This window comes from Marmota flaviventris, chromosome 16 (genome assembly GCF_047511675.1).
Source record: "Marmota flaviventris isolate mMarFla1 chromosome 16, mMarFla1.hap1, whole genome shotgun sequence".
NCBI classification, from domain to species: Eukaryota; Metazoa; Chordata; class Mammalia; order Rodentia; family Sciuridae; genus Marmota; species Marmota flaviventris.
This window is the reverse complement of record NC_092513.1, coordinates 6,170,025-6,746,740: the sequence shown is the minus strand read 5'-3', so window position 1 is coordinate 6,746,740 and position 576,716 is coordinate 6,170,025. Positions and strand designations below refer to the sequence as shown.

The window sequence follows — 576,716 nt, the reverse complement described above, 5'->3', positions numbered from 1 at the left end:
AGATAGTAGAGGATAGGAAAGGTAGCAGAATACAACAGTTACTAATAGGGCATTATGTAAAAATGTGGATGTGTAACCAATGTGATTCTGCAATCTGTATTTGGGGTAAAATTGGGAGTTCATAACCAACTTGAATCTAATGTATGAAATATGATATGTCAAGAGCTTTGTAATGTTTTGAACAACCAATAAAAAAAAAACAGTGATTGAATGAAAGCAGTTAGAAAATGGAGTCACAGAGTGGCAGGTGGAAGACAGAAGAGCATATCCTCCCCATGACACTTTCCCATGGGGAACATGTCCATCACCTGTACATCTGTACATCTATCACTTTCCAGAACATATGGCAGTCCTTGTTCCCACAAAACCAGGGTATTGTGACGGCCTTCCAAGAGAGAAAACAAAATGGAGGTCTTTTAAAACTCCATAGGAAGGTGGACTGAGAGTGCCGTGACCAGGCCCCAGGGCAGTTGTTATCCCTCCCATAGGGGCAAGGTGCCTTATGCCTAGCAGGGGACACACTAGCCCAGTTAAAATTATCGCCAGAGTTTTTTTTTTTTAAATGACCCCAAATCATAGTAGTCCACCTGAAAATCTAGTAGGAAACATATACTTAGAGAAATATAAAAGGGAGAGGAAGAAAGTATGTTGAAATATAAACAGAAGAAAATAAGGGTAGGAAAATACACAGCAAAACAAAACCTGGATATTAAAAAAAAAATGAGTAACTGTGGCCAAGAATTTTCTCTTCAGTCAAATAAAATAAATTTGAAAGTGAGAATGATAAGCAAAAAGTGTAAAATTCAAGGTTTTAGATATTCAGAGAAACCATTAAAATTAATGAAAATATTTTTCACCTCACTTAGCATTGTTTTTCTCCTTTTTCATAAAAACCTGACTTAATGTTTTCTTACTAAATATAACTATTTTACTGTCAAAGAAAACAGAACAAATGTGCTCTAGCTAAAATAAACAGAAAACAGGAAATAAGAGCCTTACATTTCACTGAAATTGCACTGTGCCAGATGGCTCATGTGTTAACAAGAATATTAAAATGATCCTCCCGGACTGATTGCCACCATCTCCACCAGACTCCTCGGGTGTGATGATTACTTGGAGAGCTTTAGGGACAATGTATGGTAAGAGTAAAAGTTGTGATCACAACATTAACATGTGTGGTATATATTATGTATCTGTTACGGTCCCATTCTAATGGAGCTATGCAATTTACAAAATGCTGTTCCCATTTATAAAGCCATCCTCCCCGCCATACACCCAGATGCAATGTGTTTGGATCAGCAAAATATCAGTATAAGGGCCCAAATTGCTTTATCCTGCAGGTGAGCTAGCTTAACACTTAGAAGCAGGTCTGGTCTTTCTCTCCTGCTCCTTTGCTACTAGTAGGGATCTTACTGTATGAAGTTGCTGAGTGAACCAGTTAATTTAAAATTATTCAATGGTTCTTTCCAAATGTGAGGAGTTCTATTGATTAATAAAAGAATTGGTAAAGGTTATCTGCTTTGTTTGAATGTGATTAAAACTCTAGAGTGCTAGAGAATCGGACAAAGTATGAACTGTGTGACATGCTACGGATATTAATGTTGGGATCAATAGTTAAGAAAGCACATTGGACTTAACTCAATTAGGTATGTTTTGCAGTCATCATGATTTTTCCCATAAAGTTAAAGCACCTTCTTATGCATCTGCAAGACCACTGCTACTCTGGGGAGAATGTTTTTCAAAATGTCACTAGTGTCGTAGACCTACTTTTAATGGTCTAAATGGGAAAGCAGGATAGAAATTGACATATTTATTCCCCAAGTACTTATTGCCTGACTAATAGTTTCTGCACTCATTGCTAGCTGCTGGAGAGAGAGAAATACAATGTGTTGTCCTCAAGGGCTCTGTGTGGATATGAAAGCCAAAACATTCTTTTTTTTTTTTTTTTCCTTTTCACTCCCTGAGCAGAGGAGTCCTTAAGTTGGGGAGCAGACACCTTCCAGAGAATACGAGTAAACCTTGCTTTCCACAGTGTTTACTGCCCAGATGAGAACCTAGAGAATCCCTCCCTAGGCTGAACTTCACTTGATGATAAGGCATCCAAAAGCACATTCTGGAATGTGGGAGCCTTAGTGTCACATCAGAATTGCTTCAATAATATAAAATTCTTTTTCTCTTTCAAAATATTTTCTGGAAAACACTGAAAACCCTAATCATTAATAGAATGAACTGAGTCCAATCGCTGAAGTCAGAGTGTAGGGTAAGTTGAGCTTCACTGGCTGTCTCCATCCTGCCGAAGGCATCACCAAGAGGTCAAGGATGGACATGTTAAAGTCAGATGTTATTGCATAGGTTTAAATTATTAATGGGACTTGACTATTTTTTAAAAATAATTTATAGAAGTACACACTAACGACAAGTGAACAAATCATATATTTTAGAAGATTTCCACTGCCAAACATAGCCAGGTGATCACAACATGGGGCAAATAAAGACAAACAGCATACCCTTATTGAAGAGCCCAATAAGTCCTCTCCCCATGAAGAAGCAATGGAATTGGACAAAATTGTAAAAACAATCGTTTAAAGACTCTGAAAACTGACCTAAGTGCATAGAACAGAGGGAATCATTGGCTTTTGACCAGATGTCCCCCACCACACAGCTCCCTCTGAGGTAGGAAGCCGGAAAAGCCAGGCAGGACTGAGAACCATGGACCCTCAGCCTTGGCTGCCCAGACCTCTAGCTCCAGGACACCTGCTTGCAACCTCCTGTCTTGTTTCTTGTGATCAGCCAACAGAGGGAAGCAGGCGGCCAGCCTCACCGTCCAGGTGCTTGTGAGCTCCACCCAGTACACGTGTGAAACAATTTCAGAATGTTCAACCCGTGCTTCAAGAGAGAGGCAATTACCACGGGCAGCATGTGGATATTTCTGCACGCTTCCTTACTGCGGCTCTTACAGTTGCCAGCCAAAATGCCCTCCCACTGTTACTCGATCCATCCCTTGCCCCGTTGACTTCTATCTTGGGATCCCATACAGTTAGGGTGGATTTTCAAGAATAATTTTCATATGGTAACATTTACTCTGTGCTACACAGCTCTGACGTAATGTGTCGTGTCCTGTGTCCACCCTACATCATCTCAGACTTTCCCATCACTCTAACAAACGCTTTCACTTCCTGTCAAGTGTCCACTCCCCACATTCCTGCCAGCCACCCATCTGGTTTCTGGCCCTTTAGTTTTGCCTTTTCCAAAACAACAGATGAGTGGATCATTCATTGGCTTATTTCCACTGTCAAAAAGACTATTTTTTCATATGTTGTTGTTATTTTAAATTTCACATGGAGGCGAGATCTGGTCCCTTTCCTTCATTCTGGGTGAAAGTTGTTGTTTCTCCTATACTGATATGGAGTTCATATTGAGTCTCTCTTTATCTCTGGCATAGTTACTGAATTTTGAAGTATTTGTCCAGATAGGCTTAACTCCAAGCTATGTAAGCATTCTAGATTCATATGTATGTAAATACATATATACATACACACACATATATATATATACATACATACACATATACATATATACATATATACATGCATATATACACATATACACACATATACATATATACATATATACACATATACATACACACATATACATATATACATATCTACACATATATACATATACACACATATACGTATATACACATACACATACATATACACATACATATACGTATATATACACATGTGTACACACGTATGCATGTGTACACACACATATACGTGTACATACACACCCACGCATGCATACGTGTGTACACGTATATATATACACACATATGCGCGCGTGCACGTATGCACATGTGTGTATGTATATATGCACGTGTACATGTATATGTACATGTATACGTACATACATATGTATGTACATATATACATGCACACACACGTGCATGTGTATATGTACACACATGCATGTATATATGTACACACATGTATATGTATGTGTGTATATATATTCAGTGCTGGGATCAAATTCAGTGTCTCATGCATGCTAGGCATGTGCTGTATACTCGCTGAGCTACTTCCTCAGCCTATGCTAGATTCTTGATTACATACAATGATACATTAAAGGTATTTGTGCCAGGCAGGGTGGTACATGCCTACAATCCCAGCTGCTCGGGAGGCTGAAGCCAAAAAATTGCAAAGTCTAGGCCAGTCTGGACAATATAGTGAGAGCCCTTGTCTGAAAATAAAATGAAAAGGGCTGGGAATGAGCTCAGTGGTGGAGAGCTGGCCAAGCATGTACCGCTTCCTGAGGTCAGTTCCCAGTACCATTTGTACCCTATTTCTCTGGATACACTTAAATTATTATTCACTCAATTTCCTTAATAAATAAAGGTGGATTCAAATTATCTTTTACATATTGGATGAATTATGATAGTTTGTGTTTATTCAGGAGTTGGTCTGTTTCATAATTCGTCAAATTTACCTGTGTGGAAATGTTTGCAGTAGCTTCTTACTATTGTCTTGATATTTGCAGTGATTGTAGGGATGTTTTTGTTTTTCTTTTTGTAATTTTGTATTTAATGTTATTTTAATTATGCATATTTATGGGGCACAACAACTTGAAACATGTACAAAATGAACAACATTTAAACCAGTTTAGTTAAAATTTCCATTCCTTAAATACAATTTTTAAAAATTTTTATCAATATGCAACAATTGCACATTTTATATGGGTTATTTCCGCCTTTCTTATTTTCAGATTTACAAGAGAGTCATTAATCTTTTCATAGAACCATCATTTGGTTTTATTGATTTTTTTCCTCTTTTTTATTTTCTCAATATTGTTGATATGTGCTACAATATATAATTTTCTTCATTCAATTTGCTTAAGGTGAAATTAATTGCTCTTCTGTAATATATAAGGTGAAAGTTTACATTCTTAATCTTCTTTTTTCCCTAATTATATTTACTTAGTGCTATAAATCTTCCTCTAATTACTGATTTAACTACACTCCATAAACTTGATTCATCATATTTTCATATTTACTTAATTAAAAATTTTTTTTGGTAATTTCTTTCAAGAATCCTTCTTTTATCAATGGACTAAAAGTACATTGTTTATCTAAAAGTACATTGTTTACTTCCTTAATAAAGATTTTCCATATATCTCCCTATTATTGATCTCTAGCTTAATTCAGATATGATCTAAGAATATAGTTGGTAGTTATTAAGGTTTAGAACTTTGTGTTATGGACCAGAAAATAATCAATCTGATTAAGGTCTTTGTTCTAGACTTCTTTTTTGCTTAGTTTTGAATTTTATATATTTTTTACATCCTTTTATTGGTACTTTCTAAATCTTTAAGTAATATGGATTTCTTGCCTATGATCTTGCTTTGTATAAAATATGATGAATTCTTTTAACTGAGTTTTTATAATGACTCATATTTAAGTAACTGTTGGTAAATCTGCCTTAAAATTGAAAATTATCCTAGATCTTCCTATTCTTTGCATCCTTTCCCTCTTTTTTGTAGTGTCTAAATTTAAGTGAAATTTTTAATAATTCTATTTACTTTATTAATTTATTATTTATAACTCTTTGGAAAAATTTTCAAATGATTATTTAAATGATTATAACATGGTATTCCAAATACATTTTTCGGTGAGTCCCTTTGTATAATTGTGCCTCACTTGTGATGACATGGCGCAGTGCTAGCTGTTTCCACTGTTCTGTTATTTCTATAATATAGTTCAGTTTTATGTGTTTGTAGTTTTTTATATGTTCAGTTTATGATGACTGGCGGTGTTTCCATGCCTGTATATTTTTGGATAACTGTCTTCCTATCCCCTTAGTTCTAAAGAATATTTGAGAAAATTAGTTAATTTTGTTTTTCCAGATATTTTTTTCTTGTGGAATAGAGGGACATGTTTGCAGTGCTCTATTATCTTAACACTGAAACTGGAAGTTAGACCTTGAACATCAGCTGTAAGCTGTTATCCTACTCTACACTTGTGTTTGATCACCACTGGTCCATGGGTCTCTCAGATCTTGGTGACTGTGATGAAGTTTGGACCATCTGCTCTTCCCTCCTGTTAGATATCCCATGTACCTTCTTATCATCTCACACATTTCATGCCAGTGGTCTTTCCAGAGCCTCAAGCTGAATATCCCTAGACTTGCTGTTTCCATCGCTCCATGTGTAATCCCTGATCAAGTATTCCGAACTAGTGACTATCTGCCTTCAAAACCCATGCCAGCATTTCCCCACTTGACTATAGTTAAAAATCCCCCATCCTCTCTTCTTAAAAATCCAAAGCACCTTTTTTCTCTAGAAAGATGAATCTTCTTATGCCACCTACCTAGATCTCTGAAGTTATCCAAATTTTGCTTTCCTTTCCCCCAAACAACCTACCACTATCCCTTCCTGAAATGAAAACTTCATTTAAAAAGTCCATAACTGACAGACAAAATTGTGCTACTCATTTCTTCCCAGGAATATATCACAAAGCTCCAGGGTGGAGGCCAGTGCTCCCCCGCCATCGTCAGAGCACCAGATCCGGCCCCTCCCACAGTGCTCCTGCAGTACTGTAAAAATATCTCTGTGTGAGCCGTTTTCCTGACAGTGATTTCCATTATGTTAAATAGTCTCTTATATCTGTCTTTTATTTCCAGAATTTGCGCAGATATTTTTCTTTCAACTTGAGACTGGAGTAAATAAAAATACTGTTGGTGGGAAAGTAAATTAGTATAGTCATCGTGGAAAACAGTATAGGAGTTCCTCAGAAGGTGAAGGATAGAACCACCATGTGATCCAGCAATCCCACTAGTGGGTATTCATCCAAAGGAAATGAAATCCCTCTGACAAAGACATCTGCACTCCCACGCTAATTGCATTGCTGTTTGCAATAGCCAAGAAATGAAAATACCCAAAGTATCCATTAGCTGTGGAAGGGATCTTTTAAAGTATTCATCACATATACCCAGTGAAATAATCTTCAGGCATAAAAAGTGAAATTCTGTCATCTGTGGCAACATGGATGGGTGTAGGTGTCATTATGTTAAGTGAAATAAGCCAAACAAATAGAAACAAGTATTTGGTGGACTTGCTCATATGTGGGATCTAAAAAAAAAATTGACCTCCTAGAAGTTAAGAGTGGAGTTGTGGTTGCCAGAGGCTAGGATGAGGGAAGGAGGGCGGGGGAAAGGCTGGTCTGTGGGGAAGGAGTTACACTTAGAAACAAGTTCTGGGGCGCTGTTGCTGGGCAGGGTGACTATAGATAGAAATAACATGAAGTGTGTTTCAAAAAGCTACGAGAAAGGCTTTGGGAAAGTATCATCATAAAGAAATAATAAATGTTTGAGATGATAGATATGTGTTTAATATGATTTAAACATACAGTGTACACATGCATCAAAACATAACCTGTTAGCCCATGGATTTGAGAAACTCTAAAAATAAATAACAATAATAAAGAGTTAGAGATGGCTGTAACTACTGAGTTCTGGCCATTTTTACATAAAATAGGAAGGGATTTCTTGCTGCAGTTCATGTTAGTGTGGTCACTGGATTTAATGATTCAGTTTGGGGCTTTTTTTATATTGAACTTTTTAAATGCTTGCATTTTCCAACATGGGGAGAATGTTACATCTGGGAAGAGAAAGTTAATTTTCTTGCTTCCACATCTCTGAAACGCAATGGGAGGCTGAAGCTCTTACTGAGACAAGTGAGTGTCAGAGCCCAGCTCCCGGCTGGCACAGCCTGACCTGCGAGTTGCTGCTGAGCTCTGCAGACTAATTATCCTGGACTGGGTGGTGGCTAGTGTGTCCTGACAGCGGTCTCCAGGGGACTGCGGGGTCAGGGTTGATGCATCCATGGATCCACAAGAGACGTTTTCCAGATTTTGAGGACAGACGAGCATCTATATTACTTACTCTTCAAAGATTTCACATTTCTTTAATTTCCCTCTAGCCTTATACATTTTCATTAAGGAAACTTAACTTATTTAGAATTGTATTTCAGCAATGATTTTGGATTATTAAGTAATTCCCTGACATGGCACGATGCTTTTCAAATTACGTCATTAAGTATCAATTTAAACAGTGGAGGAAGCATCCCAGTATCATCAGGTCCTGTGCAGGAAGCCTGCGCGGGAGCTGCTGTGTCAGTGTGCTTCTTTCCCCGACCTCTGTCCATCCCGGGCATGAACTGCCAATGCCCCAGTAAACGCATCCCACACAGACGTTGTTGTAGTCGATCTTTTTCACAGTGCCGACCTCTAAATGTAAGGAAATACGACAGTGCCACCTCTCCTCTGCATTGTTTGCCTCTTAATTAGAGTTCATAACTTGATCTAGGAAAAATATGAATCATTGCCATGTCTCTGCCATGGGTGCAGTTTGTGTGTGCATCAACAATGGATCATCAGTATCTGTCATGTGACTGGATGAACACAATAAAAAGACACGTTTAAAATTAACCTAGAAGATAATGCCAACGTCCTGTTTTAAAATCTCTGCTATGCATAGCAGTTCTCTGCAGTTTGGAGGAAAAATAATCAGCGTGCCTTAAGGGCTCATTTGTTCAATGATATTCTATCACCTGATATTTAAAGGAGAAAAGATATGGAACTCATTTCTGATTCAGGCAACTGAGTCACTATTTTAAAATTTCTGGTGCAGTTCATTTCATACCTGGACTGAGATCTTGTGATAGATTCGTTAGGTTCAAGGTTACCATGGCAACAAGTCATTATTTCCAAAAGTAATTTGACACATTTCAAGATTTTGGCCCTTCTGTATTCCTATATGGTGCTACAAAGAAAAAGTGTTAGTTAACTTTAGAAATACTTTTGCAGTAGCAGCAGCAAGGGAGAACTATAATATTTTGTTTCAAAGCTGCTAACCCTACAGGAAACTTAATTGAGATTTTTAGGAAAAGTAGTCTATTGGGGAATAAACCATGCTGACACCACATTTATTTTTTTAATCTTGCAAGTTTGTGGTAAGAATACACACATGATTAGTTGCATTTTTCAACTAAAATTAAAAGCAATAAAATATAAAGCATAACCTGTTTAATGCTTCATGTCTTATAGCTTATTTATATGACAAATCAGAGCACTGACTTTTTTCTCTGTGACATCTCAGTTTGGAGCTTTGCCTCTATTGTGCCATCTGATGAGCTGCCTTTTGCCCTAGAGACTTAAAAATAGGTAAATATCAGCAAAATATGTTATGACAGTTATTTTGGTGATTCATTGCTAAGTCTACCTGATAATTACATTTTAATTACCAAAGGTCCCAAGGGCATGCACCATTTCTAAAGCTTTAGGAAGTGAAGTTACTGGCTGAAGTAAAATCTGGTACCTAAAGAAAGTAGCACATGGATCCATTGTATGTTAGATCCTTTTTGTAGGATGTTAACTAAATTTTGTCCTCAACTCTGATTATGGGGCTGTCATTTCTATTGAATAAATCTATACATTTAGACTCAGTGAAGATGAATACATTCTTGGTACTTAATAAGTGGGAGGTAGGGAATTTTTAGGAAAGCTCTTTATGATTCAGATGGTTCTGTTCTTGCCATCATGGCATGGAGCATGTGTGTTCCCTCATTTATTCTGATTAAGTTGTCATCTCATACAGTTCTGTGCGTGGAACCTCAGGCAGATACACTTTGCTGATTAGAGAAGGAAACAGGGGCAGGTAAGGAAGAAATAGGGACAGTTCTGAGTTGGGAGCTGTCATGGGGACTGGTACTCATCCCCAGCCAGGAGTGATGGTTGGGTCCTTGAAAAACGGGCTTTGTGCAAGGACACGGGATGAGTGAAAAGGGAGCTCATTATTTCTGGACTCTTCTGGCATATTAAACATTTATCAGAAAGACGCACAACTTTTACATAGTATTATTTACATAGGTATGTATTACATTTGAAAAATATGCATGACCTAAATCCCTAAATCGATTTATGTTTTCAACAAAGGAATTATTATGGTTTTAATAATAGAAATCTAGTTATTTTCATGATGGATTATGTACTTCATGAGGTCAACATTAAGCCAGCATCCAATTTTGTTTTCTCACATGTCGGGCACATAACAAAGCTCGATGACTTGGTAAGTTAAATGAATTAGCAAATTTCTTTGGTACTTCTCTAGGTGATAAGGTATATAACAGTGGCAAAAGAAACATATTGTAATATTTCTACACACATCCCAAGTGAATTACTCAGTGGGGCTGTTCTCCCCACTGTATTAGGGAAGGGTCCTATTTATTCCTTGTGTTGTCAGAAGCCATCAAATGATTTATCACATGAAGATTCCAAGTAAATATTTTTCAGTTAATTCAAAAAGTCATTTATTTATATTTTTTATGTTAAAAGAGAAGCAAAATATTTTAAATATTGAAAACCCGTGACCATTCTATTCTATGATTTCTCTACTTAATTTGCCCAACAGGTATTTAATAGACTCAGAAGCAAAACAGAACAAAGCAACTTCAACAAAAGATTGACTACTTAATTTGGAAAATATACAAGTTCATATTTAGTTACGTATTGAAAATGTCCTTATCTGCTCTTACATAAGGGAATATACAAAGTATACAATTTGTTTCATAAAGTCAGAAAACAAAAAGTCATAGCAAGTTGCAATGGTCAATTTCACCTGTCAACTTGACTGGACTCAGGGATACCCAGATAGCTGGTGTTATGGTTTAGACATGGCATCCCCCCCACCCCAAGCTCTCTTTGTTAGTGTTGAAGATTTAGTCTGCCATGCAGCAATGTTCAGACGTGGAGATTCTGGAAAACGATTGGATCATGAGGATTCTGATCTCATTGGGAGCTAGATGGGCTACTGAGAGGTGGGAGAACCTTCAGGCTGTGGGGCATGGCTGGAGGAAGCAAGTTACCTGGGGTGTGCCGGAGGGATTTCTCTCTCCCTGCTTCCCTGCTGCCATGAGCTGAGCTCTCCTCCACCACGCCCTCCATCCATGCCCTTCATCATGATGTTCTGCCTCACCTCAGCCCAGAGCAATGACCTAGTCAGCCACGGACTAAAATAACTATAATGATAAGCCATAATAAATATTTCCTCCTTAAATTATTTTTCCTTTCGGGTATTTGTCATAGCAAGTAAAAGCTGACTAACACAGATGATAAGACATTATTTTGGGGTATGTCTGTGACGATAATTCTGGAGGAAATTGGCGTTTGAATCAGTGACTGAGTAAGATGATCCACCCCCATTCAATGTGGGCTGGCCCCACTCCACAGGCTGATGGAGCAAAGAGAGGGGAAAAAAGAGGCAGTGGAAGTGAATTATTCCTCCCCTTCTCCTCTTCTAGGGTTGGGGTGATGTTCTTCTGTTGCTCTTGGACATCAGAACTACAGGCTCTCAGGCCTTCAGAACTTCCACCAGCAGCCTCAGTTTCTCAGGCCTTTGACCTTGAGCTGAGATTCAAGCCAACTGCTTCTCTGGTTCTCAGGCCTTTGGGCTTGAAGTGAGCCACGCTGCCAGCCCTTTGGTCTTCCGTTTATAGGTCTTCCGTTTATAGGTGGCCTGTCGCGAGGCTCATCCATCTCCATAATGATGTGGAACAGTTTCTGTAATAGATCATCTCGCATCTCTCCTTCTCTCGCTCACTCTGCCTAGACCCTGTTGGTACTGTCACACGGGAGAATCTAATCAGTCCAACAGGTGATAGTCCCCCAATGAGTGCACAGGAGAGTTTTCTTCACTTGTCATACTCATTCAAATCTACAACATGCTCAAAACTAACTATTGATTGTGACTTTTCTTCATTTAAACTTCCTTCCTTCCTTCCTATTCCTTCCTTCCTTCCTATTCCTTCCTTCCTTCCTTTTTATCAGTTATCTGCCTATCATTTACCTATCCTCTATCTATCCATATAGAGGACACATAAACCTGATATGATAGTTTGTCTTTTCTAAATTGTGATAGTTGAAACACAGGTGATATATTTTAGAATTTTTTTTTCTTTTCCATTTTCTATATTACAAAAACATGTATATTCTCACTTTGCAGCATAAGTAGCAAAATGGCAATTTAATGAAAAGTAATCAAATTTATAACCTGTGGACATAAAATAAATGCACACAATCAACATCACAGTCATCAGCACTAGCTAGCTTTCTATTGTTAGTTAGGTTTCTTGATAGTTAATATCCACTCAGAACTACATGAACAGGTAGAAAAGATAGAAGGCATGATTGTGAAGACTAGAACATTAACATAAAAGAGTCCACAATGGCTTCTCATGAATAAACAGCTGCATTTAGTCATCCCTCTGCATAAAACTCAAACATACCTCCTGTATGCAGGTGCATGTTGACTTCCAAATATAGCTTCTTGGAAGAGAAAATAGTACAAACTTTCCTAGAACCTCATTGCTATCAGGATTTGGATAACTTTGTTGGTAATTTTGGATATAAATTATAATTTCCAAAAATTAATAGTTTTCTTATTCTTTTACAAGTCTAGAGTACTGAATGGAACATTTAGCTCCAGTATAATTTATAATTTTTGGAAAGTGCCTTACTATATTAAATATACTTCATTAAAATGATGCAGCTTTTTAAAAAGGCTGTGTTTTCCCATCTGTGGATGCTGGAAGCACTCCTTTGACTACTGAATAACAGATGCTATCTGCAATCTTAGTAGATAAAATCAACCCGTTATTACTGTAGCAGGGAAGACATCTCTGTCCAAGAGCTCCACAGTTATGATTACCCATATGCGAGACCAAATGAACAAATACTTTTGTGCCATAATCAATTTTCTATTAAGGTATCAACAGAATTTATTTTGAAACAATAAGCTTGCTATCCAGGAACTGTGCATGTGGGCAGAGGCTTTGCTCAGCTGAGTATTATGGAACTGAAGTTTGCATAAATGCCGTGCATGGATCGCAATGTTAAACAGCAATAAGCAATATTCCCACTGATGGACACATTGCTTCAAAAGGTATTTTACACTAGTTTTGCTTGATGAAAACTTTTTAAAGAGTTAAATAACAGTTTCCCAGGGTCTCTCAAAGAGACCAGTTATACATAATTTTAAAATTAATACTGACTCGGACACATCACCAGAAGCATCAGTCCTTCTACTGCGTGAACCCCTTCAGGTTGGAGAGCTGAATAGACTGTTTGCCCTTTGAGCAAGAGGACCCAGGAAGATGTGCCTCAAGGCCTGAGGCAGCCCTCTCCACATGATCATGCTCGTCACCCCTTTCTGCAGACACAGTACCACACACACCCGATGTGCAGGCCTGGTTCAGACACAGCCGACGCAGAGAAACACAGGGAGCAATTTGTCTTCTCCAGAGAAAAGTGCACACACTTGGTGAAAGGATCGAGCTGCCCAGTGAAACTGGCTTCACAACTGTGAGCAGGCTGGGCAGGGCAGCACTGAGCCGAGGTGGCAGGACTATGACCTCCAGGCAGGAAAAGAATCTTGCAATTCTAGAAGGCAGAAGAACAACCAAGTCTTCTTTTCTCCAAGTAGAAGATAATGTGATCAGATAATTATTGAGGTTTACTCTTCATTTAACAGTTATTATTGAAGATGAAATACTTGACAAATACATTCTGGGCAATGCATATTCAGGATTAAAGGTAGATGAAAACTGTTTCTTAATGAAGTTTCAATCCATTGGGAAGTGGTGGACAATAAATATAAGCTAGAAGACTGAGGAAATGAAGTTGTTATTGGAGTCCGTGGAGTCTGGATTTAAATTTTGATTCCATTTTTTTTTTTTACATCCTGAACAAAAGAGCTGAACTGCAAGCTTCCTACTGTCCATTTATAAATATAAAGATGTTATGGTCTCTGGTAAGATTCTTTATTGACTCTTCTCAATTAGTGTGGGTTTATGAGAAAGACACACAGGAATGAGAGACACAACACACAATGCCAACTTCAGAGATGGAACATCACTTTGGTCTAATTAACTCATTTTCTCCTCTACCCGGGCATGCGTTGACCCTCCGTTTTGGCAGCTGCAAACTGTTGATTTAAACAGTTCCAACTCCTCATTTCCAAGATTCTATGATAGACAATTAGAAGAGCAAAACATCTTCCTTCTAAGGATAAAGGACCTCTTGACATGGGTCTGGAGATGATTGAAAAAACCTATGTTACCCTGCACTAGGCCTCCTCTCTGCTTGCTTCTTGCTTCTTGTTTGGGGCCACTGGGGACAATGACAAGCCATGACTGACTTGGACTCGGCTCTTCTTCAGCATCTGCTCCCATGCCAGGAACAACCCACTGCAGGCTCCTGGCTACATGAGGACGACAGACCTTGTTTTGCTTTGTGCATTTAAAGTTAGGGTTTCTATCATTGTTTCTGGGCTCCTTAAGCTACCTGCCAACTCTGACACCCTGAGTTCTCTACTAAGATTAAGAAAGCCGTTTCTCAATCGTAAAGAGTGACAGGGAGGGAAAAGAATGGTCAAAACTTTTTGTGATATTTTTGTAGAATCATTTTGACACAGTTATCAGTTTTCAAAGAGTGAATAAGTTCCTTAAAGGTCATTCAGTGGGCTGCAAGTAACTAGGAAATGCAGTCATTTCTTTTGTTTGGTTGCCTGGCTCATTATTACTGAGGAAAAAAAATGGATAGCCTATGTGGAGGTATTGTCTGACTCAACCTCATAGTCGTCTAGTGAAACCTGGTGACCACAGGAGTGGGGTATGCTTGTGAACACATTTACTAAGGGGGCAGCGTTTGGGCCTGCTCTCCTTACAGGCGATCTGATGCTTCCCTTTCACACCATGATTTACTGCAAGATTTTCCTAACACAGTGGTTTACAGGTTGTATGAATTTGCTGATCTTTATCTCCAACATACTTCCTTTCTGAAATATTTCTGATATGTAATTTGTCATTCCTGTCCTTACCAGGTCATTTATCTACCACATAGGTTCAATTCTGGGCTTCAAAATGACATTTAAAAATATATAGACACATATATGCATATGTACATAAAAATTTTAATTAATGCTTTTAAGCAAATGATAGTGCAAATCTACAAAAATTCTAAATAAAAATGGCCAGACACTGACAGCTTGAGATCTAGCCAGGCTTAGCACCATTCTTGCTAATTGCTGCCATCGCAAATTAATGGAAGCCTTTTAAATCTCTTGACAGTGGTTATGCAACTTTCTACAGATAGAAAGAACTCTAGGCAAAACATAACAGATGCAATCATTAATATGCAGCTGCACAGGCTTCAAAGCTCTGAGTTTTGTATCTTTCCCTACCTCATTATATGTCCCATTGCCAAAATAGATAAATGAGTCTTCCATCTGAGAAACGGTGGAATAGTCCAGCTTGAATGGGTCTCATCCCTGTCTATTAAAACTTGAAGAGGTAAAAAGTAAACTGTGTTCTCTTGAAGAACATTCTTGTCTTCATAGAACATATGGTTCAATTATGACTATAAATTCTGGGACTAATTGTATTTTTAATTTTTTTTTGTACTGGGGAATGAACTCAGGGCACTCAACCACTGAACCAATCCTCAGCTCTATTTTATATTTTATTTAGAGACAGGGTCTCACTGAGTTTCTAAGCACCTCCCCATTGCTGAGGCTGGCTTTGAACTTTTGATCCTCCTGACTCAGCCTCCTGAGCCACTGAGATTACAGGTGAGCACCACCATGCCCATGCCTGGCCTATTTTTCATTTTTATTCTTGCACTGGCTAAAGGAGGACTTAAAATTCTCTGAGTTTATGTGGAAGAGTCTATCTGTGTATAGTTTCACTTACATCGTCAGTGTTTTCAGGAATATCATAAGCAAATTTACTTTAAACAACAACAAAAGGGCTGGGTGTTGCTCAGTGGAAGAGCATTTGCCTAGCATGTGTGAGGCACTGGGTTCAATTCTCAGCACCACATAAAATAAATAAAGGTCCGTCAACAACTAAAAATATTTAAAAAACAACAAAAATATTAATACAATAAAATTCTGTATGCAGCTTCTTTTTTAAGTAACTAGTTAAAACATGCATACGTGTGTATATACTTACACATGTCAGTATGTGCATGTGTACATGCCAGTACACATTTGTAGGCCCATATACATGAGTGCATGCGTGTACACATAATATATACACCCATGTATATGTAGATACAGATAGATACAAAATTATTAATAAAGGGAGCTAGGGCTGAGCTGACGAGTAATAGAGAATTGGCATTTTGACAATTAACTATCTGACAATTAAATGATTGACGTTCTCACAGGTGTAAACTGAGATGCTGGAATGTCTAGGTGGGACTTGCAGAAGAGTAGTCCTAGTCTGTTTCTATCGGTGGCAGGGAGTTTTCCAGACCAACTCGGCCACAGAGAACTACATAGAACAGCAAAGGCACTGGAAGACTGCCACGGCAGCCTCATGCTAGGGCATCTACGGTGCTGCAGAGAGGCTGGAGGAGCCCTTCCTGGCTTCCCTTCCTCCTCCCACACCCGCCTTCCATTTGTGGGGGGTTTCCTTCTTATTGCTCAGAAGCCCTGCTTCAGGTCAATACCAACACCACTCTAATTACTGAAATAGCTTCTCAGTTTATCCTTGCTCCTGACCTTGTCACCTGTGCTCCATTCCAAATCATCTTCAGCGTCATGCACACCTGGCGGGAACCTTGCAGATCCTCCTGCATCTCTCAGATGAATGCAGAAGCTCATCCTGCCCCATCTGGCTTAATGCCATCTCTTACTATGAAGCGGCCACATCTTCCTACTGTCCAAGCTTAGTGCTGGACTTCTCCTTCAGCTCTGCTGGCTTCCTTAGTCTTCACCATCTGTTTGATTTCCTCATAAGTCTTTCTAGACACCCTCCGCTTGGACACCAAGTCAGCCTGGTCCTCTTGCTGCAGGGCTCTCCCCGGTGGCCACGTAGCTCACTCACTCCCTCTCCCATCCACAGACTTTGTGGAGATGTTACTGTCAAGGAGATCTGGCCCCTGAGTCTCTCAACATTCTCAAAGCCCCTGTTTTGCTGTACTTTTAGGCTGAACATATCACTTCCAACTTCTCATCTGATATTCACCTGTATTATGCTTATTCTGTGTGTTTACATGAGGACAGGAAGCTATGTTTTGTTCACTCACATGTGCCACTCTTAGGAGAGCCAGGGTGAGCAGGATTGGTGAGGGGGCACCACATGTGAGTGACCCATCAAGGAAATGGTGACCACGAAGCCCACAGAAAAGACTAGGAGAAGACCTCAAAGGCACAGAGACAGCTGTGTAGGTCAGTTAAGTCCATAAATGTCTCAGTTTCAGATTATCAACAACGACAATGTTAATAAGAAATGTGCCAGGAGGGTTTGGGGAACTCAAGTTAAATGGTGAGCATTGGTAGGTGGTTTTTAAATTTTAATTTATGGGACATTGGAGCACCTTTAAGCACCAATAGAAAAGATAAGGAGAGAAAAAAGAGGGAGAAAGGAGGGAATAAAAAGTGAGAGGGAGAGGGAAAGCTCATGGATTGAAATAAAAGATGCGTTTCTGAGGTCCTTGTCAGGGAGACGGAGCACAGGGGCAAGCAGAGAAACAAACGCCTCTTTGCTCCTAGCTGGGAGGGAGCAGCACTGCCCAGGAGCAGGGGTGGAGGACCTGGAGGGAAGGTGCGTAAGATGGCTCCTGTTTTCTCCATACTGGGTGAAGCAAGTCAGGATTTTTAGTGTGAGCGGGAAGGGGCTGGACTAGAGGTTTGAGAAAGCAGTCAAAGTTTAAGTGGACACGAGGAGAAGGTAGTTACACTCCATGGAACATGTCTGCATATAGAGTCAGTGCCAGTTTTTGCACTAATTGTGCAGAGATGACAAGTAACTCCTGTGAGAACCTGATGTAGATCTTATTATTCCATTTCCACGTGCAACCTAGGACAAACACCTTACCCTCTGTCATTCCGTTAAGCAGTCTTGTAAGCATTTATGCTTGTCACATTTCAGGGTCCATATTCTTAAACTCTAAGCTAAGAGACTGTAATGGAATGGAAATAATTGGTGAAAATGAAAAGTCACAGGGTCTCTCTGAAGACATAGTCAAGACTCGAGTTTCTAAGTCTTGGTGTCCACATTCAGATAGGTCATGTGCTTTCATTTGACAGTGCTCCGGAGACTGGTGTGTACTTGGAGGCTGCTGCTTGCAATTGGTCTAGTGCTGCAATTTTGTACGTGTAGTCGGGATTGAATGAAAGGTAACAAGTGGGATAATATTTTAGTTTTGAGGAAGGTGTGCTTGGAGTAGTAAATAATGTACTCTAAATTATTTGAGGTACAAGAATTCAGGATACCCTTATGAGGAGAACAGGTGGGGAGGAATCAAAAAAAATATATAAGAGAAAGAAGTGGTAACTTACTTGGAATGAAAATTAGAAATTTGAATGCTGTAGTACATAGAAACTACAGTTTAATCACGGGTTGGTTGTGTTCTGGCAAAGTCTAGCATTCTCTGATAGGAGGCTTGATGCAGTTGAGGTATACATCAGTATGTTAGGTAGGTATTAAAATACTGAATTCTGGATAGAGGTCAGTCAGCATGTGACAGAGATAATGAATTATAGGCTAAAATTTAGAAAGACAGAAGGAAATCATTAGGATGTAGCCAATACATGTGGTTTCTAGTGATAAAGGATCTTCTTTTGTATAATCTTCAAAGTGTCAATGTTTTGTGTCAAGTAGGAACGTAGTGATTTGAAGTAGTATTTGGAAACAGAGGACCCTGATGTTACCTACCATGGACAGTGTGGTGGAGTGAGCCACCTTCACTAACTGGGAAAATGTTACGGCAGGTCCTCAGGAGAGCTCAGAATGTGGAGCCACCAGCCCGAGAGGGAGAAGGTAGAACTCTCCACCTCAGGCATCGGGAAATGAAGGTTGGCTTGGTCAGCAGCTCCAGAGCAGTTCATGGAGTAACCTGAGGGGGCCGGAGGAAACCTGCAACTTAGGGAGGAAGTGGGGATCAGTGCATTTGAGCAGATGGCAAAGCCCCAGAATCAGTTGTCCACAGAAGCTGGCCATGTATGAAAGCCTTATTGTGCTGGTCACTCTGGCACTGAGGGTCACTGCATCCGCAGATGTCCCCATGATGCATATCCCGGGTTTGGAACCTCTGCAGCTGGAGACTGAGCACAGAGTCCTTGTGTTGTGAAGTAACAGTGACACCTGTTTCCCTTCACTTATTTCCAGTGTGTGCCACTAGATTGAAATAGAATTGATGAATCTTTATGGCAACAAATAATAATATTTATGAATTTATGTCTCTAAGTCTCTATATGAGAGTATATGAAAAAGTAAAAAGCACATAAATATATAATACAGATATACACATGTATACATATGTATATAATTTTTAACCAGGCATGGTGGCACATGCCTACAATCCCAGAGAATTGAGATGCTAAGGCAAGAGGGTGGCAAGTTTGAAGCCAGCCTCAGCAACTTGGTGAGACCCTGTCTCAAGATAAAAAATATAAAAAGGGATGGGATGAAACTCGGTAGTACAGTGTCCCTAGGTTCAATACTTAGCACCACAAATAAATAAATAAAGTAAAAAATTTTTACATGAAAAAATGAATAAGTAAATCCATTCTTTGGTAAAGTGAGTTCTTTAGTAGAGCTATAAAATTGATTTCATTGTTCTAGTAGTTAAATCAAGAAGAAAAATAACTTGTATTATGTGTGTCTGACTGAAAAGCAGATGGTGAAATCATAGATTCCACCAATAAAACAAGACAGATGAGACAGCTACAGGACACAAGTGTCCTCAGACCAGCCCATTTGATGTGAACTCCCTTGAAATCATTCACATGGGTGCTTACACAATGGGTACTAGGTAATCCAAAGGAAAATATGTTTAGTTGTGGATTTTAGATGATTCAAAAACATTCTTCAAAGTCCTCTGTTTACACACACACACACACACACAGATTTGTTTGTGAATGTTCATTCAGATTTTCCTTAATGCTTAATTTTAAAAAGTGAGAAAACTTAGCTCCCAGAGGAGTGGTGCCATGAGTGCCATGAGTATGACGACCCCATAGGCAGCTTTCCGTAGCATCGACTATTTCAAGACTTTGGTGTCAATAGGTTTAAGCACAGATTGTAAGGACTTAAGTTTCATTGGCTAATGAGTTTCTGAAGAGCTTGCATCCAGTTGCTCATTGAAGAGAGGTTGGCACTTGTCACCCAGTTCATCACAAGTTATCTTTGTGGAATAACTTCTGGGAGAGACTATAATATGCAAAGGTAGCCGATTTTAATTTTTTCTTCGTTTGCCAGTTTATTTGGACCAAGTTGAACACTCTTTCTATAGTACATTTTAGAAAGTAAGTGGCCTGTTTAGTTAGGTGCTATGACCAAGGTAAGTTTCATAAAGCTTGGGCTCCATCCTTATTCTCCTACTCCTCCCACATATAGGATCCCAGAGAGCAGTACTTGCTAGAGAAGGCACTCGTGTCTCCTGCACATGGGTATGCTGTGGTGCAGTACCCACACTGTATCAGTACTCCAAGGGAAATGATGTTCCCAGACCACCTGAGCCTGCCCAAAGATCTGGGTCACTCTGAAGTCTAGAGTCACCATGTCTTTTTCTACAGAGCCATCCCTATAATACAATTGAATTTGTCAGTTGGTACAGTAAGAGATCAGCTACTGTAACTAATGACAGTTCTAGCAATATACTAAAAAACATTTATGAAACAGTTATAAAACTCATGAATTGCTTATTTCTGAAATTTTCCATGTAACATTTGGGAACTACATTTGACTGTGGGTAAATAAAACTAGAGAAAGGGCTGCAGCGCGCGCTGGGAAACGAGACAGCGGCGCAGGGATACAGCGCTGCAGTTTCTGCCAGCCGTGCAAGCGCCGTACTCAGTGCTGAATTCTGGGTTCGAGACGGGGGAAGGAAGTGGTCCATCTCGGTTCTCCACACTGGTCAGACCACAGAGGAGGCCAGCGGCCACCATATTGGAGAGCTGATGTCACCATCCCTGTTTTCGACTGACCGCAGCTCATTCAGCCATAGAACAGGTAATTTCAGGCTGCCATTTGCCTGCGGCTTGCAGACAGATTACTCAGGCTCAGTGCCTGAGTGCTTCTTGGAGCCTGCTCTTATCAGAGCATACACCGAGCATGGAGCGGCCGAGTTCCGGTTCCCAGAGCGGCCCTGGCCCAGGGCTAAGGAGCCCGCGGAAACTGCTTCTCAGTCCGGGTCCTGCTGAGGACCGGTCAGGAATCACCCATTGCTTTGGTTGCCCGGCAAAGGGAACGAAATGCTGCCATTCGCATAGGATACCAACATGGCAGAGATCTGATGTCATCAGAAAGCGGCGGAGGAGAGAACTTCATCAATACCAGTGGCGACAGAAACAGTTGGTCTCCTGGTAGGGAGGGTGAGGCACAGACACCCGAGTCTCTCTCGATTTGTCGTTGAGCCAGAGGGGAGGAGCCGGGCTGCCGCCCGCGCCTGGAGCAGGCCCAGCGGCTCACCGGCGTGGTGGTAGCGGGACCCCAATTGGAGAGGGGGCGGAGCAGAGCCGCCATCCGCGCCCGCAACGTGGGCAGACCTGTGACCCATGGTACACGGGCGTGGTAGGAGGGGCAGGGCAGAGCCGCCGCCCGTGCCTGCAAGGTAAGCAGACCTGCGACAGACTGGCGGGTCAGGCCCAGCGGCCTGCCAGCGTGGTACACACGTCACCCCAACTGGAGTAGGGGCAGAGCAGAGCCTTCGCCCGCGCCCGGATCAGGCCCTGCCGGTGTGGTGGTCACATGACCCCAATTGGAGTCGGGGCGGAGCGGAACCGCCACCCGTGCCTGCAGGGTGAGCAGACCTGCAACCAACCTGCAGATCAGGCCCACCAGTCTGCAGGCGTGGTAGGAGGGGCAGGGCAGAGCCGCCGCCCGCGCCTGCAAGGTAGGCAGACCTGCGACAGACCGGCGGATCAGGCCCAGGAGCCTGCCGGCGTGGTACACATGTCACCCCAATTGGAGTAGGGGCAGAGCAGAGTCGCTGCCTGTGCCAGGAACAAGCCCAGAGACCTGCCGGCGTGGTAGTCACGACACCCCAATTGGAGTAGGGGCAGAGCAGAGCCGCCGCCTGTGCCCGCAAGGTGGGCAGACCTGCGACCGACCAGCGGGACAGGCCCAGTGGCCTGCCGGTGCGACAGACACGTCACCCCATTTGGAGTAGGGGCACAGCAGAGCCGCCGCCCGTGCCCGCAAGGTAGGCAGACCTGCAACTGACCGGTGGAACAGACCCAGCGGCTGGCAGGGGTGGTAGGCACGTCACCCCAATTGGAGTAGGAACAGAACAGAGCCTTCGCCCACACCCGGAACAGGCTCAGCGGTCCGCGGGTGTGGTAGACAAGTCACACCAATTGGAGGGGGGGCAGGGCAGAGCCGCTGTCCGCGCCTGCAGGGTAGGCAGACCTGCAACCGACCGGCGGATCAGGCCCGGTGGCCTGCCGGCGTGGTACACTCGTCACCCCAATTGGAGTAGGGGCAGAACAGAGCCGCTGCCCACGCCCGGAACAGGCCCAGTGACCTGCCGGCGTGGTAGTCACAACACTCCAATTGGAGTAAGGAGAGAGCAGAGCCGCCGCCTGCGCATGTAAGGTAGGCAGACCGCCGCCCGACCCTGCAAGGGAGACTTTTCAACTATACAAGAGCAATATAAATATATAGGGGAAAAAAAAACATTTCAAAAACACAACAGTTTCACCAAGCAGAAAGAAACGCAAGGAGTATGAAAAGACAAGGAAAGAAAGGACCACAAGCAATGCAGGTCAACTCAACTTTAGAAGAGGTAACAGCTGCAGCAGATGGAATGTCAGATAAAGAATTCAGGATATACATGCTTCAGATGATCTGGAGTATCAAGGAAGACATTAGACAGCAAAATCAGACAATGAAAGATCACTTCCACAATGAATTACACAAACAAATCCAGGAAGCAAAGGATCAACTATACAGGGAGATAGAGGTTATAAAAAACAAACAAACAGAAATCCTAGAAATGCAGGAAGCAATAAACCAACTTAAAAACTCAATGGAGAATACTACGAGCAGAGTAGAACACTTAGAAGATAGAGCATCAGACAATGAAGACAAAGTATTTCAACTGGAAAAGAACATAGACAGCTCAGCAAGACTGTTAAGAAACCATGAGCAGAACATCCAAGAAATATGGGATAACATTAAGAGACCAAACTTAAGAGTCATTGGGATACAGGAAGGTACAGAACTCCAAACCAAAGGAATGAGCAATCTATTCAATGAAATAATACAAGAAAACTTCCCAGACTTGAAGAATGAGACAGAATTCCAAATCCTAGAAGCCCACAGGACGCCGAATGTGCAAAATCATAAGAGATCCACACCTAGACACATTATAATGAAGATGCCCAACATACAGAATAAGGAGAGAATTTTAAAAGCTACAAGAGAAAGGAAGCAGATTACATTTAGGGGTAAGCCAATCAGGATAACAGCTGATCTTTCAACACAGACTCTGAAAGCTAGAAGATCCTGGAATAACATATTTCAAACACTGAAAGAAAATGTGTTCCAACCAAGAATTATGTATCCAGTGAAATTAAGCTTCCGGATGGAAGATGAAATTAAAACCTTCCACGATAAACAAAAGTTTAAAGAATTTGCAGCTAGAAAACCATCTCTTCAAAACATCCTCGGCAAAACATTACAGGAAGAGGAAATGGAAAATAACAATGAAAACCAACAGTGGGAGGTAGGACAGTAAAGGGGGCGAAATAATCAAAGAGGAAAACAAACCATATTTATTAACATAAATAAACAAATATGGCTGGAAGAACAACCCATATCTCAATAATAACCCTAAATGTTAATGGCTTAAACTCACCAATTAAGAGACACAGGCTAGTAGAATGGATCACAAAACAAGACCCAACAATATGCTGCCTACAGGAGACGCATTTGATAGGAAAAGACATACATAGGCTGAAGGTGAAAGGTTGGGAAAAATCATATCACTCATATGGACTTCGGAAACAAGCAGGAGTGTCCATACTCATATCAAATAAAATAGATTTCAAGCCAAAGTTAATCAAAAGGGATAAAGAGGGACACTACATACTGCTTAAGGGAACCATACACCAACAAGACATAACAATCATAAATATATATGCCCCAAACAATGGTGCAGCTATGTTCATCAAACAAACTCTTCTCAAGTTCAAGAGTCTAATAGACCACCATACAATAATCATGGGAGACTTCAACAAACCTCTCTCGCCACTGGACAGATCTTCCAAACAAAAGTTGAATAAGGAAACTATAGAACTCAATAACACAATTAATAACCTAGACTTAATTGACATATATAGAATATACTACCAAACATCAAGCAGTTACACTTTTTTCTCAGCAGCACATGGATCCTTCTCAAAAATAGATCATATATTATGTCACAGGGCAACTCTTAGACAATATAAAGGAGTAGAGATAATACCATGCATCTTATCTGATCATAATGGAATGAAACTGAAAATCAACGATAAAAGAAGGAAGGAAAAAGCATACATCACTTGGAGAATGAACAATAGGTTACTGAATGATCAATGGGTTATAGAAGACATCAAGGAGGAAATTAAAAAATTCTTAGAGATAAATGAAAACACAGACACAACATATCGGAATCTATGGGACACATTGAAAGCAGTTCTAAGAGGAAAATTCATTGCTTGGAGTTCATTCCTTAAAAAAAGAAAAAACCAACAAATAAATGATCTCATACTTCATCTCAAAATCCTAGAAAAAGAAGAGCAAAACAACAGCAAAAGAAGTAGAAGGCAAGAAATAATTAAAATCAGAGCTGAAATTAATGAAATTGAAACAAAAGAAACAATTGAAAAAATTGACAAAACTAAAAGTTGGTTCTTTGAAAAAATAAACAAAATCGACAGACCCTTAGCCATGCTAGCGAAGAGAAGAAGAGAGAGAACTCAAATTACTAGCATACAGGATGAAAAAGGCAATATCACAACAGACACTTCAGAAATACAGAAGATAATCAAAAATTATTTTGAATCCTTATACTCCAATAAATTAGAAGATAGTGAAGGCATCGATAAATTTCTTAAGTCATATGATCTGCCCAGATTGAGTCAGGAGGATATAGACAACCTAAACAGACCAATATCAATTGAGGAAATAGAAGAAACCATCAAAAGACTACCAACTAAGAAAAGCCCAGGACCGGATGGGTATACAGCAGAGTTTTACAAAACCTTTAAAGAGGAATTAATACCAATACTTTTCAAGCTACTTCAGGAAATAGAAAAAGAGGGAGAACTTCCAAATCCATTCTACGAGGCCAACATCACCCTGATATCTAAACCAGACAAAGACACTTCAAAGAAAGAAAACTACAGACCAATATCTCTAATGAACCTAGATGCAAAAATCCTCAATAAAATTCTGGCAAATCGGATACAAAAACATATCAAAAAAATTGTGCACCATGATCAAGTAGGATTCATCCCTGGGATGCAAGGCTGGTTCAATATACGGAAATCAATAAATGTTATTCACCACATCAATAGACTTAAAAATAAGAACCATATGATCATCTCGATAGATGCGGAAAAAGCATTCGACAAAGTACAGCATCCCTTTATGTTCAAAACTCTAGAAAAACTAGGGATAATGGGAATATACCTCAATATTGTAAAAGCAATCTATGCTAAGCCTCAGGCTAGCATCATTCTGAATGGAGAAAAATTGAAGGCATTCCCTCTAAAATCTGGAACAAGACAGGGATGCCCTCTCTCACCACTTCTGTTCAACATAGTTCTCAAAACACTGGCCAGAGCAATTAGACGAAAGAAATTAAAGGCATAAAAATAGGGAAAGAAGAACTTAAATTATCACTATTTGCAGCTGATATGATTCTATATCTAGCAGACCCAAAAGGGTCTACAAAGAAACTATTAGAGCTAATAAATGAATTCAGCAAAGTGGCAGGATATAAAATCAACACGCATAAATCAAAGGCATTCCTATATATCAACGACAAATCCTCTGAAATGGAAATGAGGACAACCACTCCATTCACAATATCTTCAAAAAAAAAATAAAATACTTGGGAATCAATCTAACAAAAGAGGTGAAAGACTTATACAATGAAAACTACAGAACCCTAAAGAGAGAAATAGAAGAAGATCTTAGAAGATGGAAATATATACCCTGTTCATGGATAGGCAGAACTAACATCATCAAAATGGCGATATTACCAAAAGTTCTCTATAGTTTTAATGCAATGCCAATCAAAATCCCAACGGCATTTCTTGTAGAAATAGAGAAAGCAATCATGAAATTCATATGGAAAAATAAAAGACCCAGAATAGCAAAAACAATGCTAAGCAGGAAGTGTGAATCAGGCGGTATAGCGATACCAGACTTCAAACTATACTACAGAGCAATAGTAACAAAAACAGCATGGTACTGGTACCAAAACAGGTGGGTGGACCAATGGTACAGAATAGAGGACACAGAAACCAATCCACAAAACTACAACTATCTTATATTTGATAAAGGGGCTAAAAGCATGCAATGGAAGAAGGATAGCATCTTCAACAAATGGTGCTGGGAAAACTGGAAATCCATATGCAACAAAATGAAACTGAATCCCTTTCTCTCGCCATGCACAAAAGTTAATTCAAAATGGATCAAGGAGCTTGATATCAAATCAGAGACACGCCGTCTGATAGAAGAAAAAATTGGATACGATCTACATACTGTGGGGTCGGGCTCCAAATTCCTCAATAGGACACCCATAGCACAAAAGTTAATAACTAGAATCAACAAATGGGACTTACTCAAACTAAAAAGTTTTTTCTCAGCAAAAGAAACAATAAGAGAGGTAAATAGGGAGCCTAGACCCTGGGAACAAATCTTTACTCCTCACACTTCAGATAGAGCCCTAATATCCAGAGTATACAAAGAACTCAAAAAATTAGACAATAAGAAAACAAACAACCCAATCAACAAATGGGCCAAGGACCTGAACAGACACTTCTCAGAGGAGGACATACAGTCAATCAACAATTACATGAAAAAATGCTCACCATCTCTAGCTGTCAGAGAAATGCAAATCAAAACCACCCTAAGATACCATCTCACTCCAGTAAGATTGGCAGCCATTATGAAGTCAAACAACAACAAGTGGCGAGGATGTGGGGAAAAGGGTACACTTGTACATTGCTGGTGGGACTGCAAATTGGTGCAGCCAATTTGGAAAGCAGTATGGAGATTTCTTGGAAAGCTGGGAATGGAACCACCATTTGACCCAGCTATTTCCCTTCTCGGTCTATTCCCTAAAGACCTAAAAAGAGCATGCTACAGGGACACTGCTACATCGATGTTCATAGCAGCACAATTCACAATAGCAAGACTGTGGAACCAACCTAGATGCCCTTCAATAGACGAATGGATAAAAAAATGTGGCATTTATACACAATGGAGTATTACTCTGCATTAAAAAATGACAAAATCATAGAATTTGCAGGGAAATGGATGGCATTAGAGCAGATTATGCTAAGTGAAACTAGCTAATCCCTAAAAAACAAATGCCAAATGTCTTCTTTGATATAAGGAGAGTAACTAAGAACAGAGTAGGGACGAAGAGCAGGAGAAGAAGATTAACATTAAACAGGGATGAGAGGTGGGAGGGAAAGGGAGAGATAAAGGGAAATTGCATGGAAATGGAAGGAGACCCTCAGGGTTATACAAAAGTACATACAAGAGGAAGTGAGGGGAAAGGGAAAAATAATACAAGGGGGAGAAATGAATGACAGTAGAGGGGGTAGAGAGAGAAGAGGGGAGGGGAGGGGAGGGGAGGGGGGATAGTAGAGGATAGGAAAGGCAGCAGAATACAACAGACACTAGTATGGCAATATGTAAATCAATGGTTGTGTAACTGATGTAATTCTGCAATCTGTATATGGGGTAAAAATGGGAGTTCATAACCCACTTGAATCAAAGTGTGAAATATGATATATCAAGAAATTTGTAATGTTTTGAACAACCAACAATAAAAAATTAAAAAAAAAAGAAACTAGAGAAAGGGAAACCACAGATTGGGGACGGGGGGATAATGTGTGCACACGTGTGTGCACACACACACAATGGAATGCTAAAGACATGTAAATGAAGAAATTAGAGCTATAATGGTGGTTTTGGAGGGATTTCTGCTGTGTAGCAATAGTTGAGGGGAACAGGATTCACAACTGTGAACATACGTACATTTTCTTGTTCATAGAACGTGACAAAGTGTGAGCACCTGTGTGTGTATATATAAATGAATACACAAATTTAGGAGATGGAAAAAATTGTAGGTGATGCACACTGATTGTCATTAGTCACCTGCAGCATTAAAGTGTGCAATGGAGGGACAAGAAGAGAAAGGTACCAGGTGAATCAAACAACAACAAAAACAAAAGTAAAGCAGAGAAGAGAAGATCCACCATGTAAATAAGTCATGTTAAGAGATCTTCCTTCAGTCTCTTCCAAGCAGCCCACTTCCTGAATGTACTTACCGGCTGGGAAGTCCTCCCACCCCTCTTCTCTTTCCTGCTGGGTTTCTGTCCCTGATCCTTGCCCAGAAAATTGGACATAAACACATAGATGCATATTTGAGACTCATGGAGGAATGGATGGCTTTTCCAGAACAGTCTCTTGTCCATGGTCTTGTTTCTCCTTCCAGAGTCACAGCCCACAGCAGTTACTCCTGGCTTGCACAGCTCAGGGAGCCTTTTCTCAGGATGCCTCTATCTTTTACTAGGGAGGCTTTTAAATGGAATTGGAAGTAAAACCCTGCAACACGGTGGAATCCAAATGTTCCCTTTGCAGGTACTTGTTCTTTTAATAAGCATTTCATTGTCAGTGTTTTCAACTTCTGATATAAAATTACTGATAAAAATCTCATTGTTGTTTAGCAAGCATACCACATGACATTTTTATTAAAGAAACTCTAGTAGATCTAACATATTTACATGATGATTTGATTTTAATACAAAACAGGAAAAATTTTCCCAGAGATATAAAGGTGGATGTCAACTGGAACCTGAGTTTTTCCATCTGGTTAACTGGATCAATTGCAGTAACATGACTCAAATCCAAGAGTCTAATTCAGGTATAGTTCTACTACAGAAAGCTCATAAGGTACCATGCAAATGTTCAAGTGGCGCAGGATTCATCACTCTGTAAATTTATCACGTAACTGCCCATCCCACTCACAGTACATTTAACCCAGGAGCAGCACCCACACCAAACATACAGAGACAAAATATCAATGTGCTTATTTAGAATGTCTTCAAAATAGAGCTTTCAGGTTCATGTTTGTGCTAATCTTTTTCCTATCTCTGTACCCATGGGAAAAGCTACATTAAATTATTAATTTAATAAAAACAATTATGGAAGCATAGTTTTTCAAGTTTATTTATTGCATTTATCATAATGCATTTCTCAATTCACGATATCGAATAGGTGAGCATTTTTCTTTAGAATTCCACATTCAAGCATCAATATTTCCCATGAGGTGATAAAACTGCATTTGTGTACAAATTCCTTAGTGGTATTTTAAGTTTATTGCAACTCCAGTGAATTCAATGTTTAGTCACAAATTTGCAAGGGTATATTTTTCTGGGGACTTGGGTGGATGGATTAGAGGAATAGTCTGAACTCGGGTGAAGATTTCACTTTCCTAGGGAGAAATTATCAGTAAACAAGAAAACTTAGATGACAGCAACAAATGAAAAAAAACAATGGGATGGATGGAACCCAACTGGAGTAGAATCCTAACTTATAGTTGTTTGTAAGTGAAAATCTCCTAAGAAGGAGATACTAGAGCTGAGACCTTCATAAGGCAAGATCACGTCGAACTGAAGAAGTGATGACCCTAAGATCGTAACACAGCACAAAGCCTCTTATAGTGAGAAATCTCAGAACACAAGAGTGTAAGTACAATGGTGGCCAGGAAGTGGGAGAGGTGGGCTTGGCACAGATCATACGGGCATCTACAAGGTTTGCACTGTCTTCATGTAAAGTCTAAAGGCATCTAAAGGATCTAGGAGATGTGGGGCTTGGCCTGATTGTGGTAGTAAGACAGAACTCCTGGAAGGTGCTCTACATGTGTGTGAAAGGTGGAGTGGATGAATCAGGGCTCCCTTCTGCATCCCAGGGGCTTGCAGTAAGGTGGTGCTCACAGGTGCACCTTGGGAGACTGTGTGGTATTGTTTTTGGAGGTTGCATTTCAGACTGGGATGGGAAGTCTGTAGGGACAATCAGTACTGAGGAAGAGCATCACGGGTGACATTGTCATTTGCAGGTATGTGAATGTGCAGCAAATGTGTTTGACAATGAAATTTCCTTAGAGTATAGAAGAACCTGGAGGTGACATGAGAGATCTAATTGAGAAAGATAAACTGGGAGTTTTAGAACTCACCATATCAAAAATATATTCATGTTTGTTTGTGTTTTGGAGCACCAATGACAGCCTTCTTCATGTATAATAAAATAAAGTTTAAAAGAAGCAATGTGGATGCAGTTCAATAAAGCCATAAAAAAGCAATACTAGTGAAAAGTGAAATGCTTCACTAGAGGCCACAGAAGAGTTCTTGGCTAAACTACCAGACTAAAAGCTGCTTGCAGGTGCCCTAGGGCAATTCAGGAGATGAAACAAAACTTTTTGACTGAGAAAAAACTTTCTAAGAGAAGGGCTACAGGCTGAACACCCTGGTCAGAGCTTAAAGGTCACTTATTTGACATGTTCAGCAAATATTTATGGAGGTCAGGGAGACAGGAGCAGACAGCCCTTAGGCTCCAGCCGCAGGGCAGGGGCTTGTATGTTTTGCACCTGAGAGGAGAAGGGCAGGCTTGCATTGAAAATTCAGAGGGGCCTCTGCACAGCACATCTCCAGTAGATCCTCTCTCACCTCTCTTTCCATTCCTGCCTGCAGCCAGAATGCACTTGTTTATATATATAAATATAAACTGCAGATGCCAAAGTATATTCTCATATTGTGTGCATTTACTAATATGTAACAATTATGATCCCACCATTGTGTACAACTAGAAGGCACCTATAAAAATATGTGGAGAAAAATAACCTCTCACACCATGTTTAGAAAATAATTTTTGGTTGACTTGTACTGCATCATAAATCGGACTCCTTACATTGTGATTTGACAGCAATATAGCCTTACCTTTAGCATCAAGTACTAGATGATATTTTGTCTCTGATTTGTCCTGTGTCAGATCTTCAAATGCGAGCAGGTCTGTCTCTTACAGTGAAGGGACTATGCTGAGAGGCTTTGCCATGCTAGTCCCTTATTCATCCAGGATTATCCTGAAGCCTTTGAATATAACTCAGTTATGAGAACCACATCCCCATGTTCAATATGTGTCCGTTACATCCTTGCCACCTGCATCACATTGGGCAAAGTGACATGGATGAGATTTATGATAAGCTTATTGATTTATTGGAGTCAGATGGAAAAAAAAAAAGTGAGATATTGGTGGGTAAGTAGAGTCCTTTATGATGTAAATAAAGTGTGTGTGTAGATAAGGAATATACCATAGCCAGTAACTGAAGACAGAATGATTGCTAGCAGTTAAGTGGATTAAAGAGGGGAAAGCATGTTCTGCATATAAGAAAGGAAAAGACATTGAGGAATAAAAGAACATGAAACTCTCAGGCGATAAATAAACAAAATTCCTGAATTTTTAGACTAAGCATTATTGCATATCATTATCAAAGAGGACACATTGTTATTTTTTTCCTAATGCTTCAGAATATATTTATTCCTTCTTGATCAACACTCATTTACTTAATATTAAGCTTATTAAAAATTTAAAATTTTAGATTTACATATGGAAATGTGTATTTTGTGTTTTTAATACTTTATAAGGAGGAATACAACTAGAATAAAATTCTTACCATAGATGATAAAAATTGAAGACAAATAAAATGAATATATGATTGAATACATTAAAAGTGATAAGTCAGAAAAATCTTTACCAAACTTCAAATAAAATGAAATCAGTGATATATGTGATTATTTAAAATTGGGGCAAATACATATTAGGAGAAAATATGATGAAGAACTTGTGTAAATATGGAACAAGTGATTACTTTTGTTGAATTCTTATTCTTTGAGACCACCAAGAACATACCTGTAGTTGGTCGAGTTAAGTTTCTTCCATTTGGTAATGTGGGAGAATGCATGTCCTGGAGTTCATGGGTGTCTGCTGAGGGTGTGGCAAAGAACTGGGAGACTGAGCCTGGTTGTGTGACTCTGTGGCAGAGGTTAAGGACATTGGATGCTATCAGGAAGTAGGTTTACTCCCATGATTGTGAATCTTTACTCAATCTTATTGAGAGGGAAGAAAAGCTCACCATGAACAAAGAATGTTTGATAGATAAGCAGCACTCATATTAATCCAGGTATGGGTTACCATGGTGCTTTGTAAAGTGAGGATATTTTGCCTGAATTTAATGTGAAACATATAATATAGCATTTAAACAACACATCACTTGAATAGTACAATGATAAGTGAGTATATTAAAAGTTATATTATTTTAGCGGTTTCTCTACTAACAAGTGTTGAGAAGTTCTCAGATGCGAAACTTTCTTCTTCTCAGTCAGACTTTCCCCTCAGACTATGTGCCCTGCTTTGATTGTTCTTCCTTCCTGGGTCAAGGGAGCACCAGCTTCAGGTGCCTCCTCAATCCCAGCTGGAGCGTCTTTTCTAACCCTGCATCTGTCCACTTACTTTCACTTGGTGTCTCAGAAGACCCAGGGACTTCAGGTGGTGCCTACTACATTTCCTCTTGACCCCAGAGGAGGGTTCAAGCCTGAGCCTGATCCCCAAGGCAAGAGCCTCCTACCCCACCCAGCCACTTCTTGACCATCCCAGTTCCACATAGAGTTAGACCTAGGACATTAGCCCTAGTGCTCCATCTCCACATCTGGGGACCGAGACTGGAGTAAAGACAGGCAGAGTCTCCGGTGACCTGGGAGCATGAGGCTAAAACTGACTCTATTGCAATTGTCTTTGGAAATTACTTCTAAAAACGCAGCACCATCACTAATGCCTGATATCCCAGCCTTGGATTCTGTGGTGTTCTCAGCCCTCCAGATAATTGATGTATGTTGAATTACTGTGTGTTGAAGGAAAATTCTTAATATTCAATACTGGTCAAATGTCAAATGCCACACTAGCTAGATATCTATTTACTAAATGAGGTTAGAAAGGAAATGTCATTTACACAGTGAAATTAAATGGGTGCCATCTAAATAAACAGTGTCACATATTGTTATGATATTGAGTCCTGCAAAATATTTATCTTGCAGTTCACTATCAGCTACTAAAAGTTAATTATTTTACCTTAGAGTTTACACAATACAACTAATAATACATGAATTCCTCTAGTTGTTGGTAAAAATAACATCTGAATAATAATTGAGGTAATTTTACTTTCTAAGAAACTGCTGAATATTGCATGAAACATAATTGTGAATCTGGTAAGTACAATACTGTCTGGGTGAGTATATGTCTTATTTAGGTTTTTAATGATTAAAGAAATTAAAATGGAATGTTGTTTTACAAAACAGATCTTTAGAATAATGGTATGCAACAAATAATTTAATTATAAGATTTGATATAAAACATCACAACAAGGGTATTGAATGAAGGAGACTCCTGCTGTGTTGAATGTGGTAGGAAAATCTGCAGCTGTTACCATGGAGTAAGGAAAGTTAAAGTTGTCATGACCTCACTACTTTATGTCTTAATCTACCTAATGTTATAATACCTGGTACTTTCAGGAATCTAGAACAGAGCAATACCTATAACACAAGAAACACAGTATCTACCTTATTCCATTAGAATGGAAGCAAATATTGTTACTCTTTATGAAGAGGAACAGAAGTTTGGAGGTTCCTGCAATCTCTTCATTGTCTAAATGTATAATAATGTGTCCAGAGAATTTGGACATAGGGGCTGGGGCTATAGTTCAATGATAGAGCACATGCTTAACATGTGTGAGGTCCTGGACTTTATCCCCAGCACTCCCCCACAAAAAAATAATAATTTGGAGCTAAAGGAAGAATAAGCAGGTTCTCATTCTTGGATAGGTTAATTCAGCCTAAAGATAATCTTAGGACTGGAAGCAAAAGAAAAAAAAAATGGTTTCTTGCAGAGACAAATGAAGATAGCATCCTGACTGTGACGTTTCCATGACAATCTTAGTGAGTTTGGTCACTTGCGTCTGTGTCCACAGGATCACCCTTAAGCTTGGGTGGACTGACTGTCACACATTAGAGTCTACCAGGCAGACATGCAGCCTCTGGAGGTGACCACATGATGCTGTAGGTGCTGTGCCCCAGGTCAGAGCTCCAGACTCATGTGCCCTGCAGCCTGCTGACATGTTGGCCCTTCAGGACTCAGAAGTGGCAGGGACACCCTGAGCTCTGGTGGGTGAACGCCTCTTCTACTTTCTCGGAGCTGTTGCACCTACTCTTCCTCTATGTAAGGGAAGATGTGGAAAAGCTTGATGCAAGATGATTTGGTTCATGATTCTGGGAGTCCAAGGTAGAGAGGCCACATCTGTTGTTGGCCTTCTTGCTTGCAGTGTCCCCTCCCCATGTACATACTTATGTATATATGCAAAATTATGTCACGAGACATATTCATCTCCATACTTATTAGACATTAACAAATGACTCAGAGTGATTGCAGCAATCAATTCTTCCACTAATAGTGTTTGAATGTTCCTGTTTGTTTAGATCCTGTCATTACTAGCTGTAGTTGAATCTTTAAATATGAGCTCATCAACTAGTTGGAAATGGAATCTTGTTTAAAATTATTTTCTCTAATTATTAGTGAGGTAGAACACATTCATGTTACTAATGAGCATTAAGTTTTCCTCTTATAGAATGGACCATTTAAAAAAATTGTGCTGAGGTCTCTTATGGATTTGTAGGCAATAATAAAATATGTTCTGACTATGAATTCTTTGTCAGTTAAATGCTCTGTCTTCTTGCAGTCTAGGGCTCATCTTTTCTCTATGTTTATAGTCCTTTTTTTTGCTGCACAGAAGGGACATTTTTACAGTTTTCTTGTGCCTGCATTTTGCTAAAGAATTCCTTCCTACACTGATGATTCTTGAAAAGATTGAGCAGTTTCTTTCCCCATTATGGGCTGTGAATCACTGGAATTGCCGCTTCTCTATTCTGTGGCTGCTTTTCCTCTTCTAACCCGTCTCACCTCTAATTACACAGCAGTGGTCAATGTTCTATTCGTGGACGCTCCCGAGCATGCCATCTCTTCCCCACCCTTCATTGTCCCTGATTCTGCAGCCCATCTGCCCGGGGCCCTAACACAAACAGAACCCTCATTTTCCTGACTGCATTGTAGCTGCAAGCACATGTGGTAGCCAAGCAATCACACACTCTCAAGTGGACTTTGGTTCAGAAAAGGGTCCGGTGAGGAAACAGAATTTCCCTGATAGGCATGCATAAGCGGTGCAAGGAGGTGGTGGTCTCAAACCCACATCAGTGACAGCAGCAGCATGATGGGAGCAGCTGTGTCACTTGCTTTTGTGGACAGAGGTGGTAAACTCACGGTGGCGTCCAGGGCTCCATCTGAAACGGATTGTATAGTTGGGGAGGGGAGCTGAACCCTTCGCTGTAAGCCCCCGTCTGTCTCAAGAACCCATTAGTAGAGTTCTCTACTTGAACTAATGCAGATCCTGTTTGGCGTCACTGAGGACACAGACCAAGGCACGGCTCACTCCTGGGGCCTTCCATCTGCGTGGAGGTGTGCCTCCTAGACCCTGTCCTCTGAGACGGCTTGGCTTTTCCTGGCCTCTTGCTCTATCGTGTGTATTTGCCAACTTCTAATGAAAACGCTGTTAGAATATTTATTTGATTTTCATTGAACTAATGACATAAAGAGGGAAAAACTGATTTCTTGTTAACATCAAGTCTTCGCATCCAAGTAATTGATGAAACTTTCTAATTATTTAAGTTAATAGCTTTCAACAGTGTTTTATACCATCCTCCACATAGTTTTTTTGAGTGTTTTGCTGTTCATTTTATGTGATCCTTATTATATTAAGGATAGTCCAGTTATTTAAATTTTCTTCTTTTCTAAAACAATTTATTTTTTATCACAAATGCATATTCAGTTTTATTCCAAACATGCTAGATATCTATTGGCATTTTATAGGGACTTTCTTCTTTAATCTCTTGTTTTGGTGAATTATATGAATAGATTTTCTGTTATTAAATCAATATTTTCTTGGTAGCATGAGCCAAATTGAATTCACTATATATCATTTTCTAAAAATATTTTTTAATTGTAGGTAGACACAATACTTTTATTTATATATGGTGCTGAGGATAAAATCCAGTTCCCCAAATGTGCTAGGAGAGCACTCCACTGCTGAGCCACAACCCAGCCCTATAATATCATTCTTATGAATTGTTGCATTTAGCTGATTATTTCTTTAGAATTCTCCATATCCAAGTTAATCAGTGAGATTGGTCCCTGATTTATTTTTCACTACTAATGTCTTTTTTTCATTATAGAATTGGAATTTATTTGCTACATGTGAAAGTAGGAAAACTTTCTTTTATCTATTCCTTAGTAGAGCTTATGAAAGATTAATTTTATTCCTGCAAATAAATCTAGGTCTCTTTTTCTCTGTCCCTGTCTCCTTCTTTTTCCCTGTCTGTATTTTTTCAACCATTAATTCAATTGTTACTCATGTTATCTATTAATAATTGGGTACTTGCATATATGTAATACAATTTGGTTTACTATTCTGGGAAATTTCCCTGATTATTTAACATTTCAAAAACATATTTATAATATTTTCTGAATATTTTCATAACATCTGCTATATTTATCCTTCATGTTTCTTTATCTATCATCCCTTGGTGTCTCATTTAAAATTTGTATTTGTTACTTTATTCCAAATAACCAAAATAAACATTTTTATAATATTTTATCTTCTTTTGAAATTTCTGTTCACACTTGCCAAATTTTCCCCTCCATTTTTGCCTCTTAGTTTTCTTTCTCTGGCTTCTTATGTTGAATATTTAGTCATTATTTTCAGCATTTTCCCTAATAAATTCATAAGTAATTAATGCTCAAAGATTTCATAAATATCTCACTTTAACTACATTGTATGTGTTCATATTATTTTTTATGATTTTTTTAGTTCCAAATATTTCATGATTCCTTGAGATTTTCTTCCTTCATAGAAGATAGAATTGAATAGAACTTAAAATATGGGTTTGTGTCTGTAGCACCACGTGTTTGCCTGATATAAGCATATCTTTTGAAATTATATTGCTATTACTGATTGCTTAGTTCTGGTTCAGAATATAATTTATGGAGAGTCCAAATCACAAGAGTGTGGCTTAAGTTTTCTCAAAGGGACTTTTTCCTCTTGGCTGTGAGCTTGCCCCTCCCTCAGGAGCAGCAGGGCTGCTGTTTCTTATCCCCCGTCCTGGCCCTTTCCCTGAGAAAAGTCAAGCTTCTTGAAATCTTTCAGTGTTTGACAAATACATTCCAGGGAAAAGTCAACCAGAAACATCTGCTCACCCTTCATGGTTTCCTTTTCCCTAAGATCTCAGGTTGTCTGTCCCCTGGTCCCGTCTCCAGCCTTTGGTGGCTTTCTCCCTGAAGTATTTTGGGTTGTCTCCTAGAGAAAGGAAACTGCTAGATCTGCTCCAGCTTCCTGCAGGTCAGGGAGCGCATGTCTCCATTGCTTCAAGTGAAGCACACTTGCAGGAAGCTCTCCCTAGGGTCCTTTAGATTATCTTACGTAACCTTAAAATTAGTGTATATTCTCCATCATTCTCATGGGTAGAGGGCTCTATAAATACAAACTATATGACACATCTTTTTAGTGTATTTAGAAAGGTGAGATTGTGTCTTCCATAATTGAAGTGGTTTCTTTTTTGTTAGTTTCTTAATCATTCTTCAAGTTTTTCTTCATAATGTCTTATTCATTTATAATTGTCACAACGTCTTTGTGAGATTAAAAATAAAAGCACACTGCACAGTGACCCCTTATCTCTAAAAGGTTCCCCCCCCCCTTAAAGCCTATGTTATCTGATTTTGGTAAAGCTAAATAAGCTACTTTTTAGTAGAATGCTTTTTTCCATCCTTCTGCTGTCAGAGTGCCTTATGACTGACAGACATCCCTTGTTGACAGTGTGCAGTGGATTGTGCTGTTGTTGTCTTCCTTACCAGGGAGGTGACAGAGCGAGACTGAGAGGTGGGAGAGGGGCCCCATTCAGCCTGGTCAGCACCAGCTTTGTACAGAGGGGTCATTTAGGCTGCACTGATGTTCTAGGCAGAGGGGAGAGCCCAAGCCAAGGGCTGAGCACAGACATAGTTGGTGCCTTTTAGGAACTGAGCCCAGCTCTCTGTGGCCACAGACCTGGTTCTGGGACCACATCTGGGTGAACTTAGCCAAGTCCCTTCCCTTCTCAGCATCAGTTTGTTTTCGGTGGAATTGCAACACGAATGTCCACCTCACACTAATGGAAAACAGAGATTTAATGTGATCTCTATTAATATTAGTTTCTAGGTTTGATGATTAGGATGTGGTTCTGTAGGATGTCAGCATGGGAAGTCAGGTGAGGGATATGTAAGCACTCTTGGAACAGTCTTTGTAACTTTTTTGTAATCTAAGAAATAATCCAAGATTTAAAAGCTAGAAATTATAACAAATCTGTCCACATACAACTGCTCCAGAGCAAGGGCCGAGTGCCTGGTGCTTTAAAAACTTTGTTGTTTCTATTTTGCAAAGGAAATTTAAAGCTCAAAGTAGCTCTCAGTTTCTAATTGATTTTTATGAATGAGGATTGAATTATTGAGATTTTTCTCAAGAATACGAAGATAATAATATATGCTCTTAAAGTTACATCACAAGGTATGTGATGTCAACAGATGGATTATCAAGCATTGGTGAGTCAGCCTCGAGTTTCCAGAATAACTCGCAGTCCATCAGGGCATATGATTTCCTAATACAGTGGCAGATTTTGCTTGCTCATATTTTAAACAATATTTACATCAGTATTCAGGAGCATCCTGGTGGATAATTTCCTTGATGCAGTCATCCTGTGTACTATCCTAGTATTACTGTTGTACTTCATAAGAGAAATTAGGACGTATCCTATGCTTTTCAATGCAGGAATAATTTACAGAGTATTGAGCTATTTGGTCTTTGAAAGTTTACAATTCCCCTGTGAATTCAAATGAATAGGGTGATTTTGGTTCTTTAAGTAATCAATTTTATGTGTGAAATTGGATTTTTTTTCACATTTCAAACTGTGTTGATAATTTTTAGTCATGTTCCTTTAAGCTTTGTTTTGTAAGCTCATCTTAACCTGAGTTTATCTGAGAAGAGCCTTGGGCTACAACCCAAATGTACTTTTGCTTTGGCCTTGGCCATAAGCAGAAGTGTAATTGCCAGGTGGTTAATTGTAAGTGGTTTTGTACTGAGTTCATGTTCATTTTCCTTTGTTGGTTGTAACAGAACCCGTAGCTATTTTAAAAGTTGTGGTTTCTTTGTGAATTTTGGTTCCACCATCTTCCCTGGTGAAGACTCAAGCTCCCCGCTCTCATTCCGGTGGCCTTTAAACTCCAAAGTTTGCTGTCTGGCTACTGCTTCCTGGCGGCCCCGCCCACGGTGACAGTTGAGACTCATTACTGCTGTTTCATTTTCATCTTTGTTCTTCTTTTTTACCTTTGAGATTTTCAAGTGAGTAAAGCTTATTACACTTGGTCAATCTATTTTAGCATAGAAGGCTTTTTGAGAGGTTACCAGTTCTACCTTATTACTAGAAATGGAAGTCTCACTCTTTATTCCTAAAAAGGGAAAGTGCCTCTGTTTTCACCTTCAATACAAATTTTAGAAGGTTTCATAGTCTATATAGTCTTGCTTCTTTTCCATTATTCTAAAGCAGAACCAATGGTGACTACTGTTTTGTACAGTGTGTTTGTAGAACAGGAATACTTCAATATTGAGTGAATATATCATATTTAGAAAAATAATTTCTAATATGTAATGAACCTAAATGTACCCACATTTTAAAGATACATTTTCATGGTATTCATCTTTGGTACATTATTTGTTTGGTAGAATATTAAAATATTGATATATACTTTAATGTTTATATAAAAATTATAACATTAATTTTATGTAATTGAAAAATGGAAGGTGCTATTTATTGTAGGATGTCAGTTGATAAAGAGAATAAAAAGTAAATTATTACATAATAATATCATGACTGTTATTGATTTTTTTTTCAAGTAGACCAATATTTATCTAACATTTTATTGCCAAAACATAGAACATTTTTAGAATGTAAAACTTGTCCTAAGGAGCCTAGTATTCATTGATAACTGAAATCACAGCCAAATCTCTGGCCAAATGAGAATGTGCGAGTATTTTATGAAGATCTTTATGGAATTCTTGGGATAAAAGGAAGGTAGACAGAAAGACATTTGTACTGAGAAGATATTTTTTATGATTTATTTTTAAATGACTATTTGTTTACCTGTCCATTCTTGGCTGGTTATACTGGTGATTCTCCTGAAAGCAGAAGCAGACTTGACCCGACTTACCAGAAGGAATAAAATTAAATTAATGCATCATGTTGAATGTATGTTCTCTTTGTGAAGCTGTAGTAAGTCAGTTGGACTTTATCAGCAAATTTTTTCTTTTATATATTTGTCACTAATATTGCAGTGTTTTTCCAAAACATAGGTGGTAAATGGATACATAACAGTCTTTTGCCTATAAATTGTGTGTGGATGTAGTTTAGCTAGATATAAATGTATTGATTGACTAACAGAATGAAAATATGCATAGATAAGTTTTAGGGGGTGCCACAGACCCTTCCTGACTATTAGCTAAATAACACTATTTGGAATATGTCTAGAAAGATTAACTCAACAGCAAATATTAATCTGTTTAGCTTCGAATGACAGCCCAAATGCTCATTTTTAGTTTATTGGAGTATTCATTTTGGTTGATAAGCCTACTTAGATCCACTCAGTTGACTGTAACAGAAAAGCAATCTTCAAATACATCAAGCATGGTCTTTAAATATGATGAGATACAAAGAACTATAAATAGATTGGAAAGTAATATTAATGCTGAGCATAGCACTATGAATAAAAAATGTTAAGTGTCAGCTCAACCTTTACAAGTGCTTTGCTACAGTGCCTCTAATATATACCTATAATAATGATAATACTGCAGAATTTCCAATTAAATTATGTTGATTTTATTGGGAAATAAATTGATTCTGAATTCATTAATTTATAAACATTGAAATCTAATAAGAATGAGATCTCAACTAAATTGCACATCCAATAATAATAACTGATAGACATTTTGCATTTAAACAACTTAAGTGATGCTTTTTAAATGGTGAGAAAAGTAGACTCAGAGGAGCAATTACTTAGATACTAACCTTTTTTTTATAATAAAGTGGTATGAGAAAATAGGCAATAATTCAGTGTTCAAATGCATTTTAAAAGTTTAACTACAGTCACTTTTAAAATTTCAGCTATCCTGCAGCACAATATCACATTTTACACAGTTGCTAAAGATAAATGATTTTTCCTGATCAAATTATATGAGGATGAATAATTTTATACTATATAATTGGTGAGCTGCATAATTCAGTAAGTCCATTTGCTGTGGTTGACTTCTTTTCACAAGTAGAAGTTCTATAATGAGGAAGGCAGTTTGGTCAAAACAGCTGCCAAATAGCAATAGCATTAAAAAATTAATCAGGAAATTAATTAAACATTCTCTGGGCATAAAACATGTTACATGCAGGAAAATATAAGTAGTTTGACAATGTTTGTGATGTTTTCATTAAAGAATCATTAGAAATAATACCAATATAACTGAGCAGCTTTGCAATGAAAATATCTTATGGAAAGTACTCTCCTTATTTCCAGCAAGTAAAAGTTAAAGTTAAAAAATTAACCTATTAAGAATAGTTTATCCAAGCTAATTATTCTTTAGTTCTTCCTTTTTGCAAACATACTCCAATAAGGTTTTCCCAAAAGTATACCCAAGAAAATGACCTATCATAGGAACTATTTTATCAACTTGCAAAATTAATTATATGTACATATATATCACATTTATGCTCCTTAGATAATTACATACATTGGTTTATTCTTGAAAACTGTCCATATGTGTTGCATATTCATCTTCTTTTTTGAGTAAAATCTAGCTGGGGTGGTATCTTACATTTCACTCCTTAACTTTTAACGGATACTCCTTAGGCTGTCCCTGAAAGTTCAGGGATCTGCATGCTTTGTAAATATTTGTAAGCTATTATGTATTTTTTTCATAAATGTAACAAATCATAATTCTAAGTTTGAAGATAAAGGAGCAATGGCTATTTCTGTTTTATGGCTGAATATACTTTACTTTTTTTACTTTCGTTTTCTTTATCCAGTCCACTCCAAGGTAGGCATCTGCCAAAATCATAGCCCATGAAGATTACTGAAAATATTTTAAATCAAATTTACCTTTTTGGTAGATTAGAATATTATTCAACCCGTTTTCATCTTGCCTAGCCTTCGTGGGAAGGACAGTGTATTCTGCTCATCAGTGTTGGGTTTGACCATGAGACTTGCTCTGGCAGGGGAAATAGTGGACAAGACATAAGCAGAGGTTTGAAATGTACTTGATGCTGGACTGCTCTTTTGTGACTCTGCATGCAGGGAACAGAGATTCTCAAGATTCCTGGGCCCTAGAACAAGCAGAGAATCCCTGCCTGATTCAGACAGACACATTTCAAATCTGTCCCTAATTCCCTTTCATTCTCAGAGGTCATTTAGTCACCACACCAAGGAGTGGATTATAAACAATATGTCTGCTAGGTGGAAGAGAAGTCTGGGGTCCACTTAGGATTCTGTCCAACATAGAACTCTCTGGTCCCTGCATTTCGTATCCCTTCCCAAAGTAATATGCACCCCAAACGCTCTAACACCATCTCAAAACTTAGAATTTCATCATCTCAATCATGTCAATCCATTCAGGTGTGAATGCAACTCCTGGGTATGATGCACCTATAGACCTCTGAAACTAAGTAGAAAAATTGTCTATGTTCTGCACTCACAGGGTGCCATGGAGAGATAGGCATGGGCCCACAGATCTAGGGATTCATATTGGTGGAAACCACAGTGAAGAGTCCCTGGTCTATAACATTTGTAAATCCAGCACGTTCTGGATTTCGCTTGAACAAGGTTCAAGGCCTGGAAATAATCCCTGGTCCTGGCTCTGCCCTCTGCATTCTGGCTTCGCCCTCCAAGTCCTCCTCTTCCATCACAGACAGCAGTATTTGCAGCTGAGCAGGGTTGGCAGTCTGCTTCCCACCAGAGGAAAAGGAAAGACCAGTCTTCACAGTGGACACGTCGGTGTGAATGCCACTCAGGGGAGGAATTAGCAAATTCCAGCATCTCCTGTCTCCCCGATAGGCCCTCTCTACTCTGTCCCCTCTGAGTCACTCCCCCTTCAGTAAAGGCAGCCACTCTAGGCTTCTTAGCTCATCTCTACGGAGTCCCTGACTGAGGATGGCTCTACCACTTTTAATATAATAATGGAACAAAAGCTATACATATGTAGTGGGAACTGTGCTTAGAAATTCAAAGCCTGGTTTAAAATTCAATCTTTTCCCCCCATACACAGCGTAGGACACTCTGACAATGTTGGGCAGTGGCAGCAGCTGCCAATAAACCAGGTGACCAGCAGAGTGAACCACTGGTAACTCCACAGTGCACCCACTGTGTGCTGAGCTGTGGAATTTGATAATTTGGTGCACAAAATGCGTTATTTGACTTATAAAAAATTTTCAACTCCTGATGGGTTTGGAATATAACCCCATCATCAGCTTTAGGGGGACTCATATCTTGCCTGCCTTTAAACTTTTTATAAATACAATCATCCTACACTAAAATTTCCTTTTTGTTTGTCGTCTTTTGTTCAGTATTAAGTTTGAGGTTTATCCATGACTTTGCATAAATCTCTTTATAAATATAATGCTACAACCATGAAGTTCATATAAAAGATTAAGTTTTTATGTTATATGACGATATTAATGCTGGTAATATTTTTATACCAAGAGTAATTACAAACATCAGGGAGGCATAGGGAATTGTAAAGAATACCAAAACCCAAACAGGAAACATGTTTTACTTTTTTTTGACTCTGCAACTTCAGAGGTGCAATTATATTGTTGAGTCTCAGCTATTATTTTACATTGGCTTTTTTGTATCCTAATTCAGCTAGCAATATTAGATTAAGTCTAACAGCTCATTGAGCTATAAATATTTTATTATTCTTTATTCTCTGGTTCTAGGGACTTTAAACCTAAATTAATCTTGCTCAGTTTGCATTTTCATCGTTTATCATATATGACTTATAAATTAGCAAGCAAAAGGAAACTTAGAGGCCTACCTTAGGATGAATTATAATAAGTGGTTAAACCAAAGGTTTTTCAACAAACTTCAAAGGAAGGAACAGATATTCCAGTCAATGCCGAATCACCAATTATGAGCTCCACGAGGGGAGAGATGCTCTTGGCATATAAGCAGCTGGCTTTGTTTTGTCCTGGCTTTGCTTTGATCTTCCTGTCTTCTTTTCCTTCCTCACTGATGTTACTTTATCTTTATTCAGTAAGCATTTAGTGCTCACTTCCCAGATGTCAAGCCCACTACCAAGGGGCGAGGAAACTAATGAAACCAGACATCCAGGAGATCACAGGGCACGAAGGGGCAGGCAGAGAAACAAAGAATGAGCAGGCCAAGTGCAAGACTCGGAATTAATGATCCAGCTACGTTGACCTGGTGTTTAACCTGCTTAATTTTCAGGATCTTTAAAAAAAGGAAAACATTGAAATCTTTTGCTAAGAGAAGTTCAACACACTGAACTAGAGTACATCTACTATGTATTAGAGACCCTGTCCTAGACATTGCTGACACCCAGATTGCAATAGATGGTCATTTGTAAGCCAACATTCGCCCCCATTCTTACCTCTTCAGCTCCATCAAAGGGATTGAGTTTGTCTTCTCCACTGAAATTTAGCTTGGCCATGTGATTTCTTTTGTCCAGTGAAACGGGGCAGAAATGACATTACAGCTTTTCTATGGCTTCCGGCCATCTGTCTCTATTTCCACTCATGCCTTTGAAGCTTCTAACCTTTACCCTGAGGAACGGGTTCTCTGGGCAGCTATGGACCCTCCAGTGTGGGCCACAAAATATGATAGAGGGAGCAGAATGGTTCCCCTCCTGCAAGCCCACAGCCTGAAGAGAGACTCCCAGCCCAACTGCAGATGAGCAGGACACAGTCTGCGGAGATTTGGGGTTAATTTTTCATGGGGAAAAAAGTAACACAAAGATGGGCAAGTCCTCAAAGAGATAACAGACAATTTTCATACACTATGGAAAAGATTTTCTCTATGGTCAGAAGCTGTAACAGCTGACTACAAAGGTCTGAAAGTAGCCAGCACGGGGAGAAGAGCTGAACTATGCTGAGAAGGAACCGAAGACGGATTTCCAAAGAACATCCAGAATATGCAATGAAACGTGAAAAATAATTACTTGGGAGGGAATGTGTGATGGTTATGTGTGAACTTGATGGGGTTAAGGGATTCAGATAACTGGTAAATCATGATCTCTAGGTGTGTTTGTGAGTGTGTTTATGGAGAGTTTCATAACTGAGTCTCTACACTGATTGAAGAAGTCTGCCCTAATCAGTGGGACTGGACTTCTTCCCATCTATTGAGGGCCTCAGTAGAATAGAAAGGCAGTGGAAGGAGACATCTGCTGTCTCTTCTGGAGCTGGGGCTCCATCTCCTCCAGCTTTGGACATCAGAGCTCCACGTTCGAGACTTCGACTCAGACTGAATGACACCTCCTGTTCTCCTGTTCTTCAGCTTAAGGACAGTGGATTGTGTGTCTCCTAATCTCCAGAATCACAGGAGCCATTTCCCACAGTCTCCAGATAAATCTGCACACATCCTAGTGGTTCTCAGGGGAACCCTGATGGGAGCAAGAGGCAAGGACTAGCAAGAGAAAGGGCTGGGGAGAAGGGCCGTGCTTGAAGCACAGAAGGACCTTCTAGTACCCATCACCAACAGCCAGCAATTACTGAGCGTCGGCTGCTCCAACACATTCTTATCTTGGAGAGTTTAGTGAAAAGAGCATGCCCGTGTCACTGCACCCCTAATGGTGCCATTGGGGAGGTAGTTGCAGAAATCAGTAGCACCTCTAGGAAACTGACAGGAACCGAGTTTTAAGGAGTAGGGATCCCATTGCAGGAAGGATTACATGGGTCCTATGTAGAAGAATTAAAATGTGTTTTTAGAGAAGTGTTTTGGTATTTATTTCACTTTGATCAAACTGTGAATCCAGCCAAATAAAAGGTTTAGCTATACTGTTTGACTCCTTATTTCATTTATGTTGATTATATTTTAATCAAAATGAACACATAAAATTCTCTGAGTATAATCTAAGTCATAGAAATTTGAGATATGTGTGTAGGGGCAGTTTTCTGGGCAGAATTGTCCAAAGTTTTGTCAAATGAAATTTAAAAAAAATGCATCTCTTTTCCTGTTACTTTGGCTGCTATTTAGCCTCTTACCAGCCCTTATTCTGGATGTTGTGTGTGTGTGTGTGTGTGTGTATGTATGTATGTTTTTTTCAATAACAAAATACAATGTAGTTAATTTTAAAACACCATGTGATTGAAACCAGTATGCACCCTTCCTGATAAGCTAATCTACATAAATCACCATGCATTTAGACATTAAAACATTTAGTTGTTTTAGAAACGGGGCAGTGCCAATGAATAAAACATGCATAGGAGGAGACTTTCTTCAGCCATGACTTCATTATCTATTGTGAGCATGAATAAAATGAGAAACTCTCACTATATGGGCATAAGATCTTCTACCTACATACAAGGTGCTATATATTTTTAATTATTAGACTGCTGGAATGATACTACAGTTCTACACATTTAGGCATACACTGAGTTTGTCAGTGGTGGTAGTTGTAAATTAGCAAATAGAGGCCTGGTGGCCTTTCCCCTCTGTAGGAACATCCAAACCCCATCCTGAGGCTGTGGCTCAGTAAAACACAGGTGATTTCCCCCCCCCCCTCTCTCTCTCTCTCTCTCTCTCTCTCTCTCTGTCTCTCTCTGTGTGTGTGTGTGCATGTGCAGTTTGAAGAAACTTAATTTTAAATTAATTCTAAACTTACAGAAAAATTGCAAAAACAGTATTAAATGCCTTTGTATAGTCCCTCAGCTCATTGCCCCTGAAGTGATTATTTTATATAGTCTGTATACAACCACAAAAGAAAGACTGTAACATTGGTTCATTTCATTAACTAAATCGTAGACCTCATTCTGTTTCATCAATGTTGTCTTCCAGTGTTATTTTATGTGCAAGGTTCCATGCAAGATGCCATATTGCATATAACTGTAATTTTTCCTTAATCTTCTCCAGCCTGTGATTGGGGCTCAGTCTTCCCTTGTCTTTCGTGACCTTGACACTCTTGAAGATCAGTCATTTTGTAGGTTCTCCTTCAATTGAGATTTGCCCAGTGTCTTCTCATGAATGAAGTATTCTCTGCAAATTTGTCAATAAACTACTGAAACTAAGTTGTTTACTCGTGCATCAAATCAAGGAATTAATCATGTGCATGTGCCTTATTCATGGGGATTATTTAATTAGGTGGTGATTTACATGGAGGAGATACCAGGAGACCATAGACCTTGTTTCTCTGTACAGTCTCGCCCTCTAATTGGAGCATCTGCTGAACTCCTCTTCTGGAGCACTCCCTATCCTTGTGTTTGCCTGATGATGCTTCTTTATTTATTTTCTATTAATTTGAAACCACTGTGACATTGAGTTGTCTCTTCTGCCTTGTTTATTTATTTACTTATTCAATCAGAGATTTGTTTCTATCAGTATGATTGATCTCATTCCCTAAGTTAAGATCCAGTTGTATTTTGTTTGTCAAACTGCTCCATCACCACCAGCAACTCTCTTCAGTGTTCCTTTAATGAGCCCTATGCACCCTCAGTCCTGTCCTGTCTTTTGTGTGTGCTTTTCCTTGTTTTCTGACATGACTCAGTGATGTTCCAAGGTCTTGTGTCCCCTGCCCTGATCTGAGAATCGACCACTTTTCCCAGGAACTTTTAATTGTGAAGAGTATTTAGATAGAGCTAGAAAAATATGTATACTGACGTACACACTATATTTTTATCTATGTGTCTGCCTGGATATATTTAAAAACTAAGAGTCTGTATATAATTTCATGGAGACATGCATGTACATACATACATATGTGTGTGTATGTATATATTTATACATACACACACATACACAAACATATGCTTTTTATAATTATTTATATTCATTTGTTTTTCATTTGAATCAAGGTCATTTTCATTAAGCATTTTCTTGGAGGTGTTCTGTGACGTTATCTCCATCCTTTCCTGGTGTTGTTACTTATGTCTGAAATGAATTCCGTGTCTCCCCTCTGCCTACTGAGCATCACCCTTTCTCCAAGATTCAACCGCAGCATTTCATTCATGAAAATGTTTATTTCTAGACTGAATCCATTGCCCTTTCCTCCTGTTTCTCATGTGGTTTATTTTAATCACATTTTTACTGCACTAAATGCTACTTGTTTAAAAGATGGATTGAGTTTCCATTTAATTTACATGTTGTTGTTTGTGTGATATGTTTATGGCAGTACCTAGGACACTGCAGAGAATACCTGTTGTTTTATTCTGCTCAGCAGTCTTTCAGATGACAGGGTTGCTCTGTCCCCACTGCACACATTCTTCCTGGAGCTGGCAACTCACAGTCCTATAATCCACTATGCCCTCCATCTCACGTGCACAAACACCATTGGAAAATTGTTCTTCAACTTTTAGGCTAAGTGAATGGCTCAAGTAATAGGTGTCATTCAAATAGCTAATCAGAATTCTTCCATGGAATTGATATGAGGGCACTTGAGTGTAAGAGCCAAGCTTGTTTGTAGCTGTGAAAATGTATGGATGTAGTCACTACTGCTCTACCCTGCAGAGAGATGGGAAGAGGTAAACAAGAAAGTGCTGACTGTATGATTTGAATAATCATTGAAGACACAGTATCTCTGAACTTGTCAGACATGTAAGTCAGTAGATTTAAACCTTTTGCTTATGGTTATTTGAATTGGATATCTATTACTTAAAATATTGATATGGAAATTGGTACCAGAATATAGTGTATTGCAAGTGATAAGCAGGAAAATATTGACTTCCCTGAGGTAAGGTGGAGTTCCTTCATTCTCAGCAAGAATGCTGTCAATCCTTGTTAAGGGCAATAAAACAGAAGATTGAGCCATCCCCTGCTGTATTTTGGAATTCAGTTCATGAGAGGCCTGGAGGCAGTAGCTGTAACAGAGGTAGAAAAATAGCAAGATGTTGTAGTCTGTTTTTTCAGTCTTGAGTCATCCTTCCTATTACAGGGAAGCAAAACAACTTCAGTTTTTTGATTCCTTGAGGATCAACGTACTAATTCCAGAACGTACAGTTTTGTTTGGGGAGGATAAATATTCCTATGACCAGTAATCCATGAGTGCTAAGATTCGGAGGGTCATGCATCTTGTGAAATCCTAAGACCCATGTTAAGTTGTTCAGCACTAAAGCTAAATTTAGCAAATAAAAAGAAATGTAAAACAAAATATGGGTGATATTAAGAATCCCAAGGAATTAAGGGAGTACTACACCTCAGCCCTCTTCTGCACCCTTCCTATTCCATATCTACTATCTGAGGTGAGAATGCACATCCCCATTTCAAAGCATCATCCACAGAAATGAAGTCAAATCACAGGAAGTAGCTGAGCATCCCACACTTCCCCAGCATTACATGGCATTTGGAGAGGTGGTGGAGAGGCTCGAGCATTGAGGTTCAAGCTCGGAGCTCCACAACTGCTGCTGAGACAGGAATCTTAGTATGAGGAAGCCTAGCATGGAGCAAGCAAGCCTGGGCCAATGACCCAGCACACTCCTACTAGAAGCATCCCTGAGAAATGCTGTAGTGGAACATATAATTATATTTTTTTACATTTCTTTCTTTTTAAATTTTAACTTTTAAATCTGTTCCCCATTACTTTATATCTTTTGCAATTGTTCATTCAATTTCATGTCTCTTTCAATGTGGCTTTTTAAGAGCATAATATCTTCTATTCCAATATTCTATTTTTAAATACTCTCCACAATGTTATATTGATAAAATACAAGGAATATTTTATTTTTTTTTGTTCTAGTTAATTGTATATGCTATTAGTGAAGAATTCTGAAGACATTTATTTTTCTCCTAATATTCCCTTATATTTCCTCCTGAGAATTATTTGGAATTAACTTTCCTATGAGTAAGTGCTCTAAGTCCAACTTTGTGTTTTTCCACAGTTTCCATGATTATATAATTTTATAAAGTTTTATGTTTCATCTATCATCTATCTACTTTTAAAAACCATCCTACTGCAAGAAATATAGCAACTTAAATTATGGGCTTGATGTTTGTGTCTGTTCTCTACATTGTCATACTCAACAGTATAATTTGCTAGGAATAGATAGCATTTTCAGAGCTGAATAAGTCAAATAAATATATAACAGTCCCTTATTCCTATAATCACCATGAATAATGAAATGATTATCCAAGTGCATAATCAAGAATGGAACTTAATTTCCAAGCTTTTTTATTTCTTGAAGCTGTCCCACAAATCAATCTCTTCTAATAATCCAAAGTAATCCCCATGTCTCTGATCTCTGCATTTCTAAACATGGCATAACACAGAAAGAATTTGAGAAGTTGAAGGCACTAAATAGATACGATTGTTAGCATTAAATGCTAGGCTTTAAGGTCCATATCATACTTCAATAATTATGCCAAATAATATATTTGTATTTTCTCATGCTTCTGCTCTCATTGCATGAGGAATTTTCCCATAACTTTGTTCCAATATAACATCTAATTCTCCAAAGACATTATAATAAAGATCTAGACATTTTTACTGAGATTACTAAAAGTGAGTGAACACAATGTAACAGGAAATTCTGATCAGACTAGTACTGAAGTAGCTCTGATATGGAAGGTATAGGAATAATTTCATTCCAGTTTCTCTGTATGTGAGCTCCCAACTCTATCTTTGAGTATAAAGATTCAGACATATATATTGATAGAAATTTATATCTTAATAAAGTTAGTATGTATATAATTTCTAGTCAGTGTTTTATACTTGACACTTTGTTATACTCACTATCATCCAGCTATGGAAACTGGTATTTAAAAAAATATATTTTGGGGGGTACAAGTTTGAAACCCAAGGGTGCTTTATCACTGAGCCACATCCCTAGCCCTTTTTAAATATTTTATTTAGAGACAAAGTCTCTCTGAGTTGCTTAGGGCCTCACTAAGTTGCTGAGGCTGGATTTGAATTTATGACCCTTCTGCCTCAGCCTCCGAAGCCACTGGGATTACAGGCATGTGCCACCACCTCCAGGAGAAAATGGTATTTTAACAGCAAATATATATTGAAAATGTTCTTCCATATTCACAGTGCAAAAACTCAGAGGCAATGTTTAATGTACTTACTTTTTTGAAATTAGATAGCTAATAAGTACACCAGTGTACCATAGGATTCTTTCAAATGTCAATATCTACAGGTAAATATTCCTGTTTCGTGGTTTCCTTTTTCTTCCATCTCAGATAAAATTGAATTTATCAGGGTTTCTGTAATTTTGATAATTGTAAAGGTGATTTTGTAGAATTGTAAAAGATCATACTCACTAAAGAGATTCTGCTTTCAAAGATATTTAGGGAATCCCAAATTTCAAAAATTCATTAAAAAGAAGATATAAGATTCAGATTTACCTCTTTTATTTTAGTACAGAATCTTTCCTCATGGACTCTTTGAATAATTTGTTGAGGCCAGTGTATTATTGAGAGTTCTTTGGACAAACAGTACCCATAGGATGTATATAAATGTCCATGAGAAAATGTACTTCAGGGATTGGTTGATGGCATCAGGGGGCCAAGAAACCCCACTGATGTGGGTTCTGCAAGCTGCAGGACCAGGAAAACCAGTGCTATGACCCATTCCTAGTCCAAAGGCCCAGGAACTGGGGTAGCCAGTGTCAAGGCAAGGCAGACATCTGGGCTCCAGAAGAGAAAGAGTTTGCCCTTCTTTCTCTTTTTGTTCTAATCTAATCCTCAGAGCCTTGGAAGAAGTCGACCCACATGGGTGAGGGCAGACTTCTTTAGTCTGTCTATTAAATCAGATGCTAATCTCTTCCAGAAACATCCTTGAAAACAACCTAGGAATGTTTTCCCTGCTATCTGAACATCGCTTCATCAAGTTGAGACCAAAAAATCACCATTGTAAAATTCACCATTTTGTCTGAAAGAAAAAAAAACACTGCATTAGATGAATATTTGCATTTTAAAGATAATTATAGCTTATACTAAAATTATTGTTATATATAAGATTCAATTACTTTATACTTTTTAAATTAACCCTAAAATATAAACTAAATTATGTTCTAATCATCAGCAACCTGATAAGGCACCTCAAGGATTTAGGAAAGCAAGAACAAATGAAACACCAAATTAGTAGGAAAGAAATAATAAAAATCAGAACAGAAATAAATGAAATTGAAAGTTTAAAAAATTCAAAAATAACAAAGTAATTTCTTTTTTTAAAAAAGGGAAACAAAATTGACAAAACTTTAATTAGACTAATGGGGGCTGGGTGGGGGGAGACTCATATAAATAGAATTAGAGATTAGATGATAATGGCAGAAATCCAATGAACCTCAAGCATAAATAAATGTGTTCTAGGCAAAATAGAGAAGCACTGAGTTGTACTTAGTAGGCAGTTCCAAAGTATCTGCAATTCTTTCCTAGAGATTACCTTCTAGAAACACATTACTTTTTCATATGTATACTATTTATTTGCATGTTGAAAAGGTCTTCAAAATTATTTAGATCCATTAATCCTTGCTCAAAGAACTTGAAGGAAGAATGAATACTTTTTGACAGAGCACTTTGGCAAACCCTATTACACAGAGTAGATTTTGCTACATTTAAAAGGATGATATATTTTCATTAATAATATTTTTCCTAGATTAAGATAGCAATTCATTTTGCTGACAAGAATTTTAAAGTTAAAAAATGCCAGTATTTCACCATTAGACAAAAAAAAAGTTTGCTATTTCATTATAGGTTTTTGGCATGTTTATTTATTTATTTTTGTGGTTCTGGGGATTGAACTCAGGCCCTTATGCCTGCAAGGTAAGCACTCTACCAACTGAGCTATATCCCTAGCTCACAGTTTGTTCATTCACAGTAAAACTAAAAAAAAAAAAAAAATCTAATTTATTATTTTTCTTATTTAATTTCCTAATTTAAATATAGGATACCATTATCATGATTGTGAACACTCTTAATGCTATAATAAGTTGATTTTCATAATCAATGAACAATTATGGATATATCACATTTCATATTTGTTTTCAGCAGAATTGTTTTAAAAACTCTATTTTTTTCAATTAAAGTGTATGGCTATTTAATCCATATGAGTTTCCTAGGTTCTTACTGTAACAAAGTAACACAATTTGTGTGACTTAAGCAGCCAGAAGTTATTCTGTTAGGGCTCTTTAGGTGTGAATCCTGAAATCAGGTGTCGCCAGGGTGGCTATTTTTGAGGGATGGTGGCATAATCTGCCTCTCTCCCACCCGCTCCCAGCCCCTGATGGTTGGCAGTCTCAGGTGTCTCTTGGCTTGTGAAAGGATATCACTGACGGCTGCTTCATCCTCACTTAGAGTTCATCTCTGTGTCTTCTAGCGTGCCCCTAGTTTATAAGAACAGCAGTGACCCTGGGTCAGGGCTCACTCACATGCTCCATAGTCTTCTAAATACCATGAATACTGGGCCTGGGGCAGAGCTGCAGGGGTGTGGGCACTGCAACCCAGCAACAGCACCCGAGGGGGTGCCCAGCACATCCTCTGCTCACAGATGAACTTGGTCCTTCTGCGTCTACCCTTTCTTCTGTCTCTTCCTCCCACGCTTTGGTAGAATGTGGAGTCCATCTGTAAACAAGTGGCTTTCCCTGCAGACCCTGTGTCTTTTCTGGGCAGGGCTGCTGCTGCTCCCAAGCATGTCTACAGCCTGCCCCGCCTCAGCACTAGCCCTAAAGCCACAGTTTGCGGTTCTATTGGCATTTTTATCCCTTTCCACTTGCTGGCCCTTTTCAGTCCATTTCTTCCTTTTTGTTGCATTGAAATAACAAAGAGTCTAAGATTTCAGTACAATACTGTTATTTTGCTATGAAGTATCACACAATACTCGGAATCATGTCTTAGTATATTTTAATTAGGGAATAGGTGAAAGTTATAACATTCCAATTATTAATTAAGAATTTTGACATTAATAAATTCATTCATGCTTTTAGCATAAAGATGATAAACCCAATACATTGCTGTCTAACTTTATCATTTGTAGTGTAATATATATTGAAGTCAACGCATATCAATCCTACTAAGTCAGTCAGACCTGTGTTACACCCAGTCATCCTGTCTGAGACTATAAGTCAAGTTCATTGCATTGCTATTAAATAGTCCATTTGCTCTAAATCATCTGCAGAAAAATAGGTTTTAGGAAGGCATTGGAGGAAGAAAGATGTTTTATAGAAAATTAGAAAGGTCTTCTAAATACCAACAATACTGTATAAATGTAACTCGTCAATTTAGACCATTTTAGACAAGAATTTTAGAGTAAAATGTATCAAAATAATCTGCATCTAGGCAATTTTTTAAAACTTTAAAATCTGGACAATTTTATATAACTTTGGGAAAATTAAAATTTATAAAAACATAACCACAGACTAATTAAGCTATTTTATAGTTCTATTAAATAAGAAAAAGTTCCTCTCCCTTCTTGTCAGTTTTTTTCATATGAATAATGTTAATATATCACTGAAAATTCCAACTTCTATCTTTCAGATATGGGTATAAGAATTTTGAAAGTTCTCTTCTGGTGGAGAAGAGAAAGGAATTCAAACAGTAAACTTGGAGCCACCAGTGGCTATTTGACTTTCAACAAATAAATCTAGGTTACATTAACATACAAAAATTTACCGAGTCCTTGACATGCTACTAAGGGGATCAAGCAGGAGACAGAGCCATGAGACTATGGAAATCAGAAATAGAAAATTAAAGACATGGCCATTCAGTTGACAGTGAAACCTTGCTGTGCTGATGCTTCTATTGAATGATGAAGGACTGATAATTGTAGTGTCGACCCACTGATAGGACTCTGCAGGCTGAACCCCTGTTAAAACTGAGGGGTTTGCAGTTTCCATGACCTGCCCTTAGATATGGATGGTATGGATAGGGGCTGGGTAAAGGATGAATTTACTGTGAGTGGTATACACTTTGTCTCCCCTTCAAACACAGTGTACTCCCAACAAAACTGTGGCAACTTGGGTGGACTGTGTGATGACCAGAAAATGCCTCTGATCCTCAAACACAGCTGTTTTGTTCCAAGGAGCCCTTTAGCTTGGATGTTTCTTACAGCCCTCCTCTTTAGAGGGTACAACACCATAGAGGAAGTGATAACCAACTTGCTTTGTCAGCTGCCATATATAAACATAAATGACGGGCAAAATTCCTGAGCCATTATGAAAAATGGTGGAGAATCTATAGCAGAGGAACTACTACTGAGCAGACTCATTCAGGCAGTAGGTAAGAGATTTAAAAAATAATAGGTCTGCTACAAAAAAACATGGTAGCACAATATTGCAATACCATGACTCGGGCAACTGCTTTTTACAGGGTTTTGTTCATCCTTTCACGTTTATTCCAGCTTGGAAGAATGGAAATGCAATTATATTGAAGGAGGTTAAGGAAAGAAGGTATTGTGCAGGATGCGGAAGGTAGTGAGAATTTGAAAATCTAGAGCTTGATGAGATGACCGGCACAGGGGTAAGCTTAATGGGTTGTTGTTATAGTTTCAGTACAATGATACATCTGCATTAACAAAGCAAACTTGTCACTTGGGTGGCAATCTCATCATTAAAGCTAGAAGCAGATCAATTGATTTTTGTAGAAATACCTTGCAAAATGCAAATAAGCCCAACCTCCTTCAAATGGCCTAATTTGCTGAGATAGTCACTGAACTTCAGTGCAGATCATCAAATTTCATTGCATAAATTCCTGCCTATACTTTTACCTAAAATGCACAAATTATGGTAATGTATAGTATAAGGTGTTTTAAAGTATGCTAAATCTGTATTTAGCTAGTTAGTATTTCAAATGTAGATTTTCCCCAATATCAAGGAATTTACTTAAAAATAAATTCTAATTAACCCATGAATCATACTCAGCAATAGAATATCCATGTTAATTTTTACCTTATAACAACTACTCTAAATAATAGTTTAGAATAGAGACAAAATGCAGTTTTAATATACAAAGTGATTGTCATTACTATTAATTTCTTTTGCATTTAAAATGATAATATTTGTTTAACAAACGCTAACCTTTAGAATGCCTGTTGTTATTTTAAAAATACTCTAAAGATAACACAATCCTTTTCCTAATGCTGTGTACAAAAAGAAGGGAATAAAATCTAATTATTATAAAATCTTATTTTAATATGTCTGTATCATATTAAAGTAATAATGCATTTTAATTATTATTTTAATTACAGGAATCAATGCTGCTCTGCAAGGTTTATATAGTCAGGGTTTTCCCAGATATTAAGGAGAAAATGCACCCATTAATAATTATATTTACTTTTAATAGTTTGCCTTATGTAATACAATTATAAAGGTTTGTCAATGGTATGAACATTCAACAAACACAGATGAGAACTAGAGGATGTACTTATTCATTATTAAATATAATATTTACTGCTTTCTTCATTAAGAAAGACCTGCCATTAAATGATGGTTGAGAAATTAATCTAGTTCAACTCTAAAACAGCCATTGTTTAAGAGACTCCTACAGGTATTTCCCATAAAACTAGTAAACTTTTTGTTGCTTGATAGAAAGAGGTCATTGTCAGTATTGTTCTTTTTTCTAAAGAACATAAATGCAATGAATGAAAAGTACCAAGGTACAAATTGAGATGATGATGCCTGAGAGAGTCCTGAATTCATTCACTCTGTGCTGTGCATGTGTGTGTGGCTCTCTGTAAAAGTTCACTGACTCATACTTATGAATCTGGAAGGTTCTAATTTTGGGAGAGGAGTATTTTCTTGAACATAAAAATATATGTATGCATACATGCATATTTCCTTAAATTTGATAGATTTTTGTCAAATACATTCTAGATAAAGCAAAAAAAAAAATTTTCTCACTTAACATTCCTTGTTCAATCTGGGATGTTGGAACAGTTCTAGCTCCTTATATTTTCAAGTCCTTTCATTAGGTGTGTGTTTATCTCAGCGACCTTGTCCCCTCTGCTTGTTCTAAACTGAGTTGCTCTGAGACCTAGGGACCCTTTGTTGGAAAGCTTGAGGCCACATTTGGAGAAGAGAGCTGCATGAGGAGAGACTAAATTGGTTAAAATTCAGTCCTGTTCTGTCCCATGTTCACCTGAAAGGAGAACACAAACCTTACTATTTAAATTTGTTTTTTCCCAAAAAAGCTTTTATTTTAAAAGTAATGTTCTGCTTTTAATAGAAGTTTCTATAAACAAGTACAACAGTATTTTGCAGATCTTAGGTTAAGGACTGGATGGCACTGGGAGCAACCAGAGCAGCTTTCCAACCCTTCTGCAGTTGGAATCCTGCTCTAAGGTGCTGTGTGTCTCTGGATGCGGTTTGCAGAATTGTGTGCCAGGATCATTGGTAGGATTTAAAAAACCAAAGCAAGCATATTCCTTTCTACCTCAGTGTGAGCAGACTATGTGAAACGCAGTCATCAGTGGTCCAGGGTGGAGACCCCAGCACTTAGGCCCAGAGTCTGAAAGGCCATAATATTCCTTCTCAATGTACGACTCATGCTAGTCTCAGATTCTTTGGAAACTGTAGATTGAGAATATTAGCTTCTGAATAAGACAGCACACACCAATTTGAACTCTTTCGAATATCTGGACATTTCAAATAATCTGAACATTTTCAGATACTTCCAGTTCACTATTTATGACATATGTTGCTGTCTTCTATGTCGGTCCTGAACTTTTCCCTGCTGGAAATTAAAGAAGGGCAAGAAATGAGGAAGAGACAAAGCAGCCTTGCTTCTGCTGAAAGTCAAAACCATATGTTATTTATTTTAAGTAAATACTGAGGCATTTGACACTTATCCAAGTTCTCTCTTAAGTTATTTGCTACTCTCAAGGGAATGGATGGTCATATATAGTAACATGCAAGTTCAAATCAATCCAGGTTGGACATTTTTCTTCAACATCTATTCCTTAAACATTGAGAGCATAAAGAATATGGTGGAGAAAGTGGTCAAGAGGTAGGCACCTCTGCGAATAAACAACATTCAAAATATCAGCTTGATTAGTGATAGTTTTTGGAGACCTTGCCTTTGATGTGCACCACAAGAAGACAATTCACCAGTCAATGACATTGCTGAAACCTCTGTCTGCCCCTTAAGGAGCCAGGTCCCCTGCAAGCAGCTTGCTCCTATGAGAAAGCAAGAGGTAACTGAAGTGAGCATGCTCAGTTTCTGCATCAGGTCCATCACACTCATCAGCTGTGGAAGCCACTTGTGTATTCTGTGAAGAAGAGGCAGCCCAGAGAGAAGCTGGGGTGTTATGCTGGTAGACTCCTCCATGTGGAAGGAAACACCAGGGAAATATTCTCTGTAGTGGACAGTTTATAATATTGAATCAACAAAAAAATTAATGTGACTGCTGTTGTTCTCTCAAGAAATATCAATTTTATGATGAAACTCAAGTCTTATTTTCTTTTAGTCCATTTTGTGGGATCTTTCCCTTGGGAGGAATTTGTTCAACTAAAATTGCCATAACTTAGTTACATAATGGATTTCTTGTGTGCAGAATAATGAATGACATTTTTCAGTATAGTTCTATTTTAGAAACATGGAAACAAATGCCAATTTATTTGCTTTTGGGAAAAAAAGAGAAAGATTTATAAAGTAATCTATTTTTCTTATTGTTACCATTATTGTGGTGCTGGGTTTGAACCCAGAGTCTCGTGTATGCTCCACCACTGAGCTATGTCCACCCAGTCATTTGTTATGCTAGATGGAAATTTTATTTTCTTTAAATAATTTATCTGAAATGAATTATTTTAAGTAAAATGATATTATTTTTAGTCATACAATGTGTGTATTCTGGAAAATAAAATGACACTTTAAACTTCTAAAACAGCAAAAAAAAAAAAAACCTATTCTGGGATAACAGCTAACATTTGGCTCATATTTTCTTCAAAATCTGAGGAAAGGTCATATAACATTATCTTGTATGCTTTTATTTTAAGTTGATCATGAAAATTCATGATTATAGTAGTAAAAAGATGATGACACTGATCCAGCCTTTTCCATTTACCTGATGGAAGAATGTTGAAAATAGGTAACATTTAAAATTATGCAAAGTTTTACCAGATGCAAAACCCAAGGAAGTGTTCTTAGATCAGTGTTACATAATGCTGATAGGCTGTGTTTGAAATAAATTACAAGGCAGTAGTTATATTGTTACTGACTTAGTTCTTTGCTAAGTATGGAAGCAAATGTGTATTAGGATATACAGAAATTAAAAGGGTTTATCAGAGGGTAGACCTAAAGAAACTGATAGGCATGGGCCTGCGGGGCAGGTGCTCCTGGGCCTGCAAGTCGGTTGTTCTACACCTGACCACACCTGGCCCACCATAGAAGCTCATTTTCTAAAATGCTATTTCTGACTAAAATATTCATGTAGTTGGATATTTTTCCAAGTTAAAAATGCTTAGAAGCAATTTTATAAAATATACTGTATTTATGATTTTAAATAAGTGTAGTTAACATTTAATTATTTATGATTCTTCAAAATATTGACATGGTGGCTATTTCTATATGTATCCTTGAAACAGTTCATATATACAATTTTACCAGTGAAATATTTATATATAATATATGCAGCCCTATTATGCTAAGCCCACGATGATCTAAAACCATCTGCTATTAGTAGTGCCTTGATTACTGTTTTTAATCAAACATTCTCAACCAGTATCATCAGGAGACATAAACAAAAATATTAAATATAATATTGCAACTCTTTTCTTTATGGTGTGCATTAAAAACCAGTGAGACAGCAACTAATATAAAATAATTTGAAACATTTCTCTGAATTGTCCCAGAAATATCACAACACTCATTCTCATTGGTTTCTTCTTTAATTTGCACATAATTCATGCAGCCTACGTGGGGGTGGTGTGCAGGCCTCTTCTGCACGTCAGCCACTAATGACTGGTCCCAATCCTGCTTCCTTTTCTCCCTCCACCAGGCCGAGTGCTTACAGTGTGTTTCATCAGGCTGGAGCCTGGCATTTTACTGCCTCCGTGGCCATTTTTGAAAAGTGTAACTCCTCACATTTATTCTACTTCTTTTTTTTAAATAATTCAAGCAATATGGTTAGAAAGGTATGAAATATTTATGCAGAATATTAAATATTAATTCATATAAAGCAAAACCAACTTAACATTGCCTCTCTCCTCTCGCCCGGAATGTTGGTTTTCTTGGTGGAGTGCTCTTTAGTCTCTGTACCCTCTCCATTGGGCATGCCATCCACAACCATGAATCCAACCTCAGCCTCGTTAGCTCTTCGTCACAACTGTCCTGAGAACTTCAGAGCTACACTTAGTCTCCCAGCCGGGCCCCTCTGTTCTCACAGAGGCTTCACTCAGCACACCCTTGAGGCAAGGTCTCCATCTGCTTGAACTTGCACCTTCTATGTCCTTGGTGATAGGGTTGGGTTTCTCGTCTCCACACACCCCTTTGCAACTGCCTCGTTAGAGGTGAATACCCCTTTGCTGTCTACTAAGAGAGGACCCAGGGGCTGATGTGTAGTGCTCGGAGGACATGCCCGGAGCCTGTGCTTCTGTGGCAGTCATCAACAGGACCATCCAAGGGCAGCGACGGCGGCAGGACCAACAGCTTCATTCTTCCCATGTTCCCTAGGACTCATTCCCACCAGTGGCAGATCCACAAGAAGGAAAATGTCCCACAGATGTGTCGTCCCTTTGTACCTCCCCCTCCCAAGTAAGCAGTATCTTCTGATGATCTCAAAAGGAAATGTTTTTTAAAGGAAAATGGAGCTTCTTAAAAAATCCTCCACATTTTGTATAATTATCTTGTGTCCGGCCTTCTGATTTTCTGCCATCTAGTACTCTCTGGAGAGAGGGATTTTAATAAGCAACTTAGTTTCAATGAAAGCCCAAATCACTTAGAAAGCCTTTGTCACATGGAAGGAATAAAAAGGGACTAAGAAGAATCTACACCAGAAAGCTTAAAGTATTCCTTAAAAAAATGCTACCTTACCCGTTTGGTTTCTCCTGCCAATAAGAAGGGAGAGTGGTACCAGTCCTCCTGCCCTCTGAAGCTTGTGCCGTCTGTGAGAAGCAGTCTAGGATCATTACTGCTGAACATCCATAACTGCAGGCCCAGACAGCAGCCCTCAGAGCAGAGGGAAGAGGTCAGGATGACCTGGAGAGGCGGTGGTGTTCTCCTCAGGACTCTCAGGCAGCAGGACAGCCACTCAGGACAGACTCTAGCAATGTGAGTGCAGTGGGGGCTGGCTGCTCACCCCAAGGTGTCCTCAGTCTGGTCAAGACACCTAATAGTGGTCCCTGATAGGGACACCAGACACACTCTAGCACACACCCTGGTTCCGTTTAGGTTCCTGGTCCTTAGAATTCCAGGCTTCCAAAGCACAGAGCCAATGGATTTTGAGAAACCATGCATACCTCTGTGAGTCTGAGAAAGCTTCTCATAGTGGCTACTTAGAAGGCTGATTTCTTCTAACAAATAACCAGGTCTTACTCGAAGTTGAATTTTTATTAGGTAAAATTTGATTTTCCCCAAATCATACAGTTTGAGAGAACAAAAGGCATTTTGTCTTTGTATTTCAACCAGCAGATTTAAATTACCTTCCACTGAGTATCAAGATCGTCCCAGTCTTCTGTGGAGCAGTTTCAACTCCTGTGTGTTTCTCTCAGTGTTGATGCAGTTAGCTTTCTCTCCTGATCATACCTTGGACATTGGATGACAGGGACCATATCTCTCATGCAGGATTTTTTTTTTTTTTTTTAATTATGGGCCATTAGCCAAATAATTCAGAGAAATTGTGTACAGAGGGACATGGAAGTGGTAGAGAGTGACTTCCTATTCCCTGGTTGTGATCCATGCATCATCTCTTTCTGAAGAGGAGCAAGGTTCAACACTGGAACATGAAGGGTTGTAAAATCTAAGCGGATCAAACTCATTCATAGCTGGCATTGGTGAGCCAGTGACTTAGGGGTCTTTAGCAAGGCAGGCATCTCAGGCCCTGCAGGGATCAGTCCCACGGTGCAAGCTTGTTTTCATGCTGTTCCCTCCTCATGTGCTGTGACATTCCCTCCTGTGCTCTGTGCAGTGGAGGAGTGAACCCACAGGCCGGTCATCTCCTTTGAGCACCTCTCTTGCACAGGGCTCTGCCTGAAGCCTTCTAATAAGCACCCTGAGGACACAGAGCATCTCTCTAAAGCCCCACCCCCTCCACCACCCTTCCTTGAGAAAGTTCTATTGGATCTCCCCACAGGCCCTGTTTCCTCCTGTCATATGAGTTTTCGGTTGCCTGCCAAGTGACTTAAATGCGGAACTTTCACTCACTCGTGTCAGGTGTCCGGGTTATTGTCCTTAAGACTGGGAGCCCACGCCCCAGCTGCAGATTCAGATCACAAGCTTGCTTTTTGCACACTGTTTTCACTTGCACACATTTGTATTCTACCTGAAATCTTCTCTGGGATAGAAGAGATCAAAATAAATGAAAGCAGAAATTTTTCCCCAAAAGAAGCTTCATTATTTTTTCTGCCTTTGAATTAAACTAATTGTTTGACCAGTTCTGTGAATGATGAAAAGGGCTGATTCATTGTTCTCAAACCAAAGCCTAGTTAGTAAAAACTAAAGCATAATCAGTAGCACCAGCGCCCACGTTCAGAGCCCATCCGTTGATGTCATGAGTATTAATGTAATGATATCTCAGCTTGAATTTGAACTGTGGATACTGGTTCATTTATGAGCATGGAATGATTTCCACCTCACATCTCACATATGCCAATATAATTCCTGGCTTTAAATAACCCTAGGAGCTAAAATAATTTTGGAAATTTGGAGAGGTAGAGTTTCTAAGATCTGTTATTTTCTAATAAGTCATTTTATTTTGTCTCTAATCTGTCCTCTTAAAAAACTGCAAGATTTAATATCTTTATGGAAAAAGAGCCAATAAACAACAAAAATAAATTTATTTCTTCAGTAATTTTGGTAAAAATAAGTTGTTTCTTTTAAATCAGTTGCGTGCATTGATTATGAGAGATGAGAGCAAGACTACATTTTACTTTTAAAATTTTGTTGTCATTATTGTTGTTTGTTATAATCTGAAAGGTGGAAAAGAATTAGTTCTCTCAGAAGAGATTTCTTCTTCTATTCTTCATTCCCACACCTGACACAGGAGAGGAGACAGGGTTTGGAGGAGAGAACCAGCTTGGGTCTCTCTTACACGTCCGCCCCTCCATTCTTGGCAGAGGTTGTAATCCACACCCGCCTCCAGGTAACTAACCCCCAAAGAATGCATGCTCTGCCTGTGAAAACAGAAGGAAGAAATAACTCATTTGACTTCTTTTTTGTTTTAACTTATTTTGGGATTTTCCTACACCCTCCACATATGTGCATGATATATTTCATAGGGCATATGTAATTTACCAAGCTTTGTTATTACCATGAAACCAAATTATTACAGAAAAAGAAAGATTACTCCCATAAATACACTCATGCTAATCTTGTTTCAGACTAGCATTATAGGTACGGTCCCAGGTATAATGTGTGCTTGGTAGGTGCAAGGTAGGAAGAAAATTTGTCTCATACAAGAGAGATGGTTATACAGCCAAGGTTATTCAAGAAGCAGATTATAGAATTTTTCTGTTTTCTATTTTGGCTTGCTGTATTAATGATATAGTAGTAAATAGATAATACTCAGAGTAGTGTGAATAGCTGTGCATATATCAAATAAGAATGTGTTTAGTGACTAGAAATTTTATGTAATTGAATTTCTAAATGCAATAATTTGAAGTGCTGTGCAAATAGAGTTGAAAAGTACAGTGAAATAAGAAAGTAGAATGAAACAGACATTATTACTTTATGTATATATGTGACTATATGACCAATATGATTCTACAATATGTATACTCAGAAAAATGAGAAATTATATCCCATCTATATATGATATATAAAAGTATATAAGTGTGTTATACTATCATATATAACTAATTAAAACAAATAAAAATAAGAAAAGCACAGTGAGATTTAAGGAGAGATTGAGATGTAGTTCATATTTAGAAGTATCTCAACATTTCAAAGTTAGCTCTATAAGTTTTTTACTTGTTGATTATGTAGTGATTTGCATGTGTGAATGTACAGAATATTGTACTTTCCTGGAAATTGTACTTTCCTGTACTTTGCCTTTTATACTTTAAATTGCAATAATTATCGACCTATTTTTTTATCTATCGGATGTATCATCCATATACATACACAGTACAGCTGCTATTTAATAACATGCATTAATTATAATGATCTAAGAGTAATAAACTTCTACCAATTTAGAATACATGCACATGATTGAATATACAAAATGTGTGTGGAATTCTGCACATATGTTCTCTAGCTTTTTATAAAGCAGAACTTCAATTTAAACAGTCCCCATTACAATCTCATTACAATCTGATTGTCCCTCTGAAATTTCCTACTTTAACCAGTTGGGAATATTTTTAAGATAAAATATTCTACATATGTCAGGAAATGTATTCAATTTGCATTGTTTATTATATTCTCCTCCTTTGTTCTGAAGCCGATAGTTTGTACTCTAAGTACATTGTGTTTGTAGATGCTTGTAAGATTGTGCAACTTCTACAGTTTTTCTAGGAAAACAGATGACTATATCTTCAACATCAACTCATGTAGAGTTGGAAGCAAGTGGCACACTGACTCTTGGTTTTGAGATACATCTCTTTTAAATAAAAGAAATGGTGGGAAATACAGGAGACACTATACTATTTCTGAGACCAGGGAAACAGCTACTACCTACATATCCAAATACTTACTTAATTGTTTAAAATTGTATAATGAGATTTAAACTTGCCCATTATTTTAGAATAATCCTCAATAATGAGAGAGGATTTTATAGACCTTCATTCTAAAATTACCAACTGTGGATTTCAGACCAGAACCCTTTCCATTCCAATATTAGAAGATTTTTGTCTTGGCAAAAAAATGTATTTTTGTTGAAATGAATAAGTAGGCTAGATTATGTCCACAGTGGATGAGGTATAGACATAATGGGCCAAAACTTGGTCTTTGCTTTAAAAAGAAAAATGGAGAATTCATTGTGAAGGAGCCATTGCAATTTCAGATCAGAATCTCTGCTTCTCATTTGTTCCCTGAGAGCTGGGCCTGCATTGTTTGGTCTTGAAGAGACCCTGAGCTCATATCCTTCCTGTTGGCAGCCACAGCCCAGGAGCCATGCTTGAGGAAACCATGGCAACCACATCAAAGTGGACCACATTGGGCTGTGTGAGGGGCTTGTGCATGGAATCCAGGATGAACTGAAAGCTGTGAGTCCTTCCCTCCATTTCTGAGCCAAGTAGTTCCCTTGCCACTGATTTAGGGTGGACTTTGCACTCATACATAGCTGAGATCACATTTTTCACCATAATGGGACCTTATGATCAGAATTAATTTGACTTAGAAAGGTAAAATAATGCATTATTCCTCTATCTGTAGTGTTTGGCAGGGTAAAATAAATATCTGTTATAAATTCTGTTAGGATTTGCTCATATAAGTACTATCCTATGACATGTAGGATAAGCAGTCCATCACAGGCATTATTACGCAATTGTGGCCTCACCAGAAGTCAATGCAAAGTAGCAGCATTTGCCACCAATGTAGGGCCTGAAGTTGCTATGGGTGAGCCAGGCTGGCAGTCAGGATGTCTGAAGGGACTGGAAATATAAACTGGTATCTATAAGGATGAATTAAAACCCATCAGGACAATCTGGAACCTATCTTTGTTTCATGCCACCTTTAACTTAGCTAAAGTGGGCACCTGAAGAAGAACTGGCGGCCTTTTCCCACAGAGTTGGTCACAGCAGCTCAGGACTCATGGAATTCTAGAGGATGCTGTGGGGACTGGATAGCTGCAGGCCTGGGCGATAGAGACACTCAAACAGCCAAGGTGAGTCAGCACAAGGGTGCGGCTGACCCATGGCCCAGGTCTTCCATGGAATCTCGGTGCACAAAAATGATAGCTCCTTTGTCTCTGCCTTACAAATTGGGCACATATTTCTGTTACAGCTACCACAAACCGGAACTACTCTGGAGAGGAATACTGATAGGTGTATCTTCAGGTCTGTCAGATTGTCCAAGATAAAATCACCATTGTCTTACTTTATCAATTTTGCATCCTGCCCCTCTTTTACCCTTATTTAATTTCCAAATAAGCACCAAAGCAAAAATATAGCCTCTCCAGAGGTGATGAAACTATCCCCCGGACAACTGTAAAACATGCTCATCACATCCTGAAAGGGATTGATTGCTCCCTGTAATGTCTTGAAATCACATTCTGCCACTAGATCATGACATACCATCCACCTTTTGATCCATCCACCCTTTGATATTATGCATCTTAAATGCTGGTCTTAAACTTTAAATATTAACAGTTCGTTTAGGGTTTGAATGTAGCAAATTGGAGAGAGGAAAAAATGATTGGACAGTGTGTAACAGGTGGCTCAGCAGAATGGATCTGGGCTATCCCATGGCCCAGCCCTTCCTCATCACTGCCAGAAAGCAGTGTGCCTCATTACTCTGGTCCTCATTTCCATGCCTTGTTATGTATTCCTAGCTGGCATTCTCGGCTATCTTTTTCCACAGTTCATTCAATTTTCCTTTTACCTCAGAAAACATCTCAGTCTTTTGAGGTGGTTTGTTATGTGCAGCCACAGAAACCTCCATGGCTAAGGATCTGGATTCTCCCCTGTGCCTCTGTTGGGATGCTGTAATTTTCCATTGATTTTGTCACAGGACACGAGTGTGCTAAGAGTTGCTCAAGGAGATTTTCTCTCTCCTCACTGTGTAGCTGCGGCTGAATTTCCATTTGTGAGCCAGTGTCAGTAGTTTCAGTGATAGGGCCCTTTAGTGACTCGAGGATGCTTTCCTTCATCTGGTGACTTCCCAGCACAAGAAGTCCAGGTGGCAATCCCAACTTCCTGTATAAAAGAGCTCTTCCTCACTGGGTAACAAAGATGTCTTCACTAGTAGATCCCACGTAAAAACTTTCCTGGTACTGTCAGCATATCATAATGCAACTTAATAATGTTGTGTGCATGTGGGAGCATAACATGATGAAGCCGCTATTCTATATAATTATTACTCACCAATAAGAGAATTTTTAGAAACTACAAGCTAAAGTTTAAAATTTTTTGCCCTAGCCATGTGTAGGCAATAATAGAGAGAAGGACCACTCTTTATTTCTAACCCGATTCCTTGATCCATGGATCTTGGTCATGGAAGAAATGACATAATTCCTGTTGCATCAGAGTGTCTGCCCATCCCGGAGACTTTGTTCCAGGGTTGCCATGTGTTGCTGCCAGCTGGCATGCCAACAAGTCTTCAGAAGTCCATCCCAGTGATGTCCCTGTCAACTCTTTCTGGAGTAGGCCAGATGAAGTTCATGTGCCTGAGACCATTGTTTCTCTACATTTGCTGCAAAAGTAGTTTCTTGGTCAAAAGAAATACTGTGTGTAACACCCAGGTAGAAACATTCTGTATATTCCAGGATACTGGCTTTGGTGTGGACATAGCAGACAGGAGTAACACCCACACCCTTGAAAATGTTTTTATGCAAAGGTGAGAGCAAAGATCTGCTCCTTTTATGATAGAAACGGCCCAGTGTAATTTTTTCTTCCAGGAAAATTATGCCTTATCAGGGCTCAGTGTTGGTCTTTCATTGGCAAATTAGTCTGTCAACAATGGTTGGCACTAAGCAGCTGTGTGAAGAGAAGGCCATACTGCTGAGTTCACATCTTCTCTCACAGTGGTCACAGTTGTCACAAGGTTACTTTTATAATGGCATCATTAGGAAAGGATAGGAATGACTGTGAAACAAATAAGAAACTCTACTCTCAAGCTAATCCATCAACAGGTCCATTGGACTATTATGCTGCACCTTTGCTGAGATATCTTTTTGGTGAGTGTTTGTACAGGGCATAAAAACATTCATATTTCTCTTCAACTTGAGAGTTGTCTTCCATCCCTCTCCCATAGATTTTATTATCAACAGTCTTATTAACAGTGCCTCATCCACTCCCTTTCCATCCACTAACAAACGGTTAACCATTGCACCAAAGTCCAGGTAGATTGTCCCTCAGGCCAGGCCTTCCTGCAAGCAGAGTGAATGGCCAGGCCCTGCTCAAAACTGTGCTGATGGAAAGTGTTTCGCTCACCTTAGTGTTGTCTGGAGTGGGGCTGTGAGCTTCAACTTCACATTTCCTAGTATTGTCAGCATGTCACTCAGCATCTTCTGACACTCAGGCTTCATTTTTCCTCTTCTGTAAACTGTTCCTGTAGTCTTGGCTCACAGGCTATCACAGGCATGGAGGCCCGTGGGCATCTCAACCATTCACTACTGCAGTGTACTTTGGGACATGCTGGAGTTGGATGGAGCACATCATACTTCATTTGGATCAGGGTTCTGAGGTCCTTCTCTTATAGTAACCACCACAGCCAAGGAGTGGGTGATTTATATAGTGAGACAGAATGAGAGTCAGAGAAGCTGTGGCCTTAAATGCTGCACACACACAAGAGAGCTGTACGTGACTGTGATGCGAGCTGCCCCAGAGCCTGGCACTTCACCTGAGAAATCTGCTTTGCACGTTTCCTGTGTTGTAGTTTTGGCATATCACATGTAAGTTTCTCTTGCAATAGTTTCTTTCCAAATATTTTTCTCCCCATTTTTTCTATAAATCCAATTCCATTTCCCAAGAAGAGGCCAACATTATATGCACCATTTATTCCTGCTCCTATTCTCAGTTGTACTGATGGACTGCAGGCTCTAGCATTCTATGGGAAGTTATAACAGCTGAACACCATACAGTGTCTCCCAAAAGATCAAGGCCACTCTTCGTCTGGCTGACAGCGAAGGGGAAGGGTGAGACTTCCAGAAATAAAATCCCAAGTCTTGAATAGAATGAATTTCCCCAAAGCAGTAAACACTGTAGGACGGTTCAGCCATGCTGACTACCAAAATGGGTTAACTGGCCAAAGGGAGCTGAAGAATGTGAGCCCCCCTGTCAGATCACAGACCCTACTGTATCCATGGTGCTGGCACCTAGGTAAAAAAGAATTTGTAATAACCATCTGTCCTTTCTCAGGACAAAACCACAACTTTCTAGATTGTATGTGGTTAGCCACATCTGGAGATGAGTGCCAGCCAATGAATTGTGACAGAAAGTGACATGTATTACATTCAGATGAAGCAGCAAAGGTCCCCTCCAGTTCCCCTACCCACCTCACAGTGAAGGTGAAGCATCTGTTGTGGTAGAGAACACACAGGACCAACGCCACCCAAGTCCAGGAGCTGCCAAACCTCGGGGGGCCAGGGTGAGCAGAGAATATCCCTGAGAACTGAGGATTTGGTTATTTGTTACAGCTTTCTCTCCTAATCTGATTAAATACCTTAAAGCAGAAAAAAAGAAATTTTAAATTAAGTGATGTATAGAGGCTTGGTAGAGTGAGCACTGAAAAGTTACCCAGCTGTGCTGCTGTGGCCAACGATCCGCTTACCTTTGATGCGTTCGGTGCTCTCTCTGGGTGGAAGTGCCCAATTACAACATATATTGAAAATAGCATTATTTGCACAGTAAGTATTTATTTAGAATATGCTGGAAGATATTGTGGAATAGTGAATGTGAAGTGAAGATATTTAGACTTTACCAGTTGTATTGCTACATGTCAACTTACCTCTCGTACAGGTGGGCTTCTATTTGACACTTCTGTTCCTGGACATAGCTGAGCCTGCATTGCCCATCTGCTTCTCCAATCTTCAGCACACATGACTCTGATTTTCCTCTTTGGGATCTTAAATGGTGAATGCACCTGCTTCTAGCCTCAGGAATTTCTCCAGTACAAGAATGAACACTTAAACAATGAGGAATAACTTGAAGCTAGAGAATCACTAGAGCCTAGTACCCACATATACCATTTTCACTTTTGAAGAAAAACTTATGTTAACATATGCGGTTTACTAAGTATAAACCCCAAACCTTTCCCATATACTTTCATGCTAAGTTGTGCAGACTTGTTTTTGAAGACATACTTAATCTGAATTGTGAATTCTGAGTCAGAGTAAGGTGAAACAGCTGGCTCATAACATGTCTCACACCTCAAACCACTTTATATATTCAGAAATTATCTTCTTCACACATTTATCCTACCACATATGCAAATCCAGACAAATGCCCTTGCACGTGAAGGTGGCAGGCCAGTGTCATTGATATAATTGATATGAAATTTCTACTTTTCTTTGATGCACTGATGTGATTGTGATGGCTAGTACATGGTTCATAAAATGCTTGGTCATTTTGTGAATTTAAGATTCAGCAGTTAAGTAATTTCCCACTGATCATGGTGAGTCCAAAGGTGGTCAGTATCGTGCGTGTCCCTCTGCCTTTCTGCCCAGGCAGCACGGCCTACAGCTCTCTCCTCATGCTTTTCTCTAAATGGTCACTTTGTGGTATTCCAGCTCCAGGGTCTCAACTGTGTTCCAGGCACAAAGAGCAAACTTGTGGCCAGGGCAGCACACCCCCTGGTGGAGAGCTCTGCAGGAGGCCCACGCAGGCCTAGCTGTTGACATGGGATCACTTTCACATGGCTCCCCTAGCTGCACACAGTGACAAGGCCTGACCCTGCCCTCTCTGTTCTGCATATGCACATGTGTACGGGCTGTGTTACTTTACATTGTTTTCAGAGCACACTGACACCCTGAGTGTGGCCATCAATGGGCAGCCAGGTCTACAATACCCCCACGTTGTCAGTACTAGCTGTGCTCCAAGACAGCAGGGTGTGTGTCTGTCCCTGTGTCTCAAACACCTGGCAGAACACCTGGCTTATGGTAGGCAAGAGGAACTTACTTCTAAGAGAGGAAGAGTGAAGGACAAACGGGTTTCAGAATTGAGTGACATCAGCTTCTAACAAGGCCCACTCCCCTTTCCTCCACTCTTTCCCTGTTTCTTCCATAAAACCATTTTACACCCTGCAGCCCAACAATGGCTGGTAAGGCAGGTCTCTGCTTTCATGCAGGTGTGTGTGGGAGGAACCCACCAGAACCTGTTTAACATGCCAAAATGTGTGGATCTGGAGACGAGTGCTTCTGTATAACAATTTGAATTGACTCCCTGTCCTCCATTAGTGTGGAATGTTTTGATCACAAGAGGCATTGGATATAGTCCCCTACTAGAATAGTTAAACATCAACGTAGGAGATCACCTTAAGCTGGGTCAGGCTGCCTCAGACACAAGTTGACCATCCACACATTTTTAGTTCCGATTTGTTCTTCTGTGTTTTGTTTTAGTTTCTTTTTCTTTAGTTTTCTCTTTTATGTTAAAGACTAATACTAAATTATTGAAAGTTGTTTTAAAACTGTGTGACTGTTTTTGTTAAATTTTTATTTATTTTTAATGTCTCCTAATTAGTTATACATGACAGTAGAATGCATTTTGACCCATGGTACATAAATGGAGCACAACTTCTGATTCCTCTGGCTGTACATTATTACCCATTATTCTTGTAAGGTAGCCTAATTATTCAATCTAAAGTGTCCTGGTTGGTGAGGCACTGTGTGTTCACCCCAGTGTAGGAGGCTTTTCCACATTACAGAATCACCGATTGCAGACTCGCAAGGGTGATGCAGGTCTTCTGACTCTGGTTTGATGTTCCTCCCTCTGTAGCATCCTGACACTCTCGAGTGCCTCTTGAAAAGATTAGGCATGGGAACCACATTGGGAGTTTGTTTAGAATTTCAGTCTCTTGGGGAATCTAATTCAGTGTCTGACTGGGACCTGTGAAATCACATTTTCAGCAAGAATCCTGAGTAATTCTGGTGCAAGTGATACTGAGATCACAAACTAAAAACACTAAAATGAATGAAATGAGGCTTAAGTTTTATAGCTCCTGGAAGAACTCATGAAAATTCTTAACAAGTACAGACCTACAAAAAATTAGTACATGAAGCTGGAGACAAGTGTTTTCCTGATTAAAAACTCAGAAGCACCATGTTTAAATATGAATTATCCTGCTAATGCTCACTATGATAGTGCATATGCCTAATATGCTTCATTAAAACACACATTTTATAAACGCTATGCCACATGCATAGATAATTTATGTAATCTAATTGCACTGTAACTGGAGATTTCACTGCAGAATACCAGCTGTGGCTGCTGTCCAGGGAAAAGCTCCATGTTCCAAGTGCCCAACATTCGCTGCTTGATTTCATGTAGCATTTAATTGGTTGCTCAAAAATATACTGCAATGAACATTGCTCAGATTTTATATCTTTCCTTGAGTGACAATTTATCCTTACTTCTTTGATGCAGAAGGAAAAGTAGGAAAGAATGCCAAGAAATAGAGAAGTCTTGATTTATTTAAAGCTATAAAGATATGCTGCCCAGAATCATCCTAGTTTCTTTAAATATATATATAATATTTTCATTTTCAGACTAAACCTATGGGAGATATTATCTCCATTTCATAGAATAGAAACTTAAGACTCGGGAAGATAAAATAATAAATCCCAGTCTCTGTTGGAAACGAGAATCAGAAACCAAGCCTACGTAAGGCAAAATGTGATCCTCTCAGCACATCATGGTCTCTCTCTCTCTCTCACTAACCTATGTATCCATCCATCCATCCCTTGCCTGTTTTTTTTTATCTGTCTTTTGAATTCCTTGCTTTCCTTCTACTCTACCTGTTTAGCATCATTAGTTGAAAATAGGGTTTTTGTTTTGTTTTTTTGCAGATTTCCTGAAATTCTACTCCACTAAAAGTTCTAGTCTACAAAGAGTAATAGATTTTTAAAATGAGAATCTTACTTTGAAAAAAATTAAAATCCCTCCTATTATATAAGAGGAAGTTCAGACCCAGGGAAATTAAATAACTTCTTTACACTGGCATATTAAGTTATTGGCAGAGCTTAAATATAATTAGGTCTTTGACTCATACTGCATTTTCCCCCTGGAACTTCAGGTTAAAGACGACTAGTTAAATATTGAATGAGCTCAACTATGACACTTCTAGGTAACTACAACAAAGAAGAAAAATCAATTTGTAGAGTCAGTTTGTTTCACAAGTTATTAAGTAGAAAGGCTGATTTCACAAATCAAATGTAATTACAAATTCCAGAATTAATACCTCGACTTCTAAAGTTGATGCTGCTGTGTAGTGCGACTGTTGCACTTCTGAATAAAATCGGTCCCTGACATAAGATCTACCACCAGCAAGGTTTAAACACCATGATACCTTCATTAGGTTTAGGTGAATCCGCCCATTATTCTCAGAATTTATAAGAGCTGTAACAAGAGATTTGTCATTTCCATGATGTATCATAGGCCAGTCTTAAATTTTTCAAAATGACATTTGAAGAACCAAATGACATAGACGAGAAATAATATTACCGGGGCACTTAATAGTGTCCACGAACATGAGAGTTACTTTATATACGGTATTCATGTCAAATATTGCAACCCTTTTCTAATGAAATGGGTGTTTTAGTGATTATCAAAATATGTATTATTTTTTCAATATTAATGTCTTTAACCATTTTGGAACTAAGGTTAAAAAATTGTAAGTATCTTCCTTAAGACCACATAAAGATGACTATACCAACACATTGCCTGGATGACAAAGCATAATTCAAATTAGTGTGAATCACAATATAGTGGAATACAGTAAAAAGAGCTTGTCTTAGAAAAGTGCATTTAGTGGCTCAGGTTGCAGTTAATAATTGATCTAATTTCACAGTTTTTAAAATGTTCACATTAGCAATTTTAAAATGATGAATATGTGGTAGCTCCTCTCAGAAAAATACTTTTCCTCTTCTGTTAAATATTTAAATTTATTCAAAATTGTGATATTTACTAAATTCCTAAAATATTTTATATTATTTAGCAATATAATAAGTGCTTCAGAAACAATTATACTGGTCAGGGCTTTTATTTAAGAAGTCTAAAAAATCATTGCAATTTTTTTCTCTTTTGAAATGTTTCACAAAAGTGTTTTTATATTGCTATATTTTAAACACTATCATTAGTGAAATCACATCTCCTACAGGATTCCAAGACCACGTAGCTTCTGTGGTTTGAGTAAACAGAGTCCCCAAAGGTCCATGTTTTGAAAGTGGACTCTTGGGGGATGTGGAGCCTTTAGGAGGTGGGGCTGAGTGGGAGGTCCTTAGGCAGTAGGGAGTGTCACAAGGGGATCATACCCCTTGTTGCTTCTCCTTTGTTGTCTGGCCACAGGCCAGTGGTTTGCTTTTCCAGGTGCTTCCACTAATTGCTACCTGGCATCTTTACCAATAGCCTAATGGTAATGGACCCATGAGGATTATAATCTCTGAAACCATGAGTCCAAGTAAACCTCTTGTCTTTATAAGTTCATTATGTCAGGTATTTTCTTATACTGACAGAAAACCAACTAACACAGTTGCATTTAGATGAGGTCTGAAAACAGGTCATCTGGGTTCAGATTCCAACTCTGCCACTAACTATTTGTCACTAATTTCTGTGCCCTCAGTTTTGGGAGCTGAAAAAAGGAGGACAGAGAACCTACCATTGATGTTTGTTGGCATCAGATGAGTCTAAATCGTAAACTTCCCTTAATATATCACACAGGATTTTGCCTAGGAGATGTGTAAAAACCTTCTAAAAGAAGTGAAGGGATGTTTTCTGGAAGAAGCTATTTCATATCCATCATTTCAAAATTGTTCATATAACCATTTTAGTGACTCTGACAGTAGTTGAAGTCAATTATTAACTGTAGACATATTATTTGATTATTGTTAAATGGAAATTTATAATAAAAAATTTGAGGGGCTTTTTGCCATATGGGAGGGGAAAATTTGATTAGGTAAAGATAGTTTTAAAAAAAGAGTTGACCCCTTTCTTTCTGGTGGTAATATGTAATTTTTCCAAATTAGAACGAGTGTTTATCTCATTAGACAACCTCTTGCCAGACAAGCCACAGAGATGAAGAGGCAGAACTGAGGTGTGAGGGTAAGTGGCCTCTCCCCCTGGGAGCAAATGAGAAAACAGAGGGCAGCCAGCAGGGGCCCTGGAACCCCCCACCTCAGGATGCGCACCTCCCCACTCAGAAGGCAGGCCCAGACCTGAGCCTCCACCAGCAGCCAGACACCGTACTGCCACACGGGATCCTTCTGACTGTGGGAGTCAGAAATTTAATTCAGGAACAGAAATTTAATTTAACTTTATGAGAGAGAGATTCACACTTCTGCCTGAAACTCTCAGCAATTATGTGATAAATGTTTTATAAAGGCAGGATTGTAATTTATGACTTCAGTAAGTAGGAGTACAGTAGCCAAGCGTTGGATGCTTCTTTTTGCACTTGGCCCTCTCCTCACTCCTGGCTGGGAATGAGCTTGTTAGAGTCCCTCTGAGTGAGGTGAAGGACCCAGAGCCTGTGGCCACCCTTCCTCCTCTCCCTTTCCAGCTCCTCCCAGCTTAGCTCCACAGGCACTAGAGGTGGGGTGACGGCTGTCCTGTAGGTGACTTCAGATGCTGTGCCTTCATCTGTCACTGTGAAACCTAACAAGCCTAGTTCACGGACCAGGAATCCTGTCCTCACTTTTAGATGCCCTCACGTCGGTGTGGTTACTGACTCGGCATTTCAATTTGGGTATAAACTAGTGCCTAATTTTCTACTGATTAAAATGACTCAGTGGAGGTATTGCTGCCACGATGCGGTTTGGAATGGAACTTCCAAGCATCTTGGTTGTGTCTGGGCTGGTTTGTAACTTGTCTCACTGCAGTGGGGCTTCTGCTCTTCCCCCTGCCTTTCAGCCTGCTTGACCTCCACCGCACGCTCTGGCTCTGTCCACTCTTCCTGGGATGCTTTGGTAGCAAGAGTGGGAGACACTGTAAACCAATCCTCTGACTTACCTGATATAAAAACTTACTGTGCATCTCAATGTACTATTTGTCTTTTCTGTCTTTTGTTAATGTTATAGACAGATACTCTTTTTTCTCTTCCATGTTAGGACGATTCTTTTTTGCCCCACATATGGAATGTGTGGGACTTCTTCACACAGGCACGCAGCATACAACAGGATTTGGCCAATATCACTCCCCAGAACTTCCTACCTCCCCACCTCCCACTCCTTGGTCTGTCTTCTACAGACAGACCTTTGATTTTTAGTAGATCCACCCTTTGATTGCCCTTTGATTTTTAGTAGATTGACCCCCCACCTTTCTTTTCCCTTTCCTTTCTAACTTCCACAGGTGAGAGAAAGCATATGACCCGTGACCTTCTGAGTTTGACTTATTTTGTTTAATGGTCTCTAGTTCCATCCATTGTCCTTTAAGTGATATAAGTTCATTTTTCTTTATGGCTGAATAAAACTCCATTGTGTATGTATATCATATTTTCTTTATCTATTCATTTCTTGATGGACACCTAGGCTGGGTTCCATACTTTGGCTGTTAGGAATTGTGTTGCTATAAATGCAGGTTCGCATATATCACTGTAGTCAAATGACTTTAATTCTTCAGGATAAACACCAAGAAGTGATATAGCTGGGTCATATGGAGGTTTCATCCCTAGTATTTTGAGGAGCCTCCATATTGATTTCCATAGTGGTTGACTAATTTACAGTCCCACCCACAGTGTTCCTTTTTCTCGACATCCTCTCCAGAACTCATTGTTAGTTGGATTCTTGATGACTGCTATTCTGGTAGCTTTGATTTGCATTTCCCAATTGCTAATGATGTTAGCATGCTTTTTCATGTATTTCTTGGCCATTTGTATTTCTTCTTTTGAGACATATCAATCGCCTATTAAGTGGGTTATTTGATTATTTGGTGTTAACTTTTTTGAGCTCTTTATATATTCTAGATATTAATCCTCTGTCTGAAGAATAGATAGCAAATTTTTTTCCCATTGTGTAGGTTCTCTTTCTGCATTTCTGTTTCCTTTGCTGTGCAGAAACTTTTTAATTTGATGTCATCTCATTATTAAATCTTAGCATTATTTCTTGAGCTTTAGGGACGTATTGAGAAAGTCATTGTCTAAAAGCTGGAGAGTTGTCCCTCCATTTCCTTCCAGGAGTTGCATAGTTTCTGATTTAATTTCTAGGTCTTAGATCTATTTTGAGATGACTTTTTTCTTTTTTTTTTTTTTGTGCAGGGTGAGAGAAAAGAGTCTAATTTCATTCTTCTACATCTGGTAACCAGTTGTACCAGTGAAGCCAGAATTAGGCAGGCAGTCTGTATAGATAGGTAAACCGAGTCAGGTCAGATCAAGGAGGCCAATTTGACTGAGTCTGGGAAGGTGGAGACTGCCCCCTGAGAGACTGAAATGTTAATCCCTTCAGAGCCCATCCCCCACCCCATCAAGTACCACCCCTGCTCCAACCTGTTGCTAAGATAACCTGTCCCAGGAATTGTCCCTCCCTACAGGGAGCCACAAGGTTGTTAATTAACTTTGTCCTGCACTGCTCCATCCAACCCATTCCCCCTTCAGCCCACCTTTTGGCCATCCCAGCCAGCATTTCCTGAGCATAGTCACACGCCCAGGAAGGAGAGAGATAAGGGGAAGAGGGCAGGAGAACAAAGGAAGCCTAGGACATATAAAAAGGTAGAACACCCTCACTTCTGGGAACACCAGGGTACCAGCTATGTCCCCTTCTCCCTCCTGGGAGAAGTCTGTGTTTCCCCTTTTTAAAGAAACCCTGCTTTATATGCTTGCCTCTGTGTGTTTCTCTAAGGTTACACTCAACATCTGAGGGAGAACTCATCACAGATAACTGGCGGTATCACCAGCACCATTTGTCAAAAGGCTGTCTGTTCTCCAGTGTGTGACTTTGGCACCCTTGATGACTACAGGTTACTTTGTCTCTGTGTCTTTTGCATTGGTCTGCATGTCTGTTTTTATGCAGTGCCATGCAGTTTTTCTTACTATAGCTCTGGTATCATGATGCCTCTAGCCTTGATTCTTTGGCTTAGAGTTTCTTTGGGCATTGTGGGTCTTTCATTCTTCCAAAGGAACCTCAGCATGTTTTTTTCCTAGTTTTTTTTTTTTTTTTTTTTTTAGAATACCATTGGTATTTTGGCATGGATTGCAATGAATCTGTGTATTGCTTTTGGTAAAATGGCCATTTGACAATGTTGATTCTGCCTAGCCATGAACACAGGAGCTCTTTCCATCTTGTTTCTTCTGGAATTTCATTCTTTAGTCTTCTATAATTTTCGTTGCAGAAATCTTTCTCCTCCTTAGTTACATTTATTCTTAGATATTTTAATATTTTTGAGACTATTGTGAATGAGATTGTTTTCTTGATTTCTTTCTCAGCAAGTTCACTGATGACATCTAGAAAAGCTATTAATTTTTGTTGATTTTGTAAACTGCTACTCTGCCAAATTTGTTAGCTCTAGGAGTCTTTTGGTGGCATTTTCTGGATCTTCTAAATAGAGGATAATATCATCTGCAAACAGTGATACTTTGTCTTCTTCCTTTTCTATATTTATACATTCTTCTCCTAATTGCTCTGACTAGAATTTCTAGCACTGTAATAAATAGGGGAGGGCTGGGGATGTGGCTCAAGCGGTAGCATGCTCCCCTGGCAAGTGTGCGGCCCGGGTTCGATCCTCAGCACCACATACAAACAAAGATGTTGTGTCCGCCGAAAAACTAAAAATAAATATTAAAAAATTCATTCTCTCTCTCTCTCTCTCTCTTTAAAAAAATAAAAAATAAATAGGGGAGGTGAGAATGGATATCCTTGTTTTGTTAGGATACTTCTTCATCTTTTTCTACTTTCATTTTTTTAAAAATATAACAACAAAATGTATTACCATTCTTATTACATATATAGAGCACAATTTTTCATTTCTCTGGTTGTATACATAGTATATTTCAAAGAATTCACATCTTCATACATGTACTTTGGATAATAATGATCATCACATTCAACCATCATTAACTATCCCATGCCCCCTCCCTTATTTTCCCACCCCTCTGCCCTATCTAGGGTTCCTCTATTCCTCCCATGCTCCCCCTCCCTACTCTACTATGAGGATACTTCTTTAATAATACAGCACATATTTGTTAAGACCCTGCTACTCACAACACTGAGTTAGTGCTGGCCGGGATTGTAGGATCATGGGGTATCATAATCAACACAGGTTTCCATTTCTGCACCAAATGTCAATATCCACTCTAACTAATGTTTTCACATTGTTCATTGGTACTTAATCCAAACCAAACTCCAGGAAGCAACTACAACGGCTTTTTATGCGTGTGACATGTCTAACATGCCATCCTGGGTATGAAACCCACTCTGGGAAACAGAGGGGAGGCATGGGGAGGGAAGGGTCTCTCATGACACCATGAACCAAAACCCTCCTTCAACCAACTAAGTATGAATATTGAAGACAATAATTTCTAAAATTGTGAATATAATGATGATATGAGATAAATAAAATAGTTTTGAGGAGACTTTATTAAAATAATCATATTTGAAAACAAACATATTGGAATACTGATAAAAATCCCTATAGAAGAATGGGTTTGACTTAGATATTAAAATATTTTTAAAAGCTAAGATGGCTATGGTTCTTATGGCAGAGGCTGATGCTCTTATCAGAGAAGCGAGATATAGAGACAGACACAGAAGATATCAGAGAAGTTACCACAATTTGATTCAAAAAAGAAAACTTCTTAAGTAGGATTTCATTAAAACTTGAAATATCTGTTTTCCAACAGGTAGATACTGTAAGAGACTGTTGTGACAAGGAAAAGTCTAAGAATATATTTACTAATGGTATGCCCTATGAATGCCTTGTGCATTGAATACATAAAAATCTATAACTCAAAACAAGAACACAAAGGACTCAATGAACATCCAGGCACAAGGCTTGAATGTAGACTTCTACAGAGAAGGTGTGCAATCAGGCAAACAGCCTGCTCGGTATCATGAGCCACCAGGGAAATGCAGAGCGAAGCCCGACGAGATGCAGCCATACACCTATTAGGACAGCTGAGATTAAAGACATAATTGATAAGAGCAAGTATTGGTTAGGTTCTGGAGAAACTGGAGCTCCCCTGCCTAGTTGGTGGAAATGTGAAGTGTTAAAACCACCTTGGAGAGCAGTGGTGTAAGATATTAAGGGTATTAGTTTTATATGATCCAGATATTCCATTTCTATATGTTTGCCTAAGAGGAGTCTAAAGACATTTCTACAAGCACACAGATGCTTACATAGGCATGTATGGAATGTAAAAGAGGAAGAGATGACCGGATGTCTGTGGGTGGGTAAATTGACAGTACTCTGTGATAGCCACACAATGAATGCTCTTCAGCAATGAAGTGAAACAAACTGTTGACAAACACCATAGTACAGATGGATATAAAAATCACACTGAGTGAAACACAAAATTTCCTCCATTTTCACAAATTTAAAAAAATGCAAATGAGTCCATGGTGACAGGAAGCAAGTCAATGGCAGCCTAGGAATGTGTGTGGGGGGTGTGAGGGTGAGGTGGAGGGAATGCATGGAGTTCAGGAGAAAGCTGTGGGAGTCCTCAGTACCTTCATTACCTTGATGGAGGGTGCTGGTGAATTTATGTCTGTATGCACCTATCAAAACTCTCTTTAAACATCGCTTGATGCATGCTAATTGTACACTGGTAAAGCAGTGAACTCACTAGTACATAAATTTGAAATTTTCTTGTTTGTACTTCAACTTAAAAAAAAAGTCTGGACACATTATACCTCCAAAATAATACAGACATGTGCAGCAGGTTATTCTTAAGATATGAGTTTTGTATTTTATTGGAAAGCATGGATAAATGGTCATTTTCTGAATCAGTACTTAGGTACTAATATGGCCCTTTTTTCTTTTTATCATTTTTTTTTACATTTTAATGACATAATAATTCTAAATATTTATGAGCTGCAGTATAATATTTGAATTGGCATAGTTTCATCACCTCAAACATTTATCATTTTTTTGTGTGTGTTGGGAGTATTCAAATGTCTGTTACAAAGCTTAAAATATACAATTAATTGTTGTCAATTGTGGTTATACCACTGTTCTCTAAACGTTATGAGTTTTTCATCCTGATTACCCCTCTGTACCTTTACCATCATCTATCTGTAAAAATATGGAAAGTTGTGTGAATTTGCATATCATCCTTGCTAGGGGCCATGCTAATCTTCTCTGAATCATTTCAATTTTACTATGTGGGCTGACAAACGTAGTTGAGTATTCTTATACAAATAATTGTTCATATGCCTGACATCGTCACCCAAGGGGCAGATTTCTAGGTGGAATTCCTAGAAATTGTGTATACATACATATTTTACTAGCTTTCGAGAGAAGTTGCATCAATTTATTTTTTCATTACAAGTATATAAGACATACCTTAACTGTTTGCGTGTATGTGTGCATGCATGTTGAATTTATCATTATCAAAGCTATAAAACATGAGTGAAATAAGTCTCATGGGTCAATGTACTTGGCATTCCCTACTCATATTCATATTCAGTATGATTTAATAATACCTGGTGGTATGTACTTCATACTGCACAAGCGGTTTGGGTAAGCAACAGACAATCTAAACTCTGTGAATTTTATTTCTATCCTTGGTATTACTCTATTAGATTGAGTCCTATTGAAACTTTAAAAAGAATGAGCTTTCACTAAGGGACTTGACCATCAACATGGCCTTAATACTGCAAGCAAACATTGATTCTTGGGATTGCTTATTACTCCTACAGAGTGAATGTTGGAAAAAATAGGCCACAGAGTGACGCTAATGTGACAGTTAAACCAGACTCAATTCCCACTTTTTTCTGTTATGCCCTAGTTCTACTGCCTAGGACCAATAGAAAATATTAACTGTGCCCTCAGTTGCTTCAATTTCATCACTCATCTTGTTTCCTTAAAAGTTGACATTCATTCCTTTGCATCCTGACATATTTGTTCTTTATAATTTATGTTAATTTTTTCTGGTTTCACATCAAGATGCCTTATTTTCATGAACTTGAATCTTACTCCTCACTTATTCAAACACTAAAAGCAAGTTGTCATCCTAAAGAAATCATTTTGTGTTTTTCCTGAGTTATTTTTGTTTGCCTGTTGAAATTGATGCATCTTTTATTTTTCCAAGCTCCTGCTTTTAACATTGGCCCATTCCACTCAACTCTACCCCCTTCACTACCTCTGCGTTTTCACAGTATGAGATGCAGAAACATAAACACATGACAGATGCTGTAAATTTGCCTAATTTGATTTGAGGAAAGAAATTGGGTCATTTATCTTAGTGATTTCAAAGTATAGTTTCAGTTAATTTATTTTTTTTTTCTGTAAAGATTCAAACTTGAGAAAAGTCCTGACGACATAACTTTTTAAAACTTTGACTCTTCTGCTGCATGATCAAGGGCCTCACTGTGGTCAACGATGCTGTCCATATGATCAGTTTACATTTTTATTGATTACAAAGGCTTTGCGGTATCTCACAATCACAAGAAGTATTGACAATTAATTATAAGACCCGTTAGGTACACGGATATTTTTATGATATTGGCATTGTTGCAACATATTCCTAAAGAACTAATTGCTTAAAATCCCATAATATTTCAGGATTACTTATGTATTCATTTTTTCTTAGCCCAATATTTATTGACATGAGTGGGAGAATGGTCAGAGATATACCTTGAAACAAGTGTCTGAGTTGAAGTCTTCCAAAAGACCATCAGTACTAGGGCATATCTATTTGGAATCTATAAAGCCTGGCCTTCAGACATGCTTATGAACTCATAGATAGTAGTCAAGATCAGAAACATGGAGCATAAAACAATTAGAAAATATGGGTCTGAGTGTAACACCTCTGCCATCTGCACTCCCCGGTTGGATGCGGGTGAGCTCAGAAAGTTGGGATCCTTGGCAGAGGCTGCTTCTGGTGGGCAAGATACTTTGACAAGGGGAGCTCAGACCTGATGCTCCTGGCTGCAGGGAAAATGAGGGTCCCAGTTCTGAAGGGACATCTGCATAGTGTACTATAGTTGTCACACCAGAGTGGCCCCCTCTCCCCTTTGCTGACCTGGAATCTTAAGTCTGGGTCTTCATTGAACTTGTATTTTGTGCACTTAAAACATTCTGTTTCTTTCTTGAACAATCTTATGGCTAGTGGGAAATCTTTGTACCTTATAGATAACCTCCAATAGAATATCCTACAGACTCTGACGTGCATATGAACACGTGGGAAGAGAAAATCCAAGTCTGGTTTTGGAAAACAAAATCAAGAGGAATTAGCTGAGCAGCACAGCTATAAATATGTTATAATTGTTTTAATTTTAAGGAAAATTATGGGAAAACTAAAACAGAAGTTATTCAGAACATGAACTTCGTAAAATATGAGAAATATTTTGCTACAGAATATGATAACTTGGTAACTTCATACACAAAACTTTTATTTGCTCTTTGTATTTTACAGTAATATTTTAAAGTAAAATATTTGCATTCATTTTTAATTGTAACAAATTTATTAATATTGGCCCAGAATTTTAATAGTTTTCTTTAGTTTTTTTATATTTTTTAGACTTTCTCTTACATTATAAAAATATGGTTTGTAACATAATTTGTAATCTTAGTAAACAACATTGTGATTAAGTAATATGTAGTTATGTAATAAATCATAAACAGTTATTTTAACTTTAAATATAATTAGCTTTTTGAGCACATTAAACATATTATGCATATTTTATACCAAAATTCTTACCTTAAACTGAAGCATATAAAATGTGTATTATACTGCATATAACAAATTATATATATATGTTATATATATATATTATACATATCCATGCATGTATACATATGCACATATGTATTTTAATGTGTACATATATATTTTTAGATTTGTGTGTAAATATTACATCATCCTGATACTGATAACCAGTTTTATTTTCTATTCACATATACCTGAGGTTTTTTTTGGTGTGGGGGGATTGCCCATATAAGTGAGGTCATGTAATACTTTTCTTTGAGTGTCTGGATTATTTCACTTACCATCAACTGTCCTCCAAGTTCATACTTACTATGGCAAGTGGCAGGAGTTCCTCCTCTTAAAGGCTAAGTCACATTACATTACGATAAGGATACATGGTAGCAAGTACAGAGGATGAACCATTCAAAGTGTCTAATGCACAACAGGACTGGAGTGAATAATAAATAGTACACTACCATATTCAGGAGTTTTGCTAAACAAGAATATTATGACCTCTCTTGGCACAAGGAGGGAAATGGATAACACTGAGAGATGATGGACATGCTAATTTTTTTCACCATAGTAACCCTTTTACTAAATATATCTTTTAACATCATGTTGTACAACTTAAATATATGTGATAAAATTAATAGAAATGTAAAATCACCCCAAAGTATTTGCACATTCTAAATTTTTAAGAATAAATTGACTTTAAGCTAATGTTAGTGGTCCAATATTAAAATTTTATTTAGAGAAAATTTTGTCTATTTGTTCAGTAAAGCATAATGCTTGCTCCAGTAGAGGAGCAAGGGTCCTTCTAATAAAAGTGCCTTTGTTTCTTTGGGAAGCTGAAGCTGGGACAGAGTGAATCCTAACACTGTGACTTTTGGTGGAGACTTTGTCCACATGGTATCAGCCCAAACTTTGTAAGGGCTGGACACCCAGTTCAGCTCCATTGGTGGTTGACAATATCCACTTGACTCTGGGAAAAGCTGTGCAGCCTGAAGCTTTGGTGAACTTCCCGGTGGGTAATATTCCACATGTATGGCCTCACAGAATTCTAGGAGGAAAAAGCACAATCCACGTGACTCATTGGCAAAGCACAATTGGACACTCCTGTCTGGTGCCTCCTTGGCTCACCCTGTGGTCCTACTCCCTTGGTTGATTGTAATCTGTTGTCGGTTTTGGTTTTGTAAAACCAGTAACTGTGACTGTATTTTCTGAGTTTATTGAGGCTGGCCTTGGGGACTCAAATATGATGCTGGGGTCAAATGGAAGGGTAGGCTTGGGGTTTCCCAACGTTGCCATATGTAGCATCTGAAATACTTGTGAGACAACTACTAACTAATTAATATCTCAGAACCAACATAGGCAATTCAGACAGTTGAAAGCATGAAAATCTCACCTCTGGTATTGAACAAACTGGAATTTTATATTGGCATTAATTTTATCTAATAAATTGTGGAAAAGAACCAGTATTCTCTGAGCCTTTTCCATTTGATCATTCTCATTTGTCCAATAATTTCTGTATGTTTAGGTCCATTATATAAAGCTGCATAATTTTATAATAAAATTCATGAAAATTTAAATTCATAAACTTAGAGAGACTATTAAAAATAGGTTTATGAGTTTCTCACTCTTTGTTCCAACAAGAGATCTGGAAAGTAGCAAGCAAGGCAGGAACTAGGTTACATTTCTCAGCTGCTTTTGCTGTTCTTATTGGTTTGTTTGTTTTTTCATATGGTCTGTGTTTTGAGCAAAAAAAAAAAAAAATTGTAGTTTAATAATCTTTTAGATCATTTTTCAAATGTCAGCTGTTTATCTGAACTAGACATTCTTAAGGTAGACACGTTATGACAGAAAATAAAAATTTTATCAAGTCCTCACAATTTCCCTAGAGAAGGGAGAGAGTGGGAGAAGAAAACCAGAAAGTAACAGGAGAAGCAAGTGGGAGCTGGCTTCAGAAAAATATCAAATTATCATTGGTAAATGCAATTATCTTCCCTCTACAGGGATGGGAGGAAGATTAGAAAAGAACCCATTTTTGCAATCATGTACACACTCACACAAACACACTTGGACACACACAATGCACACAAGTGAGATTTATTGCAGTTGGTCAAAATAAGGTGACCTCACCTTTACGTAGTATTAGTTTTTAGATAGGAAAGAAAATATCCCCATGTGGACTTGTCCCTTCTGTGTCTCTGAACAAACAATTTTATTATGTCAAGAATTTTAAAGTGATCATTAGAATTTTAAGTTGTCCTTGGTGAGATGAATCTAGTATCCAATATGAGGTGTTAATACAAATAGAAGGAGTCAGAGGCCACTTGTCTCAATGGTGACAAATGAACAATGGAAGAGTTACCACAGCCCAATGCTCATCGCATAGGAAAAGCTCCTGTCCATGACAGTAACAAGGTGACAATAATATTGCAGTGCAGGCTACAGGAGTATGATCCTGATTCAGCCCATTCTGGAAGGAGCAGAGACAATAAAAACATTCACTCAGTCAAGCTGTAGCAACATGAGAACAGCTCAGGGGACTCCTGTGGGGACAGTGGCTTGCAGATCTTGCAGCATAGACTGTGGCAAAGATCAGTCACAGTTCCTCTTTGCTCTGAGAGCTGTTCATGAGACTCTTGGAAGATATGGGATGTGGATGGATTAGTCATGGTTTGAAATGCAGAGGTGGCAATATTTGAGGCATGTCTTAACAGCTCTTTCTGGTCAACTTACATGTGACAGAATTACCAGGATGCACAGTGAAGACTTTGCAAGGGTTGACAAGGGGTGTGTGTGTGTGTGTGTGTGTGTGTGAGAGAGAGAGAGAGAGAGAGAGAGAGAGAGAGAGAGAGAGAGAGAGAGATCAATCCATCTAAAAGCATCTTTCAAAGAAAAATATCCCAGTATGAGCTTTTGATTTTCCACTCTAAAAATATACTTCGGGTTTCTCCCCCTCAGGTAACAAGAATCCAGTGTTTCAGTAGCATGTGACAATAATGTAACATGATATTTTCCTGTTATCTGTCTTGCCTCTCAATTCCACACATGAGCAAATTTTATCAGCCCTACTTTAAAATGCATATGTAATCTGAACTGCCCAATATTCAGTATATTTGCTTCTACTTTCCCATCCAACTATTTCTTATTTGTACAATATCATGAGCTTCCAAACTAAATAGTATAAAAATCTAATTTCCATAGAGCATACAGAGGAGACTTGTTAAAATGTGAGTCATATTGGGTCATTTCTGTGTTCACAATCCTCTAGTGGTTTCCCAGCTCATGGGGAATTAACTCAAAATCTTTATTTTGCTTCTCAGATAATACATGATCAGCAGCTCCTGGTTACTTATCGAACTTCGCCCATCTTTAATTTACTGTTTGCTCCTATGATTCAGTACCTGGTTATTAGTTGAATAGCATAAATGTCCTTCTGCTCTGTGCTTGCTTTATTAATTGACAAATAGAAAATTCTTTAAACCTTATGGTTTAAATAGTATCTTCAGGCTCTTTAATATTCAAAGGCACTAATTAACATTAAATAAACTTACAGAATGTAGGTGTTATTAATCACCATTTCACAGAGGAAGAAACTGATGTTCACAGCGTTTCAGAGACATGCTCAGGACCAACCTTCCAATCCCTGGATATTCAGGATTCCATCATACCTAATCATTTTCTAAATCATATTTTGTGTATTAAGTCACAGTTACTGAAAGAAACTTAGAGCACTTTAAGGAAAGTGTATAATCACCTCAATATCTTGCTCAGTGTTCTGAGCACCTGTTTTATCAAATTTTTCTATGCAATGTCTTCATGAAGCTTCACTGAAACGAGAAAGTTATGTTTAATTATATATACATAATTATAGCATTAAGTTGTGGGTATGAATATTTTTACAATTTTCTACTTATATTCATTACCACTTGATGGATACATAGTTATTATACTATTTGAACTCAATTTCTACTCATACTCCTTGTGGAAATTGAACTTACCTTTTTTTAATGTTGGCATTTTTCCACCAAGAATATTCTTTAGTTTGCAGGATGGATACTGTACCTGTGGATAAGTAGAAATGTAGGCTCCCAGCCCAGTGTGGTGGAGCACTCCATTAATCCCAGAGACTGGAGGCTGAGGCAGGAGGGTCTTAAGTTTGAGGCCAGCCTCAGGAATTTGGTGAGACCCTGTCTCAAAATAAAAATTAAAAAGGCTGGGGATGGTGATGGGGATGTAGCTCAGAGGGAAAACACTCCTGGGTTCAATCCCCAGTACTGAAAAATAAATAAATAGATAAATAAAATAAATAAATAGAAACATACATCATGTAATATGCTCCTCCACCTGCCCCAGCTGACCCAAGGATGCTGATTCCTAAACAAAGCTCTTTCTGTTTGGAAAGACGGGCGCTCTGAGTAGTGCAAAGGGTTCCTGGGTGTTGAGAACCACAACCAAGTCAAGATGGTGCCTGGCATTTTGCCAGAAGGAGTGGTTGAGAAGTAATGCCAGTGAGCCATTAAGATGATGATAATTAAGTTAAGCTGTGTATAATTATTAAGATAATGACTGATTGCTGTAACTGGATGATGCTAAATTGAAACAAGCTGTGTATTCAGTTGTGTATATAAACCTCTGCTGTCCGGCAGTGGGGTGGCTCCTGCTACCTCGGGTGCCCGCTACTTTTGAGTTCTGGTGGAGTTCCTGTTGAGTTCCCATTGAGTTCTCAAGGAGTTTCTGTGGAGTTCGAGAGTGTTCCCATTGGGTTCGGGCAATAAAGTAGTTCCTGTTTGAACCTTCAAGAGGCTCCTGACCTCCCAGTTATTTTTGTACCCAGCCAGACTGCGGCACTTGGGCTTCTCTAAAGTCCCCAGCTTCTTTGCTCCTTTTTGGAGAAGGCACATCTTGCCGCAAGGTGTTGTGTGTCATACAGAAAAGAGGATGAACCAAAAATCTCAGGAGTAACAAGGCTGACTGGCTCCTGTGCTCATTCACTGGGCAGCTCCTCCGACACAGGGCTCCGCCCAGCTCCTTCAACAGGAGAGCAGGAGGGATGCCCCGTGGTTTGCAGAACCCACCAGTGCCATACGCCAACTCTCCACAACAGACTTCCCACCAGTAAACAATTGCACACTGATCGTGTGTGAACTTTATTTGAAAAAGAAGGGGCACATACTTAACAATCCATTATCCATCTACCCCCAGGGAAGGGTTTGTATTAAAACTTTGAATTTAGCAACATCCATAGAACTTTTCTATTTACATTGTTTTAAAAATAAGTGAAGATTTTACAAAATCACCCTTATTTCTACAAGTATGGTTAAAGGTTTTTCATAAAGCATTTTTTTTTAACAAGACATGCCTTTCTCTATGAAAATGCCTAATCTCATTTAACAAAGGAGCAAGCTTGCATTAGTATTTTCTAGTAGGCCATATCGTCTTATATGTCCTACTAGTGTTTGTGACAGTGACTTAGAACTCTAATACCTGGCCTGGGAGAAAAAAAAAAAATCACACTGATCAAGAGACCCTGAGCCAAGTCCCCATACATGGGAACTGTTGCTGTCAGGCAGCAGGTGCTGGCTGGGACGTGAGCTGGCCCGGAAATCCAATTAGAAAGGACAAATGAGGAGGAGAATGAATATTTTCTTCTCTGGGAAAGCTTCACCTACCAAGGGCTGACTGCTTTGGGTGGGTTCTTTTCACAGCTAAGGCACTGGAGAGCTGCCTATTTCTTCCTAAGTATTTTTGTTGATTTTGTGAAAAAGAAAGTTATCTCCAAATGTCCTCCCGTCTCTTGTCTTTCCTTCACTGTTTGGGCCTGTGATGTGCTTGTGATGTGTTTTCTTAAGGTTATACCTTTTAATGTCTGCGTACCTTCATAAATTATCTTTTCCATGTTTCATGCTTTCTATTTGGTCTTAGAAGCTGAACCTCGTTGGAGAAGTCCTACGCATGGCACATTAGTGCACAGTGGTCCTGAGGGTCCTCATTCTAAGATGTGCTTGTCTCCCTTTTACACAGTTATTTTCCCCTTGGAATGATTAAGTTTAGCTTGCTGCATTTCTTTTTATTTCCAAATTTCTATGATATTCTCAGTTTCATTTATCCAACTTGTAATTATTTATTTAGCAATCTCTTAATTTATTATGGCAATTATATTTTTAATACCCGAGAGCTCCTTGTCCCCGGCCTCCTGTCTCATGATGTATGTGTTCTTAAGTCCCTCTGAGTCACAAAAATGATATTCTGGTTCGTTTGGGGGATGTTAGAGAAATTCTTTCCCAGAAAGCACTAGTGCTTCTCTGAGTGTTTAACTTCCCTTTTTGGTGGGCTGGGAGTGGGGTTTCCTTTCATTTTATGGGCTCGGCACTAAGGCCTGCGGTTCTCTTTGGCCCACTCATAGTCAACCAGACCATAAAAAGCTGACCTGGTCAAGAGCTGGGTCAGCTGATTGGGCACAGACTTCTCAGGCTGAGGACTTGGAGAAATGTCTATGGAATGGGCTCATCCATGCAATTTTCATATCCCTCCATAGGTATTACTTCTTGAGAGAAGGATATTCCAGTTCTTGCCCCACGTGCTAGAAGCCCAGTGTGACAGGGAGACCTTTCTGTGACTCCTCTGGGACAGAGTTGCTCCACCTCTTTTTAACCAATTACCCCCCCCCCCCCCCCCAATTTGTTTTCCAGGTTCCAGACAGGTGTTAAACTGTCATGCAACCGGAAGATCTAGACCTTCTCTGTGTCATTATTAGACTGTGATAAACAGAGCTGGTAATTTCCTGTACTGACCAGGGCACCTTAAAGACAAGAGGAGACTCTGATGCAATCAGTCTGGCATCTTCAATTGGAAGTTTTATTTCATAAATATGTCATTTGAGGATGAATTAAATCTGTAGCTATTTAGTATGCTTAATGAGTCTAAGTATATGTAATTGACTTTATTATCCTGTGTTCAATTTTGCTTTTGAAAAGTAGTCCTCAAATTTGTCTAGAAGATGTAATGAACTTGATGGCTTTTGGTTTAATACTGAAGCAAATATTTCCAGAAATTTCTTGCTTAATAGACTTGAAGAGAAGTTTTAACTTCTCTATATGGAGAATTTCAACCCCACGCAATGTGAAGACTGATTGACTCTTGAAGCATCTCATGTTGAATGACATGAATGGACCTTGGCTGTAGTCAGAGGCCTGAGGCCTTGGGCTCAATCCCCAGCACCAACAAACAAGAACAACAAAAAAGGAAACAACACACAGAGATTTATTTCTTCTTTATATTTGTATACAAATTTTTACATCTATACATTTTGTGCATTCATACGTTTCCTTTTCATTTGTCAAAAATATGTTTGACTTTTAGGTAATAGTTAAAATTTGGGACATCGGTTACTCATTTGGTTAATTATATGAAGTCACTCTAAGAAGGGACCTTCTTAAGTCATCTTTATCAACACTGCTAGTGATGTAGTATTCCACAACCATTAGGTTTGTTTTAGCCTCCTAATAAAAATGTCTAGTGTGAAAGTATGAAACATTAAAAACCTTTAAGAGCAGTGTTTAAAGTCACATGCCTCTAATATTATGACTTAATATCATTTATTAAATAAAGAAACACGTGTGTGTGTATGTGTATACATATGTGTATATAAACTCATGGTGAAACTTTGGTGAATTCTGGAATCCATGTTTCCTGCAATAGCCACAATTTATAGGAAGAAGTTCCCTATGCTTAAAAGGGGTGGTATCTTTCTTCTGTATACCAAGCTTGTGTGTCACCCCATATGTGAAACATAGTTTTATTATTGTAGGTAATAATCACATTTATTTGTACCTGTATACTCTGCAACACTGATGTGGCTGGCACAAGGTCCAAGTCAATAAGAATATCTAGAATAAAATTAGATGGATTCAAGTTATGGCAGTGTCTGATGCCAAGATCCAAGTTTTCCATAGTGTGTGTATGTATATGTGTGTGTGTGTGTGTGTGTGTGTGTGTGTATATAAAATCTTTCTCTTTCTGTACCTTACATTTTCAAAACTGTTTCTTCTGTTTCCTCTTACAATTATTTTTTGTAGAACTTCCAAAATGTTATTTATTTTCCATGTAAGTTTTAATTTCTCAAATGATTTCTATCTGCCTCAACACACCAATGCCTCCAGTCATTTTAAATTCACATTAAGAGAAGGTGTGCTTCAGCAGATGAATGGATAAAGAAATCATGGCATATATATACAATGGAATATATCTCAGCCTTAAAGAAGAACAAAATGATGGCATTTGTTGGTAAATGAATGGAGTTGGGGAAGATGATGCTCAGGGAAATAAGGCAATCCCCCCAAAGCAAAGACTGAATGTTTTCTTTGATATACAGATGCTTACTCATAATAAGGGGGAGGTAGTGAAGAATAGACTTACTTTAAATTATATGAGGGGAGTGAAGGGAGGGGAGGGGATATAGGGTTAGAAACATTAGTAGAATCAATCAGACACTATTACTCTACGTACATATGTGACTACACAAGTGGTGTAATTCTACATCATGTACAACCTGAAGAATGAGAAATTATACTCCATTTAAGTGTGGTATGTCAAAGGGCATTCCTCTGTCATGTCTAACTAATTAGAACAAATAAAAAAGAGATGATATACTTCCTCATGACCTAGAAGATATATAGTTATATAAGATAAATATTTAAAAAGTCTTTGAGTAGAACACCCTTGGACTGAGAGTTCCTCTGACCTCCTTTGCCTTTCTTCATTAGAATTCTTTCAAGAGCAACACAGTCCTCTCCAAAACACTGGGTTTTTTTTACCAGATTTAACTGCTGTCAGGCATCAACACAAGCAAGTGCATTGATCAAACACAGCACAGAGGACCTCTCTGTTTCCCACAGTCTGAGGTGCAGCACGGTACCAGGGTTTTCAGACATGGCTGGGTTTTATTGTGAAGCTCTGTTGGGACCTGGCTAGCTGTTTAGGGTAAAATGTGATTTTTCCTCAGAAGTCTTGATTGATCCTTCTTTAACTCTTCAGCCTCAGTGTGTCACTAGTCATGTCATAATTATTTATCTATTTATTTGTCTTTCTCCCTAGATTCAGAGCTCACAGTGGGGAGGTCAGGGCGACAGAGCTGGAAATGCCTGATAGAGCACTGGGCAGTGATTCAGACCTTCCACCCTGTAGAGGCATGCAAACAAGTTATTTCTCTTTTATTTCCTTACGAGTCCCCTGCACAGAGAACGGAGTTCACCCACTTACCATTCCCTCTTCAAAGCTCAGGCACAGCATGGCTCCTGTACCCAGGTCACAGGGCTCAGCACCCCGAGGCCGGACCTTCTGGATCAATCCAGCCTCCTCAGCTACTCTGATACCTGGGCCGTGTCTTCACACCTGCCTTCTAAGGGCCCTAGAAGGTCTTCATGAGGTCATTCTCACAACAGGGCTTCAAGAAGCTATTCACAGAAACAAAATCCACCATGTTCATAGTCCTTTGCACATTCAAAGATGGGACATGACACCCCAGGGTAAAGAATTTGGGGGCCAATCTAGAATGTCACTACTCCAAGGTGGTTGGGATAATTTTAACCTAAATTTTTAAAAAGCGGGACATATACCAAAAGCAAATACAAATAGTTTTGTAAAATCTAAGAGTGAGAATTTCATCAAAATAATTGACCCAAACACTGAAGTATAATTTAAAAACTAAAAAAAATGTAGTAAAACCTAAAACATTGATCTCAATTTAACATGTAAAATATAAGTTAAAGAATAATGGAAATCAATGAATTTGTCTATCAACATATTGATCATTAGAGAGATAACTATCTTAGGTGGGTATACATTTTGATAATTTGTACCTTGGTAAATTGCTCATCTTCTTGTATTTCTCATGAAAATCTGTTCAACATGGCAGTGAGAGAAGTAGCAGCTACAGCACCTGGCTTCCAGAGTATTTGTATATTTAAGGAGGAAAATAATATGCTTCATTGTAAAATACAATGATTGTAAGGACGTTGGAATATATGTAATTTCACATTTGATTCTTTGATACACTTCAACATATTTCTTTTTAAAACAAACTATTTTTAGTTGGGATTTCTATCAGATATAAACTTAGAATTATTCGCTTACTTATTCATGTTTCTGAATTGTCATACTATTGACTGTCGTTCATGAATTAACACTGAGAAATTCTTTGGTGAATACCCAGACTATTTGATTTGAGAAGCAGCAAATGATCCTGTTTTTCAGACGTTTTTCTGATGCAACATGCATCAGAATACAGTGTGCACTACTTTGAAATAGCTCCTAAAGAGGGAGCTTTTGGAGTGTGCTGTGTGGAAAGGGCAGTGCACCTTGTCCTAGGTTAACCTCTCAAGCCTCCTGTGATCTAGAAATCCCACACAGAAACTCTGCCACTCATCCGCAACCGCGACAGTCCTGTGTTCCAAGGAATACTCAACACAGTCCGTGGAGGTGCCCCCAGGTGTCACTGGTTGACTGCAGGCATAGGACACCTGACCCCAAAACCACTAGCCATCTTGCCAAACGGTATTAGAAGTTTTGAAAAAAGTGCTGAAAGGTTTATGAAGAAAAAGAAGAGTGAGGTTCCACAGGTGGAAGCTTATTGAGGATAGTGGCACGAATCTGAAAGTCTAACTTTTGGGGGGGAGAAATTAGTCAACTTAAAATTTCGAAGACTCGCAAGCACTTCATCCGCTCACTGGTGGCAACATTCCTGTTGCCCAATAGTCATGCTGCTTTTCAGCTGGGCACGGCTCTCCTCACCGCGGCTCTGCTTGGCTTTTTCTTCTCACTATTGTGATCCACCTAACCTGCAGTTTTTGTGATGATTATTTTGCATAGCAGCAGATCAGATGGGTGAGAAAAAACAGACAAAAGTGCCGGAATGGTGAAAAGCGATTATTAGAGTGCACAACCCTTTGAGGAAAAATGGAAATATCCTACTTGGAGACAGCTATCATCATTTTTTTTTTCCAGCAATCAAATTTTAAGGGAAGGCAATAATTTAAGTAAATATAATTGAACTTTTATTTGTTTTGTGGGATTTTTTTGGTTGCTAAGTACAATAGCAACAATACCAACAAAAATGTGTATTTTTGTTTAATTTCTTCCACTTTCTAGTAAATCCATGAATCATAATGGAAAGTTAATGGGCTACAGAGCTGATTTTGGTACTAGACTTAAGGTTTTGGCTTTGGAAATATTAATCTCAATATTGCTATTATTTTCCTTGGGAAAGTAGAGATAAGTTAGGGTGACTGAATGAGATAATATCTATGGAATCATTGTCCTGTGCCTGACTTTTAGTAGGGATTCCGTGAATGATTATCATCCCTTAAATTGCTTTGCAGGTAATTTTATGGTGTCGTAGTTAGCATTTAACTAATTCAACCCTAGGGTCCCCTAGTTATTACACATTCTAAGCACACATTTTTATTCTCAATTTGCAGATGAGTTTGTGCAGGAGCTATATTCTTTTATATATTTTTATTAATAAACTTCTGGAAGATATTGATGACCGACCTTGCAAAGGTGTTAAAAGTACCTCTGGAAATGTCTAATTTATTCCTAAGGAGCGGTGCATTTGCTAAAAGAACCTGCTTGAACAAATGACTTCATTAAATCGCCAAGTGTTTCTAAAACGAATGATATTAAAGAGGCGATGCACAGGATATTAATTACAGCACTTCATTCCAGGCCACGAGAGGGAAAAATAAAATGGAACTGGATGTAGATAATGCTAAGCCTGTTTTAATGCATTACTTACTAGATATTGGAGAAAAATCTTAACTCATAAGAAATATCATCCTTCATGCTCATATGAAGACATGAGGCCATTGAAAAATATATACTTGCTTGTGACATTTTTGGGCAAGTGAAACTTGACCTCGAGACACAGCAATGAAGAAACCTAGCTTAAGAAGTCTACAGCTGGAGAAATAGCCTATTTTTTCTGCATTATTTATTGGAGCATTAGAGTTGTATATAATGATGGAATTTGTTGTTACATAGTCATGCATGCACACATTATAACAGCATAATTTGTGGCATTCTGTACGATGAAATCCAGATAAACACATAGGCATGCTTATATAGACAGTCAAGCCCAGTGTGTCATTGTTACATATTTTCAAATTCAAGTAATTTTTTTATTACCTTTAATTGTCAGAAACAGAAAATCTGGACTATAAATGCATTTGATTTTTTTCACACCATATATTTCTTTAAGAGCACAAACTAGATTTTCACAGAAGTTATGTTTCAGTTTTGTTATTTTTACCTTTTTTAATTTAACTTTTTACTTTGAGATAATTGCAGATTCACCCACAGTGGTAAGAAATAACACATAGAAATCCTGTATACCCTTGACCCATGTTTTCCCAATGGTGACATCTTAGAAAACTAGTGCAGGGTCAGAGCTAGGATCTTGACATTGATAATGTGGAGACACAGGACTCACAGTTGCTCTGTGATACCAAGCCCCTCCTGCTCCCCTTGTCCTGGCCAGACTCCCCACAGGCAGCCATGAAGCTCTTCTCTATTCTGTAATGTTGTCATCAAAAGAATATTTCAACAGAAATTTTTAGCGGGTGAACTTTGGGGTTGACTATTTCCATTACTAATGATGTGGAGATTCACGTGGACTTAGGGTGCTGTAGTCTTTAGTGCAGACTAGTATTCCAGGCCTAGGGCACACCAGGCTGTTTAACCATAGACACATGCTGCTTGTCGGACATGCAAGGATTTCATCCCTGAGAGCTTTCTGGGCTCTGCCTAGATGTGGGCTACTGTTTATGAATCTGCTATGAACAGTCATGGTGCAGGTCTCTTCCTTTCCTCTTTTTTCATTTATTATTATTATTTTATTTTTACAGTGTGATAATATGATACATTTATATAGCATGTAATGAACAAATCAGGGTAGTTAGCATTTCTATCTTCTTAAATACTTTTATTTATTAATGCATAGTAACTGCATATTCATGAGATACAAGGTGGTATTTCGGTACCAGTATGCAGGATGTACTGACCAAATCATGATAATTCATGTGTCCATCTCCTCATCATTGCTTTGTTTGGAATCTTCGAGCTCCTCACTTCCAGTTCTTCTTAAAATATATCTCAGGTTATGGTTGCCCATCTGTGGTATAGAACACTGAGCTTATTATGTCCGTACCTAATTTTGTTTTGGTACCCACTGTTCGAGACCCTTCTTTCCCACATATTTCCTGCCTTTAACAAGTGACTGAGGAAAATGGTTTTGTTGTTCACCAGCTCCTTGCGCCCAGCTCCAGACCTGGGACAGGGTCATCATGTCTGTGGAGTAAAATACTGAAGTAGTATATTGGTTTTTGTTGTGGACAATGTATGTTTAGAAGAGTTCATGCATTTCAGGATGACATATTTTAAACCATTATTGAAAGTCAGAGTATTTTTAAATGTGATATGATAAATGTTGGAATAACATATGGATGTAATTGAGATGATATGTGTGTAAATATCTGTATATTTCTGAAACATTTGTCCTCCTTTCCCATTCTTTCAAATCTCTACCCTAAAGTCAGTATTAAGTGCAAACATTAGAAGTGTCAGTGTTATGGTCATCACCATCATCATCACCAGCTTTGGGGGGAGGACAAAAGTTCTGTTCAGGTAGCGGGATTTTGGAATGTTGTAGACAAATGATAGAGACTGACATACATGGCTCAAAATGCCCTCCCCAACGAAGTCACTATTTAGTGGTATTTTAATTTACAATTCATTGTGTTACTTAAAATACCAAATAAGAAAAATGTAGAACAGGTCAATGTGCATTTCGTGTTTACCTTTACTAATTCGAATAAATACATTAGGTAAGCACAGGATGGTGTGAAGCCCAGGTCAAGAAAGATGTGAGTGTAAGAATTGGAATCTGAAGGCCCAGAGCCCCAGTAGGAATGCCTCTGGGCGATGCTTTCCTGACACATATCTTCTCAGGTGGAAATTTAGGTATCACCCAAGAATACACATTTTATTTACCACTGTATAGCATAAGGTTAGTTATTTGCAACATAAAATGCTCTCTTTGATGAGGTATTCAATAGATATTTTTAAAACATCACTTACGTATATGTGTGCATGTGTGTGCATCACATATGTGCATAAGTACGTGTGTGCATGGTATTTCACTCTCTAAAAGCAAATGTACTCTTTCTTTGTCAAATTTTGCCAGGCGCAGTGGCACACACCTGTAATCCCTGCAACTTGGGACTGAGGAAGGGGGGGACCTGAGTTCAATGCCAGCCTCAGCCGATTAGCAAGGCACTTAGCAACTAAGCCCAACTCTGTCTCTAAATAAAATATTAGAAAAAGGGCCAGGGAGGTGGCTCAGAGGTTAGCACCCCTGGGGTTAATCCTTGATACAAAAAAAAAAAAAATATCTGGAGTCTCTGGAAAGGCCGTTTTTTGTTTTATTTTGGCTTCCCTCCCTACATTCAAGAACTAGTAATGAAACAAGATTATATGGAAATACGCTTGTAATAAAATAGGTACTGATGAGGGTCTATATTGGACGTTATCTTAAATGGGAAACTCCACCTTTCTCATTGCCTATGACAGAGCTAGGCTGTCATCTAACTCACGTGGACTTGATTTGTGTGACTGGCAACCACAGCAGTACCTAACACTGGGGCAGCCACAGTGAATAAGGGTGGACCGTGTGCTGGAGACTTGGCACCACAGTAGATCTTAGGTATTCTCACCACAAAAATAATCAAACAAATAAAGAGAACCCAGCTAATTGTGATGATGGGTTAATTAGCTCAAATGTGGCAACCCTTTCAGTGTGTAGTGAAATCATTACCTCATGTGTGCACCTTCAGTAGATGACCTCTTGTCAGTCATATGTCAATAAAGGTACATAAAAATGAATGCTCACACTGGGCCTTCCCGAGCTGTTCTAATTAGGGCAGAAGCCCCAGTACATGTGGGGACCCGCCCTGGAGTTCCCTGAAGTAGGAAGTGAGGGGCATGAGAAGATGAGCTTCTTCAGCTTCCTGGGTCTTCAGTCAGGGTTCTTCAGAGACTTAAGAGTTTGCCTGAAGAAAGGCTGGGGTAGACGGACTCCACTGGTGGCTGGAGGGTTCAGGAGAGCTGAAGCAGGGCCAGTCTCTCTTTATCTGATAGTAATTTTCAAATCCTAATATGACACATATGTGTTGTTTTTTATTATGAAACCACTTCATCTTATAATAAAATATCATGCAATACATAAAAGCTAAAAATAAAAATGAAAGAAAATGGGTAATGAAGGGGTGGGTTGGGGGAGAAGGGAATGGGTACCGAAGGCCAGGAGGGTTGGGAGAGAAGGAAAATGTGAGGGCAGAAGGAAGAAAACAAGAGGAAGAGAGAAAGGGAGGGAGAGAGGCAGGTGGCATTTCATTCCCACAGCACGGGTGACTGTTCTCAGTTGTTCATTTGTTCCCACCCCGATTTACATTCCTTTGCAATACTGAGCCCTTCCCGACTGTTTCTGCTAATCTGAAGATTGCTGATTTTCAGCCTTTCCCCAGGTGTTTTCTGTTTGTAACTAGGACCTGTCTGGGTTAGAAAGATGGAGGTTTTTGGTGGAGGATGTGGAAGAAGAGGCTCAAGTGGAGGTGGGCAACCATGTCATGGGTGTTCCCGCACATCACTCTGACATGAAGGGACACAGAACCTAGTTACATGATGAGTGTGGGCCCTGGGCATCTGAGCCAGAAAAAAACAGGAGGAAAAGATATAATCCTGTGCCTGTGCATGGTCTTTTCTGCATTTTTTTAATTCTTCAGTTTCTTCAAGGTAAAACCAGGGTAAGCCATTCCCTGAAGACTCGCTGGGTAAATTCCGTGACAGCTGTCAGGGAGAAATGTCATTTTGAAAAATCTTGGAACTTCACTTGTGAGCATACTTTGTAATGATTCCAACTTGTACTTGGGGCTATAGAAATTTCAAGGTTTTAGCATAAATATCCAGCACTCATTTCCTCTTCCTTCAGCCGTCAGCTTCCACTCGTCACCCATCTTTAAGGGTTTACTAACCCAGATTTGTATAGTACTTAACTGATTTCAAGTCGACTTCAGAAATAAAATTTCATTTCATTTCAAACAACCCATCAGATGTCAAAATTAATATCCCAGTTTCAGAGACAAAGGAGCTGAAACTGAGGAGATTAAGTGCTCCTCCCTGGGTTACCTGGACAGCAGCAGGCAGAAATGAGGTTGCAATCAGCTTTTCTGACGCCTCCACTAGTGAAATGGGAGCTAGTTCTGCTTTGGTTTGCTTTTCCTTCTGTAAGATCTGCGTTCATAGGGGGCGTGCGTGCTCTGTCTAGCCTCTTCCCTCCCTGGCTGTGGGTGGACTGCATCTTCCTGGGTTTACCAGTCCTACCATAGTGGACTCTCTGTGCCGTAAGAGAGGAGAGGCTTTCTCTACCTTTTCTCTTTCCATACACAAGGTTCAACTTTTAAAGCAACTTAAGTTGGAAGATGAATGGTACCTGGTAACCAAGCACTGTGCAGTGTCCTTACCTGAAATCACTTCCAAGTGTCCTGAGCGATTTAGAAAGCCCATGCTCACTGGAATCAGCACCCATTTGATTAGGTATTCGCCTTTGGGGTCATGCACTCTTGCATTCATCTGCACATTTACTTACACAAATGGGTTTCTTGAGCTGCCACCCCTTGCTAAGTACAAAGCTCCATTTCCACCCTAGCTAATGCATGCTGCCCTGGCATCCTGGGTTTCACGATTAACCAGCAAAGGGCAAGAACTTTTTTCGAGGATAAAATTAAGACTGAAGAATGAAATGTTTAAAAACTCAAAGATAAGAAAAATACTCATTGTGTAACCCTTAACAAGATGTGGACTATGGGAAACTAAGCTTGCAAGGAATGGTGGAATTTATTCCAATTTGTAAGATGTTCCTGCATCATCCCTGTGGTCAGGGCTTTTAAGTGATGAATGAATCTGACTTTTATATGCCTGGATGGTTAGGCTGTTTTTGTTAAATGATTCATTAAACTCTGTAAATCCAGAAAGAGGAGCTGTTAGAGGAGGTGCAGGGTTTCACGAAGCTTGCTCGTTAGGCTCTTTCTTCACATAATGAGCAGAGTTTGAAACTTTTGACTGCACTGCCACCAGCAATCAAATACTTTCCTGAGATAAGCGTGGTGCAGCTTCCTATTTCCAGAACACATCGCTGTGGATGGAGAAAGCTGGCAGGGACCACATCAGCACGGGCTCCGTCATCTCAGATGAATATGCATTGACCAAAAAATATTGTTCCTCATCCTATTTTGGCAGTCTCACTGCTTTCTAAGACTCCTAGAGTTGTTTACAATTCATTCTGAAAAGTGAGTGTCAAAATCTTTAAAAATATGCATGTTTGAGATTATTAAAAAAAAAAAAAACCCTAAATGAAGAATGGTTTCTACTCAGGGAAGGAGGAAGTGCCTACAAACTGAGCATATGTGCCTGATGCGTTTCTGCTTCCCATTAATCCGCATCCCTGTGAATTATAGGACCGACTTGGCATAGAAGTTACATTTTGTAAATTTCATTTCTGTATCATCATTCAGCATACATTTACAAATACTAAGGGCAACATGCAACAACTAACGAGTCATGCGATTACAAAAGATAATTGGGCTCCACTGGCTCTTGGTAGGTTGGAATTTCATAATGTCTCTACCACTAATTTAATCTAAAATTCCAGTGATATTATGGAACAGTTATAAGTCTGAGTTTTCCTATTGACTGAACAGGCAAACTGACCACTAACATATTCTATATTTATTTCCATGGGTAATTTATTTGCTTTAATCAATGTATTATGATCTTTATGACATCTTCAGTAATATTGCTTACTCAAATATGTTGTTCATGTTTGTGACATTGGGCCCACACCACCTTTTAGAGATGCATATAATCTGTTACTATGGCCTGTTTAAAATGTTATAGAAAAAAACTTTTCTTACTTTGGGAGATTTTTTTGTTGTTGTTAGTTTCATGGTTAGAATCTCTACCTACATCTATTATGAGAATTTGAGCTTTATGTGTTAGCTCTTAGATATAACCCAAAGCATGTTTTCTCATGTAACCTTTTAATTTCTGTGATTTACCTTCTTAATTGAGATGTTCTGTACTGGTGCAGGAACTTGTGGCTAATGCTAGAAAACTTGATAATATTACCAACTTTTTCTCATATTTTAAATATTAACTTAACATTAATGCTGAACTCTCTAACTTTAGCTTCCCATTCATTTTAAAATATCTGAAGAACTAGCCAGATATGGTGGTGCACACCTGTAATCCCAGCAGCTCAGGAGGCTAAGCAAGGAGTATTGTGACTTCAAAGCCAGCCTCAGGAAAAGTGAGGCACTAAACAATTCAGTGAGACCCTGTCTATAAATAAAATAAAAAATAGGACTGGGGATGGGGCTCAGTGGTTGAGTGCCCCTGAGCTCAATCCCCGGTATCCCCACAAAAAGAAATATCTGAAGAACTAAAGATCAAAGTCCTTGTTAATTTTCAGAATATACTCCTATGTAAATAACTTAGTAGTATTTCTGATTTCTTCTATTTTGATAAATTTGGAGGTTTCCTCATTTGCTAAGTATTTTTTTATTGATCTCTATCTCTTTACTCCCCAACCCCAGCCTTTTCTATGGGGTTTATGTCTTACCTTAAGTGTTTGGGAAGAAGTTGGGGGACCTTCTCCATCTTCTTTACTAATGGTGAGGTGAAGATGTCATGTAGTCCTTGTCACCCCTAAGACTTTTTTCAATGCATGCTGACCCTATAGGATATTGTGTGATTGCTGACAGCAACCAGTCTGGAACATTAAAGAAAGTAATACAGATAGAGCAATACAGAGGCAGACACTCAGACTTCAAGATCCTTTTGAGAAATGATGAAGGAAGCTGCATCTTTCTAGTCTAGACTTTGGTTTGAACATCCTGAGTTGGTTAAGAAGTTGCATTTAGGGAGAGTCATGGAAGCTTTTTGATATATAAGGTACCTTTTACTACTTTCATATGAAAGGTTTGAGGAAAAAAGCCTCATCAGAATTAATGAACAATTCCTTTCACTTTCATGAACCTATTTAGTATCACATGACAAGTTACTCCCAGCCAAATAAAGCAATTTAGACATATATTTTCCATTCCTTTTGAAAAATCCTAACTTTTCATGATTGGAAAATATTCATCTCAAGCCAATTAAAATAGCTAAAGAAAAGAGCACAAAATTAGCTACCGCCTATTAGAAAAACACAATTGAAACCCACAATAGATATCAGTACACAACTATCAAAATTGACAAAATAAAAATAGTGAGAACATTCAATTCTGGAAAGGACAGGGAGAAACTGGATCATTCCTGCATTGCTAGTGGCAATTGAAAGGGTGCAGCTGCTTTGGAATAGTTAATAAGTTTCTTATGAAACTAAATGTACACTTATCATATGACCCAGCAATTACATTCGGGAAATTATTCTATGGACATGAAAATTTATATTCACACAAAAACCTATATACACATGTCTATGTGGCTTTATCATAATAACTGAAAACTGGATATAACCTAGATACCTTTCCTTAGAGAAGCGTTTTCACAAACTTAGTCTGGTACATTCAGACTATGGCCTGCTATCCAGCAACACAAAGGAGAGAACACTGATAATCCAACAATGTGGATGAATCTCCAGGGAATTATTCTTAATAATAATAATTTAAAAATCTCCAATGTATAAAACTCCATTTATGCAATGCAACATTTAAAAAATTATATTAGAGAATGGAAAATCTATTGGTAGTTGCTAAATATTAGGGGCAACTCTGAGGTCAATGTCAATGGGAGGGAGGTGGTGTGTGCCTAGAAAAGGAAAATGCCAGGGATTTTCGTGACGATGGAAACATGATGACTGCATTAATTGCAATATCTAATTTGTGAGATTGCATATAGTTTTATGAGATATTTCAATTGGGGGAACCTGGGGAAAGTATACATAGGGATCACTCTGTATTAGTTTTTACAAGTACATCTCAATCTACAAATAATTTTTATTAATTAACTTTAAAATATGTGATAAGTAGAACAAGAGAAGCCAGGAATATATTTCTGTGCAAAACACCCTAGTTTAAAAAATATTGTTGATAGATTAAACTTTCTACAAATACTATGGGTCAAACCTGTGTAAGTTGGACTAAACACATGTAAAGACTAATTCTGCTCTATTAATTCTCCTCCTTCCAACCACTCACCCTCCAAAACGGAGAGCAGTGATCTCATTTTTAACTATTTTGTCTGTAGAGTTGCATATGCACACTGGGCCACTGTTCCAATGGAGGCACCTGTCTTCTGAATCCTATCACACAACCTCGAATAACTACAAGACAGAGAGAATACTTATAGTTCTCCACTGGACACTGGGCATATTCTATAGGTCTCCTCAGCCCAGATGGTTTTAGTTCCCTAATTTTTGTACCTTCTTTGTGGTCATTTGCCCCTTCTGGTCTTAAAGGCTGTCTTCATCTTTGTTTCACAAGGGATAGTCCATTGGGGCAGCTCTGTCACCATGTTTAGCAATGGATAATTCTTGGAGTAGACTGAGCTCAGAGGGTTACTGACCATGCTGTAAACAAAGCTCACTTTGCAAAATTAATTTCTAGGGTTGAAAAAAAAAAAGAGTTTAAATCCTTCTGAAACTCTTTGATGTCTTTGTTCCTACAGTGAAACCAATGAATTCAACAAGTTTCTGGCTGTGATTTTATCCCTTAGCATTACTGGATATGCCATAGATGCTCGTTAAATATGTGGATTGAGGTTCATGAGTGTGTGTGTGTGTGTGTGTGTGTGTGTGTGTCTATGTGTGTATGAAGCATAATCTGTCATGTCTCTCTGCACAGTTATATTGTAACTCAATTTCTAAAACAATAGCTTTCCTGCTATGGGTCTTCTCAGGAAATTTGTATCCCATGAATTCCATCAGCATTCCCTTAGCTGCAGAGGAAATTATAGAGCCCATGTGTAATAAAACATTTCTATTCACTTGTATCTTATTCCTGACCAACTCTAATGCCAATTATTAATAAACCATATTTTGTGATTGAAACCATACATCTAGGTCACTAAAATCCACAATCGTTATCAAAATTTATTTACTAAACCAGAGTAATCATATACATTGTCAGAAGGTAATCCTGTCTACATTGTATTCCCTGTTTGCACCATAGATCTTTTATGATTTTATTCATATGCATGTATTATAGTCAATCTTCCTTTTCAAATCACTCTGAAAAGCATGTCTCTAATTTTCAAGGAAGGATGTGCTCACCAGCATTCTCTGTCATATATATTAACCATGTGACCATGTTCAGACGTTTTTCTTAGAGCCATCATAGGTATAAAGGTGGCCAGCACAACAATCTTTCCATAACATTCCAGACCCACCTGTCAAAAACAGGTACACATGCCTATGTACTTGAGCACATGCACAACACACCTCTAGCCTTCACACTTGACCCAGAGGAATGTGGCTTTGGGGAATTTTTATTCAAATGCTGTACAGCTGGGTGGGGGCTTCATAGAGATGAAAACTAATCACAACTCTGGTGCCATCACTCAGACCCTTATGCAGACAAACCCTTTTCTTTGCCGACTCTTCTATTTTCAGAAAATGAGCCTCCATAGACCTTTGTAAAGAATCTTCTTTGCTTGTCTTTCTAGGAAAGAAGGTTTTTTTAAATACCACCACCAGAGTATGTTCAAAACTTGTGTTAATTATCCCCTTCTGTTTGATAAACTTGTAACACCCTTTAGAATTAGCAGAGTAATGTGCTGTGTTAGGTAGAAATGACCAAACCAGGTTTCATTGTCCTCTGATTCTATGACAAGTATATTCTTTTAAAACTCTTTTGCCTCTTGTAGTTGAGTAGATTCAGATGTGGTGAATCTAATGATGAGAGGTGAGCTCAGCTCATACCCAGGTGGGCTTACTCTACACCTGGACTGAGATGATAGCAGTCTGACAGGTGATTGCATCATAGACATGATGCTTTTGCCATGAAGCCTGCTCCTTTACATTCCTCTTGATGAGTAGGAAGCATATTTTAAGTACCTTGGCTATCCACGTAACCATAAGCGATGCCGGCATTGAGTTCAGAAATCATTTGCTGAGGCTGCAGACTCCCGGGACTATATGCATCTTTCCCATAAACTTAGGATCTGAAAGTGGTTTTTTGGTCTGCTTCTCGGTACATACACTTGCCCTGATGGGGAAGTGAATTCGTCTGGATTATAAGTTTTGGTGAGCTAGTGCAAATTTTGCTAAAATGCAAAAATACATATTACTTTTCTTCAGGAACAGTAGAGCATGAATATTCAAGCATCACTGGTTTAGACCCAAAGAGAACAATCTAAGAATATTACTGATTTCTTCGAGTTGCTAGATTCTTGGGAACTAGAAGGAAATGTCATTAGCTTTGAGCACTTGTGTGGGGCCATGGCTAAGTCCAGTAGTTCAGTGGACATTGCATGTGAAACAGGCTTGTAGAAATGTTTCCATCTCTTACTAATAATGTGACATTAGAGGAACATACCTGATATTTTGAAATTGATGAGTGAAATTATGTGTGAAAAAGCCACACATTTTGTCTTGATGGCCATTAATGATCTCATTGATTTAAGGAGAAGACAAATCCACTTTAAACTTACTTACAATTAACTGAGAGTGATACTGGGTGAGGAAGAGGCTTGAGAAGATCTTAAGAATATTACATTTATATGATATTTTGAAATAATAAATACCACTAGGATAAAATGATTATTTCTAAAGGTGATTTTTCTGAAATAGAAAAATAATTTCTCATTTCTTTAGAGAAATGGGAATTCATTTTGATTGTCTGTATTATCATAGCTGAAAATATTGTTAAATCTTTGGGAATAGTCAACATTTTACAAACTTGAATGACATGGCCATTTGTACTCGTCATATGCCAGCATCTCCAGTGTTAGAGTTTGGGAAATCATATCTACATTTTACTTGATGTGCATAAAACTCAACCTGAAATGATCCTTGTAGTGTAGTTGACATTTTTCACCTTCTTTTGAACATATATGTTCTTCATTAACTTGCGGAAACTTGTTTTGCTTTGCCAATTACATAACAGAGCATTTCACATTTGACTTCTCATCTCTCCTCAATATCACTGGGGACGAAATTAATTATATTCTTTGTAAAAATTTGATATGTAATTGTTATAAGCAAAAAGTGTCATGATATACTTATGAGTACCTCATTGTCTGAGTCACTTAGAGGAATAGAAGGCATCAGAAGGAAAAGATCACCAGTCTGTGCAAGGTGCATAGTGGGGCCTCTCACCTGTATCGCGGTGAAAATAAGCATTTTTGCATCTTAAATGTTCTAGATGAATGAACAACATTTCTCAAATTCTGTTTTTGCTGTGTTGAATCTCATATTCAATGAGTTCTGACATAATAGATATATCCATTAATTAGAAAATTTCTCAAACACTGATATTTATCTGAAAAGTAGTTTTATGCCTGAAAGGGAAAAACAAAACAAAACAAAATAGTTTTAGTTGATACCTTGCAACAATAAATTTGATAGTTGAGAAAACATAGGAGGCCATTCAGAAGGGAAACTCCTTTTAACTCTGAGTCTGACAGGGAAGACTAGGCTGTCTGATTGGGCTGGCGGGAATTAGACATCTTACTGAGCTCTACTGCTAACTGCAAGTGTGCAAGAAGTCCCAGTCTCAAGCTCATAGAGGTCCAGACCCACCAACAGACCTCCCCAGTGCCTCCCCAGGCCTCCCCAGCTTGGAGCTTTGGCCTACATTTGACACATACGGGTTTTTAGGTCTGAAGTTACTCCACTCACTACCAATCACACTGTTTATAGTTACATTCTGGCTTGATATTTCTCATGGAGTTATTCCCCTTCAACCCACAGTTCCCAGTGTTTAAAATAATAATAGACTTACTAAAAGTTATGTTTTTCATCAGCAAAAGCCTGGGAATATATATAATACCTTCTACCATAACACAGAGTAGAAATACCAAGCCAGTCTAGGATATTCAAGGCCAGTGGCAACAGGATACTTTTTCAGATTGGATAATAGTGAAGAAACGTAGCGTTGTCTTATTTTAACAGTGTTCACAAGTTAGTGTTGACTCTAAGTATTTGATTGATGGAGAACTAATTTAGGGGCCTAATTTTTGAGTAAATTAAATATGAAGCAATACACAAGTCTATACTGTAAAAGGAGCATCTCTGATTCACATAACAGTGGTACATTCCTGCCTGACTTTTCCCAGGTATTGAGTTCCCAAGAAAATAATTTCTAAGACACCCCAGGATGATATTAATAAATGTAATTAACAAAATTAATCATGAGCTCCCTTGTTAGTGTGAGAATCCAGCAATCTTCTCCCTCTGTTACCAAGTTCCTGATTTTGTGTGGGTTTGACCCAGTTTACAATTGCTTAGACGGCGATTCATGCCACTTTCGCTTTCCCTTTGCCCCTCTAACTTTCATGATGCTCATGGAAACTCTCCTAGGGACTTCTCACTCATCCCCAGACCATCGTAGGAGGCATGGGCGGTCTCTGCAATCAACTGTCCTGCCTTGCTTACTCAGATACCTGAGGTGCAGCCACCCGTCAATCGTGAGGGGAAGAACACGTTTCCTATCACTTGCAGTCACATCCTTTTCCATCCTATTTTCCTGAAGTCCTTTCTTTTTGTCCACTGAGGTCTCATCCTGATTCCTTCCATCTAAGTTGAGCTTTCTTCCAGCATTCTATGGGGACATTTTCTATTTATCCTATCCCTAGCATTATTCCCTGGTGCATCTTCTTGGCTACATCATTAGATTTTCCTTCTCTGCTCTGAGGTGACAGGGGAAAGTGGCAACTTGGCATTAATAAGCATGCCCCATGTCTAGTGATAGCATCACGAGAGGATCCCTGGATGATACTGAAGTTGACAATGGCAAAGAGAAGGCTCTTTGCAACCTAGATGAAGATCTGTCTTTGAGGACTCCACATCACTCTCCCTGAGAATCAGTTATGGTAGTAGTTTATGTTTAGCACATATGTGTTCTCTGTGTATGTCCATTATGATTCAAGTAGCCATTTTTGCCAACTGTATACATTTCAATCAGAAATGCATCATCAGTAATTCTCCATCCTTTTAAAATCTTTGTAATGGACTGTGTAAGCAACCTTGTCACGTCCTGATAAAAGTAAGCCTATAACCGGATGGGCCCAGAAAGCAATTGCAGTAAAGTAGCCATCTGGCTTCTGCACCTGAAATTAAGTTGGCAGACTTTGGCACTGGTTTCTCTATTGCCACATAAAACTTTTTCATCAGGTCTCATTATCCTGCAGGAGATGACACCGATGACTTTTATTTTTTTTAAAGTCTCTATAAAATTGTGGATTTTGTAAAATCACTGATTCTTCTATGTCACTGCCCATTTCTTTCTCCATGTATCTTATTATTCTGATTCTACTTTAATTTTTTTATGTTCTACAGGCTTCTCTATTCATGGATCATTTTTAGATAGTTATGTTTTCAGTTGAAAATGCCTTTTCAAGTAGCCTGAGCCAGTATAGAATTTACTGCTACTGTACAGAGTAGCACAGGAGTGGCTGGACTTCACTGTGGTATTGAAATATGTCAGCAAGATCCAGTCTTGCCCTCTCCTATTCTCCACCATGTATAAGCTTCTTTTTCATAGAAAGTGCTAATGAGAAGCAGAGGCAGAACAAACCTGTGAGTTTCCAAATGCAAAACCAGTTGAAAATTCACTGATCTCTCTCTCTCTGAGAAGCCCTAGTGCTACATCTTTGGCAACATTGGCCTCTGATGGTTCAAATTCCTATCCAGAGCAGCTGAACAATGGGGAATCCATTAACTAGTGTAGATCAGTGTTTGGCAATGAGCATTTTGGGTAGGAAAATTCTTCATGGAGATATGTTTGGGCATTAGATGGAGTTCAATATCCCTTAATAGAGAGCAGCAAACACTCTCAGAAAGGAGAACTACTGGTTGAGACTAATAAGGGCCCATATCTGAAGAGGTGGACTCTATCTGACTTATGTCAGGGGACATCAGGCTCAGAGTGCAGGGGGATTTCTCATAGGGAATTTATGTTTACTATTTAACATGAAAATATGAACAGTGATTGCACTGAATGGATGTGCTTTAGGCTTTTCTGTTTTCTGTAACCTCTTCTTAGGGATTGTCATCCTTAAGATCGTAACACTCCATGGCAGTCTGACAGAGCAGCTAGGGTGTAGAACATGACCTCCTCTGGTACTTCAATCCCTGTGGGGACTAGCCCAAAGCTTACCATTTTTTCTTCCTCCTTACAAATTTGTTCTGCCATTTTATCTTCATTTCCCCAGGCTTTTCCATAGGTACAGCACACTGCGTACTCTGAACATCATTTAGACGCCAGGTCATGTTGCCCGTGTCTCCTCAATATAATTATAACCCATATTTTTGGCTTACTTATCTATTATTGTAATTCTTTGAGTAATAAAAGCATGGAAATGATTATTTTTAAAAAGATTTGTCTGAATTCTACTGGCATCTCCCTACTCATCCAGGATATAATTGACAAAATATTCTTTTGAGAATCAAATATAATTAATTCAATGCTTTGATTAATCCTCTTCAGTGAAGGGTTGACAAACTACAGACTGTGGATTAAATCTATCCCACTGTCTATTTTTTGTGAATAAAGTTTTGTTTGAACACAGATGCACACATTCATTTACACATTAACTATAACTTCTTTTATGGGTCCAGAGAAGAGTTGAATATGCATGTGCCTTTTACAGAGAAAGCATATTGACACTTGCCCTACAGAATAAAATCCCAGTTCATCAGCCTGCATATGAAATCCTCTAACATATTGCTTATTACTCTGTCCTCAGCCATACCTACATTGAAAGCTACCTTCCCCTGCTTTTCAATACCAGATGCTGTGAGTTTGCTGCATACAGCATGCTGGCCACAATTTCTTTATGTAGCCCTGCTGTCTCCTCCATTTGATCTGAAGCACATTTCCAATCAGATGCAACCATAATTGCATTTTATTTCTAAAAGTTCATTTCAGACAGAGCTTCTTTGAGGAAGTTTTCTGTGATCGCAGGCAGATAAAAGTAATAATTTCATTCCTGTTTCACTTCTTTACACTAAACTTTATTCTAATCTAAAAATTATAATTTATTAATCCATTTTTTCAAGATTCTGTAACACTTTTAGAACAGGACTATGCATTATTAATGTCATTATTCCAATCTGCCAAAGCATGCTCATTCACATTTTAGGGTCCCAATAAATATTTCGTGAATAAGTAACTACATCATTTTTAACTCCCAAACATCATCTTACTCAATGGTGGTTTTACATAACCTAATTTTGTTTGCATATAACTCATTATACACAGAATGTTCCCTTTGGAGTTCCTTATGGCATATGATATTAATAAAAATAAATGCAGTTATGCTATCCACATTAATTTCCACTTAATATGAAGACATGGGTTTGGTGGGAGGTGGGTAAGGTGTCATTGCTAATGCTGAGGAGTTGCTCTCCCTCATCCATTCCGCATTCCGCACCCATTCTCCTGGGAAGCTGATGCTATTTCAGATATGTTCAGTTTGAATGTAATTAGGATTCCTGCAGAAGTTTTCTCAGTAACACAAATTCCATGTATTGCACTTTAATAAAATAAGAGATAATTCTCGAGGTTTGTCACTATAATAGTGGCAATAACACCTGCAACCATAGTAAAATATTTTGAAGTACTATAATTTCTATGATTACTTAATTATGAACTGGCAATTCTACAGTCATCGAGTGACTCTTTTATAGCCCTTTCCTGTGACTCCCAGGCTTCTTATCACTCCCTCCAGAGATTCAGAAAGTGCCATTTACTTCACTGAGCCTTTTTTGACAAACTCAGGAATGGCTCTACAGCTTCACCTCTGCCACCCCGGTTACTTCACAGTCAACCTCATCATCCAGTACCTGGAACCTTGGGCGTGTGGGTAGTATTCTTGTGGGGATCAGACATTAGGGGGCCTGGTGTTTCTGCTGCACGTAGCTCAGTGTTACTCTTCCTCCTTCTGCTGCATTGACCCAGTTGGACAAATGGCCTCTGACTTCATTACTTTCTCAGGTATTTGGTTTGAAGACAAGAAGCTTGCCCTAACTCTCAGCTTGTTTAAAGGTAACCTGTTTAATTTTCATCATCCTTTGGGCAGGAGCACTCCTACTGCCAGCGTTTCTCCGGGGTACTGTCTCATATGTGCAGACACCTTTAGAACAGGCCCCGTAGCTTCTGAGCATCAACATTAAAACTTCTTAACACTATGACTTTCCTGCCTTTGGTCTTTCATTTTAAAAGTATTGCTGAAATCATTATTGTGCTTCCAAGGCCAGTTGACATAATGTCATATATAACTTAGGAGCATCCCCCTCTAATTCCACTGGTGTAGACTAATGCATTGCTAAAACTGAGTTTAAAACCTCTCAAACTAGATCACAGTATCTTCTGATCTAAACTCTTTTGGAGTGTCTCATAATACTTTTACAGGTAAGCTTGATATTTGTCAAAGAATGTATATGAAGACACTGAAAGGAAATGGAAGAAATTAAAAAGATGGGTAACATCCAGTTTTTATTCAGAAAATAAATTCATCTTAATGGAAAGATAATTAAGGAAATTATTACACATATTATAAAGTAATTATAATTGGGTGCTAAATAGGACTATATGTTAAATACATGATTTTATGCAATAATTTATCTCTCACTGGATTTGGAGAATATTTACCATAGCCACTTGTCTGTAAATATATTGTATGAGTATTAATAGAAAATCATGTTCTAAATATGTATTTTATAAGTAGTATATAAATATGAACATGGTATTAAAAATTTGTATTATCAGGACATTTGTATGATGGAGATGGACTAATTTAGTATGTTTTAAATGTGGAAAATGAATTTAGAGAAATAGAGTCACACTGAGAATATATAGTAATAGATGCTTTGGGTAGAAGGAGGATATATATATTTTTTTTATCTACAGTAAATTTTTATTGCATAGCAGCAAAGTAGGTCAGTAACTCCTTTAACTTTTCTGGCTTGTGAATTTAGCATGGAGTTTAGATAGTTGTATTATGAACATACTTCTTAGTTCCTAGAAAAAATTGTACTAAAAAAGTTCTGAGAAGAAAAATAAGCTAAGGGAATATTCAAACAAAAATTATCTCTCTTTTAATTCAAGAAACATTATGTATTTGTGTGTGTGTTAATTTAAAAATATTATACATATGTGTGTATGTGTTTTTAAAATAAGGCTGAATATTCTGCAGAACACTGAAACTGGGTGTCTTCTCTAACCAAGTGTGGGAAGTGTTCCTGCTTGTTGCTTTTCTAGCTTTCCCCAAGTGGCACAAATGAACTGTCATTCCTTCCAGGAACAGGACTGTGGCTGCTCTGAGGGGAGCCTGGGTGAGTGGGCATATTGCTATCTGGAAACCCACTACTGGCAAATCTGCTTGGAAGTGTGGTGCCTCCTCAAGTATTTGCAGGGGAGTGTCAAGCATTTCCCTCTGCAGCTGCTGATTCCCATCTCTGCTGTTTCCTCAGTTCCATGGAAAGCCAAAAATGAAGATAGGATCTCAATGAGGTGGTGGAAGGAGGTGGGGGTGGGTGGGTCAAGTGTGTTTTCTTTTTGCAGTGGGGACTCTGAACTCTACCACAGCCACCTCTGTCAGGCTTGACTCTTGGGGACTTTGTTCCTTCTAAGTGCCACTCTGAAATCTGAGCACATAGTTCTACCTGAGGAGCCAGTTCTATTCTTACACTACCTCTGCACTTACACTTCACTTTTCAAGTAAAGCAATGCTGCCTTCAGTTTAGTGCATACAGCTACTCATATTGAATCATAGTAACACACAAAAACCAGTTGGTCAAATCCTTCAAATAAGCAGACTTCCATTTTCTTTAAGCACTTTTTTAGGAAATAGATGTTTTCATTTGTATTAAAGTCTATAATTGTTTCAGATGTTGTGTGGAGGTTTATAGCCCTGAATAGCCACATAGTTTGGGTATGCAGTGTGATCCCTTAGGATGTCAGTTATGGCTATAAATTTTATCATTTTTGTATTTATAATTAACACTTTAGAATTGTACATATTTATGAGGTGCCACGTAGTGTCTCCCTGTGTCCACTGTGTAATCTTTAAATGAGGGTAAGCATAGCTCTCTGTCAAAATCCTTTCTTCTAGCTTTTTTTGAAATATACAGTAAATTATCATTCTCTATAACTACTTATATCTAGAAATACCTTTATTCTACATAGGTATCCACCATTCCTATAGATATCTTAGATTTTAAATATATCTTTTTATTTCTGCTGGGTTTGTGTGTGCTGAAAGACACCTTGATTTCTTCCATTGGCTGGGTCATCCCTATAGCCAGTGAAAGTGATCAACATTTTCATTGGTGGACATTGCTCACATAGATATTGAGGGAACAGTGCCTACTGAGCAGAACTTTTGTCTCAGTTCTTAGAGTGTTTTAAACAATCTCCTTATGGTCATCCTTCACTCATTGTCTGTAGAAATCTGGAAAGATTTACAATGTTGACGTAAGAATATTATTCTAAGAATGTGGCTACGACAAAGAGAGTGTGAGACCAAATCTTTTAAGGATGGAGTTAACATTACCCTCTCTTCAAACATTTCCACCACTAACAGTTTAGTGTCATCTTTAATTTTCAGTCTTTCCGCAAATTTACTAAGCATCCACCACGCATTAGACAGTGTCTAGATTAATGGTGAAAAGATGCAAACATTCCTTGCCTCTGGCAGAATGTGGAACTGAAACACTGAGAAAATGCTTGAAGATTGGAGGGAAAGTACAGTTTTCCTTATACTCATCACTCACATCCCCTAAACTTTCAAACTGCTGTGTCAAAATATAATAGTGCACATCTGACTAGGTAAAGAGCTGGTGTTATTAAAACAGGGACATGGAGGTACCTAATCACAACGAGGGAACACAGTATTATTTAGTGATAGGGGAAACTAGCAATGTAAAATTGAATAAACTTATTTCATTCAAATGCAACTTCAAAATTAAAAGCATAGTTTGGAAAATGATCTCAGTTATAAATACTTTTTAGAAATTTTCAACTACAAACTAGCAATTTGGTTTTAAAGCCTGTCTCACTCAACCTAAATAGGAAATATGAATAACCAAGCAAATTCAAATGAGCATTATTAAAGTCCAAAAATCTCTTTAATATAGTGAAGAAAATTAAGGGACACTTTAAGTAGTTGATGCTATTTGAAAAGAATCTGAGGATAAAAGTTCTTCTTCCACTTAGGTAATAATATGGATGCTAGGTAGGCAGTTTGATTCATATAATGACTAATAAGCATATTGCTTTACAAATACATATTTGTATATTTCTTGGAAGCTGAAGGAAGCAGCACTGTGAATATTGGTCCCTATTGGAATAAGCAGTTTCTATTCTGGATCTTTCATGAAATGGCTATCCTATGGAAAAATAAAAGCTTTGTGGGAATGATTTATCATGTAGAATACAAAGCATTAAAGTTGGAAAGAAAAACAGGGCAGCTAATTTAATTCTAATGTTTTTGCACATGTTGCTATGTAAATTACTTAATATCTTTGGATCCCAGAAGGCTAGAAGGCTGAAATACAGAACAGGATAAGAGAGTTTCAGGGGTGGTTTGAGCCACAGTTGGCTATCTATCTATATATAAATCAGAATAACCTCAATAAGAAGTCAGGAGTGAATCTAGGCATGTTGGCATGTGCCTGTAATTCCAGTGACTTGGGAGGCTGAGACAGGAAGATCTCAAGTTCAAAGACAGCCTCAGCAACTTGGCAAGGCCCTGTCTCAAAATAAAAAATAAAAAGGGCTGGGTATGTGGCTCAGTGTTTAAGTGTCCCTGGATTCAATTCCCAGTGGGGAGAAAAAAAAAAGTTTATGAAGTCAGAAGTAGAAGAGCAAAGAACTGACGAAAGAGGTGGATACAGGTCAGCGGTCTTTTAACAGAACTAAAGCAGACGTAAAAGATCAGGCCAAAAGTCAAACAAGGTAGGTGAGGATGGGGGAAGGAAACAAATGAGAAACTGGAGCAAGTGCAATGATTAATTGGATGGAACCAAATTCTTTACCTGTGATGACTGTATCTGGCATTATGATCCAAAAAATATCCATCACAGCTTCTATCAAAATAAATGTGTCCCTACAAATCATGAAACCTGAGACTTCATCATTTAACATTTCCTGTTGGGTTTCTGATACGTTTAGTCCTTCCAACGTCCCTTAATAAAATAGGAGCAGAAGTACTCCAGGGAGAGCAAGCTCCTGCTGGGAAGAGGTGCGGAAGCAGAAGGAAGCATCTGAGATTCACGAGGGATCAGAGAGTCACCGAGGATGGATTCCTCATCTGTGCTGCCTAGGGCAACATTTAGCACTCTGTGTCCTGTGCCCTTAATAGGAGCACCCCTCAGTGGCCTGGGTCTCCTTTCCAAGTTGCTGACCTTACCTGGGTTCTAGGACCCTTCACTTGACCTGCACTCTCCCCTTCCCAACATCTGGGTTCACATTTCCACTTTGTGAGTTCACTGAAAATCATCATCTTCTCACACAGCAGAAGAAGGAGAGTGCCCCAACCCTCCCAACTTCCTCTGGTTAGCCACTGCTGAGCTGCGAACAGGAGGGTCTGTCAATCCTGGTAACTAAAGTAACTAAAAGGCTAATATTCTACTGGTGAAGTGCTATATAAAACAATGCACTCTGATCATGGTGACGCCAATACAGAATATGTTATTTTCATTTTGCCACTTTTGTTGAACAGTTTTATCATTTCAGGGGAATAAAACGTCTGCCAATCAAAATGTAAGATAATTAATTGGCTATCCCTGGAATTTGTTCAAAGGCATATCCAGGTTTTGCAAGGCCTGAAGCTTATACAATCTGGGCAATAATCTTTTAAAATGCATATAACATTACTGAAACTAAATTAGGTACAAGTCCCTGGAAGGTGCCCATGCAATTGGAAGGGCCTGCAGCTTAATCTTCATTAGCTTCACAGTAAATCTGCCTCTGCACATAATATAATTGCTTCTCACTTATTAGCAAGCAAGGAGGGAATGGTATTATCAGAAACTGTCTGGTCCTGAAGCAGCAAGGAGAGTCTCATGTTGGCTGCTGCTCTGGGTTCTCTGATTACTTTCACAGACTCTGAGGCTGAGGACATGATCACTAAAATACCATCTAAAGAGCAGAAGAGGTCTAGGGAGCAACAAATTTGAACTCTTTACTGTTAAACTTGACACTCTACAGTCTCTGCATTGTAGGGTCTTTCAGTGTTAAAGGTTCACTTCTACTGGCATAAAGCATGGGCTAGATCTGCCTTCCTGCATTTCCAGATAGAATCCTTTTGTGTCGACCTGTGTTCTCATACTAACTATTTTAAACACATTTTATATGTTGCCACATAGTTTTTCCAACTATTAATTATTTAAGGATCTGTTATGGATTGAATTGTGTCTCCCCCAAATATGTTGAAGTCCTAATGACAAGAATCTCAGAATATGAACTTATTTTGAAATAGATTGCTGCAGATATGATTAGTTAAGATGAAGTCATACTTGACAATTGTGGGTGGGGTCCCTAATCCAAGATGATTGGCAGCCTCTTACGGAGAGGAGAAAGGTATAGAAACACAGAACACAAGGGGAAGCCTTCATCTGAGACCAGAAGTAGATACTGGTGCTGAGGCTGTGAGCCAGGGGACAGCAAGAATGGACACCAAGGGTGGCCAACACCCTTGCAGGATGTAGGAGGTTGAGGAGGAGAATGCTTTCCTTCAGATTTCAGAGGGAGCATGGCCTTGCCAGCTTATCTTTTGTTTTAATTCACTCAGATTGTAGTACTCTGTCAATGGAGAAAAAACTAATAAGACATGTAATTGCAGTCATGGGGCTAAGTGCTGGGCTTATAGGGAAGAATGAGATGATATACGCAATGCCCTTCCACAGGTGATCTCTTGAGGAATGCAGACTCTAAACGATATCCATATCTATCTAGGTAACAAGTGAAATACAAGTAGGAATCAGTTCTTAAGATATGAGTTTCTAATATATGTCTGTCTTTTTTTTTTTTTTTTGCGGTGCTAAGAATTGAACCCAGGGCCTTGAACATCCTAACATACTAGGCAAGTGCTCTGCCAACCGAGCTAGATCCCCAGGTGCCCAAGTTTCTCTCTAATATCTGAATACAATATCCAACATGCACATCTTACTCTGAGTATTACAGTTTTGTACATTCTAAACCCTTTTGTAAGCTCAATAGAACACTAAGAAAAGAAATAGCTGGACAGCAGAGCCATAGAGGAGAAATGGACAAGCCAGGTGTTCGTGGAGGCAGATGATGGCAGCCAGCCAGTACTCATTGAGAAAAAGAGAGGAAGGAAGGGAGAGAGGGAAGGAGGGAAAGAAGAAAGAAAAATAGAGGAAATCTGTTGGAAAGCTTAAGTGGCTCCTTTAAGGACAACTGTCTCATAACACCTTGTGTGGCGAGTGGGTGGAAAATCCTAGAACTGTACATAACACACCATAGGACTGTATGGCTAGAGCAAAAGAAGGGCATTTTGCATGGCAGGTGTAGAATGTTTGTTTAAGCAAACTGCCATAACTTTGGATTCTCTATTTGCATTTGAATTGTCTTACTCTCTTACTGCTGGATTTTAAGCAAGTTAGTACTGTGAACCTCAGTGCATTATCTTCCAAGCTGAGAAAAAGATGACTCTCTTTGTTTTACATAAACATATGCTTGTGTGTTGTAAATATCATATATATGTTGTATACCATACCTTGAGAGTTAAATATATACAGAATATTCATGTGTCCGTCAAGAGACCTGTAAGTCCTCACCATTTAATGTTATTGTGGGATTGTGACATGTGACATGAATGCTTTTTATAACAAATTGTTTCCTAATACTCTTTTCCATTTTTCCTCTTCATTAGAATTCCACAGTCTTAAAGAAATTATTCATGTAGATATATGTTCCCCACTTTATTTTATTATTTCTTTACTACTATACCCCCATGCCAAGAATGTTACCTGATTATCTTATGTTTTTGAGGGTGGAGAGGGAAGCAATATGTTTAATATTCACTTAAAAGTATTTGTGTGTCTACAGATATGTTAAGTAATATTGAAGAGTTTGCTTTTTACTTACAGATGCTTTATTTTCTTTAATGCCAAGGAAAGAGAGCAAAACAAATAGAAAAATGAAGCCCTTAGAAAGAGAGATGAGGCAGTAAACAGAAGAGAAGTTAAAGAGAATAACTACAATGTGTGAGAAAAAGAAAGAGACTGCATGTGTATTACAGGAACAGATGCTAAGAAAAAAATAGCAAGCACTGCAGTGATAATCATTGACATGAAAAGTGAAAAAACATTTTAAAAATTCCAAAAAATTGAACTACTGAATAACAATGTTGAAAATGTAGTTGGAATATTATAAATTGATAAGAAATAGTAAATCAAATTACTGAATCAGATGTAGAAGCACTATATTGAATTAATAGAAATTTCAGGAGGGTCATTTAAAGAGTTTCTGAAATGACAGGAAGAAAGGGAGGGAGTGAAGAAAGAGAAAGAGGGAAGAAAGGAAGGGAGGGAGGAAGGCCCAGAACTAATGATACATCCAGGCTAAGTGATGCTCTTGGAGTACCCAGCAAAATGAATTTCAAGGAACTTGACAACTATTCATCTTTTTGCTCAAGAAAAGTAGCACCCTATATATAAAAGTAGCACCCTATAAATAGCACCCTAATGAGATGTGATTCCTTAACGGGAAGTACTGAACAAAAAAGGGGATGGGTATTTTTTCATCCCTTCTTGTATTGGTGTCTTCTTTGATGGTTACTGTTGCTTTGCCATTGGGGTATAATAATTATAGAGAATAGTGATTCCTTTTAATGATGATACAGAATCAAGTCTGTTTTGTTGTTAAACCAATGGATCAACAGAGGTAGGACTTGCATACACCACAGGGGGACAGGGCATTCATCACGGAAGGATCACATACACATTAGCAGAATCCCTGCCTGTTATGCTCTTGTTTCATCCATATTAATTGGGTTTAATGACACTGAGATATGAGAAGAGAATGCAATTTTAAAGTCTTTAAATTACATAATTATGTACATTAGGTTTTGTTTGTTCACTTATCAGATAATTGGCAAAATAAAAATTCCAGACATCTGTCAATTTAAATTGCAAATATATTATAAGTAGAAATCAACATTTAAATTTTTCTATAGTCTAGATTTTATATTACTTATAGAAGATGCACATAAATATTATTAAGCCATTAAATATCATCTAATAATATCTATCAGAAGCTATTATAAATTCATTGAAACCAAAACTGAACATTGTAATAAAATAAATTATTAAGATAGCTATCTGGTAAAGTATTTTAAAACAAGAATGTGTTTAACTTGACCATGGGGATGCTAAACTATTTCTTTACCACTGGTGATGACTCAGACTTGATGTTCTATTTTTTTAATAAAAAAGACCAAAAATGAGAAGTTTTCCTTCTTGAACTTAACTACAGGAGTATGCGTTTTAAGGCAAGCAGTTTGATTCAGACTCTAAAATGGAGATATCGCTTAGGTATTTAATCAATAAATACTTTTCATTTTGAAAGATACAATGCTAATTTTAATGTACTGGTTTTCAGTTTAAACAAACTGTGGTGCTTAATTACAAACCTAGCACCATGTATACTTCACCTTATCTTCTTATTAGTTAGCCAATAAAATGACTCAATTTAAGAAGGGAACAGCAGGGTATAACTCAAGATTGATGTGACAATTAGCCAAATGCATACTTAAGTTAGGTAACTGTATTATTTAATTCACAATTCCGGGTATTGCCAAAAACAGATGGGTCCATTTGTTTGCCTCTGAGCTCATCAATGGAATTCTATTAAATTAAATGGCTTTGAAAAGGAGAATCTATAAAGTAACAGCAAATCTACTGGACACATAATGGAAGGAACTGTAGAAATAATGTTTATATAAGAGCTACTGTAAAATACTTCAATACAGAATCAATTTCATTGTAGAAAATAGTTCTGTTGGGATAACTGTGTTTTACTAAAGACTTAAACATTTATTAAACAAGTTCATTCCTTTTTCTCAAGCATCAAGTGATGTAGTTATTTATCATTAGTCCACTTTGTGAATCAATGAGGATAGTTACTTTAGAAGACTTTAGTAACCAGGTTAATGTGCTCGCACAGAGGATGCATGACTTAGCATTTCTTTCACACGTGCTTTCCACTTTGCCCTTCCTTCCAAGGTAAACCCCGATGGGACCACCTGGTCCTCTGGGGTGCAGTGCCTCACCACAGCTTTCTGTCTACCCTGATGAACACTGAGTTCTCAGAGTGTTTTTTCTAGTCACATTGGTGTAACAAATACTAGACTCAACTTGTTATATCAAACATTTATAAAAATTAAGAAATCATGTGAAATAATTTACAGTTTAAATATGAGACACCAGGTAGTGCTTGGCCAGGATCCCTGAGGAAAGAGAAAATGACCGAGGCTACTTCTGCAAGCACTCTGGATTTCCTCCGTGGACACGCCCTCTGGGTTTTGAATCTGAGAGCAGACTTTACACAATGGCAGTTAGTTTGCTGGGTGGAAATCTAAAGAGACATGAAGTTGTAGACCAGAGTTTTGGAAATGGGACAGCACATAGAAACATATCTTCAGAATATGAAATTTCAGAACTTGAAAGGTTCCAGCTGAGTTACAAGTAAAGACAACAACAGAAAGTCCATATACTGAACAATGAAAAATACACAAAAATTAAAATGTATTACAGTGCCTACATGCAAAGGCAGGAAAAAATTCCCACTTACAATAGCTTCTGAAAAATGAAACAGGAGGAATAAATTTAACCAAGTAGGTGAAAAATCCATCCACTGAAAACTATGAACATTGATGAGAGAAACTGAGGAGGTCACAAATAAACTGAAACTGAGGAGGTCACAAATAAACTGAAAAATATCCCACGTACATGGATTGGAAGAACTAATGTTGTTAAAATGTCTGTACCACCCAGGGCCATCTACAGATTCATGAAATCCCTATTAAATTGCCAATGGCATTCTTCATAGAAATAGGAAAGAAATTCATATGGAACCACAAAATATCTTAAAGATCCCAAGTAATTTTCAGCAAACAGAACAAATACACTGAAATACTATAGTAAAAATAGCATAAAAACAACACACTTACCAATGGATCATGACAGAGAGCTCAGTTATAAATTCCCATGTTTATAGTCAACTTATTTTCAAGAAAGTTGCCAAGAACATCCAATGAGAAGATGATAGTGTGTTCAATAAATTATGTCTGGAAACTGGATATCTTCATGCAGAAGAAGAAAGTTAAGTGCTTATCTCACATCCTATATAAAAATCAACTAAAAGTGGATAAAGGTGTTAAATTTAAGAGCTAAAACTGTGAAACTGCTAGAGCAAAACAGAGATATGCTTCATGATGTTGGAGATGACTTTTTGGATATGAATGGAAACCGCAGGCTACAAAGTAAAAGTGGACCAAGGGGATTACAACCCACTGAAAGGCTTCTGCAGGCCCAAGGGGCAGCCCACAGAAGCTGCAGAATGGGAGAAAATATCTGAAACCCTATGTTTGATAAGGAATTAACATACAGGATATACAAGGAATTCAAGGAATTAACATACAGGATATACAAGGAATACAAGGAACTCAAGAAGGTAACTGAATTTAAGAATGGGCAGATTACCTGAATAGACATTTGTCAAAAAAAAGACATAAAATGGTCATAGGTATGTGAAAAATATTCAACATCCCTAGTTATCACAGAAGTGCACATGAAAACCACAATTTAGAATGTCTATTGACGGAGACAGATGGAAACAGGTGCTGGTGAACACTGGAGAGCACCCTGTCGTTGGCGTGTGGGTGCGCACCACCATGATGAAAAGCACCAGGGTGTTTCCTAAAAGAGTTAGAAGTAGAATGGTTCTCAGCACTGGGGGTGAGTTCTGAGTGTGAGTTTCCATTTAAAATAAATTGAAAGATATTAAAATTCATAATTTAAAAGTCAACATTTAGAACTGAAGACCTTAAAATATAAATGAGAGTCTGAACACATTTTTACAAAGTCAAAAGAAGTGAGAAAGAGAACCAACTCTCTGTCAATAGAAGCAATTCTGAACATACAGCAGAAATACAGCAAAGGTGTTCTCTGTCTACAAGCTCAGGTCACGTGTGCAGGAAACTGACCTGTGTGTGGGTCACAGATATTTGGTTATCTACGTGTTTATTGTTTGCTTGTTATTTTTTTTGCTCATTTGTTTATTTTTATTCCCATAAGCGAGAAGATATGGGGTGAGACATGTTCCTGATGATAATGACTTAGGATGTTTTTAAATGATGATTTAAAAAAATGAATCTTCAGATGAAGAAGCATCATGACAATGTAGGCAGAACACTTTAAAAATCCTACCCGGAGAGACATAGTTAAATATATATATTCCAAAGTCAAAGAAAAGCAACAAAAAGAGCAAGAGAGAGGAAAATAAACTACTCACAAAAAAAAAAAAAAAAAAAAAAAAGATCAGAGGTGCCAGTGGTTTCTAATCAACAATAATGAAAATCATGAAATAATTAGATAATATTTCAAAGCATGTTCTTAAAATATAAAACTTGACCTAGGATTCTATAGGCAACAAAATTTTTTTTTAAGGTACAGTATTAAAAAAATCAACATTTTCAGCCAAGCATGTATTAGTTATGTCAGTTTTACATGATTTACATTGTCACTTAGACAAAATAAATAATTCCTCCCTCAAAACCCTCATATACTATAATTGTTATCTCAATTGTTATCAAAGAAAATCATAGGCTGCTCTCACAGTTTTGTTTAGAAAACTTCACATGAGCTTCTGGAAGTGTTTCTTCCAACAGTACCTTTTGCTTCTATCCTATTTGCATTTCTGTCAGTAGTACCAAGATGTAGAAGAAGCTCCCTTTATCCCCCACATTCCAACCAAAGCATATTTACCACCTGCTTCCTTGGGATAGTCCCCCAAACCTCAGCAAATAACACTGATTTAAAGTCTTATGGAAATACATACAGCTGCTCAGCCTGAAGGCCTAGAACCAAGCAGCATCTATGGATTGACTGGTAAGAGCCCCAGTTTTCCAGAGCAGAATGTCAAGGAAAGAAGCCAGGGTGCTCTGGAAACCATGCCCAAGCCTCCCCAACTTGAGGAACCTGCAGCCCATACCCACTGGACATGTAGTCAGTAGGCAATGTTCATTATGCACACAGTCGGCAAGAGCAGTGTATCAGGTACTGAGGACACAAACCTAAGACTCTGCTTCAACAGATGGGCAAGGACGAGGGAAGGTCTAAAAGCAACATTAAGAGCCTGAAAGTGGTAGGTTTTATCACCGTCCCCTGGAGACTTATGCCATCCTGTCTTAAGTTCTATCTGGTCAGAGTATGTTGGAAATTCAGGTGCTGAATCCATTGGCTCTCATCTTTGTATCACATCAGAGTTCAAATGTCCTCATATTTTGCATCCAACAGAAACAGCAAATTACAATCAATAGGCAGAGTAAAATAGCTGTCTGTAAAATGTCCCAGTCATGCAAATCATTTGGAAAGAGCAAACACACCCTATGTTTCCTAGCTTCTACCTCCGTGAAAGCACCTGTACCCATGAGTAACTCAGTAGTGGTTGGAAATATCTTACTATATTTCTAAGTCTCTGTAACTGGGAAGAAAGCTAATCAGTTACATTCAGAACACAACAATAAAGTCATAATTTGTCTGTCATTCATCGTGATGATTGGATTAGAAGTTTGGACTCAAGACAGAATGCTGTTTAATCCAATCTGGGAACAGTGCGACTCTGTTTTAAAAAAAAATCCCATTTAAAAATGTACCCATGGAAAATGCTTATGTGGGATTGTCCTTTTAGAGAAGCATGCATTTATACATGTATGTGTGTGTGCAAGTGTGTAGGTTTTGTACATCGAGTATAATCTCACAAACATTTTTTTAGTTCTTTTTTGTTTTAATACAGGATAAATTTAGTCAGATGTATATCTATTTTTAAATACATATTTTTTAGTTGTAGATGGACACAATGTATTTATTTATTTTTATGTGGTACTGAGGATCAAACCCAGTGCCTCACCTGTGCTAATTGAGCATGCTACCACTGAGCCACAGTAGTCCCCAGATTGTATTTCTTGAAGAAATGCAGCAGGAGCTAGACAACCAATTGTACTGGCACATGGTTTGGTGATGTGCAGAACACCTTGATAGGTCCAGGAAGTGGTTTGGCTCCCCTGACACCTTGCAAATGAACATTGCATCCAACAATGTGTTGCGTTTTGGTAATTCTAGTGTTCCTCCTAAAATCCTTAATTATTACATACAACAAACCTACAAAGTGGGAACACAAACATAGTCCCTAAACAAAAAGCACACATAAAATAAATCATTCCAGGTGTTAACAATATTTTTGTTTTGCTTACTTTTACACCTGTATTTATAATTTGGTGCTGTAATTTGAAATGCTTTCCCCTTCTTAAATTAGATTTAGCACATTTCATATGCATAAAATTGAGAAATAATTGTATTTCTATAATCATATCTGATTATTGCTAAAATGGTAGTTTTCTCATTTTTGTCAATCTGGGGGAGCAAGAGAGATGAATTTGATTTCACACACTTTCAGAAGTTCATGTTCATGATTGTTATGATCAGATTTATATTTCCTCTTAATTTCACTATATTTATCTGTCATTAACACTTACCATAGTAAATGCAAGTGTAGAATTTAAACTCCATTTTTTCCCCATTTGGTGTAAGTTATAAAATAGGTATGCCTTCAGATCTCAAATCACTGTCCCCTCTCTGCCTCAATTATACTTTTGTGGTTGGTACTATTTATATTCCCTCAAATTATGTCTTCCTTTGGGAAAACAAGTTATCAAGAAATTTCTCCTGTATTTTAAAAGTAGAAGGAAAAGGTACGCTCTAGAGTGGCTCATTAACTGCACTGTCATCATTAGTTGTACTTCATCTATGTCACAGGTGCGCACCCATCATGTTGACTGCAACATCCCGCTTTGATCAGGAAACAACATTAAGCCTACTTATCAAAATAGGGTTTTCACAGCCCTTCTTCCTCTGAGACGTGGAGCTCAAGGAAATTCCTCCTGGCAGCCTCGCATGTGGGTGAGGGATCAGCCATCAAGACTAGGTGACAAATTGATGGGCGAACATCAAGGCAGAGGAGAATGGCACTTGCTCTTTTAGGGCCACACAGACTCTTCTTTGCTAATATCAGACAAATTTAGTTGTGTCCAAAATCAGCAACTAGGATTTGTAGTAAAAAGCAGTTAGGAGAGAGATGGATACATAATGCGGCATATTTATGTGGCACCTTCAGGGTACTAAGGACCTGGCAGGTTTACCAGCACGGTCTCAGCCTGACACCGGCAAGGACAGGCGTCTACATGTCACACGCTTCACAAATTCGGGTCACGGAGGATGCAGCACTGAGCCGCAGTGAACCTTGTGGAATCTGCCTTGTAGCAAGTGATGTTCAGACCCACACCCTGTGCCATCGTGACACTAGCCTGCCAATCCTGGAATCTTGGGGGAATTTACAGGAAAAAAGAAAGAATATTCAAATATTCACTATCAGTTTAGTTTTGTTCAAGTTCACCAAACTCCTCTTACCAAAGAAGCACAAGAAGAAGAAAAAGTTCTTCATTTTATATAAGCTGACTTGCTTTTAAAACTAAACATTTATTTTCCTAATATATCATAAATGATATTCAAATTTCAGATAAACAACACTGAGCAATCTTATAGATTTCTGAAATAGTGTTTTCATTATGTGTTTAATTACTTTGATAATTTCATTTTATTAGTTTAATAATTTTCCTTGAATTAAAACAAAGAAAAAAAATAAAACACTTGGGTTTAGTTAGAATTTGAAACATGTTGAATGGGTAGCTAATTAAAGAAACAGTTTCACAAGAATAACAATGAAACCTCCCTTTTGGATATGGTTTGGGTGTGCTCCCAAGGGTTTGTGTGTTGAAAGTTAATCCTCATTGTGAGGTAGGTACTAAGATACTGGAAACTTTATTGACTGTCTTGTGGGCAGAGATTTGGATTCAAGCCATCAGAGTGTAGTTTCCCTGAATGAATCTTGGCAGCAGTATAAGGAAAGGAAGAGAGACCAGAGGACATACACACATGCATGCTCCCTGTCTCTTGCTGCGTGATACCCTATACTGTCTCAGAACTCTGCCAGCAAGACAACCATCACTAGTTTCCACCTCCCAACCTCAGACCTCCAGAATTATGAGGGAAAATAAACTTTATTTTCTTATAATTTTTCACAGCCTCTGGCATTTAATTATAGTAATGCAAAACAAACTGATGCAAAACCCTTATTCACCTACTAATTCTGTAGCTCATCTAAAAAAAAATCATGTATTAAATGATGATTGTGTGTGTGTGTGTATATATATATATATGAATGTAGGTTTTAATTGTACCAAACATGTAAATAAATATGAATTTCAAAATTTAGTTCAAATGTAAAATAGCATCTAACAACTTAATTTAGTCATTATAATTTCTGCCTTAAATTAGAAAAATCATTTAAACCAATTAATAAATATTTAAACTAATTAATATTTTAACCAATTAAATAGGTTAAAATAAAAGCTGACCTATTTCTAAACATACACACTTATTTTTCAGATAAGCTTACATAAAAACAAAGTAAGAACAATTTGTAATCTATCCACATAAAGATTAACAAGGCTGATTTACAACATATATTGATAGAGATAATGAAGTAGCTAGCTATGTACATTGGCTTCTATTTTTAACTAAAAATGTATCATGTTGTATATGCTATTAGTAACCAGGTATTTATTCTAATATTTTGAATATTTAATAGAACATTTGATAATTATACATTCTCCTAAATGTTTTATTCCTTAATATTAGCTGGATCAATGAGACACTTTGTTACAACTAATATTTTACAAATAGTAAAAATGTCAAAGGATACATTATATATATATATATATATATATATATATATATATATATATATATATATATATATACGCAAAGTAACAGATATCAGGTATCAGTTGACAAAACAGAACAAATAAGGTTTAAAATGTGCATTTTCATGCTCAGCACTCAGAGGCCTTCTAAATTCCAATTTTATCTGAAATATATAGGGGTTCCATGTTTGGGATTGGGGTCCCTGATGACTTCATGGCTGTGGCATGCTTGGTACCTGGGACAGTTTCTGTGCAAAGGCCTAGGATGCCCGGTTGCTATGGCAATGCCTTCCATGCTAGAGTCTTATCAGCTTCCACTTTAATCTTAGGCACATAACTCCTGGCAATAAAGGAACTTGCTTGCTTGAAAGCTACAATGTTTCACCAAGCTCCAGTGCTCCTAGATCTACCTGCCTAACAGTAACTTCAGACAGTGGACTTTCTTGAGAGCTGCACAAAGCTCCTGATGTTGCATATTGTAACTGTGAAATGAAACTGCAGAACAAGCAACCTTCCTGATACTCTAAACAATAGTGTGGTTATGGTACTAATGACCTAATGTAACCTATTGGTATAAATAAACGTAGCTGCTTGGACAAAGAGCCACTCTGCTACCTCCCCTGCCTCTGCACCTTGTCTCTGTCTCCTCTTTATTATTATTATTCCTTACAACTGGTGATCAACATTGGGGCACAAGAAGAGTTCTCTCCCCAAAAGGCCTCCCAGTCCACAGAGAGTTTGGAACAACAAAATCTGCCTTAATAGAGACCCTTCCGATATTGACATGTAATAGGAGAAGGGAGTAGCTTACTTATGCCTGGAACAGGCTTTTGATGCGTATCTCTTTCATTAGCTGGTACCAATCCCTAACTAGTAGGCTGTGGGTAATTCTCTATCACTGACGCTCAATGATGTCATCAGGCAGAGCTTTCTCTCCGACTTAGCAAGGCTGGACATACTGTAAATAATGTTGTTCTTGCTGCCCTGCTGACAGAGATAAGCTCTTGTTGTCCTTTTAATCCAGAAATTTAAAAGACTGAGAAAAAAACGGGTGAAACACTGCAGGATAAGCCACGAACTTCTATTCCTGTGCTTCAAACTTGGTTTCTTTGTAGAGATGCAATTGAAAAAACCTCTATTTACCAACCTGCCTGCTCTTCTCCTTCTGTGCCTGGCTATGTGGCCCTTTAAATCCCCCACCCACCCCCCTGCAGCAGCAGCACAGCCCTGGAACAACACTCTGCCAGGAGCTGTCCCCGAGCCTCCCACACATGTGACTCCTCTAATTCACTGCCATTGCCTCAGTGGCCAGATATGGCAGCTGTCCTACCCCCAGCTAGATCCCAGTTCACTGAGTGTTTGGGACAAGCTGTGGAGGAGGGGGACTCTCATGGCTTACCTGTCTGTCCCATTGAGATAAAGTCTGCCAACCAACCGAAATATGAACAGTTGCCTTTGCCACCTCCCCTGTCTCTACACCCTTCTCTGTCTCGTTATTGTTATCCCTTACAGATATGGAGCTCACTCCCAATGAGCACCACATACCAATGCAAAACTGACATGGTGAAGAAAGACTTTATACCAATTCATTTTTTTAAATTGGTATCATTATTGTTCTATTTAGAAAATCAGTGATTATCTCTGATTATTAGTTCAGTATTTATAAATCCTTTTCACCATTTGGAATTATATGTCATACCTGCGTTTTACTATGTTGCATGCCTTATTGACTATTTTCTCTAAATAGAGTCCTCATTTAGGGAAAATTAAAGATCCTTTTTGATGACCTTATTACAAAAATTCTAGAATTTATTACTAACAAATATTTCCACATATAAACAAGGGAAAGTTTAGAACTCAATGTTAGGCAAATTACTAGCATAATTTGAAAATATTAGTACTGGCTATGGATTTTCCAAAGCCAAAAAAGAACATGATTCCTGATAATGGCATTACTCTCCATGTGGGGCAAACAATCAATGAAGCACACCCACACCTACTTATATTTATGGAAAATGACAAACAGATAGCTTTTCTGATGAATGGAGTTAATACGGAGACAACTGACAAAGAGGTGACAGGCAGCATCAGACTTGAGCACATCAACTTAGAGTAAGATATAACTTTAAAATGCTGATTAGTTTAAAATGCAACCTCACCTCTGATGATAACAGGTGGCTAATACATAGGGAAGTGTTTATGAGCACTGGACAGGCAGGGTGGTTCCAGCCAGCATATAACTCACCTACAGTCTACAGAAGGCTTTAAGTCATGGCCATGCAAGGGAGGTCACCGACGATAGAAGCCTACACCATCTATGCTGAAATCCATGAGGGAGAGAAAAATATAAGATTTTTCAAAGAACCATCATGGAAAGATATACTAAAGCATGTGCTTCTAGAATACAGAGAATTGAAAACAAACAAGAGTAGACTGACAAAGGTTAAAATAGACTGGTAATTTAGCTACACTTACTAAAGGTAATAAACATTGCTTAATTTAAATAATAGATGATAAAAAACACAACATCTGAGAAATCATGACGAATAAGACAGGGTCATAGTCCAGTGGGTACTTAGAGTATTCTTAGGTATTTTTTCATTTGAGGAAAACAGAGAGAGATGAAAAACTTCAGACTTAGAAAAGCATTTTAACAGTTAAATAGGAAGAAAGAAGATTATAAAATTGGGCTTCCATGTATTTATTAATCTGTAAAAACATGTGAGTATACATGCACACCTATGAGGGAATTAATGAGTTCTTCCAATCTGGGTGGTGGGCACCTGTTTTCATTTAATCAATTTTTGTATTTTTTCTGTTAACTTAATAAAATGTTGTCAAACATTTTTAGAATAAAGAAAAGGAAGTATCAAAAATAGTGAAAATACATTGCCAGCGTTCTGTCTTTTATAGTACTTGTTTTTCCTTATTTCGGTTTGCATTGTTTTTCAAGAAAAGGTAATGCAGGGAATCATAACTCAAGAATGGGGAGCAGTGGAGTTAGGAGAGGTGGTGGATTTGCGTACCCGACAAGGTGGTCCTTAGCCACAACAGGAGGTTCCTTACCAAAGGGAGTATTCATAAGGCTATTGATGAAGGTTGGTAGCCACTTTTTCATTGCTGTTCAATGAATCCAAATTTCACTATTGGAAATAATAATCTATAGAGAGATTCCATGATAGAGACTTAAAAGTCATCTTCAAAGAATTAGTAACTGAGAAACCTATAATTAGACTAGATTTTAATTGAAATGTAACCTACATGCTAAAATGTAGTTTATTATTTTTATGTGTATTCATATTCATGCCTACCTGGCATTAGTTATTCATATTTTAACTGTCACAACCTCCTGTCCATAAAATTTTTAATAACTTTCTTATTTGCAGATTGCCAGAGAATAGGAGATCTATAAATGCAGAGTGTGGAAAGTATTAAAACCATATCAGGGAAATAAATGTGAAACCATAAGTATAATTATTTGACTTTATGTTTATGTGCTATTCTAAGTTTTCTGTATTATACTAAATATATATGTATATGTGAATATATTCAGTCATTTGAAAAGGTCATTTCTGAGTGGGTCATGGGCAGGTGCCTTCATTATTGCAAAACCTGTGGGTTTAGTCATCATTAAGGCAGCAGCTGCATTTGGGACATGATGGGCAGGACATGACAGCACTTGTTTTCCCGAATTCTTTGTCTCAGGAGAATGTTGTGAAAAGTGCATGGAATGAGTTTATATGCTGGTTGGAACCACGCTGCCTGTCCAGCGCTCATAAACACTTCCCAAAGTATTAGCCACCTGTTATCGTACAGAGGTGATATTGTATTTTAAAGTTATATCTTAACCTAAGTAGATGAGCTCATTGGCATTTTGGGGAAAAGCTCTACTCCTATCAGCTTTTTCATTTTATATTGATAATAATCACACAATTTATCAACACTGCAAAGTAAATTTTAAGGCAAAAGATAACAGTGCCTTTAAACTTATTCCTTTGATTTAGAAAGTGTGCCTCTGACCCTGCTGCAGATTTGGCTGAGGTACTGGAGAGTGTCAGCAAACACACCTACCCGTCCACAGAAGCCTTAAAGTCAGGCAGGTCCTCCATGTCTCTCCATGTTGCCCACGAGGGGCTGTGGTGACTCTGGAGCATGTTTACGTGCTGGGTAAAGCAGTTTAAAGGCCAGTACTGTTGGGTAGACTCTTTGTCTCTCTCCAGGATCTTGTTAAATGCCATCCAGATGATCACTGCTTTCTGGCCAGTCCCCCCTCACATGTGTTTATCAGAAAACACCTCCATCTAGGAAATCCAGGGTAAACTGAGATCAGGGCTCCTTTGGCCAGAAAAGAAAACTTGATCATTGTTTGGATTCAAACTCTAATAAGTTCTAATGCTTGTAGTAAGCACTAGACGGAATCAGTCAAGGACAAGTCCAGTGCTGGCTTCAGGCTCAGGAGCATCAGCTCTGCACCCTCGCCTTGCAGACCTGTGGAGGGCATTCAGCAAGGATGCTGAGGTTGGCTTCTTAGGAGGGCTGCACATTGGGTGCCTCTCAGTGCTGTCTTAGTGAGACAGCATAGGATTTCTCATGAAAATTCGCTGCCAGAGAAGCAGCTTTTAATTAAGAATATAAATAATGACATCCCCCAGGAGGCTGTGGAAATAATCTCCAGTGTCAGAATATTAATGTTTTACTGTTTGTTTCTCTCCCCAACTGCCCCTTACATCTTAATTCCTATGTTGTAAGCTAAACTAATGAAACTTTCCTTGCCTTCAAGATCTGATGTTCCAAATTAAACCAAATGTTCACTTCAAGAAATTTTCATGACCAGAGACTCCATATTAAAGCCTAGAGAACATTTTAGCTTCCCTACAAGGATGCCTAGTCTTAATCCATAATGGAAAGCACCCCTGCATTGTTCTCAGGACTGAGTCAGCAGGGCATCCTGGGAAGGGGCTTCAGATGCTGCTGCTGGTACGGATTCCCTGTGTCTGCACCCTGATGTAGAGGTACCCAAGAAGAGACGGCTGGGTGAGACCAGACTCCGAGCTTCAAGGACTATGGCTAGGGTTATGGATGATTGACAGGACCTCAAGCGAGGTAGGGGATACAGTTTTCCAGGGTCACCACAACAGAGCACCACAACCAGACAGCCTGAGCAACCCAGTTTCATCTTCTTGGAAATATAAGGCTGTAAGTCTGAGATCAAGCCATCAGCAGGGCTGGTTTCTTTTGGGGCCTCCCTCATTGGTTTGTACCAGACCATCTTCTTGGACTTCTCATGGTGTCCTTGCTGTGACTGTGTCCTAAGTTCCTACTCTTATAAGGGACACCAGTTATATTGAACATCCTTTAATTAACTTTCTCTCCAAATATAGTCATGCTCTGAGGTACTTGGGGATAAAGGTGTCAGAAGCTAAATTTTCTGGGGTCACAGCAGTATGATTAGTGAAATTTATTCTAGATTAGCTTTGTTGACCAGACCAGGTCTGGAAAGTTCTCTGAATCTCTTTTGTTACGTAACTATCCATCCTAGATGAGTTAAAAGGCAAACATCTTCTGCACTTTAAGGAGCAAGCTGCCATGTTGTGAATGGCGTGGGAAGGGGCCACATGCAGTGGGTGGCTGTGAGGAGGTGACTGTCCACACTAGCAGTCAGCAGGTGTCATGTGGCCTCGGGAGAGGAGTTCTGCCCACACCTAGTGCATTAGGAAGTGGACCTCGGGAAGAGCCTGCAGCCTGACCAACACACAGATGGCAGCCTGTGGACATCACCGGGCCACCTGCTGCTGTGCCAGGCTCCCACCTAAGTGTGAGGTGACAGATGTGTCTTGTTGGGAGCTGCTAAATTTTGTAGTAATCTGTCACACAGAAACAGGAAACTAACGTATTAAAAAAATGTAGAAACACAGAAGGTATCCCAGAGCTCAGAAAGTCCAAAGTGAGTGTGTTTTATTTGCTTTTGTAGGAGCCCCTTGTTGTTCTAGCCAGTAGTTATCAGAATTCAGAACATTGGTACATATTGAGTTACCAATTGAGGGTCTTTAGTGTGCCCCTTTTGTCGACATATTTTATCAATTTTGTGTTGATTTCATTATTTTCAAAGCATCCAACCTTGGTGAATTATAAAAGCAGACTCATTCTCCTATTTCCCCCCTCTCTGTCCTCCCCTTCTCCCCTCTCTGTCTCCGTTTCTTACACATGTACATACACATACATATACAAATGCACACATTACCTAGCCCCCAAGGTAGGTAAAACCTTATATGAAAGCAATAGAATGAAATGCTTATTCACACTAAAATACATAATGTCCTGAAAGCACTATTAAATGCTGATCTAGAGTTGGTGCCTAACTACCTCAATTAAAGGAGCAATCAAGCCATTAGTTGACTAGCACATTTCCAAAGTATTTTTCTTCTGTAAGATCACAGGACAAATAATAACTATTGATAAGAATAAATTTAAATGTAACAAATAACCAATGAATTAATTGATTAACACATTGCTAGTGCATGTGTTTATGAACCGAAGAAGTTCTGATATGTATTTTTTGCAAGTAAAATAACAACCTTATGAGTATATATTTGTAAATGCTTGTGTATGTGTGTGTGTTTCTGTATTATATACTATTATTTGTGCTTTGCTTTTTTTTTTTTTTCATTCACTTGAGTAGCATTTACTCAAGTAAATAAATTTTGGTTTATAAAAATGTAGGATGGTCTCCTAGTGGTCCTGTGTGAACTAGGAATGGCAGGCTGCCTGTCGGCTCTGAGCAAGGTGATGAAATGGGGTGATCCATCTGGAGAAGGTGCTCAGTTTCACAGCCTTGGAATCCATGATTTATGGCAGAGTGGTGACTGTGGGAGATGTTTTGTTTAAAATAGGATGAAGGGAGGCAAACCATCCCAACATTCCTGAAGCAAGCAAGCAACTGACATTGCCACAAAATATGAGTAGAAGAACATTTGTGAGGAAGGTGAGCCATGATATTGTGAAACAACAAAAATGGCTACAAACCAGGATTTTTAAATATGCAGAGTAGACTTTCCTAATCACAACACTTAGCTGTCCTGTTTTAACTTATATAGACACCAAATACATAGAATGTGTATAATCTCTATCACTTAGTAACACAATATCTTATGTCTGAAGCCACTCTTGAGGTATAAGGAAGATATATTTCATGAAAAATATACTTAAAATTCTGGACCAATAACATCCATTAAGAGTTGACAATTAGAATCTATATGCAAAAAGTCTCTACGTAATTTGTCATAAATATTTAAAAAATATTTTATATAATCAAAAGCCTATTCTCTACATGCAAAAAAGATTCTTTTTGAACAACTTAAAATTAATGAAACAATTGTAAAAACATTACATAGGTTTCCCATACTGTCATCTCCACCTTCTCTCTATATTATTTCCTTAACTATGGTGCACATACCCAAAGAAATTAATACTGGCACAACATTGTTAACTGAATCAGAGACTTTGTGTCCCACTAGGATATTTCACGAATGTTCGTCCAAACCAGGGTTGGCCACAAAAGTTTGAATTGTGCATCATGTCTTTTTAAAAGGTTCTCCTGTGCTTTGATTTCTTGGTCTTCAATTATGTTTTGTGATCTTTATACTTTTGAGGAATATTGATCTAGTATATTACAGAATGTCCTTCAACATGGATTTGTCTGATGATTTATTGTAGTTAACCTTGTGTTTTAAGTTTTGGGGGAAAATAATACAGGTATGAATGTTCTTCATGTAACATTCTCTCAGGAAATGCAAAATAAGTTTAACTGCTACCAGTGTGTTAATCATGATCACTGGTTGAGGTGATATCTGTTAGGTTCCTCCTCTGTAAAGTTATTACTTTTCCTTTCCCATAACTTATTTATTTAAGCAAAGGAAATTAAGAATTACCTTTGGAAAAGGTATGAATTGGGCCAGTAATTAGTATTTTTTGTAAGTGGTATAACTTCAGGGTATGTAGATTGGCTCATTTTCATTAAAATTTTACCTACTAATTTAAAGTTTTATCTACTAATCCATGGAAATTGCCTGCAGCAATTATTACTGCAATATTCTAATGATTATTTTCTATTTCTTTTATTCCTTTTTCATTTATTATTTAGAAATATACTGTAGGGAATCTTCACCTCTTTACCCATTTATTTATTAATGAGTTATTTATTTCAGTATTCAATATAGACTCATGGACATTTACTTTATTTTTAAAGTTATAAATCTGTTCTATCATTTTTTGTGTGTGTGTTACTTAATTTTTTTTTTCAAATTTAGTTACTGAGAATTCTTTTATTCTTACCCCTGGAAAGAAAGACTTCTTATTTTTTAAAAAAAATTATGATAGAAAATGAAGTTGATATAGGGGATGAAGTAGACCTGGAATCAATGGATACAATAAATGTGTTTATCTTTCTAATGCTAAATAATATTTGCACCACTTAAGTTATCACAAAGCTCCAAACTTGGGTGCTGATATTAAAATTTAACAGAAAAAAGTGTAATTTTGTTCAAGTGAAGCTTGATTTATTTTATAAAACAAAACAACAACAATGTACTCTTAGTTCATCTTAGTTATATTAATGAAGTGTCTCAGGGAAGAACAAAACATCTCTGCCAAAGAGAAAATCAGAGTCTCAACTTCTAAATTTCTGAAATAGCCATGGTGTTCCACACAGCCTAGCACTCATGATAATTGTGGCAATAATAATAAAAGAGTTATTAACTAAGGCAAAGGAGGAGAAACAGGTGTACTTGCTCAGCTGTCTACTGCAGGTTCCACAGACAGTACAATCAGTGAATTTCTTTTGTATTCATACAACGTGCCTACTTCAGAAAATATTCATTCTAGGTGATATATTTATTACTGATACTTTATCTAGCATTATTCAGTATTGAACTCTATAAACCTTGTGCTTAAAAAAGTCAAAATAGCTTTGTGGGTCAGTGATTCAATGCAGAATGTTTGACTCTTTTTAAAAACAAACAAAGAACCTCACAGGTGATTTTTTTCAGGTTGACATTCAGGTGATTGTGCAAGGTACCTGCCAGCCATTCAGACATTCAGAAGCTGTTTATCTTACCATATATTTTCTCATTCTTACAATTTTATAGCACATACCAGTCCTTAGTCTCTAACTTAGCCTTTAAAGTCTCACTTAGCACCAAAAATAAGGACTTATTACTTGGTTATAGTGTGTGTGTGTGTATACACATTATATATATATTGTTTATATATGTGATATATACACACATATATGTGTATATGTGTGTGTGTATGTATGTATGTATATATATATATATATATATATATATATATATATATATATATATATAATTGCTTCTCTCAATAAAGCAAGTTTAATGTTAATTTAAACTTGTCCAGTTAATAATTTAAAAGATTTGACCAATAGCATCCTTTAAGAGTTTACAAGTACAAACTATATGAAAAGGTACAGATTTTTTGATTTGAATAAATAAGGTTTCAGAAAAATAATCATACATTTTAAATCTAAAGAAAGGTAAAAGTAATTATATCAAGCTATAATTATAAAGGGCCTATCAGAATCCATGAGATCATTTGATGTGCTCAAGGACTCTTGAGCATATTTTGGGTAGTCTGTACTTTTGTTTTAGGACCAGTGTTTGTAACACTGAATTTTAGTTAAGGCACATGTGGTGCTTCAGCCACAAATTAGGAAAGGATCATGACAGATTATGTGGGAAAACAGGCAAGAATTCGTTTTTCTCTATTTTTTTCTAGAAATTTTTGTACAAATGTGATCTTGGTGACCATGAACAAGCCTGATATTAATTATCAGGCATAATACTGGAGGTATGAAAGGCATAAGCTGTTTTTTTTTTTTTTTTAATGTCCCCAGTACATTCTAAGTGTCTGATATAAAGTAACTGTGTGTTGGATAAGTAGATGGATAAATGAATGTTTGAAATAAAATGAATCATAAAGTAATGATTACTACATGAATCTTTAATAAATTTGGCTACTTTATTTTCACATGAAAATAAAATAATTCTTGAATTTTATGAATTACATGAATATCAGTCACAATATAAAGTACACTGAATTTTATTGTTGGAGGCATTTTATTGTATTAGACTTTCCACCAATACTCTTGAACTTTCTGGTAGTTTAAGTCCTTAATATTCATTCTTGGTCTGTTTGATGAGTTGGTACTCCCCTTAACACTTTTCGTTGAAAATGAGAACATTTTAAATAATTTAAAAAGATTTGAAAAGGAGTTAGCAGACCAACAAACTATCATTGAACTCTAGTCCTGTGCCTTCTTGGTTAGGTTGATGGGGGACACAGGACTGGAGAATTTGCAGTGAAAACTCGGGCCTGGGAGACTCACCTCTAGTCCCACAGTTTGTTGGCCAGAACTAAGGGTACCCACCTTGTCACCCAGGAAGAGCCTGTCACCCTTCTGTAGTTCAGAGAGGTTGAGATGCACTCACTGGAGGCTGGATACACAGTGAGACAAAATGATCAAGAGATGAGATTTTATCAAAAGATTCTTTGTGATAAATGCCTAACATTAATTAAAATACTTCAGAGAAACCAATTAGGATGGCCAGGCCAGATTTCCAAATTTTCTTCTGTCCTTTATGAAGGACAAAATGTTTCTTTTGTCATTGTGCCTTTATTGCTAAAAGTGAGCTCTTTTTGCATTGATTAGAAATGATCATCAAAGTTATGATTATGAAGAATTTTCAAATGTATTTGCAAATTCAGAACAATCAAACACATGTGATATTAAAAATAAATATTTGAAAAATAAATATATATTTGAAGAAAACCACATATTTTAGATGTTTACTTGGAGAAGCCTTCCACTCCTGATTGCAAAGAAACACTAGTAATAATCAGAAGGAGTCTTTCAAAGTGGGTATATCAGGAAGTAATATTATGAGCTGTAGATAAAGAGTCTCTTCAATATTGTACAAAAAAATTCACACCATAAGATAATAATCAATTTCAGAAAATTTTGTTCTTTTTTATTCTATTTGGCCTACAGGGCAATTTTAAGCTTTTTTTTTTCATGTTCACCAAAATATAATATTTATTTGCAACAAAATTATTTCATTTGAAGTGCATCATTTCCTGAGTTGTGATGTGTTCCCACACTGTGGCAATCACCTCAGTGACAATGTGGATTCCACCCATGAGCACTTTGTGTTTTCAATTCTAAGTTTAGTCCATGATCTAATTTGGATAAATACTTTCTCACAAATGTGCACTGCTGGTAGAGAATTTGTGGGGGAAAAAGTAGAGTGTATTAAACAAACAGAAACAAAACACAAATATTTTAAATGAATATGCAAAAATTAAAAGTTCCTTCTCAGGTGAGAATGTGTTTACATATAAGCCTATAAGCAAAAATAAAATAGCAAGCTCAGGCAGTTAAAAACCAGCTGTGCTAGTAAGTTCGAGCTAGTTTACGTTATGAGAAAAAAACAATTCCAAGATATCAGAAACATAAGATAATTTTTTAAATGCCTTCACACCCTGTATTTAATGTAGAGCCTCCTGCTGACTCTGATCATCCCTAATCCTGAGACACCTAAACTGGTGAATTCCCACTGTTTTACAGTGCTGTAATCTCAAAGGAGGGCACAAGGATTTGCTATCACAGGGGAAGAAAACAGGTGGGACAGAAGAACCCTGGTCTTAGATGCTCCCATCTGGAAGTGGTACCTGGCAGCTCCATCAAGTTTTATTAGTAGAGGCAAGTCATAGGACCACCATACCTTCAAAAGTACGAAACACACATTTCTAATGAGTAGCACAAAGGAAGGAGAACAAGGATGTTCTATGAGCAAGACTGCTTTCTAACACAGTGACCCCAATACGATGCTAAATATTTCATCTAGTGCAGCTCTTAGTGGATGCAAATAGTAGTGCAGAAATTCAAAACCATCATTTCCTTGCTTCCCATTAGATGGGACATCTACAAGAACACAGCAAGGTGTAAGTGGTTAATACAACACCAAAAGACTTCAAGTTCCTGATTCATAAAATCCAAGAAGGTTGAGATTATGTGTTTGGGAAGTATTTAATTGGTATCTAAGTAACTTATCAAAACCCTCAGGACATATGGTAGGATTTATAAATAAAGACATTTGCATTTGATTTTCTTGAAATATAAAATAAATGACAGTGTTTTAAATAATCTTGGAAACTTCTACTCTTGTTTAAATGCTGGAAGAATACACTATTTGGACAGAACAAGTAATGCATTTTGGGAAAAGGGTTTGTACATTTTTCTTTCTGGAAAAGTAGAGTAAAATGTTTTGTTTTGTTTTTCCTGTCTATTAAATAAGATATATTCTCCTCATAAGGAAAAAATATCCCTTAACAGATTCAATTTTATGAGATTTAAATAATTAATTCTAAGGAAATAGGTAAATTCTGTTCAAATTCCTTTTTCATAGCACAAATATAAAGCTCAAAGTACCTACATTATTTACATGAGATTAAATATTTCAAAATTCAGAAGCTATTTCTCCCAACAAATTCCCTGCATGTTTTGGTACTCCTTTCTCTTACCTTGTTATGTTGAGAAATTTTAATCTAGTCCCTGAAGGAAGGAAACACATTTTCAGAGTAAAATACCAATATAATTCATATTACTTGGCACTTTCAAGTTCTGGGACCAACTATATCCCGAGTCCCCTGTGATGCTGACGGCAGAGCCTTGCAGTTGCAGATGAATGAGTCACGTGTTTGGCAATCAAGGAACCTGCACATGGTGTAGTCGGTGTGCTGGGAGAAAGAGATAAACTAATACATGGTACCAATTTACTTTGATAAGCACTGAGTTATGCCGAAAGATAGTAGATCCCTATCTTTCACGGTTAACAAAAAAGAAATTAAATATGGATTAAAGATTTAAATATAAGATTTGAACCTATGAAACTACTAGGAGAAAACATATGGGAAACAGTTCAGGACATTGGAATGGTCAAGAATATTTTAGACAAGACCCCAAAGCACAGGAAACCAAAGGAAGGGGACAAAGCAATTTATAGCAATATAAAAAGATTCTGCACAGCAAAGAAATAATAACCCAATGAAGAGACAACTTGCAGGATGGAAAAATTTTTGCAATTTATACATCTGATAAGAGATTAATATCTAGAACACACAAAGAAGTCCAAAAACTCAATAGCCAGAAAAGCAAATTACCTTCTTTAAAAATGGGTAGTAGACCTCAATGGTTATTTCCCCTAAAAATATACAAGAGTGAGCAAGAAGTATAACAAAAAAAGCTCAGAGTCACTGATCCTCCGGCAATGCATGTTAGAGCAATAATGAAATATCACTTTGTTCTGGAAACAGTGGCTATTGACAAAAAGACAACAGACAGTACTGGTTTGGCTGTGGAGAAAGGGACATGGGCACGCTGTGGCTGGGCACGTCAGTGAGCATCGCTCTCTGGGAAACGGTGTGGAGAGGCCTAACCCGTTGAAAGTAGAAACTGGGTCAATGACAGTGCTCCAGAAGAATCCTACAAAACATAATTTGCTACTACTTTTAAGAAAGGTGCCTTCACTCCCTCTCAACCTTTCTGGCTTCTTGAAGGGATGCATAGTTTCCAGAGGAAGACTAAAGTAGTTTTGGGGATAACTGTGACGTGCCGGTTGAGACAGGGACTCAGGCCGTGAGACATCATATTGTATTGCCCTGAAGATAATCTGGAGCCAAAAGAACCGTTTCCCCTATCTGAATGTTTGAATAACTGGAGACACAGGTACCAGCCAACAACTTAATTATGGATTTTAAAAATTGGCATTAATCTTTTCCCTTTCCTGTATAGATTCTCTTCTAATGCCACAAGTCACAGAAAATTGCTCATTAAACTTCAAGCAATGCTATGTAGTGCGTGCTACCATTTATAGGCAATGCTCTCCAAAGTACAATTAGAGGGAGTATTATGACACAGAACAATGGAGACAATTATTTCTGAAGTTTATTAATGCTAATTAGCATATGGCATCTAAGACAGCTGCTGATACTTCATTGCTAAATACTGAGGGACTAATTAGTGCTCCATGTTAATTAGCTTCTTCTGCATGTGCATTGTCCTTAGATGCATATGCACTGTCACCATTGGGCTATTAAAAGCCTGGCCCTGCTCTCTGCAAGAACATGATGCGGCATTCAGGGGCTCCAGTAGTGCACACACTGTTCTCCAGCGCACAGCCCCTTAACTGATTCCACAGGAACTTCTATGATCCACTCCACTCAGGTGAACGGGTAAACTGTAAATGTCCACCTGCAAAAGAGATGACCACCATTTGGTCTAACCTACAGCTTTTCGGGTCTTCTCAGAGAGGAGTGACTTCAAATGCTAAAGAACACTGGTCTCAAGAATATTTTGCTTTTAATCTACTTAATACTCAAACTGATCTTGCTTTTGCCACTCAGTTTAGACTTTATCATTTACTTGGGATTAAAATTCATTCTTAAGTCAGATATATTCACTTTCCTAACAATTAATTCTTGGAATCTTTTGTTCTGTTTATTTTCTTCCTTAACCTGTAACAAATAATTTTTTTTTCCTTTAAAATCTAGAGAATTTACCCACAAAGTTCACTTTTGAAAGCCATCAAAATGAATCGGTGATGAGCAAAGAATGCTCAATGTCAGTCTTAATGACTTTTCAGGGACACTGTTCCCATGCCTTTTTGCTTGTTTGGGGTGAAGATGAACATGAGTGATTAGGTCATCCAATATTGTGACATTCGGCCAACTTGAACACACATGCACTTCTCGCAGGCCCAAATGTATGGCCATAGGACACATCATGGCTTCAAAGTCTAAAGACAGAAACTAGTTTTAGTTACACACAGAAATTAACTAATTTTTGATGTTGTATACATTCATTTTGAATAGTTAATAAGAATATTTACAGTTACCAATTGTGTTAATATGTTTGCCTTTTACTTTACATGTTTCAAATATTTTAGTGATTATATAATTGGAGTGAAAATATATGGTACATGCCATTAAAAATAAAGGAAATAAAGCTATCCACAGTGGAGATGTAGAATCACTTGCCAAAGTTACAAATTGCAATGTACTCAACATCTAATAGGCCAGGAAATATGAAAAAGAGGGATCAAAAGGACGAAAAATAACAAGCCAAAAATATGTGAAGTGTAAATCAAAATCTTACTTAAATGCTTTCCAAAGTTTACATCAATATTTTAGTCAGCTTTTTCGTTGGTGTGACTAAAGGATCGGACCAGCACAATTATAGAGGAGGAAGAGTTTATTTGAGGGTCAACAGTTTCAGAGGTCTTGGTCCATAGACAGCTGGCTCCATTACTCGGGGCCCAAGGTGAGGCAGAGCATCATGGTGGAGGAGTGAGGTGAAGGTAAGCAGCTCACATCATGCATGATCAGGAAGCAGAGAGAGGTCTCCACTCTCCAGATACAAGTATATACACCAAATCCACACCCTAATCCCCACCTCCTCCAGCCACTGTCACTTCAGTTACCACTCAGTTAATCCCTAACAGGGGATTAATTCACTGATTGGGTCAGGACTCTCGCAAACCAGTCATTTATCCTCTGAACCTTCTTGCACTGTGCTTTTGGGGTCACCTCCCATAATAATCAAGAAAATCTCATTTGATGGTACAGAGCAGGTGTTTCCTTGGAGAGTTTGACTCACTTTTTAGAAGAGTGGATGCCTTTTGATTTTTCATTAAACTATTTAGGTTTAGGAAACAGGATAATGCCCATGAAAAGTTGTCTTTTGTTCTCTTTCTCTGCTTCCTCTTCTTCATCACCATCTTCATACTGTCTGCATTCCTTCTCACAGGGCAAAGGAAGATGGCCAGCAAGCTAGATGTCAGGAGGTGAAAGGGAAGAAACAGATGACTTAGGAACTGCAGGGCTGTCCAGGAGTTATGGCTACTGAAACACCAAATGAGACATGGAAACAACTTAGTACCTTTTAATGGAATGGACACCAAACTTGACTCCTAGCCTGTTCATGGCTTTGGCCTTTAAAATCTCCAATTCCTGTATCTGTAAAATGAGGGGTTTTCTGCTCAAAGGAGAGGATTTAAGACCCTGCTCTCCATCGTACTTCAAAGGACTGTAGTTTCAAGGAGCTAAGTAGCTTTGGGGAGTTATGTACCAGCTCCCTGTCTCAGCTTTTCCATCTGTAAAATGTATTTTAATTTGTTTGTCTTTCTTGCATCAGGGACTCTAGGAAACCGCACTTGATACCTACAATAGCAAATACTTACTCATAATTCTGGTTAATACTTCCTTAACGAGGAGGCTCTTTTCTTTCTCCTTTGTCATTTTGGTAAATCAGTCACTTCAAAGATGAATTTTAGAAAGGGCACAACGTCCACAGGCTCATGTCTGAGTCTACAGCTGAGGCAGACTTGGGGCCCTTAGTCACATTAGTCTTTACCTTCTTACTGTGTATCATTTGTAATGGGGAAATAGCAAATGATAGTATATCATGCCTGTAGGAAACAATACTCTAGTTCCACTATAGTTCATAGTACACGTGAATAGTGGTAGGAAATAACTATACCTGGCCCCATGGGGTAAATTTCGTAGAAGAATTGGTACCCAAGTCCCTTGGCTTTAGAAAACATTCAATTTTTAGTTCTCTGTACCCTTGAGACATATATCATCTCTCAGCCTCTTGTTAATTACAAACCACAAAGGCCTTTCTGGAGCCTGGGGAAGCAGACCCCTGCAACCCTCTGGGATGTGGTGCTCTTGTCCCCTTCTCTGTGGGAAGGGAGGGGTAGAACTCTCCTGCTCCCACCACTGCCACGCCCTGGCTGGGCTGACCTCCACCCACCACCTCCACCCGCTGCCTGGACCCGCAGCCTCCACCTGCCAGTCTCTGCAGGGTCCTCACTGGCTCACCCCAGCGCTCACTGCTCCCCTGCCCTTTGTCTGGTGGAGCTGACTTTCTCTCCTCTGTTACAGTCACCTCCGTGGAAACCATCCTGGCCTGTTTAACACTGTCCAGGGCAGGTGAAACCTTGGCAGACTTCTAGGAACAACCTTGCAAGGCTAAGGAAGAGCACTATTAGAAACGTGTATTTTGTCTTTCAAAAATTTTCAAAGTATGTCAAAACACCACATATCTTTACATTTTTGAAAAATAAAAGTTGAAGAGAAAAGAGTGCTTGATGTTCCTGAGATAGTTAAACACCATCTGTCCTATTGTCCCAGGTGTGAAAGCTATAAAAACTTAAATATAGTAAATAATATATAATTTTATAACATATAACAGTTATATACCATAATTAAAATATAATTATAGTATAATAATAAATACAATGATATATGAATTTTAGATTATCGTTCCCAGCTGTACCTGTGTACCTGTGTATTTAAATAAATATTGAAATATTTGAAGGATTGAAATGTGAAAGTTAACCTGTCCATGTTTCCATAAGACCTTGCTCTCTCCAGTGACCAGGGTTCTGATAGTTCTAATAAATTATGCCTTTAAGAATGATTACAAATGTTCATCTAAAATTTTACTTTGTTTGGCTCACCTGCCTTTACCATGTTGAGGAAAAGCTACGTGCTTTATTTTTTTTTGTCTGATATTTCTTGCAACACATAGTCATATTCAGTTCAGTGGCTCCTCCCTAAAATCTGTTCTGACCCTTGTATGGAGTTATTGTCCTTCTGATGAGTCCCAAAGGTTACAGCAATTAAACCATAGAGTGCCTTCGCTAATAAAATTCAAAAGTTCTATTTTAATTGTTATATCTATCATAGATCTATAGCCCCATCAAGATGGTTCTCTTTTTGTCTTTCTACTGACCCCACTTTGACTACAGTTGCAGTGAGTTGAGAATCAGGCATAACTACAAAATTATCTAATTATTTTTTTCTACAAAAACATCTAAGTTAGCTAGGAAAAAATAAAGATGCTCACATATTTTTTTGAGAGAACAATTTGACCTTTGCCTGGATACAAGTAAACTTAGGATTTCTGTGAAGCAACCTGGCCAGGATTGGTGCCAATAAGAGCCACAGGACTAAGGGCCTGCAGGACATTAAGACATGTCCCTTAAGTAGAGGGAGTGACCTGCTCTTTTGAATGACCACAGTGGGCGTTGCTCTCCTTCACTCTATTACTACTTAGGCTTTTACTTTGTGTCTTTTCTCCACATAGAAATATATTTTTATGGCTGTATAGTAAGGGCAGATAAAATATTCTCATGAATTTGGAGAGGATGTCACTGATACATTGGTGAGGACTTCTCAGGCTGTTTAAATAACCGCCCAGGGGTGAGTGGTTTTATCTGGCACGGGCCATCACTGAGTGCTAATTCTCAACTAGCTCAGTTTTACAACCATTATACAATATTTAAGCATAGTCATTGTAACTGCGTAAGTAGACTCAGTTCTAGAAAAACTACAAATAAAACAAGAAGAGGCAAGAGAAGGTGGATACAAATAGATCTACTGACATATATATTTACCCAAGGTTATCTGACACTCATATTTTATAGTATTTCTACATGAAATAAATAATATTCCAAAATAATTCAACCTCAAAGTGAAATGATTCACTATCACTATATTTTTGAACTTTGAACATATTTTGCAGGATCAAAATGATTAACCTAGGTACAAAATTATGTTGATGATTTACATAACCTTTGGTGACTTTTGAAAAGATCCTTAATTATGAGAGCTTTTAATCACTATATTATAAGCAAAAGTAGCAAAGATTCCCTGCATGTCTCTATCAACATTTGTCCTTGGAGTCTGAATGTGTGAGACATGTGGTCTTCCCACTGTAAATATTTGTTGAATGCATGAATTAACCAAGTACTCAAGAGATTTTAATTATTATAATAAAAAGAATTGTTATTACTCAATATATGAATATATTCAAATACATATGTGTACATATCCTGATATACAATTTTGTATTCATGCATATATGACATAAATATAGGCATATGTAATATTAAATTTTATAATGTCATAGTTGAACTGGTTGTTAAATTAATTAAATGATAATTGTCATAAAGTATATTTTTCCATTCAGTGATATCTTAGAACTAGCCTAGCTCATAATAAAAAATATTTTGGAGTTCAAGTAATCCTGATGTATTATCTAGCTTTGTCATTTAAATAGTTTGTTGTTCAATATTAACCTCTACCATATTTTCTATTTTTCAAAAACTAAGAAATTTGCAGTTTTATTTAGTTTTAATAGATTTATTGTATTATGAAAGTAGGTATGTTAAATAATTGCCAGGATACAGTGACTCTTTCACACCTCTTATTGGTCATACCATTATTAATTTATTCTATGAGTAATATGAGTGCATAGGAAAGAAAGGACATTTAGAAGAGTAATAAGAGGGGTCATTTGGATATTTCAGATTCGCACATGATCATTATGGATAAGATTAAAGCAATTATTTTAATGATGTTATTATAAAAAAGAAAAACCACATAAGATGTGATAGAAATAACATACATCCTTACATGTATGATTAATATATGAAATTATTTTGAAGAATAGCTAAGGATATTTTATTCAATAAATTTAGAGTTACATTATAGAGAGTGAATAAGCAGACTATACATTTAAAATGTTAGAAAAGGAAAGGTTTTGAGCAATCATATTACATGGATGTATTTCTAATATTAATAATATTCTCTTGTATATTTTCATGAAGCTCTTAGTCTAGTGAACATCTCAGCCTCAGAATTCTTACTTCCTGGGCCTTGATTGAGCCTCTTCCTGCTTGAGCACCTTATTTTAATACACTTACATGTGCTGTACTTTGCTAAACTCAGCTGCCCTTCTATTTATCCATCATCCATCTTTCTATGTCTACATATCTATTTCTCTGTCATGTATATCTATCAGACTATTACCTTTCTCTCCTCTCTTTCCAGCACAATATATCTTAATTCACATCCTATTTGTACTTTATTTGAATCTGAGAAAGAAAAGATCCCATTTAAGCCTCCTGGGCAATTATCTGGAGACTAGAGAGTATGCAAATATTTCTTAACTGTTGTTCTCACAGTAGAATTTTATGGCTAGCTTTTAATTATTTAATTAATTTTCTCAGTGTGGACATCAGTTTTCAAATCAGCACACACTCATAAGAATATGCAAAAATGGGTCTTGTGGAAGTGGTACTTTAGATCCCCAGATTCCCACTTTAAAGTGGGTTTTAATAGCTTGTGGCACAGTCCAGATTTCCCTGAGTACTATTTGGAAATTGAGATGCAAGAAAAAGAAAACCCATTCAAGGCACCAGAGTTGAGTGACTAATAAAGAGTAGGGTGGTAAAACTCGGCAGAGAGGATGTCACTGGAGTTGGCTGATGACCTGTGGCTATTCAGATCCCCAGAGTGTTCACTATTGTTGAGCTTGGACCAAGAAGTCAGACTTAGGCAGAGGACCATTTTGAGGAAAAGAATAAATCTTGGTGTTCTCTAAAGATTGTATTAAATATATATTTAACAAATCAGCTCACACTATGTGCAAAATGAATGCTAAGTTATAGACCTGATCAGGAAAAGTAAAACAAGAAGCTTTTTGGTACAAGGTTTAAGATTTATATTCATGGTTCAGATGGATGTAGGAAATGAATTCTTAGGTAGGATACAGAATAATGCCACAATAGTAGACATGTGGCATTCTCTTATTAAGGTAAATTTTTATGAATTATAAGTCATTATTAATAGAATGTAAAGAAAACCACTAACTAGAAGACAGCTGCAATGTATTTCCTGAACTTGAATCTAGAACATGCAAATAATTCCTAAAAGCAAAAAGAAAGAGGTTGTGATCATTTGTACAAACACCATTTACCAAAAAATGATGTGTCCAAGCATTTAATGATGATGGAAACAGTTACTTCACATCCTTCACCATCAAGGATATGCAAACTAAAGCTACCTATTTGCTTACAGGACTCAGTAAATATTGTGAGCCTGGAGCCAGTGGACCTCTGACATGTCCTGAAGGGAATGCAGGTAAGTGTAGCCACTGCAGATGGCCCTGGGCAGTGTCTGTTTTCATTGATAATATGCAGACTCTACTCCTCAGCAATTTAACTTCCATATGTGTGCCCAGTGGAAAGGCCCACGGATCATCAGATTTCACTAGAATGTTTACTGCAGGATTCTTTGTGAGAGCACAACATTAAAAACCCTAAACATTAGCTATAGAAGGGATAAAGTCCTTCTAGAATTGTGCATTGGGTGCTGCCTGGCCAGGCAACAATGTGAATGGCTCTCACAATAAAGCACAGAGTGAAGGATGAAGGACAGTCCTTGTTCTTTAAGTCCAGTTCAATCAGGTTGAAACAGCAGACAGACCTCCTCTGTGGTGGTGGCAGTTCAGAGCGTGTGTCACCATTGTGCAGGAATGACTGGGGAGGATGGAAAGGGAAGCAGTGTGCTGACATTAGCCTGACCTTGTCCTGAGATCAAGGGCTCCTTGGGTACAAGATGTTCCTTCTGTGGCAACAGTTGAATCTACAAATTGCGATTTGTGCTCTGTCCTTTATATATGTAAATTCAAAATGAATGATGAGTGAAAATCACAAATAAAAATGTCAAATAAAAACAATAAGATGATGCTAGTGAGTAGACAGAAAACTGGACTTGAAGGTCACACACAGGTATTTTTCTGCTCTGGAATACGCCAGCTAGAGTTAAAGCCTAGATTAAGACAAGGCATCGTGGCATCACTAAACATTTGACGCAAAAATAATTAGGCTCTAGGATGCTGGGTTCTTGAGAAACACACAGCAGGGAAATAGGAGGTTTAGTTAGTATAGTCAAGTGATGGATAAAATTATGAACAGTTTTGAGAATGCATATGAAAAAAAATTCTCCCAGTTGCATTTCCTTTTGATGTACCATTAATTGACTGTTTCCTCCCCTCTGCATGTCACAGAGTACTCTTAAATTTCTTAACTGATCTGAAACACATGTACAGAGAGCTTAATTTACCTTTTATTAAAATCATTTTACAAGTAAATATTTATGTAATAAACTACACTGTTAGCACACTAAATCATGCCAAGTAAATATATGCTAAATAAAAAATTTGATAAAAATATGTGGTGATGTCTCAAATTAAAAATAATTATCATAGATGTAGCTTAAATGAATCGTGTAGACACATAGTGAGGTTTAAACTTGGGTGAGCAAATGCTACTTCATAATTCAGTAGCAATATATCTCAGCCATAAAGGAAAACACTTCACTTAATATAACTCTTTAAAATATTCCATATGATGGTGTATGTGTGCTTTTAAGAATAAAAATATAATTCAGTGAGGTCTTCAAAAGATGTGTTGAACATTGAGATTGTTCTAGAGAAAGCATTATAAATGATGCTCTGAAATACAAAGAGGCTCACAAGTCCTCTGCCCTCTCCTGACAATTCTTGATTCTGAGTTCTGCCAGAAAGATTGGGTTTCTTTCTCCATTAAACCCGTGAACCTACATCTGACACTTCTGGGGTCCCACAGCAGTATGGATTTCGTATCAGCAAAGTCACAAAGATATTCTCGTGGAATCAAGACAAAATGTTCTATCTTGTATGTGGGATGAATAATTTGCCCATTAACCTAGATTCTCATCCCACTTTATTCAGAATTACCTGATTATTCTTGTTTTGTGTTAGTATTCTTCCCCAGACTTTATAAAAGATCCTGATTAAAATAAAACATTAATCCTTTAAATCTACTAAGGTATGCATTTGTTTTAATTGCATGTTTATTAATGAATAATTTCCACACAGCACAGTCCACCCAGTTTTGTTCCTGGTTTATGTGTGCTGATACATGTAAACAGTGATGCCATCGCAGCCACAATCCAAACCATGTTGCCACCTCCGTCCTTCTGTGAGAGTCTTGCCCTGGCTCTGACCTCTTACTCCATGGACTACTGAGCAGTATTTCATTTTACAAACATATAATGCTTGTTCATTCACTAATTATTCATGTGCTATAGTTTTCAGCTTTAGGTTTTGATCAATAGTGTAATGTAAATATTCACGTAAGGTCTTGGTATTTTGTCTTAGAACACAAAAATTGTTTGATATACATTTTTTTCTTGAATCATGTAGCAGGCTTTTGATATAGTTTTATATTCAAATCCTATTACAGCATGAAAGTTGGGCATAGAAAGAAAACTTCTGACATTTATTTTCAACCCTAGAGATAATTTAACTGTTGAAGAAATGTCTGTATTTTATTTCTATATATGACAGGAACCAGACAATATGTTATTACTTTTGCTTTGACAATCAATTGTGTGTGTGTGTGTGTGTGTGTGTGTGTGAGTGATACCAAACAATGTCCTGATAACATTTAGAGGCATACGGCATAAAATGGCAATGTGTGTGGCACACATGTGTGTGCACATACACACACTTTCATGGACTAGGTATGGACCATAATTTTTTTTCTCGTTATTCTCCTGAATTTTATTCATGAAACAGTGTGCAAAGGAGGAGAAGGGGCTATTGTAAATATTCCTTACCTGAGGGAAAATCATCCTTCCTCCTTGGAAACATTAGCGCAATTGAGATGGTTCTGACTTGACTGCAGTCAACGCTAGTTTTAGTAGGTCTGATCAGGACTTTGTGGAGCTTAGGGCATGAGTGCCTGTGAAACCCCAGGGCTCACTCTGTGTTAGAGCCAGCTTATTAATCAGATTTCAGGGGATAGAGAACACACATTACTATAATTTATATAATATGTATTATTATATATTATATAATCAACAATTATGCATTATATATTTAATATAATTAATTATTATATATTATTTATATAATTATTTATATATGAAATAAATGTGTATATATATATACACACACACACACACACACTCTCTCTATATATGATGGGACTTATTATGGAGACCAAAACATCCCACAACATGCCTTCTGTCAGCTGAAGATCTGAGAAGGCCAGTGATGTAATTTAAAGTTCCCAGAACCAGGAGCTCTGATGTGAGAGGGAAAAGTTAGATGCCCCAGCACAGAGAGCTTCCTCTCAGAAGCAGAACCTTCTGTCCAGTGCCTTTTGCTCTATTCAGGACCTTGATGGATTGGATGATGCCCACTCTCAGGGGTGTGGGTGGCTTTTTGGTCTTCCTCACTCCGTTTGTTGATTTAAATGCTACTCTCTTTGGATAAGAGCATCACTGATACACCCAGGGGGCGAAAATGCGTTACCAGCTATCTGGGCTTCCCTTAGATCAGTCAAGGTGACACACAAAATTAACTGACACCTGCAACCCTCAGTCTTTGGAGTCAAGTAGCAGTTTCTGCTCTCCACCCTTCCCTGGTTCTGAAAAGTAGGAGATCCCTCTCTCTGCCTGTCCCTCTCCCAGTCTTGTGAGGCCTGGGCCTGACACACAGGAAATTTCCCTGGGCCTGAAACACAGGGGAAAGGGGTAACGCTTTGGAGCTTTGCACCCTTTGTTGAAGCCCCAAGGCAAAACCTGTGGATCTTGTAGACACAGCCTTTGATTGGACTCCTCAGGATTTGAATCTCTAAAGGTAAACTATACCTAGCCCGTCATTTATTAAAATGTAGCTAGCATGGGCTTACCCTGTCTTTTGAGGTTCCTCTTCCACTCCTATGATTTCAGCTTAAAAGGATGGGGTGAGGGGCTTTTCTCTCCTGGCAAAGAGTTGGCCCTTCCTGGGATTTACTCCATCATGCTTCCTTGTATCCTCAACTCTATGGTGTGCAGGAAAAAAGTGTGATTTTATAGCTTATCCATCTTTTCCCTGTTTAATGGTGACCACTTGTGATTCTGCCATCATAATTGAAAACAAAGGGTTACAATTTTTTCCTGAAATAAAAAATTTGAGAGATGTGGGGTTTAACAATATCTAGCAATTTTATACCATGTCCCACAATTTTAATTAAACACACAATGTGGGACTGTTTAGATGTTTCCCTTTTGTCTCTCTGTGATATTGAGCAACACGTATTTACTCTTATCTCACACAAGACTCAATCTCTTGTGATCCAGTCTGGATCACTATTTTTTTTCTATTTTTACACTATAGTTTATCACCTAGGCCTTCCAGAATATTCCTGAAATTATAAAATTGTGGCCTTTGTGATCTGGAGATTTCTAGTTAGCTGCAGGTATTAGCCAGAGTTCTATAAGTCTTCATTTGAAACTACAATGGTCAGTATTCTCTTCTTTTAAGTTCCCATTTATGTGCGCATGAACCACTATAGGCTAAAAAGATTTAAAAAAAAAAAGTGTGATCATTTAAATGATTCAAATTTAACCTGATCTTTAGTTGATACACTCACTGTTTTTCAATGAAGACCCAGCACACTGAAAACAATCAGACAGATTCTAGGTATTCTATGGCCTTAGAAGAGCTTTTCTTTTTCTGTTGTGTTTTTAAGAAACTCTCCACTAGAACACCTCTGACAGCTTATCTACTGATACATTTCCACATGACTGTTTAAAGAGTGGTTACTGCAATTAGTGTCATCTTGGTACAGTTTGCAATTTGTGGGTAAGTCTGTTTGCCTCACAGAATGTGGTAGTTTGGAGTGTTATCCAAACAAATGTCAACGCATTTATATTTTAAGGTTTTTTTTTTTTTTTTTTTGGTTGGCCTTTGGAAAAGCCAACTTATTCATATAATAACTTCTATTAATATGGAACTTTTCACAGTTGTCCTTTCATTATTTGACCTTGGTAATCTTAAGCATTATAAGTCCACTTCCATATCCTTATAAGTTAAAATTAACTGTGGACTATCTCAAATTTCAGCAGACAACTAAATATCTAGGAGCTAAATTCCAAAATACTTTCAATCAGGGGAATCCAAATGGAATGAGCTATTTTTGCCTACTCAAAACTCATCTCATGTTAGGTCTGCATGAACAAACTGTTTAAATACTTATAGGCAACAGTACTCAATGTTCATTTCTGTAACAATAACAACAATCTCAGTGATAGAGTAAAAACACGGCTTACTTACGTTTAAGTACTCACAGCCAATGTAGGGAGGGTATGAGTCCCTCCTCTAAGTAGTACCTCAGGGAAGAGGCTGCTTCCTCTCATGCACTTTTCAGTCAATATCGTCTGGAATAAAGAAAAACGGCCTTAAGTACTCTTGGCCCCCTGTGTAGAGGATAGCTGAAGTGCTGTCCCTCTTATTCTACTGAAGACATCTAGATGAGTTAGAAATTTAGAATAAAGAGAGAGATACTGAATCTTAAAGGAAGCTCCACAAGCCTTTGAGATGTAGAAAGCACAGATGCAAACCTTGGTCCATGCTCACGGCCCATGTCCTTGTAAAATGAGGGACATGCCCAAGTGCGTGGAAAACTGGCCTGACATTGTGCGGCTCCTCCCTGGCTCCGCCTCCACTCCAGCCCCTGGGACAGCCCTTCTATAACTATTGCACCCACAGGCCAAGGTGGTCTTCTCAAGCTTAAGATGGCCTGCATTCTCCCTTGAATTCTCCCTTCCTAAATAAACCTCTGCCTGTACCTTTGGCTGGTGCTCAAATTCTTCTTCATCACATGTGCCAAGAACTCTGCTGGCTGCTCTGAGTTGAGCTCTCCTCTCCTCTGGGAACTCCTTGGACACTACTCCAGAGACATCTCTTCCCCTGTGACATAGGTACTTAGTAATCCTACTTGCAAAGGGAGCTTGTGAACTGAAGAGGAGAACAGAGATGTTAAGGAGTTGTTATAATATCAGACACAGACAGGTGGCCAAGGCCAAAGTGGAGGCCAGGCATCCTAGACTGTGGGGACCATGGAGCGCCTCACCTTGCCCCTGCACAGAGGGAATGCACTCAAGGGCAGCTAGTGCATGGTAAACATGTTTAAGTGTGACTATGTGTTTATTTATTTACTTGCTTGCTTACTTATTTATTTACTTGTATTTATTGTGGTGCTGGGAATCAAATCCTGGGCTCCAGACATGCCAGGCCAACACTCCACCAGTGAGCTACACTTCCAACCACTTTTTAGAAAACATGCAGACTGGGAAATTCAATGCAAGATATGAAAAGTAGTTTCTAAGCTAAGCAAAACTACTAGACCATATAGATGAATTCACTATTTTAAAACTAGTTTATATGCTTTTCCAAAGATTTCACATGCATTTAAGCAGTGGTCATAGCACAGTCTTGTCAGATAACTCCATATGTTTATTCCTTTCATCATTATAATTCTTTAAAAAACTTGGCAAAAGGTTTACACAAGAAATCTTGTACCTACAATATAAAATAAAATCTCAATCTCACATATGTTGACTTTCAGCATACACTTGCATGATGGAGATCCATTGCCACGATTCATTCTGTTTTAAAATTACTGATGGATGAGCAAAAAGTCACACAGGGCTGTAAATAATTTCAAAATTGATGTGAACTTTAGTTTAAGTTGGATATTTTCCTGCATTCTAGAATACCAAACAGGGCACAATAGTATTTATTAAAATATTTTATTAACAATATAAATATGTGCAAATATTAGAAAAGGTGAGAAACAGAAAATCATCTTTATTTCCTTGATGTATCTAATATTGTCCATACATGTATTAAGAATATCGTGTTTATTGTTGTCAATATTCTTATTTGCTTTATAATTATATTAGAATTAAGTCAGTCACTATAATTGAAAGATGGAAAGCATCTCGTTTGTAGTTATTTTAGTTAGATAATAAAAATAGAAATAAAGAAAACCATTTTCCATGTCAGTTTATATTAGTAGAGATGTCATTGAGAGAGTTATATGATATTTCTCTTTTCTATTAGACATTCATCAGTGCCTGATTTCCCTAATTTATTATTGTGGGAGTATATTCTTTTGAATCAATGCATAGATACAAGATTTATAATAATAATTTGTAACAAAACATTATGTGATATAGTCCCTTTAGGAGGTAATAAAAAAATAAAAGAGGATTGCACTATGTAGGTATCCACTGTAACATAAAACGATAAATGCTGTAGAAAATGTTGAAATTTGTGAAAGTCAAAATACTTGTCAAAGTTAATTGAAGGCATCAGAAACACACGAAGCAAATAAAATCTGAAAGGAAGGCATAGGTCAATGGTGAGGAGGGTTTTGTGAGTTCTGGATAAAAGGAAAACTCTCTAGCAAAAGCATTTAATATTCAGTCAACAGCATTGAAACCCGCTTGGGACTGGATCAGGTCTGGAGCACTGTTGTAGGACAGGAGTGGTGGGTCGGTCTAGAGTGAAGTCGGGGAGGTCTGGAAATAAACCATTTTCTCGGATAGTCACTGAGTGCCCTGCATTCTGAGAGGCACGGGGCGGGGAGTGCAGCCATCTGACCACAGAGGCAAGTTTCCCGAGACTCCTGTGCTCAGGTGAACAGCTGGGAGAAGACAGACTGAAGGTCACTAAATAGGAGGTGAGAAGCTGTGGTGATAGCCACATGCTGGGAATGGGAACGAGGACTCCCGGAGGAGTGGTGGTGGAAGGTGGTCAGAGCCTGAACTGGTGAGTTCAAAGGCCTTGACGTGGCCGCAGGCCCAGCAGGTCAAGCTACCAGGAAACCCAGGCGGCTGAGGCAGAGGAGGAGGAGAGTCCAGGGGGCTCTGGGGGATGCTGGTGAGCAGCTCATGCTTTCCTCCACCTGCCACCGAAGAGGATTTTTTAAAGAACCCTGTGACCAACTTTACATTTTAAATCCTCTCTGGCTGCTGGGAGGGGAGCCAGGGAGTGCTCCATAGAAGGAGGGGGGCCACATAGGATGTGAAGAAAGTGAGCCACCTGAGAAAGGCCCACTGTGTGGGGATGGTGCTGAGCTGACCACGGAGGCAGAACCCGGGAGGAATCAGACATGGGTGTGACAGTCGCGGGGTTCTAAAGACCCTCCTCGGGATTCTCAGGGAAGCGCTCAGAAAACTGGAGTCACCTTGATTAAGTAGGAAACAAAAAACAAATAGAAAAGTAAACAACAACAAAAAAATAAGCAGAACAGATGGAGAACCATGTGGTCAAATTCAAATACCCATAAGATATCCAAAAGATGCCAGTGAAGAGAGAGTAAGTACAGAATGTGGAGTTCAGGTAGGTGAGCTCATGTGTGAGACAATCCAAGAAGGTTTAGAGGAGGAATGATTGGGTTATGAGAACCGTAAACCAGTCAGTGAATTAGTCCCCTGATGTGGATTAACGGGTTGGTAACTGTGGGCAGGTAGGGTGTGGCTGAAGGAGGTGGGTCACTGGGGGTGTGCCTTTGGAGCTTATACCTGATATCGGGTGAGTGGAGTCTCTCTCTGCTTCCTGATCACATGTGCTGAGTTGCTTTCCTCTCTCACAGGATTCTACCATGAGGTTCTGTCTCATATCAGGTCCTGAGGAATGGAGTTGGTCTTCTATGGACTGAACCTCTGAAGCTGTGAGACCCAAAATAAACTTTTCCTCCTCTTATTGGTCTTTTGGTCAGAACAGAAAAACAACAACAACAACAACAATAACAACAAAAACTGACTAAAGCAATTTGGAAGTATTTACCTTCTATAGGCTCAAGGTAATGGGTGAGCCCATCAAGGTGGTGAATTTATGAGAATAAAAAATGTACATGGACTGATTGGTTATCTAACTTTATATTCTGCAGAGATGGGGTAAGAATAGCAAAGGAAGATGAGAGAAAGAACAGAAATCACTAGAATTTGAGGATAAAATATGAGAAATGCATTATTAATCAGTTCAAATTCTGCTATAGATGGAAAGAAATGAGTTCTAGAATTGAGTACTATATTTAGCAATTTAGGTAACTGGTGACCTTAAGGAACCCAATTCCAATGGAACAATGAGGAAGAAACCTGGTAGAACTTGTATTGTATAAGATTTGGAGATTCTTTTGATGGTGAGATTCAACACACTAGTGGATAAAAGGCAGAAGCCTCCTTCATTACTCTAGTAGAGAGAAGCTTCCAGGCAGGGCCATGCAAGGGGCTGTACCCAGGGGCAAGAACAGCAAGTTGGGGCAGTGGCAGCAGTATGGCAGGAAGGCAGGGTGGGCTGGCGGGGGTGGGATGAAGTGTTATTTATGACCAGCAGGGTGGCATTAGCGAGGTTCCCAGAACCCCTGTGGATTGGCTACTCTGAGGAACTTCACTGTCCCTAGGTATCTGACACCTGATCCAGGGGTGACTTAGGTCTGATGCAGAATGGAGTTGGAAAGAGATCCCAGTAAAGATGTGGACGGGAGGAAGTGATCAGCCTTAGCCAGGGCCTCAACAATGGGTGAAGACACATTTGAAAAGAGGGTATCAGATGCAAAAAGAAGTAATTGTTGATCAAAGGGTTAAAGACACTTTCATCTTGAACTTGAATAATGACATAGGCAAAATGGATTTTGATACAAAAATTATATAGCATTATGTGTGTAATTTTTATATAATCATACGTTTTCATTTAGGTAAGAAGCTGTGCAGCAACTTATGATTTGGCAAGTTTTTCTCAAAATGCATTTTCCCCCTTTAAATGACATGGCACATTATGGGGAGTAGATTTAAATGCCATGTTGTCTCCCAAGGTTTCTGATTAAACACTGAAGTGTTCCAGCTATAAATTTAAATATCCTTTCAAAGACTATTTCTTTCCAAATTCTCACACATCAAATTTTGAAGCTGCAACTCAACATGAGGGATGACGCTTGGCATGTTTCAATGCCAATCAAATGCTATCAGCCACCATCATGAGTCACTTTTTGTGCTAAGTAAGTGTCAAAACTGACGTGTCTTTGGCTTATGTTGAAAGCTTCCTAACATATAATAGTTGTGAATTATAATATATCACAAATCATGCTTACAAGCTAAAACGTTCAAAGAGTATTTCCTTTCAAATACGGTGTCTAACAGGTGTTGTTCAAAGTGACACTTGAGTACCACTTTTCACGAGACTCCGTGGATTGTGGCATCTGGCAATATATTATTCTTAATTTCAATCTCCGTGGCATACTCGGAAAGTGCCTGATTGACTGGCTTTAGATGAACACGGCCCTTGTGTCAAAATAAAAGTTCAGGCTGTAGAAAATTACAGAATTATGAAGCTCTCTATACAAAACTCTGATCTGTCTGGTTTTTTGCAATGCAAATAAAGAAAGCAATTTTGGTGTAATTCATCAGTGTTTGAAATCCCCTAGCACACCAGGAAAAGTGTTCTTTAATTGACTGGTAAATCATTCTATGATCAGTTTAGCAAATTGTTTTTCTCTTCTTTTTCTGGGCTGACTCTGGGGAGCATGGGCTGTTTGGATGTTAACTGTTGTTTGTCTTCTTTGTAGCTGATCTGTAACCTGTGCATCAGGTAAACAAGTCCAGCAGGGAAAACAGTCAAAGTGCGGGAATTCGGATGCTGTCGGAATTAAACGTACGTAGCATCCCACCCAAGTATTATTGACTTTGAGGCTTCTTATTAGCAACTGAAAGTTTCAAAGTTAGTCAAAGCTTACTTCCCTCCAGAGAGAGTCTAAAACAGAATGTTTGCAAATAATGAGGCCAAGGTATACAGTCTTTCCTCAAAACCGACCCGAGGCTACACTATACCACAGAAAGAGTGAATCCAGTTAATTGGGTAAAATGTGAGTTACAGGGTACTGATAAAACAGATTTCAAAGAGCATATGTTTTAGGGTTTTCAAGATGGCAATGTGTCATTTGGAAGCTGTGACTACAGCTGATGTCATTCTCAAGATCTCAATCCAGGTATGGCGTGACGTTTACCTTCCACTCTCCTGCTTCCGTGTCCATCTCCTGTGTCCATGCTTCTAGCAATCATTCACCAAAGCTGTTCCTGAGGTGCCTTTCTAGAATAACTGCTTTCAGCCCATTACACGCTGGTTCTGCTCCTTGGGTCCTCCACTGCACGCAGCCTGTTTGAAGACTGTGGAAACTGCCAAGCCTTCCAGTCTCCAAGGATTTCCTCGTAGGGTTCAGTCTTTGGGGATTTCAGTTTGGGCACGAAAGCTCTCAACGTGTTTAAGGAAGCAACTTCCATTTGTCCTACCTGAGTGCAGTTCAGGTCGGTTTGTGTTACTCTTTTCTCTTTCCTCAGGTTCAGTCGTGTTACCGTGCACTTAGCCATTTCCATATCATTGAAAATTAATTTTTAAAGCAACATTTGATACACTAGTACTGTGATTTAGAAAGAGGAACCAGGTCCAGTTTACCTTATTGTGTGACAGTCCCAGTCCTCTGCGCACATGTAATCTGTGTTTGCAGTCACTCTCTTTCATTAATTTTATCCTCACCACTTGAAGAACTGCTCTGCTGTGAGAGCTATTGGTGTGAATGGAGAATTATAAAATTTTATTGTATTTTATTATTGCATTAACTTTCATGCCAATAAACATATTGAAAGGAAGCTCTCAGTGTTCAACATGTAACAAATTCCTGGCATAATGTTATTTGAAGCCTTCATTTAATGCATGACTAAACCTTGTTTCATAGACACAGTTGGTTTGAATGAGAACCAGCTCAGCTTTACTTATGATAACAAAAATTCTGTAATAAAAGGGAGATGTTCAATTTACTATTTGTACTCCTATCTGTCATTGAGGTGGAAATAATAGGTTCATGTACAAAAACAGAAGAGGAAAAAGCTCACAGGGCTGTAGAAATTTTAGTGACATTAAAATGTATACTATTTTGATATTTTCAATAGATCATGCTAAATTGTTTTTATTTATTTTTTTCTGCTTGACACAATTCACTAAAATGGGAGGGAGAGACTTCATGTGGTTCCCAGGCAGAACTTTATTATGCAATATTTTCAACTGCTCTGAGATAACTGATCTCAGATCACTTTGATGGCTGGTCTTCTGTGGTGGTAATGAATGCAGAGCAATCAATGATTCATGTCCTAGATTTGAAAATCTTTACATTTCATAGGATTTAAAATTGATAGAAGCATAGAGATTTAATCATGCTGAACTCAATAATACTAATGAAAAAAAGAAAGTTGAACTCAAAGTGATATAGCCAATGATTCTGCATTAAAGTTGACCAAATGAATATCCATTCGATTTTTATAAAATGTATTCTTGGTAACTCCTCGTTTCAATACTCCATTAGAAACCATGTATTATTTTTAATTTGGAAGCACATCAATTAAAGAAACACTGTGGTGCATTCTGGGAGGTAGTTATAACTCCGAGGACTGTCTTGTTTTAGCAGAGAGGGAAAGTGATTACACTCTATATTTCCTTGCTTTTCTCCTGTGTTAATTTGATCAGGCAATTTTCTGGAAGGTAGGATTTTTCCAAGAGATATGAGTAATAATCAAATGTCCCAGATTTTCACTTTCTGAGGAACACACATGATTTTCAAAATGACATCTTTATTCTTAGTGAGCAGTGTGGTACAATGTGCTTTACCCTTCTTCAGAATATAGAAATTTTGTAAAGAAACAAAATAGACATTCCAAAAATCTAACCTTGACTCGGAAGAGATCACAGGAGCACTTCAAAGAAAAAAGGATTCTTTGCATCCATGACTTTTTCAGTCTCTGTAAATACTTAGCTACTAATAAGTATGGATATTTAAGTGGACAAATAACATCCTTTCCCCTTTTCTTCCCATCTGAATTCTTAGCAATTGGTATAGTGATGAGTCAGATGAGAGTCAAACTTAAGACTTTAGCTCGGTTAAAGCTAACAGTGCAGGATGTGGCTTGAATTTGATGAGGTCACTCAGACATTCTGATAATTCTTCTCCTGAATTAAACTCATTCACCTAGTCACAGGACTGTGGCTGCAGGGAGTTGCCTGTCCCCCCAAGAGACAGCTGAAAGTCTTCATGGGCTGAGTTCATCTTGGCACCAGGAGTGTGGCTCATCCATATGGCTCTATTCATTCTCTACCCTCACCTACCAGAGAACTGACGGTCCCGCTGTAAGTGAGGGGCACTCCAAATGAGCAATGGAGTGGTAGAGGGTACTGCAATGGAATCCTCACTTAGCTTCTCCCCAAGGCACAAGGCAAGGGGTCAGAAGCCCTCCAGACAAGGCCTTCCTAGGCTCTCATCAGGAGCATGTTGCCATATTCCCTGGGACCAGCCAACTATTATCTCCTTCTCCCTGCTTCAAAGCCACCCTTCTAGCTGGCTTTGGGATCCAGATTTCTGCTTTGTCAGTTGAAGTAGGCTCTGTCCAGGGTTTGGCAGGGTGAGACTGTGGAAGGAAGAGGACAGGGAATTGCTTCTGGCCATTGTTTACTGCTGATTCTTCTCCCTGTAAGAATTACCAAGTGGTGCTTCTCCATGGCAGCAGCAGAGGTCCAGAGTAGAAGCACCTAAACCCATTGTGTGTTCTTTCCAACACTTGAGGAACTAACAAAGCTAGAGCCCCACATGATTGAACTCTGGCCTTTCCCCCTCAGGTCTGCGTCGCACACCTGTACTACCTGCTCCTTTTCAGATCCACCCACCTGGGCTGCACTGCACTCTTTGGAGGTCAGATAGTAGGTCCTCTGCTGCTGCCATATTCCCAGTCACAACATTTCTCCAGGAGTGACCGCTGATGTCCATCTTACTCTCATCGTGTTGCTTTATATTCTCTTTTCTCCTTTCCAATCGCCTAGTAGACAGCTCTCAATAGGCTAGCAATGACTCATGAAGTTAAATTTTCTCATTGAAGTGGAGTATTTAGTATCATTAGTGACAACTTCTTGGTTACTGTCTGTTACTTTTGCCTCATTGAAAATATTTTTGAACACTGAGGAGCACTATCATGACCTCACAGTTTTCTTTCCTCTTGGACTCATGTCCTGGGTGAGCATATTGAAAATTCTGGAGAACTTCCTTCTTACTTATTTATATTTTCATTTATATGAAACATCCAGAATGGCAGACATCTTCCAGGTTGGAAGAGCCTTGTGGAGAAGTTTTGAAATGCCTCAACCATTCTGTGAAACATACAGAATACTGCCCCACCTGAGGATTCATGGGAGCAGACACTGACTGTATGTAGTTCAGTGTGAGCCTTTGGTATCAATACCTGTACAGAGAAAGGGTAGGCAGTGGAAGAAGATGAGATGTGGTATGAATCCTATGATACCTTGGTCAACACATCATGAGCCTTAAAGATAAAATGGCCCATTAAAATTGCCCTAAAATGGGCCTCTGTTTGCTTCAGACATGGGATATTCTATGAGGGGTGTGGTCTTGTTCAGGTCCTGTCTTTGTGCTTCAGGCAATGCTGGAAGGGGCTGATAGCTGAAGGTAACTTTACCTCAATTGAAGGAAGGGTGAGTGGACCAGGAGGTAGAAGTACCCAGAGCAGGAAGTGGCACATGTGGAGCATAGTTCTGGGAGTTCACTCCCATGTGGCTTGAAGGTTAGTGTGGGTTGAAGAGGATGAGGTGGTGAATGCTCAGATACTAAATATGGTCACTGAATTAGGTGCAAATCCCTAAAACAGAGTGGGAGGAAGAGGAAGGGGGAGTTTGAAGGAGGCTGATCAGCATTTGGTTGTGGCTGTAAGGCAAGGGCAGGGAAATGGGAACCCAGGGTTGGTAGAGGGAATTGGGCATACCTTCAATCCATGCTGACCCTGGAAATGAAATTAGGGAGGGAGGGGATTGGGACCCTGAAATAAATCCCAGTGTAAATACATGTTAGATATTTGGATGTTGCAGTCTAGAAATCAAATACAATTTTATATACACCTGAGAGGTTCCACCATGTGGAGAAAGGTTGAAGCCATACAGAAACAAGAGCAGAAGAACACTCCAGCTGGGTTGCTGTGCGTCCCTCTTTACTCACTTGACGATGCTGTTGGGAAAACTATTTCATATTTTTCTCTAAAAACAAGCAATGTACTTACCATAATCATTTTATTTTCTTTTTTTGGGGACCGGTGGGAGGAGATGGGGGGCTAAAAACCCCGACATCTGGCGCCCAAACACAGACGCTGAACACAGACACGAAGAAAGTATGGGTGAGCCAAGCCAGGCCAGTACCAAGGTAAGGGTGTCCCTGGAAAGATGGGGCAATCTCACACTAAGCATGCTGAGGGGAGGAGGAGGGAGAAGTTTGCAAGAGGGAGCCAAGCCAGGAGCCAAGCCAGCCATCTCGAGGCCCGCCCTGTGCCCTGCTGGCTCCAGGACATCTATGTCCCCCTACCCGTCCCAATCTGCCCTCGGGCATTGAGCCACCTGGGACTGCACAGAACAGTCGGTGAGGAAGAGGGAGATTACAAAGCCTGTTTCTCTCCTGGCCCCTCACCTCCCGGAACACATGGTAGACAGCCAGGACGGGGAGTGGCCTCCGCCAAATTGTCACCCCTCCCCCCAGGGAAATTCTCCGCCATCTTGTACAATCCAGGAAAAGCCAAATTAGCCCTGGGCCAAAACCATCCTCCAGGGTCTAGCCCACCAACAGTGCACCACCCAAGTTCCAATCTGCCTTAGATGTGTGGAGATAACTTTAGCTAAATTTTAGCCTGATCTCCCTTTTTCTTTTCTCAAAACCCTGTCCTCATTGTGAAATTGGCATTGCTTGGCTTTGAGGACAGGAACTGAACTTTCAGTTACAAATTTTGACGCCCCCAGGAGCCCCCACTCCACTTTCTTGGGGAAACCTACTACTGAAAAGTTAAGAGATATGGAGCGTGCCTGGTGCCTGGGGTGGGAGCAAACCAGAGGAGCTAATCCTGTAAGTAAGAGGAGGGACTGAGGGACTCCCATCAGCTGCCGAAGCCCTGTTGCTTCAGGGAACTCGCTCCTTCCTTCCCTGCACTGTAAGGATTACTCCACCTCTGTCTAGCAGTAATGTGTTGATATTATAGATTGTTTCTTGGGAATGATCTTGGCTGAATGTGTGTCTAAAAGATGATGTTTTATTGTAACAATCTGGTATCTGAATGGGTTTTTGAAATTTTGCACAATCTTGCAGTTAAAAGTTGGGTTTAGGTAATTGTTTAGTTTATGATTTCAGATAATTCATGCCAGAGAACTTAAATACTTAGGATGGGAAACTAAAGAACTGTACTTCCAATTTGGCAGGCAACTCCCAATCATTCAGTTTTTCATCCATTTTTGAATTAGGTAGCCTGGGAAGATTTCACTAGGTGTACCAGTGCATTATTAATTTGGGCAAGGATAGTAATCTGTTCCCCTCAGTGGGTAGGATTTAGGAAAGGAAAGTATTGGATCGGGACTTTGGTCTGGCTTATTGAAATGACATTGAATAGCAACAGTCTTGGAAATGTTTAAAGCTTAATTTTGGATATAGATGGTAGTGTGTGGTTCTCTTTTGGAATTTTTCAGGTGATTTAATGTAACTTAATACTACTTTAGGAACTTCAGAACAAAGGAATGGCTTAATGATCCTTAAATCCTTAAAGGGATTTCTTCTGATGGTAGCTTTTATATTATCAAGTAAGATCCTATTTTCAGTTTTGTGTGAGCAAGTTTTTCTAGTGTAGGAACATTTTTTTCTTTGGCAAAACAAGATGTAAAGATATGAAATTTTGTGAATTGTATCTTAACCTTGTATCATAATTTTCAACATCCAAACCTGAGGATTATGAAGTAAGGTTAAAATGCCTTAGGCATGAGGCTTCTGCTCAGAATAGCAAGAATAGCAGTTTTCCCTGCTCCTTCCAGACCTCAGCCAGGACTTAAGTTGAAATGCAAATGGAAGAAACCTGCGAGCTCAGTAGGAGACTGATCTGAGGCTCAAGATAAAAAAGCCAGGGCTTAAGTTATCTTTTTACCTGTACTCAAACAAGACTAAACCAAAAAAAGTAAATTGTATGGTACTTTCTAATTACCGGCCAGTCATTTTTTCTAGGGCTCTTGCTTTTTCTTAGATTCTGTATATTTAGAGTTCATGATTTTGATCCTACTGACCTAGGTTATTGTTCTTCTGATCAGTTCTCTTTTTGATCAACTGTGGAGTTGTTAAACATTGCAATGGAGGTTTCACCTGTGAAAAGCTACAAGGCCTTTACTATTGTGTTATATGTGCACACTTGTGTTAAGTGTTATATGTCTGTATGTGCATATGCCATATGTCATTCACATGATATGAAGATTGGCAGATATATGAGGAGTGCTCATGAAAAATTAAAAAAAAAGAATGGAACCAAATATCTTTTATTCACGTGATTTAAATGGTTCAATTTAAATTGAGTTAACAGATGAAAATAAAGATGTAAAAAGAAGGTCTGTGCAAGTTTGTTTTTACAATCAGTCATATGTTAAAAGGACAAAGATTCCTTAAAACATCAGTTTACCCATAACATTGTGTTTTATTAAGTTCTGTTCCTTGTTTCTAGAGCCAGTAATCTTAAAGAAATTAAACAGCTGGTCAAACAAGAACTGTTATTTTAGAGAATTGAACTATGTTATTTCTTTAAAAGCTAAATTTGGTTAATATAAAAACATCAATATAATTGTGATGCTATTAATGTGTTCATATCTTCCAGGTATACAAGTGTGTAAGCTAGAAGCTTTAAAAGAGCATTATATCAATCTGGTGTTCTAAAGTTGTATGGTAATTTTAGGCATAAAAGAAAAACATATTGGAGATTTGTTTATATCATTTGATGTTCTATGGTTGGACCTGTTATCGGTGGGATGTGTAAAGTTTTGTGTTGCTTTTTGCACTGAGGTGTGATTCTTTGATTGTGAAAACGAAAAGACCAATCTGGATGCTTTGCCTGGTTGTGACCGCACTCCTCATCATCTCCCCCATGGCATTCATTGTGGCCACGGGGATGGGAACTGGACTTGCTGGCCTCAGTACACCATGTTGTCAGCACTACCTGCAATCTCAACTCGACGCCTTGGCTGCGGTAGTTCTCCAAACCTGCTTACCACCAGAGAAGGAGGGCTAGGTCTGTTCCTACAGGAGGAGTGCTGTTTCTACTGGGCTCCTCCAGTTTCTCAAGGATCCAGCCAGAGCTGTTCAACTGATGGTGGTCCAGCAGCAACAGCCGTCTTACAAGATACTGACTGTGAACCCTATGAGGTTGGCCATGGCCCCTACCGGGATGTGCAGTGTAAGCCGGGAGCAGAGCCATCTCCCTTCCTTGAGGCTTCCCATTGGGCCAAATCAGGCCCTGCAGATAGGATTGCCTGAAGAGCTAGAGTGGTAGTCAATGACGGGTAAGATGCCCAGAGGGGGACAACCTAAGACAGGCACACTCTCGAGTAAGGCAAACACCTGATAATAAAACGAAAAGGAGGAGATGTAGGGCATAACTTGCTGCCTGCTTCCCAGTCTTGGGGCTGCACCTGTGGCTGGGATGGCTCCTGGCGATCAGCCAGGAGGCGGTGCTGTGGGTGGTGACGGAAAAGGCGGACCACCTCCAGGATAGGTCCAGGACTCTTAGACCCTCGTGGACAGCTCGTGCCTTCCCTTATGGACTATGGGATGGCTGTACACGTGAATTCACTCCACCCCTCTGACCTTTATCCTGATTGGCTCCTGTGCAGTATATAAGCTGTGTGTACTTGTCTCCCTGGTGCGTCTGATTGTCCTTGGGTGAGGGAGGACTGGGTGTGGGCCACCAGTGGACCTTTACCTTTCTTGCCCTTTCCTGGTTGGGGCATGCTTTCCCCGCTTCTCCCGCCAGTCGGGAGGAGACGAGGGGCTACAAACCCGGCAGTGGGATGTGGTGAGATGAGGGTAGGCATGAGAGAAGAGCACAAACCAGACATTTATATTCTTGCTAAATTTATTTTCATTCAATTCAATTTGTCTATCCATTTTGTCAAAATATTTTTGAGCTTGAATTTTTGTCATCTAGAATTTTCACACTCTCCCCAGGCCTGTCATACCTAAGTTTGATGTGCCCATTATTCATTTCTCATCAAAATGTCTTATACAGAAAAGAAACGGATGTCAGAAAACTTCAGTTTTGACATTCATTTATTATTATTATTAATGATAAATGTTCAAATTGAAAATAATATTTGTTACTTACCAAACCACTTTCTTTCATCCAATACATACATGTGCAGAGAAAGGGTACAAATGACTTGTTGAGATGTAACTGCACACTATATTCCACACTCTCATCTGAGACTGATCTGGAGATGGGATGTGTTTTTTCTTGTGAAAATACACTGAATCCGATATAAGGGCATTACTGGAAGGCTCCCTGTCTATCTCTGCATTGTTCTAGAAAAGTCATGTACTCATTCATTATGAAAAATGTACTGAATCTACACACATGCACATATACAAATGCATACAAAATATGTTCTTATTGATAACAATTAAAAAATGGGGAAGAGTAAACAATTTGTAGAGCTGCAGTCATTATAATGCAAACAAAAAAAGACCAATTACAGTAAAAATCGAAAGTCAGAAAACTGTTTACATCTAGGAAGGAGAGAGGAAGAAAGGGATGTTATACCCTAGCATATTTCCTTTGTGATCATCAGTCAAACACTGTGGCTGCTGGTTTTCACATAGAAGCACACATAAATTCACAATGTGTAAAAATACCAAATTGTGAGTTTTAAGATTTATGCAAGTCTGTGGGGGAAACAAAATGATAAGTTGTAAAACTGATAGTTCAAATCATTAGTATATTTATTTAGAATTCATTTTTAAAAGTGTACATTTTTCCAATTATTATAATTTTAAAGGTGACTTTTTTATTCTATTTTAAAATACATATTTAGAATTCAGGGGAAATATATGTATATATATTATTCAGCTACATTTAAATATTCATAGGATATTTATTATATTTATATTTTACTTTACAAAGGGTGTATAAATCTCACTGTTTTTACTGTAAGAGTCTACATTGTTTTACCTAAAACTAATACTCTGTGGTAGAAATACAAATACTAATATCTTCTGGTAACAAATATAATGAATTATGATATGGCCCAATTTCCATGCAAGTAAAAATATAATACAAAGCATCCTAGTCTGAGTTCTAAGTTTAAAATATCTTCACATGTCTTGACATATCATCACTTAACATGCATTGATGTTGAGAATCGAGTATTAATAGGTAGACTAGATATGTTGGTAAGTTAGAAAAATTATAATATTCTTGTGATTTTTTTGGAAACTGCATCTTTTTTACTTTTTTTTTTCTTTTTATATAAGCATGATGGTAGAATGTATTTTGACACACTTTTCATGCATGGAGTGTAACTTCCCATTCTTGTGGTCATACACGATGTGGAGTTTCACTGCTGCATCCTTATCTCACTGATGCATTTGGGACCATAACTCCTACCTACAGAGCTGCTGTGAGTCATGAGCCTGGAGAACTGTCAAACTTTTCCCATCACACATACAAGGCTCTCCCTGAGAAGTGACTCCCAGAAATTGCACATGACTTTCACTCCTTCTTCTTTCAGGTTCCCCTTAATGCAACCTGAGAACAGCCATCCTGCACGATGCACAGCAGATACCCTCCCCTCCTCCGTCTCTTCTGTGTATTGTAAGCAGAACCTCAGCATCAGAATCCAGGTGGCATTTCTGTCCCACTGCGTGTCTCAACCTTCTACTTTCCAGTTGATTTGGAAAGTAAGAAAAGTATCCTTGTCTTGAAAAATAATTACAACTGTGAGCAGCCTTCAGGAGCATGGGCTTAAGCAAGGCCCTTGCCATTTACTTCGTGGGGTAACTCCTCTATGGAAGGGTAAGTGGAGAGATGGGATTAAAAGTGAGACCTATTCCTCAGTTCCGCTGACTCCTAACCCTGAACTCTTACACATAGTACATTTTCTAACTGCAAAATAAACACAACACAAAAAGCACACATCTGCAAAGATTTCCCTTACATTTCATTTTATTTTTTTGCTTTTTTTCAAATGCGCATTTATTAATTTGTTATAATTGGCATTTAGTAATTGTTCACCTTTATGGGGTATAATGTGATATTTTAGTATATGTATACATTTAGAAAGATTAAATTAAGTAACTAACATTTTCATCCCCTGAACTACTTATCAATTTTGAAGTAAGAATACTTGAAATCTAGTCTTTAAGTAATTTTGATATATATGATGTGTCATTATTACTAGATCCCCAGGCTGTGCAATAGATCACTAAAGCTCGTTTCTCCAGTCTAACTGAAACTTTGTTCTTTGACCAGTGACCTCCATTTCCTGTCCTCTCCCAGCCAGCCTGTGGCAACCACCCTTCCACTCTGCCTCCCTGAGTCTGTTCTGCTTTTTAGTTTAAAGGAGCACATGGCTTTCATGTATCTAAGTGATCAGGCAATACTTCTACTCTTTGACAATCACATTAATAAGGTGATTTTTAAATCTCCTTAGTATGGGAAAATGTGATATTACTCTTGATAGCCCCACCTCTATTTATACATTTAATATGACCAACTACTGAATTCAGCCAATGTTTTGTCAATAACAGCTGTAATTTAACTTTGGAAGGCAGAGGTCAGAAATTTCCTTAAGTAATCTTCTGTTAAGTGTTAGTTTGATGTGTATGATTTCTTCCATTGAATGAACTTGTTAAAGAATTCTAACACTTCCCTTTGTAACAAATTTTAAGTGAAAATGTCATGCTTTCTGGCTGTATGGTTTCAATATTTATGTATTGACTTGCCTCGTCTCACCACTGTACTGAAAAAGAAATACCCACAGAGAGACAGAGGCAGCGACAGAAACAAAGGGAGAGAAGAGAGGACACAGTGACTACTGTTAACACACAGTACTTGACAGGAAGTTCGCTGGACAGTGTTACCTTCAGCAGGACACAGAAGCTACGGTTACCAACCTTTGGCAAACCATTCAGTAAATGTCTAATTATGATATGACCTGTTTTTGTCTGTACACATATTACTCTACTCTTTGAATTTTTTTAATTACCTTATTTACAATATGTTCATGCAAATGATGCAATATTTTAAAATCATCTACCATATTCTCTGGGAGAACAATAGATGGATGGATAGATACATGGATAAATGCAAAGGTGATAGGTATAGATAAGATACAGATATGGAGAGATACATGGATAGACTTAATTAAATGATAGATATAAATATTGATACACACATAGATACATAGACATACTTAACAAATATGTGAATGATGACACCTTGCTTGTTATTAATAGATAGGGCCATAATATTCATGTCCTGCATACTGAATTTGCTTCCTGTTTGACTGACCACAGAAAATCAATAAACTATTCTGTGGGCATTATATGTATAGTAAAAGTCAAGTAATGTGGAAGACCAAGCCTGTGGGCTGTAACTCATCAAGAACAAGCATGACATGCATATTTTACAATATATGGAATCATCAGCCGTTCAGTCTCATAGAACAAGGATCAGGTGAAGCAACATTTCCTCCTGGCCGAGGCAGGGGCCTGTCTTGTTCTGTCACCACCCACTGCATTCTGGGCACTCCGTCATGGCCCTCCTCTGAGAACCTACCCAGTAATTGCAACACATTTAATCAAGTACTCAAAACGTGCTTTAACAGTTCTCAGTAGCTAAGAAGTCATGCCTCTGTTTACTGTGGGAAGAAACACATCAAAAGATCATTTATGGGGAATGTGGGCATGGCACTGTACTCAGAATTTTTATTGCATATATAAGTTGATACATCCACAGTCTTTCTAGTACACCTCTCCTTCCTCCTCGAAACACTTCCTGAACCTGGCTGTTGGCATACCCCATGCTTCTCATTTTCCTCCCTCATCCTTGGCCGTTCCCCACTGAGTTTCCCTCAGTGCACACCCTTCCCGTGTTGCAGTGTTGCTGCACTCCGTGGTCTCACCCATCTTGACCATCCGGGTGAAGTCATGCAGTCTAAAAGTTTCAAATTTCTACACCAAGCATCCAGAGTTTCCACCTTCAGCCTGCACCATCTGATGTAATTAGACTCATCTACCAGTTGAGTTGGCATTTCTTTTTAATTGTTATAATTAAGCACTTCATCTTCCTGAGACTCCAGAATCTGTGCTTTCCAGAACCTTTTCTAGTCCCTTAAGTGGTGCCTCATTCCTGTTTCTTAGCCCTAAACTAAGGATCATTCGTGTCTCATGTCTTCCTTAACATTTCCCCAGCCAGTTTGCTTAAAGAGGTGTCCACGACCGGCCAGTTGAACCTCACTCCTCAATGTCAGCTCTGAGCCAAGCAAGCATCATTTAAAGTCTGATTACTGTGTGGTCACACGCCTGGTCTTACAGTTTCTGCTTTTAACTTCTTTCATGTTCCCCACAGAAAAGCTCACGTGTTCTTTTTAAAACAGGAGTGATTCAGTGTTACGGGTCTCCTCCTGAAGTCTTCATGAATTTTCCACTTCTCTCAGAGTAAGTCAAGAATCTGTACCGTGTGGTACAACTTGGTGGCCGCTAGTCACATGTGACTCCTGAGTCCCTAAGATGCATCTAATCCAAACTGAAATGTTTAAAAACTTAGTAAAACGAGCAAAGAAGAAATTACAGTATTATTGATAACTTTGACACTATCTGCTAAAATTATTTTATTTTTGCTACCTTAAGCTCAGTGAAATATATTATTAAAACAACGTAAGGTGATCTTCTCTGCTTGTTAATGTAACCATTCGGCCCTGCTGGACTCAGCCCAGGTCTCCTGCATGTCTATCAGCTTTGCTGCCCTGCCCGTTGTTCCCCATGCTTATGCCCACCGCCTCCTGTCACCTGACGCTCTGACCACCCTGGCTTTGCTGCTGTCCAGTCCCTGCAGCCTGCTATTCACAGCCCTTGAACCCCCCTGGTCTAGCCTCTTCCTGTCCCAGAATTCACTTCCCTCCATGTGTTTATCATGAATCCTGCTCAGACCTTCAGATGTTTGTTCAAATATCACTCCTCAGGGAAGGCCTGCAAGGCCAGCTTATTTAAAACTGCAATCTCCATTATTAATAATGATTATTATATGAAAATAATTTACAGAGATGGTTCTTCTGCACTGATACGTAGAAAGAGAAGACTGAGAACGTGGACTCAAATTAAAAATAGCAGGCTTTCTCTCAGAAGAATGTCCTCATCTTAATTATTTAATATTAAGGATTTCTCCCTGAAAATTAATAATTATTAACAGGTATGTGCGTTTCTCAGTTTCAACACTAGAGCTATGTTAGCCTGGATGCTTCTGTGTTGGAGGCTCCTCTGCCCCTTGCAGAGGTACAGCAGTATCCCAGTCCTCCACCCTCCAGAACTGGCAGCACCCTCTACACACACACACACACACACACACACACACACACACACACCACATTTACATTTGAATGAGTTGAAGGTTACATGGCCCTTTGGCCTAAATACTTTAAGATAAAGATTCTAAGGAAAAAAACATTCTCCCACATAACAATGTGATGATCCAACTTGAATTCAGAACACTTAACAGCATCAAGGGTCCACTTTTAAATTTTACCCACTGTCCCCAGTTAATTTCTTTTTTTCCTGATGCAAGACCCAACAGGAATTATGCTTTCTTGTAATAATTCTTGAATCTCTTCATTTACAAAGTTCCTTCCTTCTGTTTCAGCATTGAATTTTAGTAGGCATACTAATAAGATAAATGGTTTCTAAAGATAACAAAATAATTATATGTGACAGGGATAGAAAATTCCTGGCGAGATGAAAATATTCTCAATATTCTGGAACTTTTGAATTCCAGTAGACCAAGAACAAACTGTGAGATTTTGATGCATTGCTTAAGGTGAAAAATTTACTTTAGTTTCACTTTTAATCATCAAAGATTATTTAAAATGAAGTTTTGTGATACTTTTAATGAAAAATATTAATCATTATAAAAGTAAATATATGGTTATTTACATATTAATTGATAAAAAGAAGATCCAAAATATATTTTTAAGCATAAAAATTAGGTTGCATTTAAAAAGTAATGCCCAACACTGTCTTATTTCATTCTCTGAGTTTCTATTTAGTATGTTTTGGGAACCATAGACATGTTTTATTTATTATGTTTTATAATAATAAACTAATTTCATGTAATATTGACTGCTAAAGATAAATATGAGATTAATGGTAGATGACCTCAAGGACGTTCAGTCTGGGAATCTAAAGCTTTATGAACTTAAAATGTAATTTTCCTTATACAATTTTAATCATTATAAAATATCATCTTTCTCATAGCTATTTTTGTTAGTATAGAAAGCAAGGTAACCCAATTAAATTCTTGAGATGTTTATGGCTAAAGCTAGTTCTTTAAAATAAATTAGAAAACTACAAAAGTCTATTTTTTAGAAATTTTTAATGAATACTAGGCATTAAGTGTTTCACATGCATATAAGCTGAATCAAGTTGCACATAACAGAAAAAATCCTGACCTGTAACATCTAAGAAATACCCCAGTTCTACTGGACAGATGCTGCTGTAGGGATTGCACAGTCATAATTTAGGATTGATTGTGATGAATCACCAACAGAATTTTGGCTTTTAGCCTTAAAGTTTTTTACCTTACTTTTTAAATGTGAAATGTATTCTTAGATTTCAGTGTACTCATCTTTACAAGCTATCATCGTTTGCCCAAATATTGCTTGGAAATTAACATCTTTTTAATGCATGACTTATACAGCATACACGAACAACGCATCATCAGAAACAGTGTCAAATGTTATTGCATAATTATATACTTTTGAGCATGGGCTCTAATGAGGTCAAAATGGAAACAAAGAAAACACAGTAAATGAGCACTTAGAGGCTCTTTATCTGTGCTTCAAATAAATCCTCTAAATATACTTTTGAAACAATGATCAGAAAACTATTGAGCATATTCCATGCTGAAAAAAATGAATTGAACTATTAGTATATTCTAATTTATGAAAAGAGAAGACTTCTAAAAATGATTTAAGAGAAAATTAATGAAGCAATATCCTTACAAATTCCCAATTTATAAGATGAAGAAGGAAACAGTTCTTTCAGACACTCCTCCCTATTGTTATTGAAATTATTTCATATAAAGTTGTTATTATTCTCATCAAGTTGATTTATTTGTATTTGCATAAGAGCAAATACAAAAGTCATTCTATAATGTAAGAAGTAGTGTAAGTAGAACAATAAGCCATTTTAAAAGACAAGTGTGATCACAAAACAACATGAACTTGGAAATTGTTAGAGCTTCTTCAACTTAAGCCCCATTAGGTTTCAGGAATAGTTCCTGAGTAGTCCCAAAAATTTGAAAAAAGGCAGTTCTTAACAGTAAGGATAGGATCACATATGTCTGATAACATGATATTCAGGGTGGAGATAGCATGAAAAGTAAATATTGCTTATATTTCTCATAATCTTCATATGCAGGTATGTGCTTCTTATGAAAATACCTTTATTTGTGGTGCAGGGGATCTAACCCAGTGCCTCACACATGCTAGGCAAGCGCTCTGCCACTGAGCCACAACCCTGTCCTAAACCTTATTCTTGTAAGATAAATGCACATATGTTGTAGAAAGTTGAATAATCGTGGTAGCAGTTTTAATGATGAACATAAAACTCATAATAGCTTAGCTATAATCAAAAAATTACTGTTGATTCCCCATTTTGGGGATAGCTTGTTTACATTGTGAACATATTTCATATTTCTATTCCTTGGACACATGGCCTATGAAGATCTGTGTAAAATTTATAGTATTTTCTATTTTATCTCCACTAAAATAAAAAAATTTCAAGTATAAAGATATACAACTTCCCTCTCAGTATATGTACACCTATATATCTTCATAGAGCAAAGGAAGTCACAGAAAACCTCTGGTAAAATTTAGGAAAAGAACTTGCTTTGTGTCAGATGGAAAAGATTTCATATCTGCAAGATTAAATTTGGCACCTTTGCAATAAAACAACTAGAAAAAAGCAACAGTTTTTTAAAAAGTGCAAAAAGATTTACCTGAGAGTATATGAATTACTATGCAGGTGCATGAAGAAAAATATATATTTCAGTTAAAAACTATTGAAATAGGAAAAATGGCCGTCTCAGATTAAAAATTAATAATAAAAACAGCATGTTAAAAAGCAGCTTATTGTAAAAAAAAATGACAGGTCATTTCTGAGTGTTGTTAATTAGATAATGGTGGTGAATATATTCATTCTTGTAATAGTGATAATAGTAAAAATTACATGGTGATAAAGAAGAAAGCATTGGAGAAGACAATATTCTTAGGATTAGATTATTGAAAAGTAGATCTAAACATTTTCACTTTATCCTGGTCACTAATTTTCATAATTTCTGGATCTGTGCAGGTGTTCAAATATACTGCTGATGCCACCTACAAGGAAATCTAAGATCACCAAGTTGTCACATTGCTATTGGCACCACTAAATAATTCAATACCAACATAACAAGGAACAATAATCTGTCCTATATTTCTGCATGATGATTCAGGGTGGTAATTCATCTTTAATAATCAACGTAAGTAACTTTATAGAATTTTTTAAAAAATGTATCTTCTACTTTTGCTTCATTTATGTCAGGAAAAAGAGAGAAAGAATGGGGTAGCTGGGGATTCAGGTAGAGGCTCAAGATTTATTAAGAGGTGAATGTTCTGTGTCATTCAGTTCCGGCAGACAGCCGAGGATTTGAGATGGAGAATTTGATGCCAATTTACTGTTATAGAAGCTGGAAGGTAAAAGAAAGTAGCTTAGACAGGAGATGACAGTATTCTTAGATGTCATCACAAGTATTTTTTCCTGTTTCCATGGTTTATTTTTATTTTAGTCTAGGTTTAAGTTTAGAGATGAGGAGGAAAAGGAAGTGACATCATAGCAAACTTTGTTACCCTGTCATTATAAAGGGACTTTCCAGAAAGCAAAGCAATTTTTTGAGGTAGTATTTAGAACTCTGAGAATGATTTGTCACTTCATCCCCCCCCCACCCCCTGCCGCTTCATGATGATTTTCATTTTCTAAGTAAGGGTCATTATCATATGTGTGTAGAGGCAGAGTTTGCAGGACGCATTTGGGAAAACGTGCCAATAAATATCCAAGAAGATATTCCAGTAAACCAACCGTAGTCATCACACCTTGACTCATGCAGTGGCTTAGTAACATTAATATGTACCATAGGATTTCATCAACATTTATTTCTTGTAGGAAGCCTGTATAGTTCTAGAGTGTAAGAAGAACATTTGGGATGAAAACACGTTATTCAAGATTTGAAGTTGAAACAAATTTTTTTAAATGTATGTTTTTTTCCCTCATGGGGTTTGACATTGTACTAGTTTGGTAAGGATGACACTGCCTTGCTTACATGACAGAAATTATTGTCTCACAGTTTTAGAGGCTGGAGGTATGAATGTTGCTCCTTCCGAGAGCTGTGAGGGCACATCTGCCCAGGTCCCTGCCCCAGCTCCTGGAGGCATATGGCCACAGCCTGAGTCTTGGGCTTCCTTCTCTCTGGTCAGTCACCCTGATCCCTGCCTCACATTCACAGGGTTTTCTCCTATGGGTGGGTCTGTGTGTCCCTATTTCCTTTTTTCCCGTAAGAGCTCAGTCATGCAGGAGTAAAGCCCTCCCTGATGACCCCGGCCTAGCTCCATCATGCGTATTCACAGATTAGGACTTCGCCATATCTGGGGAGACACAATTCAACTCATCCAGGTATTAAGGTACCAAAGGTTCTTACTCAGCCTTATTAACTCTCTAGACCCGCAGTTGTGCCTGTGCACTTTTAGGATTCCTCTCTGCCCTTTCCACTAAGTAATAAGTTCATTATAAAAATAAAATTAAAACAACAGTAGCCAAACCCCAAATAGGATAGCCATTTCTCTGGAGCAGAGGAGGAGGCATACCCATGAAACGGTGAGGGCAGAGACTGGGAACTGGCCCCCTTCATGGACAGCAGATGAATAACATAACTCTTGAGACAGGATTTAACATCAAAGCACACAGAGCTGAGGAAATGATGTTTCAGATGGTGAGGTTCATGATATTCCCTTACATACAACAAATTTAGTATAATAGCAGAGAGATTTAATTTTTTATGTTTAATTAACATCATAGATTACCTTTACTATGTTATATAAAATAATGAAATTACTTAGTAAATTAAATGTATATGATGCAAATTATATGATGAAGTCAGAAAGAGGCGATCCCATATGCATATTCTGCTATTTCAGAGTAAACTGAGATTAATAGTGGATAAAATGTTCTAAAATTAGTCAAATGCATGGTCACATATATAGAAAATACACTATGAATTACCAGTAAGAATTTATAAAAAGTCAGTCTGGGACTGTAAGCTCAGCAGTAGGGTGCTCATCTGGCACGTGTGAGGTACTGGGTTTGATCCTCAACACCACATAAAAATAAATAGATAATAAAAAAAGAATTCTTAAAAAGCTAAATTTAATATTTCACTGAAATAATTTATTCTCTTTTTCTCCATACATAGGAGCACATACATGCACACATATGTACAATCAGTTTTCATTCATAGTTGTTATATTGTATAAAGTCTGAAAATGAGATTCCCATAGCTGTCACTTTCTGTTGTGAGAGAGCTCCAAGGTCAGTCGAAGGTGATGCTATGGGCCTTCTCAGGTCTTTCCTGGACATTCACACAGCCCTCTGTGGGTGCATGGTGTCAGCTCCTAAGAATACTCCGCAGCTTCAAAGCCCAGAATGGATGTATCATTCTTCATATTTTCCTTTTAGGTACTTGTTTTTGGTCAGCTTTCTGCTTGCTTTCTTGTCTCTTAGGCTGCTAAAGAAATAACTGACCCACTGAGCATTCCAAAGCCTTATGGGTGTGCTATGCCGGGGCCTGGAAGTGAGAACGCAGGCTGGTAATATGGATGAAACCAGGGGCCATGCTGATGGAGGTGACATTAGAGATGAGAAAAGTGGAGACTCAGGCTGTATATTACAGAAGAAGTTGACTGGCCATGTGGGATGCAAGGTAGAATGGCATTAAGGAGAGAAAAGTCCTGAGTTTTTAATTCCACCTGGTGATGAGGATCCCCTTGCTGAATGGAGAAACAGTGTGAGTGGAAGAGATTTGGGAGAGAAATCAAGGGATTGGTGATTTTTTAAAATAGGAGATTATTAGAATAAGAAATATTATTATGTGTTCATAGTATTTACAACCTGAATGCCCTAAAGTCCGTGAAATGAAAAGTGGATATTTTTTCTTTGCCTAATGTGTATCCAAAGGCATCATTAGCAATGTCTAAATTTGTCAACACTTAATGGGAGAAAAGTTATTACTTCCTAAAAATAAAATAAACAAAGGTTACTATGTCTTTCTTTCTTTTTGGGGGGTGGGGGAGGGGGTATGCAGTCCTGGAAATTTAACCCCAGGTAGGTTGTAACTAGGCAATGCTTTGCTACTGAGGTATAACCCTAACCCCAGGGTGTTTTCCCAAGCATTTTATAGTTACTGGATTCAGATAAGTGAGAATTTGCACCAGTAGTGTCTAAAGTCCATGAAATGTTCTGAAACCTAATGCTGTATGTTTGTAGCTAGTACTATGTCCCCATTCTCAGCATACTGTTGAAAACTTAAACTAATTCCTAGCAATTTAAATTTCTCAATACTCTATCATATACAGTACATTCTTAAACTTCTCAGCTCTACCTTTTGTATTTCACTTGACCTAAATCTTACCTTGCAGTTGAACTGAAAATATAACTCCCTGCAACACACACCACACGCATACACACAAATAAACAAACTCTCCACTCAACTGCTTAACAGCAACGTCTTACCACCAACATTCTAGCTCTTTCCAGGTTGACAAAACCTGTTTCTTTTAAAAAATTTTGCCTTGTACATTTTCAGACAAACCCAGGAAAAAACACCCATTTCTTCCTTCTTGTTACAAGGTGGAGTTCACAGCTATTTGATGGCAGAGAACTTCAAACAATTGATTGTCAACTTCTCTTGTTTGTGAGATGCTGAATGCAGAAAATATGCCATTTTGCTATATATAGCAAATCAGCAAATAGCTGATTATTGATTTAAAAAGCACAACTTTTGTTAAATGAATACCTTGATCCTTCTGAGGGCTTAGAAAATTCAGTTAAAAGAGGATTAACTTTTAATAAATTTTACATGATAATTTAAATGTATATCCCAGGAATGAGAAAGAGAAATTATGTCACATTCTGGCCAAGAAATTTGAACTAAAAGAAAGCACGAATTTTAAAGAAGCTATGTATCCTGACTTATAATTATTTAGGCTAAATTTGCCTCATGTTTAAAAATATCTAGTTTTCTTGGAATATATACCTTATAATTATATCTTTTTTTTCTGAATCAAAGATTTTATATTGGATATGAAGATTCCAGCTCTCATTAGAACACCACCATTAGTAGTCAGACAAAGTCTAAATAATAAGTACTGGTAGCAGAAGCCTTGGCTGAAGGGCTGGTGTGCTCAAGTAGACACAGCCTGCTGGAATTGTGAGGTGTGTCAATGCAAGATATCAGATACATAACCTAACACTGTGATGACCAGAAATGAAGTCATGGAGAATATGTGCATATCTTCCTTCTCTACGATTATAAAGATTCAAAGAAAGAAAAGTTTTTCTTTTTTTACGTAAAACTTGTATATAATATGCACTTACTTAAAACCAGATATTTAGGATAATTGTGTCTGTTTATCAGATCTGTATCTCTAAATAAGATAAATAATTGATGCTATCACAAGTTCAAAATTTTTACCAAAGTACACTATGAACCACTTTTAAACTTGACTAGGGAAAAAAATGTTCTCTATTGTTCCAGAGTAGTATATTATTGATATGGAATTAAAAAATAACAGAGATAGAAGTTGGAAGAAACATGAGATTCATTATCAACTCCACTCCAACCCCAAACAGACAGAGACATATAAGTATTTTCTCCTTAATTTGTATAGTTTAACATGAGGGGAATCACATGTCTAAGCACAATTTGTCCTAATAATGTTGTACCATTTTTCAAGTATTGCATGAAGACAGAAGAGTTTCTGCCCATCCCATTCCAAACAAAGACTCCATATACAATCAGCAAATACTAACTGAAATGAGTCAAGAAATGTATAAATTAGTAAAACTTTAAAAAATGGGTGTTTTATATTTGAACCTGGGCAAATTATCCTAAAGTAACATTTGGTAGAATAAATACATAAGAATAGGTATTTAAAAACAGTTCTCCACTTATCACCATGATTCAACAATTTGAATTTGGAAATAATTTTATACTGTGTATTATTACTGGATCCTGGTATCCTTTAATAAATTAATTATTTTGAGGAGAAAAATATATGTATATTATTAAAATGTGCTTATTCTGTCTTTGTTTTTAACTGGCTTCATTAGAACTACACAATTTGGAGACTGTCAGTCTGGAACTTGTTTTCATTTACTAAGATTAAGTCCCATTCTTCTTCCTCCTCTGTCTCAGAATCATATTTTAATCTTCAAATGACCTTTTCTGAGAGGGTGTATGAGAGTTAAATATTCTGCGATCTTGGATATATTCTCCTGTTTCCATTAGATAAAGAGTTTTCAGTCTGTGATAATTGCTCTCATGACTTTGGCGATACATTATCAACATTTATAGCCTCTGAGCTACTGCTGATGTTTAAAACCAACATGAAAATTTTCCTTTATAGCTGTCCTATTTGCACATCCCCTAAGATGACATTTTCTTATTTCCTGATGTTCTGAAATTTTGCAAGGGTGTGTCTTGTTAAGACGTACTTTGTACCCAGTAGGACTGTGAATTCTGAGGATGCATGCTCTGTTTTAACTCTTGGATACCTGTCTGTTATTTCAGAGACTTTCCTTAACTCTATTAATCTTTTCAATTTCCTAGTGATGCTTATTAAACAAAGTATTAGACATCCTACAATGATCATCAGTGTATTATTTGTCCTTTCTCATAATATCCATCTCCTTGATTTTTCTCCCTGTTTCTGTGAGATTTTCTTTATCTTAATCTTCATATCTCCTTTTAATGTCTTGGTTAAGTTAAGCATATTATTAATTTCTAATAACTCTTTACTGGGTTCTCTTGAAAAGCATTGACCTTACTCAATTGTTCTCTGTTCTTTATGTCCCGTTCACCTCCTTGGTTAAATAATAGATTCATGAGTATAGGTAGTTGTCATCTCGTCCTTGTCTGATTGGCCATTTATTCTCCTTGAATGAGAAGGACTGAAAAAAAGGGAGACATGTGGACAGGGAGCCTTTAAGTAATGGTTGCAAAAGGTAGATTGCTGAAGGGTTCCTTGCAAAATCCTGCATTTAAATGTTCTAAAGGTTACTTCAAATCCATTCCTCCTTTGGTATCAACTGGAGCCTCAGCAAAACCTCGAAGGCAGAATGCCTTTCACTGCCAAGACAGCCTGTGTGCGATCAGTTGTGGTTCCTGTATCTGGCTTCTTACTCATTATTATGCTTAAATTCTTGATAAGGCTCTAACTCATCTGTGTTAGCTAGCTTTTTCTTGCTGTGACCAAAATACCCGACAAGAACAACTTAGAGGAATACAAGTTTATTTTGGCTCACAGTTTCACAGGTTCATTTTTTAGTCGACAGACTCCACATCCCTGTACTAGAGGCGAGTCATGGCAGAAGGGCATGGAGGAGGAAGCAGCTCAGATCAGGACAGACAGGGAGCAGAGAAGGCTCATATGCAAGGAGCCAGGGGTAATATAATCCAGAAGAGCCTGCCCCTATTGACCTACTTTATTTAGCCATAAGCTAGTTTCCTACAGTGACCACCCTGTAGTCAATTCAAATTATTAATCCTTCACATGAATTCACACACTGATTGTATCATAGCTCTTATGATCTAACCATTTTCTTTCTGAATACTCCTGCATTTTCTCACCATGAGCTTTTAGAGGACAACTCGCATCCAAACCATAACAAAATCAGAGACCATAAGGAATGCTATAGATACAGTGGTATATCATTGTGTTAAAATATCTGCACCACTAAATGGACACAATGGATTGATTTAAGGTGTGTGATTTGGATTCAGAGTTTATATAATTAGTGGAGTACCAAGCCTTTGGATCAGATTCAAATTCTATGCCCTTCTCTACAACAAACAAAATTAAAAATTCCTTCAGTTAAAGCAGAAAAACTAATGAGAAACATATTAATGGGCACATTTAGTATGCATCGACCACAGGCTAATTGAAGAATTAAATGTGAGGGAATGACTGTGACCTGTGAGAAACAGTAGCTCAGGAATCTGTTGATGGTCGATTTACAAGAGTTCAGCCTTAACTAGTTCATACTAAAATCAATGGTGGAAATCTTTTGCCTGGAAAACACACACACACACACACACACACACACACACACACACACAGGAACTGTAGATATAAAACAGCCCAAGGAGTACATACCAAAGACTTGAACAGCATCAAGATTCTATTTCTCTGTGCATCCTGCTTGTTCCCTCCTCCTGTGGACTTCTCTGTGGTCAGCAAGGAACATTTTCATAGACAGCATCCTGGCATATTAGCCACAAAAATTCCAAAGAGGGAGGAAAGGGACTTTTCTATTAGGGACCAATTTTCATATTGTGTGCAGGTCTCTGCCCTTTCTTGGGAAAGTTTCTCAGAGTCCAGTCAATCACTGCCCTGGGTGGAAGAACACATGTGAGCAGAGATGATTCACCAAACAAAACTACTGACCATATGAGCAGGGCTGGAATTTAAACCTAGATTTGTTTCTTGGGTGATAGTGTCTAACATAAAAATTACTATTCTGTGTATCATCATGGTGATGGGCTGAATGTTTGCCTCTCTCCCTATTATGATTTAGACATGAGCTGCCGTCTAAAAGCTCATGTGTGTGACAACATAAAACATTCAGAGGTGAATCGATCAGAATATGAGAGCTGTGACCTCAGTGCATTAACCCACTGATATGCATTAACTGGGAGGTTACTGTGGGCAGGTGAGGGGTCAGTTGGGTGTACCTTTGGGATTTATATTTTGTCCCTAGTGAGCAGAGCTCTCTTTCTGCTTCCTGGTTGCCATGTGCTGAACTGTTTCCGTCCACCATGCCCTTCTGCCCTGGTGCTCTGCCTCCATGGGGCCCAGAGCTATGGAGTTGGCCCACTGTGGATTGAACCTCTGAAACCATAGACTCTTCTCTCTGTAAGTTGTTGTTGTCAGATCTTTTGGTCACAGTGTTGAAAACCTGACTGAATTACTCCAAATTCATATTGAATCCCTAACATCCACTGAGGTGGTACTTGAAGATGGAGCTGTTGGGAGACAACTAGTTTACATGGGGTTAGGAGGGTTAGGCTCTAATCTTACAGGATTCATCCCCTGTTGAAAACATACACCAGTGAGCTTGCGCTCTTTCTCTTTCTGCCAAGACAGTACATTAGGTGACAGTGGCTATTTGCAAGCCTGGATTCTGATCTCAGACTTCTTGTCTCCATAACTGTAAGAAAACAAATTTCTGCTGCTTAAGTCACTCAGTCTATGGTATTTCGTTATGGCACCCACAGCAGACCAAAGTAGTCATGAAATGTTTAGAGTTAATGGGTTGTTTACTAAATACTTAAACAAAGTTTCCCATTTCAAAAATAGATTATTACATAAAGCAATTAAATATATTTTCCCAAAACATTGTAACAGTTATTTACAGAATAGAAAGTAGACATGTAGCCCTCTGATACATTTTCTATGTAATAATTCAGTAGAAATTATTTATGTTGAATAATTCTGTTCTTTCTAAAAACTGATAAATATCTCACCTATGTCAGGAACACTGCTAATAATGAAGATAACAGCTATTTATTTACTGAAAACTTGTACAAAACAATAATGCATTATTTATACAGATGACCTCATTTAACTCTCATAATAACCATTCTAGGCAAATACAACTGCTTTCTCAGAGGCTTTGAGAAAATACATGAGAGATATTTATAACATTAGTATTAAATAAAGGAGGCTTTGTTGTTAAAGATGATATATTGTTTGAGAAGAACGCCCATTCAAGAATCATTGAGTTTCATGACTATTATGTTTCATCTTTATTTTCCCAACCCCTTGATGTAGCCTGACCTGCAGCAGGTTGCTGGTAAGTTCTCATGAACAAGTCAGTGGAGTGGATGTGAATGTGATACCCAGGCAATGGCAGGACTTGTTTTTGGAAATATCATCTACTTTCTTTTAGGACACAATATATATAAGCAGACTCTCACGTCACCCCACTCACAAGTAGAAAGAAATGGAATCCTTCTTCCCTGTTCCTGTTGAAGCCAGCTGTACTGCAGAGGCTGCTTCCAAGTGCCAGAGCACATGGCCTTCCATTGAGCCTGACTTTTCTAGACCATCTGTATGTGAAGATGCTTGGGCTCAACTCCAACAGCTCTGTGAACTGGTGGCAGCTCACTCTACCTGTTCCACAGCCCATGGGAAGCAGAAGGTCAGATGAGTCCCCAGTGTTGCACGAGTGTGCAATAAAATGGTTCCACAACACTACACTCTTATAATAAAAGATGATGCTTTTATTTTGCTTTGATGTTTCAAATGATAAACATATACAACTTAAACTTTAGCATTTTGACTTATTTCAGTGGCTTCGTGTGTTTCTTGTACCACCATCATCCCCACAATTCATCCTCAGGAGTTTTGAATTCACAACCTGAAACTCTGTACCAATAAAATAATAACTCCTCATCCCCCTGAAAAGAAATGTGATGCATGAGTCCAGTAAAACTAAGGAAAATGAATTTATTCTGTAGTAAAGCAAATATCAATTCTCAACCTCAGCCCATTGTATATGCTATATGGAGAAACAACTGAAAATTAGTACTTTTCTTTTACACTATAGTTTGTTGATTAATTTTACTTTATTTTCATGTTTAAAGGTTTTAGTGATTATTTTATATGTTAGAGTTAATCTAAGCAAGTTTGTTACAAGTCAAGAGCAATTTTCAGGATGTATATGAAAAAAGGTTCTACTTTTATAAATAAGTATATTATAAACTCTTCCTGTTGTCTGAACATTTGTGTCTCCCAGAAGTTGTGCGTTGAAATATTAATACCAGAGATGACGACATTAAGAGTTGGGTCCTGGGAGGTGATTTGGCTGAGGGCAGCATGGAGCCCTTCTTAGAGCTGCCCAAGAGAGCTCACCTATCCTTTCACCACCACGTGATTTCTAGCCTCCAGAAGACTGAGAAGTAAATGTTGTTTATAAGTCACTCAATCTATGGCGTTTTGTTACAGTGCCGACTGAGATGCTAGCGAAGATTAAATTAAATAGGAAAATAATGGTGCATTTTTCACACATTGTGAAGAATACAATGATGTGAAAAAGTACTCTTTTCTATAGTGGGAATGGTAATAAAAGAGCTCAGTAAACTTGTGGAATCTTGATTCTAGTAGTTGAAAGTATTCACATTTCTACAAAAGAAGATCTGGAAGTAAATTGTTGGGCTTATTTTAATAAAATCACTTTAAAGCATTTGAAATAAAAACATTTATCTATTTTAATCGTATTTTCAAATTTCCTTATATCTGTTTAAATAAACAATCTTGTATATAAAAATGGGTCAGATAGGTCAGTCAGTAAATCAAAGAAATTCTATGAACAAACCTGGAAATACTCACTGTAGCAATAAGACACCTTTCAGCATGGATTTTGCAAGCACAGCTTCCCTAGATTCCAAGACCCTTTTTACTTAATGCTGAGCTCTGCTTTACTAAAAGCAAATAAGGAATAAATTAGTTTATTTTAATTTATGGAATGTCATTCATCACCTATTTGGGTAAACTTTTTTTTTTTTTTGTCTTGAATTCTGGAAAAGCACTTAGAGCCTCTATTTTTATTTTTTATGTTGCTTTACTTATTTTTTTCTCTTGTGTTCCCTATCAAGCTTTTTTGCATTTCATTTAGATAGTAAAAGCAGTTGAGCTGCATCATTTAGTGACTCTTATTTCACCCTCCATAAACTCTACTTTCTGCCTCCAAGGATACAATAGCATTAAGCAGGTTTTTTTTTTTTTTTTTTTTTTCTTTAAGATGATCTAGAATGTCTTAGGTTGGAGCACTAAGAAGTTGCCTGCAGATGTACTTTCTAGTCCATTCGTTACTTCTGCAGTAATAAATGTCCACATTTGCCAATTCCCAGTAATAAAGTGTGTGTGTGAGTGTATGGGACATTTATATCTGAGAGAGGACCTTCTTTTCACACGTTGTAAGACCCTCATTGCTGTGTTAGGTTCAGTATTAATATGCTCCAGGTTTTAATGGGTTTCGTTTATGGTAGTCTTACCCTAAATAAATCTTGCAAGAGAAATACATATGTTTTGATTTATGAAGGCTCATATGGCTGCTTTTATTAGCTTTTCAGCCTTGTGGTCAGATGTATCTTATAATAGGAACGAGTGTTCACAATAACCTGCGACCTGCAGCAGCAGGCTGAGCTTTACCTTTTAAGACTTCTGAGCATCCCAGTTGATACCTGGCCCTGTCAGTACCGCTGCATCACATGTGCCTTCTGGGAGCCTGGCCCCTAAAGATAAGCCATTATGAAATTTTCAAGAAATATATTCAATAAAATTGGCTAGACTTTAGTAATTGTCTAAATTTATATCACAAGAGCAAATAATCTTTGACCTCCACTACATTAAAAAAAAAATGTTAACGTGGGCTAAAGAATAGATAACTTGACATTTTAGTACCATGAGAAGTGTATTGAATTTGTCATTTAAACAATATTGTCCTCATAATCTGTGTTTTCCTCAGCCTACTGCTTATTATTTTTGTTGAATTAAGTAAATGGCAATCTTGAATTTACTTACACTGTCTCACAGTGAGGTGAATACATACACACATACATACACACACACACACACACACACACACACGTAATCTAAAGATAACTATTCTACTTGTAGCAATTACTTTTGGAGAAAATTCTGGAAATTTAAATATTATTTATATGGGCACCAAAAGCAAAAATCACCTTTCTCCTCTTGATGCTTTTTGAAAGGAAAAACTTAAGGCATGGAAATGATAGATTTTAACTACAGAGTTTTTTAAATTGCTTACATCAATATATAAAGAAATATAACTTTTTAAATAAATAGGCCTTCTTTCCAATTTAGGAAAACTTAAGGAAAGAATTCAGATAAAATTTTAAATCTTTTGACAGTTCTAGAAAACCTCTTCATGCAGAAGTCTGTGAAGCTACTTGGAATTTAATCTATAAAAGTTTTCAAGGAACAAATAGCTTATTTAATGATGAATCATTTTGAATGAGTATTTCAATATTCTTTTTTAATAATGATAATAGAGAAAATATGCTAAAACTATGTGAATTAGATTAGTGTCGTTTTAATTGTCATTTATTTTCTAGATGTGTCCTTTATTTTCTATTAGTGTCATTTATTTTCTATATGTGAGATGACAATGGCAGTGGTCACTACTGACAATAATGATGTCATATTTACTGAGTTCATATCACATATGAAACATGCCTTTCTGATTTAATCTACTGAGTGAATCCCTGAAGTAAATTACTAGATTTGAATCAGTTTCTTCCTGGTCCACCATCTTTTTGTCAATTTGTGTTCAATCAAAAAGAGGAACTACATAATAATTCTAGTCCCGAGGATTTCAACCCATGAATTCATTACAAAAGCACTGGAAGGCCTAAAGGCGCAAAGGAGGAAAGAGAGACCATAAGAGACCCAGACGCTGTTGCTGCTCCCTGGAAACCAGGGCCAGCGCCCACCAGCGGTCAGCTTCAGTCCTGAGTTTCTTGTGCTGTTAGAAAGGAGACTCCAGGGATCAGGAGCTGCTCCCTGCTGAGCCCTGACCCTTATGTGGTCCCCAGTCAGTTGACACTGCTGCTGTCACAAACGCAGGCATCACCAGGAGGAGAAAAGCCATGGTCAGAGAACATGTCAGTGGCGCTGTATGTCAGGAGAGACCACCCTGGAGAAGAGGGCTGCCTCACTGGGGGAGGGCAGTGAAGGCTACTCATTGTCCTCAGGCATCTGTTCCCTCTTACCTACTCCCCTGGTTCATCCCATTCACTTCCTTGAGTTAAACCACCATCTGTATAACACAGATTCTGTTTTTTGGGGGGGTGGTGGTACCGGGTTATTGAACTCAGGAGCACTCTACCACTGAGCCATATCCCCAATCCTGTTTTGTTTCTTATCTAGAGACAGGATCTCACTGAGTTGCTTAGCAGCCTTGCTTTTCCTGAGGCTGACTTTGAACTCCCAATCCTGCTGCCTCAGCCTCCCGAGCTGATGGGATTTCAGGTGTGTGCCCTAGTACCTGGCATAACACAGATTCTTACCATTGATCTCTGTAGCTGCCTAATCTGGAAATCTCACCCAATTCCACAGGCATGTCCTATAAGATGGATACTGACAGGACATTTTGCCCTGCAAGGTCCATAACTGTCAACACTAGGTTTGTTGACAGGAGCTTTGAAAAGGACTCAAGAAATGAAGCGCAAAATGTGTTCACGCTTCAGTATTCCAGCTAACCCTAGGTACCTCATGGTGACTGTGTGTCAACGTGCACATCTGAAGCCACTTTCAGAAAAAAAAATATTAATCCATCTTCCCAAGAACTCTGCATATGATTCAGCAACAAAAATGTAAAGATTTGAGAAGACTCAAAATCATTGCCAAGAAACATGCAATGATTAAGTGTCCAACAAAAGCATTTCCATGAAGATAGTATTATCTCAGGTTTTAAAGTAAAAGAAACATTTCCCCATATATTCAGTCATATGCATTTATTAATAACTAAATTGTGCATGTACATACATATATCTAACTTTAAATAACAGAGAGATTTTAAGACTCAATGAAAACAAAACACTATTTATGAAGAAAAACTAGTACACCCCCCCAATAAGTTATCTTCAACTATAATTTGATAACTAGTGGCCATTCTTACATCATAGGTTGGTGTTTAAATAGAATTTAAATGGGACAAAAATGTGGAGAGTTATAGAATTCAGAAATCAACATTGCCTTGGGATATGAAGAAGTGCTGTAAGAGGCATATAATTTCAGTAACTCAACAGTAGTTCTGTTGTTTCATTTTACCTACATATTTTATTGAAATACCACACACAGAGAAAACTGTATATCAATTATATCCATATGAGAAAATGATCTTTTACAAAATTGACACATCATGCAACCAGCGCCTTAAATTATCAAGATCCCTTGAACATTGTTCATGGCTGCATCCCATTCACTATCCCACAAAGAAAACTCTGCCCAGATTTGTAAAATTATAAATTTTTTACAGTTTCTATTTTAATAGAATCACATAGTGCGTGCCTTTCTTTGTTCAAGGTTTGTGAAACACATTGATGCTGTTACACGTGAGCAGAAGACTTCATCATCAATGCTGGAGAGTTCTCCACTTGGGGATGTGACATATCTAATCGTTCCACCACTGATGGGTGTCAGGGTATTGTCTTTCCTTCTCGCCTGCTGCCTTTCCTCCTTCCCTCCTTCCTCCCTCCTATCCTTCTTTCCTTTCTTCCTCTTTCCCTCTTCCTCCTCCTCCTCCTTCCCCTTTTTGTGAAAAAGTTCTTCATTTACTTTGTGGTAATCAAGACATTTTAAGAAACGCTGAAATACTGAATCATGCCCTTGAGACAGGTGAACTGTGGTGTTCAGATGTTATTTGAACAGCTATTTAAGCTGCCTGCTGTCCTGGTAATTCCCATACTCGTCCTCGTGACCTAGAGGTGCCTGGTAGGGAAGGGCTTTGCCACGTGTGCAGACTCAGGTGAGTCCACGCTCAGCAGAAGCTGTTAGCCTGTTTGAAAATGCACCCACTGATTCACAGGTCCACCTGAGGCACATGAGCCTCCAGATGCTCCCTGTCTTCAAGGCTAAAATGCTGCTTACTGGCTTTTGCGTTTTTGCCTTTGGGGGGTATGTTGGTGAAATCTCATTTTGGTTTTAATTTGCATCTTCAAACAAATAATGAACATTAGCCAATTTTTAAAAAGTTAATCATTTTTTAAGTTCCCCCTCTAGGAGAAATTACTTTGACATCCTTTGTTATATATGATGATTAACTTAGTATTTATTTTTATTTTCTTTTGTAGATACATTTTTTATCACTTGAAGGAAGTTCTCAGAAATTAATGCTTCATCTATAGATGTGGTATTTTTTTTCTTTTTTACTTGTTAATGTGGTGAATTATATCAATGAATATTCAAATATTACAACATCCTTCCATTCTGCAATATGCAACATTCCCATGATCAGTTATTGATATTCTCCATCATTATATTTGACTTAAGTGAGCCAATGATAATTTTGTTTGTGGTTGTATAGTGTCCTTACTGGGATTTGATATACATGTGGCATGAGATGACGTGGGAAACGTCCCCCTTCTCTATCCTCTGCATGAATTTATGTAAATTGGTACTGTCGACTTTAAAATATTTAGTAGAATTCACTGATAAAACTTTATGGACTTGATCTTTTCACTTTGAGAAGTTTTGGTAACAAATTTGGTTTTATTAACACATGCTAAGTTATTTACAATTCTACTTATTGCTTTGTAAACATATGACCAATTGTGGAAAACATACAAATGTGATTGAAAAGTATGTGTACTCTCTTTTTAAAATTATCTGATAGTCACAGGGATTATATTTATTCCTGGTTTTATATCATTATTTATTATTTTATATTCTTTATTTCTTGCTATCTTTGTAATACTCATTTTCTATTATCCATTTTCTAATATATTAACTTTATAGATATTACTACATTTATCATTCTTTAAGAAGTTATAAAAGATACTCTTAAAATATTTAGCCTACTCTTCAGAGGTAAGGTATATTTTTATTATTTATATTCATACTAAATTATGCTTCTATAACTCAGTTTAGAACTGCTTGAAATTTTAAATTTTCCCTCACAAAATCTATCACCTGAATCTTTTAAGGTGTTCAAACCAACTGCCACAGTTAATTTCTTGCTTTTTTGATAATTTTAAGTAATAACTTCTCAAATAGTATAAGGTCAGCTGCAAATAATAGAAACATGTCCTGATTCCCTCCATCCCAGGCAGCTATCTCGAATGATCTTTTTTCCACTTATCTTTTTGAGTCATGCTAATTTTTCAGCTTCTCCCTGTACAGACACGTGCCTCTTGTTGCTGGCACACCGTGGCCAAAGTACATCACAATAAAAAGGGACAGAAATGGCCCCAAGTCCTTCTGATGTTTCAATTTCAGTGCTCAGCACCAACTAATCCATTTGATGTCCATAACCTTTGGTTTAGTCTCTGGTTGGCTGCAGCAGCTCCTCACTCAACCCAGATGGAATCACCTGTGGTAGGAGGCAGGATGAACCTGCTACCTGCAAGGTTGTCAGTACTGTGCACGAGGGGTGTGTGAGGTTTCAGGATCTTATAAGAACTTGTGGGTATTGAGATAAAGAGGTCATTTTACTCGCCCCTGTTAAACTTCATCTTATTTAATTTAGGACTCTTTTCTTACTATCTCATTTTTGGCTCCCATTTAACATTTACATTCATGAATTTTGAGATTATTATGCTTGTAAATTTGATACAGGAAATTATTTTTAGGTAATATTGCTTAATAGGAATTAATTTATTTTCATAGTCAAACAAAAGTGCCATTTTCTACATAAATGAGAAAACTTAAATTTGAAAAGTATAACGTAAATGACAATTAACTCCCCTAAAATTTTAATACCTTTCCCACTGTGCTCTTTCTCTGAGGGCATTCACTGTAATATCTTACATCTTGGTACTAGTGTCATCCTGTTAAGGGACTAGAATGTGAATAGTTTTATATTTAATATATATCTGTGAGTTATGAATTTCATATTTGCTATAGATTTCTTGTTCTCCTATAGAATAGAAAGATGACACATGAGAAAGGGCTATATGTAGAGGCTTTTACATATCTCATTTTTTATGTAAAATAAGAAATATCTTGGACATCGAAAATCTTATTTTCTAGGTCAGATGGTAACTGATCATCATTACATCCAGTCCATATACACAGAGTATTTTTATGGTTAATTTTAACCAGGGTAGCATTCCAAAAAAGATACATAGTAAATAAAATTATTATGATAACATTTGCTGATAGAAACTACTGTTAAGCTGAATTATCCTAAATGATTATTCTTCAAGACACTGCATTCCATTGTCATGGTTCCCGGGTACAGTTCCTAAGCAGCTCTCATTATCTTCCAGCATAAGGAGATTTCATCAGATGAGGGAATTTTGATAAATAGAATTAACCATTTTTCATATTTTTGAGGCTCAGGGTTATTTGGGTAAGCACCTGGGGTCACATGGGCATTAAGAACAAACAGGGGTCTCAAGCCAGAGGAAAGCAGTGGAGTTTCCCTTCCCTATTTTGTAGATTCTAATGTCCTTTTCAGAATTTCCACCTGAAAACACTCAGTTCTCATTTACTTTTCTTCTCCCAGGCTCAGTTTCTGTAAATCAGCTTTGGGGCCAGTCTCAGGTCAGATAGCATGGGATGTAATCCTAGTGTTAGCTGGTGATAATTAGTTAACTCTTCTAAACTCGGTTTCTACAACCACATGATCTTGGAAAAGTATTTCAGCTCTCTACCAAACTCATAATTTTGTAATGAGAAATGAATGAGATAATGTGTATTAAGATTTTAATATAGTACCTGGAACAAAATAATCCTTCTGTGAATGCGAACTGCTGTAAAGTTGCAGTGGGCGGGCAAAGCACTCTAATAGTCTTACCTGGGCTGCTTTGATGTCAGATAAATGTAGCTCTCTCAGAACACAGTTCAGAGAGAACAGGGGCGGGGATGCTTCTTGCAGCAGAACAGGGCCAGTAGCAATTCAGCCTCCTTTCGGTTCCTCCCCCCTGACCCTATCTGACTTCTCTACCTTCTCCTCTTCCTTTTTCTTCTAATGATGATGATTATGAAGACGACCATGGTGCCTCTTTAGAGGTATTATTATAATTTAATCTGTGGAGTAGCTTCCTTCCAGGATTCTATCTCATTAGAGTCCTTCTAATGTGATAATCTTGTCAAACTAAATTAGGATTGCTTCATGATGGCTAGATGTCATATCTTTCACTGTTCTTTTTTTATATATATATATGAAGCTTAATTATCTCAATGCAAATAAATAACAGATAAGCTGAGAATCACCTGGGAAGGGCCAGCTGGAGAGAGACCTAGGAGACAGATGATCCCAGTTATATGGAGATCTGATGCAAATTTTAGTTGATTTGTTAATATGACTCTCAATATAGTATTTTATTCATTAATTAACTTACTAATTACTTTATTTGAAAACAAATAAAAACAAAACAAGTAGAAGTGAACTTTTACCAGTTTTTAACTCCCATACCCATTAACCTAGTACACATCCACCCACAAATCCTACTGCTCCCTGTGATGGTGGTTGCATACTTTATAATCAAGCTAGCTTGAATGCTACCTCAGGTCTCCACATGGGACCTAGCCCTTCCTGAGGAAAAGATGTACATGTGTTCTCCTAAAACCTTTTTGTGTGCATGTATTTGTGAAATAGAAGCCTCGTTAAAACACAGAACTCAGGGGAGGGTCCCTCTTGCCCAAACTTAAGGGAGCTAATATCTGTATAATCTGATCATTTCTCTTTACTGAGTCAGTTCCATTGACACAAGAACTTGCTATAATGTTTTCCTCTATATCCAAAGTAAAACCAGATGCTCCTTTTACATATAATTTCTAGAATATGCTCTCCTTTACCAGTGGCTGCTATCTGCTGGCTAGAATTACCTTTTGGTTTTAAACTATGTACAGAAACTGATTTCTTACACCTTTCTGGAATGGCTCACTTGGTACTTGGGGCCCAAAAGGGGCACCCATGTTCTGTCCTCACTGCGGGTAAGCATCAATCTCCAATATAAGTCACCTAAAAAGACCTTTAAATTCACTGGTATTTGGATCGAGCAACTGGGTTTGGTGATACATACCTATAATCTCAGCTGCTTCTGAGACTGAGGCAGGAACATGACAAGTTTGAGGCCAACTTGAGCAGCATAGCAAGGACCTGTCTCAAAATAAAAATAGAAAGAACTGGGATGTTGCTCACTCAGTGATAAATCTCCCCTGAGTTCAATCCTCAGAACCAAAAAAAAAAAAAAAAAATTTGTCTGTTGTGTTGTGCTGCCCAGGTAACAATATACTTTTAAAAGTTAGCAGAGATTATTCTAATTTATAGAAGTATTGAGAACCAGTGGATTGGTTATAGAATCTGTAATCATGGCCAATTTTATATTAGGATAGTTAAAATAAATTATAGCATCCTAAAAAGTCTGTTCCTTGAAAAGAAAGATAAACAAAGCGATTACAAGAACAGTAACATAATACCTAACAATCCTACCAACTGGCTGCCCTCCAGCATCTCCACCAGTTTTGGAAGGATGCCACCACCAAGCTTCTCATTCAAGCACTCAGCGGGGACAGCATTCTATTTACAGATACTTGGGGAGAGAATTTCAGTGGACTAGTGTAGATCGGATAGTCATTTCTGTGTTCCATCAGCTGAGTAGGAGAATCAAGTCACTAATTAAAACATGGCCCTATTGTGCAGTTGTCTAACATAACATTTGAAATAAAAATAAAAATAGAAACTCTGAGCACTTATTTCTAAAGACACTGATTTTATTTGGTCTATTATGTTAAGGCAAAGAATGAAAAATTATTGTACTTGTGGAATGTTTTAAAATTTATTTAAGCTTTACTATGGTTTCACAGAAATTCTCTATTGGTTCCCCTTCTTTTCAAGTTAAAAATGTGGAAATAGTGGTATTTCCTCATATTAAAAGTCTACTGGATACTACACACTTACTCCCCTATTATGCACTGTCACATCAAAGTAATATATGGTCCTAAGAGTTAAATGAATTCATGCTTCAGATACAAAGTTACTAGTACATTCTACAGTATGTAAAAGATACTTCATAAATGTCATTTCTCTCTGACCAAAGTCACAGTAACCATTTTTTTAGGGTTACATTAAATCCTAAAGCTCCGGATATTTCAGATCTCTTTCAAATATATTTTAGAAATTTGTTAACTTTTACACAATATAAAATTGAGAAGGTAGAAAATCAAATTCTAAATAGAGTCTTTTCTCAGAGGTATAGTGTATGCAGAATCATGTTCTATTGGCAAGGATTTTGAGTGAGTACAGAAAACGTGAAAATGTTTTGAAATGGAGCTCTGCTGTGGAAACCTTGCAGTTGTCCTCCTCATTAAGTGACAGCTAAAATACTTAAAACTAAAGTGAGGTTTGTCTTCAGGAAAGGAAATTGGCAGAAATGCATATCTCGAGTGTGGTTTGTATGCTGTTTTCCTGATATGTAGACATTATCAAATAACATAACCACATCAAGGCGTTTATATCTCGGAGGTGAACCATCCTCTTGTCTATCAGGTGGAGAGTGAGTGCATCCATCCATTGTCCAAGTGCACAAAAACCTCACATTGAGGCCCTTCCTCCCAATTCCCTGCCTCACTGTTAGGCTAGAATTAAAATTACTAACACTCAGAATTAGATGACCAGATGCTTAAGTGAATAGTTCTTCCTTATGTACCTCATTTCACTTCCAACCAGTGTTCATTAATCAGCCATTTAAAGAAATATTTCAAATGAAAATGTCCCCACAGTAATCAATAAAGACTTAATTAAGCTTTTTAAATTAGAAAACATAAATTTAACTGGAGAGTCATGCTTATGCATTGATTCTACATACACCATTTGTTCTTTTAGGTGATATCTATAAGAAAGTTCCAAGTATTTTGGAGAAAACACACAGTACATACTGTATAGGTGGCAAATTTTCAAAATACTTTAAAATAATTTATTTTATAACATTAAATATGATTTTTATATAAAACAGCACTGCCCAAAATTGAATTGTTTGCAGGTGAAATCCTTATCTGAAGTCTTTATTCAAATCTTTATTTGAATCACCATATTTTAATCACCATCTCTGCCTGTGTAGACAAAGAACACTAAAAGAGAAAAATGTCTGCAACAGTTATTTGAAAATCCTGCTATTTTTATTGGGATTAAATATGTCCATTTTCAAGAAATATATTTGTAATGTTGTCATAGTGAAAATATTCTGCAGCTGGTATGTATAGGAAGTTCTGGAACCTTCTGGGACAGTTTGGACTTTAAAATGTAGCCATGTGCTCCAGGCCAGACTCTATTCTACAGGATGCAGCCCTTTGCAAGCAAATCTATTGAAAATAAAGATTTGCTGAAAAAAAGCAAAATTATTCACAGGATTATAAGCATTTTGTTAGAATTTGATGGAAAAAGGGGAAAGGTAACGAATGGAAACAACAGAAAATGTAAAGGAATATAAAGCGCTCTAACGTTAGGTTTGGTATTGTTTGTTTCACTAATAACAGGCCTGCCGAAATTTCTAGTTGTCTATGAAATACAGAATTACATCATTTAAAATTTTGGATATTGCTGTATTTTAACTCAAGGAAAAATTTTTACTGTCATTTTAAACTAAAGATCAGCTTTTGTAATGTTATTTCTAAGATCCAAAATACAGATTGAGCATAATATATAATATTCTTCTAAATCATAAAATTATAGTCGGTTTTAAATTTCTTTCAAACTAGAAGTCCTGAAATGAGAAAAATGATTCATGTAGCTTGTGAATAAGCTTATCTCATTTCTCAGCATTCCAGGGATAGCAAAGCTTTTATTTTCAACAGAATCATGAAGCTAATTGATAGGATTTCAAGAATATGAAAGAGTATTTTCATATGACTCTTGTTCCTCAGAAAACATATTGCTTAGGCAAATAAAAAGTGCATGTCTGCATGGTAGATATGTCTGTCACTTCCTTGATGCTTAAATCAATCTTCAGGACCCTATTAAAACATTAGTTTAAAGAAAGTAGGGAGGTAATTCTATCACCCCCTTATTTGGAGAAACAACAAGATTTCCTACTAAATCTCCAGGATAATGTGTGTACTTCAAAAATAAGCAGCATTGATAAATAAAATCACTTAATGCTTCAAAAACAGCATTAACTTCTGATTTTACAGCATATTATTTTTAATGACACATCTGAAGAATAAATATTGCAAAGTGAAAATAACTATAATTGTATTGTAAATGCACAGCTGGCCTCTTTTTCTTTCTTTCTTTTTTTTTTTATATATTATGGTTTGGCCTTTTCTTTTCAAGCCCCTGCTCTTCCGTGAGGGCACTTCTTATATTCCAGGTTGAGTATTCCTGTTTCTATGTACATGTACGTCTCTGAGAAGTCACCTAAATGTGCATTACCTTTTCTCTGCTTGGCAGGAACGTTAGTTGTTAAACCCTATCCCCAGAAGGACCTTCCCTCCGGAGCCCCTTGATCTCTTCAAGCAAAGCCCATCTCTTCTCCTTCCCTCAGAGTCATGGCTCCACCTATTCTCTAAGACACAGCACTCGTCCAACTGTATTTTAATATTTCCCTCAGTTTTCATGCTTTCAAATTCCAAAGAGCTTACTTTTAAAAATAATCTTTTAAACAGCATCCTTTCCTTAGGTCCGAGGCCTGGTCTTATCTAATAAAGAGTATAATGATAGTTTTGTGTTTTTTTTTTCCATTTTTTTTTCTCGTGTTTTCTCTACACATTTTCCCTATGGTGAGCTGTAATGTATGTCTCTGATGCTGATTCCCTCTTAGCCATAGGGCCTTAACAGTGCCGATGGGTGGCTGCCTGGGCAGGACTTGACACATGGCAGGTCCTTCTCCAAGAGCCCTGGCTGTGTTGCTATAGAGTTTGCTCCAGAAAGGCTTCTTAATCAGGGTTCTCAAAGCTCACATAGTAGATTTCCTCTAATCTCCCCATTTCAATAAAGTAGCTCACTTCCTGCCATTGTTAAACCTGCAGCCTCGTAATCCAGAGCCTCCCTGCTCAATTTACACCAAGAACCTCTGCTGAACTCGGAAACCGAGAGTCAAAATACACTTCTCCTCCTCCTCTGTGTTGTCATGTCCAGTCTTCTGGTCATAGTGATGCAAAAGTGACAAAAACAGGGTATGAGAGTGAGAAGACCTGCACTGGGGCTCTGGGAAGTAGACAGTGAGGGGCAGAGCATGGAAGCTAATTGACCTATTGCTCTTCTCATTTTAATCCAGGGACATGGCTTTCAAACACCATTTATATGTTAATGATTTCCTGATCTCTTTCCAGTGCTTTGGACTCATATCTGCTTCTTCATGGTGTGGACATGGGCAAGTCTACAGTACACCTGAGTATTAAAATTAGACACTGAATCACGATTCTCCTTTTGTATTAGTGCTCTGCTTCATTTGTCAGCTATGGGAACTCAGCCTTTTATTTGCTTAGAGAAAAAAATACTTGAAATCATTCTTGATTCTTCACTTTCCCTCCAAATGACATGTCCCATCATTTAGACAGTCTCCCTGGTTCTAGTTTTAAAAGACATGCCAAGGAGCATCCCGTTTTGCTTCTGCCCCCTTCTCTCCCATCTCCACGGGCTCCCGACTCTCACCTCTGTTTGCTTAATTGCATGGTAGATCCTATTGTGCTTACCTGGTCTCCTCTTGAATATTTAAAAATAGGAGCATAGTGATCATTTCAAAAAAGTAAGTTAAAAGTCCAGAGAATATGGAGCACTTTTCTGCCTCTTTCCACTGGTACAAATGTCAACACTGCAAATGACAGAAGGGACCCACAGAGATTGACACTGAAAAGCTGAAGGAGAAAGGGAATCTGAGGCCTCCAGGACTGGAAGACCAAGGGTGTCTTATGACCTACTGGGCCCCGTGCCTTTGCCTCAGTATTGAAGGCAGCCTGGGTTCAGCATTTTCAGATGGTCAGCCTAGAAAAAAGATGTCACCTGAAGGATCTTTGCTCCAGGAATCAAACAGAGGTCCCCCAAGAACACAAGGAACACAGCATCCCTGCAGGCCAGCACTCTCCTGAGCAGTCTCAGGTGCCCACCCTCCAAGCTGAGAGACAGGAAGTGGTGGCATTCACCAACAGTGAGGAGGGCATGCCAGGGAAGGAACACCTGGCCAGTGAAGTCTCCTTGCAAGGGCTAATGGACACTCCCATCCCCCACTGGGGACCTCAGAGTGACTGCTAACGGGGTGGTGAAGTGAAATTATTTGGATGCACAATTCTGTGAATAGACTAAAAAATGTATAATTGCCCATCTTAGGGGAGTGAAATATATAGAATGTAAATTATAACTCAAAATATCGAAAAAAACACAATGACACATAACTACACCCCTATCAAGTAACTAAAATAAAAATAGCAACAACAGCAAATACTGCAGAGAAAGTGTTTCATTTATATATTTATAGTGGAGATATAAAACAGTACAGCCACTCTAAAAACTGTCTGGTAGTTTCTTCCAAAATTAAGCATGTGTTTAACCATATGGAAGAACAATTGCACTCATGGTCCTTGATCCCACAGAAATTGAGATTTACGTTCACATTCGCATCTATAAATAAACATTCCACAGCTCTGTTTATAGAGCCCCGAACTGGAAACCACCCAGAGTCCTACTATGGGTGTCTGATTAATTAAGCCAGACACAATCAATAAAAATGAACTGTGGAAACAAGGAGCAGCTTGGAGAAGCTCAAGAAAATTATTATTAATAATTAAAAAAAAGCAGTCAGTTTGAAAACGTTACATAATATAAGATTTGGGCTGGGGATGTGGCTCAAGAAGTAGTGCGCTCGCCTGGCATGCGCAGGGCGCTGGGTTCAATCCTCAGCACCACATAAAAATAAAATAAAGATGTTGTGTCCACTGAAAACTAAAAAATAAATATTAAAAAAATTCTCTCTCTCTCTCCTTCCCCCTCCCTCCCTCTCCGCTCTCTCTCTCTCTCTCTCTCTCTCTCTCTCTCTCTCTCTCTTTAAAAAATAAAAAAGATTCTACTTATACATCATTCTTGAAATGACAAATTTTTGAAATGCAGAACAGATCAGTGGTTGCCAGGGGCAGGGAAAGTGTGGGTGGGCTACAAGGTTGATTGTGTCAATGTGAAGGGACATTATAAGGAATCTTTGTAGCATTGGAATTGTTTTTTTATTTTGGCAGGTTGTAAAAATACAGAACAGCACGTGTTATCACGTTGCACAGAGCTAGACACCCACATACGCACCAAATAAGTGCCATTAGCCTGGGGAAGTAAGACAAGATCAAGGACTCCATGCAGGGCACCTTCCTGTTTGTGACATTGTGCTGTTGTTCAGGTGTGAATACTGGAGGTCCTGTGCTAAGGGAATACGGAGCCTCTCTATTATTTTCAAAACTGCATAATAAACCTACTATTTTCTTAAGATCCAGAGTTAAGTTTAAAAAACGAAATCAAGTTATGTTTAACATGAAAAAGGTTTACATGGGTTCCAGTCCGCTCTCACATGCCCTCTGCAATTGGGCCCCCTCTGCTCCCAAGTTCCACTCACTGAGCACTTGTTCAAAGTCCAGCCACAGGCTAGTGCACAAGCTTGCTAAACTGCAAGCCTGCTGTCTCTGAACAGCATGCTCTCTTTCCACAGATGCAGATGACTTGCCCTCTTTGCTAATTTGTGCCTGTGATCCAATCTCACTCTTCAATGAGATCTATGGAAAACTATTCCCCTTTCAATGTCAATATTGGCATTCCCTACAGGTATGTATCATGCTCCACTGGAGGTAAAAATCAGCAGACAATGCTGAGGATTTCCTTGTGGGTGGTGGTTAAAGGGCAAGCTAAGGGAACCCTCAACTACCTATGGGATTGCTTCCATTAGAAGAAGGCTGAATTTGAAGATCACCTGCCTGACACAGGGAGCACTGGATCCCTCTTCCAGCCCAGGGACAGATGGAGACCCCCTGAGTTTATTCCTGTAGTCTGCAGACCGAACCTCAACTTTTTGTGTTTTCTCCACAGCCATCTATAGTTTGACCATAAACTTAATTCTAAATCTACCTCTTGATCCTTTCTTAAATTTTGCCTGAGGATGAACTGACTCCTCCCAGAATGCAGCTGATCCTTCCCCATCAGCATAGTGCTCATGTAATTTCTTATTGTCCCTATTTACCAAAATCATCCATGCCCCTTGAAGATAAGACCCAAGGTCTTAAGAAGTCTGCCCTGAATGCCCAGCTGGATGTGAACTTGGCATGGCCCAAGCTACACAGTGTGTCATTTGCTTCCCTGATATGGAGCTTCCTGTTATCTAGTTATCTGGATGATTTGGGTGTGCTTTAGTCGCTATCACATTATTATCATCTTAAAAGCAAAGCCATATATAATGTGATATATATTTATGTGTTTATTTATTTTGGTCCTGGAAATTGAATCCAGAGTTGCTCTACCACTGAGCAACATTACCAGTCCTTTGTTTATTTAAATTTTTGTTGAGGGCCACAGCCGAGTGGGGATGACGCATGGCATTTTTGCCAGAAGTAGTGGTTGAGAGGTGACGCTAGCAATCCATTAAGATGATGACTTTTGAGTTCTGGCGGAGTTCCCGTTGGGTTCCGCTTGAGCTCTTGCGTGGATTCCCGGAGAGTTCCCATTGGTTGCGGAAGTGCCAGAGGAGGGATATTTCCGGTTGCTGGTTCCTGGAGGAGCCACGTGGCGTTGGGGGGAGTTCCCAGGAGCGTGTGTGGAGTGTGCTGGTGGAGTTCAGAAATAAAGTTTGTTCCTGCTTCAGTGGCTTGTGATTTGTGCCCAGCCAGACTTCGGCAAATTTTGATACAGGATCTGGCTAAGTTGGGGAGGTTCTTACAAAGTTGCTGAGGTTGGTCTTAAATTTGTAATTCTCCTGCCCCAAGTCACTGGGATTATAGTCATGCACTCTTGCATTGAATTATCTGTAAAGTAATGAGTGACTGACAAAATAGAAACCCCTATTTGGCTTAAATGGATGAGCTGGAAAGTTTTGTTGTATTCATGATCTATTTGATAATAGGTTATTAATCAAGTTGCTTTATACAAATAAACACATGTCAATATTAAACCAAATGATTATTTTGAAATTATTTGATACTAGAGCAGTATGTGCAGTCTGAATAAATAATTCACACAGTTTGCATTACTCTTTTCCAGGATGGAAACTATTTCCCAGACCTTACATTGTCTCGTCTATCATTTGTCCTTCATCTGGGACCATTTGTTAATCTCCCTCTCTGTCTTTGATATTCTTGAAGAGTGCAGACCTTTCCTTCCATAGGCCTAGCCTCAAGTTTGTCCTCGTGAATGTCCTCAGCCTAGACTCAGATCCCTCCTTCTTGCAGGAGGACAGGTGACAACGAGGCTCAGCTCTTATCAGGGTACTGACCAGTCCTTACTCACGTGATATTTAAATTTATTACCTGCTCAAGTTGGCCAAAATGGTATCTTTCAACTTTTACCAATGGAGATTCACCATTTTCTTCCTTTAATGTCTGGTATGGGAGGATATTTTGATATTTATAATGATACAGATGAGCATCATTGGAGCATGTTAATAGCTGCATGTCATAATAGCTTCATGGGGCATTTTAATTTAATGTAATTTGCCATTGGTAGGTATTTCATATATCAACTGCATATGCCAGCTATCAGTGAAGAGTTTATGCTGCAATTCATTCTCATGATAAAATAATGTTTGCCACTGTGCTACAGGACATCCAAAAGCCTAGAACCAGAGATTGTGATTTATGTTTTGTGAGGTAGAAGAGTGGTGGCATCTACATGTTGATCTTTATGAAAGTGTTCACAGAAAATGCACAAAGAAAGACTTCACAAGGAAAGGATGTCTCTGTGTGTGCCCTGGGCAGCAGAGCATCTGGGTGTAACATGAACAGGTGACTCCACATTCAACGGTAACGTGGTTTATGATTGTACTTGCCTTGCATTTATTTCATGATGAAGATAGTTCAGAAATCCTAAGGAATGAAGATTTCCAAGATTACATGTCTATGGAAGATGAGAGACCTTGTTGTCTTACAAAAAATGTCATGCTGTTTAGTCACTCAGTGCAGAAGTGTGAGTTAACACTCAACAAGACCCCAGGTCCTCTGTGTGTGAGACACACTTGCTTCCAGGCTGAGGACTAGGTCGCCTTCCCTTCTCTTTTCTCCTGCAGCACTATCATGAATTACATATTGTCTTATTTTCTTGTTCAGACTGGCTGTGGTTTCCTATAAACTACACAACATTTCATAGATTTGTTAAAGCTGCCCTAATATGCACAAACTCACTCTGCTTCTTTTTTTCCCTATCATTTCTGAGAAAACAAAAGGTAAATAAGAATTTTTATCTTACTCTACTCTTTTAATGTGGTCTAACTTCATATATTGTACTAGCACTTATGAATTTTGTTTTATGAATCTTATTTTATAATCTACTGGGCAATATTCCTAATATTTAAATATTTCTCATGCTAAAAAAAATCAGACAAATGTGTCCAAGTAAAGTCACAAAAGAAGGAAATCATGGGAGATGTTTAATATGTAAATCTCATTTAAGCATAACAAATAATTAGTATATCTTCAGATTAGATTGGATAATCCCATTAGCCAGTGTTTCTTAGCACTCTCTGAGCTTTTGTCTTTTCATGTTAACAAGTTTAGGAGACATCACATAATTATACTTAGGAAATTGCAAATGAACAGCAACAAAAGATCTAACAACAACATTCGTTGTCCCACTTACTTAAAAGAAAATAAAGGAAAATAAAAAGTGGATATCAGCTTTTTTCATAAATTTAGTTTGGTAAATTTAGTTTGGTAGTTCATCATTCCAAAAAATCACCCATATTTCTAAATTATTCAATTCATTGATGTAGGTATTACTTATTTTGAATGACCTACTATCCTTCTATTATATAGAGTTAAAATCCAAATTTTTCCTCTTTAATTGAGTATTTTGCATATCTGTATACACATATAGTAATTATATAACTATGAAAATCATATGACTTGACATAATTAAGTCTACAAATATATTGTAACATAACCATATTTTGTAGTTGATATATGTTATAGACTATAATATACATATATGTGTTATATATTCTATATGTAATATATAGAGAGTATAATATATAATATATATATATATATATATATATATATATATATATATATATATATATTATATATATAAATCAGTGCAGTCATGTTTGTGTGTATGCAAAAAAAAATGTATTTAAAACAAAGTGTACTTAACTATAAAGGGGACCTAGAAGACAGTCCATAGATGCAGTGCCTGAAGGGCCACTTGCCTCAGAGGGGAGTGGGAAGATTTCTGGAGACCACACCTGTCCTGAGTGGGTCTCTGCACTCTCTCCAGCCGCCTGCTCTCTTGCTTTCATCTCTCCCTTTATGTCTACTCTCTAGCTCACTTGCAGCCTCTGTCTTCCTCTCCTACTTTTCTTTTCTTCTCTGTTCATTGCAGTGGAAGCAGCAGCCAGGTCCGAGGCTCCTCCTTTTAACCTGCTCCCATTTTCCCTGGAGAGAATGTTAGCCCAGTGAGCCTGGGGGCGGGGCCGCTCTCCCCAGTCAGCTGACTTAGAGAAGGAGGGGAGTTTATCTAGGACAAGGAAACCCTGAGGGTGCTGTCCTGTGAAAGTCCGCTGTGTACACACCTCACACAAGAGGGGACACACTCAATAGATCCCCAGAAGCATCCAAGTTCTGTTGACCTTAAAATATTTCCCCCAGAAAATAGGAACTGATGTTTTTCTCTTTAAATTATTTCCATGCGATGCCAACAGCAGGTCTCAAAATTATTCCTTTGAATTCATGATTGTCTTAAAATTCTTTAGCAGTTCATTTTTTAAAATTAATGTGAAAGTAGCATTTCTTTCAAAAAAATAATTTTATGAAGTTATGGATAACAAATTCTGTCTTCCTCAGCACATTTTGTTTTAAAACATTTCTTCTACATTGTCATCAAGACTTTTGGAATGTCTTTGTTCTTTCAAGATTGCATTTTCCTTATTTTTAATCATTAACATCAGTAAGAAAAATAATTATACATTTATACATATTTTCTTGGCAGCAGTGGGTGTCTTGTTCAGGGCCTTGCATATGCTAGACTAGTGCCCTACTACTGAGTTACAACCCTAGCTCCAATAAAAACTGTTTAAATTTAATTTACTGAAGTTTTACTATGTGACTGTGAGTGGCCCAAGGTGCTTCCTCTGTAGAATTTATTCAATCATGACATTATAGGTTGGGTACAATTATTACATCCTGTTTTTTAAAAAGTTTTAAAACAATCTACCTGTGGATATGCATTTCTACACCTTTCTCAAATGTACTAAATTCATAGGCTTCTTTATTAGAAACAATAATACAGAAATGCAAGTATTTTCTCCAAGTAAGTATATAAAAAAATGACAATCCATTTCATACATAAAATGGTCAGTATTGAAGTGATGCACTGAAAGTCCCAGGGGACAATAGCTAGTGTGTCTTTCTGGGCTCCAGCACAAGTATATGGCTCAATATTTTATATTTATGAGATTTTTTTTTAAATCTGAGAAAACAGTGAGCAACAGAAGTTTAGTTTTACTGACCATTGCTATTTTGTTGTTCTGCTATCCAAGAATTGTTTTCCATCTCAAAGGTGACATGGATGTTCTCAGTGTAGGCAGTATTGAGCAGGAAGGGAGATCTCCACCAGATTATTCTCCCAGAGTCAAAATCTGGAGTTGACTATGTTTTTCTTTTAAAAGCCCCATGGTAAAATCTAGGTTCTCCATAAATATGGAAGCAAATATACTTTAGATTTATAATGAAAAAAAATTTAAAAGTAAAAGACCAACAAAATTGAAACTTCTTAAAATTAAAAAAAATTCCTCTAAGATCCACATATATTGGTTATTAGACTATGTAATTTCTGATCACTTTTATCCATATGTGATTTAGGTTTCATTAGTATTTTTAAAATATGAGACTTTGGAAAACTTGGTAAATAGAAAACAGAATCAAAGCCCTCATTTTTAGTTGCAGTGAAGTCAGGTTGAGATGACTAAGATACAACACTTTCAGAAAGCTGATCGGTTGGTTATAGCTGTACTACAGCTTATGGGTCACTGGACCTTTAGCTCTGATGAAGGGGAAAGGCTGGAGAGTCAGGAGAGACCACTAGAGACCAAGAGTTCTGTTCACCAGGTGTCATTCATCAGGGTCCCGAACAGTGATGTGACAAATCAACTTGTCAATATTCCTTCCAATTGGGAGGCAAAATTTTATTTCTGGTGTTTCATGATCCTGTTGCCATCAATTAATTTTTGTTTGTTTATTTTCTGAATCCCAACAGCCTTATCTTTGTACAAATGCCCTCCTGGCTCCTAAGATGCTTTTTCAACTGGTCACTATACTTTACTGGTCCCCTCCTCTGTATTAATTGAAGTTGGTGGGGATTTTCTTTCATGGTCTGAGCAACTGGTGAAATCCAAAGGCAAATGAACAAGGGAGAATTATTCTCTAGTGGGTTAGAAATGATAGAATATATGGTTTACTGATCTACTCATTGGTTTATCTGTCTGATTCTAAACTCAAATCAATTAAGAAATCTATGCTGATTAGAAAGTTCTTTGAGGTTTGAACCAGGCTTTCTGCATTTCTTTTGTTAATGCATGCACTTATATTTACTGTCTTATTTGAATTCAACAAAAAAAGTCCATTCTTTAAAATAAAGTCTGTAGAGCTTTGAAAAGTGTACACAATCATGTGAACATACTAATAATAAACAGTTTCCTTTTTCCAATTGCAGTCAATCTATTTTTACTATCTTTTACCCAGGAAGCTATTGATCTATTTTCTGTTTTCATGGGTCTTTCTTTTTAAGAATTCTAAGTAAATTGAATCATACTGCACATCATTTTTTGTGTCTGACTTTTTCAATTAGCACAATGTCATTTTATATATAATATATATAAATTTATATATATATATATATACATATAATATATATATATATATTTATATTAATGTTTCATTCATTTGTTCTTGTAATATTTCATAGCATTGAGGAATAGCAGCTAGGTTATATAGACTCAATAACTGTTGGACATTTTGGTTCTCTCCAGTTTTGGGCATTTAATAACAGTGTTGGTACTAATGTTTAACTGTTCATCTTCTTAAGAGACCATGGTTTCTTTTCTCTTGGGTGAAAACCTAAAGGTGGATTGCTGGATTGGATGGTATGTGTAGATTAAGTTTTACAGGACACTGCAGTCCTATTTTCCAAAATGCGTTTACCATTCTGCTTTCCCACTAGAACCATAATATAGCTCCAGGTGCGCTGCATCCTCACCAATGGATTTGGCACTGTCAGTATTTCTTTTTGGCAATTCCATTGGGTCACTAATGTGTGGTATTTCAGCTTAAGTTTACAAGTCTCTGATGACTAATTATGTTTAACATCTGTTCATGGCATTTGCATACTTATTTTCTGGTGTATGAGCTCAAATATTTTGAACATCTTTCTAATGGTTTGTTTGTCTTATTACTTATTTTTCAATGTTATTTATAGCTGTTGGATAGTAGCCCTTAGATGTGAGTTTTGCAATTATTTTCTTTTGCCTCAAGTTTTCCTAAATCTTTCAAAAAGAAAAGACTGCTTTAAATTTTTTATGAAGCATATTTTTAGACATCTTTAAGTAGTGATCCTTTTATATGTCATGTTTAAGATATCATTATGTAACCCAAAGTCAGGTAATATTTGATGAATTAGTTCTTGCATTTAGTTTTAGGAACTGTGTTGTCACTTTATATGTAGGATTGTAGGTATGATGTGAGGTCAATTAATTTGGTTAATATAAAACCAAATCTGTAGATTGAACTGGGGAGATTACCACCTCAAAAATATCAAGTCTTTCAATCTATGAACATGGCATATCTCTAGGTTTAATTTTTAAACATTGCCTTCAAATATTTGAACTTTTCTTGTGCAGCGATTACAAAAGATCTATTAAACATATTCTTGAGTGTTTCTAGGCAGGTTAACATTTTTGGAATCTAATTTTACATTTTACTTTATGTTTTTCTTATTAGAATATAAAATTTCAATCGGGGTTTGTATATTGACCTTGAACCTTCCATCCTTGCAAAATTTGCCTATTATTTCTAGCAATTATTTTAATTTTTAATCTTTAGGAAACTAAGATATTCCTCTCTACTTGGTTGTCCTTTAGTTTGGTTCTGACCCTCTTCCCCTGCAGGGTTTTGCTCCATAGAACCTCCAGTACAATGTTAAATGGAAGTGATATTAAAAGCCATTTCTTCCTTATTTAGGTAAGAATTATGGGAACTTTCCATTTGGGTGGGTTGGTAGTTGAATTTTTCCATCAATGAAGATGAACATTGTCTTTTAACCCTGTGTTAGTGGCAAACTATCTGATTTTATCAGCCAGGCACAATGGCACATGCCTGTAATCCCAGCAGCTTGGGAGGCTGAGGCAGGTGGATTGCAAATTCAAAGCCAGCCTTAGCAAAGGCCAGGCACTGAGCAACTCAGTGAGACCCTGTCTCTAAATAAAATACAAAGTAGAACTGTGGATGTGGCCCAGTGGTCGAATGCCCCTCAGTTTAATTCCTGGTACCCATAAAAAGAAAGAGAGAAAATGATTAATTTTATCAAATGCTAAATCTGCACCTTTTGAAACAACTGTATCTTTCACCATTATTTAATTCTAGTCCATTTATAGGTTTATTAGATTTTACATTTGTACAGCATGCTAAAAAATGCTCTCTCTTCCCTTACTTCGGGAATGTTTTGGTGAGACCTGCATCATTCAATCTTTATACACATCATAGAATTTACCAGTGCAGGGGTGCTTCTTTGTGAGACAGTTTTAATGTATGAATTCAATTTCTTTATTTAGCATAGGCTTATTAATATTATGTACTTCATTACTTTTCTGTTACAGTTTTATTGATTTTAGTCATTATTTTCCCTCTGCCTTCTTTTGATGTTATGTTCTCTTCCTTTCGTAGTTTCCTAAAGTAGGAGTTTAAAACATTTATCTGCCAACATTATCTATTTTATTAGTCATTTGGTGGTTATGAAATTTTCCCTGAGCACCATTGTTAACTTCTTCCAATAAACGTTGGTATTTTCTCTGAAATCAGAATTTAGGCTGGCTCTCTCTGTTTTTGTGCTTTGGTTTCCTTTCTTTAGGAACTTTGAAAGCAGTGTTGGGGTTCCATGTGATTGTTCTTTGGGATGTAGGGCAGATTTTAATGGGACATGCTCTGCTTATTGCACTTGATGATCATCAACCACAGTCTACTCAGAACTTCTATTTTGCATCAGAGTTGAAAAGCTTTTGGCTTAATTTTTTTTTTTCAAATAAGTTTTATACCCTACTATGGAATAAGTTTTATACCATAAACAGAGGTGCCCACTGTTTATGCATTCTTCCTCTTCACTGTTCTAATTAAACAAATATTTCATATCTGATATTATTTTAAAAATCCCTTTACAAAATGAAATAAAGGACATGATGATAATCTTATAAAGAGCATATATTAGATGTCATTATATAAAACAAAGCCAAATTTTAAACCATAATTAAAAATTATATCAACATCAATTATGGGAATATTTCTGAGATCTTGGAATTCCCAGGCATTGCTAGTGATAGGGTTTTTAAAGTGATGTATTTGTATGATGAGTGCATCCTTATAATCTATGTCCTGTGATTTTATTTGTAAAATACATCTTGGATGAGCTCAAGATTTGATTGGTGAGAAGTGCACTTAATCAATTTTTATCCTTTTACAGCCAGTGTTTGCCACAGTCTGGCTGGGCACAGATGCCGCAGTCTGGCTGGGCACACAATCACGAGCCACCACACAGCTTGTAGATTCAAACAGCAACTCTTTATTCCCGAACTCACACCAGCCGTCTACAATCACGTTCTGGGGAAATCCACGTTCTCTGCCCAAATCCACGTTCTCTGCCCAAATCCACCTCCACTGGGCTTCTGTCTCCCCAAATATACTGTCTGAATCCCGTGAGAACTCAAGGGGAACTCAGGCAGCAGGATATGCCCTATTCCCAGCAGGAATAATCTTAAACCTTAAACCTGGAACCTAAACTGGGAACGCCCTAAACACGATTATCTTAAAACCGAGAACACCCTAATCTGCCTTGGTCCTTGAGCAAGGTCACCTACATTCAATGTCGCTGCAACATGTCAGCAACATGGGGTACGCTGGCAAGGAAATTGTCATACCTACTTGGCTAATGGCTCCCAGCAAGTGTTTTGGTTGTCTTTGCTGACAGCTGAAGAAATCTTTTGCTAAACTGAGATTATAATTCAATCTTCCTATCTCTTTTTAAGGAGATTTATAATTTTATCTCTATCATACAATCTGTCCTGTGTCAAATTTATATTTGTGTTTGGTTTTGATGTTAAGTATATGCATGCGAGTTTGCTTGGACAGTTTTTTCAAGAGCTAACATACACTAGATTTATCTCAAAGTATTTCTAATATATGTATTCTGTGTTATTTGCATATTTGTTGATCCTTATGGCAGTAGCACACTGCCTTGATTACTTCACTTTTCCTTTGTTTGTTGTATAGTAAATTGTGCTAATTTTGGCAACAGCAGACCCTGCCAGCTTCAGGGTGGGAGTTGGGAACACATTTCAGGAGCAGCTGGCATGCAGCTTATAGCAGTTCTTAGGAGCCAGGATCAGCAAAACAGATCCTGTCCTCCAAATATGGGGAATGTGTTTTCTGATCACTGCTTGCTTCTGATCATGCAGGTGCAGAGGAAGAGGTGCCCACTGTTTATGCATCTTTGCCTGTTGTTGATGCCCCAAGGTGCCAACTACATTTACTGCCAGGGGATTTAAAAGCTGGATCCTTCTCTCTTCCCTCTTTGTTTTAAGTTTTTTTCCTCTTTTGAGAGATAAAAATTCAACATAGCTGTATATATGGAGAAATTAGATAAACATTGTGCTTTCCAGAGAAGTTTTCACGATCAGGAAACTCCTGAGAAGACATTGGCTTCAGTGTGAAGGATGCCTTAATACAGAGGCAATGGAACCACAGAGAGAATGTTTGCAAAACCGTCATCTGAATATACAAAAACTTCATGCAGTTCAGCAAAATCAATCAATAAATATATAACAAGCCAATCAAAAACGGGCCAAGAATTTGAGCAGACATTTTTCCACAGAAGATAGACAGATGTGGCCAAGTACATAAAAACATAATCAGTAGCATTAATCAAATTAGGGAAAGGCAAATCAAAATTGCCATGAGATAGCAGGTCATATTTGCTACTGTAACCATTATTGAAAGCATAGAAAATTATGAAATGGTAAGGACCGAAAAATTGAAACACTTGTGCACTATTAATTGTAATGTAAACAGTTAAAGACCTTACAGAAACAGTGAGGATGTTCCTTTAAAAAGTAAAAATAGCATTACTAAATGATTCAGTATTCCTGATGTGGGTGTTTATACACAGCATTTGAAGCAGAAGTGTGAAGAGTTATTTGCACACCCATGTTCATTAAAGCATTGTTTACCAGAACCAAGGGGTAAATACAACCTGCACTACCATCAACAGATTGGAGAAAGAAAATTAGCCTAGATACAGAGTGGAAAACCTTTCAGCCTTTAGAATAAGGGAACGACTGTCAAGTGCTTCACATGGATAATCCTTGAAGATGTTATGCTCTATGAAATAAGCCAGTCACAAAAGATGAAGACTGTGTAATTCCAATTACACATCTAAAACGTGCATAAAGTTACATAGTGTGATTTTTGCCAGGGACTGGAATGAAGCGGGAAAAAAGAGAAATTCTCCAATAGATAAACAGTTTCACTTTTGCAAGTTGAAAAAAAATCATAGAGATCTGTTGCAAGCAATGTGCACAGTTAACACTACTTTCCTGTAGAATATTATTGCTTTGCTTATTTGTGTACTAAAATATTGAGGTATGTTCTTATTTTGTTTTTCTGATTTTTTTTCCTTAGTGCATTGGAGCTATTTCCAATGTCTGGCAATAAAGATGAAATGATTGCTCATATCTCAATCCTAAAAACATAATCAGTAGCATTAATCAAATTAGGGAAAGGCAAATCAAAATTGCCATGAGATATCAGGTCATATTTGCTACTGTAACCTGCCTTTGGCAGGTAATTCTCTCAGCCTGCCTACCTGCACTTCCAGCAGCTGATCCCAAGGCACTTATATTCATGCTAAAAAAACCTTCTCTCTGGAAATCAGGGCCCTCTACTTCCTGTCACCCTCTGCTCTTCACAGAGCCTTAGGTCAGAACGATGGTTTATTATGCCCTTGCTTTGATTGGTTTTAATCAGAGGAAGGATATTCTTCATTCTTGTACATCTAATTGGAAGGTTCTGTTTTTATATTTAATGGATTTCAATAAATCAATTTCTAATAATTTTTGTTTTAACACATAGTGAAGCATACATGGAGGAACTTGAGTATATACCCAAAAGTTCAGAAGTGTTTATTTTTCCATGTTTCCATAAGTCATTTGGTGATTTAATAGAAAGCTTTGCTGTGCTGCTTTCTCTGTCCTCTATTATTTTTACAATAATCAAAAAAATGAACATTTTGCTTTGACTTGCATACATGGAAACTGAGGCCCACAGATTTAAGAAGGTTCTCAGTGTTGCACAGCAAGTCATGGGCAGATCCACAACTCCTGCTCAGCCACCACCAGAGTGGGCGCTCCTAAGTCTCTGACTTCTCTCCTATAGTGTAAGCTCTAGGTCATTGCTATGCTACACAGTGGATGTAAGTGTCAAAATGAGGTCCACATAGATCTTTATGGGTAGGCTTCATTGATTCCTCTCCTTGGACTGAAAATTGATGAAATACTAACATTAAAGGAAGTTTCTCAATTTATCATTAATAAAGTCTCCTTCAAATTTGATATTTTGCAAGAAAACTGTCAAGCAATTGATTGGAACATTCTTCAATTATTGATAAAATTACACCATTTCTGTGATCGTCTCACATATTATTTATCCCACGTGCCATATCTTTCATAGAGTAGTTCACCAACCTGGAGAGCATGAAACTGTGCCAAAGTTCTCAGTAGGAGAATAAAGAGGCCTACTAATCATGCTTCCTTGGGTTGTGGTGGGTGAATACAAAGAACCTTTCCTCTACCCAGCAAGGAGCTTGTCATAACCTGAACACTGCCCCGCTTCTGAGTTCCAGGCAATAAAGGTTACTGAGCGCTGTGGAAAGCAGAAGCCATCGATAGCATTGATTTACCATGGTAACATTCAGGTGAGCGAATGTTAAAGAAAACAATGTGACTGGTTTGAGCAGAGTTACAGAGACCCACAGAGACTCAGACCTTTCACTTGTCCTCGGACGGAGGATACATTTTGGAGGTCAGCCTTCTTTTCTCTCCATATGCCATGTGCCATTTTGTGATTTTTAATAGAATTCTGGAATGAGTTTGATTTTGTTGGTGTGTTCAGAGACCTGTCTTCCACACAATAGAAATCCCATTTACTTTCTCCTCTGAAGCATTTATTCAATGCCAGATAATCATTGTACCTCTGCTGTGAGGGTTTTCTCAAGAGTAAACCCCATTATTGATAGATTTAGTCACAGGAGAAGGGTATACTGAAAGCAGCATAAATCAAAAATATATACACACAAATATTTCAAAAGTTTGAATACTTTGTTCTGTATTTTTTTAAATTAATCTACCAACATAGTGCTATCAACTCTATCAAAGGGAGAAATATAGTTGGAAATGTCCTCAGCATACAAATAGAATACACTATTGAATTTGCCAAAGAAGTATTTTTTTTCACATTTTAATATATGAAAATACATCTCACTTTTGTAATGCATAAATTGGGGGTTTACATGTCAATCTAATGGTATATAACTGTATTCCTATCAAGATGGTTTAAAATTAATGTTTTAATTGTGATTTTATATATATTTATAATTGTGATTTATATTTTTTAAAGTGTTTTATGTGAATCGAATACACAGTTGAACATTAGAAAACCTTTTAACACTACATATTTAATAGTTTGGAATATATCTTTTGGGTAGCCAAATTGTTTTTTTACCCCCTAGGGATAATTTTCATTATTTTTAAAAGATATTTTGCTGGATTTTACCAGAGCTAATTTTGTAGAAGAACTAAACATTGATTTGTGACATTTAATTCTAACCTATTTTACAATTTACTTAAACATTTAAATTGCAACTTAATATCTAGTGAACTTTCTATAGAATATAGCACATTACCTCGGTAGTTTATGCAATTCACTTGAGCAAGCTTTCAAAATTAGGCATCTCACAGATATGATTTGTTCTAAGAAATAAGACAATCTGACAAATTAAATAGAAACAGAAATTTCCAAAGATAAAAGCTCACAAGGTTGATGAAAACCTAGAAAACTGAGTTTGAAATGCAAGAAGAAATAAAGAGAAAGAGGAAGGAAAGTAGGTAAAAAACAAAAAGGAAGAGTCAGAAGGAAGGAAGTAAAGAGAGAGAACTAGACTTAGTCACAGTAACAGCCAAGTCATGAACAAAGAAACTTTTAGTTAAGCCCTTTCTGTGGACCCCAGTAACTGGCTGTCAACTCTGCCCATGACACTGCATAATCCCTGACTCTGCTACCTTTGAATCCCTCCTCCCAACATTCAAAGTTCTGAGAACATTCAATCCTTAAAGATTACATCACATGACAATGGCTTAGCTGTCAGCATCAGAAGATTCATACAAATAGGAATTCTCCTAAATTAGGGAGAATATCCAGATGGTAGAAAGCTTTTTAGGAAATATAAAATCACAGTGTTTACATTTTAAGAAATGCTTTTTATCAACTCAATAAATATTTCTGTAGAAATGGGTGTTGTTCAAAATTTTCCATACTATTTTCCCTATACTTTCTATATATTCAGCACATATACAGTTGTGTGAAAAATTGGGTTAATAAATTAAAGATTAAATATTCAATGCATAAATTTAATTGTTATTTGGTAGCTTGGGGATGCAAGTATCAAATAAATTGATGCCAATAAATAATTTTAGTCAGTTTTTGTAGTTTGTAATACAAAAGCAATACTGATTTGAAAATAAAGTTTGGAATTAAAAATATGGTAAATACATTGTTGGATGACTAAATCTAGCATATTAACATATGCCTTATCTCACATAGTTAGTACCTATACTTCAAAACATCCAAAACACTACTTTGCACACAATAAATTAAGCTAGAACTTGATATGTCAAGGAAGGAGATGAATGACATTTTTAAAAATAGCAATGCTTTTTTTTTTTCAAATGAAGTGAGGTTTATTGGTTGACTTGCCAAGATATAGATATTCTGAAGATTTTTTGAAATCCCAGTTTAATAGGTAGAGAAATAGTGCTCAAAGGAGCTCAGGGGCTTGGCCAAGATAATAGCTCTCCTTTGGTCTTGTGAACAAAATCCTACTTAGAAGTAAACTGATGGTGAAACACATGTGATTTCTGGGAGAATGGGTAGTTTCTTGGGCTAAAGTTAGGTGTTAATAGATCTTTAATCCCCCTTGCTTTGATTCGAGGGCACTGTGTACTTTTCTAGTGTATAAAAATAACTTTTTCTTTTCCAGAGTAAATAAATATAGAGGGATTAGAGAATGGTGCTAAAAATCCACTTCTGTGGAATGATTCTCGTTGACCTCTCTCTCAATGCTTAAATCTCCATGAGACAGCAATTTGAATGTTGGATCAGTTTACTGAGCCTGTTTTCTTTGGACAGTTTCTATAAAATGTTATCAGTTCCACCAAGGCACACATGTCAGATGCCAAGGTTAAAAAAATTAGACAGTAAAGGTATACATTTAAACTGGATGGTCAGAGAAGATAGAGTTACAACAAAGAGGAGGATAAAGTAATCCAATATTCAGTAAGACAATTATAAACAGGGTGAATTGGATTGGAGTGTTGTGTGACTGGTGTAGGCATGGGAATCCTGTATCTGAAACTCGCACAACTAATGTCACAGAATAGATGAGCAATATCTTCGGTCATTTCTAATAATTTGTTGGACTAATTTCTAATGTTTATTTATTGTTTTTATAAGCTGCTTTGTTAATTTAATCAACATCTAAAAGAAAATAATTACAAAATGATTATTTTGAAAAAAAAGAAGAAATTTTGAAATGAAATCTGTGTGTTCAAAATAATAGCTTTTCAAATTTACTTGCTGTATTATTTGGCTTATGGTGTTATTTCAAATTGTTTATTTCACTTTGAACTTTTGAAGATATTTCAGCTATTTTTCTGTTATTGATTTCAAATTTGGTATCATTATGGACAAAGAACAGACTTTATATGGCATGAATCCTTTTAAACTTATTGAGATTTATTTTCTGATGCATTAAAAGTTTTATAAAAGTTTTATCTACTCTGTATATTCAAAAAGAATGTGTGTTTTGATGTTGGGCAGAAAGTTCTATAAATGCTAATAATATCAAGTTGGATGATGGTGTGGTTCAATTCTTCTATAACCTAAATGGTTTTCTTTGTATTGGTTTTATCAATCATTGAGAAACATGTATTGAACCAACAATATAATTGTTGGCTTGTCTACTTTTCCATGCAGTTGATCAGTTTCTGCTTTATGCCTTTTGGACTTTAGTTATTATGTTTGTACATATTTAGACTGCTATGTGCTCCTGAAAATGTTACCACTTTGTCAATAGGAAATGACCCTAATCATTTCTGGCAATAATCTTTGCTCTGACATCTACTTGTTTCATATTTACATAGCCATACCAATTATTTAATTAAGTGAGCATGGTAGCATCATTTTTAATCCTTTTGCTTTTAATCAATCTGTGAGTTTCCTCTAGGCAGCATGAAGTTGGGTCACTTGGTCTTTTATTAAGTCTGACAACTTGGACTTTTAAATTAATATTTTATTATAAATCTGAAACCCATCTTATTATTTGTATTTGTTTATCTTATCTGTTGTTTGTTCTTCTTCACATCTTCTTTTAGATTTTTTTTTGATTCTTTGAATAGTTTTATGATTTATTTCATCATCATTATGGCTTAATAGTTGATCTTTTTAGCTTTTTCTTGTATGTTTTTCCTGGTATTGCTTTTTAAATGGTAGCATCCAGATTACATTATAAGTATTTGATTTATCCCAATTGATTTTGAGAGTTTTAACAAAATGCCACTTAAAATACATGACAAAGAACTTACAGCAACATTAAGCATTCTATTAGTCTTCCCTGTGTTTATTGTTATTCTCATGTATTTTAATTTTAGAAATATTTTGAAGCCAAAACACATTGCCAATATTTTCATTTAAAACAACTATTTTAGAAATGTTTTGAATTAAATAATTATCATATAAAATTAATTTTTAAGTTTCATTTTTAAAAACTTTTATTACAATTTGTTATATATGACAGCAGAATGCATAATTCATGTTACACACATAGAGCACAATTTTTCATATCTCTGGTTATATACAAAGTATATTCACACCATTCATGTCTTCTTACATGTACTTAGGATAATGATGTCCATTTGATTTTTTCAAAATTTTCAAATTTTTTCAAATTGATTATTTTGTTTCAATTTTATTGATTTCAGCTCTGATTTTAATTATATCCTCTCCTGCTTTTGGTGTTGATTTGTTCTTCTTTTTCTAGATCTTTGAGATGTAATGTTAAATCATTTATTGACTTTTTCTTCTTTTAAGGAATGAACTCCATGCAATGAACTTTCCTCTTAGTGCCTTCGTAGTGTCCCAGAGATTTTGATATGTTGTATCTGTGTTCTCATTCACCTCCAAGAATTTTTTAATCTCCTCATTGATGTCTTTTGCAACCCATTGTTCATTCAGTAGCATATTATTTAGTCTCCAGGTGTTGGAATAGTTTTTCTTTTTTATTTTTTTATTGATTTCTAATTTCATTCCATTATGATCTGATAGAATACAGGATGGTATCTCTATTTTTTTATATTTGCTAAGAGTTGCTTTGTAGCATAATATATGGTCTATTTTAGAGAAAGATTAATGTGCTGCTGAAGAGAAAGTATATTCATTCATTGAAGAATGAAATATTCTATATATGTCAGTTAAATCTAAGTCATTGGTTATATTCTTGAGTTCTCTAGTTTCTGTGTTCAGCTTTTGTTTGGACAATCTATTCATTGGTGCAAGAGGTGTGTTAAAGTCACACAGAATTTGTGCTATGGTCTATTTGACTCTTGATCTTGGGAAGAGTTTGATGAACATAGATGCTCCATTGGGGCATATATATTTATAATTGTTAAGTCTTGTTGGTATATGGTTCCCTTGAGCAGTATGTAGTGTCCTTTTTTATCCTTTTTGATTGACTTTAGCTTGAAGTCTACTTTATTTGATATGAGGATGGAAAACCCCTGCTTGCTTCCAAGTCCATGTGAGTGGTATGATTTTTCCCAAACTTTCACCTTTAGTCTGTGGATATCTTTTTATATGAGATGAGTCTCTTGGAAGCAGCATATTGTTGGGTCTTTTTTTAAAATTTATAATCCAGTCTGCAAGTCTGTGTCTTTGATTGGTGAGTTTGGGCCATTAACATTCAGGATTACTATTGAGACATGATTTGTATTTACAGGCATTTTTGTTTATTTTTGGCATTTAACTTGACTTGATTTCTCCTTTGATCAATTTTTTCTTTAGTGTAATACCTCCCTTTGCTGATTTTCATTGTCATTTTTCAGTTCCTCTACGTGGATACTTTGCTGAGTATGTTCTTTAATGCAGGCTTTCGAGTTGTAAGTTCTTTTAACTTTTGTTTATCATGGAAGGTTTTTATTTCAACATCGAATCTAAAGCTTAATTTTTCTGGATATAACATTCTTGGTTGGCATCCATTTTCTGTCAGAGCTTGATATATATTGTTCCAGTATCTTCAAGCTTTCAAGATCTGGGTTGAAAAATCTGAACATATTCTAATTGGTTTCCCCTATATGTAATCTAATTCCTTTCTCTCATAACATTTAATATTCTCTCCTTTTTCTCTGTGTTAGGCATTGTCATTATAATGTGCCTTCGTATGGGTCTGTTGTGATTTTGTAATTTGGTGTCCTGTAAGACCCCTGAATTTGGTTTTCCAACTCATTTTTTATGTTTCAAAAATTTTATGATATTAATTCATTGAATAGATTGCTTATTCCTTTGGTTTGGAACGAATTCTTTACTCTATCCCAATAACTCTTAAATTTGGTCTTTTATGCTATCCTATATTTCTTGAATGATCTACTCTTGGTTTCTTACGATTTTTACTGTGTGGTCTACATTCTTTTCAAGATTATATATTTTGTCTTCATTGTCTGAGGTCCTGTCTTCCAAGTGGTATAATCTGTTTGTGATGCTTTCAATTGAACTTTTAATTTGGTTTATTGTTTCTTTCATTTCAAGAATTTCTGTCTGTGTTTTGGTTTTTCTAGAACCTCTATCTCCCTATTGAAGTAACCTGTTGCTTCCTGTATTTGTATATGTAGCTCTTTGTCAAAATTATCTATTTTGCCTGTATTTGCTCTCTTATATCATCCTTTAATTTGCAGAATATTTAAATTATGTACATCCCAAAGTCCTTCTCTGTCATTTCTTCTGCTGTGCTGGCCATGGATTCTAATAATGTCATATCTTGATTTGTTTGGGGCACTTTCTTGTCTTGTCTTTTCATATTGCTTGTGTGTCTTTCCTTGAAGCACCGTGGATTCAAGGCGTTACCATTTTTACAGTATAGGCTTATAGGGCCCCTGTATGGTCCCAAGATGGCTGCTACCAGGGGAGCCCCATATTAGTAGATGGGGGTCCACACGGGAGTGGTTGCTGGAGTTCCTGCGTGTGGAAAACTGTTGGGTGTCCTGCATGGTTCTGGTGTCCGTGATTTCTGCTCGGGTGGGTGGCCGAATGTTCTGCACAGGTGCTGATGCCAATGGTCCCACTCAGGCACCCGTAGTCCTGGTGGGCTCGTAGTTGGGAGACCTGCTCTGACACTGAGTCCTGGAGCCCTGGCCGGGCACTGTGACTGTGATTCCTGAGTGGGAGCAGGAATATCACTTGCAGAGAAGCAGTATTCTGACTACTTGAGTCCCAGATCACAGAGTGACACAGGCACTCCTTCTGCCTCCTTCTGGCCCGCCATCTTGGATCTCCCCTCATGTAAACTTATTTAATACCAAATATTTAGTCTTTGTTCTTTTGCCCAGGAATGAATACATATCTTTTAGTGTTTTCCTGTGCCTGACAACTTTCTACAGCATTTCCTTTTTGAATTCAGATCTAGTGGTGATAAATTCTCTTAAATTTCATTTGTTTGAAAAGTAGTACACCTTAACTATTTAAAAATAGATACATTGAATATATAGGGAATCTGAAAAGTCATTTTTGTGACTATTGCAAATATAGTGTATTGGGACATAAACTTGCTCATTTGGTCCATCTTTTATGTGGTTGTTTGTGCCCTTTGACAGCAGAATCAAGTACCTGCACCAGATGCCAATCTCTGGCAAAGCCTAATCATCTAACCCTTTATCTAAGGAATGTTATTACGAGAATGCAGCAGTGTAGTTCAATAGTGTTTTCTATTCATTTTTTTTTTCTCTTTCTGTAATTTAATCACAAGCAGCCCTTGTCTTCTGGCCTGCATGGTGTGTTCCTTTTCCTCTAGACCCTGATTCCTGTGCACACGATGTGATTTCATTCTTTGCCTGCTACTAAAATTATCCTGTATTATCAGAGTTCAGCATTTCATTGTTGAATTAGGATATGCCTTAAATTTTTTTTAACAATTCTTTGGTTAAGGTTTAATGAGCTTCTTTTATCGCTGTGTTTGTTTATATCTATTACAAACTTGGAAATTTGGAGAGCCTTGTTTTTCCTCTCCGTGTCCTCCTTCTGGGCATTCATTTGCATACATAGTTCACAGTGGTTCTCTTTAGTTTGGGGTCTTTTTATTTTGCATACCAGGGATTGAACTCAGGTGCACTCAGCCACTAAGCCACATCCCCAGCCCTGTTTTGTATTTTTTTCTGAGACACGGTCTCACTGGGTTGCTTAGTACCTCATTCGTTACTGATGCTGGCTTTGAACTCTCAATCCTCCTGCCTCAGCCTCCTGATCCACTGAGATTACAGGCATGCATCAGCGTGCCCAGCAGAGGTTGGGGTCTTGTTTCTATTTTTGCTTTGTTTTGGAAAATTTCCATTGCTATCTGATCACATGCATTGCTCTTTCCTTCTGCCATATCTAATCTCGGTCTACTCTCAGAGAGTGTAGTTTTTTACATAAAATATTATATGTTTAATCTCCAGGTTTCTTTGGATATTACTTACTTATTTCTTTGTTCTCTTTATACTATCCTCTACTTTCATGTATTATGGAGATGACTAAATGAATTCTCATGTCTGTTGATTTTTGCATTCCTTTTCTGTTGATTGCTTCACCTCTTATGCATCATATTTTCCTGCTTTTTTGTTATAGTATTTTTTGGTTGAATGAAAATCAAAAATGATCAGGTGTTCTATTTTTGTATCTATTCCAATGTGTGATGTCGAGTGTTGTCCTTAGATGCTAAAATGAACTGGAATTAGCAATAGCCTTTTGAGATTGCTTTGATGCTCTATTAAGGAGACTTGAGAGAAGGTTTCGATTTAGAGTTAATTTTGCTCCACTATTAATGTCTGCACCCAATGTTCTTTGTACATGATCTGTCTGTTCTTTCTGATGGAAGCAGGGTATATTTCCAGCCTTTCTGAGATCCATGCATATTTTTATCTTATATTTTTCATTGCTTTCGTCTTGCCATATATAGTCCGAATGTACATGTTAGTGTTCACTCATACCAGTGCTTGACCTTAGACTCAAGGTCACCCCCCTTTAGAATTCCAAAGCTTTAAGACTCCTTCTTCTCCAGCATTATATTTCAGAAATTATATCCATTTCTAACCTCCTGTTCTCTGAATTCTTTGTCTTTCTCTTAGGGAGTAGGAGAGATTCCATTTATATTTGTTCAAAAGTAAATCTTGTCCCTGTTACTGAATGATAGGAAATGCCAATGTATGTTCTTATATTTTCATTCTACTCAGGGAATTTACCTTCTAATGTGAAATATGTCATATACATTTTGCAAATCTATATAACATTGTTAATAAAAATCTCATTCCTCTTACTCATTACCTAAGTTACATGTCATAAAGATTCACTCTGTGTGTCTACCCCATTGGAAAAGGCCCTTATTTTCTCCATGTGTTAAATGGGGAACTAACACGGGAGGTGAGGGTTTCAACAAAGTACAAATTCTTGATTCATGGTGGAACTGACATTTGAAAGCAGCGCCTTTTCATACTCAGCATCTAGGAAGACACTACCCACCTTGTGCATGTCCTGTGTTCAAGATGGGAGACTTGGAGCTAGGACTTCTCTGTATGCCCTGCTAGTGTTGAATCTTGCCAAGGTCATGCACTGTCTTTCCCTGAGTTACAGCTGAGTCTGAGAGTGATCCCATGAAAACCATTCCTACTGGTATATTTTGATAGAAAAGAAGTAACTTGATGTAAATGCCGTGACTGTTTCTGAGTATACATTTGCCTAAAGTGATTGGATGAATGTCAGCATTTCTGCAAGATGTCACCAGTTTTGACCAATGTTGGTGAAGTTCTCTCAGGGACAGGATTTAATCATCAAATTTTCATTAGTCACACATGCCTATGAATTTCTCCCAGGGGTATCCAATCATGAGATTCATGAAGTATTTTAACTGATTACATAGTTAGCAATCATATCAACAATTATTTAGACAAAGTATGTTAAATATATAAATCACTACTGTTGCTTGCTCTAACTATATAATTTATAAGGATACAGCTATTTGTATTTAATTGTCATAATGTCCATTAAATTCCAAAGGAGTAAGAAAGGAAAATTAAAGAAATCTACAGTGTGTTTCTCATCACTGTCTCTGTTGTTCTTAAAGCATGTCTCTCTCATCTCAGCAGCATGGTTGAGGCTGGAGGTCATTTCGAAATAAGATAAGCACAAAAGACAAGTGCCACATGGTCTCACTCACAAGTGGGACACTGAGCCCTTGGGGAATGGCAGCCACCAGAGGCCAGAGGGAGCAGAGCAGAGGGGACTGGCAGACAGCTGATCAGTGGTCTCTAAGTCTCAGTCACACAGGAACCAGAAGTTCCGACAAGCCACTGCTCAGTAGGGTAAGGTGTGCACAACTCCCCAACATGGAAGAAAAGAATTCAAATGTTTTCACCACCAAGAAATGATAAATGTTTGAGGATATGGATACATTTAGCCTGATTTAAACATTATATAATGTGTACATGTATAAAACATCATATGGTGCCCCATTAATGTGTATAATAATTATGAATCTATGTGTCAGTTAAAAGTAAATTTAAATTAAGTAAAATAAATGAATAAATTTACTTTTTAAAAAAGAAAAATAGTCATAGAGAAAGGAGTGAAGGACACTTATAAAAGGTACTGACATATGAGGGTCTCCTTTAGGTGTCCTCCCTGCCGTGGGACAGCCTCCCAATAAGACAGCAAAGGAAAGGGGAATGTGCCTGGAGTGGAAGGCTGTCCATCACTGTCAGTCTCTGCCTCTGCCATGTGGGCAGGGCCAACATCAACAGTCCCAGATCCAATGGTAGTGCATGATCATTCCCAGGAACCCACGACTCCAGTCTCATGGGAGAAAACTCAACTAGTAGTGTGATACTCCACGACTTAGCTTACCAGCACTCCAGCTGCCCTGGCCGGCACAAACAGGGGCTCTGAGAAGCTGCCCCAGCTCAATCTCTGAGCTACTTACGAAAATGCCACCACCCCATTCCCCCTCCTGGGGAGGCCATCGCATGGCCCTGCAGAATGAGTGCCTTTGACACACATCTCTTTTCTCCCAGTTCTGGGTTCTGGAAGTCCCAGAGGAAGCCTCCAGCAGGGTGGGCTGCTCCCAGCTCAGGAGTCTTGGCTGTGGATGGTGACTTCTGGGTGCCTTCCCTTCATCTTCCTTCCACAGGAAGGAAGGTCCAAATTCCACTTCTGACTAGGTCACCAGTCGCTCTGCATGAAAGCCCAGCCCAACGACCTCAATTTACATGTTTAGGGACCCTAGCTGAGATACCTTCACATTTTGAAATATCGAGAGTTGATCTCAGTGTATAAATTTTGAGTAAGAAACAATTCAGTCAAAATCATCCTAAATGTTCATATATTTAAAAGTTGTTTGGACCCTCTGTTTATATAGTTTTACATCAAAACTACCCTATACTTACTCTAACTGCATAAGAAGACTCAGTACCTGGTGTGTAAGGTCCTTATTCTTTTTTAGATACACTTGAGGCATCCCTGTGTATTGAAACTCAGTATTAACTGCAGAGTCGTTTAACAGTGTGGGTGACTGTAGGCCTTTTGTGAGAAAAAAAAATGTGGGGGAAAAAAAAAGCCCCAGGTGATGGCAGTCCTGAGGGGCTGGACTAGCACACATTTCAAGATAAAGCAAAACCAGAGGATGACTGGCCCTGAAGTTGTGACAGACGGTTAGAAAAGGAAACCCTGTAGATTTTCAACAAATCATAAAGTAGGAAGAAGTAAGGAATTTTAATCTTAAAAGCAATTTAAGAGAAATAAAAGAAAACTCTGCTTAACTCAAGGTATAGTACTCACTGAATTTACGACTCCAGGAAGTTATTTGAGGTAAAATGATAATTCCTCGACATTAAGTTAATTAGAAGCTAAGACCGTTTGCTGAAGAACAGTTTCAAACATGGACACTCAAGGGCAGCTACACTCATGTTGAACAACAGTAACGCTATGGTATTTACCACAAGACCTGTTTCTGTGCCATACTCTAACAAATTTTAAATTTGCAAGCTATTTTGAAGAGCTAAGCTAATTCTAAACTCTTCTCACAAATGATTAATTCCACCATTTTCTTGTCATCTCTTATTTCTAGTTTAAACCTGTTCTATGGACAATTTCATGTTGTGTCTTCCTCTGCTATGAAATAATTATTTCTCTGTGTTTTTTACTTTTTTACTATTCCACCCCATGGTCACTGGTTGTGTGGTTCTCTGAAAACAAGATTTTTTTCCTTTTTGAGGTTCTGATTTTCCCCTGGTCATGACAGCGAGCGAGTGCATTCACTGGAGAGAAAAGTCAGTGCTGGGACTGATGTGACAGGAAGTAAATGCTTTCTGAAGATATTATATCCAAAGCATGACTCTCAGCTGGAAACTTTTTGCAGATAAAAGTTGTTCTGGAAGCAAGATAGCATGGGAATGGGGCTGTAAGGAAAGAAGAGATAATTTAAAACCATTTCTTATTTTGAAATTTTCAGGAAGGACATGAGTCTCTAACATATTTCAACACAGAATAGCAGGTCTAATAGTCCACTGGTGAGGAGCAGGCTCTTGGGAGTAGGTGGACTCTTTAGCAGGCTGGGTCTAGTTGAAGTGAGTGGGTCCTTGGAGTCTATCTTAGCGCCCACCCCTTTCTTTCTCTTCCCATCCTCCACGAAGTGAACAGCTTTACTCTACCACATGCTCCATGCTATGATATTCTGCATCACCACAGGCCAAGACAAAAAGAGCCCACTGACCATGGACTAAAACCTGAATCTGTAAGCCCAAGTAAGTCCTTTTTTTAAAGCTTTCTTTCTCAGGTATTTGTTACAGTGACAGAAAGCTGACTAATGCAGACATTGATAGACTTTAAGGCAGAAATCATCTAGCGATTTCACCATTGTTATCTTTTGTTTGGTTTTCCAAGATCCCTGTCTGTTCTTGAAATGAAACTCAGTAATAATTCTTTTGAAATATAGGTGTGCAAGTATGAAAAGAAACTTAGTTTGAAAATAATATGACAACTAATTTACTGAAAGAATTAGGGGATTTGACTTCTGCCGCAGCTCGGCTGGCTGGACAAAATAACCTGGGGGTGACGAGCAACTTGTGTACATTGATACAGCAGGAGTGGGAGCCGTTTATTGTAGGACAGGAGGGGTATATATACATTCCACACAGCTTATCTTAATTAGCATAAACTAGATACAGCAGTCAACCAATAAGGAATCTCCACACTTAATGGCTCGCTGGCATTACTTCACAAACCATTCCCTCTGCAAAATGCCAGGCGCCATCTTGACTTGTTTACAAACCTTAACAGACTTCAAAGATCCAAGTATAGACCTGATGCTACCATGGGTTCCCTCTCTATATGTGTATACTTCATCTAAACATATTTAGCTTCACTTTCCTCATAGTCAAAATAGATTGTTAAATGGTTGAATTTATATTCATACTTTAACACTTGTAAGGTCCATTTAAGCAATCACATGAATACATGCATTGCCACTATATTCTTCATGGTCATATCCAGATAGCTAGAGAGTTTGCCATGTTTTTCCAAGGGCAAGGCACAGGTGTTATTTTTCCTCCTCATTAAATGTTGTGTCTGATTATATCCAAGGAAATAAGTGGCATATGGTTAATAGTTTTGTTTTTTTTTTTCAAATCATGGACTATCTTTTATTGTCTGCACCTGTCTCTCCTTAGTTAATTTAAGTGTAGTGATAAAGCAAAAAAATATTTAAAAACAAATATAACAGTCATGCTCTGAAAGCAAGAAAGTCGAAACATATAAAATGCTCATTTAAAACCAGAGATCATATGATGGCTATCTTTCTAAATCTGGTTATTTTACTTAACATGATACTCTCCACTTCTATCTATTTCCCGCAAATGACATGTTTTAGTTCTACGTTATGGCTAAATAAAACTCCCTTGTCCTCATCCAGACATCTAGGCTGATTCTATAACATGGCAATTGTGAATTATGGAAGCTAGTTGAGGAAGAGAAAGTGGGTTGGGAGAGGGAAGAAAAAAGGGAAAGGGGAATTATTCAGGAGTGAAATTCATTAAATATTGTTATGTGCATGTCCTAAGTAAAAAACAGTTTTAAATATGGTTGATATCTGTCCAATGACATAAATGAGTAAGTTGAATCTTAACATTTGAGGAATTATTATAAATATATCATAAGCAGCCTATGTCCACTGTAACAACACACAGGCTGTCAGGTCACGTAGATAGCATCTGTTTGACTTTGGAGACCTAGACATATTTATTTAAACAATATGATTAAGCATTTAATTGATGTGGCTTTATAATGATCCACCTTCAAGAACTTGGAAACACAAGGTGGATAGATGGCTTTGCCATCACTACTTTAATAGTGAGTGGACGCTGGGTTGCAGTACTCAGGACGACCCTGGCATGAGTTCTTATGAGATGTTAAGAGGAACAATTTACTCACTGTTTCCTGTAATGTAAGGAGGGTTGACATTAAATATTGTCTTCCTATATGACCCTTAATAATTTTTGGTACATAAATCCTTCTTTGGCTCTTTATTTATATAAATGTTACATTTATGTAATGCCAAATATAAATACATTGCTTTTTACACATATGTGGCTTTTGTTTCCTTCCTTCAGTATAAAGAAGCATCTCTCTTTATCATCTATGTATCTATTTCATGCTATTGGAATTTATATTATTATAAATTGTAAACATTAAATCATAATGCTTTTTGAAATTTTATAGTTTTTCCAAGTAGGGTAGATGTGACCAGGGAAAATTTAAAATGTGCAGAACATAGGAGGATGGTGTGGGTCTAGTCATCTTTGTGCTGCTGTGACCAAAAGACCTGACAAGAACAATTTAGAGGAGAAAAAGGTCATTTTCAGCTCATGATTTCAGAGATTCAGTCCATGGCCAGTTGACTCCATAGCAATAGGCCCAAGGTCAGGCAGAATGTCATGGCTGAATAGTGTGGTGGAGGAAAACTACTGAGTTCCTGACAGCCAGAAAGCAGAGAGAGAGAAAGAGAGAGAGGGGGGAGAGAGAGAGAGAGAGTTAGTTCTGCTTGCTGGGACAAAATATATAAACCCCAAATGTGTGCCCTCTTTGTGACCTACTTCCTCCAGACACACTTTACCTGCCTATGGCAAACACCTGTTAATCCGTTTAAGTGGATTAATCCAGTGATTAGATTATGGCTCTTCTAATCTCGTCATTTCACCTCTGAACATTCTTGCATGTCTCACACAGGAGTTTCTGGGGGACACTTCATACCCAAACCATAACAGATGGATAATCAATCATATACTTGTTTGTCTTATTAGATATACCTTAAACCTTTAGCAGTTTTCATATGTAGAGAATTCATGGTCCAGGAGTTACTTGTGAGCTCTCTGTGCTGTTCTGTATGGGGGAGGACAAAGAGGACTTCTAGTCCAAGGCAGAATCTGCCTGCCCCAGAGCAAGGGGTGGGGAAGGGAAGCACTGAGTCAAGGATGTCTCCGAGGGACCCTTCTTACATGGTCTCTCTGCGCATCTTCTGCAGTGGTTTCAAGCTCTCCCTGCTTGTCCAGGGCAGTGAGGAGTGTGTCTGCTGCATTCTGTCCTTGGGCTGAACTCAAAGTCCCAGTTGGGGTGTCCTTCTTCTGTGTGGGGGAGGTAAGATGATGGCCGCCTTTATTCCCTCTGTGCTGGGTTCCTCGGCCCTTTGCCTTTCCTCCTACTGTCTTCCAGTGTGCTTCTTACATCTTTATTTTATTTTATGTGGTGCTGAGGATCGAACCCAACACCCTGTTTGCTGTTTTCAAGGAGCAGAGTTGTGCTAGCAGGCTAAAGATGGAGAAAAGGACTCTGCCAACTTGTCCCGAAATCCATTGTTTCTGGGCAGCAGCACTTTTTTAGGGCAGGTAAGTCCACCACTGAGCCATATCCCCAGCCCTATTTTGTGTTTTATTTAGAGACAGGGTCTTACTGAGTTGCTTAGTGCCTTGCTTTTGCTGAGGCTGGCTTTGAACTTTAGATCCTCCTGCCTCAGCCTCTCGAGCTAATGGGATTATAGGCATGTGCCACTGCACCTGGCAGCAACATTCTTGCTCTAAAGAAAAGGATGCCTTATTTAAAACTAATTACTTTATGTATAAATGCCACATTTTTTTCATCCATTCGTCTATTGAAGGGCATCTAGGTTGGTTCCACAGTCTTGCTATTGTGAATTGTGCTGCTATGAACATCAATGTAGCAGTGTCCCTGTAGCATGCTCTTTTTAGGTCTTTACGGAATAGACCAAGAAGGGGAATAGCTGGGTCAAATGGTGGTTCCATTCCCAGCTTTCCAAGAAATCTCCATACTGCTTTCCAAATTGGCTGCACCAATTTGCAGTCCCACCAGCAATGTACAAGTGTACCCTTTTCCCCACATCCTCGCCAGCCCTTGTTGTTGTTTGACTTCATAATGGCTGCCAATCTTACTGGACTGAGATGGTATCTTAGGGTGGTTTTGATTTGCATTTCTCTGACTGCTAGAGATGGTGAGCATTTTTTCATGTACTTGTTGATTGATTGTATGTCCTCCTCTGAGAAGTGTCTGTTCAGGTCCTTGGCCCATTTGTTGATTGGGTTATTTGTTATCTTATTGTCTAATTTTTTGAGTTCTTTGTATACTCTGGATATTACTCTGCATTAAAAAATGACGAAATCATAGAATTTGCAGGGAAATGGATGGCATTAGAGCAGATTATGCTAAGTGAAGCTAGCCAATCCCTAAAAAACAAATGCCAAATGTCTTCTTTGATACAAGGAGAGTAAGAACAGAGTAGGGACGAAGAGCATGAGAAGAAGATTAACATTAAACAGGGATGAGAGGTGGGAGGGAAAGGGAGAGAGAAGGGAAATTGCATGGAAATGGAAGGAGACCCTCAGGGTTATACAAAATTACATACAAGAGGAAGTGAGGGGAAAGGGAAAAATAATACAAGGGGGAGAAATGAATGACAGTAGAGGGGGTAGAGAGAGAAGATGGGAGGGGAGGAGAGGGGAGGGGGGGTAGTAGAGGATAGGAAAGGCAGCAGAATACAACAGACACTAATATGGCAATATGTAAATCAATGCATGTGTAACTGATGTGATTCTGCAATCTGTATACGGGGTAAAAATGGGAGTTCATAACCCACTTGAATCAAAGTGTGAAATATGATATATCAATAACTATGTAATGTTTTGAACAACCAACAATAAAAAATTTTAAAAAAAATGTAATTGAACACATTTTTCTATGTTAATACATTAAAAACATATTTACGAAATAAAAAAATAAAAATAAAAATAATTACTTTAGATGGTGGTTTTGGAGGTGAAATCTGGGGCCTTCCTTGTCCCATACTAAGCACACATTAAACCAGGGAGCCACGTCTCTAGCTCCTAAATTCCTTTTCTGAAGAAATTATGATTTATATACATTTTTGTGTGTGCATGTATGTGCACATTTGTGATGGGATGTATTATGTTAAACCTCCCACCACTTTTGCACTTACATACTTTTCTCATAAGATTGCAATAGTTTTAGATGTACATCTGCTTAAAACAAATTTTGAGAATCACTATTTTTTTTTAATGTTACTCTGAGTTTTGTTTCCCTGATAGCTTAGGTGTATGATCTTGGACTATTTACATTCAGTGATAACATAAAAAGTCCAGAGTCTGAAACCACAGACACCTGACTCTGCTGATATTGGCTGTGTAATTTGAGACACTGAGTTTCATATCTGAACATCTCCAAGTATATATTAAAGACAGAAATTATAATAAGATCTATGCTCTCTGTGTACATGATGTATAAATATGTGAAATTATTTGTTAGATGGTGAGATTTTTATATACATTAGTGATTATTAATTTTTGTTAATAAAACATTAATTTGCTAATACAATATAATTACTGTTAATATTATTTTTAGGTTATTTTTTGCTTTGTTTTGTTTTAGTCAGGATCTGCAAAAATCTAATAGTTATAATTTTTTGATCATTACATTTTTTTTTAGAGAAAGAGAGAGAGAAGAGAGAGAGAGAATTTTTTAATATTTATTTTTCAGTTTTTGGTGGACACAACATCTTTATTTTTTATTTTTATGTGGTGCTGAGGATTGAACCCAGTGCCCCGTGCATGCCAGGCGAGCACGTTACCGCTTGAGCCACATCCCCAGCCCATTAAATTTTCTTTTTCTTTTATTTTTTGATACTGGAGATTGAATCCAAGAGAGCCTTACCACTGAGCTATATTATTGGTCTTTTATTTTATTGGACAGAGTCTTGCTTAGTTGCTGAAATTCTCTCTAAATTGCTGAGTTGACCTTGAACTTGTGATCCTCCTAGCTCAGCCTCCCAAATCACTGGGATTACAGGCCTGTGCCATTGTGCCTGGCTTTGATCATTCCATTTTATAAGTTGATTTATTTATATGGACATCCATAAAGATTATATTCCATAGGAACTACTTAAAGTGGGAGTTACTTTTTATTTCTCATAGCTATGATTTAATTTATTGCCAGTGCTGTATATAATTCACAGTCTACCTATTCTTAATGTCTTCCTTTATTCTTTAATTAATTTAAGCAATAAAACCTTGCAGTCTCTAAATTAATAGGATCAAACTCTGTGAATGTTTGCAAAAATAATGCATCTACTTGGGGGCTCAACCGAAATCTAATAAGAGCAGGAGAAGGACTCTAGTTGGGAGAGGCGGAGGAATGCGCACATTGAAGTGGCGATGCAGACCAGGGAGAAGTGTGTGGCAGGACTTGTGCCGACTCGAGCACACGTGTGTTTCTAGGTTCTCCCCAGAGAACTTACCTGAGAAGTGGTGACTGGAATACTGAGCACTTGCTCTGCTCTGCCCTGAAAATTCCCCAAGAAGCTGTGCCAAGCCTGTATTCCAGATTAATAATTACGTGCCCCAGCGATGTTCTGTTGTCCATGGGCTTCTTGTGAGCAACATCCAGCCCATTTTAATTTTTCCATTTTGGTGCAGAGCACACATTTTTTGTTTAATGCATAAATGAGTCAATGTTCTCCTGGTAATGTTTATGGAGACTTTATCTGCACCCTTCCTACTTCACAGACTGTTTCCTATTCTATAAAATCAAACTGTATTGGGTGAGATTTGGTTTCAGAGTCAATGTGCATTTTAAAATCATTGTTAGGTGTTAATTCATTCAACTGCAATGTTCATTACCAAAGAGCATTTACATAGTGAAGAAAACAGTCGAGGGCTACAGAGAGAACAGGGTTTTATCCACACTCTGTTTTTCAGCCACATGGCATAAACTTTGACAAATTCCTTTAGGCCTCCAAGGATGAACATGCAATGAATAGGGTGCTGCTGGGGTTTGCTAGGACCAGAGAGAAGTGCTGCTGTGTACCAGGCTGACGGGAGAAGGTGGGCTCAGGAAGAACTGCTCACTTCTCCTTACAACTGTCCCTTCCTGTGAACTGGAATGTGGGCATGATGAGTCTTTCTCCTTTGGGAAAAGAATGGGAGAAGATAGAGGACTTATTGATAATAGGGGAATCTCCTTGTGTAAACCTCATGCTTCCTTTAGGTGTTTTGAATTCTCTTGCTCTGGATTAATGTATGCATTTGAACTCTGTTTTTTGATATCAGAATTGCATGAAAATTCTTCAACAGGTACCCATTTGTACCTATTTTATTTTTTTTAATTTTGATTTTAAATATAATTGGACAATTTCAGAAAGCAGCATTAAATTCATCTAGACTGACATAATTCTTTTTTCAAGTCTTGCAGTAAAATAAGAGTTGATAGGAATATTGCACTGAATTATTTTCATCAGTACTTCCTGGAATCTTTATGTCACAAATGTCCATAACACCTATTTAATGCTAAGTACTACAAATATTCATGTATACAGAAGTTTTCAAAATAGAGAACTTGATGAATGTAATTTTAAAAATTAGCATAAATTTGTGCTTCAGGTAAGGAATCCCCATATTATAATAGGGTTTTATTTACTAAGAGAAGGCACAGCAGTATGTTCATTAAGAAATGATACATTTTTTTTTTGTTTTTGCAAAACCTTTTATTTAGTCTTAGATTTTCATTTTGAGATTTTTTTTTAATCCAAAATTGTGTTTGCTACTTTACATATTATCTATTTTGCATGGAAATGATGACTTCAGTGATGTAAGAAAACTTGTAAAACTGTCACTCATTCTGGAAAGAAATAGGAACAAGGAAGCTTGATGTGAAATACATGCACTTTGGCAAAATTAACAGTCGGGTGTGCTTTGTGTAGAATAATGTAATCAGTTTATAGATTTAACTACATATTATACTCCAGTTTTGCCATTTACAAAGTTGGATCAAAATAATTTCAATTTGTATAAAATTTACAATGAACTCTTTGGACTCTAAATTAATAAATATTTATACATCCACCTTTGATGTAGAGATGGTATAGCTTACCTGGGGGAAAATTGTTTTCAGCAATTTTATTTGATTGCACATTTAAAAAACTCATCTCCCTTGCACTCTTCTCTATTCCCTTCTGGGTAAAGCAGGTGCTCAGAGAACATAGGAGGACAGTCTCATGTAGCTCCAGGTGGATACTACTACAAAGGGAAACTCAATTATTTACTTGGGTAAACCTTCTGAAAACATAGGAAGAATTATGTTGCCAAATTTGCATATTATGAATCATCAGATGTGAAAACAACAAACTTGGTTTAGAATATAGACTAACAAGGAGTAGATTTGTAACCTAAGGTCCTATATAGGGGTTATGGTTTAGATGTGAGGTGTCCCCCAAAAGCTCATGTGTGAGACAGTGAAAGAAAGTTTAGAGGTAAAATGATTGTGTTATGAGAAACTTGACCTAATCAGTACATTAATCCACTGTTGGATTAACAGGGCTGTAACAGAAGGCAGCTAGGGGGTGGCTGAAGGAGCTAGGTCCCTGGTGTCCTGCCTTTGAGGTTAACATTTTGTCCCTGGTGAGAGAAGATCTCTCTGCTTCCTGATTGCCAGGTCCTGAGCTGCTTTCCTCTTCCATGATGTCCTGCCTCACGTTGGGCCCAAAGTCGGCCACATACAGACAGAGACCTCTGATACCATATGCCAAATGAACTTTTCTAAAATTATTCTTATCAGGTATTTTGTTCACAGTGGCAAAAAAGCTGACTAAAACAATAGGGGTGGTTTTATTTTATTTTTTTTCAGCAAGATGAGAAAAATAATTGGAATTGCCTTGGTTGCCTGAGAGCCTTGATGCCTTAAGGCCTCTGGTAGGGAAGTAGCATTCTGCCTTATTGGTTACTGGACCGATGCAATGCAAGGTTCTGTCCATGTCTTCTAGTTCTGCATGATGCTCAGCTAGTAGAGATCTACTGAGATTGCTCAGAGTGAGGCAGCACCACCACAGAGACAAAGCAGTAGGTGTGGAGACACCACCAGCCCTGGGTGGTGCTGTGGCATCTGCTAGAAAACTCCTAGGTCTCCTTCACGCTTCGGCACACATCAGAAACCAGTCCACTCTAGTGGTTTCACCTGACTTCATAGTAGCCAGAACCACCTTCGGACCATATTCAGATACAAGGGATTCTGGGACTATTGGATATCGGGGACACTGTTGGTTCAATACAAATATGACCTTCTGGTATTAAGAAAGAAAAAGGGAAGTGACCAGCATCGTCTGCTGTAACCATACCAGGAGGGTGTACACCAAGCTGCTCTCATTCGTCAGAGGAAAGGCCATCCCAGTAATATATAATTACTCTGCACCTGACCATATCCTAGACAGTCTACTGAAGACAAGGGAGGTCTTGCTATTGTCACATCCACATTGGAGATGGAGTTTTTATGTAATTATTATAAAATATGATCTTACTACATTAATAATAATTTCTCAATATTAACCAGACATTGTTAACTAGATATCAAGATAAAGTTGGTAATAAATGTAGTTTTCTATATCAGGCAATTATATTTTAAAATTATAATAATAATTAATTAAAGTAACTATAATAGAAGGAGACCCATTCTTAAAGAGATTTAAAATTTTAATGCATTCAAGGAGTTAGTAATTGCCTGATGGTTGGGAGGATTGCAATTTTCTGATCTTCCTATTTTTTTCTTTCTTTAAATGATATAATATTGGTAGTTTGACTCACCATAAACTCAGTGTCTGAAAGTATTAAGATGTCTTTTCACATTTAACACAACTGTGACAGCTGTCTGGCAATCATGAGAAAAAATGATGTGGAAGAATTTCAAAAATGTCTTGGGCATCAGTTGATATCATTTGTCATCTGGAGACTTCATTCCTGCTAAAACTTTCATGAAAATTATAGGAATCAACTTGTTTTGCTTAGAGTTATATAGAGAGATAATGTCAAACTTAGCAAAACAATACAAATTTATAGAAAGTGTATCCCCAAAAATGTACATTATTAGGAAAACTATCAGACAAGATTCACTTGATCAGTTATACAACATGGTGGCCTGGTAGCTATTATAAAGTATGTTAATCAGTGTGTGAAAACAATGTGTATATGTAATTTGTGCAAATTCAAGAAGTTTAAAACAACATTTGTATTTCACATCGGTGGTTTTAATATGTTCAGTGGTGATTTGTATGTATGTTATTTTACTATCTTATATCTTTATACTTTTTTTTTTGTGGTGCTGGGGACTGAACCCAGGGCCTTATGGATGTGAGGCAAGTGCCCTACCTACTAAGCTATATCCTGTGTGTTTCTTTTTGAATCAAGTGTTAAACATTAGAGACTATTGGTTTTACTCAGATATACAAACTCTGAAGATAATAAGGTCATTAAGCCTTTCCAGTGGGTATTATTTTTATTTTATAAATTGAGAACAAACTATTAAGAATCTAGTCATTTAGATTATTAACAATCCCAAGAATTTACATGTTGAAGGCAGGCTTTAAGTTACTTTATTATTCACATTATTATTCACTGAAAGCTACTTTCAATTTGCTAAAAAAAATCTTCTTTTGATCAGCCTTATGCCATGAAAGTACTTTGTTTTAAAATGTGTCTGCCATGTCCAGGAAGAAGTAAATGTTCGTGCACTTCATTGGCACTGAGGTCAGCCACACCTTGGTCTGGGTTCTCCCGTGTCAGACCATGGCTTGGGAATTCTCTCAGTGGGTGATACTACCTAAACCTTCCTGGTTTCAGAAATATTTTCACCTAGGAAGCTAACTATGGTTACTATTGAGGACCTTAGGTTTTTCTCTCTTCTTATTCTCCTGTGGCATGTTTTTAGGGAAATGATGCTTACTCACGGCACTGCAGCCCTACAAAGTCCCAGGCCACCATCTATCTGGATCAGCAGTTCTTGACGTCAACTCTTGGGCTCTTCTAAGTTTCTACAGACTGGTTTTCAAGATATCTTTAACCTTGGCAAGTGGGACTCATCCTCTCCACTCAAGTTGTTTTGAATAAATTGTTTTGTATTTTAACCAAAATTTCAAAGGACACTGATTCATGAAGACTAAGCACAACAGAGCCACAGGATTCCAGACAAATCCCGCTTCAGTGGCTAGTGGGGCCAACTCCCAGAAGCAGTGAGTTCTTTCCGAGTCTCTGAAGGATATTTTCTATAAAGCACACTCCCTCTGGTGGAATTAAGGTAATTTTTCTCTGGTGAAAAAAAAATTATTTTTCTTTTTTCTCTGAGATGTAATGAATATCTCTGTTTCTTAGAGGAGTTTACAGTGTATGCTATACATAATAAAAAGAAAAAAAAAAACACCCTGGGAAAGGAAGAACTAAGCAAGTGAAGCCTAGTGGTGTGCATGTACATGTGTACATGTGTGTGTGTGTGTGTGTGTGTGTGTGTTCTCATACTGTTCAGCAACAATGCTGGCACGGTTTTTACACTCCCTGTATGAGACGCTTTCTGTGCTCCTAGATGTCTAGCCCTAGTCTGCATGATGCACAGGGTGCCCACCTACAGCCACAATACTTTTCAAGTCAACAAATGAGAGTACTTACCCAGTAAAGTCTCCAAATATAGTTTGGAAGTAATCAAGAAAGCCAAAGACTGTAAATACAAGGAAATATCCAGAAGGCTCACCCTCTAGGTATGTGGTGGACAGCCTGTCTCACTGTCAGTTAAGAAAGTCAGCACAAAATAAAGATATTTCTATGGACATCTTAGCAGACCTTGGCACCTGGTTATTATAAACCCAGCCACAGTATTTACCTTTCTTTTTTAAAAATTTTTAGTGCATTGTATTTATACATAATCATTTTCTATATACACTTCCAACCCTTTCACACAGCTTGAATATGCTGGGCCTTCATTTAATGCAAGTAGAGACAAATAAATGGAAATACACAGAATCTTAAGCCAACTTTGTGGCAATATAGATCACTTGTTACTTTACCTTTTAGTGCATAATCCGTCCTTTACAGGTACTTCTTTTCCTGAATAATTATTAACTGCATCTGAGTCATCTAGCCTGAAAGCAAATGCTTTTGCTGAGATGTTCTAGTTGTGCTTGTCTGAGATGTCCTGTAAATCCTCCTCAGGAGTGTTTGGGCCCCACTTCTTCCTCCTGTGATTCCAATTACTCATACTCCGCTTACCACTCTGTTGTCATTTAAATCTGCACTGACATGACCACGGAGATAAGTTATTTTTACATGCAGCACACACGTGCCTTTAAAAGTGTACTGCACGCACTAAGTAACTCATTCACATTCACACTTTTTTTTTTTTTAGAAACAGAGAGAGAGAGAGAGAGAGAGAGAGAGAGAGAGAGAGAATTTTTTTAATATCTATTTTTTAGTTTTCGGCGGACACAACATCTTTGTTTGTATGTGGTGCTGAGGATCCAGCCTGGGCTGCACGTATGCCAGTCGAGCGCGCTACCGCTTGAGCCACATCCCCAGCCCACATTCACACTTTTATATGTATGAGAAGATGCTTTCAAAATATATTGTTCTATAAAATATAACTAAATTAAAACAAGAACTTTCAGGGAAAATAATTCTCTAAATTTAAAAAATCTGCTTGTATTAAATGACAGCTAAAATTTAGATCAGCATTTTATCTACAAACAAACAGTATGGAGAAGTTTGAAGACAAAATAGAGAGTGTGTATCAGCCAGCTCAGGACACCAGTCCAACATACCATGGGTGGTCTTGCTTGAACAACAGACATTTGTTTCTGGAGGCTGGAGGTCCAAGACCAAGTGTCCTCAGACGTGTGGCTGGAGAGGGCTCTCTTCCTGTCCTGAGATGGCCTCTTTCTCCCTGTGCCCTCATATCTGAGAGCTCTGGCCACTTTCTCTCCTCTTATGAAGACATTAACCCCATTGTGGGGCCCTGACCTCATGTAAACCTAAGTGCCTCCCAGGGAGCCCGTCCCCAAAGGCCTCCCCTTGGGGCTGGAACATGAGCAGGTGAGCTTAGGGAGCTATGGCATCAGCCCAGCTCAGGTGGTCCACAGGCTTCCCCACTAATCCCCGGCTTCACTCCTTCAGGTACTAACAGGCGGCATGGGATCTGAGTGCTCTTCCCTTCAGAGTGAGCGCTGAAGTCTCCTTTCCCTCTATTGCCCGTATCCTGTTTATGATTTTGTACATCACTGTTGCCTCCTGTGTAACATCTCTTGGGATATTCCCTGTGTTGTGCAAATGTAAATAAGGCCAAGGCGAGGGCTGCTTCAGAGGGCTCAGGCTCTTGTGTAATACCCCCACTCTCCAGTGTGGCAGGACCTGTGAAGTCCCTCTGATCACTAGATGTGGGCAAAGGGAATAGGAGGTCACTCCTGTGATTGGCTTGCATCATGAACAACTCTCCATGCTAGCAGACTGGCTCTTCCTTCCTGGACGGCTCTGATGGAACAAGCTTCCATGAATATTAGAGCCACATGGAAATGATTGCTTCCGACATCCTGAGGGAAACTGAAGGTGAACCCTTCCTCAGTCAAGCCTTTCTCAGATCACAGCCCTGGTTACCACTGGAAGCAATCCACTGAGAACCCAATCCAGCCATGCCCTGATCCCTGACCCATGGAAAGTGCTAGATGATAAGTGTTCATTGCTTCAAGATGAACATTTATGAGCATTTCTACAGCCAGCTGTAAACTCACACCGGGCTGGGGATGCAACTCATTGATAGAGTACTTGCTCAACATGCTCTACACACTAGGTTAAATTCCCAGCACACAAAAACCAACCAACCAAACAAAAATCAGCACACTTACATTTTCTTACGTTACAGGGCAAAGGCCTGCCACAGGCTGAGGTAGCTAAGAGGCCCTGTATTCATCCCGATTCTTGTGATCATGCCAGAAAGATTTCAGACATGTTACTCAGAGTAGCAGGCAGGAGTTTACTAAAGGAATAGAAAAAGACGAAAGGGGACACTTTCAAAGGGTACAGTGGGTCCTCTCAGAGAAGAAAGAGAGGGCATGCCTCTCCTACCCTCCAGTTTTACTGGGAGCTCCAACGAACTCTCCTGAGAGTCCCACCCAGGTCCACCTCTTGAATTTTGGCTGACAGAAGGATGACATCAGACATTCAAATTCCCACTGTCATGACAACTCTAGGTCACTTTGGCCCATGCTGTCCAGTTCCAGTTGGAAACTGTTAGTAAAGATTCTATGTTTCAGGCAAATCATCCTTATCACCCTGTGTTCTGGGATTGGTCTGTGTAAGGGTCACTATAGTTTCCCCATCTCAGGGAAACTTGTGTTCTTTTCATCATCCTTTCAGGCTGGCATTTCTCCTGCAGATAACAGGTTGTTTGCTGAGCAATGTAACATCTCCTATCAGCGTAAATCTCTCAGGATAGCAGGTAAATTGCGTTTTTCAAAAAAGAATGCATGTGGGCCCGGTTTATGGAATTATTCCTGAATCTCATCTTCCTGTTGCTCCCTGAGTCTGTTCTCTATCATTTACACCCATTCTCAGTCGAAGAAACCACATCAAAAGTTGGATGACAGACCCAAGAAAAACAATAAATCGATAGGAAAATAATCAAAATACCCATCTAACTCTTATTGTGTCTCAGGGTGTTTTTCCTTTAAGCCTGAGTTCCTAAGGGCCACAGGAAGTGGCTGCCACTGGGCAGGGTGTCCTGTCCTTCTGGGTGGTGACAGGGAGTGTCTTACAGTTGTGGTGACATGGACGTGTGCTTTCTGAGAAGCAGCCACAGAAGTGCTAGCTCTTCTCAGGGAGGAGGCGAGGAAGAGGCACAATCCCCAAATCCCAACTGCCTGCCCCTGTGAAGGAGTGCTACTCCCTTCCTCTCCGGCCCCAGCCCTCCAACTCTACCTATTCTCCTGCCTGCTTCTCTAAAGAAAGCTCCGGTGGCCCCAGTAGTGACTTTGTGTGAATGTTTATGGTGCTCACATATTCATAATGCACACATTTTTATAAACTTGAGATCAGTGTTTCCCATCAGATCTCCTCTGTGGGAGGGGGACACTGGAAGTGTTCTTATCACAAATGAAATGGCACTGAGGCAGCTCTAAGATAAGATGTCTCTTTGTAGACATCTACCTGCGGAGAGTTGATCCGGCGTTTGTTTTTCAAGATTGCCATAGTCCAGCTGCAGCAAAATAACAGGGGGGGGTGGGAGGCAAAGATAATGCAAGCTGCAAATGGTCCCTAATGCGGATCTCACAGGTTTTAATATGTGATATGCCGTTTCCTCCCACCTTTCCTGAAATGCCACTTCCCTTCAGGTCTCTGTTTAGTTCCTTTACTGTGTTTAGTTTCTGAGTGAAGCTGTGGCCTGGGGTGGGCGAGGGGCCTCTAAGGCTCCTGACTTCCTCCAGGTCAGCCAAGCGCTCTAAAGAGAAAGGCCTTTTGAAAGCAACAACAACTCCAGTAATTCATGATATTTTACAATCTATTGCACAATTATGTCCTTAAATATTTATAAAGGCGAGAAGCATTGCTGTAAGCAGATGGCAGGAATGAGCTATGCCTGTCCTTTCGATTCACTGCTGAGGACTCAAGAAGGAAGCCTTGCTTTAGATGGTTGGTACTCATTATCAGTCCCCAAACAGCCACCCACCAAGCTGAGAAAAGGGTGGAGGGGCAGGAAAGCCCAGGGGAGAGAAACGGTGTGTCACTGGCTTTTTCCCTACCAGGCCCGTACTCTGAAATCCCCAAACTACATCAAGTACGACTCGAGCTGTAGGACATTAACCTGCGTCTCTCTGGTGGGTGTTGGGGAAGGCTACGGCTCATTCCAGCAAGAGCATTTCATCTTGCTGCTATTCCTGTTCCCCTAATCATCTGCCCAGGAATCCATGCTGCATGATAAGTGTATGCAAAAATCAGAACATATGGTGCAGAAAACTAATTACTATATCAATATTTCACTTTGTTGTCACTGATGGAATCTTTGTGGCAATTCTACAACTGTAGCTTAGTCTCAATGCCAGCATGTTAAATACTGTCAATAGTGAGCTTCAACAGAGCTTCAACTTATTGCTGTGTCTTAGAGAGTTATGTTTTTTCTGCATTTATGAAGTAGTATAACCTCTAGAGGGGTGCGAACTGACCTCTTAAACAGTCATCCTTTATCATGATCAAACCTAATTAGGAGCCATATGCTCCCATGTTTTGCACACTCTGGATATACAACTTAATACAAACCTGCTCCAACTCCAGGCTGCAAATCAAAACTATCACTTAACAACGTAAGGTACACTCTTGGCTCAAAGTCATGAGGCATGACTGGAAAGTCAGTCAGGGCATGGCACACAGTGAATGTTGACCCATAATGGTGTGATGGTAGCTGTTTATACTTACTGAGAAGTCGTTTTATATTGGACAATATTTTAAATATTTTTCACAAACATTATCTCACTAAAAGCTTAAAAGAATCTACCAGACAGGCATTATCGCAAACATCTATTTAATAAGGGAGACAGCTAAGCAAGGGCATTTAAATACCTTGCCCCAAATAGTTAATTACTGAAATGTAAAGGTAGACTTAAATGCATCTCTCATGAAACTGTAACTGCTACCATTAGGCACTGATAAGTTTTTCAATTCTACTATTACTATTTTTAGCAATATGCCCCCATCTTGAAGTATCAGATTTTTAAAAAAGCACTTACTATCACAGATCATAATTGAAAGAGAATAATAAAAATGTTCATAGGTTTTGATCCATAAATTCCTTTTGTAGACATTTTTCAAATATGGATGTACATGTAAGTCCTCATGGCAGGATCATGGTAAAGGCTGCAGAAAATGTAAAATCCTATGTGTATTTCAGCAAGTAAACAATTATGAAAAATTAATATAACAAAATGACAACACAACCTTTCAAAAGATTGAGGTATATTTATATATTCCAGTATGTTATTAAAAGGAAATCAAGTTATAAAATCAAGTTATGGGCTTATAGACACATGCCAAGGATACTTCAAATAAGATCTTCATATAGTAATTTGGGGTCTGGGAGTCTAGGACTATAGGAAGACTGTTTTTATAATGACCCTGCATGCACTTTTGAATTCCCCATACAAGCAACAGCTAGCACCAAGAAAATGAAGTGCACGAGGTCAAAGGTCCATTTGCAGAAAGGGCAGCATTGCCAACACCAGGTACAATGCAGTGAATGCTCAGAAGGGGACTACAACCTTCTCCCGAGACTGCAGTGCAGAGATGACAGTGACAGGAGGGCTGATGTCACCTGAGAAGAGAGGACCGCTCAGGATATCTGAGGCATGGTGACAGGACAGCAGCCTGGCACGTTGGCAGGCTAGAGTTCCGCCCATCAGCCAATTTGTCTTGGAAGAAGACATTCGTACCAGCTTTCTTCTGTAACCCTCATGGCTGACTCTCAACTCAGTTTTATTCCAGGGACTGAAATGCCTCATAGACCTGTCAATTGGAGAAAACTGAAGGGACTTGTCTAACTCGTGACACCACTGAACAGTGACAGAGATGGAATTAAATTGCTGGTTTCCTGATTTTGAATTTGTTCTTTTTCACACTGAATATAGTAGAAGATATGTTTCACTTCCCTGAAAAGGATGAGGAGAGAAATGGGAGGGAGATATTAGCAAAGAGAACACATAGAAATCAACATACAGGGCTGGGGATGTGGCTCAAGCGGTAGCGCGCTCGCCTGGCATGCGTGCGGCCCAGATTCGATCCTCAGCACCACATACAAACAAAGATGTTGTGTCTGCCAAGAACTAAAAAATAAATATTAAAAATTCACTCTCTCTCTCTCTCTCTCTCTCTTTAAAAAAAAAAAAAAAAAGAAAAGAAATCAACATACAGCTGAGTGTCAGGTGGGTAGCTGTGGTCCAAGTTGCCTGTGGAATTTTCTGGACATAAAATTGCTTTCCAACAGAAAACAACCCCAGCCAAAGGTGCCTCAGGCCCTTCCTTGGTACTTGGTGCCCTTTGATGGCACATGAATGAAATGTGCTAATAAGTGTGCAAGCGCACAGGGGCTATCCACCACCTTGACAGGTTTCACCATTTATTGTTTCAAACTCTTTCTTAGGCCTTTGCTCGGTACGGCTCCAGCCCACAGAGCTTTCAGAAAGGCAGCTACACGCTTTGACTGTTATAATGAGCTTCCTCACCTGGATGGAGAAGTTTCCTTTTATAAATCATGTGGATACTTAAGTGGGAAATCGGGCATTAGGAAAGTGGGATCTCACTGAAGTTGTCCCCTCTGGACATTCCCCTCAGCTTCTCTCCCCTCATCTTCAACCAACTCTGGAAGGACAATATGTGGACGCATCTAGGTGCCCACACTCACGTTGTCATTATGAACTTCAGAAGGAATTGGAAACCAGGCTCCTAGGGACACTGAATCTGTGAATAAAAGTGTCAGAAAACGACCAATCCAAATGCTGACCTTCACAGGGCGAGACAAATCTCCCCTGAAGCTGCTAAGCTTTGATCATTTGCTCTTATGTCTACATGATTCAAGTATTGGGGGCTTATTTTCATTAAAAAAACCCACACGATTCTGAATAGTTTTCCTTAGCAATACATGTACATGTATACACATGCACGCACTCCTGTGTGTGCAGATAGACGCTCTCTGTAAGCAGTTGGCAACCCATGTTCACTTGACAGCCACCTAACAGATAAGGATCACAGTGCAAAGCAGTTGGCTGCTGGATTCTCCCAGCAGAGTACAACATGGAGCTAGAAACACCATTAATACTGCTAGCGTTCACAAAGGATGTGCACATATCCAGTTTACAGTTTGGAAACCTGCAGTCTGGATTCAGGCAATCTTGTTGTTTCTGGCTTCTACATTATTTCTCATCTCAGAGAAATAACTAGACTTTTTAACATTCGGTTTCAGTGGATCTAGACTAGCATTACCTACAGTTTAGGATTATTGTGAAGATGTACAAATGCACATAATGGCTAGCAGACCTATTACTGAATGAATGTTATTTATTTTACTAAGAAATAAAGAACATAAAAAAAAATGGATTTCAACAGTTTGACCAGCATCTTGAACTATCAAGGAAAGATGAAATTAAGTAAAACTAAAAGGAAGCTCTCTGTTGCTCGTTTCTCCCTGTGTTTTTTACTTTTATATTCCTTCTGCTTTCAGCTCCAAAGTTAGACTAACAAAGTTCATACTTCTTATTTATGCTTTAGATTAAATGGTCTGGCCTAACATTTCTAAAAATATTTCTGAAAGATAAGTGTGATCAAAATTCCAAACAAATAAAGGGATCTTTTGATGCAGAAGCTATGTCATTAAAGAATGCCTAAACTTATTTTAAAAATTTTAATCACTCAAACCTTGCTTTTTATTATATCTTGATGCTTCAACATTTTATATCTAATGTAGTGTACAAAATCATCTAAGTTATGTTTTGTTTCCAGATATCTATAATTCTGGCGATCCTTTCCTTCTCAGAATATAGAACTGGGCACCTATTTCTAGAAGATTCTTAGAATAAAATGTTCTGATATCATCTTATTTAACTTTAAAACATCTCACATGTAAAAGGAACTGTGTTCCCAAAAATATACTTCATATATACTTGATCATTAATATTTGATGCCCCTGGTATGCTCTTCCAACTAGAATTTTCTATTGTGTCTGGTAGAACTTCCAGTTTTCAAATATATGCACACACACACACATACACACATGATTAAAGAGAATACAATTTTTGATTAAAATTATTCAGCCTGACAGGGGAAGCATTCTGTTTTAATAAAACAATGTTCAGAACAGCAACTATTCCAGGCTAAATCAATATTAAATCCTTCAACAGAATCACTTCGGTAACAATCCAAACTTGAAATCACCCTGTTTTTATGCTGACAGAAATTAGACCATCAGCTCTATCTTATCAGGTCACTTTCTAAATCACCCAGATCAGAAGCTATTGTTCCCTATTAAATCGCTAAATCACCTGCTATCTGGATTAATTACCAGTGATAATGAGGGCCTCACTGCTCCTCCAGTGAAGGATTTAGAGGGGTTTTCAGAACTGTTGAAATAGCCTCATAGATCATGTCTTGCAAATAAGAATGAGCAATGCTCTCTCCCTCCTACCGGAGGTAGGGTGAAGAGGACCTGTTCTTTCTTGTTAGATGCACATCATTATAGAGGCCAGCATTTTATCCTTTACCATATTGATGCACGTTTCAGTGAGCCGTAGAAAATTTCTACAGTGAGGTACAATATCTCAGAGGTTCTCAACATCTTAACTCTCTGTAGAACATATAGGTTCCAGACAATGACACCTTTTAAGGCTTTTACACAAATATTTCTCTTTTGAAGCTTAGCTAATGTACAGAAGAAATGGAAGTTTTATCATTTGTCAAAATTAATTTTATTTGGTTTCTTAAATTCAATTTCCCATTAAACTTCCAAACTAAAATAAAACAAAAAACAAAAGCAAAAACAAAATGCAATATTTCTCAAACATTGTATTTTTAAAATATTTTTTAGTTGTAGATAAACACAATACCTTTATTTACTTATCTTTTTATGTGGTGCTGGGGATCGGTCCAGGGCCTCACACATGGGAGGCGAGTGCTCTACACTGAGTCACAACCCCAGCTGGCCCTCAAACATTGTATTTAAATTCATCTTCAAGGGAATGTGAACTGGTCCCATAAAGTACATGATGGATGTAAAAATTCCCCCATTGAATGAAGAAATACAGTTCCAGATGCCACATCATGGCCACATAACCACGTCCACACGCAGTCTCTTTGGATTTTGCAAAGAGAATTATTTGGTTTCACATTTTGTGGTTCTTCCACAGAAGCACTTCCATGATTGCTTCCTTTCTCTTAACAGTGCTTGCTTTGTTTCAAACCTAGAAGATGGCTACCTTTCCCTCAATCTCCTCTCACCTCTGAGTTTCTTTTTCTGCTAACCTGTTGATTTGTATCCTGCAACTTTTCTGAGTTCATTTGAATTCGAATAGTCTTTTGGCAGAGTCTTGAGATTTCTCTGTAATCTGCAAACAGGGGTAATTTGACTGCCTTCTTTCCTATTTGGATTCCCTTCATTTCTTTCTCTTGCCTTGTTACTCTGGATGAGACTTTCAATACTATATTGAATGAGACTTTTTCAGAGATTCATAGCTAAATTTCTTATAAAGGGTCTAAAGTACCTCTTTGTTTTGAGAGAGAGAGAGAGAGAGAGAGAGAGAGAGAGAGAGAGAGAGAATGTCACATAATAATTCAATAATTCTCTACAAGGTTTTACCTGGAAGTTTTCGGCTGTATAAGAGGATTGACTCTTGGTTTGTTGACTCTAAAATTAAATGCCTCCCATAGACAAGTATGCAGAACAAATGGTGAAGGATTTCATAAGAGGCTTATTTCTAAGTTTAAGAGATGGAAAATCTGATAGCATACAGGGACACTGACGACTAAGATATATTTTTAAATAACCTCTTGAACAATATTAATATTCCCAATTAGTCAGGGAAAATATAATTTAAAATAATAATGAAATGTCCCTTCCCAGTTCTCTGATTGGCAACAATTAAAAGGGATAACATTGCCCATGGGTATGGCAACATCATGGTACTCTGCTACATTGTTGTTGTAAGTGAAAATTGTTGGGCTTTGTAAAAGCTGTTCAATAATCATGTTGATTTTCATTGAATAATTTCCATTGAATAATTCCACTCCTGGGATTGTATTCTATATAAATATCAACACAGAAACTAAAGGAGCTATGTGTCAAAACATATGTAGTAGCAAAATCTAGTTGAATTAATCACATCATCATAGGGGAATAACTGAGTAAAAGACAGTACAGCTAGTAATAATATTTTAAAAATAAAAACAAAATGATGTAATTTTATGTAAAAATATAATTAAATATGTACACTTATTTATTAAATAAGAACTATTTGATAAAAAAAAAAGCTTAACAAGTGAAGCTAGGGCAAATTGTTCATCAGACTACAATGGTAATCCCTAAATTATTTGTTTATTTCTTTATTTTTGTAGTACTGGGGATTGAACCCAGGGATGCTGTACCCCTGATCTACATCCCAGCCCTTTTTATCTTTCATTTTGAGACAATGTTTCATTAAGTTGCACAGGCTGGCGCCAAACTAGCCACCCTCCGTCCTTAGCCTCCTGAATCACTGGGAACACAGGCTCAGGTCACCACCATGCTCAGCTACTAATCCTTAATTTATTTGGAGATTTTTAAAATAACTTGTTTCAATGAACATTTATTTGAAACAAATGTCTGTAATTAGATACTTCCTTTTGTTGAGCCATGACTTGATATATGAAACTGCAGTTCATTTTAAATTATTTGATTTAAATGACTAATTTGAATAATTTTAAATGATTTAAGTTGTTTGTCATTGTTCACATCAAATGATTTCTCTTAAGATCAATGAACATTCTCTCTCCTGCTAACTTGAATGTATTACAATAATCTTCTCCCTTTGATGATTTAACTTTTACATATTTAATAGGTCCATTATCAACCTTGTTCAAAAATAGTTACTGAGAATGTCCATTCAAGTTTTCAATCATTCCTTCAGTGCATGGTGAAACGTGAGAGTGCAGACTCTTGCCCTGCTGCCCCTCTGCACCTCACTTTGAGAACCCCCTCTGTGCTTCTGTTGCCTCATCTGCAAAATGAAGTTAACAACCTGCTGTCAGAATTCTCCAATAAGGCGCTTTCACCTCAGTGTGATGCCTGCTGCAGGACAGTGGCTGCATCCACATGAACTATACAGCAATGGGCTTGCACCTGAGGGGCTCTCCTGTACCTTAATCAACTTGATATCTTAAGCAGAAAATGGAACTTATTAAGGATAATGATCCTCAGGCTCCTATGGCAACCTCCAAGTATGAGCAGGAGTGTCAGCCATGGTGGAGAGCCTGCAATAGCACCCTTTGCCTTTATGACTTGCTCAGAGACCAGGAAAGTTTCTAGTTAACCAGTCAAAGGCAACTCTAGGCAGAACTGACCCATGGTGCCACCATGTTGGGGGATACAGACGCACAGGCAGGTGCTCACACTAGTACCAGCCTTACCTTCAGTCTGTCTCCAGACCTGGCACCTGGGCCCGCTCTTCCCAGGGGAACTTGAGTATGACGAGGGACACATGGGGTGTGTGGTAGGTTGACTGCCAAGTACTTAAACTTGGAGGAGGGGCCAAGTGAACACTGGGATGTGTAGGAGAAGTTAGGGGCCAACCAGACCAGAAGATGAAATATTATTTCTGATATTCAGTTGCATTAAAGATCTCAGCTGTGTAAATCCCTAACATGATATAAAGAATTTGGAACTACATTTTAGATCGATCTATCTATCTATCTATCTATCTATCTATCTATCTATCTACATGTGTGTATGTGTACAGTTATATAGTTGCACAAATAAGATACGTGAAAAAGGAAGCATTAAATCTGAAGAAATTATACTTTCTTTCTTATTAACTTAAGAAAGAAATAACTGTTTTCAGTGACATGAATCACTTATATGATTGATAAAATTTCAGAGAATAGGAATATTGCCTTGGAAAGTACAGAGCCACAAACTGTTTGTCCTATTGGCTTAGAGAGAACAAGGCAGGTGACCCACAGATACCTGTGGGATAATACGGCATGTGCTCAGAGGAATATCCAGCATTTACGAAGTAAGTAGTTTGTCCTGGAACTATTGTAAGAGCCTCCTGTACACATGTGGTCATCTAGTTCTGTAACAACCTTTCCGCTCAGCTGAGAGGAGGTTCCTCATGCATAATCTCCTCTGCTGATCCCGGTGATGCCAACTCCAGTCCCTGACTACATTGCAAGAGCTACCAAATTATCTTCATATAAAATAAAATCAAAAGAATCAGAAAATAAGACATTAAAGTTTATTTTATTTTTTCAAAATCAAGCACTATATGCAAAATTGATGAACGGAGAAACCCTGACAGATATGTGTACAAATAAGAAAACCAAGGACATCATTTTAAAACCAAACAGCACTCGTTACTTAAAAAGAAAAAAAAATTAGTGATTCCATAGACATGGAAGGAAAATTAGCAGAAAGAAAAGTAAAATAGTAATTTTACTTCTTGTCTCAAAATTTATATAATGTCAAATTTTTTTCTAACAAAATGAGAATTTTTACCTTAGTTATCAAAATTTTAAAAATTCAACCAAAAATAAATTGAACTAATTCATTAGAATACTTTGAAAACTATATGAAACAATTCACATATAAAACTTTTCTCTCTCTTCCTTTTCTAAAAAAAAAATACGTTCTTGAAATATGGTGATTTACTGGTAAACTTTTGCAATTAATAATTATCACAATTAGCCAAAAAGAAAAAAAAAACTAAAAATAAAAATGACCATCTAACATATAAAAATAAAATTACCTACATATAAAAATAAAATTACCTAGATTTTAAATTTACTTTTTGTTTCATACTGGCCAAAAAGTACCAAAGTAATTTCTTATATTTTATGATGACTATAATGACTATAAAACTATTTTAAGGAGTTGTTAAAATATATTCCTAATACCCCAATTATTCTTTTGACTCTTCTTTGGTCTAACAGTAAGTGATCTAAAAAGAAGTTGTAGTGGTGATGTTTTATTCTGTGTTTACTTTTGGAATAGCTCCTATGTTCATTTGATAATTTAAGTGAACATTGTGCACTATCTTGTGGTATTCATTGTTTTTTTCCCTCTTGGAACAATATACACTTACTTACCAGTATCTGTTTTATATATATCTGTGCATCTAGTCCATACTGGTGTGGATTTATCTGTGAGACGGGAAGAGACCAGACTCACGCATGCGCATTTTCTCTTGGCTACGTAGACGTAGACTTCCTCTGTCTCCAGGTAAAGCTCTGAGGGAGGGAAGGGTTCATGGGCCATTGCTTTGCTTGCTTTAATATTCACTGTTCTGCAGATTCCACCTTACTCTGCTTACAATTCTGAGTAAAAGCTTTTCATCTGTTTGTTGATTATAAGAAAGTATCTTTTTCCTGAACTGTGAGTCTGAGATTCTTGGGTGTTTCATTGGTGGAGATTTAGCTTGTCTTTAATTGGTGTTTAGTGCTCTGTATATGCTAGAACCACACCCTTTGCTACTTACATATGTTGTAAGTATTATATTCTAATATGTGGCCTGAAATTTTAACTTTAGTTAAAAATTTATCTATCACTAAATTCATGGTTGAAGCTTTTTGAATGTGGTATTCAATGAGGGCTAAAGAAATTCTCCTGTTGTTAATTTAATAAGCTCTCCTACATTATCCACATGAAGCCCGGTTGTATTTCTCATTTTGATTGGTGATCTCTTTTTTTTTTAATCACACAAAACACAAAATATTTATTATATGGCCCTTTAAAAAAAATCTGGTCAACTCTACTCTAGATAACAGTTGGAAATCTAGCTGAAAACTAATCTAATTTGTTATTGTGGATTTCTTTTTATTCTAGAATTCAGAATCCTTATGCAAAGATATCATTTCAACAAATTTTTTTAAAAGGCATAAAGATGATATGATTGAAATGTACAGATATCAAGTATATAGTAAACACAAAGAACATACAGGATTTTTAAAAAACTAAATCAGTTTATTTTAGTTCTTTTAATATAAGCCTGCCTGATTACTCACTAATTAGGAAAAGGAATGGCTCATTTTTATAATAGAATATGTTACTGAAAATGAAGTTTTCTACTAATAGGGTCACAATAAAAAAGAAAGACCAATTCTTTTTATAGAAATAAAAGGGTAAAATTAAGTATACTTAATTATTTTTTTTAAATGAGGGGAGGAAAAGGCTAGAAGAGGAAGAAGAAGAGAGGAAAAAAAAGGAGAAAGAGAGGGAGTCAGATAAAGAGGCAAGAGAGACTGGAGAGAAAAGGGAGAACCCAGTACCTCATTCTCTAATCCATATGAAGCCAATCTGTGTGTCAAAATTAAGACTATCTCGGACATGGGAGAAAAATTTGTCAGGATGGCAAGATGTACAGATCTCTTTGGAACAAGATTTCATGGGTAATGTGGTGTAGCTTTCTTGTTTATTTTTCCCTCTCATCTCCGCCCTTCTTCTCCTGAATGTGGGTATGCAGGACATCAAACCGCACACAACTGCATAAGTGACAAGCCCTCCTTTCCACCTTCACTGCAATGTCATGTTTGCACTGTGACCCTGGACTGCCCTATGTGCCTGCCTGCGCAATCTCCTGCTCCCCTCTGTCTCACAGGGTTAATTACTGCAGACTTATCACAGTTGCATGACATTTAGTGAAAGCAGGTCTTTTTCTTTTCACAATTTTCTTAGTTACCCATGACTACTCTCGGGGGAATTCTAGAATACCCCAAGTGGCCATTTTAAAACTCGAATGCTTATTAAAATATATCACAATTGTACTGACTTTAAGGCTTAAATTATTATATTATATCATATTATATTATATTATATTATATTATATTAGCAACCTGACTGAAAATGCTTATTGGTAACTGGAAAAATTACATAGCCATTCAAGTCAAAACTTTAATCTTTGGGTCAAACTGACATTTACTTACAGTTGGTAATTCCACAAATATTTTGATAGTAATTTCCTTTATGTTGTAAAGGTCTCAAGTTTAAGACTTTACTGATACATATAGATGTAATCTCTGAAAGAGAAGTAGAAGAACCCAACAAAAACAAACAGTCAGTTTGTCAGAGATAAATTGTCAGAGATAATTGATATATTGTCTTAAAAATTATTTTGAAATTATAAGGAAATCCATTAGGAAAATCAGAAAAAATGATAATATTAATAATGTGTCTCATAAAGTAATCTTGAAAAACCTTCTTACTGACAACAATTAGAGATGTTGATATATATATATATATATATATATATATATATATATATATATATAATGTGCATATATATATATATATATATATGTATATCAGCTAAATGTCATCTCTTCTCTATTACTGAATAATGGAAATATAAATTTTAATGCACCTAGCAATCTACAAGATATAAATCCTCTGTAGAAAAAACTCACACCACAATTTAAATTATTTAATTATTAAAGTATTTTGTTTGCAATTACTGTTATCTATTTTTCTGCCTAACATAATTTCTGATACAGATTATATTTGCATATGTTGTATATATGTAATTCGTAGTGCACATACAAAATATAGTTGAAGACAAAGATAAACAATGACTGACAGAAGAAGAGCCCAGATGGTATCCAGATTGTGGCATTATCTAGCATAGACTTTCAATAAGCCATCAGCAGCAATGTTGACAGGCCTGGAAGCAAGATTGAGAAGGAAATTACTAGGGCACAAGATATTTATTTATTTATTTTTATGGAGATAAAACAAACATATGAAAAACAATGAGAGGAAAAAAAAAGAGACTATTGTCAAAGCATCAGTTGGGATTTGTGTGTGTGTGTGTGCACGTGTGTGTATGTGTGTGAGAAAACATGAGAGGAAGAGATAGTGTAAAGGATAATAAAAGATAACTAAGGGAAATATAAAAAACATCAATGATGATAAAGGGATTAAATCATCAGTTAAACACTATTTTCAAATATGTTAATATTCAACTTTCAAAAAATCAAAATTCAGATAAATAGATTAAGAGCACTTATATATAAATCTAGGAAAGATACATCCACCACTTCTAGCAAAAGTCCAAAAACTTCTTATCAAACAGGATATATTTAGGATCAATAAAATAAAGGGTGAGAAAAAGTGTGGTTTATAATATTAAAGTCTAAACTCCATAATGAAAAGAAATTAGTTATTAATATTACAGTGACCACATAACACATAACAGAAAATATCTTTCATAAACCAGAAAATGTTAAGACTCAAGGAAAATAGATAAAAACAATTCTCCAAGAATTGTTCCTCTGTCTCTTAGTCCAAGAGAAACAAGACAAATAATAATACGAATAGTTATAATAATAATTCAAATTACTAGGACATGGAAGATTCATGGTATTCAGCAAAGCTATATTTGGAATTGTAAATCAAAATAAGAGGTAATGTGCTCTTTTAAAATGCATGTTTACAATTTATTTAAAAAACAGATTTTTCAGGCTATCCTACTTAGAAAATCACTGAACTTCCAAATGTTGAAATTATCAAAACAGTATTATTACAATAAAACAATGTGAAGAAAAACAATAGTAAAGTTTAGAAAGTAATTTTCACCTAAATATGAAAAAACTATTGATTAACTATCTGTTCAAAAATTTATAGCGTTTTTATATAAAGTGTATTCAGAGGAAAATTTTAGCATTAAATGTCATTAGTAAAATTGAAGTATGACATATATGAACAAATCAAACCTCAAAAAAGAATAAAACCAAACTAGACCAAAAGAGGAAAGAAAAATGAAAAGATGAAAACAACCTTAATGAGATAGATAGTAGAATAAGTAAGTTTAAACTGAATTGAGAAACAAGTACACAAAAAGCACAAGCTTATCACGGGGAAAGAAGTAGGATTTAAAAATATACTAAAAGTGAACACTTCTGTGTAAAAAAAATGGATATAGTGCTCAGTGGAAGAGAAGACCCTGTTTTATGCACGCACACACACACACACACACACACACATCATATTTGTGCAGCACATGGATGGGTAGAGAGAAGCAGAGCTGTGCAAGTGAATACAAAAGCCCCTAGGCGTTTAACAAAACATCAAAGTATTTATGTGTACATCCATCATATTCTCCTGACAGCACTACACTTTCTTCTCAGCAGCACATGGATCCTTCTCTAAAATAGACCATATGTTATGCCACAAAGCAAATTATAGTAAATACAAAGAAGTAAAGATACTACCCTGCATTCAATCAGACCACAGTGGAATGAAATTAGAAAACCATGATAAAATATAAAATAAAAGCTACACCAACACCTGGAGACTAATTAATATGCGACTGAATGAACAATGGATTGCAGAAGACATCAAGGAGGAGATTAAAAAAAATCTTAGAAGTAAATGAGAACACGCTACAACATATTGAAATCTCTGGGACACTATGAAGGCATTGCTAAGAGGAAAGTTCATTGCATTGAGTTCATTCCTTCAAAGAAGAAAACGTTAACAAGTAAATAATCTAACATTACATCTCAAAGCCCTAGAAAGAGAAGAAATCAACCCCCCAAAGCAGTAGGAGATAGGAAATAATTAAAATTAGAGCTGAAATCAATGAAATTGAAACAAAAGAAACAATTGAAACAATTGTTAAAATATAAGTTGGTTCTTTGAAAAAATAAATAAAATTAATAAACCATTAGCCATGCTACCAAAGAGAAGGAGAGAGAAAACTCAGATTACAAACATCCATGATGAGAAAGAAAATATTATGATGGATACTACAGAAATACTGAGGATAATTAGCAATTATTTTGAAAATTTGTACTTGAAGAGAATAGGAAGTATTGAAGACATCAACAAATTTCTAGAGGCATATGATATGCTGAAACTAAATCAGGATGATATACACAATTTAAACACATGAATTTCAAGCAAGGAAATAGAAGATGCCATCAGAAGTCTACCAACCAAGAAAAGCCCAGGACCAGATGGATACACAACTGAGTTATACAAGACTTTTAAAGAAGAACTAACACCAATACTTCTCAAACTATTTCATGAAATAAAAAAAGAGGGAACACTTCCAAACACATTCTATGAGGCAAATATCACCATGATCCCCAAACCAGACAAAGAAACACCAAAGAAAGAAAACTTCAGACCAGCATCTCTAATGAATATAGATGAAAAATTCTCAATAAAATTCTGGCAAATCAAATACAAAAACATAGTGCATCACAATCAAGTAAGATTCATTCCAGGGATGCAAGGTTGGTTCAACATTCAGAAATCAATAAATGTAATTCATCACTTCAGTAGACTTAAATATAAAAATCATATGATCATCTCAATAGATGCTGAGAAAGCATTTGATTAAATACAGCACCCCTTCATGTTCAAAATACTTGAAAAACTAGGGATAACAGGAACATAACATTATAAAGGCTACCTATGCTAAGCCCCAGGCCAAGATCATTCTAAATGTAGAAGAGTTGAAAGCATTCCCTCTAAAAACTGGAACAAGACAGGGATGCTCTCTTTCACCACTTCTATTCAACATCATTCTTGAAACTCTAGCCAGAGCAATCAGATGAAAGAAATTAAATGGATACAGATAGGAAAAAGAAGAACTCAAACAATCACTATTTGCAGATGATATGATTCTATACCTAGAAGACCCAAAACATTCCACCAGAAAACTCCTAGAATAAATGAATTCGGCGAAGTAGCTGGATATAAAAATCAGCACCCATAAATCAAAGACATTTCTGTACATCAGTGACAAATCCTCTGAAAGTTAAACTAGGAAAACCACCCTATTTACAATGGCCTCAAAACAAACAAACAAACACTTGGGAATAATGAAAGAGGTCAAAGACCTCTACAATGAAAAGTACAACATGCTAAAGAAAGAAATTAAAGAAGACCTTAGAAGATGAAAATATCTCCCTTGTTCTTGGATAGGAAGAATTAATATTGTCAAAATGGCCATACTACTAAAAGCACTATACAGATTCAATGCAATCTCAAACAAAATCCCAATGACATTCCTTATAGAAATAGAATAACAATCATGAAATTCATCTGGAAAACTAGGAGACCCAGAATAGCCAAAGCAACCCTTAGCAAGAAGAATGAAGCTGGTGGCATCACTATACCAGACCTAAAACTATACTACAGAGCAATAGTAACTAAAACAGCATGGTATTGGCACTAAAATTGACCTATAGACCAATGGTACAGAATAGAGGACACAGAGTCTGACCTGCATAACTTCAGTTATCTTATATTAGACAAAGGTGCCAAAAACATGCATTGGAGAAAAGACAGCCTCTTCAATAAATTGTGCTGGGAAAACTGGAAATCTATATGTAACAAATAAAACCAAACCTCTACCTCTCATCATGAAAAAAACTCAAAGTGGATCAAGGACTTAGGAATTAAACCAGGTACTTTGCACCTAATGGAAGAAAAAGTAGACTCAAATCTCCATCAGGTCGGATTAGGTCCCAACTTTTTAAATAAAACTCCTGTAGCATAAGAATTAAAACCAAGAATCAATAAATGGGATGGATTCAAACTAAAAAGCTTCTTCTCAGCAAATAAATAATCAGTGAGGTGAAGAGAGAGCCTATAGAATGGGAGGAAATCTTTACCACAAGCACATCAGATAGAGCCTAATCTCTAGGATACATAAAGCACTCATAAACCTTAACACCAAAAAGCCAAATAACCCAATCAATAAATGGGCCAAGGAACTGAACACACACCACTTGGGAGAGAATATACAATCAACAAACATATAAAAAATGTTCATCATATCTAGCAATTAGAGAAATGCAAATCAAAACTACTCAAAAATTTTATCTCACTCCACTCAGAATGGCAGCTATTAAGAATACAAATAACAATAAGTGTTGGCGAGGATATGGGGAAAAAGGCACATTCATACTTTGCTAGTGGGACTGCAAATTGGTGCAGCCAATGTGGAAAGCAGTATGGAGATTCCTTGGAAAACTGGGAATGGAACCACCATTTGACTTAGCTGTCCCTCTCCTAGGTTTATACCCAAAGGACTTAAAACCAGCATACTACAGAGATATAGCCACAACAATATTTGTAGCAGCACAGTTCACAAAAAGTAAATTATGAAACCAACCTAGATGCCCTTTAGTAGATGAATGGATAGGAAACGTTAGTACATATACACAATGGGACATTACTCAGCATTAAAAGAGAATAAAATCATGGCATTTGTAGGTAAATGGATGAAGTTGGAGAATATCATGCCAAGTGAAGCAAGCCAATCCCAAAACACCAAAGGCTTAATGTATCCATTGATATGAGGATGCAGATGCATAATCTCAATTGGGGGTAGAAAGCATCGGAGGAATGGAGGAACTTTAGATAGAGCAAAGGGGAGGGAGAGGAAAGGAGGGGGCAAAGGGGTAGGAATGATAGTGGAATGAGTTAGACATCATTACCCGAAGTACATGAATGAAGACACAAATGGTGTGAAAATACTTTGTGTACATCCAGTGTCTTGAAAAATTCTATATGTGTAATATGAAATGAATCGCATTCTGCCATCATGTATAACAAATGAGAATTAAAAAAAAAAAAATAGGTGCAATGGTGCACAGCTGTAATCCCAGAAGCTTGGAGGCTGAGGCAGGAGGATCAAAAGTTGAAGGCCAGTTTCAGCAACCAAGTAAGATTCTATCTCAAAGTAAAAAAAAAAAAAAAAAAAAAAAAAGCATTGGGGATGTACTCAGTGGTAGAGTACCCCTGGGCCCAATGTCCTAAAAACAAATCTGAAAAATTTTTTTTTGATCTTTTGTGTCCTTTTTAAGATCTAGGCTTCCTTATTAATATTTGAGCAAATAACTATTTGGCCTCAACTAAACTTGTGAGCTGTTTTTTAGCCTGGTGCTCTCTCCCTCTCTTGGTCTCTGAAGCTCTTGTGCTCCAGGTGATCATGGAGCCTGTGGTTATTACATCAAGGAGCTCACCCTGCCAAAGCTGGGTTGAGGACTGTGGCCAAATTCTAGTCTAGTGTTAGGATGTTGTCTATAAAATATTACTTGAGGAATGCTTCAATAAACAAGTTCATGTCTGTGGAAAAAATCAATAAAACACATAGACCACAAGAATGAAATTATAATATTGGGTAAGAAAATTCAATTATAATATAGTTTATAATTTTAAAAATTGTTCATAAATTTATTTTGATCCCCCATATAAATGCATTGACTCTCCTATCTCTTTTTTGGCTGGATGAGTGGATTACTGAATTCATTTAGAAGTATAAGCAAACAAATACCTATTAAAGCCCCGAGAAAGAGGGTTTGTAAGACAAGGATAGCCACAAATTTCATAAAAAAAAAAAAAACAGTGCACACTTTTATAATTAAATCAATGTGCTACCGTCACTCAAAAGAGATTAGATAATTCAGATTCATGAGTAATGGTGCCATCTAAAATCAGCAAGGGAAGATAGATTTGCAATGATTTGCAAAGCAATAAGTTGATAACCACATGTAGAGAGGTAAAAGTAGATATGCTAGTATAAATTATAAAGAATTAGAATTTATATGTAAAGAAATAGGATTATATGGTAATAGAGTAAAACAAAGTTGCATTCTTCAAGAAACTTGAAAAATTGAAATGTTCTAAATTGTCACACAAATTCCAGATAAAATGAAATTTTAGGAAGTACATTTAAGGAAAAGTTGCATAGACAAATATTTATAAACAAAGAAATCTATAAACAAAGAAATCTATAAAACATATTTGTAACTTACAAAAATATACTAATATTTATGATGTATAAAGAATGTCCATAATCTGAAAAAAAATGTGTATACTAGTAACAAAATCTTAGAAAAACAAAAGCATATACTTCACAGGAAAATAAACTGAAGTAACTATTAAAGTTAAATTTTTCATCTTGCTTCTAAAAGTATTCATATGAAAACTACACTGGTTACAAATTTCTTTGAGTTTTTTTTAGGATGATTTGTGGGTAATCTTTATCTGTCCTGGGAAGTTCCTGTAGTTATGTGTCCATGAACATGTACCCTCCTGGCTTGCCTTATGACTCAAGTCGATGTTGTCTTCAGTGAACAGAAGTTCTTAATTTTAATATAGCCCAAATTATCTATGAACTAACATATATTTCTAATAATGTATGATTAAGAACAACAACAACAAAATCCTGCATCCTGGACATGAACTTGTCCTGAGTTTTCTTCAGGGGCCTTTTGCATTTAAGTCGAATGTCAACATGGAAGTAATGCCTTGCCTGGTTGAAGAGACCACCAGCAGTTAGGTTTCCCACTTAATCAGAACCCATGACTGAGAGGGTTCCACCTGTCAGGAGGAAGTTTCCCTGAGTGCGTGTCTGCCTGTGGTCTCCTGTCTGCTTGAGGCCACCCCAGCTCCTGCACTAAAACCACACTCCCTGGTCACACTTTCTCTTGGCCCTGGTGTCTGGGAAGGAATTTTTCCCTTGTTCTTCTTTAAGTACTTCTGGATTCATGTTGGCTTTTTTCACTGTTATGTACATGTCCTGATCTGGATCAGGGTGAAAGAACCTTCTGGGATTTATACTTAGTATTTGGCAAAACACTAAATCTCCGGAGTATGCATTTTGAATTTTTAAAAAAATTTTTTTAGTTATGCACAACATCGGGATTCCCCCTGACACAGTCCCTGACTGTCTCCTGACTCCACCACCCCCATCCATCTTCAACCCACTTACAGTTTCCTTTTATCTTAATTAGTGTCCTGTGAATACATCCAAGGGCGTCCACCGTGCCACATCCAGGCCTGCACATTTGAAAGGTCGGTCAGATTCTTTCCACCGCTCTTCCCTTTTCCCATCTTCCCTTTCACATTTCCTCATTAACTAAGACGAGGTCTGAAAGTGTCGATGATGATTATGTATGGAGATTTTGTGTCTGGCAACCTTACTTAACTCACTTATTAATTCAAATGCTTCATGTTCTTAGAGTAGATTCAATCTTATCTATATCAAATGAAATGTCTGAGAATGACTGAAATTCTGATTTTTTGCTTCTTGGTGTTTTCCACTTTATTTTCTTAGACATATTGTACTGCCTGGAACCTCCAGGAGTTTAAATATAAATAGGAAGATTGACAATCATCATTTCCCCAATAAAGGGGAATTTTTCTCTCATTTTAGAATTTAATATGTTATTTCCTCTAGCTTTGTGGGCATAATATTTTGGAAGGATGATTATACTTTTTCTGTGCCTATTACCATTTTTCATATCATAAGTAGATACTGAGATTATCAAATTCTTTCTTTCGGCCATCAAGGTCATCATGGACTTTTCTTCTGTTAATGTCATGGACTACTGATTTTTTTAAACCCTTTTCTTCTTCTCTGAAAATTTAAGCATATACAAAACCAAACCAATGGTTTGGTGTATGCTTCTATAATCATCACCCAGATTCTACAATTACCAACACATAGACAATGCTATTTTATTATACTCCTACTTTCCAATGAATATTTTGAATTCTGTCCCATTTCTATTTTATACCTGCAAATGTTAAGAGTAATCATCTACTATCATAAAAATCTACAAATTCCCCAGTTTTCCTAATAAATTTTGTGTGTGTATGTATGTGTATGTGTGTTTTCTGATCAAGTGGCTTGAATCATTATCCACACACTCACAATTGGTATTTTGTTTAAATGTTTCTTAAGTTCTTTGGTTTATGTTGGGCATTTAAAAAAAAAATCTTATTTTATGAAGAAACTTGGTTTATGTTCCACATTTTGTACCTTGCTTATTTCTTTGATGATTTACCATGTTTTCCTGACCCATAAAATTAATGTAAATTAATGTAAATCCTTTGGACATAGGATTGATCAAATAAAGCTCCTATTTTGGCAAGAATAACTAGCGGTTGCTATTTTATACTTTGTGATATGGCACATTATACACATAGAATGTTTGATTGTCTGCATTTCTGTATGAAGATTAATCAATGTGTTTAGGCATTTTGAGGCCAATGAATCCAAAAGTTCATGATCATTTATTTCTTTTATCATCCCTTGAGTTGAATAGCTATTTGTGTACATGGACTTGAAATATTATTTGCCTGAGCATTATAAATTGACCATATTAGAATTGTGTCATTCTACATTGACTATTGATAACACTTCTTCCATTATTTCATGCGATTTTCATTCAAAAACCCATTAAGACTGTATACCATGATGAGATGGATTCATCCCAGGGATGCCAGTTTAGTTCAGCATACAAAAATCAATAAACATAATTCATTATATAGATAGAATCAAGGATAAAAATCATGATCATGTCAATACATCATGGATTTATAATGATCAAATGTAGAAATACAGGGACTTTGTACTATTTGATTTAATTTTATATTTATTTTCTCATATTAAAACATTATTTTTCTAAGAAAATTATACATTTGCCTTATCCCACTGAATGTGTACTTACTTTGAAATAGTATTAATATAAATTCTGCCAAAATAATTACTAAAAATTTAAGTTATTTTTGCCTTTAAAATTAAAATTCTATCTATTATAGTGACAGATTTTTTGTCAGTGTAATTAAGCCAACCACTTTATATGCAGCTATGTTCTGCAGTTAACACTTTTATTGGTTTTTACTGTATTCTTTCTGTTTTAATATGCTACACTACACGTGTATTATGTAAGTCTGTATTGTCTTCATAACACCCTTGTTTTCATACATATGCCCATTCTACACAACACTTTCTGCATATGCTCCATCAGTATGATTCATCAGGACCACCTCTCATTTTTTCACAAGTGAATATTGGTTTATGTGGACATACCACAATGTACTTGAAACCCTAATCCCCAGTGTTTTTCTATTTCAATAATATTGCACTAATTACATTAATGCATATGTACTTTTGGCCTCTCACAATTTCCTACAAATGTCCATAGAAATTTCTAGAAATTCCATTGCAGAATTATAAGGGTACATACATGTATATTCAGCCTGGGTACGTGCTACCAAATTCCCATTCTTTGGACCTCACCACTTTTCCTCTGTACTGCAAGGAATTTTAAGAAAGTTCCATTTTCCAACACCCTTGAAAATTGAAAGTAATCTTAAAGATTTTAAGCAATTTTATATAGAAGAAATCATGTAAGGGGGAATCCTGGTGTTATACATAATTAAAAAGATTTTTAAAATGAAAATTCACATTATGGAGATTTAGTTTTTTTGCCAAATACTAAATATAAATCCCAGAAGGTTCTTTTAACCCTCAACCAAATCAGGACATGAACATAACTATAAGAAGAGTACTTAAAGAAAAACAAGGGAGAAATTCCATCGCAGACACTAGGGTCATGAGAAAGTGTAAAAAAGATTTTAATTCAAGAGCTGGGAGGTGGGAGATGGTCCTTGAACATGCACACATAACTACAGGAGTTGCCCACAACAGATAAAGATTTCCCACAAATCAACCTAGAAAACCTCCAAAGAAGTCATGTTTTATTAAATAAATAAAGACTTAAAGAAGTGCTTTAAACTGAATATGTTAAAAAATCTGTAATTAAATGACGAAGTGCTTGACTCTATTATATTCGGATAAATTAAAATTAATACCACCACCTGTCAAAGAGCCAGGACCCTTACCCACAGCTCTTGGTCACTGAGGTCCTTGTTAGCAGGTGGGTGAGACCCTTAGATTTTGCATCTGGAAGGCTGGTTCTGCTGAAGTGGGAAGCAGGGTTTTGAGAAGGGGCACTGGAAGGGAAGCTGAGCCCATCTTTTGGGTGTGAAAAGATTAATCACATGGACCAAAAGTCCCACAGGAACAAAAAGAAAACCAGAAGGCGTTGGCGGTTGGGTTGCTTTTAATTGAAAAACAATTGCTGTTTTCAGCTCTACAGTTCATGGTTGGCACTGTGTGGTATCTCCCACAAAATGGTCCTGTTTCCTGCCAGCACTTTCTCAATTCTTTGCGATGTCCACTTCCACTCTTTTCCCCTGTATCTTACTAGGATGAAATTTTAATTAGGTCAATTAACTTCCTCATGGAAAGTCCTCGTGGAGAGGCACCAAGGACAGAAAGGGAAGACCAGCCTGAGCAACCGCAGTGTCCTGTGTCCTGGGAGCCCCTGGGAGTGCACGGAAGCAGGGCAGGCTGCCCACATGTGGCTTGCAGGAGGCTGCTTTGCTGATGGCCCTAGGCATTGGCCGAGGTGCTGGACCTCAGCCCCTCAGGCCTTCGCCTCCCTGGTCATTTTGTGTCTTCCTAACTGTGAAATCCTCCTTCCCTGTGCACCACCTCACTATCTGGACTCTGAGTCTCTGTGGTCCGTGTTTTATGACTGTAATACTATTTTGAATATAATTTGGATATATTTTTATAAGATTTTGACAGAGGGATCAACATCAATGTATCACAGAGACATCCAAAATTATGGGATTAAAGAAGAAGATTTTTTTACTTCAGATTTGGGATCAAAATGTTATAAAAATATCTTAGAATCGTGATGAGTGTCATTTTATAGGTACTAGCTATTCAGTTTCTTCAAAATTGAATCATGAATTTTTTAAATCATAGATAAAGCCATATCAATTTATGGCCTAAAGCATGCATAAAAGATAAGTAAAAATTATGCTGGCTTTTCATATTAAAAAGTCAGTATTTCACAGTCTCCACAAAGGTGTTTCTTCTTGTTTTATCTACGATTTCATTTAAATGGCAACGTGAAACACTTTAGATGTATCTTTTTCCCTTATATTTCATGTAAAGCTCATTTGCTTGAATGCAGCATGTCACCGGAGCTGTTTGTTTGCTTTTTGGTTGAGAGTGGGCATGAGCCTCCCCTTCAGAAGGATGCTGGTAACATTTTTCAAAGGAGACAAAGAAAGCATTTAAAAAAAATATTGCTCATGGAGAAGGTAAGTCTGAATTATTGATAGGCTCACACACTCAGAAGAGTTGACCGGGGCCACTGGTTTCTGGCTGCTCCCTCTGGGTTCTGCCTTAGGCATGATTCCTGCCAGTTGTTCTGTACCCTGCCAGAAACACCAGGCTTATTCTCTGCTCCTTTTACCTTCAGGGCAGTTTTTGAAAGCTTTCCTTTTACTGGTACAAAGCAATAGCCCCAAAAGAGCACAGAACCCAATAGAAATATCCTAAGAGGGGCTGGAGGTGGACCAACGCTACAGCAGCTGGGACGCAGGGACAAGCCATCAGAGTGTCTGTTAGTGAGCAGCCGCGGGGTGCGGCAGAATCCTAAGGCTCATTTCCTAAGATGTACCAGTTAAAACAACAGTCAGATCGTTGTAGTAAAGTTCTGTTTTCATTTTCCACCAGGAAGTTAAGTAAGAACTCACCAAGAAACAGGGGGACAGAGAGGAAAGCGGTTTTGCTTTAATTAAGGAAGGAGGACATCCTTTACTTGAGGTCTAATTATGTGCTGGTGAGGAGCAAGCAAAGAAGGGTGGGCAGTGGGGAACTAGGAAGGCATGCAGTGTTGGTTTGTAACAGAGATTCTGGGAAAATTTTTCAAAAGATTTTTGTCTATTTCTGGCTCATGGATGAGGCTGAAAGTTGCAAGACAATCAAACCTTCTTTGCCACATTTTATTTTCCTAAATGTTTATTGGTATCTTGCTTCTATTTTCCCATACAGATCCTATAGAAAGGAGGAAGGTATATGCCTTTGGCAGAGAGTGGTGATATAGACTCTATGATATAGACTCTGTGCACGAGGTTGAGGGAAAGGTAAATATGCCAATGTTAATATCTCTGAGAGAAAGTAAATTTTAATTGATTCTAGTGTATTTTCAGAGATGCACATAAACAGTTGGTCATCTCTGTTTTGTGAAGTTAAAACAATGACAATATCATCTTTATTCTTCTGATATTATCTCATTGTTACCTACCTAAAATGAAGTATATTCAATAAATTATAGTATTTTTTAAAATATTTTTGCAATTGATTTGCTATATTTTTCTTTTGGATATGTGTTTCAATGCTAATATAGTAAACTGAGAAGTTTCACTTAGACTATGGTTTAAATATGCATGATAAAGAAATGTGAATATCTCAAAAACAAATGAATTGGTGAATGAGCAGATTGTATAAATATATATATGTAAAATAAAACAATGAAGTGATAGTTGTAGGTGCTAAGTCAGTATTCAGTAAGTATACACTTTCAAATTTCCCATTTTTCAAAGATTTATAATGAAATGCCAGAAATACTTAAAATATAACATCTATAAGAAATATATTATAGGCATGAGATAACCAATAATTTTTTAAAAATTTCTTATAAATCAAGAGACTTTCTGTTGCCTACTTTAACAGTACCTGATACCTGTTGGGTCCTGGGTGGACTGTAGATTTCATAGTGATAACTTAGATGCAAAAATAGGTCCCATGATACGTCGTGATTCCTTTACTCTGTATATAAATAGAAAACCTTAGTCATGTGGCATTCACTTTCTGAGGAAAATTTCTGAGGGGATTTTGAAGTAATGTTCTTGCCTGGGGACTTGAGCATTCTGATTCATGAAACCCTTCCTAAATTTCTCAGCCCAGTTTGACCACAAAAGAGGAAACATACTGAACTCTTGAATGACCTTTCAGTGGGTTTCAGCAAAGGTGCATTGATGATCTAAAACCAGACTATTTCTTTTAAATATTTCCTCTACCTCTCATCCATAAGTTGGTGATTCGGATAGATGGCATTTTAAACTATCCTTACTTTAACTGTCTGTGAGATACAAAGAATATGAATAAAAATGGAAAAAAAATGTGTATTTTGGTATCAAAAGCAAAGTATGATTTAGGATTAAATTTTTAAAATGTGATTTGCAATTTCTCAGTTTCATCATTTCATACCTATGTGGCAATTTACCAAAAGATTTAGAATGATTGTTGGAAAAGCGAATGAACATAAGAAGAAGTTTTAAAGCAATTATTAATTACTGGGAAGAAGTAGTATCCAACCTGTGTCCTGTGGACATAGGAACTCTCTTTATCAAAGGGTGCAGTGGACGTCAGAGTCTTTGCTTGCCCTTGCAGGGTGCTGCAGAGAAATGTGCTGCTTCAGGGCCTGTTTGTGTGGTGTGAGATGCCCACCAAAAAGCTCACACTGCATTGCTGGGGGCTTTCAAGAGAAATGTCATTCCTCACAGCAAGTGATGAAATTTGACATATGGCATCAAAGCATCATTAAAACTACACCTGCTGCAGAAGAGGCTATGTCTTTCAAGGGATGTTCAAGCAGAAAAGGTTATATCGAAAATCCGAAAGGCTAAGGCTTACTTCTTTTCTTTGCAGACAATTAAATGCTCTAAAGAAAGAAGTGAATTGCACAAATATATGCAATGAAAAAAACCTTTTTTTTGCAGTATGCTTTCATTTAAAAATAAATAAATAAAACTATGAGGGATAAACTTTCTTTTTCATTGTCAGCCCATGCAATATAACCTAACATTTTTTTTTAATTTCTTTTGAGAAATTTTTTTTTTCATAAAATATAGCATCCAAGTGCCTTAACATGTCATGGTTTTGCTATGTGGGAAATATCTATGTTTTAAAAAGTTTTTACCTGCATTCTATATTGTGTTTCTAAAGGTAAAATGGAAGATTATGAACTAGATAACAATGGTTTTCATATTTTATATTTGGTTTGGTTCCTGCCTGATGATGCACACTTAAAAACTATGTCGGATAAATAAATAGGAAACAAATAATGTTTCCGAGACTGTGTAGCCAAAATATAGGTTGGATCTTCATTCTAGGTTGGCCAGATGCACAAAACTTATTCTTGTGTCTTTATGTTATTCTATCTAAATGGTTGAGATTGGACTGTGTATATCTGGTAAATGAAAATACTTGTTGGTCCCTAACCTCAAATGTTTTTTTTATGTAGTTTATGAGGCAAATTATTGATGCTGGTGATGAGAATCAATCAGAGTCGAGTTCCATTTCCCTAGAATGTTTAAGATTAAATGCTGGAGAAACACCAAGGCAAGTGTAGAAAGCAAGTTTTATTTAATGATAGACAGAGATAGACTCCTCTGTAGAGAAAGGGTCCCAGAGCTGGGTGTCTGAGGCAGTGGGTTTCTCCTTCCCCTTGTATACTTTTTAGATTCCCTTTGTTCTCATGCTCCCTCCTCCCCCCATCCTGCCTCCCTCCTTCCTCCCATCCTGGTTCACAATTAGTGGTGAAAACCTGGGCCAAAGGTAGAGTGATCCTGGGCAGGAAAGGAAGGGCGCAGCCCAGGAGGCATTCCTTCATTAACAACTCCTTGTAGGGAGGAAGAATCCCTGGAGGCAGGTTACCTTGTCAACAGGGCAAGGAGGGGGAAGTGCTCTGGAGGTATCAGCATTTCCCCCATCTTTCTGACCCAACATTCATTACCTACACTGAGTGTCTTTTGGGGGTCCCCCAACCCTGGGCTTCAATATCTTCACAAGAGAAAAAGAAGAGGTAATATCTGTTGAGCTTAAAGTAACCAGGGACCCCATCTCTGAACTCTTCAATTCCTAGTCAATGACAATGGTGAGGCACTGAGATTCTCCTTCCTTCTCTCAAGGCCTGCCCCTGCCCCATGGAGGTGTATACAGACAATATAGCTGGTGTCTAAGAAGAAAGAGTTAAGATCTCATGCACAAAAATACACAGATATATATACACAGGTGTACACCAGGAACACCACCTTATATTTAAAAAAAAAAGCAAAATCAAATATTCCACAGTGAATAATATACTGTAGAATTAATGGAATGAACAAGTTGAGAATTCAAAACAAGTCCCTACCATCTAATTCAAAATGAGGACATTCTAACCTAAGAGTACAATGTATTTTTATATTAAAAGAGAACCAAATAAAAACATCATGCATCTATTTACTAATTAAATTGATGGAATGTCAGAATATGTAAAGCCAGAACTCTATATTTGGAATGATATCTCATATGTCATCATAGAGAAATAAGTGAAATTATATAAGAAAAAAATGTATTCGTTATTGAAGTCATGAGTTATAAGCATTAATATCTGTAAAACAGTATTCGAAGATGATATTAAAAGGAAACTATTTAGAGGCAACACCTGAAGAAATAATATTAAAGAATTCTGTATTAACATATAGAAACTTTAGGAACAAAAGGTACAAAGACATCTCAGAAGGATTGATGGCAAGAATGTTGAAAAATAGGATAGCAAATGAAAAATCTATATCTCTGAAACAGAAAGTATCAGATAATGTGAATTTCTGAGTTCTGAGCCTGCCATTGGGAAGACAATAAAATTGTATTTATAATAAGCTAAGAATTTCAAAACCAGATATTGATGTCCAGACACATTATTTCTAGAAATTTTAGATTTAAAAGTATCTTGTTAAGTAAAGTCAAAGAAAATTCATCAAAGACATACCTCTTGGATAAAAACTAATGAACTAAACCATCAATTCAAAATGTTACATAACAGAATTGCAGGTCTAGCTAAAAGTTATGAAATGATAACTAAAACAATCGTTAATAATTTTCTGTAAGTTTTCATTATATAAAAATATTGGGACTGGGGCTATAGCTCAGTGGTGGAGCCCCTGCCTTGCACGTGTGGGGCACTAGGTTTGATCAATGAATAAATAAAGATATTGTGTCCATCTACAACTAAAAAATATTTTTTTAAATATATAGTAGGATAAAATAATTGGGTAGGAACATTTTTTAAATCTCTGCTGAAAGCTAAAAATTAAAATGAGAGTAAATGGAAAAACATTTTGTTTATGGATGAGAAATTTTATGTTTTAATACTGGTGCTTTCCTTTTAATTAGTGTATTAATGCAAAACAATTTAAATATTTTTGGCAGAATCTCTTATGTGATAAAAGAAAAATTCTAAAATGTGCTTAGAAAATAAAATGTCACCAAATGGCTAGAACTATGTTTAAAATAAAGATTAAAACTAGGGAACTATATTAATTACTGACTATAAAGTATAGCAACTGAAAATGTGTATTCAAGTCCAGAAACATGTATATAAATTACATATAGGACAGAAATGGCATCCAAAACCATGGGAAAGGGAGCTCGCTGTGCTGAAAATGGTCAAACTATAGAGACAGTGTTGGAAAATCATACCACACCACTCACCGATTGTAGGTAGATTGAATTTTAAAGGATGAGGACCATTTTGAACTTCCTGAGAGGTTATTTTTGTGGCTTTGCAGTAGAAAAGAACTTAAACCCAATATGCTAGTGCAAACATTTTATGTGTCTGACTTCTTGACTGATAAGAACTTTATTTAAAGGAAGGTACACTGGATGTAATTCTAAATGGGAGGATTATAAAATGGGTAACTCCAAAAGACACTATTACCTGGGAGATAAAAATGGGGTAAAAGTTCAGATAAAAAATCCACATAAATGAAACCTACCATTTGCTGTGATCAGAAAACTTAAAATATCAAAGAGAAAATAATTTATACCATCAGAATGGCACAAATTAGAAAGTTGGATAAAACCAACCCTCGTAAGCATATCAGATAACGGGAACCCTCTGCACCACTGCCTAAAGGGACAGTTGGCACAGCTATTTGATGGGATGGTTTGTAGGAACATAGTTGACAGTGCACACTGTCCCAGGGATTAAACCTGTCTGGTGCATGGCCCCATGAAGCACTGTTCCACAGATTCCCAGGGGCATGGTTTGGATGTTCACAAGGATATTTCTGGTGGGTAAAGAGCTGCTAATAAACAAATTGCCTACCACTAGAAAAAAACGAATAAATAAAATGAGGCAGATTCGTTCTGAGGAAGGTAGGGGCTAGAGTTACACAGACAAATAATAACCATCAGCATTTCCAATTAGAAGAAGAAGCAAGGTAACATGTATGTATACTATAAATTATTTCATAAAAAATATTAATAAATTTCATCATACAGAATTCCAAAGGCTATGCATTAAATGCATGGAGTTTGTTGATCAGTGATGGCAGCAGGAACATGGGATTAGAGATAAGGAGAAAAAGTGATAAAACACAACATTTCAGGGATTTTGCATGGGTATGTGCTTCCAGTGTGTTATGAATTCAGATCGGTGTGATTGTGTGATATTAAAAAAAGAAGAAAAATGCTTCTGTCTACTCACAAGAAAGCAAAGCTAAGCAAAGTCAGAAAAGCAAGGTAAACAGACCTTTTCAGTAAACAGAGAACTTCCTGCAATGTCTGAAGCTGCTCAAGAAATTAATCAGGACTCAGTCTGATCGGGATCTTTAGAATTTATAAATATGGAGAAAACCAAATTAACAAGATCAATGTCCATGAATGGATGAGACTTGGATTTAAAATGGAATTATCTGAGGAAACACTCACAAAATAGGACTGTAACTGTGAGGCGGTGACAGGAGGGAAAAGAGGAACCCAGGTGGTAACACGTTGCTACTTTGCAGAATTTGTTGGTGCATCTTCAACCAAGGTTTCCATCATGCAAGGTGATGAAAAGGACAAGAATTCCAGAAAGGAAGCATCAGCATGTGCCCAAGTTCTGTGGAGAAAGGAAGACAGTATAAATCCGCAACACAGAAGGCTCCGTGGATGGCAAAGGAGGTGGATGGATGTGCCGTCAGGGTCATGTCTGCTACAGAGCTGAGCCATTATCCAAAAAGGAAATGTGTTTTATTTTTGTCTCCATTTCAGTTATTAAACTTGGTATTAGTGAACCTTGTGACTCTTGTCAATATGTAAGGATAATAGTAAAACCCACATCAAGTCCAAATATAATGGAAGCAACCCATAAACACATTGCTAAGTGTAGGGTACATCTAAACACAAGGAGTCCAAAGCCCCCTTAAAAGGGACACAGTATGCACAATATATTGCAATTCCAGGGAACTCAGCTAAAATTTAATTGAAGACATTAACTTATCAAATGGAAAAAACAAACAAACATGGAAATAGATAGTTTTTTCTCCAAAAATAAATCATAGGAAAAATAAAATTTACCAAACCAACACTGGCAGCACTCAGGGAGAATATATTTAGAGGTAAAGACTGGATCTGTCCATTGCAGAGATAAAGTCACCTTTCTTGCCATCAGATATATCTGGACATTTTAGTTTGATGCCCGTAAATATTTGAACTGTATGCCTCGTCTGCCACCTCCCATGCTCCACTTAATATCATTAGTGAACTCTGATAATTTGTCTGCACAGGAAGACATCAGGGAGAGAAGGTGCTGGACAAACAGCATGACTGGTCTATTGTTGGGTTCATTTATCTTTGTAACAAATTGAAAGGCATTTTCAATTTGGACATCAATCTCCAGCCCTGGCTAATGTGCGTCTCTTTTAGAAGCAGGGCTCCGGTGCAGGTGCCGACTCCATCAAGTTCCTCAGCTCTCTGGGATAGGGCCAGGCTGTGGCTCCCAGCAAATAAATCCAGGTAATTGCTCATGGCATTCCCTCTGGGAAACAGCCATCCCTTTTTTCTCACCCTTCTCAGTTGTCATCCATGAGCATTGGGATGTGCAGCTCCTTTTCTTTCTCTTTGTGAGCCCTTCAAGGTGTAAAGGCAAAACAGTGATTTTAGAATAAATATTTCCCCTAAATAGGCTATTCACCTATAATCAACTAGAATACTGCAGCCAGCATCATTTGGAAAGAGTAATTAAAAGAAAATGAGGTTAACTAACTTGATTAATTTCATAAATTAATTGCTCTTCTGGAAAGAAAACAGCCTTGATTGCACTAATATTTTTATCATTAACAAATATTTTGGTCAATTATGCTTCTGGCCATGACAGAGCATCAGGAGCTAAATTTACCCTTGTGTTTGAAATAACCTAAAACAAGAAAACAATGCTCAAACGATTTGAAGCAATGGTCTGCAACACACGGGACACACTGACCATTGAGAATCAGATCATAAAGTAGACAAGCATAGAACTTCCCCCAGGTCACTGCCCCAGAGTTTCCCAGGTGAGGACAAAGAGGTCCTGATAGTTCTCTGTGGCTACTGTAACATGGTACCACCAGACTCCAGCAATTTAAGTTCATTGTCTTGCATTTCTATGTACTAGAAACTCCAAAGGATCCTGGTACTATAACTGAAGCATCAACATGCCTTTTGCTCCGGAGCCCACATAGCCAAGCCTGTTCTTGCCCTTCCTAGCTGCTGGGGTCTTCCCACTTTCCTGGGATCCTGCATCTTTTCTGGGGTCTTCAAAGACCTCCATGGTTGTCAGATCCTCCAAGATGGCATTACTCTGGCCAGCTCTTCTGCCTGGATTTTGTGGGGTGGGAGTGTATACTGGGTATTGAACTCAGGGGCACTCAACCACTGAGTCACATTTCCAGCCTTATTTTGTATTTTACTTAGAGACAGGGTCTCAGTGAGTTGTGCAGTGCCTCGCTGTTGATGTGGCTAGCTTTGAACTCACAATCCTGCTGTCTCAGCCTGCCTATATGTTTTTTTTTTTTTTTAAGCACTCTTGTGATTGCATTGATTCTACCCAGTAAATCTAGGACAATCCAAATATTTTCATGGCAGATATTTAGTAATCTTATTTCCATCTGCATCTCTCCTTCTCAATACTGAATAATGTAACATATCCTCTGGTTTTATGGGTTAGGACAGGGATATTTCTAAGAAATCATTACTTTGTCTACAGTAGAGGAAGCCAGAGAGCTTCAGGGTGCCCAGATGTGAGGAACTGAGCACTGAGAATATAAGGAGGCTGAGTCAACTGGGGTTCTTCTGTAAAAAGGAGAAGGAACTTTGGATTTCTATATAGGGGTTTCAGCTTCTATACAGATAAATGCATGGAAGTAAACTATAGGGTTCCAGAGGAAAAGCTCAAAAATACAGCATAGAACACGCAGGGCTGGACATTTAGTCTCATTTTAATTTATCTGAGAGGCAAAACTTTAAAATATTTGGAGACTTTGCTTTCATGCACCGAAGGGTCTTTCCTTACTGATAGAGAATAATTAGATCTCTAAGGACAAGAAATCCCATGCCATGAAACTAGCCTAAAAAATAGGACCTGAATGAAAATCAGTTTCTAATTAACTCCCTGTCAGCACTAAGCTCAAGCATTTACAGAAATAATAATAATAACAAAAAGATATGTAACAGCCAACAATATTCAAACCACATGGCACTTAGTCAAAATCATCAGGCATGGGAAGAAGAAGATACATAATAAAGGCATCCATCAATCAATTGAAACCGACCTGGAGGACACAGAGGTTATATTAACAGACAAATAGTTACTGAAACTGCATTCTTTATATCAAAATGTAAATGGGGATGTGGGAGATAATGAAAACTAATTTCTAGAGGAAAAACTACAATGGATAAGATCAGAAACACCCTGGATGGAAACATTACCATCCATGTTAGGTATGTAAGAAGAAAAGATTAATGGACATTGGTACACAGCAATGGATATCTCCAAATCAAACAGGTTAAATAAGTGCTAAAAATGAGCAGCAGAGCAGAGAACTTTAGGATGATTCCAGGCAGGATCATACCCATGAAAAAGGGCGGTAGGAGAAATACTGGAAAAAAAGAGTGGCTCAAGTTCTTCAACTTTGATAAATAAACTATAAACTTGCGTATCATGAACCTCAACCAACTTAAGAGTACCAGAAATATGAGTAAGGCTTTACCCAGACCCATCACAATCAGATTGATGCCAAGATAGTGAGGGGATGATCTTAAACGCACACAGAAAGGAAAGACCCCTAGAGAAGGCACAGATGCCACATCTGAAACCCAGCACTTCACTGATAGTGTCCTCTCACAGGATGACAGGATGCTCTTCACCAAGATGTGTACATGGTTCCAAAGACAGTCTCCTGCTAATTTTTCCAGGCTTTTGAGTGAAGAAGCACAGATCACAGGCTTGGTTTAGATGTGTTTCTTCCGTGGTTTCCCCACCAGAAGTCTTTGCAGGGGAACCTTGTGATGACTGCTCCCCTCCCAAAGATACCTCCTCCTCCTTCCTCTCCCTGGTTTCTCCTTCCTTTTCTCCTTGGCCTTTGCTCAATTTTCTTTCTTTTTTTCTTTGTTTCTTTGGACTGACAGCAGGAGTCTGTAGTGAGTGAGGGGTGTTCTCTTCAACTTCAAATTCAGTCACTCTAGGGAAGGGAAGGGTACAATGTCACTCAAAGGAAATTCACAAGTTCAGGACTCCATCTGTTATGCAGAATAACTACTTTCTCCTACAGCATCTTAAAATAACACAAATATTTCTAATTTTTGTAGAATTATTTTCATGTAAACGTGGTATGCCCATTGTTTCTTTGATTTTATTTTCCTGAAAATCACTTGTCCCACCTTAAGTGCAGAGTAAAATAACAAGTTCCATGCCCACTATCTCCTTCACTAAAGTGGTGTGCTCAATCAATTCTTAGGAGGTTGGGTTTGTCTCTGGTTGTGGGGAGGAGGCTACAGAAATGAGGCTACAGAAGAGAGATGAGTTCTGACTGCAGTAGACATATCCATCCATGATTCTGAATCTCTTTCCACATCCCTGGCAACCATTTTCTTTAAGTATTAAAAAAGAACTGTGTACCCACTTCCTACTCATAATGTATGACCAATTTGTGTTTTTTAAATATATGCTCCTAAATCCATTCAGAAAACTTGTGAATATGTTAATACTCTGTCGTTTTTGTTTAACAGCTCCTCTTTCTAGCCTCTTTAGAAGACATTCCTCTTCCCTGGTTTTTCTTCTTGGTGTACTTAGTTGATTGACTAGCTCAGTTGCTTAGGTGAAATGACAAGACTATCAATTCAGATACCATGTGACCCTTAATACACATCTTTTCCCAAATCTTACATATTTCTTCAGGTATCAAAAGGTACACTGAGAAAGAGAATGAGACATAATTAAGCCATGCACATCCTCACACACAATGAAGAAAACATACGGTCCTAGGTTGTGGTTCATCATAACACAATACACAAAGCATTTGAATGGATTAAACACATATTTCTCTGAATATATCCTGATAAGACATATTACTATGCATTTAAAATTCTCTCAATGTAAAAGGTAATGGATTCAAACAGCATGGATATAATGCCTCTATCTCAATTGTGGCAGATATTTCATTTTAATGTAATTTCTTTCCCTTCAAGATACTATGATTGAAAATAAAACGAGTGGGTGACAGGTGTTTCTCCCGTTCTCCTCCCATGCTCCTTTGCCACTCCAGCTGAGAGATCTCATAAAAATGTCAGCTCTCCACTGGCAAAGCATGCTGCACCTGCTTGCCATGTGCTTAGTGACTACTAACATTTATATATTGCTGTATTCCAAGTCAAATAAATTGACAAAATGCAACTTGAAAATGCACCACATTGCATCTCTAATGCTTTTTAAGTAGAAATGTTTTCTTTCCCAGTCTTAATGCAAAAGGGCTGTCCCTTATTCTATTTAGTGAAAACATGGCCACTCCAGTATTCAAATTCATTTGGAAAATGGAGCTGAAAAGTATTGAAATAAGATATATGCACTTAAGTAGACAACATGCCTCTTCCAGCTTCTTTAGGGTTGTGTAGTACTGTCAGAGAATTTGCTAAGCCAGCTAAGATTCTATTCTCCACTGAAGCTTTGTACAGTTAATAATTCGTCAATTCATACAGTTTCCATTAGAGATGTAAAAAGCTGTAAGTGATGGCAGAAAGTGGCATTAGCACACTGATGTATGCAAATGGGGCTTGGCTGTGCCTTTCATTTCCATGAAAATTTTGCTTACTTGCCATCTGATTTTTTTTTTACCTTAGCTTGCTTTCATATAGCAAATGTATTAATCAATTCATCAGTCTAACATGAGAAGAAATTTCTAAGTTGACCTTTAGAAGAAATTCTTCCAAAAAATAGTACTTACAGATATAAAAACATATTAAAAAAGAGGACAGTGAACTGGATTTAGTAAATTCTAAGTATTAAATACTGTACTCTGACACCTTCAATTTGAGCTTTGTCTTTTTCCTGTGTCCTGGAAGCCTTTTCCCTTAAAGGCTGGTGTGTCAGCTCAGAGAAGGTTGCTGAATGCGTTTTGCATCTCTTCTTGCATTCTTCTTAAGAAATCAGGACGTGTGACATTTTTGAGTATTCTTCTCCCTATTTGCAGTCTTTCTTTCTTGCTTTCTTCCTTTTTTAAAAATGAATGTCAGGTCATTATCCCCAGGTAGACATTCCCACCAGTTCTGAAACAGACCACACAGAGGTAAAGACTGCTGTGGCCTGAGGGACAAGGTCCCTGGAGAAGGCTCCTGAGAGATGGCCTTCCTGTCTTGGGTGGGACATGTCATGCTTTGTTTTCCCATGAGGGGACAAACTCCCACTGTTGACAAGTTCCATCTCAGATGTCAGCAACAGAGGGCAGGAATGATTGGCTGGAGATGGACTTTAAGAAGGACTCCTAGTCTGGGGCAGTGTCTATGGCTAGTGGGAAGTAATGACGAGATCAATTTACTAGTCTGTATAAACTTTTTAGGCTACAGTGAAGACATTGTGTCTTATACAACCCGTGGTAGCTAATTTCTCAGTTAATTGTATTTCTTCGATATTCAGAAACATAAGTAGCATGCACCTTACTCTGGGATTCAGGTTCTATCATATAAATGTAAATATGTATCATATATATCAGATACATACATATCATATAAATATCATTTGTACTTTATAATTTAATTTGAAGTCTTTCTCTTATGAAAATAGAGAAAATGGCTCAATATCAAGTTACTGAATATGATGCAATCATTCTAATGTATATGTTAAATGTACCTTCATATAATTTTATTTAAAGTGGAGGAAATTAATGATTAATTGGTGTAACTCAGTGATATTTTAAAATTATTAGCTTTCTTCTATTTGAAAATTATAGATAATCTTAGTATTAAGAAAGGGAACTATCAGTCTGGTGTAACCAGCCAATATATTCAAAAGTGTTTGTTGAGGTCTGTGTAAAGGGAAATTGCTACCACATGATGTAAAAGATGAATTTGAAAACATTTTTAAAAGATGGATTTTAAAACATTTCTTTAACAGCATTATTTGAAAGTCAGAATCAGCTATTCTCCAAACAACATAATCCTGTGCAATTAAGTCAACATTAAAACAGGCTTTGGGAATAAATATTAAATTTCATTTGACTGAATCAAGGACACATGGAAGCATGCAGCTAATTCATGGAGATTCTTTTCCCCTTATTAAATAGGGAAATTACCTAACCTAAATGACTTGTGAAGTTTGGCTTGGGTCTGCTTTATATACAACTGCTCATTATCAAGGTTTTTATTCCTTTTCCTGATATAATATATTGAAATAGTAGAAATAATAGACATTTTCAAAAACTCATATAATATTTTAAAATATCTTCAGGGAATGGGTTTCCTTTTTAATCAATCCAGAGTATGTGTTAGGCACTTGTAGAGGAATAAATAGTAGCTTAGATACATACATAATTTAAATTCTAATTGTTAGCTGTTCTGTTAATCTCCTATAATTATATGGTAATCATGATTACTCCTTATGTGGTTATTTCTCATGTTTATTAGTTGATAATATATCATTATTTAACAAATTGTTGTTGCTTAGCATTTTTAAAAACTTCATCTCTGAAATATAAGAGATAATTCTGGATACCCAATTTAGAAGAGGCCATTCAATAATTTCACCAATGTGCAAGCACACGTATGTGTGTTTGTCTACAAATGTGCATGCAAAGTGTATGTGTGAGTCCTGACATGTGCATGAATTTGTGTGACTATCAGATGTGCATGCACATGTGCATGTGTGTATATCTACTACATGCATGCACATGTGTATGTGTGAGTCCTGAAATGTGCATGCATGTGCATGTGTCCACTGAGCTGTATGCCCAGGTGGGTGTCAACTGATGTGCATGTACATGTTCATGTGTTTGTCCTCCAATAGGCACGCACTTGTGTGTGTCCATCAATATGCATGCACACGTTTTTCTACTGATGTGCATGCACATATGCATATGTGTGCAAGTTCACCAATATGCATGTGCAAATGTGTGTCCACTGACATACATGTACACATATGAGTGTGTGTCTACTAATGTGCCTGAACATTTCAGGACTCACATGCACACATGTATGACTTACATACACATATGTGTCCTCCTGTATGCATATACATGTTTATAAATGTGTGTATCTCTTAATACATTCTGTATCCCACATGAGAAGGTTATTTTTCATTGATGTAAACCTCCTTATATAATTTGCATTATATTTGGGGTTATTTGTCTTACATAATCTTATCATGGTAGAAATCTCAAGACCAGGATCTAAATTTCTCACTTTTATTTACTGTTAACTTCCATGACTTTATTATAAAGGCTAATGCAAAGGTGGCCTTCCTGGGAATTTACTGAATGATCACTCCCTAGACAATTGAGAAAATAAAAGGAATGTGTCCATAGGTGCCTGTGTGTGTGGCTGCTAGGTCCCACATCTAATACAAGTGGCTGACTTTAAGGCTTTGCTCAGTCAAATGTCCACACTCTAGAACATTTTGTATATAAATTGTGTAGAAGCTTTCATTTTAAAACTGATAATTTCAATTTAGCATGGAAGCCCAGACTAACATTCAGATGAAATAAATGCACCAAATGGTGTGGAAACCTTAAATTGGGCAGAAGAATTCATTTGGCAAGTTAGAATAATGACCCTACAGATTGCTATAATTCAAAAACTTGAATAGTCTCTTCTATCCTGTGGACATATTGTAATGCAGATATTTGGAAAAATCACAATTATATGATAGTGCTAAAGCTTAATAAATTAAAATTGTTAAATTTTAATTGGTATATAAATTTCCCAAATGAAAATCCATATATTTATAGCTCAGTGTTTTCAGAGGAAAAAGTAATCTCTTCAGAAAACCTTTGTTCTGAAAAATGAATCCTCATTGGATGGGAAATGTTCTATTTGTAAAACATAGGTGTTTCATACTTTGCAGTTCTTTGCAGGAGATATTAACTAGACTGAACAGGCTTAGATACACATGTAAGGCTCCCAATACTGGGAGTATTTCTGGAGTTGGCTTTAAATCCTAGAATCTATAGCCTTCAAAATCCCAAACCAATTTCATCTTAAATGAAGCAAGCATTTAATTAGAGAAGGCACTATACTACGATAGTTAATATAAGGACCTCACACTTAGCACCTTGATTCTGCTACTTTAAGCTAAGCAAATATACAGTCACCAGGTTTCAATCATGGGGACTCAACCCTAATGACCTTGTCTGATCCTATATGCCATAGTCATATTCAGTTTCTACCCTCTTAGTGTCTCATAATGAGAATTTAATTTTAGCACGGGAGACTTTAGGGTACATACCCAACCCACAGCAAATACTTATAAATTTTTGTTATGAGTGTCCCATGAGAATTAAGTAAATATCCCCAAATTAAAGTTATTATGATTATCCCAGGGTAACAAATCCCTCTCCAGTTAGATCATGTCAAGGGCATTACCAACCATTGGTGGCCCCGGAACCTAGTTGCCTTCACTGTAAGCTTCCTTGAACCCAGAAGACACTGGTCTGACTGGGGATTTGAAAGTGTGTCTGTCTTCAGAAATATCAGGCCCATCTCAGGTTTGCTTCCCGTGGGTGTGTTCATTGCTCATATGGCCTCTTTCTCACCGTGTAAAGCACTAGAGAACACAGCCCTTGGCAAGGAGCGACACTAAGGTTCAGTTAAAACCTGTTCTCAACTTCTCAGATTGTGCATTAAAACCTGTCATTCCTAAGTGCAATCGACACTTGCCCACTCTTGTCTTGGATGCTGGGAAATGAGGCCTTTGCCTGTGTATGGAGGACGAGGAGTGGAGAAAAAAGTTCTGAAGGAAATTTTGGAGATGGAATTGTCATGCACTCTGCCATTTCAGATGCTTGAAATGAGGCTGGGAGTGTGGCTGATGTGTTCTGGGAGATGGTCAGTTCTTCTGATCCCTCTTGCATCTCCTCCTATCTCTGGAATTCTTCAAATTATGATAGAGAAACAGGTCAGGTAAATGTTCCTCTTTTGGGGGGACAATTTCTTAGGTGAGACTTTCCAGTGACGCCAGTTGGTAATCAGAAACCCGCTAGTTCTTGCTATGACCATTTAGGGGAGAAGATGATAAGAACAAGCAAAACTTAAAGAAACGTGCTCTGTAGTTTACTTTTCTTGTTTTCTTCCTCCCTCTCTCCCTTCCTCCCTCACCTCCTCCATCTCAACCTCCTTCTCTCTCCTTCTTCGTCCTCCCTCCTGAAACTCGCTCCCTCCCTCTCCCCTCAGTCAGGGTCAGATTGAATCCCTCTGATGACTCCCTCACTGATTCTCTCTAACCCGTCACTATTTTCTCCTAATGAAATTCTTGTACATGTAACCCCATGTTTGTGTCTGCTTTTTGGAAGACTGGAGGATGGAAATAGCCTGTCTCTTTTTAATCTTCCAGCTCTGATGAAGTGATCAAATCTTAATCTTCCATTTATGGCCCATGGAAATCATCAGCCCCTGCAGGTCTTTTCTTTGGTTTGATTTATATACTAACTTTTATGTCCACTTAAACAACCTCCATTTCCCATAAACACTTCCTTTCTCTTATATGCTATTATCATCTTCTTGTACTTATTCTGTTATTTCAATTGTTAGGCTGTTTCTAAATGTCATTATAGGCTTCTGATTTTTCTTTTAAATCTCAAATTATTTTTCAGTTTTAATTTTGTAAACAATAATGTGTTGTCTTGTTTCATCATATTTATATTTTTCAAATATAAACAGGATTCCTTCCTAATATATCTAGGGTAAATATCCATCAACAACTACATATTTAATTTTTTTTCTAATAGGACAATTAGGTAGGTCCTTGCCAACTGGAAAAAAAATCAAAACTACTGCTGTAATAAAAATTCTTTTATGTGTTTCTTTATAAACATAGGTGGAAAATTGTGGAGAGATGTTCTCTGGAACACGATTTGCAATCCTATGTGTACCCACATTCACATTGTCCACCTGAAATGCACCCCAGTTTACACTGTTGCTATGCAAATTGCAATTTCAGCACACCTCTATGCCAGAAATGTAATCATTGTTTTCCTGATTACCACTGATTTTGAGAATTGTTGTATATGCTTGTGATTTTGGATGTTGTCATTTTTAAAACTATTTTTTGTCCCTTATTTCATTTGGATTCCTGTTCCCTTCTTGTGTATTCATAACACATTGTGTTAGATTCTTTTAGATGCATTGTTTCTGGTTTGTCTTGTTTGAATATACAACTATTATCTGTAATCTTAGTGTAGCAAAATGTATCAAACACTTGTTAACAACTTCTATCATTATTTTTTAAACAAATCCTCTTGTATTCTCAAGTCAACATTATCCCCACCACCACCCTTTTTTCCAGTTCCAATTTCCAGTGAGTTTCGCATGGAGCATTTAGTACACTGGAGTTCTCCTTTGGGTATGGTGTTAAGAGGGATCCTATTGTTTATATAAAGAGCCAAGGTTTGAAAAAGCCAATACCCCTAGGTGAAACAGTGCCCCCATCAGTTTCTCAATCACTCTGCCTTACTGTGTGTTTCCTGTTAAGCATGGCGGTCTTGCTGGTACTCTCCACATCACTACCGTGACTTACTTTCCTACCCCTGCCCTCCTGCACGGCTCCTGTTAGGGTTGTCTCGCAGTGTGTATCTCATGTCTCCTCTGCGGAACATCTTATCTTTTTCATCTGTCGAATGAGGACATGGTTCCACACAGATGCTTCAAAGGTGTAATTCAGCAAAGACAATGCTACAGAGAGCTGGAAAGAGAGAGTCTGCTTTTTGAGCAGCTAGTATGCACCAGTGAATTTTTGATCTCACATAAAAGACATTAAATTTAGATTAAAAGAAGGCAGCCTTAAGTAGCAATGGTTAAAAGAGAGGATCACAATGAGGAACTGGTAAGGTGCTGGCGTGTTCATTGCCCTGATTTGATCACTGCGTAATACATACGTTTATAGAAGTAGCACGCTACACCAATAAACATGTGCAATTACTATGTGTCAAGAAAAACTAAAATGAAACCTTCAAAAAAGATTAGAAATGAACCTAATAGGCAAATATAGCTAAATATTAACTATAGTATGGATTTCCAAATGAGGAAGACCTGAGAACAAAGAGAATTCACTCTCAAAGGGGTTATTTGCATATTTCCACTAAGTAATTTCTTTGTGATGAATATTGCAATATTATATTTCAGGAATTTCATTTCTGAATAAACTAGAAGAAATTTAAGGTTTTCATAGGACACAGTCTTGGCACTATGATCTCCTTTTGGCCAATAAACTATATATATATTTTTAGCAAAAATGACAAAGGGCAGAGTACCTTTCTTTCTGTTGCATATTTGAAAACTTCATGTTTTTCTGTCTTGACACAATTGAAACATCTTAGAATGTAGTCTATGTAGAATTCCCAGGGGGTCACAAAGCCCCTGCATGCTTCAGAGTATCTAAGAAGTAAGGAAGTTTGCACTCATTCTGAGTAGTTCACATCTACAAGTGGTTACAAAAATTATAATAAAAAATTTTAAAAAGTTTACAAATGAAATGAGACATGGGAATCATGTCATGATGCAATATCAACTCATGGAAATCTCTTTATTAAATATATTTAATGTATCTATAAGAATGTTTCCCCCCAAAAAAAATTAATCTACAATTTGCTGCAGTGACTAAATGTATTTTGGTATCTCTTTGGAGAACAGGGTTAAAATTTACTGACAGATATGCAATTACTCGGTAGTAGAGTAAATTGTATGGTCAGCACTACACTAAAGGTACACAGTATCTTGGGGCCAGTGAGATTTGGGGACCTATGCGAGATCTGGGGGGCCTATGTGAGATCTGGCACAAATTCAGTTTCCATCAGATTGAAGATGGATAATTGGGACCATCTTCATTAATGTCGCGTCTGAATCAACTTGAGATGGAACTTGATTTCTGGGGTAATTTCTACCCCAGGGTACTTTGCTCTAAAGTGATTTTTTGAGTTAATATTCAATGCTCATGAATCATTTTCTTCAATGGAGTCCATATGGAATTAGGAAAATGTCTTTCCTCAGAAGATTGAGTTTCTGATTGGGATACCAGCAATCTGTCTCTTCCCTTTCCTGTCAGCCGCTCACAAGGTTGTCCCACCATTTTATCTGGACCAGATGGATAATGGTGTTATGGTGCAGTGTTCCCCGTAAGTCCACGTACGAGACAACGCTAGAACTCTTCAGAGGTGCATTGATTAGTTGATGAGAGTTGTCATCTAATTGATGCATTAATCTACTGATAGGGATCAACCAAATGGTAATTGTAGGTAGGTAGGGTGTGTCTGGGGGAAATAGGTCATTTCTATTTTGGGATTTATATTTTGACCCTGGTATGCAGAGTTCCCTCTCTCTCTCTCTCTCTCTCTCTCTCTCTCTCTCTCTCTGACCCTGCTTTGCTTCCTGGTTGTCATATCCTGAGCTGCTTGCTTCCATCACGACTTTCTTTCATGACGCTCTGCCTCACCTTGGAACCCCAGTGATGGAGTTGGCTGACCATGGATTGAAACTCTAAAACTGTGAGACAAAATAAATTCTCCTCCTCTTAGTTGTTCTTGTCTGGTATTTTGGTTACAGCCATATAAAAACTGACTAATATAAATGGTGTTTTGCAGCAGGCAAGTGCTGCTCTTTGACAGTAGGGCACGGAAAAGACCAGAAGGTCAGAGCTGGTTATCTTGCTCCAGTGGAAAAACTTAGCTAATGATGGCTTTTTATTTCAGATGCTTTCTCCATTTCTTCTCATGATATTAAAAAGAAATCATACAGTAAATACTTGGAGTTGTGAAACGGAGGAGGTATGATGGGCACTAACAATTTTAGCTTCCTTTTTCCCTATGAAAATTTACAGTTCCATAGTAGTTCAGGCTGCACAAACGCTAAATTCTAAGTCCAAATAAATCTACTAATGTAACAAGAATTAAAGCAAAACAAAACACCTCAGAAGAATTGGATAATTTTTTTTTTTTTGCAAGACTGTAGGATTTGGGTTTTAGCAAATAGTGAAAAACTGATTTTTCTGCTGGAAATGGATGGAAAACACATGTTAGAATTGCCCCTTTGATCTCCTTGCCCATGGGCTAGGGCTGCAGGGCTTCACTGAGACGTCTGTTTAATTTAATATGTGCAAGAATTGTGCTCTTTAGAATTTTAATCATGTGCATGAGGTACCTAGGCCTCCAGAGCCACACAGAAGCTCTTGCATGTTTTCAAAAGAGCTTTTCACAACTGAACAAAAACATTTTTTGATAAAGAAACAAAATGTTAAATAACAAATGCAGCTGCCAAATATGTTCATCTAGAATTATCATGTTTTCTGAGCATGAAGTACACTGATTTGATACTCAAAAAGACAGATTTCTTGTGACTCTATTAACTCTAAAATTAGATGCAATATTTGCTCCAAAGATTATATGTATGCAGGATGACTCTATCATATGGTATAAATATATTTCTTGATGTTAAGGTCTTGGGTTTTATTCCTGGCTCATAGGTTGACTGTTGCTTTTTAAAAGAAGTCAAAACTGTCATTCCATTTTACCCAGAGTGACACCACAAATTAAATGTCTTTGTTCTCCCTCCTTCCTTCCCAATCACACCCATTTCCCTTTCCAAACTTCTCTGTCATTGGATGATATCTTCCCACCCAATCTGGGCTCAGAGGCTTGGGACCACCTTTGACACCAACTCTACTTGTGATACATTTCTAGCTCATACCAAATTAGGTTGATTCTGTCTTTGAAATATTTCTTGTTGCTGAATTTCCTCTTCCTACAGCCATTCATCTCAAGTCTAGATTTTCAAATTAATTATTTTAATATTTTCTTTACATCATCCATACAGGATCTACACTGTCTGAGTAAGTAATGTTGAAATCTTTCTGACACTCTACTATGCAAACACATTGCTTGTGAGGTCTTGCATCCCGATTCCTATTTGCTTATATGTTACACGTGGCTTGTAAGGTCTTGTACCACTTGATCTTAATGTGCTAACATAAAGAAGTGGTCCTTCTCTTACTGTTTTCTCATATTCTTTTGGTACACCAGAATCTCTTCTATGTAATATGTCAGGCTCATCATTCCTTTCTCATTTCTAGACACGAATAAAATGTTAATAACAAGTTAATTCACAAAAATGGCTTTGATTGGATAGCGTAATGCATGTTGTGGATCTTGTGACCAAAGAGTTTAAATGGCCAAAACAGGACATCTGATTCTAACCTAGCATAACACTACGACAATTAACAAAATGTGCCATGCAGTGAATGGTGAGCATAAACCCCTCAGAGGACCCTGATACTTTGGGTGATGCTTCCCAGGGTCCCTTTTGCATGCTGAGAAGTATTCTGGATATGAGTGACAGGTGTTTAGAATTAGCTGAGTTGGGACCCATCATTCTCTGATTCATCTATGTGGACTAATGCCTTGTAGTATTCTAGGGGGAGGGAAGATGTATCTTAGAATTGCATTTGCATGGTGAACTAAAAGAGAGTGATGTTTAGTAAGTTTATAAATTTGTTCTTCATTCTTCTGCATATACCAACTTACCACCTGCCATTGATTGACTTGCACCAACTGCAATCTGTAGCTTATAGGCTTTCATACATAAAGCAACCCAGAAAATCAGGTAGAACTTATTAAAAGCAATTTATATCAGCATTTAGTATCTAGCAATACCATTTCATAAATTCTTTATCTTTTAGTTAGTAAAATTCCATCAGACAATGTTGCAAATAATTGCACTTTCAAAAGTTACACTTTGCATAATAGTCCTTGTGGTAGGAGGTAGTTTTCAAGCCCAGATATTAACCATTTTCTTCCCAAGGAAGTTATTCTTGACCTAGTCAGGATGCTATGTTATCCAGGAGCAATAGCAGTTCTACGGATTTATTGTTTAAGACCATGATTAGGAATGGGACCCATTGGGGTAGATGTATAACTCTCACACAGTAACATCACACACATAATGGGCAACTTCACTTTTCTATGCCAAGTCTATAAATTAACAAAATCAGGATGTCACTGCCTACATTATAGTCATTTTCAAGGATTAAATAATGTGCATGATGCAGTAGCATTGCAATGCTACTCATGGGACCTGACACATTTTAGAAATATATCTACGTTTGGGGCAGCAGGAATCCCCAAATTAATCAAGACCTCAAGGCAGTATTTATTTGTTTGCTTGTTTGTTATTTATCCAGTCTACTTTTAGGAATATTTATTTGATATTCACTGTATAAAAGAGATGGAAAGTGGATTGGTCTTCCCCAAGCAAGAAGCCAGGGACCTGTGTGAGTTGTTGAAAGGGGCAGATAGAACGGGAGTGGCCCTTGTTCAGAGACCCTGCTTCTTGCTGCTGGCAGCTTCTGCAGAGTTCTGGAGGGTTCTCTGTTGGCAGGACTGGTGGGTGTATCTGTGAGCTCCAGTCTGTACTGGTGGCTCCTGCCTCAGGCTGCAGTCCTCACTCCCTCCATTCAGGTACAGGGAAGGGCTCTCAGGTGATCACCTGAGGTACACTGTCTTCCTTCAGTCCTCGACATCTTGCTCCTTGCTAATGCATCTGCATAGAAGGAGTCCCTGCCAGAAGAGTCCTCTCCCCTCTCCCAATAGAGGCCAACTCAACTTATTGGCAGCAGCGACCACACTTCCCAGCACAGGTTAGCAGTTCTCCATTTCAGCTACAGCAAGACACAAACCTGTGGCTGCCTAATCGGCTTACTCTCTCCAGCTCCTATGCTCCAAGCATTTTTAGCATCTGCACAGAAAAGAATGGCTACCACCGAGTAGGTGCTTCATGAATATTTCTTGTAAACATGAACATTTTAACAACCATTGCTCCGTTTACCTCAATACAGCAGTAATTAATTATTATCTTCATGTGACAGGGAAAACTGTGATATGCAGAGGGTGTGTCACAGGATGGAAATTTTGCTGTCATTTTCAAAACTCAGGATTGGCCCTGCTTATACATATGGATCCTGGCCAGTTGCCAGCAGAGGGGAGAAATAATGAAATGCCCAAAATCTTTCAAGAGGATAGAAATGCAGACATACTGCAAGAGAGAGTATATATTAATTAAACCAACAAATATGTTGATCAGAAAATAGAGCCTGGCATTCAAAAAAATATGACCTAGAATTGTGTGTTCTTTATGAGGAAACTCTTAATATTTTTTCTTAAAATAAAACATTTTTAAAATCAATGATTATTATTAAATATTTCTAAAGAAATCTATCAATAAGAATTGAGAAAAAAACCTGTCTCTACCTACTGTTCCTTTCCTTTTTCATGTGTGTGTGTATGTGTGTGTGAGTGTGTGTGTGTGTGCATGCACACACATGAGGGTGCTTGTGAATCAGGCAATACTACCTTCTAAGGGGAGAAGAAAGTGTGGCTTCCATAGCATACTTGCTCTTTCCTGGAGAAAGAACTTAAATATTCATAACACCAGTTAAAACATCTATTAGGAATAGAGAACAACAAACAACATTTCAAACAGAGCCTAAAAATTTAAGGATTACTTTCATAGAAATTAAAATAAAAATTTGGATTCTTAGCAAATTGTCTAAACCATATATGAAATCTTTGACTCCCCTTGTGGTACCTATTATTACTTTCTGCATGCATTTTGCCAGTTTTCAATGGTACTCAATGAACTCAACGATGCTTTACTGCTCTCCTTCCTTCAGCATCATTTCCCAGCTGCCCGTCTTGCTCAATTAGTTGTGCATTTCAAGGAGAAGATATGCTGCATGACCTTGTCCACAGTGTCTCCTGTGCAAAGATGTAGTCAGAGAAACAAAAACGATACTTACCTTGATATCTGACCCACTTACCATACCTAATAAGTACATTATGGCCCCCAGACGCTCAGTGCTCCCCTCCATACCTTCCCAGCCAAATGCTAATTGAACGGTGGCCAGGTGCACTCTGTTTCGAGGCATGAGAAGTTGACTCTTATTATCATCATTGTTATTGAGGTTTAGGGATAAGCTTCTCAGACCTCGACAAGCTACTTGTGCAAAGATTGAGCATTCAGTTGGCATCATGAGACTTCCCCAGATTGAAGTTAGGAGTGTAGAAATGGGTAATTGTGAGTGTAACTTTAATATTTTGAAATTGTGATTCAGATGATGGTGGAAAGAAATTATTCCTTTATGAAATTGTCATTTGTGAATTTTGTAAGGGGAGACAATAATGCTTACAGATCTCAAAGAGTTTCATAATCTTCAAAATATTACCATACAACCTTATATAAGTACATACATAGATTAATTAGCAAGAGGAAATTTGGAGTTGGAATATCATGCTATACTCCCTGAACATGTAACAAAATGAAAAGGATATTAGGTGAAAACCAAGCAAATGTGAATGAAGTATAAACATTAGCTAATATCAGTATAGCAGTGCTGTCTCATTCACCATGACAAATGTACCATTTTAATAGAAAATATTAATAATAGAAAAAAAGTGATGTGAAATATATGGGGACAGTCTTCCCAACTTTTCTACATTGACTCAATTATACTTAAAAAGTTACAAAACGAGAAATTCCTCTAGCATTTTGATAATAAAAGAATATTTTGCAACTTATTTTCTCCCTATGAAGCAATTTTAAACTGAATACTATACCTGCTTTTTGCCTAATGTGTGCCAATCCTATTAATTTGGTATTTTAACCATGTGTGTATTCATTATTTCATCAATTTTCATCACTCAGTGGTTCTGTGTGCCAAACACTCTTCATGCTCAGCGGGTGTGACTAAAGCTTGCTGTTCTCACAAAGCAGGGTCTGATGGCAGAGAAAACAGTGAAGCCACAGGCCACGGCTCAGGGTCAGCCAGACAAAACCACAGCTGCACTGAGTTCAGGGTCAGGCCAGTTTTACTGACTCTGAAATGCTCAAGGTGAACCTTTTTATTAGGTAGAAAATGATGGGAATCGGGAGGACTCAGAGAATAATATAAGAGGAGTAGTCAAGTATATGCATTGTTTTTTATATAAAACAAATCTGTTCCTTTGCTTCCAGTAGAAGATATACTTTAGATTATTCAGCAGTTCTTAGATGAATTAAAACAGAACAGGATAAAGTCGAAAAATGAAAAGACGGAAAGTGCGAGTACTGACAAATACAAATCAGGGAATTTGTGCCTCTGTGATAATTTCAGGAGGGCAGAATCCTGTTGCTGGTGAATATCATGCACAGGGATGGTCAGATGTGACCTGTGACCTTGGGGAGGCTTCTGCTCAGTGCTCTGCATGCACGTCGCTTGCTGTGAGTGAGCACCACTGTTCAACAGACTGCAGCTTCCTTAAGCAAATCTGCCAGGAGAATATAAATCCTGGGTAAAGAAAACATTATCTAGGTTTTCTATATAATTCTTTTGTTGAAACTCTTATGCCTTTCAATATTTTAATTTATTGAACATGTACTTCAATAATTTTTTATGGAGTTCAAAGAAGCTGGAGTGTTTTGGTCCTTTTTTGTGTCAGTGTGACCAGAAGACCAGACAATTTAGAGGAGGAAACGTTTACTTGGGGCTTAAAAGTTCATTTGGTTTCAGAGGTCTCAGTCCATAGAGGGCACACTCCATTGTCCTGGGCCTGAGGTAGGACATCCTGTGGAGGGTGTGGAGGACAAAGGCAGCTCAGAACATGGTAGCGAGGAAGCAGAGAAAGAACTCTGCTCACCAAAGACACAAGGCATACACCCAGAAGGCATGACCCCAGTGACCTACCTCCTCCAGCCACGCCCTACCCACCTACAGTTGCCACCCGTTAATCCATGGCACTGGGGTAAGCCCCTGATTACATCACACCTCCCATAATCTAATCATTTAGCCTCCGCCATGTCTTCCATTGTCTCACAGGAGCTATGGGAATACCTCGAATCCACACTGTAATACCAAGAAATTGAGATATTTTGCTGCTTTAAAATATAACATATATTTTAACTGGACACTGAATAAAGATTTTTCTCCACCGCCCTGTAGAAGCAACACTGGTTTCATAATTTTGTCTTCCCTCAGACATCAATCATCAAGCAAATTTGGCAGTGATAGTATTATTGCATAGACCACATCTTCTATATTTAAATAATCCATAATATACAAATGTATACAATGTGAACTGTTAGTCAGAATAATTAGAATTTTGTGGAATTATTTAAAATACATTGTGATTTTTTTTAGCATCGAATGCTAAAATTATTCTTGAGGTTATTATTCCATTTTGATTAAGTCTTAACAATTTAGAGGTAAATATTTTGTGACTAAGAAAAACATATTCTTATAGTCATTATGATCATCTGTGACTACTAATGTCATAACTGTATCGACGGACAAATTTATACACTATATTTTTTGGAAAATTTCTATTTTATTTCTCATATTCCCTAAATGGAATTAAAACATTCTGCACAAAACTTAGTTACATAGTTTATATGATCACAGATATTAGAGGTTCAAATCTAACAACTTTATAAACTTTTGGCTTGTTTTTGAGGTTGATGCCATACATATTCCAGGGGTCTTTCAATAACATTTTCACTTTCTCTCATAAATATTGCTTTGGATAAAACACTTTGCAAGGTGCCAAATTTCTGTGATGGTCCAATTCAAGTTGTCAGTGGAAATATTCACTTATATATAAGAATTCTACAGAATCATGTTGATAATGGCCCAATTATTGTTTAGATTTATCATTCAACATAGACATTGAATTTCTACAACCTTTTACATAAATTTTTAATTTTATTTTCAGAAGGAATTTTTTCTCATATATTCTTTAGTGGAAAGGAGAGAAAGTTCTATAATTGACGTTAGACTCAATCTTTTTGCTCTGCCCTCTTTTTTCCTTACACTTCAAATTTTATATCACTCTGAATGGCATTCCTCATTTTCAAGGTCAAATGACAGCTCATTCTCACATAAATGTACATTTCCTGAGCATTCTGACCCAGAAATTATAATGCTTGCCTTAATTTCTCCAAAAAGCTTGCCCTACAGTCATGTGGATGAGAAGGCATAATATTGAAGTACAGTAATCGTATCTGTGAGCAGAAGCAGTTGCTTGCTACCTGGATACCAGTTTTCTCCTAGATGCTCCCAGATATGACATCAGTCCTTTAGGATAATTAATTCTCTTGAATCTTCAGATAATTTGAGGAGAATTAGTAAGACAGTTGACATGGTATAACCTGGACTTTCTGCTAAGAAGCAATTGAAATAGTGTTTCATGCAAATATTGTTATATGAAGCAGTTTATAACACCAATGCTTATTGCTCCATGCCACGGTTAGGGTGAGCGTCTCCAAGGGACCCGGGAGTTAAAGGTTGGATCCCCAGGGGGGAGCCACTGGGAGGTCGTGGTACCTTGGGTGATGAGGCTTAGTGGGCGGTCCTTAGGTGTCTGGCAGCATGTTATTGAAAGGAATATGGAACCCTAACCCCTAAATTGTGTTCTGCTTTGTGACTTATAATATAGGAGGCTTATTCAGCCATGTATGCCCTCCACCCACCCCAAGATGTGCTGCCATTGCCGGAGACCCAGAGAAATGTGGTAGTCCGATTTTGAATGGAACCCTCCAGAACCATAAGCCAAAACAACCTGTTTCTCTTTATAAGTTAATTGTCTTAGGTATTTCATTCTAATAACACTAAGCTTACTAATGTAGCACACAATTATCTGTTTTCTCATTTTTTTTCACTAAATAGATGCATCTCTGTACCAAGCACTATTATTAGTGCTGGAAATGCAAACAAATGGTAAAAAAAGGACATGGTCTATGTTTCCTTATGGAACTTAGAGTCTTATGTCAGAGCCAGCTGAATTGAAAACAACTTTAAAAGAATTAATATAAGATTGAAATTCTAGCAGAAATGAAGCAAATGAGATGCAGAAAACTGAAACCATCCATTCTCTGTATGCAATGTAGAGTTGTTGTCTTAGGTATAACTCAGACTCACAGCTCTCTTTTCTACTCTAGATTCCATCTATCAAATTCCACTTGATAAGTTATGGGCACCTTAAATGTGATGCGTCCAGTTAGTCCGTCCACATTTCCTCTTACTTCCTTGCATGCAAATCAGCAAAAGGAAAGCAATCCACTCACCTTCAATCCCTGGAATCCGGAACTATTTTTGGCATCTCCCAGTACAACACACTCAACAGGCACATACCTTGAGTTCCTTTTATTCTCCCTCATACCAATGAACTTCTTCTGAGTCCCACTCTTCACATCTTGGATGGAATATTCAGTATTTATTTCTCAGTGTCCTCTCAATAGATAGAATTGCATGCATACTTCTTGTTCTCTGTTAATTGACCTGGAGTCAGGGTAGTTTTTCAAAAAATGAATATGTCTTTTATAAGCATTTATTCTCATTTTGTGTCATGTGAATTCACAGGTCCTGAATGTGATAGCACATAAGCACCACGTAAGGATCAGATTAATTCCGCTTCTGACACTTGTACTAGTAGACATATCAGTGTTATTAAAAGGCTTTTTATGAGCTTCTAATTACTCTATGTAAAAGTATTCATGGATCACCCACTGCTCTCAGGGTAAAATCCAATATTATTATTATGGCCCAAGAGACCGCACCTTCTTTTTCTTCTAATCATCCACCTCATGTTTACCATCACTACTGGTTTTGGGATCTGGGATGACCTCATGTGCTGAAGACTTCGTCTGTAGTGTGGCCATATTTAGAGATGAGGCTCTTGGGAAGAGACTGGACAACAAGGGCTGTGATCTCATCAATGAATTAATGCATTGTTGGGTTCAAAGCTAATACTTGGGAGGTGGTAGACACTTTAGGAGGTGACACGTGGCTGGAGGGAGTAGGTCATGGGCTGGCTGGTGGAGCACAGTGCTTCTGCCTCGCCTCAGGCCTGAAAGCAGCAGAGCCAGGTGAAACTCTGAAACCATGAGGCACAACGAAATGAGTCTTTCCTCCCTAAAGTCGATTTTCTCAAGGATTTTTTCACAGAGATAGAAAGTTGACTACAACACTCAACATTTTTCGTCCTCACTGATTTTTTATTGAACACAGGTCCTCGTGTGGGCTAAGTCCTCACATTTTATTAACACAAATTAGGATTTTTAAAAGTGTACCAGCTTTCGGGCTGTTATCTGCTTACAGTGCTCTAAGATCAGTGATCTCTTACCATAAACTACATGTTCCTCATGCTGCAAGTGAAAACTGATACTCCTAGGAAGAGTCATCTTCAACAGGTGAGACTAGGTTTTTTTTGTTGTTGTTGTTACATAGTTTTCTCTAACAAATTTCTGCGTTGTTAATAATCAAATTGATAATTAAATTTTTTAGGTACTAAGGATTGAAACCAGGGTCACTTGACCACTGAATCACATCCACAGCCCTTTTGTGTATTTTATTTAAAGTCAGGGTCTCGGTAAAATTTTTAGGGCCTCTAATTGCCGAGAGACTGGCTTTCAGTTCAAGCTCTTCCTGCCTCAGCCTCCTGACCCTCTGGGATTACAGGCAGGCACCACCCTCTCTAGCAATAACTAAATCTTTATAGTGACTTTTGTATAAATTACAATATGCTTGAATGGATGTTTAATATGAGGCCGACATTTAGTAGGATCTTGAAAAAAACAGTAATTGAACAAAAAATAAATGTCACTCTCCATCCCCAAAATAGAAGATAAACATCTTAAAAACTAAATTTTAGCAAATATAGGACCCCGAGAAAGGAAGTCTCAAATTATCCATTAATTTTAAGGAACCATTGATATTTAATAGCTTATATCATGAGAATATGTTGATGCAGTCCATTGAGGAGACAGTCCTATAATTAATCCAAAATGCATAGTGTCGAATTATGGCCAATGCTGGAAAAGATAAAAAAATGATTGTTCAAACATTAAATTTTCCTTCCAAAGGACATGCAAATTATATTAGATAGCAGTGCGTAAAAACTTCACATACCAGCAAGTATAGTTGGGATTTTGTCATTAGATTTTCTCAAGTGCAATAATAATACATGAAACAAATTTATATTAAAATTATACTAAGAACATAACTTTGTGTAACTAATTGTAATTTAGAAAACATCAAATCTATACAAAATCAACTATTGTAACAACAATTAGAGCAGATACACAAAACATCTTGCAGGAGTCATGTTTATGATTGAAGTATTTTACTTATCCTCTCTAAATACCTTTCTTATTTTTGCTAAATAAGCAGAAAATCAGTCAAATCATGTTGACATTCAGAGCAGGCTGTGTTGGGGTGGAATCACCACCTCTTAGTGTAGGCTGTAGTATTTGCACAGATTGCTCAGAAACTAAAGCCTTCTAAGGAGCTAAGCTGCTGATGCAGTCCAGAATATGGCACTTGCTTTACGTCGTTTTCAAAGAAAATAACCAGACTACACTAAATTGCAGATTCGACACGATGGCAGAGATAGCAATAAAAGTAGCTTAAGCAAAATTTTGTTAAATGGCATTTTGATTATGACTGGGTCGCCTATCAATAAAAATGGGAACTGGACAATTCTTGTGCAATTTCTTTTTTGAACAATGAGTTCTTAATTTAATAGAAATTTGAAAACTATGCTGCCTTGAATTTGAAATCAAATGGTTTATTTCAAATGGATTGGAAACACAATATCAGAACCCTGGTCATCATAACAAGTTTAAAACCACTGTCTCCTCGATTGCCAGCAGCTGGGTTATTGAAATTTCAAAAATACTTGGGTTTTGAGCTTATTCTAGGTTATAAAATAATAACTAGATATACATTTACATATAAGTTGCCTTCCTTCCTTGTGGACCATATTGCATCTAAATGTCATTGCTAGAATTTAAGTGTCTCTTCACAGAATTCACAGAATTATATTAAAAATGGTACTGTTAAGACTGCTGAGAAGTCTAACAATGTTAAGTAGGACACACAGTGAGCACAGGATAAAGCTGTATTTCCACACTCAGCTGTGACAGAGGACTGTTTTTACGATAACATATTTTTTTAAATTTCATGATATGATTATAATTTATAAACTATACCCACACAGTACTGCAAGTGAATTTTGAGGAAAACCATCCAATGGTATAGCAGCAAACATTGTTTCCACTTGAAATCATTTTATGCTTGCAAAACCAAGTGATTCTCTTTATAATTCTTTATTACTACAAAGTAATATTTTGCCCCCAATTATGACATAAACATGCTCAATTTGTACCTTGTATTAGCATAACCATCAAAATGTGACAGAAGTGTAATTTACATTTATAGCTACTTTCTAAGAGCCATATTAAATAGTCTGTCATTTGCCTGATTAATAATAAAACTGCCATTTTAAAGTGGGATGGGATTTCAGAAGCCTCCACTTTTAACTCAATGTCATACATTGGATTCAGGGTTGAAAGAACTTTCCTGAGATAATGCTCATGTGAGATATGATCTTCATTTATCCATGGAGCAAACACGGTGTTTAAAGTAAGGAATCTGGGGCTGGGGTTGTGGCTAAGTGGTAGAGCACTCACCTAGCTCATGCGAGGCACCCGGTGCGATAAAATAAAAATAAATAAAATAAAGATATTGTGTCCAACTACAACTACAAAAATATTAAAAGAAAAACAAAGTAAGGATTCCAAACAGTATAAAAATAGGTGATAGCCCTCAATTACTTCAGAAAGTTAGGGTTACTGCAGTACTGGGATTGGTGCAATGGTGTCTTCTAAATTAGCCTCTCTTGGTTTGGATGTTCTTGATGTTTGGGCTCAATGCTTTGGTCTTGAAGTGCCCTACTATGTGTTCTGTGATCCATAGTGTCTGTGAGGAAAAGATGCCTCAGCTGTGCCTGGCATCTTCTGTGGACAATACAATACCATCTCCATTTGAAATTTGAATTTGGATTTCTCATTTAAATAAAGAGTATGAATATGATCTGGGAGAAAAATGGCAACATCTACTTTGTGCTTTTAAGTTTATATTGCTTGTTTTTCCTGGAAGAACTAGGAATTGAATTAATTGTTGAGTATTCAAGATGTATACATTGGAGGAAAGAATGTTTAAGTCATTTTATAAAATATCCCTACGTCCTACATTAAAATAAACAGAATAAACAGATTATAAGGATACAATAAATTGTTAAGATTGGGAGCAATGTTGGAAAATGTACAGGGTCATACAGTGATCCAAAAGTAATCAATCAGTGTGAAAGTTTATTTATTAAAAACTTAAAGGTAAATTTCTATAGATTTATTTATAAATATAATGGCAATTTTATCATAGCACAGCGATTCAGGTTTGAGTATCCTCTGGTTTTGAGTGTGACTTACCAGCATTTTGTAGTACAATTCCCCACCTTCGCTTGAGAGTGTCTCCATGGCACACAAGGTAGGAAACCACTCATTTAAATATTTGTGTGGTCATAAAACTTTAACTGAATGATTCTATATCAGTTGATTTAATTTGGGAGAATTTTTCCAAAATGTACAATTTTATATCCTTTTTAATCAGGTGAAATTCTCTACTCTTCACATCTAAAAACTTTGCCAGTAAGTAATAATTCCCTTACATTAGGAAACAAGCATTATCTTGTTCACTTCCTCTTTCCTTAAGAGGGAGTTATCCGCCTGCATCATGATGCATTCCTGTAGGCACAGCAATTGGTGCTGTTATTTTTAAAAGTTACTTTCATATTTTTCAACCATTATTCAACCTCTTTTGGTTGGTTTGGTTTATCAGTTTTGTTTACCTTTTCAAAGACACAAATCTATGTTGCATTTATACTTTGTATTGTGTTGTTGTTGTTCTTAATTTCATTGACTTTGAGTCTGGTATTGATTATTTCCTTTCTTCTGCTGAGTTTGGAATTTGTTTTTTCTTTCTTTTCTAGGGCCTCAATATGTAGCATTAGATTGTTTAATTTGGGATCTCTTTGGATTTTTTTAAACAGAAACGAATGCTATCAACATTCCTCTTTGAACTGTCTTCATATTATCCCAGAAATCTGATATGTTGTATCTCTGTGTCTGTTTGTTCCTAGGAATCTTTAAAATTTCTTCTAGAGCCAATTCCTCATTTGAAATGTGTTATTTAATCTCCAGGGTTTACAATGATTTGTTTATCTTCTTTTTGATTTCTGTTTTCACTCTATTGTGATCTGATAGGATACAAAAGGAAATATATATGTTTTTGTATTTGTTTCTACTTGCTTTGTCCTAAAATATCATCTGTTTTAGAGAAGGTTCCATATTCAGTTGAGAAGAAAGCAAATTCAGTTGTTGTCAGTTGAAATATTCTATAGTTGTCTGTGATCCACTTGATTAATAATTTTTATTTTTAGTTCTGCAGTATTTGTTTAATTCATCTGAATGATCTATGTTTTGAAATCAACCAGTATTATTGTGTTGGGGCCTATTTGATTCTTTATCTTGGGGAGAACAAACATTTATAATAATTATATTTTATTATTGGATGATCTCTTTAACCAGTCAGTGTGTGACTTTCTTTGTCTCTCCTGATTGATCTTGGTTTGCAGTCTCCTTTGTCAGCTGTAAGAGTAGCTATTCCTGTTTGCTTTTGGCCTCCATTTGCATGGTTGATCTTTTTCCATTTTTTCATTTTAACCTGTGAGCATCTTAGTCTATGAAGTCCATGTATTCTAAATAATGTGTGGTTGATCTATTCTGCCAGTCTATGTCCTTTTATTGGAGAGTTTAGCTGAATTTGTAGCATGTTATCATATAAAGAAGATTTTTTTATATCCTGCCATTTTTACTTATTTCTGACACTTTATGCACACTTGATTCTCCTTCAATTGACTGTTATTGTGAGATTTATTCATACACTGACTTTGATACATTTTTTATCAATTTGTGAATTATTTCATTGACTATTTTATACTGCTGGCTTAGTGGTTATGATTTCTTTTAATTTCTGTTGTTCATAGAAAGTTCTCATTTCAAGCTTGGTACATATTATTCCAAATCTCTGACAGACAAATGATGGCATATAATGGTTTCTTCAGTCATGCACTTCATTATAAAGCTGCATTTCTGTTTTTGATATTCCAAACAGCAAAACAAGTGAGAAGTGTTGCCTTCCTCTACTCCACCATCTTGCCAATAAGCAGATAATCAATTTTTTAAATTATTACTGTATCATATTTAGAATGCACTTTAATCAAAAGTAAAATAAATGAACAACCAAAGTTTCCCTAAGTTGCCATGAGATGAGATTCCCAAAATTTTAGAGAAAGCCTACAGTGTTTTCACTTAATTTTTTATATAAACATAGTATGGAGTTGAGGCCTTTGAAGAATCGAAAAGGTGTCAATCATGACAGGGTTTAACTGATAGATCTTTGAATTTCTCCTTAATCCTTAGTAGTTCTCATCTCGAAAGACTGCTCTTTCAGTTATGGTCTGTTAACCAAAACCTATGTCCTGGATGAGGGTACTACGGGACACTTTCTCATGCTTCATGGATCTGGTTCTCTTTAGAATAATGATAGCTTCAATTGACATTCTGGTGTTAATTAAGGGATTGCTGTGGGTTGGATACGATGTGTTCCCAAAAGTTCATGCTTGACACAATGCAAGGACTTTCAGAGGTGAAATGATTCAATTATGAGAGATGCAACCTAATGGATCAATTGACACAATGATATGGATTGACTGGGCAGGAATTGTAACAGGAAAGCTATGGTTGGAGGAAGCAGGTCACGGTGTGGTGTGTGTGTGTGTGTGTGTGTGTGTGTGTGTGTCTTTGGAGTCTGCATTTTGTCTCTGGTGAGTGGAACCTTCTCTGCTTCCGTGTTGCCATGTCCTGAGCTGCTGTCCTCTGCCAGGCCTTTCCCCCATGGTGCTCTGCCTCACCTCAGGCCAGCTGACTGTGGACCGAAACTCTGAAACCCTGAGCCCAAATAAACTTGACCTCTTTTAAGTTGTTCTTGTCAGGTCTTTGGGGCACAGCAACAAAGAAGCTAACTAAAACAGGGATGTTCCTGATATTCTTATTTTTCCCCATGTTTGGAATTTTGGTTGGAGATGCAAATGAAGTGTGAAAACATATTTCAGTAATTCAATATTGCAGCATTATCCAAGTGGTTTAGATTTATTATTTATATTATAGTATTTATTGAATAATCCATGAATCCTTTATTCTAGTCTACAAATTAATTAACATATGGCATAGCGTGTGTTACACCGCATTATAATAATGAAAGCCTGATATAAAATATTATATGAAAAAGAAGAGGAAATGACTATTTGATTAAAAATAATGAGAGGTTCCCATGATGATGTAGTATGGGGGCTGAGTCTTTCCATATTGGTCAGCAGTTATGTGGACTAGCACCAGAGGCCACCAGCCTGACAACCTCTACACTTTCACAACAGAGGACCCTTCAGAACATCATTGTCATGCTATCACCACCATTCTCAGAACAGAAGGTCAGTTTTAGGTTTGGCATATTGGCATCTAATCTGGCTCCCAGAATCTTAATAGGTATTATAGATACATATTATTAAATAATATTCAGCTCAAAAATTATAAGAAGTTATTAAAAGAAATATCATGCTAATGTAGCCTTCTTTCTCATTTTAACCTTGGAAAAATTCAATTAATGTTCAGGGATAAGCAACCCCTGCAGGCATATGGCACTTATCCATGATAAGAAAAAAGTCCCCATGTTGCTCTGCCCTACTCAATACCTAGGTATGTGGGCATTACCCACATTTTTTACTTTTATATCCAAAGTATCTTTATATCCAATTTATACTTTGCATCAGTTGATGGAGGACAAAGCTGGACTTATTATATATGCATAGGAAAAAATTCATAGGAGTGAAAGTGAGAAAAATATAGGTGGCAAGATATGATCACGTTGTTTCTTTAATGAATAAGGAATTGAAAAATCTAGACCAAGATCATAAAAATAATGTGTGATGTTCAAATGTTATTATGACTTTCCAGACGGTGACAATCATTTAAGCTTAGGACTCTTTGGAGCCTGTGGCTGTGTGTCATTCTCCCTTTACCCCGAATTACATGAAGAATACCAGAGAATTGTTGCAGGAAGGATGTTAGAGAGAGTATGGAGGACTAAATATAGTAAACAAGGATCCAGATTAGTTCTTCTCATTTAAAATGAAACCAGTTAGGAATATTAAATTTAATTGGAAAAAGAAGCCAAATAATATATATTGCAAGGTACAGGTATTGATAAAGAAGAGATAAGTTTTATTCAGCCGAACTTCACATATCTGAGGGAGAAAAGAATTTTCAGTGACATATTAGATCACAGAATATTGCTTTCTGAAACTAGCATTCTCTCGTCCTAAGACTCTAGTAAAATTAGATCATGGAAAAAGTCCATAACAGTCATATATACTGTAAATGTAGTATTTTTAAAGATCATCAAAAAAACCTAAGTAGAAAAAAGAAGTGTTTCTGAGCAATGTGAAAAAAAAAATACTGTTTAGACATCTGGGGAAATTAAGATTTTTTGCTTTTTTTATGTTTTTGATTTTTTTCAAAATAACATTGAGATAAATAAAAGAGCCAGTAAAAATGGCAGATATAATTTTTTGTTTATAGTGAAAATATTATCAAATGCTAATATGAATTTAAAATCTTTGAAAGAAAGACCTTCAAGTAACATCAGAGAACATAAAATATTTTAAAAGTCTATGTAGCTGCCCCAAATTTGAGGTGTAATATTGAAGATATTATCATACATATGTGAGTGGATTGAAGATTTTTCTTTTCATCCATAATAAAAGTCATTATAGTGAGTCCTTAAGAGTTAATAGTAAAATATTTAATCAAGACCGTATTTTTGTGCATAAAAGGTTATGAGAAGGTTGTTATTAAATATAAACATTGTTTAGAGAAACTGACACAAGACAAAAGCAAGCAGAAGCAGAATTTACCAACCAATTACCAAATGTTATGGTCGGTCTTTGAAGAAAGTTGTTTAAGACAAAAACCTCATTTGCTGTCACCGATCATTTTTTTATTCTATCTTGAAGGCTATGATAGCCATACTGTATTTAATTTTCCTAAGGTTATTTGAAAAATAATCTATAGTTTCAGAAGACAAAACCCTTATTTTGAAATATATAACCCCTGAGGATACAAATTTTATTTTATTTAGTGATTTTATTTAGTCATCATTCTAGAAAACATGCTGAAACCATGGGAGGTCCGTTCAGTTGATATTAACTGATGTTTCTCAACTTGGATGAGTGCAGAGCGTTATCATGCCAAGTGTCACCATTCCACTCCTTTATGCTGTGACTTAAATAGGGTGCACTGAGCATGCTGTTTGACATCACTGGATCAGGTCTTTGGGTGCTGAATGAAAAAATCGGCCAGGGCAGAGGTGTAATGGGTGGAGCACCCAAGTAACCCAACTGACAGTGGGTCTCACCGTCACTGTGTGTGGATTTTTAATCTGGCTAAATCATTATGTTTTTTTTCTTTTTACTTAATATCATCTTAGAAAAAAAACACATAGGCAAAATTTCAAGACTTCCAGAGATGCGGGAATGATGTAGAAACTCAGTCTTAATTTCCTATTTTTAAAGCAAGGAGTTGTTTGAGTGTCTTCCTCAAAGATCATATTAAATTCATTGTTTTCGTTTTTGAATGTCACTATTAATATTATAGATATTAAGTGATTTGGTGCTTCCAGTAAGAAAGAAAAAAAATTAATTATTATACTTGTTCGATTTTCATATAGTTACAACTTATTTAATGGAAAGCCCTGCAAATCAGCAGGAGAGGATTACCCACAGCGAACAGGGCTGTTCTTTCCTGAATACTGAAAAGAGCCTCCTGTTTGCACTCCTTTGTCCTGGGCTCTTAGTCTTCCTGTACCCCAGGACAGAGTCCAGCCATTGCTTCAGGCTGTTTTATCATACAAGGAAGCTGTGTTTGAAGCTATTACTTGAGCACTTGAAGTTATCATTTCTACAAGGGCAATATTTGTTTCTGTGTCATTTCAACAAAAATTTTAAAAACCATGATGAGCTTATCAATAGTATCAATTTAATTTTATTTTACTTAACTTCATTGAATTTTTCAAACACGTTTCCCCTTTTGCAACATGGTATGTTAGATAGCTGTAACTACAGAAAATCCATTATCTAAATGCCCCTTTTCAACAAATACTCATCTCTTGCTCACATTATTAGAGGCTGCCAGTAGTCTATCACTCTGCTTTGCCAGGATTAGTCCAGGTTGGCTCTCTACCTGCAGAACACTGATCAAAGGAGCTGCATTAGGATATGGCCTAAGAGCATCACAACACCAAGCTCAGAATCAAAAAGGCATGGCCACGTGGTCCTACCACAGGACCACTGACTGATCACAAGACAGGGGAGGGGATGATGCCTCTTCCTATTGTAAGGCCAAGCCAATAATTGACTGCAGGGAACAAGTTGCCTGCTTCCTTTGTCACATTTACTTGCTTCTATCTATACACAATATAAAAGGAATCTTTTCCTGAGACTATCAACAGATTTCATGCAAAAACTAACATAAAGCTCCAGTTTAGGAACATATCAACCAAATTGCTTTGATACACTTAATTATTTGTTTCATCTAGAGTGGAAAGGACAACTCTCTTTACCAGAGATTCCCTTTGCCAAGTTGAAACAGGCACTGGGTTGAACACTGACCTTTGAGGAAAGTACTCTGATGTTCCTTTGATCACACCTTCTAGAGAGGGTAGGAGACGGTGCAGACAGGCAACCAAGTTAGGGAACTCCCTCTATCCCACACTTCGGTCACACAGACTTGGAGTTTCCTCTGCAAATGGCCAGGGAACATTCATCCAGGGCTTGCATGGCCCTTCTCTGGCCATCTTATTGAGACTCTTCTGTCCTGTAGCACAACCCTACAAGGCCCCCAGAAGGTCACCAGGCAACTCTGAGTAGGAAGAATTGCTGCATAGATTGTTGGCTGGGATGTCTGTTATGTGTATACTCGTGGTCTCTTCTGGAGAAGGACAGATCTAGATTTGGAAACAAAATAAATAAGAAGCAAAAGCAATTGGTCTGAATCAACTCATGGGGAAAGGGCTCTGTAGAACTGTAACGCTGTGGAATTTTATCCTCATATTCTAAACCATTATGAAAAATAAGGTGCGTGTGTGAATGATAAAGTTAGGATATATTCTAAGAGTTAGCCTATTTTATGACATTTAAATTTGTATACATACAAAAAGTGAAGCTGCATGTATTGTCTTCCCTACAAGGTGCACTTAGGAGCAGACCTGCCCTGCATCTCTAACTTGCAGTGATCAGACGCGGCTAGGATACGGAAAGGACACCTGCCAGGTGAGACCATGGAAGCAGGAGGTGCTGAGCAGTGCCGGAGCTAGAGCAAGTCTGGAACTCACCAGGGCGGGTGTAATTGCCAAGGCTGGTCTTTGTTCTGTCCTCCAAGATTCCAGTGTGTTTCTCATGCTCTTTGATTTTCCCAGCCTGGTTCCTGACCATAGAAATGGGGGAACCAAGGAACATGCTTCAGAGAGGCAGAGTCTTTTCAAGACACTCGTGATTTTTATAAGGACTTCTCCCACATATTAAATCTAAAAAGAATTTATTATGTTCCTTTTAGATCCAATAGATTTCTTACTGAAGAGGATTACTTATTTGCTATGGATTTAATTGATCGTCGCCCACATCTGTGTGTGAATTAGAAAGTCACTACCTCCAGACATAAGTTGGAGTTTTTCGAGTAAAGGGCTTGGGAATTTGGGGATTTTCCTTTTTCCATTCACATCTGTTTTCAAGCAGATTACTATATGTTTTCTGAGCTCCTTTCGTTCTTGTAGTAACTGATCACACTGTTCCTATAGGATCTGCACTCTGTTTTCTCTTCTCAATGAGTCCCCTGAGTATGCCTTAGCAGTAGAAAAATCTAGTTTACGTTTTATGTTTGACTTGTTTCCTTTAGAGTTTTTCATAATGTGCTTGAAACTTTATTCTATATTCAGTGCCTGTTGGTGATAATTCCCACTGTCTTCTGAAGCAAATGTAGTTACCAGTAAACATGGATGTGCTTCCAGAACTCTGTTGCCTCCTGTCTCAGTATCCTCCCATTTCTCGGCACTCATTTTTTTTTTTTTTTTACTACATTGTTACTTTTTAATGTATAAGGTTTTTAAAAGTTTCTATGACCATATTTTCCATCACTTTATGTTCTCAATTCTGCATTTAAATTGTTAATATCTCATTAATGGTGATTGTGAGTTCTGTAATATCTTTTCAATCTTATTTGATCATTTGGGATCCATTCACAAATGGAATTCCATGTCATGAGACTAGTATTTGGATGTAATTCTCTTGGTTCACATTTCCTTTCCCCAGGCGTTTCTATGTGATAAGATCGATAACACTGAAATAGCTGTAGAAGACACTGCCACCAAGGTGCTCTACTAATCATTTGAGAAGATTGTAGGCTTTAGTTTTTCAACTTACCAGATCCTTTATTTCACTTCTTTCCACTTCTTTCTTTGGTTCTTCTTATTTTAACAAACATATGTTCAAGTGATATTTCTTTTGTATCAAATATCAAAGATAACTGGGTAATTTTTTGTCTACAGACAATTTTAAATTTTAGATTTATACTTAATTTTAGATAAAAACATAAAAATCATACACACTATGGAATACCATGGGTTCTTCGATGCATGTATGTGTTACATGATGTTAAATCTAGGTAAACATACTGATGGCTTCAAACATCTACCATTTCTTTTTTTTTTCTGTGTCTTTATTGGTACGTTGTAATTGCACATAATGGGGGAGTTCATGGCTATATATTCATACATGCATGCAGCACCATGATGTAATTTGGTTATCATTTTCCCATATTGCACTTTTCTCTCTCCTTCCCCCTGCCAGGTCCCTTTCCTCTATCCAGCTGATTTGCCTTTGATTTTCATGAGCTCCCTACTCCACTTTTCCTTTTCTTTTTCTTCTCTAGGTTCCACATGAAAGAAAACATGACCAGTGTGAAATGTTCCTTTTTCTCCTCTTCAGCATTTATTATTTTTTGTGTTCTTAATGACTGCCAATCATGACTCCTATGAGATGAAATCTCAGTATAGTTTTGATTTTCATTTCCCTAATTGCTAAAGATATTGAACATTTTTTTTCTGTATATTTGTTCACCATTTGAAATTCTTCTTTTGAGAAGTGTCTATTTAGCTCATTTGCCTATTAATTAATTGGGCTATTTTTTAGTTCATTATAGAATCTAGATAATAATTATCTGTCAAAAGAGAAGGTAGCAAAGAATTTCTCCCATTATATAGGTTCTCTTTTCACATTGTCAGTTGTCTCTTTTGATGTAGAGCCTTTTAATTTGATGCCATCCATTTAATAATTCTTGGCATTATTTTCTGGGCTTTAGTGCTCCAATTGAGAAAGTCCTTGCCTGTGCATATATGCTAGAGTATTGACCCAACATTTTCTTCTGGAAGTTTCATAGATATAATTCCTCAGTCTTGGATCCATTTTAGTTGACTTTTGTGTAGAGTGAGAGATAAGGATCTAGTATTATTCTTCTGTATATAGACAATCAGTTTTCCCAGCACTGTTTGTTAAAAAGGCTGTCTGTTCTCCAATGTATGTTTTTGGCAACTTTGTCAAGGATCAGATTATGTATCTGTGTGTGTGTGTGTGTGTGTGTGTGTGTGTGTGTGTGTGTGTCTTCTATTCTGTACCATTGGGCAATGTGTGTGCTTTTATGCCAGTACCATGCTGATTTTGTTACTATACCTTTGTAGTCTAATTTAAAACCAGGTATTGTGATGCTTCCAGCATTGATTTTTTGGATTAGAATTGCTTTGGTTAGTCTGGGTCTTTAATTTTTCTAAGTGAACTTCAGCATTGTTTTCTCTATTTCTTTGAAGAGTATTATTGATATTTTGGTGGGGATTGCATTGAATCTGTGTATTGCTTTTGGTAGTATGGCCATTTTGACAACATTAATTCTGCCTATTCATGAACATAGGAGGTTTTTCATTTATTTGTTAGATTTATTCCAAGACATATTAATATTTTCTGAGACTATTGTGAATGGGATTGTTTTTCTGATTTTTTTTTAACTTGGCAGATTCATTTTTGGGGTATAGGAAAGCTATTGATTTTTGTATGTATGTTTATCTTTTATTCTGCTTTTTTGCTGAATTTGCATATCAGCTATAGAAGTCTTCTGGTGGAGTTATATTTACATCTACTAGATATAGGATCATGTCACTCACAAAAAGAAGTAATTTGACTTTTCCTTTTTGTATTTGTATCCCTTTAATTTGTTTTCTTGACTGACTGATCTGATTAGAGTTGAACTATATTGAATAGAATTTTTCAGAGTAGACACCCTTGTCTTGTTATGGATTTAAAAAGAATGTTTCCCCATTCACTATGATGTTGCTTTGGATTTGTTAAATATTGTCTTTATGATTTTGAGATAGATTTTGTCCATACATAGTTTCCTTAGTGATTTTTTTACCATAAATGGATGTTAAATTTTATCAAAGGCTTTCTCTGAATTAATTGAGATGACTCTATGATTTTTGTCTTTAATTTTGGTGAAATGCATTTATGAAGTTATATATGTTAAGCCTTCCTTGTAACCCTGGGGTAAAACTGACTTGGTTCATAATGTGCAATCTTCTTAGTATGCTGTTGAATATGGTTTGCTAATATCTTATGAAGGATATGTAAATCTAAGATTTTTAGGGATTTCAGAATGTAGTTTTGTAACCTTCATGTGCCCTTATCTGGTTTTGATGTTAAGGTGATAGTGACTTCATACAATGATTCTGGAGGAGTTCCTTCCCTTTATATTTTATGGATTGATTTTAGGAACATTAGTATTAGTTCTTCTTTAAAAGTCTAGTAAATTCAGCTGAAAACCCATATTGTTCTGGGCTTTATTGGAAAATTTTATTACTGCTTCTTTCTCATTGCTAGTTATTGGTCTATTTAGGGTTTCTATGTCCTTGATTCAATTTTAGCAGGTCATGTATTTTCAGAAATGTATCCATTTCTTATAGGTTGTTTAATTTATTGAAGTTTTCAAAATAGTTCCTAACAATCCTCTGGATTTCTAGGATGTCTATGGTGATTTCTTTTCTTTCTCTCTTTCTTTCTTCTTCTTTTTATTTTTTTTATAGTTTTATTAATTTTGTTCTGTTCTCCTTTTTTCTTTTTTTTTTAGTTTTTCTAACAGTTCATAAATCTTGTTTCTTTTTAAAGAAATAACTCTCCATTTTATTGATCCTTTGTATTGGTATTTTGTTCTCTATTTCATTGATTTATCTTTTGATCTTAATTATTTCCTTCCTTCTATGAATTTGAAACTAGTTTGTTCTTATTTTTAAAGAGCATCATTAAATTGTTCATTGGATATCTTTCTGATTTTATTATGTAGGCACTCATAGCTATATGTTGTACCACTATTCTTGTTTGATTCTGAACATTTAAAAAATTTGTTCCCTGATTTCTTTATCACTCAATTATCATCCAAAAGTGTATTCTTTAATCTCCATTTGTTTATATAGTTTCTATAGTTTTTGTTGTTGATTTCATTTGATTCCATTATGATCAGACAAGATGCAAGTAATTATCATATTTTTTGGATTTGCTAAGGGCTGTTTTGCACACTAAACTATGATCTATTATAGAGAATGTTTCATGAGCAGCTGAGAAGAAAGAATATTTGGCTCTGTTGAAAAAATCATTCAACAATATACATTCATTTGATTGGTTATATTTTTCTGCTACAACAAAGAATTTCACTGAGTTCATGACTAGATGACCTAACCATTGGTGAAGGACAGCATGTTGAAATCATCCAGTATTATTGTAGTGGGTTTTTAAGTAGAGTAGTGTAAATTTTATGCAATTAGGTGCATCCACTGCGGCATACATATTTACTATCATTATATATAGTTGTTGGATGGTTCCTTTACCAGTATGAAGTGACTTCCTTTGTCTCTTCTGATTAATTTTGGCTTATAGTCTATTTTTTCAGATAAGAGAGTAGTTACTCCTACCTGTTTTCTGGTTCCATTTGTGTGGTCTATCAGTTTTCTTCTCTGACCTTCAAACTCTAATTTCTTTTGCCTGCATGGTGAATGTTTCTCAAGCATCATATACTTCAGTCTTGTTTTTAACACATTCTACCAGACTGTTTTTTAACTGAAAATTTGATTACCATTTTTATTCAGCATCATTATAAACAGATGTGTATAAGTTACTGCCATTTTGATTTATTTCTAGTGTTTGATTTGGTGCTATTTTTCATTTGCTTAGCTACTCTTCCAATAAATTTTTTTAATTTGTCAGCTCTGGGCCATTTTTGTTCTCTTCTCTGTGTAGTATGTCTTTAACAATTTTCTGTAGTAGTAATTGTCTTAGTAGTTGTGCCCTCTTTTAGTTTCTGCTAGTCATGGAAGGTTTTCCTTTTTAATTTTGAAGGATAGCTTTGTTGGATATACCAATAATGTTTAACAGTTATTTTCTCTCAGGGCTGAGAACAAATCATTCCAAGTACTGCTTGATTTTAGATTTTTTTTCTGAGAAATCAGAAATAATTCTGATTGACTTACTTCTAATGTAACCTTATATTTTGTCTTGAGGCTTTTTAGACACTCAGCTTGTTCTCTATATTAGGCATTTAAATTATAATGTGTTGTGATGATGTTCTGTTATGGTTTTGTTTACTTGGCATTTTGAATGCTATAATGCTATATATTTCTGAATGTCCATCTCATTCTCAAGGTTTAGAAATTTTTCTGTTGATTATCTTCATGATCATTCTTCTGAGTTCTTTATATGATATTTCATCCACTTCAGTTTTTTTTTTTTTTTTTTTGGCAGTATAGGGGATTGAACACAGGGCCTTGTGCATGCGAGGCAAGCACTCTACCAGCTGAAATATACCCCTAGCCCCCTTATTTCATCCACTTCTACTTAGGATCTGGTTATTAATTTGGGGTTTTTGTCTCTTCTATTCTTTGTAATAAAGTATTGTTGAAGTTTGAGATGGTCAATGTGTGTGTGGAGCAAGGTGCACTGACGCTTGTCTGGTTTCAACAGCAGTCTCTGCCTGTGAACTTGTAGTGTGTCAGGAGATTCCCAGGCCCAGGCTGCCAGATGGGCTGGCCTAAAATTGTAGCTCATTAAAATAGCTTTCTACATACCTTCTCAAAAATAAAACTTAGAATAAATGAGAAGTACCATCATTTGGATTTTGCCCAGACATGCCAGATCAATTCAATCTTAGGATGGGTCTGCTGTAGAGTTCTAAGTGGAGAGTTCTGGGAGCTGGGACTTGGCTCTAATCAATTATCTCTTCGTAGTTTCTTATAATTTAAAAATTTCCTTTTTTATAAATGAAAGTTTAAATTTTATATTTTGTGCATAAAAATTATGAGGTATCTTCAGTTATGTTCTTCTTCCTACTTGCTTATTCTATGATGATTTTTCTCTAAAAAAATTTTAGCAATCAACAAAGCTTTCCTCCATGTCTGAAAATTAATTATGAACTGAAATCAAATTTCATGTATGTATGACTTTATGAGAATGAACTCAACTGCTATGTATAACTATACATCTCTAATTAAAAATTTAAAAATATATATGACACAAAAGAAAACTTATTATACAACACTTACAAGTTAATGCAGATTAATCTATTTTTTTTAAAGAGAGAGTGAGAGAGGGAGAGAGAGAAAGAATTTTAATATTTATTTTTTAGTTATCGGCGGACACAACGTCTTTGTATGTGGTGCTGAGGATCGAACCCGGGCCGCACACATGCCAGGCAAGCGCGCTACCGCTTGAGCCAATTCCTAGCCCCCAGATTAATCTATTTAACATTTTAAATTTGTTTACAGAAAGATCTATGTCATTCTTTATTAACCTATCATGGCTTATTTTGTCTATTTGACAATCTCAGTGTTTATTTTTTAAGTATTATTTATAAAACTTATGTTTTATTATTTATAAAACTTATGTTTTCCAATAATTCTCTTTTTTAAAATAACAGTGTTGAATAAATCTCATTTTATAACCTCTGCTTTGTATCCTATATTTTAGATTGCCTGTGAACTTATCATCATTCTGTTAATCATCAGTTGATTGATCTTGGAAAAATTCTGATACAAAAGCCTCCAAATAACTTATGAGATATGCCATCCACTGAACCGAAATTAAATTAAGTAGTTTGTAATCATGTGGATTAATTAATTCATGTTCTAAAATGTGTGCAAAGAAACTGTTTTTGTTTGTATTTTGTCTTTTTATATAACTAATTATCTCCTTTTTTTATTCTATTGGTAACTTTTTTTTTTTTTTTTTGCTTTAGTGATTTCTTCCTCAATGAACTAAAACTTTAGGCCAGGATTGTGTTGTATTTGGGTAAAACAAACTCATAAATTAAGATGATGGTATTAATGCCTAACAGAATTTAAATGATAAAGATGTGGGTGATTCAGAACATTGCATATGTTACTGGAAAGTCTTAAGATATAGCTTAAATTAGAAAATATTAATGGTATTATCACTGCAATTAAAAACACACAGGTATTATTAACACTTAAATGTAAACCAATTTTTATTTTTAATATTTGAAATTATAATATGTGGTTATAAATGTTAGAAGATCAGACTTTTAATTAAAAGAAAATATCATTAGTAAGGAGAAAAGTTAGTAAAAATTCAATTTGGCAATATTTTTATGTCTATTTCCAGAAAGTACAGGAAAAGTCGGAAGTATGCTGGAGTGAAACTGATTTTCATTCTTATATCTAAGCTTCAAGGAGCAGTCTGACTTTATAAAGAAAAAAACATTGAGCAGAAATTCCTTCTTGAGAATTCTGTTGACTACAGTTTTTTTGAGTTCACATTTATAAATATTTATCCACATCTTTTAATCCCTGCAGTTGCTGAAAGTTTTGACTATTTTCTGTCATGAAAATTCATACTTCATCCTTTACCTATGTGTCTGTATACCTTTTGTGCTTTAAATAAAACAAGAGCTTTGACAGATTTTGTATAGTTAGGCAAAGTCATGATGGGAGAGTAAATGGGACAGTATATTCTTTTCTCTTTATTATTGTTCATAACTTTATAATGGAATATTACTGTTAGGGCAACAGCACAAATCAGTCAAGATATTTTCTAATATCATTTGATAATGAAATGGAAATGCCATGCAGGACTCATAGTTGTATAAGCCAAAGTGATGTGTAAAGGAAAAATGACACTTTACTTTAAAACTTGTTGGCTTTATTCAATGTTATTTTGTTCACTACACTTATTACATGTTGAATGACATTAGTAAACATGTTTTCAGAATTCTTTGCTGCATGGTAGTCTTGTAAATTTAATACAAGTGGTTCAGACATTTATTTAACAAGTGTTTAATAATAGTAAGCAAGTAAATTATAAAACTCACAGTGACATACTTAACACACATATATTGATTGTTTATCCAGGGTAGATGCCATCATGAATAGGAAGGCTAAAATTGGAAATAAAAATTACAGATATTAAAATTTTAGTGTTTATAAACCTAAAGTGAATATAAAAATGAACATTAATTAAATGTAATGTTGAATAATTTTCATGCGTACATGAATTTATTTATACTTTCCAAGTAAAAAAAATATACTATGTTTAACTTTCTTAAGAAAATCTGTTACATAGGGAGGAAAGATTTCTTGTTTCTATTTAATTTTTACCATTTTATTTGTATATATTACTAATATATTTAAAATAAATTGATTACTAATAGAATATAATTTAAAAGGGTTTTGATGATGCCATACAACAAGAGTATGTATTTATCTTGGAACATCAATAACTGAGTCAGAGAACTCTCAGAAGGAAAGCTATGTCTCAGATGAAACCTTAAAACATGTAGGAGACAGAATGAAAATAGCAAGTGATGGAAATTTGTAGGAGACTGAAGAGAAGGGCCAGATGGGCGAGTCCTTCATATTAAAGGAAGACCAGCAGCATAAGAGAGAGCTGATGAAAAGCTAGGCAGGAGAGTGAATGAACAGTAAGCTTAAGAAACCTGCAAACCAGTGACCCTCATGCACAGAAATAAAAACATGCTAAACGGAATCTTAGCTTGCATAATTCAGCAGTACATAAACACAATGATGCACAAGGGCCATTTTAGTGTTTAACATAAGAATCCAAGGCTTCTTGAGTATTTGACAATGAATCAATAAATAACATTGCATGAAAATGCCAAAGAAGGAAAGTCACATGATTATACTAATTGATATAGAAATATAGAAAATGCATTTTAAAATTCAAGCTCACATTCACAATTAAAGAGACTATCAGGAAAATAGCAGTAGAGGGATTGTATTACACATTTTAAAACCTCATATTACATGCTATGTAACATCCCCACAGATTATGAGCATACTTCCCAGGCAACCAGTTGCACCAGTGTGGGCTAAGGGTGGCCCTTCCGCTGGAGTCTGTCTGTGACCCAGTAACATTTAAATGCACAGTGAGCAGCTCTTAGGCCGTTCCTTGTGTTCTCTATCCTGGTCTTCAGTAAAGGTCCTTGCCCCTGGATCCTCCCTGTGTCCTCTGCTCCAGCCTGTGCACTTCAGCTTGCTCACTAGGAACTCCCTCCTGGGAAATCCACTCTGTCTCTCCAGGATCTGTGAGTATAATAAGCAGTGTGACTGTTTCTCCCGCTGTGCCTTTCCTATGCCCCTCTCCATGCTGCATCGACTGACCATCATTCAAAACAGTACAGGACAAGGGGTGTTCTCTGAACTTCATGAATAGTGTAAAAATACCATAGCTAACATTATATCTCAGCATTCCCCTAAGATCAGGAAATATAGGCCATATTAAATTTACCTCTAAGTAATTGCAAATATTGCATTCTAATTATATTTTCTATGTGTTCTTTGACAAAAATGCAAACTTTCAATTAATTTTGTGTGTTTATTTTGTACTCTGAAGTTTCTGAATTCATTTATTGCAAAAATTTTTGTATTCTACTAACAGTAAATATGTATCCTTTGACCAAAAGCATGACCACAGCTAGTGAAAATATAATGTATCATTGAAAAACACTTGGTGGACATCAAGATTTTTCACCATAAAAATGATTAACAAGTTAATACATATGTGAATTAGCTAGATTTAAATTATTCCATAGTGTATGTATACTTCAATCATCAGGTGAACATGTTAAAAAACAAACTATTTTATGTTATTTTAAAACAAAGTTTCAACAAATAAGATTTGTTTTTAGTCCTATTTCTTGAAATGGAACTAAATGTGTAGAAATTAGGAACAGGTAAGTGATGGTTGCGAGGATTTCTGGATGGGAAGACCAGGGAGTAGGTATGCTATATAAGGGCAAGAGGAGGGATGTTTGTGTTGAGGGAAATATTATACATCCTTACTGTACAATGCCAATATCAGGATCTGATATTGTTCTATAGTTCCTCAAAAATATCATTACACTATTATAGCAATATGTAAAACAGTGGATGTATAACCGATGTGATTCTGCAATCTGTATACGGGGTAAAAATGGGAGTTCATAACCCACTTGAATCAAAGTGTGAAAGATGATTTGTCAAGAACTATGTAATGTTTTGAACAACCAACAATAAAAATTAAAAAAAAAAAAAGAATATCATTGCAAGAGACTTGGTAAAGAGTACAGGGCATCTCTCGATGTGTTCTCTCTCACAACTGTTTATAAATTTATAAATCAAAATCAAAATTAAAATAAAATTTATATTGATAATGATCAAACAGAGGTGCTGAGATAGAATGATCCTTTGGGAAACACAAACAAAAGGAGTAGATTTACCTTTGAAAAAATTGAAAGTGAAGTCACAAGGTTTTGTCAATACGTGGAAGTCAGTCATTAAAATTTTTATTTTTTTTATTATTGGTTGTTAAAAATATTACATAGTTCTTGACATATCATATTTCATACATTTGATTCAAGTGGGCTATGAACTCCCATTTTTACCCCGTATACAGATTGCAGAATCACATTGGTTACACATCCAAGTTTTTACATACTGCCATCCTAGTGTCGTATTCTGCTGTCTTTCCTATCCTCTACTATCCCCCTTCCCCTCCCCTCCCCTCCCATATTCTCTCTCTACCCCATCTACTGTAATTCATTTCTCCCCCTTGTTTTTTTCCCTTTCCCCTCACTTCCTCTTATATGTAATTTTGTATAACAACGAGGGTCTCCTTCCATTTCCATGCAATTTCCCTTCTCTCTCCCTTTCCCTCCCACCTCTCGTCCTTGTTTAATGTTAATTTTCTTCTCATGCTCTTCCTCCATGCTCTGTTCTTAGTTGCTCTCCTTATATCAAAGAAGACATTTGGCATTTGTGTTTTAGGGATTGGCTAGCTTCACTTAGCATAATCTGCTCTAGTGCCATCCATTTCCCTGCAAACGCCATGATTTTGTCACTTTTTAGTGCTGAGTAATACTCCATTGTGTATAAATGCCACATTTTTTTTATCCTTCCATCTATTGAAGGGCATCTATGTTGGTTCCACCGTCTAGCTATTGTGAATTGTGCTGCTATAAACATCAATGTATCCCTATAGTACGCTCTTTTAAGGTCTTTAGGGAATAGTCTGAGAAGGGGAATAGCTGGGTCAAATGGTGGTTCCATTCCCAGCTTTCCAAGGAATCTCCATACTGCTTTCCAAATTGGCCGCACCAATTTGCAGTCCCACCAGCAATGTACAAGTGTACCCTTTTCCCCACATCCTCGCCAGCCCTTGTTGTTGTTTGACTTCATAATGGCTGCCAATCTTACTGGACTGAGATGGTATCTTAGGGTGGTTTTGATTTGCATTTCTGTGACAGCTAGAGATGGTGAGCATTTTTTCATGAACTTGTTGATTGATTGTATGTCCTCCTCTGAGAAGTGTCTGTTCAGGTCCTTGGCCCATTTGTTGATTGGGTTATTTGTTTTCTTATTGTTTAATTTTTTGAGTTCTTTGTATACTCTGGATATTAGGGCTCTATAGATTTATTCAAAAAGAAACATCAAATACTTGTTAGGGAATGTAGTGATGATTCATATGTTCTGTAAAGGAATTCCTGATTCCTCATTGATGATATTAATCCGATTGCCAGGTATTTTTGTTGTTGTTGTTGTCTTGGTACAAGGGATTGAACCCTAGGGTGGCTTAAAACTGAGTCACGTTCACAGCCCTTTTTATCTTTCATTTTGAGAGGGGAATCTCACTAAGTTGCCACAGGACTCTTTAAGTTGCAGAGACTGGCCTTGAACTTGCAGCCCTCCTGCCTCAGCCTCCTGAGTTGAGATTGTCAGTGTTTAAGCTGTGTGTGTGTGTGTGTGTGTGTGTGTGTGTGTGTGTGTGTGTTTATCACATATTGTTGGATTTACCATTGATAAGAACTGGCGTTTACATCCCCTTTCTTTAAGGGGATTCTCACTACCTCATTCTCTTGCCCCCTTCCTTCTTTCGGGTATTACCTGTCAGGCAGTAGAGACTCTACAGTAAAGGGAACAGCACCTCAAGACCTGTACTCCACAGCTGGATGGAAGTTTGCAGTTTCTGGCAGAGTGAGCATCATTCCAGCTGTTTCACTGAATATAATTACACACTGGCAATGTCCTGGTGGAGAGGTGCGACGTGGCTTCCTGTGGCATAGTGGTATGTTTGGGTTGCTAGACTGAGACAAGTTTTCTCTGACAGAGTGGTTCTTCAGTTGAGCTCTCAATGATACATAAGAATTCACTGGGTAATGGGTAAAGTACCTATTGGTACTTCTCTGACAAATAAGAGGAAAACTTACGGGGGGGATGCTTTTGCAGATGCTAAGATATACTCCAAATCCATAGTAATAAATAAAGTTGAACAGTGTTGGCCTGCAAGCAGAGTAGGAGATGAGGGGACTGGTAGAATTCAGAGAGAACATACATGCTCAGAAATTCCATATATAAAGCTTACAATAAAGACTCAATAAAGACCCAAAGCCATATACAACATTAGGGCAAGAGCAAGTATATAAGTATTAATTAAGTGATAGAACCATCACAGTGTCAGGTATGGGTAAGGTGATTTTTCATCATATTTCTGTTTTGCAACTCAGTTTGGACAATAGATCATATTGCCCACTTCCTATGGTTGAAGGGAGGGGTTAGATTGAAATAAGGGCACACATAACATAAAACATGTAAGGGTTTGCTTAGCAACCTCTGAAAAAAGGCACTCATTTACATAAAGGTTTATTATAAAATTTTCTGATACACAGAAAGTGTAGCTGATGATTTTCCAAAATAATAAAATACAAAGAAGTCTTTATTGTAAGCTTTATATATGGAATGCAGTACTGCAGTGATACTTTCATTGATAGAAGCCAGGTCCTTGAACTCTTAGCCAAACTATGTTCACAATTCAACAAATCCACTTGGATCCCACTTCAAGAACAGTTTCCTACAGGTTGTCACTGAATCTGATACAGTATATATGTTAAGTTCTTCCTTCCAAATGCAGATTTTATTCATAAAAATGAAACCAGTTTCTGCTTCAGCTCCGGAGTTGCCATTTCTCTTGTTCACTCATGACTTGCAAAATTCTTTGCTGAATTGGTTAGAAGTCTTGAAAACGGACAGAGGAGTTTACCATTTTTGAGGGCTAGCATGGCAGACATGATGGACTTTAAAGTTCATTCTGCATTCCTAATATTTTTTGCACTGCTTTAAATAACAAAACATCATAAAGTGAATCAAGCCCCAATCTGTGCTTCTCAGCCATTTGCCCAGATGGGTCTGAGGAAGGGGTTGAGGTAGGACATTGGATATCTGGGGCAGACCAGTACAGTCTTCCCACCACACAGATGCCCTGGCCATAAATAAACACAAAGCATAGAAAATAGCAATGTGATAAAATGAGTCAGCAGTGGAACATTATTTTAATATAATTTTAAGTGTAAGTTTGTAGATTTTAATTGCTGTTATTGCTTTGTGTAGGAGTCAGTTAACAACATTCCTGAAGTTTTAACAGCTGAGTCTGGTGCGGCCATCTAGCTACCTCTAGCACACTGCTGATTGCAAGTGCACACGTGGAAGCAAACTTGAACCTCTGAGTTTTACTTTCTTGTGCATATTTATGTGGTATCACATTGTGTTTACTTATATGGACACGGTGTTTAGTGACTGAATCAGACTCACGTATCTATCATCTCATATGCATTTTTTTTTTTGGTAGGAACACTTAAAATCTACTTTCTGAGAAATTCACAGGGATATGGTGTATTATTATTAACTGTAGTCACTTTGCTGTACAATACATTTTGTATTCGTTACAGCATTATTCATGATAGCCAAATTATGAAATCAACATATGTATCCATCAGCAGATGAATGGAAAAGGAAAATTAGGAAAATACAGTGCATGTGTGTGTGTATAATACACAACATATATTTCATATTATAAAATTTAGTACTATTGTTTTAGTCAGATTTTACCCTACTGTGACTAAAAAACCTGAGAAACCCAATTTTAGAGGATGATAAGTTTATCTGAGGCTCACGGTCTCAGAGGTCTCAGTCTATAGACAGCAGGCTCCACTCCTTGGGGCTGGAGGTGAGGCAGGACCTCAGGATGGCAGTGAGTGTTGCAGGGAAGCAGCTCAGAAGATGATGAGTAAGCAGGGAAACAATCCAAACCCAGATACAAAATGTCTACCCCAAAGGCACACTCCCAATGTTCCACCTCCTCTAGCCACACCCTACCTGCCTCAGTCACCACCCAGTTAATCCCATCAGGGGTTAATATACCCATTGAATTAAGGCTCTCATAACCCAATTATTTCTCTTCTAAAGATTCTTGCATTATCTCACATGAGTTTTAGAGACACCTCATATCTAAACCATAACTATGATTAATATATATACATAATTAATATATAATACACATTAGAATATTATTCAGCCTTAATGAATAACATATGATTTCCAAAAACATAGATGTAACTAGAGGGCATTATACCAACTGAAATAAACCAGGCCTGGAAAATACTGCATGATTTTATTTATTAGTGGAAACTAAAAAGTCTGATGTCATAGAAACGAAAGCAGGATGGTGGGTACTACGGACTGGGTGAGGAAGGAGAAATGGAGAGTTGTTGGTAAAATCGTCCAGAGTTTCAGTAGAATTAATTCTGTGTCTGATTTCTAATCCAGAACACTGAGGCCTGAAACTTTTCCTTTCATCCCATCAACGCTCCCATTCCTTCCCTATCTGGGATTCTTACCAGAAATGCCATCTTATCTCCCTTGGCCACAGGACTTGCTGAGAGTTCTCATCCAGCACTGGGTGTGCCTGGGCCTCTAACCAGGAGCACATGGTCTCTGCTTGCGCGGCTCCCTCCTGCCCTCAAAGCCTTCCCCAAGGACTGCGCCTGCCACCTCATGGTTTCCAGCTCGGGTCAGGCCATCTCTGTTCATGAGAGTTTTGGGGGTGGTCCCCTCCTTTGTGGGTGCTGAGGGCACAGGGCCTGCACCTTCCATTTGGCGTCTTCTCTTGTTTTCCTAAAATCTACTGAACGGTGCAGGTTGAGCTTCTTGGAGGGACAAACATCTACAAATGCATAAAATGAGAGGGTTGGACTGGGTAACCTAGAACACCCTTTTCAGCCACATGATTAGTCAACACTAATTAAACTGTTATTAAATTGTAATTAAACTGTAATTATTAGTCAACAGTTTAATGACTGTTGACTAATAATGTGGTCTTTCCTCACCTGTGAAGGAAGCTCTAAGATAATTTTACTTTTGTGATTCTAAGAGTTTTAGGAAAGCTGGTAGTCAAAGTATAAATGAGCGAGGAAGCTCTGTAGGAGAATTAAGGTGTGGTGGAGGGAGATGAGGGCTGGTGGGGTAGTATTGGAAGGGACAATCATGAGATATAAGATTAACCTTATCTTCTAATCCTGGTTTATGGTGCTTCTCCTGTCCTCTGGGTGGTCACTTTTTATATTACATGCTACCCTTGTTTATCTCAAGAGAAAATGTATAAATAGAGATGCTGACAAAATTATAAAAGAAAAAAAAATATATAAGAAATCAAATGTGTGGCACTGTGTGCTTTGGGCTCTTCTGTCACCACCAAGAGAAGGAACATGTGGTGCAAGGGGCAGAGGCCTTGCTCTCAGGGATTTAGCATTTAAAAAGCAGGTGAGAAATAAAAAGGCATCCAGGTGCCCAATCCTGCTGCTTCACTTTGGATGAAAGATGGTCATTTGCATAGTCATTTTCTGCAGCCCTTACAGAAGTGAGCTGCCATTGTCAGTGACAGTTTTATTTCAGCACTGTACTTCTCTACCCTGCAGCCAACTCTCACCACGCTGGTGGCTTCCTTTCCAGGGCATCAGGACAGTCTCTGCTCTGCACCCTTGTCCTATCTTTGCAGGAGAATCTGATCCTCAGCATAAGGTAGCAGCTAGCTGCACTTTAGACTAGAACTTCTCAACATTTTAGAGATATTTTATGCTAAATTATTTCTGTCTATGCTCTGACACATTTACAATATATTCTGACAAATTTAATGAACTAAAATGTACTTTCGATGTCATGAGTTTTCCTTTTCCCAACTCCAACTACTGCCTGCTTCTCCACCAGGCAAAATTATTGCTACTTGGAGAATTCCCCTGCCACCGCAATCAAGATTGCTGTTTTCCAAGGGAGTCTAAACATGACCTGTACAGAGTCAGATGTTGAATTTATTTGTATAGATGAATATATATACTATACATATTCTTTATCTTTATTAATTCTGAGAAAAGTGAAAGGACAAAATAATATATTAGGATGTAAATATAAACTAGAATTATATGTTTTTTCCCTTACATATTAAGTTTATTTTTAAAGGCTCATCTTTGCTGTAAAAATAGAACAATGCAAACTGACATAAAATTACAAACTCCATCTCTTCTTGGATAACCCACGATAATGGACACACATGTACCTTTTCAGATCTTTTGTAATACATGTGCATACACACATTTTATAAAATTAGATTAATAATAAGCATATATTTATGCAAACTGATTTTTTAAAAATTCAACAATACAGCATTCCCGACTTTTCATCTCACCTAGCACAGTACTTTTTAAAATGATCCCTTCTCATTTTTAACATCCCTTTTCACTTTTGTTTAGAAACAAATAAAAATGATGGTAAACAATCTAAGTACTCTCTCTACAGTGACTGCATTTCTCAAAACCTCCTAAGTCAATGACGATTCAGGCTCTTTCAAAAGGTTCCTTTTTGATGAACAGCACCCTGAAGACTGAAGAAAGATGTTCCCCCTCAGCCCAGGGAGGGATCGATCAGAAGGCCTTCCAGTCCCCGCGAGGACGGCAAGCTCTAGGAAGGAAGCCATTATTCTTTGCTGTTGTGACTGTTTTTCCTTCTTATTGAGAGATTTCAGAAGTACCCAGGTACAAATATTAAACAGAATAATTTGACTCACACAATATTTACATAAATATTGGGTAGGTCCATTCGAAATTCCTATTAATGAATGATACATAATTGGCATATCTAAAAATTCAAGAATAAGAATTAAAAATATCCTCTGTAATAATCTCTGTTTCTCTTTTTTATAGGCCATAAATGTCTTCTTATTTATATTTCATGATAGCACTATCTTTTCTAATTTCTGCCAGGATGCAATATGGGAAGGACCACATTCTATATCTGCTGAATGTCTGGATATCTTTCTTCTTTATGGAGATTTGTACACAGTTGCTGTTTTGTACTGAATGACGTCAACTTTTATTTTGTTTTATTCTTAAAATTCAATGCTTTGGGATGAAAAATATTATGAAAAAATATGTTACTTGGGTCTAAGGTTCTTGCTGAACTATATTCCTATCAGTGGCAATTGGTGACTCTCACATATCTAATTGATGTGACAATGGCTAATCATGAATAGAGCAACATTCCGAAAACACACACACAAACAAAAAAACATAGCATATACCTGACCATCAGGGCAAGGGAACTGGAAACTCAGGAGTGCTCTATTTTTCCAGCATTTGATGCAGCTTCATAGATGCATCATTGGGAAAATAATAAAGCCCAGGCCCCCAACTTTTCTTGTTAAAATTTATTTATTGAAGTTCTTGCCCTGGTCATGTTGGTCCAAGGTGTTCCTTTTGCTGCTTCAGGAAAAGAGACATTCTGTAGGAAGACAAAACTGCCATCTAGGACCTAGGGACAATCTAATATGTAGCCAAATACTGTATTTTTTGAGGCAGAAAAAAAATTTAAAAAATTAATGTGGGGTTTCCATAAGTATTTTGAAAGACAATTTTTGAAATCAGAAGAATGGAAAGAACAATTTATAGCAATGCAGGAACCATAGTAGTAGCAAGTTTTAAACTAAGGAGAGGGGAAGAGAGTTTCACATAGCTCAGTCCTGGGGCCCACATCTGATGCTGTGGTTGGCAGCATATTGATTCCATTGAGGATGGTGGCTGGCTTTGATACTTTGCTTTGGGGAGTGGCTGGGGTTGAAGTTATTTATGAGTAAAGCAGAATGAGGTGGTTACAGAATTGGCCTTCATGGACCTCAGACTACATGGAAAGAGCTGGCACGTCCTTCCGTGTCTCTTCTATGGGCTCCTACCAGATTTCCCCAGTGCCTGGGACAGTGACCTGTTAGGATTATTTAAATCTGCCCCCCATAAACTGCCTGAGACTTCTCTTTGTGACCAGGTGCTGGCTCACTCCATGATGCTTATAACAAGGACAGGCAGGGGAAGACAGGTGCGAAGAGGAGAGGGGAGGACAGGACCCAGGGAAGAAGGGTAAGTCTGTCTGTGGAAAATCGAAAAAAGAGTAGAAATAGGTTGAAAATCCGGGATAAGAAAATCAAGCTTTCCACAGTGTTTGTCAAATGAGAAGCTGTTGAAGTGTGCAGTCAGGAATCTGAGTGCAGTAAAAATGAGACACAGTTGTTAATGAGAACAGTGATTTGGATGTCACTTATTTTCCTTCTAGGACCTGGAATCAAGAGCAGTAACAACTCTAAATTAGTGTTTAGTGTTTTTGAAATGTGTTTTTAAAAATGTGACCTAATTCCAGTGACAAACCACCTGGGCACCGTTTCAATGAAGTGTTCTCAAGCAATAACACTGATGTGCTAGGAGTGCTCAGGGTTGACCTTTCTTACCCAGTGTCCTTGGGTACTGGGAATGTGCTATGGGAGGCTGAGAATTGACGTCAGGTTTAACCGCGGGAGGAAGGGGAACCTCTCTCTGTCTGTCTGTCTGTCTCTCTCTCTCTTTTTCTCTCTCTGAAAGTTCAAAGTATTGAAATGAATTAAATCACAGGAACAGGAAGCAGTTACCAAAGGGAGTGTGCAGACGAATGTCCTAAAGGTTGCTGATGGAGATGAGGAGATGGAAGGACACACAGTAGTGCCCCTGAGCTGGCTGTGGGAGAGAGGAGGTCACCGCTTAACCAGCAACAGAGGAAAAGAAAGTGCTGAGTGAAACTCCCAGGACTGGGAAAGGAAGGGCCATGGAGGTTTCCTGGCCGTCAAATATCATATGGTTGGTGGAAAAATGGAGGGACATTTGACAGATAAAAGAAGAGAGTGGAGAGTCTGTGGAAGGTTGGATATGGGAGAACCAGGTGGGAACACAGCAGCGATGGCAGAAGGCTGCTGCCAGTCGATGGCAGAGGGTGGTGGCTTCTGCAGTGTCCGTGGGGCAACGGGAAGGGTGTGTAGTGTACTAAGCACCAGTCTAGGACACCAAGGAAGGAGAACAGGAGAAAACAGAGAATTCATACCCCATTCGAATCAAATGTATGATATATGATATGTCAAGATCATTGTAATGTTTTGAGCAACTAATAAAAAAAAAAGGAGAAAAATAGAGAGGTAAATAGCGGCCTTGATACCACACCTAAGAGGATCTTGTCGCAGTTGTGTGTGGTTGTGCTGGTGTGGCTGGCGGACTTGTTCATTTGTTGGGTTTTGGAGTGGGGGGAAATGGAGAAACTGAGCTATTCCAGGACAAGTCCCTGGAGAACAGTGGGTCAAGACTGGGAGTCCCAGCCCAAGACACTTCACTCAGACTCAGCAAGGACAAGTGCCCTAAGTGCAGCAGTCCAAGAATGACCGCAGTGAGGAAGCGGGTTTCTCCTCTTGTCTCTATTTGGTAAATCTTGCCTCTCATGGGATTTCATAAAGAAATCTCTGAGTAATAGTTTTCTATTGCTGCTATAACAAACTAGCATACACCGGGGCTTAGAGATATAAATGGATTGTCTACAGATCCATGGGTCAGGAACCTGGCGCCCACTGGGCTCATTCCTGCTGGAGCTGCAGAGCACCATCTGCCTCCTTCCATTCCCTTCCTGTGGGTCCTGGCTGCTCCTCTCCACTCAAAGCCATGGTGTCGCATCATTCTATTCATTCTTCATGGTAACCCCCTCCTCTTACCAGACCTCCACTGGGGCAGGTTCTCCTAGTATCTCCCATGATTAAATTGGTCCATATGGCTAACTCATGCTAACCTCTCTTTGTCGATTTCTTCATCACACAATTCATTGAAATGCATTCACAGTTTTCTGGGATTAGCACATGTGTCTCTTTGGTGCAGTTCAGAAGAGGAGCATCATTGTGCCTACCTCATCTTTTAAAAAGAAATTTTCCCCGCTAGTATAATGAATGAGGAGGAAAGGAATAGTACTGCAAGTTACGCTACCTGAACAGTATCTTGAGGCATGACTCTGTGTATTCAAACATTCAAATTTTATAAACAAGCAAGCAACCTGGGAATCACGAAATACAATAATAGAATCAAGAGTAAATCGCCTCTATAGTCACAGTTATGTATTTCATGCACAATTTAGGTGAATGAGTTTCTTCTATGTGTCTCTTTGACATGCAGTGCAGAAATGGAAATCAGTGGTGTATTTTATTTCCATAAATGTCCTGAAGTACTAATGCTCATAGGTTGAGTAAATTTCTGGCTGAACAGCCACCCTATTCATTGTGCTCAGTCTTCGTACCCTACCCAGACGATTAAGCCTGAGAGCAGAATTTAAAACTAGAGCCATTCCCTTTACTTATGTCCTTGTCTACCCACCAAGCAGCATGCTTGGATATAGAAAATCCACCATTTTCTTGACAGCATGGCATGTGTTTGCCAGATAAAATTATTAATTGAGGACAACTAAATTGAAGAAGTTTAATCAACCATTGAAGATTTTTTTTTAATTGACTGTGAATATACTGGTGGAGATTTCTTTGAAAGCAGACCAATGTGATACATTTTATTAATGTAGTAAAATCCCTATTGTAAAAAAAAAAGAAATCTATGACTCCCAATTGCATGAGCAGAATTCATCATTTGGGATATGAAATTTAAAGTGGTAACTAACACAAGACTGATATTGAGAGGCTTAAAATAAAATTGAGGCTGTAAGTCTATTTGGATTATTAGGAACATGTGTTTGTGTGTGCATGTGTTGATCAAAGAAATTAATTGAGTTAATTCAACAACAACAAAAAAGTTTTTCTCTCAAGAATTAGAAAGTGCACAGTTTAGCAAAAACTCATCACCAAACTTATAGTTCCAATGATGATTTTTACATCCTTCATTGGTGTAAAAGTTCTATAAAATATGAAGATGGTATAAAAGTAATTTGCGATGTGTACTGAGGAAATAAAATAAGCTGGAATGTATTTAATTGAGAAAACATTTTTTAAAGTTAGAAACAAAGTATCTTTTCCTTCAGTGTTCATCTATTTGTCTGGATTAAATAGCAATAAGAGAACACCCATCATCATGAGTTGAGGTACAAGGACAGCCATTGAGTCCTCCCAGCACGGTGGCATGCTCAGAGTGAAAAGCTTTGGCTGTCCACACCTGCAATTTGCCAGTCATGTGTCAGCAGTTATGACCTTGAGAAAATTGTCTAGCACTGGTCTGTTTTCCCTGTCTTTATGGAGTTAGGTTTGCAAGTGTGGACTTGGAGGACTTTCAGTGTACCTCGGGACAATTTGACCTCCTAGCCTCGTCATCTCTGTGGTCTAAAGAGTCAAATTTCACCTTATAGAGCTGAGACGAGGAAACTAACTTGATGTTCTGGACACTCATACTGTGAATTGTATACCTGCAGGACTACCATTCCCTGGAAGCCAGGTTTGTTTCTAATTTACTTATCTTTCTATCCCATAGGTTCTGTTGAATGAGTATACAAAAATAAGCCTAAATGCTACTTTGTAACAAATCTACTACATATTTAATTAGAAGAATATTTAAATAAGTAAATAAATGTCTAGGTTAAACAAACATAATTGGTACTTGTCTCCTCTGACTTCTTAGTGTAAAATTGCCCGGTTTCTCCTATAGAACAAATAGTTTGGGAGTCAGACTAATTCTCAGTTTCCTTGGAAATTACCATTGGTGGCTTTTTATACTTTTTATGGTATATACCAAGAAAATGGTAGACAACAAAACTTCCAATTATGTTTTGAATTATTGAAGACCATGAATGTTACAAAAATCTGAGAAAAGGCACCAAGAAACAAGATGGATACTAGAATTTGTTCTTCATCTACTAATTATTTACATTGTATTTCATAAGTGATTTATATTTTTATTAGAAGCCATCAGAGAGGATTAGGTTGTAAACAATAAGTATTGACCTTCACAATTTCAAAAATGGTATGGTTCAATATACATTGTAAAACACATCATTTATAATTATATTTATTTTATATATCTAAGCTAGTGAGTTTACAATTTTAAGTTTCCAAACAGAATACACTACCTATCTTCAAATAATTTCAAAGACCTATTCAGAGAATGAAATTAGAGGATATTCAGTTCTAGTTGCAACAAAGTCCTATCCTTTTACTAGGTACATGGCCATGAAAAATTTATTATTCTCCCCGAATTGTAGTGTCATCTCTATGGAAATAGAATAATATCTATGTCTTTCATCCATAGTGATTAAACTAAATGTAGTTGAAATATGGAGAAAATAGCATATCACTTAATTACTTTTGAAATTGTCTATCACAATAAATATTACATCTCTGTAATTTTTAAAAAAATCAGAAAATAGAGTATTTTCAATGGGATTATACACATATATGAAAACAAATATAAATATTATTAACACTGAAATTAATTAAGAATATGTGTTGAGCTGAATAATTTAAGAATGTTATTTTTATTTAATGAATATTTTAAATTATCTATTTGTTTTTTCTTGAAATATTTTCTATTAGTTTTAAATATTAAAGTAAAACAATTAATCATTGTACTAGATAAATAGGTATACTTCAGGTACTAAAGTTAAATTAATTCACACTTTCCAATTATAAATGCAAAAGATATATGTAATTCTCCACTAAAGATAAGATGGGCCTACTTGTGTTTTTTTTTTTTTTTTTTCATTGATTTTACTCTGGTTGAAGATATGCACTAAAGTGTTGTTTTATTCTTCCTTTTACTCCTCAGTTCTTTCCTTTTCTCAGTGAAACACTGAATTCTAAATGACCAACTGTCTAAAATACTTCTGTTTTATAAAGAACTGATTTATTTACAAGGCACATTCTTGGCAAACATTCTTAGATCTCACCTAAAATCTCAGGGAAACCAAAAACTCTTTCATCATTCATAGGATCAAATGAAATTACTTCACATCATTTTGTGTCATCTATCCAGAGCCTATAAAATATTTAAACTGTATGATAGAGCCTAAAACCCTGCTTCGTCAAATTCTGTTGGCATTTTCCCATTCATACTGTTAAACAGAAAGTTAGAACAACGCCTCCTATCCATCTTTAAGTCCCCAAATCAATAGTACCACCATCTTAATCCAGGAAATTGCTTTCTGTAACACCTACAGATGGAGACGCATGGATACACAGGAATTATGACAACCCACATATGCTGACAGATGAGACCAGAGGAAGGATTTGCAGGATTCCATTCTGTGGAATAAACATGTTTTAAAAGGAAATAAGCACTGATACACGGAGCTAAGCATGTAATGGATTTTTTGAAACCTTTATGCCATTATTACACATTTGAACTCAGATGACAAGGAAACCCCCAGTGTAATAGTCTGTGCATCTGGCTTATTTGTGTGCCAGGCAGTTGTGGTGCCAGGCGGATATGGTATCCTCTATTCCCTTTTACAAAGGAATAAAGACCAGGGAGAGATTCAGAGAATAAATATGTTTTGATTTAAAATGTATGCTATTTTAAGGTGGTTCTGGAGTATTCATTGATACTATTGGTGTTGTCAAACACCCAAGAATGAAATCCCAAATAGATTAGCTGATGAGAGTTAATGAACACAGCATTTTGTCTTCTTTCTGCTGTAACACTTTTAGGAATGAAGGACCACACAAAGGTAGCTATGGTGTGAGAACCAGAGGTGTGAGGGAAATTACAAGACAGCTGGGATACGGCGGCAAATGCAGTCAACCAAAAGTGGTGGATACTTTATCCCAAGTAATTATTGACAATCCTTGTGTCGCCATATGATCTGTCAAGACTGTACCATGAGTATTTCCTCTCTAGGGCAAAAACTAGTAACAGGAACATTTCTTTACTTTCCTCTTTATTCTAAAACAAATTCACGTTGTTCCAAAAAAAATTATTTGAATTAAATCCTCTTCATGAATAATTAACATAGCCTTCCATCCACAAGCCATTTTCCAAGGATCCATTAATAGGGAACTAATAAAAGAGAAGGAATGTATGGGTACTCACAAACTATTTATGGTTGTGCCATTTACAAAACCAAAACCAAGAACAGGTGCTGCAACAAGTAGATGGTGTCTTAATGAATAGCATGCACAGGTAGAAAGGAAGGAATATTGTACAAATATTGTATCTAAAATAATACTGCCAAGGAAAATGCTCAAAATTCTATACAATGAACATCTCCGACAGGCTTAAAAGAGTCTTCCAATGGTGTCCTTCCCTATGGAGTGGATAGCTCCTAACTCAGGCTGACAGAAAGCTTCTTACAGTTAAAAATTTCTTTTATCCCATTGATTTGGAGCAGAACTAAAGACAGTGGTTTACAAATCCAAATGCAGTTGAAGGATGCTTAAAATGATTCACATGAAGATTATTCAGAGGAATGGAAGTTAAGAAATAAAGAAACCACACTCCCAGTTCTGTTTTATATAAGATGGTCCAGGTATTCCATGAATGTTAACAGGCCCAATACTGTGTGCACAGTTCAGGGTGTGCTGCTGTCAGTGAGAGATTACAGAAACCAATGGGGAAAAGAGAAAACACATCAGAGAAGAGAAACGAGAGTAGTGTTTAGAATTTAAAGAAAAGCATTGTCAATTAGAGGACTAGAGTTAAAAGCCCTGCAGTACCGCTACCTGAAGGATCATGTTCCAATGGGAATGGATGGAGGAGTGAGAAAGAATAACTTATAAATGCACTTTGTAAAGCTGTTCCTGGATTGAACATTGCTCAGAGGAATACTAAGGTCAGGGGAATCCTCAAGTTCTCAGTATCACCGTAAGATGTGCTGAAGGGGACGTCCCATTCACATTTTAATATTTCATATTATTATAATGACTACATGCCATGGAAATGAAGGCTTGCAGTTAATATAAGCATCATATTTTGTGTATTAGTAAATAAGCTCACAAATTTTATGTTTTCTCATGGTTAGTGTTCCTATTAAAATGAGGAAAAATAAGGCATATCAATACAAAGGATAAACTTTTCATTCTAGAGAGAAAACTGTTATTTTTTTAATAAGAAAACAAACACATACTTCATGAAGCCACAGGTGCTTGGTAAATTTAAACAAGATATGTGTGTGTGTGTGTGTGTGTGTGTGTGTGTGTATACATACGTATGTGTGTGTATGTATGTGTATATATATTTTTTCCCACTTCTGATGCTCATTTGCCTCCTGCAAATGTTCTCTACCAGTGAACTATTCCCACAGCCTTCAAGCAAGATGATGATGATGATGATGATGATTTTGGTACTGGGGATTGAACTCAGGAGCACTCAACCACTGAACCACATCCCCAGCCCTGTTTCATATTTTTATTTGGAGACAGGGTCTCACTGAGTTTCTTAGTGCCTCACCATTGCTGAGGTCTGGCTTTGAACTCTCTATCCTCCTGCCTCAGCCTCCTGAGCCAAGCCACTGGGATCACAGGAGTGCACCACCATGCCTGTCTCAAGTAAAATCTTTTAAAAGTAGTAGATTAAGAACTTGAAGACTTTCTTTTTGTGTATTTATTTGTGTTAGGTTTGTGTTACTCTGACAAAATACATGAGACAAATTACTAGGAAAAAATATTTACTTTTGGCTCAAAGTTTTGGAACTTCCAAAAGTAAATATATTTTCCTAATAATTTGTCCCCAATCAGGCTACAACATGTTCTATCTGTATCTTGGTTGGTCCCATTGGCTTTATTGGGCTTATCCACTTGTGTGTGGGGGCCTTTCACCCCCGCTTCATCTCAGTCCAGATATTCCTTAAATCCTTATCCGACATCCCCAGTCTCAGAGGAGATCATACTTTTTAAAATATCAAGGCAATTATGACTTTCATGTTTGTCCATAGTTTCCACAGTTTTCATCATTATTTTCCTCATGTGTGTAACACCACAGATGAAAAATTCAAGAACACTTTTGCTATATTTTTAATATGGTTTATTATGAAATGTGATTTACCAAATAATACTATCACAATAATTGACTTCATTAAGAAATTTCTTGATTTTTTAATTCCATTATTCATTATGTCATGTGCCAGAATCTAGGTGCTAGAATTTAGGTAGAAATGGAGGACAAAATACATCTTTGCTAACAGTAATAAAAATAACACTCAGATAGTGGTATAATGCTGACCGTGTTTATAAATTGTGACTTAATGAATTTGCTAGCATAGGCTTATGTTTATGATACTCAATATAAACATATGGTTTAAGAAGATATAATTATTCTGAAAATTTTTTAGCTTACTTAAATCAATGATTCATATGATTCTTATTAGGAAAAAATCCCTCAAACATAATTATAACTGATTTACTAATAGTTGTTTTTGCTTGGTCCTAAACAAGATCCATCTTTTTTCACTCTGTAAGTAAATATCAACAGTCTGCCACAAATGAGAAAACTTCAAAATTTAGGATAAAGATATGAATTTATATACTCAGGAGAAATTCATTATATGACAGACATAAGAATACAATTACAAAAAAGAAAAATAATTTAGCAGAAATCCAATAATATCTCAGCAGTAATCTTTGAATTAACTTGGGAATGTTACCAGGTAGAGAAAGAAACATTAGTATTTAGTAGTTATATTAAAATTCATTCAGTAATAAAGAGAACATGTCTTAAACAAATCAAAAAGGGAAAACTAATAACTTTGAGTCAATTAGAGTAATTAGATGGCATTCGGAAGGAACTAAGAAGAGTCTAAATGGCCTACTTTCCCCTGTACTAATCAACTTAAATTTCATATTTTAGTCTCTATAAGACACACTTTCTTTTATATTCTTATCTTTTCATCCATTTTTCTTAAAAAATAAAAATTTATAGTTACAATTTGCCAAGTAGTGCCTCCCTTCAGTGATTTTTCTTGACAAATCCTTCAGATTCATGTATCATGTCTCAGTATGTCAAAATGCGGGGAGACCACCTAGCCACAGGTTCCCTGGATGCCTCCTAGTGTTCAGCTATTGCCATGGCCACACACCAGCACCGGAGGATGAGTTAGCAATCACAGAAGGTCAGAAGCAGTAATCTAGATGCCCTTAAACTCCTGACTTTAAGTAGATTGAAGAAGCAGCCAAATTCCAGATGTTTCCACAATTAGTAAACGAGTCAGTATGACTCAAGTCTCTTTTGGGATAGAAATCTGTCAAAAAATAGAGCAGCAAAAGTAAAAACAAAACAGCACAAAATCAGATAGTGTAAATGTACCAGACCTGACAGACCAGTCCCGCAAGGCCCCTGATGTGGAGTACTTCACAGACGGAAGCAATTTCATAGAAGATGGAACACATTTTACTGGATATTCCCTGGTCAGTCTGGACTCCACTGTTGAGGCAGAGCAAATCAAATATCATAACTCACTAAATAATAAATAAAACTAGTAAGTAACAATGAAATTGGGCATTGAAATTACTAGATGGAACTTTAAATTACATGATATATCAAGAAATGAAAATTAAATAAGATCAACCACTAAAAGGAAAAAGATAAGTCATAGATTAGAGAAGAGGGAAAATTCAACTTTCATGCTGTCTTAAGAGATGGTTGCTGTCGCGACCCCTTGCCCGCAAGGAAGACGCAACTCAGGAATCTTCTTTTCAGCAGTTTATTCAGGCCCTTGATATTTCTTCTTCTCTCTTCTGGATGCCCCTCCCAGCCTTAATAAAGCATCTCAAGCCCCAATGCAAAGCTGCCACGTGGAGCTTTCTCATAGGGTAATAAGGGATTACGTGCCAACTCTCCAAAAAAGGAGTTGTTTATCACAGGCCACAGTGGAAGCCGGCGCCATCTTCTAATGGCGGCCACGGTCTATAGGAACGGCTCACCACAGTTCCCCCTTCTGTTTTATAAAACAATGCAGGCGAAAGTAGAGGTCCTATCCCACTGTGCAGAAGTGGCTGCAATGTATGGTTCAGTCCTAAGGAGGCGCCTTCCCCAGACCTGATCCCATATCAGCCGACGCCTTTTTTCGTAGGGCGGGGCGTGGACGTCAAACCCGCATGCAATAGGACATGCTTTCCTTGAGGTCCGTTGAGGGATCACTCAAGTGCAGTGCCTTGCCTCGCATCCTGCATCGTGATGACGGTGAGAAGTAGGATAACACAGGTAGCCTGGTAATGATGACAAAATTTAAGTTGGCAACACAATCCCTAAGCCCCAGAGGAAGGTAAAGAGTCTGTAGCCAAGAAGAAAGACCAGTCCTGAAACCCATCTGCGTGCAATGGTAACAAGACCTGCAGAGTGCAAGGGCTATTCAGTACCGGGAGAGCATAAAGAAGAGGACATGCCAATCCCAGTGCAATGTGAAACTAACTTGGGGTGCAATGGCCATGCCCAGAAATCACTGTTTAAGATGTGCAAGCCAGATTTGTGGAGAAATGCCATTTTCTAAAGCTGCAAGAGCTTGTATGATCATAGCTTTCTCTTGCGCATGGCGAGCTTTAAGGCGACAGAGAAGCCACAAACAAAGCACAACACCGAAGCAACACATTGCCCCCAAAATGCCTACCCCCACCCACTCTTTGAAGAAGGAAAAAGCAGAAGATATCCAATTGGTGAATCGACCCAAAGTCACGGGATCGACATGGGTACTGTTCAAGACAGCTATCTGGGTTAGTTGAGACTGGATCATGTCTTCCGATGCCATGGACCAATTTCCGGCCAAATATTCGCCAATGATGTGGGAGGCATTCCTGGAATCATTAAATCTGACAGAGGTTATACATAAATGTGCACGTTGGTCAACACAACCCAAAAGCACCAAGTCGGCCAATTCTTCTACCTGAGCTTGGAGTAAATCTATCCTTTGGTTGGCAGCTAAAATCCCTGACAAAATATGTTGATTAATTGAATTTTGGGATTCAAGTATAGTGGAAGTTTGTTGAACAACTTGATTAATAGTGGCAGCAGTTTGTACTTGGCTGGCCATGGCTACTCCAGCTGTAGCTGCTGCAGCAGCAGATACCACCACAGCTGTCACTATAGCTGACGTAATTCCAAAATCTCTGCGGACTCTAAGTAGTTCAACAATGGGGAATTTATCTGGGTCCGCAGTGACTGGGATTGGGACAAAGGTTGGAATTTTCATAACCACTGCTACAGTCCAAGAACCATTCCAACACTCAGATAAGAGACAGGTAACACTAGAACAATCCAGCATCCCCGATGAGGTATTATTAGCCAAAAGGAGCAGAAACGGAGATTGGAGACAGACTGCTGATCCTCTTCCATAGGACTAGAATCTGGGTGAAGGTAAACATCAGGTCGATCTGAGACATAGGCTAAGACTAAGGGACAAACAAACAGGAGAAACCAACGTGGTTTAACAAGGACACAAGAGAGATGTGAGGAGAGAGGTGCCTTTATGCACAGTTTCTCCTCCTGGAGTTCTGAGTGTTTGGGCTTTGTGTAAAGTTCAACCCTAAGGCTATTTTATTTATTTATTATTTATTTAATTATTTATTTAAATTAGGTATATATTACAACAGAATGCATTTTGATTCATTGTACACAATTGCAGCACAATTTTTCATTTCTCTGGCTTTACAAGGTGTAGCATCACACCATATGTGCAGTCCTACATGTACCTAGGGTAATGATGTCATTCAAACATCTTTCCTGCCCCATGCCCCCTTCCTTCCTCTCCCTCCCCTTTGCCCAAAGTTCCTCCATTTTTCCCATGCCTACTCCCATTATGGATTGGCATTCACTTATCAGAGAGAACATTCAGCCTTTGATTTTGGGGGATTGGCTTACTTCATCTTAGCATGACATTCTCCAACTCCATCTTAGCATGACATTCTCCAACTCCATCCATTTACCTGCAAATGCCATGATTTTATTCTCTTTTAACTCTGATTAATATTCCAGTATGTGTGAGTGTGTGTGTGTGTGGATAAAGAAAAATGTGATATCACATTTTTCTTTATCCATTCATCTATGAAACACATATAGGTTGCTTCCACAGTTTAGCTATTGTGAATTGAGCTGCTGTAAACATTGATGTGGCTGTGTTACTCTATAATGCTGATTTTAAGTTCTTTGGGTATAGACAGAGGAGAGGGGTAGCTGGGTCAAATGGTAGTTCCATTCCAAGTTTTCTAAGGAATCTCCATAGTGCTTTTCAGATTGGTTGCACCAATTTGCAATCCCACCAGCAATGTATAGGTGTGCATTTTCCCAATTTATTATTGTTTGTATTCTTGATAACTGCCATTCTGACTGATGTGAGACTTAATTTTAGAGTAGTTTTGATTTGAATTTTTCTAATTGTTAGAGATGATGAACTTTTTATATATATATTTGTTGAGTGACTGTATATCTTCTTCTGAGAAGTTTCTGTTCAGCTCCTTACCACATTTATTGATTAGGTTGTTAGTTTTTTTGTGTGTGTTAAGTGTTTTGAATTCTTCATATATCTTGGAGATCAGTGCTCTATCTGACATGCATGTAGCAAAAATTTGCTCCCCAAATGCAGGCTCTCTATTCACCTCATTGATTGTTTCTTTTGCTGAGAAGACCCCGATTTCCTTAACAAGACTTTTAAAATGCAAGAAATAAAATCAGGAGTTAACAAATGGGATGTATTCAAACAGTCATGACAAAGGATTTATCTGAATGAAATTCACCAGTTATCGACTGATGGATCCTGATTCAAACATTCTAAATTAAGTATTAGTAAGGTGGCCAGTAAATATAACAACATTAATATATGGCAAATGACTTGGCCCTTTTATAGGTATTGAAGGGTGTTAACATTCAAAATTCCATCTATATAATTCACTGCCCTCAGGACAATGGTAATCTGAGAGTGGGGCTAGTCAATGGCAGAGAGACCAAGCAGGGTTTGTGGTGCTTTTAAGTTTCTGTTTTTTGATCTAAGAGCAGAATACATGAGGAACATGTGTAAATTTCTCCTCTGTAATCATGTGTTGTGCACACATAAATATATATGCATACTGTACTTCAAAATAAATAAAATAATTATATGTACGTGCAAAAACCATGCTAAAATGCATTAAAGTATAATTGTATGGAAAATGTAAATTTACAGACCGAAACAACCTCAAAACAACCTCAAAAGGCATATTAGATGGTCTTTGCATTATCAAAAAAATTTTTTTGAGTACTTCTACCCCAATGTGCTAGAAAGATATATATTCCACATAATTAGGCTTTTCTTTATTCCTCATGTCTTTATACGTTATTGTTTTTCAGTCTGATATAAATTTCATTCAGCTATTAAAATATTTTCAGCATTTACTTCAACTACATCTGTTTTGGTTCCCCCAGGATTTATTTGCTTGAATAGCTTCATCCCCCTTGTGTACTAAAAAAAAAGACCAAACTATTTTACAGTTTTTCTAGTTAGTAGGTAGATCTTGTTTTGACCAGTATAATGGACCACACTTGGTGGGCTCGAGATCTCAGTGCCAGCCTGCAGTTTCTTCTGCTTGCAGCACTGCCTCCAAGTGAAGTTCTAGGGCACCCAGAGATAGAGTGCTACACGGTGGAGGGGTGTGGGACTGCACCTAACCAGGGTCCCGCTGCCAGATCCAGTCAGCATGAGCCATAGCCATTTCATTTCAGTTAAAATTATAACCCAAACAATAGTAAACATGAAACAAAGACAAACCTGCTCATCAAAACAGAAAATTATAAGAAATTTAATAGGTAAATATTTTGTGAAATGTATTTTATATAGCACCAATTAACTGATATGTGCTTCATTTTGTTTTTATGGCTACTTCAAATATAAAAGCTTGAGTTTGGCTTGTGCTAGGTAAGTTATTGACACTATTAATGGTAAATCAAAATTTAAAAGTTTAATTTAATTTTTCCTTTACTATGTAGCCTCTACTTCAAATGGGAATGGCTTTTTCAACTCTTTCAATAATTATGTAGTATTAATTTAGTCTCTCTGGAAGGAGTAAATTTGATAAGCTGAGATAAAATGACATTTGTGAATAAAATACATGGGTAGGAATAGATGTTTGTATTATAATTGGCCAGTGTTGTTTCTTGAAAGTTTCTTGTAATGCTTTTTTCTACTTATCTGGACTTTGATATTTTGCTTTTCTTCTCTTAAACTGAAAAAGGAGGGAGAAAAAAATAGAGTTAATACAATTGAGGTAGAAATAGAAGACATATTTCAGCTAGCAAGTGAGGGAAGCATTGCACAGAGGTATGGTCCCTAGGTTGTTAAGAATTCATTGTTTGAATGTTTCTCTTGCTGATAAGTAGCATGACTACAAATCTTATGTTTCACTGAAATAAAAATACATGCATATTTTGTGTTATGAAAGTCTGAAGCAAAAAAAAGCTAGTAAACATTGAATTTTCCTCTTTTAAACATTACTGCTAATACATATGTTCAATAATTTTATATCAAAAGTTAAAATTTTTCCACCTAAAATACATTGCCAGTGAATAGTCAAGTAAATCTATCAATTCTAAAGTGTTGAATGAACTAGATAATCATGGTTTAAAATGAACTTCATATTCTTATATCCGTTTTCAGTTTTTTTCTTCTATTGTGTTATTAATTATAAAATATTAGCATTTTCTTTTGGGGTCATAAGGGTCAAGGCAAACAGAAAAAAGCAGCTTCCAGCAGAGATGATGAGCAAATCAGATGCCTCTCTTCTCAGCGGGAGGTTTCTTCAGCTGCAAAAGTAAAATGAATCCACCATGGAATTTCCCTAGCAAGCTAATAGCTATGATTCCAGTGACAGATCATTCTCTCTAGGTGCAATTAAAACTCCAGTGTGAATAACTTTATAAAATAGGTCAATATTAACATTGTAGATATTAAAATCCAATATCATATTAATAAAAATTTAAAAAATGAAATTGCTTAATTTATACTTCACAACTTACTTCTGGTTTATATGGCTGTATCATATACTGTGAATAAGGAGATATTTATGCATGAGCTTCCTTTTCATTCTTTCAAGGATGCATGCTTATTCTAACAAGGGTTAGCAGAATATGTATCACTTTAATTGGTCACATAAAGCACTTTCTTCCTTCTCATTAAAAATATATCGATAGTATCCCATCATCTGCAGGAGCATGAGGAATTAAGGTAGTTTTTATGTTCAATAAAACATAAATTTTTTGATTTATAATTGAATTATTGAGTGATTTCCTTACAGTAAAAATTAATTAACTTTTTTCATCTTTTTAAAAAATTAATCTAACTTGAAATGTTTGTTTTAGTTCCAATCAACATAAATAATCAGAAAAATATGTTGAGTGCCAATAAACTTAGATTATCAAAAAATATAATTATAAACTGTATGTGCCACAGTTTTATATCTATAACTTGTGTATATTTTAATTCATATCTTTTTTCACTGATTTTCACATAACAATTCAGATATTTTACAAAGGAAAGTTTACATTGAGTGTAGGTAATAATTTCTTTGGGTATTCAATGTATTGGTTAGCCTCTCCTAACATTTGAGCAGATACATATACACATTTGAGCACATATTTTTACAGTCTCTTCTTTGGGCTACATATACAATGTAAAGTTCCTTTAAGGATTAAAAACAAAAGGAGAACAATCTACTGCTATCAACAAAATATAACAATAGTCTTATACTTAATTTCATACAAATTGATAAATCATTTTTAATCCCGTTAAGGTTGATTAGAACCCGAGAATGACTAAAGGACAAAGGAGACAAAGGAAATGGCCAAACAAACAAAAAAAGCTAAAAAGTGTTATCGGATGACAAATCTAGGCATGACATGAATAGTGTTGAGTATGTATCAATAAAAATGTGTCATTGTACAAATAAATAAATAGGGACAAATGGGCAAATCCTCTTTGCAGAAGACTCCCCCAGAGCTTGTGTGGGTGTCTCACCTTTAAGGACAGATCCTCCCATATGCTCAGGATCTCCTTCTGAAGAGGAAGCATGAGAAGGAGAAGAGAGGAGTCCTGTCACCATGGGTAAAGCTGGCAAGTAGAGCCTCAGGGAGGGTCAGGTTCAACATCAAGAGGACCAGGCCAGTCCACTTGCTGGACAGAAAGGATGTCTTGCATGATGGGAAGAGGGAGGCACTTCTGCTCTTTCCCACATCTCAACCCAGATCTAACGGAGAGCCACACATCCAGTGAATTCTAACTGAGGTACATCCAATGACACAACCCAACGTTACCCCTCAAAACAATGTCTTCAGGAACAAGGAAGGCTTGAGACACTGTCTCATCCCCCAAACCAGCAACTGCGTGGAATCTGGTATCCTTGTGGGATCCTGAAACAGAGAAGTGACATTTGGTACAAACCAAGGAAACTCAGACCTGTACGGATGTGAGTTAATAGCAGTGTATCAATAGTGGCTCCTTGGGAGTGATAAATAACTGTAATAATATAATGCCATGAGGGAACTCTGAGGTACATGTCAACTGCCTGCACTGACAGTTTATCTCCACATCTTCATCTTCTTTAGAGAATGTTTCTCATGCATTAGTTCATTTAATTTTCAGATTTTCTGTGACACGGATATTGTTTATTTGCCTTTGAAAAGAAAAAAAAAAGAGATATAACATTCTTGCCTCTTGTTTAATCTCACACAAGTGTTATGTAAGTATCATGGGGTGAAAAGGGACTCAAGTACATGGTTTAAACCCTTCCTCAGCAACCCACATGGAGGCATGCTGGGCTCTGGGCATTCAATATTGGGCGTCATACTGGCAGCATTTACTCGGGTGCCACAGTGACATCTGCATCATTATATGTTCCTGATTCAGATGGGTGGGGATGGTGTCTGGATAAGATAAATATGCTGCAGGAATTAAGTATGTATGTACTGGAACAAGTTTCCTAGACTTGAATCCTATTCTAACAGATGGTTGGTAGGTGACCTGGCCCAAGTTCTCTGTGACTTGTTTTTTCTCTTTCATAAAACAAGAGTGATGCGGAGACACATATTTCCAAAGACTGGTGGTAGAATTAAAATTCATATATGTAAAGTGCTCACAATAATCTCAAGTCCATAATAAATGTCCAATAATTATTGGCAATTATTTTTTTTTAAATACCTTAGTTAAAACCCTTACCACAGTAATTTGAGCTCATTTAAGTAATGGGTCTGAAAATGTTGTTATAGCATAGTCTGGGTGCCAAAACAGATAAATAGGGTGACTACAAACACAATTACAAATGGAACAGTCAGAAAAACAGTGTATTAATAGATACCATTTTTGCTACTTAAAAATCAAACAAAATCCTTGGCAAGAGGGACCAAGAATCATTTGATTCCTTATTGAAGTGAATATCCTTACGGATGTTTCAGAACATGTCCACAGAATAAGACTTTTATTGTGATCTTCATTCTTTCAAAATTACTTAAAATGCTTTGTATTGCCTCATATTTATAGCAGACCCTTATTTTCAATATAGCCTTTTCAAAAAAAAAAATGTAAGTCTCTCACTAATGGTGCATCTTAGCTGCATCTAATTGTGCTTTCATCCACACAGTTTATTACAGCTCTGCAATATAGCATTAGGTAGACATATGGGGCAAAACACGTGCTGCCTTAGCGAACTAACCTCCCCTCCCTGTGGGGTAAGAGGAGCCCTGACCGCCCACCTGGGCAGGGTTTGCCCAGCTTCAGGAGGTGCATCCTCCCACACAGGTGCTATAATTTCTGTGAAATTGACCCAAGGTGTCATTTATGAAACAAACACAACAGGAATTCATAAATTTGATAACATTTAGCCAAGATACTTTAGAAAAGAAGTATTTATTTATACTTTCATCATCAATTTACAAAGGAAAAATGTGCATTCTCTCCTTTTTTGTATTGCTCTATTTACTCCCATCTCCAAATTTATCACCAAACTATGACAGCTAAAAATGACAATTTACTCTGAGTTCAATCTTCATGTTACAGACTCCCAGTGAGGTTAGTAGCTCTTTAAGTTAATGTATCATTTGTAATGTATTTTGTTAAGGCTACTTGCTATCTTTCTTTTTGCTTTTTGTTTATTTTATTATTATTTTTCTTCCTTCTTGCTTTCTACCTTATTTCTGTCAATATGCTGAATTCTAAATATGTGCATATATATTTAGTCAACATTTTGTCTATCAATTTTTTCTTCAAACATTTCACCTGGTCTAAATATATCACTCAATTTTGAATATGCATCTTTTATAAACTGAAGCATATAATGTTTATAGCTACAAATCTGTCAATTTTTTTTTTTGTTAATTATTGGTTTCCTATCTTGCTTAAAGAAAATTTCTGCAGTTGAAGTTATTTTTATCCTATTACACTTAAATCTTATTTTATTGTGTGCTCTAATGTTACATATGCTTCTAGTGCTCATATTGATCTTTAATAATTATTACACTATTATTTAATCACTTATATATAAGTGACATAAAAAATTATCATAAAATAATGGGGCAAGTTTTTGTATGCTGAATAATATTGTTCAGTATAATTCAGTGATTTACAATTAATTAAATCCCCATTAGAATAAAATTCTCCTTGTTACATTTTCATATATAAGGGGTAGAATTTAAATTTTTATAATCATTGCATAAGGCTTTTTATGCCCCAATGAACTTTTCTGTAAAATGGTGACAAAAATATCTCCCAACCTCTTAGGGGTATTCTGAGGATTAAATGAAACATACATGTGCTTAGCACCATGTGCAGCATTGGATACATAGTAATGAAAATATGATGATTAGTGTTTTGACCCATTCCCTTTCATTGGTGGCTACTGGTAAGTATCAGTTTTTATATTTCAATGTATATATTGCTACATACGTTAGAAAGGAAATCAAATTTCTTATTCACAATACCTACTTCAATTTTTTACAACATATTAACATTTTCTCTAATTTAGATATTGAAAAATCATAATATTTGATTTGAGTACTTATTTATCCAACTTACATAGTTTTTCTACCTAATCGGATGCAATATAGTTAACACAAAATTTTATAATTTTCCCTAAGTTTTAAATTCTATATTATCTTCTTGTATGTTAAAGTAGTTTTTAACCTAGATACAGAACAACAACAAAAAATACATCTTTCCCTGTATCAACTAGCAGAGGGAACACATATACACACAGTGGTTCAATTTCCAAATATATTTATTAAAGGCTATTTGCAAATAATAAAACGTTCTATGCCCTTGGAGAGATGGAGACTGAAGAGGTTTTTTCCCTCTTCCTCCTGCAGTCCTAGAGTGTACTCTGTTGTATACATAAAGCCTTCCATCACTGAATGAGATACAAATATGCAGCTCTCCCCCTAGAGGAGGAAAGCTGCATAAGGAGGACTTAGCTGGCAAAAGGGGGGTTGTGGGCAGAGATGTTGCACACACAGCTTTACATTCATCTGTTGCGCATAACATAGGCCGGTGGTCCTCCCTAAGTGTGTGTGTGTGTGTGTGTGTCTGCTTTTGTGTGACCCCGAGGTCTTGACAGAGGGGAAGAGTGCACATATCCACAGTGTCAATCACAGAGCCATGAAAGGTGACAATGTTAGTGTGTCACCATTGACTAGACTGGTTAAGCTCCAGTTAAGAGGAGCAAGAAAACGAAATCTCCTTGACTTCAACTCAGCAATAGTCACCTAATTATGAATTTTCATTTGGAAATGGATGTGTGTCTTTACAAGTGTATTTAAAGAACATGCTTTGTCCTCATTTGTCCTCATGTAAGAGGTTTGTGCAATATCTGTGAACACCTCTAGGATGATGTGTCAGGAAATGAATAGAATAGGATGCACCATTAGCTTCTCTCATTCCCAATATATATATATTTTTTAAAAAAACCTACACATAAAATGACTAAGTGATCCAGGGACCGAAAACAAAACAAAGCAAAAATTTCCTCATAAGACTTGTCCTGAAAATAGCTCCATAATTAGTGAAATGTGGAGAAACCGCTGACTTTGGATTTTTATAAGAAAGTCTCAGCTTCATCAAGGGGTGGTTACTACAGACCCCCAGCAGAGCATGGAATCTGTCAGGACAACTCTATTACTAGGCTTAGGTTTTTGATTATCTTCATTCTTTGGTGGGCTGCATGTTGAACATAAATCACAAAAGGGCTCAATGAGTTGGTGAGAAAACAGACTTTCCACAGTACTTACTGCAATTCTTGGGCTATGGAAATTGCATGTGTGACAGCAGATTGAATAGATCTGCAGGGGTTAGAAGACACAGGTAAATGACAGGTAATAGATTCTACAGGCTCTTTAATATAGAGGGGGCACTGTCTTGACACCCATTTAATTTATTCTATAACAACTTTTCCTCAGCAACCTTATTTTTTTAGGAAAATGTAAATAAAAATTAGACTGTCACTGAATTTCTAACTTTTTAGAATTTTAGATGAGTATTTCTAAATCCGAAGATCTTTTTCAGATTCACAGTAAGGCACCTATGCCTCAATCTCAAGCATTTCTGAAATTTATTCCTTTTAGAAACATTGTTTATCTTTTGCTTTTTTCATTTTTGCGGTATTGGTTTCCTACTTTGGTTCCAAATCACATAGGTTAACTCACAGGATGCAACTTGGACAGGATCATCTTGTCCAACACAAGCACTGTCGGAAGAGAGGGGTCCCAGGGAACACCAAGCAAGGGCTTAATAGAAGATCAAAGGCAAGAGGCAAGTAGAATCTGATCTTAATTGTTATTTTTTTAGAATGCTTGAAAATCAAAGATAAAGGCAGCAAAACAGGAATGATGACTATTGTCCTTGGGAATGAGAAGGTCAACCATAACTCAGGTCATGAAACCCACAGAGCTGTCTTTAATGGAATAATACACTGTTTCAAAAGTTGAGCAACAATCACTCAACTTTATGTATGAACTAATGTTTGAAAACTTGATTCAAGATTCCATGACAGAAAATGATGTATATTAATTCTTACATAAATGTATGTTATTACAACAAAATAGCGATTAGTTCGCTAATTCAATAAATGGTTTGGGCACGATTAAATTCTTTTTGTTTCTGTATCAAATAAGTACAAAGTTGGCATTTTAAAATAACAGAAAATTTTTATCTTATCATACTAGAGTTCAGTGGTCCAAAATTCACCTTTTGAGTCAAGGCAAATATTAAGGGCTGACAGCATCTGTGGGGCTGATTCCTCCCAAGGCCCTGTGGTGGATCCCTCTCCTTGCCTCTTCAGCCTGGAAAGAGACTCTTTCCTCATATGACTCTGAGCTCTGCTTCTACCCTCACAGTTTCTAATACTGACTCCAACCCTTCTGCCTCCTTCTTATAGGGATGATTCCAATTACACCGAGCCACTCTGGAAAATCCTGAATCTACCTATACCTCAAGGCTCTCAATTACAGAAGAAAAGTAACTTCCCATCTGAGGCAACAGTTTCAGGTCCTACTAGGTGTGGACATCTGTTAGAAGAGCATTATTATTTTATCTACCAAACTAACCTACTATGTGTCTGGTGTTGTATTGCTAAATTGAGTAAGACAAATGTCCTCTCACTTCAGAGGACTTCTAATATGTGTGGAGAAAAGATTTGATTATAGCAACCTGAGAAATTTATTATTATTATTATTATTATTATTATTATTATTATAAAATGTACTATTTTTGAGGGGGACATAGACTTTATTTATTTTTTTGCATAGCTTTATTGAAGTAAAATTGAAGTACAATAAAATGCACATATTTGAAATATGCAAGTTGATCAGTTTTGACATGTTTTGACATGTATGTAACAAATATAATCAATGTAAAAAGCATTTCGAAGTTTTTTAAATTTGAAATCATGCTGTGTTTTCCGCATGATTTATTACATTTGAAAACAATCACCTTAACATATATAGAACAATACCTCCCTATCTCAACTACTTCAAAATTAAATGACACACTTATAGACATCTTACAGGTCAAGAAGAAACCACATGAAAAGATAATAAAAAGTGCTTTGAAATAAGTAATTACAAAAGTTTAAAATATCAGAATCTCTGGAATGAAACAGTACTCAGATGGACACTTATAACTTTAAGTACTTGTATCATAATAAAACTAGATTAACAATCAGATTATTTTCAAATTAGGGAGTAGGAAGGAAAAATAAAGAGTAGGAACAGAAATATATGAAATAGAAAAGTAGTAATACAGCTAAAATTGATCAAAATCTAACAAGTCTAATCAAGAAAAAAAAAAAAAACAAGAACACAAAAAATAGTATCAATGAAAAGAGACCTATCAAAATAACCCTACGGATGAAAAAATATATTAAGGTAATATTAAAAGTATATGCCAACATATGTGATAGCTTACATAGTATAGTCTAGTTTAGAGAAGGATCCATGTGCTGCTAAGAAGCAGCTGTATTGTATTCAGTTGTTGATGAATGAAATGTGCTGTATATGTCTGTTAAGTCTAAATTATTACTTGTATTTTTTAGTGCTATAGCTTCTTCTTTTTGTACAGTTTTTGCTTGGAGGATCTAAGATTTCATCTCACTCCTGTCAGAATGCCAGCTATTAGGCACACAAACAACAATAAGTGTTGGTGAGGATTTTTGGGAAAAGGCACACTCATACATTGCTGGTGGAACTGCAAATTGGTGCAGCCAATCTGGAAAGCAGTATGGAGATTCCTTGGAAACCTGGGAATGGAACCACCATTTGACCTAGCTATCCCACTTGTCAGTCTGTACCCAAACAACTTAAAAAGAGTATACTGAAGGGACACAGTCACATCAATTTATAGCAGTACAATTCACAATAGCTAAACTGTGGAACCAACCTAGCTGCCCTTCAGTAGATGAATTGATAAAGAAAATGTGGTATATATATATACACAATGGAATATTACTCAGCAAAGGAACAGAGAATAAAATCATGGCATTTGCAGGTAAATAGATGGAGTTGAAGAATTCAACGCTAAGTGAAGTTAGTCAATCCCCCCCCAAAAAATGCGGAAGGTTTTCTCTGATGTAAGGAGTCTTATTCATAGTGGGGTTGCGGGGGGGGGGGGGGGGGGGCGGGGAGCATGGGAGGATTAGACTAACTCTAGATAGGGAAAAGGGATGGGACTGGAATGGAGAGGGCATGGAGGTAGGAAAGACTGTGGAATGAAATGGACATCATTACCCTAAGTACATGTGTGAAGACACGAATAGACTCTGTATACAACTAGAAAAAAATAAATAAAATAAAAAGTGTTGACAATTTCAAATAGTGGACTGGGAGAGAACAGAAGTGATGTAGGATCTGATTATTTTGAGGGAGGAGGAGAGAAAATAGAAGTAAAAAAAATAAAGATTGAAAGAGAGCAATAGAGATTGGTGGTTAGAAGTAGAAAGGAGAAAAAGTGGATCAAGGAAAACAGATAAGTATGAGGAAATAATATACACACATATATATATATGTGTGTGTTTGTGTGTGTGTATGTGTGTGTGTGTATAAAATAAAGAAACTTTTTAAAAGTAAGAATAAAAGAATATAAAACAAAACTGGAATATACTAATCATATAGTATATAGTCCTCAAAATACTAATCCATGAAAAATATCTGGCTTCAAAAATGCAAGAAATAATAACAAAAATGTGAATATGTATAATTGTCCATGAATCATTAAGGTCTTTGCTAAACAGAGAAAAGAAAAATAGAAGCTTCCATTGAAACATTAAAGAATGGTGTCTGTTGGAGTCTAACAGATCCTTAGCTTCCCTTCTCAGCGGTGCTGGTTGAGGTTCTGGAGTGAGAAGGAACCCACAGGTGGAACTCCTGGGGGGGTTGATGTTTACCTAGGCTCTAGGTTCTTCACTGAATGTCAGTTCATCTGGAGACTTTAGATCAGTGCCCTTCCAGGGTCCAGCACTTGCTGATCCCTGCTGGAAGACTGCAGCCCAGGGATCTCCCCCTGGGTTCCACTCTTGTGCTCCAGAATCCAATCCTCAGTCCACTCTGTCATTTGGTTTCTGGTTCAGTCTCCAAACCCAATCTCTCTCACCCCAGCCCTTTTGCGTTCCCTAAAGGCCTGTCTCTCCCAGCTGGTCCTGCCAGCAGCGGGGTTGGAGTGGGGAGGGAGAGAGCTGGCTGGGCTCCCATGACCAACATTCCCCTGTGTGACCTCTCTCCGTGGTGGATGTTCTCGCGGTCACTTAGGCACACCCTGTGTTATGCACTGTGGGTTTGCCAGGCCTGTACTTCAGGCCAAACTTGTGTTTGCCGGGACTCGGCTCTGCCAGCTCTGGTCCCTGAACCACGGCTGAAAAGTGGTTCCTTCCTTGCCTCCACACGCCTCCTAGAGAGGTGGAGGCTACTTTCTCACACAAGGATGTCCTGCAGTGCGCCTTTCAGTGTAGCTGGGCAGTGCCTTGGATGTCTACACTCTTTGTACCCAGAGAGACTCTGGCCTCTGGAAACCGCAGGTTCCTTTAATTCCCTGCAGTCCACTTTACTCTTCGAGGGATGCTCCGGCTGGTGTCTCAGGCAGTGGCTGTGGCGCTGGAGATTTCTTCCTTGTTTTATCTTACCCAACCTCCTGAGTCCCCAATCTGCTTTGAATGTCCAGAATTGCATTCCAGTCAATCCCCCCGCCCCCTTTTTTTTTTGTCGTCGTTCATCCACCTTGCTGAGAAGCTGCCTATCTATCTTCTCGGTTTCACACCACGGAGCACTCAGAAAAGTATCCTTCTCTATCCCACCATGCTGAAACTCCTAGATTATTTAATTTTTCTACTAATATCATGAGACGCACAGAGAAAGAGGAAGCTCTAGGTAGTCTCTGAGCACAAGGAAAGAGACCCATTGGGGTTTCTGGTATCACAGGATCTCAGGAGTTGGTCTCAAGGGGTTGGAGTTGATGCAGGAGAGGAATCTAGTCAAAGGGCAAGTAGGACGTGAGCCCTCCCAGGAAAGTGTCACACTGGGGTAGCAGGAGAGGAGTTTCCCAGGGCCTGAGGGAGCTCACTAGGGCCAGGAGAAGGTCATGTCTGCCCAGGACAAGGAGTGGTGCTGATCCCAAGTCCCCAGGCTTGAGGACACAATAGTGAAAGGTCCTTACATAGGCCTGAGGCTGGGGTCTCCACTCAGGAGCCCCAGGGAGCTCCTCAGCATCTCTGTGCTCACCTCCTCCTTCAGCTCCCTGTGGGGAGTGAGTCCTGATCCTGGGGCACTGATGACCTGTCATCCCAGTGCAGATTCAGAATGAAGAACTCTAGGTATTTTTCAAGACTCTTAGATTTTACCCAGAACATGGTGGGGGACTAAGGAGGGAGTTCCAAAGGGTCCAGGTCTGATGTGACTTGGCTACCTGTCAGGAAGATGTGCCTGGTGATAGGATGGGAGTTATGGTCAGTGGCAGAAGCTTGGATCCCCGGCAAAGTAGACTGTCCCTGTGTCCCAGCAATTACGAGGATAGGATTCATGATGAATTGAATTCTGGTTAATGGATTTGAAACAAAGTTTCTGGGGTGAGTTTATAGGAGTTTGCAGCAGAATTGATATGGAAGAATTCAATGAGAAAGAGAATAAACGTACATGTGAACAAGATCACTTGGGTAGGTGTGCATCTGTGTGCTTGTGTGAATGTGTGTGCAGGATTTGGGGACAGTAGTTATGGGCCAAGGCAATCAAGAAAAAAAAAATCTGTGAACATAACATTTCCAGTGTGCAGTGACTGCAGAGATGGTTTTAGGCACATAATGAAGGATATTATGGACTGAAGGACTAGCTTCCTCACGGGCATGTGCACCCTTCAGTGGTTTTAGGAAGATACTCACCTTTGCCCTCTATCTTGTAAGCTAGAATACAAAAATTGGCAAGGATTAAAATAACCAATATCTCCACTTATTTCAGAATTTAAAAGTAAGTCTGAAAAATGTTAAACTGAAACATATTTTACTGTGAATAATACTAATTTGCTACAAATAAATTATAAGGTGCCATATGAAAAGGATATGACTTGTGTATTTCATCTATGTTAACATCTAGTGATATTTTATGCAGCAAGATGAAGACTTTTTAATGAGTAATTTGTCCATTAGTCTTTTATTCAAAGTCATAAAATCATTGATTTATTGTAGATAACTCCATCTCCCAACTATATAAGGCTGTAAACTATTGAACTCTGGCAAATATCTAAAAAGAAATACTGAACAAAGGTGTCAATAGGTTTCCTGAAAAAGGTTTTTGTTTATAGTCAAGGGAAGCATACATTTCATACTTTTGTTTTCTGTTTTTCCAGGGATAAAATATTTAGTGCTAGCAGAGTAAACTGTATTCTTAGAGAACAAGAGTTAAAATGGTTTAGGGCTACAAATACTTTAGGGTATGCTTAAAGTGAAAAACTTGGAGTCCTTTTCCTCTTTGTTGTAAAATAGAACTATCAAGTGCTGAACACAAAAACTAACACAAAATTACAAATTATTTTGAGAAGAGCAGTTGGATGTGAAGATTAAAAATGGCTGATAAATTCCCTTGACTTAGAATGAATGCCAATGATTATGATGATTAACACATTCACTATTTCATGTCTAAAGGGAAATATTGAGACTCTCCAAACTAGGCACTGCATGAAAATCTGCCAGAGAATATCAGTGAACTTGACGCACTTCTGCATTCAGATGAGCTACATCCACACAGGAAAGACAGAAAAGCTATTAGGACAGATGGTTATGTTAGGTGCTCTACGCTGACACGAAGTGGATTCCTAACCCTACACTGGCCATAAGAAGGAACAAGGATAATTTCAGGAAGAAGGAACAGGGTTCAATCTGCCAGGCCCTGTCTACTAAGGACTCAAGTATAATCAGAGAAGAAAGGATAAGCAGCAAGTGGGGACAGAGCCTTGGTCATGAAGGCCCAGGTAACCTGCCAGGAAACGGGGAAAATTTCTTCAGAATAAAAGAAAACCACTGAAGGGATCGGCCACTGGTAGTTCTAGATGGATTTTTATTTCATGTAGATACCATGGTAGTGAGAAACCATCAGGAAAGAGGCTGGGCTAAGAAATGGGGATCCATTGGGCTGAGACAGGGTCAGGACAATATAACACAGCGTGCAGAGGAGGCAGGGTGCAAAGCAGTGAGTGGTGCATGGCGTATTATTACAGATTGCCTTTCATTAACTGGTGGGATTATGTAACTACTGGATACTGGTATCCTCTGCAGGGTAACCCCTGCAGGATGGAAACTGAGCTTTGTATGCCCATTATGTGTTTTATGCTCTGGCACAGTGCTGACTTCATAATCACTGTCCATAAGTATGTTTTTAATTAATGTAGAAGAGAAGGGAAGATGGCAAGGATAGCGCTCAGGCTCTTTAGGCAAGGGGTTCAGTGGATTTGCTACTCAACGATATAAGGGAACTGTCTTAGCAACTAGATGTGGGAGTCATGAAGATCTTGGAAAAGGTTACAATAAGCAGGTCCAGTAAATGAGCCCAAATTTTCAGGAAAGAAATGGGAGCCTGAGAAATGTATGACCAAGAGGAAAACATGGAAAACTATGTGCTCTAATCAGAGCAATGTAGATAATGACTTATGGAAAAGAACATTAGAACATATTGCCAAAAGTAACAACTGATGAGCAAATAGGAAACCATATTTAAAAAGATAAATTAATGACCAGGGAGCTATGAGGACTATGAAAAGAACTTACGTATCATGGGATACATTCTACTTGTTTTGACAAAATATATAAAAATTTATTACAAGCTAATTGTTATGCTAAGTGCTGGTGATATGACAGAGAACAAAACTTACTTCCATCATACTTACATTCTAGTGGTGGAAAACAATTAAAAATGACCTACATGAGAAATAAAAAAACATGGAGACCAAGATAACAGGGAATGGGAATCCTGAAGTGTGTGAATGTTAGATATCTTACAGAGAGTAAACTGAGGATATATATTTCATTGAAACAAAAATAAAAAAATAAATGAAACAAGTACCAAGATGCGTATTCATCTAAGTGGAAGAACATTCCAAGAGCTAGTAAAGAGGGTGCACAGTTCAGGAGGGAGGAGAACCCTTGAAGTGCTGTGGCCTCAGAAGCAGGTGGGTGTAGCTGGAGTAGGGCCCAGCAGGTGGACCATGGAGTAGACCACAGAGTGGATAGAGGAGGAAGGAGCGTGAAGGACCTCTGAAGGCCGTCTGGACTGGCTTTTCCTCTAAGGAGAAGTGATGCCCTTCTGTTGGAAGCCCTGTGTGAACTATAGGTTTCTTTGAGGTGTTGAAAGGCAGGGCAGCTGCTTTCTGGGAACTCCTGAGTGAACTTCCCTGGTTGGAGAAATCCCAGGTCATGGTGGTGCCCTGCCTTAGCTCACAGCCCTAGGTTCAAACGCAGCCGGGATGAAGATGGGTGTGACCTGCCAAGTCCCAAACAACCTGGTTTCCCCGCTCTTACCCTGTTTTCCTGAAGAAGCTCTTCATGACTCCCCTTGGTGTGTTTCACTACTAATAAAGCATCAGGGGCTTTTCTCTTCATTAGGATCAGGCCCATCAGGTCTCTTCTATCCATCAATATAATTCTTGTCTGTTGTGTTTATTTCTTCATATCACTTTATTAGCCTTCATTTCCAGCTGGCCCACACCTCTGGTTACCTACTCCTTCCCCACACAGGTCATGAGCAGGACCTTTCTAATATTTTGAGCAGAAAAGTGACAGGATCTTTCATTTCAATAGAGTCATAAATTCTTCTGTTAACTAGATAGAGGAAAGGCCGTGCGAGAAGCATGAATTCTCACTCAGAAGCTATTGAAACACACCAACTAAGGTGCATGAGCATGGGGACCAGGGTGGTCCTGGACGAAAATGAGTGGTTGCGAGATTCTGGATACAATGTGGAGGCAGAGACATCAGGATTTGTTATTGGACTTGTTGTTGAGTGAAAGAAAAAAACATGAGGATGATTTCAAAGCATTTCCCAGAGCAAATGGAAGAACACATTTGCTATGCAAAGGGCAAGATTCAAAGTAGAGCAGTGGGGATCACTCATTGGGATTTTTACTTTCAAGACATAAAACTTAAAATATTTAGTAGACATCCAACTACGGAAGTCTGTCAACATCTAGAGTTTAGAAGGAAATTAGGTTTGGGGAGATAAATTTGAAAATTAATATACATAGGAGAAAGTGTGCTTAGAAGTGAATTTTAAAAATGTGCTTTGCAGTGGAATATTCTTCCAAATCTGGCAGATATGCAAACTACAGTGAGGTTTAATGACTGGATATGAACCAGGGAGTTCATACATCGAGGGGCACTGCTGTTTACTGCAGACTTTACTGCTGCCTGTTCTAAGCCCAGAGCTCCATTCCACTGAGGACCCTGTTGCTTCTGTTGGTTTTGCTGTTGCTAGCTTACACCTACAGCCTTGTGTGCAGTACTGTCCTCCCAACCCTGGAGCAATGGCTTTACCCTGCTTCAAAGTAGACCAGTTGTCCCTTTTCCATTCTGACTTAAATACAGTGCATTGACTGTATACTGTATATATATAAGACCATATATATTATTGTAAACTGTCTAGTGAATCAGAATGACAACCAGAAATGTTCACTGCTTCAAAGCCCACTAATTTATGAATTCAAGGAGATAAGCCTTCAAAATTAAATGCAAATAATTTTAGAGCCCATGACAAAATACGAACATTTTGTGAATATGTAAATTAATATAGCTCCATTTTGTGAATATGTAAATTAATATCATTCTATTGTTTCAATCAGTTCTGAGTATATTAAATGAGTGATTATAATTAGAAGAAAGGTAAAATCGATTAAAAATAATTTAATAATTCTTTGTGAAATATTTTTGAAATGTTTCCTAGAAATTAAAAAGAAATAATGACAACTATGTGACAAATTCTATTGGAAATAAGATGCTTTAACTTTTATAACAATGAAGAAGCCATAAATTGACTCATCAGTAGTCAAATATCACCAGGTAATTTTTGGCATATAAACTAGACAGAATTTAAAAAATAAAACCCTATCACTATAAAGTCTTTTGATTTTGATATAAGAAGTATTTATGAAAGTAAATTTTCTCAACTATCGATCAGCACAACAAAGTCAGGGGCAGAATCAAGGCTGAGACCTGTTCATTTATACAACAATACACAAAATGAGTGGGGAATGTCATCTGTCTTATTATGGGATGCATTTCAAATAAAAGTTTATTTTGGGGGGGTTTCAGAGTGTCTTATCACCATATGTAACATGTAATTTTGTAGAAGATATTAAATGGAAATAGAAATTCAATAATGAAGTGAAATAATCCAAAAATTTATTCAAGTTATAAAGAACCCCTTCTCTGGGAAGGATGCATTGTAATATCTCCAGTGAGGCCTGAAAAGTCAGGAGTAGTACTGAATCCCATATGGGATGAATTTTCCTGCACATACATATCTATGAAAAAGTTGATTTATACATTAGTCACAGTAAGGGATTCACAAAAAGAAAAATAAATAAAGCTGTAGCAATATGCTCCAATAAAAACTTTGTAAATGTGTTGTCTTTGTCTCTCAACTATCTCATTGTACTTCTTTTCAATTAAAGGGAGCATTTTATGGCTCCTCTTTCACATTTTTCCGTTGCCAGAACCACTACACCTGAGCTCAGGGGATGTTATTAAGTAAAATAAGGGATGGGGACAGGAGCCCTGCAGTGCTGTTGCAGCCCCACTGATGGATGAGACAGTTTCTGGGGACTCATGAGCAGCAGCTTACTGCCCCCAAAGGATGGTTCATCCTTCACCAGTCCAAGCAGGATGGCTGAGATTCATCATACCACTCACAATCACACAAAATATTGAAAACTTATGAATTGTTTATTTCAGAACACTAAAACCTCAACGAGAGAAGCTGTGGAAAACGGGGGGAGACCATGTATGCGTGTATGCTGGACCAGGGTGTCACTGATCGTATTGCTTATGTCTGTGAAGGATCCTGTTAGATTAAATGAGAAAACTGTCTCTATAATTTATCTAAAATACCAATGTTTATTGTACTCAGCTATTATATCATATACTCATATGCAACTCTTTGAAAAGCTTTAGGTTTCTACTCAAAAAAATATGAAGAGTTACTACGTTTTCACCCATTGAATTAAAAGAGATTGAATAGATGGAAGTTGATACCTGTATGGTCATTTGAGTTTCCCAGACTCAACTATTTCTGATAAATCATCTTTAAATAATAAATGTTAGGGAAAATAATTGACAAAATGAAATTTAAAAAATCAATTTGAGCATTTACCATATTTAAAACAAGTTTTAAACCCATGTTGAAGCCTATATTTAAAAACTAAATTATGTGAGACATTAAGCATATGGACTCCATGGGTTTTAGGTTCTTGACAAAATCGGGCTTTATATTCTCCTAATAGATTTAATTTTCCCAGTAAGTTAAGATGGAACAGAAAACCAAGCTGTCTTTACACAACACCAACAATTTGACTAATTCATTAATATTTTACACTTATGATGTGTTCAACAAATCAACTAATCTAATTAAGACAATTAACTTTAAATATCTGCACAGCATCTGACAGTAGAAGTGTGATGGAAGTCGTGATAGTAAAACAGACTGAAGGAGGGCCACCCTCCCTCTGAATGGGAACACATTTCTCCTGCTGAGAGAAGGAAGCTGGAGGGGGCTGGGACACTCCACCCTAAAGGGCTCCAAAGAAGATGGGGATAGAGTCTGCCACTCAGTCTGTCCAGGATGGCTAACTTCACACATGCAGACTCCCTGCCTTTTGTCACCTCCCTGGCTCTTCTTTAAAAGTTCTGTTCCCATAGGCTGAAAACCACATATTAACAAATACAGCTCAGAATTAGGTTACAAAACATTTTATTAAGGATCACAGTTTTGTTTTTTTGGTTTTTTTGAGGATTACTTTTCCCAAGCTCACTAATCATCCCCAAACTCTGAATGAACATAAATGTAGAACATTTCCTAATAATTTTACAAGGATAGGGTTGGTTGGAATAAGCTAAAACATCTGGAGATTGGCATCACTCACTTTAAATCCCTAGGAAGCATCAAATAACTTATTTCATATAAATTCAGGAAAAGTGATTCATTCTTTTTTCTTGGCTGTTCATTTTCGGTTTTTAAAAGAGATTAAATGTTCTTCCTGGCATGTGGAAACCCAAGAGTCTTGTAAAATTTGGAAGGTATAGAGATTTCAAAGTCTAAAAATTTGGCAAAGAACTAGTTCAAACATTGCAAATATATTAGACAATTCTTGACATGGTTTTGCATGAAGTAAATGGTATTAAAGTAAGAGAAGGTGGTTCGATAGACAGAGACTTTTGATTCTGAGGCAGTGCTGCCTAGTCCAAGACACTTTGTGTTTGGAAAATGGAGTAAACATTTTTTTTTTTCTTTCACATTTAATTTTATGGGTGAGCAGAAAAAAGGGACAGGAGGTCCAATCAACAGGTCTGTCTTACACATTTTTCCTTATGAACTCATTATTTTACGGATGGTGTATTTTTTGGTTTTGATCAAGAGAATTCAAAATGTCTTATGGTAAGCCTGAATATGAGACTATCAATTACCAGAATTCTGAAAATTGTGCCTGGTAAAAATAAGTAGTCATAAAGATGAAAGCTGATATAAAATATAATGATTCTCCACAGTTTCTTAAAAAAATGGTATATTTATTCTTCCCTGCTTCCCAAACTTTTAAATGGCTACAGTCTTACACAGCAAGTTATCTAATATGCCAAGCTCCGTGCATTTTATGTGAGAATTGATTTCAACATTTAAAGCAGCAACAAATAAAGTCACAGTTTAAATATTACTTCATGTAAATCTATATAAACATAAGATATTCCTGAAAAAGAGTAATGAGTGTTTGGTTATCTTTTTTTTTCCTGCCAAAGTATTAATAAGTTTATATTTGAAAACTGAGAAAATAAAGATGAAATGATTTAAATATGTTAATTAGTCAACTTAGGTAGTAAAATTACAATTTAACAAATGCTTTATGAAAACTTTAGGGTCTTTTATATCATATTCATTTGAGAAAAGAAATTAAAATATACTTCTCCAAGGAATATTCAAATTCCATGGGAATATATCTGCATTAAAATAACTCTACTTGTAGAAAAGATGACTGCCTTATGTTTAAAATGCCAAAATTCATTCCTTTATAGAATAATATCAGCTTCATGAAGTGTTGCCTACCATGCCCTTCAAAATATGTGAACAATGGAATATTTGTTTTTACAGTTTTTGTTTTCAAAAGTTTTGTGAACAACTGGGTGGGCCTTGACCAGCATAACTTCACAAAACAAATGTTCACGAATCATCTTGTCAGACTCCAATGACACGGGATAGTTACTACAGAACTATATTGGTATTAAATATTGTCATATGTAGCTTTTTAAATATAGCAAATAAATACATATAATTACAGACAAAGAGATGTACTGTTTCAGGGTGAATTTTCCTGTTTATACATTTCCACTGGTTGAAAGGAGGGGTCTAGAAGACAGGTGAGTGGAGATGTAAATTTGTGGGGATTAAAAGGAGGGCAAGAGCAAGATTTGTTACATTGGGCATGTTGGCAAAGTTTATGAAAACCTGATAGATACCTGTGTATTCTTGGAAATGATATTCACACATATGTACCTTGATTTATGGGGTGTCTACCATGCATAAGGAAGATAGAAAGATACACAGGAGGCCCTACACTTACGTCCACCAGAAGCTGACACTGAGCCTCTAAGAGGAGTGTCTGGCAGAGGTGGGCCACTGGTAAGTAGGAGAGGTGATTTGGGGAGGATGCATTGAACCTATTACAAAGCCAGGCCCCTTATGGATGAGTGGAAGAGTGCTCAGAGGGGACTTGGAGAGGGTTTAAACAGATATGTCTAAATCATTTCACAAGGAGGCTGGAGCTAATACATCAGCTTCCTGGCATTGCTGGTGTGGACAGCTCCAGGGTATTAGCTTCCTGGATCATCCATCAAGGTGCACAGGCAGTCACAGAAACACAGAAGCTAATGGCTAAAATACTGTGAGGATACACTGCTGGCTACCATGTCCTAACTCCCATACACATTTATGCATAGGTTGAGATTCAAGGTGAGTGTTCATACAGCAGTACTTATATGTAAATCACAAATACATTTACATTTGTATCTTGATTAGGCATGATAATTGATGTCTTAAATCAAATATTATTGTGCAATAGAATAACATTTTTTCTTATTAAATATGTTACAGACTGACATGCATTATTAAAATATTAACATGAAAATACTGGTATTCATTTTGAAAAATGAAGGCTAAATGAAGAACACTTCATTTTCTCCCACAGCAAATGGTGCTATATGGAATTTCACTGCACAAATATTCAGCTTTAAAACATTTATCACAAAAGGGCAAAATCCTTTTGGCGAATACATGCACATTTTATCTGGCACATCTGAATAGTGTTAATGAGCAATAAATGGTATTTTTAAAGTTGTTCTTTTAAGGATAAGAAAGTCAAATGTATAATTTTACAAAATTGGATGTTCTCATTTTCTCTAGGTTTCAGGGAAACATAATAGTGTTGTCATTTTTATTTCTCAAAATAGGAATCACTGTCTTGTTAAATCGTTTGATTCACTAACTTCTCAAGCTACATAGAAAAATATTTATAGATAAATCTCTTCCAACTCACACCATTTTGAAATTATATTCTATTGTATACAGATAATTTTTGACAGCAATTTCTTGATTGAATATGGACGAGAATGTAAAACACTAACTAGAAGTGTTTGAAATTCTCTGAAAAATTGAGATACACACATGTGTGCTCACGGATACACACACACACACACACACACACACACACACTTCCTGTCTCAACCACTTTCAACAGCGCCACTTGGAGGACTTTTGCACCACCAGCAAATGATATGAAAGGAAATAAAAAAAAAATTCCATAAACAATATCATCAAAGAATTAGTCAGAGATGAAAGATTTGTTCCCAAAAACATTAATAAAAGAAGCTAAGATGATGAAAATGAATGAAGAGATATTTTGTAGGATTATAAGAATTAACATTGTTAAAATGCTGATACAACTTAGTGTGATTTACAGATACAATGTAATCTGTATCAAAACGTTGAAGGTATTTTTCACAGAAAATAATTCTAAAGTTCAAATGGAACCACAAATCACTTTGAATAGCTAAAAATAATCTTAAGCAAACAGAAAAATTTGGAGACATCATTCTATCAGATTTCAAATTATATAATAAAGCTTTATTAAGTAGTCATGTGGGACTGGTATAAAAACAGATCCTCAGACCAATGGAACAGAAAAATAGAAAGCAAAGAGACAAACTCACACATATACACTCAACTAACTTTTGACAACAGAGCCCAGGATATGAAATGGAGAAAGCCCAATTTCTTCATTAATTTTTAGGAACACTTGATGTCAACATGTGAAAATGAAATTGGACCCACGTCCGACATGATCCACAAAAATCAGCTCAAAATGCAGGAGAACGTTAAATATGTGACCCCCAAATTTTTAAATTTCTAAAACAAAATGTAATGGGAAAGGTCCTCGATGGTGATTGTAGCAATAATATTTTGATATAACACACACAAAAAACAAAGGTTTGAAAAAGTAAAGAAAAAGAAAAGCTAGTGAATCTATGCTAGCAGGACTAGAAACTTCCTGCAGAGCAAAGCAAATATTTCAACAAAAGGAAACTACAAAGTGGAGAAAAATCTGTATGCAGAATAGTCATCTGCCTTCCCATGTTCATTCCAGCCTCATCCGTAGCTGCCGAGACCTGCAGACAGACTAAAGCTCCTATGGTTGATGGATGCATCACACAAACACACACACCTTCAAAGGATTACTGTTCAGATTTTACAAAGAAGAAAATCCTTCTATTTGCGACAATGGAAATAACCTGGAAGACACTAAGCTAACTGAAAAATAAGCCCAGGAAGGACATGCCCATGGTTTCACACATATGCAGATTCTAAAGTCTTTAGATTCTCAGAAGCAGAGGGTAGCAGGTACCAGGGGTACCAGGGGTACCAGGGGTCAGGGTAAGGGGGAAATCAGAAGCTATTGATCCAAGGATTCAATGTTTTGGTGACCTAGAATAAATGAGCTCTGGTCATGAAACACACAGCAGCATGACTACAGTGAATTAGACTATCTTGAATTCTTGAAATTTACTTAGTAAGTAAATCTTAAGTATTGTCACCCCACCCAAATAGCCATGTGAAGTGATGGGTATGTTAATTAGTTTTACTATATCAATCATTTTATAATATTATATATATCAAAACACACACTATATACCGGTAAATATATACACTCAATTTATTTTATTAAAAGAAGCCACCATTCTTCTTTATGGCTGAGTGAGACTCCATTGTGTAACTATACCACACAACTGGGTATATATGATAGCGCCTTTCCTGGGGAATCTCCATAGTGCTATCGAAAGTGATTGTACTAATTCACATGCCACAAACAATGTATAAGTTTACCTTTTCCCTACATGTTCGCATATGAATATAGCATAATGAATCCCAGTGTTATGTATAATAGGGTGCACCAAAAATTATAATAAGAAGCTATCAGATTTGAAATAGTAGAATAATAAGAATATGGTTACATGGAATCTTATGACCCTATTCCCCAATAGTATTTGGTTCAAAATATAAATTACTTTTGTTTATTCATTTATGTATTTATAATTCCTTCCAGTTAAATCCCAGAATGAAATCAAATCAATCTGAAGCTTTCTCTCTCTCTCTCTCTCTCATTAGGGTGTTAATTTTATCAACAGCACCTAAGCAAGACATATTTTTTTCAGAAGTAAAGGCAGAATATTACACATACCCCTCCTTACATAGATATATTGGGTTATCACTGAGTCTCTATTTAAGTGGAGGTAATTAATTGAACTATATTAATGTTTATGAATTTATTATACCAAACATAATATTGTAATATATACAATAGACATTTGTTAATAAGAATCTATTGTTCTTTGGTCAAATGAAGGAACAATTTGATGAAATTAATGTGTATTTTATACTTGATCCTTAATTAAGAGCAGAACATTTTCATGTACATTTGGGAGATATATAGTTGCAAAAGACCACTGTAAATTTCTCTGTAGTGCACTGATCACTTTTTGAGTGGAATCTTCCTACAAAACAAACAAGAACTCTGCTGTTTGTGCATAATTTCTGTGTGCATGGAAATAGTACAAAATTTCCATGGCTCATGAGGAGAATTACTGAACAACTTAAAGGACAGAGATGTAAGATACAGTTTTCTCCCTTCTTAACCAATTTTGATGTATTCTTCATCATAGTATGGTATATGGGAAAAGAAAGGTATGAGCTGTTCTTTGAATTCTAATTAATTTCCAGTGTAATGACCTTGCAATAGAAAAATTAAAGTCAGTCTTATGTATTATGAGCCTGCTTAAAGGTTATTTTTACTATACATAATTTTAGGATATATTTTTATACAAAATTTTCTTGCATTTAAATTTCTTTAATACAATGGATAGTTGAATGTCCCATTTGTTTATAAAATTTTGATATCAAAGTATATCCATCTTTAGTTATGGTAATTTAAATCACTTTTTTATCTACCAAACAATTGTATGCAATTAAGTTTTATAAAATTATTAGGCTGTCTTGCAATTTAATAGGAAATAAGCAAGGATACAAATTTAACACTATGTCTTGAGGCAAGTAGCTGTTTAATATAATATAGATAATGCTTGATCATTATATTAAGAAAATCCAAAGCACAGGAACATGTAAATATGTTTTCATTTAAGTGATCAAGGGATTTATTTGAATAAGTCACATTTCAAATAATATTACTACTTTATGAATTATAAAAAAAGTCTAATCCTATAAATCAAATAGAAATTTCCTGTGTGCTCAGACATAAAAATACTTGACCTAGAACTCAAGGACTGTATGAGGTTTAATTATTTATCAGAATTTGTAATAAATCTAGAGGAGTCCAATATCCACACATATTCATGTTTAAAAGTAAATAAGTTATAGTAAAGCAGATGGGAAGAAATTATGATTATGATGTCCAAAATCTTATTCACATTGATGACAAGGCTGCAGAAAATTAGCTTCACTCTTCTTTTGCTAGAAACCAAAGAGTCACTGTTGCTTTCATTACACACACACACACACACACACACACACACACACACACCTGAAATACAATTTATGGGCATTCTGTGGCAATCTCTAATGGGGGAATTGATTTAAGTGTATGTATAACATTACAATATTTGTGACAGAGATTGAATATTCTGACACTCAGCAGGAAGTGGGATGTAGGGACAAGAGTTCAGAAGCAAGATCCAGATTGTGGGGAGCAATCCTAAAACATCCTTATAGAAATGATGCAGTAAAAACAGAATTAATCAGAATCACCAAGGAGACAGTAACTCCATCCATGACCTGTAAAACAATCTCTAATAGTGCAGGCTAGAAACCCAGCCTGAGTTACAGCTCCAAAACTTCTGATTTGTTAGATCCACGCTAAGGCTAGAGAATATACAGGCTCCATCTAGACCTCCCCATTACTCTAGAGCACCTGGTCTGTAAAATTTATGATAATTTCATAGAAAAAGTGTGAAAAGGGGAGTGGGGGTAGAATTAGAGTAAAAAGTATAGGTTCATAAAGAAAAGCAGTCCAAAGTCACAGAAGCCAAGAAAGATATATGGTGAAAGGGGCAGTCAGTGCTATTCAATGTCACAAAAAATTGCAAAAAAAAAAAAATACACAACTGAGGACAAACATGAATCTGTAATGGATGATCTCACTCACAGCATCTGTACAACATGGTGAGGAGGTGAGGAGAAGGGAATTAATTACTGGCAGTCACAATTAGAATTGTATGGAATATTCAGAGTTCTATGGAATATTCCTTTTCGGGAGTATGATGTCCAAGCCATTAAGCAGGGTGACTTTAGCTTTGGAAGGTTTAGGAATGTCTTTGAGGATAGACTCAGATTTTTATAAAAGCAGTAAATGGGAGAAAGCATAAACAATGAGCACTGCTTTAGATTATTGGAGAGGGGACACACTGCTTCCGTGAAGGTCCTTCCTCTGGAGAACAAGTGAGATGAGATGCAGGGGCAGCGGCTGTCTACTGCCCACATACATCACTCTATCCTTCCGCCCTCCCTTCCCCTGCTCCTCCTCCCCCTGCCCCACCCTATCCTCCTCTACTTCCTCCCGGTCCTCCCCCTCCTTCTCATCTTTCTTCTGTGGCTATAACCAAAAAAGAATGAAAGAGGTGGGGTCAGCTCAGGGTAGAGCATGTGCTTAGCGTAGAGAAGGTCTCCTGTTCAATCCCCCAACATCACAGAAGGGAGGGAGGGAGGAAGGGAAGGAAGGGAAGGAAAGGAGGAAGGGAAGAAGGAGGATGAAAGGAAGGATAAACCACAGACACCTAATGTAAGGGATGCCAGAGAAATGGAGTGACAGCAACTTGAATGGTCTTGATCTTCTAGGAAAGTGTGGACCCAGGTCTCGAGGGTTAGCAAAGCTCACAGGATTGGGAATAGCTCTGTGGGAAAGGTGTAGGCTGATGCTCTGGAAAATGTGAGTGGGGATTGCTGAAAAAGGAACATAGCATGGCGCCTCCTGTGTTCAGTTGCTAGTGCTTCATTTAGAGGAGCATGACACTGTGATAAATCTGGTACTTGGGGAACAAGAACACAGAAGTGGAAATGACTGGTCCATTGGAGTCAGGACCCGGACAGAAGTGAGTCAGACCAACTAGGGATGGTCTTTCAAATGTGATCAATTACTCATCATGGAACAGTCTGGGCTGAGAAATGGTTTGATAGATTAAAAACTAAAAGAAAAGAAAAGAGAAGAGACAGAGAGCCACCTGGAGGCTGCACATCTGGAGAATGTGCAGAGTGTGGCTTGGAGAAGCAGAGTGTGAGCAGCTGATAAGTCAGCAGTAATGAAATCTTCTTTTGATACATCAGGTACTCTGAAGTTGGTTCCAAAACATGAAATGACATTTATCTGACCTTTTAAAGAATGTAGAAAATGTCAGAGTTGGAGGGACTATTTTCAGAGTTGAAATGGTAGTGATCTTATATGGCTTAATGCTTAAAAAACTGAAAACACTGGTACTTTTTTACATATGTTGAATTCTGATGAGCTGAATGTCTCTTTTGATTTGTGATTCTTTCAAATGACATGTTATGGTTGCTCCTTAACAAGAGAATTTATCTCATGAACATTGATATTTACTATATAAAGTAACACAAACGTGGAACAACTGCCACTTGTGTATGTGCACATACATCTTTTCTTTACAAACACGACAAACTAACAAATGTAAAATATCAAATAAATATCCTTAGTGTTCTGATTTAACCACGGGGCTAGCCTATTTAATAAAGATACTGGGAGGTGTGCATTTTGCAAACAAATGCAAAACATAAGGCTTTTTTTGGTACTTATGCCCTAAATGAGCCAATGTGGTGGGCTGCATGCATGCCCCATGTTTTTTCCAGAGCTGAAAGAGCATGGCCTTCCACCACCAACAAATTTCTCTCAAAATTTGCTAAATATACATCAAGAGCTATAGTCAAAAGATTGAGACTGCCCAACACTGATAGATCTTTCAGAATTTTTTATTTTTTTTTCTATTTTAGTATTGTGCATTTTAAAGATATGATCTACATTTAATCCTGCATTCAAAATGACATCATAAATTGCATATGAACATCAACAAATAGCAATATCAATGTCATATAATAGCTAAGATTCCTTAATAGTTAATATCTTAAAGTCACTCTATTGTGTATCTCATGCACGTCCCATTAACTAATTATCCAAACATTTCTATAAAGGATTGTAATTATCACTTTTCAGATGAGAGAATGGAAACCTGGAGAACTTAAAAACATGTTCAAGTCTGTCTGTCCACGAAGTGGTAGAGTCAAGGTATAACACAGGGTAATTAAGTTAGACTCTCACCACAAAATTCTTCTCCAATAACATTATAGTTGTGTGCATTGATGTGTAGCTCATGAATAACAGCAAAAATTCAGAAGGTGTAAGTTGCCTTATTTTAATCAGAGGCAAAATTTACAACACTGGGAAGTGGTTTTGAGGCCCTGAATGAGTGATTCGTTGACTGAGGTTTTCTTAAACCAACCCAATCTGCCCCTCTCGCAAATAAATGATAAGACCTGGGAAACATAATAGATGATACTGAAGAATCTCCTTCTAAAGAAAAGAGCAATATGGGAAACCCATTATGAGAAGTTGAAAAATGATGCTTGGCTAAAGGGTAATGATTTGACTAAAAGTGATAAATATATACATATACCCAAGGCAAAATACATATGAAATATCTCCACTCAGATGGTGAACAACACCTAATCCTCAGGTGTGCTAGGTTACCTGGAGACCATTGGAGTGGAGTAGAAGGAGGGGGGAGGTGGGGTTGTGTGACCACACCTGCAAATTGTGTTAGAATACCCTATGTACCTATAGTTTCATATTCCACACTTTCATTGTGAGCATTGATCTGGGTGGTGTAAACTTTCTTTCTTTCCCCATAAGAAAAATTTAAGTATTTAGGGACACTATTTACTTGACAAAATTGAAGGTGGAATCTTTGCATTTAATTGTATGTTTTCAACTGCATGTCTAATCTCATAAAAATTACAAGAGATTTGAGATCAGATAAAAATTCTAGCCTTCAAATAACACTGCCTTTGGGTATTACTGTATTAAGGGAAAACAAGGTTGAGCTATTTATCATACAAAGAAGAAAAACAAGGATTCAATAATGAATGTGGTCTTTTAATTTTTTTTAACTTTCCTAGTGAGAATTCAGAAAGTGGCAATGATAATTGAAAATCACCTTTTATCCAAAGTTATGGCAAGAAAATTTGGAGAAGAAAAATCTTTTCATTGTTTAAAAATATTAATTTCATTAGTCTCTATTCTATAGTAAATGGTTAGCAATTTCAGTACATATCTTAGGCAAATAATAAGAGAGTGCTACTTTTGTACATTGTCATAAACATAAAAACATATGTTCATAAAATGAGAGAAATAAAGTAATAGTGATACAAAAATAATATACTGTGGAAAATGATACACTGTGACTTCCAAATTTTTTTTCATAAATATTTTAAATATTGTGTTCCAGAAAAACAAAATGATTTACTCTTAGAAAATGTGTGTGTAAAAATGAAGTGTTTTAATTCATATAAATCTGCTCCCTTCTGGGCACCTTCTAAAGTTTGAGTTACTAAAGAAATAGGGGAGAAAGCTGAATTCATTAACAATATGACATGGACTTTTCTATAATATAAATATTAGCGTGACATTTTCTTGATCATAGGACAATTTTCCTTTTAATAAAGAAAAATGTTTCTTATTAATAAATTTATATGAATTTTAACATATGTTATGCATTTTACATACGACCTAAATCTAGGGAGATGATCTGGATTCATGATGGGAAAAACAGGAGATAGATATTAGAAGTTGTGAATCAAGTCTGACACACAGCTCCAGTATCACACTAAATATAATCATCAGTAAGGCTTTCATTCTTCTTTTTCATTGTACTGCTGGTTTGTCAAATGAGGGGATAGGACTAAAAGTTCTCTATCGCACCTTCTAAGCCACAGTCCTACAATTCTGTAATTATACAGATGGTTCCTGGTGAAGTTAGAACTGATTATCTCAGATCTTAATGAAAATTTGAATAGTATTATTATAAAGCCCTCTATTTCTCTTTACTGACTGGAATATGTTATTACTATGATAAATAATTATTAAGAAGAGTAAAACAGTTATATATAACTTTTCGTAGGAATTTAACTGCTGGGGATTTTTCTTATTGGTATAAATTAATTGAAATAAATATTATGTGCCAAAATATATTCACTAAAGCTTGATTGTTGCATTTCTCATTATTTTTAATTGAAATAATATTTTTTCATCTTATGAGGTGCTATGTGATGTTTTGAAAATTATATATAAGTATATATAAATTGAGGATAATTAGCATATCCATCACCTCGTACATTTATCACTTCTTGAAGTGATTGCAGAGAACACTCTTCTAGCTATTTAGAAAAACATAACACATTAGTGCTAACTGTAGTCACTCTACTGTGCGATAGAACAATTATTTCTCCTATATACCTGTAATCTGTATATATTGACTACCCTCCGCTCATTTCCCCACCACCTACTCAGTCTGTGAAAGCACTATTTTCTTCTCTACTTTGGTGAAGTCCACTTTTTTCATATTCCATATATAAATAAGATCTTAGCATAATTGATTTTCTGTATCTGACTTGTTTTGCTCAACAGAATATCTTCAGATATATCCATGTAGTCATAAATGAGAGGATTTTATCTTTCTATGATGGGTTAACAGTTCATATACTACAATTTCTTTATCCATTTAGCCATTTTGCGGCACACAGGTGGAAATTCTGACTGTGGTGAACAGTACTGCAATATATATGGAGGCATGCATATCTCTTTGACATGCTGATTTTATTTCCTTTGGGTGTATACCAGTAAGGGGCTTGCTGGGTCATATCTTCATTCTATTTTTAGTTTATTGAGAAACCTCCCTGTCGTTTTCTATAATAGTATACTAATTTACATTCCTGCTAAGAGTGTTTAAGAGTTTCTTTCATCAGCATTTATATTATTATCTTTTTGGACAATATCCATTGTAATTGTGGTGAGTTGATAAGTTGTTATGGTTTTGATTTATGTTTCCATGATTATCAGTGATCTTATCACATATATGTTGGTTATTGACATGATTTTCTTTAAGAAACATCTGTTCAATTATTTTGCCCATTTAAAAAATCAGGCTGTGTGTTTTCTATTGAAATGTTTGAGTTTTTATGGATGTTAACCCCTTATCAGATGTATAGCTTGCCAATGTTATTCTGCCATGGTGTATTTTGTCTCTGAATCTGTTGATTCCTTTTATGTGTGGAAGCTTTTTAATTTGATTTAATCTCATTTTCCTGTTTTAGCTTTGATTTCCTGTGCTTCTCTGTTCCTATCCCAAAATTACCTTGTTCAGAACAATGTCCGGAAGCACACCCCCCATGCTTTTCTTCTAGCAGTTTTACAGTCTCTGATCTTATGCTTCAGCCTTCAATTCACTTTGAGGTGACTTTGGTGTATGGGGAGAGATGTGGATCTAGTTTTATTCTTGTGCATGTGAATGTCCAATTTTTCCAATTCTGTGTACTGATGAAACCATTCACTTGGCTATCAACATGTGGGTTATTTCTGGGATCTCTACTCTGTTGCACTGGTCCATTTGTGTGTTTTTAAGTTGATACTATTGTTTTGCTGTCTATGACATTACAATATTTTTAAACTTAGGTTCCAATTTTGTTCTTTTGGCTCAAGTTTACTTTAGCTATTCAGGGTCAACAGACTGGATATTTTTAATCGATTTCTGTGGAACATGAAGAAGAACAGTACTGGTGCTATGATGAGGACTGCATTGAATCTGATCACGTTGGGCAGTATGAACATTTTTCAAAAATCCTCTTTTCCAAAACCATGAATATGGGGTATCTGTATCCACCTATTGGTTTTCTGTCAATGTTTAACAGTTTTCAGTGAACAGCTCCTTCACCTTCTTAATTAGATTGATTCCTAGACAGTATTTTTATAACAACTTTACATGAATTCTTTACTGATTTCTTTTTCAGCTAGTTTACTGTTGACATAGACAAGTATCACTGTTTTTTGTATGAAAATTTTTTCCCCTTTAGCTTTACTAAATTCACTTATCAGGTCTAAGAGATTTTCAGTGGGTAATTTTTGAGGTTTCAATGTGTAATATCACACTGACCACAAACAAGGACGAGTTAACTTCCTCTACTTCTATTTGGAAGTCCTTTATTTTTATTCTTGCCAAAATGCTCTTGCTAGGACTTCCAGCACTATATTGAGTAAGTGCTGGGAGTGGACACCCTTGTCTTGTTCCAGGTTTTGGAGGAAAAGCTTTCAACATCCAATAATATAAATACATCTTAAGAAAATGAGATATACCAAAGTGTGTTTTGACACTGTTTAATAATTAAAGATCTACAGTAAAAATCTATTTTTTAAGAAATGTTCTATAATAAACCAGAATGTTATTGTACATTAATCAATACTAAGAAAACTATGAAAGAGAAATCACAATATGTTCAGTATGAAACATTTAAACAGTATAAATCTGATTATCCCAGGAAATAGAATTTTTTTTCTACTTTGAATATATATGTGTATATATATGTGTGTGTGTGTGTGATATAATAGAGATATATGATATATAATAGAGATATATGATATATCATTCTGACTTGTACAAATTTAACAATTCAAGTCATAGAATATTAGAGATAGCATTTAACAACTTTGAGATATTCTTCAAAAATATATACAGCATTCTACCACTCTTTCAACTACTATGTCTTTTGTATCTTCTTTTATATGTCCCCTCAAAATAGCTCATAGTAATATAAATCTATATTATTTCACTAGTTTTAGTAATATGGAATAATGTTCATCAGTAGAAAAGTTCAATTTTACTTCATCTTTTCACTTATTTGACTATACCCAATCTGTACAAAATTAGTATCATGAATAACTTGAGATCTGCATGGATACATTTACATATGTTGTGTTAATATGCATAAGTGCTTGTAAAGGGATTTCCATTTCATATTGTTTATTAATGCATGGACTACATACCATTCCACTACACATGCATATATGTATATATATGTATATGTCATGAAGAACAGATAATTCTCTTTATTAAAAAAATATTATTTTATATCCACAGTAGCTTTTCTGGGCTTTGTAATATATATTCTACACCTGGTATTTGTGGATATGTATGCTCTGATCTAATACACATTTATACATAATCCATTAAACCCATTTAGATTTCTATGGGTGTGGCAGATACCTCAAATATTTTAAATTCCCCAGACTCCCACAACTCAGAGAAGCAATACTTATGCTGTATTCTGAGTCTGGCTGACTCAGCACAGCTGCCCATTGCTCTTTGTTATTCTCCTCCCTGAAACCTCCTAACAGTAGCAGCCAACAACGTAATTATTACAAAGTAACCCCTACATATGAGGCCTGCACTTTTGACTAAATAAGAGACATATTTGAGCAAATATTATACAGCTAGAAAATTAAAAAATAAACTATGAAAGTGGCCATGATAAGAACAGAGACTATAATTCATCTTACATCATGAAATGTTATTTTAGAAAGACTCAGAGAGTTAACATACCATATTTTATATATTGTGTGTGTATCTTTATCGAACTTAGTCATGCATTCCCAATGTTCATTAATGTATTTTATCATTTTATGATTTTTATTTTTGTTTTAAAAAGAAAATCTCAAATATAAGCAGGCAATCAGATTATAAGTATAGGTAGATGTATGAATTGGATAGAACTTAATTTCAATCAAGCTTTTTTTTAGATCACTAAATTAGATAGTTACAGCCCATGTCTAATATGCCATAATCTAAGAATGAAACTATTATTCTAGTTGTGTATATATTTGATCTATTTTTTCAATTGTTTTTGAATCTTTTAATTAAATTAATTAAAACAAAAATAAATGATGGGCAGCGAACAGGAAAGGATTATATTGAATATGTTTGAAAACACAGACAAATGTTTAAATTGCAAGATGTTAATTAACAAAGATGAAAAATGCAAATACACACATACAGACATCTTTGCATAGTGGAATTAGAGAGCGGTGGAGGCCTATAGCTCCTCTGTGATGTCCTCATCTGCCTTGGGGAGTGGAAACCATGTGCCAACATCAGCAAGTCAATTGTGCATTGGACCCTCTCCTTGATGAATTAGCTCATGTGGCCTGCACACTGCGCTCACTGTGGCGAATTCTGCTTTACAACAGCACTCTAGGAGATGATGGACACAGTGATCCTGCAGACACTGGAGAACATTTCTATTCATGAAATAATTAGATTTAAAATTATATCTCTAAACAAATACCCATGAAAATGGTGAGGAAATTTGAGATCTCTTGGCTTATCTTACATATTCCAAGAAATGATTTCTTCTCATTTAAAGAGCAAATAAAGATGTAAGCTAGGAAGGTAGTAAAGCTATATGTAAAAGCTTATATTAAAATCTATAGTATGCCAGCAGCACATGTGAAATGTGTTCTATGCATGAATATCTTCAAAATATGCATATGCATACGTAGAGGCACATAGTATGTGTACATACATGAAGGCACATATGCTATGGTATATTTGTAGAGATAATGATGCATTTTTAAGAAATAATCATTTGAGTACAGAGATTGAAAAGATAGAGAATAAACAAGCAAAGCCCGGTGCAGGGGCATGCCACTGTAATCCCTGCTACTGGGGAGGCTGAGACCTAAGCACCACAAGTTCAAGGATAGCCTGAGCAAAAAGCTACCAAAAAACCCAAAACCAAACTAACAAACAGCAACAAACAAATAAATAAAAACCTGCAAAAGAACAACAAACGCACATAAGCACAAACCCCAGAAACATGTAGATATATTATCTATATCTATATCTATACTTATATTCATATTTATCTATGGAGATAATTGGATTAGAAATAGAGACAAAGGTAGAGAGAGAAATAAAGGGAGAGACAGTGCTTTCATGCATTTGCTAAATATCATCTCTGACAGGATTTAGGGAAGTTAGGTCCAATTAAGGAAAACATGCCCATAGTCTAAACAGCATTCCATGGAGTGCAGTTGAAATTTATGAAGTTTTAGCTAGATCAGTCTGCGATAAATTAAAAACCCAGGAATTGACCACTCTTGACAATGAAATAAGAATTATTTTATATATGTTAACAAGTACAAATCATACCTCTTATTACATGGTGAAAACGTTGCTGAAATTGTTAAATTCTGGCATTTAAACAGTGATGTTTACTGTATATTTTGCCGGAACCAGATTAATATTTGCTTTCAACACTGCAAAACATAGATCAATACTGGTAATAAATCTTTAAATGCTTTTTAACCTTACAAGCTCTTTATAAGCTGAAGGATAATCAATAAACAGAGCAGAAAAACTGCTTGTGATTCATCTTTTAAGGCACTGTTATTCTATGACTTAATGCCAATAAGTCTGAATACAAATGTCAGAATCAATTTTTTAAAAAAAAATATTTGAACAGGAACGCAATATGAAATAATCACTTTTAGTTATACACTTACTATATTCATTTTAATTGATATAACAGTTAACTATCTCATATGTGCTATAATAGAAGAAATAATAACTTTGTTGCACAATGATTTTTTACTCTTGAGATGTTACTAATAATCAGTACCTAACTATAAAGCTCCTACAAAATCAAATGTAGAATTTTTCATTTGCATAAAATTTAGCAAATCATACAATGCCTATATGATTCAATGTTATAAACTGTCTTATGTTTTGGACTCAAATACAAATTCAGAGATAGTAAATAAATAATTTTTGAGCAGTTTTTCCCAAGAGTGCACATTTCCTCTTCCTCCTCCTCCTCCTCCTCCTCCTCCTCCTCCTCCTCCTCCTCCTCTTCCTCCTCATTCTTCTTAGTTAAAGTCTTGCTGGATTGACAAGACTGGCCTTAAACTTGTGATCCTCCTGCCTCAACCTTCCTTGACTGTGGAATTACAGGTGTGCATCACCACACCTGGCATTTTAACAATTTTTAAAATTGACTCTCACACTTACACATTAATTGTGATTCATGTAAAATACACAACAATGTATCCCCCTGTATTATCTGTTAAGGCAAATAACAATTTGCATGTTTTTATTTTAAATTCCTAATTATGGAAACAATTTGTATAATAGAAGTAAGATTTTGTGTTTACTTTTATTATTACTTCTTAATTGATAAAATTTAAGAATTCTTCAAAAAATTATAATCTTTACAGCATAAAGAATGAAGCTTAAGGTAGACAATCAAAAGTGTTTATGAGGAGAGTCAATAAAAAGAATGCTGACCATGAAGACAGTCTCATCTTATCAGGAATATATGAATTACTCTCATGGGAAAGGATGAGAAAAAATAGTGATGACCCGGGTAACTAAGGAAATTGGAAATGATGGAGTATACAAGGTTAAAGTGAAGTGGAGGTGTTCATAAGTACAGTGACCTACAGGAATTAAGATTCCACACACACACACACACAGTGGAATTGAAGAAACACGGAAGAAGATGAAGAAGGTGGGAGTCAAGACTCTTCCTGGTACACTCTGAGGCTGAAGACATCAATCAGTGTGAACTAAAATCCATGCATGACGCAGAATTATTAACTTGCGACCAAAACTGCTATTCTAGAAGAAAAATACCTGTGCAGATTATCATGTGCAAAGACGCAATCCCCAGCCCCATAATTCCAAATACTGAAATCCTGAAAAATCAAAATACCAAATCTATATCCCTTAAAATTATGATTCTAAAAAGCTGAGATCTTGCATGTTTAAATCTTGAATGCTGAAACCCAGAAAATTGAAATTTGCATTGGAGACAGAGGGAGGTATATGGTGGGTAAAATGCTGAATTCTGGAAAAGAATTTGTGTGATTTGGGTTATACACAGTATAGTAGCCAATTTATTTAGTCATGTACTAATTCTGCCCCTTAACACAGCACAGTATATATATATATATTTCATTTAACATTGTTTGTGTATATATGTATGTGTGTGTGTGTATATATGTATATATACACCTATGTATGCTACACATCTTCATCTATAGTCATGCTTCTAGACAATACAATGTCAGAACTTCTCTTTCACATTTGGCTATAACTTAGTAACCATTCTTTCACCAAATTCTAGGAGCATGTAATTAATTAAAGCCACTTTTGCCTGAAGGAGTCAATGAAGTTAATGGCTGCTTATAAAATCATCATGTGCACTGTAGGACAAGGAGACACAGCCAACTGTGCTGCAGTTTGATTGTCGGTATTGTTTCTGTCATATTTGTGGTCTATATATGAGTGCATGTGAGATGGCTTTACATGTACCTAAAACAGCACACACACACACACACACACACACAACACACACACACACGAGATTGAATTGGAATGTCTTGTCAGTGTGTATCAAATCATGGAAGAATTTCAAAAATACGGGTGCCATGTAGAAATGTAGTGGGAAAACAATGAGAAGAAAGCAATGACCTAAACGAAAAAAAAAAAAAAAAATGAAACCAGTTATCCATTTTGGTGCCAACAGAACCAATGACCATAAGAGTGGGCCAGCATTCATGATGACATCCATGCATTGCCTATAATTTAACCCAGTGGTCACCTTTTCCATTTGTCAGATTTTGGGTTTAGAATTTTTTAAAGTTTAATTTTTTCACCATTTTATATTGTCAGCATATCATTATTAATTATTATTATTTGGTATGTGTTTCATTTTTGTGTCACTTTCAGTATTTTCAGTTTTCTTAATACTGAAAGCATAATCATATAAGGACAGAGATTTCAATGCTTTGTATGTTTTTGGTATATATTCGGCTCCATGAAAATGCATCACAATATTGATGCTGCATGTAAGCTTTGTATGCCAATGTTGAAATTTCCTCTAAATGAAGTTCTGTCCTTTTGGTACACCTGCACTTGTGAAAGATGAAAATTCCCAAGTCATCATCAGCTGTCTGGGCAACTGTGTATGTGGTGGTAGCCACCATGGATTGAACCTATTTCATCAATAGGCTTAGGTTGTCCACCACAGTAGTTCAGATGACTATAATTATAAAGCAGAGCACACATAATTATAAGGCAGAATGGTGTGTATTACATTTTGCCTCTTAACCTATTTCTTTATGGCTTTTCTGCTCACAACTGTTATACCAATGAGACTGTCATTATCATAACTGGGTGCTGATGCTTGCACAAACATGCACATTATATTACCTCTTTTATTGTGTAAAGTAGTCCCTAAAATGTTCTGTCGTATTTTATGCATTGTCAAATAAATCTCCTTTTAAAAATAAGTTATATCTGTTTTAAATAAATTTTAATTATTTTTCAGAATTAAAGTTTGGGAATTTTGATCTTTTGAGATTTTAGATTTGGGCATTGATCCTCATGGGTTTCAATATTTAGATAGTGGACATTTGAGGTTGTGTCTTTCAGGATTAGGGCCAAAACATGAAAAATATGTAGTAGGATCAAATATAATAACTGACAAAAATATAAGGAAAGGAACGATTCCTTCCTTTGGTTTATATCCTGAAGAACATTCCCAAATGCCAGGCAAGTGAGAGGACAGAATGCAGATAAAGTTTTTCAAAAAAGAAACATAGTCAAAGATTAACAGAAAAAAACAAGACACATGTATGTAATTCTAAGTTATCTATTAATGGCAGCAGGGAGAAAATAGTGTTTTATTATCTTCAATATAATAAAATAACCAAGAATATGTATGTCAGTTGATGACTAGAGTTATTGAGTTCACACCTACTTAGATACAGGATGTTGCATATTTTTGAAAATTTAGTTCTGAGAATTTAGAATAAATGATTGCGAGTCATATAATTTTTAAAGTATCAAGAACCAATAATAATTAAAATTAAATTTAAGTAATCTGATATCTTAAATACAGAATCATAAAAAGGATAAAATATTCTCAAAAATTGATAAAATAATTTAAAGTAGAATAATTTAATAATATTAGTCTGCTTTCTAACTTATAGGAACTTTTCTAATGTAAATATGGAAAAAAACAAGTTTGATTTATCTCTCAATTTATGCAATTTAAAGTATATGTTACTGAAATAAGTAAACTATATTTTTGAAATTATAGCTTATCATTAAAATTAGAATTTATAACTATTAAAACATTAACTAAATAATGCATTTTTTTTCTGGATTGTATGATTTCAGTTTGTGTTTATATAATTAATATAGGGTAGAAATTTCTTTCCCAAGTTGTTATAATATCATGTATGACTCATCTAATTTAAAAGGTAAACAAATATGTTTTTGAATATTTTGTAACTATTGAATTCTACATGGCTATTTTGCATAATAATATAGTAACCATCTATAGTACCAAACAAGAATTAGTAAATACTAATATTCTCAATTTTGTGGAAAAATCATTTCTAAATCAAATTATGTGGGAGGGATTATTTTTGATGTGATGCAATGGTTCATATAATTTAATTGTTCATTTTTATTCATAATCATGCTGTCAGCTCTTTAAAGAAAATTCTGATTTATATAACCAACTAAATGGGAAAACAAATCTCTAAATACCCTATTAAATGTGAAAAACATATCTAGATAGCAAATAAGAGGTTAAGTAACCCTTAACTGAAACTTACTTCTTTCTTTCTTTCTTTCTTTCTCTCTCTCTCTCTCTCTCTCTCTCTCTCTCTCTCTCTCTCTCTCTCTCTTTTTGTCTGTGTTGATCCCAACATTTCTTTGAAAACAAAACCTGATGGTGTTTTCACATTCTGAGAAGTAGTCGTGTGTGTGTGTGTGTGTGTGTGTGTACATGTGCATATGCTATTGGTGACAAGATACAGCATAGCATGAACACCTCTTATCAAATACCTGAGGGGATACACTTTGTCACATGTAACATGAGCGTGGCATATATCTCAGGATCACAGTTTGACATCATTTTGTCGGACAGGTGGACAGCTGTATATTATATAACATCTATATGTTAATAAACCTCTCCAGATACACAGCAAAAGGCAACTTTCAAAAGAAAACCGACCAAAGTTTTAAAAAATCAATAAAATATTCTTGTTAGAATTTGGCGAGTACTTATTGATTTTTACACATTGCCCCACTCCTGGTGCTTCATGGTTTCTACATTTTTCATTTTTATACTGCTCCACACCAGGTGCCACTGGATTTCTGGAATTAAATAATATTATTTTGCTTTTTCTTTTTATTAGTTTTTGTAAACTATTAATTGATATATTGATATCTATTTATAACATTTAATCTTCCTTAAAATAAAACATTACTCCACTATGTAATTTACCTACCATTAGTTTTACATTTTTAGTGAATGATTTCTATATAAAATTGAGTTTCCCCTCCTTCCTCAGGAAATAATGAAAACATTTGCACACTCAAAAAAAGATTCCTTACAACCTGATACTTTCAATTTCTTATATAAAATATAGCTTTTCTTCTCTTCTAGAAGACATGGTTTAGTGCAGAAATTGGACAGGACATAAATGACCATAAAATAGCAGAGCGCAGCAATAATTTCTAAAATATTGAAAACTATAACATATAAGGGATTTAGAGTAAAGGAGTACTTTCAATTACATACAGAGGTATTTTCATAGTGATTATGGAGTGATAATATGCTAAGGGGTTTTCTCATGTTTGTGGTAAGCCTCCATTATTAATCAGTCTTTAAAAGATTGGTCATTTAGCAAGTGAGATGTTGGCATTCACCTATACACAGAGTGGTTCTCTGCTAAGGATTATTTATCAGAGCTGATATTAAAGCTTGTCATGGTGTCCAAATTCTGCATCCCTCTTCTCTTGCCAACTGGAGATGCTGGACTTTCTCCTGCAGCCTTAGCCAGACTTTGAACATGGGCTTGCAGTGTAAAGACCAAGGAGTCTCTGCCCATTTTGGAATTCATCATCCATTGAATTCATCATTCCAACCTTTTAGAGATGGAGAGGTTTTGGCTGGAATTCTGTCTCAATTGCAGCCGCTGCATTATACCTACATTCTGCACATTTGTGCACCTTTGGGAAAAGGAACTTGTACTTTCTTTGAAGTTCTGCACCTTTCTCTTTTTGTGCAATTTGTTCACTCATGTCTCTGTTATTGCCCTTCCCTTCCATGAACATGCCTTGGGGGGAATTTGTATTTTGGCTTGATTGTCATAGATTTGTTATCATGAATTAGAATTCTTTCTCATTTCCTCTTAGTATTTCTTCATCTAACCTGCCCCGTATCAACTCAGGCAGAGATGTAATCCACACACTCCATCTCTTTTTATCATACATTTTCCTACTACTGGTATTCAGAGATGTGAGTTGCTTTGAGCAAATTCCACTTTTTAATTTTGTTGTTGTTGTTCTTTCTACTTTGAGTAAGGTGATACAGTGGCTTTGACTTCATGTATGAGAAAACTAATGACATTAACTTATCTGAGAAAGTATTATTATATAATCCACAGAAGGACAGAAGTGCATTCCTGGACACTCGTTCTGCTCAATGACATCATTGAGACTGGGTCTATTTCCTTATCTTCCAGCCCTGATGCTTCTCTGATTGTTGGTGATGACCCTGGTTTAAGTTTCCACAGGATGGCAAGGTGCTGCAGTGGTTCAAGGACCATGTGCAGACACAGAAGAATGTAGAAGGAAGAAATCACCTTTATCTCTCTCTCTCTCTCCCTCATGATAGTTCACAGTGGCCTCTAAAAGTGGCAGACTTGTTTCCCTGACCACAATTATTCCTTGTACCTTGAAGTTAACAAATTGCTAAATAAAGCAGTGAAAACACCTTAACTAGCTTAGACTAGCCAGTATCCACCCCTTGGGGACTGAGTGAAGTACAGCCTCCCCTGAAATGTACGGCAGCTTGAGAATGAGGGACACCTGAACAAACATTTGGTTGATGTGGGGAAGAAGGACAGGAGAGTGGAGTTGAACTTGAGCATCACGTCACTAGGAGAGACATGCAGAAAATACTCCAGTGCCTTCCAAACACCCTCACACCCTTCATCTTACTGCTAGCACCTACAAGTGTAGAGAATGCACTCTCTCACTCAGGTGCACTGGGGAAAGCTTGATGCTTCTACTGTGTGATGATCCGCTTGCAGCAACTGTAGCTTATGTTCAAGTTTCTCCTCATTAAATAGAGGCATTTATTGCTAAATGACAGATTATTCATCCTTGAGATAACAAACATATATGTAGGAGAACAGAAAAGATACAACAGTTTGCTAAAGTGACCATGCTTTTTAAAACTCCCAGGGTCTCGGTAGCTCCTCTTGCCAGAAAGTGGAGGCTGTTTCTCCAACTCTCAGACATGGGCGGCCATTATAACCTGCTTTAGCCAAAGGATGTGGCAGAATTTTTGGATTCCTAGGTCAGCCTAGGCCTGAGGACACTATGTACACTTCTGCTCTTTCTTATAGCTAACACTTGGCAAAGCTAGGTGAACCCATAGAAAATGAAACTTTCTATGGAAGAGAATTCAGCTGACCCAGATGTCATCAGTCAGAAAGGTCTCCAAACAGGCAGTTCTCACATCTATGAGAGAGCGCAGCATAGAACAAAGGAAGGCGGATGATGGCCCATGGACCCAATCGTGCCCACAGTTGTTTTGGTAAAAATACCTGAAGTTATGAATGTGTTTACATTTATAAATTGTGGTTAGAAAACGCAAGAGAAAGAGATGCCGTATTTATCATATGAGATAACAAAACCTAAAATAGTTACTAACTAGTCCTTTTAGAAAAGCTACTGATAGTCAACATTTTAGAGAAAAAGAGCCAGACAACCAATCTTATCTGACTGTATGTGCACAAGTGAGTTCTGACAATAGAAGGAATCTTAAATATAAATTCATGAACAATAATAAGGTACTGTTTTTAAGCCATGGAGTTTTAGGTGGTTTGTTTTATAGAAGTGGCCAATACAATTATGATAGAAATTTTCATTCCTTCAATAGAAGGAAAATAATGCATAAAGTCCATGGTCCTACAGAAATGCACCTACTATTTTCAATAAAAAATGGAATCATTGCTATTTTCAGGCCTGTGGCTATGAAATCTGTTTCACTATAAATTAACTTTGCCCACACAGCAGGATAGCAGCCATACTCAGTGAGTGAGGGAATGTACGCATCTGTGTTCCAATAAAACTTTATTTACAAACACAGGAGTCAGACCATGCTTGGCCTATGGGTCATGTTGTCCCAACCCCTGGGGTAGAGCACACATCATGGGATTAGGAACTACCCCTCATGGACTGGAATAATGAAATTTCTTTGGAAAGAGTATAAGGGTTCATTGCTCTGGTTTGTTTTATTTTATTTTCCTCACCAGTATGTATGTGTACCTTCTGCTTTCTGCTCAAGTATCTTTCCATAGTCTGAGCTCAACAGTTGAGGGATATTTTGTCCATTGTCCAAAGTGGGGAAATTGGAGATATACATTGGTCAGACCAGACTAAAACACCATGTAGGGAATTCAGTTCTTGTCCCTGAAAAAGAAGCAACTGGAATTCCAAGCTAGTCAGGAGCTGTCTTTACACAGACCAAGCAACATTTTCTTCATATAACACTTAAAGTATTTCAGTTCTGCTTGCTTCCTGTCAAGTCCTAGTGAGCAGCTCCAAACCAAATGTGTATTCAAACATAGGTATGTTTTTCCAGAAATCCACAGTGCAGGCACGTCTTCCCTGATTGCTCATTCTCCACACCCTCCACTGAACGATCTGTGGACATGAACACATGGCAGTTTGAGTGGGGAAGTTCTCCATTTGTAATGCCCATCCTCCTCTGGGCCAGTTCATGTGTCTGTGAGAGAATGCCAAATAGAAGGTGCTGTGAGAAAAGATGGCTTAATTTTTTTCCAATCTTTTATCTTGTTTTTGCTCAATTTACTCTGTCATATTTAGAGAAACCAAATGTTCAAGCAAAACCTTGCTAAAATCAACAAAAAAAAAAAATAGCCAAAAAATACCCAGCTGATCCCCAAATCCTTCTTTTCATCTCCATGAATATAAGAAGCATGTCCTCAAGTTCAACATTAGTAATCAAGATGCAAATGATTTAAATTTCCCCACTGTTTTATGACCTCATGACCAGTATGACCAATTGTCTGTTGGGAAGGAGCCCTCACCGCCCTCCCTCCTGTTGGCTTTGGCAGCCAATTCCTCCCCGGCACAGCCATTTCAGCTTCACTCTCCTGGAGCCAACTTTTACACTGTCAGTGGCCCCTCACCAGGAAGTGAAAGGAAATGTATTTTCAATTTTTCTTTCCTGAATATTAATAATTATCATTCAATGTAAATGTTACCTATATAACTAGCTTATTAATGTATAGATAAAATGAAAGTTAATTCCAATAATTATGTTTAACCTAAGGACAATTTTATTTTTAACTATACAAATAGAGTCAGAGTGGTACACAAGTCTGTAGTCTGTTGTAAAAAGGCAATCATGTGAAAATTAGGACTAAGTGTCTTACTAGTAGGATGAAGAATATTATACCTGAACTGTTCTTGTCTTTGTTAGTTTCATTCATATTCTTTAAGGAGGCTACAAAAGATAAAATATTATCGTGTACATCTACACAACCGTACACACGAGTGTACTTTTTCATGTGATCTGGAGATTTATTATATGCCCCAATAATTCTTGCCAGTAGCCAATAAAAGGCAACTACAATCAACTTATTTCTTCCTGATGCAGTGTTGTGAATTTTCTTTGACTTCTTTGTAGTTTTCTGTAGCAAAGAACCCCCCAAAATAGCATGTTCTCGGGTATTATCATGTTTTAATGAAAACATGATTTGTAAAATTTCAATCATTTCCCTTTCTCTGAAAGAGAAAGTAAGAAGAAATCTAATGAAGCCTTCCTGAGATTGTCACAAGTCATGGTAGTGCACTTTGGAAGACAAAAAAAGCCATCTGTCTTTACCATTGAGATCTGCAATGAGGGCTGTCCCCTGAGTCCCAGCAGCAGCCTGTGGCAGATCAGAACGTCCTCCTGCCCCCGCCAAGAGGAGGATGTTCTCACTAGCTTCCTCTCAGATGCTCATCAGGGATGCTACCCTTTGACTGATTGGCTTAACAATGCATTTATGAGCACAGACAGGTAAGAACACACATCAGCTATTATAACAAATCACTTTGTCAACAGATTGTTGAGAGCCAGGGGTGGGTTGTTACAAGTCTACAGAACTTTCCAGAAACCATCATTAGAACATGGCAGAGCTAGTCATCTGGGGTCCTTAATTTTAAGCATGAATTGAAAAAAAGAAGATAAATAATAATGTTAGTTGATGTATTTAATCATAATTTTTCTGTATTACAAGAGTGTAGGAGGCCAATCCCAGGGTGGCAATCAAAGCAAACATCAGAGACAAAACCATACACAACATACACAACATGGCTGTTTGATCTCTATCCCTCCTCCCCCAAGATCTTCATGCAGACACCAAGCCTGCTGATCTCTAGTGTGTGATGTGGGAATCTCACAGTGCCACTGATAATTCGGTGAGATTGCAGAGTGACTGGTGAGATTTGAAGACTACCTCCTTTGGTTAAAGTCATGTAAGTTTATAAATATGGGTGTTTGGGCTCTATCTCACTCACCACAGAGTGAGTCTCCTGCCTTCCCAGAAGAGCCCCACTGGGGAGACATTTTCCCTGTCTGAGGTCTGAGGACCAGTCCCGAACCTACCCAGGAAGCTTGTGGACCCTGATGACAGCAGGTTGCTTTCCACACCCTGTAGTTTCCATGAGTGTTTGGGATGGACACTGAAACCTGTCCCTGCTGTGATCTTAAGTTCATTGCTGACACAGTGCTGAAACAAGGATCAGAAGCCCAGTGAACGACTGTGGGAGGAGTGTGTGACCCTGTGTGTCCATATGGATGGTCGTCTACACATATCACATCTTCACTAGCAGTCTTAGAAATAGTCCATAGTTGGCTCAAGTAATGCAAAGAAATACTCATCAAATACGGTGACCACCCTATTGAGTCAAAATTTCTTGAAACCAGTTTTATCTAAAATTCTGCTCTAATTTTCCAAAATTAGTTTGCTAACAATTTTTTTTTTGTTTCACCTAAGTAAAGCTTATATATAATTTAGCACCTAAATCTCAATGGCATTAATGTTGACTTTCAGTTAACCATCACAGAAACAAAGGCTTATATTTTTAGTACCCAAGCCAGCATCCTCAGGTCTTCATTCTGGATAATTTTCTAATAACTTTAATATTTTGAACATGATATATTATTTTTAGTATTTTTGAAATTCATATGAATGGGGTCATGTAGTATATACTGTTTTTCATCTCACTGATTTCACTCCACATTTTGAATATGAACTTCATCCAAGTTACTGTGTCTATAAGTGGTTGGCTGTTTTTACTGCTCCATAGTTTTGCTCTTTATCATTGTATTATAAATTACTTACATGATCTACTAATGAGGCGCACTCAGTAGTCATGACTTTTCATATAGAACTTACACTTGTTAGATAATGGAAGTGTTTTTTGAAATGTTTTTTTTTTTCACCTAACTTTAAACCAGTGAATTATGAAAGCTTCAGTCACTCCACATATTTTTTTAAAAAAACAATATATATATATATATTTAGTGCAGGGATTGAACCCAGCGCCTTGACATTCTGGACAAGTGCTCTATGATTGAGCCATATCCCAGCCCATGCTCCACATTATTATAAAGACTTTTTATCCTCAGGTGTTTTAATTTAGTCACTCTGGGGATGGTTGAATAAATGAAATATTTTATCAGCTTATTGGCCATGCCCATAACCTCCTGTTGAAGCTCTATTCTGTTGCACTTTTTGTTTGATTGTCTGCCTTCTCATTGTTTGGTAACCTTGCTTTATTATCCACTGTCTTCACCTGGGAGTTTCTTTCTCTTCACAATGTTCTTCTTCAGGGAAAATTCTGATATTAATGTGATTCACCTACCTCATCAATATTATATAGTTTTTCATCTAAGTATTATATATTTTGTAAGAAAACTTTTCAGGCTAAGAGTCATAAAGGTATTCAGTTAAGTTTTCTTTTAACAGTCTCATTATTTTTCCATTCATATGTAGGTCCAGGATCCATCCTTGCCCGGCTTTTGTATGTAGTCGATAACTCTACTTTCCAGGTGGTGAACATTCTAGTCCCCTTGGTAACACAAATACCACGCCATCTTCACTGCCATCCCTAAAGTAACTCTTGATGTCTGCTTATCCTCATAAGGACTGAGTTCGCTTTTCTACTCTCATAGATTTCCTATAAAATTTGAATTAGTTTCTAAAGTTCCATGCAAAACTGTGGGGTTAATATTTGAAATTATATTTAATCTGTAAGCCTAGTTAATGAGAACTGATATCTTTTCTATATAAGGTGTTTCATTCATTAATATCATAAAATATCCTTGAATGTATGTATTTCCTTACTTCAAAAGTGATTTGTAGTTAGTAGTGTAGACATATAACATATTTCCTTTGAGATTTACCTCTTGATATTTTTCATATTTATATACATAATATGTGTTGAATGTCATTTTCTATTCTTTTCGTATAATTACAAAATAAAATCGATTTTCACACATTTAATTTAAAACCAGAGAACTTGCTAAAATCACTCGCTAAGTGTAGTAATTGATCTAGAAATTACCCTGTTGTGTGAAGTAGATAACTGGAATCACCAAACTGTATTCCCAGTCCAGGGATCAATCCAGAATCACAAATTACACAAAGGAGTAGTTTAGTTTTTAATTTTCTTGTGGTATATTTTGGTAATAACATTAATATAAACATAATTTTTAGAGCTATTTATTTAAACAGCACTTTTTTCATTAAATGATTTCCTACAATATTCTACTCATAAGTGGTTTGCTTTTAACTAAGTCATTTTGTCTGATAATTTACTTTGATCCCTATCCTACTATTTTTGAACTACTTATTGTTTTCAAAAATGTTTCTTAAATGTTCTTTAATCTTAAAAGAATCAAAATAGATAAAGTAATTTGATTGAAAAAAAATTGCAACTTGATGTAAATGAAGAAACATAACATGCATGTTAAAATGGTCAAAAAGACTACAGGACATGATTGAGGTTCACACTATATAATGATCCATCGAGTGTTCTACAAAATCCAGGGAAGTGCACTTGCCAGAATTAGTTTTTGGAAGAGAGACTTTTTCTCCTTGAACAATTCCCAGTGACATGCTTTAAATGGAAGGATGGGTTATCTTACACTGGGGCTTGGTGAGAATAACACAGGAGAGGGACAGGAAAGTCACCTGGATGCAGTGGGAAACCATGCTTTGCATCAGACCACACAGTCCCATAATCAGTACATGATCCAAAACAGTGAAATGTGCTTATGGTTTATATGCATCTTATGGCAATGGAGAAGGGGTGAAAGTGTGCATCCAGAATCATGAAGGACATTTGGAGATTTAAGAGACATGATATTTTGTAAACCCTTGAAAATATATTGGAAATAACTGAGGTACTAATGCTAACCAATTAGAAACTTGGACCATATCTCATGATTTCTGTGAAGAAGGACAACCCAGAAGAAAGTAGACAAACAGGTCAGGGAAAGGGGTACGGTCACTAATCATCATCCTAATTTAGTCTCATGCATAAAATTTGAATTAAATTCTATCCACAGCTATAGCTCTGACTAAACCTTCTAATATTGAATAGTCGCTACGGTTTCAAAAGAAGATGCAGATATATGCAGCATTATGTGAATGCACTAGAGTTATCAAAATCCCCATGATCTCTGTGTGCATTAGCCAGCAGTGGGATTGCCATTGCCTATCCAAGCCCGTGTGGAAACGTGAGCCTCCGTGGGCTTTGGTTCCAGCTCGCTGGATATCATGATTTATCACCTGCCCACAGGATCCAGCAAATACCAAAGGAGACCTTACAAGCTCATTTTGTCCAGGCTTCACCCAGGAGGGAAGAGGTATTTGGGACTGGGAAACAAAATATCGCATCCTCTGATTTTTACCAAAAACACAGAGTATTTCTGCAGAAGATCTGCTTCTGGTATAAAAATGTGTTTTCCAGCATTTCTTTTCAGGCAGCGCATGGTGTTCCTATGGAATGCATCCCAGGTAATCCCTGAAACCGGGTGCAGATGGCCTGAGTGAAGGCTGGAGATGGAAGGTGAGCCATGCCGTTTAGAGATCCCTGTTCATCTTAGTCAACAGTAACTTGCAAAATTCACAACCATCTTGGAGCATCAAGATTGTGCTTCAAGAAAAATCTTGACTAAAGTTTTTCTTAGTAACAAAGTATTTGCTAAGAAAAAATTTTCAGAAAAATGATTTAAGCATTCTCATGAAAAGAAAAATCGAGAAACCTCATTGTAGGGAAGGGATGTGAATTAGCAGGAGGTTTGTGTTAGTTGACAGAATGAAGGACTTGACGAGAAGATCTTGAGAATCCAGGTTTGAGTCAGATCCCAGGCATTCAGGTAGATGGCTCCTGCATGACATAACGACTTCAGTGTGACCAAAGATGAATGAGAACTAGTGTTTCCATTTTAAAAATTTGGAACTCACAGAAGGTGAGTAGCATGGTGGGTCCCATGCAGAGGACAGTCCTTCACGGGGTGAAGTTACAGTTTCCTAGGAAGGGGCAGGTCTGTGAGTGTAGAGCACACAAGGTGACACCAATAAGAACAACAAGAGATTTTTAAATGTCTCACCACAAAGAATACACATTTGAGATGATACGTAAGCTGATTACTCAGGTTCGGGAACACCAAGGGTACACATGAATGAAAATACCACACTCTTACCCCATAAGTATGTACAATGATTATTTTTAAAGTCAATTTTTATTTTAAAATAGCCAAATCATTGGGAAGCTTGTTGATTCAGAAACAAATTCAGCCTCACTGTGTCTGCCCACCCTGGGAATAAGAGAGATGGCTGGTGACAGCAGGACTGCTGCTCTTGGGGAAGGCTGCTCGGGGCTCCCTCCCTCCCTTTCCCTCCTCCTGCTGCTCCCATGAGGGAGGCAGCACAGAGGTACCACAGGGGACACCAAGAGGAGAGCAGACCCACATGACTTCTCGTGATTTTGAGCAAATCCATACATACAGGTGTCTCAGCTGAGTAGCTGACCTGACTGTAAAGGATTCTGTTTCATCCTGGTGACATGGAAGTCATGATATTAGGGCTCCTGGCCAACTTCCCTTTTCTCTTGTGTTGCGTGGTGGATAATTTCACCATACCTTTATAACTTAGGAGTTATACTTTTACTCATAAGAGTGAGGATTTGGGGTATATCTGGAAAGAGCTTTAAATTTCTCAAGAAAAATGTGCAAAACATAATTTTATTTGTTTTAGAAGTTTATGAATTTTTAAGTGATTTCATAAAAAATAAAAAAAAAAAATCAAACCCATGGGTAAAGCCTGAATAAAACGTTTGAATACAAATGCCTTATTAAAACAGTAAAAAGAGTGAGGCTGTTGTCATATGAACATGAAATTGTTTTTATCCAATGTCTAAATTTGATATATTTACATATTAGTTTGAAACTTTTAATTCATTTCTTGGAAATATAATTGAGTAAATCCCTTCTACAATGAATAACACCCTAAAGGATAAGCAAAGTAATCCAACTTTTGTTGGAATGCAAATATACCCACTCTTTCTGGGCTGTGACACTGTATGAGGAGTGAGCATTCTCACAGTGACTACAGATCTATAGGTGCCATCTCACAAATAAATTCACTGCCAATTTATTCTGAGCACAAGTAAATGAATAATTATGCAAGAGTGAATAAACTCTCAAATGGAAATATTTTCCATAAAGCTACACTCAGAGAGATATTCAGATCAAACAAAAGAGGAACATTCCATCATTCATGTTCATCAGTGAAAAAAAGAGCATTAATTATAGAATTCAAATAACATATAATGAGATGAGTTTACCTGTGTCTGTAGACAAGCGGTTCATTCTGAGCATTTTTAGGTCTAGTGGTGGAACATTTTTTAAAAAATATTAATTTTTTTAGTTGTAATTGGACACAATACCTTTGTTTTATTTATTTATTTTTATGTGGTGCTGAGGATCGAACCTAGAGCGTTACAACCGCTAGACAAGCGCTCTACCACTGAGCCACAACTCCAGCCCTAGTGGTTGAACATTTTAATGTGACCAGAGAAATTATATTTTCAAGTACTGCATATATATATGCATGTTTTTAACAGATGGCATTCCATCTTAGCTATATGCATGCCCTCTTGAAACTTAAGCAGTTTTGTACTAAGTATCCTTGCATGAATCCATGGTTCTCACAGACTCATGTATCCTTACATGCCTGATGGTGATATTGCTGATGCAAGAAACACTCATTTTAAATTCTATAGATACTTCCAAGATGTATACCAAATATATCACACTGATTTACGTACCCACTAACCATACATGAGAACATGACTTTCCCACACTATTGGGAACAACATTGGGTTATGAAAAATTGTATCATTTTCTTTTTTTAAAAAAAAATTAGATGTTGATGGACTTTTATTTTACTCATTTATTTATATGTGGTGCTGAGAATCGAATCCAGGGCCTCACACATGCTAGGCAAGTACTCTACCTCTGAGCCACAACTCTAGCCCTCATTTTCTAGTTTTACTTTACATGTACTTTAGCACTTGTGAGATTTTATTTTGCATTATTTTTGGTAATGTGTATTCCTTTTTTTAAAAAACTGCTAATAGAATCAGACATTTAAGTATATGTGTAATTGTAAATGTTTAGAAATGTGAACTACGGACTTGTAACTTATTTAGCTTAGTATAATAGAAGCTCCTTTGCTCTTTTATAACTAATGCTTTATATATTTTTATTTTTTTTGCATTTAAAATTTTTATTATGAAAAATTTCAAACACATACAAAAGTAGAGATAATTCTATGATGAACTGTATAAAAATTTTTAAAACAATTTCAGCTTATAAAAAGCACAACAAAGTAATAAAAATGTTGAGTGACTGTTTTCCAGAAGTAAGATACTTCATGGTACACAATAAGAAAAATAAACTGATTAAATGTGGGTACAAGGCATGAATATTTAGAAGGTTAGTGACTTTGTGTTCAAGATAGTAACCTAGGTGTTTTAGGGCATTAAGAGGTTCTGATCAAGGAAGAATGTGTATGATCAGTTGTTAATAAGCATTTCCTAGTGAGGAGGAAACAGCGCCATCCCTCCTTAGACTTTAGATACATCACCTATTCTACATGGCACTATGCATGATGATATGAGCAAAGCATGTGTTTACCCTACAGACATCACTCAGGAACACTCAACTATTCCACATCATCAGAAAATCCAATCCAAAACATTCATTAATATACGTTATTTACCCCAGGTAGACTTACAATTTGGTGACGAGGCTGTAACCTGGCTAGGTGGACCAACCAGTTCGAAGAAAGCAGGAGCAGAGTAGGTGACACAGGACACAGAGCAGTGTGACCTTCCAGCCCTTCTAGCAGGGAAAATAGGAGTTAGTTATCTGTGTGACGATTGAAGGATAAATAGAGTTCCGATAGGCAAAATTCACTGTAGAAAGTAAATTTTCAAATTATGGGAAGTGCCATGCAAAAATAGGTAAAAAAAAAATCTAAAAACTTTTAAATGTCTGAATAATGCACTTAAAGATTAAAAAGCAAACTCTTTATGACACTGGTCAATATTGTGGAGGGTACTGCGTCTTGGGAGCTGAGGTTTACTTATTCTTGACAAGGCAGTCAAGGGAGATCTAAAAGTCTGAGCATCTGTTAAGAAACGAACATTGGGATGTGGTTTTGCTAAAGATATGCCTTCAAACAGTAGTATGGGAAAGTGCGTTGGCGTGAGTGGACCTGGAGTGCAGGGAAGCAGCACAAAGTCAAGGTCATGAGAGACAGGACCAGGGGACCCAGTGACAAGCAGAGTGGTTGGGAATAGGACTGGAAGGGAGAGGCGGGTGTGAGAGGTGCACACGGCCACCAATGGGAAAATAGCAGAGGGTTTGTCATGTAGGCGCTGAAAGAGGCCCATAGGAGAGAGTAGTATGAGGCTTTTGAAATTGGGTGTCCAGGGAGAGACTGTCAACCTTAATAGAAATAAAATGTCAGAAAAGATAATTGATTTGGAGTTGGACAGAAATGATCCTGTGATGGGTGTCTTTATTCACTTTGATTCAACAGAATTTACTAAGATGTTTTGTCTCCATTTGGTTATTACAGACTCTGAAATCGCAGCAATACAAAGGAACCTTCCTAGCACCAGGGTCCATTTTCAGAATCACAAGGGAATATGAACAGTGAGAGCAAGCAGTCCTAGGTTGATGGATACTCCTGAAACCTATTCCAGGAACTCATCTTAGATAGCATCCAGTAGGCCCAGACCATCTTAGAAAGAAATACATTTGCAATAACATGTTAAATACATTATGAAGTGGGGGGGATAAAAAGCCAAAAATGCATTTTGGTGCACACAGCAGCAATACGCAATACATTCAGCTTACTGTGGAATACACAGAGGCACTTTCCCTTTACACTCCAAAGCATGGGGAATAACATGGATCTCATCCATCACAATGCATTATTGTTCTCATATAGTGCCCTTAACATACTCATAATGTGATATGGGAAGGGTAGTGCCCATTCATCAAGTTGTGTTAGCATTGTTGTTTGTTATTATTGTATCCAGCTAATATAATACAGTCCTTAATACAACACTCTCAAAGTCTATACTGAACAGTAGCATTGATATCAGGAAAGTTTCAAGTGCATTTCTGCATTGCTTGTGAATCTTTTATGTGCCAAGATGTAATGAGAGACTCAGAAACATCCATTGAGACTGCAAGAATATCCATCAAGGCACACAACAGACGTGCTGTTTTTGGCATTCTGAAGGCATTCACATGGCCGCCTGTCCCACACAAGCTCCAAAATCTTCTTAAAGGGTTCTCTCACATAAAGAGAAATATTCTAGCTTAGAAAAAAGTAGGTCACATGTTTATCTTCTCAGATATTTGTTTTTGGTCCTTGTTTGTCATGTAGGAAGTTAGAATCCAGTTCAGGGGATAAGATATGAGAGCACAAATATGCTTGTAGGGAGGACTCATTATCAACTACTTGTTCTCACTATTTGACCAAGTCTCAGAAACAGTTGGAGACATATGAGCATGATCCTCAATATCAAGGAACTTCCAAGTTCATATAAAAAATATCAGCAAAATAATGGGGCAGAAGATTCATATTATAACGATTTGAAGAAATTTTCTTGAAGATAAGAAATAGGAAGTTACATGAGAGAACAATCTGAATGGAATGAAGTAGGATAGAAAATTCAAAGGAATTGTGTGTGTGTGTGTGTGTGTGTGTACGTGCACACCTTTTTTTCTGCAGTGCAGGGATGGAACCCAGGGCCTTAGATGCCTAACAGAACTCAACCACTGACCTCTCCCCATCCCTAATTTTGATATTTTTTAGCTTGTAATGGAGACCATTTATTTGGTTTCTAAGTGTGACTTTTAGATTATAAATGGAAACCATAGAGGAATAGAAATAATATAGTTGGCTTATATATTTAAAAAACCTTTTAGAAATCTCTGGAGCAATTTGAAGATTATGTGTAAAATACAGACTAGATAAATTACTACTTTCAATTTACAAGTATGTGATTGTTTTTGTAGAACAGTAGGTATAGGAATTAAGAGCAATTATAAAAAAAAATACTTAGTAAAATCTAGCCTAGGTTGGAGAGAAAGAAAAAAATGATTTTGGAGAAACAATCAAGGATTTATGTATTGAAAATTAGAGGACGCTGGAAAAACCATCTACTTTGAAAAATAAAAATATATTTATTTATATATGAATGCACATATACACATTCATATACACACAAATACATGCACACACACATATATACATATAAACACACATATGAGCTCAAAAACGTATGTTCATGAAAGGACACACATATACTTAGCACACAAGCATGCACACAGATATGTATGTACACACACATGCATATATACACAGACACACACATATAGACATAAAAAATGTACCACAGATATGCACACATGGTAACATATACACACATGTACAAATATATATGTGCAAAACCAAAAGTGGGCGCACATACAGGCAGACACATACATGGATACATATGCATACATAAAAGCAAAAACAATATATGCAGTATATATAGAGAGACACACATGCACAATACATATATACACACTAACACATACAGCAATCCACAACTGTATATAGATATATACACCTACATATGCAAACATACTCATATATATATATATATACACACACACACAAAGAGACACATAGACACAAAGACACATCTGTGCACATATATAAAAGCATGCACACACATATACACATAGACACAAATAGACACACAAATACACACACACACACACACATATATATATATATATATATATATATTCAGAGAGAGAGATATACACATATACAAACACAAACATATAATCAAATATATGCTTCAGTGTGCATATATTCACACATATATATGTACACATGGACATATACACATGCACCTATGTACATAAACACACATAAGCATGTGCACATATATACCCATAAAAATATATACATAAAACACACACACCTAAACACAATCAAATATACATTCACATGCATATATACATACACACTTATACACATGGAGAGATGCACATGGATTTTTGAACATACATACACATCACATGCATGCACACATATATGTGTACACATGCACACAAATATACAAAAATATACATACCTACACAAGAAGTACACAAACACATAAGTATGGACACATAACTCAAATATACACACACTTTCACATACATATATATGAAAATATACATGTATTTACTAACATGCAAATACATATGTCTGTGTCTACAAACATGATAACACATATATACAGACTAATACACATAAATATATACACAGATCACATGCATAGATTTACTAACATACATACATGTGCATACATGCACAATATAAGGTTAGATATAAACATAGTTACACATACATATATATTTATGCACAGATTAAAAATGTGCACCTGTATACCATTATATCCATGCACAAATACATACAAACACAAATATAAATGCATGTATATGCATATACACACAGATATAATCAAAGGTATACACAAACACAGATACACACATACACATGCACATATATTTACACATACAAACACAAGTATACATCCATTTCCACAGTAATATACACATAAATGCCCATGGGCACCCATGGAAACACACACTTGCAAATATATACATACACACAATTATTAATATACATGCATACACACATGTTTTAATCACAGGCACATGAACAACATATGCACAAGAACACATACAAACATATATGCACACATACATTTGCACATATATGTGCATACACACACTCATACACACCAATATCACACATATACAAGACAAATATACACACACATATGCATGTATATATACAAGAATACATATGTATATTTATACACACATATATATAAGCATGGATATATAGCTACACACAAACATGTACACACACAGATACATATCATACAGACATAAGTACTCATATGTGCATACACAGAAACACACATACATACATATACACAATGCTTTATATATTTTGTCAGAACATAGAAGTGTTTGTACACTGCTAATTAAGAACATAAAACATTAGATGAAAAATTCCACTATATAAAATAATAAAATTGGAAAAAAGGAAATGGGGGAATAAAGAGGGGAGCTTGTAAATTCCTCTGAATTATTGATGGATTCATACATTATTGACTAGATGAAAACAAATTTATGAGGTAAATTATGGGTCTAAACATTGATTTTTGAATTCAGTGAAAACTGTAGTCATAAGTTAGAATCAACTCAATAGAGAAAATAGAAAATTCAGCACTGAAGGTCAAGGACACTTGCTCCCATTTATGATTTGGCAGTGACATGTTTTCTGATATTAAATGGAAATCCCATGAATTTTAAAAGACAATGCTCTGCAAATCACACTTTTCACATGTGGAGCTAATAAAAGATTTTTTTAAACCGGGTACACAAAATGTAAAACCTACTTTTAATATGAAATCTGCTCTATCAGGGAAAAATCACCATATTTTTAATATTGACCTGAACAGAAAAGATAGATTTAAAAAATCTCTGTATATAGATTTCTTTTGGTGGAAAATATTTCATTGAATTCTTGACACTTATTTAGATCAACACTTTATATGAAATACATTTTTTTTCTCTTCATCTGGTCCACTGGGTAAAATGCCTTTTCTAACTTCAGAAAACGTGATGCCATCTCATCAGCTCTGCCTTCTGAAGATGATGTTCAGTCAAGGAGTAGGAGAATCCCTCTGGTCCAAGGTGTTCTGAGACTAGATTGTTTCTGCCAGAGGATTCAGAGCCCTGGCAAGATGGCTGAAGCACTTAGAAGGGACCATCTTTTTATGTCTTTCACCTAAACCTAGAAATAAAACCCATTGAGCAAGGGAACGGGATCAACCTCTTTTTCTAGCATCTGAGGGTGTGTGTACACAGGTGTGTATATGTGTGTGAGACAGATTTATATGTAGAGATTCCCTAAGGAATATGCTCATGTGGATTTTCGAACTGCTTCAAGGAAGAGTCCACCACATTTTTAGACTTTGTGAGATCATCATCATGGAGAGGTAACTCCACACCCCAACAGTGGGGTTTGTCTTATCATTTTAAATTAATTGAAATTTGAAAATCTTTTTGCTTCAGAAAATTTATCATTCTAGTAAAAATTAATGCAGCCAGGTGCAGTGGCACACACCTGTAATCCCAGTGGCTCAGGAAGATCATAAGCTCAAAGCCAGACTCAGCAAAAGTGAGGTGTGAAGCAACTCAGTGAGACCCTGTCTCTAAATAAAATACAAAATAGGGCTGGGGATGTGGCTTAGTGGTCGAGTGCCCCTGAGTTCAATCCCTTGAACACCCCCCCAAAAAAATAATGCAACACTTATGAGAGTAATTAATTTACTAAATAATCTTTGCATATTTGTCTATAAATTATTTTCCTTTTCTCCTTTTTGTATGTCTCTAAGTATACTCAACCAAGTTCACTGGTCATTATTCACCCTTATTAACTCTTTTCTTTGCTTCTCCCATGTACTGAGGATTGAACCTGGGCCTCCTGCATGCTATGCAAGTGCTCAACCACTGAGCTCAGCCACCAAATCTCAATTTGTTATCAAGTCAGATTCTCTCAGATTATCTCTATTCATCAAAACCACGTGATAGCCCAACTTGACATGATGTATGTATTGTTCTCTATATTTTACTTTAGAAAATATTTAACAAAATGAAAGGGCAGCTTATGGATTCAGAGACTATATTAGATAAAGCTACATGAGGAACTCAGCTCAATGCCAAACTCATGCACACACACACACACAATTAAGAAATTGAGTGAAGGGCATGAATGAATCTCTCTCTAAGAATACATAACATGGCCAACAGGTATATAAAACACTGCTCCATAGAGAAGTACAAAGCAGAAAAATATTGGAATATCACCTCACAACTGTCCATTTGCTTACTGCCCAAAAAAGAAGCGATAACAAGTGCTGATGAAGATGTGGGAAAAGGCTGCTATTGTGAGCCACACTGGGGCAGCTGTTATGGAGATCAAGTTCCTCAAAAAATTCAAAATAGAACTGTCATATGACTCAACAATCCCTCTTTCGGGTACATAAACCCAAAGGACAGAAAATCAGCACCATGTTGGGATGCCTGCATTCCATGTCCATTGCTAAATTCTCACAATAATCAAGATGGGGTGACAACCACAGCATCTGTGAATGAATGAATGGATGGGGGAAATGTGGTTGAAGGTGTTACTTGGCCTCGAAGAACAAGGAGAGGCTTGTGACCACATGGATGAAGCTAGAAGACTGTATGCTCCCTGAGATCTTCTAGACATAGAGAGGAAAAGACCATATGCTTTAGAGGGAATCTAAGACAAATAATCATCAAACAAAAACCTAGCAAGTAGCAACAGAGTACAGCAGTGGTTACACAGGGGATTTACAGGAGACGGAAGGGTAGGGGATGTCTGGAGATGGAATGTCCAGAGATCTGGTAGACAGCCTGGACTCCATAGCTGAACATGCTGTAGTCTACCCTGCAGTTTTTCTGATCAGAGACTTTAGGTACTTTTCAACATAAAATAAAAGGTAACTGAAAAATGATGAATATGTTCACTTCCTTATGTGTAGGAGTGATAATTTCACTAACTATATGTATTAAAGTATTAAATGAACACCTTAAACTGTTCATTTAAAAATTGAACATTAGGAATGATCTTATCTTTATTTTGTTTATTTTATACGTATTTCAAATGTTAATGGGAATGCAATATAAATAAGGTGAAGCCAGGTGGAAAGTTTGGTAATTCTTCAACAAGTCAAATGCATAATCACCATGTGCCTCATTCATTCCATTTTAGTGATCTACTTAAAAACACTGCAAACAGAGATTAAAGCAGATATAAATATGTCAGTGTTCACAATAGCATTATTCACAATACCAAAATGATCTTCCCCAGATGAATACCAAGTGATCTTCCCCAGATGAAAGGGTAAACAAAACCTAGTCTATACGTACAATGGACTCTTACTCAGCCATAGAAACAATGGCAGTCACCATGGATGGACACTGAAAACATTACACTAAGTGAAACAAGCCAGACTAAGTGGAAAATGTATAAATGACTCCATTTATATGCAGATATTGAGGTAGAAAGTAGATGAGAAAGAGGTGAGGAGTGTAGGAAATAGAGAAGTACTGCTCAAAGGTTTTACAATGTCTCTTGAAGGTGATGAGTAACTTTGAGAACAGAGATAATGGAAGCACAGCATTGGGAATGTAATCAATGCACTGATTCTCACACTTAAAGGGGGTGAAATGTCTTACTGCATTGCAAATGTATATGTATAGATGCGTAAAACATGTGTGTGTGTATATATGGGTATATGTATGTATAACAACAATCAAATATGGTACGTAGTTTTACAAAATGAAACTAGTTAATGAAAACAAGTATTTTTCCCTGAATAGTTGCTTCATGATCATTTTTATACATTTCATCTATCAATTGGTATTAGTCATAATAATTAATTTGAAAAGACTGATTTACGCTGCTGTTGTTGCTCGTCCTTTCAGTGATGTTGGTGGCACAAAGCCATCTTGCACTCATGACAAGATCTAACTGCTGTCACCAGGGTCACCATCCTAGTACAACTGTGAGTACTTTAAAACTGCTTGTACGAGGTTCAATACACTTGAAATCCCTAAAACCAACTTCACTAAGACTAGTTACAATTACATTTCTTGAAAAAAATGAGAGTATCATCACTGAAGAAGAGTACTAGTATTAGGAAGAACTCCTAAATTTTAGTAGCTGAAAGTTAAAAGATATCTTCAATGTTCCACAAAAAGATGCCCACAAAAAGAAAAAAAAAGAGAGAGAAAGAGATTGTGCCTGACATGATTGGCCTTTACATTGTTCTACTTGAGGTCAGCTGTACACTGAGATAAAGTTTGGTTGGAAAACTGAATGTACTAAGCACAAAGAGCTGCAAATTTGGAGCTCCTGTTGGTAAAACAGGATCATAATCCCTTGAGCAGACAGCACAGTTTCAGAGAAACATTAGATCAGAGAAAATAAAGGAGGGTAAATGCAGGTACCCGTGGAGGGAGAAGGAAATGACTTTTTGATTAGCAAAGTTAAAGTAGTTTGAACAGAGCTTTGAGGTGGAAGTTACAACACAAAAGCGTCTGCCCTGCTCCACAGCTTCTTGATGTGATCACCACCATCTTCTCAGTTTCTGCGTTTAAGAGGAACAAGGTAGGACTGCAATACAAGACCACCATTGAGATGTATCCTCCAGTCATGAGATCCAACATCCAATGCCCTTTTCCAGCAGCTGAACTGATGGGGTGAAGTGAAGGAAAGAGACAGTCCCAAGTTGAGGTCCTCTTGGGAGCTGGCAGGTGAGGTGGTGTGTCTTCACCTGTGGCTCTGCAGAGTGCCACTTCACAGAGTGTGGAACCAGTGGGTGCAAAATGTGGGAGGGTTTCTCCTTCACCACAACACAATTCTGCTTGGCAGGAGTCTGCTTCTGTCTTTGGAATTTGCTGACTTAGGTGTCCTTGGGACAAGACAGAAATGCTTCCATCATGATACCCAAAATTGTTTATGCATACGAAGTCAAGTCTGCATAGGACAAGTTATGCTAGCTGACCATTTGGAGCTCTCCACACCTGTCTGTCAAAAGCAAAAAATGAGCAGGATTGCTGTAGACTTGGATGATAGATTCTAATTATCAGAAAACATAACATTGATGCTACACAGAGGAAGGTGTTTTGAGTGTCTGTGAATCAGGGCATTCCCTACACTAATATTTACTCCTTTGAGAATATTACTAGAAGACAGTAGCACACCAATTTCAGTAGGATCACAGATAATAGTCCACTCAGGAACAAGAGATTGGAATCCATGTTTAAGGTAAGGAAATATTATGAGATGAGAACCTTGGGTCTTGCTGAAACTAAAGGGAGCATAGATTTGGTAGGGACAAAGAAAAATCTATGGAGATGAACTAGCGCCCTAAGAGCAGTTACAGAAAACAGAATTGGAAAACTTGAGTTATTTTGTGGGTGTGTATGAGCTATTTCTCTTTTTAATCACACACACACACTGTATTTAAAGATATAAAATCGTATACTTAGGAAACTTTATATGTCCTGTATTTTAAGCAAATTTCCATTACTCTCTTTTATAAAGCACTACTGATTTTTTAACTTACAACTCAGTATTTAAGTTACTGAATGTTTCAGTCTCTCTTTGCATTAGTTTGACCAAAACACCTGGCAAGAAATAGTTAGAGGAGGAAAAGTTTATGAGGCACTCCAAGTTTCAGAAGTCTCAGTCCACAGATGACCCATACCATTCCTCTGGGCCCCAGGAGAGGCAAGACACCCTGGGGTGAGGGCTCAGCACAAGAAAGCTGCTCAGCTCATGGTGGGGTGAGGAAGCAGAAGGAGGGAATGGGAAAACTGTCACAGGGAAGGTGCACTTCCCAGGGCAGGCCCCAGTGACCCACCCCCTCTAGGCACACCCCAACCACCTATAGTTACCACCCTGTGAGTCCTTTCAAACTTGGATGGATGATCGGGTTACAATTCTCACAACCTAACCACTTTACTTCCCAACATTCCTGCATTAACAGGAGCTTTGCAGGACAGCTCCTGTCCAAACCATAACACTGGATATTTGCCGCAGTCCGGCTGCAGCAAAGTAACAGTGGGGGGTGGGGGTGAGGAACTTGTGTAGATTGATACAGCAGGAGTGGGAGCCCTTTATTGTAGGACAGGAGGGGTATATATACATTCCACACAGCTTATCTTAATTAACATAAACTCGATACAGCAGTCAACCAATAAGGAATCTCCACACTTAATGGCTCGCTGGCGTTACTTCACAAACCACTCCCTCTACAAAATGCCAGGTGCCATCTTGACTTGTTTACAGACCCTAACAGATATTCAAAAGATGCCTTATCAATGAGATACAAAAAAAATGAAGATTGTAAAAACAAAAGGGTGTGATGATTTGTGTTGTCAAAGAAAACTTGCTTCTTATTTGGCAGGAAAAAAAAATGCCCTCTGTGGTGGTTCACTAGGTTCGATTTTGTTTGGGGTTATATATGGGTGCTGTGTCAACCAAGGGATGAACTGAGCTGGGGTTTCTGTGATTGCTTGCGCTGTCCTGACACTCCCCTTTAGAATCTTCTGCAGTGGTCAGAGGAAAATCTGGGAAGAACTTTTCTCAGTGTGATTTGCAGTAAAGTTCCAGGCCAGAACCTGCCAGTTGGAGGGATTCCCAGGATACTTGGAGAATGGAGAAATGGACGAGGCAGCAGCACCCTTCAAACATGTTTGCATACAGTGAGTGAGAGACCTGTGACAGCACTGTGACTGACAGCTGTCAAGGCTGGTGTCACCTAACCACCACCATCCCACCCCCATCACGGATGAAAATTATTGAGTTTCACAGAAGAATCTTGGTAAGCCCCTGAGAACCTTCTCTTCAGAGCATTGGCATTTGTATTCACTCAAGGGCATTTCCATGGTGAGTAGTAAATCTCTAAATGCCTACATTAAAACACTGTCCACTTATAATATTGATATATTATTTCATAAATATTTATATATCTGTATATTATAAATATACTATTGCACTTATTAATATTATATCAAACATTAAATATATATTTATAAATATAAATATATTTGTATTTTATATTAAACATATAAGTAACATTATTTTATAATATTTATGTTATGAAATCCCCCTTAGCATCTGCAAAGAGCCTTCTGGGCAGGAGGAATTGTTGCCAACCCACTCTAGGGAGGTAGGGTGCACAAGTCGGGGTTTCCACTCCTTTGCCTTTAACTTGGCCTTCAATGAACTAATGGCATCACAGCTTCCTTAAAGGCCCCATTGGATAATTCTGCAAGCAGACAACTTTAGTGACGTTTCATGGATTCCACACTGGAACCCACAGTACAACTCTGTGTTTCAAATAAAATAATTCTGCTTATTGCTAAGTTAGGTTCCTACAATGTTTGAACCAACTCTCCAACCTCAGGAGGCCACTTCTCCTATCCACTGTGATGACCCTTGATTCTGGATAATATAGAACTTTGATTTTAGCCTTGAATGAATCAACTTCTCTCAGACTTTGTAGCTTTCTAAGTGTACACCATGAGCATCTTCATCAGCAATCTGAGTGGATGCATTGTGTATGCTAGACGTTTTCCAGTACATTAAAGTCTGTTCTCTTTTGATAAATTAATTTGTTGTCATAAAAATAAATAATGGGGCACATGTCATTGTCTTTATTTCACCTCAAATAATTGTAGTGTTAAAGGGAATTGTTTTATTCATTTAACTGAATACACCCAGAAAGAATCCTTGGGCTTCCAGTAGCAAATCATTTACATAGCTTTGAATCTGGTGTTGCCTCTGGTATATAAGTAGATACTAAAGGCATAAAAATAGAAAATGACTTTTGAACATGCAGCTATTACTCCAAAGCTCTGTATTCTTTAGAAAAATAAAGATACCATTAAAGTCCAAGCAATAGTCAATAGGTTTACCTCTGTGTCATAGAGTTCAGAAATAACAAGGATCCAGTGTTATAGGCAATAATTACCGTAGACATTACTTATTGTTCATTCACCATTATAGGGCAGCTGTGTAAAGTTACAGTGTTTTATTGAATGCAATGCTTGTTTTATAACCAGTGTGTGTGAAAATCCCTGACTCCAGACTTATCAGGGTTCAAGCATATGGTACTTACAATTTTAGAGCACTTAAACATTGCAAATCTTGGTCAATAAAATACACAACAATTCCTAATAAGCAATGTTTTTCCTCCAAATGATTGCATCTGGTATATCTCATCCTTAAACAGAAATTTGAATTCAAAGCCCTCAAGGACCAGTGAGAGAGACTCTCATTTTTGTCCTAAAGTGTGTTTGTTCAGACTAGAGCTGTTAAGAGGGGGCTCAACATGGTTCCAGACCTGGAGCCACCTGACTCAGAGCACATCCATGCCTAGAAGCAAAGATTGACCCAGGGCACATTTGTGCTTAGGAACAACTTGACCCAGAGCATGTGCATGCTGTTGGGAAATCTGACCAGTGATTATAGTCAATTTTGAAACATTTGCTTCTAGTGTGGTCACCATGCCCTTTCTCCACTGAAGTTTTGATCACAAACATTGTTTCTAATAGTTTTCTAGTGACTAGTGATACACTATTCCCGTCTGTCCACATTTGCATGATCTTATTATCTACTACACCTTCAGGCATGCTAGTCTCTAAACAGGTGGATTATCACAGTCTTCTTCAGATTCCCCACTTTCTTAGTTTCACATATTTTACTTCCAATACTTAGAAAAGCTTTTGTTCATGTCTTCCAGTTGAACTTCACTCATCATTTGAAAGCTTTGAGTTATTTCCCATTCTTCATTCACATAATTCATTTTATGTTCTCTGGCTCCTTAAGTAATTCATTGAATTCTCTACTCTTCATGTTGTTTGTCCTGTGTTATTTGTACAAAAATTTGATGCCACCCTCACAAGGCCATGTGTACAACTTGGTAGTGCATCTTTAATTTAATCTGTGTTTTTTAGAGCACGTTATTCTAATATTAATTCTGTTCTAGAAACATAGTTTTTGGCACCCAGAGCAAAATGAAAATTCATGATCCAAGCCAGAGCCAAGAGGTTAATGTTCTCTTCTCATTTTCTCAACCCAGATCAGATAAAGGACCCCATGGATTTGTAACCACAACACTAGACATACTAAAAAATTATATGCAGTTTGGATGAGGGACCGAGCAAGCAGCCTGCATGAATGACTCCTGCCTTCATCATGCGGGGTAGGGAGAGCTTTGTATAGAGACAGGCATCATGTATTTTCTTCTCTACCACAGACTGTGCCCAGCCACCAGTATTATCATAGGGCAGTTCGAGGGTATGAGTCCTTGCAGGCAAGTGGCCTGTTTCCTCCCTGGGTATGAAAAGGTGGAAGAGGTAATAGGATTTTATCAGGTAAAGGAGGTCAGATGGTACCAAGGACATAAGGGGCAAGCAGCAGGCAGGCAATATTCCCATGAGGGGAATCACAGAAGAGTACTCCACATACGTGCAGGTCAAGAAACCACATCCAGGAGATGCTCACTGTCCCACCAAACCTACCTTTCAAACAAGACAGTGAGAGAGAGTGCAGGGCTTTTCTGAGTTCAGGGCCCTGAATGAATGGACGGGCACCTGTTGTGAAATGCTAGCCTTGTATTAGATATAAAATAGTGCTTGCTGATGTGAGGTGTTGTGGGACTTAGCATTGCTTTAGCTTTTCACACACACACACACACACACACATGTTCAATTATTCAAAACGCTTGTTCTTGATGAGACAGATGCAGATTCTTAGAGTTCTTAAATTTGAGTGTGTGTTGGAAGGGTCCACAATTGCCTTGTGCATACTGAGATACAGCTGATCCAGAACATGAGATGGACTGGAGCACATCCCACTGAAATGGTACCAGACCCTTAGTGATGCTGATACGCCAAGACAGAATGAAACCTGGGTTGGTGTGCTTTGTGACAACAATAATTCTAGCTTTAGAAAGTGCACCTCATTTTGGCTGTTAGCTGTCTTAGGTCTAAAGAACATTAATGATCTTGTCAATATCTTCTTTTGACAATGTATCTTGAAGTAAATTCGTAGCCTGCCAAGAAAAAAAAAAAAACATGAAGCCATATGTGAAGAGTTCAGAAATGAGTTCTCTTCCAACAGAGTCCATCTCAGTGTTAATTATTAGATTAATTTACAGCAGAGAATTTTCTGATACATTCTTCACTAACTGCTCCCCTCCTAACACTGTCCATTCTTTCTACATAAAGAACTTTACTCTTACTAACTGAGTTGTCTGGGATAAACAAATGACACGGTATGTGTTTGATGAATTAATATACACCATGTACACATAACGGTCATGGTCAAGTAGAAGTGTGCACAAAATTTAATTTTTTTCATGCACATACATAAATAAAATTAAATAAAGCTTGTGTTTGCCACAAAGTTAAATTTCATCATGAGCTGATTAACTATAAAAGAGTAAAAGAATACATAAGGTGTGTGGCCTTTGATATGGCCCTTTGCTCAATATTATTTCCAAAGTGTATTCTGGTTGCTTTATCACATTTAAAATAAAATTTATTTAAATTTGTTTATGCGTGGTAAAGTGAAAAAAGTAAGCAGAGACAATGTTCTGATAAAACGCAACTTCTTTTGATTTGAAACACCCATTTGTCATTCTGTGTGTGAAATTAGGCTTTAGAATTGTGTGCCTGTTGATGGACAAGTTTGATCTAAGTGGACTGATCTGCTTGGTAGCTATAGAAAGTCAAAGCAGCTTGTTATTTATTTATTGTATATTTTTTAACTTTCACAGTGTACAGCATTTGTGAAAAGACTGTCATATTTCTGCTTTGAGTAACTTTGTATTCTTGAATGCATGTTCTCCTTGTAAAGTTCAGATTGTTTTAGGATTAGTTGAACCCTGAGGGCAGTATATATTTTTATTTGATTGTGGATTAGGAAAGATGTGAATAAAGTTCATATATTGTTTAAAATTCTATCCAATGTATCATTAAAGAAAGCATTTCAAAAAAGAGGAAAAAAGCATCCTAAAGGATTTGTGTTTTTAAGCTACTTTTATTGGTCTGTATCTCTATAGAAAGAAATGGCACACAGCTGGATTCCTCTAAGATAGAATGCTAGAAGGTTTTTTCTTGGGATCAATGTAAAATCTCTATTCAGAGACTGATAAGTTGAGTTTATTCCACAAATAGAAATTACAGTTCAAAGACCTTCCATCACATGATTGTAAGCAGACAGTCCCCTGAAGTAAACAGGGACCTGGTCCCAAGAGAAATGCTTCTGTGCTGACAGGTGCAAAGAGAGGTGACCTTGTTCCTCCTGGCCACTCAGAGACTTCTGAAGAACTGAGTCTCTCCTTGGATTTTTATGTTAGGTGTTTTCCCGATATGCAGGCTTTATATTTTATAACTCTTGCTTATTCTTTATCCCCAAATTAATTAGACTTTGAGATGTTTACAGACTGAAAAATGCAGAAAATCTTGGGCAGAATATAGGTTTTGCCCATTTATTTATTTTTTATCTCTGTGCTTTGCACACTGAACCGATATTAAGTTAGGAAGAATGCAAGTGAGAACACTTCTTTTTAATATATGCTAATGACTGCAGTTTGGCCCAAAATATGCTGCTGTTTCTATACAACACTTTGTTACTGCTGGGAAGGTTTTCTCCTAAGTGGTTTTATAGTTAATTATTATCCTCTTCATGCCTTAATTTGGATTCTATACTACCATTCAACACCTTCTTTAGACTTCCAATACCTTGCAAACTAGTTCGTAGTTTTATCACCTATACTGAAAAGATTTAGAAAAGAAATTAAGAACCATTTTTCTTCAGATTTCATTTTCATTCCTTGGAAAACATTTCAGAGAACATTAGAATTTCTAATACCTTATTATATTACCTTGAAAATGGAGAGCTCTAAATAGAACCTCAGTGTTTGAACATTACATGGAAAGAGTGAATGTACTCTAAAAACCCAATGATAGCTCAAACCTCAACCAATTTGAAATGAATGGATAGAAAATTTCAACATGAGTAATTATTATAAAAACTTCAGGTTATATACTTTGATGATAACCTTAAATATTTGCCTAATGTCTATTATTAGATCTAAGATAAATCTACAGACACTAAAAGAAAATACATGAAGAGACCCTATTCAGCTGCTCTCTCCTGTACCTTATGCCTTGCTTTAATATCGTAGAAAAATGATATGAATAAATTAGACCCACAGGCCCACACATGGTCAATCAGGCAGTAGACTTAAGTTCTCTTCATAAGCCGGATCTTATCACTCACTAGTTTTGTGACTCTGAGGAGGTATATATTCTCTTTGGGTCTTTAATTTCTCCTGTAGCAAATGGAAAGAGAAGTGGGAGAGGAGGATAAATGTTGGTGAAGGAAGAAATCCTTTCCATATATTGAAATTAAATGACGGAGCCAAAGCTGTTATACTAGTGCATTTCCAGAGAACAGGATGATATGTGCCATCATCCATTGGGCACACAGGATAGCGAAGATTTTTGTGGTTCTGGGAGAAAATATTGAAAGTTGTTTGGCATCAAAATACAATGTTTGAAGATACATGCACATAGTGTGCCATTCAAACTATGCCATTATGTGTATTGCAACTCTGCCAACCTCTAAAGCAATGACTCTTAACCTCAACCTTCCTTATGTCAGTTGTACCCAGAGCTTGTTTCAAGACTGGCAGAGACAATATAAGTCCTTATTGAAGACTAACAGAATGCTTCTGTTCCATATGTGCAGACAAAATTGCTAGTTTATTATTTTTTATAACTTAATTTCATTTATTTATTTTTATGAGATGCTGAGGATGGAACCCATTGTCTCACATGTGCTAGGCAAGTGCTCTATTACTGAGCCACAACCCCAGCCCCAGAGTTTATTATTTAAAACATATATTTTGAGTGCTCATATTTTTCCAGAGATTTTATATGCACAGATAAATATGGCATACGATTTAGTAAAAGAAGCTCCAGTCTAAATACATAGAAAGTAAGAAAACATCTGAATTGAGGCAGTGCATGGAATCCTAGAGGCATGTCTAATGTAAAGAAGAAGCATGGCTAAGCAAAAAGGAAAATCCCCTAGAAACCCAAGCCAACATTTGGAAAAGGCTATGTTAGAACTGTGCGGATCTGAGGCTTTGCCTTACCTGTAAGCTAAGTTAACATTCAGTTTGACACAAGCTGGCAAGAGAAAAAAAGATTCCTGGATTAGAGACCATATTATTCAGGGTAAAGCAAGCAGCCTGAGAACACGATTGTTCCAGTTTCTCTTGCATCGAGTCTCATGAGGGCAATGTGATTACCCCAATGATTGCTATCCCAGAGGAATTTTCCTCAGAGAAGAAGCCCTGAGCTCAGGGCACCTGAAACCTTTATTTTGGACAGTAAGCATGCTCTCCTCTGACTCCAGATGTAGATAGACCTAACTCCCTAGGGTACAAGTAAGGCTGCCTGTCACTCTGATATGAAACACTATCTGTGTTCAAAGGCTGCTTCCTACATACATAGATACTTGAAAAGTTCTTTGGCATCAAAGGCAGTCAGTGATTCTTAGCAAGATAAATAGAAATGGCTAGACCCACAGCAAATTGTCTCCTAATGAGATGCAGGAAATTATAGTTGGGTCATCCTTAAGCAAACCTGGACCAGAATGAACCATTTTAGGTATATTATTAGCTATATATTGCAATACACAGAATCTTGGATGATCCTAACATCCAAGGGGATGAGAGGAAAAGATTTTATTTTGGTTTAGGAAAATGGCATTACACAACTGTGACTACACATGTTCCCTTGAATCAGGAACTCGTGGAATCAATTGTCAAAAGGAAGGAAGGAAGGTCTATCAGTAGCATATTAACACTTACTGGTTGTCTTTGCATTTTCCTTCAAATTTTATAAGTCTCCTATTAATTTTCTAGGACAATCATAATTAAATACCACAGTGTCTTAAAGTTTATCATAACATAACCAATTCTTAGTTAAAATAAAGAAAAACCACAATGGCATGCTTAGCTTATCAGTTAAAAATGTAAAATAATGGAAGTAAAAATAAGCCTACAATATTGATTATTGTTTTAGTGTCTTGAGCCACATGATGCTCAATGAAAAAAATAATCCAGTAACTGCAAGAAAGCTGATTTTAAAAACATTAGTTGTACCTATAAACAGCTACATTTATCTTTTAACTCAAGTGTACATTTGTGGTATATTAGATTCTGCAGGAAATTTGTGAAACATGAGGAAAACAGAAATTTTTCTTTTATTCTTTGTCCAGTTGTAAAAGGAAAATGAGGGGCAGAGTTCTGGCAATGAGACACAAGAAGTCAGGAAATCCACTGTACAGTCTACTAGAATCTTGGGGATGAGAACAAGAACATTACAATGATGAATATAAGTTCCAGTGACCACTTGAGATTTAACTGAGTCATGGAAAGAACAAAGCAAGAGGAAACAGTAAAAGTATATTCAGATTTTAAAAGCATTGCATTACAATTACTAGGGTATGTGAGTAAGTAGGAAAATGTTATTTTTTTTCAATGTTTCCTCAAATATTTTTATTGTGTTTAAAAATAGTTTTTGGAGGGTTGAAGGTGGTCATTAGGCTATAAAATATCAGTTTATTTTAAATTAATGACAACCATATAAAAAGAATCCAGCTAAGTCAAGTTAAATTGAACCCCTTGAGTTTATAACTATAAAGTGCATATTTTTAAAAGCCTTAATCACTGGCTTTAGGGAAAACTGCTGGGTTTGGTTAGCAAAATGCCATAGAGGTGGTGACTTAATGTTTTTCTGATGTGTTTCATGTTTTCACTGAGCTCATTCATTAAAAGAAGAGAAAGTCACCAAATAAATAATCTAATATTGCATCTCAAAGCCCTAGAAAAAGAAGAATGAATCAACAACAAAAGCTGTATAAGGCAGAAAATAATTAACAATCAGAGCTGAAATCAATGAAATGGAAAAAAATGTTATTAGCAGAAAATTTTCAGATAGTTTGTTGTGGTTTGGATGTGAGGGGTCCCTTCACGTCCTATGAATGCAGGAATATTCAGAGGTGAAATGATTGGACTGTGCAAGCTATGACCTGATCAGTCCACCCTGGTTTGAATGGAAAGACTGGGTGGTAGCTCTATGCAGGTGGGGCATGGCTGTAGGAGGTGAGTCACTGGAGGCATGTCCTGGGAGGGTGCATCTCTCCTGGCCCCCTCCATGACCCCTCTCTGCTTCCTGACCCCTCCATGAGCACAGCAGCTTTACTCATCTGGGCTCTTCCCCCCTGGTGTGCTGCCTCCCTCACCTCGGACCCAGAGCAAAGGAGTTGGCCATCTGTGGACTGAGATCTCGGAAATCATGATCCTCACATAAAGTTTTCCTCCCCTAAGTTGTTCTTGTCAGGTATTTTGGTCACAGCAACGTAAAGGTAACCAAACAGAGTGAGGTTTGATTTGGATGACCTTGAGAGAATCAGTAGTACTTGGCCATGCTCTGGTGGAAATGAGAAGGCAGAGAAAGTGGATTTGCCATGAACCTCTTGATGCCTACATTCCAGATCCCTAAATTGCATTAATCCTCGATAGTGTGAATGGGTCAGACGGGATGTGCACATGCTTTGGGAATTTTGTAAATTTTGCCAATTTCCGTGTCAATACTTTTAGAATACCTTCAGTGAATAAAAGAAAGGCAGAGAGAGAGAGAAGAAGGAAAAGAAGGAAGAGAAGGGAGAGAGAGACGAAGGAAGGATAAAAGGAAAGAAGCGCTATCAGTAATGGGATTAACACTTTCTGGTTATCTTTGTGTTTTCCTTCAAATTTTATAAGTCTCCTATTCATCTTCTAAGACAATCATAATTAAATACCACAGAGTGTGTCTTAAAGAAAAGAAATTAATTTTACCACAATTTTTGCATCTGGAAGTTCAAGTTCATTGTGTCGGCTTTTGTCTCCCTGCACCTTCTTCCCTGGGCTGCAGAGACCTTTCTTGCTGTCTGCTCCTGTGTCTTTTTCCTGTGAGCATGCACGTCTGGCCTCTTCCTCTTCTTTAAGCACACCAGATCTGGTGGATCAGGGTCTCAACTTTATGACCTCTTCTAACCTTGGCAAGATTTGTAGATGGGTCCCATCTACAAATGGACTCTCTTTGGAGAAATGGGATTTAGTCTTTCATGGTAAGTTTTTCCTTCAACATATGCAGAAGGTGGTTAAAGAGTCAATGTTATATCTTTCACAATAGGGGGCTGAGCCTATGAATAAAACTACGGTGTGGTGATGGATTCTGGAACAGGCTATTATAAATCATTATATCAAGTTATCTAATTTTTATATTCTTTTAAACAATGTCCATAATTCTGAGTCCAACTAAAGTGTCTTTTTAAAATGAGGATGGGGTAACATATTGTTTGAAGACTCCCTAGCATTACTGTGGGATATAAAAATTCTTATTTTCTTCTTTTAAGTTTGGTTGAAGGTGATGGCATGCAAAGAAATAAAAGAAGAAACTAGATTGACTATAGTCTGAACGTAGGTGTCCAGAGAACTTGAATACATGCTAAGAGAGCTACACACCCATCTACCTGAATACTTTAAATGCAAAAGTTAGAAATGAGGTATTAATGTACAAGGAAGTCAAAATTAAAGGGTTGAAGTGTTAGAGTGAAATACTTTTCAGATGATGGAAACTAACCAGAAATAAACATTTCAAATTACTTATATTTATTATAAAATTATTTTAAATTAAAAAATCTTCATCCATTGAAAAATGTCTAATCTATCCAACCTCATCAGAACCCACGTCAGTCTGGTTCATGAATCCTCAATAACAGATTGTAGCATAATCGTGGAAAGATATAGTCAATGGCATTAGCCATCTGTTTGAAACTTCTTTTTATAATAATGCCAAAACTCAAATGAAAAAATCATCTATGGAGCCCACAACCCAGTAGACAAGCTGACCGTTGGGGGTGAGACTCACATGCCCCACCCTCCCCCTAGGAGTGCTAGGCTTGGTCACTGTGGGCCCCCTCCCTGTGTGCAGAGGTCTGCCGCAGTCTGGCTGGGCACAATCAGGAGCCACTTGTCAAAAGAAACCAACTTTATTTTTAGAACCACACACGCCAAACAAAACAGCCTCTCAGGAAAAACCCTCAGAGCCCCAACTGCCACCACCGGCTTCCCACAAGCCTCTCTCTGTTGAGGCCGATTGGCTGGGTCATGTGGGCGGAGCCAAAAAAGTCCCCCAATGAGCAGCTCCGCGGTCTGAAATGGCAGGGAAACAGCCCAATGAGCATCACCGCAGAGAAGTCAATCAGCTAGATGTTGCTGGGGCCGCTGTGAGTCAGCAGCTGGAAGTTTGCTGGGGCCCCTGCTGCGGTACTGGAGGTGGTACACAGTGCTGCCAGGCCTGCAGCACACCGGTCTGTCTGAGCCCGGTTAGAAACCAGGGATACTGCTTCACGTAGGCTGAAGCGCCCTCTTGAGGTGAAGCAGGCGCAGTGAGTCCGGCTCCCGGGAGAGATGGGCTGAGGCCTGGGTGTGAGAGGTCAGGCCCTGGAGACCAGGAGCTCCCACACCAGGCCTGGACCACCCTTCCAGCTTCCCAGACAGCATGTCTCAGCACTACCCCTGAGCACCCTGTCCTGGCCTCTGCTTCCTGTCCTGCTCCCATACTAGGTTTCTGGTCACTCCTCCTGAAACCCAAGAATAATCAGCACAAGAGAGGCCAGTGTGCTGAAGCAGCTGGCAGTGGGTCCCTCCTGGGCCAGCGGGGAGCACACGGTGGCTCTGCTCCTCTGGTGGAGGCCACGTACTCTCCAGAATAACGACGATAATAATGTCGTCAGGAATATTTGGGATTCACAGCTAATTTCATATTAAGACTGAGGTCTTGTGAGAAGTGTGTGTTCAGTCTACTGTGGCATAGAGACAGTTCATGTGCTAAATGCAGAAGAATTACAGAAGGGGGCAAATGTCCTGAATATGTAAAAATTACCTAACATTACAAGATTTTTTTCCCCTCAAAATCAATTTTTTGCAACACAAATTATTTCATATCTCTTTGGAAAGTCAGGAATTACCTCCTAATATTTACATTATTAATAGTTCCTCCTTTCTACTTCATAATCCATAAAACCATCTTAAAGTACAGTGCAGAACATATTTGAACACTGTAAGTTATTCCAATTTTACAAATGACAGAGTAAGTTCCTAGAACAGGGTCATTATTTTAAAATTGGGACCAAATATTTGATTTAATTTTTTCTAGATAAGCACATATCTAAGACTTTAGTAAAATTCTTTAAAAGTGAGTAAGCAGGGCAACCACAGGAAAATTATTTAAATAATATTTTGAGTAAAGATTCTATTATGCTTAAAAGTTGAATTAAAAAGTCTTGAATATTACTTAATAGTCAGTAGCAAAAACAAATGTCATTTTGAATAGGATCCATATTTACGTAAAATTAGGATTCCAGTTCAGAATTATACACAATGACAGATCACTTAGACTTCTGCTTAGGGACAGACATCACTTGGGGGAGGGTGGTTGAGGAAATTACTAACAACATGGAAGGGGCTATTTAAAACTGCATGGGTACACTAACAATGGTGAATATTTCTACCAACAGATGCCCTCAAATGAATTCTGACCAAACATTTGGTCTGATTTTTCCATTATAAGCAAACATCTAAGTCTTTCATAAAATCCTTTAAAAATGATTAAGATGTGATCACAAGAAAAACATTTTAAATACTATTTTTGATGAAGATCTGACTGCATGTAAACCTTTCCTCATCTTTTATAATACATACACCCTTAGTGACTTCAGAGGGTTTTTTTTTTTTTTTTTTTGTAGGTGCAAAATAATCAAGTAAGCACTTTTAAATTGATGCAGCTATAGGTATGGGAACAGCCCACATCACCAAACAGTTAATGCTACCTTTTATCCTTTATCATTTTCTTTATGAGCTAAGGGATTGTTCATTCAGATTCTTCTAATCCTCATAATACCTGGGCCATTATTACAAATCCTTGATGTTCAGATAGCATCCAATTTCTTATGAATCTCATGAGTATTAAAGAAATCTTGTTAAATGAAAATGGAGGTATCACATCTTGCCTAGAATTTCATTTGCAATTCAATAGTTTAAGTGCTAACATAAAGAGAGGGCCCACTTGAAATGCACACTAGTGAGTTTTTTTTCCCTTTCTGTTTGTAGGTGTGCTACATTTAGAAGACTATCACTCATTCAATATGCTACAAGAGGAAATGTTACTTTTGAGCCCTTTCCTTGTCATGGAAAAGACTGAATAAACCTGGTGGTAGGAGGTGGAGAGGAATTGACAGAAGTGCCGAAGCTAAGCGGTGTACAAACGTACAAACCTGTAATCACGCAACCACAATGTGGAGTGCTTTGTTTAGGATAAGTGTCTTTAAAATATCCTAAATGTATGCTTATACTTATGAACACATTTGATTATGGAAATATGTACATAAACTGATTTTACCAGACAAGGAGATTAGGCACCTAAATGATGTAATTATATTAACAAGGAGGTGGTGTGTACCAAAGTGCAAAAAGGTAAACATATTCACTAAATTGGTAGACTACAAATTGGTTGTTTCAATTATTTTTTTTCACCACAAAAATACTTTGAATCTTACAAAGAACAATAACAAACTAAGATGTCTTCTGTCTAAGGTTAATGGAAGATTTTCAAGTGAAAACATATTGGGACATGAATATAAGTTTAAAAAAAATGTTTTAATATTTTCCTGAAAGAATGCATGGACAGGGAATTCTTTCTTGTCTTATGTACTTTGCTTTATCTGAGAATTTTTCATTTCCTTTTCTTTTCTTTCCTATTTTTTTTCTTTTCTATTTTCTTTTTTGCCTGGTACTGGGGATGTAACCCAGGCAGCTCTAACATTAAGCTACATCCACAGCCATTTTATTTATTTATGTATGTATGTATGTATGTATGTATGTATGTATGCTTTAATCTTTATTTTGAGACAGGGTCTTGCTAAGTTGCCCAGGTTGGCCTGGAACTTATGATCCTGCTGCCTTAGGTCCTGAGTTGGTGGGATGATAGGTGTGTGCCACCACACCTGGCACACAATTTTCTTATTTAATAAATATATTAAAATAATGATCTTTGTAATCACCATCATAAAATCCTATTTTGTTATTATATATAAAATGGAAATAAAAATCATACCATCAGTTTAAAGAATAAAATTTGGCCATGTGGTATCCAATGTCCATTTTTTTCTTTGTGTGTAGCTTTGTTAATAATTTGTTCATGACTATCATTCATACCATCATAGCATTTTTCCTAACATTTTAAATGTATTTGATTATACATCATGAACAACTTTTATTCTTTCTTATTTAAATAAATGATTGGTAATTCTCTTTTAACTGAAAGGTTTCTTCTCTAAATTTTCAGTAGAATTTCTTTATTAAGTAATCTGGGTTTTTGACCTCTAAAGTTTACCAGAGTTTTGATTTTTTTGATCATACATCAGGGTGCAAGTCAAGAATTTCTTCAGTTTTCAGTGTTTCCTCCTTAAAGAATGCTCTATCCAACACTCCATTAAGGTCATGTACAAATTCTTTATTCAGGTTAAATATAGTTGTAGCTCAGTAACAAAGTGCTTGCCTACTATGCACAAGGTTCTGTGTTTGATCCCCAGCACACATACAAAAAAAAAATGAAAATGAAAAGCAAAGACAAAAAATTCTTAGAGGTATCAAAAATAATTCTCTGTGCAAATGCATGTATAATTCTTGTACACTTCAAATTCAAAACAGTATAGAAGGGAATTAAGAAAACTCAAATACATTTAGAGATAGACTTGTTTTATGACATAAAACATTCAATAATTTATAAATTTAATGCAACTCTAAGGAATAGCCCAGCCACTGTTTACAGACATTGAGAAATAGATTAAAATTTATTACAAAAAAAGTAAAACACTTGATAAAAAAGGATTAAGTTGGACGCCTTTTCCTTGCTAATTTCAAAACTGACTCCAAACATGAAGCAAGCAACTTATTTTGAATTGGCATGAGGATAAACTTAGTCATAAGCATTAGAATGTAGAGTTCAAAAGAGCTCAACATGGGTATGTTCAGTTTGATTTTCAACAAAGGGAAATAGATAATTCAATGGGGAATGAAAAATGGGTATTTTATCTTCAGAAAAATAAAATCTTGCCAATTATTGCACATTATACACAAAAATAGACACAAAATTGGTAATGAAGCTAAAGCCAAAAAATTGCCAGAGGAAACTATGTGAGAACAGTTTGTGACAGTGAGTTTTTATAATCTGTCTTGCCCAACTTCCCAGGGCACTTGGCATGAAACCGCCCTCCACTGATTTCCAGGATGTCACTGCTGTGTGGGTCTCCGTGTGACCCTGTGAGTTCTCTCCTGCAGCCCTTTCCCTAAAATCCTCTTATTTTGATTTTTTTACAAAAGTGTCCATGATCCTCAAGTTTTCAAGATCCCTGGAATCTCGAGTGTACTTTAATACACTTAATAATCCCTTTAAGGAATGATCCCAATCCCAGAATTCAGGTCTCAAGTTGTTTTTTTCATTGCTAGGTCTTTATAATTAATTGCATGATTTTCCTTAGTCTCCTCATTCATATGCTAACTTATGAGAGGCTCATTTTAAGTGTCAATATTTTACTTAGAGCTCATTTTGCATGTTTGGAATACTTTGATATGTTTGGGGAAACACTGACGGACAGCAAAGCAGTGCTGACAACAACTGAAAAACTGGGTAATTGGGATTTTTATATTATGTACAGTTTTATATTATGTACAAAGCAAACCTCAGTGTTCCTCCAAAAACTGCAAATATTGCTTCATTTCATTTGGATTAAATGTTCTTGCTAAATATGAGAACAGAATGCTGTGTCCCTTACTACCTAAGTCTCTGTTTCTCAGGTACAAAAAATTTTAACCAGAATATCTGAAGTCTTAACTTATCACGTGGAATAAATTAACGAGGGATTATATAAGTGATTTTCTCCTTCTGCTTTTTTTTTTAAGATTGTTCATTGATCTTCCATTATTTAAATGTGGCTTACTGTGTTTCTGAAAACAAAGCAAATTTTATTATGTTTGCTGAGAAGTACCCACTGCCTTTGTTTGGTTTTCTCCCTCAGGGTTCCTGGTTATATTTGTGTTAGGCTGTGTCTGCCTGTCCTGGAACTCTAGAAAGTGTGTCTAACTGGCCTTAGAGCTTGGTTCTTCATGTGGATTCCACTGGGGCTGTATTAAGCCCTCTTCTATGTCATGGTGAGGCTGACATCCTGTTTCTTCTGTTTCTCGTGGTTTTATTTCTCCCTCTTACACCTATGCCTCTGTTCATTTGGCATTTACAATGTTTCCCTCGCTCCACAACCTTTAAATTCTACTTTTCATTCGCCTCCTCTTTAAGCTTGGATTTGACTAAGCCATTCAGAACCTCAAAAGTCACTTTTTCCTTTGGAACATGGATGTGTGGCGCTCTCTCTGTTGGGGCAGGGCGTCTTGTTCTGAGTCACTTTCAGGTGGCTTTTCGAGGCCTCAGTTTCCCCTTTCCCCTCCCGCCCTGCTTTCCTTCCCTTGTGAATGTTTGTACAAATACTGTGCACTCCTTTCATTATCTTCCTAAAGTGTGAACTTGCCTCTTTACATGCCGTTTATTAATCTGCTGGATTTTAGACAGTTTCCCCTCATTCTTCCCACACATCCTAGAACTTCTTGTTTTGCCCTCACTGTGCGTGCCACAGTGAAGATAGAATCTTTGGGTTTTTCAAAGGAGGAATGGAAACTGGGCAGGCTGGACAGTGTTTTGTGTGCCAGAATTCAGGAAAACACAGACCTGGGATGTTTCCTCCTTTACATAGAAGGTCTGATATCTAAGGATATTAGCTTACATTTATACCCCAAATAAGCATGAGAACAGATAAAATTTTGTTTCCATGAGAAAGAAAATTCCAAGACATTTACTATCCAGGTCCCCAGAAATAAAGGAAGGGGAAAATTATATATAATATGCCAATATTTTTAGGTTTAATATTAAACAATGATTATCAATTTAAAATATTATCAGCCCTAAGCATGTAGCAATATTCACTGTGTTTTGGTGTTTTATTTGTGTATCTTTATTTTTCTTTTTTAAAACATTTGCATTTAATATACATTTCTTTGGAGTGGCTTTTACTTGCTTTTTGAAAATTTTGTCCAACCCTGTTTGAAAAATTAGGAATTTTCTATTGGAATGTAGTTAATGTCATACAGATTTTTTCTCAGACTTAAGTATTTTATTTTATTTCATTTGTGAAATTCTTATTCTATATTACTTTCTTATTTTTTTGAAATTTTTATTCAATCAAAATTGTTTTCTTTGCCTTAAATAAGTGCTAGCTATACTTTGCTTTATCTTTTTATTGTTTACTCTGCTCTCAGAATATTTTATTCTTCTTTGTGCTGTTTGCACTGACAAACTCTATTTCAACCACTTCCTCTTCCCCCAGACCCTCTTTCTGTTTAAGTGATTTTCTTTTTCTGTCTTTTTGAGGATTGTTCTTTGGTCTTCTACCCTCAGCAAACCCCATGGGCCCTGCCCCTTCTTGCTGAACTATAATATTTCTGCAAAAAAACCATATTCTTACATTGATGAAGACCTTTGATTACATGGCATATTTTGAATCTGACAATTTCTGGCATTTGGCTTCACAGTCTAGCTTATTAGCTAATTTGATGGATTCAATTTGGCTTTGTATTTTTTTTTAAGTGAAGACTATGTGGGAAAGAAGACTAACATAATTACGTTCGCCACGAACAGAAATACCTCCTTGGTCCCAGTGAACTATCCAATGCTGTGTGTGTGTGTATGTGTGTGTACACCTGTATCTACCTCAGTCAACTCAATTCTGCTGCTACAATGTTGCTCATAATTGTATCTCTAGGATTCTACCATTTTCAGTTTCTGCTACGATATATAAAGGGTCATCTATAATTTCTCAGTTGGTTGGGTGCTTCCAGGTAGTACTCAGGGTTCTTTTTCATTTCATACACACCATTGTTTCATAGTTTTTTGTTTTTTCTTAAATCACACCATCCAAGATTTTAAGAAATGAATTTTGCTGCTTTACTTGAACTTTAGAGGTGCAATTATCCCGCCTTCTCTCAGAGATACTTCTTCCTCTAATTGAGCTGGAGTCAACTTATAAGGTGTTTTTCACTTACAAAATTAAAGGGCATTATATCAACAAATTTTATTGAGAGTGATGTTACTTAATCATCTTATTTGGATTTGATTTCCTAGAAACACTCTATTCTTTTAACTTGTAACTAGAAATCTTATTTTATTCTTAAATTAATTAATCTCTATTTTTATTCCTATTAAGTAACCTAGAAGTCACAAATAGGATAAAAGAATCTGAAAGCATATTTTAATATAACAAAAACATTTAAAAATGTTTTTCACATAATTCATTGATAAATTTCTATACTTAAATATTGACTCTAAAAGTTGTAAAACAACCAAACATATTTTATCTATTATTTAATACAATTACAAATAGGTAAATGAGTAATGGTACATATACACTGAAGAGGCAAACACATCTGACTTTTTGCAAAGGGAATTTCTTTTTAGGAATTCAGAATAAAATATTGTGTATATAGTTGTAGAGAATGCAAGAATGGGGCATGCATCATACATATTGCTATTGTTTTAATTTTCACTTTAAGTAAATTTCATAGCAATTAATATATTTGAAACTTTTATATGAAAACTGTGGACTGAGTCTTTTTAAAAAACAAGAGAAAATTACCTCAAACTATGAAAAATGAACACAAGATACTTCTAATTAATATCAGTTAACAAAATTTCTGGCGTTTTTAAATTATAAGGTTTATTGCCACTATACCTTCCTTTTCATTGGACTTTCTCTGTGAAGTGAAAATTGATGGGTCTATACTTCTTGACATTGTAATTCATTGTAATTACCCACAGTAATAACCAAGCACACTCCTCTTAGTACCTGGGAGGATCTGGCAGGAGTCATCCTTCTCCCCCTGCTGGCTACAGATATTAGATGAAATCGCTTGAATGTGCCCGTGGGCAACCAACACTAAACGTGGGCACGAGAACAGATATAAAGGATATATGCTTTGCACATGGCAGACACCCAGTAATTATATGTTTAATCAATTGTAATTGCAGCCTTTCTGACATATCTCCCTGGGATGTCAGAACATGATAATATGGCAGGGCAGGTGAGATTGGTGTTGCCCCCTTCTAAAGGAAGCACATGCTCATTACAGGTGCTGATGGTGTCTGTCACTGAAGGAGTGTGTGCTGTCCCTGTGTGCAGGCGCATCAGTGACACAAGATGGATAGGGAATCATTTTATCTAAAGAGAAAAAATTGGGGTGTGTTGGTGCATGGGGTGAGAAATGTGAGAAGGAAACACTTTGCTGCAACTTATTAAAAAGTTTATCTATGTGAGGAGGATTCCAATGCTTATTTAGAAGAGAATGTCAAAATAACAGAAACTTTTAACAGAAAGAAAAAGACTAGTCAAGCAACAAGAAAAAACCCAAGCTTTTGGAGTTCAGTAGAGATTCCGGCAAAGGAAAAAATAACCTCTTGGACTTGTAGAGTGCTTTTGCAACACACAAAATATAGGGCATGAAATGATTAAATATTAATGCCTTTAGCTGATGTTTCCAGGAGAATATTTAATTATAAAAGAAGTGTTATTGTGCAGCACAGTTGGGGACAGGCTCAGTGAGACAAAAATATTTGGCAAGAAATAGGAGGTGGATCATTTGTACGTGGTAATGTGTGGACCTTAAATGAACAAGCAAAACACCATATGAACATTTTTCAAGTACATTATTTTGAGTAATATAAGAATAATCTTTAAAATAGTGCATTGATTTCCATTATGTAATGTCAACAGTGGCTCCAACACCAACTCCATCTCTAACTCAAGGAGCTCGAAACTCCCAGTACAAACTTGAGATGCTGCAGTTGGAACAGAGCACAGGTGGCTGCTTCTGCTGCTGCTGATCATTCCCCTGGGAAGGTACAAACCTTGGTCTCCCAAACATCAGGAAGGAGACTTCTCTCTCTGCTGAAGCATCACTGATTTCCTGACAGAGGTCATGGTCCTCAAGGGTCATACTGCTCAGGCTGCTAGGACAACTGGCCACAAGGGAACTTGCCTGGTGCCTCTGTCTGTATTCCTCCAGGAATGACCTGACTGCACCTCACCTGGGTTCTTACACACGCCTTGTCGCCCACTCGCAGGCTGCCCTCATCATTTATTCCACTCTCGCCCTCCCCAGTTCTCTTTCACAAGAGTACACAAAAGCCAACTGCTGCTGAAGTCAGAAACGCGTGAAGCAAACCTGTAGCATTTTAAGAATACATAGCTGTTAAATACATAGGGGTCAAATTTTCACAAACAGAAAATTTGAAAATTAATTTAAAAAACTCTGTTCATCAGAGACCAAATACCAGAAGATTTGAAAAAATACTTTTGATAAACATGAATGTCAACATCTTGGTCACCCTTCAGTCTGCTGAGATGCTTCCTCATTCATGAGGCTATGAGGGAAAGATAAATCTGGAACAGATATTCTAGGAAATAGGAAAACGAGGTGCTACCAGAATGATATCCCACAAGAAAATTTACCTCAAGAGAAAAAAAAAAAAAGAAAAAACACCAAAGACTCATTTTATAAAACAATTACTGTTCTGGGTAGATAACCTAATGTAAAAAGCCTAGAGTTAGTGGATTTGGTGGGTCCAGGGCACAATGGGAGATAGATGTTATTAACATGAAAATTTCAGCCTCTTTGACTGATGAAGTCTAGAACCAGCAAGCCCCTCAAAATGGACAATGTCCCTGTGAAAACATTTCAGAGCTAGTATCAGGCATGTGTTTGTCTTGTGAAAACCAAAAGGCATCATAGCATGAGGGCTGAGGTTGTGGGGAGCTGTGTCAGTTTCGAGAAGGTCCCTTTAGAGAGAGTGTGGCTCTTGTTTGTACCTCCAAATCACTGGTGATGCCGTGCTCCACAGGATCCAGATTTCATTTGAACCTCCCTTGGCCAGTTATTCCACTGGGGCTCTAAAATAAGCACCTCCTACAAACCCACAGGAATAAAAGTGATTTTATTAACAAAGAACAAATAAGAATTCCTGCCTCAAAAGCAAGGACAGATTTGAAAAGCGATGCATCTCTTAATCAAATAGTACAAATTCTACTTGCAAAATTATGAGTTAATTTTTCAATGTTAAGAGATTCAGGAGAAAGAAAGACAAATCCTAAAGAAAACATAGAAGATAACATTTGCATAACGTTTAAAATCATGACAACAGGCCAGATCTCAAAGAATATGCATAAAGAAACACAATGACTCCAACTATTAGGAAAAGAAAGAGAATGATAAACACAAAATTCAGAATTGTAATTATTTCTGGGGAGAAGGAGTATGTGACTACCTCATGCTGCCCAGTCAGCTGATGTGTGGTAGCATCTCCTGCTTAGCCTGGTAAGGGTTCGGAAGGTCGTGCATTCTTTGTAGGCTATGTTAATTCAGATATGTGATATTTTGGCGGCTTATACAGTCAAATTTTAAACAAATCTAAAGTGATTTCCTACAGGTCAGGTCACAATCAGAGAGAATATTTGGCAAATTTGACATATATTTGAGAAAAAAGAAAAAAGTCCTTTGTTTCCTGCTCTTAATTGCTTTTTTTTTTTTTTTTTGACTATATGCTTCTAGGACAAAAGACAATTTTTACTTTCAAGAAATATCTTGTGCCCCTGCCAAAATTTCTGGAGATATGTCAAAGTTTTCACTTTTTATAAATCTCACAAAAATATTTCTGACAAGTTTGAAAAAGTGTTTTTTTTTTCCTTTTCCTTACAGCTATAACTAACTAGACTTATTTTCAAATCACCAAATATGCTACACAATATGTCAGCTCAGCATAATCATGTTAAAGAACATAATATAATTTTAAAATGTTCACAATGCCACTTCTTAGTGGTAAAATATGGTTAATTGCAAAGTGCATATCTACATGCACATGGTCTGACAGAATTTTCAGGTCTCAAGAATCCTTAAGGTTGGCATGCTAGCCTCTCCAACGCATTTGAAAAATTACCTTTTTTATAGTCATTAAAATGGATTCTCTGCAATTTGAAAAATATTTGTTGACTTTTTGTTAATGGAAATAAATATGTTTACATAAGTAATTGTTATTAAAATCAACTATACTATATGCTGAAATCATACCACAATGCTATACCATAATAATGGAAATATTTTTACAAATTATCTTTGACAGTCAAGATGCTATATTTCAATAATATTTTATAGAAGAAATAATGTAGAGAGCTGATTTAAAATTTTCACTTAATGATTAAACTCCTAATTTTAGAGATTTTCTCATGACTAAGCATGGTTTACAACAGTTAAGTTGTTAACTTTTGGCAAAGTTCTTTACAGATACATTTTGTTTTTCTTTTCTTCCTTTTTGGCTTTCTATTTTTATTTAATTATACTTACATCACTTAGTTATTTGCCAATCTATTAATTCACTACACAAACTAAAACAGTGGTGGTGCTAAATATAACATCTTATGGTCAGAACTCTTCCAAATGGATCACTTACAGACACAAGTCCTTAGTGGTCAATTGAGCAGCTGTTCTGACCACATCTGGGGTGGTGCTACATTATGCGAGGACAACAGAACTGTCCATCATTGTTGGAGTAATAAGGTAAAATAAAGTACCTACTTATCCACCTACGAGGGAACACTACACAGTGGTAAGAAATACCCAGTAAGATATGTACCAAGAATATATACAATAAACAATATTTGGTTGAGAAAAACCCCAAGATTTCCTAAGGACAAAATTTTAATGATATATACCAAATGCATTAATGCAATTCCTACAGAAAACGGGTAATTGGAAATGGGATGGAGGCTTTCCAGTCAACGTATCGATCACCTGGGAAGGGTGCTGCACAGATATAATGTTATTTAAAATATTGAGGATCACAATCCATGCATTGTTCTTTTTCTATTTTTTCAAAGAAAACAATAAAGAGAATAAAAGTAGTGATGATAACAGTAGCTCTATATTTTATATATATAATCAATTTTATATACACAGTGATGATACCACTAGTTACATATATTTATATATTGATTAATATATAATATGCTAATTATATGTAATTACACATTACATATATTATTTAGTTATTTTTATATATATATACTTTATCATATGTGATTGATAATATAATTTCATACACCTAATTATATGCCATACATTTACATATTAGGTAACTAATAGCAATTAATTATATATAATGACATATGATTATATGTATAGATATCTTATTAACTTTTTCTCTAGACAACCCTAATACATTATGTGATGTTAAAAGCTAAATAGTGGGTACTCATGATGTCATAAAGATAATTGGAAATAATTCTCTTTGTTATGCAAAGATTTAAAAATTATAATCAGAATCAGGAACCAGAAAAATTAAAGTAAAATTTATTTGGAATCATAATATAAAAAATACAATGGTGATACATATATAAGTTCGATAAATTTAAAATTGAATGTATTCTATTCAAAAGTGATAACAACTTTGTCAAGAGGGTCACTCTAATCAGATTTACTTCAGACAACATTCTGGTGTTATAAAATAATATATATTTTTAGAGAATGACCTACAAATTCCCTTGGCAATACAATCTGCAAATAAAACATTCCCTGGGTGTCCTCCTAATTAAATATTACTTGTTCATTAGCAAGCTTTAGACAGATTTATCACCATTTCACAGTTTATTCTTTTGTCCACTGGCTGTTGCTCACCTGGAGCCCAGTGGCTTGCTTCTGGGTCTGTGGGTGGACATATCCCCTCATCTTTAGGGAGCACAAAATGTCTTCCTGGCATCAGAGAATATCCCAGGAGGGTTTTGATTCTCCTCTGCCCTGACCCATTAACAGCCATTTCCCTGAGGAATCCTGGTAAAGCATTGTTTTACTTTTTAAACTTAGAAAATCAGAAAATTCTTTAAAATAATTACAGATCATTATTTATCATTTCTTTAAAGCCCCCTGCTATCTCTGAAGATGTCCTGCATATTTTATCAGTGGCTTTTCATAAAAAGCAACTCTGATTTATTTAATATGCCATAAAAAATTCATAGCAGAAGATAATATCTGCTATCTTATTTTAGACTTGTAATAATTTTGACAATTTAATTTTCAAGAAATAGGGCAAATCACAAACATTATGAAGAGGCCGACACCATCTAAACCTGTAAAATGATTTGAAATGTCAGTCACTGTCAAGGGTAGTTTCATGTCTTTTTGCATTCAAACCTATTATCAAACTGTATGAAATGAGTATTTCTTTTCATTATCACATTTTATGTAGTGATTCAAAAGTCAGCTACACTGTGTCATTTAGCATATTAACAATTGTATAATAAAACCTGGATAGACACTTCAGTTCAGACCCTTGGAGCAATCCATGCTCCTCATCAAAACACTCCTTCAATTAAGGAAAATCAGTTCATTTTTCCAGAAAGCCTCCTCTTTAAAGTTTTACTTTATTTTTAATTGACAAATAACAATTAAATATATATTTATAGGTTCTAAAGAAAAATTTTGGTACATGTAAGCACTATGACATTATAAAATGAGAGTCATTAATATAATATAGTGTGTATATTTTCTTGTTTGATTACATATGTGTCTACTATGTGTATTTTTAACTTGTATTTCACTATGCCTAGTAATTAACACACATCAAATGCATTGTTTAATTTTATTACACTGTGTATATTTAGTTATGGCATACTATTTTTTTGTTCTTTTTTCATTTTTACAGAAAATTATGCAAGAAAATATATGCCACATAGATCAGATTTGGTAGAAAAACTGTTGCACTTGTGACCAAAGAGATAATGATCACGGTCTCTAGAGGTGGCAATTGAGGTACGCAGCACATAAATTATAACTATTATTTTACATCATAAAATACTTACTATTTAAAATATGTTAAGTATTCCCCACAATGATCCACCCTGTAATAAGATAGAAAATTAAGGCAGACCCACAGTTATCACTCTAGACCTATTTGCCAATTCTGTTGTGTACACTTGCAAATTTAAGTAATCTATATGCAATTAACTATGTAGAAAATAAAGCATGCTAATTGTTTTCAATTTTACCAAGGATTTTTCACATCATTTTATAATTTTTTATATAAATATACACTTTAGAAAGTTGGAATTATTGCTGTTATCAAGTTTAGAGATGAGAATGGTGATGGACAATTTTTGCCAATGTTACATCGATAACGAAAAGGCGTGTTTAATTATTCTTTTTGGGAATTATTTCTAAAGTTAGTTGTAGCTGATACAAGAGACATATTTCCTTGTAATTTAAAAAATAACATATAATTCCTGCCAAAAATAATCTGAAAGAAAAATCTTTTACATGGACGCTGCTTCTCTTGTGCATTTTCCTCATGCGGTTGTTACACCTTCCCCTGTCCACAGAAGTTACTTCACAGGAAGACCAAGAAAATCCTCCTTTTAAAGGCTGAATCTGAACTACCTCAAACTATAAAGCATCAGTCAATCAATTAATCAATATCAATCGATCCAAGGAAGTCCAGAGGAACAGAGGAAGGGGAAGAGGGTGAGGAAGGGGGTGGGAAGAGGCAGCACTGGGGGCTAAAATGGAATCAATTATGTCATGCCTTCATGATAACATAAAAACTAACCCCAATATTATATAAAGCTGTAATGTGCTAATAAACATGAAAAATAAGTAGCTTGAGAATGTCCATTTTGGAACTACCACCCAATGGCTTTGTATCTTTTATTGAGATGTAACAGCATAAAAACTCATGTCCCACTGAAGTCAGAATTGGTTAATGCCTTGCTGTGAACCTATTCTACAGTGTCTCAGTGACGCTTAGAGAACTTTAATTCTCAACTCATTAACAAGCCGCCCCATGGTAATTACACATTTGAGGAGTTGGATATGCTGCACCGCCCCTGTCTTCCTAGTTTAGAACATTGTTAAATTACATTCTCACCTCTTTATTAAGTACAACCATGTGAATTTCTAATCTTTCTGTAAAGTACAATGAAGTATGTAAAACAGACTATTTTAATTTTTAATAATCAGTAAAACTATCAAACTCATTTTGCCCTTTCCTTGCACTTTTACTTAAAAAAAATTGAGGGCTAATATAAATGAACATGTTCTGTTCAATGTTAAAAAGAAAGAAAAATATTCTCAAAGGCCAAATTGCCAGTCTTTATTGAGGGAAATATTATGACAAATATAATAAGAATTAAGTGGATCCCCCTAAAAGTATAACACTGTTATGCAAGTGAGAAAGACTGCAAATATGTTGAATGGGCCTAAAAATATGATCAACTATTAGTGGCCACTTGATTTCCTCAACACACGACCCTTGTCCTATAGAAAACACTCATGCAATGGGATCTTTAAAGGTCAGGTATAATCCAATCCCAACACCTAATTGAGAAACTCACAGGAACTCCCTTCTCTCTTCTTAGGTGATTGAAGAGCACGGTGAAGCCAGGTATCCTTAGGAAGATAATTGCAAACATTTCATCAGGATGTTACATTTCCTGTACCTACTAACTTGTTTTGATATTTTTCCGTAATTTGTAAACTACTTACAGGTAATCATGGCCTTTCTATTGCCAAAGACCAAGTTATATTTTCATTTACTTGTACAAAATTAATTAATTCTTTGGCTCCCTAGATGACTCTTTTATTTGTGGTCCATTAAGACTGTCTGGTAGAAAATTTTGCAACAAGGAGAATACATTATTTGGATGTAGAAAAACATTTATTTTAAAATTTTGCAAACATTAAGACTTCTTTTGAAACCTTAAAAGCAAATGCTGTTTTAAAGTTTTCCCATTGTTTTAAGATTATCAATTAATTATGGTTCCTTTTTACTCATATTCCAGATATCAAGATAATAATGTGCCATGAAATGGCTGTATGTTTTGCTTCCTATGACAAAAATCTCTTTAAATTCCCTGGAAAAATTATACCTCAACTTAATTTTTTAAAAAGAATTATTTAATAAGACAGCAATAGCATTGTAAACATCTTTTTAATAATCAATATAAATTAAGTCATTTATAAGTGATTTAAAAATTATATTTTCCAACTAAGGTGTCAAGCACATAGTAGGGTATAGAAAACACAAATAGACATATATAATAATGGTGTAGTGATTAAATCAATAAATTATTCAACATTAACACTATACATCTATATTTTCATAGTCAAGTAATTTACACTCATAAAGCAAAATAAATACTATACATAGGTATGCAGTTTTAAATAATATTTGTTACATTAAATAAATATATTAAGAACTTTTTTCATTCAGCTACATAGACTTTATTCTATCACAGAAAGAAGAATATGAAATTATGTGTCCTTTAATTTAATGATTAATGGAAGTACTGAAATCAAGGAGTTTATCATTTACCAAGTACTCTCCCTTTATCTTGCAGCACTGTGAGACATTACTGTGGAGGTCTAATTGCTGATTGATTTTGTTGTTTCTATTATTAAAACCTGAGATAAAGTAAGACATGTACAATATATAAATATCTAATTTTATAACATCTCCTAACTTTGCAAATCCTAATAAATGACCTAATCAATGACTCCATGAAGAGTAGGTGGTTAGTGTGCTTCTTCCTCTCCTTCTCTTGTTGAACATATAATTTTAAGTAATTTATATAATCTCATGTTCAATGTTAATTTATTGGTTACTAACAAAATTAACAGTTGACTATTGACTAAAATATAACATTTCAAACTTGTTTCATGTTAATTTCTGATGTAATATCCCCTACTAATTTTATATATTTCTCTTCAACTAATTATCCTCTAGGAAGTACACTTCATATTTTTAAAATAAGAGCAAAAGCCAGTGTTTGACCTTTCCTAGAAACTATTAAGCTTCCTAACAATGCTTCTGGGCACTGCTTCTCTGATGGTTCTTGAAAAAGTCTTCTTTCTTTTCATTTAAAATTTATTTGTCTCCCTGGTCATATCCTGTAAACTTCTTGGAATAAAAAAAAACACAAAATGTCATGTGTAATTGATTATTAAACATGCTTGGATTCATATTATACTTCTAACTTCTCACCTCACATTTAATCCATACTTCCCAATACAGCTGGTATGATTACAGTGGATTAAGAACACTGATAATATACTTAATTATTGTAGGTGTTTTAAAGTAAATATCTGGGTGGTTTGTGATTCCCTGTTAAATTATCAAACAATCCGCAAACATAAAAATGATAAAGAAACAAATCTGTCAATAAGTGATCCAAATACCACATGTTGACAAAATTTCTCACCAAGAACAAATCAGCAAAAAGTGTTTCAATATAATTCAGAAAAGAAAGTATTTTTATTACTTACTTGACTATATTGAAACAATACTTGGACTTTTTATCATCTCATTTATAAGAATATAAATATTTCATTTAATAAAATATTCAGAAATTCAAAATAACTCAAAAGAAAAAATCTATAATATGATATTAACAGCATGGATAATCAGAAAATTAAATTTCTTAATATGCTATTGTTTTATGAATTGAAATTGTTTTTGTGCTACATAACACAATATAATATTGTAAGTGGAATTACAAAAAAAATCAGAATATTTAGAAAAACATGTTCAAAGCAATAAGCTATATAATATAGTCAAGGTTTTTACTGTAACACAAATGCAATATTTTTATTTTAACAGTGTTTAATTTTTTATTTTCCCCCTGAAATTTTTACAAGTGAGTATATTAACATTCTTCATACCACTCTGTGTAGCTAAAGTCTTTCTTAACTCATCTGCCTGAAAGTAACCTTCAGGAATTATGCCAAGCAAATTTCCAATTAAATATTAAATGTAAATGATTTTGTTTGTCTTAAGAGCATCATCAGTAAGTGCTCTGCAGACTCAATGTTTCCTCCTCGACACTGTAACTGTACTTTAGCAGTGCTACCAAATGAAAGACCATATCTCTATGGTTTATAGCCCCGGGACTTGAAACTCTCCTCATCCACAGGGCCCTAAGCAAACCTAGCAGCTCCAAGGGCACCCCAAGGGCACACTCTCTCTCAAGCTCTGCAAGCTACATCCCCTACCATTTCTCCCTGTGGAATCATCCACGCTGAGGATGGCTTGGCCTGGGAATCTGTCTTCACCTTGATACTTCATGCCATCCTGCCACTATATGTCATCGCTACAGAAGCCTTTTCCCAGCTCTCCACCCTTCACCTGTCTGAATGTGGAGGATTCTCTTCTGATTTCCCACACAATGATATAAACAGCCATGAACAGGCAATAAGACTAACTGACAAGTAGAATTCAGCATCCCAAGGCTTAAAACCTGAGCCAGTTCAGCGAGAGATTCCTTTCATTGAATGCTTCAGAGCCACACCAAAAGCATGCTTGCCATACTATCCTGTAGAGCAGTGCAGCTCACTCCATCATGGACCAACAAACTCAAGTTCAGAAGCACCTGTGTAGGCCGCCCAAATCAATACACAGCTCTGTTACAGGAAGAGTGCCATGGTACTCTCCTGAAAATCACTAGCCATCCTTTTTTGTCCTTATATGTGACTTTGTGTTCCTCTGTCCCTTTTGGGGAACTAACAGTTCCTAAGCGTTTGGTGTCTGCATGAAGAGTTGACCTATGAAAGGAAGTCTTGGTCTAGATGTCAGCCATCTCTCATTCGTTCCTGACTCACCCTGGAGCCTTGTTTTCTTCCTAAGGGAGAGTGTGCCCTGGTGGTCCTCTGTGGAGTTGTTAGTGTCTGCATAGGGTCCCATGGAATAAGACAGAGAAACTTTGTCTCATTACCATCACCACCTCACACACGTGCCCATGCAAAACTGTATGTATATGTGTGTGTGTGTGTGTGTGTGTGTGTGTGTATGTATTACAGTATATCTGTACACACCCTATAACTAGAGGTATTATGTATATGAATGTAGAACTGTATTACTGTATGTTCAAATATTATATATATATATATATATATATATATATATATATATATATATATAATAACACTATTTGGCATATACATACACACATACACCTATATATCAAACTCTATGCATGTGTGCAGATGTAAAACAGTATAGTGATGTAAACTATATAAGTCTATGCATTATATATGAACATAGAACTGTATTGCGTATGTATAGTATTTATATATAGTTATTTAAATATGTAAAATAGATATTGTACATATCTATATAAGTATTATAGAAGTGTTTCCTATTATTTTGGGGGCTGGAGAGCTGTAATTTAAAGACAGCATGCTTGAAGTCAGTTGCAATTTCTGTGCTCATGTTATTTTGTTAGAGGTCTACCTCCTATGTTAAGTCTGATTTTGTAATTTGATGCACAGTATAATTGTTTGGTGAATGGCTTCTAAACAGTTTCCTTTTTCTGCAATTCAAATGGCCTCTGATAGTGGAAGATAGCTAAGGTCCTCTGGAGGAACAGTTGTTTGGATAGGGAGTTATTACTAACCTTCTTTAAGTGGTGGAAGAAGGGAATGGGTATGAGTGAATCTTTAGTGAGCACTTTAATTAACCTATTGATTGTGAATAATAGATACATAAATGGACTATTTAATTGTCATATGTTAACTTCTCTACTATATTTATTCTAGGCAATATAAATTTCCATATATTATTATTTTTCAATATCATGCAGCAGATAAAAGTTAACAATTTAGCACACACCATTAGAAAATTTCCCAGTGTTAATGTAGAATGTTCTCAAAACTTAAAAGCTCCATTGTGTTCCTTGACAGCCGGTCATTTCTTCACCATGATATTGTCTATTTGCTTTTGGTGTCTACAGTTCTGCATTTTCTAGAATTCTACTTGTTGTAGGATTTCTTATAGTCTGAATTTTGTGTGTTTTTATTTTTCCATGTTGGTACTAATGTAAGTATTTGAAATTTTTCATTGTATATACAATGGTATCACATCGTGGTTTACTTTTTCATTTTTTTCTTATGACCAACAGTGAATACATTTACAAGGGGTTGTCACAAAGAGAAGTAGAAGAAGATCTTAGAAGATGGAAAAATATACCCTGTTCATGGATAGGCAGAACTAACATCATCAAAATGGCGATATTACCAAAAGTTCTCTATAGGTTTAATGCAATGCCAATCAAAATCCCAACGGCATTTCTTGTAGAAATGGATAAAGCAATCATGAAATTCATATGGAAGAATAAAAGACCCAGAATAGCAAAAGCAATTCTAAGTAGGAAGTGCGAATCAGGCGGAATAGCGATACCAGACTTAAAACTATATTACAGAGCAATAGTAACAAAAACAGCATGGTACTGGTACCAAAACAGGAGGGTGGACCAATGGTACAGAATAGAGGACACAGAGACTAATCCACAAAGCTACAACTATCTTATATTTGATAAAGGAGCTAAAAGCATGCAATGGAGGGAGGATAGCATCTTCAACAAATGGTGCTGGGAAAACTGGAAATCCATATGCAACAAAATGAAACTGAATCCCCTCCTCTCGCCATGCACAAAAGTTAACTCAAAGTGGATCAAGGAGCTTGATATCAAATCAGAGACTCTGAGTCTGATAGAAGAAAAAGTTGGCTCCGATCTACATATTGTAGGGTCGGGCTCCAAATTCCTTAATAGGACACCCATAGCACAAAAGTTGATAACAAAAATCAACAAATGGGACTTACTTAAACTGAAAAGTTTTCTCTCAGCAAGAGAAACAATAAAAGAGGTAAATAGGGAGCCTACATCATGGGAACAAATTTTTACTCCTCACACTTCAGATAGAGCCCTAATATCCAGAGTATACAAAGAACTCAAAAAATTAAACAATAAGAAAACAAATAACCCAATCAACAAATGGGCCAAAGACCTGAACAGACACTTCGCAGAGGAGGACATACAATCAATCAACAAGTACATGAAAAAATGCTCACCATCTCTAGCAGTCAGAGAAATGCAAATCAAAACCACCCTAAGATACCATCTCACTCCAGTAAGATTGGCAGCCATTATGAAGTCAAACAACAACAAGTGCTGGAGAGGATGTGGGGAAAAGGGTACTCTTGTACATTGCTGGTGGGACTGCAAACTGGTGCGGCCAATCTGGAAATCAGTATGGAGATTCCTGGGAAAGCTGGGAATGGAACCACCATTTGACCCAGCTATTGCCCTTCTTGGGCTTTTCCCCGAAGACCTTAAAAGAGCGTACTACAGGGATACTGCTACATCGATGTTCATAGCAGCACAATTCACAATTGCTAGACTGTGGAACCAACCCAGATGCCCTTCAATAGATGAATGGATAAAAAAAATGTGGCATTTATACACCATGGAGTATTACGCAGCACTAAAAAATGACAAAATCATAGAATTTGCAGGGAAATGGATGGCACTAGAGCAGATTATGCTTAGTGAAGCTAGCCAATCCCTAAAAAACAAATACCAAATGTCTTCTTTGATATAATGAGAGCAACTAAGAACAGAGCAGGGAGGAAGAGCAGGAAGAAAAGATTAACATTAAACAGATAGATGAGGTGGGATGGAAAGGGAGAGAAAAGGGAAATTGCATGGTAATGGAGGGAGACCCTCATTGTTATACAAAATTACATATAAGAGGTTGTGAGGGGAATGGGAAAATAAACAAGGAGAGATATGAATTACAGTGGATGGGGTAGAGAGAGAAGATGGGAGGGGAGGGAGGGGGGATGGTAGAGGATAGGAAAGGTAGCAGAATACAACAGTTACTAATAGGGTATTATGTAAAAATGTGGATGTGTAACCGATGTGATTCTGCAATCTGTATTTGGGGTAAAATTGGGAGTTCATAACCAACTTGAATCTAATGTATGAAATATGATATGTCAAGAGCTTTATAATGTTTTTAACAACCAATAAAAAAAAAAAATAAATAAAAAAAAATAAAAAAAAAAAAAAAAAAAAAAAATAAATAAATATCTTTTTGATGAAGTGCTGTCTGAAAATACCTTAATTGCACTTTTCTAAATTTGATATTGGTATTACTTTTTAGTGTAATGACAGGTCCCCTGCTTATTCTTGCTTTGTTTGAGGAGAAGCTTTTAATTTTGATGAAGTGCAATGGCACTTTTTCAATGATACATACTTTCTTATGTCCAATTTCTCATTTTATGGTAAGTTTCTGAACAGTTATCTTGCTTATTTTATGATTCACCTTACTTGTCCGATTAATTTATTTTAATTTTTATCTTCAGTGTGATCAAAATCTGATTCTCCTATTTTTATTCTTTATATTGCTTCTTTACCTGTTTTCTTAACAATAATTTTGCTTGGTATTCTTTAATGAAGAATTTTAAATTCTGTACATATTTTGTCTGTTTGTAGAACCACCCTGATCATTTCCCTTGTTATGTATTATGTATGATTAGTTTGTTCCTAACTATTACTGAGGAAAAGAATTGTAGACAACATCCTTGGACACTTAAAAATCAAAGTTGGGAATTTAAAATCTGATCATATTTTTCTCAGTGATACAATTATATACAATTATATGTATAATTATATAAAAATATATAAAATTTATCTTGTAGGATTGGTATCTTTCTTAAATTTGATTTTAAAGTTATAATTTTTTATTAAAATGTTTCATGGAAAATAGTGTACATACCTTTTATGGTATATTGATGAAATATATATTCTACATTTATCACATGCACATTTTTATGCAGTATAAATATATTCTTTGTGTGTTCATTCCTTTCTTTAGTATTTTCAAATTCTAATTTTTAATGTCTTAAAATGTTTTTAAAACTACAGTTATTTGGCTCTAACCCTTGAATTTGAACTATTGCCTAGCATCAAAAGGCTTGCAAACTTCCCAATACTTTATACTTTAAGTACTAATCTAAAACCTAAATTGTAACTATATTTTATGCTGTAATTATATGTTAAATTTATAAAATGTTCATACTATATTATAATTCTTGTTTTCACTTTTGTTCAAGTTAAACTGATAATGCTACCATATTTGGTAAAATTCTATTGCAGTTACCATGTTTCCACATGCCTTTATATTTCTAATTGTCAATTTTGGATGAATTAACACCATTTCATTGGAATGAAAATTAATTATGACTAGTCTGCTTATTTTGAATTAAACTTCTTAATTTTAATCATTTAATTCCTCTTTGCCTGATAATAACTTCATCACTTATAGTTCCTGTGGTTCAATATTTTTTCTGATATAAACATTTAAAAATGCAATATTTCTGTTCTATTCCTCATCAATTTCTGGTGTTAAAAATGGAGACTAAACATAAAGAAGAATAAAATTATGTCATTTGCCAGTAAATGGATATAACTGGAGACTACTATGCTAAGTGAAATAAGCCAAAACCCAAAGACTGAATGTTCTCTCTGATAGGCAGATGCTGACTTACAATGGTGGGGGCAGTGGAGGTTCAACAGATTGGACAGCGTAGTTGGGGGAGTGGAGAGGAGATGGGAATGGGAAAGACCCTAGAATAAATTGGATATGGCTTTCTTATGTTCATATGTGAATCCATGACCAGTGTAACTCCACGTCACATACAACCACAAGAATGGGAGGTTATACTCCTTGTATGTATGATATATCAGAATGCATTCTCCTGTCATGTATGACTAAAAGGAACAAAAAGAAAACTAAAAAAAAAATGAGGGTTAAAAGGAACTTGGTCCAGCTACCATGTGGCTCTTAATAGAGACTCAAGTTCCCCCAGCCACCATTAGTTAGGTTTATTGTTTCCCAACAAGAAAAAGAAAAGAAAAAGCAAGAAGACTAAGACAAAGAGGTAGAGAAGTAGAAGACTTAGTCTTGGTAAAGCCAGGGATATTCCACTGTAGTGTCATAGGTCTCACCCTCACAACAATATTCCAAGGATTATTTAAAATCTCACTCATTCCCTAGGGTTCATATGAAGTGGTCTTGAAATTAACTGTGTTTACAACACAGCAGTGTGCAGGATGTGACTGTAAGGTTAAAGGACCCCTTGCTGCTCACCATGCCTCTTCACCAAGCCAAAAGGACAACACTAGTGGATTTTACACACGTGTGCACTATTAAAACCTCTATGATATTATACAACTGCTTGACCAACTCAAATTTTCTAAAATATAAATTTTTAAAAAATCATGTTTTATTTTAATGAAATATATATTATCTCAAAATGTGCATTTTAAATTGTTTTTCTATTATGCTATCTTAAACCACGTGGGTTATTTAAAGATTAAAATACAACGTTTATCTCTCAAAGACATTTTGTTAGCTTGAACACTGTTTATTAATTATATCATGCAGCTTAAAATATTACAGGAACATTCTCTTTGAAGATACTGTGTAATGTCCTATGGAGTATCAGCAAGTGAGAAATTGCAATTTAATAGAGGGCGTGTCATACTAAAATTTCAATTTGCTTAAATATTTGTTTTGCTTATTTCTTAGTTTATATATTATGCAATTCATTGGATTTAATTTTCAAGTTATCCCCAAAGCAGTGTTAATTAGGACCACATGCTTTTGCAATTTAAGGATCAGATGGTGAACTTTTTTCTTTAAAAAAATTACAATACGTAAATGGCTCCTTTTCACTAAAAGAAACACTATCAAACAGATAATATGAAATGTCCCCCTAGGTAAACAAATACCTAGGTGTGTGTATTGGGTGATTAGAGAGAAGTGAACAGCCGAGTCCACGTTGTGGGGTTATCCTAGAACTCGACCAATCATGACTTCCTATTTGACATAAAATGTCTGATCCTATAAGTCTTGAAAACTTCATATCCCATCCAAGGAGACCCATCAATAATAATGTCTACATTGGTCAGAATAAGTTAGGTCATTCCACAGTTTTTATTTAAAAATATAAAAAGACGATACAAATGAAAACTGAATTGGATTGGCACTACAAGAGTTTCTCTCACTGTTTGTGTCCACTATAGCTCCAGGAGGTCCCTCACTACCTACTTGTTCATGGACCCGGGATAAGAGAGGAATCATGTTTTTCTAGCTACATTGTTGAGTAGAAACACTCCTTCTTCTCCTGGCAGGAGAAGGAAACCCAACAGGGTCTCTGTAAGCCAAATTACAATCCAGCAAAACTGGTTGCTGCCTGCAACCAGAAGGAGGGCAAATCAGGTCTTCATGATGCTAGACATTGCCAACACAGAGCCAAAAGACTTTTGTTCTTCACATTTTTTTAGAAATTTCGCTAGTTTTTATATTGAATCTTTATTCATAGGAATGATTTTCGGGATCCACTTTACAAGGACAAAAGTCACAAAGAACAAGCCGTCTTGTTCCATCAGGACGAGAAAGGGCTGAAGAATGTTCTAAGATGTCAGTTCTCTCAAAGAAAATGTGGCATAAAACCCAAGAATGCTGTGAACAGTGACTCAGTCCATTTCCACTGGTCATGTCTTCCCAAGGCTCCTCCTTCCCTCCCACTTGGAAATCTGGTAATGGGTATGAATTTCAACAAGGTGACCTATCACCCAAAGATATATGCAAGTTTAAGGAAATCAACAGAGTGTGGTGGCCTCTGACAACCTGAGGAAACATAATCTCTCTTATTTTCAGACCCAGGATGGTTTGGGGCAATGAGAATAACATCAAAATGAAGGCCTACAGCTCCCGTGGTGAAAGGAAGCTTAATTTACAAATATGAACCCTACGAGCAGGTCTCTGGTAGTGAATAGGATTGTGTGTAGCACACAATTAGAGTAGAGCCTAGCAAACCATGTAACAAGGGTCCCGGCACCTCCAAATCATTACAGATGGGATTCACAGCAAAATAATTTTGACATATATTTGGAGAAAAGTTAAAGTGTACATTTCATAGTTTATACCTCCCTCAGAAACACAAACATGAGAATTATCTTTATAACTAGGTTAAGCTTTGTCAAATTTAATTGAGTGTGTTTTTAATTTCAAAATTCCAAATTTGTCATAAAATTTAGAAACAATGATTTTGTTACACAAATTAAATGCAAAGCTTCATTATGAGAGGAACAGGCGGTGTGCACATAGTCCTCAAGCCATCCATGGTAGAGGTGAGGCTATGTGTGCATACTTCTCATTTGTTAGGAATTAGGAAAATTTATCATTCCCACCTCAGACATTTAGGCTGATTCTGCGTGCTTTTAGAGGATATGGTACATTGTTAAACATATATATTAAAAACTGACTTTTCAGAGAAAAATTGATCAGTTTCTATAATGCTTTCACAAGTCTAAATAAAAAGCAACGAACCAGGGAAATATGTCTCTGTGCGGGTGCAAGGCTTCCTTGCTTTGTCTCCCCAACCGAATTGTAGGTTTTGTGGATTCCCTGTTCTCCCCCCGCCCCCACTTGCAGCCATAGGGTCAATGGTTTGAGGATTTCCAAGTTTTTCTTACACTAGTTTAGAAGAAAATGACTGGTGGAGCTGTTTGTCAGCAGGCGAATATTTTGACCCTTTAAAAGTGAAGAGAGCATAGAGTCAATTGAATTCTTTGATATCTAATTTTCTCAGTCTCCCTGTACTCACATTGCCAACGCCATTTCCCTCCAGGCCCTCGTGAGGATACATCCTATTACAGAGTAATTACCCTGATTCTTTAAGTGGCACTCACTATTGCTTTCCATTCATTAGTGTACCTGTGCTTTAATGAAGCCGAACTGTGCTTTAAAAACATTCTGGTACAAGTAATGATAATATAAATATAAGTAATAAAAAATGATCACCCATATACTTAGCATGGATGAAATTACAACTGTTAATATTTAGTGTAAATCAGTAGCTACAGATAAATATTTAAGTGGAGTTGGATAAATGCAGATCTTTGCATATTGTGATAGCTATATACAATCACATGTTAGTACAGATGCATAAAGCAAATACTTATTTTATTAGCATATCTACGTCAACACATACAAATTAAAACTTGTGAAAACTTTTTTAGCTCACAATAAAAATGAAAATTCTTGATAGAGTTTTATGAACACATAAAAATATTTTGATGGGAAGATTTTGATACAAATGTTAAATGACAAGCTCCGAAGTAGTAAAAATATTTAACTTATTTACCAGAAAATAAAACAACTGAGCATAAAACAATGTTAATTCTTAGTACAGATAGGGTCAGGCCACTCAGATAGATTGTTAACTGATAGGGAGTCAGTAACAATGACTTCTGGTGACCGTCAGTAGGGAAAGTTACTTTGGGCAAGAAATAGACAGGTTGCTATTAGACAACTACACACCATTCTGTTCTCTTTTGTAGGAGAACAAAGTGATAGCCACTGATACTTTATAAAGTGGAAAAATACAATAAACGTGCATCCTTGTGAACCTGTCACCTCTTACAAACCTGATGTGTATTCCTCCTAACACTAAAGGTGTGCTGGAGAGCATTTGAGCCACACCATGAATGACTTCTGTGAAGTGGCATGTTTTCCTAGGTTTGCACACATCTTCATTATCTGTTTGGAAGATACAATGTTGGGTACAATGATACAATAGTTATAATATGCTTTGCGTAAAAGCTCACACAATATACTAGTACATAATGTCTGTGGATATTTTAGATAGATGATAATCAAACAATTGATGGATAGCTATGGTAGAATAGATGACTATATCCCTGGGGATTTAATAAAGTGTTTTGGAATTTTCAGAGTCTTCCAGACCTTTTAACTTTATTTTGCATCAGTAAGTTCATCTACAAATAAATAAATGTGTAATGTGATAAAAATTATTTTACACAGCTGTTTGTCAGGTTTCCATAAATGTCCTAAATAGGTGTGAATTTTGGAAATGTTCATAATTCTTCATATGTTTGGTGCATATGTCTATAATCTCTTCAAAAGATATACCAATTTCTATGCTTGTAAATATTAAATAAATATGCCTCCATATTAATTTAAATATAATTATTACTCATCTCTTATAATTTTAATGTTTTATTTACGTTTGTTAACAATGAAAAAAGTTAAAAATTGTTCACATTTATTCACAATTACTATCTGACCTTTCATAATGTTCACAATTTTCATTTTCACTTTGATTTCATATTGTTTTAAATATATTCATTATATATTTAGATATTAAGTTTTATCTCTTCTAATTGTTCCAAACATTGTTTTCAAGGTATCTTTAGTCTTTATTTGAAAAAAAATCCATTTACCGTTTCTTCTTACAAAACACTGGACTTGTAGACCATGGTTAGAAAATCCATGTTTACTTGAAGATTCTATAGCTACTCATCAGAAATCCTGGTAGTATTTTCTAAATTCACATATTTAAACATTTTACTCACTTCCCTGTTTTTTCCTTAACTTACTACAAGTCAATAAAACTTTCTGTCACATTTTTATTTCTGCATTCTTAGGACTTCATGTTCTTCTGATCTCTCTAGACATCTGTAGCACAACTGCATTTTCTGCACTGATTCTTGTTTTTGGACTACTTCTTTAATGTTGAGATGTCAGTTCCTGAGGATTTGTTACTTAAAAACATGAACATAGCTCAACAACTGACAGGTCGAGGTGCTGAATATCCACGAACAGGTTGAGGGATGCTTGGAGACCTACCTGTTGGTGAACCTGGTTGTAGCAGGATTAGTGTTTTTGAGCAAAAGAACATGACTGAAGCAGTAAGAATTAATTAAGTTAAAACAATGCAAAAATCGATCCTATGAAATTCTTTATTTTTCATAAAGAAAAATAGAGATAAACAATTCTCAGGGAAAATCAAGATACTCAGTTTGACTTGAATATTTTATTAAAAGAAAGGTTATCATGAAAATGAGTCGAGAAATAAAAAACACTTAAAGAATGAAGAAATTGGGCAACACAATTTTACATAAGTCAATAAATATGTGTTGAGTGAGCTCTGCAAGTAATGGGTGTGTCATGAAAGGAAGAAAATGACAAGGTGACACCAAAAACCAAACAGCAGAATGCCATGGTTACAGATGTTTAGCCAGGAAGTCCGAGGAGGAGGAGGAGGAGGAGGAAGAGGAGGAGGAGAGGGGGAGGAGGAGGAGGAGGAGGAAGAGGAGATTTGGAGAGCATCTCTCTCTGTGGTGGCTACTGCACTGGAAGGGGGCTGGGTGAGAAGATAGGAATACTGGACCTAAGGAGAGCAGACAGATGTCATGATCACCCAGCTCAGTCTGCTGGTCATTCATTGAATAAATAAATACTGAAGGCTTGCATTCCTCAGATCTGGGCTGCACCCACAAACACGCCTGCTTGTGGCCCTGGGAAAAGAGAGGAAGAGATCATAACCCCCAGGGAGGGGTCTGTCAGGACTGGATTGGTGGGGTGTGATCTGCAAAGTGACATGAGGCCATCAGGGAAGACACCCCTGGAAAGACGACACGGGAAGCACCTGTGAAATGCGTAGGGCAGCTATTCAGGAAGAGGGAAGGTTCCATGCAAGGGGTTCAGGGAGCAAGGAAGGCCAAGCAGAGAGGAGGCCTCGCCACTGGCTTCTGTTTTCCTGTGACAGATCGTTTGCCTTTGTTCAACCATCACAGCAGATGTCCACGAACCAGAGCTACAGGCATAAAATCCAAATTTGATGAATTACAAGTTTCCCTGGGACAGCTCGGATGACTGTGCCTACCATGCTGATAGGAAGCTTCCTGAGAGTTACACCCACCTGGGGAGCAGCATTGCCGTCAGGTGACAGGTAGGGTGATGTGGTTAAACTGTCTCGTACTGAGACCCGACTATGCCAATCTTGCTTATACACCCTCTGGAAGACTGTAAGTGTGCACCCCAAAAGACCCAAATCTCCACCAAAATGACCATGGATTCATACGATTCATACATTATAGTATATTCATAGAAATTAATATTGTACATTATTAAAACTGAGTGAATGCCTGACATGCATAAGAATTATTTGTAAAAATGTATTTTCCCAGAAAATAACACAATTCACTGTTCACAAAATCATGATTGATTATTAGAACAATAAATGGAGCAGATTATGCTAAGTGAAGCTAGCCAATCCCTAAAAAACAAATGCCAAATGTCTTCTTTGATATAAGGAGAGTAACTAAGATCAGAGTAGGGACGAAGAGCAGGAGAAGAAGATTAACATTTAACAGGGATGAGAGGTGGGAGGGAAAGGGAGAGAGAAGGGAAATTGCATGGAAATGGAAGGAGACCCTCAGGGTTATACAGTGGAGGGGGTAGAGAGAGAGGAGGGGAGGGGAGGGGAGAGGTGGGGAGGGAGGAGGGTGGAGGATGGGAAAGGCAGCGGAGCACAACAGACACTAGTATGGAAATATGTAAATCAATGGATGTGTAACTGATGTGATTCTGCAATCTGTGTATGGGGTGAAGGTGGGAGTTCATAACCCACTTGAATCAAAGTGTGGAATATGATATGTCAAGAAATTTGTAATGTTTTGAACAACCAACAATAAAAAATTTTAAAAAAAAGGTCATATTTGCTATTATATACTTTGTAGGTAAAAACTATGTTGCAGTGAACATCCTTTAGTAGAAACAGTGCAAGCTTCTTAAGTTTGGATATCACATCTGAGTATTGAAGATGATGTTGGAGACATCCTGAGACATAATTGTCTGCCACTGTTTCTATATTTATTTTTGCCTCATGCAAATATTTCACATAATAAGTGGATGTCTAATATGTGTGTTTATGTGTGTGTGTGTGTGTGTGTATTAAGGTGAAAATTATATTAAGGTGAAATATCTAGTATATGACCAATAATGAATATATACTTTAGGCTTCAAAATCACTATTTCCAAGAAAACATAGTATTTGAAATTGCTAAAATTATCTGAGCAGGAAATCTCCATTTGTTTTTTTGAATATTGTTATATTTTCCCTGCAACTGCCAACTCTCAAAATGCTTGTACATAAAGAGAGGAGTGTCTCTGTCTCTGTAGATTAGAAATGTGGTGAACAATGCCTGGTCATTGTCACCTAAGAAAGCTAAAAAGCACAGAGCCAGATGCTGTATTCCTCTTTCCCTGTCTGTGTTGACAGCCCTGTTTCTATGGTCAGCCTGTCCGCTTGCTTTGGGACAGTGCAGTGAGATGAATAGAACACTGTCCTCGAAGAACAGCATTTTTCTTTCTGGAAGGTTTTGTTGCTATTTCAATACCTCATATGTGCATCATTCAAAGCTATAAGGCTTCGACATTTTTCCTTTTCCATTTTTAGCATTTGTATATGGATAACACTGCATGAATTTCAAAATGAATGGAGAAAGTATGAGAAAAATCAGATAAGACAGTAAGATTAAGATAGACAAGCAGAAGAAATATAATAAATGACAGAAGGCTGAGGGCAGTTGGGGGGGGCAAGAATAAACCACAAAGGGGAAGCGCTCAGTGAATGGAACAAAATACCAGCAAATGAACGATCATAGCTCCAACCCATCAGGGTGGTAACAAGAGAACATTGCCAATTCTCTGAGAACAATAGCAACAGATTTTCTTCAGTCTACCTAAAACTCAGCCATATCTCTTATTTAGCCAGTTTCCAAAAAGAGTAGGTGCTCTATTGAGACTCTTCCTAAATTAGTTGTAAAGTCGCAATGGCTATCTTTTTATAGAACGCATGCAATGATTTTCTTTGAGATATTAGGAAATCATAAATTACCATATAAATTGCTTCAGACATTAAAATGTATTATAATAGTTTTTTATTATTTATGCATCAGTGAAATAGAAAGCTGATTTGTATTTCAAAATATAATAGACTTGTAAAGGATATGAGCATGATAGCTATTTAATTAAATATAAAATGGATACATCATTAAAATGAATGCCTCACATTGCTTATTCTGTATAAGATCTCAGGACTAATTCCAAAGAGTTCCATTCATATCCATAGCACTTCAGACTCTCATGACCACATGAGGCTCTATTTGATCTCACTCTATTTATTATTTACAGTAGCATTGGCTGTAAGTAGCTAAAACTCGTCTTCCAGAACTAGCCAAGTCTAAATCTTTTTGTCACATCCTTTGTTTTTCTCCAGTGAATATGGAATTCCATCTCCCCCAACTAAGCTACTATGGTATTATCTTTGCATAGCTAACCAGAATAAATATTCACAACCCACTGGTCTTACTTTTCTACTTCAATGATCTATCCATTCTTATAGCTTAGCTGTACGTATGCATCACTATTGCTCATGTTTTTTATAAAATCCAGTGTTTTACAAAATGCGAAAACCTTTACAAAAGTTTATGACAAGAACACACATTCATCTCTATTTTTCTAAAATTTGAATATAAAATATTTGCAATAATTTTGTGAGTATATGAAATATTCACCTGTGGATGCTTCCTGGGTTTTTGTTAAAACAACAACAACTGTTTTGTAACTAGATAACAACTGTTGCAAATATTTGAGTACAGCATATTAAAAATGATTTCTTTTGTGGATAGTTCTGAAGAGTAGAAGAAGTGACACGGAGAGACGCATGGAGAACATCATACGAAGCTGCTCAGACTTCCTTAAGCACCTTACATCAGTTCACACTCTTCAGTGGAAATCAGAGAGTAGGTTTTTCTCTTCCTCCCTCCCCAATGCTTGCAATTTCAGCCAGGGTCATGAGCACACAGTGAAATCACACAGTGGGCCCTGCTGGGCTCGTTTCCTTGAGGAGTGAAGGCCTCACAAGTTTTCCTGTACAATTGCCACCTGCATGGCTCAGTTCTGAGGTGGTTGCTTAGCTTTCTGGCTTTTCTTCCAATTAGGAAATTGGTCTCTTATTCACTGATTCACAAAGATGTTTTATATAACTGAAAGCTTATCTTAAGTTCTTCAGGTTAGATGAAGTATAGACTGTGGTACATTTTCACATTGTAAAAGTAATTTTTGACTTCTTTGTATTGATCAAAAAATCTCACTATTTCAAAGTCTCAAAATATTGTACATCTTATTTCTCAGTAAGTCTTATAGCTTTAGTTTCCCCAACTGACTTTCTCTTAGGCTGTAAACATTCAGTTATTTTCCATACAAACATCATTTTGCTTCTCTACCGAATTTTGAAATGATGTTAAATTTATGATTGTAATTCATGGGCAATTTATTTGAATATAAGGGAGCAATATATGTTTTGGTCTATTTCTAGACTGTCTGTTATGTTTCATTGTCTCTGCGAGGATCATATTATAATGAGTTTAATGTATTTTCTCCAACCTTACTCATCCATTGCAAAAAGGCTACTATGGTATTATCTTTGCATAGCTAACCATATAATACATAAAATACATACTATTTTATGTATTACATACTTCTCAAACACAATTTAGAACTACCTCCTTAAATTTTATGTATAAGTCTGCTAGAATTCTATAGGAATGGTAGTGAATCTACCATTACTATAAATGACATCCTAACGCTGTCAAATCTTCCAATTTATGAAAACAGAATAGTTTTCCATTTATTCAGATCGTTAATTCCTACTAGCAAAGTTGGATATCTTTTCAAGGCTTTTTTTTGTAATTATGCAGCTAACTTATTTTAAACTAATATTTAGTGATTAATTAAATATGGTATAGAGTGAGAATATATACCTTTGGAGTCTTTAGAGACAGGAGGAGCTTGTGCACACCTTTCCACCTCAAGGGGAAACACCAAGGGACCCAGGGGACTGGAAGCTTCCTTCAGGTTGCAGGTCTAGAGGAAACTATCAGCCCCTGCTGGAAAGGAACCTTGCCTCCCCTCGTACCCTGAAGAAGAAAAGGATTTAACTTAGGTGAGAATTAGAGTAACTGTGCTCCTACTAAGGCACAAGTAAATACCCAATGTGATTGTGAGTGCACAAAAGATTTTTAAAATATTTGGAAGTGCCAAAATATTTGTGGATCCAGCATATTAGCCAATATTGTTTAAAGTTTTATACAACTGGGAAAAGGTCAGAAATTGGACCCCCTAAATAAGATGCACCAAAAAAATCATATAGCTTAAGTTACAGAAGAAGGAGCTTGAAAAGAAAAGTAATAGACTGGGAGAAATATTTGCAAATCATATACTGGGTACTTGTAACCAGAATATATAAAGTATTCTTACAATTCAACAATCGCAAACATAATAACCCAATTAAAATTGGCAAAATGTAGACCTTTTTTTTTTCTTTTTTTTACAAACAGTTTGTGTAAAAGACTAAAGAACATATGAAGATTCTCAGTCTGATTAGTAACTGGGGAAAGCAAACTAAAAGCTGTAGACATCATTCCACTCCAATTTAAATGGCAAAACTATTTGAGAGTCACAACGTTGAACTAAATGTGTCAAGGAAACTCTTAAGACAAGTTGTCACGCACACAAAATGTGTAGACTATTTGGAAAAGAGTTTGGTTCTTCCCTAAATATTTAAATGTACACGTAGCATGTGACTTCTGATTCTCACTCCTGGAGTATTTACCCCAGAGAGGTCAAATTGGATATCCACTAGCATCTCCACACACAGTCTCCCCAAGTGGGAAGCAAATCAAGGGTACTGCACTATGGGAGTAGAGAAACTAAATGATTCAATACAACAATAGATAAAAAACAAGCCACAGAAGCATCAACATACATAAATACGTAAAGCAACTGTGGGGCAAAATCAGCCAAATTGAAATGATCACACTGTAGAATGCCATTTATTTTACATTTCGGTAAAGGCCAAAATAGTATGGACAGAAAATAGGTAAATATGACCCTGATCTCAGAAAAATGGGCACTAATGTTTCCAAAGGGACTTTTGGGATCACAAAAATGGTGAGTATATGTGACTGTCTGCATTTGTTTCAACCTGGAGAACTAGACATTTACAAATCAACTTAGAAATGAAATTTAATATATGTAAATTATTATTTCAGTTAAGAGAAGCATATTAAAAAATAAAAGCAATCTTGAGTCCCAACACCCAAATTTCTCTTTTGAAGTTAGAGAAAGATCATCACAATTTCAGGCCAGAATAAACTGTTACTGCTAAAAGATGAGCTTCTTTGTATATTTCCTTTGTATTCACATATGTACAGATGGATCACCTCAATATTATGTCCTTAAAGGTGATAACATGCCAAGGATGAGTCCGTGTACTAAGAATGAACGTCCTCATGAGAGAAGCGTTGACTAGGGATGGGTCCTGGCATCATGTTTCTGGGACCAACAACTGCTTTTACCATATCAACAGAAGCAGCTGGGCAAGAGTTGGAGGAGGTGAGCTTCAGCCAGGGGACAATAACCAGGGGAAGACAGACCCGGGACGTGCAATGTGAGCAGAGCATGGGAATACTGCTGAGCACAGGAGGCAGAGAGCCAAAGGCCAGGCAGTGACCCAGGAGAGCAGGCGGGCTGCCCAGCACTGGGCAGCTGCTCCCAGTGCACAACAAGAAGCTGCATGGGAACTGCCCATCAGCGGGCTCTCAGCAGTCAGGATCTGGCCTCCTGGGACTCATGCGCCCTAGTAGAGGTTCAGAGCAAAGCAGGGAGAGGTACCTGAACCCGAGTGGCTCTGGGGGAGCATCTCCAGTGGGTTTAGGTTTTCTAGCCCTTTTGTCTGAGACAGCATACACCTGGGGCATAAACAGGTAAATCATACTCAAAATGAAGACTGAAACATTTCAAAAATATTTACTTACAAATTAATTTTAAATAAAAATTTAAAAAAATCAAATGCAAACAATACCATCTTATGAAATTATCTATATTTGCCAAAATGAAACAAAGCACAATAAGAGGAGTGGTAGCACTGTTTACACCTCCAAGTGACTTAAGTGTCTAGCTAAACAGACGTGAGATGGCTTCTCATATCTGCCTACTTTATCTAATATGATTTGATGTGTTGTTTGTAGAAAGATGTGAAGAAGGGCCACAGAGATATGTAATTAGGGGGATAAAGGCTTTTATCATCAGCATAGCTAGTATCCAACATTTATGCTGTAGTTTTAAAAAGCCATGTCGTTTTTCTGCCCTATTGTAATCACAGCCTGGGGAAGTCGCAGGAGCAAGGTAGGCGATTTCTCATTTGCACATAAGCCAGCTGATCAGGTCCTCTCATGCTGGGATTTTCCTTTTATCTGTGTGCTTACTTATTTTCTGCCTTTCTCTACAGAATAAAAATACATAGACAGCCCTGTCCATATTTTATGCACGGACACCACTGGGAAAGTCAGCAGGGTCAACAGCCAGGACATCTGCATCAGAGGTGTCAGACAGCCCTGCATGTTCCTCTGTGCTTGGCCTGAACATGGAGCAATGGAAGCTAGTTAAAGTTTACTCATTTTCTTAAGATTATGCATTGTGTACAAAAAATCTTTTATTTTTAAAAATGTTATCTAAATATTTTAAGGTTTTTTTTCTCATATGGACTTGCATGTTATCAAATTCAGGTGACAATGCTAAATAAAACACAACAATGTCCCATTGAAAATCGTGGCTGAGATTGTTTTGTAAAATAGTCAGTGGCAGGGTATATATAAAGATATTAATAATCAAAATAGGTAATTTGAAGTTCTATGTGTATGAGTCTAAATCAATAGTGATAAAGAAGGAATAAAAGACCTTTTAAGATCTGACTCTCCTTCTGTGTGTTTCTTGCCAACCAGGTGCCACTCAGCACCCCACTCTCTGTAATGTCCAAGGTCACATGTACACAGACTGTATTTCATATATTTTCAGATTTTTATTTTCTTTTTTTGTGGTTTTATTTCACTGTGTGTGCTTCTGATTTAAGTCTTGCATTGCTAGTGATCTGGTTTAGAGGGACCTGTCCAGTCCATTTAAGTTAACACAGCCGTCTATTACCTAAATTCTGGGTCACTCAGCCATATTCTTCTTTGTGGTTCTTACCAACAAATGAAATTATTTTATGAAAATTGTTTATAAGACTATGGATTCATCATTCTATTCACTGCTGTATTTTTAAACCCTGGAATGGTACTTGGAACAAAGTAAAAGTTCAAGAGGCTACATCAAATTTACTGAATAAAGAAATAAAGAAAACATGACCTTCATATTGTCAATTGACCTTTGGACATTTTGTGCAGAACTCATAAAATTTATTATGGAAACACACTGTTGAACTATATAATCTACTTGTTAACAAAGTCTGTAAACTTTGTAACTGAAATAGTTATTTTCCTCAGGAACAATTCTGTCATAGGTTCTGCATGACCCATATAACTTTGGACATTAGCCGTGTTTGAAAATGCAATGAGAAAAGCAACTATACAGAAGACTATACTCCAGTTGATAAATTGCATCCTAGGGGGAATAGGTTACCAGTCCTGACACCGCTATATATTTAGACTGGAGTAGAACAATTAATTAAATGGACGGAAAATACTACACTGTCAATAATGGATGCAACTTCTAAGCTTAAGGTAAATAATAAAGAGAAATGTGAACAACACTCTTGACCATATGAAACTAAAAGACACATGTAGAACATCCTACCCAACAGCAGCAGAATGCACTTTCTTCTCAAGTGTATGTGGAACACTCTCAAGGGTAGAGCACCTATTAAAAATAAGACAAATCTTAACAAATCTAAGAAGATATATATTATATGAAGTATGTTTCCAGAGCAAATGCAAAGGAATTATAAATCAATGCTAGATGGAAACTTGAAAATGCACAAATCTAGAGAAATCTGCTTATCTGCTTTTGCTGATTAATTTCTGTATGGTAGCCTTACTTTTTTTTCCCTATACTTGGGATCAAACGCAACCCCTCACTTTCTTTTAATGAATTCTCCACAATATACAAAAGCAAAAAAACTCTTGAAAAATCAATGGGTCAAAAGTAAATCACACAAGAAATTAGAAAATGCCTTGAGCTAAACTTAAGCAAAGTATACATACCAAAATGTAAGATCTGCAATAAAATAAGGACAGAGAAGAAAGTTTATAAATACACATGTCCATAATAAAAGAATTAACATCTTAAATAAAGAGTCCAATATTATTCCCTAAAGAATTAGAAGAAGAAAAATAAAAAAAGGTGAAGTATGAAGTTAGCTGAGGTAAAAAATAATTTTTAAAAAGCACAAATAAATGAAATGGAGAATAGAAAAACATAAATGAGGTAGTTCTCTAAAGATACATGTTTAGCTAAGAAAAACCTCAGACCATAAATAAAAGAGAATGCATAGCAACTGGTGCCACAGAAGTTAAGGGATTGATAAGAAATTGTAATGAACAATCATGCAGCACCAAAGTAAGTACCTGAAAGAAATGATTTCCTTTCTAGAAACACAGAATCTGCCAGGCTTACTCATGAAGACACAGAAGGTCTGAACAGACCTTTACCTGGTTTGCAGATCAGTGATCAAAAACTTCCCAAGAAAGACAAGCCATTGATTAAATGGTTCACTGGCGAATTTTATCAAACATTTAAAGAATCATCATCAATTTTTGTCCAACTATTCTGGAAAACTGAAGAGGAAAAACTACTTTGAACCTTTATCACATGGTCCCTAATACCCTGACACCAAAGCTAGACAAAGACATCATAAGAACAGAAAATTATAGAGCATGAACACAGAAAATCCTGAGCAAAACATAAGCACACTGCATTGAATAGCATGTGAAAGGTTCCTAATAAGTAAACCAAACAAAAGAAGATTCTATCCATAGGAATCTGACTCTCAGTTTATTTGGTAGAATTATTTTTCTCTTGTCTGCTTGTCTGCTTCTTGCTTATTAATTTCTGTAAGGTAGCCTTACTTTTATTTCCTATACTGGGAATCAAACCCAACCGCTTACTTTCTTTTAATTAATTCTCCACAATATACAAGTGTCAAAGAAAATCATAAAAGTCATAAATAAATCCATGTATTTATTTGAACTAGAATTATTTAATCACCCCAATGCTTACAATAATAAGTACATGGTCCTCATCATCCATCATGATATTCAAAGGGATTCCATGTCAGATTTAACATTCTGCTTTGGATGTACCAGTTATATCCACACACATTCAGTCCTGTATTCTTTGGGAACATTTTGATATGGTATATCCTTCCATATGGTCATGCTTTGGGAAATAATGTTGGCTTCATAAACATTATTTAATTCTGCCATGTAGATACAAGCAACTCTGCTTTCTCATACTACTCCAACTTTAAATGTAGGGCTCATCTCATTACAATTCTTTCTTTATTCTTTTTTTTCAATGATTGAACAAAGTTATAAACATTTTTTCACAAATAAATAATTTTTCAGTTCCTAGCACACAAAATACTCAATAAGTACGTATCCAATCAAATGGTATTAAATTGCCTTATTCAGTTTGCTTTCTCTTCACTTTTATTGGGACAAAAAGCTCCAAGAAATATGAATACTTTTTAACATTTTAGTATATATTTCATATGCCCTTTAAAAATATTCATGTATCAAAACTAAGTCCTCCTTAACTATTTTGAGATTATGCAATTTTCCTTTCCCTTGCCTTTGGGTATAGTAAATTGTACTCTCCTTTCTAAATCTAAATTGTTTGTAGACTTTGTTTTTCAGAGTGTCTTAAAAATGGCCTGTTTAAAAATTTACTTTGTTTACCTTTCTTACCCTGTTTAAGGTAACCTAGTTTTAGAGAATTTTAAACACTGTCATAAAACATGTCTTTTTTGAGAAAGGTCTGTGACATAAATGTGAACATGTTCCAGATTATTTGTTCATTCTAATGGTTAATAGAATTCACACAGGTACCCCTTCTTGGCACATTTATTTCATCGAAAACATGATTCTCCCTGGTCATAGTTTTAGAAGCCCTTTTCTCAACTGTACCTATTTGAATAACCACAGAAAGGAACATAGCAATGATTTACCTTACAATCATAGGTACACTTTTTGTATTTTCAAGTGAACTGTTTTCCACAATATAAATTCAATCCAATTTTAATGGATTGTTAGCAGTAATTAGACAACTTCCGGACAACAAAGATGCGAATTCCAATCTTACTGGTAGTTGAAAGAACTATTTGTGCATCCAATTATTGCTATTTTTGTAGACTGAGACCAGCTGTCTGCTGGTGAATAATAAAACAGGAGTAGGGTGTTTAAGTAATTAATCAGATATTTTAGGGAAAATGATGTGTTTCGGTTACAATGTTAAACATTTTGTTTAAATTATCTTTATTTTTTCTTTTTCATGGAGATAAGGGCATTTAAGTTCTTCAAAACTCTTTTTGAATGCTTCTAGTTAGTTTGGGTAAAATAAATTCCTTTTTAAAATTGTTGACTCATAATAGATAAGTATTTACATTAATATGCAGGAGCCACAGCAGATGGATGCCAATGTGGAAATTTATATAGAAATCTATAAATCTATATAAAATTAAAAGTACGTTTTAAAATATGCTGAATTCAGTGGGATTAGAAAAATGATGCAACCAACGTGGAAGATGCTTGGCAGTTCCTTACAAATCTAAATACTACCCTACATTCCAGCAATTGCATTTCTTGGAATTTACCCAAAGGAGTTGAAAGCTGATGTCTACAGAAAAATCAACATATGAATATTTATAGAAGTTTATCCATAATGACCCAAACATTGGAGCCACCAAGACACCCGTCAATAAGAATGAATATCTATGCTGTGGGAAGTCAAGGCAGTGGAACGTTACTCAGCACCAGAAAGAAATGAGCATCAAACCATGAAAAGACACACAGGACACAAAGGCATATTGCTCCATGAAACAAGTCAACCTGAAAACAGTAGATATTGTGTGATTCCAACCACATGACATTCTACAAATGGCAGAAAAAAATCAATGTTTGCTGGGTTTGGCAAAAGAGAAGAATAAAGAGGTAGAGCACAGGGGATTTTTAGTTCAGTAAAACTGGTCAGTTTGGTACCATAATGTGTAAACTATGCAGTTTGTTCACCCCCCTGGAATGCACAGTAATAAAGAATCCTATTCTAACATATGGACCCTGAGTGACAATGGTGTGCCATGTGGGCTCCCTGATTGCAACAAATGTAGCTCTCTGGTGCAGCAAGAGATAAAGAGGAAGTTTATCTGTAAGTGGAGGCTGAAGTACATGGAAAATTTCTGTACCTTCCTCTCGATTTTGCTATCAACCTAAAACGGCTATATAAAATCTTACAAACTTTTAACCTCTCAACTTTTTGCAAAACTTTTCAACGTTTGACAAACATCCATCTTTCAAAATATCTCCTCTGTGCCTTGTCACAGTATATAAATACCATTGTCCTACTTCCAGCATAGAGCCAAAGTTCTTTAAACCTTTGTAAGAGTTTTCATTTTTTGGTGTGTCCTGAAAAGGAGTGTGTTTATCATCTCACGTCCAAGTGGGGATTATTTCCAACAAAGGTGACTAGTGGGAACAATGCTCCTTAAAGTGAAATGGAGGACAAGGGACAGAAAAGGGTATGGAAATACTTTTCTCAACATATCAGTCAATCAACATGGCAGATCATATTAATTGTCATCAAAATAAATTTAAAATTTTCCATTTGTGAAATAGAATGTACAATTTTTATAAGAGGAAAGCAAGTATTATGTTTGAATTAAATGAAAGTAGATGCTCCTGATACTCTCTGCATTTTATAGTGGTTTTAAAATTACTAACATTATGCTTTTAAAAAAATTACAAGCTTATCTACCTATTAACCTTAAAATTTTAGAAAAGAACAAAGTATAAAAGCTTTACTGATATTAACGTTCCAAAATAGCTATCATTTTTATATTGACTAAAATAATTTATGTCTATCCATTTATATAACACATGATTGACAGATAATTAAAAGAAGAAATATAAAGAAATGACTTCATACTGCATGCTAGTTTGGCAAAAGTTAGTGTTGATTTTCATAACCTCTTTAGCTTGGCAGCTGAATGCATATTTACACTCCACATACTTTATGTATTCCTGTGTGTATTTTTTTAAAGAATTTATTAGCCTTTATTTATCTTTTTTTATAACTTTATTTTATTTATTTATATGTGGTGCTGAGGATCCAACCCAGGGCCTTGCATGTGCAAGGTGAGCGCTCTACTATTGAGCCATAACCCCAGCCCCCACCCCATGTGTATTTTTGAGAACATTAATATACAGGTAGATTGACAGAGCTATAGGTAATAACTGCAGAATAAACAAGATAAAATCAAAATCATTATTTAATACATAGTTCTTAAAAACTATTAAAATAAATAATCATTGTATTATGGTATAGGCCTTTGAGAAAATTCACACACACTGGTTTCTCTAATTTACTAAGCATTCTATTATTTTCCCTTAAATAATTGTCATCATCTCTGTGTTCTTGAATTTCTCCCTTTTATCAATAATTATTTGGATATAAATTCTGCAAACAATATAAAATGCTTTTTTAGAAACAAAACGATCTCAGTCTTGAGAAGTAGAGGGCAGAACTGTGGTTCCCAGATGGCAGGAGCATAAGAGCACAGAGGGTGAGTAAAGGTCACAATGTTACCTTAGATAGAGGAGTTGATTGTGGTGTTCCATGGGACAGCCAGGTGAATACAGGTAGCAACAATACATGGTATTATTTTAATGTTTAGAGGACTGGAGTTTGACTGAAATCAACATAAGGAGATGATAAAGGTTTAAAGTAGCAGATAGGTTAATTGTCCTCCGTGGATCATTACCCAATATGTGTATGAATTAAAACCCACGTTGTACCTCATAAATATGTACAAATATTATATGTTAATCAAAAATTAAAACAAATCTTACTGGAGTATTTTTATAACAGGAAACTTTATTATTTCTATTTTTGCTTTCTTTTCAGCATTATGTGTTCATTTTCTCTCCCCAGACCTAGATAATGATTTGGGTTCCTTCTGTTATGCCTGCTTATGTAATACCACTAAAATCACCTGGAACAAAAACGTATTATTCCCCCCTCAATTTTATTCAATTTCTTATTGTTAAAACAGACTGCTACATAAAGTGAAGAATATATAAGTGAAAACTACCATAACTGAAAGAATGAGAGCTTAAGACACAATTTACCTCCCCAAGTCAGTGCATTGGTGAACAGATACATGAACTATTGCTACTTACTGCCTAAACATTTTATTGACTTAAAGTTAGGTTTGTATTAGCTTTTGTCCCCACTGTCATTTCCTCGTGGAGTCAATTTATACATAAAAGCATCTGGTTTTACTGATATAGAATGACCATGTTAAGGCTCTGTAGAAAACATACACTTTGTAGCAAATAATTCTGAGTGTTAGATTGGGAAAGAGTAAAATTGCATGAATTTGTTTATAAGTAAAATAGACTTAAAGTGTGGGGCAAGAAATTACTACCAGTACTTTGAACTTCCCCTTCAAGAGAGCATAAAGTTGTCTGAAATATAAAGTAACACCTCTTATTCACTACTCAGGAAATATATTCATTCATATGGAAGCTTTTGGCTTGAAATACATCATCTCATTTGTAAGTTGAAATATAGTGCCATCTTCCCCCTTAATAATAGTGTCATAATAGAATGTCATTTCATAGACACTGGTTATGGCTCAGAAAATGTAGACTTAAATTTTCTTGGAAAGGGAAGTTTATTATGATACTTTTTTTTCCATCTTGATGTAACTTCCTGTTAATTTCTAATTCTTTATAACAAATTTCATTCTTCCTGATGTTTCCTTTACTGTTGAATTTGTTTTCTGGATTAATTCATCTTATTTGTTGCTGCTATGTTACTGAGCAGGTAGGATATTTTGAGAACCTGAAGCTGCTTCACCCACTACATCCATGGTACATCCCTACCAACCTTACCCCCACTCTCCCCAGCTGGGTCTGGTGTGAGTTTCACATTTACATTTGCAGTCTGTGCCTGGCCCCCTTTACACTAGAGTCTTGGGGGAGAGCAAGCCCACATTTCACCTAGATACTCAGGTGTGGTAAGTTACGTGTCTGCACCCTTCTACAGCTCACCCATAAACTCTCATAGGCTCCCTATGGAGCCAAATTTCTAATACCTGAAACACTGCAGGATATGATTTTGAAGGCTTGATTTGGATATTTAATTTTATATTTTGTGTAGTATTAATAGTCATACTACTTAAAGACCTTAAGCACAATAATATTCAGGGAGTATCTACTTGACATACTTAGATTGGTATTGTTATGGCGAGATTGCAATAAGTCACAGAATTAATCTTAAAGCAGGAAACCGAACCTTGATTCAGCAGTTGGCAGTCCAGATCCACCAGTTGGCGGGCCAAGGTGGGGCAGACTGCAAGTCTACATCCTTTGACCCCCTCCAGGGTTTGAGTCCACCTTTTATAGTCCAAAACCATATTGGTCATACATGGCTATTGCTATGATTCCAAACATAAAAAAATCATGAGATGATAAGCAGAAGAGGAAGTGGGTCAAAACAACCCTAGTTGAGTACAAGTTAAAGAATGGTTACTAATGTTGAGACAATTGTTCTCTGACAAGGCACACTGTCCAAGAAAAATGGGATCCAAAGAGACAACAATTTTACATTGTATAAGAATTGCCATTTTGTGTTGCCCAACATGCTATGCTAAGCAACTATTGATGGGTACAGAGGCAGGGCTTTACTGTGGGAGATGCATTTCTTACATGATGTGGAGTCTCAGGGAAAAATGGAGTCTGTTTGGTCATTGTCCATATAGCCTGGCCCATAAGAGTATCCTAGAAAAAACTGAGAAGGTTTACTCTTGGGTTGAGATTACTGCATTAGTTTTGAAGTTTTGAGGAAAAATGTCAGTCATTCAAACACCAATAATTTCTTATCCAAAGACATTGTAATTGTTTCAGGTTTAGAGAGAGAAAGAGAGAGAGAGAAAGAGAGAGAGAAGCAAAAAATACACATAAAACTAAAAAAAAAAACTAAAACCAAAAGTAAAACATAAATCATTTGGCTTACTTGACTGTTGATGTTAGACTTTATTGTGTTGTGGTTTCAGGCACTCTCACTTTCTACTGATCCCAGCATACATGAGTTACCCAGCTAGAAGCAAGAAAGTGTAATCTATCACATGCTCACGCAAAAAAGGGAAGCAAAACCATGAAAATGTTTTCAAAAACTTGGGTTTAAGCAATTTGTCAGTATTGCTTTGGTCAAAAACAGAATCTCGAGGTCAGAACATAGTAAACCACAAAGTTATGGGGGTAGCCGTGGAAGAAGCAAATCATGAAGGACTGGGCACACACTGAAGGGTCCTCCAACAGGAATCTCTGGGGCTCTTGAGCTGCTCCTTCCAGTGAGCTTGTCTTCAGCCTATATTTGATAATCACAATGAAGGTGCTATCACTGATCTTATTATGAGTAAAGATAATCTGTCCATAGTCTCTTCATGCACTCCAGTTCTCCCGGGCCAGTACCCAAATTCCAATTTCCTTCTTCCTTTACCCCACTGATATACTCAGTCCTGACAGTCTGATGTGTGAATAACACCTCAGAGTTGGTGTGCTCACCTCTCCCTATTCTGCCTACTGTCTCTGAACAGGTGTTGTGATCTCTCTCTTGTATGCACATGATGCTTGCACCCTTCTCTCTCCTATTTGAGTTTGACAAAAACATCATGCTGGTTAAATTTATCTGTATGTCGGATATGCTAAGAACCATGCAACTGAATGTGGCTGAAAAAAATATACCAGTACAATATTTTACTTAAAATTTAAATGCACAAAACCCAGGAGGATCCCCTCTTACTGCCTGCCAAGGATGCTGCATTTCCTTATTCCATTCACAGTTGCATTGTTCTGGAATCCAAGGTGTGGATATGTATGTGCTTAATGCTATGCTGTCCTTAATGTCCTTGATGCCATTCTGTCAATCCCTCCTATAATGATTCTCTATTCTCCAAGGTCAATTGATAGTAAGTGCATACTACCTCAAGCTGAATGCTTCAGATTTTGTGGCTCTTCTTGCTTATCTTACATCCAGTTGGTTTGAACACACTATTTGTTCTCCATCAAAGTATACTCTTTTCTGACCATTTCTTACTTCCTCTGTTATCTAGGTCTAAGCTACCATCATCTCTCACCTGTAATAGTATAATTTGCTGCTAACAGATGTAACTGCCTGTATTACTCTTCTGCAATCTGTTCTCTCACAAAAGTCCATATTTATAAAGAAATTTCATCACTTCCAAATATCACTATTCTTTATAGAGAACATTTCTCAATCCATGGGCAAGACTGTGGACAGGAGAAAGGCTTTGACCAGTGAAGTGCCAAAAGTTACTTCTGCCATAACCAAAACAAAATTTTATAAAGCCTATCATAGATCAGCTCATTCTCCTTTGATTCTGCCAGGGGAATGACATATCTCAGTTAAAAAGCCCAGTCTGAGTCCTGGAAAGAATAGAACATGGAGAAAGCAAAGAGTTGGCATGAAGAAGCATGTGACCTGAATGAAAGGAACACATCTGTTATTGCAAGCCTGTGTGGCTTCATCCCTGTAATATGATTGCATCATAATCTAATAAAAACTAGACTAATGGAAATCAGCAAATTGAAGTGGAAGAATAACTTCTAAGGCATTGGCTCAGGAACTGTGTGATAGGCAGGCAGGAAAATGTGACTGTCCTTAGTTATGATAGTAGCCCAGCAAAGGATTCGGCAAAACTGACACACATGATAACCTGTGTAGGTCAGCTGTTTGTGAGCCTTGGCTTTCAGGTGAGAGGTTTAGAAGCCATAATACTATTAATGTATCTTTGTCATTTTTATTTTCTTTTGATAGGAAATTACATGATGTTAAAAAATGATTGCCAGGTTTATAAGCAGAGTTAAATGATTCACTTGTTTCTCAACTAAGTAGGTTAAAGAGAATACTTTAACCTACTGAATACTGTTTAAAGATGCAATAATTTGATTAAAAATTGTCTGTATGATAAGAGCTTTGTTCAAACATCAGACTTTATTAAACTGATTCCCATTAAGTGCTGTCAATGACTGAGGGCAAGAAGAAAAGGTGTTGGAAGGCAACTTTCCAGGAAAACCCAATGAGCTCAAGGCAATTGAAATCAAACCTACACACTATGACGAATTTGTCTTGCAGAGAATTGTAACTGACAGGGCTCACACATGGAAAAGACAAAAATGAAATAGAAAAAAAAGGAAGATTATCTCAGATTTAACATCCCAGAGAGACAACAACTGGATGTATAGAAACTGTGATTTAAGATGAAGGTTGATCTAACAATTATATTCAGGCAGAGCACATGGCTAAATGATTTTTCTCAGCCTCCACAGAGTGCATATCATCAAGACATCACAATATAGATAAATATATAATATTTATAAAAAGATGGATCTCTCAGATTGTGCAGCCACAAGCTACTAGAAGGGAACCTGCAAAGCCTTCTGGGAAAAACAGTGGCAGCTCATCAAAGAACATTTCCCAGCACGAAAGTAGATGGATCCCATCAGCCTCTGCCCAGCAAGATGCCTGCCATTTGCTAGCAGGTGCCATTCACTTTTGGTTCTTCCTTTTTTCTGATGGAAATATATAATGCACTGGTCATGTGTGTTCCATACTGTGTGGGGCTTATGTCATGGGCACACGTTAATGATTTATTCATTTTTTTGTTCATAATTGTTACAGTCATGAAGATTCATATTTGGACACATTATAGATTCGACCAAAAGGCAAGGACTGATCACATGATTATTTGTTGTTTGGGGGGTCTTCCATGGCATAGGGGAAATCAGCTTTGCATGTGAATGAGAGGGAGATAAATAGCTATGAACAAGAGGACAATGCTAAGTGAAGTTAGCCAATCCCAAAAAAACAAATGCTGAATGTTTTCTTTGATATAAGGAGGCTGATTCATAGTGGGATAGGAAGCAGGAGCATGGGAGGAATAGATGAACTCTAGATAGGGCAGAGGGGTGGGAGGGGAAGATAGTGGGCATGGGGTAATTAATGATGGCAGAATGTGATGATCATTATTATCCAAAGTTCAGGTATAAAGACACAAATTGGTGTGAGTATACTATGTATGCAACCAGAGATATGAAAAATTGTGCTCTTTATGTGTAATAAGAATTGTAATGCATTCCACTGTCATATATAAATAACAAAAGAGGACACATCTTGTGAAACTCTACTATTTATCTCAACTTTTCACTTTTGCTCCCTATAAAGGGTTAAACTATCTGTCCCATCAACACTAGATGCACTCTGTGAATCCCTTTCAGCCAATGAAATATTAGTAGAATGTCACATTCAAAAAGGAATCTTTCATATTTCCTATTTCTGTTTCTCTGGGCTTCTTTCCTATTTCCGTTTCTCTGGGCTGCAAGAATAGCATGTGTTAAGCAGAAGCTGCTTCTTCAGTCCAGGTGTGAGAAAGAGACACCGCAGAGCCATACATGAGCGCTTCATAGGACGGTGAGGCTGGGGGCATATTGAAAGTTTTAAAAAGAAATGGATTTTTAAAATCAAAAGTGTCTCAAATTTCCTGCATAGTGTGTATGTGTGCGGGGGGAAATCATGAATGACTAAATGGCTTATAAGTTTTGGTATTTGAATGGAAAAAAATGTTAAGCCAGTTAAAAATTAGCAAGCAATTCAGTGAAGATAGTAATTATCTCGAAAGTTAATGAAAATAGAAAATGAGAGTGAAAATTTTGAGATCTGTCCAAATACATGAAAGATATATTTGGGAATTCTAAAATCTATCAAAAGAGAAGATTCAAATAGAGAAGAAAGAAATAGAGTGTATGAGAGATTTCATTGGAGAACAATGAGAAGACCTTCCCTTCAAGCTGAAGAAGAAATTAAATTGGAAAGTCAAGAGAGTGCTAAACACAAAGAACATAAAATGACTTGCAGTTAGAAAAAGATTTAAATGAAAGGATGTCGACATATTAACAAATACCAAGAAAATCTTCAAAGCCCACCAGGAAGAGACAATGGCCTTTTTCTCCCAGGAAGAAACAATCAGATTTATATCAGGATTATCAGGCATACTGAATAACAATAGGATAATACTTGCAAATTTTAAAAAGAAAAATCACTCAAAATATTTCATCCTTTCAGAGAAAATTCAAGCTAGAAGTCAAAGTCTGGATTTTCATATATGCCTGCATAAGTATTAAGCCTATCTCCCACTGAAGGTCCACTACTCCTAACAGAAGGACAGCTTCAATACACTGGAAATAGAGAGTTGCACCTGCTCCCTTTTATAAGATGGAGATAAAAGACAATTGCATCCTAAAAACTTGCTTTTTCCAAATTAAATTCTATTTCAATTCTCATGATCAAGTTCTTTTAAATGAGGAAGGATATTTATTTAAACCAGAATTTATGCTTTATAATTCTGATAACCCAAACTACTCTATTGGTCATTTTAAATTGTTTATCTGAACTAAAGCATCATGCATGGTACTCAGCATAGACAAAAGCACAGAGAAAAGTGAGCCATTAAAAAAAATACTGCCATATATAAGTATATAAGGAAGTCGCTGTAGAAAGGAATGAGTGAATTGTGCTAAGGACCAACAACGCTAGTCATGAAGTCAGAGTTGTAAAAGCAGTCGTACAGAAGAGTGTTGCATATCTGATTTATTTATTAAAGTATTTGTGTTCAATCAGAATGTACTATTCAATAGCTTTCCATCTATAATGATAAATAATTGAAATAATTTGAACTAATTAACCATAGCAGTATCTATATGAGTCAACATATAGGTAGCCTCTGCCATTAAACATTAAGAGCTGGATAAATCTCTCTCTCTGTAGAATATAAATATGAGAAGATATTAATTCCTCTGTAATATAAGACATTTTCTACAGAGAGAAACTGATATTCTAACAAAGTCTTCCTTTAAGAATTAAATGTGTAGTGTTTCAGTTGGGTTGGGTATGTCATGATTATGTCCAGAACCTGTGAAAAAAATCAACACATGAAAATTAATGAAATGAATTCATTTCAAAATTTACTGAAAATTTATTGCTTTTGCATTATATGACTATTTTTACATTTCTAAATTAAATTAATTATATAAATTCAGTATCTCATTGTAACTGTGCAGAAACTTACTGTTTCAACAAGTTCTAGTTAAAATAACATTCACAATGGCCTTCCTAAGACTTTGAAACAGCCTTTGGCAGGTTATTGAAAGTTCTTTTTATTAACCAAATTTTAACTTCAGAAAGATGAGCTGCATAAAGATATAGATATACATTTCTCCACTTTTGTATATATGTTCATACAAATTTAAACAGGCTCCTTCACATTTTTTTCATTACAGTACCTGATTAAGAGTATCTAAATTTCATTTAGATGCTAAAACATAACATCAGCCTTAGTATATCATATCAGGCTGAACAAATCTTCATATTGTATATTACCAAGCCAATCCAACTATATAATTAAAATATCATCAACTCTGTTTAGCACCTAAGAAGAAATATTTTGTTATAATCACCAATGGTGAATGACTTAGTGAATATAAAATAAATTTTAAAAATCAAGAAATATTGTTGGAATTGCTTTTTAAATTTTATTATGACAATTACACATATCTAAATAAAGACACAAAGTTAACCTTTAACAGATATCATTGATATTTAGGCAATTTATTCAGTTCTATAGCATGTAATAAGTTTCTTAGAATACTCAGAAATTACAAGCCTCATAAATAAATATTTTTGGAAAGGAGGCATATTGAAATTTTATAGATCATCAGTGCATACTGATCCTAGTGAACTGTGGCTGCCTTAAAAGTGAAGCTTAAACACTAAATAAGTAACTGGAAAACTGAGTTGTGTCTGTCACATCACTGCACATCCCCCAGTGTAAACATGACATCACTCATATGAATCACTGCTGGAAAATTAGATGTTCCTTCAATAAATCAACTGTGTATCACGTCTTTCATGAAACCAGCAAAATTAGGCCAACATAAAGAGAATCTAGATAACCAAAGGAAATTAATTCCTGAGAATGATATTATTTAACATTTTTATGAAGTAGCACAAAAGCATCTGTGTCAGATATGAGATCCAGCTTCTGAGTTTGGTTAGTGACAGCTTACAAAAGTTAATACTGAAAGTCAAAAATAAATAAAAATCCTAACAAAATCTTCCGTCTGCAGCTAAAAACAGTATTATGTTCACAAATTGCATTTCCTTTGCAGAGAAATTGTTTTAAAAAGCATAAAATAGGACACAGCTTCTAGGAAAATTAGATCTAACTTATGAGGCATTCATAGAAGTGAACTGTCCAGGAAAAAAAAGCAATGTTTTGTGCTCGTCACATTATGCTTGTTTCTATATGGTAAGTGGACTTTCAGTGGAGTAATGGGAAAACACAGAATAGTTTATTTTTTCTTCAAAGACATCATCATCCAAAAGGTTGCATAAGCTGGGTAGCAGGAATCCATTCTTCACTCACCTGGGCACCCTGTGTCTAAGCAAACCCCAGCTCCAGGGGGACTTTCCCTGCCATATGCCTCAGTTATTTGTCTCCATTGCAAGCATCACAGTCTAATCCACCACCATCTTTCACCAAGATTAAGCAAATGCTGCATAATTGATTTTCCCAATTGCAATCATCTGCCCGCTTCCAATCCAATTCTCCAGAGAGTGAACTCAATGAACTTTTGAAACATAATCACGTTTCTCCCCTATACAAAAGATTCCAGAACTTTTCATAAAGAAACAAATGCAAAATATATATATATATTCACATATTCAATATACACCTCGCTCACTTTGGATCTGGCCTAATTTCCCTCCTGTTTTCTGATCACATGAGTTTTATTTTAGGCACTTAAGTGCTCATTGCTCCAACCTATCTCTATATCTACTGGAGCTCAATTCTCTATTTCTGGCTATAAAGTGGGTAAAAGTTATAATTTTCCTAGCCATTATATTTTGAATATTTAATAACTGCCATTAAATTCTTGCCTCAGAACAGATATGCATGACTTTTGTTCTAGTCAAGTGAGAAGTCTCTCTTTTTTTTTTTTTTTTTTGAGGTGATAAGGATGGAACCCAGGATCACACTGTACCTCTGAGCTATTATTCCTCAGCTGTTATTCCTTATTTTTGGAGGCTGGCCTTGAATTTGTGATCCTCCTGCCTCGGCCTCTAGAGTCACTGGGATTATAACTATACACCACTGCAGCTGGCTTTTTTCATTTTTTTTCAAAGATGATTGTTTTATCTCACTCTTTGAGTTGGTAATACAGATAACTTTGCTTTTTAAAATAAAATAAAATGTGGCCAAGTTTAGGACTTTCTGTCCATTGAAATTGATCCACAATGAGTTTCCCAGTAGCCCTTTCTAACTTCTTTTTCTGAGACGTGTCATAGGTAATTAGCAAGTACAGTTATTTTCACTAAACTAATATTTTTGAGTATTTACTGTTATAGACACAGAAAATGGGAACTTTCATTTGCTTATGTCTTCCATTGTCTATTTAGGCAGCTATTGATGAATTGATGCATGGATATTTATGCTATACAATGGCGTATAATCCAGTGTTAATCAATTTACTGTGTGGCTTAAATTTTTCCAGGCTTAGTATTTGGGACTCTTTATTTTGGCTCCTGGATTCTCTGAAAGCACTGTCATTATTTATATGTGTGTACTTGTCTGGAGTTCTTTGTTTATTTATTGCATTGTCCTTACTTTCTGGCACTACAAGATGGTCTACACTGATCTTATTTCCACCCTCATTCCTAGTCTGCCAGTTATTAGAGGATCCCGGGTGAGACTTTGATTGGAAAATACTATTAGAAATTGATACCCAATTACTAGATGTGCTCATTGTCACAGAGACACCAGATGCTTTAGGTCCTGGCAGCTGTCAGAGCAAGGAATTATGCCTCTACACTAGCCCACGAACATTATATACATCTCTAAATATTTCCATATGGAATCCTGTTAGAGTCTGTAAACAAGTCTGGATGGTGCCTGGCAAAATGCCAGAGGGAGTGGTTTGAGAAGTAACAAAAGCAAGCCATTAAGTGTGGAGATTCCTTATTGGTTGACTGATGTATCTAGTTTATACTAATTAGATAAGCTGTGTGGAATGTATAAATACTGCTCCTGTCCTGCAATAAACGGCTCCCACTCCTGCTGTATCAACATACACAAGTTGTTCGTCACCCCCCGGTTATTTTGCTGCAGCCGGACTGCGGCAGAATCCCTTAGGAATTCAGCCTCAGACAAAATTCCATGTGTGACCTTCCAAGTTGAGCTACCATTGGCAATTCCAGACTGTTCCTGGGAGGCTTTGTGGTGGGGTGGGTGTACCCCACGCACTACAGCAGACCAGGTGCGTGCCAGCACTCTGTCGTCTTCTGAAGGGAGTTGCAGCCAAGGGCTCAAGTGTCTCGGGCCAGCCCTGCTCACAGGCAGAGCTGTGTCAGGAGTCCAGGTGCCTCACTAGGAGTCTTCTCCACTTTGCCTAAGTAACTCTCCACCCCTGGTCCTCGCCCCTTTTCCTCCCTGAGTTCACATGTTCCTGAAGAGGCAGGAATCTTTTCTTTGAGGCTTCTCAGAAGATAGAAGATGCCTCTTCCCCTTCTGGGCCCATCCATCTGACCCTCCCCTAGTGCTGTTCCATGGGGGAGAAAAAAAAAGACAGCTCCACTATCTTTCTCTGACTTTTGCTTGGTCTAACACATTAGGTGTGCAAAGGGCTCATCATTATTCTCAGCTTGGCTTAATCTTCTGATTATCCCAACTGCTACCTCACTGCGGTTTGCTGATAGCAATCTGTATGTACCCAAAGCTACATGTGAGCTCATCCTGAGGTCTACAGCCCATTCTATTGCCACATGGAAGATTGTAGCCTCTTTCCTGGGTTGTGTATATTGACTCCCACTTCCCAGGGAGAGAGATGCCTGTCACCATCTGCTTATACATTGCTCATTTCCAGTACACGTGCATAGCAGAATCAGAACTATCAACCTGTGCTGCTGTGGGAAGGGCTTTATTCACTAAAGTATGGTGCGCACACAGGTTCCTTTGCCTTTGTTTCACAAACCCCACTCATTGCAGTGGTTGGCTCCTTGCCACCACATCCCATTGGAAAGGTTGTTTTATACATTTTAAAGACTGGTACATCATTGTATTCCATTCTGTCTCCCATCCTGGCAATCACCAATCTCCCAAATATTCATTTTATGTGAACACATGAAGGTTCCATCTGTATAACATTTGATGAGTTTTGTTCAGTGCATTGGAACATCTACCATTATGTTATTATATGGAATTATTGAATGGCCCATCATCTCCACCTATTTACTTCTATCTCTCCTGCTCCTGCACCTCTCAACGCCTGTCAATCATTGATACTTTTACCATCTCTGAAGATTTTCCTTTTATTGAATGTCATGGTTTTGGACTCTTGTAGGGAATGTAGTCTTTTCAGGGTGTTGTATTTTAGTTTAGGATTATGTATTCAAGATTTATTCATGTCTTTTAGTGACTCTGAATAGCATTCTCTTTAAGGGAACACTACAGCTTGTTTTTTCATTCACCTACTGACTGGCATCTCAATATTTCCAATGTCGACAATTATGACTGAAGCTACCACATACTTGCACACACAGGTTTTTTTGTGGACATGAGTTTTAAAGCAATTGGGTGAGTACATAGAAGTATGATTTCTGAATCATATGAGAACACTTAAGCCTTTTGTCCTCTAGTGAGCTGTTTAGTTATCATACATCTCAATGCTGTAATTGCCATTTGATTAGCTTTACAAGTTTTCTATACCATATTGATAGTGTCCATATGATGTCTCCTTCTAATCCTTTATATATAGTTTATTTAGCTCCTTGAGCATATTTATCAGGGCTACTTTGAAGCCTGCATCTGCTAATTTTAAGACGGGCTTCTCTGAAACTACAGTCCATTGTCTGCAGCATCCTAAGCCACGCATCAGTCAGAGGTTCTGCTCAAGGTCTCTTTACACTCCCAGCCTCTCTGAGGGTTCTGTTGGACTTTCACTTGTGTGTGTGAATCTCTGTGCTCCTTCAGTCCTGCTTCCCCGGCTCCCCCTGAGTGAGTAGGCACTCATGTTCTGCACCACCTTCCCCAGGGACCCCTGGGGTTGACTGTCATCCCTGGAGGGTCTTCTTGCCTCTTTCTCCTGAATTCTCTTCATTAACCTTCTGATGGAGCCATCATTTTACTTATTGCTACTTGTGTCATGGAGCTGTGAATGCTGTTGTACCTTAAATGATCCCACCAAAACTCACGTGGAAACAATCCACATGATATTGTACTAGGAGACAGGACCAGGTGAGACCTTGAAAACAGGATTGGGTCATTAGGACAGATTGACACTTTGACATATTAACGGGCTAATGGTTGTCAGGAGACTCTGGTAGAAAGGCTGCCTTTGCTCTGTCTCTTTCATGCACTCCTTTTGCCACGCAATGCCCCGAGACTCTGCAATGTGTTCCTGCCAGCTCTAAAGCACTCAATGGATACAGCTGTCAGCATCCAAAACTGTGAGTCAAGTAAACCTTTATCCTTACAAATTATCCAATCTGAGGTATTCCGTTTTAGCAACAGAAGAGGGATGAATGCAAGGGCTCTCCTGGTTACTCTTGACCAGGGCCTAACGCATTGACTTCTTCCAGCTCTGATTAAAGTGAGTCAGTTTCTTGGGCTTTGCCTCCTCTGTGGTCTCCATGAGTAAGCCCTCCTTGTTCTTCACCCCGCCCCTGAAATGGAGACTCCATGCCACTTCATAAGAACCAGGGGTGCAAACAGCATCCATCTGCTCTCACTGTGACACAGCTGCTGGGCCAAGGGAGACCAAATACATGTGACTACATGACGGTTCTGGGGACCCCAGTCTTGTGGCCTTGCTCTTCCCAGTGTGAAAGATCTGCCCCCCACACAGAGGTCCTGTGTCCTTGGCCTGCGGCTGGGTTAGCTTTCTAGCTCAGGGTCGGTGGGAAAGCAGCCTCAGGCCTCTATCCCACCCTTGAGTAGAGAGCTCCGGCCACAGGAAACTGGGGTGACTAGTGCTCATGGCCTGACCGCCACACTCCTTGCCCTGGCCTGGGGGGTCAGGGGCTTCTGTCTGGCTGAGCTGGGGGAGGTACACAGGTGGGCCCAGGGCCATAGACTTTCCTTCCACCAAGATTTTTAAAGTTAATATTTGTTCATTTTTTTATTCCTTAGGAAAATTTCTAGAATATTTAAATCATTATTTTCACCTAAATAATTTTCTCCTTTAAATGATTTTTTTTTTTTTTTTTTTTTTGCTTGGGAGGGAGTCTGCCACACTTCACCACTCCCTTCTAGAAGCCGGTTTCAAATCCCTGTTCTCTAAGCCAGCTTATTTTGGGTTCTTGTTAGTACTTACTGATAGTGTACTAATACACTTAGTTATTTAAAGAAATCTAAATGCTTTGAGTGAGTTAAAGTTTGATGAATTATTTGACTGTTGGGGGTATGCAAATTCAAATCAGAAACATGAAGTATTTTTATATTTAACTTGTGATACAAAGCTAAATTTTGAACACAAACATTATTTAAGTACAACTGATCGATCCAAATGATCTTTTAGGGTGATGAAAGGCAAAATTGTTATTACCATTTCATATACAAACTTTGAAAGCCTTCCTTTGTATATATTTAATGAAAATTGACATTATGTAAGTTGAAAAGAGAAATTAATATTGCATTTCAGTGAAAATTGAAATGTTACAAGTGCTTGGCAATTCATCTCATGCCCCAGGTGCACGGGAGAACCCTCTCTGTGCCAGAGCACAAGACCAACACACACTGTGCACTAAAACCATTTGCTGAATTTAATTGTCAAGGCATATTGTAGATATTTTCTGTTGGAAGCACACTGACTAAAATTTGGCCCTTGAGGGTGGACAGCTGAAATGGTTCACTGATAGAAATTTTTTGCTGATGTTTCAGTCCTATGATTAAAATTCATCCGATCACCACTATCAAAATTGATTTTTTGGTTAACAAAGGAACCAAAGCAATGAGATATGAATTAATCTCAGGGTGCTTGAATATCCTTTTAGCAATACATATGTGTTGAGATCTCACCAAGTGCTATGCTTAATTCTCCCAACAACCCTAAGAGTTTAGTCATATTGCTTTTAATCATTTTATAGAAAAGGAAGTTAATTGCCTGCTGTCTCCAGCTAGCAAACATTAAATCCAAGATCTGAATAAAGTAGTCTGCCTTCATAGGCAGCACATTTAAATGACATTCAGTATCAATAAAACACTTTGTTTACAACCCACACAATCACTCAGTTTCAACACAGTGGCTCTCAATGAGTGCATGCCATCTCTCCTACTCCCCTTGATCACAGATCCCAGAACTTTCAAGACCTTTTCTAGAACAAATGTAGTTTCATTACATTGCTTAAATATTTCTTTGTTGAAAAATAATTATGCCCATTTAAATAGAGGAGTTACTAGAATGCCAAGGTGAAAGGTGAAGATTGGTTTTTATATTGTAAAGGAAAACCAGTATTTAAGCATTATATTAAACCTTACATAAGACATTCCTGTGAATCAACATCACCTGTATCTGTGAGTGTATAGTTACATGTGGTTTGTGAGAAACATGCTTACCTGCCCAACCCCCAAAATAGACCAAATGACATGAAGTTTAGCAAAAGGGAGGCTTTTACAGATGGTCCTGCAAGATCAGGTGTCCGGGTGAGCAGGTTCAAGGTCCCTTCCTGGATCCTCATTGGCTTAGTAGCATGGGGTGTGCAATCTTTCCAAACAAGTGTCCTGGAGGTTTTACTGAGTTCTATTGGGACACCTTTTGTAGTCCCCCCCCCCCCCTTTGTTCTCTTGTGACAGAAGGCTTCTTGGGGTAAGTGCGTCTTGGCATATATGAAGTTTTTCTCTGTTCCTTTAGATCACCCTTCCTTCTCACCTCCAGTTTGGCAAGAGGCTGTGAGTGAGTCACACTCTGAAGTTCACTGTGTGTAACTGTCCACTCCACTTTCCACTCTGCTTTTCTTACTTCTCAAGTAATTTCACATTTAAGGCTAAATACTATGGATTGAAAATGGACACCTGAACTTTGTTATTTCTCATACGTTGAATACAACTTGGTTTTGGAATACATTTATTTTTTTTTATCCTGGGTAGTATTGCTATTAAACTTAAGGCATCGTGGAAAGTGTTTTACCAACACACAGGAACATGCAAAAGTGAAACACGTTACTCTGGTTTACATATTATATTTTATACAGTTTTTCACAAATTTAAGAAGACTCAATCTTCAGTCTTTTATCTTCAGGGGATTCTATGATCCTCACAGCTTTCTAATACTCATCTTCTGAGATCCCTACAGCTAACTGGCACCTAAATTCCCTGTATTTCATGTTCCTATCATGAATGATGAAAATCACAGCTGGAAGTTGTTAAAATGCTTGCTCATGACACTCTCTGCCCTGTACACATAAGCAGAAGACTTTGATAAGTTGCACCAAGATATTGCAACCAGAAAACATGCTTTTATAAAACAGGAGGTGCATAAACCAAGTACTGGTTGTGTTTAAGATTTTGACTTTTCTATTCTTGTTATCCATGAGCCTTCTTGTTTCTCTCTCTGATTTTAGTTGAAGTAGTTATTTAAGGGCTGAACTCATTTAGTTATTTGTCATCACCAGCTATTTCCAATGACATGTTTTTCTTTGTGCTGTTTTTGTTTGCTTGCTTTAGTTTTTAGTAATGTTTGTTGGTACTTAGGGAGGTATGAAATATAGCTAATATTTAGAGCTATTTGGACATTCTCTTAAATCAAATTGTTTGGAGAACTCTAGTAGTGATTTCCAATCAGAAACATCTATCTAGAAGATAGATGGATATAGTGACATAAGAGGAGATTTTCTTAGCAAGATTTATAACATCATGAACTCCAGGTAACTACACTTCTTTATATATTGGTGATCTTGTAGAATAGATGTTATAGAATGGTACTAGGCTACATTTTTTTTTAATCTTGTACCTAGACTACCACAAGCAGTGATTTCACTGATCAATCTTCTAACTCATCTATGATTAGAAAGCCAATAGTCTTCTCAGAGTCGATTAACAAGGCAAAGACATAGACACAGAAATTCACAGCAGGTTAGATAACACCCTACACATGAAATGTGATAATGCAGCAGGATGACACTCTCATCAGATGGGAGTAAAAAAGGAAGTTATCAACTGAAGACTTGTCTTTTAGAATTGTAATATCATTTATACAGAAACTTTTATTTGCTACCACTGAAGAGGCAAATAAAGCATTTGAGAAAAAATAGATTAATTAAATTGTGCAGCAGTAGTTGGTCTGCAGAAAATGAGATTAAAACAATTCCTATTGTATAGATTGGTCCAGAAACAAATTATAGAAAAAACTCATCCACTAAAATCCATAAAAACTGCAGTTAAACTGTAAATCCAATCAGTATTGATTAAATAGACATTTAGAATTCATATGTGTTCTAAAAAAATCTGTTATCTGGTTTTAAGTAGCATTATGACTTTGGAAGAGTTAAAAAGATATAAAATCAACATTGATTTTTTTTTTCATAAAACTCAGTCCCTTAGAATATCTACTATAATATGACTTTTCTGCTTCTTTATGCCATGACAATTCTTAGGAAAGAAGCTACCTCATTTTAAGCACATAGTTGGTTTCATCTTTCATTTTCAACTTTCTCAACAGTTTTGCAAAGAAAAGAACAACTTTGTTAAAATATAAAATGTAACATAATTGTAGTTATTCTTCATATGCATACAATTGACACAGTGTTCAAATATTAAAATTGAATAATAATGACTTTTAGTCAGTTATTTTAGTCTAGTAAAAATAGTTGTGTCTTCATATTTTATTACTTTGTCATAACAATTCAGATTTTATTACATGGAGACACATTGAAAGCATGTCTTTATTCTCCCAATATATTTAATAAAGTATCAGAGGTGATCATAGATTTTCTAATAGAATTTTTTAAAAAAATCATTACTATAGAAAAACTATGTGTGTCTGGATTCAACACTGGAATTATTTTTATCCAAACATGTTACTGCACTCTATATAACCTACAAATGCTTTCAAGGACAATAAACTAATGCATTAGTGAATTATTTTTTGGAACTATTCAATTTTGTTATGCTTTTAGTAGAATTCAAGGTTCATGGGAGGAAATCCTTATATGCTTACCTGTAAGTGATAGAAACAATGAATATTTGCTCAAAGGACCCCCTGGTGGATTTACTGCATGTGTAATTTATGTTCACCTTTAAGCAGCACATTAATGGGTTTACCAGAAGTTGAGAGAATTTTTTTTTTCTACTTTCAGAGTATTGAATCATTCACTTGCTTTTTCTGGCTAGGGTACATTTATTACATAGTAGTTAATATTTTTAATTTCTACAAACTTTAATGTAAATGCAGAAACAAATTAATCAAACCTAATAAACCTAAAACTTTGGAAATCCCTACTTATATGAATCTCATCTAAAACCCCAGGAGGGAATCTAACTAATGTTTTCTCAGAGTCCAATACATTTGTAAATTTGAAAAAAAAAAAAAGTAAATTTTAACTTCAATGAGGTGGGAATATTGTCTTTTTATGTCATCCAACTTGTATCTACAACATGTTTTGTTATAGTCTGAGTTTACAAAAATATATTTCAGCAGTTTTTCCACAACATCTTTGCTTACCGTCATTATTGCGAGTGGTCCTGGTTTTATAGCTCCAGGAACATTCCTGCCCAACTAAGTTGGAAGTGTATTTTGACACATTTCAAATCTTTCATTTTCTTGAATTGATAAAATAAAGATAGAAGAGGAGAAGGGATATCTGAAATGCATGTCACCAAAAGCTAATGTGAAATATTATTCTTAATTTCAAAACACATTCACATACAAATTTTGATAGTTTGATTAAAGACCCTAAAGTTTCACATGACTTTTCCAACAAAGTTTTCAGGCAGAAACTACTTTTTCTAAACCCTCAGTTGTAGTCATCATTATATTAAATATCAACCATACTATGAATATTTTCATGCTCCTATTAAAAGTATGCCATAAAGAAGCAATGAATAATACAACCAAAAGAATGTGAAAAAAAAACCACTGTCTCACAAGATGTGGCAAATCTTAAGTGATTATATGTAGTATATAATCTTTACATTGCTTTACTTGAATTTGTAAAAATTTTAGATCTTTTTTACATACAGCTTTTTTTTTTCGGATTTCCTTACAGATACCAGCATAATCTATTTTCATAATTTTTATCCCTAATTTTATTCTTGCCTCTGGACACTCAAGTTCATGTACACATCACCTGTTTTTACACACTTTCACTGTTAGTGATTCTTTAAGCAATTGGGTAAAAAAAAATATTTGTAAGGTATAAAAACAAATAAATGAGCAAACAAGCAAAGTACTTAGTTCTAGCCTCACTGTAATGACCTAAATCTCTCAGAGTCCATTTCTACTATGATAAAAATAGTTTTAAGAAAATTAAAAAAAAATTCTTAAAATATATAAGTCCTACATAATCAACATAGCTAAAACCTGAAGATATTTTAGTTTTAGTTTGCATGCCTAAATACTATGTATTTGTTACACAAACAATCTCACTGGAATATTCATATTTTTGAATCAACACCATTGACCATGAAAAGCTAAACAGAAATATTTTCTATCCAATTTTTTTTGGTAGTGGAGACTGAACTCAGGGACACCCAACTAATAAGCTACATCCCCAGCCCTATTTTGTATTTTATTTAGAGACAGGGTCTCACTGAAGTGATTAGCACCTTGTCATGCTGATGCTGGCTTTGAACTTGCGATCCTCTTGCCTCATTCTCCAGAGCTGCTGGGGTTATAGGTGTGCACCACAGTGCCCTCCAAATTTAAATTATACTCAAATTAATGTTCATACATGAGACTCTAGTTTGAACCACAGATTTCAAACATTGCACAGGATATAGTTACTGAGTGGGAAAAAGGTATGTTGGGGAGCTCCCTAGGTGGCAATGTAGACTTCTACAGACTTCAGGAACTGAGACCAGAGCTCAGAGTTCAGGGGTGCTGTCACCTCTGAAGCCACAGGTCAGGATATCAGAAATTGCACAGAGTTAAAGAGAGAGCGGGTGAGCTGCAGAGCCTCGCAGCAGAAGTTCCCCTCAGGCAGCAAGCTGAGGATTGATCCTTCATGTGGATGTGCCACCTAAAGGAGGTCAGGAGATCAAAACAAAAAACCTTTGACTGGATGAGCATCAAAACCATCAGGGTTTACAGAGGGGCCTGGAAGGATTTCTTTTCCACAGCTAGAGTGGAAAGACCTCTACCTAAGAAGCTCTTAGTGGAGACGACAAAAAGGTCCAGCCTCACGGGTTGATTCAGATCAGCAGTAAATTCTAAAAGTCCACCCAATAATATATAACAAAGCATGAAAAAAAAAAAAGAAAAAGAAGAAAAAAAAATAAACAATGACTTAACTTGGGGAAAATAAGAAGTCTATAGAAGTAGATTGACACACAGGACAGATGCAAGTATTAATATACTGGAACGTTAAAAATAGAGTTATAAGAAGGTATAGAACAGTACAAAAATAGTAGAGAAACACAGAGGACCAATAAAGCTTGAGTTTGAATTTAAAGACATGAAAATTCCCTTTATGATGAAAAGCACTGGAGGGAATTAATGGCAGTTTAGATACCAGGAATTAAAAGATTGGTGACTTAAAATTGTAATAAGGAAAATGATCCAAAATGAAAAAAATCAGTGGCTTTTGAGCTCTGAAATCACATTAAGGAGTCTAATTTATGTTTATTTTTAGGTCCAAACTAAAGGATACAAGCATAATAATATTTCAGTAAAGAATATCTAAAATTTTTCCAACTTGTATTGGAAGGATAAAACCACAGGTCTAAGATGTACAATAATAAATACAGTATGTGTTAGTCAGGTTTTCATCTCTGTGATCCACACACCTGACAAGAACAACCAAGATCTAGGGTAAGTTTATTTTGATTCACAGTTTCAGAGGTCCAGGTCATGGGCCACCAGCTCCATTACTCTGGGCCCAAGGTGAGGTGGAGCATCATGACTGAAGGGTTATGGAGGAAAGTTACTCAGCTCCTGGCAGTCAGAATGCCTAAAAAGAGGGGGTGGAGCCCAGTGGGACAAGATGTAATCCCCAAGAGCATGCCCACAGTGACCTGGCTCCTCCAGCAATGCCCCTGTGCATAGCAACCACTCAGTGCAATGTCTTTTCAAATTATGAATCCATGAAATGGATTAACTCATTGATTAGGTTCCACCTCTCATAATCTAATCATTTCACTTCCTGCACAAAGACAGGAACTTTGGAGGAACACCTTGTATACAAACCATAAAATTCCACACTGGTCCCCAATAACTCATCTCCACCTCACAAAATGCATGTGGTCCGTCTTCAAGAGTCACTTTATTCTTAATAGTTCTAGCATTTCCCAAAACTTTAAAATCAAATTATCATCTAAAACAAATGATAAGCTCTTGGATCTGAGCCCCTATAATGATCAAAAGGAAGTTTCATATGTCCAATATACAATGGCACAGTGTAAACATTCTCATTTCAAAAAGGAGGAAAAGAAACATAGAAAGAGTGGACAGGTTCAAAACAAGATCATAACCCAGATGGGCAAATAAGTCTTCTAACTGCACATCTGGCATCTGGGACACCTGGCAGTGAGATGTGATCTCCTAATGACTTTGGAAGCCCCACCATTTTGGCCTTACTGTTTGTAGCCACTTGGTCTCTCTTTTAGCTTGGCTCTATCTACAAACCATCAGCTTTCCTCAGAAGACATTTATATTGCTGGCATCTCTTAGTCTTAGGTTCCACAGGAACTTCAGCTTCTTTCACACAGTATCACATATTAATCTCTCAAGGACTGCCTACAGGAATTCTGAACAAGCTACACTTTGCCTGGCTTCCCAGACCTTACTTTGCATTCTTGGTAGAAGCCCTCCATGCCCTACTATTTCCAGCATGAGTCAGCACCATGCGGACAACACTAAGGTCTGCTGCTAGCTACAGAGTAGTTGGACCCCATTGAACCATGGCTGCAGTGACCTCTAAGTGCTTAGGTAGCTAAGTACAATCAAACAAATCTTGAGGAAACAGTTTTCTAGGCACCCCTGTGCAAGTTGGGTGTGCCTAAGGTCTTCTATATAAATTTTTATTTCTACATCTTTGATCCTGAAATGAGTATGGTCTTGGTAATTCTGAGATGTCCTCAAATCATTTTTCCTACAGTCTCTGTGCAAAGTTCTTAACAATTTCATGATAATTACAATCTCTTCAACAACCATAACTTACTTACCCCCTGTGTACATACACTTTTCCAGCCAAATTGCAAGTTTTTAAAATCATTCTGCTCTGCTTTGTACTACCATTTCTTAGAGTAAAGCTGGTTAAAGATGATAGAATATCAATTCTACCACCTGAACACTGTGTTGCATTTAAATTTCTTCTACCAGCTTGATTAATCCATTACTTTAAATTCAGCCTCACCCAAAATCTCAGAATGTGGACAAAATCTGGCCAAGTTCTTTTGTCATATGTAGCACAAATGACTTTCAGTCCAATTCCCTATGGTCTTCATTCCTCTCTGCAGGCTCATGAACACAGTCTTTATTGTGCATATTACTATCATCATTCTGACTTTCTGAGCTCACGACAGAATTGACCATAAAGCTCTGCTTACAACAAATTCTTCTCCAACCTGCACTTCCAAACTTTTCCAAACTCCTACTACAAACCAATTTGAAAGGCCTCTGAGCACATATTCTGGTATAGTCACAGCATTGATCACAGTGGCTATTTCCATTCTCTCTGCTGGTCAGATTTCCATCACTGTGAACAAAACACCTGACAATAACTACTTAGAAGAGGGAAAGTTTTACTTTGGCTCATAGATTCACTAGTTCAGTCATGGTCAGCTAGCTCCATTCCTTTAGCCCAAGGAGAAGTGGAACATCATAGTTGAAGGGTGCAAAGGAGGAAAGCCACACATCTCATGGTAGCAGGGCAGCATCAAGAGAGGGAGGACACAGGGAACAAGATATAATCCCCAAGGACATACCCACAGTGACTCACCTTCTCAAATCATGACCTATTTGCCTACAGCTACCAGGAATCTCCTTTATAATTAGATTAATCCAATGATTAGATTATTGCTTCCATAATATAATTTCACCTCCTGCTTTAACAGAGGAGCTTTTAGGGAACACTTCATATATAAATCAAAACATGGTGACAAAGAGAAAATTGTAGAAATAATAGCAAGAATCCACAGAGAAAGGATAATTTATAAACAAAGTAAAAAGGAAAACCAAAATGCTGCAGTTTTCTTACCATAAACTATAAGATCAGAAAATAAGGGAATGATATTCTCAAAGTGCTCAAGATAAGTCAAAGAAAATGTTTTGAAACACTGCCAGATAATATAAATATCATCAGAGAATCAACAGATGATTTTGAATGACAATAATTGTTAAGGAAGTTTGTTGGGTGAAAGTAAATAATTCTAGGGTGTGAACACTTTGTACTGAAGACAGGAAAAGATAGGGAATGTTAAAATTGAGTAAATATAGAATATTCAATTTATTATTCAGTTAATTAACTGTTGAAGCAAAAAGTAATTGTGCTTTGCAGGATTTTATGATATCTCTGCATAAAATAACTGACAGAATCAGACAATCAAAGAATAAAAGCATAGTATTGTTATGTTCCTATATTTTACATGAAATGGCATACCAGTTTTAAAGATAGAGCATACTCATGTAAAAATTTGTATATCAGCCCTTAGAAATTCCACTATAAATTATACTTAATTATGCATAATTGGAGGTAATTAAAATAAAATGATTCTAATATTAATAGTTAATGTAAATGAAAGAGAAAAAAGAAGAGATAAATAGAACACATGTATCTACACTGGGAACTTAAAAGAGCTTTAACAGTAATTATAGGAAAAACGGATTATACTAATTTATACTGAGTTAAAATCAGAGATTATCAGAGTTCATGTAAAACATATCTTTACTATGGATGTGTTAATCAATTTGATTACAGTAATCTTTAACAATATCAAATCAAATTGTATATGATGAATATTTACAATTTTTATTTTTTTCATTATGGCTCAATTAGGTGGAACTTTTCTTTGAAAAAAATAAAGACATACATGTATTTAATGGACAGAATTCTGAAGATGCTACACCCAGGATTCCTATAACTAATCTTCCCAGTTAAGCACCAGTCTAGGTTTTACTATAGTTAAGCTTCTAGACTTTAAATTAGCAAGGGTACTCTGGATTATGGAGGTGAGTTCAGTCTCATTACCTGACCCATTAAGAGCAGAGTATTTTTTTTTCCAGCCACAGTAGGAGAGAGATGGTATCCAGAGAGGCAAGGAGAGATGCAAGTTGAGAAAGATGCAGCTTTCAGGGCTGGCTTTGAAATTGGAGGAAGTGTTCGCAGGTCAAAGTGTGCCAGAGACTTTAGGAGCTAAGGGTCACTGCTCACTAAAGTCCAGCAAGATGGGAGGAACTCAGGACTGAGACAAAACAAATACTAATTTAGGGCATTATCCTGAATTTCCTAAGAAGGTAACTGGATTTTTGAAGAGTTGTTACTTATTCATGTTATGACATGATATTTTCTATCATCAGAATGAAAATTATCTTAATTCTAATACACTATCATTTAAATCATCAATAAAATATTTATAATCTTGAAATTAGTGGATCAAAGGGCATCTGTGATTACAAAAAAGATAAGCATTTCAAATGTTGAAATAAAAAGCATAATCCATTACCATTTTAAAGTACATTTAAAAATGCCTCTATTGTAAATTCCTAGTTTTGGGAATATGAATGGATTAAGGTTTTTTTTTTAATGATAACTATAGAAAATAAAAAAAAAATATAGCACTCAGGGTAGTTTCAACCAACTTAGATTGTGTGTTTGGGAAACCCTAACCACCTATTCTAACCCTACACTTATCTAGAGAGAATGAACCAACAATAATTCAGGCTTTTTCTTTTTTTCTAACTTCCCAATATACTCAGTACATAATAATTTTTTATAAGTCCAGTTATGGTTTTCCCAGAAATAAAATAAATTTCATCTAGTTGTCTTTTAAAGATAATTTGACTGTCTTCATTATCCTATATGTACAACTTGTCAAACCTGTCTTGTAAATCAGCACACACTTCATCAATACCAGGAAAGCATACATAAACAAGAGCCTTACGAGTCTTAAATGATAATTACCACAAACTAATGAATTACATAAATCATTCATAATGAAGGGAAATAAACAAGTACTCTGAGATGAGCACATTAATAACTTTTTTAAAAGCAATGAGTAATTTAATTTATGTGGTATATCCACAGACAGCAACAACTTGAATTTTATTTGTGAAATAATTAGCAGTTAATCTAAAGGGATACAACTTATCTACCAGCAGTAGTTTAAACTGAATAATGAAGATTAATTCTGTCTTTGATGAAAAGTATTCTGATAATATCCCATGATTTAAATGTCAGTGTAAAGAGGATACATGAAGATTGATGTAAGTTCATTCTGACAAACCTAGAATTTATTCCAAAATGTGATTTAGCATGCCTTACAATTTCAAGTAATTTGTTATATGCTATAATTTCCAGTGATCTACTCAGCCAAATACTAATTGAATATATATGGGAAGATACCAAGTTCAGAACTTTTTTCTTTAATATTATAAATTGGAGGTTCACTTATATCTGTTAAAAGACATTCAGTTGGATAATGTGAAACTCACATATCATTAGACAGACCATCTTTCCCCCCAAGTAACAAGCATGACCTAAGTCTATGCATTTTACATAAACATTTTGTTTCTCTTGACTGTATTTGATATCATCTTCTTGTCCACAATTAGATTTGAAAGCAGTATTTTTTCTCCATCATTAAGATTTCAATTAATTTCTCTACTGAAGCATATATATCATGCTAGTTTGAAATTCCTCTAAAATTTGAAGCCATATACTTACTGCCTGGCAGACTCAGTCAACAACTAAGAATCACGCTGTGTGTGAGGACTCGGGTATTGAGATGATGGAGAGATATTTTTATTCTAAGGAGCTAATAACAGATAGTGAGAAAGTGTTTTGCTCATAAATAGCTACAATTAAATGTAAATGTTAATTTTGGTATAATGTATGCCTGTGGCTTAGTGTTGAAGCTTGTACTATTGCTCGGCCCTTGGAATCATAGTCACTGAGGAGTTTCCCCAAAAGCAAATGTTGGAAGTTGTCAACACAATCACTAACAAACGGAAATTGGAATCCTCTTAAATTTGAGATTCCAGCCTCATCACAGTGCTCATGGCCAGAAATCCAAAAGAAAAACAGGAACTGAAGGAACCCAGAGTCCTCCAGCAGTAGTTCTCCGGTGGGGAGGAGGCACCCCTGAGAGCTGGCAGCCAGGCCCTGGAGACCTGGATATTGCTATGGATGGACCCTCCTAGTGACACAGGTAACCCAGGGGACAGCACAGACACCTGTGAGTGTCAGGGGCCTGGGAAGGCTCACCTTGTAGTAGGGGTGGCCACACAGCTTCTCACGTGGAGGCACGGCTTCAGATGATTGACTTCCATTTTGTTCAAGTAGAAAGGCATCAAATGCAATATTTGTTTTACATAAGGTTTTCATTGTTTTCCCGTAAAACAGTTAATAGACTTAAAACAGTAGTTGTATATGTTGCTGAGTTTTTAGTGAATAGTATTTTTTAACATTTAATCTTTACATGGGGAGGACTCAAAAACCTCTCTTTTGAAACCATTCTTCTTCCAGGAATACCCATATCTGCACAGTAAAAAACAAATTTATGAAAGTTACATTCCAGTAAATATACAGAATAAATCTCTAAGAAATTATGTCATAATTAAATAAAAACATATGTGCATTTTGTCTTTGTCACTGATTCCTGACACAGAGCTCCTAAAACCCTTGCAATCTCCGGATGCTATTGTTAATCACAATGAGCCCCTTTGACCACACCTGCAGCATTTATGCTAATGAAGTGACTCCTGGTGCTTTCCTAGGTTTTTCAGAATGGTGTCTGGTACCAGAAGAACAAACTCTTCAATAGAGGTTAAAAATATTCAATACCCCGCTTCCCCACCTCCCAAAATCACTCCTGTAGGGAGGAGATACGGGCTGGAGATGAGCTCCCTCTCTGGTGGCCAAGGCATTCATTCACCATTTCATAGGTAAGGAAACTTCAGTGGGAACTCTGGAGAAATGTGCTAAGGGCGTTTGCAAGTTGGAGAATACATTCAAGAGCTAGAACACTATGTCTCCACAGCTGCATGGGGCCCAAAGTGCCAGTCCACCTTAACTCCATTCCTCTTCATCGGCCTCTCCTTGTACCTTTATAACACCTTATAATAAGAAGAAAAGGAATCTCCTCAGTTCTGTGAGTCCCTGCAGCAAGTGACACAGCCTGAGGGGAGGTAGTGAACACCCTCAGATTTGTGATCAGCAGACATATGTAGGTGGCTTCCCATTTGTAGCTGACACCTGAAATAGGGGCAGTCTTGTGTGACTCAGCCCTTCACCTATGGGGTTTGCACTAACTCCAGGGAGTGGCTATCAGAACTTAAGTTAAATTATAGGACAGCCAAATCATGTGAAAGTCTTGTCCTTTGGTAGACCATGGAAGAACACATAAGACAGCAAGACTGCAATGATATACCAATAGAGAGGGTTATATTACTTAGCCAAAATGGACCCTCAATAAGGGCAGTGTTTATATGTAAAGTATCATTTTTATTAAAGTATCATAAATATTGATTCCATATGTTTTTTTAAGAAGTTTAACTGGCCTCAGTTTGGAAGGATATGTGAGAAAACAAATGAAAGCAAAGATGACAGCTTTATCCCCCCATGTGGTAGAGAAGAAAAGTAAACCATTTAGCGAGAAGTTCAAGGTCTTCAAAATTCAGCAGTGTCTACATAAAAGGAGAGTGGGATGGAAATGGAACATCACAGGAAGCAGATTTGGAGACTCACTGCAGCAGGAATACAGATGGTGGAGGGATTTCTCATGCAATTGAAGTCCTAGGAAGTTTGAAATAGAGGAAAATAGTTTTAGGGAGCACAAAACTTTGGACCCAGAGGAGGCTTTTGAGGACACAGAGTTTGTAAGTTTCAGCAACAGCAATCAATCAAAAATATTTTAGTGTGACTTCCAACTGGGACAAATGTGGAATAAAAGAAACAATTCCACCTTGAGGGAAAGAACTCACAGACCCTTGGGAGCCCTGGATCTGAATAGACAGTAAGTCATTATACAGAAATGTTAAATGATTCTCGGGTTCCTTGTGATGTTGGAGTATTACAGAGCTAATACAATCAACTCTGGATTAGGAGATTCAAGGACAAAACTTACAGCCTGAATTTGAGAGACAGAGACTCTGTAGCTACAACAAATCTTCAAGTTAGCATGAATTTAGGACACAAAAATAAGAAAATGTTAACATGCTGATTGGTCACTTAGCAGAACATGAAGTGATAAAACTGCAGTCACTATGAAAAAGTTCTTAGGTTTTCAAGAAAAATGGACTATGAAAGATAGCATTCTGAGAATGGAAATTGATTTTTTAAATAAATGCAATACTGTAATAAATACGATGAAAGAATCTTAATTGGAAATCCCTCCCTGCTGAGTTATAAGTGACCAGTGGGAGATTCTGAGCATTAATAGTGAGCTTATTCCTATTAATAAAATTTTAAATAATTTCATGTTTTTACTTTATTTGGACATAATTCTCTAAAAAATAAACATAAGGTAACATACACATAAAAAACAACAGTGAAATATTAGTTTATATCTAAATAAAACAGGAAGGCAAAACATAACTCCAAACAAATGTCTGAATGATGCATCACTCTCTGAGTAATTAGGCAAAGAAAAGCTTGAGGAAAGGTAGTTAATAGAATTTAATCCTCTAAGAGAGGATTGGTCAATGGGCTTACCTCTACCGTTAAAGTGTTCCCTTACCTGTGTGAGTCAGAGCTGAATATGTTAACATGTTCAAATGATTCCTTCTTTAAAAAATGGGGGAGGTGCAAGACAGGATTCCAGAGAGGTCCTCTTTCTCCTCCATGCTGCAGTTGAATGTGTCCCCCCATAGCATGCTTGGGAAACGTCATCACCACTGCAGCCAAAGTGCGAAGTGCAGCCTTTGAGAAGCCATTGGACCATGATGTCCCCACCCTTGTGACTGCACCAGTGCTGTCACTGCAGAAGGGAGACCCATTAAAAAGTGCAACCACTTTGGAAAGCAATGTGGAGATCCCTCAGAAAACTTGGAATGGAACCAGTTTGACCCAGCTATCCCACTCCTGGGTCTATACCCAAAGGACTTAAAATCAGCATACTATAGTGATATAGCCACACCAATGTTTATAGCAGCTGAATTCACAGTAGCTAAACTGTGGATCCAATGCTAGATGTCCTTCAATAGATGACTGGATTAAAAAACTGTGGTGTGTATAACACAATGGAATATTACTCAGCATAAGAAGAGAATAAAATTATGGCATTTCCAGGTAAATGGATGGAGTTGGAGAATATTAGGCTAAGTAAAGTAAACGAATCCCTAAAATCTAAAGGCCGAATGTTTTCTCTGATTAGTGAATTTTTATCTGTGCGAGAGGGTTATGGGAAGAATGGAGAAACTTTGGATTGGGTAAAGTGTGGAGTAAGGAGGGGTTATAGGGTAGGAAAGATGGTGGAATGAGATGGACATCATTACCCTAGGTACACACATGTTTGCATGAATGGTGCGTCTCTACACCATGTACCACCAGAGAATTGAAAGGTCGTGCTCTATTTGTGTATGATGAATTGAAATGCATTCTGCTGTCATATACAACTAAGAAGAACAAATAAATAATAATAATAATAATAATAATAATAATAATAATAATAATAATTAATAATAATAATAAAGCTGAGTTTGGCCTAGTGCTCTTGCTCTCTTTCATACCCCTTGTCTTACCCTGTACCTTCCATTGTGGGATGATTCAGCAAGAGGGAAAATCCCTTGAATCCTGGGCTTCCCAGCCTCAGAAGTAGGAGCCAATGAGCTTCCATTCCTTATGAACTATGCAGTGTGATATTCTGCTGCAGCTCAAGGAAGGGCAGACACTGTACTTCCTGTTACTTGCAGTGGATGCAGATGGTGTTGGCAGGAGCAAGAGGAGGACAAAACAAGGGAAGTGCATGGTACTGACAGCAAGTCAGGGAGCCATGCAGGGTGGATCTTCCAGAAGCTGCACTGCAAACTGCACTCATTTTGATTTTGTGATAAGCCTTTCAATTAAGCCCAAGTGCTCCTGCTGAATGAGGCTGAGAGTTCACAAGCAAGAGGGACCTGGGTGTCTCAGCAAACCTTTGAAAATCAGTATCATTCATTTTTACTGTGTATGTGTTCCAAAGAGACAAGTATGAACTGTCCTAAGCTCTTCACAAACCTGTTGAAAAGCCATCCAATGAGCCCACCTTGGGCCTGTTACTAATTCCTTCATTTTAACTTTCATTCTGTAGATAAGGTTTGCCTCTGCTTCTTTTCTTCACATATGTCTACTCTAGTCCAGGGATATAACAGATAAAACAGGCTTGAAATGAAGAAGATCACAGACAAAGGGAAATCTCTCTCTCTCTCTCTCTCTCTCTCTCTCTCTCTCTCTCTCTCACACACACACACACACACACACACACAAATGCTCACATAGGAGGAGACCCTTTCATCCCATAATCTTATTATAAAATCCTTCTCTTCTAAATGGGCTTCATGGTAGGAGTCTTATAAAAATTTATTTCCATGAGTTCATATTTTTTTCATCTTTACATGCTGGAAATTATTATTCAAACTGTTTTTATAGCAAAACAACATTCAATCTTAGGTTAACAGAGCATTTAGCCCATGAGATAGTCGTACAGGATTCCTTCAACAATACAACTGCAAGCTAGCCTCCAACAATGTGATGCACAAAATGCAAATTTTTTACAATGTTGAGAGAAGCAGAGATTGGTGTTGTTTTATGCTCAGCTTTCCACCATAATCAATTATTCTACTCTCTAGTATACTTTTCTATGGTAGGTTTTTGACAATATTATATGAGAAGAAGTATCATTTTTGTTTCTCTTCTCATGCATAACTAGCAAAGAAAAAGTTCTGTCTACAGTCAACAAAGATGAGCATATGGCTCCCTGTCAATTTCAGATCTCTTCCCCTTGAATTGCCACAAAAAAACAATTAGCAAAAACTCAACCATATTCATAAGGCTGTTTTTTTTTCCCTTAACCTCTTTAAAATACATAAACCGTGTTCTTGTGGGATTCATTCAGTCAAATTTTACACATTTTCATTTACATATTCAAGATTAAAAAGAATTTTTCAGCAGAAAAAAGTTAGAAACATTAAAGAGCATATTTATTAAATGTGGAAATACCACATTTACCTAAAGAGAATGCAATTTCTAGACTTGGATTTATTGATTTATGACACTAAATATTTATTAATATCTACTATGTGCCAGAAACTATGAAAATGATTAATATATTCCTTGTCTCTCTGAAGTTCATATTCTAAACAAGCAAAGGACAATGAATTTCCAAACATACATTGAAAATTCAAGAATAGAATCTCTCATGTATTCAGCCTTCAAAATCTTAACTCTGAAAATACGGATTACAGATCTGAAAATTTGTGAGAATGAACTTTTACAAATGAGAACTTATTGAACAATAATTCCTACAAATAGAAATGAGCACATATACTTTTAAAATACTCTTTATAGGAACACATACACTCATGCCCACAGGAAAATAAGTTGCCAATTAGCTACTGGGGGTCTCATAAGATGACCATTAGAAAGCTGAGGGTATCATAGAATCCCCTGAAGATAAAAGACTGAAGGTTAATACTTACTTCTGTCATTTATAGGTTAAGTTATTCTATACTTTCATTTTCTTTAGAGTTTAGATTTTTGGAACTGCTTCAAAAGATAATTTTCACAAATTAAAAATTATTCTATATTTTTTCTAATATTTTAACATTTTATTTTTGAAATATTTAAAAAATGGTATACCCAATACAATTTACTCATATTATCATGGTTCGTTTATGTGTCAATTTGATTGGGCCATGGGTAGCCCAAATATTTGGTCAAACATTATTTTGGATGTCACTTAATGACTAGAACAAATTAATTACCCCTCCCCATATAAAGGAACAGTTCTTCCTGCTGAAGTTCCTCAAACTAAAACAACTTTTTTCCCCCTGCCCATCTCCTATTGTGGGGATCCAGCTTAGGACTTGTCAGCCTTTATAATCACAGGAGTGTCAAGGATGCCCCATAGAAGAGCCTCTCTCTTTCCCTTCCCTTCTTCATTTCTATGGGGCCCTTGACTCCTACATAAATATAAGATGAGCATGTCAATATTATTTTCCTTCTAAGGCACCATTCTTTGTCCTACTACACTGGGTTTTATTGCACATTAAGTTATGAATACACTTGAGTCTGTCTTTGGAATATTTTGATCTGTCTTTTCTTACACTCAAAGCTGTCATTTTTATACAAGAATCTAACTTAATATAACCTACCAAATTATTCAATTATTATTGAAAAATCACATATAGTCACTCCCACATAGATTTTAAAATTAATATTTCCTCTTTTAGAATCATGACCTGTTAAGATAGTTAAACTCTTGGTATACAGTCCTGTTCCTATAGGAGTGGGAGTACTTTCAACATTTCATTATTGAAATTCAGGGACACAGCTGGCAGTTTGGATGTGACCCATTGACCAAAACAAAATAATCTGAGCAAGAAATATTTTTTTATAATATTGATTTCTCATCATAGAGATAAAATAGATGTTCATAATCTCCCACTGATATTAATGAATCATTCAATATATAAATAAATGAGGGAAGACAAATTTTCTTTAGAGAAAATTCTTAAATATATGTTGAAATTGAGAATGAAATAGAACGTAACCAGTACAGATTCCCAGTAATAATATTTTTCAAGTATATGTCTGGTTATGAAGGCTAATATGAGTGATAGACTATGTATAAGCAGATTGTTTGCATAACTTCTATATAACTAGTTAAAATATTTATTAATGCAATTATTGTACCATTTAGCATTGATGTTCCAGGCCAGCCATAGTGGCTGAAACAACACTAAAAAGACAGGTAAACTTAAGGAAGAGAAACCAAGGACACACACCACCCCAGAGTATGAAGTTATGGGGCCCTAATATGATTTAATTAGGGGACCATTTTACCTGGTATTGTTCTCCCAACTTCTAGCACAATCATGAAAAAAATATTAGATAAACCCAAAGTAAGAACATATTACAAAATGAATAGTCATTGTTCTTCAAACCTTTCAAATTCTAAATACAAACACACACTTGTGCGCGCACACATGACAGCCATTAAGTAGCAAAGTTTGGAGGAGAGGGGAGTGAATTAAATATGGCATAGAGGATATATGAGCTTAAATTAGAAATATTTTCCTAAAATACTGCTGTTAGAGTAAATACTATGATAAAAATTCTTAAGTTATTAAAGCAATTACTAATTCAATTAGTAAAGAATACTAATGGTGACAATCCTAATCTTTACATTAATATATCAAGGCATTTAAAATTTATATATTTAATTTGTATATATGTAAATTTCTTAATTTACAAATAAGAAATACATAGATTTGAAACATTTATATGAATTTACTTTGATTTACGCATTCTCTAAAACAAAGTATTCATTATGGTATTTTATAACTGCTGTAATTATTTTTGTATTAACTTTTCTGAAATTCCATTTTGACTTTCTAAATAAAATTCAGATTGTGGAACTATCTGACAGATATTGAAATAAATATTAGAAGAAGCCAAAGTAAGATCATATAATTTTTTTTATAAAATTATTAGAGTTACTAATCAAATAAAAATAATTTCAAAATACTAGTTTAAATGAGAAGAAATAATGATTCACCTATATCATACTTATATCAAAATAAATTACACCCAGCCCAATACTTTGAACATAAAATTAAAATAAAACAAAATATAAACCCACATGCAGTAAAATAAAATGTGTGTCACTTAGTGTTGATACTTGATAAATTTTTATCTGATTTCCTTCATGATATAAAAAATAAGAAAAAGCATAAAAACATCAGATAATTAAAATGTTTTCATTAAAAAAATCATTATGCCTAAATAATTTACAATTATGCATAGGTGATAACAAAATATACAACATAATGACTAAAAAAATTTATCTTTAAACCTAGAGATATAAAAAATAAAATAGTTAAATACTAATTAATTGGTTGCTTTTCTCCCATATTTCCAAAAAGTAGAAACAATCTAACATTTACTAATGATAAAGGAGCTAAAAATGTAGTTAATATGCAGTAGTGGTTCAGGCCTATAATTATGCATATTTGTGTATTAATAATAAACAAAAAAAAATGTGAGCTGTAATTGTGGCACAAGAGAGGACGCTTCAGCCAGAGCAATGGCGGGAGGGGCTATGGATCACATGAATAGGGCTCCGCAACCAACAGTCAGACCTTCTCCTGATGAATATTTGCACATTTATGCTCATCCCAGCTGGAGTCTGCTCTTTCACAAAAACATGGGACTTTTAAAAATGTTTATACTTGCGAAGGAAGGGCAAAATCATTCAATGGCTCATAGTAAACCACTAGTGGCCATGAAAGAATTTTATCTGAAGCATATCCCCCATCTAAATCATGCCACGCTGTTAGGATCAGTCACACCCTGGCTTGGTGTCCCCTCTGCTCAGTTTCACTGTTCACTCACTGTCAGCCGATAGTACAGTTCTAGCATTCACAATTTCTTAATTTTCTATTTTTTTTATAATTTTTGACATCAGGAATTAAACCAGGGGTGCTTTAAGATGGAGATGCATTCCCAGTCGTATTTATCCATTTGTTTGTTTGTTTATTTTTGAGGCGGAGTCTCACTAAGTGGCTGAGGCTGGCCTCAAACTTGGAGTCTCCCTGCTTCAATCCCTGCTGGGATTACAGGTGTGGGCCACCACACCTGGCTTATCATTCATAACTTTCTAAGCTTTATTCTCACCTTTTAATTTTCTTAGTTGATATAAAATCTTGTGATAATATTATTTTTATGAAAGTTTAAGTGAATTAGATAAGAATTATTCACTTAGAGTTTCTGAATTAAAGATGTTTGCACTTTAGAGAATCAGAATAAAAACAAAATACTTTCCTTGTTCTCCAAGACATTAAAATTCAGTTAAAATATAAAGCAGATTCATGTAGTGTGCATTATGAATACTAAAATAAATGTTCAGATAAACATACATGAAAGGATACATACTCAAGAGCTTGTTTTTACGTGAAATCACAAAGAACACTTAATTTGCTTTTAATCACTTTTGTTAGAGGTTATTAAAACATGCATACCTTAATAAGAATATGTGAATACCATAAAAATATAGAAGACCAAACAACAATAATTTGAGGGGAAAAAACACATTACAAGACTTGGACAAATCAGAAGTAACTTGAATATTTGAGGTGTAATATGACAAAATTAAAGAAAGCAGTACCTAATTCAGGGATGCTTAAACTGATAATGCCCTTGAAAGACATGTTCATGAATTCTCTATTACTTGTACTATTATCCCAGATGCCAGTTGAAGTAAAACCCATATATACACCACACCACTTATATTAGTAAATTTAATTTGGTAGGTTGTACAGTGATGTTATTTATACATGCTGAATATAATAAAGGACTCTGAGGAAGACAATTGGAATCTCAGATGCAAATTGTTAGTGATAAGCCAGAGAGAGAGAGAGAGAGAGAGAAAGAGAGGGAGGGGTAGGTGTCTTGAACAAACAGACTGTAGCAAAACATGATAGATGTTCATAGAACTTCATAGAAGCGATCCATATAGGAGTTCCTTTAAGTTGAATTACCTTTCTGATTACTGCAAGAGGCGCTAGTGAAAAACACGACTGGTGTACCTCCTTGAGGTATTTGCATATTTCTGCACTGTCCCCTCTTCACCACAATTGTAGTGGACTGAGAACAAATTGGTCTATTGATTAACAGACAAGGGGGAATAGAGTCTCACTCCTGACCCTTTCACATTGGAGCAAGTTCTAAGAAGCAACTTAACTGCATCTCCTCTCCAGCTGAGAATATATGGTCCTAGCTTTATTTTCTGTGCACTATTCTCTTTGCCTAATTCTGAGATCACAAAGAAAAAGAAAGAAAGAAAAAAAAAGAGGAAAGAAAGAAAGAAAAAGAAAAGAAGAAAATATATTCATCTAAAGAAGACTATCTCAGGATCTGCTTTCCAACCAAGACTCCAGAATTTCTCAGGCCATGCCACAAATCACATAAGCATCATATTAATGATATCATTTTTAAAATTCTTATCATCTATAGAGTTACTGGACTAACATGTCAACTTGTAACTGCTACTAAAAAGAGACTGCCAATTTTAAAAATCAACCATAAGAATAGTGAGAGACTGAATATACAAATGGATCATATATGAAAATAGATCTCTGCCCAACACTTCTGCTGCAACCAGCCCAGGAAGTCAAATCAAAGCTTCTGCAGTCAAATCAAAACTCACCCAAGACTGTTAGATCCTGGTTCATGACTGCCAGATGATCTACATTTTACCACAGCTTCCAACTTAGGACCACAAAACAGAGACAGGTAAAAATGCTCCTTAAGTCAATCATTTAAGACGCCCTGTTTCTAGTGACCTCCTCCAGCTTCCTCATGCTAACAGCCTCTGATCAGAGCAAACCTGAAAAAAAAAAAAAATCAAAGATCAGGCCTCTCTAGTGATGGTCTCCCCACAGACAACAAATTGATCTACTATCCATGCATAAAAATGCCTTTATAAGAGCTAAGAAAACCAGGAAAGAGATCAGAGTATTTAATTTGAACATAATTATACAAAAAAAAGACACAGTGAGGAAGGTAGGAAGGACTGTTTTCTATTATCCACACCCCTCTCTCACGCCAGTCACACAGCATGAAGAAAGATCCTGCCTGCTTACGGAAAAGAAAAGAAAGACAGCATGAGAATTTGCCAGGGACCCTGACAACAGGGTTGCCACAGTGGAATCCAGCCCACAATTCAGTTTGGTACCTCTGGATTGAGCCTCCAGAACTTTCCTGGTGTCAAGCAGGAATCTATAGCCCATGTGAGACAGACACAACCTCCAGTCTACATCCCTGATGGCCAACTGCCACAGCACTGAGGTGTGAAGAGCATGCAGTGGCCTGTAGAACACAGCTGCTATGGAATTTGGGCACACCCCAGCTCCTCCCCAATTTAGTGGTTAGAGAATTGCATCCTAGAACTGTGATGGCTGTATTATTCTCAGAGTTAGGGAGATGTTCAGGATCACAATAGCCACAGATGTATCAGGCTTAGGATGGTATCAGATGGCCTGCTTAGCATCTCTGAACAGACTTAATATTCATTGTGTCAATCAGATAAAGCCAGTCTTCAGAGACTGAGAAAAGTCTTTTAAATGGGTGGACTTTGACAGACAGCCATAAAGTTCAAGAATAATCAGAAAAACATGACCTGACACAACAGAAAAGATAAAGTTCCAGTGACTAACCCTTAAACACTGGACATGTAAGAACTATCTAGAAATAGTCCAAGACAACTTTTAAGGAAGCATCCAGAAAATGAATATATCAAAAAATTTAGAGAAATTATTCAACAAAGTCCAGAAAACAAATAATCAGAATTAGGAATTTAACATGGATATTGAGATAATAAAATAAATCCAACAGAAATTCTGGAGCTCTGGAGGTTGAGGCAGAAAGATTGTGAGTTCAAAGACAGCCTCAGCAAAAGTGAGGTGCTAAGAAATTCAGTGAGAACCTGTCTCTAAATAAAATGCAAAAAATAGTTCTGAGGCTGTAACTCAGTGGTTGAATGTCCCTGAGTTCAGTCCCTTGTACCAAAAGTAAATATATAATGTAATATAATGAGAAAAAATTAAAAATACAATAGAAAGTATCAACAGCAAGATGTTGAAGAGACTTGCTTAACCATAATGATACTTTCTTCTTTGTCAGCAGAAGAATCTGTGAATTTGAAAATGTTTTATTCAAAAGCATAAAGTTAGAGGAGAGAAAAGAAAAATGAATAAAAAGGAATGAAGAAAGGTCATCTGATTTATAGGACAGCATAAGAAAGAGTGAACATTGATTTCATAGGAGTTAAGAAGATCTGAAAAATAAGTTGATAGAAAGCATATTTTAGGAAATAATTTCCAAACCTAGAGAAGGATATAAATACTCAGGTACAGGAAGGTTCAAGGTCTGTAATCAGATTCAATCCAAATAATTCTACTTCTAGACATACTGTAATACTGTCAAAAATCAAAACAAAGAGAAGATTCTGAAATCAGCAAGAGAAAAGAAGAAAATGGCATGGAAGGAAGTTCCAAAAATGGAGCAGCAGACATTTCAGCAGAATTAATGAAAGTAGAGAGTGAGTGGAAGAACAAGTTCAGAATGATGGAGAGGGAAGTTAGTTGGCATATAGAATAGCATTCTCTGCAATGAAGAGAGAGAAAGACTTTCCCAGGCAAGCAGGTTCTGAAGGACTTCACCTCCAGTGGACCTGCTTACTGGAAATGCCAAGTCAATCCCTTGGGCTGGGAGAAAAGAATATGGATGCCTAGCAGGAAAACATCTGGAAGTGTGAAAGTCAAGGGGATTTGTAAATGCACAGTCAAAATGCTTTAATGCTGTAATGGTTGTATGGAAATCACTTCTGTGTTTAGCCAAAAGTCTAAAATATAAAATGAATAAATGTAATAATAACAGTATGTTGTTAAAGAGCATACAATATAAGAAGATGGAAATTGTGACATCAGAAATTCTAAAGTCACGAAGTACAGTATAAGTATAGAAGATTTTAAAGTGTGTGTGTGTGTGTATGTGTGTCATAAAAGTTATCAGCATAGAATAACCAGTTTTAAATATAAGATGCTTTTTATAAGCTCCATGGTAACCACAAAGAATAAACTTCCCACAGAGAGCAAAAATCAAACATATCACTAGACAAAAATGACTTAAGAACAAAGAAGAGAATAATAAAGAAAGGGAAAAATAGAAAATAGTAGTAGTATGCCCTTGTCTGTCAACAATCACCTTGAATATAAATGGATTAAATTATCTACTCAAAGGGCATATAGTGGCTAGATGGATAAAGACACAAGATTCAACTACATAATGCCTGCAATTGTCACTTCTTCTGTAAGGATGTACAATTTGGGTAAATAAAAAGATAGAAAAATATATTCCACAAAAAAGGAAACCAGAAGAGAGCAGTAGCAGCTATGCCTAAGTAAAGTCCATTTTAAGTCAGAAACTATAAGAAGAGACAGAAGATCATCCTATCATGAAGCCATCAATCCAGAGCCAACATGAAATCCTCCTTTTCTGTCCATAAAACTTCCCCAGTTCCATTTCCTGATTTTGACTCTTGCCATCCACCATGACAGTACTAAAAAATTACTGTTCTCTTAGGAAGCTCTGAATAGCATTTCTGCCTGAACTCATGTGGGTGGGGATGGGGGTGACATTCCACACCAGAAATGGAACCAAAAAAGTACAGGAAGGAGCCATGACCTGTCAACAAGGTGGATTTAGTGACTATTCATGCAACAGTTTTGAGAGAAATATTGAAATAAGTGCATTGTCGTGAGTAACTGGAATCATTACCAACCACTCTTTGGAGTATGGCATTTCTTTACTGTCATTTTTTAAGGTAAAAACATTCTACATGCTAATATTTATGAAGACAAAATTCCAGTAGTTTCCAATAAAACTATTTGAATGTGTGGTTTTATTTTCCCTAATTCAAATACTTTAATATTTATTTTGAAAAGATATAATATGCTTTGATATTTTCCAGTTTTCCCAGATCTAAATAATTTTTGTTCAAAGCTGGTAAGAAGGTGACTCTTCCATGAGTGTCCTGTGTTCTCCTGCTATGGAGGTCGGACACACAGAGAACAGGCTGGGTGCCAGCTTACTGAAGTTGGATTTCAACAGAGGGAAAATTATTTTGTATATGGCTTCAAGCTCATGTACACAAACTTCAGAATTTCTACCTTTTCCTATGTAAAGAAAGTATATTACTAATGCTTAATTTGCAAAAAGAAAATCATTTCTTGCCCTTCAGAAGAAACTAATGACACTAGTATATGGCAGCTGGCTTCACATGCGGAGATGGCCTCATTTGCACACATTTATTATGTTCCTAGAGTTCTCTATGGTAGCACAGAAATGACCAGTTTAGGGAAGAGATGCCCATGACTTCTAGCTGTGATACTGATCAAGTTCGCTGTTGACTCCTCCTGGGCTCACATCTTCCTGACCACGGGGAGAGACCACATGGTTGTGCGGTGTTTGCTTTTTTGGTTTCTCTTTGGACATAATTGCTTCTTGTGACTATTTTCCTCTGTAATGGGGCACACGACTTACACTTTAACATACAGATAAAGTCTCTGCAGTCTAACTTTATGCTCATTTAGGCACTTTTATGAGCAATCTGGGAAAAATGCAAAAGCATTGAGAAATTTTTAGAAAATATTTCTTCCTAGCCAGGACTTTTTTTTAGATATTTATGGAGGTTATGAAACACTAAATGTAATGATTGAAATATTATGAATTTCAGGACAGTTTATATTGCACAGTCTTCTTGAATTTTTCAACCCAAAGAATATACTATCTCATCTTCCAGCAAAAAACACCAACATGTTTATTAAAAAATAATTTGCATATCTTCAAATATTATGCTAATAAATATATATTTTACTTTGAAGAAAATTATATTCTGAGAGTTTCTCAATATTTTGATAAGCTTTAAAGGCAGTGGCTTCAGAATAAACCATTAGGAACATACACTCTATTGAAAGATTCATGTGTTCTGCCTTTGAATAAGTGAAATGCTACTTTGAGTTCAATATTTGTGGCAACCAATGAAAAGGTGTATGTCACTCAATGTCATCAATTCCTGTGTATTACCTTGGGAATTTTACCAGAGATTTTGAAAAACATAAATCCTGGATGATTTTCCTGTCATTTAAAAACCATTAAAATTACAGTTATTCAAATGTCATTTTAAAACTCATTCATTTAAATAGTTCTTTGTACCATAAATAAATTGTTCTGTGCAGCGAAGCAACACCTTTAAACGTAATTTGTCTTTGCTCTATTGACTCAGAATCAAGTTGATACACTATATTTTGCTGGCAAAACATTTACTTGAAATACTCCAATAAATATGTCCTATTTTCATTTTCAAAAAGCTTTAGAAATAAATTCACTGAATCATAAACATGTGCATTTATTGCAAAACACAACTTCACTTAGTAAATTTTATCTAGAAATAAATGTATAAAATCTTTGCATAAAATTTCTGTTTGAAATGATATTCAGATTCCTGACTCTTTCTATTCCACATTCAATGATTATTTGGTGGTAATTTTTTTTTTTTTTATTTGCTGAAACACATGGTCTGAAAATTTATCATATTCGAGCTGGAAATGACAAAACACAGGACAGAAGCTAAATTGCCCGTATCACAAGTTTGACTGAAACAGATTTTGTCCCAGTACATAACTTCCCCCATACCAAAGTGGAATAAAAATTATAACCAATTTTTTAAAATGTATTTCTTACCTGCTGTGTTATTTAATCTAGCCTTGATCTTAGTAAGTATTTTCTTGGGAACCTCTGACCTTGGTGACTACCCAACCCATATTTCTATTCTCCACTGATTCTCCATAACTCAAGGTTTTCTTTTAAAAGAAATCATGTCACCTCCAAGTTATAACCCCAGACAACAGTCACAAAGGAACTTCTTTTCCAAATTCTAACGGGAAACATTCTTATTGTGAAAAAATATGTTCCATTAGAAGTTGAGAAATTAACTAAAGGTTATACCCCTTTCTTTTCATCACATTCTCTCTATACAAATAAATGTCCTATTTTACTTTATATATGCATTTTTATAAGCTTCCAACTTATCTTAATGAAAAGACATGGCTTATCATTTGACTATATCATGGGCATCTTTCTTGGGCAATTATATGGATAGTTGGATGATAACTATATTGTAATTATCATCTATATTATATGCATCATCTAAATATTCATATAATTACTCAGATATTAATTTGATTATGTATAAATTAATTTATATTATAAATAATTTATTTATAAAAAGTTATTCAACTTTAAACTTTTGGCAGTCATTCAATTTTCTTACAACATTTGATGATTACCACTAACCCTATAGAAAATATTCTTACAATAAACTTATTTCCTATTTTTGTCTTGTTAATGAATGCATAAGCTTATGAATCAGGCATGATTCAGTGATGATCCTAAAATCAAGTTTATGTTTTTTCCTATGCTCTCTCTAAATTTGCCCAACAAAATAGTTACTTCTCTGCTACTGGGTAAAAGTTTTCCTCACCTGAATGAATTTTCTGGTTACTCTTAAGTAATACAAAGGCTACAGTTAATTGAAATTATAAACCATATCATTTGGGTAATTAAAGCTGTCCACATTCCAATTTGATTATTTTAATATAAAGTAGCTTTTATTTCTATTATTTGTTTAATGAAAATTACAGTTTCTCATCTTATGATGTAGGGTCACCAGAAAAATATAGGATGCCTACTTAGTTTAACATAAAAAGTGGTCTTTCTTAGTGTGTGTTCCATGCAATACATAGAATATAAAATACCATTTTTTATCAGTAGCAAAGTTCAATGAGGTTATAAAGGTCCTAATCCAATAGTATTGGTGACTTTGTAAGAAGAAGGCAAGAGAGAGAAAGCTCACTCTCTCTCTCTGTCTCTCTCTCTCTCTCTCCCTCTCCCCCTCTCTCCATGTTTTCCTGTGCTTACTCTGAGGAAAGATCCTGAGAGGACTAGAGAAAGGGTCACCCTCTGAAGTCCAGGAGGAAAGCATCACCAGAGCATCATTGGCCAGCACTTGCATCTTAGATGGCTGGTGTCCACAAATGTGAGAAAATATGCTTCTGCCATTGAAGCCACCAAGTCACTAAAAGTATATGATGAGAGACTAGATGTGTGCACCCTGGTTGTGGCAGGGGGACTTTCTCCAGGGGCCACCGGCTGTCCAGTCTGCAGTGCACTGACTTTTGCTTCCTCTCTCCCCTCTCCAGTCCTCTTTCAGAGGCTCACTCTGAACCCATATTACTGCAGTGTTAGCATCTGGCCAGCTCTGGCCCCACCCATGGGTGGGAGTCATCCTGTACTTACACACAGAAGCTCTTTCACTGCTGCCCCTGTGGCTGTGCCCCTGTCATGTTTCCAGACCTGAACCAAGCTCAAGTTCAATACCAACCCCAACTAGAGAGGCCTTGACAGTATCTGAAACCAGAGAGCTCTTAAGGTCTCCATGAGAGATGGGGTAGTCCCCCATCTCAAAGGAAGACCAGTCTCCACCCCACTGACATCAGCTGGGCCATGTGACTTCTTTGGCCATTGGTCTGTGAGCAGGAAGATGGCAGCTGTTTGTGAGAAGGAGATTTAAGAGGCACGGCATGTTTAGTGCTCTGCCTGCATTAATTCTGCGGCGTGTGCCTTCTCTCCAGTGTGCCAAGTTCCTGTTAGAGAGAAACTAAGCAATTTCTTGATAGCTCTGACAGGTTGATCACTGGAATTATGGATTATATTGAGGAAATAAATGAAAGGCATGACAAAGAAAGCAGTTATATTTTTATTGAGGAACAAATACCACAGAAAAGCAAAGACAATCTTGCAGAATATGAGACACACTCTCAGAAGGGAGGGAGATATATACTGATAACTTGCATGAAAAAAATAATGATGAATTTTATCAGAACATTTCCCCCTTGTAAAGAGGCGCGTGGCTGTTTTTGTATATTTTTATACAAACATATTTTCAATTGTGAAATGGAAAAGAAAATGAGCTCACTACTATGACCATCTCCCTCCCTGATGATTTTATCTGGAGAAGATAACTGTGGATCTGACAGTGTCTGATTCTGGGCATTTTATGGACTTAATTTGTTCTAGGGAGAGCCCAGGGCAAGCTCTTGGGGTTAATGTAGGGTTCTCTCTCCCGTGGCTTACTGCCTTTCCCATCTGGCAGCCCCCAGATTCCTTTCCGGGTGCACCAGAACTTTGTTCTCCATCTCTTCTGCACAGGGAGCCCCCTTTGTTCTCCACCTGTTGTGTAGCGAGATGAGCCAGGACCTGTGCTTCTGGGCTGTTTCACTCTCTGTTCTCTTAGGATCATGCCTTGGGATTTGGTAGCCCTTGGATGACCAGAAGTGGTGTTACAAGAAGTAGAATATAAGGCATGCAATTCCAAGCCAGTGGGTCAGAGGCCATGACCTGGGATTTGGAAGAAACAGCCCATAGAACGTGACACTTTGCTTTTCATTTCCCGTTGGGCCATGTGTACATTCCCCTGCAGTTTCCTTAAGCTTCGTTCAATGCAATGAAACTTATTAAGAGTTTTACATTGTCAGAAAAATTGTGAAAATAGGGCTGAGTTCCCATTTTCACCTATGATTAAAGCTTGTATTTGTATGATGCATTTGTAAGAATCAATGAAGAATCAATTTGATATATTATTAACTAAAGAATATGCTTGATTCAGTTCCCTTAGGTTGTGCCAAATGTCCCTGTTTCAGAACCCCTTTTAGGAACTGCACTGCATGTAGTTAATGGCTGCTTGGATGTGATAGTTACTCAGCTTCCCAGAACCTGGCATCTTGGGTACTGGTCAGGTACTCTACAGAACACCTCTCAAGGGGGTTCCTGCTGACAGTTCTCTCCTGCTACACTTAGGTTTTAGGTGGGAAGCCCACTGAGGTAAAGCTCTATTCTTGTAATGTGTTTTTCATTTCTTTTGCTTGCTTAGGCTTAAATTGCTTTCATTTCTCTAGTTAAGGTCAAAACTTAGATTTGTTTCCTGAACCCTTGTTTTCCAATATATGCATTTATTGGTATAAATTCTCTTCTGTGTCAGAGCCCTAAGGAAATGATTATTCGTTCTTCACAGTGAGAAATTGGGGAGAGAAATAGGGTTCACAGAAGACTGACAGATATGTGTATACCACCCTAAGACTCAGGCCCAAGAATTTTTCTTCTCATGTGAGTCCACACTTGGCCTCCTGGGAGTTATCAAAATGACTATTGAAGTGTTGCCACCGATTTGTGGTTCCAGCAACTTGGGCACCAATGTGCTGGTATTATTTGAGACTCCCCATTTGCATTCATATTATAGGTGGTAGCTTTTACTGGGACCTACATTCTTTGATGGATCTAAAACAATAACTTAATAATCATCTATTTCAACTTTTTCAAATATGGGACTGACACCTTTGAAGATCTTCACATATTAGAGCTGAAGAAAGAAAAACAAACAAACTTTTCCTTCTCAGATGGAGTTTACAAAACAACTCTGTGGCACTATGGGTCCCCACGATACAGTGTAAGAATTTTATTTATACCAATTTCTTCATACACTATGCCCACATAGATACTCCACAGTCTTCATCGCTAAGGATCAAGTGAGCTCCACCGCTACCCTGGCGCTTTGTATTTCAAATCATATGTCATTTGTTGGTATTCTGCGATTCCTGCTTGCTTGCTTTTGGAATATTACTTGATCTTCTGGAATCTCCTACAGGATTAGTGCCTCACCTCAGAACTCCCATTTTTGTGCCAGCTACTTCCCAAATTCCTCAAGTAGAACCACTCCCATGCTTCCCATGTACCCAGTACCTGATGCCCTGGGTTCCATGTCTAAAGCCCCTGAGAAATCCCCCGAGAGCCTTCCCAGTTTGATGAAACCATCCATTCCTAAGATGTGTTGTCCTGAATACTGTACAGGCCAAACTACTCGTGTATTGTTCTTTTTATAACTTAAAAGTTAACTACCAGTAAAGGAGTTCCACATCCACAGTGGTTCTGAGTATTGGATGAGAAACAGACTTTATTTTTTACCCACCCTTTCTCTTTATTTGCATTCAGGCAGATATGAGTTATTTTCCAAATGACTAATAGTGACACTGTCTTGTGCCTGTACATGCTCTTGAAGAACATGTGAGATTTCTATTTGTCCTCTCAAGGGTTTCACACTTGTGTAAATGAGTAAGTTATTGGCAGCAAAATTTTCTTTTTCTTTTATTGACTAATACGCATGAGTTTTAGTCAGTACTGTTCATTACTATGCCTAGTGTGTCAGCCACACTGCAAGGATAACAAACTCAAGAGTATCTGTTCATTTTATGCTTCATTTAGGAGGTAATAGACATGTTGGTAGATTTGTGCTGTTTAAAAATCCTCTCATAGTTTCTTAGCTTATACAGAAGAAGAGGGGACCCTGAGAAATGCCTTGTTGAAAAATGTTAATTGAATTTTATATACTTGCCTTTCTTAAGAAGACAATATTCACAACTATTTGAATATCAAAGGCACAATTTTAAACTAATTTTTGAATGCTGAAAAACAATTAAAGATAATAGTAGAATTATAAATTTCTCATGGAGAATAACTATCACAAGTATGATCTGATTAAATGACAGATATTGTTAGTACAGTATTCTTATTGGGAAAAAGTCAATAAGTAGTCCTCCATTCCATAGATGTACTGACAAAATACAGTTATAAATGCCTAGAAATTTTCATTTTAAAATCAAGAGTCCAAACTCAGTTACGGGTATTGTTTGCAGCAGGCATGCAGAGGTTTACAGGTCATGTCACCAGGTAAGAACCGGCCTTTGACTCCTCTTATTTATATCACCAGTCAGAATGAATTTTAAGGGGAACCAACTGAATATACTTTTAAGTTGCAAATACTTAATGCACATGTGTGTGTCTGTCTGTGTATCACACAATCTAAAAAATATATCAGTTTTTTAAATTCTGGATGGTCATCTCTTTTTTCTTTCTTCAGAATGCAAGAAAAAAATGGAAAGTCAGCATGCTAACATGTGCTCCTTCTTACATGGATATCCGATGTAGTGATGTTATTACTGTTGATAAGATAGCTAATTCAGAATGCCAGAATCTCAGTAACTTTAAAACACACCTTTTCCTCCCTCCCTCCTGCCTTTCCCTTCCTTTTCTCTCTGGCTCCCAGGTTCCTTTTCAGTCCTCTCTTCTCCCCTCCCTCCCCTTTCCTTCCTTCTGCCCCTCCCTCTCTTACTTCCCCATCTCTCTCCCCCTCCCTCCCTCCCCTCCTGTTCTTCTTTCCTCTCTATTTCTTTCTCTGACTCTCAGAGGACAAGCCAGGGACATTCCAACTTAACAGTTGATTCATGTGTGTGAACCTCAGTGGGGAGTACCTGGGGGAATCGGGGTCCTTCTTAATATCTGCTCCTAAACCTGACACTGGCATGTCTGCCTCAGTCCCTCTAACTCAAATCAGCCATCAAACCCTCTACTATCAGTGATGCTGAGCAATGCATTCCTGCCACATATGGGGGGAAGGAGGGGGAGGAGAGGGAGGAGGGGGAGGAGGGGGAGGAGGAGGAGGAGGAGGAGGAGGAGGAGGAGGAGGAGGAGGAGGAGGAGGAGGAGGAGGAGGAGGAGATGGAGATGATTAAGATTTGCGGAAAGCTAAACGGTTACTGTTTGGGGTGGACTGAGAATGAATGACCATATGCTAGTTATTTTCTCAATGGTCATGAGGGCCCCAGTGAGGACAGCTGAAAAGAAAGAATCTGGCACTCTCCTGCACACAGACACCTACCCTCCTGGAACAGCTTCAGAGGTTTCAGGGAAGAGCTGTGAGGACTCTCTGCCCCGTGAGTGTCCAGGCAGCTGCACAGGGCTGCGGAGACCCCCGTCCACGCATGCTCCATGGCCCTCGGGAAGGCGACCCCCCAGCCTGAGGCCTTCCCAGCCACAGGCTCCTCCTCCCACATCCCATGGGAGGTGGCACCTTTTCCTGCTCTGTTCTCCCTGTTTCCCCCAAATCTCAGCCAAGGCTCCCAAGGATCTGAGTTCATTCATAAATACTCCTCCATTACTCTGTCTTCTAAAACCAGTTTGTGCAATTGCCTTTTCAAAATCCATTTTCTCATTATTGAAATTCTTTTGATTCATTTCATAAAATATCTTTTGTATATTTCCCCCTGTATATAGTAGGCGATGGCTTCATTCAGTAATTAAACACTAAAACAATCTCAAATGTTTCAATTGTCTGTGTTATATGTAAAATTTATTTTTTTATTTATTATAAATATCTGAGAAAACAAAAGATGAAAGTGTTCAGATTTCTGGTTTTAGTTATCTGATTTTTGAAATGAATTCAAACAATTAAAATTGTTTTATTTAGCTTTGTGAAAATTTAAAATTTTGGCACCCCTTTAATTTTATTCAGTAAAGATGCATGTTTTCTAGAAATAACATGATTTATGTTTTAATTTTAAAGACTTGTATGTAAATTACATTCCCCTTTGACTATAGTAACTCTGTTGAACACATTAACTCTCAGTGACTTAAGCAAATTACATGACCTTTTGTGCCTCAGTTTTTGTATACAAAAAGAAAAGGTATGATTTTAACACATGGAGGGAGTCACTAAATGCCACGCTCCACAGGAGGAACACACACCATTTCTGAAACATTATAGATAATCAATAACTAGTACTTTTATTTTCTGCATTTTGTTTCTGGTACTTTGATTTTAAAATAAGCTCGCTGCTAAGAACAAAGACAATTGGAGGTCCCTGCACTAAGGAGCATGGAGTGAGTCACTTCTTATGTCCTGTCCTTCCCAGCCCACCAACCCAGTTCTTTTGGATGTGGGGAGAGAGAGAAATATAGACTAGAATTAAAAGACCTAAATTTAAATGGTGAGGTGTTCCACTCCAAATTCTAGAGGGTTTTAGAAACCTGAGACATAGACTAGGCTCACTAAATATAGGATGGTGATTATTTTCTATAATTATATATGTTTAGTTTATCAGGTTCCAACAAAGTAGAGGAAGCTTAAATTAATTTCTCTGATTTATCCCTGTATGGTTTTGTTAAATTCTGAGGCTAGAAACAGCAGCTGCAGTATTCATTAGTGCTTTAGGCAGAGCTGGAATTATGTGAAGTCAGAACAGCAGTGGGTGGAAATAAATCTAGTCGTCCTGGTGGTGTGGAAACACAAACAAATTGAAGTCAGCTCTGGCAGACAGGGCCTCTCAATGAATCCAAGTTCTGAAGCTTATGCCCTGTTGATAAATCATTGTCCTATAGAGACAATTGTAATTCACTTTTTCTATTCTTCTTGATTCCTCTGTGTCTGCAAAGAATACAAGAATGACTTTGACAATTACATGGGTCACTGTGGCTGGTATCCTGGTTTGGGAAATAGATGGGCACCCATCATGGTCCAATATCTGCATTTACTTGAGCTTAAGAGGTGGGAACTTTCAAGGTACTTAGCACATTTTCAAGTGACATTTAATATTTTAAAGCATTTATTTGTAACTGAAAACTCCTGTAAAATACTCTCTGAAATGTTAGCATAGTATTATGTGATCACTTAATGCAATGCAAAATTGAAACTCATTATTAAGTGACTTACCCAAAGAATCACATCTATAAATACATGGACCCAAGTTTTAAAGCCATATTTTAGTCCACTGTTCTGAACATTGAAATAAAGTCTCTTGACAGTAGTACATGTTATTGAATGTATTTAGAAATAAAACTGAAACTGCACCATTCATTATTTATGTGTTCCAGTAATTCTTTGAGATTACATGCTAATTTAAATCCAGTAGTTGCAAAAACTTTGAAAGTGTAGCTTTGAAAGAAAAGTCAGAAAAATTAAGTTAGCACTTTTGTTCATGTTTTTCAATTATTTATTGTCATATAATTATGTAGAAAAAACAGGAATTGGGAAAACTGGTAGAGCTTTAAAAAGATTAATTAGTAGTCACTTATTGACCAATTATTCTGTATTTCACCACATAATTGCTGTGTATTTTCTGCCATTTTTTCCCCAAAAAAGTGGGGCATGACTATTATATGAAGCTTTAAAAAACAAAAATGTGCTGGTAGTACTTAAAACTACTTACTACTAAACTTTCTTTGGTGCTGGATTAGGAGGCACAGAATATTAATAAAATTTATTAATAAAATTTATTTTTTTATTTATTATAAATATCTGAGAAAACAAAAGATATTATAAAAAGAATATTATAAAAGATATTATAAAAGAATATTGTAAAACTTTCTTTGGTGCTGGATTAGGAGGCACAGAATACATTAAAAATTGAATAACCCAAATAAACACATTATCATTTCTTCATGACAGTTTAGCAAACATTTTTTTGCTCTGAACGTAATAAAATAACACATTACTTGTTATTGATTTGTATATTATAGTGGAAATATTATACTTAGGAAAACTTACTACAGAGTTTCATAGTATGGACTTACAAAATTTAATCTTCTGTGTCTGAAGATTCTGCACTGTTTCATCACTTGACACACCGTGCTCAGTGCCACTCGCACAGGATGCAATTACCATTGCTCTCAGGGCACCAAACAACCCTTGCAAGTTGGCCTTTGTGAACAGGACAATGCATGCTCTGAGCCTTCTAGGCTGTCCCGCAGCTCAGTGCCTGAGAAAACAAGAGCGAATACAGCGCTGCTCAGTTTAGCTTTTAAGTGTTATGATCATGTGATGGAAAGTTCTGAATTTTTGGACTAAAAAAAATGATGTGAAGATTAAGCAGTGACCAGCATTATGCAGAAAAATCTGGTATAGGAGACACTATGCTAAGCAACATTTCCTCCTGAGTCGGGAAAGAGATGATCCATCCCCATTTCTATGGAGCACATGCACAATGACAAAACAGGTTAAGTTTATGTATTGAGTCAGGACCAAGAAGAGAGAATGGCACCTTAGTTGTTCCAGGAGTGGCCATCCTTGACCCAGAGGCTACAGTCAGGCATCATATTCTTTAGCAATAAGCAGCTCCAGAGTTGGGAAGGCACTGTTTAAACAGACATACACTGTTGTCTTGTCCTAGCTGTTTGAAAATTTGTGCTGCAATGTTAATTATGGACATTTAGAAGAGTAATGTTTTCTCAGCATTAGATTTCTACTTAATTCATAATTCAGGATTTGTGAGAGTCTTGCTCTAAGAAACACATTTGAAGAAAGGCTCATCTATAACATTGCTTTACCAAAATTGATCTGATGCCATTCAGTCCTGGATCCTTTCTTCTGACGCCAGTTCTGGATTCCACACTAGCCACCCCAAAATTGGTGCCATCTCAGACGCACAAGTGTTCTGTGCCCTTGGTTAGAAATGGCTCTCAGCTACAAACAGTGGCCACTTTGTTTCTAAGTTCCTTCTAGAGGTTTATCCATCATATTATTGCAATATCAGTTTCAGTTGTGTACAATTTGACAGCCGCCTTTCAAATCTAGAGATTCTTTTCCAAATAACAAAACTGTTTTCTCATTTTCAATTGTCAAATTTACTAAGAATATTATATATTTATACAATTTACATAGACACAGAGTCAATGAAGATCACAGAGTTGAGAATAAAAGTCATGTTTATGCAAACAATTGAAACACAAAAGGGGATATTGGAATGATTCCGATAGTTAACAAGGGTATTATAATACCCCATTTAATATTAATATGTATATAACAATATTTTGATATTCATTCAACAGATACAATATAATATTTGCCAAAGCTTCTAAGTACATTTTTCAGACAATTTAAATAAAGTGATAAAGAATGGGAATATTATATGGTATAAATTAAATAACTTCAAGCAGAAATGTACAGTTTGCATAAACATGTTACGGTTTTAAGGCATTATTAAATAATTTGTTTCTCATGTTTAATTACATGTGCAGTGTCCTCACAAACCATGTTGTGATTTTAGTTATATATTCTAATATTATAAGCAAAGACTGCATTGAGAAAACTTCCCTGATGCTTACAGGTGCTTGTGTGCAAAAGGACCCTAACTAGGGTCCTCAGCTCCAGTATAAAGAAAGCTTTTGCAAATGTCAATTCACCTCCATCCCAATGCAGGATACTCAGTCAGTTAAATTCAATTAATTTTCCTAAAAGATTCCATTCCACTGAATGGTAAAGAGACATGCCAAAAACCGTAGCAGGAAATTTATTCTATAGAACAATTTAATCTGTTATTACTCCGCTTAAATTTTGCTATGACATTTATTGTGAAAATTGCTTAGTCGTGTTATGTGGAAAATAATATTTCAAATACCTTTTGTGTAAAAATGTTACTTTACAGGAGCAACAAATGTTCCTGAAATGAAGTTACTTTTTAGAAATAGGAAGATACCCAAGAGGGGTATATTAGTGAGGAAGGAAGATTCCCCTCACTAATCACTTTGCGGACTGATTTAGAAAATCAGAGAAAACATGCCAGTCACTGCATTCCAAGGTGATATGCATAAGTCCCATCGCCTCTGTGTGCATAGTCCTAAAAAAAGCAAGCAAAGTGGACTTTGATGTGCCGCAGAGTAGTTTCAGTTCCTGTGCCACAGCTCATTATTGCACGTCAGAAGTGTAAGTTGCTTTCCTCCTCATAGCACAAGGGACCCTCACATCTTGCCCAGTTCTAATACACTGTAGGCATGGCCTGTCTCCACTGGCCAGGGGACAACAACAAGCAGAAAACACTTAAAGTGTTTTAATCAGAGTTAATTCAGGTATCCAGAAGCTTATGATACTGTAACTGCTGAAAACAACAACAACAATGAAGTTGGTGGACTATTGACTTGCCTTTGTGGAGTCCCCACAGCATATTGACTGGTACAGTCAGGATCCTCTGCCTCACCAGTAGGAAGGTGGAGAACAGGCTCGGGGAACAGCAATCCAGGGGTTCTGAAGTCAGCTAAGGAGACCACCAAAATTATTAACACCTGACACTGAAAAACATCCTGTGGAATTTGCTGCAGGACCACAGGATGCAAGAGAGCATCAAGGGATAGGTGTGCAGAGGGCGCTCCTGTGCATAAATGCCTGCTGCTGAGGCACACATACACCCAGAAGCTGGGGCCAAGTTTCTTCTAGAACATTCTCAAAAGGATCTTCCACTTACTCAGTGTCACTTCATTACTGCAGAAGACGGGAAAAATGGATGTCGAGAAATCAACCATAGATTATTGCTCTTTCACTGAAAGATTCATGGAACTTTAACAGTTCACTTATTTAATTCAGTGAATTCTATAAGTTGAGATTCCCAAGGTCTCTGGAATGGGCTAGATAAACAGTCCTTGTCTTCACCCCACTGGACTTCTCAGCAGGATTGGACAATGACACTTTTTCTTCTTACAGATAAAAGCAAAGAGCAAACTTCCCTTTCATTATTAGCCTGAACTCAGGAAGACCACACTTACAATTCTTCCTTTTATTTTATAGTTACTACTCTTTCTTCATCTCTTTCTTCAATTATTCCTCCAGTGTCTGCCTTCTAGATATGGTGAAATTGTGCCAGATTGTGTTGCTTTAACTTCTCCTCTTTAATTCCACACACATAATCCCAGAGTGAAGTTCCTGTCTCACTTTTTAACACCACCCTTACAAATGTAAACCCCCATGCTATCCCTTCACCCTGAATTCCAGGCTCATATATGCTAGTTATCCCCCCAGTTCCTTCACAAGGATGCCGAATAATCACCACAGACTTAACCTCTCCCCATCAACTCCTGATCAAGACTGAAAGTGAAGAACTGCTCCAACACTCACAGCCAATCCTCCAGAAAGCTCTATCAGCTGGATATCTTCTCCCCATCACTTGCCTAGTCTCCGTTATCATTATCTCTTGTCTGCACCTCAGTGACAATTGGTTCATTACAGCATCATGAATAGAAAAATACTTCCTCAAGGAAGTCCCATCACATTTGCTGAGTGAGATTTTCTGATTATGCTCCTATTTACTCTCAGATAAGTGTCAGATACCACAAAAAAATAATGGTGCAGGAGGTGAGGAAGTGACGGGGACGGCAATCCCAAACACCCTTGAGTTTCACTCCTTCACTGTTTTCCATTCAGTTATTTTTTTCCTTTATACCATGCCAATGTTGTCATGTTTGCAGAAGTCAAAATCTGTCTGCAAAATTATCAACAGGAAATCAAATTTCATATTGTAATTATAATAATAATGACTTTGAATCCTTGTTTTGGTTAATACGGGGTCAAAGAGAGACAGTGGTTTATGGAACAAAAATTAGAGGAGAGGTGAAGGGGAATGCACATCAATAATTTGGGACATAAACCATCACTTATAGATTACAGAAATCACCTTTTGCTGCTATCACTTGTACATTTGATCTCATTCCATCCAATTTCATGTGGTGATTACTTAAGTTCATGTTGAGTTAGTCCTGTCACATTCTCTTCTCTAAACATTTCCAATGGCCCCTCACTTGACTCCATAAAACTCAATCCTGAATGTGAAGATCCCTCCTGAGCAGGTCCCATCCCTACCACTCTCCTGTTGGACTGCCTTTGCCCATTGCTGCCTGACCTCATTGACCCTTAAGCAAGCGTATTCCTGTTCATAGTCCTTGTAGTTTTTACCTCCTCTACTTAGCACTCCTATGCTTATGTGGACACGTGGCTCATTTCTTCGTGGACTCAAGTCTAAATTAAAATACTGCCAAAGCACAGAGGCTCTCCCAATGCAACTCCAAATACCAAGAAATGTCACTCACCAATTGAAGATCACTTTATTCTTTTCTTTGTGGCATTTATTAAAATATCACTCCTTGAGTTTTCTTGTTAGGATGGTATGATTCAGAGGTTTTCCACCTCATAAGTGTTGAAAGTACAATGATTCCATTAATATGCATGTTTCCTAGCCTCTATGAGAATTATAAAATTTTCAACTTGGTAAAGTAATTATAAAAATTAAATGGGTGTTGGTAAGTGTAAACCAAGTGAGAACAGTGCCTGACACATTGTACAGCCTCGGTGCTTGCTAATTTGCCTTGTCTTGTGTTTATTTATCTCTTCTATTACCTGTTGGAATCCAAGATCCCTGCAAGTTGGGACTTCCTTTGTTTCTTGTAAGGAAAAATAATAAAGGAGACACAGAGACAAGGTGCAGAGGCCGGAAGGGAAGTGGCTCATTGTCTAAGCCACCATGTTTATTTATACCAATAGGTTACCTTAGGTCATTAATACCATAACTAAATTATTGTTTATAGAGTATCAATAAGGTTGTTTATTCTATGGTTACATTCCACACTTAAAATATGCAATGTCAGGAGCTTTGTGCAGCTCTTAAGAAAGTTCATTGTCTAAAGTTACTGTTAAGCAGGCAGATCCAGGAGAACTGGAGCTTGGTGAAACACAGTGTTTATCTAAGAAGCAAGTTCCTTTATTCCCAGGAGTTATGTGCCTCAGATCAAGATCAAAACTGATGAAATCTTAACACAGAGCTTTCTGGTGAAGAACATTGCTATAGTGGCCAGACATCCTGTGTATTTACGTGTAAGTTTCCCAGCATTCAGGTATTCTGTGTCTTTGCACAGAAACTTCCTGGCTACCAAGCATGCCACAACCACGAAGATTATCAGAGACCCAATCCCAATTACAGAACCCCTACAGTTTCCTTTAGTGTTGTTTTTGACTAGGTGCCTAAAATGATGCCTGCCATACAGCAAGCATCCAACAAATGTTTAACAATTGGACAGAATAAATGAAGATACCAGGTAACTGAAACCCATTGGAAGAATGGAAATTTTCATCTTAAAGCCAAATGCAAATTTAGCTAACTGCAAAAGAAAGGTCCTTATAGTTATTCAGCAAGCACAACTGAATAATCTCCAATTCATGAACTTTACACACTTTCCCAAAGATACTGTCTGTAGGCTGGAATGGGGGAAAGGAAACGGCACCACTGAGAGAGAAACAGTGGACTGTAGTGTGGCTTCACATCCTGTTTCAATAAATGATTCTGCAACAACGCGGGGTGGACTGCCTCATTGAACGATAATCTTACTTACTGGTGCTTTTCTTCTCTTTGATCTGAAATGAAAGTACAAAACTGGGAATCACACAGCAGAGACAAAAGAGATACACAAGCTAAATAAAAATACACGTGAAGCCTCCTGTGTTATTTTAGTGTGATACTGAGAAAGCTTTCTATATAAAAGTTATATAACGAATAGACCAAGGCTTACTAAAAATGGAGCTTGAAACATTCCAGTGCAAACCGACACTGTGAACTGCATACTGCCTATAAAACTTCACCTTGACTGTGAACAAACATAGACATCTGCAGCAGTCAATCCATAGTGAAATGGGTTTATCAGTCCAAGCGGGAAATTACCAGGGTTGACCAAAGATATTTGCTTTGTTACAGAAGGGTTAGGTTTCAGAAATGCAGTTGTGATCCCATTTGCATCTAATCCCAAAGTAACACTATAAAAATAGCCATGAATGTCACCTTTGGGTGATGGTCATAGTGGACTTTGGTTCTCTGGAGTAGTTTTGCTTTTATTCATGAAAGTTCATAACAAAAAGAACTTCTATATTTTTGCATATACTCAGGATACTGTATACATAGCAGGCTTTGTGACAAAATCATGAATAATTGAAGATAAGTTTTAAAAATAAGCTTCAGTTCTAGTTGCTGTGTCAAGTCTGCTGACTCCAATAGCCACTTGCACCCATTTGGAGGGAGGTACACCCTGCAGCACTTAATGCCACATTCCCAAGATCTTTGTTTTTGTTTAGAGTTGCTCTTAGTAATAACTATTTTATTCATTAACCTTTGACGTAGCAATATGAAAATGCTCCTAAACTTCAAAATGTATTTTCTGTTTTCTATAAAGAAAAAATATAAAAACATTCACCTCTGCAGACTTTGCCATCTGAAGTTAAGATGATTGCAAGGGAGTTTTTAGGTTGTTGCTGGGAAAATGAAGCTGAGTTTGGTGCTGATTGATTTTGATAGAGGAGGAGGGAGAGAAAAAATACAATAATACACTGTACTGACAGTTGTAGTGGGATTGGAGGGGACCTGGTAGTATTGAGAAGCAGGCATCTCCTCTGAGAACTCAGAAGAGGTGGGACAAGATTTCTATTTGGGACGGGATCTGGTGTCAGAATTGTCACTGTTTCTAGAGAGCAGTGAGAATGAGAGAACTCACCACCAGGAGCACTGAACTCTCCACATCCATCCTGGCATTTAGGGGAAGAACCACAACTTACGGTGAAGACCTGCAGCACACCCCTGCAACATTGCTCACCCCTGAATCATTGCTCTTTCCTACCTGTGTTGTCCCCGGGAAACTTTGCAGATGACTGTGGAATCTGGCTCCCTGGCACAATTTTGACTTAAAAGTTTGGCTCACCTGCGCTAGAGATGAGCATTAACATTAGAAACTCGAACACTGCCCACTTAGGTCATGATAAATAAGGCTGTGCAGGTTAACCAGAAGGATAGTTATAAATGGAAACTCCCAAGCAGAGACTTACAATTGACCATCCTGTGTGGAGTAATGGATAGAGCATATGTAGGAGTGAATACTCATTAAAGTTCCTAAAATTCATACGTAAAATAAATAAAGAGGTTTTCCAAATGAAATCTTTTTCTAGTAAGGGTTTTTTTTTTTTTTTTTTTTTTAAACAGTTCCAAGTATAAAAGCCTCTGAATCATACCTCTTTCAAGTTCAAATTGTTCTCTGGAGAAAGGACGATATAACAGTGTTCTATTCTGCATGATCCATCAGGTAAAATAAAATAAGCTATATTGCTGTGTTCTTTCCAGGAGCTCATAAAAGCAAGTAAAAAATTCAAATCCCCATATCAAATGCAAAGTTTTACATGTAACACTATCAACTGGAATACAATTATTTGAGATTTGTTAAGGGACCCATACTGATGTAGGACACATTTGTTGTGAATAAATATTAAATAATCTCGCTTCTCTATCTTATGACTAACATGTAACATCATATCATATTTAAAGAGCATATTTTAAATTTTTTTAATATTTAATTTTTAACACTAGTCTATGTTTCTTCCCTCAAAAGACATAATGATTCATTTATATTAATAATTTCTAATTTCTGTGAACAAAATAGATTCTAAAGATTGATATGAAGTTAATTTGAGGGGAAAAATGCCATAAGGAAAATACTCATTTTTTTCCATATTTTTATCCTGGAAACTGATAAATCAGAAAAAAAAAGAACTGTAGTGCAGAGAACTAAAAATTGTATAAATCTTTTACAGTGCATATTTCAGGAGGATGTGAGTTATTCACTTGTTGTTTGTACATAGTTTTAATATAAGTATCATGTACACCAATGAGTCTCTCTGACCTTATACCTGATAAGAATTATTCAGCTCAAACATGCAGAATAATCTTAAATATGTGAAAACAATGGGGGTTCTATCTAGACTCCCTGTTTACTTATACTCCATATAGATATAAGTAGATTTTTTTTTCTATTTTGAAAGATTAACTGTGTCTCACATTAGTAACTTTTGTTATGATACTAAAAAGAATTAACATTTTTTTAATTGGTTGTTCAAAACATTATAAAGCTCTTGACATATCATATTTCATACATTAGATTCAAGTTGGTTATGAACTCCCAATTTTACCCCAAATACAGATTGCAGAATCACATCGGTTACACATCCACATTTTTACATAATGCCCTAATAGTAACTGTTGTATTCTGCTACCTTTCCTATCCTCTACTATCCCCCCTCCCTCCCCTCCCTTCTTCTCTCTCTACCCCATCCACTGTAATTCATTTCTCTCCTTGTTTATTTTCCCATTCCCCTCACAACCTCTTATATGTAATTTTGTATAACAAGAATTAACAATTAATCAAATAAAATAAAATAACATATTTAACATTTTGAAATCACAATTCTAAAGTCAGCATTGAATATCTTTATTTCTACCCATATATAGATTTAACTGGAAATAAAATTAAGGTAGATGTTGTAAAATACAGTTTCACTATTTGGTGAATTTTTAATAAGTCACAGAAACAGAAAGGCTAATTTTTCCAGATGAAGATCAACTAGTAAATATTCAATGTCTATGTAGAAAGACATATATGGAAAGATCTACAAATTAGGACAAAATGTAAATTGTATGATGTTGAGCCTTATCTGAAACTATTTAAGACAATTTCTTTTTCCATAAAACAGAAGATATGATATTAAATTTTATAAATTCTTTAGAATATTTAAATATGAAATTTAAGTTTAGTTGTTCATGTTTGTGGTTTTAAAGAAGAAGAGCTCAGCTATTTATTTGTGCCATGGTCTCTCATGTGAGGGTTTTGGAGAATACTTGCCATCAGTGGAAGACCAACTATATGCCCAAAACACCCCCTGTGACTTGGGTCCACCTGCTTCAGATTTTCAGTAATCTAAAAAGGTTGAGAGAGAGCATTAAAAGCACACACACACACTTCTTTGAATGGAACTTAAATAATTTGTAATAGAAGAATAAATATTTTTTGCAAAGCACCAGCACAATATTTTCCTAAGAGTTTCAGTCATGTTAAAACTCCTTTGGCTATATTCTATTTTCCTATATATAAGTATGAACAGAGACCAATGCGAGGAAATGAAATTAATAATAGAATATCCAACAACAAAAAAGTGTCCTTTGGATTCTATAGGTTTCAGGTTGAAGTAAAGATAACTAAGTGAAACAAAAAGATGATATTTTAGGTAAATCTATGATCCTATCAATTTAATCAAAGATTTAACATGAGGTTTGACAGAATGAAAATATGGTCAACACATATATAGTGATGTCACTGTTTATCCTAATTGAACATTTTATGCTTTCCCAATCCCAAGGACCCTCCATGTCTACTCCCCTGTAGCTTGCCCTTCACCTTGATCAGGGCTAGTTATCATCACCTGGTGAATCACCTTTAAATTTCTTCCTTCCAACTACATTTTAGCTATTTTGAGGATAGGATTCCTGTCATGTTTAGCATATTATTTCCAGAATTCAACATAAAGTTCAGCATAAAATGTACCAGAATTCACATTTTGTTAGGCTTGAATTTCGAACTAAGTCTAAGAGGAAATACATCATGTAAACCAGATTACATGAAATTAAAATTGTCATTTGTTGAACATCATATACCAGCCATATTTATAGTTGACATTTAGTAACATTATCAACCATATAATTGTAGAGGAGAGCTTCATTATACAGAACCACAGCTCCACACACAGCTTAATGCAGAGATCAAACAAAGGAAATTCCCATACCCCAGAATAAGTTGTTTACTAGGAGGTGATAGGGAATTATTCATATGTTTGATTTTTTTTTCTTTTTTGTCTATTTAATATATCAGAAACCACTATCAATTACAATATCAATGATTTATTAATTGGCAGATTTCATAGAAAAGTTGCCTTAGTCTCCATAAACTATCTTCATTTTGTAAATGAAGACAGTAAGATTTTGCAAAATGTCAAACTAGGAAAATGTAACAGAGCTAACAGATCTTAGATAACAATGTTGCAGAATTTTCCATTATTATTCACAGAACTCTTTTCCTGGGGAATGTCAATCAAAGTCTCTATTTTGACTGCAGCCACAATATAGATCCATGGGGTTGATGATAAAAACAAGTCAGCTATATTTCAAAATGTGTGCATGAATGTTTTATAATACTAATTTGTAATAATTCAACAAAAAAGTAAAATTGTCAAAACCTCTGTTGTTCTTTCATTGTAGATATTTACACCTAATGAAAATAAAAATTATTTAGGTGGACCATATCTAAATTTTCACCTATAAGTCAAATATTATGTATCTATGGAAAACCCTGGGAAATGGAACATCGTGTGTTTCAATGAGCTTTTCATCACACTGACCAAAATACATGACAAGAACAACTTAGACAAAGGGAAAAGTTTATTTGGGGTTCCTGAGGAATGCAAAGGTCTCAGTCAGTAGAAGGTCGACTCCACACCTCTGGGCCCAAGGTGAGGCACCACATCACAGGGTAAGGGCCAGTGGAGAAAAGTTGCCCAGATCATGGGGGGTCAGGCAGCAGACAGAAGGAAGAGAGGAAGAGGTCACAGGGAAAATGCCCCTTCCAGGACACACCTTCAGGGACCTACCTCCTCCAGATCTGCCCCACCTGCCTACAGTTACCACCCAGTCATTCATATTAAGAGGGTCTGATTAGGGTACAGCTCTCACAGTCTGAACATTCCTGCAGAAACACAGGGCTTTCCAAACCATAACATCATGCTTCCAAAATCTATTTCTAATTAAGCATGTGCAGAAAATAATACATGAAAATTAGTAAAAGAAGTAATGCTCAATTAAATGATTTATTGTTGCTCTATAATATCAAGTAGTCTGAAAATGAATAGTGATAAGTAGGGATAAGGTTATGATGACTTCGTAATTAAGATCTAACATGATGGGAGAAGAGTATATTGAATAAATTTTTTAATATTCTGATAAAGAGTCTCATATTGTGTCTTTAATGGAATAGGATTGTATTTTATTATCAAAACTAAAAGCTTTCATTTGACTGGTCATATTTCTAAAGATTTTGATTATAATTAGGGTTTGATTCATAACTTGTTTTTTCACTTTGTTTTATGTATTCTTTCTATGATATTATTTTTAATGTGTAGTAGGTACTCAGAATGTGGTCAATGAACAAATAAATTAAAATGTTTTAAAAGGTAAATTTTTCTATGCTTATTCAAGAATCCCCAAGAAGTTCTAAACTATGTTGGATTATGGTCAGAGTCCAAGAGGTTATGGTCATTGAATGTGGCTTTCAGCATAGCTCAGAATATTTTGACTCAAGTAATTGGGGTAGAAACTTGTACTTTCAATTAATTTTTAAAATCATGTTTTAACAAAAAATGATTTTCTTAATACCTTACACTGCAAGCATTATTTTAAAATGATGCTTTATGTCTACTTAAAAAAACAGGCATCATTTTTTTCACACATTTTTATTTATGAAGGCCCCCAAGGTAAAATGTTAAAGGTAACAAATATTTTAAGTTTGCCAACTGACAACTACTTTCATAATTACATGTTTTCTCTGGTAAATAGGTCAATAGGATACAGCTCTTCTTTTGGGAATTGAAAATTGTAGCTTTAGGTTCGAATAGGCCTATAACCATACCTCATGGTAAATGCTCAAACTAAATTCTCACCTCACTAAATAAGGAACTAATGAGGAACACTTTAATAAATATGTCAAGAATACTTTTTAAATTTATAACTATCGATTTATATAACAAATGCAAGTTAAAAGAACAAAATTAAATGACAAATCCTAATTCTAAATTCTTTCTCATGAAGTATTGAATTCTGACAGTCATAACTAGTTATTTAAGACATATATTCCAAATCATTAATGTAAATAAACAAAAATTATCTGCATACACATTAAAATCTGTTATTTTCTTCTGACATAAAATGTTTCCTTTAAAAATTTATGAAAAAAGAAAAATTATTTACCTGGATTTCCAATCTTAAACATAGCATTTAATTGTTAAATTTATTCAGTAACCTTTATAGTTTTGTTAAATTAAAATACTACAGTGTCTGCTATTCAATATATCTGTATGTTCAGAATATTCTTTACTGAAGGAATCATAAATTTATTGCAATATGCATGATGAAAAAACTGCCTCCTTAGTATAAAAGAACAAATTAAGTAATAATACTTCAATTAATACTTTGGAAAATTTTTTTTCTTAGGGATTTGATCATGATATATAATTAAAAAAAGATTACTTATAATCTCTTTTTATGCTTTAATCAAACATGTTTATTTCTATATTCCAAATCAATATTATGTTTTAATCATCATACATTGGAATGAGGATTGAACCTTTTAGTTCCATTTGGCTATGAGAGCTGCTCTCTCTCATTTTTCTAGGTAGATTTTATAGGAATTTAGAAAGAAAAGGAGAGCTGCCTTGTCTTAAAAATACCAACCTGGTCTTTGTTCACACCAAGCACTTATATCTCAAGGACAAAATTCACTGCAAAAAAAAAAAATAAATAAAAGATAAGACAGTTTTACTTTATTTTTGCCCTGCCTTTTTAATTTATTGTCAGACTCGGTGTTTACTGAGCTCCTAACTGTGATAGGAAAGCCTGTAGTCTTTTATGTACAGATTGAAATGACTTTCCTTCTGTGTCCACTCAGGGGTTTCAGAGTCAGAGGGAGAGATATAGAAGTCATGAAATATTTCAGCTAAAAAGCTCATAATATGATTTTTATATTATGTCAGTAAAATTTTCTGTGCCATGAGTATACAGCATAGCATGAAATAATATTTCAGGGAAGCAAAAAAGGGTTTGCACATTCATCTTTTATCACCCCAGAAAATAAACTTTATTTTCCATTCCTAAAATGTTTTCTGACATACCAACAATGAGAAAGACTCAACAATGTAGTTTTCCTGATTTTATTCCATGTTATACAGAGAAAATTGATAAGGATTATAAAAGATGCCAAATGTTAATGAGGGCAGCCTCCAACAGGGATTCATAATTAATAACCATCCAAACCACAGGAGAGAAGCCGGGGCTGTACCACTCCCTGGTTTCCCTGAAATTCCTCAGATCCACCCAGCCCCACAGAACAGCCATGATTAAAACCTCCAAACAAGCCCGTGAAATGCAATTGAAGCCATCTGGTTCAGCCTGCTTTGAATGAGTCTAGAGAACCCTGGGATGCTTCTCCCTGAACATGGATCTGGATAACTGAGACATTTAGTGTAATCATTTCTGAATATCCAACTGGTGGCAATTTTCTGTCTCATTTCCATTCTAGTGTTTATATACATCCTAATATTTATGGTTACTTATGACTTCAGAGGAGCAATTTCCTTATCACCAGTATGTGTATTGATACATCCAATGCTTCCAAAGTAGGAATTTAATTTAATGTTTAAATCAAGCTACTAAATATTATTATCATTTGATCAATTTGTACTAATGATTTTTAGTGTCTTGATTGTCCTCTCATACTTCATGCATAGAAAATAAATTATGAATTATTCTTTTTAATGTAAAATGTTTCATAGAAACATATTTGCAAATTTGTTTTCATTTATTTATTACTTTGTATATGCACATGGTAGAGATATATATCTATGGCAAATATAGAAAATTAAGAAAAATACATATTATCAAAAACTTAATTTTCATTCTTGTGACAGAATTATTGTCTATTATTTACTAGTTTCAAGTGCAGTAGGACAAATGTGATTGTAAACATCAAGAGTCTGTTAACAGAATAAATCTTTTGATTCTATCTTCAAATTTTATTATAAATGTAGACTTAATAAGAAAGGATTTCGGTGCGGGGGTGGGGGGTCCCTCATTTGGCTCAATGCAGGATAAGTGCAGTATGAGCTTATGAACTTATCCTCTGTCATTGTCCCAGATGCTTATACAATAGAGAACTCAGTGTCTCTATGGGTCATTGTGTATGTTACAGGAGGCTGAACCAACTTAATTTGCATTATAAACACCTCCACCATCCCATAGTGGATCCAGCTGGCAGATAAGGTCATTTAACATAGCTTTCTGTGCAGCAAGGCATTTCTTTGATGTAAATGTGAATGGTTGTTATTTATGGAGTTTAAAAAATAAGCTTTTAAATAATATTTATTAGCATTTCCATTGGTTTTTAAACAATCAGTCTTTAATCTTTACATATTCAAATGAAAATACATACATACATACATACATACATAGGTGAGATGCATTTCCCTGAACTGCACTGGTCTATAACTAGTTATTCAATGTCTCCTGAAGGTCCATGGACTCCCAACTGGTGCTATCCGGAGGCAGTGGAATCTTTAGGAGGTTGGAACTTTCTGGAAGACCCTTAGATATTTACAGCATGCCCTCCAGTGGGATGATGGGACCCCAGGCTCTTCCCCTTTCCCTTTCACCTCCTAAGTGGTGAGGTCTTGGCACAGGCCCAGATGTATGGGGCCCATGGGTTATGGACTAGAACCTCTAAGAGATATGCCAAAATAATCTTGAGTCTTGTAAATTAATTGTATCAGGTATTTCATGGTAGTTACATGACACTTCCTAATACAGAAGCATGGTACCAAGAAATGAGGCCCTCAAGTATATCTATCCTAACAATATGGAATTTTATGGGAGGAGTTTGGAAGAGTTTGGAGAAGCACACAAGAGAAATCCTGGAATGATATTAGCAGATCTCCAGAGAAAATTCCAGTGAAGGCTCAGAGACCAGAAAGCTTATAGGTACGTGGAGAACAAAAGCCTTGCTGATGAGATTTTAGAAGGAAATGAAGCCTCTGTTTGAAATTGGACTAAAGACCATTTTGGCTGAAGTCTGGCAAAGAATTTGGTGCATTTTGTCCATGTCCTTCACTTGATAGGAAACTGGGCTTAAAGGTTATGGACTAGTTTCCTTAACAGAGGAAATTTTAAGGGAGTAAAACACTCAGACTGTGCCATGGGTATTATTGGCTGCTTTTAGCCAAATTCACAGTGAGAATTAGTAGCAAAGAGGAGCAGAGGAAAGATCTGAAAATGTATAGCTTGGCCCCAAAATAAGGTGCTGCCAAGGAGGATGCAGTTTAGAGAGAGAAACAGGTAAAAAGCCAAGTGCTCTGTACTGGGACAGCAGGAAAAATGCCTAGAGGGTATCTCAGACATCTGGAGGGCCGGCCCATCCATCATAGGATGAAATGTGCAGACATGCAATTTTCTTCAAAGACTTTTCAGAGCGGAATTGTTTTGGAAAAAAAAACTGTGGGCCACCCTGACAAGTAGAACATCCTGGCATTCATTTCCCGGTGTTTCACCACCAAGGCAGTCAGAGGCTGCTGCAGCCGTGGTTCAAGTGGGCCTGGGTACAGCTCATTTTGGGGGTACACCTTGAGATTGTTCATGGGATCTCAGTTAACCAATCATGCAAAATGCAAGAGCTATGGGCCACAGCATCATCCTCCAAGGTTTCCAATAAAAGTCCAGCAGGTCAGGCAGTGGCTACAAAGTCAGAGTTCCTGCTGACAGCCTGAGAGGGAATGCTTAAGGCAGCTGTGGAAGGGGAGGTGAAGCTGCAGAGGAGACCCCAGGAGGATGGGGGAAGCTGCAATGTCTGTGGGAAACCTACCTGGAGCGTTGCCATGACAGCTGCACAATCAGAGACCTGAAAGTAGAGCTGCCCAAGTTCTTGAGAATGCTGCAATAGTGAAGGCTTTGGGACTCTTGGAAACGAAATGACTGCATTTGCCTTATGAGGTGAATATCATTGGCCACGGGAAGAATGGTATAATTTGGACTTTAAAAGTCTCCCCAAAATGTTAAAGGCTTGGTCCCCAAGTGCTGCTCTTGGGAGGTGCGGAGCAAGCTTTGGAGATGCAGTGTGGTGGGCAGTGCTGGGTCATGAGGACATGCTCCTGGGGACACTGGGGGCCCTGGACTCCCCTTTCCCTTTGCTTCAGCAGCTCTGCTTTGCCACACGGTCTTGCCAGGATGTGCTGCTCACCAAGGGCTTGAAGTAATCAGAGCAAACAATCATGCACTGGCAACCCCCCAGAGAGTGAGACAAACTAAAACTTTTGTCGCCAGTTCGTCACCCCAGGCCTTTATTTATACTAATGTAAAGCTAAAACAACTGGGTTGAATAATTCCCCCTGGAAAATCAAAATCCACCCGAAAACTCAGTGTGGTTTAATTTGGAAACAGAACCTTGTATATATAATTCATTACAATAAGGCACCCTGATTAGGATGGACCTAACCCATCAACTGCTGACCTGCCAAGAAGCACAAAGAAAAACAGAGTGAAAACACCCTGTGGAGACTGAGGCCGAAACTGGAGTTCAACCTCCACAAGCCAAGAGCGCTAAGGATTGGCAGCACCCAACAGAAGCTGGGAAGAGGCAGACACGCTCCCTGCCAATGTCAGGCAATGACAACCCCTGTGCTTGGACGTCTGGCCTCCAGGACTGCGAGAGAAGACATGTTTGCTGGGTCAAGCTAGCATTTTCTTAAAGGAGCGCTAGGGAAATCAGTACCCGACCCTCCTCTGTGTTCATATAGTTTTATCCTTTATATCTACACTAAATTTTTTCTAAAATTATGCAGTTTTTCAGGATATAATGACTGTTTTTTTCCCATTAACTTTATGGACATTAGCATTTACAGTTTATTAACTAATCTGTGTCTTAGACCAGATGACAAAAATCTTAAAAGTCTAGATTCTTGAGAGTAACCATATTAAGATATGGATTAGAAAAGATTGTTCCTTTGTTTTTGCATTTTAGAATTAATCCATGTGCATGGAAATTATAAACCCACACACATTTATATATGATCTCTTTTTTCATGTACTTCTAGCAACAATTGCATCTCAAGTACTTTATCTATTACATGCTTTAGGTGAGAAATTAGAGCTATCTAAGAATTAATTACTAAGATATTAATTGACCCAAGTTAATTAATTTGGTTTTAATTTAAACCAGTATTAATTTCTTAAGGGTTTTATTTTAAAATTTGTTTTCAATAGGGAAAAGTTTAGAAAAGCATTGCTTTCTAAACTGATTAGGTTAGTAATTATCTGTGCCTTTCTAAGCATTGAGTTGTCTAAATTTGAAAATGTTGAACTTTTTGATCATGAACATGGCCAAAGGAGCATTTTATATTTGAGGAATATACTCAAATATATGAGGCATGATGTATAACTATAAGTAGACTAAAAAAGCAATTTTTTCCAGATTGTTTATGCAGTTCTAGCTGATACTCATGGGTGCAGATTTTCAAAAGCAGGGATAAATATTTTCTCACATAAACAGTTGTCTGCCCGTGGTAAAAACCTGGCCTAATTTTTTTAAGAGTTATTTGTATCTTTGACTTAATATGACAATTTTTTTCCTTATTGGACTTAATTTGTCTAGTAAGAATAGAAAAACCTCTCATTATTTAGTGAATTACTTGACTTACTCACAGGTCATGACCATCTCCCAAGAATAGGGTCAGTTGTCTAAAAACTAATATAATTGTTCTGAGGCAAGTTAACCTCTAGTACAATGAACAGTCAATAAAGAGGCAGAGACAAACATTACCAATGGGTGTCCAGTCAATTAAATAATTTTGTGTTCTAGATCATCTCCACTCCTCCCCACCTCCAGGGATTGAGCCCAGGGGGCTCAGCCACTGAGCTACATCCTCAGCCCTTTTCATTTTTTGTTTTGACACAGGGACTCTCTAATGTGCTTATGGCCTCAATAAGTTGCTGAGGCTGGCTTGAACTTGCGATCCTCCTGTTTCAGCCTCCTGAGCCACTGGGATTGGAGAAGTGTGCCACTAGTCCCAGCTACATTATATTTTAAAATAGAAATCATCAGCCCCCACCCTAAAGTCAAACCTCTTTTCTTGGTAAGTTTTGAGCTACTCCTATCAAGAGTTTGTGTCTGTTTCCTCCAGCCTGAATCCAGCTGCCCAGAGGCTGGTTTAGACGGACAGAGTACAGAACCCTTGCTGAGCCAGCTCTGAACCTCGGCCTCCAGCTCGGAGTTCTTCCAGAAGGCAGAGGGCGTGCAGCTGTCACGGAAATAGTTGGTGAAAATAATGACTATAAAGACTGAATTTTTTGGTTGCTTCAAAAATTTGAAGTAGAACTTAATAAAATAAACAATGAACTCAGGATTTTATATCTGAAAAGGAACATTTAGTTAAGAAACATAGAAATGCTATGACAGCCCCACCAGAAACATTCCATCCTATAGTCCTACAATCATTCTGAAGAACAAACCCAAGTCTGATTATGCGAGATGGTGAATTATAATCCAATTTAGTGCATAATTTAGTGCATAATTTGGGGGGTTTCTTGTGCTAGCGTTCTGACATTGACTTGGAGGAGGGCAGTGCTGAGAATGGGCACAAGGCCACAGGAGCCCAGCCTAAGAGCTTTAAAACCTCTGTTCCAGCAAGTGACTGCTTTTAGCAGCCTTTCCTGCTCTTCTTGAGGAACCTGCCATGGTCTATCTTAGGTGGCTGCTTTGCAGGTGACTTCTCCATAGCATTCCAAGGAGCTCTCCTGGCATATTGACCAATCATTGTCCTCAAGTTCCAGAAGTACACAGCGTGTCATATTCAAAATGTGACCTAGGAGGAAGGAAAATCATTATCAAAATAATTGAAATTTTGCCAATTGATAACCTGGAAATCCAAGGGCAGTTGGATCTCCATGGGGTTAAATCTGGATGGTCTGAGTGTGATATTGGGCCAGACTGCAACAATTGAGAGAGAATTTCATGCATTAGCTGGAGAAGATGACCATGCTCTAAAAATGTCCTCAGCTGTTTTGTGTAAACCTGCATCTGGGGTGCTCTGTTTAGAGTGAAGTTGAGTTGCTAAATACTCTTGCCTCGTTCACATCAGAGGAAGATTCTTTTAAAATGTAAGGGCTTGTTGAACGCAATGGGGGTGTGGAAAACTCGTACAGTAGAGGCCAAATGGAGGAATACACCTGATCTACCAGGAACCTGGTGGTCATAGCAACTATGACAGGAACTAGTACCAAGATAGTAATCAGAATGATCTGACATGAGTGTCTCTTTAATGTTAGCTACCTTAGTATGTCATTCAAGCCACCATTTAAGCTGAGTTTTACATAGTTTGACATAGTTATAAAGTTGAATGTAAAGAGCAGCACTTTATTTTCAAGCAAAACAGTATATACTACCTTGGGTTAATGTAGTTCCTAAAAGCACAAAAAAAAATTGCACATGAAAGTAATTCAAAATCACAAGTGTTCTTATCACATTCTTTCAATTTTTTTATACTGCATATATCTTGCTTTGAAGGGGTTTCCCTATCTTTAACTCATTAAAGAAGAAAATATTTAGGTTTGGTTTTGAATTATATCTGCAACATAATGACAGCATCCCAAGTGGATATCTCTGACTGTACAGTCCCTTCACAGCAGCCCTGGAAGACAGTGATGAAGGAGAGTCCTCCTGTAGCCGGAACTTCTTGCAGTATACCTGGGTTGTCCAATTTATCTACAGAACAAGATGAATAGAAAGTGGATCTACACTGATTCATGCTCAAAGAAAAATGGTTTGGCTGAGTGGTCAGAGTGCTGCATACACTTGTAAAGCTGGTGATAAGGAAGTCTGGTGAGGGAGAATATGGATTAATGACTCTGAATGGGTCCAGAGTGAAAATAGGTCTGCGCTTGTGGAAATCTCAGTAATTAGCACCCTCAGTAGTGGCTAATAGTTACCAGGTAGATCTGTTCTGGGGATGTCATTCAGCCCATTTCCCTAACCACCCCAACCTTGCCAAATGGGCACCTCAGAGATCTTCCAGGCCACAGCTCCCATCAAAGGCCCAGAGACCTGCAAATATGGATTTGTTTAAAGGACTCCCCTTACCATGCTCTCCACAGACTCATCACCAGCAACTGCAGGATTATGGAAGCTTGGTGAACACTGCAGTGACACCTGTCATTCAAGCAGGCACAGGTGCAGCTCACGCTGCAGCACTCCTCCATTTCAGGGTCTATGTGATGTCAGATGGAACAGGTATGATGTCATAATAGCTTCCATCAAGATTTCAAAGGAGATCCTGGAAGGCTAGGAAAACATTTGTCAAGTTTGGATCCCCCACAGGGAGCCCCAAAATGGAGTATGGAGCTGTGGTAGTGGAGCTGAAGTGAACACCCCAGAGAAGCAGAGCACCCTGCAACTTGCAACATCTACCCAAGAACTGCAGAAATGAGCATGAATGGAGCACCCCAGAGAGCAGGGTACAATGAGCAAAGCCATACAAGGAAGGGTCCCCCAATCCTTGGGAGCAGCGTTCCCACCAGTGTGTGGCAGTATGTCCGACTTGGAGCTGAAAGGTTCAGTTCTGCCCTGCTGGGGTTTCATCTTGCTTTGGTCCTACTATTCCTACCTCTCTTTTCCTGTCTTTTAGAATAAGATGCTTATCCTGAGCCTACCTTACCATTATATTTTGGAAGTATATAACATGTTTTGTTGTTGTTGTTGTTGTTTATTTTATTTATTTATTTATTTAACTTTATGGTTATATGGGGGCTCAGATCTGCAAAAAAAAAAAAAAAAAAAATTAATTTGCCTTGAGTCTCAGATGAGACTTTGGATGCTTGAATGGGGTTGAAATAGTTGAGATGTTGGGCCAATTGGGGATGAAATAAATGCATTTTTCATCATGAGAAAGACACTAATCTTGGGGATCCAAGGTCAGAATAATATGGTTTGAGTTCTGGCCATTTCCTCAAAGGCTCCTGTGTTGGAAGCTTGGTCCCTAGTGTGTTGATATGGAAACTGATGGAACCTTTGAGAAATAGGACCTCCTGGGAGGGTGTGGGTCAATTAGGGGCCTGAACTCCATGGGGACTGATGTATTTCTTATGGGATCTTGGCTCATTACTGTGAGCCCTCTGCTTCCCATGTCAGCATGTCATCAGGCTCACATCACACGCCCCACCATGACAGTGCCATCCACTGTGAGGTCCTCACCCTAGTCCAACCAATAGGCCACTCCCTGTCTTGGAATTTCAGCCTCTACAATAGTAAGATAAATAAGCTTCTTCTTTTATAGGAAGTTAGTCTGCCTCAGGTATTTCTTTGTGGAAATGGAAGGTCAACTAATCCAAAGGAGTTTATGGGAAATCTCTACCTAATATGCTCATTTTTTCTGTAAACTTAGCACTGCACTAAAAAATAAGGCCTATTTATTTTAAAAATATACCATACAAGTCAAGATTCCAGATGCAAATATTCACATTAAATCTTGTCTTTCAACTCTAAAATTCTCTTGATTTATATTACCCCGACATCATGGCATGAAATGAAATTGTTATTTCAGTTTATTAATGTCCTCCTGGTTTAACTTGAAGACTTTTCTTTCTGATTGGCTTCATTCTTCACCTAAGTAGAGATTGCTCTGTATGTTCAAGAAACAGCATAAATAATGGAGGAGCAAAATGACTAGTGAATAATGATTGACAGATATTTCCATCTGTTAGCTTTTCATCACTGTATCAAAATACCTGAGAAAATCAACTTAACAGAGTCTCTAAGTTTCAGAAATTTCAGTCCATGGTCATTTGGCCTCATTTCTTTGGACCTTTGGCAAGGCAGAACACCATGGTGTGCAGGGGCCGTGGAGAAGAGCAGCTCACTTCATGACGGCTAGGAAGGAGAGGGAGAGAGTATGGAATGGGCTGAGGAGAAGATATACCATTGCAGGTTTTGCCTCCATTTACCTACATCTTTCAACTAGGCCCTTTACCTATTGTTTCCACCACTCCCAATCCAGTTATGAACCCATCAATGGACTAGTCCATTGATCCAATCAGAGCCCTCAGGATTCAGTCACTTCCAACCCCCCCCCCCCCCCTCTGAACATTGCTGTATTCAACACGTGAACATTAGGGGAACATTCCAGGTTCAAACTATACCACGGTCCCCTTGGGCTGCCATAACAACACTGCACAGACTAGGAGAATTATGTGCAATAAACATCTATTTCTCAGTTCCATTGGCAGGAATGTCCAAGATCGAGGCACTGAAAGACCCAGCCTGGGGTGAGGGCTGCTTTCTGGTTTATAGAGAGCAGCTTCTTGCTGTGTCCTTGCATGTTAGAAGGGGAGGGTAAGCTTTCTAGGGACTAGTTCAGGGACTAATTTCATTGATGAGGGCTCATTGTTATGCTCTCCTGAAACCCCTCCCACTTATAGAACCCCTGTGTGATCATGTTTAAACATGGAGTTTGAGAAGACACAAACATCCAGGTGATGGTCTCAGGGAGTGATCACAGAAGGTGGTCAGCTTTACTACAAAGAAACTTACAGTAGGGCTTGAGGTCAGGAAGTGTGTTGTGTGATTCACATATGAAAGCTCATCCTCTTGTTGAATACTGGAGGAAAGAGGAGCAGAGGTGGAAAGGGGAGTTGCAAGTGAACTCCAAGGGTCTATGTAAGAGATGACCACCACATAGGTTGAGGGGCTGCAGCAGAGGTCTTGAACACAGGCACGTGTGGGAAACAAGTCACTGAAGACTGAGTAAGAGACTCCTCTGTAAAGATTCAAGGCCTGAGTTTAATGCAATTTACTGATGTACAACACTGCATCATAGCAGAGATTATTGAAATTAAGACAGCAGACAGAAGGTAGACGACTGAAGTTTATAGGGTAATCTAATGGAGACATATACTTGTGGAGTATGAATAAACAAATAGAAAAAGAAGAAAAGAAAGCCTAAAAGAATCCTGTTTATAATTTCCCTAAGGCAATCATTACTTTCACTGAGTAGAAGTAAAAAATAAAACCAAAACAAGGATCAATACTCGATGTTTTTTTTTACCCTGTAAATATATGTGTAAGTAAGAAATATGTTTAACTGCTGGTAATAGCAAAGCTGAGTGGAAATAAACTAACAAATCAGTGATTCTATTTTTCATATATCATATCCGAGACCTGGGGGGTCCCAGTGTTGGTGAAGCTACTCAGCATGACTGGGGACACACACACTTTCCTTCATTCTTCTGGGCTGGCTTTTGTACTTGTGTTTAATTTTCTATGACTACAGACAAGTTGCTACATCTCCATGCTTATATGTGCATTATTACATGGAAAGGGGGAAAGAAAATGATATCTCTTTGCCTCAGAAAAAAAAAGGTTATGGAAACCTTCACAGAACACATTATATCTCATTGAACAACCACAACAACAAAGTGTGACATATTGTCTACCCTGAAGCTAATAAGACTTGGAAGCCTTAAAATTAATTTTTTAAATTTTCTGTAATGAATAAAAGCAGAGAGAAAAACAACACCCTTATGTTGAGTAAGCCAGCACACTATGTCTTGGTACTTGTGTCTCTGTCCATCTGTCTTTCTCAAACACACACACACACACACACACATACACACACAAATATACAAACTAATTTGTATATTTGATTAATTTTAATCCTTATTTTGTTTAATATATTGCTTTTCCCATTACTTATAACAGTTAGCTATATCATAGGATAAACTTTTAATCTTTTAGTATAACTTTGAGAAAAAAATTAAATGAAAATATAGCAATTATATAAACAATAAATGGCATGAGATACTTGTAATCTCAAGACTATTCATTACTTCCTTCTAACCTATTGATATTTTATTTACTTCCATCAATGAATAAAAGCAAAGTGCTTTTCACCTGTGCTTCCTGGGAGCCACCTGCATGCTCTTCATCATAGAAATGTCTGGTCCATAGTAGGGTCTTATTGTTATAGAGAGATGAAACATGATAGTAAGTCATCCTTTCTCATTTGGCTGAGAGAGGACAGGAAACATTCTCTTGCAAAACACAAGCACTCCATTTCACCATATTAGAGGCACTTACCACTGACTGATCCATAGCAGTTTTGAAATGTAAATTGGCACCTGTTTCTCGAAGTCTGTGTTTGGGCTGTAGATGATGGTAATTTTAAAGTGCCTAGTTTCTGCCTTTGAGAGAGGATTTGATCAACGGGTCATGATTGCTAGCTGGTAATGGCTCCAGAGGTCAGGGCTGCTACCAAACCTTCTCTATAAAAAGGACAATCAGTGTTTGGGACTTTGTAGAAGCATGTACCTTTCACCTTTTTTCCTATTGTATATTTTTATAACTTGTTCAAAAATTGGCCTCTTTACAGATTTTGATGTTGCTCTCTGAAATCTTGGCATGGGCCTATAGCCACCCTTCTTTTTCTCCTATCCATCTTAGCTCTTGACTAAATAATTCAGCTTGCTTTTCGCCATAAAAATATTGGACAGTTTTTTATTATTTTTTATTTTGTTGTTGTTCCATTCTGAAATGTTTCACTCTGTTTTATTCCAATTTGGTAGTATGCTTTCTAATACAACAAACCGAAAACCATTTTAAGCCTTTCACGAGTCTGGTTTGGAGTCTCTCCACACTTCATGCCTTCAACAACACTTCCATAATTCTTTTTAAGACACACAGGCTTGTAGCCACTTCTGCTATGCCTGGTCCTGGAAGATAAGACCCTAAAGATCTGAGCAATCCTTTTGCCAGATGAGAAGGTCATCCAGGGGATGCTTAAATCTTGTACAAATCTTCGGAAAGAATCTTTGAGCTGTATACCTCACTTTTTATTTGATCTATACAGCAAGGTTATATTTTACTTTGAGAATCTTTTACTGGTAGAGAGATTGAAGATGAGAAAGAGGGATTTTTTTTTCATCCACCAACTGAAGAATTTTCATCACCTTTATGCTACTTCTATATTTGGCTTGCAAATAGAACAGCTTTATTTCAGTTCATGGCTCTCTTCCTCCTTTACCTTATTATATAGAGCTACACTAAGCAATAATCAGTTTCAACATTTACCAGGAGAAAACCACAGACAAATGGAAAAGTACATTACTCTTTGCAAGTTGCTGGAAGGAACAATTGGGTCAGTCCTACTGCTGTTAGATAATAGGTAGCACCTTTGTATTTTTACTCGCAGAAACTATTTTCTTACTCTTTTACCAGGCTTTGCAAATAGTTTATTCGCTCCTTTTCCTGCCTCAATTCTGGTGCTACATGGTTTTGCCTGGACCTATGGCCAAATATCACAGGGTTGGGTTTTCTCATGTGCATGCTCATGACTTCATTAAATAAAAAGATAAATAAGAAAAGTTATCTAGTATGTATGTATATATATACATTCAGAGCCTAGGATTGCTACATAGATTTGGGTTAAGGTGGTGGTTCTGATTTTGTCAAGGCTTGGCTATGGCAGGCTGACCAAGTCAGTTTCTGCAGAACTTGAGCATAAGCCTCAGTGAGATGTCAAGACCATCCACACCATCTTTCCATGGGTTCTTCCATCCCCCAGAGTGTTTCCCCGGGTGTTCTCATAGCACATGCAGAGTTCCCAGATGGAGGGCCGTTCTGTGCATGGCCTCATAGGATGAAGCTTAAAGGGCACAAGTTCAATTCAAGACAGCTCAATGGCCAAGGGAACTTCAATGACCAGTTTTTATATAAGTTATAGGAAAAAAATGCTTCACCCTTTAGTGTGATTTCTTAATATATGAAGATACTTTAGTCATTTTCCAAACTTTCTCGATACAGTTTAAAAGTATAAGAGTGTTTTCTGTATCTCAGGATTTCTGCACGTTATCAAACTTTTGCTCCATAAGCATCACATGTTGCCTCTTTATTCATGTCAGTAGCAGATTTCCTTTCCTCCACCTCCACTCTTCCATTCTTCTTAGAGTTTGGTAATTATTTTTCTTATCTTTTTAAAATTAGCTGTGTATTCTATTTTTGTGTCAGTTTGCTTTCTATGTACACCAAAGCTTTGCAAAATTTAGTGGGTTTAGTTTAAACCATAATCTATTTACAGCTAAAGCTCAACAGATCTATAATTCTGGCCATTTTAACCCAAGCAGGTTTTAGTTTTCAACTGACCTCTAAAGGTATCTGAGGTCAGGTGGAGGCCAGGAACAGTTGCCTGTTTCTGGACACATGTTGGCCATTATTGGATGATAATGTGGTGCTTAACCATTTAAAAGGTTATATTGCATTTGGGTGGATATTCATCAACAGTGAGAATGCCACCTAGCTTAAATAGAGATTTATTGAGAACTAACTAAAGATTATAGTTGCTCATTTCAAATCAAATCGCATACTTCGTCAAATTCAAAATGCAAATTTCCACAAATTTTTAATATAATACCAATAAAGTAATTGTCCCTCCACTATAGTCTTGTAATCTTCATAGATAAGATGTATTACACATGTTGCTTCACATTGTTACCCTGGCGTTTTTATGTATAATTTGTCCTCTGTACCAAGAACATGATCATAAGTGGGCACTGAATGGCTTCTATTCTAGCATTAAATAGATGGACACGGTTGCTTGCTTAATAAATGCTCACTTGATCGAACTGATACATATCAAGTTGTATCAAATCAAACTGACAGGCTTTTAAAATAGGAATGCTTAATGTAAATCGTGGACTCCTTCAAAGTTTGCTAAATTAGTAAGATAGGACAATTTTTATTTTTCGTTGAATAGGCCATTTTTATTGTTAAACAACATTACACCTTATTTACTGCTGTCTTCTAAGTACAAAGTTTAAGAGAAACGGTCACTTTGGTAGAGAGGCATTCTAAGATGCATTGGATTTTAAACACTAAGTGAAGGCAATAGCCATACAGGGCAGCCTGTTCTTCCTCTCCACTTTAACACTTCCCTGAGTATTGAAGTTAACTTAATGGAGACAAGACTAGTTCACCTGGAACATGAGAGCATTTCTGGAAGACAGGAAACAAATAAAAGCTGTGGTAATGCAAAGTCAACTGTAGAACTGGACAATAAATAATCACAATAGCCATAATAATCACAAGAATGCCATGTACTTTTATGTTTATACTACATCTTTCATAATCCCAGCATCAGTTTTACCAACGAATATTATGGACAACGTAGGTGTGACCTTGACCTGCTCTGATAATTACCTCTACTTCTGATGACTCAGACATTTTTCTAATAAAATATCTTTATTTTTCTTTGCAGTTGCAAACAGCTGTACATTTTCTTACCCCTTTTTACTATAGGAGCTATTAAGTTATTTCTATTCTTTAATAATCTGTTAATTTTCAATTATTTAATGTAATACAAAATAATGCCAATTAAATCTTTTAATGCAGATGAATTTTTATTAAATCTTGTAATCTGAAAAAAACAAAATTTTTACAATATTTATGTAATTGTGGGTCTTGGTGCAATAAATTATGTTCATAATTGTATAATTTATGAATAGTACACGTAGCTCTAGAAAAAAATTATTAGGAATAATTCATTGGTCTTGTATAACTATACACAACTTTTTAATAATAACATGACATAGATTAAATGATAGGAATAATCAGTATTATTTGGTTATCTGTTATATAAATTATGCAATATTTGAAACTGTATGTGATTTTTTATAACCAAAATTAACCATCTGTAGATACTGAAGGAAATTTTATAAATCCAATTTACAGTTATTATAATTATTCATCAAAGAATGGTATTAGAGAATGTATGTGTTATTCAAGTCTTATGTTTCAGCATTGCTGTGTTACTGATTATCAGTTTTTAATTCTATTAGGTCGGGTAACAATATTACATTGATTTTCTAGGGCTGCCATAAAAAAGGAGGCACATTGGTTGGCTTAAAGGACAGAAGTGCGTTTCTCCCAGTTCTGGAGGTCAATAGCTGACATTGGTGTGTCATTCCACAGGCCTTCTGCCACCTCTGGGGGACCCACTCCAACTTTTCTCTTGATGTCTGTTTTTGGCAGAATTTGGGAAACCTTGATTTGTGGAAAGGGCACCTTGAGCTCCACTTGGTGGTGGCCTTGGGTTCCCCAAGAGTGCTGCCCTGGTGGTTGTTGTTGAAGGAAATCAGTTGTTTGGGATTTGGGTCCAGATTATACCAGCATAGGGTCTTCATAACTGATCACATCTGCAACACAACAGCCCTAAGCCCAAAGAACATCACCTTTCTGATTCAGAGCCTAGGATTGCTACATAGATTTGGTCAAGATCAAAGGACACAATCCACCTAAAATAAATTTTGGGATCCATCATATCTGCATTTTGTTAGCTTTATTGAGGTAAAATAAACAAATAAGGTTTGTTTATATTCCGATGTATAATGTGTTGATTGTGTGTGTAAAACTATATATATACATACATATACACATACATATATACATATATACATACATACATACACATACAAATATGTATGTATGTATGTATGTATATATATGTATGTATGTATATATGTGTGTATGTATATATATATATATATTACATATATATATGTTACATATATATATATTACATATATATATGTTACATATATATATATATATTACATATATATATATATATATATATATATATATATATATCCTGTAACCAAATGAATGACTACACCTAGTTACCATTGTGTGTGTGATTACACTAATCATCTACTCCTTGAGCAAAATTTGAGCAAACTATATGTCATTGTTAGCTACTGTCACTATGCTATACTTTAGATTTCAGAATTTATAATTAAAGGTTTGTACTCTTTGGCTGATATCTCCCATTTTCCCCACACTTCAGCCCAGGAAAACCACTGCTCTAATCACTACTTTTGAGTTCAACTTTCAAGAATGCCTAATTACTAGCCACATGGTTTTTGAGATTTAGCTTCTCTAAGTATGTGTCCATATTGGCATGTGTTCCACAATCAATAATCATGATGATGATGATGACCGGGACCATGAAACAGCATGCCTTTCAGCCTCCTTTCAAGGTACCTTTACACACAGACTGAACTTCAAAATGGTTTGCAAAAGTAGAGGATGGATCTGGGTGTGGTGGAACAAGTCTGTAATCCCAGCGGCTCAGTAGGCTGAGGAAGGAAGATTAGAAGTTCAAAGGCAGCCTCAATACTTAGCAAGGCCCTAAGCAACTTAGCAAGACTCTCTTAATTTAAAAAGAAAGTTAAGAAAAAAGGGGCTGGGAATGTGTCTCAGTAATTGAGTGCCTCTGGGTTTAATCCAATCTCTAGCACACACAAAAAAATTAAGAATGATTTAATTTATAATTTTGCAGTTCTTCTCTCAGGTTATGGATCCTCTGTTGTTAGATATATAGTATTTTATTCACTGGTCAACTCTTTCAATTATAGGCCCTGGATGGCTGCTCCTTTGGCTTGTCAAATCAAAGTGTTTTTCTACACAGTCTCAAAATAATCCATTCTAAATGATTTCTCCTATACAGGTGATGTCTGACCTTTCAGTTACAGTCTGACATGTTGTACACTAATTAGCAATTTTTCTTTAAGACAAGTACGCGGATGCTCTTTCCTATATAAAAAGATAATCCATAAAGCATTACCTATATTTGTGGATAGGAAAGTTTACTTTTCAAATAACTGTAACGCAGTTAATATTTTTTTTTAAATTGGTAATCCTATTTTGCACATCTCCCCAAATAATACATTTTAAAATCAATATTCTTATGATTACAATATTGGTAAGAAATGACAATATAAAATTATGTTGAAATAATAAAGTCTTCAAATGCAGTCAGGTCATTTTAAAGTGAACTAAACAAGTATATTACTTCTCATGTAATTAAAATAATTTTTGTCAACAGCTGTCATATCTTTGTCACATATATGTCAATATAACATCACAATTTTCATTTTGAATCATCAGTTAGACCTTGTGGAGAACTTTCATATCAATAACCAAGTAACCATATTTAGGCATATAAAAATACACATAAAGCCCTCATAGAAAATTGTGAAATAAATCTGTATCTTCCTATTTTTAACATTTTAACAAAAATTATAACAGGAAATGAGGTGGGATTATTTGGGGAATGGGCAAGGGATGAATACATCTCTGAAGTCTAAAATTTCTCCAGGTATGTGACTAAATAATAAAATTATTATAAAGGATTCTAGTTGTCAAGCATACACAAATTAGTGGTACAAAGAAAAATAATTGCATTTTTTAGTGAACTTGCTTTTATAGATAATATTTCTTACAAAGTAGCACATTATAAGTAATAAATATGTACACAATGAAAGCAACATTTTGGAAATTGTTCTTTTGTACTAAATTATGATATTGTTAATTGCTGAATTTAAATAATATTTCAAGACAATTTGGTCAGATCACAAATATTTCTGAGATTACCCACATTCAAAGTAGTGCTGTCAAATTGATTCTTGGACAGAAACCTCTATATACAGAATTTAGAAGGTTTATGAAAATTTTGACTTCTGTATCTGTTTTGATTTCCTTTTTTGTTGATGCTTTTCTATTGTTCTATGTAGAAATACATATGTTTTCCTGTTCCTTTCCATGTTGTAGAATTTTGAATTGTATCTTGAGCCCCATGAATACTATATTCTGGAGCTAGGGATAAGCCAGACATGAGTGGGTGGTGATTGCTTTTCCTCAGGAAGCCAGCAGGAATTTAAACTGGTATTAATAAACAATAATTGCTCAAAATATAGTATGGAATAGATCAACCACAATCTATGAATATTTGTTTAATTAAACAATAATTTTTTTAAAGAGAGAGAGAGAGAATTTTTTTGATATTTATTTTTTAGTATTCGGCGGACACAACATCTTTGTTTGTATGAGGTGCTGAGGATCTACCCCGGGCCGCATGCATGCCAGGAGAGCGCGCTACCGCTTGAGCCACATCTCCAGCCCCTAAACAATAATTTTAAATATTCAAATGTATTCCTACAAAATAAGTAAAAATATCTAAGTCTAAATATATTTCCCCATTAATTCTGAAGGCTTGTCAGCATTTTTGAAACAGAGAGACCCTCAATTTCTTTCTTATAAACATTCATCCTCATATTACAGCATGATTTTATCCTTCTAATATTTACAGACCAGACATGTGTGTACACTGGAAAAATAGTTTACATTGTGCTTAATTTAATCTGCTAATGAGGAAACTAGGCATCCTCATTACTATAGTAAAATACCCAAGGCCCAGCTGCTTTGGCCTCGATTCTGGCAGAGTCATGCACTAGCCCAGGGGGGTTTCACAGGGTGAGAGACAGGAGCGTGCAGCATAGGCCTGTGTCTCTGCTCTCTCCCTCTCCTTCTGAGGCCACCAGAATTCAGTCTTGGGGGCTCCCGGATAAATGACCTTATCTGATTCCAGTCACTTCCAAAAGGGCCCAGCCATACACATGGTATTGGTGATGTGTCCACCCTCTGAATACCTGGACCTGGGGCTTAAATCTCAGCATATGCAATCTTTGGCCCTCTTGAACCATATCCTGACCAAAACAATTACTCTGACAACTTTCCTGGACATTGGAAGTTGGATATTCTATGATCTTTCCAAGGAAAATAAGAAAGGAGAGAAATAAAGAAAGATAGAGAAGATGGGGGGAGGGAGAGAGCAAGAAAGAGAGACAAAGAAAGGAAGGAAGGAGGAAGAAAAGGTGTAGGGAGGGACAAGGGGGAAGGAGAGAAGAGGAGGAAAGAATAAGGAAGAAATAAAGAAAGAAAAGGAGAGAGAAACAGACAAGAATCCAACTTTATGAAGTAGTGTTAACTCTTCTGCTCACATGTTTTTCAAGAATATAACACATGATTAATTCTATTATTCACATAATTATTGCATAATGCCAGGCTGGTTCAAGAGCGCAAACTCTACTTAGTAAAGGCAACTAGTTACTAACTAGTTAGTTAGTACCTTATTGAAAGGTATGGAACACACACACACACACGTACACACACACACGCACACGCACCTTTTTGTACTGAATTTTTATATAGTTAATTGCTGAATGTAAATAATATTTCAAGGGAATTTGATCAGATCACAAATATTTCTGAAATTACCCACATTCAAAGTAGTGCTGTCAATTGATTCTTGGACAGAAACCTCCATATGCAGAATTTAGAAGTTATATGAACATTTTGACTTCTGTATAGTTTTTGTTTTGCTTTATTGTTGATGCTTTTCTAATTTTCTATTGAGAAAGAAACATGCTTTCCTACAGTTGGTGTTTTCATGATTAAAGCCATCTCACATTGAGGGAGTAATATCCTTTGATTTCAAGATGTATCTGTATTGGTGACCAATGATTATACTGAAAAACAACATTTTTATTTTATCATCATGTGAAGACTTATGCAGGTCTTCAGGTTAATATTGAATCTTTGAAGTTATGTATACTTTACATCAATATCTAATTTAACAAAATAATATATACCTGCTATTGCAGTAATAGAATTGATGGATTAAGCCTAATTACCCAGCAATTAATCATTCTGGACATGTTTGAAACTGTAATTAGAACTTGAAGATCTCATAATTGTGGATTTTTGTTAAAAAAATCTCTTCCTCCAGGAAAATTAACATTTTTTTCTTTGAATGATCCAATGTATAAAAATAATCATTTTGTATAAATCCAATCTTTGTGCAAACAAATTAGAGTCCTTTTATGCAAATGAGTCATACCTTAATCAAACTACTTTTCAAATTCCCACTACCTATTCTTTTTGATCAAACACTTAAGAATTAACCTAAGGTGAAAAACTAAAACTGAGACAGATTTTCAAATTTAGTTTTATAATAAAATGATTAACCACAATAGTATATTGAAACTTCAACATTGCCTTAATGTTGTATTTAAGACTAAAAACAATATAACCTGGAATTACCAATTGTTCTTTCCTTCAAAGGAGTTTATTTTCAAATCCAACTAATAAAGTTCAAAGTCATGGGTTCTTGACTGTAAGAAAATTGTTATCAAATTATTCTTGGGTCTGAAAATAACAAGGAGTACTTTACAATTTTTTCCTAATTGTCACCTGTCACCTTGAATTTATTATAGCTCTTAGTGACTTCAACAAACCTTTTCTGCCTCTGTCCTCCATGATGCTGTAGTTCTGCTCAAGGACAGTCTTTTCAAGTGTGCGGGGAACATGTCTCCATTCATTCCCAAAAGCACAGCCAACATCAGCCCAGAAAAGCTGAATGATGTAGGAAAATAACAGGAGATCAGCTTAGAGATTTAATTTAGAAAACAAAAGCAAAAACAAAACTTTTTTTTATTTGTTTGTTTGTTTGAATTTATCTTTGGGTTCTGATTGAGGAAGCTAGTGTATGGGCTTGCCTTAAGCAAACAGAAAACTTGTCAAAAATATGAAATGGTAGATCTCAGACATTTGACTATAGGCTACTCAGCACTGTGATTCCTGACAGAAGCTAAATAAATGGGAAGAATTATATAACTGCCCAAGCTTAGAATATGGAGGTGGCATCCAAATATTAGGTTGAGAGTGGTCAATTCAGAGTATCAAGGGAATAAAAGCTGGAGTTAGGAGGGGTCAAATTGGCCAGAATCTGGATAAAATAACAGAGAGAGAGAGAGAGAGAGATATGCAGAGGCATGACTTCATTGCTTAGATATATATTATACATACATTTAATCAAATGAGTGAATTTGAGGAAACAATTGAAGACAAGAAAACAAAATAGTGATCACCCACACCAAAATAGTCACTTTAGCAAATATTTATAGAATAAAATGTATTCATTATATACAAAATATTTTACAAAATGAAGTAGGGAGAAACAATTCATTTTTCAGGCCACCTTTACTCTGATAACTGAGCAGATAAAAATATTTGAACAAATATATGCAACCACATAAATCAACATTATTCATGATCATAGATACAAAGACCTAGGAAACTTTCAACAAACAAAAGTCAGTATTATGTAAAGATAATAATGTGTCCTAGCATCTGAGATATTTAAGGAGGTAAAGAAAAGGGAACAGAAAAATAAAGCAAAGAAATGAAAGAGGAAAACCAAACAGAACAAGAGAAAATCAAAGCATGTCTGACAAAGCAGGTAAACATCCCCATGCCCAAAATAAAAGGAAAATAAAAGAAATCTGTCCATCCTGCAAGAAGGATTTACGTTAGGAACCTTAACAATGGGTTGCCTCCTCAAAAACGTTGTCTAAAGAGTACTCTAGCCTTTCTCAACAAGAGTGATAAAATATGCCAGTTAGAAGTTAAAGTTCCACAGTTCAATATATGCAAAAGCCCTAAAATACCAGTACATCTTTTATTCTGTAATGGTAATTATTTTGTTAACTCCTCCAATCTCTTGCTAATATGGGATATCTCCTCACATCTCTCGTTTTTCTTCTTGAAAAGAGGGTTATTTGTTGCTCCCGAGGTCACATCCATATAGCCAACTGTTCACTGAAGCATCCTGGCCAAAGCTCTTCTATCCCCTGTGCCCCTGTGGATAACTGACAATAACATTTAAAAATCCATTGGAAAAATACTTTGACTGTTCTTCAGGTACTCCAATGAACTGAGATTAAGTCTTGTCATTGTGAATTCAATTATTAATTGATCAGTCACTGCTCTCTAAAATAACTGATGGCTTAGGATTTTCTTTTGCTCCAAGGAAATTAAATGCAAATCTCTGCCAGTCATCTGTTAGCAAAGGTTCCTTTAAGGGACCACTGGAATACAAATGGAGAGCCCGCAGCAGTTCTGGTCAACAGCATCTCCCGCTCTTTCGGTTTCTTTTTTTCTTGATAACCCTTTCTTGGGTGCCTGTTTGATTTTTCTTTGACTTTTCTACTTTAAAAAGGGTGTATGATTCAAAGGTAATATATCAAAGTACTTAACACTGATACAAATTAGAGTCCTGGCTTCTTTTTTCCCACAAGTTTTCAGTGGTTACAGAATTTAGGATGCCTGAGGACAGAATAGGCACCTAAGTCTGAGCATTTTAGAACTTCAAGGGGGGAGCGCTTCTCCCCTCAAGCAGGCATGGTCCCTCCCTGAACACCTCACATAGAAAGAGATTTCTTTCCCTTCCCACTCATGCTGTGACAGTGAAAACTCACTTTAAGTCAATATTTTGGCAACAAATCCCAAAATGAAAAATGCCTTAGTTTGTGCTATGATCTACAGCAAGTTGAGTGACACATCTCCACTCTGACATTGCTTCTCATATTATAAAACTAGGGAGTGTGTGCTGCTTCCTTTCATCATTGCTCACTGAGGAGGAAGGGGCACATGAGCAGTGCTGCTGGTTCCTCCATTAAAATAGTTACTGGCACCTGCACCTTGTCAGCAAGATGCCAGGAGTTAGGGAAAAGAGAGAAAAGCCCCAAATCTATGCTCTCAAGGAGCTGGCATCTATTGGGGAAAAACCGATAATGTTTCTTTGCAATAAATGCTGAGCCTCAAACTGCAAGATTGAGATACTGCATTTCTGCATACAGTGGTATTAGACTATGTGATTTACCCCCCTTTGTCCCTTTCTTTGCTATTTTGGACTTGCCCTGAAGTGACTTGATGAAGAGCAGTGTATCTTTATTTTCAGAGGATTTTTAGGACTGGAATCATAGGAGAATATTTAACATGGGAATGTGAAGTATACAACTTTGGTTGAAAGGTTGTGTGTTGGTCTGGAATAGAATGAGGTCAGCCCTGCTGCTTATGGTTAAAATTGAGTCAATTTAGTGTCCCTGTAACTCATTTCCCTCATATTGAAATGGAGAAAATAGCTGCCTAGTGCTGCTTCCATGGTTAATGAATTGTATATAAAAACACACTTAAAATCATGTAGGATTCAAGACACACGCTCCACAACTGTGAGCTATTATTAGGGATGAGTGGATCACAATCAACAAATGCCATATTATATGACAAGGTTCTGCCCCCTCTCTTCCCTTATCTTAAATTGTTTTTTTTTGTTGTTGTTGTTGTTGTTTTTAGGTAGTACACCTGACTTATTATTGTTTATCTCTCTCTCTCCTTCCACAAGAGGCCATTGTAGAAGGTGGTGAATTCTGTGTTATGGTTGCACTCTTAGCACTGAGAGAAGTATCTACCTGCACACATCTGGAATGTCCTCGATGAGGAGAGCTGAATGAACCCAGAACCACATTGTTTAATAAACCCTGTCTCCAGGCCCCCGACTTCCCTTTCTGCAGCCCTTTAAGGATCCAGATGCCTAACCATAAAGTCACTCCCCTCACTTTTCTTACCTCATTTAGTTTAGAAAACTTGCAATTTCTGTGCTTCTTTGAAATTTAAGTCCTCTTAAAAGCCCCCTTTCAGCTTTACCACCCAGGATCTGACAGCCCCTCCTTATAAATATAATTATCAGAGAAGATAGACCAGTCTCCCTGGGAAGATACACACCTTGTTGATTTGAGAGCTCCAAGTTGTTTACCTCCTACCAGGAAGACAAAGTTCACTTTTCCATTGGATGAGGCCAAACAGCAAGGCCAGATGACTAAGGTCCCCAACCCGCTGTTAAAGGTTCTCCAGCCCTTTGTTTTAGTGGAGTTGAGTTCACACTGAGTTCTTTTTTTTTTTATTTTTCTTCTCTCTCTCTCCAAGATGGCTGTAGCTAGGCTCCTCATGAAGGCTTCTGGTGGACTATGTTTTCAGTGTGCAGCCAAGGTCATGAACACTCTGATTCAGCATGTGCTCAAGGTCATAGATGTTTGCTTGTGAGCCTGTGCCCACTGATGTAACCTGTTGTCAGTGTGCTTTCTTTGTCCAGCCTGCATGTTAAAAAGGCCAATGGAAATAATCAGGGAGCTAAATGGAACTGGCTTGGGGCTGAAGCTGGAGCCTGGGGATGGCTAGGGTCTATTGCTGCCTCCAAATAAAGTATGTCTGCTATCCCATTCTATCCAACTTACATCTTCTTCCACCTGCTGGATCCGTAATCTGTTTCTCAGGGTCTGAGTCCAGCACCCCTTAGATAAAGTCCCCTTTGTGTTTTGACTTGGTCCAGCATAGATTTTTTTTTTCTTTCACAGGAAAAATCACCATGATTCAAGTTGTTTGGAGAATTCAGAAGGGATTCTCAGAGAGAGTTCATGTAACAGTTTTGTCTTAGGATGCATTTGACAGATGTGTTTCTTATATGCCAATAGCTTCATTTCCTTTTCAATTTGACAATAAGGTAAATAAACTTGAGGAATAGCTCTTCTTTCAAATTTGGTGCTCCATCTTGTACTTCTTTTGGTTTATTTGTTTAATCATTACTGATTTAGTAAAAAGTCATGAGATAGGCCTTTAGAGGGTTGGCCAAATACTTGGCGATGTTATCAGGAGCCCAGACACTTTCAGTCCTTGAACTCCACTAACCTCTGCAGCCTTTCTCTTGGGCATGTCCAGCTTATTCCCTCATGTTTACAGAATGGCTGCTGCAACTCTAAACTCCTACTCCACTGATGAAAATGGCCATCTTCATCTCTTTCTCCCATCACCCTCTGCATCTTCCTAAGGAGGGACCATCTTTCTAAAAAGCCTCATATAGGCATTTTCTCCTCCCTTGCTGCTTCTCTCTTCCTGTCTCTTCATTTCTTTCTTGTTTTGTTTTGTTTCTTAAGTTTGGCCTTATGCTCAGTAGTAGACAAATCACTGGCAAAGGAAAGATTGCAAAGCAAATGTGGGGTGTTTTTTTCAGGAAAAGAGGAATATTTAAAGGAAAGATGAGACCCACACATCTGGAAATCTGTGCTCACCCTGTGGTCTAGTGATCCCTAGGGAAATTTCTAACTCAGGCAATTTCTAATTCAGAGAAAAATGTTCCAACCAGTTTGGACAGTGGTAAGCTGCTTTCAATACTTAACGGGAAATATTCAATAGAGCTCAAGTACTCGGGTGTGAGCACCATTCTTTGAATTGCTAAGCCACCTTTGACCCTGTCTCTCCCAATACTCCACAAAGGATGTTCCAAGTCTCACGGGTTCTATTCAACATCACTGCTATTTTGTGAGCTCTGTGTATTTGCTGTAAAAGTTAAAGAATTATAAAAACTTCACTGTCTATGTCTCTCTTTAGCACTTTATTGAAAAACGTTGACTACTTATGTAATTTAAGATCATTTCTCAAACTGTAGGTGTCTCTCCACATCACTCACAAATTTTCCTAACACCAATGTCTGCATTTTTCTTTCTACCCATTTGGTTTTCATTCCAGAAGATTTAGGACTCATGCCCACAACAGTTACAAAAGGGCATCCTCATCTCCCCCGCCTGGCACCCACCTGAAACAGATCCAGGACCAGGCCCACAGTTTGGAACGTTGTACCACCTGGAAGTGCCCTCTAACATCTGGTCTCCATCTTCATCTTATTTTCCAGGTTCTCTCTAGTACCACACTCATTGTACCTGTTCCATACCGTCCCAGGCACCTCAAGGACTGCATTAGTTTCTTTCCTTATTAACCCCTTCTTTCTCCCTTGTATCTGACTACACCATTTCATGGCTTTAACCCATATTTATTCAAGTTCTCTCATTGCCTCTGTGCTTCCCTTCCATGACATTTCTTTGATTAGGTTCAATTTAAGTCCAATTGTCTGCTTTTCCCACATCAACAAGATTGCAAAAACCACACTGCCCAGGAAAAAGATTGTAGCTGGGTTGAATACATCAACCATGAACCCATCCTTTACAGCTCATCCTCACTCTCAGCTGATGAATTCAACCATCACTTCACAGATGAAACAGAAGTATTGACAGGTCATTCCTGGAGCTTTCTGTCACACAGTGTAAAGCTTACCACAGTGGTATCTCTTCGTATTTTTTGTCCTTCAGTCTCCATGGGAGGTGGACATCTGCTTTGACCTCTGCCTGCCTTTTTCCTGTGACAGCATTACTTAAGCATGTGGAGGGAGAAGTTAGATCCAGTGGGTTCTAATCCTGCCTCTGCTCCTTAGTATCTACTTGATTTTAAGTAGTGGTGATTGCTCAATGCCTGTGTCCCCTCACATATAATTGAGGACAAGTGACAAATCCCATCAGTATTGCCACTGTTGCTGTGGCTGAATGCCATTGATCCACTCTCTCAGAGTAAACAAATACAATCCGAGTATCTTCTCTCTTTGCTGTTTTTCCCTGGTTCCCCCAGAGGACATTTGATTGCTGTGATTGCTTTCTGGTTTAGGAAGGGCTGATCCTCTCCTGTGTACCCCAGTGACAATTTTGGGCTTGTCAGTGTGCACCTTTGGCACACATAGATGTCTGGTTTTCTAACACCACAGAAGAGTGAAGTTTTGTGTCTTCATGCTGCTTCTGCTTCCCAGTGAAAACTGTTTTAACACGCCATGCCTCATGCACTGAAGGGCATTTCCCCTAAGACTTCACATAGCTTATAAACAATTTCCCATTTGGGACAATTTCAAATAGATATTTATCCAAATGAAATATAAATGAACTGAGTCCTCTTTCAGAAAATTAGAGCTGAAAAAGGAAACCGGCAAGCTTGGTTTCATCATATCAAATGATATTTTTCAGGGAATTTCGTTTCTCATACACTGGTGCTTATCTCTGCTACTTCAACACACAGGGGAGACACTGTGAGCAGAACACCCACTCCAGCTTGCTGTCGGAAGGGAGCATGAACTCGTTGCCTGCCCTGTGACTAGCACCCTTTATGTGACCCACTGTTAATTTGTCATACACACAGTTTACATGATAAGATTGCTGTTTAAAAGAGAAATTATATCGCTTTTATCCTCAATCCATTTCTGTACAATTGTTTTTTAATTTAAAACTAATCAAATTAGTCATTGCCTATATTCCTTTACAATTATTCACATTTTAGCTTCATTTTCTTCTGGAAGCCTAGTTAATGACTGAAATAAGATTATTCTAAGGAGATGGGACAGAAACAATGAAAAAGAACAAGCACAGGACTTGTGGCACTTTTCTCGCCGCCCCTTGTAACCCAGTGTACCTCTGAGACCACTGAAGGGGTCTTCACTCAAATCTCTGAGCAGCTGCTTTTCTTTAAGGACAATCAAGGCCCTTCCCAAAGTCACCATTTTTATGGGAAGACTATTCATTTTTTAAAAAGAGACACATTTCAGTAGCCATGGAGGCGTTACCTAGGGTTTTGTGGAATCAACCATCCAGTTGGGCTTCACACCCTGTTCCATGCTGCTCTGATATTTGAAGCTCACAGATGATTCACTGGTACCATGAAGAAAAACAGATTTTGGCAGCATTGTATTTTTCTTTGGTTATTATATCACTCATACTCTCAGCTTTTAAGCTTCCCATTTCCTTCTGGGGAAATCCAAGCTCTCTTTTTGGGTCCTAGTTTAAAGTAACTTGCTCTGGTTTGTGTCAACTGAGCATGTCAAAGACTTCTCCCACTCACAATTCCAAACCTATTCAGTTGTTGAAGAACACTGTGGCACAACTAGAAAAACAGACTCCTGATCCTTGGGTCCCTTTCTGTAGGAGACGGGCATGCAAGGCGCAGTGCATAGGCCTGTGTTGGTGTGGAATCCCATTACTTGACACTGCACTGTTGTGTTTGTTATGTTTTTCAGACCCATATGCAAATAACTTCCAAATACTTAGTAACTTCTCAAGACACTTCCTTGTGATCTGATAAACTCTTGTAAGTAAGTGTACACTTGTCCTCTTTTGATGGACTCTTCCTGTTTTGCAAAAACTTGGTAATATCTTATTTCTGAAAACAAAATACGTATTTTGCATAGCATTCAGTTTAAGGTATAGTATTAAAATAGCAAGCATGGTTCTAAGAACTTCAGAATTATTAACTAATGACAAAGCTATATGGAAGGAACTATAAAAGTGTTTTCTTCTCATGCATAGGAGATTGGCATCCAGAAATGCAGATTTCTCTGCTCTGGGACAACAGTCTTTGAGAGTGTTCCCAGCACTGATTCCAGAACTCTTTCATCCAACAAAGCTAGTGAGTGAATCACTAGAGTCACCTTAGAAGACCTGGAACTCTCATATCAAGGATGCTTTGTCATATGGCATTTCAAGTATAAATTTTAATTTACATATTGTCATCTCAACCTAAACAGGTTGTCAAGTGTGGTTCACTTTTCAGCCATCTACATTGACCTCAAGAACGTCATGTTTATAATTCATAACCACTGGGGATACCTTCAGTTTTAATCGCTGGTCTCTGTATTCTGTAAATAGATTACTGTCACCACCTTCTTTTTCCAAGAGTTAAGTATTTACTTGAGGATGACATTCCTCTCTCATACTTTTTTTTTAAAATGAAGTACAAATATTGACAACATAGCCTACATGCTGTGACCTTATCAGATACTATGCTATTTCATCAATCAAGGCGTAGAAACAAATGAATTGTAACAACACATGACCAACACCTGCGATTACAGCCACAAATGTCAATGCACATACCACATAAAAAATAAAAAGAACAATATAAAGCAAACATGTTGACTGAACTATTTGTACCTTGCTATGCATTGCAGAAGTGTGTAACTTTTATTTCATAAAATGAACTAAATTAAATACTCAAGGAGATTTTTGTATTGTAATATGTTACATTTTAATCACTGGAATAAATAAATATTTATCAAGAAATTCCAGGCACTGTATTCAGAACTAAATGCACGAATTTGGAATTTAAGCTAGTAGGGAAAACAAATATATATATATATATATATATATATATATATATATATATATATATATCTTCTTTATAATGAAGGAAAATACATGAAAGTATTGATTTTCATTGGCAGTATGGGCATCCTTTTTGGGAATCTTCCCTGAGCTGAAACATCAATGTGCTTGCCAGGTGGTGGCAGGAGTTTAAATGGAAAATGGAAATAATTATTATTTTAAACAAATAGACAATGCTTACACATATTACAGCAAATGGACATAGATGTTTATATTTTCAATGTATCGTAGACATGTCAACATAAGATATGGGTACTTTCTAGTGATTAACCAGATACAGGCAGAAATAATTTCTGAGACTTCTGTCACATAGTTACATAACCAGTGTCAATTTGGAGGAAAAAGAACTCATGTTTCTAATGTAAAATATAAGCCATGTTCTCTTCCCCACGGACTTGCTGTGAATCATTTGACAGTCAGTGTGAAACTGTTACCACCACCTTCCTGACCAGCCATGCCCAAAGAAGTGACTGGGGATTCATCTGTGGTTGACTCTGGCCCTCATCATGGATGGAGTGTTCATTACAACACACAGACTACAGTAATCTTCTCAGACCCAAACAGTCTGTGAGAAAATAAGAAGCAAAGCAAGATTTCAGAGCCTGCTCAAGGAAGAGCAGAAGTCTAGTCGGTTGCTCAACCAGTAGAACATTTCTCCCCAGGATAGATACAAGTGTAAGGGTCTGACAGCTCCGGAGTTAATTTAAATTTTGGCTAGATGCTAAAATGACTTGGTCCTTGCTGACTCCAAAACCTCTTGCACTCACCTCAAGTCCTCCTGGCCAATCAAGAGGAGTTCCAACGTTGCCATGGCAACCACCCCTGAAAGGATAAACTGACAGCACTGCCCTTTGATGCCCCAAAGTGCACAACACACTATTTGCCAGTTTTCCTTGGACTCCAGCTGGTGCTTTGCAGAAAGGAATCTGCTCATTTTTTTTTTCCATCCTGGGCCAATGTGAGAGGGCGAGGATGCTGACCAGCAAAGCGAGAACCCAGGAGGACTACATTTCTTTCCCATCTGGAAGGTATTTGATACAGCATATCAGAAGGACCCTAGTGGGGCTGAATGTAGTTGCCCACAGGGATGCCCATCTTGATTACGACTCCCTGGATTCATTTCTCTTTCTGCAACATTCTAGCCTGACTCCAAAATGTTTTTTTCCTGATAACATCTCTCAAAATAAAGCAAAAATAAACTAAATACATTCATGTCAATAAAGCTTTCAACAAGCTGCATGAAGATAATAAAAGATTAAATTACATTATCATTAGTATATTACTAATATATCTTAGGGGAAAAATGGTAAATTTCCTGTATGTAAAAAAATCTTTCATGATATGATCTTCAACAGAGAAACAAATAGGTACCAATAAAAGGCTCATTATCTTGCACTGTAATATTTTTTTTTTCAATTACTTCAGAAACTTTAAGATTACATAATTGCTAAGGGATAAAAATATAATTTATAAATTCAAATCTCAATTATTTTTTCTGAGTATATATGAATCTAATCAAGTAATTGATAACTTTATGAAAAATTAGAAGAACCATTAAATTAAAAAATCTCCATGCACAAATACACAAACCTTTTCAAGTTTTTCAATTTGAAGCAGATGTATAAAGAAATTTATTATTTTATGATACTAAGTTACATTTGAAATAAAGTTTTTGAAATTCTTACAGGTAAACACATTAATTCCATGAAACAAAGGATGTCAATCCTTATAGCCTAGTAAATGACTTCATTTTTTTTCTATCCCAACTAATACTGGATACATACATGAGAAACAGGAAAAAACATGTAGAAGAAACCCTATAGATAATTTCCTGGAAACATTTTCTTCAATGTAATTCTCATAACTATTTCTAGATAAATACTATATGAATATTTTTTCTGGGTAAAATGTACAAGGAAAAACTGGTTTAAAGATATAAATTGGCATGGTTTTGAAACCCTTTCCTTATCCCAATGTATTTCAGCTTTGACAAATGACTTTTACTTCATTAAGCCTCAATTGGCTATGTAATAAATGAAAAATATTTTTAACCTGTGAAAAATGTAGATTGTAGTATATTCTGCCATGTATTGGATGCTCAACAAATACCCTTTATTTAATGAATACCACCACAGTAGTTCTCAATGTGTTGTGTGGCACACCCATGAATGGGCATGGAGAGTTGATTGTGGAAAATGGCTTCGTATTTATTAAAAATATGCAAAAAGGTGAATTAGTCTAAGACAAAGTGAATGCTGAAAGAAGCTTAAAACTCCTGTCACCCAGAGACAGTAATTCTTGGTGTACACTGCTACTGAATTGTAATAAATACAACTGGAAAAGATCAGATAGAAACTATTGATCTGTCAGGTATTTCTTGGAACTAAAGGTATTTCTGCATCTTAAATATGACCAAACATCAGAATATAGGAATGAAGAATGCCTTAAAATATTATCAATATTCCCTGTTAGAGAGCAATGTTACTTGTAAATATTTATTATATTTTGAACAATAAATAAGTATGAATAAAAGTGATACAATGGCTATATTTCTATCTACTAAATTAACATGTTCTTGTAAGCAATTGTCTAGGAATGTCACACATTTTCAATAGATACACAATGAAAATTACTTTGAAAGGTGTTCTCGCTGTACAAGAAATCATAGAAATGGGTTTACACAGTAATTAGAAAAAATTACTTCTATAGGCTTTTACCAGTTTCTGAAATACATAAATCAAGAAAACAAAAGTCATTATTGAACCACAAATTGTTCATAAGGCATTTTCTATGCACCATTTGTTGATCATGTCAATCGTGAAAAAATTAGACTTTGCCATGTTCTGGATGAAGTTATAGTTGGTCAGCAGAACATAGGCAATAACTTAAATTTGCAGAAAACAACAACAACACATTAACCAAAGATAAATTCCTGAGGCAACACTCTATCCCAAGTGTTGGGATGTTGGTTTTCTATCATTACCTGCATTGTGATAGTATCTCAGTAAGTAACAGAATAAAATCATGTTTGCTTCCTATTCAAATTTCTCATTTGAATACTTTCAGAAATAAACCTCAAGTGTAAAGGAGAATAATTGGGTTCTATATATCTATATATCTATATATCTATATATATATATATATATATATATATATATATATATAAATTTGGAATAGAACAGTTAGTTTAAATCATTTGTCTACATAACATCCTGCAGAATTTATCCTTAGTAAATGTGCATTATTTGGGCCTATTAATAACCTTTAAAATACAAATAACTGTGTCAAGATTTTAAATTACATAAAATCCCCCAAAAAATAATTGATAAGAAAATTTCTCTTTTAAAAAAATTTATATTCTTTTTCAAAATTCTATACTCTTTTTTAGCATGCATGTTGTCAATTCCAAGGAAACTTAGGTCATTTAATTGAACACGTCACTTGAGAAGTTGTTAAAATTGTCTCTTTCTTTAGTAACTGGGTGGCAAATGTCCTACTTGATTCAATATGAACACAAATGAACATAAAAATATGAGAGGCTACAAAATCACAAAGACCTGGTAATGTGGCAGCATAGTTATGTAGCACAGTGGTTTTCCAGTTTGGTAGAGATGTAACCAACTCATCAATCGCCTCTGAGAAGATCAAATCCATGTAAAATGACAAGGTATAATAAATGGTTTCACCTTGGGCATATCAATGCCCTGGTGATTTGTGACAATACATGACAATTTTGTAAAGAAAAAATCTGACCTTGATACTTATCAAAATGCTTGTTAGATAAAATCAAAACAGTATTTTCCTATGTTCCCAACATAAAAGTTTTTTTTTTTCTTAACATTTTTTTGAAGATGCAGAACACATCTCCACAGGAATAAGAAATGAAGAGATTATTTGCAGTAAAGCTGATCATTTTAGTGTCAATTAAAGCCACTTTAAGGATATTCCAAGAAAGAAAGATGAAAACAGACTGCATTTACACTTGTCGTCTTGGATCTTATCCTTCTATTTTATTTTCTGCATTTTTTCATAGTCAGTTCTTATCCTATAATAAATACATACAGAGAGAGAGAGAGAGAATTAAATGTGAGATCCTGAAGAACAAGAGGACCAGTGGAGGAAAACTGTTACATATTCCCATCACAGTGACACTCTTCTCTCTGAAATTGTCTCCTTTTATTCCATATCTTGGTTTTTGTCATTCTGTAGGACACTTTGTATCTCATGAAATACCATATGGTTATGTTATAATTGAAAACACTGGATAAATGTTTTCACACCAGTGATGTAGAAAACTCTCAAACTCTGAAAACTTCAATCCGTAAACAAAGAAGCAGAATATTTTGGATGGATCTCCTCCCTTAATTATTGTTGAAAAATTCTTATTAATAAAGTCACAGTTTTCCAAATTATCTGCTGCACCAGAAATTTCAAAATAAATGCCACTTTTATAATTATACACACATATATAGAGAAACCAATTATCAAAATCTATAAAAATCAGAAAAAGACAGTACACCATCATGGCATTTTCTACTAACCTGAAGTTCTTCAACATTGTCCTTCATGACACTGAAGAACAATCAGTGTTCCAAGAAAGCATGTGATTTTGAGAAGATGAGTAGGTCGGGGGAGAGGACACTGGAGAGATCCCAGAAGACAAAAATGCTGGTGCACCAGGTTTCCCAGAACTGACCTCACACCCGGGAAGCCCCTGGGTTCAGTGACAGGCAGTGCTGCCTGGTTCCCAGGACCGAGACTGCTCCCCCTTGTTCTTGCTCAGCTCTTAGGATCTGTGCATCACAATCATCATATATTGTTTGCTACCACAGCAAATGTTATTTATAACTTTATAATGTTTCTAATCTTTAATTAAAACAAGACCTTCCAAAACAGTAATTGATCTACTTTAATGGCCTTGGACATAGTCCCTTTATTTAGCAAAATAATGTTCATTGTTACCTGGCAGTTGATCCTTTCCAAGACCTGAACTTTGTCCCTGTCTCTAACCTTGTACACGTGCCACTGCCCACCCAGCAGACTACCTCATCTATATCCATGATGCTCAATTTCATTTACAACAGAGTGCAGTTTGTTTCATTGCTGTGAAACTTTAGTCAAGTGTGGACAAAAATCACATCACTCCTTTACTCTAGTTGTCTAGAATGAGCGTGCATTCATGAAAATGTCAGTAGGTTCCTTGATGTAAATCTTTTTCTGACCTGGATCTCTTACATTTCAGTAGCCCTTTCCCCAGTCCTATGTCTCTCCTGGTGAGTGCCACACCCACTGTGTTTATGCTTGAGTAGTTGTGCTCCTTACTCAGCTGCAGCTGAGGAAGCGATGATAGCAAATTCCACTGCTCAAGTACCAAGTCTAGAAGAAGTAAAATATTCAAGACCTAACGGGTGAGTTGAAAACAAACTAAATAGGTGGACAATTGACATCTGCCGGATGATAGGTGGCCAGAGTGCCTGAGAACTGAGACCATTGATTCGGACATGGGAGCTGTGGGGTGTATGTCCTTCAGAAAGTTAGAAACATTGCACAATATGAATAATAAGATTACATGTAGAAAACATGGAAGGGGAAAACGGCCTATGGTAAGCATTAAGTAATTTATATATTATTATAATATCTCATGATTTAATTGCTTAATAATCTTCAACATGTTAATAAAGTAAATTTTCAAAATTGCAACCCAGGACTAAGCATAAGTTTCTTAAGACTTCAGATATATTTGTCTAAAAGCCCTGCCTGGCAGCTACATTGAATGCTGCTAACACAGCCACAGCTAAGACTGGAACCTGAATTACCCTATCCTTAGCCAAACTCAGTGCCAGGAGAAACCATGGGCTAGTGCCCCAGGGCTACCATTTGCATTGCCTGCAGCTGAGAAGAGGGAGGATCTGGCATTCTGGAGCTTCCATTTAGGAAGGACAGTAAGTGAGATAAATCTTTTGCAAATACTACACAAAAGTAAAGAGAAATTACCCCCAAGAAATGTTGTAAAATGTGAACGTATGCTAGCTATACACACAAAAAAAGCAAACAAGTACTATATAGGTTAAATAGCGAGGTCAACCTAGTGTAGATTATTTTTATTCTATGATTTCAAAATATATTTATCTATATTTTAGATTAACATGTATTAACTGCACACATTAATGGGGGTGCAGTGTGATATTTTAAGGCACACATCCAGTGTTCCGAGATTAAATCAGAGTAATTAGCATTTCCATTTCCCTGTCATTCTTTCAAGTGTGCAGCCTTCAAAGCCCCTCTGCCAGACCTCTATCCAGTGTTTAATAGATACTGTTAACTTGTCACCCCAAGGTCCTGCGGAATCCCAGTACTCCTCCCTTCTCATGGTGTTTAGGTCCCTGTTAGCTGACCTCCCTCACCCCCGCAGTATCCTCTCCACCTCTAATAATCACTCTTGCACATTCAGATTGACTTCTTTCAGTTTCCATACGTGGGAGAGGACATGAGATGTTTGCCCTTCTGTGCATGACTTATTTAATGTCATGTCCTCCCCTTCCCGCCACATTGCTAAAATGACAGGATCTGATTCTTCTTTATGGATGAACATTACATTGTGGGGTGTGTGTGTGTGTGTGTGTGTGCGCTACCTTCCCTTTTCCTTCTATGTGTCAATGGGTCTCTCCCTGGGTCACTTGGTTTCCTATCTGCGATTGAGAAGAGGGCTACAATAGGGACAGCTGTGCAGGAATCCTTTGGGCATGTGGTTTGATTTCCTTTGAGTCCACATGCGGGACACCTGGACTATGTGGTAAATCAAGCCTTAGTTTCTTGAAGAACCTCTATACTTTCTCCATAGAAGCTGTGCTGATTTACATTTCCACCTACAGTGTATAAACATTCTTTTTCCCATGTCCTCACTACGACTTGCTATTTTTGCCTTAAATCACATTTTTGGTGGTGCAGTGTGTGTGTGTGTGTGTGTGGGGGGGGTACCAGGGATTGAACCCAGGAGTGTGAAACCCCTGAGCCACATCCCCAGCCCTTTTTTTAATATTTTATTTTGAGACAAGGTCTTGCTAAGTTAGTTAGAGCTTCACTGAATTGCTGAGGCTGGCTTTGAACTGGTGATCCTCCTGCCTCAGCCTTCCAAGCGAATGGAATTACATGCATGTGCCACCAAGCCTGGCATTAAATAATACATTTTATGATAATTTTCATATCTATTTTATGACATTTATTGATAATGTAAGAAAATTCATTAGAAATATTGTATTTATTCACAAAATGCTTTACCAAAATATAAGAACAAACTTACATAAATACACAACAGTGAATGAAATTAACATGTAGGAAGGATTTTGAAATAAAATGCTGTAGAAAACTGAATGTTGAATGTCAAAGGACTCTGAATTCCACAGTTCAGTCTTCATTGGAAAGGCCAGTCCTTCCCTCTGTGAATGAGAGCTATCAGGGCAATGAGTGACATTCCCCAGAGCAAGTTCTCACTGTAGGGAGTTGCCCCTGGCCCTGCACAATATGTGGAGGTAAGTTATTCAACCAAGTGTATCAGCACACATTTCTTTTACTATTATTTTTTTCCTAATCCAATATCTTTAGGCATTTAAGCTTTTATTTGGGTCTCACATTTTTACTGCTTACAATTATCTAAACAAATATATCCTATCTTTTGGTTAGAGAATAAAATCAATTTTTATTAAAATAGACAAAGTTCATAGCCAAGTTAACAAATGTGATTTAATATTAGTCTCTGATTTCCCTTGTTTAAAGCATGAAAAATGCACATGTGTTTTCAAGTTTTCAATAGAGAGTCTCTCTGAACACTGGGACTCTCAGAGCCACTGTTAAGATGAAATGTTTTGACTAGAAATTATCTTCAGTGTCTAAGCAAACTAAATCTTTGTGCAGAAGTTTTGAATAATTCTCCTAAGCAAATCCCTGGTGGGGTTATTAGGCAAACCTTTATAGATGGATTTACTTTTCTCTGAAAAAAATCGGTAAGATGTTAATGAATTAAAGTGAGTAAATTTAAATAGCATTATCTTAATAATGTCCACATTAGTTTTGTAAATTTTTCATAGTTAAGTGTTTCAATTCCAAAATGAAAAGGATGCAAGTTTAGAAATTATAAGAAAATGGTACCATTATGGCCAGCACATTTCTGTAGACATTATTTGCCACTCAACAACCCTTTTTACAAGGTTTGCTTAGAAACAATTCACAGTGACCAAAATATAGATATATCCACAGGCAAATACTCTTCAAGGCAAATAGCTTTTGTTATTACAAATCAAATGTCTATATTTTTCATCCTCTCCATTTTGTGGAATTATCTTAGGTGTCTGATACACACATTTGGATCTTAGCTAGTCTACTGTGAGAGCTTGAAAAAATTACTTAACTGTAAAAACACCTTTCTCCTAAAATGGACATAAAAATTGACACAATCCCCCAAAGCAATCTGGGAATTAAATTAGTTAACAAAAAAACCCCCAACAAAAACATGTTTGTCACATTGGCCAGGACATTGTTAAAAGTAAGTTGGTTATTCAAAAAGTACACAAGTAAGTTGGCTATGGTTGTCCATGTTGCTGCTATTTTTTAAAACACTCTAGGATTTACATGATGATCTTCCTGCCCTTTTATCAATACTTACTTTTGAATAAAGAATATTTATTTTTTTTTTCTGGAGTAAGCTGTCTAAATTTAATGCAATGTTAATTGTGTTCCCTGCACTAGAGAACATTTCCTATGTATTAAAGTGTGCACAGTGACTTCCAAACTTTAGAGTGTGGGCATCTTTCCTGAGAGCTGAACAGGTTTTATTCTAAACTCTCCCACAAAAAGATGATAGATATAAACGTTCTTTTCTGTGGAAATCAATGTTTCTCTACTGCTTGATAAAGGAAAGTAAAATGAAAAGTTTTAAAAATTAATTTTCACAAGAGGCAAAATGTAAAATTGGAGACTCGTGGCTGTTGAAAACAGAAGACTCATGAGCATAACATTTAATCCAGGACAATGAAATTAAAGGACCATTTCACTGGGACTGAGAAAAGTCACTGAGATAGAAGGAAAAGATGGAGTACTTCCATTAACTCCATTTGTTTCAATAAGAAAAGATTATACTGTGACCTTTTCTTTAGCTGCCTTGATTTCTCCATTTTTAATCATTATGCAAGATTTGGTGGAAACCCTCACAGATGCTTAGCTCCTCAGGGGGCAATTAAGAGAGTAGTGAATTCACTGAAAACTGAAGATCCGGATCCTTCACTGCACTCCTAAAATGACAGGAAAAGACCTGTGCATTGGACTGTCAAAGCTCTCTTCCAGTGTTGGATAACACAAAGAAAAGTATGAAATATACATGTCAAATATGACAGCTAGTTATAATGAATGCCGTATTTCACAAACTCTAGAACCATAGTCCTCTATTTATAATTTCACACACTTGTATAAATAAGTTTATTCCTGGCAAATTTGCTATTTATTTTTTGTCCTACGTTTAGAGTTCATATGTTGATGTTTTTAAGGACTTCGTTCTTGAAAGCTAAAAAAAAAAAATAGTAACTGTGCTGTTTATAACCAAAGTAAATTGATATAAATTTAAAAATTACATTGATTTTTGTGAAATATTTGCATATATTTTAGGAAAAATATTTTAGAGTAAAACGCAATATAAAACTTTTTTTCTGTTTATTCAGCCATTTTTACTGTACATTCTTTTGTTCTTATAAAAATATTTTATAACAACATGAGATGAACAACATTTTGGTAAACCTTTGTATATGTGTCTGATTTTATCCTTTAGGAATCATTTCAGGAAATATATTACTGATCTAACAGTAAAAAGACTTTTTGAAGACTTTCAGCCATGTGGACACTTTGTTAACAATATTGCTACTACCATAAGCAGCACAAACATGCCTTCATATTAAAAAATGTATATAGCTGTTTTGATTCAAATATACATATTAAAATAATTACAACAAGCAAATTAAAAATATCAAATCACAGAGTTTCCTTATATGTGTGTGGCAAGAATGACTGAAATCCTCTCTCGTAGCAAATTTCCAGTATAAAAAACAATAATTTCAATAATAGCCATCATTCAGACATAAGGTCTCTTGACTTATTGTGTAAGACAGCTTTGGGTTGCTGTGACAATATACCTGAGAAAAATCAATGTAAAGCAGGAAGATTTATTTTGGCTTCCATATTCATGTTTTAGTCCCTGGTTGTCCAGCTCCATTGCTGTGGGTCTGAGGCTAGATGGACATCATAAACATGCCAGGGACAAAAGTGCTCACCTCACGGCCATGGGAAGGAGGGAGAGAGAGAGAGAGAGAGAGAGAGAGAGAGAGAGAGAGGGAGAGAGAGAGAGAGAGAGCGCTAGTGCACACACGCCTGGGATACCAACATACCCTAAAGGTCATGTCCCTGATGACCTACCTCCTCCAACTAGGTCCAACTCCTAAAATTCCCACCACTTCCCAATAGTGCTTGGATGCCTGGAGCTGGGGTTCAAGCCTTCAGCACATGAGTCTTTGGGGAACATTTAACCATAATATTTATCATATCATCAACCATAATATTTATCCTACATAAACTGCATTTATACCCTTCAACTATGTTTCTCAGTTCCTGCTCTCTTGGTTACTGTTTGATTCTATGTATTTGACTTTTTTTTTTCATTCCACATGTAAGGGACATCATGTAGTGTTTTTCTTTCTGTGTCTGGCTTATTTTACTTAGATAATGTCTCCCATGTTATTGTTAATGGCAGAATTTATTTATTTCTTCATCACAGCTGAAGAGTCTTCCATTGTATGTATGTACCACAGTTTCCTTGTCCATTCAATTGCAGGTTATTTGTTTCTACATCTGGGCAGTTGGGAGAGTGCTGCAGTGGACATGGGAGCATAGATGTCTCTTTGGACAATTTCATGAGTTTTGGATATGTGGGGTGTTGGTTCCATGGTGGTTCTAATTTAACCTTCTCCAGAGCATCCATCCACAGTCTCTGTAGTAACTATACCCACCTGCACTTATTCCAGCTGTCTCAGAGGCTCTTTGTTCCCTGCATGCTGGCCTGCACTTGTGGTCTCTCATCTTTTGCATGAGTTGATGAATCAGTATCATCACTAGCTGCTGTAGCAGAAAATCTACCAAATCTTAGCAGTTTGATGCAGCAATGTTCCATTTTTTGCTTATTTGGATGTCTACTAAGGGATAAAAATTGGGATTCTTTCCATCTTGTGCTTTCTTTGTCCCTTAGATGTCCAGATTTCCCACTAGATCACAGAGATAGATAAAGGGGGAGGATATTGGGATATTGGGAAGGGAGGGAAGAGAAGAAAGGAAGGGGATAATTATACAACCAGAGCGTTTAGGGGCCAGGCCTGGGAATTATAGAGGTCTCTTGTTCCATATTCCACTACTCAGAAACCAGGTCCTAGTCCCACAAGTCAGGGTGGTGTATTGGATTTTGACATTTTTCACAGGAAGAAAATCTAGTGTTGCTGAATCTTATCATTCTCCATAAGAATAGGTTTCTCTTGTTTCAATAGATCTCGACTTTCTTGAGTTACATATCTTCAGAGAAAATGTTCATTATTGAATGTTCTGAAAGGTATGATCCCTATGGCCACATCATTCTTAACCAACATATTGAAAAGGAAAAAGAGTGGATAGTGCTGTCTGCCCACATTTACCCGAGGTTTCACTGCCGTGCCTCATCTGAACTCCTGACTTGCATATGCTATTGCCTATGGATGTAGACTTCCTTAGTGTGCGGTCCATTCTGTGGGAAGAGGACTCCCTTCCTCAGCCTCTCACTTCTGTCCTCACCATGAACACACAAGCAGTGCCCGGTCAGCCTCAAGGACTGCTCTCTGGTGCCGCATGCAGTACAGTCTCTTTACCAGCAGCAGAAAGAGCCTCTGGGTTCTTCTCTTCTTTCACACTTGACAATTGTAGTCTATTCATAAGGCATCCAGAGTGCTCCTGGAAAGATGGAACTCTTCTCGACACTTCTTTGATCACTGCCTTGAGATGTCTTCTCATGTCACTAAGAGTAAAGGTCAAATCCCTGCGTGCATCTGTAGCACCCCACTCCGCTGCCCTGACAGTCCTGCACTGGCCTCTGGCTGTGGTGCCTGTCCTTCCTCTTTTTCTCAGTCCTCTTGGTCTGTGCTGGCCTCCATCCTGTGCCTTCCTACAGAAATCCCCTTCTGCTGAGGGCCTGAGCCTCCTGCCTGGCCTCCCTGGGTGCTGGGGACTGAGCCCTGACTGGGTAAGAGGCTGTGCCTTTATAGAGACTCAGTCTCCAGTGAGTGCCTCCCCACTCATACGTTAGCAGAACTGGCAAACATTGAAAGTAGAGCCCAGGTCCACTTTACCCCCAAACAAGAGAAATGAATTTTATCTCTTATTTGTTCAAAGCCTGATTCTCAGTTTTCTTTCAACCACTCAAAAAGTTAAATTAGTCAATTTATAACTTTTATTTTTTGATTACTTGCATGTTAACCAATGACAGCTAAAACCTAAATACATTTTACTTTGATGTCGAGAGATTCTAGAGAAGGAACCTCAGGACTCTGTAGTGATTTTCAAAATAGCCAGGACCCTCTAGAGATTCTGAAATAAATGTTAAAAAAATAATAGATGCAGCTATGATCTTGTTTCCTACTTTGATTTCTAATTCCAAAAATATTACCATGGGCAAGTCACCTTTACCTGCATACTGTGTGAGATGAGTGGTCACTCTACAGCAGGGTGTCTCAGACTTGTTTCCTAACAGTAGAATGCCCTGTCTCAAATTAGTAAATGGCCATTTTGTGGAATGGAGAGAGAGATATGGGCTTTTCCACACTTTAATGTGCCCCTTCTCTTTGGAGAACTCTGCCGTTTTTGATACCTGAAAAGCTGAATTAGATGAATTCTAAGATCCCTTTGTGATAACCTTCAATGATGCCAGGAGACTGTGCTTTATCAGAAAACTGTTATCCTTTTATTGCCAAGGAGGGCTGTGGAAATCTGTTTATTATTTTTAAATTGCTGAAACGAAAAAGAAGCTTTCAGGAATCTTATTGTTCTATCAGAAGAATTACCCCTTTATTGTTGTATGAAAGTTACTGGTGTTCTCAGATATTCTCTGCAGAAATATAGAACTCGTCTTATAAAATGATAAATCTTCATCTTATAAAGGTTTTTAGTAGTGTCTGCAATGAGAAAATCAACATCTGGTGATTGCCACTATAGAATTGCATAAGGATGTAACATATGCATATACATGTGTAAAAATATGAAGACAGGAGAACCATCCCCTATGGATTCTAGAATGTGAGTACACTCTGAACTGCTTGCCCCTCCCTTGGAAATTCCTTCCTCAGAAAGAGGGAAATTTTTACCTGCTCGTGTGTGTGTGTGTGTGTGTGTGTGTGTGTGTGTGCAGGTACGCATGTGTGATTTAATAAATTACAATCTGGATTGCTCACAGAAATATCTTTTAAATAAATAATATACTTACACATAATACACTATAATTGCAAATAGATCAAGAAATGTTATACTCCTAAGAAACTGGTGGCATTGCCAGCATCCCCTATTTGTTATTTCCACAGCAGGTGGTAGGAGCAGACAGAGGGGAAGAGATTCAGTGCAAAGGGCAGAGGAGTGATGCTTCAACTTCCCATTTGTTTAAATCAAATTGTTCATGAATTAATTTAGTAATGTAGTTTTAATTCTTCTATCTTGAATTTAAGGTAATCAAGATTATCCACCATATTTTTGAGTACTTTATCCTGTTTATAAAAAATATTTATGATGTAATTGTGGTCCTTTTCCCATTGGAAGATTGGGTTAGTGTTGAATCAACTAGTTATGAGGATCTCAGAAGTACATGTTGAACCTTCAAAACTCAATGAAATGATGATGTAATGTTACATTGGTATAATTAACTTCCTTTGTAGACAATTTCTAAATATTTTGTCAAGCCAGCATATTTTAGGAGAACAAAACAATATTAAATGACTGAGTATAACATACATGGCTCAGTTTGGTGGTATAAATCCGGAAAATTTTCCAAGAGTTATATAAATAATTAAGGATTTAAAACTAATTACTTGATAATTAAAAAAGAGGATACTAAAATGCAGTTAACCCACTGAGGTAAAAAAAAATTCAAAGTTGACCTAAAGATATATGAGTACAAAACTAAAGATGCAATTAATCCCATTGTAAAACTAAATCAAATACTTAAGGATAATTTTTATCACTGAAATTTATTAGGCAGTAGACTGAGCTCTATAAGGACTAGATATAGAGTCTGTGTTCTGAATCATTTAAAAATGGAGAGAATTGAACACTTAAGAACTCCCTAGAGAGAATATACATTTATTAGAAACAGCACAGAATATATGAGTCAATGCAGCTTCCATTTACAATGTTTCTGATGTTATCAATCTTTCCAAAAGAATTATATGAACCTAATAATCTTCAGACAGCTACCAGAATACATGGAATATATTAAATGGAAAAGTAGTATTAATTAAAACATAGATTAAATATTACATAAAACATTAGATTTCAGATTATAGTAAATTGTGACCTCCAAGATGTGGTTGAAATTTATCATTTTCACGAGTACTATCATAAATTTTTATGTTCAGAATTTTATTTTCTTGAATGACACATAAATATTCAATTAAGTTTTTGTTCTTTAATTAATAACATGTAGCAAAGTGAAATAAGAAGAAAATATATTTTCCATATTGAATACAATTGGAAAAGTTTGTTCTTTGGAAAATACATGCTCACCTATGCACCCAATACATATATACTTACCAATATTCTGTATTTTAAGCTAACTTACTTTAGCTATGGTTAAAATGAAGATTATATAACACTGCTTTATGGAAAGTCAAAGATATTTCTGGCAGATCAATGAAAAAATTAAAGAATTAATAAAAATCTCAATTTTCTAAAAATGGTTCAAAGAATGAAGTTCAAAAAAAATTTTGGTTGAAAAAGCAGCTCATGCAATTTTTAAATGGTCATGTTAAGGGAATTATTACCTCCTGTAGCGTCAGTTTCCTCGACTGGGAAATATAAGATTATGTTGGTAATAAGTTATATATTAGTGTTAATTGATGTTAATTTTTTTTCAGATGTGTGTTTCAGACTTAAATTTAATGTTATTTTATCAATAACCCAGAAGTACTTTTTAAGGTATTTCCCATATTTCACTGTTATTTTTAAAGATTTCCTTTTTTTTAATCAAAGTATCTATCCCCCTTGGCTTTAATATACATACCATAACTAAAACATTGATTCATTCTATATAGAACTTAGTCAATGTCTGAAATTAGCATGCTCAAAACAGGTTCAGTGCCTACCAAGGACAAACTTAGCCCATTTGACCTATTTCCCAGTGTTCAGGCTGCTGTTTACTGTGATGTCTTAGTTTAAAACAAATACATGTGTTATTTTGGTTTGTTTTTAAGAAATAAAAGCAAATTAAGATGAAAGGGCATAGTTGCAATAACTCAATTTTTTTTAAATTACATTTTTGTCTTATTTTTGCTACATATATTCTTTTTTCTGGATAATAATTTTTTAGTTTTATTTATTTATTTATTTATTTTTAATATATGTCAGGGGGATACAGTTTATATTATACATATAGAGCACAATGTTTTAGATCTCTGCTTGTATATAAAATATATTCACACCAATTCATGTTTTCATACATGTACTTTAAGTAATATATTCTTTTTAGAATTTTGAGCTAGGAAACAAGAATATAAATTTTTAATTTTAAAAGAAATTAAAAAAATTTATACTTTAAAAATAAACTTATTTTCTAATAAAGATAAATTTGTTTATTTAAATATGTACACTTCAAATATGTATATGTGTATGCCAGAATAACTCCCACCAGTATGTATAATTTTTATGCACCAATGAAAATTTTAAAAAAGCACAATTGTATTTTGAGTGCTGCTTGCTTCTCCTGAGCTTAAAGGACTTCAGTGCTACGTTTGGAATCAGCACTATTTCTTACATTTATAAAAGAGTGAGACAGTAAACAATAGTAAAATATTAATCTTACAAAAATATTAGCAAATCAAATTCAGCTGTGTATAAAAGGCTGATATATCATAATCAAGTGGAGTTGATCCCTACAATTGAAAAATGCCACCATACTAATTTGCTGAAGATAATTCAATGTATGGTATCAGCAAAGTTAAGACAAGATAATTCATGATCATCTCAACAAATAGGAATGAAAGCAATGACAAAATCCAAAACCCATTTCTGATATAAACTATAACTAACTTGGGAACAGAATGGATCTTGTATAACCTGAAAATAGCATTCAATATAAGATTTGCTGAGAGCATCATACATCATATTTAATGATGAAATATAAGAATTTTCCTGGGAAGATCATGAGAAAAAGAAAGGATGTCCTCCTTTCCATTCCTGTTCAAAATCACCTTGGAGGTTCTAGCAATTCTGTAATATTATTTAATAAAAAGAGAAGAAAAACCATAATGCTGTCAAAAAGTACCATTTACTATATTTACAGAAAACCTGATTATTGATACAGAAAATGAAAAGAATGTACAAACCAGCTATTGGGAATAATGACTTTTAAAATGTAGCATTGTTAAAATTGAATTAAAATGTTTCTATGCGTCAAAGAACAGTTTTAAATATATATGAATATATGGAGACATATACATACATACATATTATTTGATTAAAATTTAATTCAAATTCTAATTCATATGTTCTCTTTCTTGGTTCAAATATAGTATCCTTTAAATACTATATAACCATCAAGAAATATATATTTATGTATGAATATAATTGAAATATATTGCAGTATCTTATGAAAGGCACTGATGGAAGTAATTCAAGAAGTTCTACTGAATGGGTAGATATGGTGTCCTCATGGCACAGTGGAATAAATGTAGTTAAGAAATCAGTGGCTACCAAAATGTGTTGTAGACTGTCCACAAGACTTGTTAAAATTGCATCAGGATTTTATATGAATAAGTGAAAAAAATTTAAAATTTATAATAGACTGTAATTAGAATTTTCAATACGAGATTGAAAAAAAAACAGAGTTGACAGAATAATACTATTCATTATCGAGACTGATATAAAACTAGTAAGCACATATTTACAGTGGAAGAGAATAAGCCAATGGGATCAAATAGAGTCTAGAAAGACATTCACATGTATAAAATCCAGAGCAGCAAACGTAATTCAATCAGCATTATAGAGTATTTGAACAAATGGTTCTACAACTATTGGATGTCCATGTAAAAATAAAACTTGAACAACTTCTTGCACAATCATTAGCTCTAAATAGATCATGGATTTAATTTTGAAATAATGAAGCATTGCAATTCCATGATCATTGGTGATGTTGACCATTGGCTATTTGTGTGTCATCTTTACAGAAATATACGACACTAAAGATTTTGGCTCATCTTTAAATTGAACTATTATTATTGTTGTTATTTCTGCTATGGAGCTGTAGGAGTTTATCATATAGTTGGAAAATAACCTTATCAGATATTTAGTTTATGACTGCTGTTTCCTGTCTGAATGTAGAACTCCTGGTCGGTTAATTGTTCACTTTGTTGTGCAGAGGTTTTTGTGATTTGATGTTTGCCCTGTTCAAAGGGAAATTAAATGGTTGCACTGGAGCTTATCAGTTCATGACCTAAGGTTCAGGTGCCAGCCTCCTGGTGGCAGAAGTAGAGAATTGTGGGCACAAGCTGATGGCTGCAACTGAGCTATTCAAACCTTTGACCTCAGTTCCATTTTAAAGCTTTATCTTTATGAAGCCCTTTGATGTAAAAACCTATATAATAAACGTGCAGAGCCTGTTCATTGTGTCTTCCCCATGAGAGGTCTGCTGAACCACTGGGACCTACTTTCTCTATTTTTATGTGGGTTGGTCTTTTTTCCAATCCCCTCATCAGCCCAGTTTGGGGAAACTGAGTAAGTAGTTCACTGGCAGCAACAGTTACACATTAAGAAATCACTGCCAGGCACAGTGCCAACACGCCTCTGTTCACTTCAAGGAGTTTTAGGGATCCAGTTCATACACTGAAGGCTTTCGTCCACTGTGAGTTCATTCTCCTGTCCCCCCACCCTCTTTCTCCCTCTCTTTCCCTCCCTCCCTCCCTCCTTTCCTCCCTTCCTTCCTTTTCTTTTCTCCTTCCTTCCTTCTTTTCTTTCTTTTGCTTATTTGTGTAGTTTCACAAAGTAATTGTTGCAGAGATCATCCATTCTGCCATTGTGTCTTCTCATAACCACCAATCTGCCTTCTGTGTCTGCAAGTTTGCTCGTGAGGAATCCTCACGTAAGCGGCTCATGCCTTGTTTCTCTTCTGTGACTGATTATTCAGTGCAATCTCCTCCAGGTTCCAAGACCACCCAGCTACAGCCTGCAGTGACTGGATTCCCCCCACAAAAGGCAGAACAGAAGAAAAGTCACACATTCCAGGAATGGAATTTATTAATTTTTATATTTGCTGCCTTCCTCAAAATATTTAATGTTCAATACAGGATTATGAGGCACTTAGAAAACAAGTAAATATTCAATAAATAAGATATGTTTAAGAAAGAAAGCAATCAATACAACCAGATTCAAGCATAACAAATTTAGAAGATAATCAGTTAACTTGAAGACAGGCCAATTCAACATTTGCAACCTGCAACAAACTCATACAAAAGAGATAGGGTTTAATGAACAATAACACACCTAGACTAGAGAAACTGAGAGCTGGCCTAACCTCATCAAACATTATAACTTAACATGGAATTGGTAGGCTAGAAATTCCAGAGAGAAAATGGGGCAGAAATATACGTAAATTAACAAGACCTACCAATACAATGTGACCCAAAACTCCAACAGCACACCTCAGAGGCTCAGAAAATAACAGTTTAAGTAAAGACACAGACTGTTTTCACATTATCAAAGAGAAAAAAAATACATTTACAAAAACAAAGATCTGAAATACAGCATGTAGCCCATCAAAAATTCAGCATCAGAAACCTCATATACCTTTAATAATTTTTGGTAAATTAATAATGTAAACAATTAATAAAGGTATTCAAAAGATAAAATTTTAGGATTTCTTTCATGATTTAAGTGATTTTTATATGGTTAAATACTTGAGTAGAGTTATAGATACTTGTTTGTTGGGTATAAATATATTTAATAGAGTCCGAATAATGTGAAATTCCCTTGCACATTGGAATCTTATCCATAGTATTGTAAAGAAACTCTCAAATTTCACATTAAAAGTCACCATACATCAATTTCTTTAGATATCATAATTCAGAGTGCATTTTTATCCTTTTTTTTTGAGTTTGTAATTCATCTTCCACTTTTGTATGTTTTTTTTTTCTCAAGGAAATCTGATTAATGTTGTTTTCTTTTATAGAACATACTCATTTCAAATTAAAAAATACTGAGTTATAATTTATGTTCAGATCTGCATACCTATAAACCATATCTTTTGATGAGTTTTGTAAAAAGTATGCACCCAAGTCTGTATTAATTTACAGAAAATTTTCATGGCCCAAGTAAATCTCTTCATGTTCATTTCATCAGATTTTCCAAACTCTCTGCCATGGAAGCCGCTGATTTGATTTTGTTCACTACACATTTCTACTTTTTTTTTTAGCATTTTTCTGTAAAAACACTCATACTGTGTACAGTAGTTTTGTATGGGTTCTGACAATCACCATATGTCATTGTAACATGTCCTTATTGCTGAACTTATTTCTTTTTATTATGGAGTAGTTTTACTCAGAATATATGCAGTACTTAGTGCTCTCTAAAAAGACTACCATATTGATCTATAAACATGGTCTTTTGTGTTTTATTAGGTAGGAGTTCAGGTTATTTTGTTATTTCACTACCACTTGTTCTAGCATCATTTTCAAAAATGACCTTTCTTCCCTTCATTGAGTTACCTGGGTAACTTGATTGAGAATCTATTAACTACACATGTCTATTGTTATTTTTCCTGGGACTCTATGTTATGCTTACTTCAATACCAGAATTTGGATAACTGAAGCTATATATGAAAATCTCCAATCAGGCATTGTATGGTCTCCAAATTTTATCATCTTTTCCAAAATTGGTGTGGTTACTCTAGTCCCTTAACAACTCCATAAATAGGTTAGAATCAGCATGCCATTTTCTAGGAAAAAGCTCTTTGGTATTTTGATTAATATTTTTTAAAAAACTAGAGAAGACCACGGTGTGGTGGTACACACCTCTCATCCCAGCAATTCAGAAGACTGAGGCAGAAGGATCACAAGTTCAAAGCCAGCCTCAGCAATTTATCAAGACCCAAAGCAACTTAGAAAGACCCTTTCTAAAAATTAAAAACATAAAAAGGGTTGTGGATGTGGCTCAGTGGTAAAACGCCCCTAGATTCAATCCCTAGTACCGCCCCCCTCCAAAAAAAAGGGAAAAGATCCAGAGAGACAATGGATGCTGGCTATCATTAGTTTTTAATCCACGACTCCACATGCTCCTTGCTTCATTCAGGTCTTCTGAAATTTACCAGGCTATTCTTGGTAGTCTTTAGTGTACCTTACAAATTTTTATTTAATTTCTAACTATTTTATGTCTTCAAGGTTGTAATATGTTTGTATTTTTATTTAAATTTCCACTTTTTATAGCTCGTATATGCTAAACATATACCCTTCCCTTTCAATGATGCTAAATTTATTTATAAATCCTGAGAGGTATTTTACAATCATTTGGAAATTCCTCCATATGTGAATTCATCATTTAAATATAAATGACAGTTTTATATCTTCAATTTCAATTTTTATGACATTCATAGAATTTTCCTTGTTCAGGGTGCTCCATAGAGTTAATCTTAAATTGATACTGAAGAGCAAGGGTTAGGATGGGCAGCTTTCCTGTTGTCAATTCAAGGGTAGGCGACATTCAGTCTCTACCAGTTTCTATGTCTTAATTTTAATTTCTGACCTTTTATTATTCAGAGTTCTTGAAGTATACCAAATACTGTTCATTTATTGAGATGATGAAACTATTATTTTATCCATTATCTTGTTAATCAAGGTAAGCAGATGTTGGTGTTTGTGAAATTATCTTTGCATTTTTAAGCCCCACATTGATGTAATTCTCTTTGATATATACCTAGTTTCCCTTTGTTAATGGCATTTCTAAGTTCATAGGGATCTGGCCTTCCATTTTTCTTATTTTTTGCAAGTTTACTATTAACATTGTAGTAAGCTTATGTAGTAACTTGAAAGTTGTGCTCTCTTTCCTGAAAATGTTTGCATAAGATTGTTATTATATCTTCATTAAATATTAAGTAAAATTTGCTGGACATGATGGTACATGCCTGTAATACCAGCAGCTCAGGAGGCAGAGGCAGGAGGATCTCAAGTTCAAAGCTAGTGTCAGCAAAAGCAAGATGCTAAGTAACTCAGTGAGACCTTGTCTCTAAATGAAATACAAATAGGGACAGTGATATGGCTCAGTGTTTGAGCGCTCCTGAGTTCAATCCTCAGTACCCCCCCCAAAAAATTAGATAAAATTCACCAGTAAAATCATCTGGTCTGGTCCTACAAGTTCTTTCAGGATGAGTGGGTGAAGGTATTATTTATAAATAGAATTAGTGTAACAATATTTTTCATCTTGTTATGAATGCTTTCTAAATAGTTATATCTCCCTTTTTATTATTTTATCTCCCCTTTTTCTCTTGCTCATTTAACTTAGAACTTTTCTATTTTAATATTCTCAAAAATCATTGTTTGGGCTTATAGATACCTTTAATTTCGGTCTGTTTTATTATGTTTCATGATTTTCATTATCTTTATTACTTTCTGGTTTCTATCAACTTTGCATTCGATCAAATTTTCTGTATAATACTAAAATACAAGCAGATAATTGATCTTAAGGAAAACTGATTGGAAGGCAAATGTTGTAAGTTTTACATTTTTCTCAGAGTCATCAATATATTACCTCATTTCACAAATTTTGGTAATTGGGCTTTTTAAAATCATCCAAGAAATATGTTTTCTAATTTTTGTGGTTATATATTTGAAAGCATGAGCTATTTAAAAGTAGCCTGTCTATTCTGCATGTACTTTTCATTCATGTACTTTGGGACAGGTTTCCTTCTCTGGACAGTGTCCTCAGAGTATCAGGACTTTGTGTTTGTCCTCATCCTCATACAAAATCATTTTCAACCAGCTCCCAGACATCTGAGCTGTGATTTCTCCCTCACAGCAACTTGAGTTACATTAGAGAAGGGAAACAACCTTCTCAAATATTCTTCTCTTGTAAAGTTATAGCTTTTTTGACAGTATCTCAATATTTTATAGAAAAATTAAATTATAAAAACAATGACCAATAAGACCATCACTGTTCTGAAGACATAAAAGTCCTTAAGAACATTTATGTAATTGTTTAATAACTGAGAAAAGTCTGACACGAATGGTGTGAATATACTTTGTGCACAACCAGAGATACGAAAAATTGTGCTCTATATGTGTAATATGAATTGTAATGCATCCTGCTGTCATATATAACAAATTAGAATAAAAAATTTAAAAAGAGTAAAAAAAAAGTCTGCATCTGTTTGATTTTCACAATAATGTAATTTTTTTGTTATAATTTTCCTCAAATTGCTAGTCATGCAAATGGGACTTAGGAGAAACAAGTACCTGTATTAGCATGTTTGGATAATACACGTGTAGAAGTCAATCTTCAATCTGTTTTTTTTTTAATCCTAATTTCAGTTTACAGTCATTCATAGTAAGATTTCCCCATGGAATGCAGTGCCAGTTTTACAGGGCAGACTTGAGAAAAATGAAGACTCTTCTGCACCAAAGCTGGTGAAAACCATTCCAGGCTCCTCTGTGTAAGTTGATAGCATTTCTACCTTTACAGAAACACTGTCTTGACATAGCATATGAGTTGTTAAAAATCAATAGCAACTTCTTGACCCCAACTGTGGCTATAATAGAGCAAAATGCAAATTTCAATTTACTTTTCATCCACAGCCTGATAAGATATAAAACCTCCTCCAAATGGCCTGATTAGTAGAGTGTTGTATGCAACATGAGCTCATCCCAGGTGTCATCCATGCCCCACTTTTAATTCCCCGGTGATCTGTACTCTCCAACACACTTAACCTCAGTTTTAATGTTCAAAGGGAGACTTTGATGACAATTTCCTCTTGGTGACAGCTCCTAGCTCCAGATGAAGATATGAAAGTGTGCTGTGCTCAAGAGACGACGGATTCATTTGTTTCACTTCCACCAAACATCTCCCTTATGGCAATCCTGAAAATACAGACAGCCTGAACCAATCCTAAAGTGCCTCCTATCTTCAGTGAGGGACTTGGCTTCCTTTGCTGGGTTTGGCTGAGGGCATCAAAGGTGAGCCTGTTCCCACCCATGAAGAGAGGAGAGGATGAGGGCCCAGACCTGCCTGGGGACAGCGCTGGTGTCCCAGGGCAGATATGCAGAGAGGAAAAGATGTTTTCCTCTTCTCTGTGTGCCAGTATAGAAATCTGTGTCTCTGAGAAAGGGCTTCTGCTTGACTTGAAGCAAAGCATCGCGGCAGACGCTCCTCAGTGGCTCCCAGAGCGCGCAACTGATAAAGAGTAGAGTTTTGGTTTGTGAGGTTACTTTTTCTGCCTTTTGTGCCTGAAATTTTCCAACACTGTAAAGGAATATACATCGAATAATATTTTTCTTTTGCTTTAAGAGTCATAGGTTACTCATTCCTCAATCTGAAAGGAAGAATTAGCCAGAGATAAGTCTGTTAGGAGGTGCTATACAGGTCAGTGTCCCGTTATCATAATGAAAAATCTGAGGCAACTGACTTAAAAAAATAAAAGATTTGTTTTCTTTTGTGGTTTTGGAGGTTCCAGTCAAGATCCAGTGGCCCAGCTTTTGGCCTCTGTGAAACTCAGCATGGTGGGAAGGAGTGGCGGATCAAACTGCTCACCCAAGAGCTGGGAGCAGTTGATGAGAAAGTCAGGAAGAGCCCAGGGTCTCACAATTCCATGAGGTCACACTCCCAGCCACCTGAGGACCTTGCAGTAGGCCCCACTCCTGAGGGTCTCACCACCTCCACGACAACACCCAAGGGAACAAGCCTTTGACACACTAGACCTTGCAAGGCCCTTTGACATCCAAAATGGCAGACTGTAAATCCGACTTAAGGTGAACATCTGATAAACACATTTTTTATTAGCTTCTTCTCGTCTGACCACCATCCACCTAAAAGATTTAGGGAACACTTCCTTCCAAACAAATATTATATTCTACTAAGAGAAAGTCTAGTAGGTACAGTTCTTTTTAACTTATACATCATGTGAAAATGCTGGCAAAATTATCATAAATATGTTTTTTTGTTAATTCATTTCTACAGTATGTGATTGGGTGAATAGTTTTGAATATATTGCAAACAAAATGTAGATTTTATTTCATTAATGTTTTTATCCACTTGAAAGAAAATGACAGGAAGTTACCCAAGGGTATGTAAATATTCTAAAATTAAAATCAACATTTAGGAAACAGATGCCTATGCTTTAATCAGCTTTGTGGTGGAAATGGTGGTGAACAATTGTTTTAGGGTGTTTTGAGATGGAGAGCAACCTTACTCTTCAATGATATTTTAATTAGTGTTTTGTTAATTAAATGTAGAGTTGAAAGAGGTAACATTGGGAAGTGTAAAACTAAAAGAAAATTTCCAGATGCACAATTCCTGAAAAATACAAGTAATATCATATTATTTCTGATTGAAAATCACTAACTTTTAAGGACAATTAAGAAATGCCCAGTCTGGGGCTGGGGATGTGGCTAAAGCAGTAGCGCGCTCGCCTGGCATGCATGCGGCCTGTGTTCGATCCTCAGCACCACATACAAACAAAGATGTCGTGTGCGCCGAAAACTAAAAAATAAATATTGAAAAAAAAACTCTCTCTCTCTCTCTCTCTCTCTCTCAAAAAAAAAAAAGATTTTAAAAAAAGAAATGCCCAGTCTCCAATTCATTATCCAATGAACATGGAAAGAGAAGGAGAGAAAGGAAAGGATGAAGGAAGGATTACAGAGGCAGAAGGAGGGAGGAGGGAGGGAGAAGAAAAATATTATTTTTTCATAACACTTGTGCAAAAGTGGGGTAGCTCAGCTGAAATTTCATGAAAATCCAGAGATCACAATTGAAACCTGTATGGCAAGAAGATGTGCAGGTGCTACCTGCTGTCTTTCTGATCATGCAATTAGAAGAGGTGGTTCAAATTCCACATTCTTATTTGCTCCCACAATAAACAGGATGAAACTGTTATTCTTAGGTTACTCGGGTTACACATAAAAGTAGACACTGGGCTTAGTGAGAAAAATGTATTCGACCCATTATAATAAGGAACACTCTTCATCTACAAATAATTCCAAGAGATTGCTGAGTTACATCAGCTGAACTTTGATTTTTGGCCTTCTTTAAAGCAAACTTCAACAGTTGTGGCTTCCTGAAGGTACTTCATCACAATTATTTGAAAATTAGTTTTTATTTGAAATATTTTTTTAAAAATCCTGAATCTATAAAAAGTTTTCGAGATGAAATCCATTATTGGTATATTTGTACAACAGAGACAAATAACTCATGAAACCTAATTTTTGATTACTTAAAATCTGAGAAGATGCAGATGTATAGACAGCTAGACAGATAGATACAGATAGAGGTAGAGACAGCTAATAAATCGTGTAAAGAAGAATGAATAAGAAATAAATCTAACTAGATGTTTTTATTTAAGAAGGTGCTGTTCAAAATCATGGAGTTTGGGTAAAAGCAGACAAGAAGAAAGATATTCTAGACTGACGGAATCACTTGCATCAAGCCATGGACACCATAAACTTAAGGCATGCCTTTAGGAATGGGAATAGTTAACGAAGAGATATACGTAATGGGTGAGGTAATAATGCAGGATATGAAAACGAAGACCAAGTGTGGGGCCAGGTAAGAAAGATGAGGAGATAAAGAGGATTTGCTTTATAATTAGCACCTTTCCACCCCAAACCAGACTCCAGGATGTGAAAGCAGAGCAGGTAAGACTTTTCACAATTATAAACTAAAACAGAATAATTTTCATGTTTAGAGTATAATCATTAATAAAAAAGCAAAATGTATAATCCATATATTTTTAAAAGTCTGTACACAATAGATGTGTAATGAAAGAGTTGCGTAGGATTCTCCATCAGCCACACACCTTCCCCTGGACATCGTCTGCACTCTCTCATGGTGTTTCTCTTTGCTTGGTTGCTCCTGCTCCTGACCTTAGATCCCCTCCACTTCTTCTGACTGAGCCCAGTCCTGGTTTCTGTTCCGTCCCTACTGATGAACAGAGGGACTGTGTCCTCTATTTTTAACTTTCATGATTGAGTCTTTTTCTTGAGTATTGGCTCTAATTCCTGGTTTTCTTTTAGGAATGGTTTGTCTATAATCACTATATGATAATAATCACTATAATGGTGTCTTAGCTATTAAAGAAGAAAGATTCTCTGCAGTTTAATGGTACAGCTGAGAGATCATGAGTTACAAAATCCTTAAGAACTAGTTCTGAATTATGGTTCTGCCATTAACAAGCTGAAATTTCGTTTATAAAATGATTGTAATAAGGAGCCCTGTTCTAGTTGTGATAATTACTGAATATATTGTACAATTTCCAGGGCAGTTTCTGCCATAAAGGTACTAATTCAAGTAGTGCAAACAGCACCAAGACTGCATGTACCAGCATTTCCCTTCTCTACACTGATGTAAAGCATTTGATGCATTGATACTTTGTATTTAGAAAGCCCATCCTATGTATGTATGTTAATGCTTTGGCAAGATTATGGTCAGTATACCACTCTTTCCTCTGTGCCCACTCACTTCAAGAATAAAAGACCACAGGAATCCATGGCCAAGGAATATATCTTTTCTGTGAAAGATTTTCTCAGTTACCTTTAAGCCATATTTTCTGTGTAGAGAGGTGACCCTGTGAAGAAAAACACACCCAAACTCATGAGGACAGAGAGTTACTAAAGTGTGATGTCAGAGAGAGAGAGCTCTTTGTAGTTGAGAAAGCTACCTAATCAATGTCTGCTTCAATTCTCTAGTGAATACACACAGCACTAATGCAAATCAGCCCTAGGAGGGGAATGAACAGGAAGCATAGTGGTGGGTGACAGAGTAGCTGAACGTCCCTGTAGTACTATCCTCACAGTCACAGTAGATAGACCAATTGCTGATGCTGTTTAGTATAAAGTACTTCTTCTCCCTCTTCTGCCCCCTCCCCTTCTTCCTACATTCCCCCCTTTTCTCTTTCTCTCATATGCATTTTGTGCAATCAGAGGACTACATATTTCTGTAAATATCAGTTTTGAGCCTAAGCAGCTCATCTCTTGGAACTGTCTATGTCCCTGGGAGAAAGGCAGGGCTACCGTTACCTTCTCATTTATGGAGGAAATGACTGTCATAAACAAGGTCATGGCTTTTTTTATTCACATACCTTATGCATTATTTGGATGTTACCAGTTGAATTTCCTGCCCCAGAGAAAACATTTTAATGCTTTATATCAATATAGGGAAGGGAAATATTCACCATGCTGTGCACTTTTGTTTTATGTATCCCTCAGCACAAAAGGAAACTTTTATGATGTTTTTCCATTAATGTGCTTGTTTTAGGAAAGCTAGAGTTCAGCAACCATTTTTCTTTCCTCTTTGATTCATAGATTCTCTAAGACCCTTGTTTCTTAATGCAAGGTGTATTGATATACTGATTTAATATAGTAACAGCTCTCATTGAGACATACCTCTCTAATGCCATCGGGAGCAATGAACCAGCTAAGATGCTTGCAATATTAAAATCAATTAAAACCTAAAAAAAATGGTCAATTGAATTGGAATGATGGAATCAATTTGTGCAGTTGGCTACTGGGCAACTAAAGGGGAAAATGACACTGGGATTTCACGTGCCTTTTGTCTTGATAGCCCAGGGTATGGTACTGATAAGTTGAGTCCTCCCGTTGACAGCCTAAGTAAACTTTTCTCCAAAACTGGTGATTTAGCCTTCCACATCTATGTTCCATTGTCTTTTGTCGAGATCTCAGGTTTTAGTGGTCTGAGTCAGTCTCTGATGCTAATTTAGTGTCTTAAAAAGGCACGCTGACATTGCAGGGCACTCAGGTGCTGCACAATGCATTAGGATGAGAGGAAAGGACAAATGCTTCCCTCTACATTATTGATACATGTTTTCAAGGTGAAAGAGCAGGGAGAGAGTGGGAGCAATTCCTACTTCCTTCACTATTCTGTTAAAAATATCAAATGCATTTTAAAGTATTAAAATTTCTCCATAAAATCTTTGAGGCACTATTAGTTTAATGTGAACAAGAGAAATCTAAAAATCGTATCATTGAATATTATGTAAATTCTTTAGGTGCCTAGAACTGCATTGATGTAAAGAGAGATTTAAAAATACGTAAATGAATACACACTTCTTAAGGATAGGATACTTAAAATCATGAAAAGTCTAAGATTACCTGAGCGTATGTATGAGTATAAAATTGAATGGAGACCAACACAGATTAGAAAAGGATAATTGAGTGTCTCTGTGGCCTGGGGTGGTTAGAATAATGAAGTCATGCAGTTTAGACCCCATCTAGAATTTCAGAGTCGTGTATTTAAATAAGGAGTGGAGGACGTGGATGTAGAGTGTTTCTCCAAGCTCCACCATTATTAAAAGCCAAGGATATGGTTAACTTGGAAATTGTTTGAGCTGCCTGAAGAATATACCATTTATAAGAACAGTGCCATCAAGTCGAGGCATGGTATTGGGATCCTCCAAAAACCCTTGGTAGCTGAATTCTGTTTTATTCTCATAATTGCTTGTATCATCTTAAGATGGTTTCCTTCTCTTGAGGAAAATGTTAAACATCTAGATGGTTTAGACCTTGCAATACTCAGTCCATGCCTATGATAGCATATGCAGGAAACACACGTGTTATTTCTTCTTTATCTGCAGAAACCCACCTAGGAAAGGATGGTCTGAAATCATGCACAGGACACAGATGGTGACCAGAAGCGCAACAACTCAGTAGTCAGTGGGAATGCAGGAAAGCTGCATTGGTAAATTGAAAGAAATGAGCCATCAGAAAAATACGGAACAGAGAAAACCACCTGGACAAAAGGACAAGGGAATTTCAGATAGTAGAGGAATGAGGGGCGATATCAATAAGGGCGTTGGGTTGTTGACAGTATTGACTTGCTGTGGAAATTCAGGTTTGACCTGAAGGGTACAGGTGGTATTAACATAAATGTTAAATAATGTCATGAGAAACATATATAAATGTGCACAAAACAAGGAGAGGTCATGACAAAAACACTGTCAAGAAAGTAACAACAAAAAATAGTAGGAAATGTAAGATTGATTAATAATATATGTAGCCCCGAAGCACTATATTTAGAGAAATGAAAAGAATCAGATATTAGGAAATAGTAGATACTATAAATAAAGATGGATTAATAAAGATGGTTCCAGAATAACTAGAAGTGTGCAAGAAATTAAAAAAAGAAACGACTTTTGAAAAGCATATTGAGTGAGATGTTGAAGACAAGTGAATGAGTGAAGTCTAGCACCAATACGGCTGGACGTCGAATCCAGAGAAAAGGCGCGTTAATGTTTAGAATAAGGACAGAAGGAGTGAGTTCCTGGATGAAGAACTTGTCAGACAGATACGTGGATACTTCATTTAGATTTCAGGGACATCAGTTATTTTTATATCAGCTATTGTGTATTTCTAATCTTCCCCACCCCTCAAACACATGAATATCATTCTAAAAATATAGAATTCAAATAGCTCAGAAAAAAAATGAACTAAAATCTGATTATGTAAATCCAGAGTTAAAATTTAACGTGCAGAGATTTACAATGGCATTTAAAAGTCGGCCTATTTCCATGGGGATACAGATTAATGACATTAATATCTTTCACTTTTGCACAGATAAGCTATTCTATATTTTCATTTTTTGACTAATCATTTTTGAATGTGATTTTAGTACAATTTTCTTCAAATGCCTTTCCATATTTAATTCAGGCAGTCCCTTGCTAAGGGAATTCACTTTTATAGAATGAAGTAAATTATAAAGGGATCTTTTATTATTTTCTATTCTGAGGCAATGGAATTACTTGTCTTTGTTCACTTTTAATTTATTTCAGTTTTGTACTAACACCCTGACTTGTCTCAGTTGTGAGGCACTTGTTATATATTCTAGGATCTTTGAAGAGCAAAAAAACAACCTAATTTTAAATTGTTGGAGGGGGTAAAGAAAATAGATATTTTACAATTTGTTGGGCTAATTCTTCAAAGATTAGATAGTGTTTCTCTTAAAAACTTCCAATGGACATGAAATAGTCTTTTTAGTTATTAGACATTCCTACACTAGCATAATGTTTGAAGTGAGCTTTTAAATATAAATATCAATACCAATCAAATTAAAATGATGATGAACTCACTTTGTGTGTGTAAACACTAAATCGATATGCAATATGTTTGTTTCCAAATGGGAAGCAAATTTATAGACTCAAGGAAAAAATCCATATTTTCTAGCATCATGAAAAAAAAATTATTTATTTATCTTATATATTTAATATAATTTTTTTCTGGCCTGGAGTTAGCTCTCCCTCTTGGTATATACATGGATATGATGATGGCTGTATCTGGAGAATACAGAGGCATTAGCACGTACCTGTATAGTTATGTCTTCACATACACTTCTGTTTCTCAAAAATTAGATTTATTGAGTAAATTTTTAGAAATCTAGCAAAAGGAGGCTAGTATGTTAGTTTCTATTTCTTTTTAAATATGAGAAAACACAGCCCTTCTATAATATTGTGTAAGCAGCAGCATATGAAAACAACCAAATATGTGCAATTTTAAGAAAGGAAAGGTAGCCTACGTTATTATTGAAACTATATTGTCAATATAATATGGGAGGTTCTAGTGATCTTGAGAGTGAGGGTGCTTATTGATAATCATATAAATTAAAAAAAAATACTTCAACACATTTTGCAGCAAATGGGGATCAGATTTTGTATTACATAAACGCTAATTTAGGTTTTATAACAGAGCTGCTTTGCACCTAGATATATTTAATGGACACATAGAAGAATTTCTGAATCCTTCATAAGGCGTCCCTCCAAACCCATAGCAACAGCAACACAGAACAACAAACAGCATTCTCTCATCCTAAAACTTTTAATTTGTAGTATTCTACATTATTTTCATTTCAAAGTATTTAGGGTTTGCTCTCTGTTTTTTTATGCAGTACCACAGTGTTCAATGTATTAAATATAATTTATTTTCAAATCTTCACATCATCTTTCAAATCACATTATACTTTATTAAAATTATCTTCAAATTTCCAATACAGTGATTTATTTTTATATTTGTTCTCTATGCTTTTAAAAATAAATCCATAACACTTATCAGATGCTTACACTTTTCAGTTTGATTTTAAATCCAATGTATTGAAATTTTGGTTAGGATTGAAAGATTTTTATAAGTTGATTTAGGAATAATTTTCCTTCTTAACTATAGAGTCTTTTGGGGTTTATAGTGATCATGCCTTTCTGTTGAACATCTTCTGGTCTCTTCAGTTTTGTGTTCTTCTTGCACAGCATGGATCCAGTCATTGTCCCCAGTTGACAATCTCTTGCATCCTGGTGTGATTCCTGCACACTGTGTGATTCACCCCACTCGTCAGAACTCTCAGCAACTCTACTTCTCTCACAGGGCTCAGAGCCCCTCCCCCCATGTGATGAAGAATGTTAATCTACCCCCCTAACTAGCTCAACCAACTCTAAGTAGGATAAAGTCCTCCACACACAAGCCATCATGGTACAAGCATTCATAGCCAGAATTCACAGACTAGGAGAAAAGACTCAAAATGGTAAAAGATAAGCCACTTACCACACAGAGCCAACCCTCAGTAAGATGAATAGCTAATTTTGCATCAGAAATTAGAGATGACAGAACATAATGATGTCAGGCAAAACTATCTTTCAGAAATGAAGACCAAAAAGATGTCCCAAGAGAAACAGAACTGAAAAAGCATTGTCCATACTTCTCAGAAGTACTAATCAGAAAAGCTCTTTAGGTTGAAAGCAAGGGAGCAAAATAGCAACTCCTATACACATGAAGAAA

General features: G+C 36.8%; 1 pseudogene; it reads right to left on the bottom strand.

Moving 5' to 3' along the window:
* Nucleotides 1–81,840: 81,840 nt before the first annotated feature.
* Nucleotides 81,841–81,939, bottom strand: LOC114092767 (U6 spliceosomal RNA; annotated as a pseudogene).
* Nucleotides 81,940–576,716: the final 494,777 nt, after the last annotated feature.